The 533,017-nt window shown below is 41.3% G+C and overlaps 1 protein-coding gene and 2 long non-coding RNA genes across 9 annotated transcripts in view; all 3 read left to right on the top strand.

Moving 5' to 3' along the window:
- LOC122233220 overlaps positions 1–95,520 on the top strand; it is a 104,015-nt gene extending 8,495 nt beyond the window's left edge. The window contains exons 1-4 of one of the 2 annotated variants that reach the window (XR_006210741.1): positions 83,939–84,033; positions 85,718–85,889; positions 94,585–94,786; positions 95,361–95,520. This is a non-coding gene — a long non-coding RNA (uncharacterized LOC122233220). Of the gene's footprint in view, positions 1–9,503; positions 9,618–83,938; positions 84,034–85,717; positions 85,890–94,584; positions 94,787–95,360 lie in introns of those variants that run through there. The other variant, XR_006210740.1, reaches the window with a different exon arrangement.
- Positions 10,347–12,434, top strand: LOC122233221. Its single transcript, XR_006210742.1, has 3 exons — positions 10,347–10,384; positions 10,484–10,658; positions 12,405–12,434. It is a non-coding gene; the product is annotated as an uncharacterized LOC122233221 (long non-coding RNA).
- Positions 95,521–121,183: 25,663 nt separating the features above from the next.
- Positions 121,184–472,660, top strand: GNAQ (G protein subunit alpha q). Of its 6 annotated transcripts, XM_042965342.1 has the most exons (9): positions 121,184–121,360; positions 125,861–125,952; positions 196,712–196,782; positions 262,735–262,919; positions 370,638–370,792; positions 388,438–388,566; positions 391,120–391,249; positions 454,225–454,378; positions 468,608–472,660. In XM_042965342.1, the coding sequence occupies exons 4-9, from the start codon at positions 262,773–262,775 to the stop codon at positions 468,796–468,798; spliced, it is 906 nt and encodes a 301-aa protein (XP_042821276.1). In that variant the 5' UTR covers positions 121,184–121,360; positions 125,861–125,952; positions 196,712–196,782; positions 262,735–262,772; the 3' UTR covers positions 468,799–472,660. The 6 variants fall into 6 exon arrangements, with proteins under 6 accessions (XP_042821276.1, XP_042821277.1, XP_042821273.1 ...); XM_042965343.1 differs by lacking the exon at positions 196,712–196,782; XM_042965339.1 differs by lacking the exons at positions 121,184–121,360; positions 125,861–125,952; positions 196,712–196,782 and adding an exon at positions 157,479–157,783.
- Positions 472,661–533,017: the final 60,357 nt, after the last annotated feature.

Below are 533,017 nucleotides of genomic sequence, written 5' to 3'. Positions count from 1 at the left end.
AAAACAAAAAAACCCCAAAGTCAATTCTAGATGGATTGTTGAACTAAATGGTCAACAAAATGATCACTAAAGAGTGGAAAGGCAAATCAAAGAATGAGAGAAGATTCTTTCGATATCTACTTCTGGCAAGAACTTGGTTCCAGAAAAAGTAATTGATTCCAGAAAAAGACAACCCAACAAAAAAATAGGCAAGGCTTGAATAAGCACTTCACAGAATAGAATATGCAAAATCACCAAAATAAAACAAAACAAAATAAAACACCATGACAAAGTGCCCATCCTAATGAGGGGAGTGAAAATTAAGTAATTTAATTAAACATTTAAAACACGAATTAATCAGGGATATTAAAACCATAACGGGATGCCACTATATGTGCACCATAATGGTCACGTTGAAAATGGAGCTGATGAAGATGGGGAGCGTCTGGAAGTCCCGTGTGCTGCTGGTGACCTGGCCATTGCAGGTCATTGACCAGGCCATTGCACTCCTAGTATACACTCAGGACATGTGTGTGTATGTATGTCCCAAGAGACATGCGGAAGAGTGTTCAAAGAAGCACTATTTAAATAGCCCCAAACTAGAAATAGCTCAGGTATCTATCAAGAGCAGAATAAATAAATTGTAACTTTATGCACTAGAAGACAACGAAAGTGAATTAACTCTTGCTGCATGCAAAAACACGGCTGAATCACAAATTTAATGCTGAGTGAAAGGAGCGTGATGCAAATGCGTGCATACCACATACTATCTGTTGCTCCATCACAGATTACCACAACATTTAGCAGCTTAAAACATGCATTTATTTATCTCAGATTCTGTGGCTCAGGAGCCCAGGTGTGGCTTAGGCGGGCGCCCCTGCCTCAGTGCTGCCATTCAGAGTGTCAGCTGGGGCTGTCATCTTGTTTGAAACGAGGGAGGATCTGCTTCCAGGTGTGCTTGTTTTGTCCTGGACAGGATTCCTTCTTCGCAGGCGACTAGGCTGAGAGCCTCAGTCGTTCCCTGGCTGGGTCTGTGACCTCCTTGTCGCAGAGTCTCTGATAGTACAGCTCATGACATGGCAGCTGTCTTCTATCAGAGGGAGTAAGAGGGAGGACAAGGTAGGATCTTTGTAACCTAGCCTTGAAAGTGCCGTCCCATCACTTTGGGCGCGTTCTATTGTTATAAGTCACTAGTTCCAGGCCATACTCAAGGGGAGGGAATTACACAAGGACACCAATACCAGGAAGTAGAGGTCAATGGAACTCATTTAGAAGCTGCCTACCACCCGATGTGATTCCATGGTTAAAGTTCTGAATCAGGTGAAATAAATCCATGATGATAGGCTCAGGATTGTGGTGGATCTTGATGGAGCTTTGGGTTGCTAGTAATAGTGCAAAGATCTGGTTACACAGGTGTTCTTTATAAAAACTCATTGATACTTCTTTTTTTATGTTTATTTATTTTTGGGAGAGAGAGAGAGTAGGGGAGGGGCAGAGAAAGAGGGATAGGGAGAAGGAGAGAGAGAGAGAGAGAGAGAGAGAGAGAGAGAGAGAGAGAGAGAAAGAGAGAGAATCCCAAGCAGGATCAGTGCTGTCCGTGCAGGGCCTGATACAGGGCTTGAACTCACTAACCGTGAGATCGTGACCTGAGCTGAAATGACGAGTCGGACACTTAACCGAGTGAGCTACTCAGGCGCCCCAAAACTCACTGATATTTCTAATTTGTGCACCTGTTCCCAAATGCATGTTACATTTCTATTTTAAAATGTACTGAAAAATAAAGAATTAAGTTTCTCCCCTACAGACTCATCCTGTTGATAAACAGTTTTCATTTTCCATAATCATGGTCTCTCCCCCTCTCCTGGGCCAGGCAGTAAAATGCAAACCAATTTATACTCTGCCACTTAAAAGCTGACAATTTAGCAAAAGTGCAGGCAGCATTGTGTTTGGAAAAGCTAAAGAATGAGGAGTCAGACTAAAGTTCAAATCCAGGTTTCTGGGTATGCACCCTTGGTCTTTATTTTCCTCATCTGTATTATTATCATGCATCAGAGGATTGCATGGCAAACTAATAACTGGAAATCATACAATATACACCTTAAAGTTCCTCCAAACGTATGTGACTTAAACTTCCTCCAAAGATTCATAATAGTTTCTAATTGCAACACCTGTTCAATTTAATCACATTACTATGGCCTTTGTGCTCAGTTTGGCCTGACTCCAGATCTCTGCTCATCCTCACCCAGACAGAATAATCTTAGGTGTAACTTTAGGTAGATTGCTCTACCTTTCCCTACATGTCTTCATCCTAAAACAGTGATCCTCTGTTGGTCAGCCTCAGAGAATATACTCACACACAGATCTGAAGGAGATACTTGCTTTATTTTCTTCTCAGGTATTTTCTTTTAGGAATCACTGATTAATCAAAAGGCAAGTGGTTAAATGAATTACCCCATATCACTTTATGGAATGTTATGTGGCCAATAAAATATGTAGCAAATCTGCATATGTTGATGTAGCAAGCTATCCAAAATATATTTGAAAGTGAAACAGGTGAGATGTAAAATGGTCAGAAAACACTATGCCCACAGAAATGTAAGATGTGTGAGAGCAGGGGCTCTGGGTGGCTCAGTCGGGTAAGCGACGGACTCTTGATCTCAGCTCAGGTCATGCTTTTACCGGTTCATGAGTTCGAGCCCTGAGCTGGGCTCCCATGCTGACAGTGCAGAACCTGCTTGGGATTCTCTCTCCACCTCTCTCTCTGCCCCTTCCCCACTTGCGCACATGTGCTCTCTCTAAATAAACATTAAAAAAAAAGATGTGTGAGAGCAGAGACCAAGTCCATCTGACATATCTTCAGCCTCTAGTGGACACACAGTGGGCACTCGTAAATATTTGTGGACTGTGAGAGCACAGAAAATGACCTGGAAGAACACACATCAAATCGAATTGGTATCAGGGTTACCCTTCTCTGGAGGAACACTTTTTGTTTGCTACATTTCTGATGCTTCAGGTAGTTTTATTAGAATGTATTTATGTTTTATGCTTTCTGGCACCTAGGGTGCTTGGCCCTGCAGCGGTCAGCACCTGTGTCTCTTTGTTACTAGGGTGACTTCAGGCTACCAGAGACAGCTTTGCTTGTGGCCTGGGGAGCCAGACGTGACTGGTGGTTCCTGTTCCTGTCCCCACCCAGCTTTTAAGTAACTGACAGATGCAGTGTACAGACTCCCACAGTCTAGCCTTGCTTGAGCAACTCAAAGGCATGCATTTTGATTCTATACAGCTCCCCTGTGATTCACCCTTAAGTGACTTCATTGACTTCAGGGGACTTTCCTTGAAATTGCACTTTCCTTCTGGCCTCCTTCCAGTTCCAGCTCCCCCAGATTGTCTTAAAACAGCTTCCCTCTCAGAGTCTGCTTCTGGGGACCCAGTCTAAGTCACTTGTTAATTAAAAACAATAAAAACATTGGTGCCTATTAGAGGATGAGGCAGATGACCTTCTCACCTCAAACTTTTCACACAGCATAGCTTTAAGTTAATCAGGAAAAATGTCCAGGCACAGCTCCATAACTTACAGGGCCCAGGGAAAAATGAGAATGGGGAGTCCTTTGTTTGAAAAGCGAGAGAAAAGTGGTGTTAACAGTACTCAAATATAAAACCTTTTCCTTTTTTTTTCCTCAAAGTCTCTTTCAACTTGTCAGGGTATTTTTTATTTGCTTTTGACCGTTGTTCTAAGTGAAGAAAAATTAAAATTTTGCACGATTAGCATGAATTTTATCGTTCACTTTTATATTGTACAAGGTGAGTTTTAAGTGCAAATGTAAGAGCTTTTCACTTAAATGCAAAATAACCAAATTACACAATTTAGCCTTCATAGACAATATATGCATATGTAGTTCTTTCTTACCTATGCTGTGGAAGCGCTGCACAAACCTAACTGAGCAGTTGCTTTAAGTTTATTTATTTTGAGAGAGAGAGAGAGAGCGTGTGAGAGAGAGAGAGACTCCCAAGCAGGCTCCATGCTATCAGTGCAGAGCCCAACTCGGGGCTCAATCTCAATCCAATGAACCGTGATGTCATGACCTGAGCCAAAATCAAGAGTCGGACGCTTAACCAACTGAGCCACCCAGGGGCCCCACTAAGTCAACAGTTTTAATTTCACTTTTTGACATGTACATTTTCTCCCCTGATTCCTACCTTCAGCTCATCGTTGTATGAAAAGAGCCGAAAGGAGAAAGAACTGCCCTATCTTTCCTTCTGTGTTATCATTGCCACTAAGCAACTGACTAATACAGGGAAGTGATTGAATAAGGAAGGCTAGGATAGATAGGTTCCTTGGTCGTTCATGTTTCTTAGAACCCCATTGCCTTCCCTGTGTCCGAAGGACTTTGGTGAGCGTGTAAAGCACAGCCTTTGGGGGCCGTCAGTACCTCTGCGTACTCAGATGTTCAGGTACTGGGTACCAGCTCTTGCTCAGCTGCCACCACTGCAGGCCCACCTGAGTGCTGTGCACATGGGGCATTGTGACTGCTGTGCATGAATGGGGCAGCAAGAACAATGGGCATGTGATTGCACGGGCTACTCTTACATGCCTGTTCCACTGTCCCATAAACTTTACTTAGAAAACACAAGCTGAGAAATAAAATTAAGAATTTCAAGAAAGATGACAATAGAATATTAAACCAAAGTAGGGGGTTCTGAGTGTGGGACTCTGGCTGACTGCTCATGAAGGTAGCCCTGGCTCTCCAAGGCCCAGGCCCTGCTCAGTCCTGTGGACGGTTAACCCACGCATCTCTTGGTTTCTGGTTTTGGTGTACTTTAGGGCAGCTAGGGCTCCTGTGTTGGCACACCACTCTTGTTTCAGCACTTAATAAATTTATTTGAGACCATGTTTATTTTCTTTTGAGCTGAATAGGACACATAAAAGTAGATTTGCTCCAGTTTACCCAGGATTTGGTATTTTAGTATTTTGTGATGGGAGAAACCTTCTTGTTAAATTCATGAAAATGGAAATCAGAGTACATTTTTTTTTTTTTGTCTACTTATTTCACAACAATCCAAGTCTTCTTCAGGTTTCACAAACTTCTGAGGAATGCTTGTTTTTATCTTGGATGTTTCTTAAATGAATTTTAATTATCAGAGTAATTCATGCACTTTGAAATGTCAGATTTTGCTAGAAATCTTATAACCAAAAATATAAGTCCCTTCTCCCCCACCTCCATCTATCTCAAGTCCTGCTTTGCAAAGGTAGTGGCTTTAAATTCCTGCACTCATTTCTTGCAGTGTTAATCTCCATATTTTTAAATAGTATGCTTTTAATCATTATTTTATTGAATCATCAGTTTTAGATCTTACAACATCGTCCTCTTACAAAGGAAACTGAGAATACTGCTTTCACCACCAGCCCTGTTTTCCCATATCCTCATAATACAGTTACTTTATAATATATGGTTAAATCAGTATTCAGTTTTGTTTTCTTTTTTCTTTTCAACGTTTTTTTTTTTGGGGGGGGACAGAGAGAGACAGAGCATGAACGGGGGAGGGGCAGAGAGAGAGGGAGACACAGAATCGGAAACAGGCTCCAGGCTCCGAGCCATCAGCCCAGAGCCTGACGCGGGGCTCGAACTCACGGACCGCGAGATCGTGACCTGGCTGAAGTCGGACGCCCAACCGACTGCGCCACCCAGGCGCCCCAGTATTCAGTTTTTACATTATTATTATACATTATGACACATGGCACATCATTGTACATTGCAAACATAATATTCAGTAAATTGTATTCTTTACATGATTACATGTGACCAGATAAATATTGTTAGCTGTTGTATCCAGTAGGATACTATAATTGTGTTAAATTTCCAGGAAAACGTTTTGTTCTTTATGCAGGAAATATATTTTAAATTTACACATATTATTTTTAATTGATCAGATTTCCTTTGTATCCTAAATTTCATGCCCATTTGCTATGTGCTCAAGACCATCAAGCAATCATTGCCTTTATTCCCCTGAAGACAGCCCTCCATCCTCTTATTCAATATGGACTACTTGTTTTCTGAATCTGCTGCAAAGTTGCCCCCCAGGGGCTCCCATTCCATGCACTCATATTCCAGGACCCCATTTCCTATATGGTAAGTTATCCTTTTTCTTGTTTTTCTCTCTCACTTTAGTGGTGACACATCCTCCAGGAGTTTCCTAACACTAAGGGCAAGGGAGGTCAATTTCTGGAGACCTCAAATGTCTGAAAAATTTTTTTTTAATATTTATTTATTTTTCAGAGAGAACACAAGTGCGGGAGGGCAGAGAGGGAGATACAGAATCTGAAGCAGGCTCCAGGCTCTGAGCTGTCAATACAGAGCCTGACGTGGGGCTCAGACAACCATGAGAGCATGACCTGAGCCAAAGTCGGACACTTAACAGACTGAGCACCCCCTGAAAATGTTTTCATTCTCTTTTTTTCATGATCGTTTGTCAAAGTAGAGAATACGAGTTTGGAAAGAATTTTCTGTTAGGATTTTGACAGCATTCTTCATGACTTGGCTTTCATAGCTGCTACTGAGAAATCCCATGCAATTCTGGTTTCCCTATGTGGCTTTTCTTCCGATACTGTAAGTAATTCTCTTTTTATTCCAGCTGGGTTCTTTGAAATTTCCTGTGGAACTGCCTGATTGTGGATCTTTCATTTTTGTTCATAGTACTCAGTGGCCTTTTTATGTTGATAAGCTCATATGGTTTCTGACCACACCATATGATATGTTTATAAAATACTTCTTTTTTTGGGTTCCTGGGAGGCTCAGTCAGTTAAGCATCCTGCTTTTGATATTGGCTGGGGTCATGATCTCCCAGTTGTGGGACTGAGCCCTGTATCAGGCTCTGTGCCGAGCATGGAGCCTGCTTGGGATTCTCCCTCTTCTTTCTCACTGCCCCTCCCTGCTCTTGCGATCTCTCTCTCTCTCTCTCTCTCTCTCTCTCTCTCTCTCTCTCAAAATAAATAAATAGACTTTAAAAAAATAATTTTTCTCCCTTTTGTCTTCTGGAGGACTTATTCAGTTGGATTCTTATCTTTTTGGTCTAAGCCTCTAGCTTCTAATCTTTTTTCTTTCTGTCTTTTAGTTCACTTCTTTGGGGCATTTCTTTAAACATTGTCTTCTGTCCTACCTATGAACAATTTTCCAATTTTCAAGTCTGTGTCTTCCATGTTTTAGGCTTTTCTCAAGTGTACAGTGAACTTTGGATTTCTTCCCATCTTTAGAATAAGACCTTAGGTATATGGAGACTCTGTGCACCAGTGTGTAATTTACTCCAGAGGAGTTGGGTAGAAAGCTTCTTTTTGGGACTGGACGCTCAGATACCTGTATCTGGAGGGCTTTTCTCTGGAATTTAAAATTTTCATGGGTAAGGCCCACTGATCTCCTGTCTTGGTTTCTGTAACTGTCTTGGTTGCTGGAGTTTTTAAAGCAATATTGGGTGCTTGAGGTATGTGCTAAGAGGGGAACTCCCATTCTGAAGGCACTTTCAGGTAATCCCTGCACCTCACCGCATACTCTGCTTTACGTGGATCCCTGAGCTCAAAGCCTGTTGAGTTCCACTTTTCCAGTGATAAATTACCAACCGTCCACTCTGCTTGAGGCAGGGTGCAAGGATGGGGAGGAGGTAGAAGGAAACCAATTTTGCTGTTCAGTGATGGGTAGAAGCCCTTCAGTTAAGGAAGGGGGGGAGGGTGCATCTAATTACCCAGATCTGTAACTAGTCCCTTATTTATAGCCTCCTTCATTCCCACTTATTTCTTATTTGGCATCTCTAAGGCCTGAGTCATCTGGTGCTTTGTGGGCAGTATTTTAAAACATTTTATTTGGAGGGGCACCTGGGTCGCTCAGTAGGTTAAGCATCCAGCTTCAGCTCAGGTCATGATCTCGTGGTTCGTGAGTTCGAGCCCTGCGTGGGGCTCTGTGCTGACAGCTCAGAGCCTGGAGCCTGCTTCAGATTGTGCGTCTGCCTCTCTCTCTCTCTCTCTCTCTCTCTCAAAAACAAATAAATGTTAAAAGAAATAAAACAAAAAAGTTGCATGAATTTCTGTATTTTAAAAAATGTTATCCCATTACTGTGTCCCTATATTAATCTCTTTCCTGAATATTTGACAATAAGTTGCATATGTCATGGTCCCTTTCCCTGAGTCTTTCAGAATGTGTTTCCAAGATAGACTTCTCCCTCCCTCCCTTCCTTCCCTCCTTCCTTCTTTCCTTCCTTCCTTTCTGTTTAATTTTTTTTCCTCCCCAAGATGGGGAGGGGGCAGAGAGAGAGAGAGAGAAAGAGAATCTGATTCGGGCTTCACTCTCAGTGCTGAGCCCAATTTGGGGCTCAATCCCCTGACCCCAAGATCGTGACCTGAGCAGAAATCAAGAATTGGACGCTTGGGGCTCCTCGGTGGCTCAGTCGGTTGAGTGGCTGACTTATCAGCTTATCAACTTTAGGAAATCTAACATTAATACAAATTTTATTTAATCTACTATGTATATTTCAATTCTTTCTACTAATGTCGTTTCTTTCAATTCATTCTAGTAATGTCCTTTATAGCATTGTTTTTCCTCAGGTTCTGGATCCAGCAAAGATTACACAGGTATTTAAATATAATGTCTCTGTGGTTTCTCCAGGTTTAAAAATCCCCAGCCTTTCTCTGTGTTTCAGGATATTGACATATTTGAGAAATACAGGTGATGGACCATTCCTATAGTCCTTTATTCTCAAGTGAAAATGTTCTTTCTAAAGCTTAGCTGTGTTTAACCTGTGAAGAACATGTGATATACGGGGTCCTGGAGCCTTTGGATTTTTTTAGGGCCACAATGAGGCCATAAATGCCAAAGCCAGAGATATTGGCATGTGTGGGGGAATTTGCTAAGAATCATTTTACACTGAAGAGAGAGGAGAGAAGGTGTGTTTGGAAGGGTGAGTTCTTTGGAGGATGGCTGATTTTGTGGGAGAAGACAGGCATGCAAAAGAGGTTTCAACTTACGTGGAAAGGAAAGGTTTGGGTGTCCTAATTGTGGATGATCTGTTAAAACTAGCAAGAGGATTGAGGAAATCAAAGCAAAGGAACAATATGGTGCTAGATTTCCGCAGTGTAATATCTGAAGGAAGCTGTAGGCCTCACAGCCCCTGTAGGTGCAGGGCTGTCAGTGAGACATCTCTGAGCCTCGTTTACCTCCTGCCCAACCCCTGTACCCCTGAAAAGGGGTTCGTCAGTGACTGCTTCCCCTCTGTGTCAACCCTTGTGAGTCCCCAGCATCTAGTGATGACACAGGTAGGTGAAATATGTGTAGTTACCTCAGTCGTCTGTAGTTGGGAACTGTAGCCCAGGTGAGATGAGGGGTAGCCTCCTGTCTCCTCTCTTGCCTTCCTCAACAGGAGGATGCCGGAGGATGAGGGCAGAGGAAAGTCTTGGCAGAGCAGGGAGAGGAAGGGGACATTCCAGGGTTGGGCAAGAAATATTTGTGTCTACAAGTAACACTCATGTCACTTTCCTGTTCCAGACAAAAACCAGATTCAAAGCCATGAACATGATGAATACTGCCTCCCGGCCGGGTCCAGCTCACCTGACTGCCTGCCCTTGATAACTATGCAAGAACAGCACTGAAGGGGCTCAGGTACAAGGACATTTTGTTGAAAACTTGTCCCTGTTTCTGTGTTCTAGCAAATGTAGCCACTGTCCAGTGAACAGAGTGGGCCTTGGGTGAGGGTGTGTGTTGTAGTGTGAATGTTGCTCTGACTGTGGCTGGGAAAGCTGGGGCAAGGCCTAGAAGGAGGTTCTGTTGTGTCTAGAGTGTTGAGCTGTCTGGAAACCCATCTGAACTCAACCTAGGTCCCCTGCTGTCTGGGTATCTTCTCAAAGACGAGGACTACCTCACACAATCTCTCCGTCATGCCTGGCTTGGTGACTTCATGCAGGACAAAGGCATCGCCTGTTCATTTGTGATGGGAGTGTTCATGGTACAGCCACCCATGAAGGAACTTGGGGGAAAATGAGACAGAGGGTGAGGGTAAGCTTGATGGATGTTTGAGTCATAAAAAATGAAAAGGTGAAAGTATGAAGAAGCGGGTGGGATGGAATTGGAATTCCTCCTTCCTACTTATCCCTGGCTCTCATCTGCCTTCTCCTGCCCTCTTGTCCACCCACCCCCAGCCTGATCCAGGCCACAGGACTTTGTGCCTGATCAGGTGAGTGTGCAGCACTTGGGTGCCATCCCAGCAGGGATGTGAATGGCTTTATATGTGAGCACAAGAAAATGTCTTCAAGCATGGATGTTGTCATGGCAGGCATTGCCCTTTCTTGGGAATGTTATTTTTTTTTCCAGCCATGCAGGATGACAGTTCACCAGATCTTGTCCTTGATGTGAACGGTTACCTTATCAGGGTTGGTTTCCACCTTGTGAGTCTTTATGAACTTGAAGTTGCCAAAATAGGTGTTCTCCAGGGCCCCTTTGCTGATGCGGACCTTGTCTCTTGTGCTCAGGGTTCAGTGGTGCTGGGATCACCCTGGATCCCTATTCGGCCTTAAGTCAGAGTGTCTGAAGGCACTGTTTCCTCATCTATGTCATATGGGACACAGCCTTACTCAAGGACTGAGTGGAACAACTGCTCTCAAAGACTCCAAAGAGGGCAAGACCACAAAGAAAAAGGCAAAGGAGGTATGGGGGTTCTTCATGAATATGTGATGAAAGAAGCCGCCAGAGCCACCCTTTGTACCAGTATTGTCTTTGACTCCCAGAAGGGTTGAAAATTCAGGGGCCGTAGGGCTCACCTGGCTCCTCCAGGCTCTCCACCTGCCCTAGCAACCTTTAACTCCTATCAAGTGGGGCAGTCTTAGAGAGCATGTACAGCCTAGAATCTGAGAAATTAATTCATTATTTTAATAATTTTTTGAACAATACTGCATACCTTTCATTGTGTTTGAGTTTTCCAACTTGAAGTTCTAAGATTTTTTTTATTTTTTTATTTTATTTTTTTTTTTAATTTTTTTTTTTAACGTTTATTTATTTTGGAGACAGAGAGAGACAGAGCACGAACGGGGGAGGGTCAGAGAGAGAGGGAGACACAGAACCCGAAACAGGCTCCAGGCTCTGAGCAGTCAGCACAGAGCCCGACGCGGGGCTCGAACCCACATACCGCGAGATCGTGACCTGAGCCGAAGTCGGACGCCCAACCGACTGAGCCACCCAGGCGCCCCTGAAGTTCTAAGATTTTCAGCGACCCATTAGGTGGAAAAGGCAGAACTAAAAGACTCAGGACATGAGTCTCCCATGCCAGTGATCTCTTTCATGTACTTGGGACTCAAGAACTTCTCACCAAAGGAGAGTTCATAGTTTTAAAGTTCTCAGAGACTGGCCTTTTGTTACATAGAAAGTAATTCCTGGATCCTGTTTATTTGAGTATCTCTGTACATGCTTTTTATCTCTGATAAAAACAATCAGACAGGATTTCTATACCAGAAGGCTAGTATCAGAGAGTCCCAAATGGACAGCGGGAAATGTTTGTGGGGAAATGTCTCAGTCTTGCTCTGCTTCGGCAATTCTGTTTCCCTCCCTCCCCTTCCCCAACTCTTGCCCGTGTGGAAAAACATAAAAGTATTAAAGCTCATCGATAGGGAGATGAGGACACTCGCACTAGGAAACATTTTCAACTTCTTTGTGCCCTCTTCCAGGGCTCATAGCTGGTATAACCTAAAGGCCATCATTCAGTTTGTTCAGAGTTGGACTGAGAGCACAAAGAGTTCCTTAGCAGTTTTCAGTTCAGAGTTGGACCGAGAGCACAAAGAGTTGTTCCTTAGCAGTTGTCACTGACATTAGACACAAAGGGAATGGGCTCCCTGGGGTTATATATCACCATATCTCACACCCCACATCTTATGTCAGGGCAGCCAAAATGCATGAATTGGCTGCCCCTTTGGAGTGAAGAGCACACAACATTCTAAGAGCCCAGCTTCTTGGACCACAAAGTTCTTTAAATTAGCATGGGCATGTGGATGAATGCCCTAGATTGTCACTCGTTTTATTTCAAACCATATAGTGAAGTCCATTCACAGCTCTCTTTATCAACAATAGCCAAATTATGGAAAGAGCCCAAATGTCCATCAACTGATGAATGGATAAAAAAGATGTGGTTTATATATACAATGTAATACCACTTAGCACTGAGAAAGAATGAAATCATGTGATTTGCAGCAATGTGGATAGAACTGGAGGGTAATATGCTAAATGAAATAAGTCAGTCAGAGAAAGACAGATATCATATGTTTTTGCTCATATGTGGAATTTGAGAAACTTAGCAGAAGACCATGGGGGAAAGGAGGGGGAAAAATAATTTCAAACAGAGAGGGAAGGCAAATAATAAGAGACTCTTTTTTTTTTTTAATGTTTTATTTATTTTTGAGACAGAGAGAGACAGAACATGAACGGGGGAGGGGCAGAGAGAGAGGGAGACACAGAATCGGAAGCAGGCTCCAGGCTCCGAGCCATCAGCCCAGAGCCCGACGCGGGGCTTGAACTCACGGACCGCGAGATCGTGACCTGAGCTGAAGTTGGCCGCCCAACTGACTGAGCCACCCAGGTGCCCCAATAAGAGACTCTTAAATACAGAGAACAAACTGAGGGTTGATGGGGGTAAGGCAGGGAAGAGGGGAAAGCAGGTGATGGGCATTGAGGAGGGCACTTGTTGGGATGAGCACTGGGGGTTGTAACTAAGTGATGAATCATGGGAATCTACTCCCAAAGCCAAGAGCACACTGTATACACTGTATTTAGCTAACTTGACAATAAATTATATTAAAAAACAATAATAATAAATAAATGTTGTGGGAATAAATGAAAATGGAAAATGTTTTCTGCTCTTGTTGCCTTTAAGAATATACATATATTTATATTCAGGTGTGTGTGAGTGTGTGTGTGTGTGTGTGTGTGTGTGTGTACACATACACACATGCATATATACATACATGTACATATATACACACATGTATGTACATATGTATATAATATAACATACATATATATACATAACATATACACATACGCTAGCCTCTACCGAAAGTTGGAGTCTCTTCACCTTTCCCTTAAAGCTGGGTGGGCCTTCCTAGCTGTCTCAGTGAGTAGAATGCAGCAGACACCAGTGAATCCCTTTCTTAGGGCTGCCACAGCAAAGTATCTGGGTGAATTAAATAACAGAAATGTATCCTCTTACAGTTCTCAAGCATAGAATTCTGAAATCAAGACATCATTGAGATTCATTCCTTTTGGAGAGCTCTGAGGGAACTGTTCCAAGTCCCTTTCCTAGCTTCTGGTAATTGCCAGAAAACCTTGGCATTCTTGATTTGCGGATGCATCATTCCAATCTCTGCTTCCATTGTCACATGGCATTCTTCCTTGTGTGTGTCCATGTCCAAATTTTCTTCTTTTTCTAAGACACCAGTCATTGGATGAGGGCTTACCCTAATCCAATATGGCCCCATCTTAATTTGAGTAAGACCCAATTTTTAAAGAAAATGGTACACATTCATAGGTACTGGGGGGTTAGAACTTAAACATGTCTTTTGAGGGGACACAGTTCAACCCACAAGAGTGAGGTTAAGTCATTTCCAAGTTTAAGTTATGAGAGGCAATCCAACCTCTGTCTGGATTTTTCTCTCTAAGGGTACTCACCTTTGTAACTACTCACCAACTACCATTTTGTGAGGGAAGCCCCAGACACAAGAAGAGGCCACATTTGGGTGTTCTGGCCAACAGCCCTGGCTAAGATTCCAATTATAGAATCACCAGTCATGTAAACTGAAAAGGCCTTCAGATGACTCTAATTCCAGGCTCTGAGCTGTGCTAGCTCTTACTGAGATGAACTGTCTGTGCTGATCCCTGTCCAAACTGCAGATTCATGAGCAAAATAGATGTCGTTGGTCTTTTAATACGTTAAGTTTTTGTTGTTGTTGTTGTTAATCCATTAAGTTTTAGGTGGATTACTGGAACATCATCCAATGTCCACGGCCCTACCTGAAGCATCTGAGTCTTCTGTGCTAAGATGAAACTCTGTAATGAGAATGTGGCCTTGGGATCTGGCTGTGGGTTTATTTTGGGTTCAACAACCTTCTCTCAGGACACAGGTGAAGCAGGTTGACTAGGTAGATAGACATTATCTGTTTCAGCCTGGCTTAAATAAAATGCAGCCACGTGTTTAAAGTTTTCATTACTGACTTTGCTAGTGAGGCATCTGTCCCACTCTCTGGAGTTATAATCAGTGGCATAGAAGCGTAGCTCTGACACTTAACTGGTTGTGTGATTTGAGCCAAATTACTTTAAACTCTTCAAGCTTTAGTGTCCTCATCTGTAAAATGGGCATAATGATATCCACCTCTTTTATATAAGCTTGTAGCTCAATATCTGGTCCATTGTAAGTATTCAATAAGAAAAAAGTGATTATTTTGATTGAAAGATGAAATGTTTAAAGTTTTTTTCTATGCAAAATAATCTTTTTGGATGTTGTACAAATTTGTAGGACATATCCATAGTCAGTAACCAACTGTAAGACTATACTACTTTGAAATCACAATTCTTTAGGATCAAATAAGGGACAGTAAATATTTATTACAGCAATATAGTTTTTGTTGCTACAACTCACAAGGATATATTTATTAAGATTGGTGGCACTAAGCCAAGAGTAACTATTAAATTGACAAGTTGAAAAGAGTTTTCTTTTTTTCACTAGCTTCAGTCCCCTTGTAAAAAAGAGGTGGGGGTGGGGTGGGGGGAAGGCCTACATCAAATGCTTGGGAAATTCTAACACTCTGTGCTCCTTTTTAGTCAATCTCTGTTTTCTGATGGAAAGATTTATCCTTTCTATTTGAAACACATGTGACATGAGACTTTGTGAATTTTGCTGTGAATTTTGAGTTTGAAAGCTATAGGATTAGCTAGGTTTTGGGGGAGCACTTTGGTCCTGGAATCTCAAGTGGGAGCCAAAGCTTAATGCTTCCAAGCCATGCTGTTTTTATATGTGAGATTCTAGTTTGGTAATTTTTATTCATCCTTTTGTATATGCCAGGGACTTGGACATTTTATGAATGGCAAAATAAATATGAATTTCATCTACATAGCTCCTGGCAGAAAAGTTTCTTTCAACAAAGTCTATTTAGTTTTGTTTGTTTTATTCTCATACTTACCAGTGCATACTAAAGGGAATAATCCATTCTTATTTATATTACTCTCCTTTTTTAGAGATCCTTTCTACTTTTCACAAACTTGGGCTTTACTGGTAAATGACTTTTTGTCCCTGCATTCCATGGAAGGCTTACAGACCCTGAATGATAAGTGGAAAGTAATCAAAACCTGAACTTGCAAATCTGTGCACTTGAAAATGTGTAGCCAGAGTCAGTTCTTTGTCTGGAGTCTTGATTCTGTTGCTAGGTGGCAATGTTCCCTTAACAAAACGGCGGTTAATGAGTCTGCAGTCAGATCCCTTTCTGAAACAGAAAGGAAAACACGGTCTTATTCCTTCTTCATTAGCAATTTTTCAACCAGGTTTCCTGGTTTTAGCCCACAAAGAGGCACCGGGGCTGTCAGAAATTGCCAGGCTGGAATGATCAAAACAAAATTTCTTCCTGCTACCCACTGTACCTTGCAAAACTGGGCAGCCTATGGTATAAAGCACATGGTTGTTTCCAGTAACTGTAAAAATCCACTGTAGGCAGGGATCAGAGCTGTCCCAGGCCCTAGTGAACAAGTGATATAATCTCACTTGTCCAATGACTGGTAGTAGGTATAGTATTAAGTTTACAAAAGAGCTCTAGCATTGGTTATGAAACATCTGTGGATGGTGTGCCTAAGAATCACTGAAGGTTCATTTTAAAAAAAGGAGTCAATTTCACAATACAAGATAGGGTTGCCAGATCTAGAAAATAAAAATACAGGAAGACCAGTTATATGTGAAATTCACATGAACAATGAATTTTTTTAAAAGTCAGGTTTATTGAAGTGTAATTTACATATAATAAAATTCACCCATTTTAGGTATACAGTTCTATAAATTTTTACACATATACATCATGTAACTACTACCACACTCAAGGTACAGAATAGTTTCATCACCCCCCAAAGTTCCACTGTGCTCCCTTTTAGTCAATCCCTCACTTACCCTCCACCCCTGACAACCACTGATCAGATTTCAGTCTTTGTAAGCTTACCTCTAGAAACAACACAGTGTAAGTGGAATCATACAATATGTAGCTTTTTGTGTCTGGCTTCTTTCATGTAGCCCAATGCTTTTCAGATTCATCCATCTGGTTGTAGGTAACACTGATGGAATTATTTTATTTTATTTTATTTTATTTTAGTATGACCCATGGAATAATTGGGTCTCACTTATAATAAAAGAGTACCTGTTTTTTATTTGAAAATTTCTCAATCATTGGGCCGGGAGTGGAACTTGGAACCTGCATCTTAACAAAAATCCCTACTGTTTCCCATGCAGGTGATACTCACACTTTCAAACAGTGAGGATCTGAGGCAGTCGGGTCATGAATCTCCTTGAGATTATGCTTAATTCAGTCAAGTCTTTTACCAGAAAAATATTCATGGAAACTCAGTACTTCTCACACAATTCAGGAGGTTGCAGGATTGACCAAAGCTCATCAACTTCATGAACTCCAGAGTGAGAACTGGAGAGTTATCATGTCATGTACTTTACTGGAAAGCTCAAGTCTTCCCCAGAAGTGAGAGGAACACAAGCTTGTTTTCGTTTCTCCTGCTGTTTCTACTCATCATCTGTCCCAGTGCTTCTCAGAGCAAGGGGATTTTTCTTTTTTGTCTTTCCATAAGCTATAAGGCCTTTCCATTACTATTTAAATGTTGGTTTTATTAAAGCAAAAGTGGATTACCTATCCACATTTACCTATCACAAAAGCCATACATAGTGAAACAAAAAGCTAAAATTGCAAAGAAAATTAGAAAATGCAAAATAGTAATGCATGGTCTTCCCACCCAAAGAGGTAGCAAGGTAATAATTTTATTGAATTGTCTACATTTTTTTTCATAGCTGTGATAATAATGTAATGATGCCTGGGTCCTACTCCAAATATTCTGATTTACTTGGTATGGGGTGTGTTCTGTACTCCGCGTTTTTCAAAGGCTTCTTCAGTGATTGGAACATGCAGCTGAGTTTGAGAGCCACGGCTCCAGGCATTTGTCATGGATTTGCTCTCCAGATTCTTTCTATATTCTCGGTTGGTTGGCCTTGCAGAATGGGTCGTAGAACCCACTGGGAATCAGTTATTATCACAACTGTGCATCCACACAAAAGGGAGAAATCTAATTACTAGCTCATGCTGGAGGGATGTCTACAACTGGCCATTCATGATGAAGAATAAGGGAGCCCAGCTTGAAGAAATAAGATTAGACCTGAATGGGAGAAAATTATATGCTGGAATTATTAGATTTCACCAGAAACCCCTGGAGTGGCCTGAATTCCTGTGATTAGTGAGAGGTAATCAGGGCTGAAGAAGAAAAGCAGACAATGACTGCAACGCTCCAAGAGGAAGATGTAATAATACAGTTAAGACTCCAGGCACAAGACAGACCCAAGTCCCTGGAAGTGGTATAGGCACACCCCAGTGACTTGCAATCCTATCTCCAACAAGCAAATATGTCAGATGGGTATCCTTACAAGGAGAGCCTCACCGCTCCCCCAGTCCCACGCTTTCCCAAGGCTGGCATAGGAGACTCCAGTTTGCTTTCCGGGTGTTAAGAGTTATTGCAAGTGAAACCGCTGTGTAAGTCCAAACACCACTCCACTAGTGTTCTCTAATGCAAGTTGCAAGGGTGTTTAAATTCAGTAGCAACCTTTAGGTTGGCCCTGAACAATGGGAAGGGGATTGAAAGAGTCTTGAGGTTTATTTTATGAGAGGTCTCAAGATTGTAACCCTCGAGAGCTCCATAATCACAAGGACTTGTCCCCATCCTTAGACACCCTGGAGGGAAACACTGGAAAGATCAGGGGCCTTCTCAATGCTTCTCACGCATCAAAACAAACATGCTAGTTCTTATACTATGGTGGAAGAAATGGGTCAGGGGGCTCAGGATAAAGATTTTTTAAATTATTGAAGTGTAGTTGACATACAATATTGTATTAGATTCAAGTGTACAACACATAAATTCAAGATTTATGTAGACTGTGATGCAATCACCATGGTAAACTGACTATCCTCTCTATTCAAAGTTGTTACAATATTATTAACTATATTTTCTGTGCTGTACATTGTACCCCTGTGTCTTGTTTATTTTATTTTAAATATTTTTTAATTTTTTTAATTTTTAAAATGTTTATTTATTTATTTTTACTAGTCTCTACACCCAACGTGGAGCTCAAACCCACAACCCCGAGTTCAAGAGTCACATGCCCTTCCAACTGAGCCAGCCAGGAGCCCCTTATTTATTTTATAACTGGAAGTTTAAAAAAAATATTTATTTATTTATTTATTTTAAGAGAGAGAGAGAGAGGAGCAAGTGGAGGAGGGGCAGAAAGTGAGAGAATCCCAAGCAGGCTCTGTGCTGTGCTATCAGCAAGGAGCCCGACACAGGGCTTGAACTCGCAAACTGTGAGATCATGACCTGACCTGAAATCAAGAGTTGTATGCTTAACTGACTAAGTGACCCAGGCGCCCTTCTAATTGGAAGTTTGTACTTTTTAATCCCCTTCCCCTATTTCACCCATCTTCCTACCCTCCTCCTCTCTGGCAACCACCAGACTTTTCTCTATATATGGGTGTCTTTCTGTTTTGTTTTACTTATTTGTTTGTCTTGTTTTTTTTTTTTTGGATTCCACATATAAGTGAAATCATATGGTATATGTCTTTCTCTGCCTGAATTATTTCACTTAGCATAATACCCTCTAGGCCCATCCATGTTGTTGCAAATGGCAAGATCTTATTCTGTTTATGGCTGACATAAAGTATTCCATTATATATATATACATACCATATCTTCTTTTTCCATTCATCTATCAATGGACACTTAGAATGTTTCCCTATCTTGGCTATTGTAAATAATGCTGCAATTAATATGGGGCTGCATATATCTTTTTCAAATTAGTGTTTTTTTTTCCTTTGGATAGATATCCAGAAGTGTCATTGCTAGATTTTATGGTAGTTCTATTTTTAATTTTTTGAGGAACCTCCGTACTGTTTTCCATAGCATCTGCACCATTTTGCATTCCTACCAACAGTAAGCGAGGGTTCCCTTTTCTCCACATTCTTGCCCACACTTTTTATTTGTTGTCTTTTTTGATAATAGCCATTCTAAAAGGTGATATCTCATTGTGGTTTTGATGGGATGGTGAACCATCCATGCACATCCCATCGCAGTTGTTGCAGACATCATGTAATACAATTTACTATAAAATTATGGTAGTTAGCAGACCAGCTGCCGGATATTGTTATTTATTAATAAAGCAGCACATTAATTACCAAAACATATTATTTTGTATTTTGACAACTGTATTTCAATGTTATTGGAATTCTTTGTAATACGATGTATTTTATGTATTTGCAAACATGAACAGGGCTTCATTTTGTATTATTTTGACTTATGATTCTTGTCACTTCTCTTCTTTAGTTCAGAGGTAATTTAGGAATCAGGAGGTGAAAACTAGGGAAATAGAGAAATGTACCTTGCTATAGCTTACATTCTTTTATTCTACACTTTATTTCCTTTGTTCCCAGGGTATTTTTTTTTTATTGGATAGTATGATTTACATATGCTAATTTGCTTTCTATAAGAGCTACATTTGAATTACCTTTCCCAGTGAATAATGATTTGCTTCCCAATGGGAGGCTAGGATGACTCCTGCTGGTTCTATTGCCGAATCAATGATAAGGTACATTAATGAGTCTCAGAATCACTCCCACGAGACTGTTTTCCTCTCTGTGCTCTATCCCGTTGATGTGGCCTCTCCTTTTCACAGTATTGGAAATTCATGCATGATACTTATTAGCTTATTCTGTATGTCTTCAGATCACAGGTGGAGATGGGACTTTCCAAACCATCTCATATTCAAAGTTCCAAAATCAATAGCATAAGCCCAGAGATGGTTTATGTACCAGCACTGCCCCCCCCCACCTCCTCGCCACTGATATTTTAGGAATAAATGTCAAGTGTAGAAATGGAAATTATCTATTCCAGGAGGCCTAATCGTAAACATTCTCAGGGCTATTTTTATGGGAGAATGTGCTGTAACACTGTTCCTGAACTCTTTTCTCAGAAGGACACAAGCCAGATTGGCACCTCAGAGCCTTTGTTTTATCAGACATAACAGTAAAGGAAACTTACATTAAATACTAGTGAAAGTTAACGTTCAAAACAAATAATGAAATGTATTTGTTTATGTGCATGTTAACATCTCCCAATATAATGAAGAAAATTGTATTTTTATTGTATGCTTTTGTGTGTCTTATGTAATTCTCTACTATTTGTCCTGGTATGATACAAGGTTAGCCCTTTTCATATTTAACACCTTGATGAAATATCTTAGAGACAAAAGAAAGGGTGCAGGGGTGGATTAATATGAAATGCTGTGTAGGTAGTTATTTACCTCTCTATTCCCTTCATCTTTTCTTGGGTTAGGGACCTTAGAGGAAGCTCCAGCTGTATCCTGTCAGCTGTTGGCATTAGCTGTAAGAGAGGAGGATGATAGCAAGGCCAGGGTAGGAGATTTCTTGTAGAGAACACTTTCCTGCTTATTTTTTAAAAAATGATAAGTCTTCTGTGTATATTTTGCACCTACTTTTATAGATGTGATGCTATTTATTTTTGTTGTAATGATGCATTAGGTTTATGTATGCATACATATTAAAATCCTTCTAATGGAGAAGGATCATGGTGAGGGAGTATTTTCCATAATCTGTCTCTTTCTCTCTTTTTTTTTTAACAAAAAGGGCACAAAACAGTTTTGTTCTCAAACATTTATTAAAACAACTTTTTGCACAGGGTTCTGTTTGAGCAAATCAACTCATCTTACACTCTAACAGATAATAATATTGTGGAGAAGCATAAACACAATTGAATAAGTCAGTGCATATCTCTATGAAAGGCAGTGTGCTGTGTACTGCAGGGTTTTCAAGGACAGTCTCTGCCTTCATAACCTTCGAATCTTATAATGGGGAGGAGATAAGTGCATACACAAAGCACAAAGCAGAGAGGCAAAATGCTAGAGGAGATACAGCTAAAGAACTTTTGGAGTTCTAAGGGAGATGAATATCAGGTTCCAGGCCTCACCCACAGAAACTTACTTAGAACATTTGCCGTATGGCCCCCGAATCTGTGATAGGCATTTCAGAGCATCTGATGCAGGTGGTCCCCAGACTGCATTTTGAGAAAGACCAATCTAGTGGTCTTTCAAACAATACATCTTTCCCTTTTCTTTTGCATAGCTTCTTCTTGTTCAGTTTAAGTACTCTACTGCGTTAGCACATTGCAATATTATCCAGAATGTAGCGCTTACTCACTGTGAGAGCAAAAGCTCTGTGCCACACCTTCTGCTAAATGGCTACGAGGTCCACAGTCTCTTATCTGCAAGTGTATTGGATAAATGCGTTCCAGACTTCAGAATTTTTCATATAAAGGTTCTAAACAATCCATTTCTAATAAAACTGTTAGCTTACATTCAGCATCAAAACTCTACAGGACCCATGACCTCTCCCTTCTCCTCCCATTGGGACTCTACCCTCAGCACTCAAATCTCCCCACACTGCTTCTGAGAAGTTCCATGTTTTTCTGAAATAATCTACCAATTTATTTTAGATCAAGTTTTATCAAATTATCAAATTCTATCATGTTATTATCATACTTCTATTGTTACATTGTGTTTCTATTCTCATTGATGTCAAAACATTGGTATTAGGCCACTCAAACTTAGTGTCAACAATTTTTTAGTATCATTTTTATTCACTATTGCTTTTTTTATTTGATATATTCCTTTTCCTTGGGTTATACCTTATTATTTCTGGAATACATTCTTGCTCAATTCTGAATAAAGGACTTTATGGGTGATAAGTTTTTAAAAAAAATTTTTTTTTAACGTTTTTTTTGTTTTTGAGACAGGGAGAGACAGAGCATGAACTGGGGAGGGTCAGAGAGAGGGAGACACAGAATCTGAAGCAGGCTCCAGGCTCTGAGCTGTCAGCACAGAGCCCGACACGGGGCTAGAACTCACGGACCGCGAGATCATGACCTGAGCCAAAGTCGGCCGCTTAACCGACTGAGCCACCCAGGCGCCCCATGGGTGATAAGTTTTATAGAAAATATTTCTTCTGCCCTCAGCCTTAAATACTGGTTTTGAGTGATACGGAACTCTAGGGCAAAATTTCCTGCAGAAATGGAAAGACATTATTGCTTCACCCTCTGGTGTTCTGCATTTCAAATGAGAATTTTGAAGTCAATCTGATTCTTGACCTATTGTAATTTTTTAGTGTCTGGATAATTTAGTATTTTCATCTAATACTTGAAATTTTACTAGGACTATGGTAGGTATTTTAATAATTGTTTTTCTTGATCGCCATTTGGTAAGGCAGATTCTAATCAAATGGATGCTCAATGTTTTGTTTTGTTTTTTTTAACACAGGGAGATATTTCCGTTTTTCGATTTTCTTCATTCCATTGTCCTGAATCTGAGACCTTAGAGCCCCCATGTCTCTTATCTTTTCTTCTTTTTTCTCTTTTATGTATTCTCTGCAAGAATAAGGTGATTAATATTCCAGCTCACTAATTCTGTCTTTTTAAAAAAAATTTTTTAAATGTTCTATTTATTCTTGAGAGAGAGAGAGAGAGAGAGAGAGAGAGAGAGCATGAGCGAGGGAGGAGCAGAGAGAGAGAGGGACACACAATCTGAAGCAGACTCCAGGCTCTGAGCTGTCCACACAGAGCCCGACGTGGGGCTCGAACTCATGAACAGAGAGATCATGACCTGAGCTGAAGTCGGATGCTCAACTGACTGAGCCTCCCAGGCACCCCACTAATTCTGTCTTCAGTAGGGTCCATCCTACTATTTAGCCTTCCATTGAGCTTAGTTTTGTGTTTCTGGAATTATGTTTTTAATTTCCCAAATTCCTGAATGCTTGTTTTTCACAGCAGCCTTTTCCCCCCTTAATAAAATATCCTATCAAATTTCTCTCAGGTTACCAAGTATATTCTTCTTCTGTTCTTTGTATTAACTCTGTTTCTATGAGGACTAGTTCTGTTTGCTGAGTTTAATTAATTTTTCCGTGAGCAAGTATTTCTTTTAATTCAAACAGTTTCTGAGCTGGGCATATTTCAGGGTTCTCCTGTAATATTCCCTTTTTTCTTATATGAAGTTGAGAGTTCAGCTCTGTTGGGTTTTGCCATTAGTTTATTTCCTCTGTTTTGTATTTTCTAGAAATACCAAAGGATATTGAACTATGATGGCATACCTTCAGGCTTGCCATACACAGGTGTGTTTATGGTTGTGTATGGTTTTTGCCATTAATATAGAGATATTTTGTTTCCCATTTGGTTATTTCTTCTTGTACATATTTGGTCTGAAATCTCACAAGGAGGAGCGGTGAGTGGTAAATAATTAGGGCAGGATTGTTATTATCATAATAGCATATGACCTTTTTCACCAAACAGGTACATATTGACATCCAGTGTGGGCTCATGTGGATATCTACCTAAGAACTGGTAATTGGACCAAGTACTATTTAGGGAGACTGAGTCTCCTGGTGTACCTATGAGAACTGACACTGTCACTTGAGTTAATGTCAGATTATTAGGAATAGAGGTGCTTTGTGGGGTCAGAAGATGGTCATCTCAAGATAGGGAGTGCTTCAGTATACTGTTTTAGGTGTTTTAAGTACTGGTAGGTACAGTAATTTTTTTTTCCACAAGAGCTGTTTTTCCCTTTGTTGTGTTATTCAGTCATTACTGTAGCCAGTATTTTAAACTGTAAAAGCTATTTAATTCCTGAAGATTTGGGAACACTAATGTGTGAAACATTTGGGATTTGAATTCTTAGTGCTTGGCATGGGTAGGTGGCACTAGGATGGTAATTCCAAATCTCATTTCTCTTCATTTCAAAGAGGATGCAAGGAAAAGAAAATCACTGTGGAATTCAGCTTTGGATTCATGTGGGTCATTCTCAGGTCCTGGAATTCACTACCTTAGCCCCTCACCATCGGGGTCTCTACCAGCCCATTCCCTCATGCTGGTTCCAACTTGTTCATTTCATAAGCTCACATCATAGATATGAGTCAAGCTTGTGAGTTCAGCTGTGGTGGGGTCAGGGTAAGGGTTGGCATGGAGGGTTTTTTTTTTGTTTTAAGCAGATGTTTAAATGGAAACCGTTACTAGTCAGGTTGATGTTGAGAAAAAAATTCAATGATATTGTTAAAATTCTAAGGACTAGAAAGGAAATTTAAAAGCTTGTATCCAAACACTGTGCCTTTAGGACTCAGGTTTGCTTCAAAACTTAAAAAGGAATGTGATAATCTCATAAATTAGGTGTTGATCTTAGAAGAGGAAGAATATAAAACACATCTTTGATTTTCTTTCTGCCATTTTCTTTGCCTACCCATCTTTTCCAAGAAAACATTAAGTCTCTGCTATGTTCTTTGACTGCCAACACAACTGTGGTCTGGATTATACCATATGCTGGGATCTAGAGAAATAACTGTGCTTGAATAGAAACTACTGTCACGACTTGGTATTCATTTGTATTCTTGGGTGTAGCACCCATTGATGTTTTTATGTGTTCTGCTGATCAATATGAACTTGAGAAAACCAGAGCAGTGAGATAAGTCAGTTTGCATTAACCTAATTTTGAGGGTTTGAGAGAGCTTCACCCATCTAAATGGAAGATGTCCTAGGCCATAGCTGCAAACAAAGGAATTAGGACTCCATGTGAGTGAAGCAACTCTAACTGGGAGTGAACAAAATAAGAAATTAGGATGGTGAGAAAAATGAACTGTAAGTTCTTTCAGATTTTAATTTCACTAGAGGGAGAGGGATTTTGTTTTAGGACTTCCATTTCACTCTAGTGAATTAAATGGGGGAATGAAAAATATGAATTTGTTTACATTTAGGGCCAATTTTTTATAGTCATTCAGTCATTTATTCATTCTGTAATCATTTATTGAGCACATATTTGTTTCCATAATCAAAGATTCCTGTAACTCACGGGGCTTACAGCCTACGGCAGATCAGGTAGTAGTATTGCCCTGTTGTTGCTCTGGCCATGTCCCCTGACTTTATCGCCTTAGTTCACATCATCCAACTACCTACTGCCAGACCTGCTTTTTTTTTTTTTTTTTTTGCTTCAGGAATTTCTCTGACCATAAGTTGTACAGACTCGTATTCCTCAAAGTTTCCTAACACAATCATTACCTTGAATCTGGGAGGGCTCTGTGACTGCTTTGACCAATAGAATATAGCAGGGGTAAGTCTGTAATATCTGGGCCCAGGCCAGAAGAGATTGCTAGCTTGCACTTCTTATCCCTTGGAACATTTGCTCTTAGAATCTAGACTCCATGCTGTGTGAAAGTCCAAGGAGCCTCAGAGAGAGACCAATATGGAAAGGACCCAGTGCCAAATTGCAGTATCCAGCCATGAGAGTGAACTAGGGAGAGGATCCTTCAGCCTTAGTGTGATGCCGTGTAGAGCAGGAATGAACTCTCCGCCGAGCCTAGCCTGTATTGCAGATTGACAAGCAAAATGCGCTATGTAGTTGTTTTAAATCTCTAAATTTGGGGAGTTTTTTAATTGAAATATAATTAACATACAATCTTATATTAGTTTCAGTCGTACAGCATGTTTATTCAACAATTCTAATAATTACTTAGTGCTAACCATGATAACTGTAGTCACCATCCATCACCATAGTGTTAATACAATATTATTAACTATATTCTGTATGCTGTAATTTTTATCTCCATGACTTATTTAATTTACGACTGGATGTTTCTACTTCTTTTTTTAATTTTTTTTTTTTTAACGTTTATTTATTTTTGAGACAGAGAGAGACAGAGCATGAACAGGGGACGGGCAGAGAGAGAGGGAGACACAGAATCTGAAACAGGCTCCAGGCTCTGAGCTGTCAGCACAGAGCCCGACGCGGGGCTCGAACTCACAGACCGCGAGATCGTGACCTGAGCCGAAGTCGGCCGCCTAACCGACTGAGCCACCCAGGCGCCCCAGGATGTTTCTACTTCTTAATCCCCTTTCTCTATTTCACCCATCCTTCCACTCATCTATTCTCTGGCAACCACCAGTTCTCTTCATTTGAGAGTCTGTTTTTTGCTTCTTTGTTTATTTACGTGTTTTGTTTTTTAGATTCCACTATAACTGAAATTATATGGTATTTGTCTTTGTTTTATTTCACTTAGCAAAATACCCTCTAGGTCTATCCATATCGTTGCAAATGGCAAGATCTCATACTTTTTTTATGGCTGAGTAATACCGCATTATCTACCTATGTATCTATCTATTTACCTCTCTATGTCTTTTTTATCCATTCATCTGTGGTGTGCACTTGGACTGCTTCCATATCCAGGCTACTGTCAATAATGCTACTATAAACATACGGGTACCTAGTCTTTTTGAATTAGCATTTTTGTTTTTTTGGGTAAATACCCAGTAGTGGAATTACTGGATTGTATGGTATTTCTATTTCTAATTCTTTAGAGGAACCTCCATACTGTTTTCCACAGTGACTGCACCAATGTTCATTTCTGTCAGCAGCGCCCAAGAGTTAGTTTTTCTCTACATCCTTGTCAACACTTGTTATTTTCTGTCTTTTTGATTCTAGCCATTCTGACAGGTGTTAGGTGATGTCTCATTGTGGTTTTGGTTTGTATTTCCCTAATGATTAGTGATGTTGAGCCTCTTTTCATGTGTCTGTTGGCTATCTATACTTGTCTTCTTTGGAAAAAAGTCTGTTTAGTTCCTCTGCCCATTTTTTAAATTGAATTATTTGTTTCTGATTATTGATTTGTATAAGTTCTTTATATATTTTAGATATTAATCCCTTATTAGATATAACATTTGCAAATATTTTTTACCATTCAATAGGTTGCCTTTTTATTTTGTTCATGGTTTTCTTTGCTGTGTAAAAGACTTTGGTGTAGTCCCAATAATTTAATTTCGTTTTTGTTTCCCTTCCCTGCAGGGATATATCTAGAAAAATGTTGCTAAGGCTGACGTCAAAGAGATTGCTCTCTATGTTTTCCTCTAGGAATTTTATGGTTTCAGGTCTCATATATAGGTATTTTTTTAATGTTTATTTATTTATTTTTGAGAGAGAGAGAGCAAGCGAGAGTGCAAGCAGGGGGTGGTGGGGTCAGAGAGAGAGAGAGGGAGACATAGAATTCTAAGCAGTCTCCAGTCTCCAAGCTATCATCACAGAGTCCTACTTGGGGCTCGAAGCCAGGAACCACGAGATCGTGACCTAAGCTGAAGCTAGATGCCACCCAGACACCCCTCACATTTAGGTCTTTAATCTATTTTGAGTTTGTTTTGTGTATGGTGTGAGAAAGTGGTCCAGTTCCATTCTTTTGCATGTATCTTTCTAGTTTTCCCAGCACCATTTATTGAAGAGACTGTGTTCTCCCCCAATGTATATTCTTGCCTCTTTTGTTGTAGATCAATTGACCATATAAGTGTGAGCTTATTTCTGGGCTCTCTATTCTGTTCTGTTGATCTATGTGTCAGTTTTTGTGCTGGTACCATACTGCTTTTATTATTACAGCTTTGTAGTATATATTGAAATCTGGGACTGTAATACCTCCAGCTTTGTTCTTTTTTAAGAATACTCTGGCTATTCAGGGTCTTTTGTGGTACCATGCAAATTTTAATATTATTTGTTCTAGTTCTGTGAACAAATACTATTGGTATTTTTATATGAGTGAGTAATATTGAATCTGCAGATTGCTTTGAGTAGTATGGGCATTTTAACAATATGAATTCTTCCAATTCATGAGCGTGGAATATGTTTCCATTTGTTTGTGTTGCCTTCAATTCCTTTCTTCAGTGTTTTATAGTTTTTAGAGTACAGATCTTTCACCTCTTCAGTTAAGTTTATTTTTAGGGCATTTTATTCTTTTTGGTGCAATTATAAATGGAATTTTTTCTTAATTTCTCTTTCTGCTACTTCATTATTAATGTATAGAAATGCAACTGATTTCTGTATATTCATTTTGTATCCTGCAACTTTGCTGAATTCATTTATTCTAATTGATTTTGATGGAATATTTAGCATTTTCTATGTATAGAAATACATTGTGCAAATACTGACAGTTTTATGTCTTCCATTCCAATTTGGGTGTCTTTTATTTCTATTTCGTTGTCTGATTGCTGTGGCTAGGAATTTCAGTACTATGTTGAATAAATGTGGTGAGAATGAGCATCCTTGTCTTGTTCCTGATCTTACAGGAAAAGCTCTGTTTTTCACTATTGTGTATGGGTTTGGCTGTGGGGTTTTCATATGGTCTTTATTACATTGAAGTATGTTCCCTCTAAACTTACTTTGTTGATAGCATTTATCATGAACAGATGTTGAATCTTGTCAAATGCTTTTTATGCATCTATTGAGATGATCATATTTTTATGCTTCATTTTGTCATTGTTGTTAATATTTTGTTAATGCATCTTTCATGATGTCAGTGTATCATATTGATTTGCAAGTATTGAACCATCCTTGCATCCTTGGAATGTATCCAATTTAATCATGCTGAATGATCCTTTTATTGTATTTTTGAATTTGGTTTGCCAGTATTTTGTTAAGGACTTTTGCATTTATGTTTATCAGGGATATTTACCTGTAGGGTTTTGTTTTGTTTTGTTTTTAATGTCTTTGTTTGGTTTTAGTATCAGAGTAATGCTGAGCTCAAAGAATATATTTGGAAGCTTTCCTTTCTTTTCTATTTTTTGGAATAGTGTGAGGAGAATAGGTATTAACTCTTCTTTATTTGTTTTTAATTTTTTTCTCTTCAAATTTTTATTTAAGTTCTAGTTAGTTAATAAATCTTCTTTAAGTGTTTGCTAGAATTCATCTGTGAATCCATCTGGTCCTGGACTTTTGTTTTGGGGAATTTTTTGATTATTGATTCAATTTTGTTGCTAGTAATTGGTCTGTTCAGATTTTCTGTTTCTTCCTGATTCAGTTTTGGACGATTGTATGTTTCTAGGAATTCATCTATTTCTTCTAGGTTGTCCAGTTTGGTGGCATATAATCTGTGTAGTAGTCTCTGATAATCCTTTGTATTTCTTTGGGATTGGTTCTTGCTTCCTTTGTTTTATTTCTGATTTTATTTATTTGGGTCCTCTCTTTTCCTTGATGAGTCTGACTGAAGATTTATCAATCTTGTTTATCTTTTCAAAGAACCAGCTCTTGGTTTCACTGATCTTTTCTATTGTGTGGGAGGTTTTGTTTTGTTTTGTTTTGTTTTGGGTTTTTTTGGTCTGTATTTTATTTATTTTTTCTCTGATCGTTATTATTTCCTTCCTTCTACTAACCTTAGCCTTTGTTCATCTTTCTCTGGTTCCTGTAGGTGTAAGTTGAGGTTGTTTATTTGAGATTTTTCTTGCTTTTGAGGTGGGCCTATATCATTATAAATTGCTCTCTGACAATTACTTTTACTGTGTTCCAAAGATTTTTGACTTTTCTGCTTTTCTTTCCATTTGTTTCCATGTATCTTTTTGTTTGTTTCCATGTATTTTTTTAATTTCCTCTCTGATTTCTTTGTTTACCCATTCGATGTTTAGTAGTGTGTTGTTTAGCCTCCATATGTTTGTGGCATTTTTTTCAGTGTTTTTCTTGTCATTGATTTCTAGTTTCATAATGTTGCAGCTGGAAAAGATGCATGATATTATTTTAATCTTCTTAAATTTATTGAGACTTGTTTCATGGCCTCAGATGTGATCTATCCTGGAGAATATTCCATGTGCACTTGAAAAAAATGTGTATTCTGTTGTTTTTGGGTGGAATGTTCTATATTTATATGTTAAGTCCATCTGGTCTAATGTATCATTCAAAGACACTGTTTCCTTATTGATTTTCTGCCTGGATGATCCTATCCATTGATGTAAGTTGGTGTTGAAGTCCCCTACTATTATTGTATTATTTTCAATTTCTCCCTCTTTGTCTGTTGATCTTTGCTTTATGAATTTTGGTGGTTTAATGTTGAATGCTTAGATATTTACAATTGTTATGTCCTCTTGTTCGATTTTTGGAAGGTTTTTAATGCAGCGATAGATTCCCAGGACACTTACTCTGCATTGAAAGAATTTTTTTTTAATTTTCCTTATCAGCCTTTAACAGGTAAAACCTAAGACGTGAGGTTTAGAGAAAGTATGCATGCCTTGCCCAAGGTTTTACAATTGGTATATTACAGAGTAGGATTTTGAACCCAAACCTGCCGGATTCCAAAGCCCAGGCTTTTTTAAATATACCTTAGTTGCCTCTCTGAGCCAAAAGTTGAACTGAAATGAAATGCGAGAAAATGAAATGAAAGAAAAGGAGGCAGTAATAGTAAAGTCAAGATCGTAGGAGCATAGGAGATTGCTAAACTGAGGCTGCCTAGTGCTGCTTTTTTGGGAAATGTTTCAAGATTACCATTCTTCCCACCACCACCCTCAGCCCTGGCCCTGCCCATGTTAACTGTCCCTATGACTACCACTACCACTACTACCACTACCACTACTACCACTACTACTGCTGCTCCTGCTGCTGCTGCTGCAGTCCTCACACTTATCACGTGCTCTACTTGTCTGCCCCTTGAACTCGGGTGAGTCCCCCCTAGATAGCTTTCACATATGTACTCTTAAGCCTGGCTTAGTGCTTGCCTCATAACAGAAACTCAGTAAATGTTCTTTGGATGGATGGATGAATTCTGGCATGTATTGTGGGTGCACAAAGAACCTTATCACTTAGGCTAGAGATACAACTATTAGACACACGCCGTCTCTGAACTGGAAAACAGGGCAAACGTTATAAACGAAGAGGTAATGAGCTCTCCCACTCCATTTATCTCCACCCACACCTGACTCCCCAAGGTAATCCATCTTAATAATCCCATTGCACATCCTCAGTCTCTTCTTCATGTCCATACAAATTGAAACAGACACGTAAATGCATTATGTACTTTTTTTGGCTTGTTAGCTTTTACTCAGATGTTGTCTTACATTCCATCTCTGGGCAATTTGTAAACTAGTGTATGGATAAAGAAAACACAGGTTCTAGAGTCAAACTGATTAGGCTTGCGTCACGACTCCTTGTTAATTAGCTCTAGTATCTTTGGTAACCATCTTCGTGCTCGGTTTCCTTGTCCATAAAATAATGTGCGGGAAATAATTGTTCTCATTTTTTAAAATTATAAAATATATAGCACAGAACTGTTGCATAGTAAGCTTTCCATAAATGTCGTCTACTATATCCACCATCAATAAATAGGGGTCTAACTCATTTTTAAATAGCTATATTCCATAGAATGGAAATACCAAAATTCATCTGACCATTCCTAATGATGGCCATTGGTTGTACCCAGTCTTGCTACCACTAAAACATTGCTACAGTAAGCATTTTGGGGAATGAATCTTAGTACTTTTATTTCATGGAAGAAATTACTCAAAAATGGATTGCTGTGTGAGGGCATCTGGATGGCGTAGTTGAAGCATCCGACTTGGCTCAGGTCATGATGTCACAGTTTGTGAGTTCAAGCCCCGTGTCAGCTCTGTGCTGACAGTTCAGAGCCTGGGGCCTGCTTCGCATTCTGTGTCTCCCTCTCTCTAATTAAATAGATCTATACCTGGCGTAGGAGGACATACATCCTTCTCCATGCATCTAGGTCTCAGAGATTAACTACTGCAATCCCAGGCTGTTTAGAAATTAACTGCTACAGTCCCACTGTCCCAGAGACTGTGTAGCTATTGTCTATAGCTGGAAATCACATGAACTGCCGAGAGTCATATGTCTGTACCTTTGGTTTGAGGTCCAGATGTCTTGTTTTGATCTGAGATTCTAGCTCCTAGTGCTGAGAACTCTGTCTTTTCTAGGCAAGTTTGTTTTAATAGCCATGGAGGTAAGAATGTTGAAGAAATGCTTAGTTAATGAAGTCATACTAGAGCTATTGATTTCTTCTCCTTAGAAGAGCAGCTATATAAAATTAAAAACGCAGTAAGAAATAATAGGCCAATCTATCCTCTACAAACTGGGCACACCATATTTTTTCATATCTAATGTGACTCAACTCAACTGATCTTCCACTTGGGAATCTATTGGTAATTCAAATAGCCCTGCATGAAAATGTCTGTGGCTTAGTACAGGAACTGTGTCCAGTGTTTCTTCCGGTGGAATAGGCTATTTCTTTTCTAAATTGAGTTCTTCTTGTTTCCTATTTTTCATTTCCTCTTTCCTTTGTACTTAGACCTCAGACCCTTGGATAGGCTTACAATACTACCCCTGAGATTTAGAAATAGATTACCTTCAAATTGCCATTTCCTTACAACAAAAGCAGCTTTTCTGATTTCTCAGGCACTGCGCACTTCAAAAGTTCCTAAAACAGAATATGCAATATTCCTTGACATGTTCCTGCTTATCACTGATCTTCCTTCCTAACAATTTTTTACAGAATATTTATTACTCCCCTTTTGTGGGAATAAAATGATCTAGCTTCCTTCTGCTATGTTCTAGTGGAAATGAGTACCAGTAAGCTTTCCAAAATAAACAGGCCTTAGGCACCCATGAACATAAGAAAGCACTCACCCATACAGAGGTATTTGAATCTGTACTCAGCAGCCATTTTTTTTTTTTTTTTTTTTTTTTTTTGGTCAGTGTAAAAGCAAAACAAAACAAAACAGGCCAAGCCCATAGGCTTTGTGAGTACTCCCAGCAGCCTTTTGTCAATCTGAAACTGGAGAACTTGACAGTGTAGAGGAAAGTAAGCATTTCTAACATACTTGTTAACTTCAGTGTTTTCTATGAGAGCCTCCAACAGCAGACTTCTGACCATATTCTACATCCACATATTTTTTTAACCCACTGATTTTCACTTCTAGTTTCTGGCCTTGGAAACAGAAGGGAGAGAATTTTTATAGCTGTTCAGACTGCTTACCTCAGCCACAAGAGCACACCTCCTCAGGACTGCTCTCTGAAAACTCTTAGATTAGGTCTCATTTCAGGATGTCTTTGTCTCCAGCTAGTTGTCCAAACTGCACATTTTCTTAGCACCTTTTGAAACACAAACAAATGAGCCACTGAAAATGTTTCTAATGTCTTGTGAGAAGACAAACTCCTACTTATGCAAATTATTCCTATCTTATCTTTTCCTAATTTTCTAGTTTTTCCTGGCCTAGTTGTACAGATCTAAACAGGATGTAGCATTTCACCCACAGGAGGAATAAAATATCCATATTAAAAGACACCGCCTTGGGGCACCTGGGTGGCTCAGTTAGTGGAGCATCTGACTTCAGCTTGGGTCATGATCTCACGCTTTGTGGGTTCGAGCCCCGCATTGGACTCTATGCCGGCAGCTCAGAGTCTGGAGCCTGCTGTCTCCTTCTCTCTCTGACCCTGCCCTGCTCACATTCTGTCTCTCTCTCTCTCTTTCTCTCTCTCTCTCTCTCAAAAATAAATAAAAATTAAAAAAAATTTTTTTAAAGACACTGCCTTTCAAGAAAGATTAAAAATACCCCTTGAAAATGAAACAAAACAGAAGGGTTAAAATAAAAGGAGGGACAAAGTTATGTTAGGTGAGGGCTCACAAAAATAAAGCATATGACAATATTTAGAGTTAAGGATACCAGAAGTAAAAAGTAAAGAATTAAACTGAGAAAGGTTTTTGAGAAAAGGTAGAATCCTCCAAGGAGATAAGAGAGTTATAAATCTTTATGCCCCAAGTAACATATGACCAAAATTCATAAAGGAAATAGTAATACAATTGCTGAGGAAATGAAAAATGCATGATGATAGTGTCAAACTGTAACAGCATTCTATCGGATTAATATATCAAGTGGTCAAAATTTAAATAATATACGACTTTGCAAATCTGAATATCCAGTTAGTAAGAATGATTTAATGGATATATTGTTAACAGTATTCCCAATGAACAGAGAATCGTGTTTTTCTAATAGCTATGAAAAATATACAGCACTGGATTAACCACTAGGCCACAAATAAAATATCAGTAAATTCTAGAGAAATATATTAGATTATGATTTTTTTTTTAAACGTTTTTTTTAAAAAACGTTGACGTTTTTTATTTATTTTTGGGACAGAGAGAGACAGAGCATGAACGGGGGAGGGGCAGAGAGAGAGGGAGACACAGAATCGGAAACAGGCTCCAGGCTCCGAGCCATCAGCCCAGAGCCTGACGCGGGGCTCGAGCTCACGGACCGCGAGATCGTGACCTGGCTGAAGTCGGACGCTTAACCGACTGCGCCACCCAGGCGCCCCAATTAGATTATGATTTTTGACCACAATCAAAAACATCTGAAAATTAATATTAAAAGGTAGCTATAAGTGTGTGTGTTTAAGTCACACATACACCCAGAATTAAGAAAGTTTTCTAAGTGAAATTTGGATTAGAGATTTTAAAAAGCTAAAATTACAAATTAATTGAAAATATGTGATTATGATAAATGCATATACTATCAATAGGATGTAGCCAAAAATATAGACAAAAACACAGAGTTCAGTGTACAAGATCGGGACCAATCCACATGCAAGGAAGGAGACCGCAGGATTGGGCAAAGAGATAAACCAATCGATGGAGTCTTACGGTAGATCTATAGGGTTGGGCTTTTATCCTCTACCTTGATCAGTCACTGGCTGCGGTAGCTCTCTGTAGCTGAGGACCTAAGAGCTGTGGCAACAATTCCCCCCTTGAAAGGGGATCTGGGTGGTTCATCCCCATACCCACCACAACCTGATTTTAAAAAATCGTTACTTAGAATTCTTTCTAGTAAAGTTAGGCATGGTGATTGCTAATGCTGCTACTATTCATCATAGCAAATCGTGGACAATGCAATAGTCAGGGGAAAAAAACTGGCAAGAGGTGTACATATTGGAAAGTAAGAGACAACGCTATTATTTGCTGGCAGTACAGCTGCATACAGAGAAAATGTAAGAAAATAAACAACAGCAAAATAAAACCCTAATATTTGTTCTATAAGATTTGCAGAATACACAATCAACAGACAGAACTTAGTAGCTTTTCTAAACATCCACTCTCCCAATTATCATCTGAAAAAAAGAAAAACATTGAGTGGATAATAAATGTTTATAAATAAAATGTTTTGGCAGCTTGGTAATCTGAACTAACGTAGACCCCTCACTTGTAACCACAAATACATTGAACTTCTGGAGAAAATACAAATAAAAAATATTAAATACTTTACAGGGCTCAAAACAAAAAAGGACATTCCCCAGAGGGGAGAGCTCAGATGCAACATACTCTCTCAGGGCTACAGCTTGAAATTGAGCCCCCACCGGCTAGAGGAAACAAAGCACGATGTGAATGACAGTTATAATGACGGTTCTTAATGTGAATGGTGTTCCGCTGGAGGTGTGCACCAAAACATTCTCTTTGAGAAGGGTAAAGTCTGGATAAAACCAGGTCTCTGGAAGAGCTGCCACTTCTGGAAAAGGAAAACTGAAAAAACTATGGTCATTGGTCCTGGGAAGCCAAAAAAGAGCTTGACTCTGTGAGCCTCAAAATAGAAATCAAACATGCCTTTGGTAAGACATCAAAGGTCCACATCTGGACTCTGCATAGGATGGAATAAAAATTTATATTACACATTTAGTGTGGCATTCCCCACATGGAAATACTAATATTAAAAACAGGTCTTAGATTAGTCAAAACACTTGGGAATCCCAGATGCAGCAAACATTTGAACAAACCAATAATAAAACCATAGACCACTTTCATAACACTGTATTTACAGAATTCTCCACAGGGAAAAAAATTCCTAGTGAAGGTTTGCTCATTATAAGATAATTACAAGTCGCATGAGGAAGTGGTCAACTCTGAGAAGCAGCCAGCAGACAATCAGGAGTCTTATGACCCTAAACATGTAAGTAATAAAATAATCTGAACAATTCCTTAAAATAAATACTTATTTAACATTTACCTAGTTAGATTTTTCTAAAGGAATAGATACAACGGAACATATTCTTAATTGTGTACAAAATAGTTATTTTTTCCAATATCTTGCTTGTAGTGGGATGCTACTTCTGTTTAGATTGTAAGCCGCCATGTACGTCAGAGGAGAACGGGTTCCTTCCCAGATTTAGAAGACAAATCATAATTGGTATAAGTCAGTTATGGTAATTTCAACACCTTCTAATTTAGGAAAGATGTGGCAAAATTCTGGTCAATAACGCATGAGGAAAAAATTGCTGTAGGATTTTGGTGAAGTCTTCTTTGATCATATAAAGGGATGTTTGAAGAGGTATCCTTTCTGCCACTGGGCAACCTGCATAAGGATGAGGTGCTTGGAGCCACTGCAGCTATTCTGTGACCATAAGAGGAAAAGGTTAAGGATAAAAGCCAAAGAAGATCAAGAGCAGAAAGTTGTAAAGACCCTAGGTCCTTGATATTCCTGATCCGCTGAATTTGACTGCTCTGGAGCTACCCTATCTCTGAATTTTCTATGTTGTCAAATAACTTCTTATAATTTGAATGATTTTCTTAGTCTTTTGTTATTTATAATGCAGATCAAAGCAACTGATAAATTATAGTGGGAAAAAAGAGGATCCTATTATTAAAAAAAGAACAAGAACAAGCATGTTTGAACAGAGCCAAATAATTTTCTAGAAATGAAAAATGAGTCAACTATTAGACTGTAGTTGTAATTGTAGATTGTAACTATTACCATTACAAATTTATTGAACAGATTAAACAGCAGATTAGGCAGAGCTGAAATGACAATTAGTTAAATAGAGGATAGATTGGAGAAATCTTGCAAAATGAAGCATAAAACAAAAGAATATGAAAGAGAAGAAAAGCCTCAAAGAATGAAAGATCTAATTCACCTCTAAGTTCTCCAAAGAAAGAGAATAAAGAGCATGATGGATGAATGGCAATATTTACTTAATAATGATGGATAATTTTCTTTTTTTTTTTTTATTTTTTTTTTTAACGTTTATTTATTTTTGAGACAGAGAGAGACAGAGCATGAACGGGGGAGGGTCAGAGAGAGAGGGAGACACAGAATCTGAAACAGGCTCCAGGCTCTGAGCAGTCAGCCCAGAGCCCGACGTGGGGCTCGAACTCACAGACCGTGAGATCGTGACCTGAGCCGAAGTCAGACGCTTAACCGACTGAGCCACCCAGGCGCCCCTGATGGATAATTTTCAATAATTGATGAAACATGTCAATTCTCAGATGAGAGAAAAAACAATGAATCTTGTGCAGGATAAATAAAAATAATTCCTCAGTGGACACATTGAAAGGGAAAAGAAAAGGGGAAAACCTTGATCAAAGAATAAAATGAGGTTATCTATATTGAAAAACACAGGGGCACCTGGATGGCTCAGTCCATTAAGTGTCTGACTGTTGAGCTTGGTTCAGGTCATGATCTCATGGTTTGTGAGAGGAAGCCCTGCATCGGGCTCTGTGTTGACAGTGCAGAGACTGCTTGGAATCTCTCTCTCCTCTCTCTCTCTGTCTCTCCCCCTGCTCTCTCTCTCTCTCAAAATAAACATATAAAAATATATATAATGAAAGATACAGTGGCCTCCTCCTCAAAGTGGTCTCTCTGAGTCCATAAACCACTGGCCTTTTTTCAAAACTTTTATTAGAACTCTGATTTTGTTCAAGTATTGGATGGAGATTTCTTGATTAATCAATAAAATCAAAGTCATTTCTAGCCATAATGAGGTAATTACTCTGTGATATATTTATTATATATATATGTATATCTGTTACTATATATTGAATATAACTGTTTGACTGTATATATGTACATGTATATATTTTAAGAGAATGTTCAGTAGACATCTCAGGACTGATCCCTGAGAGAATGGAAACAAATGAAATCCATAGACACCCTGGATTTCTGCAGACACATCTTCTGCACAACGGTGCAAGGATAGGTAGCTTAAATAGAGCACAGCAGTCTCAGTGAGGTGAACTGACAGAGATCAGAATCCAGGGACCCTAAGGTAGCTGGAATTTGTCCAGAAGGCTAATGTGGACAAGAATGCCTATATGTGCCTGTAAAGAAGGCAACTTTATATGGAAGAAGATCCAGAAATCTGCACAGCAGACCCCATACATATTGACCAAATACTAACCTGTTCACAAACAGCATTAGTTAACATACAGTGTAGTATTAGTTTCAGGTGTACAATATAGTGATTCACACTTCCCTACAACACCCAGTGCTCATCATAGCAAGTGCCCTCCTTTATCCTCATCACCTATTTCACCCATCCCCCCCACCTCCCTTCTGGTAACCATCAATCTGTTCCGTATAGTTAAAAGTCTGTTTCTTGGTTTGCCTCCCTCTCTTTTTTCCTTTGATCATTTGGCTTTTTTCTTGAATTCCACATATGAGTGAAATCATATGGTGTTTGTCTTTCCCTTACTTACTTTGCTTAGCATAGTACTCTCTAGCTCCATCCATGTTGTTGCAAAAGGCAAAATTTCATTCTTTTTATGGCTGAATAATATTCCATTATATATTTATATACTACATCTTCTTTATCCATTCATCCAATGATAGACACTTGGGCTGATTATCGTAAATAACGCCACTGTAAACATAGGGGTGCATGTATCTCTTTGTATTCTTTGGGTAAATACCCAGTAGTGTGATTGCTGGATCGTAGGGTAGTCCTAGTTTTAACTTTTTGAGGAACCTCCATACTGTCTTCCACAGTGGCTACAGCAGTTCATTCCAGTGCATGAATGTTTCTTTTTCTCCACATCGTTGCCAACACCTGTTGTTTCTTGTGCTGTTGATTTTAGCCATTTTGACAGGTGTGAGGTGATATCTCATTGTAGTTTTGATTTGCATTTCCCTGATGACGTGATGTTGAGCATCTTCTCATGTGCCTGTTGGCCATCTGGATGTCTTCTTTGGAGAATAAAGCTAGTGTTTTAAAGGAAAACATGAGAGGATAAATACAGAATACAGGAGAAATGAAAACAAACTGCTTTAAAAAACCTGGAAGTTCTAAAACATTAAAAAAAATTTTAAAAATAGGGTGCCTGGGTGGCTCAGTTGGTTAAGTGTCCGACTTCAGCTCAGGTCATAATCTCATAGTCTGTGAGTTTGAGCCCTGCATCAGGCTCTGTACTTCGGATTCTGTGTCTCCCTCTCCCTGTCCCTCCCTTGCTCATGCTCTCTTTCTCCTTCAAAAATAAATATTAAATTTTTTTTAAATAAAGAAATTTAAAAAATTGGAAGTTCTAGAACTGAAAACTAGGATAAGAAATAAAAAAATTTACTGATTGACTGATATCTTGCATACTGCAAATGAAAAGATCAGCGAAATGGAAAACTTGGCAATATACACCATCCAAAATAAAGCATTGAGAGAAAAAAAGCTAAAAAGTAAATGAAGAGAGCCTCAGTGACCTGTGAGCAAATATCAGACATCTAAGATATGTGTAATTAGAGTCCTAAAGGAAAGAGGACGCAGAAAAAGCCTTGAAAAAATAATGGTTGAATAATTTTTCAAGTTTGGTGAAAGGATAAACCCATATATCCAAAAAGTTTAATAAACCCCAAGCAAGATCAGCATGAAGTAAACCGTATCAATGCACAGGACAGTCAAATTGCTGAAGACCACTGATAAATGGAAAATCCTAAAAGTAAGGAGGGACAATATCTTGCCTTTTTTTTTTCCTCTTAATGGTATCTTTGGATGATCAGAAGTTCTTAATTTTAGTTTGGTCCAGTAATCAGTGTTTTTATTTATAAACTATAATTTTTACCCAACCTCAAGGTTATGAAAATTTTCTTTTAGAAATATTATAGTTTTACTTTTGAGATCCAGATCATCAGCCCATTTAGAATTGATTTTTTATGTGATATGATATTAGTGGCTAATATTTTTTTCCACATATATTTTGACTCCTCACTATGGAAAAGTCCACCGTTTGTTGTAAATCATGCGAGTGTATTTGTGTGAGTCTGTTTCATGACTTTCTGTTCTGCTCTACTTGTTTCTATTTGTGTACCACACTTTTTTTTTGATTACCATAATTTTGTAATCAGTCTTGATATCTGATGGAGCAGGGATAGCAGATCATTACAAAACTATTGCAGTAGGACTAGAAGAATTGATGGGGAGGACTGGAAATGGATGATGTAATATTGCCATCAAGATGCTCCCTTTAAGACTGAGAAATTTATTCCCCCAGATGCTGAAGATGTTGGTACCTGACAACTCTCAATTGGATCCTCTAGAAATTGCCCTTTGTCAAAGCCTGCTGTGCTCAATGTAATACCAGTCCCCAAGGGCAGCTCGCTTCCAATGACAATCAATGCTGAGATCTAAAGTCTAGTCCCCTTGCCTCCAGGCTTGAGGAAAGGACTGTCCCAGTTCCAGAACACCCAAGGCCTTTGTTGCAACTCCATCTCAATTCAGTTCTCCCTCTGCAAATTCTACTTCCTTTATCCTTTGCTATTTTTATTCCAAAAGAATTCCCTAGTAAATTTTCTGCATGCAAATTTCCATCTCAGAAATCAGTTCCCAAGGAACTTAACTTAAGCCACAAGGCCAGTATAGAAGAAATAGAGGTGTTCAAGAATGAAAATATAAAAATATGTTTGAAGCAGTGCTAGTGTGATTCCCAGATGGATGTGATGTAGGATGTGAGAGAAGGGGAATAGATAAGGTAGATTCCAAATATGAGACTGTGAAATTAAGTAAATGAAGATGCTATTTATCAAGTGGGAGAATAATTGGGGAGAAAAGAATGTATGGATTCTATTTAAGAATTAGGTATTGAACATTTTAATATTGAGATACCTATTAGATATGCAAGAGGAATCTCAAAGATGTAGTTGGATAAATAAGTCTGGATATCAGGGAAGAGGTTGGGACAGGCACTACAACATTTAGCATGTTTTGTAGAAGTTTTCAGAAAATTTTAGAAAAGTCTTTCTAAGGCAAACAGCATATTAACAGATTAAAGAAAGAAGAATCTTATGACCATCTTGTTAAGATACAGAGAAAAAACTTATTCATTGAAATCCAACACGAATTCATGGTTAAAAATTCTTTGTAAATTGGGGTACCTGGGTGGCTCAGTTGGTTAAGCTTCTGACTTTGGCTCAGGTCATGGTCTCATGATCCATGTGTTCAAGCCCCATGTTGGGCTCTGTGCTGACAGCTCGGAGCCTGGGAGCTTTGGATTCTGTGTTGTCCTCTCTCTCTTCACCCCTCCCCTGCTCGCACTCTGTCTCTCGCTCTCTCAAAAATAAATAAAAATTTAAAAAAAAATAAAAAATTCTTTGTAATTTAAGCATAGAAGGGGATTTCCTTACACTTAATGGACCAAAGATAAGTACCAAAATATCACAGCAAACATCAGTCTCTTTATTAAAGGAGTACCTGTATGGCTCATTCGGTTGAGCGTCCGACTTCGGCTCAAGTCATAAACTCACAGTTTGTGGGTTTGAGCCCCACAGCCACATTGGGCTCTGTGCTGACAGCCCAGATCCTGAAGGCTGCTTTGAATTCTGTCTCCCTCTCTCTCTTTGCCATTCCCCTGCTTGTGCTCTGTCTGTCTCTCTGTCTCTCAAAAATAAACATTAAAAAAATAAATAAAAATAAAAAATTTTTAAAAGATTTTATTTTTAAGTAATCTCTACACCCAATTTGGGGCTTGAACTTACAACGCTGAGACCAAGAGTCACATGCTGTACCAACTGAGCTAGCCAGGTGCCCCCAAACATCGGTTTTAGTAGGGAAAGTTTAGATGAGTCCTGTTTAAAATCAGGCATGAGACAGGATATCAAATTCTATCACTGTGTTATACTTACACAAAAAGTGCCTGTGCAATAAATAGGGTAAGAGCAATAAGAACTGAAAATAGGGGAGCCTGGGTGGCTCAGTCAATGAAATATACAACTCTTGATCTTGGCTCAGGTCATGATCTTGTGGCTTGTGACTTCGAGCGCTGAGTTTGACTCTGTGCTGATGGCACAGGCCTGCTTGGGATTCTTTCTGTCTCCCTCTCTCTGCCCCTGCCTTGCTCATGCTGTCTCTCTCTTTCTCAAAATAAATAAATAAACTTAAAAAAATAGAAGAACTGAAAGTAAATTAATAAGAGGTTTGGCTGCATGTGACAGAAATTTTAAAATAATTTAAATAAGTCAGGAGGTTATTTTTCTCTTGTATATAAGAAATTTAGAGATGGGTCACCCAGGACTGGTGTGGCAGTTCTGCAAAGTCATCAGCCACCAAGATATCCTCTGATTTGTGTTTTGCCATCCTGAGTGCTTGATTTTCAGTCTCAGCATTCTTCATCTTCCAAGATGCTTCCTTGAAATTCAACAGTAATGTCTACATTCCAGGTAACAGGAAGAAAGGAGGTGAGAGGGATAGAAAGGTATACCAGGGTAGCTGTCCTTCTGTGGAGGATCTATCTCAGAAATCTTACACATCAATTTCTACATATAGTCACATGACCATAGCAAGCAGCAAGAGATTTTTTTTAATTGAAACTGTTGCTCTCCTAAAAAATATTTGCTTGTATTAAGGACGATGGGAGAAATGTATATTGGTGGAAATATCTGGCTATTAACTCAAATCCAGTCTCACTCTCTTCCTTTAGCACATGGCTACCTAGCTAAAGGCTGGTTTTCTAGCCTCCCTTGTTGCTACATACGGGCTCATGTCTAAATTCTGGCTTTTGGAACGGGAGTAAAAGAAAATCTCTTGCCCTGGTTATTCCTTTTCCCCTTCCTGTGAGCTGTAATGTGGACCTGCAACAACCCAGCTTTGAACATGCATTGGAAGACAATCCTTTAGATAGAAGGAAAATTGGTTTTCCACAGGGAAAGAAACGATACTAGATCCCTATCTCACACCATCCATAAATATAAATGCCAGATGGATCAAAGACATACATGTGATAAAAACAAAACTTCAAAAACTTTTAGGGAAAAAATTGTATAGCCTCCAGATCAGCATTTTGTACAGCTTTTTGTACAGCTCCTGGGAGCTCCTTTCTAATTGCTAGATGGGATGCTGATTTATGAATCACTGAGTAAAGCCAGTTAGAACTTCAAATAAAAAACATAAGACATGGAAATGAAAATCATAGAGGAGAAGATTGAAAAATTTGAGAACACTAAACTCTAAAAGTACTTAAGGATAGAGGAAAATATAAATGTGTCAAAGACAAGGTAGGCTTATGGCTTATGGCTAAACGCTAATATACAAACTATTCCTATTCTTTTGATAAGAAAACTACACAATGTAGTAGAAACATGGATGAACACTTGCAAACCAATGTAGAGGAGAGAAAATTCTAATTGGCCAAGGAACACACAAAATCAGTTCAGCCTTGCTGTTGATCAGGGAAATGCCAATTAAAACAAGGTATTTTTCCTCATAATGACAAAGTTTGTAAAGATTGTAAACATCTGATGCTATCACAAGAAAAGGAAAGACTATAAAGAGGGAAATTGTTGAATAAACTGGGGTAGATTTGTGCTTTAAAATATTATGCAGTTATGAAGAGAGTGAGGTAACTTTCTAGGTATTTGGAAAAAAGTCTTGAATATTTTTAAATGAAAAAAGCCTGTCTTAGAACAATAACCATAGTGTCATATAATTTTTATAAAAGAACGGATAATCCTTCCTTTCGTTAGCAAGGAAACCCTTATCAGTGCATGTAAAATGGAAACATTGACATTAAATGGGTCCATTTATTAAGATAATTCCTGCATTACAACACAGGAGCTTTCAGGAGGCTGTGAACAATGTTCTTTCTGCCATTGGCACAGCTGTCCCATTTACTTGTTTTCTATTATTTATAAAATCTAATATGCAAGTTTTGGCTTTTATAATAATACCATTCCCCAAGGGCACAGTGCTAAGTAGATGAGGCCTTAGCAAAGCAATGTGCACAAGCTTGAATGTTCTTAGTGCTTCTTTAATACCTATATGAATATTCCTGAAAGCTTTCAAGCACATTCATATCCAGATCTTCAAAATCTTAAATCTGCTAAGAATTTTGTTCACAAAATCATTTTGATCTTGTTCTGAGATTGGGATAAGCCATTATTCAGGAAGTTTGTAGAAAGGCTATTAATCTTAGAGACATAATCTGGCATGTGGCCAAGTCACTTTCTATAAAATGTTTGACACTTGAGTAGTAACATTAACTGGTTCATTCCATTAGGATGCTATTATTTAGTGCACCAGTAATGGGCCAAATGATTCTCAGTGTAATGCCTATTCCCAGGGAGATTCTTAAGAAGAATAGAGTTCATTATGTTCACTGATGCTGCGATATTAGGAATCACCAGAGGAACAGAGTAATCACAAGGAGATATACAAGTGGTAGAGGGACAAAGATACAAGGCAGCTTTAATGCTGTAGAAAATATGCTCTGCCTAGTGGTGCGAGAGACCTTTACTATAGATGGAGTTGTGCCCCTAACTGTGTTAAGTGTGCTGCTGTCTCCTCATCCGAGAATGAAGGACTCGTCTTGGATTATGGATTTTTTAGCCAATGTTTCTCCAGTTCCTAGGGTTCCACGAGGCTTTCTCAGCAGCTGAGGTGAGAGAGGTGGCATAAAGCTAACAAAGCAGAGCTCTAGTCTTCTCAGGCCTGATCAAACCACAACAGCTCTGCCTCTCTCAATTCTGTATACCAAGGTTCTATGTAAGATTTGGTTGGAAATGACACAGTTTGAACACCTCTCTGCCAGCCTATTTCTTTGTTCCCGACTAGTTCTTGAAATTCTCTGGTTACAAGGATAGATGGAAGATGTTACAGTGGACTTTACTGAATTCACAGTTCTCACTGTGTCAACAGGAGTGTTTCTGAAATGCATTCTCTGGAACTCTGGTGTTAATAGAAAATGAGGGGAGGGCTACTATCTGGACAAATACGTTTCATAGAATCTTAACTGCAGGACTTCTCAGGATCTTTTATGTGTTTGTGCACAATGTGAGTTTTAAACAGGCTGCTGTGACACTTCTCCATACTTCTTTGTGCTTTATCTCGTGTGACCTGACTCCCACTGAGCTCTACTTCCCAACCTTTTACACTGTGTTCCCAGCGAGTTGTATTTCATATAGCAAATACCTCCACATCCCCTGCCTTTTTGTTGAGTGCTATTTTACCTTTTGATTTATCTACAGTCTCTTTTAGTCCAAGAACCTTGGGATAAATAATGGGGCCACTGTTAACCCAACTTCCCAGTACCACATCTGGGGCATTATTATTCTGTATATTTCATATCCCCAAGTCTACACCACATTGATTTTAGTGAATAGCAACACTGTTGTGGTAGACTATTATATTATTCACAAGCATTTGTTACTCTCCTCTGGGGGTATTATAGTACTGCACCCCACTGGTGTTAGATTTGGCCATATGGCTTGTTCTGGTCAATGAGACGGGAGCAGAAGTGATGTTTATCTTGTTCAAACAGAAGCCTTAGCAGCCAGATCATGTTTTACCATGTCTTTTCTTTCTCTTTTTCATAAAATAGGTTATATACCAGATAGATGCTACTCTGTCAGTTTGAGTCCCAGAGTAAAAATATCATGGAATAGAGCCATAGCCAACCCACAATGGACACATAACATTAACAAGATAGAAACTTTTGTTGTTGCAAGCCTCAGCATCACAATCCACTGGGATTTGCGGGGGGTGAGGGGGTTGTCTTAGTCTGTTCAGGCTGCCATAACAAAAGACCACAGACCAGGTGGCTTAAACAACAAAAATTTGTTTCTCACAGTTCTGGAGGCTGGGAAGTCCAAGATGCCCGTGCTAGTTGATTTGGTTCCTGGTGAGGTGTCTCTTCCTGGCCTGCAGATGACTGCCCTCTCACTGTGTCCTCACATGGTGGAGAGAGGGAGTACAAATGAGCTCTGTGGTGTGTCCTCTTTTAAGGACATTAGTCCTTATTGGATCAAGGCCCCACCCTTATGACCTCATTTAACCTTAATTATTTATTTACTTCAAATACAGTCACACGGGGTGTTAGGGCTTCAACATATGAATTTTGGAGGGACACGGTTCAATTCATACAGGGGTTATTTGTTAAAGTGGCATAAGCTAGCCTCTTCTAATTCATCATCTACCTACTTGTTGAAGACAATAACAAGATATTATCTTTGACTTCCCCTTCTTCATTACCCTTCACACAAACAATTACCGAGTTCTGTTATATTTGCCTTTTCAAGATCTCTCTAGAGCATTCGTCATCTTCATTCTCCCTGTGAACTAAAGCCATACAAAAGGAGCAGTCCCATGTATTTAATAATGCTTTCTATGCTTTCATTTAGATTCTCTTTCCCAGGAAATACAGTTGGGAAATAAGGTGAATGTGATGTGATGAAAAGGAAGCTTTGAGCCAATGGAACAGAGAAACAGTAGAGAAAAAGAAGGGGGAAAAGCAGGTGCAATGTGAAGCAAAAATGAATGGCCTCCTGTCCAGTGTGGAGAAGGGGAAGGTAGCTGTCTCTGTGCCTGGTGACTGTCCTGTTTTGGATTTCAGTCCCTGACTGTATTTCTTTCCTTGCCTCCATGTTTCTGCCCCAGTTCTGTGTGTGATGATCTTCTTCCTCCTTGCTGTCATTCTCTAATTCTACTTCTCTTGTGCTCACATTGTGCTGGTATTGATAACAGAAAATCTTCCAGAATGAGAATTCAAATCCCAACACAGCGGTATTTCTAGGACCCATCACAAGTGTATGTATTGTCCAAGGAATCCTAAGAAAAATTTTCAGAATTATATTCCGTAAAAAACAAGGCTCTCCAAAACTTGTAACCAGCATCTCTTTCTTGCTACTTGGATACGTTGCATGATGCTCCCCTAAAAAAAGGATATACTTAGGTTTTCCCCTCCAGTACCTTAGAATGTGATCTTAACTTGGAAACAGGATTTTGCGATGTAATTAGTTTAGATGAAGTCATACTGGAGTAGGATAGGCCCCTAATCCAATATGACTGGTGTCCTTCTAAGAAGATGGCAGTAAAGACGATGTGAAGACATGCAGGGAGAAGACAGCCATATGACAACAGAGGCAAAGATCAGAGAGATGCATCCAGAAGCAAAAGAATGCGAAAGATACTGGCAACCACCAGGAGCTAAAAGAGCAATGAAGGATTCTGTCCTAGAGCCTTGAAATGGATAGCATGGCCCTGATGACTTCTTGATTTTCAGACGTTTAGCCTTCAGAACTGTGAAACAATAAATTGCTGTTGTTTTAAGCCACGAGTATGTTTCATTAAGTTCAAATTTTAAAATAGGTGATCTATTTTACCTACCCTCCCAACTCCTCCCCTCTGGTAACCGTCAGTTTGTTCTCTATAGTTGAGAATCTGTTTCTTGGTTTCTCTCTCTCTTTTTTTTCCTTTGCTTGTTTGTTTTGTTTCTTAAATTCCACATATGAATGGAATCATATGGTTTTTCTCTTTGACTGACTTATGCTTAGCATTATGTATTCTAGCTCCATCTGTGTTGCTGCAAATGGCAAAGTTTCATTTTTATGGCTGAATAATATTCCATTGTATCTATAGACCACATCTTCCTTATCTATTCACCAACTGGTAGACACTTGGGCTGCTTCCATATCTTGGCTGTGGTAAATAATGCTCCTGTAAACGTAGGCGTGTGTATATCCCTTTGAATTAGTTTTTGTATTCCTTGGGTAAGTACCCAAGTAGTGCAATTGCTGGATTGTATTGTAGCTCTATTTTTACCTTTTTGAGAAACCTCCATACTGTCTTTCACGGTGCCTGCACCACCAACATTCCCACCAACAGTGAACAAGAGTTCCTTTTTCTCCATTTGTTGTTTCTTGTGTTGTTGATGTTAGCCGTTCTGATATGTGTGAGGTGATATCTCATTGTAATTTTTTTAAAGTTTACTTATTTTGGGAAAGACAAAGACAGTGTGAGGAGAGGGGCAAGGAGAGAGAAAGAGAGACAGAGAATCCCAAGCAAGCTCTGTGCTGCCAGCACACAGCCTGATGTGGGGCTTGAACCCATGAAACTGTGAGATCATGACCTGAGTCAAAACCAAGAATCAAACTTAGCTTATGTCAAACTTGACTGAGCCACCCAGGTGCCCCCTCATTGTAGTTTTGATTTGTATTTTTCTGATGCTGACTGATGTTGATCTTTTCATGTGTCTTTTGGCTATCTGTATGTTTTCTTTGGAGAAATGTCTATTCATGTCTTCTGCCTATTTTTAATGGGATTATTTGGCTTTTTTTTATTTGTATAAATTCTTTATATATTTTGAATACTAACCCAGTATGAGATATGTTATTTGCAAGTATCTTCTCCCATTCAGTAGATTTCTTTTAGTTTTAGGGATTGTTTCCTTTGCTTGTACAGAAGCTTTTTCTCTTGATGTAGTCTCAATAGTTTATTTTTGTCTTTGTTTCTCTTGCCTCAGGAGATATATCTGGAAAGATGTTGCTATGGCCAATGTCAGAGAAATTTCTGCCTGTTCTCTCTTCTAGGATTTTTATAGTTTCAGGTCTCACATTGGGTCCTTAATCCATTTTGAGTTCATTTTTGTGTATGGTGTAAGAAAGTGGTCCAGTTTCATTCTTTTGCATGTAGCTGTCCAGTTTTTCCAACACTATTTATTGAAGAAACTGTCTTTTTCCCATTGTATATTCTTTCCTCCTTTGTCAAAGAAGAATTGGTCATATAATTGTGGGTTTTTTTCTAGGTGTTCTTTCCTGTTCTGTTGATCTATGTGTCTGTTTTTGTGAAAATACCATACTATTTTGATTACTACAGCTTTGTAGTATATCTTGAAATCTGGGATTGTGATACCTCCAGCTTTGTTTTTCTTTTTCAAGATTACTGTGGCTGTTCGGGGTCTTTTGTGGTTCCATATTTGTTCCAGTTTTGTGAAAAATGCTGTTGGGATTTTGACAGGGTTGGCCTTAAATCTGTAGATTACTTTGTATAGTATGGATATTGTAATACTACTTGTTCTTCTAATCCATGAGTATGGAACATCTTTCCACTTGTTTGTGTCATCTTCAATTTCTTTCATCAGTGTTTTATAGTTTTCAGAGTACAGGTCTTCCACTGCCTTGGTTAAGTTTATTCCTAGCCATTTTATTGTTTTTGGTGCAATCGTAAATGGGATTGTTTTCTTTTTTAAAAAAAAATTTTTATGTTTATTCATTTCCTGAGAGAGAGAGACAGAGTGTGAGCAGAGGACAGGCAGAGAGAGAGGGAGACACAGAATCTGAAGCAGGCTCCAGGTCTGAGCTGTCAGCACAGAGCCTGATGTGGGGCTCGAACTCATGAACAGGGAGATCATGACCTGAGCTGAAGTTGGATGCTTAACTGACTGAGCCACCCAGATGCCCCGGGGATTGTTTCCTTAATTTCTCTTTCTGCTGCTTCATTAATTAGTGCATAGAAATGCACAAGATTTCTATGCACTGATTGTGTATCCTGTGACTTTATTAAATTTATATATCAGTTCTAGAGTGCTTTTTTTTTGTGTGGTGTTTCAAGTTTTCTGTATATAGCATCATGTCATCTGCAAATAGTGAGAGTTTTACTTTTTCCTTAACCAATTTGGATGGCTTTTATATCTTTTTGTTGTCTACCTGCTGTAGCTATGACTTCTAGTACTACATTGAATAAAAGTGGTGAGAGGACATCCTTGTCTTCTTCCTGATCTTAGGGTAAAGCTTTCAATTTTTCCTCATTGAGTATGATGTTATGTGTGGGTTGTTCATAAATGGCCATTATTATGTTGAGGTATGTTCCCTTTAAACCTACTTTGTTGACGTTTGTTTTTTTTATCATGAATGGGTGTTGTTACTTTGTCAGATGCTTTTTTGTGTTAATTGAAATGATCATGTGGTTTTTATGCTTTTTTCCCTTGTTGATGTGATGTATCATGTTGATTGATGCTAATATTGAACCATCCTTGCATACTGAGAATAAATCTCACTTGAGCACAGTGACTGATTTTTTTAATGTATTGTTGGATTCAGTTTGCTAGTATTTTTGTTGAGGATTTTTGCATCCATGTTCATGAGAGATATTGGCCTGTCATTTTCTTTTTTTGTGGTGTCTTCATTTGGTATTGGTATCAGGGTCCTGCTGGCCTCATAGAATGAAATTGGAAGGTTTCCTTCCTCTTTTATTTTTTGGAATAGTTTTAGAAGAATAGGGATTAACTTCTTTAAATGTTTGGTAGAATTTGCTTGTGAAGCCATCTGGTTCTGAATATTTGTTGGAAGTTTTTTGATTACTAATTCAGTATCATTGCTGGTAAACTCTCTGTTCTAATTTTGTTTCTTCCTGCTTCAGTTTTTTTAAATTTTTTTAATGTTTTTATTTATTTTTGAGACAGAGAGAGACAGAGCATGAGCAGGGGAGGGGCAGCGAGAGAAGGAGACACAAAATCTGAAGCAGGCTACAGGCTCTGAGCTGTCAGCACAGAGCCTGACGTGGGGCTCGAACTCACGGAGTGTGAATTATGACCTGAGCTGAAGTTGGACACTCAACCAACTGAGCCACCCAGGCACTCCTTCCTGCTTCAGTTTTTATAGGTTATATGTTGGTAGGAGTTTATACATTTATTCTAGGTTGTCCAGTTTGTCAGCATATGGATTTTATAATATTTTCTTACAATTGTTTTTTTTTGTGTGTGGTGTTGGTTGTTATTTCTCCTCTTTCATTTGTGATTTTAAGTCCTTTCTCTCTCTCTCTCTCTCTCTCTCTCTCGATGCGTCTGGCTAGAAGTTTAACAATTTTGTTGATTTTTTTCAGAGAACCAGCTCCTGGTTTCATTGATCCATTCTATTGTTTAGTTTCTATATCATTTATTTCTGCTGTAATATTTATTATTTCTTTCCTTCTGCTGGTTTTGAGTTTTGTTTTTATATTTCTAGCTACTTTAGGTCTAAGGTTACATTGTTTATTTGAGATTTTTGTTGCTTTTGATGTAGGCCTGTATTGCTGTAAACTTCCCTCTTAGACCTGCTTTCGCTGCATCCTGAAGATTTTGGACCATGGTGTTTTCACTTTTGTCTCCATGTCATTTTTTTTCTTCTTTGATTTCTTGGTTGACTCACTCATTGTTTAGTAGTATGTTATTTAACTTCCATATATTTGTGCTCTTTCCATATTTTTTCTTGTGGTTGATTTCTAGTTCCATAGTAATATAGTTAGAGAAGATATGTAGTATAACTTTGATCTTTTTTAATTTTTTGAGACTTGTTTTGTGGCCTAATATGTGATCTACTCTGGAGAATGTTCTATGTGCACTTGAAAAGAATGTGTATTATGCTGTTTTAGGATAGAATATTCTGAATATATCTGTTAAATCCATCTGGTCCAGTGCGCCACTGTTCACTTGTTGATTTTCTGTTTGGCTGATCTGTCTGTTGATTAAAGGGGGTGTTAAAATTTCCTACTGTTATGGTATTACTATTGGTTAGTTACTTTATGTTTGTTATTAACTGTTTTATGTATTTGGGTGCTCTCATGTTGGGTGCATAGGTATTTACAATTGTTATATCTTCTTGTTGGATTATCCCCTTTATTACACATTGTTCTTCTTTGTCTCTTATTACACTCTTTGTTTTTTAACTCTATTTTATCTGATATAATTATTGCTATCCTGGCTTTCTTTTCACATCCATTTGCATGATGAATGTTTTTCTATTATGTCACTTTCAATTTACACCTGTATTTAGGTCTGAAATGAGTCTCTTGGAGGCAGCCTATAGATAGATTTTTTGATCTATTCTGTCACTGTGTTACTCTTGGTTGGATTCTTTAGTCCAGGTACATTAAAAGTAATTATTTATAGGTATGTATTTATTGACATTTTATTACTTGTTTTGTGATTGTTTCTATAGGGTTTCTCTGAGCCTTTCTCTTCTTGCTCTTTTTTATGCTTTGCTTCCTTTCTTTAGTGAGATATTTGGATTTCTTTCTCTTTATTGTTTACATATCTAATATTGTTTTTTTATTTGTGGTTACCATTAGGTTTGTATATAGCATCTTCTGCATATAGCAGTCAATGGTAAGTCAATGATTGCTTAAGTTTGAACCATTTAGGTATATGGCGTGATATTTTATACCCTTTTATTTTGTGAATCCCTTGACTGATTGTTACAGATATACTTATTTTTACTGCTTTTATATTTCCTACTTTTCATATTCTTAGTTATGGTCTTTCCTTTCCACTCAGAATCCCCTTTAACATTTCTTGTAGGGCTGGTTTAATGGTCATAAACTAACTCCTTTAGCTTTTGTTTGTCTAAGAAACTCTTTACCTCTCCTTCTGTTCTGAATGACAGCCTTGCTGGATAGAGTATTCTTGCCTGCAGATTCTCTCCTCTAAGGACTTTGAATATATCATGCCACTCCTTAAGCCACCAGTTTTTGGTACTTCATTACAGCAACCCTAGGCAATGAATATGCCACTATTCTGGAGGTCCAGGTCCAAGAGATGATAGTTATTCCCAGGAAGCCAAGGCTTGAGTTACTGAGGGAGTGCTTAGGCTCCAAGTACTTATAGGCCAAGATGAGAGAGATGGCCATGCAGGTGGATGGGGAATAGGACAACCCCACCAGCCTCCTCATTCCCCTTGGTCCACAGCAGACCCTTCTTGGACGACAAGACAGGTGAGGGGGCTTCATCTAACTTTACCATGCTCTCTCCTCTTCCCTCACTGTCCCCACTGTCACTACCCACTGCCACAGCCACTGATGTCTATGTTTTCAAACAAAATTTACGTGAGTTTTAAAGATACTGCAATCATGAGTATACCATTTGGAAATACAACCATTTGAGATGATGGAGAAGCAACTTATAGATTTGGGCCAAGTGGTTAAAGGTCATTTGTCCCAGGCCATGGCTATCTCTTGATGTTGCTTCCCAAGCATCCTTACTCTCCGTGTTCTTAGCCTACAATTTGAGACTATTTCCCCCTAACTCTGCAGTTCTGACTTGCCACCCTTCCTGGTTTACCAGTTTGGCTCCGTGTATATTAGACAGTAGCTTTCCTTTCTCAGCTGATTCCAAACTGCTACCACATTGAACCAACGTCCTTTTCTGTAGAAACTTCCACCCCTGGTGAACATTTGCTCCTTTGGGTGCTGAGATACATTTAGTTGGAGGAGTGAAGAAAAAAAAATGCAAACAGTCCATCTAGTAAAAGCCAGATTATCTTTCCAAAGTAGGGTGGACACATTCCATGCCAGATCACAGATTAGGGTTTCCAGGTATGTGAACAAGCTGCTGCTTCTCTGGCTGTGTCATTAGAAGGACTTCAGGATTCTGACATCTACCTAGCACAACCAGTTTGCTCTCTGGAGTAATCTGATTCTGTCATAAAATGAGTAAATAGCAACAACAACTGGAATTGATGCATATAAATGAAGCTAGAAGGAAACAGCAAAATGGCAACTGTAGTTTTCTCTAAAAAGTAGAACTAAAAGTGATTTTTTACTTCTCTTTTGGTACCTTTCTGAATTGCATGACTTTTTTTTTTTTAACAGTAATAAATTTTAGTTTAGAACCAGACAAAGCTGTCTCATGTGGTTTGAAGGCAATCACCACCACCCAACTCAATGCAGAGAGTAGGTAATATGCTGATTTAGCTTATCTAAAAGAAAATTTCTTTTTTTTGTTTGTTTTAGTCTTTTAGTTAGCGTATAGTGCAGCAATGATTTTAGGAATAGATTCCAGTGATTCATCTCCCATTTATAACACCCAGTGCTCATTCCAACAAGTGTCTTTCTTAATGCCCCTTACCCATTTAGCCCATCCCCCCTCCCACAGCCCCTGCAGAAACCCTCAGTTTGTTCTCTAAGAGTCTCATGTTTTGTCCCCCTCTCTGTTTTTATATCATTTTTGCTCTCTTCCCTTATGTTCATCTGTTTAGTATCTTAACTTACTCTTTTGAGTGAAATCATATATTTGTCTTTCTCTAACTAATTTCACTTAGCATAACACCCTCTAGTTCTATCCATGTAGTTGCAATGGCAAGATGTCATTCTTTTTTATTGCGGAGTAATACTCCATTGTATATGTATATCATATCTTCTTTATCCATTCATCCATCGATGGGCATTTGGGCTCTTTCCATTCTTTGACTATTGTCAATAGCACTGATATAAACATTGGGCTGCATGCCTGTATCCCTTGGATAGATACCTAGTAGTGCAATTGCTGTATTGTAGGGTAGTTTCATTTTTAATTTTTTGAGGAACCTCCATTCTGTCTTCCAGAGTGGCTGCACCAGTTTTCATTCCCACCAGCAGTGCAAAAGAGATCTTTCTCTGCATCCTCGCCAACATCTGTTGTTGCCTGAGTTGTTAATTTTAGCCATTCTGACTGGTGTGAGGTGGTATCTCATTGTGGTTTTGATTTGAATTTCCCTGATGATGAGTGATGTAGGGCATTTTTTTCATGTGTTTTGTTAACCATCTGGATGTCTTCTTTGGAGAAGTGTCTATTCATGTCTTGTGCCCATTTCTTCACTGGATTATTATTATTTTTTTTTTTTTTTGGTGTTGACTTTGATAAGTTCTTTATAGATTTTGGATACTAACCCTTTATCTGATATGTCATTTGCAAATATCTTCTCCCATTCCGTCAGTTGCCTTTTCGCTTTGCTGATTGTTTCCTTCACCATGCAGAAGCTTTTTATTTTGATGAGGTCCCAATAGTTCATTTTTGCTTTTGTTTCCCTTGCCTCCAGAGACGTGTTGAGTAAGAAGTTGGTGTGGCTGAGATCAAAGAGGTTTTTGCCTGCTTTCTCCTCTCAGATTTTGATGGCTTCCTGTCTTACATTTAGGTCTTTCATCCACTTTGAATTTATTTTTGTGTATGGTGTAAGAAAGTGGTACAGGTTCATTTTTCTGCATGTCACTGTCCAGTTTTTCCAGCACCGTTTGCTGAAGAAACTGTCTTTATTCCATTGGATATTCTTTCCTGTTTTGTCAAAGATTAGTTGGCCATATGTTTGTGAGTCCACTTCTGGGTTCTCTATTCTGTTCCATGGATTGGAGTGTCTGTTTTTGTGCCAGTACCATATGTCTTGATGATTATAGCTTTGTAATACATTTTGAAGTCCGGGATTGTGATGCTTCCAGCTTTGGTTTCCTTTTTTGGGATTGGTTTGGCTATTCTTTTCTGGTTCCATACAAATTTTAGGATTGTTTGTTCTAGCTCTGTGAAGATTGCTGGTGTTATTTTGATAAGGATTGCACTGAATATGTAGATTGCTTTGGGTAGTATCGACATTTTAACAATATTTGTTCTTCCAATCCAGGAGCATGGAATATTTTCCCATTTTTTTTGTGTCTTCTTCAAGTTCTCTCATAAACTTTCTATAGTTTTCAACGTATAGATTTTTCACCTCTTAGGTTAGGTTTATTCCTAATATTTTATGGGTTTTGGTGCAATTGTACATGGGATTGATTTCTTGATTTCTCTTTCTATTGCTTCATTATTGGTGTATAGGAATGCAATCAATTTCTGTACATTGATTATATATCCTGTGACTTTGCTGAATTCATGAATCAATTCTAGCAATTTTTTGGTAGAATCTTTTGGGTTTTCCAAATAGAGTATCATGTCATCTGCGAACAGTGAAAGTTTCACTTCCTCCTTGCCAATTTAGATGCTTTTATTCCTTTGTGTTTTCTGATTGCTAAGACTAAGTCTTCTAATACCATGTTGAATAACAGTGGTGGAAGTGGACATCTCTGTCTTGTTCCTGACCTTAAGGGGAAAGCTCTCAGTTTTCCCCATTGAGGATGATATTAATGGTGGGTCTTTCATATATGGCTTTTATGATCTTGAGGTATGATCCTTCTATACCTGTTTATTGAGGGTTTTTATCAAGAAATGGTGCTGTATTTTGTCAAATGCTTTCTCTGCATCTATTGAGAGGATCATGTGGTTCTTGTCCTTTCTCTTATTGATGTGATGTATCACATTGATTGTTTTGCAGATATTGAACCAGGCCTGCATCCCAGGTATAAATCCCACTTGGTCATGGTGAATAATTCTTTTAATGTATTATTAGATCTAGTTGGCTAGTATCTTGTTGAGGATTTTTGCATCCATGTTCATCAGGGGAATATGTCTGTAATTCTCCTATGTAGTGGGGTCTTTGTCTGGTTTTGGAATCAAGGTAATGCTGGTTTCACAGAATGATTTTGGAAGTTTTCCTTCCATTTCTATTTTTTGGAACAGCTTCAAAAGAATAGATGTTAACTCTTTAAATGTTTGGTAGAATTCCCCTGGAATGCGATGGCATTCTGGCTCTGGACTCTTGTTTTTTGGGAGATTTTTTATTACTGATTCAATTTCTTGACTGGTTATGGATCTGTTCAAATTTTCTATTTCTTCTTGTTTCAGTTTTGGTAGTTTATATGTTTCTAGGAATTTATCCATTTCTTCCAGATTGCCCATTTTATTGGCGTATAATTGCTCATAATATTCTCTAATTATTGTTTGTATTTCTACTGTGTTGATTGTGATCTCTCCTCTTTCATTCTTGATTTCATTTATTTGGGTCCTTTCCTTTATCTTTTTGATCAGCCAGGGTTGATCAATTTTGTTAATTCTTTCAAGGAACTAGCTCCTGGTTTCACTGATCTGTTCTACTGAACTTTTTGTTTGTTTTTTGTTTTTGTTTTTTTGTTTGTTTTGATAACATTTATTTCTGCTCTAATCTTTATTATTTCTTGTCTTCTGCTGGTTTTGGGTTTTATTGCTGTTCTTTTCCACCTCCTTAAGGTTAGGTTGTGTATCTGAGACCTTTCTTCCTTCTTTAGGAAGGCCTGGATTGCTATATACTTCAGTCTTATGACCACCTTTGCTGTGTCCCAGAGGTTTTGGGCTGTGGTGTTATCATTTTCATTGGCTTCTGTGTACTTTTTAATTTCCTCTTTAACTTCTTGGTTAGCCCATTCATTCCTTAGTAGGATGTTCTTTAGTCTTCAAGTATTTGTTATCTTTCCAAAATTTTGTGGGGTTGATTTCGAGTTTCATGACATTGTGGCTGAAAATATGCACGGTATGATCTTGATCTTTTTGTACGTGTTGAGGGCTGATTTGTGTCCCAGTATATGATCTGTTCTGGAGAATGTTCCATGTACACTGGAGAAGAATGTGTATTCTGCTGCTTTAGGATGAAATGTTCTGAATATATCTGTTAAGTCTATTCACTCCAGTGTGTCATTCAAAGCTATTGTTTCCTTGTTGATATTCTGTTTGTGATTAATTGATTTATATATTTGTGTGCCTCTCGTTTGGAGGCAAATGTTTACACAAACACAAACAAATGTTTACAATTGTTAGATCTTCTTGGTGGACAGACCCCCTAATTATGAGATAATGCCTTTCTTCATCACTTGTTACAGTCTTTATTTTAAAATCTCGATTGTCTAAGTATGGCTACTCCAGCTTTCTTTTGTTGACCATTAGCATGATAGATGGTTCTCCATCCCTTTACCTTCAATCTGAAAGTGTCTTTAGGTCTAAAATGAATCTCTGGTAAACAGCATATAGATGGATCTTGTTTTCTTATCCATTCTGTTACCTGTGTCTTTTTATCGGATCATTTAGTCCATTGACAGTTAGAGTCAGTACTGAAAGGTATGAATTTATTGCCATTATGTTGCCTGAGGAGTTTGAGTTTCTGGTGGTGTTCTCTGGTCCTTTCTAGTCTTTGTTGCTGTTGGTCTTTTTGTTTGTTTGTCTGCTTGTTTGTTTGTTTGTTTCATCTTTTCTCCCCTCAGAGAATCCCCATCAAAATTTCTTGCAGGGCTGGTTTAGTGGTCACAAACTCCTTTAGTTTTTGTTTGGGAAAATTTTTATCTCTCCTTCTATTTTGAACGACAGTCTTGCTGGATAAAGAATGCTTGGCTGCATGTTTTTCCAATCCAGCACATTGAATACATCCTGGCACACCTTTCTGACTTGCCAAGTTTCTGTGGATAGGTCTGCTCCAAACCTGATCTGTCTTCCTTTATAGGTTAAGGACTTTTTTTCCCCTTGCTGCTTTCATGATTCTTTCCTTGCCGGAGTATTATGATATTCCTTACTGATGGGCGGTTTTTGTTGAATGTAATGGGAGTCCTCCATGCTTCCTGGATTTTGATATCTGTATCTTTCCCCAGGTGAGGAAAGTTTTCTACTATAATTTGCTCACATAAACCTTCTACCCATTTTTTTTTTCTCTCTTCATCTTCTGGGATTCCTGTGATTCTGATGTTATTCCTTTTTAATGAGTCACTGAGTTCTCTAATTCTTATTTCATGCTCTTTTGCTTTAGTGCCCCTCTTTTTGTGTGCTTCATTATTCTCCATAAGAGGACCTCTGTATCGCTGATTTGCTTCTCTGCTTCATCCATCCTTGCCGCTGTGGTAACCATTCAAGATTGCATCTCAGTTATAGGATTTTTAATTTCATCCTGACTGGATTTTACTTCTTTTATCTCCACAGAAAGGGGTTCTAATCTATTTTCAACCCCAGCTAGTATTCTTATTATCAGGATTCTAAATTCTGGTTCAGATGTCTTGCTTGTATTTGTATTGATTAAGTCCCTGGCTGTCATTTCTTCCTGTTCTTTCTTTTGGGGTGAATTCCTTTATTTTGTCATTTTGAAGGAAGAAAAAGAAATAATAAAACAAAAAAATTAAAATTAAAAAATTAAAAACAACACAAAAAAATCAAAGGATACCAGATCCTAGGTATGTTTCTGTCTGGTTGTTGAAGGAAGCTTGATACAATAGAGGGGTGTATGGGTGGCTCAGTCCGTTGAGTGTCCTACTTTGGCTCAGGTCATGATCTCACTGTTTGTGAGTTTGAGCCCTGCATTGGGTTCAGTGCTGACAGCTCAGAGCCTGGAGGCTGCTTCAGATTCTGTGTCTCCCTCTCTCTCTCTCTCTGCCTGCCACCCTGCTCTCTCTCTCTCTCTCTCTCTCTCTCTATGTCAGAAACAAACATTAAAAAAACTTTTTTTAAGGAATAAGAAAAGAAAAAGAAAAAAAATTGAATGGATGGACCAGCAAACATATGATTGAAATTACAATCAGTTTCCCCTAGATGTCAAACTATGAAGCACTTTATAGTTCATAAACTAAGCAGGAGGAGAAACTTGTGTTCCTCAAGAGCACATTTGGCCCAGTTTGGTGGGGCTTGGTGTGATGGCTCTGTTCTCCACTAGATGGCACTGCTTAGCTTACTGAGGTGGGTTGTGGCACAGGTAGACATGTATGCACATGTGCAGGAGGGGTGGAAATGGCATCACCCAGCTACCCAGTCTTTAGTGTCAAACCGGCAATCAAGCACCCCTCCTTTGTCTCAGGCTTCTGTTCACTCCCCAACTTCTACACAGTCTGTGACCAAGCCATCAGGCTGTCAGGTAGCACCTCCCTCCTGAATCTTATTTCAGATGTGGCTGTGTTTCCCAACACCTCAATTCTGAGGGACTGTGGCTTTGACCCGCTCATACCCTCTAGGAGAGGGTCTTGCCGAGCAATGGCTGGGTGCCAGCCTGTCCCCAGGAATGTTCACCAAGACCATGCTGCTGCTGATGCCCAGAGACTGCAGCCAGGTGCCAGCCCACCCCAGAAACAGGTCACATGATCATGTAGCAGCAACGTTTCAGGGATTATGGTAAATCAAAACACACATCTGGTGCCAGGATTCACCCTTAAGGTCCTTGTTCCAACACCAGCGAATGTGGTTGTTCTCCAGGGTCTGCTGGGACTTTTGCCTAAGGAGAGGCCACACAACCTCTACCAAATTTCCTCCCTGCAGAGGAACCACTTCTCCCCATGTGACCTGAGGACCCCTTGGACCTTGCTCTCTGCTCCTGGGGATTTGCCCTTCCCACCATAGCACCTCCAGGTATCCAGCTGTGGGGTTTCAGACTCTGTGCTCCCCTGTTTATAGAGTCTTAATGGAATTTAAACCCTCTCCTTTCTCTTTTCTCCCTTTTTTGTTCAGTACCTGCAGCTATTTCCACTCTTTCTCTCTCCAGCTGTTTGGGGCAGGGCATTGTTTTTCCTGTACTCTATCCCCTTCTCTGTCTTCTGTCTGCAAACACAAACAGCTCCCTGCCCTCCACGGCTTATCTCCCCCAGTTCATCTCTCCATGCTGCATATCTGCCAAATTCTTTGGTTCAAGTTGTGCAGGTTGTGGTGTTAATCCTCAAATCACTTTTCTCATGTACAGGATGGTTTGGTGTTGATCTGGCTTCATTTCAGGGACAAGGAATGCAATAAAAACTTCCATGCTGTTCCACCATCTTGGCCTCCTCCTCCTAAAAAGAAAATTTCTTGATTAGCCTGTAAATAAAAACAAAACAGAAAAGCAGCTGTTTATGTGACTGTTTACCAGCATTGGTTATTAAAATGCTGGGTTCATTACATAATTTAAGCTTATCATGGATGTTTTTAAAGATACTTATGGCTTTAGAAAATAGAACATTGGACTAAAAGTTGTTTAAGTAATAGAGGTTTATTTTCTTCTTATAACTAGAATTTTATACTAGGTTTTGTACTAGGTTCAGCTTCTTTGTGATTCTTTTCGCCTCTCCTCATGGTCACAATATGGCTGCTGTAGCCCCAAAGATCATGCTCTCCAGTAACAGAAGCAGGAAGGAAAGAGTTTCTATTTTACTAAAGAAGAAAATCTTTTCTAGAAGTTTTCTCAGCACATTCCTCTCAGGTCCCATTGGCACAGTTGGCTCACTTGCCCATTTTCTGGCAGCAAGGAATGCTGGGAAACTGAATATCTGGTTTCCTCACTGTGTATTGGAAAGGAAGGAGTCTCTTTCCACTAAGAGGCATTATGGGAACCTGGCTGTGGGCTAGGCAACCAGGATTATCTGCCACAGTGGAGAACTTGGAGAAAGTCCAGAGAAGAATATATTCAAAATTATTAAGTCCTTTATAAAAACCTTCATAACAATTTAAGATTTCTTAGCCTGAAGAAAAGAGAGCTAATGATCAGGTTAATAACTTACTTTGAAAGTGTGACATTTTTATACCTCAGATAGATTCTCACTATCTGTCATATACAAAGCACTGTTCTAAGTGCTTTTAAAAATATGAAGGTGTCATGAAGGAGGGAAAAATGCCTACTACATGCTTAATGTCTGTCAGGCACAATGGCAGGTGATTTAAATATATCATTTCTTTTCCTCCTATAAGGGGGGGAATTACTGGATTTATTTTGCAGATGAAGAAATAGAAATCTCAAGGAATTAGACCATTTTTGCCCACTTTCCTTCCCGAGCCCTTTCACCTTGCACCAATCCCCGACTGAGCAATGCTCCTTCTGGGGAACAACCATGGCCGGATTACACAGGTGTACACAGGATAGGATTCAGTAACACTGTGAGTTTATGCATTGATAAAAGATAATGGAGGTAAGAGTGGATGATCCGAAAGTTGATTAGGTGCTATTTATTTTCTCTTTACGTTTACTTCATTTTAGTTGTGTTTTGAAAAATGAGAATGCTTTTGAAAGTTTTTGTAGTGATTCAGGTGAGGTGCAAGAGGAGCGTGCTTGGCCAGTTGTAAATAGTTTATTTCCATATTTATGTTGTTTTGGTGGTTCAAAAAAAAAAGAGTGGTATATATGTTATATACTTCATATGTGTTATATTCATATTATATATTATATACTTTATATGTACCATGTTTTTATTCAACATAGAACTGGACGTCCTAGCCACACAATCAGACAACAAAAAGAAATACAAGGCATCCAAATTGGGGACGACTTTAGGAATTTTAAAGACACGTTTATACTGTCTTCTAATTGCCATTTCTATGTACAGACCTGTTTTTCTCTCTCTGAAAGCTTTTTGAGTTGTAGCTCTGTCCCTTGTGATGTTCTTTGTTCGTGTGGAACATACTTTTTTTACCCGTTATTCTTCACACTCAATGGCCCTTTCCACCCTAAATTTTCATTCTTTATTTCTGGAAATATTTATTGTATAATTCTTCAATAATTTTCTCCTCTTTAATTTATCCGTTCTCACTTCCTAGAATGTCTGTTAGTACAATGTAGAATCTCCTATCTGATCCTCTTATTTTCTTCTCTTTTGTATCCAATTTTCCATCTCATTGTCTTTCTGTTCTAATTTCTAGAAGAACATTTCTAGATATCTCCACTTTATTCTCCAACCATTCTATTAATTTTTTTATATCAGCTATGATATTTATAATTTAAGTACAACAATCTGACCCTCTTTTGGATGTAATAATTCTCCCATATCTCTGGGGATGTTAAGGATTTGAAGTCTTCTGATTTTGGTATTTAATGTTTTTCCTTGGAGATTCCTTTTATTCGCATTTGTTCTGGTTTCTATGCTTACTCTTAGGGGTTGTCTCCAAATGCCTCATGATCTTTGGCATTCTAAACATATTGAGGGAGGGCCTCAAAGGCTGATTGGAAGCTCTTTGTACAAGTGGTATGGTAGACTTTCCTAGAAGACAGTCTGGCTATTTTATGAAAACATACCCAATTGTCAATATCTGTAGGTCTTTTTTTAAAGCCAGAATAGAGAGCAATCCAGCCTTCAGCATAAAAAAGTGTATGATCTGAATTTGTCTTCTTGGAGGTGAGTGGGAGGAAATGGGATCACTTAGTTAATATCCTTTTTCTACTATTCCCCCATCCAGTAATTTATCTGAACCTCTTGACTTCCTCTGGTTTAACTCTCAGGTCAATAAATGTTTAGTATTTTGCCAGGGATTATCCCCTGGTTGTGTGGGCAGCAAGGAGACCTGTATGGTCTAAATGTTTTAAAAATAGACATTTGAGCAATTCTGTACCTCCACCATCGAAGGTAATCAACTTTACCAATTCCTGAGGCTTTAGGGGGTATGGTGGCATGAATTGGCTTCCTTTTTTGTTTAGGTCTTATTTCTTCAGTTTTCTTTGGTCTTCCAAGTCAGTTAACACTTGTGTATCACCTATTAGGGATCTAAATTTAAATGATGTCTCTCATCCACGGGCATCTCTAATGGCATTTTCTTTGACATCTTGGGTGTATTCTCTTTGTTAGTTTTTTTTTTTTTTTTTTTTTTTTTTTTTAGCAATTATTTTGTCATCATTTAACTGTGGTTTCAGGAAGCAACAGAGAAATACTTTCAGTCTATAACGTTTAACCAGAAGTCATATCTAATATTCTACATGCTTTTACTTTACGTAGTTAGCCATATTGATGAATGCAATTTAGTATCCTACTCTTTTATGTATTATTTTTATAAGCATCTCTCAAGATAACATGTCAGTACTTTTTAAACACTGGGATTATAGTCACATAATTCACTCTTTTTAAAAAAAATGTTTAATGTTTATTTATTTTTGAGAGAGAGACATAGCGTGCAAGCAGGAGAATGGCAGAGAGAGAGGGAAACAGAATCCAAAGCAGGTTCCAGGCTCTGAGCTGTCAGCACAGAGACCAATGCAGGGCTTGAACTCATCAAGGGTGAGATCATGACCTGAGCTAAAGTCCAATGCCCAACCAACTGAGCCACCCAGGCTCCCCTAATTCACTGTTATTTCAAATATACAACTGTCTTCTCTCCCCCCACCCCCTGCCCCGGCTCCCGTGTGTGTGCGTGTGTGTGTGTGTGTGTGTGTGTGTGTGTAACCTATGCACGATGGTTCTGGGAAATGCTAGTGAACCATTTGAATGTAAGCAGAACCAATCATCTACAATTATCTTGTTTGTTTGTTTGTTTGTTTATTTATTTATTTTTGAGAGAAAGATCGAGGGTGATCGAGAGGCAGAGAGAGAGACCAAGAGTGATCGAGAGGCAGAGAGAGAGAGAGAGAGAGAATCCCATGAGATGCAGAGAGAGGGATAGAGAGTGTGGAGCCTGGCTTGAGCTCACCCGACGTGGGACTCAAGCTCATGAACCATGAGATCATAACTTGAGCCAAAGTCGGATGCTTAACTGACTGAGCCACCCAGGTGTCCCTGTCTTACGGTTTTATGGAAATAATGTTCAAAATCCTTGAAGAGGGACAAAATTAACTTCATTTAACATTAGGAAAAAATTTATCTCTTATCAATTATGTTTGGTGAGCGGTATAAATACTGTTGGGCTTGGGTACTTAAAAAAAAACAACAACTCTGTATTACTTTTTTTTCTGCTCAGACTGCCTTTTGTATACAGCAGTACTTTAATCAGCTTTCAGTAGCTGGTCTTTTCACATTTGATATTCAAGATACACACAGCCAGCTTTTTTTTTTTCATTCAGTTGTGTACATTCCTTTTCTGTAAATCCCAGAAGGAGCCAATATGCATATGATAGTAAACCATGGTCATGGAAAATATATTGCGGTTTTCAAAAATCATTAAACCTACGAAGACTCTAATCAATAATCAAGGCACAGGCCCTATTTGTATTTACCAAAGCACCCAAAATAATAGATACAGCTGTTTCCACTCTTCCACTTCGCTCTTTACATCACCAGACCATCTTTCCTCGAGCCTGAAATTCTTTGACCCCAACCTGGGGTTTTGATGGCTGTTGACAATATTGCCTATGTCTTGCTGCCCTATCCTTGCTATGTGAAATGATAGAGGAGGGCAAGACCTGGGAAAAATAACAGATAGTTCTCATTTAACTATGAACATTGTTGTCTAGAAAGAGTCATGGTCTGTACTAAAACCAAGTATATACATCCTCCCCATCAGTAAAATGGATTCAGAGGCCATTTGGATGAAATTAAACAAAGAGAAGACTAGATGGGGTGAATGTTATAAGACAATATGTTTTACAGACTGCCTCAGAAATGCTTTCCTCATACAGAGTACAAGATTGGTCTAGAGACAAGATATAATAAGGATGGGGAACTTCTCCTGAACAGACAGATGTCTGCACAAAGTCTCAATCTTCTAAAAACAGAGCACAGGTAAATTCTGCCCTTATAATCACTCTCCCTAAAAGCAGGTGGTGGAAGGAATAAAGAGAACTAATAACTTGGACCTAATTCTAAAGAACAGTGAAGAAGTTATAATGATGTGGAAATGATAGAATTCTGAATTTCATCAACATGGAAAGTGTCAGGGAAAGGAAGAGAAATCTGAGAAATAATCATACATATACTCTAGACTATAAGAAAGCAGTTTTAAGAAAACACAGAAAGGAAGACAATTAAATGGCCAGGGAGAATGGTGATTCTATAAATAAAATTCTTTTTTTTCAATTGGGAATATTTCTGATGCAGAAGAAAGTTCTTAAATGTAGTTGATGATGTACACAGCCAATTGTGAATTTATATCCTTAAAGAACGGGTACAGAAGTTATTGCCCTTATAATCTTTGAATTCCAGGAAGCTTGGACATAGATTAGCACACAACTGAAGTAGCTAAGCTCCTTAGCTTGAGTGCTTTGATTAGTTATTAAAGTATCCTGGCTTTTTTTTTTTTCAGCCAGGAGAGAGTAACACTCTGGAATTACCCTCCCACCATAAACAACTAGAAAAGTGGAAAATACATAGAAGACACCTATTTTTGGATATTAGATATAAAGCAATAGTGAACTTTATTCCTGAGAAAAGAAAAATAAGAGAGGTGAGCCCCCTCCCATTGCCTAGGTTTTCTCTCTCCTGGGATCATTCTTAGACTGTGACACAAAAAGAGTTTGACAATCTTCTGGAATTAAGAAGGCAGAGCTTAGATTTCAGGCAATTAGAATTTATAGGACAGAGTATCAGAGAGGATACAGCTACACAGAGAAAGAACTTTAGAAATTTGCATAGGTTGCCTCATGTTTTTACAAAATACCAGTCTGCAAATATATATGATTAGACCCCATGTAGCTGGAAAAGAGCAACTTCAAAGGAAGCAACAATTACTGGGGAGCTATAAGATGAATAGGCCCCAGGCCTGCATATTAATTATTAGAGTTTTTCCATCCAAACGAGAGATTTCACCAAGTACGAAGGACATTTGGTAGAGACTCCATGAGGGATATGCCTTAGAAACAGGACTAAATTAGCTCCAGAAAAAAAGCTCTTCTAGACTCACTCTAAAAAAAACTTTTAAATAACCTTAAAAGGATCAAACTAACCTGCTAGTGACCCACTGGCCAGAAAATATTTAACATTTTTTAAAGAATACAATACTCATGCCCAAAGAATGTGAAATTCACAAGAGCGAGTATCCAATAAAAAATTACTAAGGAACAAGACAATGATGTCCACTCTTGCCACTTTTATTCAACATAGTATTGGAAGTTCTAGCCAGAGCAATTAGGCAGAAAAAGTAATAAAGGGCATCCAACTTGGAAAGGAAAAAATAAAACTCACTGTTTGCATATGTGATATTATATGTAAAAAACCCTAAAGACTTTACCAAAAACTGTTAGAACTAATAAACAAATTCAGCAAAGTTGCAGAATACAAAATCGGAATACAAAAGCCTGTCCCATTTCTATACACTGATAGTGAATTATCAGAAAGAGAATTTAAGAAAGAAATTCCATTTATAATTGCAGTGATAAGAATGAAACACCTGGGAATAAATTTAACCAGGGAGGTAAAAGACCTGTATACTGAAAACTATAAGACGTTGATGAAAGTAATTGAAGACACAAATAAATGGGAAGATAATCTGTGCTAATGAATTGGAAGAATTAATATTGTTAAACTGTTCATACTATCCAGAGCAATCTACAGATTCAATGCAATCCCTATAAAAATTCCAATGGCTGGGTCACCTGGGTGGCTCAGTCGGTTAAGCGGCCGATTTCGGCTTCGGTCATGATCTCGCGGTACGTGAGTTCGAGCCCCGCATCGGGTTCTGTGCTGACAGCTCAGAGTCTGGAGCCTGTTTCAGATTCTGTGCCTCCCTCTCTCTGACCCTCCCCCGTTCGTCCTCTGTCTCTCTCTGTCTCAAAAATAAAAATTCCAATGGCATTTTTCACAGAAATACAGGAAATAATCCTAAAATTTGTTTGGAACTGCAGAAGACTCCAGATAGACAAAACAATCTCAAGAAAGGAGAACAAAGCTGGAGGCATAATACTTCCTGATTTCAAATTATATAACAAAGCTATAGTAATGAAAACGGTACAGTATTGGCATAAAAACAGGCACATGGATCAGTGGAACAGAATAGAGAGCCCAGAAATAAATCCACACACGAATGGTTAATTAGTCATGACAAAGGAGCCAAGAACATGGAAAAGGCAGTCTCTTCAATAAGTAGTGTTGGGGAAACTGGACAACCACATGTAAAAGAATAAAACTGGACCACTACATTACAGCATATAAAAAATTAACTCAAATGGATTAAAAACTTGAAAATAAGCCCCAAAACCATAAAACTCCTAGAAGAAAACAGGCAGTAAGCTACTTGACATTGGTTCTGCTTATGATTTTTTTGGACTTGTTACTACAAGCAAAGGCAACGAAAGCAAAAATGAACAAGTAGGACTACATCAAACTAAAAAGCTTATGCACAGCAAAGGAAACCAACAAAATAAAAAGGCAGCTTAACAAATGGGAGAAAATGTTTGCAAATCGCATATCTGATAAAGGGTTGATATCCGAAATATGTAAGGAACTCCTATAACTCAATAGCAAAAAAAAAAAAAAAAAAAAAAAGTCAATCTGATTAAGAAATGGGCAAAGGATCTGAATAGATATTTTTCCAAAGAAGACATACAGATGATGGCAAACCTGTACATGAAAAGGTGCTCATCATCACTCATCATTCATCATCAGGAGATGAAAATCAAAACCATGAGGTATCATCTTACACCTCTCAGAATGGTTAAAATCAAAACACAAGAAATAACATGTTGACGAGGATGTGGAGAAAAGGGAATACTTGTGCACTGTTGGTGTGAATATAAATTGGTACAGCCATTATGGAGGAGCCACAAAAAATTAAAAATAAAACTACCACATGATCCAGAACTTCCATTTTGGGGTATTTATCTGAAGAAAGCAACAACACTAATCTGAAAAGATATCTCCATTATATATATAATGCAATATTACTCAGCCATAAGAAAAGGAATTCTTGCCATTCACAACAACATGGATGGACCTTAAGGACATTACACTAAGTAAAGTAAGTCAGACAGAGAAAAACAAATACCGTATAATCTCACCTATATGTGAAATTAAAAAAAAGAAGAAAAAACTCATAGATGCAGAGAACAGATTGTGTTTGCCAGAGTTGGAGGTGAGTGAAATGAGCGAAAGTGGTCAAGAGATACAGACTTCTCATTATAAAATAAATAAGCCCTGGGGATGGGCCGTACAGTATGGTGACTATAGCTACTTGCACTGTATTGTGTATTTGAAAGTTGCTAAGAGAATGATCTTAGAAGTTCTCATCACATGAAAAATACTGTAACTATGTATGGTAACAGATGCTAACTAGACTTATCATGATGATCATTTCACAATATATATAAAATACTGAAGCCTTCTTTTACATGCCCGAAACTAATATAATGTTATATGTCGATTATATCTCAACAAAAACAGTTTTATACCTCTTTAATTCCTTTAAACTGAACAAAATATGCTTAGAAAAATGATACTAAAAGTGTGAATTTCTCACAAGGGCTTAAAAGACTTAAGTGCCCACAAGCAAATGGTGAGATAGGATGAGACTGAAAAAACCTTGAAATATTGCAGACTTAAGATGCATGACTAGAAAAGAACTTGAGTGTGGCTGTTGACACATTAGTGGTGACAGGAATTAAACAGTTAAAAAGCTTACAGGGGCACCTGGCTGGCTCAATCGGTAGAACATGCGACTCTTGATCTCAAGGTCTTGAGTTTGAGCTCCATGTGGGGTATAGAGATTACCAAAAAGAAATAAACTTTAAGAAATATGTTTTTAAAAAGCTTACCTTAAAAGGTACATCAAGAACCAACAATCTGGGGATGGAATTAAATAAATAAAGACTAGTCTAAATAAAGTCTAGATCCCAAGTCTTCTCACAGAGGGTACATGGGACAGTGATGTAGTAGCTAGTTTGGACATGTATGTTGTAGCAATTTTATAATATGGCCACAAATTCTTTGGCCCTTGTTTTATCCGTGCTTGTGACTTCTTCAGTCAATAGAATACAACAGAAGTGATCCTGTGTTCTTTTTTATTTCTATTTTTTTCATGTTTATTTATTTTTGAGAGAGAGAGAGACAGAGTGTGAGTGGGGGAGGAGCAGAGAGAGAGACGGAGACACAATATGAAGCAAGATCCAGGCTCTGAGCTGTCAGCACAGAGCCTGATGTGGGGCTTGAACTTACAAGTGGTGAGATCATGACCTGAGCCGAAGTCGGGCACTTAACCGACTGAGCCACCCAGGCACCCCAACACTGTGTTCTTTGATCGCTGGAGCAGTCATTCTTGGAGCTCTGAGTGGACGTTTAAGAAATACATATTTCCCAAGGCTGCCATTTGGCAAGGAAGCCTAAGTCACATGGAGAGGTGACATGTGTTTGTTGTGGTTGACAATACCTTCTGAGCATATATTTCAGCCATTTCAGCCCAAGCACTAAAGTTGTGAGTGAAGAAGCCATCTCAGATGTGAATCCCCTAGCTCAGCTGATTGTCAGCACCCAGCCATTTGAGTCACCCCCAACCGAGGGCCCAGGCATCATGGAACAGAGAAGAGCCATCCCCACTCTGCCCTTTCCGAATTTCTGACCTGCATAATCTATGAGTTTAGGAAGAAATTTTGTTTTGCAGGGGTTCCTGGCTGGCTCAGTCAATAGAGCATGTGACTCTTGATCTTGGGGTCATGAGTTCAAGCCCCACATTGGGCATAGAGCTTACTTAAAATTTTTTTGTTTGTTTTACATCACCAAATTTTGGGGTGAGTTATTAGGCAACAGATGTTATGGGTTAAACTGTGTTCCCCCCAAATGTATATGTTGAAGCTTCTATGCCTCAAAATGTGACTGTATTTCAAAATGGGCCTTTTGGAGGTTATTGAATTAAAACAAGGACCCTAATCTAATCCAATTGGTGTCCTTATAAATAAGAGGAGATTAGGACAGAGAGAGACATCAAGGATTTTCAGGTACAGAGGAAAGACCATGTGAGGACACAGCGAGAAAGAGGTCATCAATAAGCCAAGAAGAGATACCTCAAAAGAAATCAGACCTGCTGATACCCTGTTCTTGGACTTCTGGCCTGCAGAATTATGAGAGAATAATTTCTATTGATTAGGTCACCCAATCTGTGGTACTTTATTTTACAGTGTCTGACAAACTCAAGAAAAATCTTTTCCCCCCCAATTCCCACCTGACTCTGCCAAATCTCCAGACCTCTCCCCTACTTTTTTTGTGGTAACTAAACCTTATTTTTAACTTAAAGTCCACACCTGGACTCCTGATCAAACCTGAGGGAAGGGCATCCTCTCAGCAGAAATTGAATCTGGGATTTGGGGAGAATTTGGGGATCTCTCCAATGTGGGCCCAGAGAGCAGAAAGGGCCTGTCTGTAAAGGCAAGCTGAGAACAGACACCCAGAAATGAGCAGATGAAAGAGGGGAAATTCTTAAATGTTTTCTTTTTCATGTCTAATAGAACTTCCTTGAGACCCAGGTATATTCCATATATTCTGAGAGATGGCCTAGTATTCTTATCGTAGACTCCCCATTTTGATTAAGTTAGCTCAGTTGGTTTCTATAACTTGCAGCCAGAATCCTAAATAACCCAACAGTAGATATTTGTGGGATGGAGGCCTAGACAGAAGAATGTGATGGAACTCCTGACCCCAGCTTGCACTCCTGGCATGCCCAGAAATAACTGGAGAGACATTTGGTGAGATCAAGAGGTCTTACATGAGCAAGGGGACAAGATGAATCAAGGAAATTTGAGTTATTACTGTAAATGTGATCTCATTTGTACTCATAGCCTTGAGTAGAAATTTGAGTCACAGAGAAATAAATCAAAAAGAATGATAGAAACCTGTGACAATAGTGCCAGGCAGGCCAAAACCTAGAATGAACTGGGGTTTTAAAAAGTGCTAAAGAAAAAAAATCATTTCATAAAGAAACATAAGAAAAATTGAATCTGCTGTCAGTGTGTTGTGAAATGGTTGGCCAGGATGAAAAAAATATAATAATAACAAAATGAAACAAAAACAGTCTTTCAGGAAGAAGCTGTATGGGCCAAAAAGAAAGCTTGGGGGAGGCCTGTGACCCAGCTGCTAGTAAGGGAGGAAAAGAAGGCATCCCATGCTTGTTCTTTGCGTATCAGTCCCGACCTAAGCCTGATCCCTAAGCAAGCCCAGAACCCACAGTGCATGTGAGGAAGAGGAGAAGAAATTCTGGAAACCTGTATTCCTAGGGAGAACTATGTAGTCAATACACCAGTTAGAAACTCAGTCACAGCCAATGACCCCGAAGCTTCTTGTCCTTTTGCAATGGCACATCCATCCTGATAGAGAGGCAAGTGGATCCTGATAGGCACATGAACCCTGATAGCAACCTATATCCTAGTAGCAACAACACATATGGTAAATTGAAATAATGTTCCTGAATATTATACTTCCCTATAGCACTGATGTCAGGTCAGTTCATGAGATTTCCTCTGGCCAGTGAAATGTAAGCAGAAGTGGCATGTGTCATTTCCAGGCGGTCACTTGTAGACCCAGTGTGTGGTTTGCCATTTCTCCTTTTTCTCAGCGATGAGACTGGCAATGTTCCAGATAGAGGCTGTTCTATCAGCCAGTGTCCCGGGTTAAAGCAGTATGAGCAAAGCTGTACTGACTTGTAATGAGCATGAAGCACAATGAGAAATAAATCTTTGCAGTTAGCCATTGTGATTTGGGAGACCGTTTGTTACGACAGCATAACCTGGCTTCTCTTTACTCTTAAAACCTGCAAGATCCAGGGCATTGGGGATAAGAATAGAGCGTTTCTGGTCACCAGGGACAATCTGCAGGCTCCAGAGGATGGCAGTGAAAGAGTATTAGAGGAAGAACCAGAGCAATCTGCCAGGAACTCAGGGCTAAGATAAATGTGAGAATTGTCTGGAGGAAGCAGGACATAAGAAATCCCCTGGAATACAAAGTGTATTATTAATTTTTACTTCAACTGAAAATACAATAGGCTGATGATACCTGATAAAACAGAGGTTATATTAATGAAAAGGGTTTGAGGGGATTTTGAGTTTTTGTTTTGTTTTTCAGCGAGGTTCTGAGCCAAAAGGTAAAGCAAGGATGAAACTGACTTGAGGAATATCAAATGCGCACATACTCCCTGGAACTGCCACTGATTTGGGGTATAGTGTTTTGAATACAGAATCAAGATACGGTGGTCTACTGTTGCCCCAGACCACAACCCCCTTTTCACATACTGTTTCTGTCTCTATTCTAAAAGCCAGTTTAACCCCCTATGTACATAAATTCTCCGAACACTTGCTCTGTTTTATGCAGCAATCTTTCTGGGGACAGAAAATATGTCCTGAACTTCTGTCTGAGGGCAAGGACCCTGTTTGTCCAGGCACAAAATTCCCTTCCCGCAATCTGCCTATCTCCTGGATTGAGAGCGCCCCACAGCACACTCCAGTCCAGGTTCACTGTTCACCTTTGAAGACATCAGTACCATCTTGGAATCTTCACCCTCCCATCCCTGGCGGCCCATTGCCTGCAGTAAAACGGGGATTGTTAGGAACCCTGGGTCATCTTTCTTTGCTGGCCATCCTGAGTCTCTGCATTTGTATCAACACTTTTGTCAGTCTGCCCCATTCTGGTCCTGCCTGAGTGACCAACTCCTGTGCTCAGCTGTGCTCAGCTCTTCTCTGCTACAAAGCTATGTTCATCCCATGTGGGCATGTCACAAATCAGGATGACAACTATATGAATGAAACAGAGACTCAGCTTTCAAAATGATCTCAACTGATTTTCACGAGTGATCCAGACCAACAGAAAAGAACCCACCAAGAAGGTTTTATTAGTATGGTCAAAAACGGAATTATAAGGGGCCCCTGGGTGCCTCAGTCGGTTGAGCATACGACTTCGGCTCAGTTCATGATCTCACGGTTCATGAGTTCGAGCCCCGCGTCAGGCTCTAGGCTGATAGCTCAGAGCCTAGAGCCTGCTTTGGATTCTGTGTCTCCCTCTCACTCCGCCCCTCCCCCAGTCTCACTCTGTCTGTCTCTCTGTCTCAAAAATAAATAAACACTAAAAATGTTTAAAAAAAACCGGAATTATAAGAGTCCAAGGTAGGGACGACTCGGCATGACAGGTATTCATAAAAAACAGGCCTAAGGTATGCTGTTTTTGACCACAGGAACCAACTGTTTATTGCAGCTACTAAAAAAGCTATGAAAGAAAAGGAGATATTAATCTTCTTCTAAATTATTTTTGCCTGTCTACATCTGAAGAAGGTTTTGGGCTCTGATTTGTCAGATTGAGGTTGGTCAGGATGGCTGGATTAAAATTTTAACTTGAGCAATGTCATGAAATTCGTACAAATTTGAAGGGACAATTCTAGATTAAAAGAGACTGGAGAATCATGTAAACCAAATGCAATGTGAGCTCCTTTATTTGATCCTAGATTTAAAAAAAAAAAACAAACTAAAAAGACATTATTTGAATAATGGGGGAATTTTATATGGTCCGTATATACCATATTATTAAATGTATTAAATTGCTGTTAATCTTTACAAAAAATTTTTTTAAATTTATTTATTTTGAGAGAGAGCAGACAAGGGGCAGAGACAGAGAGGGGGAGAAAGAATTCCAGGCAGGCTCCGTGCTGTCAATGCAGAGCCTAATGCAGGGCTTGTACTCATGAACTGTGAGATTATGACCTGAGCTGAAACCAAGAGTTGGACATTTAACTGACTGAGCCACCCAGGTGCTCCAAATTGCTGTTAATCTTAAGTGAGATAATGATGATGTGGTTTTGAAGACAAAGTTCTTGTTATTAGGAGATACACGTTGTCACGCTAAAATAGTTAAGCATGAAACAGCATGTTGTTGCCAACTTTCTTTCAAATGGCTCAGAAAAATAAGAGTTATACATATATGTAAAATCTAGGTGAAGGATATATAGGTACAACTGTATTAATCTTTCCAGTTTTCTATAGGTGTGAGAATTTTAAAGGGGAAATTTTATCTTGAGAAACCACTGAGAGGAGAATAATTTGGGCTTAAGTGAAGAATGGAAGAAAAGCCAAGATGGCTATGTTCAATTATAGAGGCGTTACCTCCGAGGAAAAGGGTGGGGCTTATTTAGAATGTCTCCATAGAGGAGAGGTAGGATTTAGGCATGGGAGAGACCAGAAAGTAGATTTTGGCTTAGCATAAAGAAAATCTTGTAGGAAGACTCTTATGCCTTGGCTACAGCCAACTCTAGTAGCAGAGAGAAGACAAATTTAAAAGTGACAATGTGTTTGTCACTTAATATGATCTTTGGATTTTTACTACCGCAGGATGACCAGCAAAATCTTTTAATCCACGGCAAGGGAATGTCCCCACAGAGTAAAAGTTAAGAAAACAGTTAAGATTTTTTTAAATTATTGAATAAAGCTTGTTCAAAATACTGAAAGCAACCTATCTAACTATACATGTGCTATACATGTACTAGATCATACAAACAGTGGTGTAAGAGATGATTCCACTTGTATGTGTAGATTATCCCCTTTTAATTTTCTTTTAACTCTTCTCAGTAGTCAAGATGAAAGGCTTAGTCTTATGGTCTTATATCTCCTATACCTCCCCAGAACTTCTAGCAAGCTACAATACTTAATCAGGGACCAAATAAAAAAATAATGTATATTTATTTTAATGGTTGCCTTCTTTTGAAAGTAACCTTCCTGGAGTTCCATTTGTTTTAGTTACCTATTTTTTCCACTTTAAGTAAGTATATTAGAGTCTGAAAATTTTAATCCATTAAAAAATCATACCAAGGGATATACCAACATGGCAAAAAAATGTACAGGAGGTATTTAAGTATTTGCAGTTTAGGTAAGTCCTGAAAGAGGTTCTTTTTCTCCCCTGTGTAATTGGAATACTAGAGACCATTCCCTGGCAAATAAGACTCCTCTCTAAAGAGAACTGTCTCCTGTGATGATGAATCTCTGAAGTTCTCCAGGGTTGATGTGGACAGATGCCATCTCTTCGTGTGGAATAAAGCTACAAAAGTGGTTTGTCTTCATGGTTCTTTATTCACTCTCTTGAATCTTCTGCAACTTCCCTTGAATTCCCATTCTTTGCATGCTGGTCTCCAGCCCTTCAGTTGCTTTCTCTTTGATGACTTTTAAACTCTGAAGATTTAGGGGCACCTGAGTGGTTCAGTCAGTTAAACATCTAACTCTTGATCTCAGCTCAGGTCAGGACCCTGTGGTTCAGGAATTTGAGCCCCGCTTGGAATTCTCTCTCTCTCCCTCTCTCTCTGTCCTTCCCCTGCTTGCACTCTCTATCAATATAAATAAGTAAACATTAAAATTTTTTTTTAATTTAGAAAAAGTCTTTGAAGGTTTAGCAAATATTCTAAGAAATGAGAAGTTTCAAAAATTTCCTTGATTGTGACTCTATGCAGTATTTCCAATGCCTTGAGCAATGGTTGAGAGACATCCCATAGGATGATAGCACTTATATCAGATTCAGCAGACTTTACAACCTTTTCCTTAGCATTGAACATCATTTGCCCTGTTGAAACATATGGATGGAAGACAGACATCTTACTTTCTTTGGCCTCCTTCATTTTATACTGTAGGCAAGAGCTTTTTCTCCTTCTAGTGTTAATAACTCGATGTAACATATTTTCTTCCTTTTTCTCTGAGAGGTTAAAGACCACAATATTATAAATCATTGTACCAATGGGAATCAAAACAAGCCTAAGTAAACCACTGAACCATCCTGCTTGAGAATACAGTTCTCTCTCTCTCTTTTTTTTAAATGTTTTTATTTATTTATTTTGAGAGAGAGAAAGAACACCTGTGCAGGGAAGGGACAGGTAGAGAGGGAGAGAGAGAATCCCAAGCAGGCTCTATATTGTCAGTGCAGAGCCCAGTTCAGGGTTTGATCTCAGAAACCGTGGGACATGACCTGAGCTGAAATCAAGAGTCGGATGCTTAACCGACTGAGCTACCCAGGTGCCCCAGGAATACAGTTCTCTTGATCACAGTAGAATCAAATAGTCTACTCTATGCCAAAAAATCCCTCCCCATTTCTTGCTTGCTGCCACTGATTGACCATTCAAGTAATAGGGGTGATTGATTATTAATTTCTCTTGAGCATCACAATGTAGCATATCTGTGGATTTTTTTTTGAAATCAGAGACTGTTTATAAGTAGAAAAATAATAGTCAACTTTATTAATTTAAAAATTATATATTGAGCATTTGTATATCTGAAAATGAAAGTATTATCAAACAAGGAAAATGCTTGCCTTGTGAAGCAGTTTTCCTCTTCTAAGATCCTTACAGATGGTCACTAGATGATCACATGTTAGAGTTACATTTGTGAAGTGGGATGGTGTAACCATTATTGTCTCATGAGTTTAATATTATATAAAATTTCTGTGGCATAAAATGACTATTTAAATGGTATGTGTGCTCTCCAGTGTCAGGCAGCCCAGTCAGAGGAAAAATCAGAAGATAATAGTTCTGGCAAAATTTAAACCAGACAATATGTATTCTGAATTTTATCAGGTTGTATTAGTAAAAGCAAATTATTAAAATATTTTTTTGGTGAAACCTATTTCTCATACTGATTTCCTCTGAATCCTTCCTGTAAAGCTAGTGATGCCTCATAAGAATATGCACGATGGTTAGGTGAGTAAAATTTACTAAGTACCAAGAACACTCCAAAAAATTAACATCCTCAGGCATGTCAAATTCAAATTTTAATGTGTACTAATGATTCAGTTTTTACCTACAGGTGTTAAATGAAATTTTATTTTCGTTTTAAACACAACATAAAAAGTTCAGAGGAAAAACCAAGACACTAGAAGGAGGAGCGACATAAAAATTTCCCCTTGATAATTGGTTTCACTGTTTTGTATCAAAGATTTGCAGTGAATTTGCCTGGAGAATTAAATCACTAGGAAATTTTAACCCAAATGAGTGAAGAAAATAGTTTACTGTAAGAGTGAAAAAAAATCTTTTTATGTTTTATTTTGTTCTATACTGTTTTCAAACCCAGTTTTCCAGAGCTGTGGTTTCAAGGACAACCCAAATCTGATGTTGCTCTCTCCTGATCTACTCCTGGAAGCTCATCTGCCTGCAGCCTATCCCTCGTCTGGCTGTTGTCTCATTATCACACACACGCTCAGCATAACCACTTATGTGTTCCATGTATACTTCTCCCTGCCCTGAGGTTGCATTTCCTCTCCCTTCCACTAATTCCCATTTAATTTTTTTTTAATGTTTATTTTTTATTTTCGAGAGAGAGAGACAGAATGCGAGTGGGGGAGGACAGGAGAGAGAGGGAGACACAGAATCTAAAGCAGGCTCCACTCTCTGAGCTGTCAGCATAGAGCCAGATGTGGGGCTTGAACCCATGAACCCTGAGATCATGACCTGAGCTGAAGTTGGACGTTCAGCTGACTGAGCCACCTAGGTCCACCCGTAACTTATTCCCATTTTAGAGGAAGGAGTTGTATGGCTCCTCTAATACAATTCTCTCATTTTTAAGTTGTAGCTGCCTGGCAGAACCATTTGAGATTTGCCCAATCAAAAAAGTTTAAGCTGGGGCTACCGGGCGGCTCAGTCCATTGAGTATCCAACTTCGGCTCAGGTCATGATCTCAGGGTTCATGAGTTCAAGTCCCACATCAGGCTCTGTGCTGACAGCTCAGAGCCTGGAGCCTGCTTTGAATTCTGTGTCTCCCTTTCTCTCTGCCCCTCCCCTGCTCACACTGTCTCTCAAAATAAATAAACATGAAAAAATAATAAAAAAATTAAAAAGTCTAAGCCACATCACCTCCATGAGGTTTGTTCCCCAAAGCACTCATTTATCTTTCTCTCACATGAATTCCTTCAAAACCAACATCTTTCTGCATCTGTGTCAGCCTTTTGATATTGTCAGCCTTTTGATTTTAGCCTTTCTAGTGGGTGTGCAGTGGTATCTTATGGTTTTATTTGTATTTCTGAAGTGACTAGTAATATTGAACATCTTTTCATGTGCTTATTTTCAAGTCATTTATCTTATTTGGTGAAATGTCCATTAAAATATTTTCCCTGTTTTTAATTAGGCTGTTGGTCTTACTATTGAGTTATGAAGTTTTTTTCTTATATGTATTTTGGGTACAAGTCCTTTATCAGGTGTATGTTTTGTAAATGTTTTCTCCCAGCTTATGACTTTGTCAGTTCATAATGTTCTCAGTGTTGTATTTTGAAGAACAAACATTTTCAGTTTTGTAACTTCAGTTGGCCAACCTTTATTCTTTTGGTGTCATAACTAAGACGTTTTTGCCTAACCCAAGACTGCAAAGACTGTAATCTTTCTTTGCCTCTAGAAGATTTGTAGTTAATTCTTATATTTAGGTGTACAATCTGTCTTGAGTAAGTTTTTGTACATCGTATAAGGAAGCAGGCTAGGTTTATTTTTTTGCATTTAGATTTACAGTTTTTCCAGCACCATTTCATTTGTTCAAAAGATAATTCTTATCCTCTTGGATTACCCTGGAAACTTTATCAAAAATATATTGACTGTGTATGTATAACTTATTCCCAGACTCTATTCTGTTCCATTGATCTATACTTATTCTTATGCTAATATCACATTGTCTTAATCACTGAAGTTTTATAGTAAGTCATAAATCAGGTAAGATAAGTCCTCTGACTTTGTCCTTTTTCAAAGAGATTTTGGCTGTTCTATTTTTATTTTTATGTAAATTTCAGGATCTTCTTGTCAATTTCTACAAAAGCCTGTGGGGATTTTGATAAGGATTGCATTAAATCAATAGGTTAACTTAGAAGGAATTGCCAACTAACAACATTAAGTCTTTCCCATCTATGAATATGAAATAATTTTCTATTTAAGCATTTAATTGCTTTCAACAATTCTGTATAGTTTTCACTGTACAAGTCCTGCATTTCTTTTGTTAAATATATTCCTGAGTATTTTGATCTTTTGATAGTATTATGAATGAAATCGTTTCCTCAATTTCACTTTTGGATTGTTAATTGTTAGCTTAGAGAAATAAAATTGATTTTTCTATATTGATCTTGTGTACTCTGACCTTGCTAACCCAAACTGTTCTAGTTCTTTGTTTTTTTTTCTTTTTTCTCTTTTTGTATCTTAGGATTTTCTACATCCATGACTCTGTCATCACAAATATAGTTTTACTTCTTCCTTTTCAATGTTTATGCCTCTAGTATCTTTGTCTTATTGCATTGACAGAATCTCCAGTACAATCTTGAATAGAAGTGATGACAGTGGACATCCTAGTCTTATTCCTGATTTGGGGGGAGGGGACAGAATACAGTCTTTCACTACTACATGGGATGTTAATTGTAGGTTTTCAGAGATGCCCTTTATCAGGTTGAGGAAGCTGGTTGAGAATATTTTTTTAAATCATAAATAGCTATTGAATTTGGCCAAGTGATTTTTTTTGCATCTATTGAGATAGTAATGTTTTGTTTTGTTTTTTTGTCCATCACTGTATTAATATAGTGCATTACATTAAATTGATTTTCAGTTGTTAAACTAACCTAGTATTTCTGGGTTAAACTCCACTTGGTCATGATGTGTAATTGCTTTTATATGTGCTGAGACCTGTTTAATAATATTTTGTTAAGGATTTTCCTTCTATACTCCTGAGGGGTATTGGTCTGTAGTTTTCTTATACAGTGTTTGGATAACATAGGGGGAAGATGGCAGCATAGGAGGACGCTGGGCTCACCTCATCCTGCTGATCACTTAGATTCCACCCACACTTGCTTAAATAACCCAGAAAACCGCCAGAAGACTAGCAGAATGGACTCTCTGGAGCCAAGCAAAGACAAGAGGCCCACGGAAGAGGGTAGGAAGGGCAGAGAGGCGGTGCGCCTTATACTGTTTGTATATGTATCACTTTTTCACCTGGAAACAATGCAATGTATATGCACCTTAAGGTCACAGATAGAGCAGTGAGTAATGTTCACTACATTCTGTACTCTCATGGAGTTTACAGTCCTGTTGGAAAAGTCAGAAATACTAAAAGAAAATAAATGCTATTTTAGATATACAAGTATAAATATGATTGTTTTAAAATAAATAAATAATTTTATATGATTATTTAAAGTAATGGAACCAAATGGAAGGAGGTAGGTGGACATTTAAAACATTTTAATTCCAGTATAATTAGCATACAGTATTATATTAATTTTAAGTGTACAATATAGTGATTCAGCAATTTTATACATAACTCAGTGCTTATCATGATAAGTATACTCTTGATCCCCTTCACCCATTTCACCTGTCCCCCCCCCCTTCCTCCCCTCTGGTAATCACCAGTTTGTTCTCTATAGTTAAGAGCCTGTCTTTCTGTTTATCCTGTTTTTTCCTTTTTTCATTTTCGTTTCTTAAATTCCACATTTGAGTGAAATCATATGGTATTTATCTTTCTCTGGCTTATTTCACTTAGCATTATACCTTCTAGATCCATCCATGTTGTCACAAATGGCAAGATTTCATTCTTTTTTTTATGGCTGAATCATATCCCATTGTATACATATACCACATCTTCTAATTTATCTATTCATCTATTGATGGACACTTGGGTTATTTCCATAATTTGGCTATTGTAAAAATGCTTCAATAAACGTAGGGGTGCGTATATATTTCTGAATTAGTGTTTTTGTTTTCTTTGCGTAAATACCCATTAGGGGGAGTACCGGATCATATAGTAATTCTATTTTTAATTTTTTGAGGAACCTTCATACTGTTTTCCACAGTGGCTGAAGCAGTTTGCATCCCCACCAACAGTGCACAAGGGTTCCTTTTTCTCTACATCCTCGCCAATACTTGTTATTTCTTATGTTGTTGATTCTAGCCATTCTGACAGGTATGAGGTGATATCTCATTGTAATTTTGATTTGCATTTCCCTAATTATGAGTGATGTTGAGCATCTTTTCCTGTGTCTGTTGGCCATCTGTTTGTCTTCTTTTAAAAAAAATATTTTTAATCTTTATTTATTTTTGAGAGACAGAGCATGAGCGGGAGAGGGGCAGAGAGAGAGACACAAACACAGAATCTGAAGCAGGCTCCAGGCTCTGAGCCATCAGCACAGAGCCTGACTTGGGGCTGGAACTCAGGAAATGTGACATCATGACCTGAGCCGAAGTCGGATGCTTAACCGACAGAGCCACCCAGGCGCCCCTTATCTGTTTGTCTTCTTTGGAGAAGTGTCTATTCATGTTTTCTTCCCATTTTTAAAATAAATCCAGTATAGTTAACATAGTATGTTATATTAGTTTCAGGTGTACAATATAGTGATTCAACAATTCTATACATTACTTGGTGTTCATCATAATAAGCACACTCTAAATCCCCTTCACCTATTTCACCCATCCTCCCACCCACCTCCCTTCTGGCAACAACCAGCTTGTTCTCTATAGTTAAGAGTCTGTTCTTTGGTTTGTCTTGTTTATCTTTGTTTACTTGTTGTTTCTTAAGTTCCACACATGATTGAGATCATATGGTATTTATCTTCTTCTATTTTTTAGTTGGGTTATTTGTTTTCTTGATGTTGAGTTGTATAAATTCTTTATATATTTTGGGTACTAATCCCTTATTAGAGATGTCATTTGCAAATATTTTCTCCCATTCAGTAGATTGTCTTTTAGTTTTGTTGATTATTTCCTTTGCTGTGCAGAAGATTTTATTTTGATGTAGTCCCACTAGTTTGTTTTTGCTTTTGTTTCCCTTGCCTCAGGAGATATATCTAGAAAGATGTTGCTATGGCCTATGTCAGAGAAATTCCTGCCGGTGCTCTCTTCTAAGATTTTTATAGTTTCAGGTCTCACATTTAGGTCCTTAATCCATTTTGAGTTTATTTTTGTGTATGGTGTAGGAAAGTGGTCTAGTTTCATTCTTTTGCATGTAGGTGTCGAGTTTTTCCAACACCATTTGTTGAAAAGATGGTCTTTTTCCCATTGCGTATTTTTGCTTCCTTTGTCAAAGAGGAATTGACCATATAACTGTGGATTTTTTCTATGTGTTCTTTCCTGTTCTGTTGATCTATGTGTCTGTTTTTATGCCAGTACCATACTATTTTAGTTATTATAGCTTTGTAGTATATCTTGAAATCTAGGATTGTAATACCTCCAGTTGTGTTTTTCTTTTTCAAGATTGCTTTGGCTATTTGGGGTCTTTTGTGGTTCCATACAAATTTTAGGATTGTTTGTTCTAGTTCTGTGAAAACAGCTGTTGAGTATTTTGATAGGGATGCATTAAATCTGTAGATTGCTTTGAGCACTATGGATATTATAATAATATTTGTTTTTCTAATCCATGAGCATGGAACATCCTTCCATTTGTTTGTGTCATCTTCACTTTCTTTCATCAGTGTTTTTTGGTTTTCCAAGTAGAGGTCTTTCACTGCCTTGGTTAAGTTTATTCCTGGCAATTTTATTGATTTTGGCACAATTGTAAATGAGATTATTTTCTTAATTTCTCTTTCTGCTGCTTCATTATTAGTGTATAGAAATGCACCAGATATCTGTGCATTGATTTTGTATCCTGTGACTTTACTGAATTCATTTATCAATTCTAGCAGTTTTTTGGTGGAATCTTTTGGATTTGTTATCTGCAAATAGTGAAAGTTTTATTTCTTCCTTACCAATTTAGATACATTTTATTTCTTTTTGTTGTCTGATTGCTGTAGCTAGGACTTCCAGTAGTATGTTGAATAAAAGTGGTAAGAGTGGACATCCTTGTTTTGTTCCAGATGTTGGGGTAAAGCTCTCATTTTTTCCCCATTGAGTATGATGGTAGTTGTGGGTTTTTCATAAATGGCCTTTATTATTTCGAGGTGTGTTTTCTCTAAACCTACTTTGTTGAGGGTTTTTATCATGAGTGGATGTTGTTACCTTGTCAGGTGATTTTCTGCACTTGTTGAAATGATCATGTGGTTTTTCTTGTTGACGTGAAGTATCACATTGATTGATTTGTGAATTTTGAGCCACTCTTGCATCAGGAGGGAGTCGTGCTTTAGCAGTTAGTATGGAAAACCTCTCCCAAAGGGTGATATTTAAGCTAAAACCTAAAACGTGAGCCAGCTGGAAAAGGGAGAGGAGATATAAGAGTATTTCAGACATAGGTAACAACAGGTACAAAGGAGCTGGGCAGGAAAAATTTCGATGAAATATAGAAACTGGACCATGTGAAGAAAATGAAAAAAACGTGAGTGACTAATGGAAGGGTGATGTCTGAAACGTAAATGCTTTACTCCATCTTCTAAAGGTACTGAATTTGGCACTGAGAAAAATGCAAGTATTAACTGAAGAAGCCAAAGAGTTGCTTGGATGCAAAAATAATTATTTCTTTTCTTTTAACTTTTTTTTAATGTTTATTCATTTTTGAGAGAGAGAGAGAGACAGCCTGAGTGAGGGAGGGGCAGAGAAAGAGGGGGACGCAGAATCTGAAGCAGGCTCCAGGCTCTGAGCTGTCAACCAGAGGCCCAATGTGGGGCTCAAACTCACGAACCGTGAGATCATGACCTGAGCTGAAGTCGGACACTTAACTGACAGCTACCCACGTACCCTAAAAAATAATTATTTCTATTCCTGTCTTCTTGTCACTTTAGAGTTTCCTAGAGGCTGAGTATGATGGTACTCTCACAAACCTTAGATCTACCAGCTGAAGGTGACTTCAGGGATTTTCAAACATCTTTTATACCAAAATCCAAGTAAGAGAAGCCTGCTCACTGCATTTTGCCAGAAGTACTTGTAAAAATAGTTCAGTGTGGCTTTTCGTCTTAGATGGGCATAAGGATTTTTCTGGAGCTCAAAGAGTTACATACCCGTTCATCTGTCAACTGAAATAGAAATATTACTCAAGAGAGTGTTCACAGGCACATGTCTATATAAATGTGAATGTGACAAGTGAAAAATGGCTCAGCCCTACATACCCTAAGCATTCTGGGAAGCATGTGTACATTTTTAAATTGATTGCTTTTTTAATTCTTTGTGTATCATATTCATGGCTTTAAAAAAATTTACTGATTTCCTTCATGAAGAGTTTAGCAAATGCAGAATTGAATCTTAATTTCTGAATGCCTTGATTGCTTCTAATTGCCTTTTGTTTCTGTATGCGTCTCAGTTTAATACCACAGAAAGCTTTTGAATCATTAGCTCTGGAAACATAAGCCCACCACTTTATCGCACAATAAGTGAATCATAAGCATCCAGGCTAGCCAGCGAAGCTGACCTGGAAGTGTCTTTTTAGCTGAGAGATTTGTCTGTCTTCAGCCGCTTAAATCATTTGTCATCTTAGTGGAAATTTTCAGGATGGCCTCACAACTATAAATTTCCAGCCTGGTGTGGAAATGTATTGCCCCCCACATCTGAACATTCTAGATATGGAAGAAGCTTTAAGTTATACTCGCTGTCTGAAACAGCAAGGGAATCTTAAAGTCCTCTTATTTCAAACCTCTCCTCCTTCTCCCTCAACCCATCAGGAGTAAAAGTATAATGCAAAGGTAGCCTTAAAACAACATATAGTGAAGGTTATGATTAGCTCTTAGCTTAAGAATACAAACTTCAGAATTAGATCTGGATTCAAATCCAGACTCCCCACGTTCAGTTGTATTCCCTAGGGAAATAAAGTTATTTACTCTCTCTGAGCCTCATCATCTTCATCTAAAAAATTGAGGGAATAATCTCTATCTCAAATGGCTGTGATAGGAATCAAACAAGATAATATATATAAAGCGCATAGCCTAGTTCTGAACACACAGTAAGAGCTCAGGCAACGTATCAATGGATTGTTATCCAGTCCAGTTCATTTACAGATAAGGAAACTCCTCTATCTGTGAAATATTGAAGAGGCCACACATTTGTCCAACATCTCGTGGAATGACTGGTGCAGAACAGTGGAGCTGAGGTTTCCTAATTTTCACACCAAAGTTCATTCTGCTCAAAATGCTCAAGTGTTTTGGTTATTCTTCAAGTGATAAGCACAGAATTTTTCCCACCTGCTTTCTTATTTGTGTGATCACTTACAGTTTTGGTTCTAGCTTGCTATCCTGTGAACCTTAGGCTAAACAATATACTCTTCTGAAAAATATATGAAAACAGTGCAAAATGATTAGAAGGTGAAAAACCTACATGGAAAAAGAAAGATTTTTAAATAGTGCAACATAGTGCAAAATAATTAGAATACATACGCAAAAAATTGTAGGAGAATAATGGCCTTGTTTTGAATGGTGATACTTTTTCACTTTCTAAATGAATTTTTCAGAGAAAATGATTCTTGGTGCGAAGTCTAATATATAACCTTTATAGATGCACCTATGTTTTTGTTACAAAAAATCTGTTTTTAAGTAGTTTTTTGTTTTGTTTTGTTTTCCCTAAATGTTTCCGCTAAACAAGAATGAAGGTTTTGCAGAGGGAAAGGAGGAGAGAGAGACTTGGTGCTGTGTTTCCCCCGTGACAGGAGGGATTTTATCAAGAAACAGAAGATGGATACGGCATTGTCGTGCCCTGGGTACTGCAGTTCCCTTTGACGAAAGGACTTCCAATGAAGTCCAAAACAGAAGAGGAAGTAAGTGATTCTTGCCGATAGCTGGACCAGTAAACGGTGTTGAGGAAGAACTTTCTCCTCTTGTGCTAGCTAGTTCAGCATTATTTCAGCTTTGTTCTTTTGAGCCTCCAACTTCTTGACCTTGGTATCACCAATCAACCCCCGACCTGGAAGGGTGTAGCCCAGGACCTCTTGCAGCCTGTGGGCCCCGGTGAGGTTTATGGATACGTGACAGCAGTAATGGTACTGCTGTGGTTTTTGGATCCTATTAAGTAAGATTCCTTTTATTCTTACTTACGTAAGCAAAATGTGCTAACTGCATACAAATATGCAGTTATAAGAGTAAATAAAAAAGAAGTCCTCCTCACCCAAAGCAGTTGGCATCTTGCTTTTTTCACTTGATCATATGTCTTGGAACTCTCACGTAGTAAATATAAATTTACCTCATTTTTTTTCACTCCTCGTATAGTATTCCACAATACAAATGCACAAAATTCATTCAACCATTCGCTACTTGAGGGAAATTTCTGCCCTTTTCAGTTGTTCCTTATTATAAATAAAGCTGCAATGACTGTATTTATTTATTTATTTATTTAATGTTTATTTTTGAGAGAGAGAGAGCACACGCAAGTGGGGAAGGAGTAGAGAGAGAGGGAGAAACAGAATCCGAAGCAGGCTCCAGGCTCAGAGCTGTCAGCACAAAGCCCGATGTGAGGCTTGAACTCACGACCCATGAGATCATGACCTGAACCGAAGCTAGACGCTCAACTGACTGAGCCACCCAGGCTCCCCCTATGTTTATTTATTTTTGAACGTGAATGAATATTTCAGAAAAACAGATTTTTAGAAATAGAATTCCAAGGATGTACTTACTTTAAATTTTAATAGATATTTCTAATTTGCCATCCAAAAAGTTTATTTTTTTTTTTAATTTTTTTTTAACGTTTATTTATTTTTGAGACAGAGAGAGACAGAGCATGAACAGGGGAGGGGCAGAGAGAGAGGGAGACACAGAATCTGAAACAGGCTCCAGGCTCTGAGCTGTCAGCACAGAGCCCGACGCGGGGCTTGAACTCACGGACCGTGAGATCATGACCTGAGCCGAAGTCGGATGCTTAACCGACCGAGCCACCCAGGTGCCCCAAAAAATTTTATATCAATGTACACTATTACAGCCTCTACAGAAACTGCCCATTTCCACCTGATAATACTGGTGTCAGACCCTGATTGGTTATAAAGTGTGCCTCGTGGTTTATTTTGCATTTCCTTTATTACTCTGGGCATTAAACAACTTTAGATTTTATCATGCTTTTTGTGTATGTGAATTGTCTCTCTATTTCTTTTAACCAGTTTTGTATTTTATATATTTGCAATAACTTTAGGAGATTTTAATGGCTTTTGTATACTATATTTTGTTTTATATATTTTACAGAGACTTTCAGTGGGACCTTTTATTTTGTTTGTGTTTTTGTTTTTGTGGGTTTTTTTGTTATACAGATCTTTCAGTTTGTTCACAGTAAGACTTTTTTATCAATGGCTCCTGGAATTTTTGTCTTTCTTAGGAAAGGCTTTATCACTGCCTCTTCCAACATTATAAAACTTGATATATCATGTAGTTCCTTTCTGATTTGTTTTTTTTAATTAGTGTTTAGAATTTAATCCATTTTGGTTTTGTGTTTATGATATGATACTGGCATCTAAATTAAATATTTTTCAGGATTTCCAACACTCTCAATATAATTTGTGAATAGTGTATCCTTCTTACTCTGATTTGAAATGCATGTTCCTTTGTTTTTGAATTGCCTTTTTCTGTTCAATTTTTCATGTCTTTATTCTGAACTGATACAACGTTGTTTAACATAAACTTAGTATATTTTGATAACTGAAAAGTCCTCAGTGTTCTTTTTTTTCCTCAAATTTTATTGCTTGTTCTTGTGCATTTTCTCTTTTACATGAACTCTAAAATCAGCTTATCAAATTCAATAAATCTGTTGGGATTTTTATTAGGATTGCATTGAATTTATGGATTAATTTGGGAAGTTGACATCTTTATAATATCAAGTCTTTCATCCAGAAACTGTAGCTTTCCATTTATTTGGGTCTTCTTTTATATCTTCTATAAAATTTTATAGTTGTCTTCACATGGACCTTGCATTGTTCTTGTTGGTTTATTCCTAGGGGATTGTTTTTAAAGCTTATGTTGCCACTGGGAATGAGTTCTTTAGATTTTGATTTTCTACGAAGAAAAGGATACGAAAATGAAAAGAAAGCAGGAGCTGAAAGAATAGGAGAGAGAAGAGAAAGAGAAATTAGAAAGGTAAGATGAGATGATGCACAAGGAAGACAGGAGAAAATTTGATTATTTTCAAGTACCTATTATGTGACATGCGGCTATGATGGAGACATTCGTTCAGAAGCACCATCTGACATACTCTTCCCACCAGGTGACTCATCTGAGAAAACTAAAGCTTAAAAAGGTCAGCAAGGAAGCCTGGAACAGGAAATGGAAAGAGAACAGGTTTAGAGTGAGATCTGGGAACCGATCCCAGATTCCAGTCTCACCAGCTGTGTGATTTTGCTCCAGTTACCTAATTACATTTCTCATTTGGAAAACGGGGATAATACCTGCTCAGGTGATTGTGAGGATTAATTGGAATAATGTGTCTGAAGTGTCTGCTCATTAGATGCTGCTCTCAGTAAGTGCCAGTTCCCACCCATGAACCCACGTCTTCCTGCCCCCAGCCTCCCTCTCTGCCCCAGAGTCTGCTCAAGATAGCAAGGAGACTTCAGGTTAATATGCAACATGAGTTTTACTCCCTGGGTGCATAGCACCCAGGAACACATACCTAACATTCTTAAGAAACGTTGTAGGAGAAATAGTCATTAGAAACAGTGATCTGAGTCTGAAAAAAAAATCACATAAGCCAAAAAAATAAATAAATAAAAACCCACCCATTTTTACAAAAGGAGGCATTGTTGAAATGTGAATCCGTATTCAAGTCCATTCTCACTGAAGTGAGAAACACCCTCTCTTTCTACCCAAACAATAGTTCCTTGTCTTGAGACAATGCTGTCTACATAGCCCTGGAGAGCATCAAATCCCCGTGGCGATGGCAAGATGGCAATGGTTTCTCCTGGGGACGCTGGAAACAGTGTCTGGAGGAACCATGGCACCTGACCCAGGGCTTCGGCTATTGAAAGGAGACTCGTTCCCAGCCTGAACAGCAGGAAAAACAGAATTGACCCCCATCGTCCTGGCTGTTTTATATTTGCTATAGGGCTCTGATCCTCTGGAGAAGTTGTCCTTATGAAATGTGAATATGAAGTCAAGAGAGAGAAGACGTACCGAAATGTTCTCTTCTAGGCAGCATGTGCATTTGTTCCCAGCACATTGCTTTTACTCATCAAGAAAATGTGTGACTTGGCCTGGATTGAAATCCTCTGCCCGGAGCCTTATTTCCTTCATCTGAAAAATGGGGTTAATAATAAGGATCTCAAAGGATTGCTGTGAGGATTAAATCACACAAATATAAGATTGTATCCTGTGAAAATCCAATGTATTCTTTCATCATATAGGAAACTGCATTCATATCCTGTGAATGTCTTCAGTGGTTCTCCATTTCTCTTTTCAAGGGGAAATTTGATTTCTGCAATAAAGCCAAATGTCATATGATTCTGGGATTAGTAAATAATGTGTGTAATTAAGCTGAGCTACTGTATTTTTCACTTTTTTTAAAGGGGCGATCTCTCTTAAATTCTGAGACTAGTTTCCATATGTGACCTATAAATTGACCTCAGTCCATCAGTGCTATATTCAACTTGTATCCAGAAGCCAGTCACTTCTGACCACCTCCTATGCACCACCTGTTCAAATTGAAGCCATTGTCATCTTTCTTCAGGATTATTGCAAATAGTGTCCTCCTAAATGGTTTCCCTTCTTCCCGACTATTGCCCTAAAAATATTTTCAGCAATGGCAGTATCATGACAAGAAATGTATCATTTATCCAGAGGAATGCTTTGGCCATCATTCAGTTATTCACTTAGTCAACAAATACTTATGGAGCCCCTACCATATGCCAGCATTATTCCAGGCTCTGATGATACAACAGTGAATACAAGACACACAGATCCCGGTCTCATAGAGCGTATGTTCCTGGGTGCAATGACTATTAAACAAATAAACGAGTGCAGCATACTCTATGCTGGAAGGTGACAGGCACTGTGCAGAAGAAATAATGTGGAGTAAGGGGGGAAAGGAGCACAAGAAGTGGGGATGGGAAGTGGGGTTTTTAATTTTAAATATGGTGGCTGGAAAAACTCTTCTGATGAGCTGACATTTGAGCAGAGACTGGAAGGAAAAGAGGGAGAGGGACACGTGGTTATGTGAGAGAATGGAGTAGGGAGGGTGTCCCAGGCAGAGGAAACAGTGGTCCAAAGGCCCTGCCTGGAGGCAAAGCAGAGAGACACAGTGAATAAAGGGAGAAGAGAGAGGTGGTTACACATATGGTGTGAGTGGGAATGGATCACAAGGGTGGCTGCAGGCCATCAGGAGGAGGCAGGCTCCTACTCAAAGGAGCTAGAAAAGCCACTGGAGGATTGTGAGTGGAGAGGGGACCATGATCTGATTTGCATTTTTTAAAGTTTATTTATTTATTTTTGAGAGGGAGTGAGCATACAAGTGGGGGAGAGGCAGAGAGAGAGGGAGCCGAAGCAGGCTCCAGGCTCTGAGCTTCAGCCCAGGGCCCAACACAGAACTCGAACCCGTGAACCGCGAGATCATGACCTGAGCCAAATTCGGATGCTTAACTGACCGAGCCACCCAAGCACCCCCTGATTTGCATTTTTAAAGGATCATTCTGGCTAACCACTTCTGTAGAGCATCATTTCTCAAACCTGAGTGTGCATCAGCCACCTCTGATGGCTTCTTAGCACACAGTTGCTGCGTCCATCCCCAGAGTTTCTGATTGAGTAGGTCTGGTGTGATGCAGGGGAATTTGCATTTCTAGCAAGTTCCCAGGTGATGCCAGTGCTGCTGGTCTGGCACCACACTGTGAGAACCGCTGGCTGGTAAACAGAATAGTTTCTAAAAGGGGGAATAGTTGAGGCAGGGGAACCAGCTATGGGACTCTTCACCATAATCCAGAAAAAAACAGATACTGATGGCTTCAGTTCAACCAGGTGGTGGCAGAAGAGTGGTGAGAAGAGATTAGATTCTGGATAGAATTTGAATATAGATCCAATGGGATTTGCTGAAACATTGAATGTGGAGCATGATGAAAGAAAGAAAGAAAGAAGGCCAAAGTTTAGATTAAGCAACTGGAGGAATGGAATTACCATTTCCTGAGACAGCAAAGATTTGGGTGGGGGTGGGGTCAGATATCAGGAGTTTGGTTCAGGGAATGTTAGATTTGATATGCCTGTTAGGTATCCAAGTGGAGATGCCAGTCAAGTCTTTTCTCTTAGAAAAGTCTAGAATCCAGGAGAGAATTCTGGGCTGGAGGTAGAAAGGCAGGAGCCAGCAGCATGTAGATGGCGTCATGAAGGCTGGCTGAGATCATCACCAGAGAGAATGAAGGTAAAGAAGCAGTTCAACGCTTGACGCTGTGGCAGTCAGTCCAATGGTTAGAAGTCAGGGCGATGAGAGGGAGCAGAGATGAGACTGAAAAGTGAGCAGGGAGGTGAGAGGAAAACCTGGAGGGTGTGGTGGCCTGGATGTCAAGGGAAGTAAGTATGTCAAGAAGTTCAGGTGCATTTGCTAGGAAGCCATCTTGTCATAACAGTGACCACCAGGCATCCTCTGTGAAGGAGGAGATACTGGCTACCATGGAATATGCCAAATTTGGAAGTGGTTCCTTATGGATAAATTATTCCCACAGGAAAAGGTAGTTACCGTGATTGAAATTATACACACACACACACACACACACCCTTTTGAGATGGTTTTGCTGCTGCAATCGAAAAACACACCATTGACACAATTTAATTGTTGACATAGACTAGAATCTTTTCTTTCATCTTTAAGCAGTCTTTCTAGCTGCCTTTTGTCTTTGAAGCAAATTGTCCAGTTGTGAGAGCGGGAATTGTAGGTGTGATTCCGATTGCTGGGAATTTGTGTGAGTAAATTGGATAAATGTTTCAGGAAGTGTGGAGGTTTTTCTTGCCCCCATCCCTTTATTTTCTGGTACTGAGTCTTAGAAGTCTCTGGTTTTTTTTGATACAGCTGCCTAAGGTACTTACTACAGGAAGCTGTTGCTTGCTTCTCTGTGAGAATTACAGAGAAGTTCTGGCAATTCAGGACACCCTGAAAAGAGCCATTTACTGCATCCCTTATCAAGGTACAGCTGATGGCAAGCCAGCCTCACTCAGTAACATGTTTAGTGAAAATTCATTCCACAGACTTTTTACGTTGCTTCTTTTTGTGAGTTGCAATTCATCTTTAAACCCGTTTGGTAGGGTTGCCTGGGTGGCTTGGGCAGTTAAGTGTGCAACTCTTGATTTTGGCTCAGGTCACAATCTCATGGTTCATGAGTTTGAGCCCTGCATCAGGCTCTGCACTGACAGGGTGGAGCCTGCTTGGGATTCTCTCTCTCCCTCTCTCCACCCTTTCCCTACTCATGCTCACTCTCTCAAAATAAATATAAATAAACTTAAAAAATAAACCTGTATAGTATATTAAAAAATGTACCCCACAGACTGTATATTACTTCTCATGGTAGGGAAGAATACTACTTGTAGCTCAGCATTACAGTCCCTAAATAAATTGGGTAAAGAAGACAGTGCCCAGCTCTGCGTGTGGTACAAGTGGTGGAGAGGTGAGTGATAGACACAGTCCACTGCTGTGTGTCACCTCTTTAAAGGGGTCTGTGGCTGCTGGTATTCAGCACTCCTCTCCATAGAAGATGTCCAAACAGACTGTATGGAGCTTCTGTATGTTTCTCTATAAGGAGAAAAGAATTGTTTCTTATTCAGGTTTACTTGTCAAATGGAGTATTGAATACTTAGGACTAGGTATGTAACCTCTTCATGTCTCATTCACTCAAGAGATATTTCTGTTAAATCTCAGGCACTGACCTATGTGTTTGCGACCTGTATGTAAACAAAACAGTCCCAAATCCCTGCCTTCTTGGAGCTTACATTCTAGTGTGTGGGGCGGGGAGGGGGGGGGGTGGGGGGAATAACTACAAGCATAATAAAGAGTTAAATTATGTAATACGTTGCCAAGCCCTAACGCTATGGAGTAAATGGAGCATGATAAGAGGTTTGGGCATGCAGGGAGAAAAACAGCTCGTAATTTCCGACAGCAGAATCAGGGTTGGTCACATTGAGAGGGTGACATTTGAGTAAAGATTTGTAGGAAGTGACGTAGTTACCCAAGTAGACTTCTGAGGGAAGAATGTTTGAGGCAGATGAAAGAGCCAGGGTGAAGGCCTTCAGGCCAAATCAAGCCAAGAATATGTAAGGAATAGCATTGGAGACCAGTGCGTCAGGAGCAGGATAAGGGAGGGAGTAACAGGAGGTGAGGTCAGAGAGGAGATGGGGCCCTACTTGTAGAAGGACTTGTTGGACATTCTAAGGATTTTGCCATTTTGTTTGAGTGCAATGGGAAGCCCTGGGAAGATTTTAGGCAGATAAATGATACATTTTGAATTACATATTAGAAAGATCATTCTGGTTATGTCTGCTTATGTCTGGATGTCTGGAAGACACACAGATGGCCAGGACAGGAAAAGATGCTCAACATCACTCATCATCAGGGAAATGCAAGTCAAAACCACAGTGAGATATCACCTCACACCTGTCAGAATGGCTAAAATCAACAACACAAGAAATAACAAGAATTGGCAAGGATGTGGAAAAAAAGAAACACTCATGCACTGTTGGTGGGAATGCAGATTGGTGCAGCCACTGTGGAAAACAGTACGGAGGTTTCTCAAAAAATTAAAAATAGAATTACCATATGATCCAGTACTCTCACTACCGGGCATTTACACAAAGAAAACAAAAACGCTAATTCAAAAAGATATATGCACCCCAATGTTTATTGAAGCAATTTTATAATAGCCAAATTATGGAAGCAACTCAAGTGTACCTTGATACATGAATGGATAAAGAAGATATGGAATATGTTTTTTTAAATTTTTTAATGTTTCTTTTTTTTGAGAGAGAAAGAGAGAGAGACAACACAAGTGGGTGGGGGGAGGGGGCAGAAAGAGAGGGAGACACAGAATCCAAAGCAGGCACAGAGCCCAACGTGGGGCTCAAACTCATGAATTGTGAGATCATGACCTAAGCTGAAGTGGGATGCTTAACCAACTGAGCTACCTAGGTGCCCCAGAAGATGTGGTATATATACATAATGGAATATTACTCAGCTGTAAGAACAAGTGAAATCTTGCCATGTACAACATAGATGGGTCTAGAGGGTATGATGCTAAGTGAAATAAGTCAGGGAAGGATAAATATCATATGATTTCACTAATATGTAGAGTTTAAGAAACAAACAAATGAACAGAGAAAAAAAGAGACAAGAAACCAGACTCTTAAATCCAGAGAACAAACTGGTGGTTGCCAGAGGGCAGGTGGGTGGAGAAATAGGTGAAATAGATAAAGGGGATTGAGAGTATACTTATCATGTGATGAGCCCTGAGCAATGTATAGAATTGTTGAATCATTGTACACGTGAAACTAACTTGACACTGTATGTTAATTATACAGGGAAAGAAGAAAACCAAGGACTGATCCCTGGGATGCTCCAAAATTAATAGGTCTTGGAGAAGAGAGAGTGCTAGCATGAAGACTGAGAAGGAATAACCAGTGAGCCAGGAAGCAAATGGAAAAGAGTATGGTGTCCTGGAAGCCATGTGAAGAAAATATATTGAGGAAGAGGGAGTCATCAGCCATGCCACTGGATTTACAGGTAAATTTCCTCTTTTGCAAAATGCAAATAATAATAGTACCTGCCTCATAGGGTGAAATCAGATAATGTATGTGAGTGGCCAGTCACAATGCTTAATGCCTATAAGGGCTCAAAAATACTACTTAATTTCTATTCCTAGCACCTCTGAAAAATCACTGATCATGATAAAGCTGCTCACTGTACAAGATAACCCCTAGGGGGCGCTCAAAGCTTTCCTTTCTTTCCCATTACTGTTCTTCCCACCGGAGACCTCAAATTTAGATACAGGACCAAATGGACCCAATGGTAACTGAATCCTCTGTAGTAAAGGTGGAAAAATTCAATACAGTGGGTGTCAGACTTCAGTGGGGGTAAGAATTACCCAAGGAGCTTGTTAAAATGGAAATCTACAGCAGACCCAGCCACCAGAGATTCTAATTAAGTAAATTGAGAGGGGACCTGAGACTCTGCATTTTCCCACCCCAGGCGATTCCAGGACAAAAAGAATAATAACTGGCCTGTAGCAAATGTTTGCTTCTTCTTTTTTGGGGACCTCAGAGTAATTTTGGCTTCTCTTTTTTCCCTTCTCTTCCAGGCAGCTAATGACGTAAACCAACCCAGGGACTTCCTCTAGACTGGGAGGTGCTAACCAAGGGAGTACAACAGAAAGCATGCCTGGGGTGAGTGGCTTGGCCTAGCTTTTAGTCTGTCCACATCAGAGGACACAGTATGGTGCCTCCCAGTCCTCATCTGGCCCCCAGACCTTTTTGTTGTTGTTCTAATAAAATTTAAAATCATTTCCAATGTTTACGACTCAGGTGATTTCACGTACAAACCCAGGTGTCCTGCTTCCCTAGGACAATAAGAAGATTTGAAACCTGCTCTTGCATTTCCACATAGCAAAGTTGCTTCCCTCAGATGGGCGTGGACTCTGTAAATTGCCACTATCCCCATCCTTCTCTCCCCAACACCCTCCAAATCAAAGCCAAGTGTCCACTGTCATTTATCATCATACTTACACTTCTATTTTCCTCCAAGTTGAAGATTTTCCCTTCTTCCTACCCCTTTCTTCTTCTTCACTAGACTCATTCAGGAATCTCAACCTACGAAAGTATTTTTCATATCTGGTGGGCAACGTTCCGTGTGGTAGGAGTAGAATCTGGGGTTGGCAACCCTAGCCATTCTCCTCTAGGGACAGAGCAGGCTCACCTCAGAATCCATAGGGCATTGGTGTGCAGGCATTGGTTTGATTATACCCAGCCCTGGTGACAAACATCCCTTTTTTCTCTTTCTTATGTTGCTTAAGATTGCGGATAAAGCATTTAGGATAAAGCATTAAGGATGAATCTTTACGGTTGGATTGTCCTTATAAGAACCTCACAGAACCCTCCATAAACTGGGAACTGAAGTACAGTTACATGGGGGTGGAAACAGATGCAGAGGGTACCCTACCCATTTTCTCTTGCCCTCACCACTTCCTTGTAGGCTGCCTGATTTCACCTGGAGCACCCACATTCCTTTGCCTGAAGTTTTCCAAAGTGGCTGTGCCACTGTGCATTTCCAGCAGCAGTATCTGAAATTCCAGTTGCCTCTCGTCCCTCTCAGCCCTTGGAATTGTCTGGTTCTTTTTTTTTTTTTAAGCTATTCTGTTAGGTGTAGCACGGTCTCCTCACGGTTTTAATTTGCATTTCCCTAATGACTAACGATGTTGAGCAGCTTTCATGTGGCTTCTTGGCCCTCCATGTATCGCCTTTCGTGAAGTGCCTGTTTAAATCTTTGCTCATTAAAAAAAAAAAAAATCAGGGACACCTGCATGGCTCAGTTGGTTAAGCGTCCGACTAAGGCTCAGGTCATGATCTCACGGTTTATGGGTTCAAGCCCCACATCAGACTCTGTGCTGACAGCTCAGAGCCTGGAGCCTGCTTCGGATTCTGTGTCTCCCTCTCTCTCTCTGCCCCTCCTCCACTCACACTCTGTCTCTGTCTCTCTCTCTCTCTCAAAAATAAACATTAAAAAAATAAATATCTGCTGTTCATTTTCTTATTGTTGAATTTTGATAATTCTTCATATATTCTGGATTCAATTTTTTTTGTCAGATAAGAATATTTGCAAATATTTTCTCCCGTTTTATAGCTTGTCTTTTCATGCTTTTAGCAGGGTCTTTCACAGAACAAAATTTTGCATTTTTATGAAGTCCAATTTATCAATTTTCTTTCTTTTATGGCTTGTGCTTTAGACATCATATCTAAGACCTATTTGCCTAACCCAAGGTCACAGTCTAGAATCAATGCCTATTAGGATTAATTTTGAGTTAATTTTTGTGTAACATATCAGAAATAAATCAAGATTCATTCATTTGCATTTTGATGATTCTTCCTATTATTTTAATAACAAATTTCAGATAAAGTCCTTCGAATCATTACATCACTTGTTTTTCCTTTCTTTGTTTCTGAGGCATAGCCAAGATTAAGGTTTTTATGAGTCAGTTTTTATACATTTGGATATATATCTATAAACGAAATATGGTATTATATTTACTTTAACATGTTTTTGAGACCTAGCTACCTTGATACATGGAGATATAGTTTATTCTTTTTAACTGCCATGTAATATTGCCCCATACGACTATACCACCTTTATGAACGGATGTTGCAGTGGAATCCATCTTTTCACTAGTGCAAACAGTGCTACAATAACCTTCCTTGTACATGCTCTTTGGGCCCATGTAAGAGTTTCTCTAGAGTCTATAACAGAAATTCAATTTCTAGGTGTTAGATCTAGTGCTCTGTTTATACTAAAATGACTGAATTCGCCAAACTGATCGACAGTCACAAAGCACGGTATGATTTACAATCTCACGGCTTCACCAAATCACAAGTCTCTGAAGCTGCCAATCTGGCAGATAAGAAATTGTTTCTTTAAAAAATAATTGCATTCACAGGATCCCTCGCGAGGTCAAGCACCCTTTCATTTATTTTGTTTTATTTTTTTGAAGCGTAGATGACACACTATGTGAGCATTAGTTTTGGGTGTACAACATAGCGATTCAGCAGCTCTATAGGTATGCTCATTGCAAGTGTAGCTACCACCTGTCAGCATCCTTTCTGATGTTTATTGGTCATTTTTCTGAACTGACCTTTTCTGTACATCTCCTCTTCACATGAATTTTAAGTTTTAATAAAGATACTCATCAGTACTTTCTATGTAGAGCATTGTGTATCTTGTTTAAGAAATTGTTCTCTGGGGCACCTGGGTGGCTCAGTCAGTTAAGTGTCCGACTTCAGCTTAGGTCCTGATCTCACAGTCTGTGAGTTCAAGCCCTGTGTTGGGCTCTGTGCTGATAGCTCAGAGCCTCGAGACTACTTCAGATTCTGTCTTTCTCAGACCTTCCCCCACTCATGATCTGTCTCTCTCTCTCTCTCTCTCAAAAATAAATAAACATTAAAAAAAACTTTTAGAGAAAGAATGAAATATGGCCTTTTGTAGCAATGTGGATAGAACTGGAGAGTGTTATGCTAAGTGAAATAAGTCATACAGAGAAAGACAGATACCATACGTTTTCACTCTTATGTGGATCTTGAGAAACTTAACAGAAGACCATGGGGGAGGGGAAGGAAAAAAAAGTTAGGGAGAGAGCCAAACCATAAGACACCCTTAAAAACTGAGAATAAACTGAGGGTTGATGGGGGGTGGGAGGGATGGGAGGGTGGGTGATGGGCATTGAGGAGGGCACCTGTTGGGGATGAGCACTGAGTGTCGTATGGAAACCAATTTGACAATAAATTTCATATTAAAAAAATAATAAAAAATAAAAACACTTTAAAGAAATTGTTTTCTACTCCGAGCTCATAAAGATATTTTTCTATATTGTCTCAATTTTTTGCCACATTTAGTTTTTCAGTTGAGTATTTTCCCCACCAGTTAAATCTATTCAGATAAAATTTTCACACAATGAAATGCACAATTCTTTTTGTTAAATTTTTTTTAACGTTTATTTATTTTTGAGACAGGGAGAGACAGAGCATGAATGGGGAGGGTCAGAGAGAGAGAGGGAGACACAGAATCTGAAACAGGCTCCAGGCTCCGAGCTGCCAGCACAGAGCCCGACACAGGGCTCGAACTCACGGGCCGCGAGATCATGACCTGAGCCGAAGTCGGACGCTTAACCGACTGAGCCACCCAGGCACCCCTGAAATGCACAATTCTTTTTTTTTTTTAACGTTTATTTATTTTTGAGACAGAGAGAGACAGAGCATGAACGGGGGAGGGTCACAGAGAGAGGGAGACACAGAATCTGAAACAGGCTCCAGGCTCTGAGCTGTCAGCACAGAGCCCGACGCGGGGCTTGAACCCACGGACCGTGAGATCATGACCTGAGCCGAAGTTGGACGCTTAACCGACTGAGCCACCCAGGCGCCCCTGAAATGCACAATTCTTAAGTGTATGGTTTGATCTGTTTTGACAAATACACTCTTGTAACCCATACCTCAGTCAAAATATAGAACATGTTCATTACTATAAACTTCCCTTGTGTCTCCTCCCAGTCACTTTATATCCCTTCCCTGAAGCCACCAGCATTCTGGGTTTTTTTCTGCCATAGATTAGATTTGCCTATTCCGGAAGTTCATGTGAATAAAATCATAAGATATTTTCTCTTTTGTGTCTTGCGTCTCTTTTGCTTCTTTCATGCAGCACGATCATTCTGAGACTTATTCATGTTGTTGGATGTGTCAGGAGTCGCTCCAGTGTTATTGCTGAGAAATTCTATTGTGTGGACGAATCACAGTTTGTTGTGCTGGTGGACACTTGGGCTAATTCCATTTTGGAGCTATGATGAATAAATTTGATGTGAACATTCCCCTACAAGGCCTTTTGTGGACTTAGTCTTTCTCTTCCCTTGAATAGATAGGTAGGAGTGAAATATCTGGGTAGCCATTTCAATTCTAAGTTTACAGGTGGCTGGGCAGCTGGCACAGAGTGATTGATTGCACTTGATGAATAGAAACCACGAAGCTTTTCTTTTCTTTCTTTCTTTCTTTTTTTTTTCTTTTTGTTCTCTTTCATTTTCTCTGCCTGCTCCTTACCAGCCTCACTCCCCTCCAATCCCACCAAGGTCAACAGTTTTAAAAGCAATGCGATTCTAGGTTATGAGACATTTAGTGGAGTCTGAGAACACTACTTCAGCTTGGAAAAGAGTATTTTATAAGGTAATAGTTCTTAAAATTTTGCAGAGAGAGAAGAACCTATTTTTCAAATGAAATATTCTGAAAATCTCCAATGTATAAAAAAATACCTTTTAAAATGAAGCTGCTTTAGTTTTGTGGGGACACCTCTTTGCTTGTGCCTACTATCCCCAACCTTGTCAGCTAAGTAACTACTTCATTCCCATGTTGAAAATTTTGGTCTAAAGAAATTGGTATTTAGTGGCTAGTCTTGTATGGATATGGGTATGGGTCTGTGGCTGTGATGTTTTATGTATTCAGTTGATACTATGAACTTGAAGTTCATAGTATACCTGCGAGAATTTAAATTAGAATTCTCTACCTTGGGAGATTCTGAAGAGCTGCTTGATCCTAATGGAAGAATACCTGGCTGCAGCTGCTAAACGAAGAGAATTTGGCACAAAATAGGATCCCTTTGACTTTTTTAGTGATATGAAGGGATTGACTTGATAATGAGAAGGTGGTGTGTGTGTGTGTGTGTGTGTGTGTGTGTGTGTGTGTGTCTGAGCTATCTTAATACTGTAACATCCTATTTTTAAAATACCCTATATTATTATCTAAATGTTGACATAAAATCTGATCAAGTAAGTTTTTTTGCTTTGTTTTTGGTAGCAGTAGATTGGAAGGATACTAGGGGATCTTCCTTTGTCTAATGTGTAATGTAGCTTAAAGGGAGGTTCTGTCCCATTTTAGAAAATTCTGCAGCTACATGAAAACATCATTCACATATGGACATACTGGCCTCAGTTGTCCATATCCGTGGTCGCACATAAATAAAGGACTGATGGTGCAGATTAGAAAACTATTCTCTTCTCTCATTCTGCTGGTATTCCTTTGTGGTGGTGGGGAGGTAGCAATCATGTCGACTGTGGTTGGTCTGTAGTGTCACTGGGTTAATTCAGGACAGATGGAAGTGGAGGGGAATGTTGGCATCAACTGCAGACCCCTGGGGAACACTTAAAACTCTGTGTCTTCCCTCACAACTTCCTTGTCCTCCTTAAAGAGGAGACCTCAGGTATAGGTCATGGACAAAATGGACACCAAGGATAAATTTAAGCTACTGAATGAAGGAGCAAAGTTCTGATGGGAGGAGGAAAGGGACTATAAATAAAATAGAAACAAGACAAAAACATCCTTGGGCCTCTTTGGGAATGTTTCATTTCTTCCTTTCTCTGAACTCCTAAAGGTAGATGACACATTACCTCCTTCTTCTGCTTGAAAGTAGGTGCCCCCATCCTTTCAAGGCAATGTAGGCATCAGAGTTGTGCCTACAAGCAACTTACGACTTCTTCCAGACCAAGAAGATGTCCTGTGGCCCATGCAAAGTCCAGCCTGACCCAAGAGTCCATAAGGACGGAGTCACCTTGCACAGGAGGCTGTGGTCACAACAGAATACTGGTGTTCCAGATCTGCCCTTGCTCCCACTTGGTTCCAGTTCAACTCAGCTTTTGACCCTTGACTTGCCTCTCCTTTTGATAGTTTCTTGTTACTGCCTTTGGCACTTGCTCACTTACCTCAGTTTCCCTGACTTGCCCTTCTACATTTTCTTATGACATGAGTTTGGACTCATACTTCTTGTTCTCCCCTTTCCTTGTAAATTCAGGAAGCTTCTTTAATTTGTATTTGTTTCCCTATCTCAGATCCCAAAGGCTAGTATGAATGCACATGGATGTATGCCTCACCTTGGCCGACTGACTCTTCTTGATGTGGGTACCAACATCAAAGGACTGAAAATTCAGTAGATATTTGAAACACGTTTTGAAAAATAAGCACTGTTCTTGTCCTTAGAGGATTTTAATAACATAGAGACAAAATAGATTATGGAATTAGCAAAATTATATAAAACATTATTATTCAGGTTAAGTCTAACTTGGTTCACTAATCCTAGGGTTATCTAAATTCATTTATTGCCTTGGAATAAAATATCTAAAATTACTTGAATATTTAAGTAAATTTGCATGGTAGTAGCATTAGAAAAAAAATTGATCTTAATTCAAACACATTGTAAAGGGTTAGCTGCACAATAGAAAGGATTATTTGAGGATATTTCTCAGAAAGAGATAATTCTCAGGTTTGGATTTAAATCAGGGAAGAATGTGAATCAGCATTCAATTATTAATTCAATGGAGAGATAAAGATAATACTATTTATGATTACTATTGTGGGATCAGAAAATTTATCGGATTCATCTAGCCCTTAGATAAATCCCACAACCCTTAGACTAGAACTCGGTAATATTACATGGCAGAGTTTCTCAAAGTGAGGCTTGAAAATAGTTTCCCCTTGTTCTCCCAAGAACATCAGAGCTACTGATATGGTCTGTAATGATTTCTTAGGTGCAATAAGATGGGAAAAAAACTAAATTTGCCCATTATTTTTAATGGTGCTGCCTAGCAAATTATAGACATCCAACCCCCCCCCTACACACACACACCCACACACCTTGAGTCTAAACTAAATTAATATGTATTCTGAATTTTTTTATAAAATGTCTTCCAATGGCTTTTTGTGTGCGTCCAACTAAACAATGATAACTAACTGCAAATACGATGTTTGCGATGTAAGATATTCACTCCCAGCACTCTACCAGAACATCGGACTGTTGTGTCACAGCCTCATGTTCAGCTCCTTATTTTTCAGGTCAGAAGAGCTCCAGCAACTCATCAACCAGGTTCTGAATGGTTTATACCAGATTATCTCTGAAAATCTTTTCCTCATTCAGTTCTTGCTCAAAAAAAACTTCAAATAATGGTTCAAGTTCAAGTTGAGGAGGGACACAATGACCGTCTGGACTGGTTTCCATTCAAATCGTCATTTGATTTCATCCTCTCCTTTAGATTCCACAGGGCCTTTGTTAGCTCACCAAATAAACTTTAAGCTGTAGAGCAAACACTGGGTTTCAAGTGTCATAAAAGATAAATCAAGTGCTTGAAACCAGAGCAATCAATAATTTTTTTTTTTTTTGCAAACACACAATAGGAAAAAAGAGAAAAAAGAGCGTGCTTGTTTCTCTCTCCCATGCATTTTTTTTTTTTTCACCAATCAGCTTTTTGGTCTGTTTCACTATTCATAGAAATTTGCTTATCAACTTTGATTCTAGTTAGAACAATCCGTCTAATCTTTTTAGATCTGCAGTGTCAACCGCCCCTATTTTTCTGACAGCTCAAACAGAACAGAAAAGATACTAGCATGTGTTATCTAATTTCCTGATCTTTCTCATTCTGACATCCTGTGATAATTGCAAAATCATAGTTAAATACCAATCTGGTGGTACTACTTATTGCTTTCAGTTTATTGACGTGGTAGGGCCAAAAGTATTCCCCCACCCCCCTCCAGAATGTATTATGTACAAAGTAGTCACAGGATTGCAGAAGTTTAGAGTAAGACAAGGGCTTTCAAAGAGAATTGAGTCCAATATCTTCATTTCACAAATGTGGAAAGTGAACAACAAAGGGCAGATGACAAGTGCAAAGTCCTTCAGCTTTCTTCAGAATATCCCATTGGAATTAAAAGAGTTATTAGCATCTTTTAAAAAAAATTTTTTTAATGTTTTTGTTTATTTTTGAAGGAGAGAGAGAGACAGAGCGTGAGTGAGGGAGGAGCAGAGAGAGAGGGAGACACAGAACCCGAAGTAGGCTCCAGGCTCTGAGCTGTCAGCACAGAGCCTGATGCGGGGCTTGAACTCACAAACTGTGAGATCGTGACCTGAGCTGAACTCGGACGCTTAACCGACTGAGCCACCCAGGCGCCCCTAGTTATTAGCATCTTCTAAACACACTCTAGCTCACTTCTAAGTATTAGCTTTCCCATCCTCCTCCCTCATCTCAAACATTTCATCCATCATCAGGCCTTATCCATTTCACCCATTGAGACCTCTCAAATTTGTCTCTTCTCTCCATTTCCAACATCACTACCATATTTTAGGTCATCATTGCTTTGGGGATAAAATCCAAACTGCTTAGGTTGGTAAGAGCCCTCTTACAGCCTTAAACTTGCAGTCTTTTTGCCTTTTTGTCTTTACTTGCTTCTTTCATCCTCTCACCCAACAAATGATAAACTGCTGGCAGTTCTATGAACAGACTGTGTTCTTTGTCAATTCTAGTTCCATGCACTTATCTCCTTACCATACACCTGCTTCTTCCTCCCCGCCACCGGTGTCCATTTACCTGACTGGAGTCTGTTCATCCATTCTACCTTCTCTAAGTTATCCCTGCCCCTCGGCCCATTCTGAGTCAGGGCCCTTTTATGCACTCTTACCATACCCATATTCCTCAGAGTAGTCTTTTGCTCTCATAGTATTCAGAACGCTGTCAGGTAGCTTATTAGGATCTGTGTTTAGACTGTAAGTTCTTTGAGGACCAAGATTGGGTATCTTGTGAATTCTCATGTCTTCAGAACCTCACTTGATGCCCAGGAAAAAAAAAAAAAAAAAAAAAGGTATTCAGTAAAGAATAATAACAGCAGAAATAATAATAGCTATATTATATGATTATTATTATCATCATTATTATGATTAGCTTTGTGTGTTAGATATTGTGCTAAATTTGTTCCTTGCATGATCAGTATTCCTTCTGTGATGGTTAATTTTATATATCAACTTGGCTAGGCCACAGTATCCAGATATTTGGTTAAACGTGTCTGGATGTTACTGTTAAAGTGTATTTTAGATAAGATTAACACTGAAATCATTAAACTTCAAGTTAAGCATATTACCCTTCATAATGTTAGTGGGCCTCATCCAAGCAACTGAAAGCCTTAAGAAAAAGACTGACCTTCCTCAGAAAGACAGAGTTCTGCCAGCAGACTGCCATTGGACTCAAGCTGTAGCATCAACTTTCTCCCAGTTCTCGTCAGCTGGCCTTCTTGCAGATTTTGGACTGCTCTAGAATCATGCAATCTAATTCCTTAAAATCTCACTATTTCTCCATAGACACACACTCTATTGGTCCTATTTCTCTGGAGAACACTAATGGTGATATTATCTTCATTTGCGAATGAGGAAACAGGACCACAAAGAAGTCAGTTAGTGTCCAAGGTCATTTATCTAACATCAACTTGGCCTCCTAAGCATGAAGAAAATTTTTCTTTGCTTCTTTCTGGGGCCTCTTTTTGCCCTTTTGGACAATTAACTAAAATAAGAAAAAAATAAGGAAACTGCTTTTGAGTATCAGGTGAGGGTGAGTTTAGATTTCAGGTTTTTTTCTTTCTTTCTTTCTTTTTTTAAGAGAGACAGTGTGTGAGTGAAGGAGAGGGGTAGAGGGAGAGAAAGAATCTTAAGCAGGCTCCATGCTCAGTACAGAGCCCAGCACGGGCTTGATCCTACGATCATGATCAGAGCCTAAATTGAGAGTCAGACACTCAACCGACTGAGCCACCCAGGCTCCCCTAGATTCTGGTTTCTGCGAGTCACTGTTAAATGCACCTGTCCTGAATTAGTGCCATTAGCCTCATCGTCTCTAGGCCAGATCATCTTAGTTTACATACTTATTATTCTTTATATTTCTGCTCTACTTGTCTCCTTGTTGAGGTTGTGATGCTGGCCAACCTTTCCAATTAACTTGAACAACCATTAAAACCCGTCCATTAAAATTCACTTCCCCACAGAGTTAGAGAGTAATTTTCTACATAAACCTCTTAAGGTTGTTATAAAGATCAAATTAAAGAAAGTGTGAAGAAGCTTTTTGTAGGCTGCTTTGCTGGAAGGGCAGAGAAGTAGATTGAAGCATGGCATTTAGAATCAAAATCTGTCTTTACACAGAGCCTTCTGATTGCTTCCTTTGTACTGTGTGCCTTGGTTTTCTTGTTTATAAAATAATAATTATAACTATCATTTATTAATGGCTCCCATCCCATTGATTAAATTTTAGCATGGTACCTGATTTGTATGTATCACTAGATTCCCACAATCATCCTAAGAAGCACGATTATATTTTCTTTGAATTTATAAGTGAGGAAACTGAGGGTCAGAGAGGTTTAGTAATTTACCTGAAATCATACAGCTATTAAGTGATAGAGTTAAGATTCCAACCCAATTCATTTAGATTCCAAAAGCCATGCTAAACTAATCTGTTATGAAAACTAATTGAAACATTCTACATGAAAAGCCATTCTAAAGTTGGATGGTATTATAAGCAAGTATTATTCTCATTCAAAAAGTGGCTTATCCCTTGGGACACCCGGGTGGCTCAGTTGGTTAAACGTCTGACTCTTGATCTCATCTCTGATCATGATCTCACAGTTCATGAGTTTGAGTCCCGCACTGGGCTCCACACTGTTGGGATTCTCTCTGTCCCTCCTCTGCTCACACACACTCTGTTTCTCTCTCTCTTTCTCTCTCTCTCTCTCTCTCTCTCTGTCTCTCTTTAAAAAGAAATAAATGAACTTTAAAGAAAAGTGGCTTATTCCCAAGTAAAACAGGGAGTTCAGAATTATCTTTACATAGGCAGAAGAAAGCAAGTTCAAAGGAAAGAGGGGAGCACCTGGGTGGCTCAGTCAGTTGAGCATCTGACTCTTGACTTCAGCTCAGGTCCTAATCTTGGGGTCATGGGATTGAGCCCCGCATTGGGCTCCTTGCTGAGCACGGAGCCTGCTTGAGATTCTCTCTTTTTCCCCCTCTGCCACTCCCCACCCCCCCCATGCTCTCTCTCTCTTTCTCTCTCTCTCTCTCTTTCTCAAATTAGAAAACAACAACAACAAAATAAAGGGGCCTATGCTTTAAGTTAGTTTAGGTAAAGTAACATAAGGAAGGGAGGGCTCCAATTGTCTCCAAGCTGATAAATTTTGTTGAAGTCAGGAAATCACTATTATCCCATTAGTGAAAATACTATATTAGACACTGTAGGAAATGAGGTTAATCAGGAGAGAGGACAAGCAAATATGAAAAAAAAAAACCACACAGGCACATGCCAAGTAGAGCAAGGTTTTCTAGCACAAAGCTGTGGTATTCACAGTGAAGTTGATTTGGAGCTAGTGGACTTACCATCAGAGAGGCCTTATGGAGAATTCTGGAAGGTTTTGAATAAAGAGGGTTTAGTGTCAAAAATGGTGAACAAAGCATCAGACACATTAAATGGTTTGTGTCTCAACAGCAGGAAGATGAAGGAAGGTAAGAAAAGAACTAATATTTATGAGCAACTATGGTGTGTTAGGTATTATAATGTTTACTTTGGGTTATCTGGTATATTCTTCATGACAATGCACGAGGTGAATATGTGTTCATAGTTTATCCAGTTCTCCTACCAATTATTTGTCAAATGTCTATTCCATGCAAGACTTTGTGCAAGGCATCAGAATACAAGATGAATAGGAAAACAGTCACACACAAGCAATAGCAGTTCTAAACCCATGGATTCTTTTTTATGTCTGCATTTTGACAATGAGGAAACTGAAGCTCAGAGAAGTTACATAATTTGTCCATGTTCACCCAATAAGTTATTGAACTAGTATTAGTTCAGTATATAGTATATATATAATGTTCACATCTTAACTTTTTCTCAAGTCATGGACTTGATGTGAGAAAGAATTTATACCCTGGTTAGAGGTGTGATGAATTTCAGCTTCATGTGGCAAAGTATGAAGATTTGGTAACACTTGGTGTTACTGAAACCACAGTCCCTTATCTTACTGTCAGTAACTGTGCTCTGAATGTTTTTGTAATGAAGAAGATATTTTAAAAATTCTACTCATTTCATTTGCTATATATTGTTACTAACCTTGAGTATTGCCTGGAAATATTGCCTTAATATCATGGGTCAAGTGAGTTAATCAGGCCAGAGATCTGGTGTTTAAAACTTTTCTTTTTGTGTTTCTGAGAAAGGATGTAGTCCTATATGGCTTTAAATTGACTCAACTTGGAGAAGTATCCTGAGAGGAATAAAAAACTTGCAGTCATGGGTTCTGATAATTAAGGCTCCTTTGAATACAAGTGACAAACTCATTTTGATGTACATTGAGGAAAAAATAAGTTGTTTGCACACATAACTGGGAGGAGGTCAGAGACAAATCAAGGGACTCAAATAGACGTTCTCAGAAATATTTTTCTCCACTGCACACTCTTCTTTTCTCTGTTTGGCTTTGATCTCTCTAATTTTACATTTTGAGATTTCCCTCCAGTAGGGAAAAGGGCTGCCAACATTCCCAGGATTACATACTTACAGTTCTACATCCACACAGCAAATCTTATGGAAGAACTCTGATTGGCCCTGCTGGTATCACATGCTTACCCCTGGACCAATCACTGTCAACCAGGTAATATGCTGTCATGATTGGTAAGGCCTGGATGCCATGCCCACTACTTTAATCACTGGTGATTGTCAGCATCACTAAAATTGCTCAGAGTCGGGGAAGAGCCTTTGTACCAAAAAAAGGAATGTTGGGAAGGAAAAGGAACCAAACTGAAGGAAAATATCCAAGATGGGGTTTCTTTTTCCAAAATGCTATGGCCTTTGAAAGTCTGATTTTGCTAAAAATGAAAGATGTCAATAACTTGATATTTATTGATATACATTTTTCATCGTGTTTTTTTATTAATTGTAGCAGGGACACTATACTGTACAATTCAAAGAGGGCATCATTCGTGTTACCTACAGTAAGTTAAACTGAATATAATGAGAAGAGTGCCCCTGACGTTGTGCATTATGGTAGTCCTGATTTAGAATAAAGTGATTAGAAATTGGTCCAATTGAGGGGCACCTGGGTGGCTCAGTCGGTTGAGCTTCTGACTTCAGCTCAGGTCATGGTTTCGCAGTTTGCGAGTTCGAGCCCCCTGTCGGGCTCTGTGCTAACAAACAGCACAGAGCCTGGAGCTTGCTTTGGATTCTGTGTGTGTGTCTCTCTCTCCCCCTCCCCTGCTCATGCTCTGCCTCTCTCTGTCTCTCAAAAATAAATAAATGTCAAAAAAATTAAAAAAAAAAGAAATTGGTCCAAATGAGGAAATAATAAATAATAAGTAAATAAATAAATATTATTTAGCTGTTTGCGTATATAACTTGATCAAACATACTAAGTAATTCAGTTATGTTATTGGTTGTTGACAACAGTGTTTACATCATGAAAGTTCTGGAAGGACAAATTCTTGCATGAGTTGTCATACTTCACTCTTTGTATCAGTAGACTTTTCTACTGACTATCAAAAAACACTAGCGACATCCAGCTTTCTGCTTGATGAAATGTATATCCGGGTAGGGGCGCCTGGGTGGCTCAGTCGGTTAAGCGTCCAACTTCAGCTCAGGTCACGATCTCGCGGTCGGTGAGTTTGAGACCCGTGTCGGGCTCTGGGCTGTTGGCTCGGAGCCTGGAGCCTGCTTCCGATTCTGTGTCTCCCTCTCTCTCTGCCCCTCCCCCGTTCATGCTCTGTCTCTCTCTATCTCAAAAATAAATAAACGTTAAAAAAAAAAATTAAAAAAAAAAATAAATGTATATCCGGGTAGAAAATAAGCACGAGAGAATCCCTTTTACTATACCTAGAATGCATCATTGTCTGTTAGAATATAAATATTCTGCCCACATATAAGCGCCCCAAGGAATTGACTCCTGAAATGGTTATTTAATGGTGTTAAAAGAGCAATTAGGATTGCCATTAGTTTTCAATGTTTCAAGCACAGATCTTTTAAATAACATCAAGCTCAGAGCCAATGTAGAGGCTGTTCAGTTTCTTGAACTTTTGTCTCAATCAATGCTGTTAAAAATGGTTAAAAGAAAAGAAAAAACTTCTTTGTGCATCAATGTGCAATCACATTAAATCAAATGGTTATGCAGGGCATGAAGGGTGTGGGACTTTTAGGCGTCTAAGAATTTGCAAACATGAGAATAGGACTTACTTAGGTGGAAAAGAAATCATAACCCATGTATCATTGAATTTTCATTTATGTGTTATTATTGAGTACATGTTTTGCTAGTATCTCACAAAAGGAAAATATTATGACTTTTACAGTAAACATACACAATGTTTACAATGTGAATGACAATTTGTTCATGAAAACTAGTAGAGGGATTGAAAAGGGCTTTGGGGCAATTGAATTTCTCCCCTGAATTGTTGACTGAACAGCTGTCATTATTCTTCAGCTTTCTCAATAGATGGTTCTTGGAGCCAGTCTGTGTATTATTGGGCGTGGCATTTCTTCAATATTAGTTGGCATCAGGCTGAATTTCTTGCAAACCTTTGGAAGTGTTCTTCCTTTTGGCTTGAAATGTTTTTTGCCTTAGTTCCTAATCTTTCTTGCTCAGTTACCATTGTAGGAAAATTCCAGACCCTCCTTTCTCTGCATCAGATTTTATCTGTTACTAATATCTTATACCCCAAACTTATTTAGAATGTCCCCTTTCGCTTGCAAGTTTTCTGTAAATATTTTAGTGTCAGGATTGGTCCTCAATGACTCCTATCCAAATCTGAATGAATTGTTGGATAGTATAGACTCTGAAAACCTAGCCCTGGGTGTTGAGTTGTTTTTTGTTTTTTTTTTTTAAAGTATTTGTCTAGTTATTTCACAATCCACTCACACTCCAAAGTTGTTGCATAAACTGCATACAGTTCTTTTTTCTTTTTCTTTTTTTTTAAACATAATTTATGTCAAGTTAGCTAACACACACTGTATACAGTGTGCTCTTGGTTTCACGAGTAGATTCCCATGATTCATTGCTTACATACAACACCCAAAGAGGCTTGGAGAGATGATTGGGTTAGAGTCTGCTTCCTGGGGCTTCCTTACTTTGTGAAGTAGACGCACATAAAGTTGGCAGTCAAGAATGCTAGAGCCAAAAGTGACCAATGGAAAATGGAGGCTCAGAGTTGTCACTGTGATGTGCCAAGGTCACAGTCCAGTTCCAGGCAGAACTAGAATTCGACAAGGTACCTCCTGTCTTACTAGGTCATTGCTCTTCTTTTTCTGCCCCCTTTTTTGTCCTATATGAATTTGACCTTGAAAATCAGATTTGGGTAAAGTTTGATTTAAGTCAGCCCTCCTGTAAAATAGAAAGGGGTGAGTCAAAGGTTACTGTGGCTCAGTTCCTAAATTTTATTATTTAATGGTCCATATTTTAGCAAATAATTACCCTTTAATTTATCTTTCTTTAAAAAAATTTTTTTTTTACACTTATTTATTTTTGAGAGGCAGAGAGAGACAGAGCATGAGCAGGGGAGGGGCAGAGAGAGAGGGAGACACAGAATCCGAAGTAGGCTCCAGGCTCTGAGCTGTCAGCACAGAGCCCGACGCGGGGCTTGAACCCACAAACTGTGAGATCATGACCTGCGCCGAAGTCGGACGCTTAACCGACTGAGCCACCCAGGCGCCCCTGCCTTCTTTTTTAAAAACAAATTTTATTTTAGAATAGTTTTAGATTTACAGAATTATTGCAAAGATAGTATAGACAATTCTTATACACCCATGCCCAATTTCCCTTATTAGTAACATTTGACAGGAGTATAATGTCATAATTAATAAAAAAATTTATTTATTATTAATTTTCTCTTTAACATTATAGTTTGTATTTACATTCAAGAGAGGTACTCCATAATATTTTTAGGGAATATGTAAGTTTCTCTGGGGTGTTAAATTAAAGTTATAAGCAAATCAATATTATTTAGGGGCTCCTGGGTGGCTCAATCAGTTAAGCATCTGACTTCAGCTTAGGTCGTGATCTCATGGTTCATGGGTTTGAGCCCCACCTCTGCCTCTGCACTTGCAGAGTCTCTCAAGAATAAATAATATAAATAAATAAATAATATAAATAAATAAATAAATGAATGAATAACTTTAAAAAATAAAAAAAAAGTGTTTAAAATTATTCATCATATTTTTTATCTCATATCCTCTTTTCCAGTGGACAACACTCTCATCTATTTGTTGACCAGACAGTTAAGTTGCATTTATTGTGTGCCAGTCTTTGTTCCAGTTTCTTTATAATTAATCCTCATGAGGCTCATAACATCCCCGCATACTGATATTGTCTCTCAGAGAGGTTAAGTAACTTGCTCAAGGTCACACAGCGCAGTCTACCTCCAGAGTCATGTTCTGAATCATGCGCTACTGTGCCTCAATCCTGGAAGGCAGAATCCTTGCCTTGTTTATTTCTGTAACCTTTCCCCCCTCTCTCACACAACACTGCCTTGCACGTGCTGTGGTGCATGGATTAGTGGGCTTGGACTGCCCACACAGACTGGGTGGCTCACACGACTGAATTGCTTTCTCACAGTTCTGCAGGCTGGAAGTCCAGATGAAGTTGCCGGCAGGACTGGTTTCTGAGACCTTTCTTCCTGGCTTGCAGATGGCCTTCCCTCTGTGTAGACATACTCCTGGTGTCGCTTCCTCTTCTTATAAAGACACGAGTCGTCTTGCATTAGGGCCCTGCCCTTATGACCTCATTTAACCTTAATTACCTCATCGAAGGCTCATCTCCCAATACTGTCACACTGGAAGTTAGGGCTTGAACATAGGGATTTGGTGGGGGGTGGGGCACGGTTCAGTCCATAACACTGGGTAATCATCACAAATGTCTGCTAAATTAAATTTACCTTTAAAAAGAATGCAATCAATATCCTCTCAGACATATGGGGGCTTTTTGCTTTTGTTCTGTTTGGTTTCTATCACCTCAGATGCATGTTTATTTATTATGTTTTTTTAATTTTATTTTTGAGAAACCGAGAGAGACACAGCATGAGCAGGGGAGAGGCAGAGAGAGAGAGAGAGAGAGAGAGAGAGAGAGAGACGGGGAGCCACAGAATCTGAAGCAGGCTCCAGGCTCTGAGCTGTCAGCACAGAGCCCGATGCAGGGCTTGAACCCATTAACTGTAAGAACATGGCCTGAGCCGAAGTTGGGTGCTTAACCGAGTAAGCCACCCAGGTGCCCCTCGGATGCATGTTTACAGTGATGTTACAGCTCAGTTCCAGGTCTTTCTATTCTGTAGCACCATCTTTGTAGTTTATCGTCTGTTCTTTCCAAGTTACTTCCAGGGAGCAACAGATTTGCCACTGAAGACATTGTTACCACCAAGCACAGTTGTTATTTTTTCCCATAAGCTTTTATAAACACATCATGGTGAGATCAAAGCAGTCAATTTATCATTGCAAAAAGTAAAATCATTACGCTATCATTGTAAGCAACTCACTTTTGTATTTTAGATCCCGGCTGGCGATTTATTTGCTCACTCTTTTTTCTTTTTGTGGCGTATTTAAAAATCAAAACTAATTAATTGCAAGCAATTGAAAAGACATACGTAAAATAATGTGTATCATCTTTCTTCATCATCCCCACCCCACCGCTAGCAAGTTTCCTTTGCTGAATTAACCACTATTTACAATTAGGTGTGTATTCTCCCAGATTTGTCCTATGTGTGGATAGATAGATAAATGATAGAAAGATGGACAGATAGATCCATGCATCCATCCGTTCGTACACATAGTTTTCTTGTGCACCTTTATTATATTTTGTTTATGTATTTATTTTGAAAGAGAGCAAGCAGGGGAGGGTCAGAGAGAGGGAGAGAGAGAATCCCAAGCAGGCTTTAAGCTGTCAGTGCAGAACCCAGTGTGGGGCTCAAACTCACAAACCATGAAATTATGACCTGAGCTGAAATCAAGAGTCAGACTCTCAACCAACTGAGCCACTCCTGTTTTTTATGGTCTTATATACTAGTTGTTCTGGAACTTCCTTTTATTCACCACCAATACATCAAGGTGATGATCCCTTATTATCACGTAAGGATCTTCGGAGGAAGAGCAGGTTATTCGAAGCAGCCCTGAGCAATGCCTGTGGACTTCACCCGCCTGTGCATTTCTTTTTCACACTCGGAGAACGTGCCAGTAGGACCCACAAGGGAGGAAAACTCTTAGAAATTAAGGTTCCTGTAAACTTAATAAAATCAAATAGTTGCTTTATTCTGTCCCCCCCCCCCCAAATCTTTTCCAGATTTTCCATGTATTTTATTATTTGGGGCTTACGTATGTATGTATTTAGGCTTTGCTTATTCACAAATGATTTTTGATTTATACAAATATGAAGCTCTCTCTTGCCTGTTGCCGAGAGGACGACTTCAGACCCCAGGATGCTTCCACCTTTTGACTGTGTATCACCATGGGAGGAGGTACAATAGCAAGGAATAAGAACCAAAAAGCATTTCATTATCACGGGGATCTCCCCCTTCACGTGACTGCTGCAGAGCGATCAAAGGAACGGCCTAGAAAACAGAAAACAACCTTAGCGTAGACAGAAAGCTGAAAGCCATCAACAGATCGTAACATCTTTTCTCTGCTTAACAGCAAGACAGGGACTCAGCGGGAATACCCAACCGGTTCCGTCTGTCTTTCCTCTGCCTCTCCGCTCACCAGAGGGCCCCCCTGTCTTGAGGAAATGTGGGTGTACAGAAGCTCACGGAAGAGGACCCAATGAATAGAAATGAAGGTGGCAGCCGCTGAAAGCAGAATACCACAGTCAACATTGGAGTAGTTATTTACGAATTACTAAATTCTGCGAATCTACGCTAAGGTGGTGATAGCAACTGACCAACACACTTTTGAATGATTCCTCCCTCTCTGCAAGGGAGCGCCTTGATGTATTGCTTTTTACACGTTGTTACTTCTTTACTTCTATTGGTGCTCCTTCTTTTCTTGTATGTAATGTTCACAAAATGCAACATTCTGCTGAAGCTCATCCCATCTTGTGGAGGGAACCCCCTTTTCTAAACTCATAGCCTAAGTTATCTATACCCAGCACTTGCCAAATATTTAAGCATGTCTCGGATATATCTTATATCATTGTCTGGTGACATGATTTAATTTTCATGAATTTTTACTTCTACCAGTTTTTTAACTCCCTCACCATGCTATACACATTCTTAAGGCTTTGTACAGTGTGTGTTTTAGAAACTTCTACAGTTTTCAGTAGGCTTCCTTTGGGACCAGCTCAAAAAAGTACCTTTTCTGTGAATATTTGCCCAAGCAGTACAGTGAGACTCACTCTTCACCTTTTCTTCAGTGTGAACTTGGAGAATCCCTCTAAAGAAAGAAAGGAGAAAGCATCGTGTTTTCCTTAAATGCTTAAAGGAGAAGCGACAGTTTGAGTTTGGCAAAGTTGGATGACTCTGGGACACAAATTGAGGCTAATACCTAGTAGCCAAAGTGTGTGGCGAGTGACAGATTCTGATTTAATGTGCAGCCAGTGGAGGAAACACGCAGACCTGCAGAGTGAGAAATGAGGATAGATACAGAATTAATGTATTCCATTGGCACACACACGCGGCGGGGGTGGGGGGGGGGGCGGTCAGTGTCCACTAAAAGGCGAACTGCTGTTTATCTCAGGGCCATGTTTCCATGAACAGCAACGCATTTACAGCTAGAGCCATAACTTGGTTCAGGGATGTCTCAGCTAATGCAGTCTAAGATTCTCCGGTTTTGATCCCTCTTCCTATTTCTCTTTGGCACGCAAAATATAAAAGCTTAGAAATACACGTGCATATACACATGCACACATATACCTTGTGTGATTTGATGAAATTGAGATGGAGTGTCTGTGATGGTACAACCTTTCTCTCCTTAAAGTGTGTTTATTCAATTATTAACTTCCTATTTCAGTAACTTTCCTCCATTGTTTGATCATTTACCTTATTTGAGTATATAATTTCAATATCTTCCTTTCATCACTACAAACAAGAACAATTTTATAGCTTAAAAATTTTTTAACCACAATTTTTCATTGAACTGTACTTAACGTTCACAGGAATCTGCTCCCAAAGCCAAGACAACACTGTTTACCCTATACATTAACTAACTTGACAATAAATTATTAAAAAAAAAAAAAAGAAATGTATTTGGCGTAAGACATTGTATAGATTTCAGGCGTATGACATATCGCTTTGGCACATTTATATATCGTAATGTGACTGTCATTGTAGTAATAGCACCTCTGTCACGTCACATAATATCATTTCTTTTGTGTGTGTGTTGGAAATCATTAAGATCTAGTCTCTTAGCAAGTCCGGTGATTATAATACAATATTTTTGTCTATATAGATCTATAGGATGTGGCTTGTATGCAGAGTATTTCTGCGTATGTGTGGGCACTCTAAAGCACACATCCTACATAATCTCTCCTTCAAGTTTCTTAAACCTTCTTGGGTTTTTTAAAAAGTGTATTTATTTATTTTGCGAGAGAGAAAGAGAGAGTGTGCACGCACATGGGCCAGGGAGGAGCAGAGAGAGAGGCAGAGAGAGAGAATCCCAAACGGGTTCTTCACTGTCAGTGCAGGGCCCAACGAGGGGCTCAAACCCACAGACTGTGAGATCATGACCTGAGCCAAAACCAAGAGTTGGATGCTGAACCGATTGAGCCACCCAGGCACCCCAAACCTTCTTCTTTAAAAACATCAGAAAAAGGGAATTTTTCTCCTGTGCTACTACACACTGTTTATATCTTTATTGAATTATAGTTTATAGGATTCAGTAAATCCTCATATTCAAGAATTTTAACCTTGTCTGATTCTAAAGATTTGCAAATAACCCTGAAGGTCTGAAACCTGGGAATATTTGTCATTTTATCTGACACACACACAGTTTTGATTTTTGAGAGCTATGAAGCTGGCACCCAGGAACAGGTCATTTTGCTCGTATGTGAGTGAGATTAGCACTTGGGTTTCAACATGACTTCATGGTTCTCCACTTATCATGAGTGCCCTGTGTGATGAGTCCTATTAAGTGGGATAGTAATACTTCCAAAATGTAGGGCGTCTTAGACTGCAAGGCTCTCCTCCTCTTCTTTCTCTTGTTACTGGAGGGTAAGTTCCTTTAGTGAGAACATATCAGGTCTTAATATTATTATAGGTCCTGATGGTTAGCACACTGTCTGCATATACTGTTGGAGAGCTAATGTTCTGCCTCGTAGATACACACACACACACACACACACACACACACACAATGGTCCTCATGTGCACATTCATGCATATACGCACACTCACTCACACATAATCTTTATATAATACAATTATGGTTTTAAAATAATCTCTTTTGAATCCTCTGTGCCTCTATGTCATTCCATTAGGATGGATCATCGAGGATCGATTTGATCATTACCAGGTGTGATTTTTTTTTTTTTTGCATTGATCAGCATGTTGGTACAGAGTAGTAGGTCTCAAATATGCCTATATATTAGAACCACCTGGGAAGTTTTGTGAAACTCCTGCCACTTAGGCTGCACCCAGACCAAATAGTCAGCATCTTTGGGCACAAGATCCGGGTATCAGTATTTTAAATGCTTCCCTAGTGATTCCAATGTGCTCCCAAAGTTGACCCCCACTGCAGAACAGATTCTCTTATAGTAAGTGAGAAAGGAGCACCCCCTGCCCCGGATAAAAGGCAACATCTGGACTGGTGGAAAGAATGCTGAAGTAAGGATCGAAACACCTGGATCTGAGTTTTAACGTGGCTGTTTAGAAGCTGTGTGACATTGGGCAGTGTTCCAGCTGCCGATTACAGTGTAACAAACCACCCCCAAAATCAGTGCAATGGAGTAACATCCCCAAACATTTCGTTATGCTCAGAAACTCCATGCTTAGGAATTCCAAAAGTGCGTGGTGGGCATGACTTATCTCTGCCTCACGATGTTCGTGACTAAGTTGGGAAAACTTGAATGGCTGGGGCTGGAATCCTCTGGATGCTTCTTCACTTATGTGTCTGGTGCCTGAGCTGGGATGAGCAGGGTCAGTGGGGATTGTGGTCTGGAGTGCCCACATGAGGCCTCTCAAGTGGCATGGACTTCCTCACAGCATGGCAGCCTCCGGGTGGTCGGACTCATTGCACAGCAGCTCAGGGCTTCAGTAATCAGAATAGATGCTACATGGCCTTTGAGCAACCCAGCCTGAGAAATCACATAGTATCACTTCCAGTGTACTTGATGGTTGGAAGCAATCCCAAGCCTGCCCAGATGCAAGTAGAGGGGACAGAGAACTCCGCTCTGGATGGCAGGAGTGTCAAAGAATTTGGGGCCATGTTTAACCATTTCCACAGACAGGTTACCTTTAGTCTCAGTTTATCCCTAGCATTAGTTATCTATTTCTGGGTAACAAATTGCCACAAAGCAGCTTAAGATAATGCACATTTATTATTTCATAGTTTCTGTGGGCTAGGAATCTGAGCAGAGCTTAGCTTCAGGGTTTCCTATGAGCTGCAGTCAGGGAATTGACTAGGTTGGACTCTAGTCATCTCAGGGTTTAACCGGAGAAGGATCCTTTTTCAAGGTCACGTGACTGTTGGCAGGATTCAGTTCCTTGTCATGTGAGACTTTCCAGCATGGCAGCGTGCTTCATCCAAGCATGTAAGCTGAGCGACAATAGAATCTGTTCCGCACACAGAAATTGTAGGCTTTTCGAACCTGGTCACAACGGGACATCTGCTCACCTATATTGTATTCTGTAGGTATAAGAGCAAGTCCCTATGTCCAGCCCACACTCAGGGGGCGAAGATTATACAAGGGCATGAATCCCAGGTGGGAGTCCTTGAGGGCCACTTTAGCAGATGGCTTAACCAAACTCCTCTGTGAAATGGAATAGTAACTCTGGACCGCCCAACTCACAGGCTTTTAATGAGAACTCAGGAAGTTGTTATCTTTGATAGTGTGTTTCAAGATGTGTATCACTGTACAAAGCAAGTAATTTTCAACAGAGAATACATTGTGACTATCTCAGAACAGAGCTTTCCTTGGAGAAGGAGAGATCTCTGACTATAAACTGGCACATTTTATAGGGGGGAAGAGAATTTAAGTTCTTTTTAATCGGTAATTTCTCTGTGATTTTCTTTTAACTTATAGCTACCTAACATTGCTCAAATAAAGAATATGACCTCTTGTTCCCAGGAGAAATGGAATTTATTTTTTATTAAAAGCATTTACTAATGCTTAGATCCATCACATCGTGTACTTTTCCAAAGCAAACTGAGCAAAAGGTCAATGTAAATGTTCTTATGAATCAAATCTTAAAATGTTCACATCCTGTAAAGGCCAATCTTTAGATAAAACTGCTGAGAAATTCTTGTTTTTTAGAAATGCTACTTTCTAGTTCTTAAGTTAGAATTTTTTTAATATAATTTATTGTCAAGTTGGCTAACATACAGTGTATACAGTGTGCTCTTAGTTTTTGGGGTACATTCCTGTGATTTAAGCTAGAGAGAATTTTTGATGGCCAGAAAATACAGACTGGTGGGTTTACATGTAAGTATACCCATCTAAAAAAGGGAAATGAGTGCTTCACTTTTTTATAAAATAGTTTTACTTGTAGATGTCAAATAGCATTTGTAAAACCTTATAGAGTGTATAAACTGAAATCTTTTTTTTCTTTCTTTCTTTTTTTGGAGGGGTTGGCAGAGAGAGAGGGAGACACAGAATCCAAAGCAGCTCCAGGCTCTGAGCTGTCAGCACAGAGCCTGACTTGGTGCTCAAACTCGTGAACCGCAAGATCGTGACCTGAGCCAAAGTCGGATGCTTAATCGACTGAGCCACCCAGGTGCCCCTAAACTGAAATCTTTAAAAAGCAATGCTTAAGTGAAAAACTTTACACCTATGAGGCATTAAAACAGTTATACATTATATGTATAATGTAGTGTCAACTTTGTATTAAAAATGTGTATAATTTTTATAAATACACAAGCAAGATAGACATCAAATGTTCAAAGTGATTATCTCTAAGTGATATTTTAATTTTATTCTCTTTACCTTTTTTGAGTTTTCTATAGCAAACATCGTGTACTTTTATAGATACAGAAGAGCTGTAAAAATTAAAATGGAAAAGCACCCATATGTTTTCACTTTTAAAATAATAGTGTATGGTCATCATCACATTGACAAAACAGGAATAACATGATAAGGAGAAAGCAGACCCAGCTTTGGGGCCAGGCCACTACCACCCTCGCAGGAGGCCGTGGGGCCCCTGGCAGGGCCGTGGCATAGCTTCAAAGCACAGCTTACACCACTGTCTTATGCAAACCAGAGCTAATAAAAGTGAAAATACCACAATTCTCTTTTTCCCTCTGACTTAAGAAGTAGAAATCTGAAAGACTACCACTGAAAGAGCTACCTCTGAGCAATTTCTGGCTAATACTTAAATTTTTGAGTTGCATTCATTTTTTTTTTTAATGTTTATTTTTGAGAGAGAGAGAGAGACAGAGAGAGAAGCAAGTAAGGGAGGGGCAGAGAGAGAGGGAGATACAGAATCCCAAGCAGGCTCCAGGCTCTGAGCTGTCAGCACAGATCCCAACAGGGGGCTCTAACCCACCAACTGTGAGATCATGACCTGAGCTGAAGTTGGATGCTTAACCAGGCACCCCTGAGTTGCATTCGTTTAAGAAATAGCTGAAGTTGAACACAGGGAATACGAGTTGACTGCAGGTGTATATCAGGAGAAAACTGCGGGTGTGTGTCAGGATGAAACGATGGTTTTTCCTGGACTCCTAAACCAGGTCACAATAAAGCCCGGCCTCCTTTCAGGGTCACACTCTTGACTGCTGTGTGGAAACCACCTCAGACAGACGACCTGGACTCACATCTCGTGTCAGGGCTTTTTCTGGGGGACAAAACCTAAAATAGAAACCTGAGAATAAGCAACCCAGCCAGATGGGGAGGCAATACACTTCTAAGGAAATTGGGCAAGAGAAGGGCCTCTTAGCAAAATTTGGGGTTGATAAAGTAAATTCAGCAGTACATAGATGCTTCTGGAACTGCCGTGACTGTATATTACTTGACAGTTGCTTATATGGTTAATTTTTTTTAATCAAAAATTCTCGCAAGAAAATTAGAGACTTGCAACGGAAATAAGATAAGAACAGTTGTGTGGGTTTTTGAGAGGAAGAGTGCGAAAGAAAAGCCTTTGAAAGGAAGACTCAAAGAATGATTCGGATCTCTAATCTAAGTAGATTATGTAGCCCCTGGCAAGCACCTTGCATTTATCACAATTCAGCAAATGTTTGTTGAGTGAGTGAATGGATGGGACGGGGGCGGTAAGTGAAGCAATAAATACTCAAATATTCATTTGCTGGGCCAAAGAATCCCTCTTGGTGCCCACTCCTGAAAATGAAGAGGAAGAGATAGGAGCATGGTGACCTTCATAATCCAGTGAATGGAGGATGCTTTATGATGTAACTCTGGACAGGGTGGGGTTAAAAGCTCTTAAACCCAGGATAGGAGTTTGCAGAGAAGAGTGAAGATTATAAGGGCAAGATGAATTTGTCAGGTAAACCTGACTGGGCACAGAGACAAGTTGGAGGTGAACTCTGAGAAGGGAGATGTACGTGATTTTAGATGTTCTAGAGAAGATTTGTGGACTCCTAGATAGTAAGGAGCTGTAGCTGGAGAAAGGATTTTTTATTTTGGTCTAATACAGTGCTTCTTGACCTCTAGGGTACGTATAAATCCCCTCAGGTGGGGGATGAAGCAGATTTCTTACAAGCACCCAGGTAATGCTGCTGATGGTCAACAGCTCACACTCTGAATAGTAAGGATTAACTTATATAAAATCCATATTCAACTTTCTGCAATTGTCCCAGGATATCTTGATTTAAAAAATTTTTTTAAATATTTATTTTTGAGACAGAGAGAGACAGAGTGTGAGCAGGGTAAGGGGCAGAGAGAGAGGGAGACACAGAATCAGAAGCAGGCTCCAGGCTCCGAGCTGTCAGCACAGAGCCTGGTATGAGGCTCAAACCCACGACCCGTGAGATCATGACCTGAGCCGAAGTCGGATGCTCAACAGACTGAGCCACCCAGGAGCCCCTAAAATTTTTTTTAATGTTTATTTATTTTTTGAGAGAGAGAGAGAGAGAGAGAGAGAGAGAAACAGAGACAGACAGAGAATGAGTGGGGGAGGGGCAGAGAGAGAGGGAGACCCAGAATCCGAAGCAGGCTCCAGGCTCTGAGCTGTCGCACAGATCCCAACATGGGGCTCTAACCCACGAACTGTGAGATCATGACCTGAGCTAAAGTCGGAGTCCTAACCGACTGAGCCACCCGGGTGCTCCTCTTGACTTTAAAAAAAAAAAAAAAAATTTGGAGGGGCGGGGCTGGCACCTGGGTGGCTCAGTCGGTTAGGCATCCAACTTTGGCTCAGGTCATGATCTCACGGTTTGTGAGTTCGAGCCCTGTGTCGGCTCTGTGCTGACAGCTCGGAGGATGGAACCTGCTTTGGATTCTGTGTCTCCCCCTCTCTCTGCCCCTCCCATGCTCATGCTCTGTCTCTTTCTGTCTTTCTATAATAAATAAACACTTAAATTTTTTTTTGAGAGAGAGAGGGAAAGAGCATGCATGTGTGCAGGATCAGGGGAGGGGCAGAGAGAGAGAGGGAGAGAGAGACCCCCAAGCGGGTTCCACCCCATCAGCACAGATCCTGACCTAGGGCTCCATCTCACGAACTGTGGGATCATGGCCTGAGCTGAAACCAAGAATCCAGTGCTTAACCGACTGAGCCACCCAGGCACCCCAGAATATCTTCATTTTTTAATGGAAGTACAGTTGACATACAAGTTGACATTAGTTCCAGGTATTCAGCATGGTGATTCAACAAGCCTATATGTTCTACCGTGCTCACCGCCAGGGAAGCACCATCTGTCACCATACAACACTATTACGACACGGTTGACTATATTCCCTACTCGGTGCCTTGCCTTCCTGTGACTTATTTGCGCCATAACTGGAGGCCTGTGTGGAGAAATCATATTTTTTGATATTCTGATCCTACCCATTTTAGAGACACCTGCCTCACATACTACATTTATTTATAATAGTCTTTATTCTCCATTCTAAACTATCTCCTCCCCCTCCCTCTTTTTCCTTTCTTTCTGTCAATAATTAATTACATTACAGTTAAGAAAAGTGATAGTTGACTTAAGTGAGATGTCAAAGAAGATGAACTGTACTTTAGGGAGGGATAATAAATCAGGAAAGAAAAACTTGTAGAGAAGTCTTTGGGGAGGACCGTCAGAGAAGAGCTGTAGAAGGCAGGACCAAGGAAAGGAATGGCAGGCGACAAGTACTGAGTGTAAAGGGGGGACTGGGGGGTAGTAAACGTGGGTTGTGGCAGGGGATGCGGCTGGAAGGTTGACAGGGGTCAGATTTGGAAAAGGCTTGTGCCTGACTCTCGAGCAGCTCCTGAATGGGGACACCTCTCACTTCCCTCCTAAGTGTACAAATATTTGAATAGCACACCCTTGTTTCTGATTAATAGAAATTCATACACTTTTTAAAAAATTTTTTTAATGTTTATTTATTTTTGAGACAGAGGGAGAGCGAGAGCACGAGCAGGGGAGGGGCAGAGAGAGGGAGACAGAGGATCCAAAGCAGGCTCTGTGCTGTTAGCACAGAACCCAATGCAGGGCTCAAACTCATGAACCATGAGATCACGACCTGAGCCAAAATCAAGGGTTGGCCGCTTAATCGACTGAGCCACCCGGGCACCCTAGAAACTCATACACTTCTGATGTCTGAGTGGCTTTGGATTATGCTGTCTATGGTGATTGAGGCTGCAACCATTAGGTGACACTGTCCATGTGGCTTAACCAGACCAATTAAATGGTGAACCAAATCAAGTTTAACAATAAACCCCAAACTATGACCTGTATCCCCGTGGGTCACATGCTTGTATGTGGGGGATGATGAGCCATGGAAGGTCTTGCCACTGGGGGTAAGGGGTGTTTCACTGAGCACCTATTATCCCCTGTAATTATTGTCAGTGAAATCAGAGATCAGCAACTCAGTCTATGGAAGGATTCTGTGGAAGAGTGTGATGTGACCAGATTTGCATTCTAGAAAGAAAATTTAGGATAAAATTTGAGAAAACTGTAACTTTAGCTTAATCTACACTCAGACTTTAGAACTGAATCCCCTTGTAGGGTGTGACTCCTTAAATCCTTACAACAGCAGGAAAGTAAAGTCTCTTACCATGCATTAAAGTTAGAGTTACAGAGACTTAGGGGTGCCTGGGTGGCTCAGCTGGTTGAGCATCTGATTTTGGCTCAGGTCATGAGCTCACGGTTCGTGGGTTTGAGCCCTGCATCGGGCTCTGTGCTGACAGCTCACAACCTGGAGATTCTGTGTGTCTGTCTTGCTCTGCCCTTCCCCTCCTTATGCTCTCTCTCTCTCAGGAATAAATAAACATTAAAAAAATTTTTTTTAATGTTACAGAGACTTAATATTAATGAGATCTAGTAAACATTTTGGGATTCCCCACCCATTTACCATCAACACAAGAGAATTGATAGTCATTCTTTAAAAAGCCGGGTTTGACTGCCCAGACAAATGAATTTATTTTCCTTCCCTTTTTTTTTTTATGTCAGCTCAGTGGTTCTCAAACTTTGATGCATGAATTTAGTTAGGCTGTATACACAAAACCATATATGCTGTGCTTTGTAGGAGATGTTTGAATCATGGTGACCCTATGAGACCTTTGCTTTATGTCTCTGTCCTCTAGTTTAAGTTTGATACCCGTCTCCGGTCTTATACAATAGTCCTGGAGAGAGATGAGGAGAATGGGACCCAAGCCAAAGGCAGTGCCTTTGTTGCAAATGCAACGTCTTCTGTTCACTATTCTCATCACTCCTACTCTTTGCTTTTGACCCATGTTCCCCAGGCCTTCATACTGCCCATCACTTGGTAGCTGATGGGTTAGGCAAGGAGCCCCTAGGATACTGTGGTGTCTGGGAAGCATACACATTCTTTTTTCTCTCCCCTCCTCTCTATGGAAGCCAAGGGTTCGTGGCAAGTTCTTGACCTGAACTCCACACATATTAAACTAAACTAGACTCTGGGTATGGATCACCCACAATGAGTATGGTTTTTGTGAAGTTCTTTCTCAGTTCCCCATCCATGAATTGGGCATAATCATGGTACTGACCTCATGGCCATCAGGAGGATTAAATTGGATGATGAAGATAAAGTTTTTGGTACAATGACCAACCAGATAGTTCGTTCTCAATGCACATTAGCTGCCACTTTCTGTCCTAATATCTAGGAGTTTTTACAGCGATCTATTTATTTTTTTAAAAATCTTTTTAAATTTTATATATTTTTGAGAGAGAAAGAGAGAGGGAGTGGGTCAAGGGGCAGAGAGAGAAGGAGACACAGAATCCGAAGCAGGCCCCAGGCTCTGAGCTGTCAGCACAGAGCCTGATGTGGGGCTCGAGCTCATAGACCACAAGATTATGACCTGAGCCAAAGTCAGATGCTCAACTGACTGAGCCACCCAGCCACCCCCTTTTAAAAAAATTTTTTTTAATGTTTATTTTTGAGAGAGAGAAGGAGGGTGGAGAGGGGCAGAGAGAGAAGGACACACAGAATCTGAAGCAGGCTCCAGGCTCTGAGCTGTCAGCACGGAGCCTGATGTGGGGCTCGAACTCATGAACCGTGTGATCATGACCTGAGCCGAAGTCTGGCCTTTAGCCGACTGAGCCACCCAGGCATCCCTAGAGTGATCCATTTATTTTAAGTTTATGCAGAAGAATATTTTCAGATAACAGCTAGAAAGAGATATCTATGTTGCCTTTTGCCTTGATATTCTGCCAAAATCTAGTCCTTGGCTCTGGTTTCGGTCTTTGCCGTTGTAAGGCTGAAAAGCTGATTGCTTTTTTTACTCTCATTTCTCATATTCTTGAATTTGACCATGACCAATGATCGTGTATTCAGGTAGGTCACCATCGCACATAATCAGCCTAACAACTTTATTATGCCAGTAGGACCTGTCACTCAAATTCTCTGTGACTATCTGAATATTTGCTTTCATTCTCCCTAATTTAAAGTGAAACACACCCTTATGTGTTCTATATATTGAAATTCTATTAGTAAGTTGAAGTGCATGCATATTTGTTACTGTAAGTTGACATGTAATGATGACTTTTTCTTCTTTTTTTTAAAGTAATCTCTACACCCATTGGGGGCTTGAACTTGTGACCCCGAGATCAAGAGTCTCATGCTCTTCAGACGAAGCCAGCCAGGTTCCTCTGACATGTAATGATAATTAATGGTGACTTATAAAGTTACTAAAATTATTTACAAAAGCACATAGGAATTTAAAAATAATTAGATGAGGTAGACAACAGATTGATACTTAATTAGAATATTAAGCAAGTGCATTAGCTGGAAACATTTAGGAAGTGTATTGTATCTTTTTTAAGTCAACATATCCTATAAAAATTTACATAATAGAAGGCATAATATTCAAGATTGGATAATACCATAATTCTAATATCTGTAAAATTGTTAAACTTTAATTTGTAATTTTACATAAAATAACTGTAAGTGACTACATTCTTAAATTCTTAAGAACTGTATTTAATTTTACCTATTTTCATCTGGGCTATGAGTATATAAAGGAAAATTCTTACTTATGAATTCTTCTCATCATACGGGAAAACAGAATAGTGACTATACATTTGAACATTTCACAAATAAAGAATAATTTTAAATTATGCATAGTAACATCCATGATTAAGCAGCCTTAATGCAGAAATAATAACTACTGTAAAGAATAGGAGAAAGTAATAGAAAAATTCCTATTTACAGACCCCACGTAGTGATTGACACTACCTAGTATTGTGCAGTGTATAACCTGAGCTACTGTATATGTTGGCCCCGTATATTCAGTGTCCACAGTGTGCAGAATCTTAGTAACAGCCTAGCAGCTGGCAGTGCTGAAAAATTATCATTCCCATGCTGTAATGTCAAAAATTTTAGTTTGCTTACAAAGATTAAAAAAACTTTTTTCATAATTGCTTTTAAGTAAATATTTCCAGATTTATTCTTGTAGGCTAGAAATTCATTCTGAAACATGATTATTGTTTTCAGCAGAATATCCATTTTAACACATGGCAATCAGCCACAATGCGTATTTCAGCGCACCTGTAAATACAGGAGGATTTTCTTTTCTGTATTCTGATAATCACACTTCATATTAATGCAATACTCAAGTTTGCAAAAACGTTTCTTTGCTTTCCTCTAATTTAAGCTAAATTCATATGAACCTCCATTACTTCTAATAGCAAAGAAAAACATAATCTCGCTAATTCAAAGTAAACTCAGCACCCTTCTGGATTAAGATCTCGATTTCTAGGTAAGTAATCAGTACAGTCCCAGGCTTCTCTCCTCTCTGCCCTCCTGTTCTTCCTGGTAACGATCTGAGGTCCACAGCACATTCCTATGTCCTGCCACAGGGCAGCCATTGCTGGGCTCTAGCCAGTTGTTAATATCAGGCTCTCCGGGCTGCCAGAACATCTCATGTGACAAGAGAAGCTGAAAATGCAGAATTTTATATTGTTATAAAACCTTTTAATTGTAAATAGTGGCAGGTGTTACCCCTCCAGATCCACTCTCCACCCTTCCTGACTTGATTCCCTGGGGGGAGGCTGGCCTTTAGGTACAGTACCAATGGGCTTCTTTGCCCTCTGGCTTCCTGTTGTGCTCAGCCAGTGGGAGTCACCAGCCAGAGGGTCACTGAGGAAGGGAGGACGTTGAGGTAAGAGAGTTACTTCTCCATGCCCCTCTCTGCAGGTATCGGTTTAGGTTGGGTTTGGGTGTCTGTGATGACTGTCCTCTACCAAAGACCCCTGTCCAGAAGCCCTTCAGGTGGGGGAATGTGACAATTCCCTGCAGTTACAAGCCCCAGAATGGCTTGTCATTCATTGTTGTTTCCCCAACTCTGTCCATACCCTTATAAAGAGTTTGCATGAGAGTACCATCTGTTTCCTGGCAAAACCCAGATTGATTTCAGAAACTGATACAGCTTTTTATTTTTTAACTATATGGGCCAAATAAAGCATAAAAAAAAAAAACTGTATGGGCCAAATAAGACCATGTCTATAGATCAGATATGGCCCATGGGTTGTAAATATTTTATTTACAGCATCTCCCATGATGTACTCTTGCCTAAAAAATCACTCTAAATTCAATCAGGTATCTCTATCTATATTGCAGTTTAGGAGAAATAAGAGACATGGAAGAATAAGTTAAGTGACATGATCTGAAATATGGGACATTGCTCTTTCAGGGAAAATGCCCCAGTTTCTCCAGTAAATCAAAGATGTAGAAAAAGGGCAGCTGGCAAGGAATAGAATAAAAGAATCTTGAGACAAAACGATCAAAATTAACATGGGAGTCTTGTTTGGACCCTGATCCAAACTGAACACCTTTGAGACAATCAAGGCATTTTAATATAAACATGGTCTTATATAGCACTAAAGACCTTTTCATTTTTCAGTTTACTTATCAATTAGAGATGCTTCATGAAGAAGCACCAGTTTGAGATGCATAATGAAGAGTAGGAAAGGCCTGATGTCTGGAATGCGCTTTAAAATGTGCTGGCAAGAATAATAAATAAGAGTGGGGAGGGATGAATGAAAGAAGGCTGGCAAAATTGTGGAAGGGCTGGTACATGGGGATTTATCATTCCCTTCTTTGTACCGTTGTCGAGTGTCTACAATTTTCCAAACTAAAACGTTTCTGAAAACGAGAAACAAAGATTCCTTATTTGTATGCAAGCAAATTCCACCGGAGAACAATGCTATGACCCACATTCTCTACTGACTTTTCATCTTCCTAAGACAAGCCCCAAAGGACTCTGCACCCCAGGGAAGCCCTCTTCCTTCATGACAGTTCAGCCTTGCGGCATCCATCTGGAATGTGTTCAGTCAATTCTGGTGTCCCAGCTCCTAGCCTTTTGTCTCCTACTTCTTTTGTTTCCTTGCTCGGTTCATTGGATTCACCTTTCTCTTCATCTGTCCCGATTCAAGGCTTAGCCCCGGGCATTGGAGCTCCCTGGACCCTGGCCTCTACCTGTGTCAAACAGGTTAGCCAGTGACCACCCATCTTTCCTTTCTGGGATAGTGGAATTTCCACATTAAGACTACTGCAGAGATTTTTTTAAATTTTTCTTTTTTATTTTAGAGAGAGAGAGACAGACAGCACATGAGCAGGGAAGAGGGGCAGAGGGAAAGAGAGAGCCACCCAGGCACCCCTACTGCAGAGATTTTTATGAAAAATCCATTTTCTTGTACAAATGTGTAAAAGCGAGTATAATCAATATAATATCTTATTTTCATAAGTAGGAAACTGGAGAAACATAGCAAAAAATCATAATAAAAAACTTGATTGAAAACAACAAATAATTCTTTGGAGTTGTTGATACTATAATTCAAATTGCTTCAACTGGCAGGTATCACTTATAATCCTATAAAAAGTCAGTATAGGAGCGCCTGGGTGGCTCAGTCGGTTGAGCGTCCGACTTTGGCTCGGGTCATGATCTCACAGTCTGTGAGTTCAAGCCCCCCATCGGGCTCTGTGCTGACAGCTCAGAGCCCGGGGCCTGTTTCAGATTCTGTGTCTCCCTCTCTCTCTGCCCCTCCCCCATTCATGCTCTGTTTCTCTCTATCTCAAAAATAAATAAATGTAAAAAAAAAAAGTCAGTATAAACCCAGCTTTCCTCCTTAAGAGCAGTTGCTGATCAGTAAAATGGAAAACTGAACAGTTGTATATGCATATGTGCAAACACACGCACACACTCACATCTGTGGTCCAATTAACCTTTTCAAGAATATGTTTTAACTCTTTGAAATATATGACTATGTTTTTTATTATCTGTACATATATCATGTGTTTTTCATGCTTATCATTTCTCTAAAGTCAGCTTAATAATAATTTTAAATGCAAAATGATTTAAATTAGATTAACAGATGGCAGGACTGGGATATACAATATATTAACTGATTTTTAAGGACTGCGAAACAAAAAGAGCTGAATACTACATCTGAAAATTCCAAGATACTTCAATCTTATGTGCTATTCTGTAAATTATCTTAGTTTCTCTTAGTTAAAATGGTGAACTTTTAATGCAAAATACATAAATCCTTATAGGACATCATTAGGGTGCTGGGAAAACATAACGTTTTCAGATTCTAGTCTGATCATCTTTCCATGGGGTCAACTTCATTTGTGTTTTTGGTTGTTGGGTTTTGCTACTTTGTTATATTTACTGATACTGTACAAAAGTCATTTGACCTGGATCAGAAGAATTCAAGCCCTATTTTGCTGATAAGCAGATAGGGAATAGCATGCACCTGGGATATGACCTGGGATGTGTTCAGGGACATTTTTGTCTCAGTTTCTATATTTATAAAATGCAAGTGTAATGTAATATCTCCAACATTGGGTCAAAACAGAAAAGATGTTTAGTGCATTGGAAGTAGTCTCCTGTGTAACTCTTAGCCATTATTGTATATCTGTGAGTGAGTCCCTGAACTTCTGTGAATCTGTTGTTTCATCTGAGCAATGAAGACAACCCCTCCTTTACACGTTAAGGATGAAATGAAACAATACACGCGAACATGCACCGTAAACTCTTACGTTTTCCGAAAATTTAGGTTATCATTTTGATTGCATGCCAAGATTCATACCCTGACTTATCTTTGACAGTGCTTACCTACTCTGAGTGAGATACAGAAATTGAAATGAAGGGTTTTGAAACAAGCACTTAAAACAACTTTTGTTAATCAAGCCTAAAAAAATGACCAGCCATAGTCTCTCTTAAATCGTGTGTGGTTTTTTTTTTTAATTTTTTTTTAACATTTATTTATTTTTGAGACAGAGAGAGACAGAGCATGAATGGGGGAGGGGCAGAGAGAGAGGGAGACACAGAATCTGAAATAGGCTCCAGGCTCTGAGCCATCAGCACAGAGCCCGACGCGGGGCTCGAACCCACGGACAGTGAGATCGTGACCTGAGCTGAAGTCGGACGCTTAGCCAACTGAGCCACCCAGGTGCCCCAAATCGTGTGTGTTTTTAAACCAAGACCCTGCTGGAAGACACACACACACACACACACACACACACACAGGGGCTGGTTTGGGGTGAGGAAGGTGAGAGTCGGGAAAGAAGGGAAGCCTAGAGCAGACTCAAAGAGTTCACAGAAGAGCCTGGAGAGCCCATGGATAACATGGACACGTGCTTTTAGGAAGTATGCCAAACAGGACTCTTTCGATTGTAGATGGCAAGAACTCAGCTCAAACTGGCTTCAAGAAGATTTTTATTGGTTCATATAACTAAAAACTCTAGGGGTAGATCGTTGGTAAGCATGATTAAATCCAGGGAGGATAGTTTTTCCCAAGGAAAATCAGGGATCTGGGTACAAGAGACTGAGGAATGGATTCTGGGGATCCAAGAACAATATATGCCCAGGACAGTAAATATTCCAGAAGTGGTTTAGAATGAGAAAGGTAAAACTCATATTCTTTAGATCTATTGGATGGACACCAACATTTAAGTCTTAAAGATGTATCAAGGTCCTGACGAAGGCCCCAACTCAAGAGGCCAATTCAGTTCTATGATGGAAATCTCAGCCCCAATTCTAAATCCTCGGGAAGGATTCCTGATCAGTCCACTACACCCAGGAGTGATGCATCCAGTCAGCGATGGCCAGGGAGACAGGGCCACCTACTCTGAGAACAACAAAGGCACTCCCCCCTTCTAGGGCCAGTGAAAGGAAAAGAGGAGATATACTCAGAGAGGTCAGAAGTCATTGTGAGGGGGGACACACCCAAAAGTGTGAATGGAAGACTCCTCTATTTGGGTCCTGCCCCTTTAATTTTTCAGAAGCACCAATGGGACACAAAACAGTGACTGGCAAGGATACCATCAACATTTCTCCTCCATTTAGCTAAGATCTTCAGGCTGTGAATTGGCCTGGCAGCAGCAGCAATCTGTCATACTCAGGAAGACAGCCAATTCACTGGCCAAAGACATCTCAGTGCTAAAGAGCCAGAGAAGCATGCACTGGTAGAGCAAATCAGTGACTTTCTAGCTAGGGGACCTATAAATGCTCCATCGGGCTGTATGCAGGTACCCTTTTACTGTGGACACCAATCCTATGAAATAGGAGGAGTAGGTGACAAGGTCCCTTCCCTGCCTAGTAGAAAATATAAATGATATAAAAAAACAAATAGAAAACAAAGCTAATCACCGCTTTTCTAAGTCCTGGCTCTTTTTAAATAAACTCCTTGGTTTAGAATAGTTTCAGATTTATAGAAAAGTTGCAAAATTGTAGAGACTTACCATTTCCCCTGCATTCAGTTTCCCCTCTTGTGAACTTCTTAGGTTAGGATGATAAGTTTGTCACAACTAGTAAAGCAATATCGACACATTCTAACTTTACTAAAGTCCATATTTTATTCTGGTTTCCTTAGCTTTCCCTCGTACTTAAAGCTGGACTGTGTTAAAAAGAACTTACTATGTTCCTTTTCTGTCCCAGGATCCCACCAAGGATACTATATTACACTGAGTTGTCATGTTTTCTTGGGGTCCTCAAGCCTGTGACATTTGTACAGACTTTCCTTGTTTTTTGAAGACCTTAAAAATCTTAAAGAATATTGATCAAGTATTCTATGGAATGTTCCTCTACTTGGTTTGTCTGATGTTTTCTTCATGGTTGGAAGAAGGTTAGGTTTTTAGGGAGCACCTGGGTGGCTCAGTCCTTTAGGCGTCCGACTCTTGATTTTGGCTCAGGTCATGATCTCACAGTTTGTGAGACTGAGCCCTGTGTTAGGCTCTGCACTGACAGTGTAGAGCCTGCTTGGGATTCTCTGTCTTCCTGGCTCCCTGCCCCTCCCCCACTCACACATGCACACATGCTCTCTTCCTCAAAATAAATAAACTTTTCTTTTTTTAAAAGAGGTTTAGGGGGCACCTGGGTGACTCAGTCGATTGAGTGTCTGACTTTGGCTTAGGTCACAATCTCATGGTTTGTGAGTTCGAACCCCCCATTGGGCTTGCTACTATCAGCCTGTGCAGCACAGAGCCAGCTTTGGATCCTTGGTCCCCCTCTCTCTGCCCCTCCCCAGCTTGCACTCTCCCCAAAATAAATAAATATTTTTTTACATTTTTTTTAACGTTTATTTATTTTTGAGACAGAGAGAGACAGAGCATGAACAGGGAGGGGAAGAGAGAGAGGGAGACACAGAATCTGAAACAGGCTCCAGGCTCCGAGCTGTCAGCACAGAGCCCGACGCGGGGCTCGAACTCACGGACCGTGAGATCATGACCTGAGCCGAAGTCCGACGCTCAACCGACCGAGCCACCCAGGCGCCCCAAATAAGTATTTTTAAAAATTAAGGTTTTAGGGAGGGAGACCACAGAGATAATGTCCCATCCTTGTTATAACAAGGTTATATATTATTAATATGACTTATCACTGATGGTATAAAACATATTTATATGGCTGAAGTAGTTCTGTTTTTCCACTGTAAAGCTGCTCTTTTTCCTCCTCCCACATTGTACTTTTTGAAGGAAATCACGATGTGCAGCCCACTGAAGGAGTAGGGAATTATGTCCTCCTTTCTTTAGGGGCCAGCGTCTACGTAAGTCATTTGGAATTCTTCTGCACAGGAAATTTGGTTATCCCTGATTTATTTATTTATTTATTCATTCATTCATTTAAATAATTACGCGTCACTTATATAAATATAGACTTGTGAATATTTATGTTATACTTTGGGCTGTAGTCCAATACCATGTTATTTATTTTGTTGCTCGAATTGTTCCTTCCTCCACTATCCATGTACTTACTGATCAATCCCATGTTTCCATTTTAAAATATAGGAGAGGGGCGCCTGGGTGGCTCAGTCAGTTGAGGATCTGACTTCAGCTCAGGTCATGATCTCATGGTTTATGAGTTCAGGACGAGCGTCGGGCTCTGTGCTGACAACTCAGAGCCTGGAGCCTGCTTTGGATTCTGTCTCTCTCTCTCTGTCTCTCTCTCTGTCTCTCTCTCTCTCTGTCTCTCTCTCTCTCTGTCTCTCTCTCCCTGCCCCTCCCCCACGGGTGCTCTGTCTCTCAAAAATAAATAAATGTAAAAAAATTGTTTTAAATATAGGAGAAATAAATATACCACCAGCTCAAATGGGGATGCTAGATGATGGCCTAAAATGACCTCATGAAAGTGTGTCTTGAACAGGAAATTTTATTCATTCTGCTCCTCCTCCTCTTCCTCCTCCTCCTCCTTCCTCTTCTTCTTTTCTTCTTCTTCTTCTTTTTAACATTCTCTTTTTAAAAGTTTATTTATTTATTCTTTTTTTAGTAATCTCTGCACCCAGCACAGGGCTAGAACTCACAACCCCGAGATCAAGAGCCATGTGCTCCTCTGACTGAGCCAGCCAGGCGCCCCTATTCATTCTTGTTGTTTAACCAGAAACGTCCACAATTTATAACCTCTCAAAATATTTTATGTGAACAGATACTTGATAAGAGGGCAACTGGCCGTCTAATGACTCCCTTGGAGTTTTCAGGTGGGATTGGAGTTGAACTTGAGCTTCTCGTTGGGTCTTTCAGAGGCAGCCCTGGGGCCAGAAAATGTGGGTTCTAGAGATGGCCTTGCCATTAGTATAGGACTGTGGTGGCCACTTCCTCTCTCAAGGCCCCATTTCTTCATCTGTAATTAATTCACTCAATAGACATTTATTACATCGTGACTCTTTGTCGGTGCCCAGGAGAGAAGCTCTGCAGAGAAATTCAATGGAAGGTCCCCGGCAGTGCCACTCAAATGGTTTAAGCTAGGAAGCCACCATTTTAATCTTGTCAACCAAAAACTGAAGAAGTAATGTCCCAGGAACCCAGCGATGTTACTTCAAGGTCTCTGTCCTAGGAAACCTTTTCAAGGCTGTTCCATGCAGAATTAGTTGTGAAAGAAAAATGCTAAAACAATCTCATTACTTATCATTATAGGACAAGATGAACAGAGATTTACTTGTGCAGTGGAATATTATATAGGAGGTAAAAAAATAGGAACATGACTATATCTTGAAAATAGAAAGTTGAAAGAAAAAAAGCAATTTGCAGGACAACACATACAGCATGATACTATTTCTGTAAATGTCAAAACACAGAACTGAAATCAAGTAAAAGTATGAAAATGTGGACAGGGTGGGGCTCCTGGGTGGCTCAGTCAGTTGAACATCTGACTTCGGCTCAGGTCACGATCTCATGGTTAGTGGGTTCAAGCCCTACATCAGGCTCTGTGCTGACACCTTGGAGCCTGGAGCCTGCTTCAGATTCTGTGCCTCCCTCTCTCTCTGCCCCAACCCACTCACTCTCTGTCTCTCAGAAATGAATAAACATTAAAAAAAAATTTAATGTGGACAGGATGAATATACACCAAGTTCAGCTTAGTGGTTGCCACAGATGAGGGAGGGAAATGGGTTCAGGAAAGTAGCAAAAAGCTTCCACTCTATCTGTAAAAATTTATGTATTAAAATACTGGAAGATCAGAAGAAATTCTGGCTAGAGGTTGACAGTTGTTAATTCTGGGTTGTGACCAGACACTGCATTTAGTATTATTCTTTATACACTTTTTCGTTTGGGGTATGTTGAAATATATTTTTCAAAAAGCAGCTGACAGTTTGCTTTATGCAGTGGGGACCTCAAGTTACCGTGGAAGGAGGAGATTTTGTGAACATCAGAAGTCAGCGAGCAGGCCACCTCATTGTCCCTTCACCTCTGGAAGTGCCCACTTGCTGCCACGTGGTTGCCCCTGCTTTCTGGACTCCCCTGTCTGCTCTCTTTACCTCAAGAGTAAAACCAAATTTCTCTCCTTTTTTCCTGCTCTGCAGTTGACCCATCTCCTCTGTGCTTCGGCACCACCCCCGCTCAGAGTCTCATCATTTACCCCAACCAGATTATCATCGGATTGTCTCCAAGGCTGTGTGGTCTCTCAAAGAGGAATTCGATTAAGTTGTAACATAAAAATTTCACCAGCTTTGCATTTGTATAGGGAAAGCCCCTGGAATGAGCTTATGTAGATGCACATGCCCATTCACTACCCTGAAGGAAGGAATAATCCAGAAATATTCTGCCATAGCAAAGGCCCCTAAGGTGATAGCTCAGTATGTAGAGGGAGGTGTGGTCGAGGTGATGAGAACTCTTTCAAGGAAAGACTTGCCCCACCACTGAGAGTGCCCCCGTCAGACAGCATTCTGCTATCAGGTTCAGGGACAAAACTGACAGGGCAAGTGGGGAAAGCCTGGTCAGTTGGTCCAATGTGGAACATCACTTATGGCACATTTTGCCTCCAGAGCTCCCGTGGTGTCAGCTGAGGCTGTTGTCAGGCTGGCATTTCAGTTCAACTTTTCCCTGGACCCAGTCCTACTTCCTTTTCTCCTAAGCAAGTCTTGATCCCTAGGAGACTCTAATAAGCATCCTGCACACTGAACTTCATCAGGTACCTATACTCATTGGTATATGAAATGTATTAGTCAGCTATCCCTGCGTTGATGCTTAATAATAAACTGCCCCCCAAATCTCGGCAAACATTTATTTCTTGCCCATCAGTCTGCAGGTCAGTTAGCATCTGTTGGAATTGTTGATCAGCTGGGCTTGGCTCCAGGCCACAGCTCTATTTCAGGTCTAACCCACTGGTCTTTCATTCTAGAACCTGGCCTAAAGGAGCAACGGCTAGGTAGGACACATTCTTTCTACGGGTGGATGGCAGGGGTACAAAAGGGCTGGCGTGAATTGTGAGACCACAGCTCGGAGCTGGCACTGTTGCTGCTACTTTTGTTCTAAGGGCCCAAACAAGTCACATGGCCAAATTCAGCATCCTTGGGGAAGGGAAGATACTCCACACCACACAGAGCAAAGGAAAGGAGGAACAGAGGGCTGTGTGCAAATAATGCTTCTATCACAAGTAGCCTGAGAGGTAGGCAGATTTTCTTCAAGCCAAGAGCCCCCGTGGGAAAAGGGGGAATGGGAGTCAGACTTCTTATCTTGGAGCTTTGGAGTTACTAAAGCATTATTGGATGAATGGAGATGGTCCTAAGCAAGGCGAGGTGCAAGGAGGGACAACAAGCCCCCTGATATTTAAAAAAAAAATCTTAAGGATAGAAATAGAGGAGATTGGTGGAAGTTGTTTATTTTTAAAAACAATTTTAATGTCTATTTATTTTTGAGAGAGAGAGAGAGCACAAGTGAGGGAGAGGCAGAGAGAGGGAGACACAGAATCCGAAGCAGGCTCCAGGTTCTGAGCTGTCCGCACAGAGCCCCATGCAGGGCTTGAACCCACGAACCACAAGGTCATGACCTGAGCTGATGCTGGACACTTAACCGACTGAGCCACCCAGGCGCACCCCGGAAGCTGTTTTTATGCACCCATTGGGCTACTATGAGAACACTTCCCAAATTCTTGAGGGGGAAATGATTCTTTCTGTGTGTATAAAGTGTTCCTAAAGGCACGTTAACGTTAAGAGCCGCAGCCCCTCTGCTGAATCCCAGTTTCTGGGGAGGACCAGTGAAGGCCAGTCTGACAAACAGAACCTTGCACTGAACCCACTACACCTTCTGTTCCTTATTGACCTTACGGGGCAATGAAAAACCCATCAGGGAAATGGCTGATTTTGCCTGTCTACGTTTTGGAGCAATAGTTAGCAAGATTGACCCGTTAGACATAGTAAGCATCACACCCCTGGGGGCCTTGGCCTTAGCATGAGAAACTCAGGGAGTTAACACATGCTTGCCATAAACAAGAATGTTTCCTTCTTGGAGGGGCTGTCATGTACATAATCTAAATTCTTTCCCATGCCAAGCATAAAGCAGGAGGCCATGTTGATTAAGTGGAAAGAAATGAAACACCGTCCCACCTCTCTAGGATTTTACAGTGTTTGGGGGAATACATGAGAAATGAGGGTGTAAGGTTAGATGTTTAGCACCTCTTTCGGCTCAACTGTTCCATAATTTTAAGATATGACGCATCTTCGCTTTGCATAGTACTCGTTTAGCAGGCCAAATGTGCGATACAAGGCGCCAAACTTAACAAGCTGTTTCATGCCAATGTCAGCACTCCCTGTAGGGGAGAGATTTGAGTATCTACTGATCTATGACATCAACCACCCAATTGCAACATCAGACAGCCCAACTTATATGAGAAAGTACCTGACATTTCAAAACACATAACTCCGGGCAAGGCTGACCCGTGAGGACTGAGATCTAATGGGAGTAATCGCTCTCGTGACAAGTGTGGAAGCCTGACTACTATGTTCTACTATATGGGCTAAATTAGTGTTTTTTTTAATGTTTAATTATTTTTAAGAGAGAGACAGAGCGTGAGCAGGGGAGGGGCAGAAAGAGAGAGAGGGAGAGAGAGAGAGAGAGAGGGAGAGAGAGAGAGAGAGAGAGAGAGAGAGAATCCAAAGCAGGTTCCAGGCGCTGAGCTGTCAGCACAGAGCCAGATGCGGGGCCTGAATTCATGGACCGCGAGATCATGACCTGAGCCGAAGTCGGACGCCCAACCTACTGAGCCACCCAGGTGTCCCAGACTAAAGTAGTATTTTAATGACAAAGAGAGATACGTGAATATAAAGTTAGTGTCACTCCCCGGCTTCTTGGAGTTGTCAAGGCTCAGACAGCCGAGCCGCATGCAGTTTCAAAGTCATTCTGGACCACGGAGGCACATTCACTACAGTCCCATTCATATCAGTGGCGGGTCCCTGAACGAGTATATTTGCCCTACAGGAAGAACTGGCTTTCTACTCTGGTTATCCGGTTCCACGGCCGGTTCTCGGAGGGGCTGAGGTCCTAGGCTCGATTCCATGCCATGTGGCTGGGATCATCCCAGAGTGCCCAGATCTGTCCAGCTTACTCACCTCTGAAAGGTGGCTCTAAATCTCATATTTCTATCTGATGGATAATGTTCTATTAAAACTCAGAAGCCTCATGAGCCCATGTGTCCTTGAATAGTGGTGGTGCCAGGAGGCCCCTTTGACTGTCTTCTACCCACCTGAGCAGATTCCTTGGCATGAGCAAATCTGAGTCAAGGCTGAATTAGCCACACTGGTATTCATACTACTTGTCTCTGTAATTGGGTCAAAGAGTCTTTCTCAGCCCCAGTCCCAGCACGGAAGTCCCAAAGTGGTTCCAAGCTGACACATCCACGTTGTAGAAATTATATCTTTGCGTGTCTTCACAGAAAATAAGAAAGACAATTATGTTAAATAAATACTATTGGTATCTTATTTTTCTTAATGCTGTATTATCATCAGAAACGACAGAACTCTTGGGGGGACTGGTGGCTCAGTCAGCTAAGTGTCTGACCTCGGCTCAGGTTATGATCTCATGGTTTGTGAGTTTGAGCCCCACGTCGGGCTCTCTGCTCTCAGCACAAAGCCTGCTTCAAATTCTCTGTCTCCCTCTCTCTCTGCCCTGCCACCCCCTACTATCTCTCTCTCAAAACTAAAATAAACATTAAAAAAAAAGAAACGACAGAACTCTGAAGGTTTATGCATGTGAGAGTTTTGCCCCTCGTTTCAACTGCAACTTTATTGGAATCTTGAGAAATTAGATTGCCAAACTGCGTATCGATTATTTATTCAAGATAGTGAAATTATTTAATCAAAATGTAAAAACTAGGAGTCTTGGGAATCTTACTGAATCAGTGATCAAATCAGTGTTACATAGTATGAAAATTATCTGCTTGAAAATGTCTAGAGGTTGCTGTCCGACACCATAAATTACCGTACAATATTAAATAACCAATGGGTAATTATGGAAATGAATATTTTAAAAGCAGAATTGTGACTGCAAACAGTGACCTTTACTTTAGTAAGTGCATTTTTTCAAGATAAATAATATTTTAACGTAATATTTTTGTTTTTTTATGAGACTCTGTTGTTACATTATTATTAACTAAAGCCCATAGTTTTCATAAAGATTCCTCATTTGTGTTACATATTCTACCAGTTTTGAGGAATGTCTGGCGACATTTTTCCACCATTACAGTATAATACAGAATTATTTCACTGCCTTAAAAATCCCTCATGCTTCAGTATTCATCCTTTTCTCTCTCCCCTGAAAACCTGGCAACCGCTGATCTTTTTACTGTCTCCAGAGTTTTGTCTTTTCCAGAATGTCACAGAGTTGGAATCAGACAGTATGTAGCCTTTTCAGATTGGCTTCTTTCACTTGACAATATGCGTTTCAGTTTCCTTCATGTCTTTTTGTGATGTGATAGCTCATTTCTTCCATTGTCTGGAGGGACCACGGTGTATTTGCCTATTCACCTGCTGAACGACCTCTTGGTTGCTCCCAAGTTTTGGTGATTTTGAAGAAAGCTGCTCTAAACATCTGGGTGCAGGTTTTTGAATGTATACGTTTTCAACTCCTTTGGGCAGATACCGAGGAGTGCAATTGTTGGATCGTATGTGAAGATTATGTTTAGTTTTGTAAGAAACTGCCAAACTGTCTTCCAAAGTGGATGTACCATTTTGCGTTCCCACCAGCAAGTGAATGAGAATTTCTGTTGCTCACATCCGTGCTAGCATTTGATACTGTCCGTGTCTTCGGTTTTAGCTGTTCTAATAGACAGGTGGTTGTATCTCTTTAAATCTGTAATTCTCGGGGCGCCTGGGTGGCTCAGTCTGTTAAGGGGCCGGCTTCGGCTCAGGTCATGATCTCGCGGTCCGTGAGTTCGAGTCCCGCGTCGGGCTCTGTGCTGACAGCTCAGAGCCTGGAGCCTGTTTCTGATTCTGTGTCTCCCTCTCTCTGACCCTCCCCTGTTCATGCTCTGTCTCTCCCTGTCTCAAAAATGAATAAAACGTTAAAAAAAATCTGTAATTCTCTAATGACATAATGTTGAGCATCTCTTTGTATGCTTCTTTGCCATCTGTCTGTCTCCTTTGAGGAGGTATCTGTTCAGATCTCTTGCCCATTTGTAAGCTTTGTTATCTGGTTGTTGTTGTTGGTGGTGGTTGTTGAGTTTTAAGAGTTCTTTATGTATTTAGGATACTAGACTTTCATCAGATATGCATTTTGCAAATATTTTCTCCCCAAATGCGGTTTGTTTTTTCATTCTTGTAACAGAGTCTTTCTCAGAGGAAAAGTTAAGTTTAATGAAGTCCAGCTTTTTAGACACAACATCAAAAGTATGATCTGGGAAAAGAAAAAGTCATCAGTAAATGCAAGGACACCTGGATTTTCTAATAAATGCACCCTTTTATTGTGGTAAAATATGCATGACATAAATCTTAACCATTTTAACCATTTTTTTTTTACATTTATTTATTTTTGAGAGACAGAGCACAAGTGGGGGAGGGGCAGAGAGAGAAGGAGACCCAGAATCCGAAGCAGGCTCCAGGCTCCGAGCTGTCAGCACAGAGCCTGACGTGGGACTCGAACTCACAAACTGTGAGATCATGACCTGAGCCGAAGTCAGACGCTTAACCGACTGAGCCACCCAGGCACCCCACCATTTTAACCATTTGTAAGTGTAAAGTCCATTCATGTTGTGCATCTAATAAACGCATTTTTAAATATATATTTTTGGGTGGTGCCTGGGTGGCTCAGTCGGTTGAGCATCTGACTCTTGATTTCGGCTCAGGTAGTCTCAGGGTCATGGGATGGAGCCCTGTGTCAGGCTCCACGCTGAGTGTGGAGCCTGCTTGAGATTCTCTCCCTTGGCACCTCCTCTGCTCACATGCAATCTCTCCCTCTCTCTGAAAGATAAAAAAACCCAAACATTCTTTTTCTAATTTCAAAAGTAACATAGGTTCATTTTGAAACTTTAAAAATGCAGAAGAACAGAAAGTATAAAGTAAAAAAATAAATCTCCACCAAACAAAATGCATCAATGCAGTTTGCAAGCTGAGAAAATGGAAGGAGGGGTTATATTCAGCAACTTGAAGATCAAAATTAAAAAGTGCCAAAACTGAAAGAAATTTAACAATTCAGCTGAAAAGCTGAGAAAGAAGGGCCATATCCATTAAATAATAACATATTTTAAGGGAAAGCCTTATTGCATTAGCCTGTTAAAAGTGTACAAATGTGAATTTGGTGGCTAGAAAACCTGGATTTCAAAATTTTCTTTGTTTTAAGCTGTTTTTTTTTTTTTCTCCAAAGCACTGAGCCATGTAAGTACCAAGGCATGTAAAATGTGAGTTTCTGCCACAATTACATTCTCAATGACTTGGGCATAAGGGCATGTCTGTACATAGGACAAGACTTTACAGTCCTCAGTTTTGTAGCAGTCATTGTGAGATGGCTACATCATCGTTTTCAACCCCTGCATGAGCCTGCTTAAATGACGAGAAGGGTTATTTTTTCCAGTGTGAATGGTATTTATCACATGAAGACTGGATAAATCACTGAAGTTGATTATAAGACTTCCTACTTTTGGTGAAATTGATTGCATTGAGGGCTTTTCTCCCCTCTTCTATTTCAGAGGCTCCCACAGATTTAAAAGAAATTAATCACAAAAGTTTTCGTGAGAATACATGTTTTTAACATTTTAGATTTTCTCTGAATGTCAGATTGTCTATTACATGTGTACTTTTTTGAAGGGCAGTCATTTACGGTAGTTTCCGTTGAATTTTTAAATTTTGCAAAGGGAATGAAACATTGTAAGGAATCTAAGTGATGTTCTACGGATCTTGATTGTCACACACTCACAGCTATTTAAATGATCCCTTGAAGGCTGAAATTGAACCACATGCTTATTCAGGTCATGGACTTCACCAGAATCCATATAACCATTAAGCATGGTATTGACTATGAAGCCCATTTTGATAACCTTGATCTTTTGCAAATCAACTAGGAAGTGTCACTTGAAGACTGTAGTTAACTAGCAAAAACGTATCCCATGCTGGAGAATGTCTATAACTCACACTTTCTGTTTTCATTGACATGCAATTTGCATGGTGCTATCCATTTATAAATAAATGATTTCCACAGAGTGAGCTTGATTATTCCTCTCTTCCTACTTCAGGTTGGGTGAGCTACATCTAAGTTAGAAATCTCTTCCTTTCAGGTCGCCTGGGTGGCTCAGCCGGTTAAATGTCGACTTCGGCTCAGGTCACGATCCCGAGGCTCACAGGTTCGAGCCCTGCATCTTGTGTTGACAGCTCAGTCTGGAGTCAGCTTCAGATTCAGTGTCTCCCTCTCTCTGCCCCTCCTCCCTCATGTCCTCTCTCTCTCTCTCTCTCTCTCTCTCTCTCTCAAAAATAAATACACATTAAAAAGAATAAAAAAATTTAAAAAAGAAACCTCTTCCTTTGGAAGAGCTTATTACGAAGAAAAAACCCACCAGCTTCTTTCTTGTTAACTTGAATGTGAAATTAGCATTTCTCCGAGCATTTTTCATAAGCTCCTCCAAAATTTGAGTTATGTTTGAAATGAATAGCAAGGGAGCGCCAACTTTCTCCTGTCATCTTGCTGGTATAATTGCGGAAGGTCTGCAGCTGCATCCAGCAAGTCCAACAGCACAGCAGGTGTTCTAGAACCACTTACAGTTTGTAAAGAGTTGAAGAAGCCCCTCCATCATTCTGTTATCCTCATCAGAATGGGATGCCGGGGTGGAGTTTTACTTACCTTAAACAAATGTCCCCTAAAGTATCTGAAATAAACATGGCTTACTTACCACGTCACTCTGCTGTTTGACATTTACTACTACCACTACCTGTCTCAATGCACATGGTTGCTTTCGTTTTTTTCCCCCAGATGAGCTAAATCTTGACAACCCTGCTGGGGGGCATCTGTTTGCTACCAACTACCTAGAAGTATAAACTTGAACAACTAAGTTGGCAACCCCGATAGCCCGGACATACTAGGATCCATCCTATTGCAGGAGCTCAAGGGGCAGTGGTTGTGGGGTTATCTTACCCACACCATCCCCCAGAATCTGTGCCTGCCATGGATCGGCTGCTCCTTCTCAAGGTCAGTAGGAATAGGGCTCCAGACTGCTGAAACCTAAGTCCCACTTGAGGTTGCAGAGAAAGGAGAAGTTAGGACTCCAGGGAAGCTGTCGTTAAGTGTCTTGAATCTTTCCTCTCTTCATAGTGTCTCCTCTTTAGGACTTAGCCGTGGTGTTATGGGACAGCCACTGCCAATGCGCACCAAGATTCCCAGTTCACTCTTGCTTCCAGGCGCGTGGCTGTGTGATGACTTGCCTTGGCCAAGGAAATGACAGCAGAAGCATTTAAATGGTTATTTACTTTTAAGAGAGAGAAAGCATGAGAAGGGGAGGGGCAGAGAGAGAGAGAGGGAGAGAGAGAACCCCAAACAGACTCTGTGCTCACAGTGCAGAGTCCGACGCGGGGCTTGAACCCACAAACTGTGGGATCGTGACCTTAGCCGAGATCAAGAGTCGGACGTTTAACCGCCTGAGCCACCAGGCAAGTGGAAGAATTTGAGGACTGATGCTGGACTATCCTGTAATTTTTCCCCATGGCCACAACTATATGGTACACATTAACCTGGGATCCTTGGGTGAGGACAATGTGGTTAGGAGACCTCATGCTGATGAAAAATGGACATGTAACATAAGGACGAAATGCAATTTTGTTTTAAACCCTTTAGATTTAGGGATTGTTACTGCAGCATTTCCTAGCCCAGTTTAACAGACACGCTTTCCCCTAAATGGAACCTGTGCTCCGAATCATTTATTCATTTATTTGAGCCCCAAGTTAGAACTTTTCTGACTCTGCAGGTATGGTCCCAGCCCCGGACCTGCTTCCTCAAGGCTCAGATCTGTTTCCCTATTTCCTTCTGTAACTCCTGCTATTTCCTGATCTTGCAGACCAGACAGACCCTTGCCTCTAAACTATAGTGTCAGCTAACCCCATGGACAGATCTTATGTGTAACTCTCACCTACCTAATTTTTCAGTGGCACTTTATCTGAATTTCTCAAGACTGGCTCCTTCCCTTTGATAGAACTTTTGTAGCCCAGAACGGCCACAGATCCTATTGGGTCCCCTGGATGCTGTATATGATCCACAGCTCTGCCCTTTTGGTCTGTCCTAAGCTAGAACAGCTTCTGCAATGTATCCTCAGTGCCCTCCAGTGGTTCCAGAGCTGGGTCTTGTCTCCCTCTGCCCTATGCTGCCAGGTGGCATTCCTTCCAGAAGAAATACCATGTGATCAATTATGGCCAGGTGGGAGGAATGAGACATGAAGGGTAACAGAGCAGGGTCTGCCAGGTGGTAGGAACTGGGGAGTTTGTTTGAGATGAAGCAAGGGCTCTCTCTGTTCTACATTTCAGTAGTTTTCTGGTTTTGAAATCTGTCCATGAAAATCACCTCTATCCCAGACACTACATTTCTGACTGGGATGGCAATTCAGGGACGCTCATAAAGATTTAAGACAAGGCTGTTGGTGAGAGTGCTATTTACAATAGCGAAGAGAAAATGTCAATACCTAAATGTCTACCAGTGGGAGAAAAGTGAATAGAAATCATTTAATGCCTGTACAATGAGATAACATCATATTACAAAGTAGGTAAGGATGGGGAAAAATATAATAGATTACTAAGTAAAAAGAGCAGAAATTCAAAATGGGCTGTGTTACCTAATCCTGACTATATTTAAGAATTCATGCTTATATTTGCATAGGAAATAGACAAATGGTATCTAGCAAAATATTTGCCAGGCGGGGCTTCACAATAATTTCATTTTCCTCCTTTATACTTTTTGTATTTCCCAAATTTCTATAATAAGCACATGCTCCTTTTTAATAAGAAAATAATGTGATGAAATATGGAGAAAGTATGGGTTTTGCTTTTCAAAGATGACTATTTTCTGTCCTTTCTTTGCAATCGAGTACCCAACTTTCCTAATCCTGACTCAGATTTCCTAACGGGTTTCTTTCTTGCTTTGGTCTTGCTCTGTTTATCACACACACAAAAAATTTAACAAAATTACCAAGTACTAACAATTCCCACGCAGAACAAAATATGGAAGGTTCCAATAATGCTTACCTGGGGATGTGTATTATATACTCTTGGAAGAAATATTAATACTTTTGAAATTTCATGGTTATTTTCTAAAACAACTTGCTGGGCTTAAAACTTTGGAATAATATGTCCATTTGGATTTGGATTACTATATTTTTAAACCCAGAAAAGTCTTGAGGAACAGACAAAAAAAATTATGAATGATTAACTTTGAAGAAATCTGAAGTTGTTGGAAACCGGTTTTAACTAAACCCAGGACTGGAAATGGTTAGGCAGCGCCTGCTTGGAAGGAGTAGAAAAGAATTGTTAAGACACAGGCCGCATTTGCCCGCGTCCTCCAAACAGCACATGGGACCGTGCTGGACTTCCAGGACTTCCAGGACTTTCCACCAAGCCGACTTTCTGAGGATCAGCATCAGCCCTCCTTTCTGGAGGTCAGGATCAGGTCACCCTGTGAGGAATCTGCCTTGGAGGCAGTGTGCTGATTTGAGCAGATTTGGTCCCTAACCCTGCGTTTCATTCTGCTAACCTTTCTTGAACCCAGTTCCCCAGGGAACCTGGCCTGTCCCAGGAACTAGAGCCAGGTTCCAACCTTCTTGCCTCATGGCCAACTTTCCTAATCCTGACTCCAGTTCTCATCACAGACTCCTGCTTCTTTCTGTGTCCTGCCTGTCGCAAACTGGGAATTGAATGAATGTGACAAAATGCATGAATGGAGTTATTTGAACTGTGAGCTTAGGTAGCTGTAATCCTTGGACGCTGTATCATAATGAACTGCCTGGGATAGAACCTCGTGCAGGCGATCTTGTCAGGCCTTAGCAGGCAAACTAGCATGACCTGCTCCTCCTCCTGCCCACCCTCATCCTGTTACCCTGACATTGTGCCCTGCCGACCCAGACCTAAGACACGCCACGAGTAGTCCCCGTAGTCAGGTCAAAGAGTGCGAGGGTAAGTCACGTACTGACACAACGGCAGTCTTCGTAAGACCTGCCTGGTTCACAAAGTTGACAAACGTGGCCTGAGAACAAATAAAATTAAAATCTTTTGAATGTGATGCATCGGGGAGACACAAGTTATTTTCCTGCCATTTTACCAACGTTCCACCTTCCAAGTAGGGCACCAATCCCCCCGTGGATCAGCCTGGCAGTGATGTATTCCTTATGGAGAGGAGAAGAGAACGGTTCTGGAATCCTCAGATAACCTTTCTTTTTCTATCCCTGCTGTGAAGAAGCTTAGAATCTGCAGTCCTCGAGTTGTAGTTAGTGGATTTGGCAGGCTCGCGTCCATCCCCACAGAAAGACGTATACTGAAATAAATACCTTGAGGACAATGACATGGCTCAGGTGGCGTTTCAGAGCCAACAACAGGCATCTGAGCAATCTGCCATCTCACTGACATTGCACCACGTGCTTGAGTTCTCCAGGCAGGCCCAACTAAAAAATCTTGCAAGGCGCGTGCTTTAGGTAAATCCCAACCATAAGCGAGGTGTGTTTGAGTGATTCCAGACCTTCAGATATTGATCGCTTGGCTGGAAATAGAGTCCAAAACACATGGTGTGTGATGACTTTAAAAAGATTTAAGCATGAATGGTTTGAAAGGGTTCCCGTGAAATTGCTCTACCCTTACTTCATCTGGCTCTTGGTTTTTAAAATCAGTTGAACTGTACTGTATTTGGAGATTTCCCCTGGAAGTACTGTAGCAAAAGAGTAGCATGTAGCCTATGGCTCAACAAGGTCGATATTAAATAGAGCTTCCTACCTTCCCCAGGAGCGCACTATTTTTCCCCCGAGTAATTGGTAACATCCTTTTCCTGATCCTGAAAGATGTCACTGACTGGAGCCAGTCCTCATGAAGCTGGACAAACGGATTCTTCCCTTGGATTCCCTGGGAATGAAAGGAAGCCTTAGCCAGTAGAATTCTCATTTGCTTGTGGTAAGCTATACCCCTCGATGTGAAGAGTTAAAAGGGTGTTTAGCTTCCTCAGAATGAACTTCTGGAAATACATACAGAACAAACTCAAGATGTATCCAAACTCTGGGTCTGTGGATTTGTGTTAAAAGAAAGGCTGGGATCTTTTGGATGTGCTTCTGAGCAGACTTTTCATGAATTATGGCATTATTAGAACTACCTAAATGAAATGACTTTGAACTTTTAAAACCTTAGCTCTATCTATGTGGCTTATAATTCAGCAAAAAGAGTATTTATGATGATTTGTAGATAGATGCTTAGGTTTGTAAAATCTTTGAAATAATTAAAGGCCCAGAGTAGTTCCTAATAATGAAGAAAGATTACACTTCAAAAGAATCACAAGTATTTTGACCCAAAACCAATTCCATAATTTTTAAATCAGTATTTGTGGTTTTACAAAGATAAGGGAATGAGATTTTTCATACATGTGTATAATATGTATGTATAATATGTATGTATATATGTATGTATATATATGTGTGTGTGTGTGTGTGTGTGTGTGTGTGTGTATGCATGCATGTCCTTTGGACCAAGAATTCGACTCTGTCAAATTTATTCTAGGGATATGGAGATATGCACAAAGATTTATATACAAGGATTGTTCACTGCAGCCTTATTCATAATGATAAAGAATTAAGAAAAAATATAAATGTCTAACAATTCAGTATTATTTGAACAGATTATTATAAATTCATAGAAAGGAACACCAAGATGCTACTAATATCATGTTTGCAATATCTACCAAATGAAAAAAAAATCATGGGAAGAGCATATATTTATAATAAAACTAGCACAACACTGGAAACAAATACCCGTCAATAACGGACTGGGTAAAAAATCGTGGGGAATCTGCAATAGAAACTTTAATGTTAAAAAGAAAAAGGGAGGATATGGGCCCATCTCTGAGATACCTTATAAGTAGGAAAAAGCAAATTACAGAATAGATTGTACAGTATACAACCAGTTTTGTGACTGAAAGATAAAGATGGATAGACATAATTTATCTACACATGTAGATATCTCTGGAAGTCTGTAAAAAAGCTAGTAACACTGGTTGCCTCTGGGGAGGTGAGACGTGATTCGGAGGTAGGAGGGAGACTGCCTCGTGTAAATTTTGTTCGATTTGGGCATTTCCTTCTATGCCTATACAACTTAAAAAATAAAGAAATACCAGTATGTGAACTATAATTTAAATTTGTAAACAATTTCACGTCTATCTATCTGAATAGAAAAGACTCAAATCCAAACAAGAAAATGTAAATGAGAGTTATCTTTGTGCGGTAGGATTATGGGTAATACTCATTTTCTTCTGTGTTTTCCTGTATTTTTTGAGGATTCTCCCTGCCCCGCCCCACCCCCCACCCTGCCCCGCCCATGACAACACTGATACAAATTTAAGAAAATAATGAGGGGAAAAAGGCAATGAATGAAAACTGTCTACAGGTCTAATAGGATAGTGAGTGGGGGAAAGGGGCCAGCTTGGTTCTCATGAGCATTGAGGCTGGTACTTCTCAGCTTCCGTGAGGCCGGACTGGGCTTCTCAGCTGAAGCAGGTAATCATGGCTGCATTACCTTTCCACCGGCTGAGGCCTGCATGTGAGTAATTAGTTTTATTGCTATAGTTTAGTTGTTAGCAATCTTGCCTGCACGTTGGAATACCTGGGGGCATAAAAGAATACTAAAAACATGCTAGGCCCCCGCCCCAGACCGATCAAACCCAAATACCTGGGGTGAGAATCTGGCATCCAGTAATCTTCCCCAGGTGATTCAAATGTGCAGTCCAGGCTCAGAACCCTGCTTTAACCTGGGGCTTTGATCTGGTTGAAAATGCAAATACTCCTACGAGTGTGCTGTGATTTCTTATCAGTAGGTTTCGGGCCTTCCTGGGAATAGATAAAATAGTAAGTGAACCACTGATCTTTTCCAAAAAGATGAGGCCCAATTCTGAGGCCAGGAGAGCTGGAGACCAAATATAACTTCCCCCAGGACTCGTTCAGTTTAAAGGAGCAGGACCTCGGGAAAAGAAATTGAGAGTGAGAATGCCCAAGTGCTGGTTCGGCTTTTTGCACTTCCTAGCTGCAGACCCTGGATCCATGCATAGACCGTCTAAGTAGGACCTTGCTGTACAATGTGTGCAACTCAGCTCAGGGTCTTTGAAAATAGCCTGAGGGAAGAGGAAAGCAGAAGTGTGGGCATTCCGTGCCACACCCTCCCCTAATCAGAACATCTGTAGATTTGCCCTTTTGTGGGTTAGTTTTCTGGTAGCTTTAGTTTTAACAAATGATTCCCTAGGGGCACCTGGGTGGCTCAGTCGGTTAAGCATCCGACTCAAGTCATGATCTCTGGGTTCCTGGGTTCAAGACCTGCCTGGGGCTCTGTGTTGACAGCTCAGAGCCTGGAGCCTGTTTCAGGTTCTATCTCCATCTCTCTCCCTACCCCTCCCCGCCTGCACTCTCTCAAAAATGAACAAACGTTAAAAAAAAAATTTTTTTTTTAAATGAAATTCCCTAGGCCACATGGGTTTTTAGAGGTCTTTATTACTATTTAATGTAAGCCAGGGAGTGAGCCTAGAATATGTGATATTTTCTGCATTTTTCTCATATTTTGGGGGGTTTGATTTTCCTGGTACATGGGTACTTGAAGAGGCTGTGGAAACTTCGGCTGCTTTCGTTTGGACAATCAATGGCTTTCAACCCAGTTCTGTTGTTCTCATTCCACAGGCAGAAATCATGTGTATTTTTGAGATGTAAAAAGAATAGATAATCCTCCACAGCTCATTCCCTCCCTAGAGTGACGAATTTTCCATGTGTTTGCCAATGCATGTACCATCTTCACATCAGGGCCAGGATAGGATAAGACAAATTAGGCATTTGCCTTGGCTGCAAAATTTGAGAGCACCAAAAATCTCAGTAATCAGGATAAATAATGTTTTGAGACAGTATTTTTAAAAATTAATGCAAAAATCCATGATGAGCAAATTATCAGAATTTTATTTTATTATTTAATTTTTTTTGGTTTGTTTATTTGAGAGAGAGTGAGCAGGGGAGGGGCAGAGAGAGAGAGAGGGAGACAGAGAATCCCAAGCAGGCTCAGAGCCTGATGTGGGGCTTGAACCCATGAACTGTGAAATCATGACCTGAGCTGAAACCAAGAGTCGGATGCTTAATTGACTGAGCTACCCGGGTGCCCCTTATCAGAATTTTAAATAAAGGGAGGATCACTAACACTTGTGTACCAAGACATATTAAAATCTAAGGCAAAAAAAAAAAAATTGTGCTCACTCACCTTCCCTTATTCTAGGCTCTACTCCATATTGCCCAAAGTACTCACCCCAAGTCTGGGGCTTAAGAATTTGGAAGGGACCTTTGGAAATTTTTGCAGTTCAAATAGATCTGGGTTGGTTTAAGAGTTAGGAAAGGAAAGAGGAAAAAAAAATAAAATGGAAAGATAACCTTTAAAAAAAATTTTTTTAACGTTTATTTATTTTTGAGACAGAGAGAGACAGAGCATGAACGGGGGAGGGGCAGAGAGAGAGGGAGACACAGAATGGGAAGCAGGCTCCAGGCTCTGAGCCATCAGCCCAGAGCCCGACGCGGGGCTCGAACTTACGGACTGCGAGATCGTGACCTGAGCTGAAGTCGGACGCCCAACCGACTGCGCCACCCAGGCGCCCCGAGAAAGATAACCTTTATATCTTAATTTTGTGGTCAGGAAGAAATATTTTGTATTCCTATTCAAAATTGAAAAGCTGTTAGCTTTCTTATCTCTTGATAAAATCAGAATGGCAGCTTGAAAAATTGACAAGGATAGTAACTAAGAGGTTAATATCAGGTCCATTTCAATCACTGAGAAGTCAGCACAACAGACACTTTAATGACTTGTGAATTTTTCATCAACATGTGCCGTATTTCATTAATGTATCACACACTGAGAAGTTAACAACTTTGACTATATATCGTGTCGTGGTCTCCAATATATAACATACACAGTACTTGAATTCGTGTCAGGAATATCAGCTTTCCTACAAGGTTGATTTGAGTGAATTAATACATGTTTCCATCTGAGTTTTGAACAAGAGTGTTCCATCTCCAGCTTTCTTGATATCCGAGCGATGGCTAATTTTTCTTGGTGAACTTATTTGAGGCAAGATTTTGATGCACAGGGCCAAGGAACATTTTACAGAGGGAGCCAAGCTTTGGTGGGTACCATCTGGCTAAGAAAAAAATAAAGAAAAGAGGCAGGCTGCCATGTGGGCAGTATGTGGCCTCTTTGATTGGATGATCTCTTTTTCATTCACTGAATGAATGTTTATTAAGCATCTGGTAATAGCCCTGGCACTGTGTTGGGTGCTGGATTCAGGAGTGAGCAGGACAGACAAAAATCGCTGCCCTTACTGAAACTTACACGAGAAATCGTCAAAGGAGATAAATGTAATAGAATAAATGATTATTTGATTTAGAAGCATAGAAACCAAGAGTGGAAAGAAACCAATTGCCTAGATCAACTACCTAATTAAGTTCTAAATCCAATATTCGTCCCGCTAACTGCATTTGGGAGCCCACCTGGAATGCCCACAGATACAGCCTGTTACTAAATGGGGAGGAGAAACTGGTCCAGGTTATACGGCAATGGGGAGTAAATCAGGTGATGGGAATGGTTGTCATCTGGGAATAGAGGCCTGGGATTGCTGGCTCTTGACCAGGAACTGAAATCCAGATTTCTGCATGAATCTCTTGATGTTTAAGTTCTGGAAGCTAACTCAAAATTTTCAATGGCACCATTATGTCAAAAGCAACACTTGGTCAGGTCAAAGACCGCCAGTGTGCTCTCTTGGTCTTAGCGGGGCATTCAGTCATTCGTTCATTCATTCATCAAACATTAGTAAACGGCTTCTCTGGTGTACCCAGCTTAAGAATAGCTGCCATCTGGCCAGCCTTTCAGAGCCTTCCAGTCTCTTGGGACTTGATGGCCTTTCCACTGTGAGGTACAGCGCTTGCTTTGATGATGCTAACCTGGGATAAGCACAGAATGGATATGTTTGAGTACTAAGAGGAGATCACTTGGAAGCATTTATAAGGGTGGTGATGGAAGGAAGTACTTGGCTTCATCTAGAATATCTGTGTGGTGGCTCTGAAGTGTGGGTATTTTCTCTTTCAGAAGGAGATACTGTTTCATGCCTGGTTTTTCATCTTCAACATGTTGGCCCTGAAACCCTTTCTTTCAACAAAGAATCATCCTCTTTCTGCTGTTTTGAAAATTTCCCTCTAGGTGGCGCCATTTGCAGGTCTCTGAGTCTCCCTGGGCCTGCTTGCTAGCCTTCCCAGGAGCAAGGCTACTTTATTCCTTGGCTAGACAGCTGTGCCAGCAAGCTCTGCCCGGAACAGCTCTTTCCCAGCTCTTGTCGGATCTGCAATGGTTCAGGCCGACTTCTAATCGGTCTTTCAGGTGACCATCATCGTGTGTCTACCCATACTCTTTTGGGTTGGTTTGAATAACTGCTCCTTCTTCTGAACTCCTCTAGCAGTCCATTCTCTCTGCTGTAGGTTAGCAGTGAGAGCTTCTCATTTTGCATTGCTGTTTATTCTTTTATGCATGTGGACTGTCTGCCCAAACAGATTATTAAGGCTTTAAGGGCTTTGTATGCCTCAGGCATCTGGCATAATGCACTGCCTGGGACAGGCAGTCTTGCAGTGTGTTTGTTGTTGACGTAGGTTCTCCTATTCTTTTGTTTATTCATCACTTAACTGAGTATCTCTTCCAGGCTGGGCACTCTTTAGGGTGCCCTGAAAGCAGTTGAGACTGAGAGATGACAGATAGAGACAGGGCACTGGGAGAGGAGGCTGAGGTAGAGAAACAGATAATTACGGCGGTGCAGGGTGTGCTATGAAGCAGCCATGCTAAGTGACTCTGGGAACAGGAGCGATGCAGGCTTCTTCCTCCCCAGGAGCTCCTTTTACATGAGTTCAGCCTTTCATTCTCTTATTCTGGGATCACTCCCGGAAACTGAACTATGCCTTTGACTGAAGTACGCCTTTGACTGTGTTTCTTTTCCAGTCCCTACGGAGGAGGGTAATAGGAACATGGTGCAGCTGTCCATCTCAGGATGCCATGGAAAAGGTGACAGTCTTCCCATTTCCCTCTGGCATTCTATGCTCTGAGGGCTGTGTGGTTTGCTTTTCAGTCATGTACTCATTGCCGTTCAATTCTCAGAATGGCTTATCATTTCATTGTCTGTTTGGGGGTGATTTGGAAATGCTGACTCAAGTGATGTAGACACGTATTTATTGAAAGCCTGTTCATTCTTTAAGATGCATCCAAATATCCCCTTTTGTATGAAGTCTCCTCTAGTTCCCCCTACCAGAATGAATTATTTCTGCCTTTTTATGCCTTTATTATTGTTACGTCTATTCCGGTTTTAATACAAACTGATTTCACTTTGTCTTTTATTATGGCTGTTCAGAGCCTCATGCCTTAACACTCTAAGCCTAGGGTTGCCTGGGTGGCTTACTCAGTTAAACATCTGACTCTTGACTTTGGTTCAGGTCATGATCTTGTGGTTCATGGGTTGGAGCCCCATGTTGGGCTCTGTGCTGATAGTGTGGAGCCTTCCTGGGATTCTCTATCTCCTGTCTCCCTTGCTCTTGGCCCCTCCCCTGCTCTCTCCCATTCTCTCAAAAATAAATAAACATTAAAAAAACAAAGACTCTAAGGCCTATTGAGGTCAAGACCATCTCTCACTTCCTGCACTCTCTCCTTATTGACACATAGCAGGCAATGAATACATGTTAACTTAATGAACTGGGGCTTTGGAATATGATACATGTTTAGTTGCATATTTTATTTACTTCTAAAATATGGTTAATAACGTCAAGAGTTTCTACATGGATTTTGTTTGCTTGACTTAGGTTGTATGAATGTTTGTTTGGCAAATGCTTTCCAGATACATATGTAAAGGTTTCTGGATAGATCTGGGGTCTAAATTTGAATTTTCCTGTTTCCTTCTTGTCATCCATACATGGCTTCATCACTGTCAGAGAGTACTGGCTTACTTTCTGATTTCTTTCCAATACGTGAAGAAACATCCTCCTATTGATTGATTTCATCCATTCAGATATCTACTGAGTGCCAAGGATTGTCCCTGATGCTTGGGATCCAGGGGTGAAAAAATGGATTTTGATAGTATCAGATGGTGTAATTCCTTTCATCAAAGAGCATGTCAATTCAGTCAAAATGGATTATCTGATAGATGGATAGTACAGTTTGAGAGACATTGTCAAAAATTTCAGAGGATCCTTGGCTAGGACCCCAGAGACTTGAAGCTTCCTGTCATTTGATTTTTTTGGCATTTAATATCTCTCTGAAACTCATATATATGTATGTTAGAGGATACAAACTTACAATTAAAAATTTTCCTCTGAAGCCATTTAAAATTGCTGCATATTGAATTTCAATCTTTAATTTCATTAGTCACTTAACTTTAAGTTTTAATTTCACAGAAAGTCTAGTGGCTTTAAGTTTATATATTTACTTTGAGAGTGATTGTGTGCACAAGAGTGAGCAAGGGGCAGAGAGAGAGAGGGAGAGAGGGAATCCCAAGCAGGCTCTGCATGTCAGTGCACAGCCTGATGGGCAAGGCTCAGTCTTGTGAATGGTGAGATAAAGACTGGAGTCCAAATCAAGAGTCTGGTGCTTAACCAACTGAGCCACCCAGGCACCCCTCTAGTGACATAGGAGTCCACATAAAGGGGGTGAGATTTGTCTTTGCTTTCCTGGCCTATGTGAACTTTAATCATTTTGTAGCCCAGATATTTAGAAAGGGAGCCTACAGTATAGATCTTATGCCTCCGTGACTTGTTTGATCTAAGTCCTGGGGTGTGTGTGTGTGTGTGTGTGCGCGTGTGCATGTGTGTGTCAAGGGGGTGGAAGTAATGGCACATAAAAGAAGGTAGTTACACACCTGTCACTCAGGAAGCCTATATGCATTCTTGACCTGTAGCAATGGTACAGTCACGACCTTCCTTTCTACTCTGGATAAGCACGTTGCTCCAGAGACATCTCAGAAAACATGAAATATGAAAAAGGGATTCCTATCATAAAATACAATTTACTCTGGAGACCACAGGTTCCATGAAAGCCGGAAGCAAAGGAGTTCCCCTTTTGCAGCTGTTAGACAAAACAAAACCTGAATGAGCAAGGAGATTTTTTTTTTTTTTGCCATTTATCAGTCGACCATCACAACAAAATAAACATTATAAAGTAAACTGCCTCAATTGAAAGTGGAAAACCAAAATACTAGAATGGGATTCTGCTGGGGCAATCTTGTCCCCCCTCCCCCCCTTTTTTCTATTTGATTCTTCCCTTTGCTTCCACATGATTCTGCATTTTCCTGTAAATCGAGCATAATTCAATCTCGGTCTAGAAGGGCAAATTTGATCACTTGGCTGTTAAACATCGTGTGCCTTTTCCAGAAGAGTTTGTAACAAAACAAAACAGAAACAACCTCAATGGCATATAAACTGGAAGCCATCAGGAGGCTCTTGGAAACTTGGACAGCTTCGTTTGCAGCTTAGGATTTAGATGTGTATCTCCCGTAACTTTGTGGACAGTTTCCCTCCCCGCCACCCCCCCCCCCCCCCCCGGGAACCGGTGACAGTTCCTCCTTCCCCAGTCGCACTCCACGACCGAGTGTATCTAAGACCGAATTGGGGTCAGAGGTGACGCGAGATACTTTTGTAACCGAATGGCGTTTTGGAAATAGGAACGGGAAAGAGCCCAGAAGTGGCCGGGAGGCGGCGCGACCGGGAGTGGTGGGGCGCGAGCGCGGACGGTTCGCGGAGCCGGCCCGGGCTGGGGGGCTGGCGGGGCCGCCTCCCGCGAGTCCGCGTTCCTGGGCCGGGGGCCGAGCGGCAGGCAGAGGCCGCCATATTCCTGCTCCACCACGCCCGGGCGGGCAGCGGCAGGTTGGCGGCGGCCCCGACCCGCCCCTCCCCGGGGGGCGGCCGTGACCGCTGCGCCCGCCGGCCCCCACCGGCGCGCGGGAGCGGGAGGCGCCCGCAGAGCCCGAGGGGCCGGCTCAGCCTGGGGAGCGGCGGGCGAGGCGAGAGCCGCACTGGGAGGCGCGCCGCGGCGGCTGCGAGCCCAGGAAAGCCTTCCAGGAGGGGCCGGGCGGCGCCGCCTCCCCGCTCCCCTCCTCCCGCGCCCATCCCCTCCCTCCGCCTCCCCTCCTCCTCCCGCCGCCGCTGCCGCCGCCGCCTCCCTCCCGGATCTGTGCTCCAGTTCAGAGAAAGAAGAAAATGTGTGTGTGTGGCGAGGGGGAGGGCGAGCAGTGAGCAGCCGCTCCGCGCCTGGCAATCGGGGCCGGGGGTGGGCGTCTGGCGGAGGCGGAGCGGAGGCGGAGGCGGCTGAGCGCGCGGCGGGCGAGCCGGCGAGCGGGCTTTGCGCGCGAGCCGGGCGGTGGGCGCGGGCAGGGCCCAGGGCGCCCGGGAGCCCTGTCAAGCGGCAGCGAGGAGCGGGCGCGCCGGGCGCGGGGAGCCGTCGGCGGCCGCTCGCTGCGGGGACGCCCCGGTGGATGTGCTCTCGCCGCCGGGCGCAGGGCTTAGGGGAGCCTCGGCGGCGGCGGCGGCGGCGGCGCGGGGGGCTAGGCGGGCCGCCCGTTCCCGGGGAAGGAGGCGCGGGCGTCTGAGCGAGGCCGGGCGCGGCGGCCTTCCCTCGCGCGCCCCCCGAGCCAGCGCCCGCGGCCGCCTCCCGCGCCCGCCTCGCTCCTCCCGGCGGCCCGAGCCGCCCGCTCCCGGCGCGCCCCCGGCCCACCTGGTGGCCCCGGCCCTGGCCGCGGCCCCCGCGGCCGTTCCCCGAGCTCGTCCCGGACGCGCGCCCGGGCGGCGGGGGCTCGGCGGCCACCGCTGCCTCGGGGGAGCGAGGGCGGGAGGGTGTGTGTGTGCGCGCGTGTGATCGGGGGGTGCCGGCGGGGCTGCAGCGGAGGCACTTTGGAAGAATGACTCTGGAGTCCATCATGGCGTGCTGCCTGAGCGAGGAGGCCAAGGAAGCCCGGCGGATCAACGACGAGATCGAGCGGCAGCTCCGCAGGGACAAGCGGGACGCCCGCCGGGAGCTCAAGCTGCTGCTGCTCGGTGAGTACAGCCCGGGGCCGGCTGCCTCGGGCCCTCCCGCCGGGCCTCCGGCCCCCGGCCGCCGCCCCCGGCCCCCCGGGTCCGCTGCCCTCCGCGGCCCCCGCCCCCGGGCGCCCGCGGCTCGCCCGGACCCTCGGCGGGCGCGTCCCCGGCCACTACCTGCACCCGCGCGGGCGCGCGCGCAGCACATTCACACGCGCGCGCGCGCACACACATACAGACGCGCGCGCGCGCACACATACACGCACACACACTCACACACACACACACACGCACGCGCGCAAGCACACACGCGCAGAGGGGTCGGGGCTGCCCCGTCCCGGGCCTCGGCGTGTGCCCCTTGGTATTCCTGAGGGCTGTGCCTCCCGGGAGCGCGTTTCTATGCTGTGCATCTTCTAAATGGCAAATCCCTTCGGGGGAAGAGGTGCGGGGGTGGGAAGGTGGGCAGCGGGGTCGAACTTCCAGTGTCTTTGCTTTGGCGCCCCGTGCCGGAGAGGGGAACTGTGGTGTGTGTGTGTGTGTGTGTGTGTGTGTGTGCGTGCATGCATGTGGCCCGAGGGTGGCGATCCGAGCCGGGGCACACTGGGGGACTGCCTGCGGTAGGGTTGCCTGTGTGCATCCATTTCCAGTGGTGGGGGTCTGGGGGGAGTGGTGGTCAGACTCGCGACTGCATTGTCCATGGAGTGATGATGAGGGAGCCTAGTGGTTGGCTCTCTAAAGAAAGGGGGTTTATGTATTTCGGGGGGGGCGGGCAGGCAAGCTCAAATGTGTCACACAAGTGCTGCTGCTCTCTAGCCACCAGACCACCGAAAGGAGGGATCCAGAAGAGTTTCTTGACCAGTGGATGGTGACAGGTTTGTTTTTCGTCAGCACCATTTCTTCCAGTAAAAAAAGGAGGGATACGGAGGGTTGTGCTGTGTGGTTGTTGACAGCGACGGGTTTCTTTTGTTTAATGAGGCAACCCAGATGCAGGCCTGAATTCACAATAGTTACTACTGAAAACCAGTGCAGCCTCTCAGTTACTCTCCCGGAAACAAATAGAAACCTTTTGTTTAAAACGGACAGCATTTTAATATCTTTGGGATCTAGGCTAGAAGGAAAACGGGAAGTGTAGAGCAAAAATTTCCCTTCAGTCTCTAAAACAAACAAACCAACCAACCAACCAACCAACCAACCCAACAACAACCCAACGTTCTGTCTTCAGACAAAGTTATCAAGAAAATGCCATTTCTCAAAGAGGAATTCTATTGATTATTATCTTTTAGAGACTGTTCAGAATCAGGGATCAGGGTGCACATAGGAGCCAGCGTGACCTAACTCTGAGCTATGGTGGTAGGAAGAATAAACAGCTTTGCAGTAACAGGCCTGAAAAATGCCTGCACTTGTGTTCAAGATATTTGCGTGTATAATAAATGTTCCTCAGGTCTGGAAGAAAGAAAAATTGTGTTGTCAATTCAGATTGAAGAAGCATGCGTTTTCTTTCTTGAGCATTCCATCTCCTGGTTCAAGGAACCAGTTGCCTTTGGGACTGAACTGCTTGGGTACTGGATCACTTACAAGAGGGAACAAAATATAATCATTACAGACAGTTACAAATGGTTAATTTACATGTCATGCTTTATGTCTTGAAACCAGATTAGATAAATGTATACTTGTTTGTAAAGAACAGAAGGCAGAGCATGGGATAAAAGAGGTGGGCTTTAGGGAATGAAGCCAGGGGAGTGGAAAACTGCATTTGGAATATTAAGATTAAAAAAAAATGTTGTTTTTTTTCTTCTCATTTTGGGCTACTTCTAATGGCTGAATAATGTGTGATTTACTATGTTGCAAATGCTCAAGATTGGGAAAAATAGGGGAAGAGAAATACACATAGAGTGTACAAGTGCACGATTAAGGGAAAAAGCATGTGTTTTAGAGAGACTTCAGAATGGATTTTCTTTTGCCCTGTTTACAGTCTTTGTTTATGTTTAGCTGTGAATACAGCATTTGAGATCTCTTAAGCCATCCCTATTTCCTGAAATGTGACAGCCCTAGGTGCCAGCAGCTGGAATTAGAACGCAGGGGGTTTGTCTGTTGGAAGGCCTAGGTTAGAATATCTAGGAGGAAGACTTTGAGGGAAATACACATATACGGACATAATTACATACTGTGTATTGAAATAACATACGATGTTTTAAAAAATGCACTTGGAGATAATTTTATGAGAAAAAAATTAACAGTTTTCCTATTAAAGTGGTAGTAATGGGGAACTCGGTCTCTTTTTAGATATTTGAGTAGGATTTAATACAGCCTTGTGCCAGCCCCCAAGTATGGCCTATCAGAAGGAGTGGAAAATCTGACATTAATTTAGCACCTACATTCATCAGTAACATTCAAAAATTGTACAACTTTTTGTTAGGAACATGATCCCTAGGCATCACATACTATTTCTTACAGCTTTGTGATCTAGATATGTTGCTTTTGTAGCGGAAGGAGTGTGATACCTACACTATTTCTACAGTAAAGAGTCTCTCCTAAATGTAGGGGTGTGTGTATGTGTGTGTGTTGTGTGTGTGGGCTTCTGATTTCACAGTTTTTTGAGTCCAGGAGGAAGATAATGGTTGACTGGAACCAGATATCTGGGAGGGCTTCTGTTTGAGGAGCTGCTGTTGGATCAGCTGCTTTGATGAGTTCACTGAAGCTTCCTTTTCCTACCTGTGCAAAGGAGGCTATGGGTCTTATCCTTACACAGTTTAAAGATTTACTGATGTTTTTAACTACCTTATTTAAATCGAGGGTTCATTCTTATATTTAAGTGACATTCAGTATAAGGTTATTGTCAAAGTAAATTTGAGTTTAAGACATGACACCATTTTAGTGGAAATGGATTTATTTGGCAGGTGATCTTTGCATTGTTCACATAATTATTTTATGTGTTAGCGTAAAGAATTAGAAAGGGAACTGCCTAGATGAAAGTATAGCAGTAAAATTGGAATCGTTTTTGATACTTACACAGCAATTATGACGATGTATTTTCCAATTCTGTACTAATATATTTTGATTTTTTATTCTTTTTTAAATGAACTCAGAAACTTACCACCATAAAACACCATATTTAGTTCTGAATTGTTGTTTTCTTTACCATATTCTTTCTCTGAATTTATTTAAATAAGTATTTTCCTTGCCAGCTCAAAGAAAAGTTGCATATATACGTATATATGTAAGAGAACATTTTAACTTGGTTGAAGTTTTATGTGCTTTGTAGGTATAAAGTATATTGTATTTCCTCTAATTGATCAATCTTAATACTAACTAAATATTTATTTAAATAAATTTTTGTAACGTTTATTTATTTTTGAGAGACAGAGAACAAGCAGGGGAGGGGCAGAGAGAGAGGGAGACTCAGAATCTGAAGCAGGCTCCAGGCTCTGAGCTGTCAGCATAGACCCTAATGAGAGGCTCGAACACATGAACTGTGAGATCATGACCTGAGCCAAAGTTGGATGCTTTGGTGTGCCCAACTGAGCTACCCAGGCTCCCCTAAATATTTCTATTTGTAGTACATAGGTCACACTATTGAATATTAATGTGTCTTTAAGTCTGTGTATAACAAATGGCTTTGAATCCCTGCATTCAGTCACAGATATTCGTGCAGAAAATTTTTTTAGTTCCTTGAAAATATCTTTTCCCTCTTAAATCTGTTCTTACTTTACATGTTTTTAAAATCTTTACTCTTTAGATCTTAATCATCAAATGGGAAGATTTAGCAAACCTTTTTAATTGATTGAGTTCCACCTATTGAAAATAGGCAGAGTTTAGGCCAGTCTTACATGGAAGAATGTATGTTCTTTATCTTCTAACTGAATTACATATATGATTGTAGATTTTCTTCCTCTTCTAGGCCAGTAGCTTATGAGGTTAGGGATTGTGTCTGTACTGCTCACTGTGATAGTCCAACTTCTAGCACAATACCTAACTCATAGAATGCTCTCAATAAATGTTTGTTGAGTGAGTACATTTATTTATGACCCCCCCACCCCCCGACAAATTAGGAGCATAAAGTAATGAATAAATTATGGAAACACAGGGATATGTAATGCTTTTAATCTGTGGCAGATAAAATCATGATCTTTAAAAAATTGAATGTAACTCTTTGAGCCTGTTGGATGTAAGTGCATTCCAGGATAGAAAGTGTTAATGTAAGTTGTTACATCACACATTGAACCAGTGTATTACAGTTCTGTGCTGGATGAATTTGGGAATGGTAACAGTCATGCTTAAAGTATGAAAGTTTAAAAGAAAAAAAAAAGAAACCATTTGATATCTTGCTTTTTATCGTGTAGAAGCTGTCATCTTCTGGTCATACACTTTCTCCATGATACACTCAACGGAGTGAATTTTAAATTCTCCAGCATACAGGTGGCAGTTGCACAGATTTTTATGATTTATCTGTACAGTTAAATGAGAACCACAATGATTAAACACAGAGTTTTAAGAGTTGCAGATGGAGGGCGCCTGGGGGGCTCAGTGGGTTAAGCATCTGACTCTTGATTTCGGCTCAGGTCATAATCTTACAGTTTATGTGTTCAAGCCCCATGTCAGGCTCTGTGCTGACAGTGTGGAGCCTGCTAGGGACTTTCTCTCTCTCTCTCTCTCTGTCTCTGTCTCTGTCTCTCTGCCTCGGTCTCTCTGCGCCCCTCCCCCATGCACTTGTGCTCTCTCAGAAAATCAATAAAGTTAAAAAGATGGACAAACATGAAAAAAATTAAAAAAGAATGGCAGATGGAATATTTTTAATTGAGAGGTATATATTTGTACTGAAAACTGTGCAGTTACAGAGCAAGAAGGCTGGGAATTGCCTGGCAGATTGTGGCTGTGGATAAAAGCGCCTGCCCCACGACCCCTCTGTAGAGTTCACTGGAGAAGAATGGGGATGTTGATGGTCTGAGTTAACCTAGAAGTTAGTGGCTGTCTAGGACGGCCCTTCAGAACCAGGGAAGGCAAGGATCCCTGTGCGCAGCCCTAACGACAGCATCTCCCTGGAAATACCAAACGATGGTGTTCATGAGGCTGCTTTAAAACCAACCAGTTTTATTTTTGTTACTCTTTTGGCTTCCAAGTGTTAAATATGTTTCTAAATGTCAGGATTTATTTGGATGCATTTCCTCTTTTTCTTTTCTGGTTTTTTGTTTTTGTTGTTGTTGTTTGAAACACGGGACTTATAGTTTCTCTCCGAAGGGTGGAGTGTTAGCATCCCTCATAAGAATCGGAATTGTAGCTCTGACTACAGCAAAGCCTTCAGAGTAAGATTTTTGCTTTGAGCCACGTAGATCCATTGTCTAGATCTGCCGTGGAACTCATCCTTCTGCTTACATGTCATTTCTTCCTATGGGAGCTTTGGCACATGTTAAAACCATGCTGAACAGTGAAGTTATCCCCTATACATCGATTCAGATTTTTTAGGTAAATTTAGAAAGGAGAACCAGAAGAATAATTTAGTGGCCATTTTGTTTATTACAAATAAATTTGATAGCCTCCTCATTAAAAAACAACAACAATAACAACAGCAACACATGTTAAAACCATGCTGAACAGTGAAGTTATCCCCTATATATTGATTCAGATTTTTTTAGGTAAATTTAGAAAGGAGAACCAGAAGAATAATTTAGTGGCCATTTTGTTTATTACAAATAAATTTGATAGCCTCCTTCTCATTAAAAAACAACAACAATAACAACAGCAACACAGCTCCACTTTATAGGAGATGGTTTATATTCGATTTTGTAGGTGCCTATTCAATATAGTCATGATTTTTATTACAGATGAATTTTTAAGGACCTGAAACAGCTTTCACAGTTGTGTGGCTGCGTGCTATGCTAAACTTAGCAGAAAAAAGGAACAGATTTTTCTTCATGATCCAGGCAAACTTACACTTGAGAAGAAATGAACTAGATTTTCCAAGGATGATTTTGATTCCAGCATTCATGCTAATTTTTCTTTAAGGGGAGGTTATTAGTTCTGTTGACATTAATGGAAATGTTGATTGGGTGTTGTAGAGGAAAAGCAGGGAACTCAAATGGTACATCTTGGGAGAGAGAAGCCATTTTAAGAAGGTTAGGATTGCTTTCTTCCTAAGGAGGTAGAGGGAGGGAGCCTGTTTGCTCCACACACTGTTTTGGCTTGAGGGAAATACAAGTATTTGTAGCAACAAATTTAAAGTCTAATTTCCTTGTTTCAGCTGGGAGGGTGATGACATTTTTCAAAAGGAAACTGGTATCATGGCTTTTAAGCAATGTTAAGATCTTTGCAGAATTCATCCTAGGGAAGTGTGAAATAGCAATAGAAGGTAAAAAGTGTGATTGCTGGTAATTAAATCTGTGGCAATAACTGACTTCAGTAAACAGTGAATGTTTTCTCCTGTGCTGCCGAATGGAGTAACATTGAAGACAGAGCTGTTCTCAGACCCAAACACTGTTTTATGTGAACAGCTGTTACTAATAAAATGATAGGAAGTTGTTCCACAATCACCTTTGATTTGTAATGTTACCGATATGTAAAAATCTGTCTGATTTCTCATCTATCATGCAGTAAAAAGAAAAAAAATGACCTAACCATGCTGTTGGAAATGAGTTCCTAAATTCTAGGTGGTTGGCCATGGATCTGGACTTGACAAACAAAAATATCCGTATTTTGATGCTGAGAACCAAAATCTGAATTCACTGACTAGCTCTGGGGTTGACCTTTATACCTAGCAATAATTTCTGAGATCAGAGCAGAATATTTTGTTAAAAGGCTTCATGGTTAAATTTTAAGAACAAAATTCGTGTGATTTAAAAATAAAGTTAAGAACATACTTCAAATTCATTTATTCCACAAACACTTGTCAGTTATTGGAAAATAAACACTTCCTCCAATTTTTTTTTTTAAATCAGGCATATCTTATGAAAGAACAGCTGCATAGAGAATGCTGGTCAAATGAGCAAGTATTAAGCCCCTCATTGATGCAAAATAATGTGCTGTGTGAGATACTCCTTATTTCTTACTCGCCAGCAATGAAGACTACAAGTACTTTTCACAGTTTTGCTGTTTCCCAGTAGACGCCCTCAGACAGACATGTCCTTCTGAGTTTTATCCTTCCTGGCATTGGCTTTTCTATTGGCTCTTAATACAAAGAAGAAACCAAAATAATCTCAAGGCCATTGTACAAGCTTCCCGGGGATTACACAACTGGAGAAAGCAGATGATCTTGAGAATTACTTCCTAGGAGCGTATCGGCAAGAATGCCTTCAACCATGAGAAGTCATTACTGACCGACTACTTGCCCTGAGCACTAACGGGGTTGGAAGCTCCTTGAGGCCAAAGATGGCGGCTTTGGTCTTGTTTGGTTTTGTTTTGTTTTGTTTTGTTTTTTGTATCCCAGCATAGACAAAGCCTTGCTCAGTTCACAGTGATTCTGTTGTCAGTAACTGGGGGCTTGTGGGCACAGAAGGGTGGGCAGCTGGATTCTCCAAAGAAAGGGCAATCAGAGGACATGAATGTACACTTCTTGCTTCCGTCTAACGTGCATCATCCACATGTTCTCCATTTGCCACACTCCTCTTTGCCGTTTCGTGGGCCACCTGGGGCACGGTGAAAGCAGTTGGGTTTTAACAACGGAATAGTCTTTGTCTCCCGGTCCTGCTTCTCATTCATTGTCTAGCGGGAGTGATTCAGTTGAGCGTTCTCATATTGTTTCAGCCTGAAAAGCCAATAGAAGCGTATACAGCAGTTTGAATGGAAAACTGTTACACAGGTCCTTTGAAATTTAAAAATTCCATGCACCTTTATTACAGGATTAATTTTGGATCGTGAGCAGTTGGACTACTTAAGAAACAAAGTAGTTGTTTCAAGGAAGTGCGGAATAGATTGTGGTGCGGTCGGGAACAGGAATGTCATTAATGCCATTGTATTCCTGAAACCTCACAGAAAGGAACAATAATTGATCCACAGAAAGAGCGAGAGTGAGACTTTTTGGCTCTGTTGCAGGAAGTGCATAGTGATGTTTAGAAACACAGTCATGCATAATTCTAAAATAGCCTTGAGTTTTTTCCCTTTAGAGAACTGAAATCATGTATTAATTGCCTCTTCCTGGAATTTGACTTTTTTTTTGATCACCACTAGTTGTTAAAAAATCAAGAGTTTTTCTTTTGCTTTTTTACATTTTCAAGACTCTGATGAAATCTTTATTTTTATTGTTTCTTCCCTACCTTTCTTTTTGCTGTTAGGGCAAGCAGGGTGATTGCTGGCATCTTCTGTATACTTCCTGGTGACTGCAACTAAAGATCAGCACTTTGGGGCACCTGGGTGGCTCAGTCGGCTAAGCGTTCTACTTCGGCTCAGGTCATGATCTCATGGTTGGTGGGTTCCAGCCCTGTGTCGGGCTCAGTGCTGACAGCTCGGAGCCTGGAGCCTGCTTAGGATTCTGTGTCTCCCTCTGTCTCTTCCCCTTGTTTGCTCACACTCTGTTTCTCTCTCTCTCTCTCTCTCTCTCTCTCTCTCTCTCTCTCAAAAGCAAACATTTAAAAAAATAAGACAAGCATTTGAGTGGCTTACCCGCCCGTTATTCCAGCTGTTTGCTACAGCCCCCTTCTGTGCAAACACCGCCCATTCATTTACCCTTTCATCCCAGTGCCCTTTGGTGCCAGGAGGGGTTTCTTAGACTCCCTGGCACGCACATTTCTTTAAGATTTAGGGAACTTCCAAGTTGGTGCTTCCTTCAAACATGTGGCTGTGAGCTGGTGAGGGGAAGTTGGGTGCTTTACTACACTAAAAGGGCACTTGTGAATGTGCTTGTAGGAGATAATTAACTCTCTTTAGCAACACTTGAGTCCCCGGAACAAAATACATTGTTACTGAACAAAATGTAGAATTCTCCTTCCTTTTCCAGAGGGCAGGGACTGGAGACTGGTTCACGATTCCCAGCAGAGAGTGAGTGAGCCAGTGCTGGATAATCTATCACACCCCACTGGGTTTCAAAATAGGATGCAGTGCGTTTGCTAGAAAGGAGGACGGTGCGTGTAGGCCTGTGTGGAGTAAGAGCGAATCTTCCCCATTTTCATGATGTGAGCATTCTCATCTCCGTACCTAGAGAGCCTTAAAGCCCCTCTAATTGTATTTCTGTACAGATGGGGGGGGGGTAGCATCAGCAGAGGCCTTTGCTTTTGTTACACCCAGTCAGCCTGAGCATGTTTTGGGGTTTGTTTTTTTAAGGCAAAGATACAGTGTTAGTTTCTGACCCTCTGAGCGGATATTTTAGGACCTCCCCTTTCCAGAGCGGCTTCATTATACTACACGTTCTTTCTGCAGATGGTAAGTGCAGTTTTCCTCTTGTCCTAAAGAGCTGACCCATTTCCTGTGACTTGTTCTAATAATACAGGATGACTTTAATTCTTGTTCCTAGTTTGCCCTTAAAAGAATGCCAGGGTACTTGCTACGGATTTAACTCTTGTCTTTCTAACACTCGTGATATTTTTTGAGAATTGGTCAAGCACACAGAAGCAGTAGCAGGCGCTGTGGAAGTTTATTTGGGTAAATAAATACCCCCCCCCCCACACACACACATTGGTTTAGTTTTGTGTGTTTTTTCTAAAACCTGTAACTAAAGGGAGGTCAAGCGGTCGGTCCTGCCCTACATCTCTTTGAACTATTGTGAAGGTGTTTCTTCAGGGAACAGGATTTGTTCCTGGACTGTTTCTACAGAGACCTGTAGAATGAAGACATTGGACCGAACCTCACGGCTGTCTGAACGTTGAAACTTGCTCTGCTTCCCCGTCTGCGGCTCTGGCCTCTTGGCCACCTTCTGCCCAGGCTCATCCCTGGGGATGAGGGGCCCCGAGCCCCAGCCCTCTGCAGTGGTGACAGGCCCTCCGGGAGGCATCGGCAGGTCTGGTGGACTCCTGGCTGCCCTCACCGTCCTCTCCTTCCCTTCTGGAAGACACCCTGAGCACCCTGCGGGAGGCTCGGCGGCTCCGGGGAAGAGTGAGGAGGCATCAGCGAGTCTGGCCAGAGCGGCCCCCATGCCGCCTGGCACGCCGCTGATAGTTTCACTGCCTTCACAGGGAATGGTATCAAAAGCCTCCTGTCATATCAGCATGGGTCTCTTGCTTCCTGCAGGAAGGGCGATATCCTGGCAGGCGCAGGGGTGGAGCCTGCGGACCAGGCAGCGTTCAAGGGCTGCCCTGCTCAGGCCCCTGCCCCGGAGCTTTCGTGGGTACCCTTAGACCGCTGTCTTTGGCCCACTGCTACTAGTTTTTTCCCCTTCATTGGGCTTTTTAAGCACTGCTTTCCATTTGCTTGCAGAGAACCTGCTGCCCAAGGCCGTGTCTGCCATTTTCAGTGAGAGCGGGTCGGTCGTCTGAGTCTGGGCTCCAGGAGTGCCTCACACCTTGGTGGAGCACGTTTGGGGGACTGCTGTGTATTGGGAGCCGGTAGACTCCTTTTCTAGCACCTTCCAGGGGAGATTTAGAATCAACCCAGGAACGGAGCATTTGTGTCCATTTCTTCTTACATTCCTGTGCCCGTCTTTTTTTTTTTCACGGGGCCTTTATTGAAATCAGAAAATTTCAATTTTTCTGGACTGTTTTTCTGAACTGCCCTTAGTTGTCATGACCATGTTCAGAGAAACTTCAAGGAGGCGACTTCCTGTGTCTCTTGTCTGCATTCTGGAGATCGGGCTCTGTGACCAAAGAAAGAACAGCTAGACTCACAGCCTAGGTCTGCAGAAGAGCCCAATTCCCCTGGAGGTGCCCGGCAGGGGTCTGGCACTCGTCGACCCCTGCTTTCCTCCCGGCCGCAGCCTCTTCCTCATTATCTTGTCAGCTTGATTTTGGATATGGAGTTGGACAGGTGCAGGGGAAAAGGAGAGCAGTCACAGGTGAAGGAGAGTAATGGGAGTCTGGCGGGGCTTGGCTGGACAGAGGCTGTTGTTCCCTGGAGGGGTGGTGCGGTCGTGTCTTCGCTAGACTCTGGAGGAAGGAAAGGAGAAGAACAGAGAGGTGCTCTGTGCGTTGGCCTGTGGTTGGAAAGAGCCAGGCCAATGCAGCTTCTCTTACGAGCTCCACTGCCCCCTTGCATTTCCTCATCCGGTCACGTCTCCTGTGCCCTTGCTTCCCCGATCCCAGATTGGGAGAGGAGCAAGGGCAGCAGTCTGCTTGTGTGGGAGGTGCTCTTGTTGCATGCGTCCTCCCCTGACCTTTTACCCCCACAGATGGTTAAATAGACCAGGCACAAAACTCATGTCAAGCAGTGTCCTGAGAAAAACCATTCACACATAAAAAAGAAAATGTGCACCATGATTCGTGTGTGTATGTGTGTGTGTGTGTGTGTGTGTGTGTGTGTGTGTGTGTGTGTATTTAACCTGGCAGCTGCTTAACGTGACAGAAATGCATCTCTTACTGTATTGAGAACTCTGTATTGAGAATCTGGCGATGGGTTATTAGAATGTCTCTTGAGAGATCCTCCTGCAGGAAATCTGCTTTCACCTGGCTTGCTTCTCCTACAATAGAGCACCTGTCAGTTGCCCAAGGCAATAAGTAGATACATAGTAGCCTGAGATAGTCTTGCCAAAGTGGATTCACACTCACTGGGGAGGCATGTAATACATGGAAGTAATCTTGTAATTTTAGCTGATCAAGGCACCTGCCGATTGATTGTGTTCTCTTAGGAGCTGTTCACATTCTGGGGCTATTACACCCAAGCCCAGGGAGTAGATTACTCAATAAGCCCTGAAGCCTGTTTCCATTTATGACCAGCATTTGAAATGGGGTGCTTTTGTTCATGATAGAATCGAGTTATGAGGATTTCTTGACTCGAAAATGTAGGCAAATATATATTGAATAATTTGAATAATTTGAGAATAGAAGTAGGAAGAGCGGAAACAAAAGATACTTGAAATCAACCCCTATTTTCATTACCAATCGATTCCTAATGGGTCAGGGACTAACACTTTGCCAAGCTATCGGATCCTCTTGGAGCCAACTCAGATAGGACACAGATTGTGGAGATGGACGGCCCTTGCTGTGGTCCAGACTAATAAATGGCATGTCCTCTGCATCTCCTATATTATGTGTTGGGTCACCACCTGAGATGTTATCCAGAGCACATTAGAAATGACTAAAACATTTTGGGCACATACTAGTCTCTTGTAACGTCGAGTCCCCAAAGTTTCCCATGTTCTGTGAGAGAATATACCTATATGTTGCTTGATTAGTTTCTGATAAGCAATTTGTATTTCCCTACACATACAGTTCTTGACAAAAGGTTGCATTTTAATGGGCAAAATCATAGGACTTCATTAATAGTATTGCTTAGGAAATCTTGATTCCAAATATATTTTCATGAAAATCACCAGCTGTGTCCTTTGAGAAACCCATTTGCTGTAAGGGCTTTCCACTCCAGGCCATGCTTATTGTGGGAACAGAGATTCTTGTCTAAGGTTTTTCTAAATCCCTAGAGTCTATCTGTGAATTGCTACTCAAATTACAGTGTATCCTTCCCAGAATTAATTAATGCATATGCATCCCAGTGTATTGAATCATGTGGCCACACAATGATTTTTTTTTTCTATTAAATACATTCTCTCTTTATATAATCTATCTTCAGACAGCATGCTATTGCCTGAGTTTATATTGTATTTTATTCTCTTTTTGGAGCAAAATAAGAGCACTTGAGATAGTTATCCTTTGGTGGTATGATTGTCTTCTAAAATAGTAAAGTTTAATGATGAGAAGAACTGTCGTATTTAATAGAGTTTGAGTCAAGAAGTGTTTATTTCCTTCCAGTTAAGAATTTTCTTACATTCTTAAGAAATACATTATTTTGTTTTCACATTGCCCTTCAAAAGAATGAGTCCGTTCTATGTGAATAACTTTTTTTTAAAGGGTGTTAACCTTTTTTGAAGTATAGTTGATACACAATGTTACATTAGTTTCAGGTGTACAATGTTATTATGTTTCATTGTTCAGTGATTTTGAAATCTTATAAATAATGGAATCTTTCTTTACACAAAGTTTGAAATTTTAAAAAAATTTGTTCATGAACTTATTCGGAGTGTGCTAACTTAAGAAACATGATTTGTGTGAGTGTGTGTTCCTTTCTAGTCTGTTTTATTTTTATATGTGTCTTGCTCAGGTGTAATCATACTGTGTAATAATATAACATTGTGTTGTAAGCATTTTCTATATGACTGTATAGACTTCATATTAATATTTAGAATTTAGAATTGCTGTATAATATTCTTTTAGAGGATACATATTAATTTGCTTGCTTACTCTCATTTTTTTGGACACCTAGATTTCTCTCAATGTTACTGTTTTGAAAATAATGCTGTGATGGAGTTAGCATTTTTTAAACACACACATGCTTTTAGAATAGGTTAATAGAAATGTTAATTCTAGGTCTGAGGTTATGAAAAATTTTATGACTTGATTGCACACACCTAAGACACATTTTGAAGTGATTGTATGCAATTTGCAATATCATGAGCAATATTATGAGAGTATTAATGAGTTAACAGGCAAAAAAAAAAGGTATGTGATTTTAAAATTTGCATTTATTTGATCACTAGTGAGAATGATCATTTGCCCATGTGTTTGTTTCTAGTTGAACTTATTATTTTGTAAGTTGTCTCCTTATTTCCTTTGTCTGTTTATGAGTTCTGAACATGCATATGAAGTTTGCCATTTTCATATTTACTGTAAATAACTTAACCCCAGTGTTTTGTTTTTCTTTGTCTTTGTTTTGAACTGTTTAATACAGAAGTTTTTAATTATTTTGAAGCCAAATATGTTGATCTTTTTCTATTCCGTTTTGAAATAAAGGTCTGATTCTGGTTTAGATACTCCATGAAAGTCAGATTTACTGTTGTTATAGGTGAAACTAGGTTGAATGTAGTGTTTCCATATCACTGTTGTATGATTCTTTTTCTTCCAAAATGGCAGTGAAATACATACACATGGAAGTTCATACTGTTAGAGATGATATAACATAAGTTCTTCTGTATGTAATTGGTTTTTTCATCCAGTAATACGGAATGGATATCTTGCCCTGTTAATACAAAGCTTTTACATCACATTTATGCTTGTTAGTGCAACAGTGTATTTTTTTTTAATCGTAGTTGCAGCATATTTTCAGTCTTTACAGTGGTGTGCCGTAGTTGGCTTGTATCTACTCATGAAAGTTTGACACATTTCTTCTCGATTCTCTGTTCAGTGACTTCACTTGGACAGCTTGAAATCAGCCAAGATGTGGAGTATTTACATCACAGAAGTTGGCAGGTGCTACCAATCAGGGCTTTCCCCTCCCACTGGGAGAACTTGTTAAATATTAACCAGCACGTTTACTGGCACTAATACCTGACCTCTACCTACTGATGGATAATTAGTTTGATTCCATTTGAAAAAGTTATAGTTAATGCTGCAGTGAATATTGCAGGGGATCCATTTTGTACCCTTGTACAATTGACCCTTTAGCAGATAAGTTCCTCAGAGTTAGGTCATCAGCCAAATGACAGACTTACTTTAAATTTTGGTACACATCCCCACTTTATCTTTCAGATAGGTTGTATTAATTTACTTCACCACCTCTAATGTGTGTTAGTGACTATTTTGACAATGTGATAGGTAAAAACAAACAAACCCAAAAATGTATTTTTTGCATTTTTATTGGATAAATTTCTATTCATTTCTGTTTTTATAATTTTCATTTCTATACTGCCTATTTACAAAAATAACTAACACATACCTCAGTTTATGATTTAGTTAGGTTTTTGTCACTTTTTACTTCCATTTTATTAACCAATATTTCTAGAAAATTGACCATTTCATCTGCAGAAGGATGGAGTGAGTGCTCTAGGATAAATGTGCCCAAGGGGAAAAGAAAATAGCACTGATAAGATTATAGGACAGGTTTGGCCATGTGCAAAATTGTACTGACACAGGTGTTTTTGATGGTGATTTTTTTTTTTTTTCCGGTTTCTTGTGCTTTTACTTTTAAGAAACTTGCTAAATCCAAGGTCTCAAAGATTTACTTTCATGTTTTCTTCTAAGGATTTTGTAGATTCAGGTCTTATATGTAAGTCTCTCATGCAGTTTGAGGTGCTTTTTGTATATGGTGTGAGGTTGGGTTCTGACTTCATTTTTTTTTTACAAATGGATATCTAGTTGTCCAAGTACCATTTATTGAAAGGACATATTCTTTCCCCGTTGTGGGGTCTTAGCACCCTTGTTATTTATTCTTGCCTTATCTTTATTATTTTATTTCTTGAAATATCTCTAGGTTTATTTAGTTTTACTTTTTGTATTTTCTTGAGTTAAAATTGTTTGATTATTTTAGTATTTTCTAGGTTTGAATTAGAAGTGTTTAAAACTTTGAATTTTTCTACTTGTTTCTATGTAGTGTTGATACTGTTCTTTTACAGACATTTTAAAATTATGGTTTTGATTTTTATCTTTGAACCAGGGTTGTTGAAGATAGTTTAAAATTTCTAAATGTTTATGATTTTTGTTATTTCTAGTCTTACATCATTTTGATAGGAGAATATGGTCTGTACTGTTTTTCCTTTCCTTTTTTTTTTTTTTTAATTCTATTTATTTATTTTGAGAGAGACAGAGACAGTGCAAGTGGGGGAGGAGCAGACAGAGAGGGAGACAAAGAATCAAAAGCAGGCTCCAGACTCTGAGCTGTCAGCACAGAGCTTGACATGGGGCTCAAACCCACGAACTGCAAAATCATGACCTGAGCCAAAGTTGGACGCTCAAATGACTGAGCCACCCAGGTGCCCCTGCTTTTTTTTTTTTTTTTTTTTTTTTTTTTTAAGATTGTATTTTTAAGAAATCTCTACACCCAGCATGGGACTGGAACTCTTAACCCAAGATCAAGAGTCGTATGCTTGACCAACTGAGCCAGCGAGGCATCCATTTTTACTTTGGAATGGTAGTCTGATATGTAGTCAGTTTTTGTTTTATGAATACATAAAGTGTGCATGTGTGTGTGTATAATAAAACATAAGATTGTGAGTGCTATTTAATTTTGTTGCTTGTATTTGTAGTGAATCTCCTTGTTTATATTGTGAACCAACCAAGTACTGAGAATTGAGCTGAAGCCTTTCATTACTCTAATGTTTATGACAATTTCTTGTATTTCCAGAGATTTTTGTTTTGTATATGTAAGTATTCTGTTTTCAGGTGCCTTAAAAATGTCCTTGAGAATTAAGCTTGCATTGTATAACATTACTTTTTGAAATAAATCAATTCTTTTGCATCTTGAATTCAACTTTGTTGGGATTCGTATGGGTCTTTTGTTTTCATTTGCTTGGTCTGTTTCTCCATTTATTTTCAACTATTCTTTAAAAAAATTTTTTTTAATGTTTATTTGTTTTTGAGAGAGAGACAGAGTGCAAGTGGGGGAGGGACAGAGAGAGAGGGAGACACAGAATCCAAAGCAGGCTCCAGGCTCCCAGCTGTCAGCACAGAGCCCAACGTGGGGCTCGAACTCATGAACTGTGAGATCATGACCTGAGCCCAAGTCGGACGCTTAACTGACTGAGCCACTCAGGTGCCCCTGTTTTCAACTACTCTTAATCTTTTTGTTGCTCCTCTGAGAGGTTTTGTTTGTTTTTGTTTTACCCCCAGTTTGAGACTCTTCTTGCTTCAGTAGATGAGTTCATTCAACTTACACGTGTGGATATTATATAGATACAGTTGTTTTTTTTGCATCTGATTTCTGTCTTCTGACTCTTCTATTGATTTCTGGCAGTTCTCTTCCTCTTTCCATTTGCCCCGCCTTCCTGCTTTCCCTTCTTTGTTATTTGGTTTGTATTGGGTTTCTTGTTTTGTTTCCCACCTCAAATAATTTTGAAAGGTACATAGTCTGTTTTTAATTTTACTTTGCCCTTCTCCCCCCAACTCTCCCCACCCTCCCGCCTCCATGAACAATGGAGCAAAATTTGTTCACCTATTAGCAGGGGTTGAGAAACGTTTAATGGGTAAAGTGTGAGATAGTAAATATTTTTGGCTCTGTAGGCCATATGATCTCTGTTGCAGCTACTCAACTCTGTCATAAACTTTGTTAGTGAATGGGTACAGCTGTGTTCAAATGAAACTTTTTTTTTTTTTTTTTTTTTTTTTACAAAAATAGGCAGCAAGCCAGATTTGGCACTATGGCTATCATTTACCAATCCCTCATCTGTATTGCATCCATTCTCGGCTTTACTGGTGTGTAATTTGCATGTTCTGAATTTTTCTTACTCCTATTATAGACAAGTTAATGATACCAGACTTAAGAGGGTTCTCTAAATCTTAATGCTTAGTAATACTCTTTACACATTTTATTTTATATGTATTTTACTTTTCTGCCTTCCCTGAGACAACACTGAATGTATCAAATGATAAAAGTCTTTTTTAAAAAAAATGTTTATTTTTGAGAGAAAGAGAGAAACAGAGCGTGAGCAGGGGAGGGGCAGAGAAAAAGAGGGAGACACAGAATCCGAAGCAGGCTCCAGGCTCCAGGCTGTCAGCAAAGAGTCTGACACGGGGCTCGAACCCACAAACCGTTGAGCTCATGACCTGAGCCAAAGTCCGCCATTTAACCGACTGAGCCACCCAGGCACCCCATCAAATGATAAAAGTCTTATAAGAACAACATAAAGTAATCTGTGGCTAAGGACATCTTTCTGAAGGTTCGTGTCTGTCCCTGTAATTTTATTGATGGTCACTGAAAGGCTAAACATCAATAGAGAAAACGGAAACTTTCTTAATTTGAGTGTAAAAAGGATATTTGCGTCAGTTGGAGTGAGAGGTGTACCTCGTATTCAAGATACATTCAGGATCGTTTCCATGCTCTTTTTTTTTTTTTTTTAAATCCACATCTTGTGTATTTTGGTCTTCCCCTTGATCACAACTTCCTGAGTCCAGATTCAGTAGATCTGCTCTCTTCCCCTGAAGTGGTTTTTCTTCTGCTTCTTTTACTCCTCCTCTCACTCCTTCTGTTCACTTCCACCAGCATAGAGCTAACGTTTGATCTTGCAGCCGATGGGAACATTAACATTTCACAAATGATTCTGGAATTCTGCAAAGTTCATACACAGAGTTAATTTATTTTTGCGCTTTCTAAAACTCTTAATCCTTTGATTTCGTATTCAGTGCCTGGGATGATCACAGGGAATCATTTCTAGTTAAGCCTAAAGAAACCCATCAAAGTATTTTGTTATGTATTGCTTATTTGTTATTCAGCATTCATTCACAAATTTTAGTATTTATATATGTTTGTGTCTGTAATTAAAACTACATATTTAGCATTAGTTCTGTATTTACATAAATGCTCATCACCAGATATTTCTTCTTTCAATTTCTTTAATCATACGCTTTTATTTATTTTCATTCACTTATGAGTTGGCTGGATGTTGCTCTCAGATAGAGGTTTTGTGAAGGGTCCATGGATAATGTGTTTATTTTTCCTGTGTATTTGAGAATGCCTTTCTGTGGGATTCACACGTTAATGACGGCTTGCATGGACACGGCATTCTTGGACTCTGCGCCTTTTCCGCCCACGTTGCTTGCTACATGATAGATGTTGCTCCATTGTTTTCTGACATCTAAATTTGATGAGAAGTCTGCAGTCAGCCAGAATGGTTTTTTCTTTGTGATTTGCCTTTTCTATCTGGCTGTCTCTTTCTTTCTTTAACATGCAACTTTAATAACGTCACCAGGCTTTTGCCTCAGTGTTTTATATTCTTTATTATTTATCCTGAAGCACTGTGAACCCATTCCATCTGTATCTTAATCCTTTCATTTCGAAGATTTTCCCCAATTTACCATTGGGTTATTTTCTGTGTTCCGCAAGAATTGTTTTCCTCTTTAGTCACACCACGTCTTCATGTATTGGACTTCTGTTTTTCCTCTACCAAAGTTGTCAACTTGCGTCTGATTGCTTCATTTCTCCATTCTTTTCCTTGTGTGATTTGCTCCGATAGCTTTCCTGCAATGCTGACTTGCCCGTGGTTGGCACATAGCTGGAATGACAGGAGTTCTGCTAGACGATTTTTTCTTAATTTTTTTTTAACATTTATTTATTTTTGAGAGACACAGAGAGAGCACAAGCAGGGGAGGAGCAGAGAGAGAGGGAGACACAGAATCCGAAGCAGGCTCCAGGCCCCGAGCTGCCAGCACAGAGCCTGACGCGGGGCTGGAACTCAAGGACCGCGAGACCACGACCTGAGCCGAAGTAGTCGGCCACTCAACCGACTGAGCCACCCAGGTGCCCCTGCTATACGATTTTTATTCCTCGACTTCATTTTTAAGTTCTGCAGTATCCTGCTTTTCTCCTTACTTCCTCCCTTAGCTCTGGCAGTTTTCTTTCGACCTTATTTCATGTTTTAATAACCTGTGTCAAACAGCTCACATTTTCTTAAGTATTCTTGATAGTACAGAACCGTTATACATTGTTTTTTCCTTTCCTTCTGTTTCCTAGAGTAAATCTTGCAGAGCGTTGTCTGCGTTTTCCTTTCTCGCGTGTTCTGCGCCTTGTCCTCTTCCGAGTGTTTCACATTTTGTCTGGCCCTACCGTTGGTCCAAAAATAGTGTGGGTGGAATCTCATTGACTTCCTTCCCTATTTGTCTTGGGTCGGTTCATGTCCTTCCCTTAGCACTTGAGCCGGAGGGCTGGCCGATGATGGTATATATTGTTTTTAGTGCCTCTCTGGCCAGAGTAGGGCAGTATGGGAGGCTCCGTGCCAGTGGACAGCCTCAGTCTGTGAGCTTTGCTGCTGCTCAGTTTCATTGTATTTTACGTCCGGGCCCACTTGTTCCTCCTCTTTTGGGCGAGCCAGCCTCTTTGGTGAGAAATCCTTCCGGAGAGTGCCTTGTCGTTGATGGCTTTCAGGTTCTGTGCGTCCCTGTGGGTATATTTCCTTGAGGCCACTTCGTAAAGTAGGAGTGCTTTCCGCCCTCAACCCTGCCTGCTCAGAGGAAACACGGGGGTGGGCTGCTCAACACTCCCCCCTTAGCTCCTCCACAGCTCGTAGAGGCAGGAAGGTGAGTTTCAGTAAGGACTTACTTACCCTTCCAAGTCAGGGGATGTCAGGAGTCTTTCAGAACCTTTGCCACTTGCTTCCTTCAGCTCTGCGCTATTTCACAAGCCTAAGAGGCGTGCATATTCCCAGCAGGCTCTATTTGGTCCGTTTGTATTGCTTCTGATGGGTAAGTCCTTTGCTATTTTAAAGACTTTTTTAATGTTTATTTTTGAGAGAGAGAGAGAGAGTACGAGCCAGAGTGGGGTAGAGAGAGAGAGGGAGACACAGAATCTGAAGCAGGCTCCAGGCTTTGAGCTGTCAGCACAGAAGCCAACGCGGGGCTCGAACTCGTGAACTGCGAGATCATGACCTGAGCTGAAGTCGGATGCTTAACTGACTCAGCCACCCAGGCGCCCCCAGTCCTTTACTAATTAATTTATTAATGCAGATGAGGTTTTTCTCTGCTTTTCTTCTTTTCCTACATTTTGAGGGGTAGAAAGGAAGTTACTGTTTTTTAGAGCCCTTTGCTTTTTTTCCAGGAAGTCCGCCTATGAGTCTTGATGACTGTAATGAACACATGTGAAGTTTTTCATGGAGAGTTACAATTATAGAATCACAGTGAAGGATGTGTTTTAAAGTCCAAGCTTGTACCCCATATTTGAGTCACCTCTGTAATGTCCCCCAATTTCTCGTTAGCTTGTATTCAGTAGTGGCCACATCATTCCCCGAGAGGAATTAATTCTTGGGTGATTCTTGTTTGTGAGGAAATTTTCATCTATTGGACTTTAGTCTGTCCTGAAACTCATCCTGGGTTCGTTCTTTGGGGACATTGGGACTCTGGAACCCACTGGAACACATCTGCTCCTCCAAATAATTGAGGTTGGCCTCATGACACTCCTAGGCCTCGCTTTCTTCCTTATGCGAAATATGAGGCGTTCTTTCCATCGTTTCTCAAAAGGCAGGGATGAAATCTTGTCCTGTGTCATCCTAGGTGTTTTCTTTTTGGGAAAGTAAATAGTGGAACCCAGCACTTGAGGTACAGTTATGAGGTCAGAGTATTTGGGTATCTTTTCTGAAACTGACGTATACGTGACTCTGAAACCTTTGTCTTTTGTCTAAGTCATCCGAAGAAATACAGCAATTTTGAGTGCAGAGGGCTTCTGTACCTTGTTTGTTCTTTATTATTTTTTTCGATACAGTCCCACCTTACCAGCCCCATTTTGACTTGTGGTCATCTATGATCTGCATACAGTCCCTGCATTTTTTCATTTCTCTCTGTCATGCATTTGCATGGATTTTTTTCCATCTCGGTTACTGAGGGTACTTATTCCTATTGAATTTCATTTTTATTCTGTGGGAACATCCTTTCAAGGTCGAGATCATTTAAACTTTTTTTTCCCCCCACATCTAGCATTTGTAATCCAACCCAGTTCATTCTCAGGGGATAATAGATGAACCTATTAGAGAAAGATTCATAAAGAATCGCATCAGGAAAAAGAAGCGTTTTTGTTAATACTGTCAGTAAAGACATGGGATGTATTAGATTTCAGGACAGATCCCCACAGTCTGTCATTCAGTATGAATCTCCGATTGATTCCAAGTGTGTAACTTCGCTGTTTACTTACCTAAAAGATATATAAAGCCAAAAATCCAGTACTTGAATTTGGCCTCATATTTAGTTTGTGTCGGTATAAAAGAGAACAGGGAAATCAAGAGAAGATACAATACACCCGCTTTTCCTTCCTCATCTGTGGCCTGGTCTCCCGTCATAGAAGGAAATCAGGTTGCTTCAGTGGGCCTCTCACTAGCACCCCTAACATTGTACACAGTAGGTGGTCTGTGTTAATCACTCCTTATTACATCCTGAAGTTTGGGTTGCAACCATATTGTAATGTCCCTTGGCATTAAGGAAGGAAGGAGCATTTTTTGATTGCTTGTCCTGTGTGAGTTCAAATTTCCATGTAGAAGGAAAAATATTTTTGGAGAAGCGAATTTTATTTGCTACCTATTCGCTTCCCAGCCAAATTGGCTTAGTCTCTCCTTTTTCTCTCTGTAAGGCAAGTGTTTCTTTGAGAGAGAAAGCCAACTTAGAATTCTGTAAACTTTATTTTCCAGAGTTTAACATTGTGCTCACATTTTTCACAATGACATTACATTTTTTTGTTTAGGAAATTCAATAGTTCAGTGGAGGTTTTTTTTTTTTTTTTTTTTTTTTTTTTTTTTTTTTTTTAAATCTACCTGATTATTTAATGTAAATAAACTCTGCTCTTCCAGTTGGATGGTGGGGATCATGATGGGATGGCAGTTAGTAAATAATTCTGTTTCTTGGGCAAAGGATTGAGACGGGATCTTGTTCTCCCTTGTCCCTGATGCTTGGTTGACTCTAGCTTATGCCCACGGGGCTGTCATCCGTGGGTAGAAGGCCCTTCTTCACAGTGGGTGCGTATTGAGTTCAGGACAGTGGTCAGCCCAGGATACTTCTTTTTTCTAGAACTTGTAACCACAGAGGTGGCTTTGTGAAGATTGGGGCATGTCAGCTTTAGAGGGCAGCGCATTCTCCCAGTCCTTGTGTATGTGTGCTGGGTCCTCAGGCGTCTCAAACACTTCAGCGTCATTGTTTTGAGCCTGACCTTGTTGGAAAGGTGGGCTTAACACTGCTTGTAAGAGCCTGTCGGGAGTAAGTTAGTTTCCTCATTAATTTGGTAACATACCACAATGACTTCTATTCTAGCCCCAGTTATTATAGCTTGTCGAAACGCCCCAGGTCATTTTTGTTTCCTTTTGTCACCCATGGGAATTATTCTAAAACAATTTTTGGCCTTTACACCAGTGTTTTAAAAATGGTTCTCTATCTGGATTCGTAACAGGGCACAGTGTCCTAAATCCTAAATCCTAAATCGTGTTACAGGTAACACGATATTATATGCCTTTCTGGAAACTTCAGCCTTGGAAGCCAAACTGAGTTTTCAAAAATGCACTGGCTGCGTATGGATAAGTCATGGCCACGTTCCCAGTTGTGTGGAATCTCGCCAGGTAATGATTGCATGTGGAAGTATCCCTGATTTACCAAAGTGCTGTTTCAGGAGCTGCCCTCATCGCAAGTGTGTGCCTTATGTAATCTCAGTGGTCAAGATTCGTTTTCAGGAAAAAATGTGGTTGTGCTGACATTTACTTGAAGCAAATGAAGTGTAGTTCATATCTGTTGAAATTGAAATTAATAATACATGAGTGCTTTTCCCGACCCTCATTGTGTGTTCTTGCATATAAATTTTTAGAACTCATGGTAAATCAGATGGGGCAGAGGCTGTTTGATTCCCCCCGTCTTCTCTGTTTTCCAGTGCGTGGCTTGCTTGAACAAGGGAGTGCAGTGAATAAATTTATCAGCATCAGAATCTGTATTGACACAATTATATTTCTTGTATTAAAAATAAAACATTTTGGTCTAAAGGTTTCCATTTTCGTAAGTATCCTTTGTTTGCAAAAGAAAACCATCTTCTGGATCGCTCTTGACCATGCTCCCAAGTGTTCTTTTCCAGCTGAAAATGAGTTAAGGGACAAGTGTTCATACTGGGTCTTTTTATATTGGCAAGTGTTTCCCCCTCTGATTGTTCCTTTCCTCATAGTCCCTGGATGATGAATAAGTTAGAAGAAAACTTCACTTATCTTGAAACCATAAAAACTTTGTGTACCAGTGCTTTTTAGGTACACAATGCAGTCTGGCCAGCCTCTGTGTGTAAAATCTCCTTACTGCTTAGCAGGGGCAGTCTGCACTGGCTGAGTGCTTTGGCAAAGCCAGACAGTCTAGGTTTGCAAAGAACGCTCGGCCCCTCTCACATTTTCACGAGGAGTAACATCCTCGCACGCAGGGCCGCACCTCAGTAGCAAAGAACTGAAATTTGCTCCTAGGCCAAGAAATGCAGCCAGTCACCTGGTGTAGTCTTTACCCCATGCAGCCAAGGCGGTATCTCTGACCTTAAGAAAATTGTGCATTAGGTTGCAAAATCTTCTCCTGAGTTAGAAGGGAAGTCTCCAAGCTGACTTTGTTACTTTTAATAGTTTCCCATTCCCACACATAGGTCCTTCATAACTTTGCAGTAAGCTTACAAAAGGCTTTTTTTTTTTTTTTTTTTTTTTTTTTACAAAAGGCCGTACTAATTAGATACATGCAGATGGGGGGGGGGGAGCACTAGTAGGTTTATTCCTTATTGTGTGGTAGGGTTTGTTTTTTCTTTTCTGATTTTTTTTGGTGTGTGTTTAAAAGCCAACTTTTTTGTGTGTTTGAGGGGAAAGTTGGGGAGGAGGAGGAGGAGGAGGAGGAGGAAGGAGAAACAGGCAATTTTGTTTTTTTTTTTTCCTGGTTGGTTCCATATCTCAGTGTAAAAGACAGTCCTAATGAATTGGGATCTTGTGGGACAGGAGCTATATATTTCTTTTTTTATTGACATAATTGCAGCCAGATGGAAATGTGTAATTACATTTCTTATTATACATATATGATGGATTTGTTTTATGTCTTCCTGCTTTCTGAAGTTAGCCAACAGGTTAGAGCACATTTTTCCCAATAGAACTTGGATATGTACCTACATCCTTGTATTTAACTTGACCAACCTCCCTAGAATACCTCTTTATGGCAGTTTGCATCTGGTTAAATAGGGCTTTAAGTCAGTAGTCTGATTAGAATTAGAATGTGTTGCAACCCTGAGCAGGGAGGAGTTAACACAGCAGGTCCGACCGCTCTTCTTAGAAAGGTCGGCTTGCAGGATTTGCCATTGGTGGGTGGCTGGGAACTTGGGTTTCTAGAGAGTTCCTACCACTGTCAGAACTGATGAGAGTGCCTCATGGCACCTAAACCTGCTTTCCTTTTGGGAGTCTGGAATTTCAGCAGGTGCTAGGCAGACTGCCTACTTGACTGACCCCCGATAAAAATCCCGGACCTGGAGACTCAGGTGGCTTCCTTGGAAGACAGCGTTTCACATGTGTTGTCACAGCTTGTTGCCAGGAGAATTAAGTGCATCCTGTGGGACTCTACCGGGAAAGGTCCCTCGGAAGCCTATGCCTGGCTTCTTCCAGACTCGTCCCATCAGCCTCTTCCCGTTGCAGATTTTGCTTTGTTGTAATAATCACAGCCTGAGGACAACTGTATGCCGAGTCCTAGGAGGCTACCGGGTGAACCATTGAACCTAGGAGTGGTCCCGGGACCCCTGACTCAGACCCCATCATCAGATTCTAAAGCTCTCAATCTGGTTCATGTGTAGTGCTCTGGGCCTGGGTATTCACACTGCAGCCTGGCCTGGCACCAGAGGCTGCCCTGGCTGCGAGAGGAGCCAGGATGGTGTTCAGGTGAGTTCCTTGAAAGCACCAAGTCACTATCCAAATAAATGCACAGTGACGGCATTAGCATTTTTCTTCTGTAATGCGTCTTGGTCGTTGCCGGGAGCCAGATGTTATTCTGTCTGCATAGAGTGCTCTGTTATTTATCCTTCAGCTGGTCATAGGCCTCTTCCTCCAGACAGGACCGCAAACCCCCTCTTCCCCAACATGCTGAGCTCACAGGAGTGATGGACAATGGGGGATAGTGGGGACACGAACACCCCATGCTCCCTCCTTACACCTTTCACATTGCTCTCAGGTGACTTTTCTTACACTGTATTGATTATGACTGTCGTCTGTTCAGATCATTAATTTCTTCCATTAGTTGTAAAATAAGGGCCAGATACCTTCATCTGTCAGTCAAGGTCATCTGATCCCACCCTTCCTTTCTAGCCTTATTTCTTACTGCTCACCTTCAAGCATATGACACCCTGGCTAAACCCAATTCTTGGGCATTAAGCCTTTTCCTTCCTTTTTCAATCTTCACATCTTCATTGCTGTCCTCCCTTCCACCCCTCCCCCCAACCTTTATCCCCTCTACCTGCCAGCTGCTTCCCTGCCCAGCCCCCCCGCCCCAACATCTCTGCCTGTGCAAAGCTACCTCTTCCTGAACGGCTCTGATCTCTGTACTAGTTGGAATGTCTGAATGCCTGGGATGTTTTATATTTGTCACATGTCTGTTTATTAGGTCTGTGCAGGAAGCATTGATGGGAGAGTAGAGACGTGAGACAGGTCAGGGAAGGCAGCCGATAAACGTGCATTATGAAACCAGCTGCCATGGTGGACAGTCAGAGCTCAAGCCTGGGGAGAAGCTGTGGTTCGCGGTGTCCTTTCTCACATTGAAAGGAAATGTGAGACTTTGTCTTGGCCCTCAATTGATTGTTTAGGTGGGGATGAAAGATAGTCAATATGAAAATGATAGGAATCCATCTGTAAGTGTTCAGGGCTGTCCAGTGATACTTGGCTATCTGATCACCCCTCCTCCCCCCCCCCCCACTCAGTCTTGATTTCATATATTTCCTCTTGTTGCCAGATTGTACAAGTTAGGAGTACAGATTCCTCGTTGAAAAGGTATGATCTTGTAGATACTGGAATTTATCTAAAGGCATGATTGTATGCTGGCACAATTACGGAATATCACAGAGAAAGTATAGTATCCTAGCTCATCCTTGAGAAGTAGGTCTGTGTCGAAAGGACTATAAGGAGATCAGGGACATCACAGCCATTGTTTGCCTCCGTACCCAATGTCTGGTTTTGTGTTCAATTGGGTCCTAAAGTTACGGAAGATACCTCTGTCTTCCAGTAAAAGCAGCAACTAAATCAAGATTCTTGATTTTTTTTTTTTTTTTTTTTTTTTGGTATGTCTTTCTTGTGTTCCTCTGTCGGGTTCTTCTCTTTGGGTCCACAAACGTTTTAAATATTCGTTTCATAATCCTGTCCACTTTGGTCCTTCCCTGGCTTTCCCAAACGGTGCAATCTCTTTCTGTAGATCCTTTCTGTGGGGTGGCTTAGAGCAAGGAATAAGTGATAAAGTTGTTTCTCAATTGGACTGTCATTTGGGGGGGGAGGAAACATGTTTTCCTTGGATTCATTCTCATCACCTACTGAATAGTCTTGTGTGGAAGACTTGACTGCTCAAGTAAAAAGAATTCAAAGAAAAAAGTGAAAATCCCTGAAAAATAGTATCAAGTTGTCCCATTTTGACGAATCCTTGTCTTCTGACTACATATACAACCCTTCTACGTTGTGATGCCCTTCCACTTGTGTGATTTCATTTGAAACAGAAAAGATTGTGATGGGAGTAAACACACACAGTCCCCGTCGTGAGTGGCCCGGAGAGGTTATGTGACCTGGTGGCGTAGAGTCCTCCAAGTTCGGCCTACAGCTCACAAGTATAGCACCGGTGAGGTTTTTAGGCCTCACAGCCCAGCTTCTTTATTTTTAATCTAAGGATCTTGTGGGACGGGACAGTCTATGGGTTGTCCTGAGGAGTAGAGAAAATGGTGAAGACAAGCACATGAGCGCATCTTAGCGAATGTTTCTCTTTCTTCCCCTCTCAGTTTCCAGTTAATAGGAGCCGGGACTAGAGGAAAACTTGGGCCTTTCAACTCAATACATGGCTTCTTGAAAACAAAACAAAGTACAAAGGGGCGTGACAATTCAAAATAACACTTTTTATAATTTCACTGGCTTACACTCCCTCATGATTATCGATAGCTGTTCTGCTTACTGAGTGCATTCTAATAACCCACTGTGTGGGAATATTTGTTTCTTGCCCAAACTCAAGACCCTTAGTGCCTTATTTTATAGAAGTAATTGTAGAGAAATAAATGTCTTTGTTTAGTCTCTTTATTTCTTTACTGTATTCTGACAGAATTAGATGATTGCTACTCAGTTAATCACAACGTTAGGGGGGCATTATTTGTTTTTTTGTTTTTAACCCTGTGTTTATTCTGATTGGCTGGTGTAGCAGTTTTGACCGGTTGGTACATTTGTTCTGATTGGTTACTATGTCTGTTCTGATTGGTTGGTGTATCTGATCCAGTTGTTAGGTGTATACTGTTTGGTTGTTAGATATTTTGACTATCACTGGGGATTACATGCTCTTAAACATTTTCTCTTTGTAGGGTTTTAGGATGTGCCTTTTAAGAGGGAAGGTTATTTTAGTAAATTCTACCAAATTAAAAGATGAATAGTTAAGAATAAGCTAGTTTCCTGTTTATGACTCTTTCTGAGCAAGCATTCATAGTTATTGTCTAAAATAATCTTAAGTGAGTGCTAATGGGACTATGTATTATCAGTCCCACACTGGAAGGCTAATTATCCGTCTGTAATCTTAGCAAATTATTATGCTTGTTGGTGTAATCCATGTCAGCGAGGTGACACATTGTAATTATGTATTCATTTTCGCTTACTCTTTGTCTTCTACATGTATCATCAAACAGGCTTCTTTTATTACAGTTACGGTTATTCTAGTGGCAACCACCTTCACTTGAATTGGCACAAAAACCTTCCCTTATCTCTGAGCCACATGGTCTTTCTTGAGACGTAAATGTGATATAGCATCTGCTGCACAATCTTTTCTAATGATCTGTGTATAGAGACCTTAAAACTGCTTTGGTTTCTGTGTCCGAACTGTTGGATCGTTAGATTTACCCGTGGACTGATGCGTTTCTGTGAATTCCACTGCCATAAATATGTGGGCCTATTTTTTATCGCTCTACATTAGATTTTTCCCTGTGGATGATCCCATAGTGTTCAGTCCAGGAAAACAAATGAATTGTTAATGCTACTCCCTTTTGACTGCTCTCAATTGTAATTGAAGGTGGTATATCAGATTTTGGTTACTAATAGTTTCTGTTTTCTAATATTTGAACCTTTGTTAGATGTTTTTCTCAAATAAAAGTGTCTTCTACTTGTAAGAGCAAATTTATTTGTTAATGTGTGCAGTGAGTACTTTCTAAGCATATTAATTTACTCTTAAGTTATAATCTAAAACTGATGAGGGATCAATCTGTTTTGGCTTCAGGAAGACTAGATACTCATTTATTAAGTGTTACGTCCTACTAGGGCCTTAATAACATCATTTTGTTTTCCAAGTAGGGAACGAACTCACTCACGGGACCTTGTTCTTTCATTATTCATATTGACTTCAGATTTTCCATATTTGGTGATTTTTGGTAGGGTAGCATATGCAATTTGATTTTAGAGTTGGCTTGGAGCTTCAGTAATAATAAATTGTTTCTTTGTTATTCCTTTTCATCTGTGTATCCTCAGCTCTTAGCATACACTAGGCCCAGAATAGACAAAAAATACTTGTTGAAATAAATAGCTCCCCAAAGTTTTGCTCACGTCTTTCTTTTGTTCAGTCACCTGGCAAGAAAATGAGGTCTGTACACTGATTTTGTCTTCAGAAGCCTGATTCCTTCGTTCTTGTGCAGATTGGCATTATGTAATCTTTCTACTATTGGAGAACATTTTCTGTGACAGCAGACTCTTCTGGGTGAATGAATTTCTCTATCAGCTGTTGAAATACTGAGTTTGTGTTTAGAAAAATGCAGAAGGCTTTGTCTGCCAAGCCTAAAGAGGTTGCTTAGCAGAAGAGAGGGGAGGTATCGAAATCAGAGGAATTTGCTCTCTATTGATGACCCCCATGCTGGTCATAACTTCCCAGTTGGAGTAAATTCTTTTGTTAGATGATTGGAATTGAATCTGTAAGCCAAAATTATTTGCTTGCTGATTCTGTTTGCGTTTTAGGAGAAGGATAATTCTAAACTTCTGCAGTTACCCTACCCGTGGTGCAGATCGATGGCTCTCCATTGCAAATTCATCTTTCTCTTCAAGCCTTACTGCAGTGGTTCTTAAATACAGTTAGTAAGCACTTAGGTTTTTGATTTCTTACAGTACAAAGTAATACTGACACTTTTATTTGAGAGTGGTTCAACGAACCTTAAGACTTTATGTGGTGTTTTCTTTTTGTTTGTATATGTTGATGTAGCGGAGGGTGATTTCTAAGTAACTATATAATCAGAGAACCTGAAGACATTTCCATAAAGGTGTGTGTGTGTGTGTGTGTGTGTGTGTGATGACTAGGTTCAAATCCAGTGCTCCAGGCACTTGTGACAGGGAACTGGTTACAGTGACAGTCCAGATGTGGAAAGTAAAGGGAATGAGGAGAACAGGGATACTGTTGCCACTTTTTTCTTGGATAGGAACCAGGGTATAGGTTTGCTGAGAATCACCAAGTGATACTCGGCGTCAGGCACTGGTTTATGCAGTTGGCGTTGGGGGCATTTCATAGAAACCAGATCTTCACTTCAAATCCGTTTTGAAAGCAGATATGGTGTAAATCATTTTAAAAACGCCGCAGTCAAAAAAGGCAGCTTGAGCCACGCCGGTGCCGTTTTTCTTCACTTGGCGGCTGGTCCTGCGAGGGAACTGGGAGTGTGTTCTCGTTATCAGTTAGTGGGAACGCCTGAGGCGGCCTTCAACAGGAAGCCGAGTGGCTTGACCCTGCCCTTCCTGCTTAGTAAGTGGCCACTAGCTCTAGTTACCCGGGCCTTGGAGGGAGGGCTGGGTGTTCTGGCTGCTGGCTGTGTGTGCGTGCGTGCGTGTGTGTGTGTGCGTGTGTGTGTCCAGTGTCCGTGTATATGAGCGAGAGAGGGAGACGCAGAGAGATGGACCTTTGGATCCTGTAGGCCGTGGTGAATGCCTTCAGTTAAGGAAATGGTGCACGTCTTCCCCTCAGCTGCTTCCTGGGCACAAGTCCCTGCTGTGGCGCATCCTCTTCCTAAGGAAGTCACTGACCATATTGACTCGTAGTACAGGGACAGTTTGACCGGAGCCTCTTTCAACTCCCCTTTTGAGAGCTCGGCCCTTGGGGAGGAGATGCGGGGACGCCCGGGGACCGCCCCTGCGCGCAGGGCGCCCGGCACAAATGGCGTGGCGCGCCTGCGGCGGGAATCTGGGGCCCGGGTGAGGACGTGGGCCGGCCGCAGCCTGCCTTGCACCCTTCTCAGCTCGTGCATCTGTTGCTTCGGCAGAGCTGTCTCCTGCCTGAGACCTTCACACGGGAAACCAGGCTGGCGCGGCTCTTGACCACGAGGCGGGGGGTGGGGGGGTGGGGGGAGGTCTGTTACCTGGTGAGAGGAGGCCAGCCAGGCCTGGTGGGGACCGAGCACGAGGAGGGGGGTGCGAAGGCAAGGGGTGGCCCAGAGACAGACAGATCAGTGCGGCAGGAAGCGAGCTGGAGGAGCCCTCAGGAGTCTCTGGAGATGAGAGAGGCGGAAGTGGGCATCTCAGCTGAAAGTGGGAGGGGAGCCTGCACCCTTTCAGGTGGCGTTTTAAGGAAGAGAGTAACTGCAAAATCCAGGGCCCTGGTGGGGGAACCCAGACGGGTTCCCTCCATGTGACTCTTAGCTGGTGGCATGAAAGCTCACAGACCATCCGTTAGGATGGACGGAGCCCGGTGGCTACAGGTGTGGGCACCAGCATCACCTGGCCAGGACTCGAATCCTGACTCCGGGTACTTGTTGTCTGCATGATAAAGGGCAAAAGTCACTTTATCTTTCCAAAGCTCTCACTTGGCTCCTCTGTGAAATGGGGGATAATCACGGTGATTGTTGTCAAGAGTAAATGAGAGAATATGTGTTAAATATTTTGTATGGAGCCCAGTGGTAGTAAATAAATACTCACTAAAAGTTAGCTGGTGTCATTGTTGGATGTGTGTCTGACTTATGTCGGTGGAAGGAAAGAACAATAATTGTAAAAAGAACACATCTTATTTCTTATTTAATGAGATCAGAACAAAGCATATCCTTCAGACTGGATTCTTTTTGTGAAATAAAGGGTGACAAAATTAAGTTTTATGCAAAGGAAAGGCATCTTAAAATCTGTTATTTTAGGGGTGCCTGGGTGGCTCACTCGGTTGAGCGTCTGACTTCCGCTCAGGTCATGATCTCACGGTTTGTGAGTTTGAGCCCCACATCGGGCTCTGTGCTGACAGCTCAGAGCCTGGAGCCTGCTTCGGATTCTGTGTCTCGCTCTCTCTCTCACTGTCCCTCCCCTGCTTATGCTCTGTCTCAAAAATAAGTAAAACATTGAAAAAAATTTTTTTTTAATCTGTTATTTTATTATTTTTATTTGTTAAGCGATCTCTACACCCAACGTGGGGCTTGAACCCATGACTCTGAGATCAAGAGTCGCATGGGCTACCAACTGAGCCAGCTAGGCACTCCTTAAAATTTTTTAAATTTCTTTAAAAAGAAATTTTAATGTTTATTTTTCAAAGAGGGAGGGAGAGAGAGAGAGAGAAAGAGAGAGAGAGATACAAAGACAGGGCATGAGTGGGGAGGGGCCAGAGAGAGCAGGCTCTGAAGCAGGCTCTAGGCTCTGAGCTGTCAGCACAGAGCCTGACATGGGGTTTGAACCCACAAACTGTGAGATCATGACCTGAGCCAGACAGAGTCAGACACTTAACCCACTGAGCCACTCAGGTGTCCCTGATTTATTTTTTTTGACTGCTGTCTATGGGTACAAAGGATTTCAGGGACAATATTTGTGCCTGTTGTCATGTTTGCAGTGAAAACCGGTACGTTTTTCCATTATCAAAAAAATAGAATAAAATAAAGCCCCAAACCAACATAAGTTCTGGTTAATTCAAGAAAAGTTGGTGGGAATTGGTTCTGGGAACAGCGGAGTATTTTTTGGTACGTGTTGAAGAGCTCTTGTGTCCTGACCCTGCCTGGGTCCTTACTGCACTCCTCCAAAGGGTGCCGTTTTATGTGGCATTGTGACTGTGTGCCTGTGAACAGGGAAATGTTTAGATAGGGTGATGCTTCCTTTATAAATAAGGAATTCTTTAGTCTACCTTCTGTCTGCAAAGAGTACTCACATAGATTCCTTAGTTTTTTACTCCTAAGGAATTAAATTTATCAAACCACATATTTTACAAATGAAGACAAATTCTTGTCATCTTATGAAACCAAGGTCTCTAATGAAAATCAAGAAATGACGATTCCTGGGGCACCTGATGACTCAGTCGGTTAAGCAACCGACTCTTGGTTTCAGCTTGGGTCATGATCTCTTGGTTCATGAGTTAGAGCCCCGCGTGGGGTTGTGCGCTGACAGTGCAATGAATGCTTGGGATCTCTCTCTCCCTTTCTCTCTCTCTGCCCCTCCCCTGCTTGCTCTCTGTCTCTCTCAAAATAAATAAATAAACTTAAAAAATTAAAAAGAAAAAGAAATGAAGATTCTGTATGGCTTGACAAGTTTCAGTCTTCATACAGAAGGTTGTGTCAATGATACCGTCAAGCTTCTACTCTCCGACTTTAACTTTAGACTCTGAACCTTCCCCCACCTTCATTTCCCACCTCAGTTGTGCTCTCCCTGGTCACATTAATATTGCTTTGAATGATGAAAGTGAGGAGAAGAAGAATAACACAGTGGTTAAGAGCGTGGCCTGTGGAGCCTGAGAACCAGAGTTTGCATCTGGATCTGCCACTGAATAGCTGGACCGTCTTGGAGAGGCTACACGTCTTCTCGATCTCACGTCCTACGTGTATTTCAGCTGTGAATGGGGTGTTAATAGTACTTTCTCATCTGTACTACCTTTGCTGTGAGGATTAAGTCATGAGTTTGCAAGTGTAGGGTACTTAAATTTGTCACATGGCAAAGCACTATGTATCCATTGACTTTAATTTTAGAGCATTGTAATAGAGTCCTATGAGCTGCTGTGGCAAACATGCCTCATATCAGTTACTTAATTTAGTAGAAGATTGTTTCTCATTATTTGAAGTCTAACATGAGGTTTTTTTTTTTTTTTTTTTTTTGGACTGGTGGGGACCTATCAAACCAGGTGGCACTTGTTCTTAATAAAAATATTCACATGTTAGAATACCTACCCTAAAAGAGGAGATCTTTCAGCTGAACCCAGCGTTAGTCATATATGGTCCGTATTTAGACCCAGCCCCAAGAAGCTGCTGATAAAGATATACCATGGGACTACTTGGGGTTTTTCAGGTCAGAGTTTTAAAAAAGTCCTGCAGGAGGGAAGTTGATGATTTGGAAAGGGGCAGGGGGTAAAAGTAAGCTGAAACATAGGAAAGCAAAGAAGTAGTTCAGTCCAGATGAAAGTAGAAAATTGTGGTCCATGTTGAGGGCAGGGAGGAAGGGGACTTTGGGTTTGGAATGTTGTCAGTGATTGAGATGTGTCGTAAGCGGGTCTGGAAGCAGAAGCTTCTCACAGTGAAATCAGTACGGTTGCACATCACCAAATAGGTGAATCTGAAGTGATAGCCCATTAGGAAGGGTGGATGAAATGTCCCACACAATTCTGAAGGGATAGTAACAGATTCATAGACATCTCATCATAAAGAGAAAGCAAGCGGAGTAATAAGGCTGATTAAGTCATTAGAGAGTATTAATGTGTTTCTGGCATCCAGAAATAACTACAGATATGCCTTGTCCACAACAAACTTCGCGTATTTGAAGTAACAGGACTTCGCTAGGGAAAGTTAAAATATTTCCTCACTTCCTAAGGATTTTCCCCTAGTCTTTGTTTTCAGACCTCACTAGCTTAAAGTATGATTTTATGAACTACCTTGAATTTGACATAAATCGTTGCAAAATGATACTTTACAGCTAGTCTTGAAATATTTTTTCCCGTTGAAAATATTTCAAATGATACTATAAAAGTGAATACTTTCTAATAAATTATAAATTTATCTGGACTTTTCCTCATTAGGTCAATACATACATAAATCAAGTGTGTTGATATTCCTTTGTTATTTGCTTAGTTTTGCTTATAGCGAAGACAAATCTGGAATATCTGATATAGTCTACTTATATATCAGCTGTTAGATAGATTTTCTGACAACTAATTTAAAAAATTGGGTATCAAAGCATATTTCTCCATGAGAAGGCAAACCATAAATTTTGTGGTTTAGACTTGTAGGGCATATTTAGAGCTCAATTAAGTTGACTTGCATTGAATTTAAGAGCTTCTAATGCAAATGAAGTCACCATGCATTTTATATGAGGTTGCCATTAAGATAGTCAGATATTCAAACTAACAGTATTGGAATGTGCTTTATAGATTAGGGATGTTTTAATATTATAGTAGGGAAATAATAAAAATTAATTCCACCTAAAATCTACCTCTTCTCTCTTTTGTTTCAGATCTCCTAGCTTTTGAAAAGTTATAGAAACAAAATAAATTATTTCCATACCTTCTGTTGGGGTTACATGGATTAAGAATTTTCCATCTTAGGGGCGCCTGGGTGGCTCAGTCGGTTAAGCGTCCGACTTCGGCTCAGGTCATGTCTCACGGTTTGTGAGTTTGAGCCCCGCATCGGGCTCTGTGCTGACAGCTCGGAGCCTGGAGCCTACTTTGGATTCTGTGTCTCCTTCTATCTCTGCCCCTCCCCGACTTGTTCTCTGTCACTCTCTGTCTCTCAAAAATAAATAAATGTAAAAAAAAATTAAAAAAAAAAAAGAATTTTCCATCTTCATTTTTTTAGGAATTGTTCTTCTACTTCTGGGCCTTTTGCCAGATCATTGTCCTCTGTCACTCAAAAGTCCAAGAGGCTTAAAAAAAAAAATCACAAAATATATTTCCGTGTTTCTAATTCTTTGTTTTCAGAATAAAACTCAGTCCTATAAAGCAAGATACGTAGCATTTGGTGACCTTAGTCCTTCCAGTCAATCATTGACTCAGGTGTGTGTGACGTAAATGCCAGAAGCCCAATGGGAAACATTCACATTCTCGTGGAAATGAAAGCAATTGACTTGTGAGTTTTAAGTGTTTCTTGCGTGGTTCAACTTTGCAGAGGACAATGGCAGGAAAAAAACGAAGAGAGGCAAACCAAGAGGGAATGGAATTCTGAAAGGAGCTAAGAAGGTAATGGGTAGGATGGTGAAGACAAGAGGATGGAGTGTTGAAAAGTTGATTCTCACAGCAGTTCCGTCTTGTGCTGCTTGTTGCCCTGCTGGTCCCCATCAAGGACTGTACTATTTATTATTACAACATGTCTGACTTGAGGCCTTTGCTGGCGTTTGAGGCCGTTTCCATTCCACAGTGGTTTCCTACCTTGAATATATTCTTTCTGCTGTGGTGAGAAATAGCACTGACAGAAAAAGGGTAAAACGGAAGCGTGTATCTCTTGAAGTGATCGATTTACTGTGGTGAGCCTCCTAAGTCACCAGAGCGTCCCAGCACCTGCTTTACCGCGAAGGGTTCTCCGACTGAGCAAGGGCTATGCCAGCTGCAAGGGCTGAACAGCCATATGTCAACTATAAACGGCAAATATTCTCAAACGAGTGGAGAAGCAAAAATTTTTTGTTTCACTTTGTGCAGACTCTATTGTGGAGATTGAAAGCAGTTTCTATTGCTTGAGTGTGTAAGTTGCCTTGAAATCCGAAATTAACAGGACTCTATCAAATACATGTCGAAGGAAATTCATTTGGCATTGAGATAACTGACTCCAGTAGAGATTTGCTTTTGTACATATAAAAAAAGGTCAACATGAGGTATGTGAGGAATGCTTTCTTAGGTCATGTGTGTCTAAGAAAGCAAGCAAATAAACATCTTCTCTTTGTGTGCTGAAAGGCCGGAAGCACCGTCTGTTGGCATACCACAACTACTCTCAACTTCTGTGAGTCCGTTTTTCAGGACCTCTGTCATCTAGAAAACTGGCTAGGCAAAGGTTTTGGATTCCAACTCCTTTTTATACTTAGACTGCTGGCCCAAAGACAGAACTTGTGATAACGTTAGGTTTACACACGTGTGTGCTTGTCTGCGTGTACTCACAACCCCCCATGAGTTTCTTTAGATGCTCAGGGAAAAGTGTGGAAAGCCTGATGCCTTTGGGAAGGACTCAGGAAAAAAGCTCAAAAGAAACTCATTTTCCATAAAAATCCTATAAACCCGTGAGGCCCTGAATACCTCCAGAATAAAAGCACAACTCAGAAACAGTTTGCAGGAAATCTTTCCAACCTTCTAGTTATCAAAATACCATGAACACATGTGGGCACAGAGTTTTCATTAGCTTTTGTAAATAACCAATCCGGAATATGTGTAAGTTTCATATAAATAGAGACATGGTTTAGGAAAAACTCAGACTTTACTCAAGTCATTTATGAGATTTAAAAAATGATTTTCAGAAGGGAATGTACATTACACTTACAATAAAAAGAAGTGAGGGGAAAAAGGGCATCTTTTTTTTTTTGTACAAATGTGATGTCATGTATCAAAACATTTTCAGCAGTAGTACTGGATGAAAAGAAAATTAGTAGTAATGTATTAAAACAATGTTTTAGCAAGCTGTTGGTAGCAGAAACACCCGATTCTAATTGGCTTCAGCAAGGAGGAAATTAATTCTTTCACGTAACCAGTGGTCCAGAGGTAGAGAAGGCTCCAGATGTCCCAGTGCAGTGCTCTGGTTCTCAGTGGCTCCTGCTTCTGTGAGATTCTTTTTGCTTTACGCTCATAGCAGCACCAGCCACACTTTCCAACTCCTTATCTGGATGTAGCAAAAGCAGAGACAGAAAGGTCTCTTTCTTCTGGCGTTTTCCTTTTTGGGAGCAAGGCACACTTCCCCAGTGCCCCTCCAACACATAGCCACCACCAGTATCAATATTCAATCCTGTTTTGAGTCTGAGAGTCAGACCTGCCTCCGGGGTCGGTTCACTTGACGGGGAACCAGACCTTGGACATAGTGATCGTCTCATTCAGGATTCACACGTGAACTGAGAGCAAGGTCACCCACCATCCCTTGAAGTGTGTGATGGGACAGACACACTAGCTTTGCTAGCAAGGGTTAAGGGGGAGTGGGTGTTGAGTAGGCAACCAGAGGTATCTGGTACATGATGGAACATGATGGAAAAGCCTGAGGTGGGCATGGAAACCAGGGCTGTCCAATCTTGACGCCCGTGTTTCCAATATATCATCTTCCTTCAAAAGAAGAAACATGAATAAGGAGTGATTCTGGCCTCTATTGATGGAAAGGTGCTTAATCCAGTCCCTGGGCAGATGAATCACATGCTCCAGCATGCCTTTTGGTTGCAGTGTGGAACACAAGCTCTACTATTTGCAGTGTGGCAGGTGTTAAAGGAAGTTCCCTTTCCCTGTCTCCCTCCCTCCCAGTTAATTCTTCTCACTGCAGTTGGTTATCCTGTTCAAGAAAATGCAGCTTTATTACTGCTCTGCTGAGAGCCATCTGGGGGCTTCCTATGGGAGTAGAAGCTAAACTTGTAGAGGATGTACTTGTCTACCTTCTCTGGCCCTGCCTCCCTCCCCTCCATTCCCTGACACTGTCACCTTTTACTCTTCTCTTTCTCCACTCTGCTCCTCGTTCCATCCCGCTTACTGTTCCTCGAACCCATCAGCACTTCCGTTCCATTTTCAGGACTTCGCCTTTGAGGAATGTCCATCCCGGACTGCTCCCCCAGCAGTTCCCTGTTCATTTATGGGCCTGGTGTTTGTCTCCACCTACTAGAAGCTCCGTGAGAGGTTTTATCTGGTTTTGTGTACTGCTAGACCCCATGTGCCGGAATGGGACCCAACACGATGGCTTAGTAAATACTATTGGCCAGATGATTGAGTGAGCGATTCGTCCACAGACCACAGCCCTGGCTGTGGACCCTGAGGGAGATTGACAGGAACACAGCATTGCTTACTTGGCAGACCTCCTAAATTTAGATGCCTCTGTCAGGTGAGGGATGTTCAGCCCTTCCCTATCACCTGGGGTGAATCACAGTTTTGTGGTTTTGTTCGGCATCTTATAGTCTGACATTCCTCAAAACGTGTAGATGTAATTCTTAACTGTGAGAAAACTTTTCCAGTCTGGCTTCAAGCATTGCAGAAGTCTTGAAGGCAGTCACCCAGAAGCTTCCATATGTCGATGACTGTGCAGACCCAGAGAAACACTCCAGATAATATTGACCCTTATGTAGTTTTTGCATGGTGCTGCTCGTAGATGATAAGCCCAGTGAAGGCAGAGCTTCATATCCAATTGATACTGTTTCTGCTCCCCCAGCAGCATGATGGCCGACCAAGAAGAGAAAACTAAGTCAGACTAACCAGCCACAAAGAACACGGGTAGAACAGGTGAGTTGCATTTCCAGACGAAAGATGCATAAGGCAATGGTAGTAACCAGCTTTGACAGATTGAACCTTTGCACCCCGAGTAGCGTCTATCGCTTAGACAATATTTCTGGGGTGCCTGGCTGGCTCGGTTCGTAGAGCATGCAACTCTTGATCTTTGGGTTGTAAGTTCGAGCCCCATGTTGGGTTCTGTGGAGTTTACTTAAAAGAATAAATCAAATCTTAAAATTTCTTTGACCATGTGCCAGATACTGCGTTAAGAGCTAGGCATATAGTGATAGAAAACAGAGTATCCTCATGAATCTTGCAGGCAAGTAGGAGAAGCAGACATTTAACCAGGACACACGTAAATAAATGAAAACCCATGATCAAAACTCTGAGGAAAAAGAAAAAAAAGTAGGCAGTGGGTGAGGGAGTCATGCTGGAACAGCCCAGGGTGGACCTCTTATAGAAACTCAAGGCATGACCTTTGAGTAGGTGTGAGAGTCCTGCTTTCAGGAGATTGTTTCGTGGCTTTCATTAGCAGTAGTCACAGGGAGCCTCGAAGGTCAAATCTGGATCTCTGTAACAGGGTCCACAACATTGGGAAGTTTAATAAGATGCAGAGGTTCTAGAAAGAGAATGGCAGTTTATCTCAGGCAAGCAGTGTTGCTTAGGGCAACAGGATTCTGTTGCATGGAGTATGTGTGTGTGCAAATAGCACGTGTGACCAGGATATTGAGGCAGCAGCTATGGGACGAGGGGAAGGAGTGGCGGCGGCTGTAATCCACACGGTGGAAGAATAAGCAAATACTGATGCGGGATGTACTGCAATGCCAGGAAATTCCGGGAGATAGCCACGGCAGTAGAGGTGGTTTATACTTTTTGGTCTCCGTGTTTCAAATCGTAAGGCTGTGTCAAGTCAGACTGTTAGAGGAAAACACAAAAATAGAAAGAAAAAAGTCTTCATGCCATATCAACAAGATCAAAGTTGATTTAAATTTTGCATTGAATGATGGCGGTTTTTAAAAATTCTCTTGTGCTAATCTAGCAACACCCGGTTGCTTATAGTGTTTTTGCACTGTTAATCCCTTGTACCTGTTAATAGCATGTAATGAGTGGCATACAGCTCGTCTTTAGTCTGTGGAATATGGGTTCTGCAAAGATGACCGCTCACAATTTCTTCAGCTTCTTCCATCGTCTCAAGTGATACGGGTTTCTATAGGAGGAAAACCAAACAAACCCAAACCTCCGCAGACTCTTGTGAAAACCATTTTAGAGCAACCAGTTTATGTCCACACCATAGAATTGCCATTTCTTTGCCATGGTGTCCGGGTGTCAGGACCCGCAAATGGTAGCCGACTTGATGTCGAATTCTCCGCCTTCTCCCCTGAGCTCTCAGATGCCTGAATCCAGCCAGGCGTGAGGATCCTTCCATTATTGACTCAGAAGCTTGGTCCCTTTGTCGGCTTCAGTGGTCAGTCAGGCCGTTTTTCTCCCTGGCTCTGCTCAGGGTGTAGAAGGAAGCCCTGCATCATAGCACCTGCATTCCTGAGATGCGTCTGTTAAAACTGCAGCTCCCCCGAGAAGGCTGCTGCACGTAACACTCCAGGATCCGCATGGGGTTAGCGCTGCGGCTCAGTTCCTACAGGTCCTGGGGACGCCGTAATTATCATGACTTCATCCCACACATTTGAACATTATTGTGATAAGTCTGTGATGGCAGAGAGCTTCAGAAGCTTAAACAAATCTACTTCAGGGCTCTAGCCTATACTTACAAATATTACCTAAAAGGTTACTCATAGCTAGCTTTTTTTTTTTCTTCTTCAAATTTTGACCCAATTTCTTTGCAGAATAGACTGGCAATTTACCTGTCTGTTCTCCATGGGCCAACTTTCAGGGATGTGATGTTGTGTGAAGGGAGTTTTTTTCATGATGTTGAAAAAAAGATCTTTTAAGACACTAAAGCATATTAATTTGTAGATTTCTTTTTTTAATGTTTATTTTTGAGAGAGAGAGAGAGGGAGAGAGAAAATATGAGTGGGGGAGGGGCGGAGAGAGAGGGAGACACAGAATCCAAAGCAGACTCCAGGCTCTGAGCTGTCAGCACAGAGCCCGAGTCGGGGCTCGAACTCATGAATAGTGAGATCATGGCCTGAGCCAAAGTTGGAACCTTAACCGACTGAGCCAACCCAGGCTCCCCGGTAGAAGTGTTCTAAAGAAAATAAAAATGTAATGAATTTATCCTTTTCAGAATCTTATATGTTCCAAGGACTTGGCTAACGATTTCATCAGTAAGGCTCTTCATAATAGTTCTACGGGTAATTGACCTGAGAGGTTCGACAACTTCCTGGCGGTGCCCTGCTTGGATACCTGACCACTTGTTGTTTTTCTATTTGCATTAAGGCAGTGACCAAGATGATTTTTGAGGGGAGGGAGATAGTCCTTGGAGGACAGGATAAAAGGTTAGTCTTTACTATTTTTGGTATCCCCCCCACTGCTGAGCACAGTGACCCATGTGCTGCGGATCCCAGTCAAGCCTGCTGTCCCCGACATTAAGTTCAGACTGTGACTTCCCAGGGAAGAATCTCCCTAAGAGAGTGGGTCAGGGTGAAAGGTCCCTTGAGTCACCAAACTCTTCTGTTGATGATAGCAAAGCCAAGACCAGACGTGCCAGTGATGCTGATTTTCCGTGCATCGGTCACTAACACATTTGCTGGGTTTCCATAAAATGCGAGAAAGTGATCACAGACCGACTGCTCATAAATCCGCCAAACCCCCTACAGGCAGAGGGCCTTGAGAGAAAGAAGCTAAGGGCACAGCTGTCAACTGAGGAGTGAGGCAAATAGCTCTTTGAAGAGGCCCAAGGCCACACCATTCTCCCAGGGTCCCCTGGAGAAGTGAGGGGTGAGGCTGGCTGGCTGTGTGAGGAGACATCTCCCAGCAGGCTGAGAACGGAAGGGCTGTGGACATGCCCGAGGCTACCCACAGAGGAATTTGGAAGTGAATAAATAGTCACATCTGCACATTCCCTTAGAAGATTTTTCACAGCTTGAACTGGCTACTAAAAGGTAGGCACCCCCCTTTTAAAGAACGTTTTAAAAAAACAAGGATGCAGTTGCTTTCTGTGAAAGTATGCTTGCTGTTGATGTTCAGCTCTCTATAAATGTGTATTAAGTAAATGTTACTACCATATGTGAGTATGTGAGTATTCTATTAGCTGTTAAGTTAAATTAGCTGTTAAGTTAAAACCAAAATGCCTGTCCCTATGTAGAAGGTGTGGAAAGAAACACAGTTTCTTTGGTATTTGGTCCTTCAGTATGGCAGAGTGCAGAGTTGAAATATTTGAAGAGTTCAGGCATTGGTATATTATGCAGGTACCAGTTGGAGACCCACATACGTCTTTTCTTTATGACGCTTCTCCCAAAAACGTTTCTCTTGTTAACACTTAGATTTGGTTTTGGGTTTTGGTGTTTTAGACCAAACACTGGATTTAGGTAAAGGATTCATTAATGAGAATGCATTTTTCACTACTGCCCAATGAATATTTGATGGCATTTTTGTTGCCTTGAAATGGTAAGATGCTGTAAATACCTCTGAACAAGCTTTTCAAGAAGTTCATATTACTTCTCAGAAAAGCTGATGTTCGCCTAACCATGATAAGGCAGGGCTGTAGTCTCCCTCCTCCTCTTGGGTACATCGGTCTCTTATATTCAGCCAACTCCATGAAAAGGTGTAGAATTTCCCATGAGGTTTCAGGAGCCCATAGTGTTATTACCATAATTGATCGGTCTTTAACCTACCCACTTCTTAAATAAGAAGATTCACTTTTTATTTTTTCTTTTTGCCAACACCTGCAGTCAGATGGTTCCCTGTTTTGTTTTGGTTTTTTTTTTAATAGTGTGTGTCAGAAGTGGCTCCTTATAAAGACTAGGATCATTTCCTTTTCATAAAGCTTTCTGAGAATAGTGATGCTGCTTTGCTAAAAATGTCTCTTCTGCAGAAGAAACTTTCCCTAAGCACGCAAACACGATGAGTGTGTGTGAAATGTGGCCAGTAACGGTAGCCATACTTGGCAGAGGCAAGTGACAGGAGTGAACAGCAGGTTTGTGCGTTGTCGGCCTGGGAGGGTTTAGATGTGGCCCAGCCTCCAGGTGGGAACCTGAACCGCATCCCAAGAGACGTGCCTACCTCAGGAGGCTAAACACAGAAACACTCTCCTCAAACCTAGCGAGTCAGTTAATTGTTGGATTTATAATTCCATAATTGAGACTCACTCTTATGGATGGTTAGGCAGTTAACTAGCCATATGGAAGTGATGTGGAATTCTAATCAAGGTGGAATTGAATAGCAGGGTAGAAACTCGGCAGGTCCGTGGCTTCTGTGCTGTGGGAAAAAGGGATCTGGACCAAGGATGAATACCTGGTTAATAAGGTCTTGAGAAGTGCCTGATAGCTTTTTCTTTAAGACTAGGGATGCAAGATAGAACTATGAAACACGAGAAAAATGAGATTTAAGTTGAGATTGGCAAAAGGGGTATTTTATTTTTATTTAAAAAAATGTTTATTTATTTATTTTGAGAGAGATGGAGAGAGTGCAAGTGGGAGAGGAGCAGTCAGAGGGAGAGAGAGAATCCCAAGCAGCCTCCACGCTCAGCACGGAGCCCAACGCGGGGCTTGATCCCGTGACCCCGAGATCATGACCTGAGCTGGAATCGAGAGTCAGATACTTCCCCGGGTGAGCCACCCAGGCACCCGGGGATAACACCACATCAGCCCACTGGACTTTTACTTGGTCTCTAAAACAGAACATATAAGCTGGGAGTGGATGACCAGCTATGAACTGACTTGGGTCACGGTAAATGTGATTTTTGTCCCTCTACATTTACACCTGCCTCAGTCTGCTTTGGGGTCCTGTAGCCGTCCCTGCCTCCTGCCATCAAGGCTCCCCGGCTGTGCTGTTTGGCAGGATTGGATTTTGTCAGTTGCCTCCCACAAAGGAAATGCTCAGGAGGCATATGTTGCAGTGCCTTTCCGAAATAGTTGAAGATGTCACCTTCATAAACAAAAGGACTGGATTTATTTTCTTTCTCCCTTCCCTTCTTTTGATGATCAAAAGACAGAACATTTTAAGTACTCCCCATCCCCCCCCACCCCCATCTTGACTGATTGGAAGAAATACTGTTACATGGCAGAATATTGGCAGTGAGTAGAAATACAAAGCAGGTTTAACATTAACCTTATGGAGGAACAGTGCAAGACCAATGGAATGATGAAAGAAAAGGCTTACTAATAATATTACATACTAGTATAATTAAATAAATATGGAAAATTTCATGCATTTAGATGGTGGTCTAGATCCTAACACTTAACCACTCACTTTCAAACAGAAGCTATTTTTGTAAGCACGTAGGAGTCTAGTAATATTTTTTGGCTAGAAATCATTTAAAGTTTACATCACTGTATAGCATGGATTAAGCAGGTGCAAGGAAATTGAAGAAGAGAATGTTTAGATTTCAGAAAGTGAATTCCATGTAACTGTGAGAGGTGGAGCTTGGATTAGTGCCACAGTTTTGTGGAAGACGCTTTAGTGACACCGTGTTTCTGTGCCTGATTCTTATACACACACACACACACACACACACACACACACACACACACAGGTACAACATGTGGGAGTATTCATTGTCCAGAATTCTAGAATTCATAATTTTGCAACCAGATATGAATCCTAGAATTCATAATTTTGCAACAGTGATTCATGCAAAATCTTTTTCTTTTTTTTTAAACCATATATTTGAATAAATTGTGAATTATGGATTTTTTTTCTTTTTTACTAGCAAAGTGGTATCTTTTGGAATGACTTCTTAATTGTCCACGGTAAGGTTTATATCTTGCTGGTCAAAACATCATAACATACTAAGGTCAAGTTCAGAATTATAATCAAAGAAGGTACTTAAAAATTTTTTTTTCCAGGGAGTCTGATTATAAAAGAATTTTGTAGTACCATTACCCGTAACCAAATTTTTGTCTAGTATTGTATGTCTTGTCTTCATTTTGTACATTTCTTTTAGTTTTATGATTAGATTCTTAGTAATATCTGCCTGCCACTCCCCCTTTCTTTCCCTTCCTAGGATCTGAATAAATACAGCTTGATGCGTGGTCTTCATTTATTGTAGCTAATTAGAGAGATTCTTGATCCTGGACATGTAAGGTCTGGTGTTATCAAGCACTGATTTATAAGCTACAGGGACTGTCCTTTGTTAATGTTATACACACCATCTCTTCCCAGTACCCCTGCAAAAGAGGTGGTACGTCTGTTTACAGATCAGGAAATAGGTTCGGAGAGCTTCAGGGACTCCTCCAAAGTGTCCGGTCAGGCCGCAAGAAACATAGTTTATCCAGGATTTAAACTCAGCTGTGTCTTACCCCCACACCATGGCTCTTTTTACTGTGCTGCATTGCTTTTCCTGTAACTTTTGCCTGTTTCAGAAATTAATTTATCTCCTGGAACAAGCAATTTTTTCTCTCTGCTAGGTGTTGTGACCTATTTTCTGTTTCATAAGATTTGCCAAGGACATAATTTAAGACAGTCTACGTTTTTAATTTTTCAATATGTTGTTGGTGTTTTGTTTTGAGCAAATAAACAGTAACAACAATCAGATAGTCCAGAAGCTAAATCATTGAGCCAGACTTCACACAGGAGAAACAAAGAGCTGGTAGCCATGCCAAGTGAGTTATCTCTTGCACCAGGTGCCAGTCCTTCCCTCGGGCATACGCCTTGGAGCCTTTGGGCCTCAGGAGTGCTTGTTATTGGCTTAATTATTTAGCTCAATAACTGTTCCCTTGTGCTTTCACAGTTGTACACTTCTGTATTAGAAAGGGATAAATATCTGATTGTGGTGAGGCCGTGCGAATGTAGTTTTGGTGAAAAAAAGTGGATAATAAAGTAATCGTTGCATATGTTTTTTTAAAATATGTAGAAATAAGGAGCGCCTGGGTGGCTCAGTCGCTTAAGCCTCCGACTCTTGATTTCGCCTCAGGTCATGATCTTCCATTTTGTGAGTTCCAGCCCCGAGTAGGGCTCTGTGCTCACTGCCCGGAGTCTTCTTGGGTTTCTCTTCCCCTCTCTATCTGCCCCTCCCCTGTTCGCACACTATGTCTCTCTCAAAATTAAATAAATAAACTAAAAAAAAAAAAAAAAGTGAAAATAAAAGCAATCTAAGGTGTGGTATTATATAATTTTGAGCATTTAATGGAATGTAAGAAAAGAGAACCCATTTAACCCTGAGGTTTAGCCAAGTTCACAGTCTTAGAATTGTATTTCCTTCTCCAGGAGTTGAGACCTGCTCTTGATCCTGCAGGAAGTCCAATTTACGTAATCATAATGTTGTAAATGTAGCTAAATAGTCTACTGGTTAATCTCCACACAAGACAAGACGTAATTATAACTATAGAGAAAACAAACCAAGGCTTAAAAACCTGGCAGTGCAGAAAGAGTCCCTTCTTTCCACTGACAGAAGTCCATGGCTAGACCGCAGGAAGAAAAGAGGCTGTAGAGGATGCTAATTTGTTTCGAGATGCTAATTTCTTTCTCTTACATGGTGGGATGTCAAGATACACTGTGCAAGGCTGCTGAAACAAGAAACAGAGCTGACCAATTGAAGAGCTAAAAATAGCATAATCAAGAAAACTAGGGGAGAATTAGAGGTGAAGGAAGTGTGAATGAGTTAGATATGAGGGAGGCAGGCAGGCCGAGGTTGACAAATCAAGAAGAGAGACCAGCCTATTATTTGGTTAAGCTGATAACCACAAAGAGTGTAAAAACAATAATAACGGAAAGGAGTGGAAATGGGGACCGTGGGCCCAGGGACACTTACTTACCACTTACTATCACCTGGTTCTGTTTGGAAAAACTTAACTGCCTATGCATTACTTTTAAGATGATTTAAGAGAGAAGATTTTAGTAATTGTGGATGCAGAGTCTCAAGAATACCTTTCCACACTATTCCATTGCCACTATTACCAAGCCACCAAGGACTGCTGTGGCTAATGGCGGAAGGCTTTGGACAGCGGTAGGTTGGGGTGGGGTGGCGAAGGACTTAGGTCCACAGTCACATTCAAGTCTTGAGCTGGATTCATGTGGCAGAAAACTACCAGCCTTCCTCAAACGCGCAAGGTCAGAGGCTCTGCGACCAGACCGTGCCTGCCAGGAAAGCTCAGGACCTGTTCTCTGTAACGCTCCTGCCGCCTTGGGATCCTGCTTCGTAATGTAGGATGCTACAGCCATTCTGGAGAATAGATGCCTGCATTGACTGCCTTTGTTTTCTCTGGTCTGAGGAGTGGCCCAGCTTCAGGGCACCGACTTCCTTCCAGGAACTTCCTGCAAGGGAAAATTTCGACTTTTCTGCATGAACACTCCAAATGCCTGTGGGTTGAACAATGGCCACAGCAGTTGTTTTTCAAGGGACTTGGTTTTGTTTTGACCTTGAGAAGTGTGGATTGTTGTGTTCATGGCGCCTCCAGGTGGGCAGTCAAGGAAGGGCGTCTTGGTGGGGTGGGAGCCGCTGGAGAATGAGGACCTGACTGGGCCATTTTCCCTTTTAGCCCTGGTCTGAGTGGTCCTGGGAATAGCAGTTCCGTGACAGGGTTTGGGATGGGAAATGGAGTCCAGGGAACAGCTGGGGAAGGAACTTACTGTGGAGTTCCTGCCAGTAGCTCAAGGATGCTTCCTGGTTCAGAAGGTTGTGGAAATAGATGCCTTTATCTGTTGTCCCTCTCTCCAGGCAAATTTGTAAGTAATCCCATGTTTTGAAATAAAGGAAATACAAGGGAGTATTCTGAGGTTCCCTCAGCAGCTGGAAAACCTTGCCTAAAATTGTAGTTGCGCATTTTCCTGTCAGGAGTTGGGTTACTGTGGATTTAGTCCCGGGCTGCAAAGTGAGACGCCACCATGATTGGAGTGGATGGTTTTCAGTGAGTGGCACCCTCTGGGTGGGGGCTTTGGCAAACTAAAATCTCACAGCTCATTGAAGTTGCTGTTCAGTTTCAGCTGTTGCCACGTATGGAGAGCAGGCTTGACAGAGCTTCCGGTTTTTCAAGAAAAACAAGGACTCTGGATTTATAAGTGAAATCCCTTGTATTTCAAACGTTACCAACTAATGAAAAGGAAACGAAATGACTGCCTAGACTTTTAGAAGCCATTTATTGGTTGGTAAAGTCTGAGAACCTCCAGCTCTTTCCTCCGGTTAGGACTCTAACTCTTGTCTCCCCGTAGTTCTTCTGTCTGGATTGTTGAAAATGAGCTGTACTTCTGCTGGGCACTTTCTCTGTCTTGCATCTTGTCCCCAGAGCGTTTCAATGACACTCCCTCACCTACAAGATAATGTAAGTTAGAAGTAGGCAAGCAAGTCAAAACAACTGTATGAAGAAAAGTGGAACCAGAATGAACTTGTATATGCCTGTCTGTGAGCCTGTCAGTGGAGCTCACATTGGGCATGGAACTTCGTAGCAACTTGCTCAACACGGAAGCCACAAACCTTATCACCTCAACAATTTGTGATGTCCTTTAAACAAACTGTTCAGCAGAGGTTGATGCCAAGATCAGAGGATACTTCCTAAAGGGTCTTCAGAGGCATCGTATCAGAGGCAAAGCCCTCATGGCAGTGTGGGTTTTATAGGACTTGTTCTTTTTTGTTGTCCTTTATGAAAAGAATGATCCCAGGGGTGCCTGGGTGGCTCAGTCACTTAAGCGCCCGACCTTAACTCAGGTCATGATCTCGTGGTTCATGAGTTTGAGCCCCGGGGTCGGGCTCTGTGCTGACAGCTCAGAGCCTGGAGCCTGCTTCGGGTTCTGTGGCTCCCTCTGTCTCTGCCCCTCCCCTGCTTGCACTCTATTTCTCTCTCAGAAATAAATAAATATTTTAAAAAATTAAAAAAAGAAAAGAGTGAACCCAGTTAGCACTAATGTGTGGTTTAGGAAATGAGATAATGAGGAGGGCTGAGCTGTACGTAAAAGCCTCCTGGTGGCCTAACTTAAGCAGGTGGGGAGAGGGGTGGTGGTGGAAGATGGAATGTTTTGGGAGACAAGTACTGGCAGCGGAACCTTGGCTAAGTTGCTTTATTTTTCTACACCTCAGTTTCCTCATCCATGAAATGGGCATGTTTATATAACGTGATCACTCTCGTAAGACAATTGTGGGGCTTAAATGATTTAGTTCAAATAAGGCACTCATTGCAATTCCTGGTATCCAGCAAGCATTCCTTGAATGTGATGACTTAGAGACATTGCTAGCAGTGAGAACTTAATTGTCAACATGATTAAATGTGGCTGTCACGATTTTTTTACAGGACTTAAAATGTTTTTGTTTGCCATAAAATAGTTTTACTTAACACTCAATCCCTGATCACCAAAAACATGTTTAGTACCTATGTACAAAGTGTTTTGCAAGGGTTGGTGGGACGGCCCCTGGTCTCAAGGAACTTGTATTTTGATTAACATGATAAATACTCATGAAGAGTATGAGACAGCATGTACCAAGGGCCATCCCAGCACGGCTGTGGCCATTCAGAGAAGGCTTGTCACGGTGATCTGACTGACACCAGAATAAGGTTTCACACACTGATGGTTGACTGTATTATTTTCAGACTAGACTTTTGTAGTTTGAATCATTCTAAACACTGTACAAGAACATTTCCAGCTATGGGGCGCCTGGATGGCTCAGTCAGTTGAGCATCTGACTTCAGCTCAGGTCGTGATCTCACGGTTCCTGGGTTGGAGCCCTGCATCTGGCTTGCTGCTGTCAGGCAGAGCCCGCTTCAGATCCTCTGTTCCCCCCCCCCCTCCCCGCCCCTCCCCTCTCTTGTGCATTCTCTCTCTCTTTCTCTCTCTCAAAAATAAAAAACATTAAAAAAGAATATTTCCAGCTATGTAACAAAGTACAGTGGGGATTTACCTCAGTGCTTTTGTATGAATCATTACAGGAGAGAGTGTAACAACAGCAATTAACTGTGCTTTGCAATTTGTATTAATTTAACGTTGTCATGGGTAATTTAGGTTGGGTCATCATATGCATATTGTAGCATTACAGAGAGGACTCTTAGCTGGCCTTGGGATACACAGAGAGATGGAGTTCTGGGTTACAGGCATGGCTAGGCACCCCGATTGAAAATATAAACCCTGGAGTAGAACCCAGAACCCCTGGGCTCTCCCATTAGTGGCCCCTATGGCCTGGGGGAAGTTAGGTGGCCTCTCAGCGCCTCGGTTTTATCATCTAGGAGTTGGGATATGATTGTACTAGTGTCTGTTTCGTAAGGCGTGCTGTAAAGATTACATGACTAAGTGTCTTTGAAGTCCTTGGAACAGTGTCTGGCAAAAGTAAGCACGGCATGTGTTAGTTATTATCATCGGTCTCTCTTGGAACAATCAATATTTAATTTTTAAAGACTGCTGTCTGGTCTGACTTGGGCATGCGGCCTGTAGTTTCAGAACAGAACACAGCTGACTGTGCACAAGGGGATAGAAGCTCGTAACTTTATGGCACTCTGGACCTCATTAGCTCTGTGACTGTGGACACTCGGGAGGGAATTGGGAGGGTTCCTGTTTCAGGCCCAGAAGCTGGAAGCTTGGCTCCAGCTCACTGGCTCTGTGATCCAAGGCCAGTTCTTCAGTCCCTTAAAACCCTTTGTCTGTATCTGTAAAATATGCCTCACCTCTCCTTCTTCACGTGTTGAATTTTCATCCTCTTGGAAAGCACTGGGGGCAGGTAATGGCTGAGAAATAGGTAGGTGAGTGGGTTATATTCTTAAAATGCTATTAAAAATTAAAGGAGGGGCGCCTGGGTGGCTCAGTTGGTTTAGCGTCCAACTTTGGCTCAGGTCATGATTTCCTGGTCCATGAGTTCCAGCTCTGCGTCGGGCTCTGTGCTAACAGCTCGGAGCCTGGAGCCTGCTTTGGATTCTGTGTCTCTGTGTGTCTGCCCCTCCCCTGTTTGTGTGTGCACTCTCTCTCTCTTTCTCTCTCTCTCCCCCTCTCTCTCAAAAATAAGTAAACATTAAAAAAATTGTTTTAAACTTAAAGGAGATGTAAATGTAACTACTAAATATTATCGATTTGATTTCAGGTTTTCATAGGAATCCAAACATACAGTATTGATTGTGTGAGATAATGAAATTTTACCTTATTATCTTATAGGAACCCAATAACAACTTTCATTGATTGCTCAGTTTTTGTGTTTCCTAGGTTCCCCACTTTTCCATCAAAGAAGTGGCTTGAGTTTCAATGTGCTTTTTGAACCCTTCCCAGTGAAGTTCTGTTCTTTGTGTCGACAGCCAGCCCTCCCACACATTAGCGTGGCTCTCATTCACATCTGGTGGCTTCTGAGGTCTCCTTTTTGGGGAGTTGCTCAGCCATGAGAGTTGTGGAGAGATGGAGACATACATAGGCTACATATATATTTGTGACTGAAAATGCATGCATGACATCATGACTTCTCTTTATCTTTTAGTTTTTAATGTTTATTTATTTTTGAGGGAGGGAGGGGGAGAGAGAGAGAGAGAGAGACAGACAGACAGACAGACAGACAAAGCGTGAGCAGGGGCAGGGCAGAGAGAGAGGGAGACATAGGATCCGAAGCAGGCTCTAGGCTCAGAGCTGTCAGCACAGAGCCCGACGTGGGGCTCGAACTCATGAACCACGAGATCATGACCTGAGCCAAAGTCGGTGCTTAACTGATGGAGCCACCGAGGCACCCCTCATAACTTCTCTTTTGGAGCAGTTCATTTCAGTTTTCCTTAAAAAAAATTCCTGGCCATTTTCACACGATTATTCTTCAAGTGAAATTTATAATTCTTTTGTCAACTCCTTAAAAAACACTGGTATTTTGAATGTGAATGCACTAAATAGATAGATTAATTTGGGGGAAATCCACACTTTTACTATCCCGGAACATGGTATGCTTCCCCCGGTCTCCCCTTTTAAAACACCTCCTCTGATTTTATTTTTTTTTTACCTCAGTAAGTGAAATCTTATACTTGTATTTCTATGGGTCCTACACTTTTCCTGTTAAATTTATTTCTAGATATTTTATATTTTGTTTTTGATTGCTGTAGTGAACAGACTGTTCTTAAATTACATCTTGTAACTGGTGTTTGCCGATTATAGAAGAGCTGTTGATTTTTGTACATTTATAAGTGGGCTTAAAAGCTCGTTTACTAAATTGCCTAAAAATGGGAACTGATGTCGCCTGCATTTGTTCTGTTCATGAACACAGGAAAAAAAGAGTCTGAAGAACATATAGTTTTGTTTTATTTTATGAAACTCTAAAATCCACCCTGGTCTCTATTTTTGTCACTGTTGTATCCCTAGCACCTACCTCAGGATTTACCATGGTACATACTGTGTAAACATTTGTGGAATATTTCTTAATTTTCTTAATTGTGTAATAGTTTTTCAGTAGTTTGTCTTTTTCAAGAATAGCAATTATATCATCCCTGAATCATAACAGTTTTGTCTTGTTTCTAGTATGTGTTTCTTTCATTCTTTGATTTTAATTTTTTTTCCAACCTTTTGGCTCCTTTTGCCCGGTTTACCCAGCTCCTACCCTCTGCCCCCTGCCTCTGGAAACCACCGATCTGTTGACTGTATGAGTTGGTTGGGTTTGTTGTTGTTGTTTAAATTCCACCTGTGAGGTCAATACAGTATTTGTCTTTCTCTGACGTGCTTTACTTAGCATAATGCCCTCAGATCTATCCATGTTGTTGCAAATGGCAAGATTTCATTCCTTTTTTTTAATGTTCATTTATTTATTTTGAGACGGAGAGAGACACAGACAGTGAGGGAGAGAGAGAATCCCAAGCAGACTCTGTGCTGTCAGCGCAGAGCCTGATGCAAGGCGTGATCTCATGAATTGTGAGATCATGACCTGAGCTGAAATCAAGAGTCAGATGCTTAACTGACTGAGCCACCCAGGTGCCCTCATTCTTTTTTTTTTTTTTTTTTTTAAATGAATGAGTAGTATTACATTGTGTGTGTGTGTGTGTGTGTGTATGTGTGTGTGTGTGTGTGTGTGTATCACATTGTCTTTAACCATTCACCCATTGATGAATACTTAGGTTGTTTCCATATCTTGGCTATTGTAAATAATGCTGCAGTGAATATAGGGATATATATGTCTTTGTGAATTAGTGTTTTTGTTTTCTTTGGGTAATTGCCCAGTAGTGGAATTACTGGGTTATATGGTAGTTCCATTTTTAATTTTTTACGAACCTCCATACTGTTTTCCAGAGTAGCTGCCCTAATTTGCATTCCAGTGCACAAGGGGGTCCCTTTTGTCCACATCCTTGCCAACATTTGGTATTTCTTACCTTTTGGTAATAGCTGGGATGAACACAGGTGTTTTACTTCCATTCTAATTCTTAGTATTTTGGCTAGAACTTGCAGTACACTGTTCAGTGATACTCACCATAGTAGGCATCCTTATTTTGGTCCTGAATTTCATGGAATATCTTTAGTGTTTTACTATTAGAATTTGAGAATGATTTTTTTTTAATTGTAGTTACTTGTACTCTCGGTTTACTAGAATTATTTGCTTTAAAATCCGAAATAGAGTCAATACTTCTATATTGAGGTGATTATTTGTCCAACTTTGACGTATGTGATAACTTATTTCTATATGTATGCTAATATTACAGTATTCTTGAATTATTAGAATAACTCATAATGCTAGTAATACATTACCAAATCTAATTTGCTATCTTTTTATGATTTTATGTCTATATTCATAAACTAGAATTTCTTTAGTATTTTTTGTTTGTTATGCTAACCTGGTTAAAACTTTTTTCCATTTTTTTTTCTGTGTGCTATGATAGAATTTATGTAGGAATTACTTGGTCCTCATTAAAGGTTTGGCAGAACTCACTTGTAAAACTGACACCAGCAGCAGCCTTCAATTTATTATTTTCCTTTCTTATTATTTAATACAGGGCACATATTAAATAATTAAAAAACTTAGAATGTAACAGATGGCCAGTAAGTAGACCAATCACCTGGATTCCTACTCTTCAGTGAAAAGCAGTTACAAACCTTCTGGTTTGTTTCTTTCTAAGCCTTTTTCCTATGTGTAAACACACACAAATATACATAAATTACATAGGTCATTTTAACCGATGTCATTCTACATGTTTAATATTTTGAACACTTTTCTACGTCAGAATTAACCTGCATCATTTTCATGGGTTATGTAATATTCCATGATCTAAATATTTATTAATTTATTTAGCTAGTTTTCGATTTGTGACTATTTAGCTGTATCTCTATTCTTTACTACATAAAATGCTGAGCAGTCCTTCCTATATAGACATCTTTGCTTAATTATCTGATTTTTTTCCCCCTTGTGGCAAAAGTCCTACAAATGTAATTACTGGATCAAAAGGTAATGAATATTTTTAAGTACACATTTTGTCAAATTGCCTTTCAGAAAAGTTCAATTTCCAGTGTGGGCGGGTGTCATTTATCTTTATCACTGATACATTTATAAAAGAAAAGCACGCGATAATAATTTAGCATGTGACCACAGGAGGGCCCATCTCCCTGGAATGGACGAGGAGGAGCTCCAGCCTGGCAGGCGCTGATATTAACCTGGTTAATCTAATTAATTGCAATGTACTTAGCAGCCTTGGGCATTCAGGCTACACATGGAACTGGCATCAAGCCAGGCCTCAGAGATTTCAAGACTGGCTGCCAGTTCCACATTACTGTCCCTTTCACCTGCTCAAGGACTGGGAACCAGCCTGTATTGTGTTTGCCTTGCTACCCTTCCTTCCTTGGGAGTACCAGAAGAAAACCCAAAACTTTGGAATGACACTTTATATGTATGTATGTATACATATATACATCTTATATGTATATATATGATGTATATATGTTTTATCAAAGTAAAACTTGTTACATTAGAAAAAAATTCAAGGAATATAAAAGTAAAAGTATATAAAACAGAGATGGGGGGGGCGGGGTGCCTGGCTGGCTCAGTTGATGGAACATGTGACTCTTGATTTTGGGGTTGTCTGAATTTGAGCCTCATGTTGGGTTATAAGAGATTGCTTCAAAATAAAATCTGAAACACACACAACAGAGATGGGAAATTTTAACCCCACTTTGCAGAAACGGGGTGTCATTTGCAGTTTGGCATCTGTTGTTCCAGGCTTTGGTTTGTTGGTTGTTTTCTTTGCAGGAATGTAAATTGGAGGGCGACTATCTTCTGACCGTTGATAACAGGGAAACTGACATGCACTGAAATGGAGCTTTGGTTACTTTATCATATTTGATTTCATGACATTCCTCCCACTACGGGTATGCTACTTTATACTTGGGGAAATATTAATTCAAGGTTGTTAGGTAGTAAGTGGCAGAGCTTGGATTCAGGCCAAAGTCTGTTTCCATGAGGCTCATTCCTATTTCAGAGGCCCTGTCTAAACTTGAACTAATCACAGTAGCCATTAACCACATGTGACAGTTTAAATTTAATTAAAATTAGATAACAAATTTAAAATTCAGTCCCTCAATTGTACTACCATTCAAATGCTCGATAGGCACATGTGGATAGTCACTACTAAAGAACATAGATAAACACTAGATAGATGACATTTGCATCTTTGTACAAAGTTCTGTTTGACAAAGATGGAATCACGGAAGTCTGAAAAACCATGAATATAGAGGTTTTTAAAAACAGTTTTTATTTAAATTGCAGTCAGTGAACACAGTGTAATATTAGTTTCCGATGTACAATATAGTGATTCACATTTCCATACATCACTTGGTGCTCATCAGAGCAAGCACTGTCTTTAATCCCCATCACCTGTTTCCCCTACCCTCCCCCCCGCCCCCCCCCCCAACCATCAGTTTGTTCTCTAGTTAAGAGTTTGTTTCTTGGTTTGCCTCCCTCTCTTTTTTCCCCTTTGCTCGTTTGTTTTGTTTCTTGGATTCCACATATGAGTGAAATCATACGTTATTTGTCTTTTGCTGACCAAATTATTTCACTTAGCATGATCCTCACTAGTTCCATCCATGTCGTTGCAAATGGCAAGATTTCACTCTTTTTTATGGCTGAATAATATTCCATTACACATTCCATATATATGTGTGTGTGTGTATATATATGGCCCCTTGGGCTGTTTCCATAATTTGGCTATTGTAGATAATGCTGCAATAAACATTGGGGTGCGCGCATCTCTTTGAATTAGTATTTTTGTATTCTTTGGGTAAAAGTAGTGTGATTGCTGGATCATAGGGTAGTTCTATTTTTAACTGTTGGAGGACCCTCCATACTGTTTCCCAGAATGGCTGCACCAGTTTGCATTCCTACCAACAGTGTAAATTCCGTTTGTTTTCATAATATCCTTGCCAACACATGTTGTTTCCTGTGTTGTTGAGTTTAGCCATTCTGACAGGTGTGAGGTGATAGCTCATTGTAGTTTTGATTTGCATTTCCCTGATGATTAGTGATGTTAGTATCTTTTCATGTGTCTGTTGGCCATCTGTATATTTTCTTTGGAAAAATATCTTGTCTCTTCATGTCTTCTGCCCACTTTTAATTGGATTATTCATTTTTTGGGTGTTGAATTTTATCTCTATATATTTTGGATACTAACCCTTTACTGGATATATGTCATTTGCAAATATCTTCCCCCATTCCATATGTTGCCTTTTAGTTTTGTTGATTGTTTCCTTCCCTGTGCCGAAGCTTTTTCTTTTGATGTAGTCCCAATAGTTTATTTTTTGCTTTCGTTTACATTGCCTCAGGAGCCATATCCAGAAAGAAGTTGCCATGGCCGATGTTAGAGACATTGCAGCCTTTGCTGTCTCCTAGGATTTTTAGGTTTCAGGCCTCACATTTAGGTCTTTCATCCATTTCGAATTTATTCCTGGGTGTGCTGTAAGAAAGTGGTCCACCTTCATTCTTTTGCATGTCGCTGTTCAGTTTTCCCAGCACCATTTGTTGAAGAGACCGTCTTGTTCCCATTGGATATTCTTTTCTGCTTTGTTGAAGACTAATTGGCCATACAGTTGTGGGTTCATTTCTGGGTTTTTTAATTCTGTTCTATTGATCTATGTGTCTGTTTCTGTGCCAGTACCATACTGTTTTCATTACTACAGCTTCGTAATACAGCTTAAAGTCTGGAATCATGATGCCTCCTGCTTTGCTTTTCTTTTTCAAGATTGCTTTGGCTATTCGGGTTCTTTTGTGGCTCCATACAAACTTTAGGATTGATTGTTCGAGCTCTGTGAAAAATATAGTTGGCATTTTGATAGGGATTGCATTAAAGGTGTAGCTGGGACTTTTTTTTGTTTGTTTGTTTGTTTTAAGCTCTGTTCTAGCACGTTTAGTAGATTCTCAGATTCTAGATTTGGAAAGATAGCACTGGAAACTTTCTTGTTAAGAATAGGACAAACCTGGTAGGTCCAAAATTTACAAATGAATTAGTGATCACTGGTTATGTTTTTAACCCTCTGCTGGGACTGGGATACAGATGTTCTAAGAAATACATTCTCTGCAAATTCGAATGTATCTGAGAGTGGAACATCCAGAACATGTACACACCTCCCCTTTTCCCTTTTTTCCTTTTCCCCCCAAACAGTGAGGGTAATGTGATTCTTTTCTTACAGCATATGTGTAAAACCAGCAGAATGGGAGATGAATCCCTGCCACCACCCCAAGTTTTCTCTGTGGGCTACGGGTGCTGCCTTAGAAAGGCTCCAAATGCTTCTTTTGCTGGCCTGTGCACTGGGCCTGTTGCTGCATAGTAAAACTGGGAAAGAAAGCCCATGTTGGGGCAGAGGCAATGCAGGTTGGTCCTATGTAACACCTGCTTGAGAAAACACTCCTTTGTTTGCCTTAGATCTCAATACATGAATATGATGCCTTCACATCTTTACACTAAGAACTGCCTCAGATTTCCTGGAAAATGCATTGGATTGAACTGTTGGTATGGCTAGAAAGTAAGGTAGGATGTTCTCCAGAGCTGTTGAAACTATTGAAAAACATTTTGTTGTATAATATTTAGTATACTAGTAAAACTCTTGGTGTATATTACGTGTGTGTGTGCGCACATATCTGCTATCCGTTTTCTCTTTCACTGAATGACTGACTACTGGGCATCTCAGTGATTTATTACCTCCCACGGACATTTATATTTTATGACTTTTCTGTTTACAAGTTGGCCTTGATTTTATTCTTCAACATCAGGCAGTGTTAAACCAGTGTATCAGACTAATTGTATAGGGAGGCAAGATCTTGGGCAGTAAACAAGTTAATTCCTGAGTTTAAATTGGAAACTTTGATGGTTGCATTAACTTTCAGGCCAGCAGAAATTCTTAAATTGCTGCTTTAGGGCCCTGGATGGCAATTCGGGTGTGTTAGGAAATTACAGGGAATCACAGGAGTGTGAAATCATTTAGAGCGCCACGGTTGTATTTCCCACCTGTGGGTGGCAAGGCCAACGGGAACATTTGGGGGGTTGAGTGAGACAGAATGGGTTGCTTGACTGCTTTATGAAGGCATTACTGTGTTCCCCAGCACTTAGAAGGAACAGACCTGGGCAGGAGATAACACTCCAGGGCGAGCCTCAGAAAGGACATTTCTTCAAGGAGAAGTGCTGTCCTATCATGATGTGTCCGAAATATTTCATTATTCATTATTAATTATTAATATTTTATTTTATCTTGTGCCCTGCGACCATCCATCACTGGAGAGAAGCATGTGGTCCTTCCATAGAGGCACTTTCTGGTGGCATTTCTTCCCCCCAAGGCTCTGTGAGAGCGGAATAATCTTGCCTGTAGGAGGTGATCTCCCAGAAGGTCCCTGCACTGAAGAATTACGCAGTCAACTCTGACTCTGGTTTTTTCCCTGAGTCCTCTTTAAGAGGGCCGCCATAGTAGTGTCTCTGCTTTGGCAAACAGCATTCTTTCCTTTGGTTTGGTACACTTATGAAGATTAATTTGGAATGAAATGTAATTGAAGGCCAATTACATCTGATGGTCAGATCTATTAGAACAGAGCCATGTTGTTGATTGGGAAATGGAAAGCATTGGAAATAGTGTCTGGGAAATACGTTAAAGGCATCAAATGTCACTGCCTCCTTGTGTAACAGCCTAGTTTAAATGGCTTTTTCTTTTGTTGTCGCATTAGGTAGATTCAGGTAGACTTCACAGAGTCTAAGCAGAAGGAAACGTGGTAAATGAACACTTGGGCATTTTGATAAATTTATTATCATTGGTAGAAGAATTAGGAAAAGCTTAAAGGAAATCTTTCCTTTTTGATTTTTCTGCAGAGAAAAGAGGGAAATGATACCCCCCTTATGAATTTAGTGGTTCATGTAGTCCATAGGGACTTGATTTTGTCTGAAGTGGTCCTCAAATACTTAATACTAAGCAAACGGCATCCTTGGTGTCTTTGTTTCTGCCTTTCTGCGGAAACAAAGTATATCCACTAAGTCACCGCACCTGGGACAGGGACAGCTTCCAGCTCAGTAGCTCCTTTGTTGGGTCTTCTTCCCAAGAGGCGCTGAGGGTTCACCTCGTCTTCACTCCAGATGTCCCAAGAAGGCAAAATTTTTGAAGAGCAGATGGAAAAAAAATTAAAAAAAACAAAAAGTGGAAAAAAACAAAACCAAAACAAAAATCCCTGTGGGAGAAAGGCCTCCTAGGGAGAATGATAAAGAATGAGTAGCTGACAGAGGAAAGAATGGACTGATCACACCCAGGCCGAAGAAGGCCATGGCCCAGGGAACTGTACTCACCTGAGTGGAGGCACCCAGGCCAGTCCGGGAGCACAGGGCGAGGGCAGGGCCTTGGACCTCTGTTGAGGAAGTTGGTCGAGACACGGATGAAGAGCATGGAGTTGGGGATGACGCTGGGGTCTGCGGTTCATGGCTGGTGCCAAGGTTTAGGACTGGAAGACTCACGTTTCATGAGGCAGTTTTACAGCCACAGACTGAATATCATTATTTTCCACAAATGGATTACTTCTTCCCCTTCATGGGTATCTTAGCGTTGAATTTCCTGACTGTATGATGAATAAATTTTGTTTTAATGTTTATTAATGCTCTATTTACTTTCCCCAGGGTGAAGTTTTGGCTAGTAATAAGATTCAGTGTCTCTGCTGTGATGAGGCATTGCTGTAGTGAACCAGACCCAAGGAAAATGAATTTTATTCTTTTGTGGAACCAGGATTACCTTAAAAAAATTTAAGCTGTGCTTTGCCACTTAGTAAAATCCTATTATAAAGAACAACATATAGATAGCAAAATATTCTGCTTGTATATAACAAGAGCCCCATACACTATAACTTAGATAAGCCTTTATCATGTGTTACAATAACATTTGTAACAGGTTTTTTGACTTATAATTGATATGTAGTAAGCTGCATGTGTTCAACCTGTAAAATTCGATAAATTTTGTCCTTTTACATCATTGCCGTAACGAACATACTCCTCAAACCCCAAGGTTGCCTGCCTCTCCGCTCTTAGTCCTCCGGAGCAACAAATGATCTGGTTCACGTCACTGCAGAAGAGAGTGTTAAAAAGAGGGGACCATTCAGTATGTGCACTTCTGTCTTTTCTTTTACCCAGTAAAATTATTTGGAGATTCATCCATATTGTTGCATATATCACTAGTTTTCTTTTTTTTTTTTTCCTGAGGGCCTGTTCCATTGTGTGGATATACCACCATTCACCTACAGATGGATATTTGGATTATTTTCAGTTTAGGGCTACCGCAAGCAAAGGTGCTCTGAATGTTCACACCTGGGTCTTTGTATGGACTTAGGCCTTCTTTATCCTCTTGGTCAAATACCTGTGGCTTGAATGTCTGGAACACATGGCAGGTGTATGTTGAGCTTTTTAAGAAACTACCAGACTGTTTTGCAGAGTGATTGTCACATTTTACATCCCCATTAGGAGTGTAATTAGAGTCCCCATTGCTCTACGTCCCTGCCGGCCCTCCGTACCCTCCATATGGTCAGTCCTTTTAAGTGTTGTCATTTCAGTAGGTGTGAAGTGTTACTTTATTGTGGTTTTGCTTTGTATTTCCCTAATGACTAATGTTATCCAGTAGTTTTCCATGTGCTTATTAGCCATCTGTATAACTTCTTGAGTGAAGTATGAAATGTCTTGTGCATTTTTTCTTTTTGGATTATTTCTTACTGAGTTTAGAGAGCTCTTAATATTTTCTGGGTACAAATTAAAGTATATCTTCCTAAATATTTTCTCTTTGTGGCTTGCAATTTTATTCTAACAGTGTCTTTTGAAAAGCAGTTTTTAATTTTCTTTTTAAGTTTATTTATTTTGAGGGAGAGAGCGAGCAAGCGTGGGGGAGAGACAGAGACAATCCCAGACAGGCTCCACCCTGCCAGTGAGGAGCTCGATGCGGGCTCAAACTCACGAACAGCGAGATCATGACCCGAGTAGACATCAAGAGTCGGACGTTCAATGGACTAAGCCGCTCAGGTGCCCCAAGCAGTTTTTAATTTTGATGAAATCTGTCAGGTTTTTTTCTTCTTTTTTCTTTTAGGGACTCTGCAATTAGAGCCATATGTAAGAAATCTTTGTCTAACCCGAGGTCACAAATTTTCTCACATGCATCCTTCTAATGCAAAAGGTATTAACTATAAAACTTCTAAAAAAAAATAGGAGAAAGTCTTTTGAGTTATTTTTTATAGATGGTGTGCGGTATGAGTCAAAGTTTATTTTTTATGCATGTCCAGTGGTTCCAGCACCATTTGTTGTAAAGGTTATTATTATTTTTTTCTTGAATTGCCTTTGCACCATTGTCAGTAATTGGTTGTGTGTGTGTGTGTGTGTGTGTGTGTGTGTGTGTGTGTGTGTGTGTGTGTGTCTGTTTCTGGCTTCTCTGTTTCTTTCAGCTGTTTATCTTGATGCCACTATCATAGTCTTGATTAGCGTACTTTTTAAAATGAGTCTTAAAATCAGATATCAGCCTTCCAATTTTGTCCTTTGTAAAGTTTGTTTTGGCTTTTCCACATCCTTGTATTTTCATACGAGTTTTATATCAGCTTGTCATTTTCTACAAAAGAGCCCTCTAGGATTTTGATGAGGATTGAATTAACTCTCTGAAAGATAGGGAGAACTGACACCTTAACAGTTGTCTTTCACCTGAGCACACTATATTTTTCCATTTATGAAGGTTTTATTTTTTATTTTTACCTTTATTTAAGATTATATTTTTTTTAACTAATCCCTACACCCAGTATGGGCCTCCAACCCACAACCCTGAGACCAGGAGTCACCCAGGAGCCCCTTATGAAGGTTTTAAAAATTTCCTATAATAATGTTTTGTACAGGTCTTGCACATCTATTGTTATATTTATCCCTAACTACTTCATAGGTTTGATGCTATTGGAAATGATGTTTTTGAAAATTTGATACTCATTTGTTTGTTGCCAGTATAGAGAAATAGAATTGATTTTTGAATATTGATCTTAGACCATGTTATCTGTGAATAAAGCCTTCTTCCTTTCCAGTCCAGATGCCTTTTATGTCTGTTTCTTGAGTTATTTCATTGACTAGAATTTTCAGTACATTGTGAGTAGGAGTGGTAAGAGAGGGTATCTTTTTCTTGTTCTTGATCTTAGGGCAAAACCAGTCGGTCTTCCCCAGTAAGTGTGATGTTAGCTGTAGGTTTTCCATAGGTTCTCATTATCAGGTGGAGGACTTTCCCTTTGATTCCTAGTTTGCTAAGAGTTTTTATAAGGTATAGATGTGGGACCTTTTCAATACTTCTGTGTTTATTGGAATGATTATATTTTTATCTTTATTAGCTTGTTAAGTGACAAACTACTGATATCTGCTGTGAGCTTTAAATTTCCTTTCTTCTATGCATTTGGGTTTTAATTTGCTCCTTATTTTTTAAAGGTTGAAAATGAGAATTTTAATTTGAAACCTTTTTTTTCTTATTATAGGTGTTTGGTGATATTAATTTCTCTCTGAGTACTGTTTTCATGGCATTCCACATTTAAGATGTGTTTTCATTATCATTCTGTTCCTAATACTTTCTAATTTTCCATTTGATTTTTTTTTACATGTTATTATTATTTTTTTAATTTGATTTTTTTAAATGTACATCCAAATTAGTTAGCATATAGTGCAGCAGTGATTTCAGGGATAGATTCCTTAATGCCCCTTATCCATGTAGCCCATTCTCCCTCCCACAGCCCCTCCAGTAACCCTCCATTTGTTCTCCATATTTAAAGTGTCTGTTATGTTTTGTCCCCCTCCCTGTTTTTATATTATTTTTGCTTCCCTTCCCTTATGTTCATCTGTTTTGTCTCTTAAAGTCCTCATATGAGTGAAGTCATATGATATTTGTCTTTCTCTGACTAATTTCGCTTAGCATAATACCCTCCAGTTCCATCCACATAGTTGCAAATGGCAAGATTTCATTCTTTTGGATTGCCAAGTAATACTGCATTGTATATATATACACCACATCTTCTTTATCCATTTGTCCATCGATGGACATTTGGGCTCTTTCCATACTTTGGCTATTGTCGACAGTGCTGCTGTAAACACTGGGGTACATGTGTCCCTTCTAAACAGCACACCTGCATCCTTTGGATAAATACCTAGTCATGCAGTTGCTGGGTTGTAGGGTAGTTCTATTTTTAATTTTTTAAGGAACCTCCATACTGTTTTTCGGAGTGGTTGCTCTAGCTTGCATTCCCATACGTGTTATTTAGAAGTATACTTTTTAGTTGCAAATTTTGGAGGGAATTTTCTAGTTATCTTTTGCTGTTGTTTTTTAATTCCATTTTAGTCAGAGAACATACTTTGTATGAATCTTGTAAGATTTATCCAGACTGACTTTGTAGCCCAGAATATGTCCTAGGTTGATAAATGCTTTGTGTGGACTTTGAAAATACTCTTTATTTCATTGTTGTTGGGAGAAGTGTTGTGTAAATGTAAATTAGTTGAAATGGATACTAGTGTTGCTCACCTATTCTTTATTTTTCCTGCTTTCTACTTGTATTAACTTTTGAGAAAGGGATATTAAAATCTCTGAATATGATTGTCGACTTGTCTATTTCTCTTTGAAGTTCTGTTCTTCTTAAATTTTGAAGATTTGTCATTAGGTACATAAACATTTAGGATCATTACGTCCTTTTGATAAATCAACATTTTTATCATTATGAAACAGGCTTTTTTATTCTTGATAAATTATTTCAATATTAAGTAATCTCTAAAATCTATTTTGTCTCGTATTAATATACCCACTGTAGTTTTCTTTGATTAGAATTAGCATGTTGTCTTTTCCCATCCTTTTACTTGTAAACCATTTTTACCTTTATATTTGAAGTGTTTTTTTTTTTTTTAATTTTTTTTTTAACATTTATTTTTGAGACAGAGAGAGACAGAGCATGAACGGGGGAGGGTCAGAGAGAGAGAGAGAGAGGGAGACACAGAATCTGAAACAGGCTCCAGGCTCTGAGCTGTCAGCACAGAGCCCGACGCGGGGCTCAAACTCACGAACCATGAGATCATGACCTGAGCCCAAGTCGGAGGCTTAACCGACTGAGCCACCCAGGCGCCCCTGAAGTGTTTTTTAAAAGCAACAAATAGTTGGTCTCTCTGTGTAATGTGCCTTTCTCCTCCGTTTCTTCAAATATACGTATATTTTTTCTGTCTGCACTTTTGTCTCCTCTCCTTCTAGGATTCATATTCTAAGTAGGTTAGATAACTTGATATTGACCCACACATCATTGAGACTGTTTATTTTTTTCCAGTCTTTTTTTCTCTCTGTGCTTTGTTTTTGATGATTTCTATTGCTGTATCTTCAGATTTACTTGTGTTTTCTTTTCAGTTTCTCATCTGCTGTTTTTTCCCCATCTGTTGCATTTTTCCTTTTAGATATTGTACTTTTAATCACTAGAAGTTCCATTTGGATCCTTTTTCTATATTCCTTTCTCTCTCCATCAAGTTTATGTTTTCTTCTATATTCTTAAGCTTGCCGAACATAATACAGTTTTTAAAAATATCCCTGTTTACTAACCTCAATATCCTTATCTTTTTTGGATCTAATTTTAATGTTTTATTCCCCCAACTTCTTAGGTCATCTTTTTCTGCTGCTTTATTTGCCTAGCAGTTTTGGAGTAGATGCCAGACATTGTGAATCTTCCAGTATTGGTTGCTAGATTTTTTGGATTTCTTTGTAATGGTGGTGGTTGTTCTGTCCTGCAGCTGACTCACTTGGAATTAGTTTGATAACTTGTGGACTTCCTTTTAAGCTTAGTTGGGGCAAGCCTCTATTCTTTGTTAGAGCAACCTTTATTCTCTGGTTACTTAAACTTCACTTCTGATGACTCAGTGACCCATGTATTATCCTTCCTGGCTGGTGGGAACATGAACATATGTGAACTGTGGGAATTGCTCAGACTTTGCTTTCCAGTGTCTCTTTCCCAAGATTCATGGAGCGACACTCTACTCATTCGTAGACCATTACTGAGTCCAAGATTCAAGGATGCCCCTGTTTACACCTCCAGAGCTTTTTCTTTCTGTGCAGCTCTCTCCTTCCAGCATTCGGTTATGCAAATGTTAGCCTTCTCGGCCTCCCCGAACACCCATCCCTGCCCTTGCCATGTCGTTGTGTAGAAAGTGTTTTCAGGCGGTTATCTAGAGGTACTCACAGGATTTACCTTATCCTGTGTTGCCTATTATCCTAGATCTTTGTTTTTTTTAATTAAAAAAAATTTTTTTTAGTGTTTATTTATTTTTGAGAGAGAGCAAGAGAGAGCGTGCACGAGCAGGGGAGGGGCAAAGAGAGAGGGAGACGCAGAATCCAAAGCAGGCTCCAGGCTCTGAGCTGTCAGCACAGAGTCCGACACAGGGCTCAAACCCATGAACTGCGAGATCATGACCTGAGCCAAAGTCGGAAGCTTAACTGACTGAGCCATCCCGTGTCTCTATTATCCTAGATCTTAAAACAATTTTTTTTTATGTGTGAGTATTTTATTTAATTTTTGAATTCTTGCCTCTTGTTTGTTTTTAGTGGTGAGTATACATTCAAACTTTGGTAGAATCAATTAGGTTCTGGAAGCATTTGCTTTTGTTCTTTTAATCTCATATATAAAAATATTACCAGAAATTACTTTTTAAAGGAAACAGTATTTTATCTTTTTTTGTTAGGTGTACATGGAAGAGAAAGAGTATTTAAATGGTTTTATTCAGTGGATCCTGAACTGTGTGTTTCAAATAATGAAATATGTTAAAGATAGCTCATACAAAAAATGATCTCATAGCTAGTTTATGAAATGGTTGCTTGTACAAAATGATTTCCAGGCTTTCCATACTCATTAGTACTGCATTAAAGAGGTAGGCATGAAAATGAAAGGAAGAAGGAGAACTCTTAGGTTTCTTGTTTTTCTTCTTGTCCTAGTGTTAGTGAAGGGAAAGGCTAAAATGTAAAAGGCTAAAATGATACTTGAGATTTTCTGTAGACTTAGTTTAGCTCGGCTATCCCATCTTGTACACATCATATTTTATGTTAACTGCATTTTCTTGATGTTCTGGCACCTAGGACCTTGCTGATCCTGGAGAGGTTGCTCCTCCCACATCTGGCTAATTTCTCGAGACCGAAAATGACTCTCCTGGGAGTATGCTTTTCATATGCAAACCAACCAATCCAAAGCCCACACCTGCTGACTACCTCCTTTGCGGCCAGTGCTGGTCGTGCCACTATTTCCTTATCCTAATAGTACTCCAGGACCAGGCACAAGGTCACTAGATGTAGTCCCTACACCCCAGAGTGCCCTGAGATCCTTGCCAGTAACCAGTTCTGCCTACCTGTCCAGTCTTGCTCATTCCTTCCTGTGAAAACCATGACAGAGGCCCCGGCCTCTACTGTCCCCTTATGCCTTGTGCCTCCTGGCCGACCCTGGTGCTTCCCTGTGTGGCCCTGCATGGTGTCATGCCTCTTCTTGGGAACTGGGAGTAACAAACTGTCTTCCCAATGGTAATTACTCATCTTCTGATCTCTCGGTCTCCTCATACCTATATGGAAACAAAATCCCAGGTACATTTTAAAACCTATTTGAAAGTTACATTCAAAAGTATTAGTGTTCATTTTTAGAGCAACCAAGCCAAATGTCCTAAGCAGAGGACCTGAAGTGGGAAAAGGAAGATGCCTACCGACCAGTATCAACAACTTCCCCAGTCTCTTCCTTTCCAGTGGGTTGGAAGAGAAGGAACTGTAGGGAGTAGAGCAAATGAAGGAAAAGAAAGATTTGGAAAGAAAGGGCAGGATGGTTCGATAGCATTTTAAGTAGAATTAAAGCTTCCTTACCCCTAATAATAAACAAAACCAACGCTCCTCCCATTCTCTCCTCTAATACCCAGAAGGCTAAAGATAATTATCACATTTAGGTCAGTGGTATTCCTACAAGAGTAAAAGAGAAAATAGGTGGTGTTGAGTGAAGAGGCAAGGAAGCTGTTTCTCTACCTTTGCCCTGCTTTTGATGGTGGAGGCCTTAGAGCAGATCCCATTTGGCGTCCACGCTGCTGCCAGACTCTACACACCCAGGTGTGAGGCCCGAGCCGAACTTACTGGGTTCCTGGAATTGTGGTGCCACCTTTTGTCTGGGTCTGAATTTTGACCTCCTTAGTGTCCAAGAATTTTGCTGTAGAAAAATTGGTAGGAATATCATTAGATTTGTCAGCAGTCATTTGGAAAGGAGAGATTTCTCTGACTCCTTCTTTATATTTGCATTTTTATAATTGTGAATTACTGAATATTGTAGGGAGTAGAGTGATAGAAAAAGCAAGTCTTGGTAATTATAGGCGCAAGTAAGGGAGGGGATAAAGCAGCGAGTGAGGGATGCTCCCTGGCTTCTCATTATATGTTCTGCACTAATGTTTTTCGTAAACATTCATAACGGACTTGTACCATTTCCTCAAATGCATGCTTTCAGGTGGATTAAGATGTGCAAGTGGTGGTATAAAAATGTATCTGCAGAACTATTTCTGTGAAATCCTGACTTGTGGTGACAGCCTGTTTTAAAGATTTATTTGTATTTTATGGAGATTTTTAATATCACACCTTTAACACTTAAAAGTTACACATTATCTCTAAGTATAAAGTATGTAATACGACCTATAAAAATGAAAATAGTATATAGAAAGTGAGATAAAATAGATGATTCTTTGGATTAGGATACCCCAGAAGACAATATTTTATTATAGAAAGTTGGGAAACTTAAATGAGAGCCTTAAGAATGACAGAGCCCAACTAACAATGTGACTAGAACAGAAACATTTTACGAAGTAAATTTATTACCGTAGAGAGAAGAGGCTTCTCTTTCATGTCTTAAGAATCACTTGGGACTCTCTGGAACCCTCTCCTTGTGTGGTTGTGATGCAGGTGTTCCTAAACCACACCTTTGAAAAACAGTGACCCTGACCTTATGTTGCATGCATAACAAAGGGACCATTTGGTTCTTTATTGTTTTTTAGTGACTCTACTTGGAGTACCTTTGAGTTGGGAAAAGCGAAACCATCAAAGAACTCAGGAGTTTATCAGGGATTGCAAACCACTGGTTTCTGGGTTCAAATTGGTCTGTAGGTGTATTTTGTTTTGCTTACTGGGTGGATCCTCTCCCACCCTCTTTTGCGTTTGATTGCTTTTAGACAGCAATTTGTCCCCTTGGCCACAGTCACTACTGCTCCCTGTTGCCCCATGGCTTCCTGTGTTTCCCTCACCTTTTAATAGCATTAGATTGCCAGTGACCCCTAGAGGAACTTAGTAACAGACATCCTAGCCAAAAGATAATGGCCCAGTTAAAAAACATAATCCCTAACCTTAGCAAATAATTTAACCTATGTTGGGTCCTTAAAAAGATTGATCAGTCTTCCATATAATCTTTCTCGCATTGTATCAGTTCCGTAACCTCCAAAAGAAGTTCTAAATTTTTCCACATTAGTGAATAGGCCAAAGTCAACCACAATTTTGCAAATGTATTGTTTTAGCAGGGTATTTAGCAGTCTTGGGGCTATAGCTACACTTTTGTAGTTACATTTTCTTTGGTCAGCTATTATTAAAAAAAATTTTTTTTAATGTTTATTTTTGAGAGAGAGAGAGAGAGAGCAGGGGAGGGGCAGAGAGAGAGGGGGAGACACAGAATCTGAAGCAGGCTCCAGGCTCTGAGCTGTCAGCACAGAGCCTGATGCAGGGCTCGAACTCATGGACTGCGAGATCATGACCTCAGCTGAAGTCAGACGCTTAACTGACTGAGCCACCCAGGCGCCCCTTTGGTCAGCTATTATTAGTGAACGTTTTTTTTTAAAGATTAATGCTAATCTTTATTCTCTTTGTATTGGCAGTAGGATACAATGGACACAGAAGCCATAACTGATCTTGGAAAAGGCAGATCAATATATAGAGTTGTAAATTCTAGCCCTCAGAGGAACTTGAGGAAAAAAGGAAAATAAGTCACAACAGCCAGCCTTTACTGGAAATTTTCTAGTCTCCAGAGAGTAAGCTAAATACAGTTATTTGCACTTTTAACTTTCCCAAGAAGTGTATCAGTTGATAGCTATGCTACTGTTCTGTTACAAATAGGAAGAAATAGATGCTCGGAAATATTAAGTAATGCGTCCATATTGCCCTTATAAAGGGAAAGTTTGTCATTTAAAAGACACATTTGTAAAGTTAACCATAGACTAATAATGTAGTGTTCAATCTTGTAAGAACATGCTTGCCATTTACAGAGTAAATTGCTCTGTGTAAGATGCCATGTGATTGACCTGTCACATAGGCAGTGTGGCCAGCAGGAATGTTTCAGTGGCAGTGAGAACATGCCTCAGGAAATGCTGCTCTCTCTCTCTCTCTCTCTCTCTCTCTGAGTGGACTTTGTTCCTGGCCTCTCGGGGTTTGCTCCCTCCAGCAGGAGCTGGATGAACACATTCCTCCTTGATCCTGTTTGAGGGGCCAGCCTAACACCATGTTAAGTAAGCTGGTCGCCCTGACGCCCGCAGCCTCCTCCTTCCTTACCTCTTCCGCTTGCAGATATCTGACCTCTCTTTCATTCAACTTACTTGTGAAATCCCATTGCTTCCGTGAATCTGACCTAGTTGGAAAAGAACAAGCAAATTCCCCATGCTCTCCCCTGCCATCCGAGCCTTCACTTCTCATTAATTGCTTCCCGTGCAAGAGTGACCCTGCCCCTTCCTGTGTGTGGTGCAAATGGTTACATGATGCATGCCTCCAGGGACAGGGACAGGGGCAAGGGCCTTATCTGCCATGGATATTATTATTATTATTATTATTTTTTTTTATTATCGTTATTATTTTTACACCCCACTAGCATTTGTTTCTATCATCCTGTCCCCAGCTATCCTCTCAAATGAGGTTGCTTTGTTAGCTGCCATGTCATCCTCATTCACAGTGCTGCGTCATAATGTTACCGGGCCTGGGGCTGAGTGACACCCATGCTGTTCCCTTCGCCTGACCACCTAGGCCACTTGGGAAATGTCTACTCCCGTTTCAAAACCCGGAATACATGATGCCTCCCTGTGTGACTCCTTGTAGCATTCTCTTCCAGCTGCTGGTGTGAGTCAGTTGCCCCATAACCCTCTCACCTGCTGAGGGAGTTGTCCCTGTGTCCCTGGTGCTCAGCAGTGTGCCTGGAGGGGCTTTCTGTAAATGTTGAATACAGTTGAATGCAAATTGCTTTTTTAAAAAAAAAAATATTTATCTATTGAGAGAGAGAGAGAGAGAGAGAGAACATAAGTGTGAATGGGGGAAGGGCAGAGAGGGAGGGAGTGAGAGAATCCCAAGCAGGCTCCACGCTGTCAGCGCAGAGCCTGAGCTGGGTCCTGAACTCATGAACCTGAGATCATGATCTGAGCCAAAAATCAAAAGTCGGACACTTAACCATCCGAGTCACCCCAGTGCGCTGCACATTGCGTCGCAGAGAGATGACCGCCTCAGTTTCCACGTACCCATGTTAGGTCACACACGTTCTCTTCCTTTGGCTGGGAGTCGAGAGGGGGTTCTCCGTCCTCACCCTCCGTGGGGGTCTCTTCTCATGGATTGGGAGAGGTTGAAAACTAGAACTTTAAGTGCTGAAGAGACTCTGTAACTGGGCAGTGCTAATCCAAGAGGGTTACCATGCCTGCCCTAGAAAGTGATCTCCTCTTAGGATGTAAGGCTTTGAATGTAAGGAATCCTCATCCTAAAAGGAAAACATTAATCTTCTCGAGTTTGAAACCGTCTTCTCAGCTCTTCCTGCATTCCAAGGATGTGAGAGAGGAAACTGGGCGTTTGTAGTCTGTAATAGGATCACGACAGGGTCATAGCAGGACGGTAGGGATGTAAGTTTGCACAAGCAATCAACAACTTTTTAGTGGTTACCTTCAGATTCCCTGTCTTTGGGGGATTATATACATCTTCAGCTTTGGTCTCGTAAGTTTAAGATGGAGGAAGGATGCTGGTTTTCAGTGTCAAATGGTAATATTACCTAACTTGTATGAGATTGCTGGGAGGGTGGAAAAAGTTAACATAGGGGAAGCACTTTGGAACAAGGTCTGGTAAATAGATTGTGTTCCATAACACGTATTATTGTTATTAGCACTTATGTGTATTTTTTTAAGTTTATTTGTTTATTTTGAAAGAACTGGCGGGGGGGAGGTGAGGGAGAGGAGGAGAGAGAGCATCCCAAGCAGGCTCCACATTGCCGGTGTGGAGCCTGATGCGACGTGGGGCTCAAACTCTCGAATCGGGAGATCATGTCCTGAGCCTAAACCAAGAGTTGCGCCGTTAACGAGTAAGCCACCCAGGCGCCCCAACTTTAAAAGTTCGTATTTTATTTTTCTTGAAGTACAGTTGACATACAGTCTTATCAAAGTTTCAGGTGTACAACATAGTGTCGACACTTACTTACATTACAAAGTGATGGCCACTGAAGATCTAGTTACCATCTGTCACCATACAAAGTTATTATGGTGTTCTTGCCTGCTGCTGTTGTTAGTATTTAAGAATGAAAAGTGACAACCTTTGGTTAAAAAAAAAGGGGGGGGATTAAAGCCATTTCACATGAAGGACTTTATTCATCATGGATGTGGCTTATTCATGGACCCATTGAAGGTGGCTTAGGAATCGTCATCAGAAGAGAAACATCACCTCTTGGTTTTGAGTGGAAACAGCAAACTCGAATCAAAAAGCCTACTGAATATTTTAGGCAAAGTTATTACTAGAGAGTACTTCCTTTATGTCCTATAACTCTGAATGATTAGATTTAATGACCCTGTAAATCTAAAGCTTTATAATTCCCACAAAAAGAATTTAATCCATGAAGCTCTTCTAAGTGACTTGAACTAGGCTAATAAAATACCTGTTTTTATTGTTTCATATTTACACTAGTCAAACTAAAAAAATTTTGGGGGGAATTTTTCTTTTCGAGAAATATCCAGCAAAATTCTTATGGTTTACCGAACTTTGCATTAAGAGATTTTACCACTCACAATGGCACATTTGCTTTGCACGTGCATAGAAACAAAGCGTAACAAGGACTTTTCTTTGAGGACTTCAGGAAGGAGTAAAGATGCCAGAAAAATCTCCGTCCCCTGGGCACTTATCTTGCAGCCGTCGCTGGGAATTTTAAACATTTTCAGTGTTCCTAGTCTAAAGCGTGTCATGCCTGCATCTGAAGCTGTTTCAGCCTTGCTCTCTGGCCAGCTCTTCCTCCGTGGTTACGCAGGACAGACCTGATGGTTTGGCAGAAATCGTGCCTTGTTCAGGACAAATGTAATGAAAATGGAGCATGGTACCCAGAGTGCTAATAGGCCGTTTTCTCTGGACACCACTGTTGTCTTCCTTAGAGAGGCTTTGTTACTGTGTTGGTAGTTAGCCCGGGAATGACTGAGGGTGTTTTGTCGGCTTCATACTACTGTGGCAAGAATCGGGGCCTTGTTGCCTGGCCTGGTTTTGCCATCAGCCAGCTCTGGATTTAGTCTGGCCTCTTGATAGCTCTGTGTTTTGCTTTAGAGGTCTGCAGTAAATGAGGGGTTTGAGGTAGAGGGTGTTGAAGGCCTTTTGGAGCCCCTGGGTCCCAAATTTTGCCCTGTTAGCTCTGACATTCTTTGGAATGTGACAAGCTTTCTTGAGCACTGATGTGAGTTTATTGGGGTTTGATGTGAGACCGTCCAGGAAATTCTGAGACATCGGGAAAGTCACACAGCCGGTATGCTCCACATTGTTTGTGAGCCTGACCCTTGGTATCGTTCCCCTGTTTTACCAAGCATCAGGATGCTTCAGACACACGGTGGCAAAAGTCTAGTGCTCTCAGTTCTGTTCCGTAAACCCTACTAGGGGGGGATGGTGGCCACGCTGACCCTGCATTAGAGACACCTTCCTTTCCTCTGACACTTAGCACACGAAAGTAAGATGACTTCCCGTTAACGGGAATTCTCTAAAACCATCTGCCATGTGGCTGGGCTGAATGAATTAGGAAAAAAAAATTCTAAAGCGGATGGAAATGTTACAGTGGGTCTTTCAGCAAAAGCCAGCTGAACTCTGTCTCCATGATATCACCATTTGCTGGTATGTAATGCAGGCAAAGGAGAAAAGTGGACTTTGAAAATCCCACGATCAGCTAAGGTGACAAGGAAGTGAAACCGGTTTCATTATGGAGTTGCAAAGACATCTTGAACCCGTTCTGGAAGAAAGCGTAACATTTTGTGCCACTCAATTAAGTAGGACACAGAAGACTCGGGACCAGATTTTTTAGTCTGATGAGAATAGAGAACTAAATGTTTGTGACATTGAGGGACAGTAACAGTTTAATAGGTGGTTTACCAGTGGGTATGTGCTGGGGGCAGATCCATTCCAAGGGCCAAGTTGCGTTTTAGGGAAGGGCCTGTGCCCTTGCGGCTATTAAGCTGGGTCGCTGGCATTGTAATTGTTGCTTGTTTCTGTCTGCTTGCCAGCCAGCTGTATTCGATTTACTTCTTTAGTTTTGATAGCCACAACATTTATTATCTGTTCAAACACGGGCAGATTAAATACCGAAAGAGGATTACTTTACTTAACAAAGCAGTCACACATGAACTCTCTGCTCATATTTTGTTTTTGTTTTTGCTTCAGGAAAAGAAGGCCTGCCACCGGGGTTAGGTGTGCAGGGCTGTACCACATGGTAGGGCCTGTTGGGAGACTGGCCCTCTCAAATGGGCATATTGCAAGGCTAGCCCGCGTTAGATTTCACTCAGAAGGAACAGAGGGGACACGCGCCTCTCCACCGCGTGGTTTTCTAGTCTAATTTACACCAACTTTTGGATGTTGCCTTAAAACACACTGAACTATTTTCAAAGCATACAGGTTTTTTTTTTTTTTTTTTTTTTCATATCATAAACATGGAAATAGCAGTAAACCACCCAGAGGTGATTTTTGTTGAGAGACAGCAGGAAAGAATTGGGGGTTCTTGCACTTTGATGCACATCAGAAGCATCTCGAGAACTTGTCAAAATACACCTGGCCGCACACCTCCAGGGATGGGCCCCCCTGAACGCACGCTTCCACAAGCTGGTAAGTGCCCCGGAGCAGCAGTGGGGAAGCCGTGCTTCTCACCTGACTTCCCCTCCGTGTTGTTAGCAATTATCTCCATCTGGTAGGATGCGCAGAAATGATGTACTTGGGAACTCGACATGATGCAGCTGTTGTTGGATTATGTGATTTTCCTCATTATCTACCTTCAAAATGGTTTTTTTCATATTTATTAAAACTCCTCTGTAGTGAGTTACAGACAATTGCTCACTTTGATAGGGCCCTTAAGAATATACTTAATATTTCTCTGCTTTCCCCATTGGTAGTGTTTTCCATGGTTTCCCACCCTCAATGTTGTCTGTTGGTTTGAGTCACTAGCATGACATTTGATATTTTGGTTATTTTTGTTCATTATTTATTAATAGACAATTCTTAGACATTTGACTATGAATTATTAATGAGTAATAGACGGAAAAACAAATCTTGAATTTAGTACCAGTCCAGTGACACATTTCTGACTTAGCATGGTAAATTGAGTTGGAGGATATTATATAAATTAAATGGGTATTTTGTTGAAATTTGGTAAATACTTAATAACTATGAAAAAAGTTAATTTAATTTTTTCCTATAATCTTAATATTTCACTTCCTCACTGTTCTAAGTCAATCGTTTGAAAATAAAATGTAATAAACTTAAGAGTCCTTTGGAATAGAGGCACATTTGTATATTGCTAATATTTACCTGTTTTCTTTTTTACTGCGTGTTTGCCATGAGCATTTTTGCCAACTATAAGTTGGGAGGAGAGACTCTTGCAAAACAGATCTCCTCTGTGCTGATTTCATTTTTATTTTGGACTTGACATATGCAGGAAAAGATCTTTGAAAGTGCAGTTTAAGAGGTTTCTTTATTTTCTGCTCTGTTTTCCAGAACTATTAGGTCCTATTCTACCCTAGAGTAACTTTGAAACAACAACCACAAAAACTTCTCCTTAAATATAAAAATGAATATATTTCCTGTTTAGCTGCAACCCACCTTTAGGCATATTGTTTCACTTTATTAAGTGGGCTAGAGGAACACAAAATACCGACACTACCTAATTTCAGCTTCCCCAGGAGATTTTAAAACAAACAGGGAATTGGACGTATTTGACTTTTGTCTTACTCCTCACTCGGGATGATCCTAATAATCATCAGAAAGCCTTTGGACAGGTAGCTAGGAGGAGTGGAGGTGAGGAGGAGAGCTTCTCTGTAATATGAAGGCCAGAGATTAGCCTGTGATGAATGCCATCCACCTTGGCCTGGATCAGTAGACCTGCTTGTGTCATATTGATCTTTGGGGCAGAGTAAATGCTGAAAGAGCTTATTTAGGAAACTATGAAATATAAACTTTCTTTGAGATCATTCAGAACTCTTGGATCTGGTGACTCACTGAGACCATTCAATTCACGGTCTTTCCCAGGAATTGAACGTGGGGAGAATCATGAGGGCGGGCAGTGGAAAGATCCTTGGAGTTCATTTTTGCAGCCCACCCTCCTTAAGGAGTCCTTGCTCTAGTGGGGCACCTGGCTGGCTCAGTGGGAGGACCATGTGACTCTTAATCTTGGGGTTGTGAGTTTGAGCCCCGTGTTGGGTGTAGAGATTACTAAAAAATTAAAAAAAATTTTTTTTTTTTTTTTTAAAGAGGAGTCCTTTCTTTGGTATCCAAATGATGGATTGAGAACAGATTGAGCTTTACATAGAGAGGTTGACCATCTGCATGAAAACATTTTACATAAACGTATAGCAAGAGACACTTTGTCATGTATAACTTGCAAAATGACTGTGAAGGTTATTTGTGAGAGAGTAAGCACATTGTCAACAATGGCCAATTGATTAAAATAAGTGAACGAAGGGGCACCTAGGTGGCTCTGTCGGTTGAGCCTCTGACTTTGGCTCAGGTCATGATCTCATGGTCCGGGGTTCGGTTCAGGAGTTCGAGCTCTGCATCGGGCTCACTGCTGTCAGCTCACAGCCTACTTCTGATCCTTTTGTCCCTCGCTCTCTCTGCCCCTCCCCTGCTCACTCTCTGTCAAAAATGAATAAGCATTTAAAGAAATAAAGATGATTCTGGTAAAAGTTGACTGTGTTCAGCTATTATGTTGTATACCTGTTCCTTAAATAAAGTATCCTGGAGTGAGGATAGAGGATACGAATCTTACCCTCAACAGTGCTTTTAATCTTCCCCAAAGAATGCAGATTGTTTTCAAGTGAAAAGAGTTGTTTTATAGCCTGTTTTTATTTTTTTTATTTTTTATTTTTTATTTTTTTAAATTTTTTAACGTTTATTTATTTTTGAGACAGAGAGAGACAGAACATGAACAGCGGAGGGGCAGAGAGAGAGGGAGACACAGAATCCGAAACAGGCTCCAGGCTCTGAGCTGTCAGCACAGAGCCCGACGCGGGGCTCGAACCCACAGGCCGCGAGATCGTGACCTGAGCCGAAGTCGGACGCTTAACCGACCAAGCCACCCAGGCGCCCCTATAGCCTGTTTTTAATATATTATAGATGCTTCCAGTGACAATATAGCATTTTTAGTAGCTGCCCAGTATTCTGTTTTCTGGAGGGAATCTGATCTATTGCATCAAGATCCTATGTATTGACTGACTTAGGTATTTCCCTAAGGTTAGGTATTTTTTTCTACCTTTGCTATTTTTCCTCAGCCTACAGAACATTGCATTGACCGTCCCTATACATACATCTTTTGACACTAGTTAACTGGTTCTTTTATAAAAAGTATTCGTGACAAGAAATGCAGTGCCTGCACTTGGTAAAACATTTCAAATAGTACAGATGTATAAAATGCGAAAAAGAGCCTGCCTTCCCCCCCCCCCCCCCATTTCCTCCCTGGAGATAACCACTTGTAAACATTTTCTCATGTATCTGTACAGACGTTTTTAGTTACTAATGCATGAGAAGGAAGACATTGAAACAAGACGTGGAATGGAGGGACAGTGGGGTGGGGAACCAGCCTGGGAGTAGAGCCGCGTGCCTCATGGGGCATGCCGGAGCAAATGGCTGCTGGTGTGGACTTCAAAGACAGAGTTTGAACATGTTGTAACGTCTTCCTGGGTCATGCGGAGACAGCCGTTGAGTTGGAGGCAGAGACACAAATCAGGAGCGCATCAGCGCAGAGAAAGTATGAGCAAGTTTACCCCATTGCACACAGGGAGCCATGTAGTCCCCTGAAATGGGAAGTTCCCCTTGTAGGGAATTGGGACTGTGGTGACGACTTTAGAGCCGACCAACACATGGATGTGAGCTTAATGGAATCATTTATAATTGTCCACAGAGGAGCATTGTTTCAGGCCGGGAACCTGGTGAGAACATTACAGGATGTAGTTTGCACCAGATATGATGAGATTTTTTAATGCGGGAGGAGTCAGAGCGTAGGGGAAGGCGCATCTGTAAGAAATGAAGCACAGGAAGAAACAGTGGTGAGGAGAGGGGTTGTTTGACACCAGATGGGGTAGGCCTTGGCCACACGAAGCTGGATTCTTTCCCGAGGGTAGCTTCTTCTGAGGGTTCAAGACGAAAACCAGATTACGAGGATTTCAAGAGGGATTTGGCCAACAGGATTCGGAACCAAGGCGGAGCTTTCTGTGAGTTTGAGTATGCATAAAGATCTAGGAAATACGGAAAAGTTTTCTGGCCACAAGGAGAATTGGCATGTGAGTCTGTTCACGTTTTTCTTTAAAAATAAAGCGCAGCTCTGGCTCTCTTGGACCTTATATTAGCCCCTCACACTCCCCCTCCTGTGGCTCACCTCAGCCTCCTTCCCCGAGGCTGTGAGCTGGGCTGAGGGATGGGTGGGGGCCCCCGCCCCAGCTCTCCGTCATCCCCCCTTCCTTCCAATAGTGGCTTTTAGACTCCAGGGGCCCTCATTGCTGCTAACCTGGGGTGTGGTCCATGCTGACCTTGGGCTCCTGCCTTGCTTCTTGCCTCAAAGCTTGCATCCTGCTGGAAATCCCCTTGTTATCCCTGGCCCAGGAGCACCTAAGCCCGAGTCTGTCTCTCGAGTTTCAGAAATGGAATTCTGTGTGGTTCCCACTGGGGGACACTGCCACGAATGCCCGCCTCATCCCCTGTAGCCTCTGAGCCCCGTAGCTCTGTCTCTTTCTCGCTCATTTCTGTCTCACCCTTAAACCTCCCCCTGGTGCCTGGGTGAAGCTATCCCTGACCCCGTCTCTTCAGCTCTTCACTGCCAGACTCCTGGCTTTACGGCCATTGCTCTGTGGCCCGGGGGTGTCCTTGCCTGTGCCCAGGGTCTTGCAGAACTGGAGTCCAGCATCAGCTTTGCCATTTAGTACTTCTTTGGGCTCGGGCGTCGGCGTCCTCATTTTCCATTTCAACAGTGAGAGTTTCTGTCTTGGATGTCTGTCATCTCGTCCCGGAGGATGACTGCTAAGTCAGTTTGGAAGGATTGATGTAAAACACAGGCTTGCAGGCATACGGGAGGTGTGCCTGGGGACACCCTGGCGCCCCTTAAAGAGGTCATAGCTTTTGGGATTTGCGTGCCGTCTGTATCAGGGCACGTGGGCAGAGAAACAAACACCCACTTCCAATGTGACTTCCGGATTGAAAGTGTTGGGGCAGCTCTCTCTGAAGGCACATTGGTTTGGGATCGGACTCAGCCCGGCCTTTCTCTGTCCTGAGGCTCCAGGGTCAGTTGCTGTGGTGTTTTTTCATTTCAAGGTTGGGCCATGAGTCTCCCAAATAATGTACACGAGGGATAATGATAATAACACTCACCCTCCCAGGGTCACCGTAAGGATGAATGGCATGATTGGGGCCTGACACGTAATGGATGCTCAGGAATATATAGTAGGAGCCATTCTTTTGCTGTGTTCAGCCCGCTTAGTAGGACCCGGTGCTAATAATAACATGCGTGGGGCCTGAGCCATAGCTTAGAGATTGCGGTAGCTAGCTGGGCCAGGCTGCGGCCCTGGCTGGACCCCATGTCAGCTGCTCTGTCTCCAGACCTTTACTTCTCTGTCCTCCTTAATTCCCACCTCTCTGGGCCTCGCCTTCTTGGGGAGCCCCATGTCAGCCCACAGCTTCTTTCTAGCTGGAAAAGGGTAAAAGGCCACCCCTGACCAATGAGTACCATCGGTGTATGTCCTGGGGTCGGAGCAGTGAGCAGAAGCGGAAGCTGAGATTTTGGGAGACGGGAGATATGGATGCAACTCCTTACCGGTTTAAAATGACTACTTTTAACTCTTGTTCATGTTTGATGATAATGTCTTCTGGGGAGTTAACGTCCGTACTGTTTTGTTTATTGTTCATACTATCGGATCAACATGTTAGCTTACTAAAAAGTAACATTTCAGGGGCACCTGGGTGGCTCAGTCGGTTAAGCGTCCGACTTCGGCTCAGGCCATGATCTCGTGGTTCGTGAGTTCAAGCCCCGTGTTGGACTCTGTGCTGACGGCTCGGAGCCTGGAGCCTGTTTCAGATTCTGTGTCTCCCTCTCTCTGCCCCTCTTCTACTCATGCCCTCTCTTTCTCTCCCAAAAATAAAATAAACATTAAAAAAAATTTTTTTTAAATAACCTTTCATTCCAAAACATGAATATCTGCCTTTTTGAATTGCTGCTGTTAATGATAGGTGCAGAAGTATTCAGGAATGAATGTTGACAAGAACATTAGCTGACCTATATCTAGCATTTTCTCTGTGCTGGATGCTCTTCTAGGCACATTCACCTATGTTCACTTGCCAATCCTCAGTAACTACTCCATGAAGTAGGTACTCTCAGGTACAAATGAGGGGAAAAAGAGGTCCAGAGAGCTTAAGTAACTTGCTCAAGGTCACACAGCTATGAAGTAGGAGTCAGACAGTTAACACAGGCAGTCTGGCTCTGGCATCTGTGTTCTGAATTCTTTTTCTTTTTAAGATAAAAAAAAAAAAGTTTGCTTGTTTATTTAGGGAGAACACACATGCATGTAAGTCAGGGAGGGGCAGAGAGAGGGAGACAGAGAATCCTAAGCAGGGTCCGAGCTGTCAGCGCAGAGCCCCATGCAGGCCTTGATCTCGCAAACTGTGAAACCATGATCTGAGCCAAAATCAAGAGTCGGACACTTAACTGACTGAGCCACCCAGGCCCCCCTGTGCTCTGAATTCTTGTTCCTTATGTGGTCCTGAAATATCAGCATCACCCAGGAGCTGGTTAGACCAGCAGAATTTTGGGCTCCACCCTGGCACTGTGGAATCGGAACGTGCATTTTAATAATATTCCCAGGTGATTCAGATGCACAGTCAACTTTGAGAAGCACTGCTCCAAACCACCCTGCCTTACTGTTTTCCCAGGCATGAGAACTTTGTAGTGGGCGAAATAAATGGGCATTTAAACATTGGTAACTCGTATGGTCCATGCCAACCTTCTGCTTTTCTGCCATTTAGGTAAAACTTAGCTTGAGCCCGAATACGAATTGAGTGCTTTAGGCTTTTCAGAACCCTTTCCAAATACCCTCACGATATACACTTGTGTCTCCTGTCTTTCTCTTTCACACATACCTCTGCTCACATTTAACTTACTGTGAGGTTTAGTAGCTTTGGAGAAGACACGGAGACATCACTAGCACAGGGCAGAGTCACATCTCATGCTTATGGCTTTTTGCACGTTGTTTCTTCCTTCATGGTGAGAGATCCTCTCCAAAGCCTGTCCTCCTTGGGAAGTACAGCCTGGCCCTTGTGCAGGGCCCACTGCCGCACTGAGATAGTCACGACAGGCTGGTCTTCTCCCTTCCCCCCGATTCCGGTAAATAAATTTCTTTTCTCGTTACATAAGTAATTATAATCCAAATGTAATCACATAATAGACATAGAGGGAGCAGCCAACCGGCCTCAGGGGAGTTGGCCAACGTCAAGGACAAGAATGAGGGAGATTTTGCCAGGCAGAGGACTGGAGTATTCGGGAAGGTCTGGAGTGGGGGCCGCTGATGTTCTGGTTCAGCCAGGAGGGCATATGGGGAAAGGGAGTAGGGAGTGAAAAGTTTGGAGGTCTAAAAGGACGTTGCTGTTTCTGGCAGGGATCTGCGGGGAGCCCGGAGCATGGCCAGGGTCTGGGCAGAGATGGGAGATGAGGCTACACAGCGAAAGGCTTTAGTTACTGTTTGTTGTTAAATAGAATTTTACCGGGAGGCAGCCAGTCTGCTAAGGGCTTTATACACATTTCACCTGCAGAAACACCCTTTGAGATAGGCATCATTATCTTCATTTTGCAGATGATGAAAGTGTCAGCACAAGTTAACTTGCCCCAAGGCGTACGGCTAGTTGTAGTGCCTGGATGGGTCTGGCCTGAGAACCTGGGCTTTGCGCACCCTGCTTCCCAGGGTGGGACCAGAAATCTGTTCAGCCAGGAGTTTAAAGGCCATCGTAAGTATACTGCTGATGTGTAAAATGAATGCAGTTCACATCAGTGCAGAGCCTGTTTTGTGTTCTTGTTTGACTCAGTCACTTCAAGGGGCTGGGTTTCCAGCAGCCCCTTGGCGGAGCGCATGGCTTCGTGTGCTCGGAGTGGGTACACAAGGCTTTGGGTGCAGGCGCGCAGTCACCGACGAGTGCTGCAGCGTGACCCGTTTTTGGTGGGGTTTCCTTTGCCTGCAGAATTTGGGGGCCTCCTCGAAATGTGGAGTCCTCAGAAGAAGAAAACACATGCTTCCTAGGGCTGGAAGACAAGTCTGTTGTGCTTCTTCTGGATCCTTTACCAACATTGTGATGGTTCTTAGTGATGGCTCATTTGGTTGCTGACATGATACTCTCTTGTTTCCACTAAAAAATTTCTGCTGTCGGTAGGTAGACTAGTAATACGGACATCTGATTCACCCTGAAATTTCTAAGAACACTGCCTTTGTGGACACAGACTGAGTAAAGATTTTCTGTTTTCTTGAGTTTCTGTTGCTTCTCCCTTTGGGCAGGTGGCAGCATGGTTGATAGTGGTTCTCTCTTCTCTGCGTCAATTAACCTTCCTTCTAATATATATATTTTTAAGATTTTATTTTTAAGCAACCTCTGCACCCAACATGGGGCTCGAACTCACAACCCCGAGATCAAGAGTCGCACCGTCCCCCGACTGAGCTAGCCACAGGCGCCCCTCTAATATTTGGTTCGGCGTACTGTTCCAGGATTTCGAACGCTCCTCTGCACCGACTGTAGCAAATGTGCTAGCCGTTTTCTGTCTGGAACCAAGCTACATGTGCAATTCAGGAAGTGTGGCAACCATAGAAGTGGTGGGAAAATTAGTTAGAGGATGTCACTTGGGCAATTCACTGAGCTTCAGTAGACCCCAGTTTCCTCATTTATAAATGAGGAGGTGGGTCTAGAGCCTGTAGAAGAGGTCTGTAAGGATCCCTAAGTGAGGTCTAAAGTTCATGTACTTAGGAAATTTCACTACCAGTTCTTGGTTGTCTTTGTATTTAATAGGTTTCAACACTCCCAGAAATTTAACAGTAATGCCCATTTTTTCCCCATTTACAATTTATTAATAGCTTTAATGAATTGTGAATGATAGTTTAATTAGATCATCCATGTATAATTAGGACACCCATTTTTTTTTTTTTTCCTAAGAGGATGTATTTTTCATCTCTGAGCATGCAGCTTACCTCTAACCTAGGTAATTAAGCATTTTCTAAAATAGGAAAGCCTTTTCTGTCTTCTTAATAAACATAAAGATCATTTTATACTTTCTTGAAAAGGCACAAGAATGAAATATGGAGAACAGTTTTGGCTGAGGTTTGGCATGTAATCATAACCCAGACAAACATGACCCACGGCAGTAAATTTAGTGTAGTGGCAAGAAAATAGTGTGGAATGTAATAAAATCTATTTTCTGTTTACTACTTATTTCCTAGTTTTTGTGTAAAGCAACCTTACAGTCTCTTCATAGCTGTTTTGAGTGCTAACTTTTCAAAGCTGGCAAGCAGATTTTTCATTAGTGTTCTTATCTCTTTTGTGAAGGGGCCACATTAAGCATATAAAAGAAAATCCACCTTATCTGATGGGTGGCTTTCAATTAAGAGGAGGAACCATTTGTATTTGGCTTTGCAGTGTGTTTTTGTACTTACATTTGAGTATGGGTGTGCCTGATATTCTGGGAATTTATAATACTTCAAACAAATAAGGAAGTCCCACTGTGAGGACAGACTCAGAAGGAACTGGAAAGCTGACAGACAGACCTTTATCTTGCCCCGGCTGCTTTGCTTAATTCTACTCTGTGGTGGGCCAAGACTCTTAGTGTTCTGGGCTGGAACATCCCTTCCAAGTTGAAAGGCTCTCTTTATTTTCCCGTGTCATCTTTTTCTTTATGTCCTCCCAGAAACTGGAGCATAATGGAGTGTGGATATATGTATGTATGTATTTATCTTCCTTTCCAAATTTTTGTTTAAATTCGAGTTAGTTAACATGCAGTGCTATACTGGTTTCAGGAGCAGAATTCAGTAATTCATCACTTACATGTAATGCCCAGTGCGCATCACAACCAGTGCCCTCCTTAATGCCCATCTCCCACCCACCTCTCTCTGTCAACCCACAGTTTTTCTCTATCATTAAGAATCTCTTGTGGTTTGTTTCCCTCTTTTCTCCGCCCCCACCCTTGTATATTCATCTGTTTTGTTTCTTGAATTTCACATATGAGTGAAATTACACGGTATTTGTCTTTTTCTAACTGACTTATTTTGCTTAGCCTAATACACTCTTGTTCCATCCACATTAGTGCAAATGGCAAGATTTCATTCTTTTTGATGGCTGAGTAATATTCCATTGTGTGGATCTTTATCCATTCATCAGTCAGTAGACATTTGGGCCACTCTATAATTTGGCTGTTGTTGATAGTGTTCCTCTAAACATTATGGTGCATGTGCCCCTTTGAATCTGTATTTTTGTATCCTTTGTGTAAACACCTAGTAGTGCAATTGCTGGATTGTAGGGTAGCTCTATTTTTAACATTTTGAGGACCCTCCATACTGTTCTCCAGAGTGGCTGCACCAGTTTGCATTCCCACCAACAGGGCACAAGGGTTCCCTTTTCTCCACATCCTCGCCAACACCTGTCGTTTCTTGTGTTGTCAGTTTTAGCCATTCTGACAGGTGTGAGGTGGCGTCATAATGGAGTATTTAGATGTTGAATTATTCAGGTGTTCTTGTCACTCCAATCCTGGGTAGCGATTACAGAATCACACCTACTTTAAAGAAGCACCGTGTCATATTATGTTCACTGATGATTTGACTCCACTTCATATGGCTAATCCTGCTCTGGATAAGCTAAGTCGGTGTCAAAATAGCAGACTAGATCTGTCCTTGCCTCCCAATGAGCGGCAGAGATTAGAGAAGAACACCTCAGTGGAAGAGATGGCACTTGACGAGGGTTAATATGAGGGCCCCATGAAACGCCACTTGCTGCGAAGTCTTCCCCAGTGTCCCGAGCAGAAGGGGCCTTAAAGAATGGGTTGCTGAATGGTTAAGTTTAATGGGGGGAAGGAAAAGGATCATTTGGTGTATGATCTAAAGAGGGTAGATGGGTGAGGTGGCTTGATGGCACAGAGATGACTGGGTGCCTGACGACCTGCATTCTATGTAGAGCTTTATCAAATAGCCTTTGTCACTGATAGATTCAGCTTCTGAAATGAATTTGAAAAGAAGAGGAATGGAGCCAGAATACCTTGTACAACTGAAGATTTATAAGCCCTATTAGAATAGGTCTAAAATGCAGATATTTGTTTGGGATTGCAACAAGAATACATGTTCAAGTGTACCACGTTGAGAAAATACAGGGAAGAATAAGAAAAAAAAAAGCAGTAGCATTGCCACCAAGCAGATGTTATATTGTGAATATATGTCTATTCTCGGTGCATCAATAGATTTCGAATGGGTATCGTGTTCATATTGTCTACTTTCTGGCTAATATACCATGAGCACATTTGCTCACTATTAACCATTTTTCTAAAGCGTTCCTTTGATAGTAGTTGCCTAAAATGACGCAGGACAATCTTAAAATAAAACAGTCGCTCTTACGACGGAGGGACTTGATTTTTTTTACCCCCGTTTGCCTTGTGGGGAAAACGGAGCTTTGCTAATTCGGGGTAGCCTTGTTTGAATGTAGGTGCTGGGGTTTTATGCCATGATAGATCTAGAAGGCACCTTTGAGTTTATCTAGGTCTCCTGTCCTGTTGAGTCTGGAAGGGAATTACGGCCCATGTTATTTATGTGACCGGTCGGAGTTAGACATTTTAATGACAGTAAAGGGGCTGGCATTCTTGGTGGCATTCTTTGCCCGCTCTGTTGTATCACGCTTGACAAACACGAGATACCTGTATTTTCTTCTTCTCGAGACCTACTAAACGTGTTTCAGCACATACTGTAGTTAACATCTCTGGGTTTCTTTCGCGGTTTGTAGGATGGCTTTCAAGTGATCTCGAGGCTCAAATTTGGCCCATGAACCAAAACCCCTGAGGGGAGCCCTATCATTTTGTTTGGTTCTGTAAGATTAGAATAATCTTCAAATCTATGTTGGCTTGAGAGCGTTAGAGGTTAGAAATGGGTTGTACAATGCCACATATAGGGTTTGAGGTCATTAGCCTTAGGCGCTAATGGGAATGAGTGGAACTCTACAAATAATATTGTATTCATAGATGTTATTCCTGTCCACTAAAAAGCCATCACTTTTGAAGCATTTTCAACTCTTGTGCTAGACACTTTACATGTCTTTAATCAGCAATCGCATGTATTCCCCCTCTGTCCTTGATAAACTTGAAGAGCCAAGAAACCCAGATAGGCAAATTGACTTGTTCACAGTCACATAACCAGTTGGTTAGTGATGGGGTCCAAGTGCAGTAGATTCCTGGGATTTGCAAAGACTGATTAAAAACTAAGAATTACTCATTAGAAATTTATAAAATAGAAAAAAAAAATAGCAACACTTGTATTTTCAAAACCTGAACTCAGCTATTGGTAACATTTTGGTAAATTTCAACATTTGTTTATTCTTGAAAGAGTCGTACGCATGGATTCTTTCTTTCTTTCTTTCTTTCTTTCTTTCTTTCTTTCTTTCTTTCTTTCTTTCTTTCTTTCCGTCAAAATAACTATTGATCAACCTTTTTCTTTGTTCAAGGTGCCGAGATCAGGGGCTGTTAAGTAATGTTATTTAGTGGAGTTTGGTTCAATTCTTATTTTTTGGTGAGTTGCCCAGGAAACCAGTTGGCAATGTCCTATTTTTTTTCTCTTCCTTTGATTAGGATAGGGGCTAATGAAGTGAGGGTTACGGTTTTAATCCAGCATCCCGCTTCGCCGTCTGCTCTGTCCAGTGTGTCATAGTACACACATAAAGCAGAGCGATGCATCCCTGTAGGGTGAAGAAAAACAAGCCACCCCAGAGTACATGTTCTGCTAATAGCAGGCCAGCAGGCCATCTAGAAGAATCACTTCTTCCTACATTGTACTTGACCACGCTTAAAGATTCTCTTGTGTGTTTCATCTCATTTTTATCCTTACAGGACTGGTTCTTGAGAGGCGTCCAAATGGGCCTCTACACCGTCTCACTTTTTGCTTTTTCTCTCAGCTCTGTCACAGATTCCGTTGCATCTGGAAGACGGAAGGATATACTTTTTTCAGTTTCTTCGTAACTTTCCTCTTTTTACGAAGCGATACCTGTTCATTTTGTGAAACTGAGAAGATAAGTTAGCAAGTTAGCAACAAGAAAAGAAGAAAAGTTGTTCATCCTACCACCCAGGGCTAACCACTTTTTTTTTTTTTTTTAAGTTTATTTATTTGGAGGTGGGGTAGAGGAGGGCACGAGTGGGGGAGGGGCAGAGAGAGAGAGAGAGAGAGAGAATGAATCCCAAGCAGGCTCCACACTGTCGATGCAGAGCCCAGGACGGGGCTCGATTGCACACACCATGAGATCATGACCTGAGCCGAAATCAAGAGACTGATGCTTAACCAACTGAGCCACCCAGGCGCCAGGCGCCCCAGGGTTAATCACTTTTACACTTCATCGTAAATGTTCCCACCTTACCTTTTAATCACATTTCCCATTTCCATGTGTATTTATCATGAACGTTTAATTAATTAATTAATTAATTAAGGTAACAAAATACCATTTTTCATGTCTGCACGATCTCATAATTTATTTTACCCACCCCCTGTTGTTGCATGTTTATATTTTAACTTTTTGAGGTTTTTAACCAGTTATAAGTTGTATATCTTATAGCGAATATGTATTTATAAAATTCATAATTATTTCCCTGGGCAAGGTTTCTAAGAATGGAGTCATTGGTGTAGGAAGCCATGCAGCTTTGGAAGGCATGATAGTTACTGCAGAGTTTCCCTGAGAAGCTGTAAGTGCTGTATTTCCCTGTAGTTGCGTGGGATGCCAGTTTTTCCCGAGATTTCTGAGTCCTGAATATGATCATTTAAAAAGTCTTTGCCAATTTAATTTATAAAATGACTTGATCTGTCATTCAGCCTGGAGTTAGTCTTCTCATGTTCTTTTGTGATCACCTAAAAAAGACACAGGCCATCCTGACTTTGTCTCTAGTGTAAGACCCTGAAGGCCCCAGTCTGTGATGGGGGTAATGTCTGTAGCTCTTGACTCGTAACATGCACCCTGAGGGGTATCACAACTGTGCGCTAGCTCTGATACTCATTTGTATTCTACGTCCTATATTCTTCCCTTGGTAGCTTCTCTTCAGTTTTCGTAATGCTGGGCTATAACCCTCTTTCATTCCAGGGTACCTTTCATGGGACAGCCATGTATCTCCATTCACCTAGGACTAGCATGGTTCACACATTTTTAAATCGTACCCCTTTCACTCTCAAAAGTTACCCGTTTGGGATGATAAATTATATGGCCACTCTAATTTTTAAGTATCAGGATATCATTTAGTACATAAAATTGAGGTAATTCAACCAACCATTTCTTTGATTTGGTTAAAGAAAGTAATTAGCCTTGCCCCGTGGTCTTGTGTTCTTTTTTTTTTTTTTTTTTTCTTTTTGAGAGGGAGAGAGAATGTGTGGTAGCAGGGGAGGGGCAGAGAGAGAGGGAGACGGGATCCGAAGTGGGCTCTGTGCTGATAGTGAGCCACATTTGGGGCTCGAACTCAGAGGAGCCATGAGGTCGTGACCTGAGCCACCCAGGCGTCCCAGTCTTGTGTTCTTAATATGCAAAAGAGTGCAATGGCCATGTTTTGAAATACCCAGCCTATTATGGTTATAAAATATTCTCTTTGTGCCAACCATAGATTCTGAAGACTTACTAATTCTAGTGGTACAGAATAATTATTCATGTTGAAATTAAAGTTCCAGAATCATTTTTTCCTTCTAGTTGAGTGTGATGGCTAATCATTTGTGATTTGGATTTTTAAATTTTACTTCTGTGCTTTCTCTCAGTGGTTTGGGTTATTGGTTTCTGGGGATGAGTTGAGAGAGAAAAGGGGGATCTAACATTTTGGAATTTCTTGTGCTTTATGTTGTCGCAAGTGGTAAAATTGATAAGACATTACAATGAGCAACAGTTTGGCACATCTGTTTCCTCTTAAAGTTGTTAGTTAATTTTAGTAAAATAAATGATGTATTATTTTCACTAAGGTGACCGAAATATTCCTGGGGAGATTTGAAGAAGTGTGATTAGATCTTTATGTTCATGATGCAGGATCACCATTTTTTGATCAAACTGAAGATACATGGCTTAGGCTTACCAATCACATGCATTAATAGAATTTGGAGATTTAATTTGGGCCCAGTGAAGCTTCTTAGGTGGCCTACCATGGTCATCATCATAAAAAGCCCTAACTGTCTGTATTTATTCAGCATTTCTAGAACCTTTCTCACCTTTCATTCCTTATGCTGCCTTAGGAAGGCATAGGGACCTGATGCTGGAGCGACAGTGGGAACGATGGGACACTATAAGGCATGAGGGGCTCTCTTTGCTCCTGTCTCTCCCAGAGTGACCTAGGCAGGATCTCACACTTGGACCTCCTCTAGACTGTCCTTTTTTCATGTAGCCATTCATACAAAAGGAGAGTAGGCCATCTCAGTCCATCTTGCTGGTTCCCACTGCTCTTTCCACTGTGTCAGAAGCCTTCCTGCATCAAGTGTCAGCGATGCTTTTGACCCTTGTCTACACACTTGGCATCATTTGTCTTCCATCAACCCAGCAGGATGATTTCTGGAACCGCACCTCTAGCCTCTACACACCCTGAAAATGCAGTTGCCAACATAACACATCTAAAGTTGCCCCTCCGCTTCACCGTGAAGTCAGTTTTCCCTTCTGGATCTTTGTGCTAAAGGCATCACCGTTTCCCCAGTCTCACTGTATGAGCCATGGTATCTTCTCTGACTCCTCTTTTCTGCCACCCCATCACAGACCAGAGTCACACCTGCCCATGCTGCCTTTTCAGTATCGTTCAAGTCCTTCCTTGCCCATTCTCACTTCAAAATTTAGGCTTGTGTCTCCTGCCTGGACCTTGGTAGTTGTTTGCTTTGGTCCCCTTTCTTTGATGAGCTTTTTGTCCGTGAAATCTGAACTGTCTACTCATGCCATGCTTCTGTCCTCTTAATGGATTCCTGTGATGGAGTTCATACCTCCTCAAAAATTCTCAATAGTTCCTCATAGGCTTTTGAATCAAATCCAAACTCTGTAGCATGTGTTAAATGGAAAAAAGAACAAAGCAAGTACAATGAAGCCCAAGTGTAAATGTATACTTTAAAGGTGGGGGAATGTATTTAGCAGCAAGATTTTTCTCTGTAGTCTGATACTTTGGCTGGTTAGATGCTTGGCAACTCATTAAAGTTTCCGTACCCAAGATGAAAATGTTCTAGAATTGATTGTGGTGATGGTTGCATGCATGTGTGAATATACTAAAAACCATTGGATTGTATACTCTAATTGAGTGAATTATAGGATATGTGAGTTATGTCTCCATAAAGCTGTTATTTATTATAGAGTTCATGACCCATAGTTTAGGAAATTCCTATGGCACCTGTTACGGTACAATACAAGCAATAAGTAGTGACCTAATTACCTTAATGGGAATATTTATTGAGAAGAATACATGATCAGGAGAAGTTTCCCCACTTACACTCTAAACTTGTGTGTGTGGAATACCTAAAACATTGTAATAGTCATTCCATTTAATACGTAGTCTGTTAACAGGCTTAAAAAAAAAGCCAATGATGGGTATATTCAGGGAAGCCATAGGTAGAACAACAGGATAAACAAGTCATTACCCTAGTGTCACCATTAGGCTAAAGCATTTGGTTTTTAAAGCCCTCCTCAACTTGGTGTGTGTGTGTGTGTGTGTGTGTGTGTGTGTGTGTGTGTGTGTAGTGGGGGGAGTTTGAGAATGCCTGAAAATATCACTCCACTTAGCAAGGCCTTAGTGATTCAGTGTTTCCTTTTTTTTTTTTTTTTATTAATTCGTTTTACTATTTTGCATTTTGGTTGATTTGGTTTCTGCCAGCTTCTTTATTGGTTCAAGTAAGCAGTCACTGCCTAGGTGATAGGAGCTTTCATTAGATGCCTTAATGACTTTTCTACCTTTTCTGTGATGAAATATTTCAGGGGAAAGGTTGCATTTTAAATGGCTGGTTTCTGGTTGCTTTGATTTTACTTAAATTACTTCACAGTGTCAAATGGTATTATTAATGTATTATTAGGTCAGTTTATGAGAAATCACACCTGAATATATACTGATATAATTCGGACAGCATTTGTTGGGTCCTGTGGCCTAATACCAAGACTCATTTGGAGAGCCAAATATTATCTTGGATTCTGTATCTCTTCCCCTTTAACTGTGGTTTTTGTTTTGGGGAACAGTTCTTGTGTACTAAGAGCACAGGCTCAGTTTAAGTCAGAAGAGAGCAATTAGTTTCCCTTCCTTTTCTATCAGTCGAACGGCAGCAAGCCATCACATGTGCAAGCCTTGCTAAACATGAGTGAAGTGCCCCAGTGTGCTTTCCCTCATTGTACTTCCTCAAGATGCAAATCTGGTTGTAAGACTGTCCTTTCTTACTTCCTGCCCAAGGCTTTTATATTTGTAGGTGTGATCCTTCTGAACAAGAAGTGTGCTGTATTCTCTTCGGGAGAGGGCATATTTACAAGCGCAGCTTACTTACGAATAAGGCAAAAGGGGGACACTTGGGTGGCTCAGTCAGTTAAGCATCCGACTTTGGTTTGGGTCATGATCCATGAGCTGGAGCCCTGTGCGAGCTGCGTTGACAGCTCAGAGCCTGGAGCCTGCTTCAGATTCGGTGTCTCCCTCTCTCTCTTGTACTCTGACTTTGTCTCTCTCAAAAATAAATAAATGTTTTAAAAAATGTTTTTTTAAAGAATAAGGAACAAGGCACTTCTTGTTTATTTGAGACTGAGCTTGACCATTGCTATTCCTGAAAAAAGCTGCAGTGGAGGGAAAAGCAGATGAGGGGAGCCCTGCTCTATGACCATTCTCTCGCATTTCTCTTACTGTCCCTGGCTTGAATACTGGAGAAACATATGGCCATTAGGCAAAGTAAATTATAGGACAGAATTTAAATATGCCACAAATCATAGGGCAACTCTTTACTGGTAATTTCTGGGGAGGTCGTCTGGACATCAATCCGTGGTGCCAGCTGTTGCCCCTGTCTCTTTGAGCAGCACACATGATGCCCAAGGTGCATCACTGGATTGCTTTGGAATGATTCAAACGTGAACGAGCAGGGGCAGTTCATGTCTTTATCTTCAAAGTTCCCTGAGCGTTGAATGCAAAGGGGCCGCTTCCTCCCTCCAGTAGTTAATATCTCAACTTTTTAAAAAAGCTGAATCTTAAGAATTCTTTTTTGTGTGTGTGCTTCTAGGGGAAGTGAGAGCCCATGAGATTTCTTAATGCATCTCTCCATGGTGTTTTGGTGGTAACCTCCCATATTAGCCTTTTGGAAACGATTACTGTTAAGAGTCCTTATTGGGTGGTTTTCATGCTAATTATGATCCCTCCAACAGGTACTATATTTTTTGGTTAATATCAACATTTCCCCCCAAGAGAGAATTTTTTTAAAAATGTGAACAGTGCATAGGTTTGGCTTGCTTGCTTGCGTGTGTGTTGTGTGTGTGTGTGTGTGTGTGTGTGTGTGTGTGTGTTTTAACTATGTTCTTTCTCTTCCTTTAAGAAAAGGGAAACATTTCTGTCAGTTCGGGTTTTGTTTTAGTTAAATCTCATATGCTACAGCAACAGGGGACTCCTGAAAGTACCCTTCTAGCTCAAGAACGGCTCCACACGAGCTGATTCACTAACTCTTGTTTTCCATGAAACGTTCTCTCTTGAAGATCCTTTCATACTTTTATGCTTACCAGGCAGATTTGGAACATACTCACGTCCTTCTTCCTATTCCCGGTGTTGTTATTTGAAATACTGGGGTGATATTAACTCGGAAGCATGCGGCGCTCTGCAGTCGAAATAGCCACGCGTTTTGTGAGGCAGCCAGACCCTTGCTGCCCTTAATTGGGGCACTGCTTGCTGCCTCCAGCACCTTTAATTCCCCAACCTCAAAAGATAATTATTTTTAGAGGCTCCAAGTGAAGAGCCTGCATGAGCAAAAGGAAAAAAAAATATTGACATATTAACCTTGAAAGAAGACTACTACAGTTTTTAGCCAATTCGTTTGAATTAATTCTTGAATACACAGTAAATAACAGGTCAGGTTTTTTCCCCCTGCCTTGTGAGAAATGCAGTGAATGGTTTTTCAGGCTGTACGACATACAGAGAAGACCACTAATCATAAAATCTGAAAGCTGGAGGGGACTCTTGTGGTTTTCCAGGCCAGTTTCCCTCATCTTCAGCTCTCGGGGGCCAAGTGACTGTGCGTGGATGGCTGTCCCTCGTGTCCCTGGCGCGGCCAGCTTCACGGGGCCCCTGACTTCCGCTGATGCTCTTTCCACACACCCCCCCCCCCCCCCCCCCCCCCCCCCGCCTGTAGGTGATCTCCTGATGAGAATGAAATGAGGTAGAAAATGGCATTTCCGATCCATCCTGTGTGCTTTCCTCCCCCACACATTTAATTTGTTGTTCTCCTTCATGGAGGGCCACGCGAGCCATTCTGTCCTGAGGCCTTCAGAGTGCATCCCAAGTGCACCCTGTGATTTCCCACCCCACACGTTGTGGAAGTGTGCCGTTCATGGTTGTGTGTAACCTAAAAACCCGGAGTGCTTACCTTTGCGTTTTTTAGTATCTGAAATAATTGTTAAAAATCTGTGGGTGGCTATTTATTCTGAAGGGTTCCCGCTTCTTAAAATATTATTATTATGACTTGGCATTTTTATGGTATCTTCATGTGTTCCAAAGAATGTTCAGCGACGTCCCCATTTTCTGTAAAGAAATGTGTTTCTAGCGATGTTGCCACTTTATAAATATAAATAAATAGGGGTGTGTGTGTGTGTGTGTGTGTGTAAGTAGGAGGCTAAAAAGTTTCCTATCTCTTTACATAAGGAGCTTTTGTCTCATAGGAAATGAAATTATGACCCTGGTTTTGCAGTCCGCTCTGACTCATCCACTAGTATCAGGACCTCAGTCATGACTGTGTCCTTGCCTTTGTCAGAGGCTCAGAGAATGTAGGACATAAACCCCCTCTTCTTCATGGGTATCGTCTGCATCAGTGCAGTGCACCTTGTAGGTTTCCACAGAGTGATTCTGTTGGAGTGAATAAGCATTTCAAACTGAACATTGCGTTCTGTACCCAAACCTCTTCCTCTTCAGGCCTCTCTAAGACTCTAGAACCTCTATCCATCTAGGTTACCCAAGCCCAACGTCTAGGGGTTATCTCCATTCCATCTCTTCCTCTTTCTACCCACTTCCCATCCATCTCCATCCAGACTGGATCCGGAATCTTTCCTCTTCCCTCCATCAGGTCTCCTGCCATCGTCTTTGGCTTGGATTACTGAAACACCCGACTGGCTCACCCTTACGGTCCACTCTTCACTTAGCTTTAGTCAAACGATATCATGTCCCTAGTTAAAATTCTCCAAAACTGTCCAACGCGCTTAACAGAAAACTGAAACTTGTTTGCTGAAATACAGTACCCCAGGACCCCATGTGCCTTCACCGTGTACCTCTGCCTCTGTAGCCAGCAGAGCAGTCTCTGTGTTGTCTCCTACCTCTTTCCCCACCACCCTCTGTGCCTCAGCCACACTGGCTCTGGTCACACCCCTAGTGTGCCGGCCACACCTGTTCCCACCTTGACCTCTAGGGCAGCTCGTTCACTGCTTGGGATGTTGTTTCTTTCTAATTTGATTGTGGCTGAATTCTGGATATTGAGATATCAGCTTAAACGCACCTTCTTAGAAAGGCTTTCCTCAGTCTCCCAAATTAAAGTAGCTGCTAGGGGGGCGCCTGGGTGGCTCAGTCGGTTAAGCGGCCGACTTCGACTCAGGTCATGATCTCGCGGTCCGTGAGTTCGAGCCCCGAGACGGGCTCTGTGCTGATAGCTCAGAGCCTGGAGCCTGTTTCAGATTCTGTGTCTCCCTCTCTCTGACCCTCCCCCGTTCATGCACTGTCTCTCTCTGTCTCAAAAATAAATAAACGTTAAAAAAAAAAAAATAAAGTAGCTGCTAGGTCAGTCTGTATTTCATTATCCTTAATTCTTTAATGCAGAGTGTCCATCTCCATTTGAGATGTTACTATTCATCTACCTACCTATATGTCATCTTCCACTCATGCTTGCATGTTGCCTATATGAAAACAAGGACTCTGTCTTGTATCCTTGATGCCTAGAATAGTATCTGGCATGGAGTATACACACAATAAAAAAAAAAAATCCATACTAAATATGTGCATACATATGGCTTAAAAAATTTTTTTTAACGTTTATTGTTAGAGAGAGAGGGAGAGACAGAATGTGAGCAGGGGAGGGGCAGAGAGAGGGACACACAGAGTCTGAAGCAGGCTGCAGGCTCCGAGCTGTCAGCACAGAGCCCAAGCTGTCAGAACAGAGCCCAACATGGGGCTCGAACTCACAAACCGCGAGATCATGACTTGAGCCGAAGTCAGAGGCTCAACCGACTGAGCCACCCAGGCGCCCGCCCATGGTACTAGTTTTGATTTTTAAAAAAACACTCCATTGAAATATTTCTCTTGATTACTCAGTTTTTGCCTCTCCCCATCTAGCCCTGGATCAGACTGTTTTCCAGTTTTCTCACTGGATTTTGCATTATAAATTAATCTTGGTATTTGTTGAGTACTTACTCTGTACCAGACACTGGTAGATGAACTCACTGGAAATTCACAGCATAGCTGTAACATAGGTATGGTAGAGGCCAGGTAACTTACCCAGGTCACAAAGCTATAGGGAGGTGGGAACACAATAGACAGCAAATGCAGAATGTGCCATATGGGTAGAAATAGACCCATAAAGTGGAAGCGAGATCAAGACCTTTAACATCCCGGCATATTTACCCCGCTGCTTTTGAGAGGCCTTTAAACAAATGTAATGAACAAGAATTTAAGGCTTAGGGAGGGAAAGGTTGATGGGCTACCTGGGTGGGGAAGGAGAGGAAGAGGGAACAGAAGGGACTCATCAGTGAGATGCTTTAGGAGACTCACTGTGTTCTGTATGTCTTATTGATTGCACTCGGAGTACATTAGGGGACATGAGAAGACTCATCTGTTTGGACCAAATACTCGATTATATTGAGAAGTACTTCTGTGACGATGTGGCTTTAAAGTGCAGAATGATTTGGGAGAAACGTCTTCCAGTTATAGAAGAAATATTATGGTACACCACACATCAGAATAAAGTATAGACAGATTAGTTAAGTGGAAAACATAAAACCATAAAAGCCAAAATAAATACAAGTGTTTGGAACGTTTAAAAAGCATAAACTTGGGGCGCCTGGGTGGCTCAGCCAGTTAATTGTCCAACTTCAGCTCAGGTCATGATCTCACGGTCTGTGAGTTTGAGCCCCATGTCAGGCTCTGTGCCAACAGCTCAGAGCCTGGAGCCTGCTTCAGATTCCGTGTCTCCCTCTCTCTATGCCCCTCCCCCACTTGCACTCTAGCTCTCTCTCTCTCTCTCTCTCTCTCTCAAAATAAAAACATAAAAAATTCTTTTAAAGCATAAACTTTTATAAAAGAAATCACAGAGGAAACCAGATGAATTCATTAAGTACAGATTTTAAGTTGATACATTGGTTTTTGTCATCAAATGAAAAGAAAATGACTGGTTGAGGAAAATATTTGTATAACCAAAGTTTATTTTTGTTTTAAACACCAAATTGTTATTTAAAAAAACAAACAAAAACCATAGGTTCTCAAATTAAAAGGCAAGCTCATAGAAGGGATACAAATGACAAAATGTGAAAAATGTTTTCATAAGTGAAGATTAAATTCAGGTAAAGATTTAACTTTCTCAAATTGTGGCTTTAAAAAAAGGTGGTGTTGGTAAATGAAGAGTGGGGTAAAGAAGGGTCTGATGGGTGTGCTGGTTGGTGTAACAGTAATTTTCAGGCAGCTCTTCTACCCAACTGCGTTTCAGAAATAGAAATTCGGGAGATTTTTCTTCAGGGATGTTTATCACAACATTATTTATAAAAGTGAAAAAAAAATTAGAAATATTCAATGTGTTACAACAGGGGATATGTTAAATTATCACACGTCCTTACAGTGGCCTTTCGGACGATCATTAATAGCTATTTCTGAGGAATAATTGGTATCTTGGAATAATCACAGTATATTATGTGAAAAACAGTAATACAGTACTGTTTCAGTTTTAGAACAAGGACAGAAAAAGTACATTTGCCTGGAAGAGGAGACTGGAAAGAAATTAACCAAAATGTTAACATTTTGGCGATTTTGAAAATGCTTCTGTTTTTCTCAATTTTCTTTAGCATATATTTACAACTTTAATAAATTTGGATAAAAGTGTTTTATGGAAAGACAGTTTGTGAGGACGTAAGATCAAGAGCCCTGGACAGACAAGAGTTCTCTGTAGGTTCTAGTCCATTTCCTTCTGTCTAGTTTTCAACCAGCAGAATCCTTGAACGAGTCACTTCCCCTCCTTTGTGAACTGTGTGAGATCAGGGCTTCTCAGATTTTTCCTCTGAAACGCACTCAGAGGCCAGAGAGAGTGAACACCCACACCCAGAGGAGAAAAGGTTGGGGGATATAATATCAAAGTAACCTCTTGGGGGCGCCTGGCTGGCTCTGTTAGTAGAGCACGTGATTCTTGATCTTGGGGTTGTGAATTCAAGGCCCACACTGGGTGCAGATTTTGCTTTAAACCAACAAAGTAACCTCCTGAACAAGATTTAGTGTGGAAATTCATGTAAACTTCCCATTCATCTCCAAACTATACTGTTGTTAGTTTTTAAAAATTTTTAAGAATTGAGATCTAATTTGCGTACCTCGAAATCCACCATTTAAAAGTATACATTCTAGGGGTGCCTGGGTGGCTCAGTCAATTAAACATCCAAGTCTTAGTCTCCCCTCAGGTCGTGATCTCACAGTTCATGAGATGGAGCCCCGAGTCGGACTCGTTGCCAACACCATGGAGCCTGTTTGGAATTGTCGCTCTCTGCCCCTCCCCCACTCACGGGCGTGCAACTCTCTCTCTTTTCTCAATTTATTTATATTCTCTCTCTTATTTAAATAAATAAACACATGCAAGAAGTATATACTCTAATAGTTTTTACTGTATCCAGAAGCTCGTGCAACCAACCGATGCTAGTTTTTCATACACAGGTGTTTATTTACCATGGCCACTCTGTGGTAAAATTGACTCTCCCAAGAAATCGTACCTGGTGAGTAACCTTAGCAGCACTGGAGGTCCTTTTCCGGGAGGATTTCACCACTCTGAGGAACCCAGAACTAGATGAGATTCCAAATGTGTTCAACACGTTGCATTTTCAGTGTATTTTGCCCGTCTTTCCTTTAAAACCAACTTACCTGGATGAGTTGTTATTAATAGTCTTGGTTACCACTGATTTACCCATCTGTTCACTTACCATTCATAGTGGGTGATACTAAATTCAGTTCATTTTCTGTACTATGTATTTTTTAAACTGTCTAGTAGTACCTTCTGCCAGACTTTGCTGGGGACAAAGAGTGAAGTCATTTCCAACCCTTGGCCTCAAAGACAGTCTTTTAAGGAGAGGAAGTTATGGTGACTTTGGTATTAGAGCTGCTTGGTGACCAGTGCAGGTTCCCAATTTAAGTGGAGGAAGATGTGCAGATGGCAGAATACGTGGGTCTTAAAGTGTATAGACCGAGATGTGGACAACACATGGATTGAGTTTTGACTAGGTGTATTTAAATCACTTTTATCTCAGTGCTATTAATTCCTTGCACGTGTGGCTTGATGCTGTGCTTATGGGTAGCGAATTCCTCCCTGAAATTTCTGGTTCTACTTTATCCAAGATTATGTGGAAGTAGTCCAAGTTCAGCTGTGGGGGGGGGGGGGGGCTGAGATTCTATATTTTAAACTCTTGGCCTAAACCAGCAGTCCTTATTAAGTACAGTTACTTGAGTTATAATTGAGCTCCATGAGACTTGGGTTTGTTCTTAGCCTTTCTCTATCTGGGTGCTGGCCAATCAAGAGGGCAGGGCAGGGGCATTTGGCTCCAGCCTTCACATTAATTAAAGGCTTCAGATGTAGATTTCTGATGGTTTGACAATGTCTCCAAATACAGTCATGAAAGGCACTGGCAGGACAAAACGAATATATTTATTGTACAACTTCAAATACCACAGTTTTTATAACTCAGTGTTGGCATTTCTTCTTTTTCCTAGGGGCCTAAAAAAAGGGGCAGTGATGGGTCTCTTACAGCCTGTAAGAGGCCCGGAGGTGTGTTTTCTGCCTTTCTTTCCGGATGAAGGGAATAAAGCATCAGGAGCCTTCAAGTTCCTGATAGTGTAGTGTTGGATGATTGTTTTCCAGGGCCATTGTCCAGCAGTCAGGGATACCACCGTCTTTCAGAGCAGTGACAGTAGTAACTGACGTTTTTAGGGCATGAGCAAGTCTTGTGCAGACATGAATTGTGCTTTGCAGCTCTTTTGATGAAAGTATAATCCGAGAAGCCAACTTAAGTGTGAGAGAAGGAACCAGTGAATCCGTGATTGCTTTCCAACAGTAAATGATAATCCATTGCCATTAAGAAGTTAATGTATTACTGGATTTAAAACTGCCATCTCGGGAGGATAGGGGGTGTGGGATAAGAAAAACTGTCCTGCCTTTAGAGATTAATTGGACAGAACTGTTTACAGATTTCATTGTGCAAATGGGCAGGATAATCAGTTTCGTCATATAGATGCTTAGCCTGAGCGGGACACAGAGAGTAAATGTGGATTTGTGGCAGAAGCTGTGTGTGGAAATCCTCTTGTGTTGCAGAGATCTTGTCAAGTCCTAAAATGGAAGCATCAGATTGTGTCTGTGTGTGTGACTGCGTATATGTCTGGTGTGCTGTATTCTAACAGCTTACAAAGTGATGCCCTCCACAATGGGATATTAAATTCGTATTTGATTTTGTTCTGACGGAAAGAGTAGGGAAGAAAAAAACCCTAAGTATCCCTCAAAGCCAATTATGCATGCTGGCTGATGTGTGCTTCTTTGTCTTTTTAATTAGGTTTTATTTTTAAGGAATCTCTACATCCAATGTGGGGCTCAGACTCACACCCCAAGATTAAGAGTCACACGTTCTACCTACCGAGCCAGCCGGCTGTCGCTATGTATGCCCTTTTTAATAGCATGATTCTCATGTAGTCTCATTTTTGGGTGTGTTGATGAGCTAGAATAAGAAAAGTTAAGAGTACCCACCCAAAGGTGAAACAGCTTTTCCAGGGAAAATTTTTAGCTGTATTTATGGAGACCATTCCAAGAAAAAAAACAGTTTTGTGGGATGAGCACCGTTGTATGTATTGACGTGCTTGTCATGGTTACTCCATGACTTGATTGAAGTTATAGTTAAATCAGCAAAAATGAGAGCCTTTCCCACCTGCACTTTCATGTAAGGGCTCATTGCTAGATTTTATCAATGGCTTTGGAAACAGTAGATTTGTATTTCTTGAGATAGGTCAAGAGTTACTTATGCCCTGTGCTATGCAAAGAGATTAGCCATCGCTGGATTCACAAGAATCTACTTCCTTTCATTCTTTCAAAAGTCTAATTTCTTTCATTCAGACATAAAGAATTACAAAGTCTCTCATCGAACTTTTCATGTGGCTTTAGGAAACAACACCATTTTATATAATTAAGGAATAGCTGTTTTTTTAATTGTACCAAATATTGTTTTTTGATATTAATCATGAGTAGATTGTCAAAATGTCCATTTCAAATCCTGAGAATGTTGTTTAAGTCTATAAAAATAGGAGAACAACATGATATTTGGCTTGCACATTTGTTAAGAATAGTATTTCATTTGTCTCCATGATAGAACTCTTGGAACAAAGTAGCTAAATTGCTTGGTTGAGGTGTCAGTCCATTTACCTTTTTTGGGCTAAATCCATTGTTAGAAAAGAACGATGTGTCAGTTGACTACTTTTATCTTCAACCTACAGCGTTTGAAAATCACTCAGACTTCCTCTTACGTGAAGCTTTGCCTTCGCCTTGAATTTGCTGCATTTATATAGTAACATCAAAGGATGAGCATTAAGTTCATGAGTGGCCAGTCAATTGGAAGATGGCACCAGATTCGATATGGATCCCTGCTAATGGAAGTAGTATTCAGAAACTCAAAATTAGATTAGATGGATAAAAGTTGGGTGAAGTCAAAGCCATCAGAAGATATTTTTATACAGTGGGCAGTGGAAGCTAATTATCCTGGATTTAGGGCAGGCGTGACTATTAAAACAGTGACAAACCCAGGGGTGCCTGGGTGGCTCAGTCGGTTAAGCGTCCGACTTCAGCTCAGGTCACGATCTCACGGTCCGTGAGTTCCAGCCCCGCGTCAGGCTCTGGGCTGATGGCTCAGAGCCTGGAGCCTGCTTCCAATTCTGTGTCTCCCTCTCTCTCTGCCCCTCCCCCGTTCATGCTCTGTCTCTCTCTCTCAAAAATAAATAAACGTTACAAAATTAAAAAAAAAAAAATAGTGACAAACCCAAACTGGGCAGCTAAGGGCTGGGTCGAACCTGCACGTTGCCCATTAGTAGCCGGGTCGTCTCTGCCCACTGCCTCGCCTCTCCAAGGCCTTTTCTTTTCTGTGAAATGAGGAGAAGGATGTCTGTCTCACAGATTTTTGAGAAGATGAAATGACAGTGTATTTCAAAGTGCTTGGCAAAGTATTAAGGGTTGAACACAAATTTCTTTTGATTTCCTTTATGAGAGAGGGTATTCAGGAGGTAGAGGCCATGATTTCCCCTCTCTATTGGAGGCTGGTCTTGGAGTGTGTTTGTTTTGCACGTGTACACACTGTGGGGGTGGGTGGCCAGTACTGTGTTTATTAGGACTTTGGGGTAGAATTGGGCTGTAGCCTTTCTTCATCATGGTTGGCCTCTGGGAGAATGCTGTCAGAGTGAAATAGTGGCTAGTAAGCTTTTTATGGACTAGAGACTGCCTTATGAGTAAAATTTATAGAGAAACGACCATCTTTCATCTTACCAAGCTTCCCCTGCTTCCCTGTGGCATTTGTACCCGTCAGGGTCCCAGTAGGAAACCTGTGGCGCACTCCAGCTGGGTGGCTGAGGGGAGTTCTATAAAGGGACCAGGTCATAGGGGCAAGTAGCAGTCCGGCAAGGGGAGAGAGCAGTCACAAGAACCAAGAGAGGGTAGCTGTATGGGAGCAGACACCCAGCGGGACCTGTGGCCTTTTGAAGGAGACACAACGTGCCTCTGGTGCCCTTGTAGGGAGTGAGCTGTAGGAAACTCCCCTTCCTCATTTTCCTACTCTCTGGTCTCCTCGTGTCTTCCGTGAACTAAACCCAAGAAAAAGACGGAGGGTGAGGGAACTGTTGACGTGAAATCCTTTTGGGGCAGCCTCCTGGGGCGTGGAGCGAGACACGCAAATGGCGAGAGAGGATCCCTGGACATATCTGGGGCATTAGGAATCTTAATATCTTAATGTGGAGTTGGTTTTTGGATGCTTTTTTCTTTCCTGTTTACGTGCCCCCCACTCATTCACTGGTCCCGCGCTCTGCCTCTGTTTGATCTCATTAGTGTGATCTCATTAGTTTGATCTCATTGAGTTCATTAGTGTGATGCCCAGGTGACTAGATCCAAAGAGGTGCCAAGCATGGACTGCTCCTGCCCAGCAAGACTTTGTGGAAACACAAGCCAGTGCAGTTTATCGTCTGCTGCTTTCGTATTTTTATATCTTTTTACATTTATTTTTATATTTTGTATTTTCTACTCACCAAATGAATATATAAAAGCTGCACAGAAAGCCAGGAGGAAGGGGACCTGTTGCCTGATTCTCTTTCCTTCTCGTGTCATTAACCTCACAAATTAAGATTTCTTCTTGTTTTTGTTGTGGAAAAAACTAGCGGGGATTCTGATTTGATGATTACGCCTATGGTTGGGCCCTCACAGCAAGCCATTGTCCCGTGGATAAGGATAATAAACAGAGGCAAGCTGGATTTTTTTCTCGTGTACTTTGAATTGCTTGGGAGAGTAAAGATATCAGGTTTTGTTTTGTTTTTTTTTTTTAAATAAGTTGTTAATCGGTAATGAGAAACAATTCTGTCGTTCTTTTTCTACCAAGAGGTGCTACTTTTTAGATGCTTTGGGGTTTTTTCCCCCAGTATTCAAGGTTGGAATTGTAAAATAGTCCTTTTAAACTCTTCCGGTGAAGCTCCTTAAAATGGGTTGAGGCATTCACATTGTAGTGTTAACTTTGTAGTTGGAGGAGTCCAGAGTGCTGATTAAGAGTCATCTGAAAATGATAAAGGAGTTGTTGACCCAGAACCTCGGGGCTAGAAATCATCTTCCGTCGTAACCGTGCGAGGCTTCTGCGTTTACGCGGACATCTGCAGTCATTTAAGAGTGCTTCTATGAAAACCGTAATACTCATTTGAATTTTTCTTGATTGTTTATAAAGATAATAATGAAATCCAACCACCAGAGAAACAAAATGAAATTGGGACAGCTGCTGTATTCCTAGTTCTAGTTTTCCTTTTCTCTTTTCTTGTTTTTGTAAGCACCTTGTAGGTAGGAAGTGGCAATGAGGATGCCCCTGTCATCCTGTGTTTTAATATTATATTCTTCCAAATGTAATGTGCAAATAGGTACTTTCAGTGTTTTTCTACACTGTTAGGGGAAGACAGAGACGTTTGTTTTTTGGAAATCTCAAGGAAGCCGGAAAGTGAGTGAGAAATATTCAGAAATGAAGTGACATAGGAAAGAAGCCACCTACATTTGGAGAAAGGAAGTTTTTAGAGTCGTAGTGTTGGATAAGTTGTGGAAGAAATAGAGTGTTATTCAGTGACATGATCTCATCTTTCTGTCTTCTTCCTTCCATGGTCATTGGTAGCTTTGAAAGGATTGCCCTCAGGCTTACACTAACAGAAAATAGATGTTGAAAAAGAGAAAAATAAGAGCACAGAAGAGAAAAATCCAGTAACAGTAAATTTCTATATCATGTTATTTATCAGTCAAGAATGAGCAGACAGAAGGAGTGTCACTGTGACTTCTCGGAATTAGGTGATTCCTTGGGATAACTGCCACTGATACAGTTGATGCTTTTATATATATATATAGATATATCTATATATCTATATATCTATATATCTATATATATCACATATGTGGTATATATGTGATATATACATATCATATATATATGGTATATGGTATATATGTGATATATACATATCATATATATGGTATATGGTATATATGTGATATATATCGTATATATGTGATATATATCAAAAATATATGATACATATACACACACACATATATACAGCACATATATATATATATATACACACACACTTCATTTTAAAATGAAAGAAAATGTGTAGAACTTTCTAGGCGTTTTTCCTTCCTACGAACTGCATTTATGTAAGCGCATTGTCATTTCCAGATCCAGATCCTGCCTAGCAGCCCAGCCTCCTGGCAGTCTTGCAGATATTCTCCAGGGAAGAGAGCTTTATCAAGTGTTTATTCTCTTCAAAAGATGCTGATTTCGTTGTGTTTGCCATAAGATATGTGGTTACAAATACACTATCAAAATTCCACGCTGGGTGGCTTACAAAAAGGTGACAGGGTTTTTTGTTTGTTGGTTCGTTTTGTTTTGTTTAAGCTCATCTGCCCCTGAAATGGACCCTCATCCTTGCAGTTTTGCTGAGTGTTCTCTACAGGTGGCCTTTCTACCCCTAGTGATGTGCCCTCCCGGGATGCCCCTCCAGCAGGCTGTTTGGGGATGCCACGTCCAAGCCGCCCTGTCTGGTTTCGTTGTCTGGGAAACTGAGAAGGTGTCATGGTCTGACGACGTCTTTTGCTGTTGTCCATCTTTCAGGGACAGGAGAGAGCGGCAAGAGTACGTTTATCAAGCAGATGAGAATCATCCATGGGTCAGGCTACTCTGATGAAGACAAAAGGGGCTTCACCAAGCTGGTGTATCAGAACATCTTCACGGCCATGCAGGCTATGATCAGAGCCATGGACACGCTCAAGATCCCCTACAAGTACGAGCACAATAAGGTAGGCGTGGATCCGCACGGGATCGCTGGCGTAGCCGTCCACGGTGCGCAGGCACCCTTCACAGATCTGGGATGTGCAGTGGGTGGGTTTTGAAGTGCCTGTTTTTCATCTCATCTTAAATGGGACTTTTAATGGTTCAATACGTTCCTTATAGTTTTTTTTTTCCCCTTAAATCTTTAAAGTCACATCTATGCACAATTAGAGTTGTGTTCTTAGCGATACCGATGAAAGACATTATTTGGATGTTCAATGGTAAACAGATGGAGGTATAAAACTTAGGGGACGCCACACTACATTAAGAAGACAGTTTGTGAGTTCAAGACAAATTGACCAAGGTGAGTGAATTCAGAGAAGAGGCAGCAGCCTTGTTTCAACCTCCCACTCTTTGTGCTTCCTTGGCAAAAAAAAAAAAAAAAAAAAAAAAAAAAAGAACAAAAACAGCTTAAGAGCATTCTGTCCGGTTTAATTTTGGATTTCGTGACTTCCTTTCAGTAGTGCCACAGGCTTAATTTTATTTCAAAATAGGCCCATCTGTCACTTCCAATAACCTTTCAAACACGTTTCCCTGCAATTGTGTTCAAGTAATGCAAACTTCTAACGTCACTGGAGAAGGGGTTAGGAAAAAAAAAAACCAACAAATTTTTTCAGGGCTTGGAGGTGTTGATTTTATCGTAAGCTGGTAAAGCCTCGCCTTGTGTTGACAGAGCACTAAATTTGTACCTACACTTGCTTTAGGGCTTCATCAGAACTTCCACTCTCCCTCAGTACTCTGGAGAATCTACTCTTAGAAATGGTTCCATACACCCGGATCAATATGTAACAGCAAGAAGCTGGCATGCCTGCTGTGACTCATACACTAGGATTTAACTCAAAGTGAATCATAGGTAAAATAAAGCAGTGCTGTGTACCTTCACTTCGGTTACCATTGAGAAGCTCCTAACTATACACATCATCTTAAAATCAGGCATTTATTTTTCTTGGATGTTTCCTTGAAATCAACTGGCTGTTTCTGATGTAACTGATGCTCTCGCCCTTAGTTTGCCGAGGGCAACAAGAGAGCGTGTCCACAAATAGCAGAGAGGCCCTCCACAAAGAACCCTCGAGAGTGAAAAAGATCTGGGCAGCTTTATGAGCCTGGGAGCATGTTTGCTTGAACCACATGAGGCTGCCTGGATACCTAACCAGTCTACATGTAGAAGGATCAAGGCTGTTTTTCCCCACTAAGAAATCTCAGTGTAGTGAATTTCTGAAAGAATGGCACACTGGTTTTGTTGCAGTGGGAGGAAATTCTGTTGAAGGAACTGCCTTTAATACCAGTGACTGTCCCAATCCACAATTAGTTGATAATATCATGATCTGATGAATTCTGGCTGAGTTACCACACGTGTGCTATGATGTACGGTTGACCCTCGAACAATGTGGGCATTAGGGGTGCTGATCCCCCATGTGGTCAAAAATCCACGTATAGCTTTTGGTTCCTCCAAAACTTACTAGCTTACTGTTGACTAGAAGCCTTACTGATAACATAAACAGTTGATTAACACATACTTTGTGTGTTATACGTTTTATACACTGTATTGTTACAAAACAAGCTAGAGAAAAGAAAATGTTATTCAGAAAATCACAAGGAAGAGAAAATACATTTATAGTATTGTACTATATCAGAAAAATCCATGTATAAATGCACCTGCAGGGTTCAAACCTGTGTTTTTTTTTTTTTTTTAATTTTTTATTATTTATTTATTTATTTATTTGAGAGAGAAAGAGTGCAAGTCGGGGAGGGGCAGCGAGGCGGGGAGACAGAATCTGAAGCAGCCTCCAGGCTCTGAGTTGTCAGCACAGAGCTCTACGTGGGGCTTGAACTCACGGACTGTGAAATCATGACCTGGGCTGAAGTCGGATGCCCAGCCGGCTGAGCCACCCAGGTGCCCCCAAACCTGTGTTTTTTAAGGGTCAGATGTGTCTATGTGGATAACTGGCAATATGTGTTATATATATAACGTATTGCCAGTTTACACTGTATCATGTAACGCAGTCTCTCTTACTGATGCAGAAAAATCACATTTCTTGGATATTCCAGAAGAATGTTTCAGGATCTTGCTTTGATGGTAGCTTTTCATTTGAAGATCATTTATTGTACCATCATGTAGAGGTATAGAAGACAGAGTGGGATGTATGCTTTATTCGTATAACACAATAAAGAATATTTAAGAGCATGTGAAGTCTTTGTATCAGTTCTAGTTAAGTAGAATTTACTGTGATGAACACCATTCGGTGGAAAAGCAATATCATAAAAAGTTAAAATGTTACGATTTTTCTCAGATATCATAATTACCCTGTGGAATCTTCCGCCCTCTCTTGGTTATTTCACATACTGCCTGATACAATGACATGAGTGTGTGCTGACCTCTGAATTTCTCAGTATGTTGAATCCCCTTTAATTTGTAATATAAATTACTTACCCACTCGTTCCATTTTCTCTACAACATACACATATTCTGAAGCATCACTCCTTACTTCCAAGCTCTGCCCACTCCTTGCCTTTGTCAATGCTTACTAAGGACCTAAAGTCTTCTTTCTGTTGCATCCAGCTGCTACCTCCTCCTAGAGTCCTTCTCTGCACACCTCCCCCCTTCCATTGGGTAAGTAATCCCACCCTCCTTTAGCAGAAGCCGTAGAGGAGTGTTTATAATTGTCTAGTTTGTATTCTTATGATGACTTGGGTGTTGATCTTATTTTCCCCACTAGACTCCAAGCTCCTTGAAGGTAGAGGATGTATCCGTTGCACCTCAGCATTCTTCACTGACCCTGGTGTTGTACCTTGTGTGTAGTAAAGGCTCAAAACAACCCTGTTTTATGAACAGGCAAATCATTATAACATTAGACCACTGAAAGCTTCCTCTTCTGCCCCCGAGTTGTAAAAATCGTTATTCAGATCAGCACATAGCTGTTGAAATGGTTTTATGTGCGAAAGCGAATAAAAACTGTGCTTTCAGGGACGCAGAGAAGTTTCATTAGGGCTGGGCAGAAATTTACAATTCAGAAAGAGTCAAGGGGGTAGCTGAAGGAGAGGCACTTTGGGGCGGAGGGGTGGCAGGGATAAATGTTGAGAAAAAGGAATGTGACTGTGTTGGCCAATTTAACTTGAACAGAATTTTTAGGAGAACTGGAAAGTAAAATCAAACTGGTTTAGAATGTGTTTCTGAAAGGTTTTGAATCTAGGCTTAGAAGTTTGAATTTTATTTTCTTGTGTTTATGACACCCATTTAATAATAATATGTTTTGCTTAGAATTTTCTACAGAGGTTTCTGGTTACAATATGCTCTCTGTTTAATAGTTGAGAGATTTGGTGTGCAGGTTATTAGCAATTACTTGGAAGAAATGCGCTGTGACTTATATTATTTTGTGACACTAAAGACTTAAAAAACATAGTTTTTATAAAGGCTTCTTTGCATCTATGTCCACGTTGGCCACAGTGTTTGGTAGTAGCATAAAGAGAAACAAAAACTTGCTAACTGTGTACTTGCCTGACTCTGTACTTGCCTCTGAGTTCATGTATTTTATAAAGCAAAACGTAGCTTACAAATAGTATGGCGTGTTCTTAACTGGGAAATTGTCACAGTTTTGTTTGCTGTGAAATTGGTTCCAGCAATGAGAATACCACAGCAGAATACTGGAATTTCTCTGGCTCCTGCGTAAGTGTTACTACACTGAATTGAGAGTCCCTCCAGTTAGCTGGGGGGCTGGTGCAGTGGTCATGGGGAGTCCAGGCCATGGTCTCTGCCCTAGATGGTGGTGTAGCAACCCACGCCTTTTTGTAGAACTTACAGTCTAGGGATTGGCTAGCTCTGGAGTAGCTTGTAATAAATTGCACACTTTTACCAAAAATAAAGATCAGTTCTTCTCTGAGTATCTGCTATCCCATTCTTGAATTTTCTCTGCCAAGTGAGTAACGTTTACAGGTGAGCCGCTTGGGCTCTGCCCAAGTGAGAGAACAGGTCCGAAGACGACTTCTCACTATACTGTGAGCTAGGGTTTGTTTACTCCTAAATATTACTTTGCCATATCCCTAAACACAACTGTGGATAGCTGATGTTAAAAGGGATTAAATATTTGTTGCTCAGTCAAATCAAAAGATACATTTAAGCCTCTACTAGGTGCAAGGCATTCTATGAGGTTCCTCTGTCATTTTTAAATTGATATTTATTTTATTTTTTATTTTAGAGAGAGAGAGAACCAGCATGTCCATGAGCAGGGGCAGGACAGAGGGAAAGATAGAGGCAGGGCAGAGAGAGAGAAAGATAGATAGATAGATAGATAGATAGATAGATAGATAGATAGATAGATAGATAGAGGGGGAGAGAGAGAGAGAGAGAGAGAGAGAGAGAGAGAATGAGAATCTTAAGCAGGCTCCACGCTCAGCTTGGAGCCTGACACAGGGCTTGATCCCATGACCCTGGGATCATGACCTGAGCGGAAACCAAGAGTCTGATGCTCAACCAGTTGAACCACCCAGGTGCGCCATCGTCCATCATTTTTTACTGTCCAAAAGGGAGAATGTCCATCAGTATTACCTTACAGTTTCCTCTCTTAAACAGACGTATTCTTCTGATTATTCGTTGTTTGGGTGTTGAAATCAGCTCTTTGTAAAAAAGGAGAGATTAAGAAAAAAAAAGTTTCTGTGCTCACATGGCTAAGAACTCCCTTGAATTACAGTGTGGGAAATAGGTCAGGTATTGACCCGTGATTTTTATGTATTTATTATCTTTATCTGGCAGTTCCTGCATCGCCTTGTTGATATTTTATATGCACGTGCTTTATTTCCTCGGATTGCAAATGATGTCACAGTAAACAGACCTCTTGTTTTGTAATTCGTTGTCTCTGCATCATGTGCTGAATGTTGTGTGAGCTTTTTTTTTTCATGGAGTATATGACCCCAGATTAGCAGATCCTGGTATCCTTGTTTCTGGATAGTTTCTGAGAATTTTGAAATCAAGCTATTCTTAGGGCAATTTCAGAGGACTCATAGACTTTGCTCTTTTGTCTGGTCCCCGGAGGAGAATAGAATGTAATGCAATGCTTCTTCATGCGATGAATTCAAGACTGTTGAGTCAAAGTCAGACACTGTCACCTTTTCTTTTAGTTTCTGCTTTTAGACTTGGAAGTCCCAGATGACTGGGCCTCACTCGGCACCAAATTGACTAGCCAGGAGTTTGCAGGCCTGACACCTGTTTCCCTTTTTCCTGGCCAATGAGTGCCACTGAGAACACATGTTACTACAGCATCTCTGTCCTCCCTCTAAGAAAGGACTTTTCACCAGGAGAGTGCCTCATTAAACACTTGCACAGCTTTCTGAATTTTCTGCACTTCCTGAGAAATCTAAGATCCCAGAAGCCATGTTTCAGAAGAAAAACGTAGCCAGAATTCTGGAGGACTTGCTAACTTACTGCTCCTTTTGATCAGTTGAACAATAATTCCCAGACTCCCTTTTTCAACATGAAGGAATTTTCTTAGTTTACCAAATGCTCAGAGACTGATTTCATTTTTGTATTTGTCACCAGAATAAGCACATAATTAAAGCAGAACTTACTAAGTAAGTATTTTCATGTTTCTCTAAAGAGTTGTATCAGTCAGTGTTCTGTGCTTATAAGCAACAGAAAACCCTGGCTAAGTTAAGAAGGGCTTAACAAGAACAGGAGGTGACCCCGAGAAGCGTGGAAAAGTGGAGAAGCATGGAGAAGCGTGGAGAAGTGGCTAGTTCCTGGAAACCAGGGCAGGTCTAGGGAACTCCTCTGTGACACAGATGAACTCTGACCATTTTCATTCTTCTTTTACTCCACTCGAGGATCGGATATCTGGGGAAACTTGCCTGAGAGGTCTGGCCTGGATTCTGTGCTAGCTTTTTGGACAAGGCTGGGCAATTTGATTGACAGTTCCTGAGGGAAGTCAGGGTACAGTTACTAAGAGAAGAGAATGATGTTGGCACAAATCACAATTACCCACTGCAACATCACCCTGCCAGTTTAAAAAATAAAATGACACATGGATTCTCTGTGCAAGAAAACCCTCCGGTTTAGCTCGGCATTTGCTAAGCCTGTTTTAAAGGACAGCTTCTTACTCTGGGCTTGTTCAGAATGGGGGCATGGAGAGGTTGAGGGGTTCGTGACTTAGTAACAGTTATATATGATGCAAGTAGCTGAGTTTGAACCCAAGCCCTGAATAGCTGAGTAACCTTGGGATTGTCACATTTTTTCCCTAAGCCTAAATTTCTTTACTCTCTAAGCCTGAATGTCCCCATCTGTAAAGTGCAGCAGCTAATAATAGGATTGTTGCAAGGGTTAGATAGATAATGTATATGAAAATATAGATGATAAATCAAAAGAGTTTGCAAGTTGTTAGAAGATGAATTAGCATGAGGGGTGGGGACGAACACTGTTAATCTTCTGTATTAAGAATCAAACAAGCAAGGATCGCCTGGGTGGCTCAGTCGGTTGAGCGTCTGACTTCGGCTCAGGTCATGATCTCATGATTCATGAGTTCGAACTCCACATTGGCTGTCTGCTGTCAGCATGGAGCCCGCTTCGGACCCTCTGTCCTCTTCTCCCTCTCTGTCTTTCCCCTGCTCACTCTCTTTCTCTCAAAAATAAGCATTAAAAAAAAAGGAGAAGAAGAATAAAACAAGCAGAAAATAACTTAAACAGCATGGCTGGATTTAGGATGTATTTGAAGGGAACTTTCCTTAGAGTGACAGTCATTGAAATGGGACAGCAAGGAAGGTAGAGAAATCCCCTTATCTGGATGTGTTCAAAAACAGAATGTATTTACAACCTGTGAAATTCTTTAAGGCAGTTTTGCTGAAATAAGACCGGATAGACTGGACACCCTCTGAGATCCTTTCCAAGTTGGTTTTTCCTTGTGTTGATTCTCTGATTCCAAAACTCTGAGAAAGAAATGATGCTGTTGTTAACTTGTTATAATTTATTTATTTATTTATTTATTTATTTATTTATTTATTTATTTATTTTTAAATTTATTTTTGAGACAGAGAGAGACAGAGCATGAACGGGGGAGGGGCAGAGAGAGAGGGAGACACAGAATCGGAAGCAGGCTCCAGGCTCTGAGCCATCAGCCCAGAGCCCGACGCGGGGCTCGAACTCAGGGACCGCGAGATCGTGACCTGAGCTGAAGTCGGACGCTCAACCGACTGAGCCACCCAGGCGCCCCAACTTGTTAGAATTTAAATCTCCCACCTTTCTTGAACTTTGTGCATTCCAGAGCACTTACAAAAACAAACAAATAAACAAAATAAATGAAACCAATAAACAAGAGATTCAGAGTGACAGTGATCTCTAGCCAATGGGGGTTTTGCTTTCTTTACATCTAAATCTCATAAGTAATTACAACATTTACATCTAGGTAGGTTTTTTTTTTTTCTTTTTAAATGGTGTTCAAAGGTGAAAATCAGATGCAAGTATTGGGGATATTGTCAGTGGTAGTATTTCTTCCTCCCTCCCTCCCTCCCTCCCTCCCTCCCTCCCTCCCTCTTTCCTTCCTCCCTCCTTTCCTTCCTTTCTTTCTTTCTTTCTTTCTTTCTTTCTTTTCTTTCTTTCTTTCTTTCTTTCTTTCTTTCTTTCTTTCTTTCTTTCTTTCTTTCTTTCTTTCATGTTTATGTCTGAGAAAGAGACAGAGTGTGACCAGGGGAGAGGTAGGAAGAGTGGGAGACACAGAATCCGAAGCAGGCTTCAGGCTCTGAGCTGTTAGCGCAGAGCCTGCCGCAGGGCTCGAACCCACAAACCGCGAAATTGTGACCTGAGCCGAAGTTGTACGACCAACTAACTGAGCCACCCAGGCGCCCCAATTTCAATTGGGTTGTTGGCTGCTGGCCACCAAAGACAGTCTGCAACTTCTCCTAGGAAAACTTTCTACTCCTGTGTCTACAAATCTGAGAGTTTTCTTTCTAATAAAGAGCCTAAAGGAATATGGACACCTTTTGCTACCAACTTGATCTGAGGTTGGTTTACAGCTGTCTCATTTCTCTGTAGGACTCTTGTTGGGAGTTGAATCACCACTGATTCTCTAGTACTCAGCTTTTAGAATCTCTTTGCATAGGGTCTTTTCTCTTTTTTTTTTTCTTAAAGATGTTTTTAATTGATATTTATTGGGGGGCGGGAGGGGCAGAGAGAAGGGGAGACAAGATCCAAAGTGGGCTCTGTGCTAACAGCAGAGAGACTGACACAGGACCTGAACCTGCATACTGTGAGATCACGACCTGAGCCAAAGTTGGACACTTAACTGACTGAGCCAGCCAGGCGCCCCTGGTCTTTTCTCTTTTAATATCTGGCAAATACTTTCCAGCCACATTTTTTGTCTCCTTACTCTGTCCTTGTTTCTTTATTCATTTTATATCCATGACAGCCATGTAAAAATAGAAGATGAATGTAAGATTTGTTAAAAATCCCTATTTCTTGGGGCGCCTGGGTGGCGCAGTCGGTTAAGCGTCCGACTTCAGCCAGGTCACGATCTCGCGGTCCGTGAGTTCGAGCCCCGCGTCAGGCTCTGGGCTGATGGCTCGGAGCCTGGAGCCTGTTTCCGATTCTGTGTCTCCCTCTCTCTCTGCCCCTCCCCCGTTCATGCTCTGTCTCTCTCTGTCCCAAAAATAAATAAAAAACGTTGAAAAAAAAATTAAAAAAAAAAAAATCCCTATTTCTTGGCTACAGTTATTCTGTAATCCTAAGGCATGCCATAGCATTTATCCAGGATGAGTGTCTTGAGTTCCATTTTATCAGAGGAGGACTGAAACAAAGAAGGAGTTTAGCAAGTAGATTGAGGCTGAGCATTTTTTTCTCTTTCTTTCTTTCCTTTTTTTTTTTTTTTGTTGTTGTAATTTTTACACTCAGAAAAGTACACGCATCATCAGTATCGAGCCATGTGTATTTTTCCATTGTGAGCACGCTTGTGTCCACGTCTGCTGATCTAGATTAGTATGACCAAAAGCTCAGACACTTCCTTATGCTTCCTTCCAGTCAGTGTCCCCAACTCCTAAAGGGTGACCTCCATCTTGACTCCTAATACTGTAGATTAGTTGTGTTAGTGTTTGAACTTTGTATGTATGAGTGCAAGCATGTGGTTTATGCTCCCGTGTATCTGTTTTTTTCTGTTCCACATTTGTGGCATTCACCCATGTTTTTACTTGTCACTGTGATTCATTTATTCTCATTTCTGCATGTATAATAGCAATGCCCCATAGAGCTTCATGAAAATGTTTTATGTCCGTGCTGTACAATATGGTAGCCACCACCCCCCACATGTGGCCACTGAGCCTATGAAATGTGGGTACTGTGACTGAGGAACTGAATCTTAACTTTTATTTAATCTTATTAATTTATATTTAATTTTTTTTTATTGTTTTTATTTATTTATTTATTTTTGAGAGAGAGAGAAACCACGAGCGGGCGAGGGGCAGAGAGGAGACACAGAATCCGAAGCAGGCTCCAGGTTCTGAGCTGTCAGCACTGAGCCTGTCGCGGGGCACGAACTCACGAACCGTGAGATCATGACCTGAGCCAAAGTTGGTAGGTTTAAGCAACTGAGCCACCCAGGTGCCTCTTAATTTATGTTAAAATTTACATGTGACTGGTGGCTCTGTATTGGATAGCACTCTTGTATCATATTCCATATGCCACAGTTTGCTTATATTTCTTATTGTTAATATAAGTTTGGGTGTTTCTGGCTCTTGCAAATAATTCCAGTATAAACATTCTTGTACCTGTCTTTTGATAAGCAAAGGTGTGCATTTCTTCAGGCTAAGTACCTAGGATTTGGAATCGCTGAGTCAGAAGATATCCATCTGGTCATTTTCAGGATGTAGACACTACCAAAGATTGTCCAGAACGATTGTATCAGTTTACATTCCCACTAGCCATCCACGAGAGTTCTAGTTCCATATCTTTGACAGTTCTTGGTATTGTTAGTCCTTTTATTTTAGTTTAATCCATTAGCTAGATAGTGGCATCACGTTGTTGTTTCAGTTTGTATTTCTTTGATAACTAGGGATGCTCAGCACGTTTTCATATGTTCATTGGCCATTTGGTTATTTAAAAATTTTTTTAATGTTTATTTTTGAGTGAGAGAGACAGCACAAGCGGGGGAGGGGTAGAGAGAGAGAGGGAGACACAATCTGAAGCAGGCTCCAGGCTGCGAGCTGTCAGCACAGAGCCCTGCATGGGGCTTGAAAGTCACAAACTGTGAGATCATGACCTGAGCTGAAGTTGGACACTTAACCCACTGAGCCACCCAGGCGCCCTGCTCTTTGGTTATTTAAAAAAATGCTTGGGGCGCCTGGGTGGCTCAGTCGGTTAAGTGGTCGACTTCGGCTCAGGTCATGATCTCGCGGTCTGTGAGTTTGAGCCCCACGTCGGGCTCTGTGCTGACAGCTCAGAGCCTGGAGCCTGTTTCAGATTCTGTGTCTCCCTCTCTCTGCCCCTCCCCCGTTCATGCTCTGTCTCTCTCTGTCTCAAAAATAAATAAACGTTAAAAAAAATTTTTTTTTAAATGCTTTTTACTTTTTTTTATCTGCTGAGTTGTCTGATTCCTTATATTTTGTAGGAGCCTTTTATATATTAAGGAAATATATTTTTCTTTTTTTTTTTTTTTTTTTTTTTTTGAGAGAGAGGGAGAGTGCAAATGAGAGAGAGGAGCAGAAGAAGAGACAGAGACAGAGACAGAGAATCTTAAGCAGGCTCCATGCCCTGTGCAGAGCCCAACACAGGATTCGATCTCAGGACCATGAGATCATGACCTGAGCTGAAATCAAGAGTGGGAAGCTTAACTGACTGAACCACCCAGGTGCCCCAGGGATATACATTTCTGTTGAGTAAATGTGTTGCAAGTTATCTTCTCCACTTCTTGGCTTGCTTTTTATTTCCTCTTGGTTCCTTCACTAGACAGAAGTTCTTATCATTCCCCACCCCCCCCCCCCCAACCCCTTCTGATTAGTGCTTTTTGAATCCTTTTTAAGAAACTTCTGGCTACTTTAAAGTCTTGTAGATAATCTCCTGGTTTGTCTTCTACATTGTTTGCTGTTTTTCGCTGTTCACATTCAGCTCTAAACTGCATTCAGATGGACTGTAGAGTATGATGTGAGGCAGGGGTAAGTTTTCTTTTTCTTTTTTGTTTTTTAAATGTTTGTTTATTTGTTTATTTATTTTTATTTTTTGAGAGAAAGAGCAAGCCAGGGAGAGGCAGAGAGAGAGAGGGAGAGAGAAATCCTATGCAGGCTCCATGCTATCAGCACACAGCTATGGGGCTTGAACTCGCAAACTGAGATCATGACCTGAGTTGAAACCAAGAGTTGGAAGCTTAACCGACTGAGCCACCTAGCTGCCCCAAATTTTATTTTCTTTATATGGATATTTAATTAACCCAACTCATTTATTGAAAAGACCATCCTTTACCAAGTGCAATATAGTTTCTATCACTCAGTTACAGATCAAGTGAATGTGTATGAGTTTGTTTCTGAATTGTCCATTCTGATTCATTAGTTTATTTGTGTCAATACTGTCTTAAAGACTAATCTTAGCATTGAGTTTAATTAATCAGACAGATTAAGTCATTCAGCTTTGGTTTTCTTCTGAAGGTTGTGCAAGTGCTGAATGTATTTGCTTGTAATTAAAGGTACCTTTAAGAACATTTCTTTAGGGGCGCCTGGGTGGCGCAGTCGGTTAAGCGTCCGACTTCAGCTCAGGTCACGATCTCGCGGTTCATGAGTTCGAGCCCCACGTCAGGCTCTGGGCTGATGGCTCGGAGCCTGGAGCCTGTTTCCGATTCTGTGTCTCCCTCTCTCTCTGCCCCTCCCCCGTTCATGCTCTGTCTCTCTCTGTCCCAAAAAAAATAAATAAAAAACGTTGAAGAACATTTCTTTAACTAATGGTAGGTTTCCCAGGATGAATCCGAATATTATGATTATTCTCTGTAATACAAGTGACTTCCCCTTCCTCGAAACCTCAGTTCATTTTCTCATTTAACCTGCAGTTGACTGCATAGCTCAGTAGGAGGACATCTATTTTTCTCAGATTAATAATGTGGCATTTTTATTATCAATCAGTCCATTTACAAAGGGCGATGGAGCTGCTGTGTGGTTTTGTCACTCTTCACTTGGGTCTTGTTCTTTCTCACTTCAGCATTTCCTTCAACCAGAGTGGAGACCGGCCTGTGAAGGCGGGGCGGGGGGGGGGTTCTACCAAGTTCCCCTCTCACAAACCCCTTTTCAGGCAGCACTGCCCCCCACCACGTAGATTTGGAAGATTTGGCACTAATCCCTTATGTCGTATCTTCACTCTCCAAGGCCTATTGGAAGGCTTGACGAGGCTTACTCAGACTTTCTTTTTGTTGCTGTGTAGTCTCCAGCTGTTGTGGAAATGGACCATCTTTTGTGGCTCAATGTGAGAGCTGTAGGTAGGTTAGAGGGTAATAATGCAAACTGGTTTTGCCCTTTTGTGAACTACAGCACTTTAACCCTATTATGTAAAAGTTTCATTCATTTCTGTCTTAATGAAGATACTGGGAAGCAACTCATTTTGGTGAAGCAGAGTATTGAGCACAGGCAGAGCTGTAGACGTGCGTATCCACACACACATACGTGTGCACACACCGGTGTGTAATGGATAGCTGGTGCATTAGAGATGACCTTTGCAGGGAGCTTGGGTGGCTTAGTCGGTTAAGCGTCCAACTTCAGCTGAGGTCATGGTCTTGCAGTTTGTGAGTTCGAGCCCCCCGGCGGGCTCTGTGCTGACAGCTCAGAGCCTGGAGCCTGCTTCGGATTCTGTGTTTCTCCCTCTGCCCCTCCTCCCCCACTCTCTCTCTCTCTCTGTCTCAAAAATAAATAAATATTAAAAAATTAAAAAAAAAAGAGCTTTGGACACTATTTATATATGTGGGTAAAACTGATGAAATAGCAGTGCCCTCTCCGTATTGTCTGCCTGTAATGACTGTCTGTAGATAACGCTTCCTCGGCTTAGTAATGCCCAGTCCGCTTTGCGTGGCCCACCTCATCTGGAAGTAGCTGATCTCATGTGTCTGTCTTCAGCTAATCCATATTGTTTAAAATTGGATGAAAGGAAGGAAATTGACACTTGAGGTTGGAGACAGGGCTTTAATCATTCACATGTAGCACAGTATTTGGCATGAGGTTCTACTCTGTTGAATGAATGACCAAGTGATTGTTTACTGTATGATGATGGGTTTTTATGTGCAGGGTGGTACACTGTCGTATTGCTGGGGCCTCACACAACAAGCCTTGAAATCCAGCTCTGTAACAACATTGCCGTATGATTGAGTAAATTAATCTCTCTGAATTCCAGTTTCCTTATTTGCAAAACTACGGTGATGATGATGCTTACTATGCTTACTTCACAATGTATTGCAAGAATTAAATTATAATAGTCTATGAAAAGCCGAAAAGTTGTCCATTGTTTTATTTTTTTATGTTTATTTATTTAATTTTTGAGAGAGAGACAGAGAGAGAGAGAGTGAGGGAGGGAGGGGCTCAGAGAGAGGGAGAGAGAATCTGAAGCAGGTTCCATGCTGTCAGCACAGAGCTGGATGTGGGACTTAGTCTCATGAACTGTGAGATCATGACCTGAGCCGAAATCAAGAGTCAGACGCTTAACTGACTGAGCCACCCAGGCCCCCGGAAAAGTTGTCCGTTGTTAAATGGAGATGTTGTTCTTTAATTTAGTCATTCAACATATATTTACTAAGTACCTCCTATGTACTAGTCAACAGAAACCACTTTGGCTGTTTTTGAAAAAGGAAGTAAACAGTGAGTGCTCTAAGGAATATTACCAATCTGTCTAAACTGGAGAGAACTCTGGGTAAGCAATCTTCCTCTAAAACCCCTTTCATCTGCTCAGACCTTGGACGTCCAGGGACTGACAGCCACCATATAAAATACATGTGGCATAGTTTAACACATTTTAGTAGGAAGTTGTGAATCTGGTCATTTGGCTGTTCCTACTTAACTCCTGGCAAAGCATCACATAAATACTTTCCTTGTTCTTTTAAACCAAGTAATGCATGATTTTCCCCTTTAATTTTAAAATAATGCATCTATTTTTCAATTAGAGAAGCAGAGTGTGTTTGTTGGGACCGAGGAAAGTGAATGCCTAATGAAGTCTGAATTGATCTAGGGAGTGAGTGAGAAATGCTAGCACTTTTCTTTGGCATTTTCACCTCACTGAAGAAGTAATTTCAGTTCTGGCTTTACTTTTCAGTATTATAGAAATGTAGGGTAGAGCTTGCTGAGTGTTTTGCAAAGCAACAGTTTTGCTTATCAAAGCCATGTGTATCAAAGCCTAAAATCTTGCTTCTAAGAAGCTATACTCTGTCCTTCTCTACGACACTGTTTTACTCTAAATCACTTAGCACCTGCTACATAACTGGGCTTTTTGTTGTTGTTGTTGTTTTTTGTTGTTTATGTTGTTAATATCCATAAGATTTTCATGAGTTCATGAGTGTATTTCCAAATAAGGAATGTACTTGAAAAGATAATGTCACGTTATATTAGGATACTTTCCTCTCAAGGGATTAAAAAAAAAAAAAGTCATCCATTAAAAGCTATGATGACTAGTTTTGGCTTGATATATTGTAAACTTATATTTGGAACACACTTAATTTCCTGATTTTCTGTTTCTTAAGGTAAATTTGCGAAGAAGATATCCTTAAGTTGTTGCCCCCTCTGTTTTGTAAGACGACTGTGCAATTCTCTTGCAATGCCATATTGTTAGTTTAAAATGAAAAGTGGCCTAAGGGGAGCGGCATTCCCAGAATATATCAAGGAGGTGGTATCACTGCAGAGTCACAAGAGTATTAGATTGGTTTGGCAGGCTGTCTGCTTTTTTCAGTGTTCTTGCATCCTCTGTGGTACAAAGTATAATGGTGTGGAGCTGATTGTGGTAGACGCTAGCATGTCTGGGAGGGAGAGTGGCTGTGCAGGTGATTGTTTTCTTTGTGCATTCTTGATGGTATGGGCCCTCGTTTTTACTCTTTTTTTTTTTTCTTCAAGGTTTATTTATTTTTGAGAAAGAGAGAAAGCAAGAGAGCAGGGGAGGGGCAGAGAGAGAGAGGGTGACAGAGGATCCGAAACGTGCTCTGTGCTGACAACAGAGAGCCCGATGAAGGGCTCGAACTAACGAACGGTGAGATCACGACCTGAGCTGAAGTCGGACGCTTAACTAAGCCATCCAGGTGCCCCTCATTTGACCTTTTGTCGCTATTTTGCTGTCTGTTCACAGACTGTGTCCATGGCAAAGGGATGAGAATGTGTAGCTGTTTGGTTATAGTATACTGCAGTCAAAGGCTCACTGAAGTGGGGTTTGTTAAAACACTTTTGGATTCATGGGGCATCTGGGTGGCTCAGTCAGTTAAGAGTCTGACTTCAGCTCAGGTCATGATCTCGCTGTCCGTGGCTTCGAGCCCCGCATCAGGCTCTGTGCTGATAGCTGAAAGTCTGGAGCCTGCTTCGGATTCTTGTCTCCATCTCTCTCTGTCTCTCCCCCTTTCACGCTCTGTCTCTGTCTCTCAAAAATAAATAAATGTTAAAAAAAAATTAAAAAAAATTTTTTTTGGATTCATTTATTCTTCATTGGTCTTTGGTCCTGTATTCCATATCACAGTAGAAACTTTAGTGTTAGCAATGTTGTGAAAAGTTTTAGGAATTTTGGTCTTAGGCAGGCCAAGTGCAATGTCAGTACAAAGATACTTTTTCATTTTAGAGAATATGGTAATGGCATCAGAATGGCCAGTGCCGTATACTTTGTGGATAGGCTGTATAATGTTGTGCATTTGTGCCTGGCCATGGGTCGAATGGTGGCCCCAGGGGAGACTTGCCTTTTTCCTTGTACGACAAACAGCATCTTTTTGCCAAATGCTCCACTCAGTTGGGATGCCTTTTCCTAATTTGCTCAAAAGGTTCCATATAGTCCCGTGGTAGCTTTGGATCATCCTACCTCAACTTGAGGTTGGAAACTGTGATTTTATATCCTCGAGCAGTGTCTCTCAAACTTTACTGTCTGTACAGATCACATGGGGTCTTGGTAACATGCACATTGTGTTTCAGTGGATCTGAGGTAGACCTGGGTATCTGTTTTCCCAGCAAGCTCCCAGGTGATGTGGAAGTTGCCCGAAATAGAGCCATCTTTGAAATAACTGACTCTCCACCGCCAGGGGCAGTACGAATTCATGAATGGGCTAAGTAACCTCTGGAGAGAAGGTTCCAGAACTGATACTTTAGTAGGATTTCAGCCCAAGGACATTCGGCCGTTGCTTATACTATCTCAGGTCTGCCTTCCTCCTCTGAAGCGTGAGGTCGATAATGGTACACACCTTGTATAGCCAGTGTGGGCATTCGCGAGAGAATGCAGGTGCGGAACTTGTGTAGGACAGTAACTTCAGCTTAGTTAACATCCCCTAAAGGGTTGTTGTCAAATTCTTCCCAGAATGTGCTGGGGCAGGAGAAAATGTAGGGAGCTTCAAGTAAAGTGCAGAATGCATGAGGAGAAGTTGCTGATTGTGTAAAGATAGGGAGGAGGCCGTGACCCGAGAATGAGACACAGGTGCCTGTTATCAGGTGCACTAGTGGTTTCCAGGAAACAGTGGCCTGGCCTGTGATAGTACCTAAGACAGCTGGTCTAGAATGTAAATGACAGCGATGGGGGGGGGCCTGAAGGGGTTCCTGGATCGTTGTGACTGCTGAGATCAAGGAGCATGACAAGACATCTTAGTATCTTGACCCCAGGGTGTTTTAAGTAAGAGGACAGCCACTGCAGTGAGGGAAAAGGAAGGAGCAGGGAAGGAAAGAGAAAGAAGAGGAATAACCTTTACCCAGTACTTGTGCATGAGGTAATGTCAGGTATTGTAGTTAATGTGCTCCAAAGTGTGAGGCAGAGGTGGGAGTATTCTAACTAATTAATTAACTATATTTTAAATAAAACAATTTTTAATGTTTATTATTTTTGAGAGACAGAGTACGAGTGGGGGAGAGGCAGAGAGAGAGGGAGACACAGAATCAGAGGCAGGCTCCAGGCTCCGAGCTGTCAGCGCAGAGTCGGACGAGGGGCTCAAATTGGCGAACCTCGAGATCGTGACCTGAGTGGAAGTCGGACACTTAACCGACTGAGCCACCCAGGTGCCCCTGGAGTATTCTCATTTTTCAATTGAGGGTCCCGAATCACTCAGTTTGTAAGTTTATAGGGCTAGACTTTAAAACCAGATTTAGGCTTAATGATTCCTGAAAGCCAACTCATGTAGTCGACACAGTAAACACCTTTGACCCCAGGACACATAATCAATTTCCTTATGAGTAAGAGCAGGTGGAGTTCTCCAGGGCCACTTCAGCCAGGGCCTGTGAGACCGCTCTGCTCACTGTTGTGTCCCCAGCGCCTAGCCTAGTGCCTGGTCCACAGTCAGGTGCAGTCAGTCTTCTAGAATGAATGAATCAACCTTTAATCAAAGAGAGTTGACTGTGTGATATTGCTACTATTATGGGCCTTGTAAACTCTTTATTCTTACAACCATCCATTTGACTTCTTCCTGACTATACATTCCTTATTTCTTCTTTATATTTTTGATTAATAACATGCCTCTTTGTTTAGTGTCGAGTTAAATAAAAATATGAGCTAGCTTGCTTTCCTTTCCTTCCTTCCTTCCTTCCTTCCTTCCTTCCTTCCTTCCTTCCTTCCTTCCTTCCTTCCTTCCTTCCAGAGGAAGTATATGATGTGCTTTGCTTGTGGGGTCTCATAAGCTCATTGGTGAGGCAAAATACTCAACAAAATTACTCGGTTCTTCTATTTGCAGGCCAAGCGAAGATTTCCGCTTGAAAGCATATGCATTCTTGGTTCCTTTTGTGATTTCCCTTTCTTTGTCCTCCTTCCTGCCATTCTGAGTGGTACAGGTTAGCGACCCATCTGGCACTGCTGGGTGTCTGTTTTCTGGCACTTGTCCATGGAGAGATCTTTGCTGGGAGCCAGGAGGGTTTCTGAGCTCCTGCCGCACTCCTGAGCTGCCCTGGGTCGTGATCTGGATTTCTGAACCTTCTGTAACGATGGAACTCCACGGTATAAACTGAGCCACACATCAGAAAAGTGATTGGAAAGTGTATTCAGCAAGCAATTATACTTGTCTGTTATTTGTAAAACACATAGCTGTAATATATGGATAGAGCTATTTGTGAAATTAAGAAATCTGGTTGGGTGTTGTCCTAAGGACTAGATTCTTTCTTATTTTTTTCCCCCCATATGGAAATACATTGATTTTTATAAATATAAAGATAAATGTGCTCATTATAAAAAGAAAATCCAGAAACCATGTAAGCAAAGGAAGAAGGTAAAGATCATTTGCAGTTACCGTGTGAGAAAGCTACCATTAACATCATGAAATATGAACATACTGCTATATAACTATGTGCATGTTCAGGATCTCCTACCCAAAGCTCCCTAGGCCAGATTGTTTTGGAATCCAGAGTTTTTTCTTTCTAGATTTAGAAACATAAGAAATATACTATATGTCTTACAAAATCCCCACTTAGGTATGGAGTAGTTCCCTTCCGATCAAATATGTTAACTTGTCAGCGGTAAAATGTATTATATTTGCAACGATTACAATTATTACTCCTTGCAGTGGAGTTAAGGACTGTAAATAGCCTTGCAACAGGTCACATTTTCCCATAAATGAATTACAAAAACATCTCTCAGTTCTTGGAACTTTTAAGATTTCAGATTATAGATAAGGGAGCATGGCCCTGTATATAAATAGTGATGGTTTTTATTGGATATGTACTGCAAGTCCTTTTTTTCTGACTTGCTTTCTCACTTTTTCCCTAACTAATGTCTTTGAATGATAAATTACTAGACATGGAACTATTGGGTAAACATATATACAGACTTCAAGATCTTTTGGTAAAGATTGCTAAATTGCCATCCTGAAAGACCACACTACCTACCTTTCTTTCTTTCTTTCTTTCTTTCTTTCTTTCTTTCTTTCTTTCTTTCTTTCTTTTTTAAGTTTATTTATTTTGAGAGAGAGAGAGAGAGCAAGCAAGCAGGAGAGGGGCAGAAAGGGAAAGAGAGAGATCCCAAGCAGGCTTCACACCATCAGCATGCAGCCCAACGCAGGGCCTGGACCCACAAACCGTGAGATCATGCCCTCAACTGAAACCAAGAGTCGGGTGTTCAGCTGACTGAGCCACCCAAGCACCCCCACACCAGATTTCATTGTAAAGTCTCAGTATTCTTGTTTTTACCACATACTTGCCAATCCTAAGCTTTTTTAATAGCTTAAGTCTTTCCAGTTTAATAGGTGAAGAGGGATACTACAATTTACAGTTTTTAATACTAATGATGTAGTTCTTTTTGTAAGTGTCCCATACTTTCTTCTAGATTCATTTCAGAAATCGTACGATTTTCAAATCATTAAATTCAGGTTATTATCTTACGGTGTTTTTGGAGATAGTAATTATGTCAGGTATGATAAGTTGCATTGGTTATTTTATTTCAAGAGTGAGTTGCAAAGAAATACAAATGCCTCTGTAGGTGTCCGCAGACTTAGGCCAGATGTGTGTTTAATCCCTGGCTGGCCTCTTGTGCTCATGTCAGATGTGGGTCATCGTAGTGTCCCCTTGGTTCTTACAGCATGGACAAATCTAGTAGTGCATACCGTGAGGACTCCTTTAAGGATCATTTGGACAGAAATTTCCTGAGTATGAAAGGGGATACTGAATGGCATTCACATCTGAAGGGTTCGGCTTGAAATGTCTGTGATTGCATCATCAGTCTGTAGGTGAGAGCAAGCAAGTCGGTCCCCAGTGGTCTTGTGCAGTGACCTCATACGGTTTTCTGACGACAAAATAGTATGGCCACAACTGCTTTCTAAAAGAGGAATTTTGATGTTTCATCCTTTCGTACTGTGATGTCCACAAAGATTTCCTCTAAGCCTGAGGCGGTGATTCTCAGACCTTGGTAAGGTCTGGAATCACCCAGGGAGCTTAATTACCATGCAGATACCGGGGCCCAGCTACCAGACAATCCAATCTCGCAGGTTGTGGACTGCCTCAAGAAAGGTAGCCCAGCTGTGATGTAATGAGATTATTATAACAATAGTAAAAATTACAGAAGTGATTTTATATGTGTAAATGTAGGTATTATTATAATAGCAATACAGATAATCATAGAATTCTTATTAACAGTACTGTTATGAATGTTTTAAATATATCTGATAACTCAATGTTCATGTTTCCCATTAAATGAATGAGGAACTTTTGGATTCATCATCTCTAACAGCTGATCAAATTTTATCTCTCGGGAATAAAGAATGAGTACTTGAAATAAGGGACATTCTTAACTTGTAAGGAAGTTAGGAAGACACATGTATGCAGCGTTTTTTTATGATAAAGAAATCATTTGGGGGAAGGAGATGAGTTTTCTTTAGTTGAGCAATAGAATAATACTACTGGCAAACTAGAAAATTTCCTACTGACACTATCTCACTATTCTGTATCTTATTACAGTTTGCATTTCATTTCCTTACAGCTTGTATGCACGTCTTTCTTTGTGTGTCTTTTCTGAAATGAGCCTGTATAGAATCTAGCTGCTTCCTTGGAGATCCTATCATAAACATTGTTCTGAACCGTTGATATAAGGAAGCCGAACACACGTGCGTCATTTTCAAATCTACTAATATTCAACGTTCTGGAGTCACACATAAAAGAATGTTAGCCTACACCAATGTTACTTTGGGTCAGCCCCAAAACCTGCTAATTATTTGACCTGAGCATTAATTATTTTGTGAACCTTGTTCTTAAAACGTAAGCAAGTGTGAACTTCCATCAGTTTCTTCCACCAGATCCCTTCCTGCTCTGGAAATTGATTACTTACGGTCTTCGCAGCCAGCTGTTTACTGAACTGAAGGCAAAGGTATGCCAAAATGGGATACAAGAGACTAGGCTCTTCGTCCCCGATGGACGCAAGATCTGCATCAGTCTTCTGTGAACTTGATTCAGCAAGTGTTCAAGCTAGCAGGGAATGGGGCTTGGCTTTGTATTAGATGAGGAAGCCTGCTCTGGCTTGCTAAATTACCCACATAGATAGAGAAAGTCAAAAAGTCTTTCCCTCTCTGTCCTTATAAGTAGCACTTTGCCTTTGACTTGAACATGACTTGACAGGATTTTTTGTTTTGTTTTAATGTTTCCTTAAACACAGAATATATATATATGTATATATATATATATATATACACACACACACACACACACATATATATACACACACACACACATATATATATATACACACATACACATATATACACATATACATACATATATGTATGTATATGCACATATATGTATGTATACGTGTATATATAGGTATGTATATGCACATATATATACGTATATGTGCATATATAGGTATGTATATGTATATATGTATGTATATGTACATATACATACATATATGTGTGTGTGTGTGTGTGTGTGTGTATATATATATATATATATATGTATGTATGTATACACACACACACACACACACACACACACAGCCTGGCTATCAGGGGGCAGCAGACAGGCACAGATTTTGAGGTACTTTCCAGAAGGCATACCAACCTGGAGCTGCATTTAGAAGAAGGACAGTTCACCTTTGGACAATTTTTGCCTCTCTCCTTTATGATGAGGTATATTGACTTGTGCTTTAATGATACGTTGGTGCTGGAAAGGCCCTGCCAGAATTCTTTTGCTTTCTACCCTGTTTGTTCCCAGCTACTCCTAGGGTTCTCCCAGCATGAAGCACTTGCCTACCTATCAACCAGATAGAACCTGAGCGGGAGAGTCACCTTCAGTCCCTTAGGAAGGGGAAAGGAATCGCCAGTTAAGGAGAGCTTCCTTCTTGTTGAGCTGTTTGTCCCAATGAGGTATCACATGTCCTAGGAACTTCTGCTAAGTATCCCCATTTTATTTGCACACTCCCTGCCCCGCGACTGTGCTTCTTCTTCTGTAAATAAGGAAACTGAGGCTTTGCGAGGTGAGATAATGTTCAGGGCTGCCAGCGGGTATATGACGTCTCTCTAACCCTCAGGATGCCTGGCTCTACAGCACAGCCTTCTGTCTGGCATCCTTGGCTATCTGTCCAGCTCCAGGCATGCTGCCCAAGTCCTGTGTCTGTGGCCAGGCCTGCTTGGATGGCACTGGAACCGGAGTTCTCAGACCTTCACCTTTCGTGTCTCGTCTGCTTCCCACTTCTATATGTTGATCCTGCCACCCTGCGTTGACCTCTCTCCTTGTGACCTCTGACCCGCATTGCCCACAGGCCCTTACAGCCCTCTTCTGACCAGCTGAGATACAGGCCACTCCCTCTGGCCTTGCTCATGTCTCCACCTAACAAACCATGGTGCTTGCCTGGAATTTGGTGACAGCTACAAATTTTACTTTCTCCTGTGTGTCTCAGCTGTGCATGATGCTAAGTTCTGGGCCAAATTGCAAAACTATGAAAGCAGCATCTCCCAAGCTTGCATGTTGAAGTGAAGCAAAAGAGTTTATGTGAGTTCACCTTGGTTACCATGGCTCATGGTTCATTCGGGAAGCCGGGCTGGCTAATGGGGGAGCATTTGTACACCACCCAGGGCCCCTGCGGACAAACCTGGGTGCAATGCTGTAGTCTCCATTCAAGTATGTCCTGTTACATCCTGACACAAATTGGTATTCATTTTTCTACTCCAATTTAGATTTTGTAAACTCCATTCTTAAGTCTGAGATCAGAACACATCACCTTTGCGGGTAACTGATTTTTTAAAATACAAAGCAGTTCAGATCTCCTTTATTATTTTTACCCTTCTCGCTTTCCTTTTTCTCCTCCTTGCAATTTAAAAGTAAACATTGAGTTGACCTGCCCTGTCAGATGAAGTATCTCATCTGTTAATACCGTAACCTATTAAGGAATTCTGCTCAACGCTGTTTGCACAGAAGAGTTTTTTTTTTTTTAATTTTAATTTGAATTTTTGAGAGCGAGAGTGTACATGAGTGGGGCAGGGGCAGAGGGGGAGAGAAGAGAGAGAATCTTAGGCAGGCTCGATCCTCCGATCCTGAGATCATGACCTAAGCTGAAATCAAGAGATGGCTGCTCAACTGAGCCACCCGGGATGAGTTTCTATCATGAAAGGATGCAACAAAGATGAGGTTTTATTTAAAGAGGATGCTGATGCCAGTAGCCAAAGTAATATTACTGAAATGCATGCTTGATGAAACTTAGACATGTACCATAAGTACAAAAAAGGGATAGTTTTCATCAGGGGAAGTATGTTATTTGGACATTAATTGCAATGACAAGTAGAAAGCAAATAGTCCTTAAAGGTATTTTCTCTGTATTTGGATCTTGCTTTATAAGCATATAAGAAAATTCTGAGTTTCACTTTGCTTCACCCAATGAGTTGTAATCTCTCTAACCCTAAAAGGTGGCATCATCAGCCCAACTTAGCGATAAATACACTGTGTTAAGAAAAGCTAGGTAACTAGGCTTAAATTACAAGAGTCCAGGGAAGATGTATTCCAAGCCAGGGTTTCTTTTTTTAAAAAAGTTTTTTTAAAACGTTTATTTATTTTTGAGACAGAGAGAGAGAGAACATGAACGGGGTGGGTTAGAGAGAGAGGGAGACACAGAATCTGAAACAGGCTCCAGGCTCTGAGCTGTCAGCACAGAGCCCGACGCGGGGCTCGAACCCACGAACTGCAAGATCGTGACCTGAGCTGAAGTCGGACGCTTAGCCGACTGAGCCACCCAGGCGCCCCTAAGCCAGGGTTTCTAGACCAGCTGTGTGAGGAGTGCAGGGGTGAATAAGGGATAGTCTCTGCCTCCAGCAGGTGCCATTAGGGGAGGGACACAGATGTTTTTACCAGATAGTGAGGGAGTGAGGAGGAAGGGCAGCTCACCCAGGGAGGAGGAGAGCAGAAAGGCTCTGCCAGCTGAGGTCTGCCCTGGGTCCTGAACTGGAAGGTTCTGACCCGTGAGTGGAAGCAGGTAGGGGAAGGGGGTGGGCAACGTCAAAAAGCTCTAGCCCCAGGCTGTTCTGAGGAAAGTTGAGTACTTTGAGGCAGCAAGGAGAGCAGGTTTCATGGTGGGAGGTCAGGCAGAAAGGCACAGGGAGATCAGATTGTGAGGTGCCTCAAATTCCACATTCCCACGATTGAGTCCCGCCGCCTTGGGGGTGCCCAGAGCCAAGGGCAGGAGAAGAAGGCGATGCGAGTCTGTTTTCAGAGTCCAGGTGAGGCCAGGGTGCGACAGATGGTGCGTCCAGAGGCAGGAGGGCCACCTGGGAAATGAGGTGATGAGAATCACGGCCAGGGCTGAGGGAATAGATGTGGGGAGAAACGGCAGCTGGAGGGGGAAGCCAGCAGCAGGATTCAAACGAGTTTCTTGCCTTGTTTGGTTTTGTTAGCGTAGGAAGAGACCTGAATATGTGTGTGGGTCAGTGGACATTAGCTGGTGAAGCAAGCACCTGTGGACAGTAGGGAGCACACAAGAGAAAACGCAGTTCTGGAGAAGCAGGATGCCCGTTGCTCTGACACCGTTGGAAGCAGAGGGAGAATGGGCAACGTTCCAGGTTGCAAAGTAGGGAAGAAGTCAGCTTCTAACAGAGAGGCTTAATCGGTTTCGTCTGAGCTGGTCCACAGGCTCATCTGAGGAAGAGGGGAGTGAGGGAAGCGAAGGGTCGGGACTGTGGGAGAAAATGAAGGGCGGATTGCTTGGGGTGCCAATAATGGGGAATTAGCGAAGGAGGGAGTCTCAGATGCATTGCTCCGAATTGCTGGGCGGGGCTGTGCACCCCGTATCTAACCGCAGACAGATGTTACCGGGTGGCCAGATTCCACACAGCCATCGCTCAATTTTCCATGAGAAGCGAGAACAAGCATAACATGAATAATTTACATCTCCAGAGAGGGCTCAGATCTCATTTAGCAATAAGCAGCTTTTGCAGGAAAATATCTTTGTGTCCCCTGATGGCGGGTCAGCAAGCGACCTTCTTGACCATGATATTTGTACCTGTGGTTCTGTCAGAGTGTGGCACGCCTCTGGCCCGAGACAGCTCTACGACCCCAGAATCGCTGATTGACTTAGTAAAGAACGATGTTGAGGCAAGGAGCCTGATTCGGGCAAGAAAGCTTTGAGGAGTCTGCTAGCCCAGTGCACAAGCCGTTCGTGGAAGGGCTGAACAAACCCCAAAGTGGACAGTCCGGCAGCAGGTAACAAAGTTGAAACTGTATAGTCTAGTTCAGCTAGCGGTTCCTCTCTGCAGAATTTGCTCCAGTGACAGCTTTGGGAGAGCAGGGATAGCATCTGTTTGGTGCCTGTTAGATCTGTAGCGCCTGGCATAGTTTCCGTGCATGTACCCTGTGCCCAGTACACATCTGTGGGATGTGTGACTGGAAGGCTCATAAGTGCAAGCACGCTGTTCTGCACTGGTGATCTCTGAGGTCCAGCCAGATAGTCCCTCACTTGTGTACTTCTGCTGTTGTCCCTCCTGCCCTGGGCCTTTGCTCGTGTGGCCTACCTCCGCATTCTTCCAGATGCTTTTATGAGATGCTTTCTTATGATCGTGTTCCTCTTTTCTGAGCATTTATCCCCTTTTGCGATTATATATTTGTTAGTGTGAGAGCAGGATAGCAACTGCTTACTGTGATATCCCTGGGGCCTAGCTAGTACAGATATGTATCATGTGTGACACATTTATCATTTTTTTTTAGTTCATTTATTTATTTTTGAGAGAGAGAGAGAGACAGAGAGAAAATCCCAAGCAGGCTCTGTACAGTCAGTGCAGAACCTGACGCGGGGCTCTATCCCACGAACCATGAGATCGTGACCCAGGAGCCCAGAAGCTGTTGGGGGGCGGGGGGAGGGGGGTGATAGCAAGTGCGTAATGTATCGTGCCTGTCTTGACCGCTATATGACAAAATGCACAGCATGCCAGATAATAGCCTCCAGTTGGAGAGAAAGAGGGACAGTGGCCTGGATTATCCAGTGATGGAACAGTTAGCCTCTAGGTAATTAAGAGTAAGCTGCATTTTATTCCCTCCAAAGACGTCACTTTCCCATAGATTTAAGGTACTTGATAATTTTGAATAATTTTTCCCGTCTCACTTTATTGGCCCTTCTTAGCATTCACTCACTTTATTATTTATTTATTTTGAGAGAGGGAGAGCGAGCGAGCGCACGCACAAGTAGAGGAAGAACAGAGAGAGCGGGAGGGAGAGAGAATCCCAAGCAGGCTCCACATTGTCAGCACAGAGCCCGATGTGGGGCTGGAACTCAGCAAACTATGAGATCATGACTTGAGCCAAAATCAAGAGTTGGCCGCTTAACCAACTGAGCCACCCAGGCCCCCCTCACTTGCTTTATTCTAAATGGAGCAGGTCTTTATTTTTTTTGTCCCCCCCCCCCAGAGGAAGTCTTTTAAATTGTTCACTATTTTTTTCTTTAAATCATGGTAGTCTTTAAAATAAAATAATGGGTTTGAATGAGTAACTCTGGAGTGCCAGAGAGCCAGAGGAAGGAGGCCCCAGTAGCCTTGTGGCCTCATATGGTGGGCCCAGTAGTCGTGGGCACTTGTATCCATGGCCTAGATTCTGAGTGGCCTCACTTCATTCACATATACAATTTTGGTGTTTCCGTTCATGGAGTATAAACCAGGAGTGTAAAAAGGCGATCTTAATGAGACTCTCAAGGGACATACCCACAGGAAGCTTTGCCCGGCGCCACGGCTGGGGCTCATCAACCCTTGGCAAAAGCCCAGTGCTGAAGGGCAAGCCAAGTGAGGGCAGAGCAGGAAGAGCTGTGGCCGAGAAGAACAGAAGGTCCAGCCTCAGAGCTGTCTTCCCACTGGTGGCTTTCCTGACAGAATTGGATTTGCCATTCAGAGTTGGCCAGTTCTCCCTTTTTTTTTTTTTTTTGGTCCGTCTATAGACCTGACCATCATTACCGGTTCGATGCCCTGTCTCCCTTGCCCTGCTCTCAGCAAAGATTTAATAGCTGTGCCCTGCTGCACTCAGGTTTCACGTTACTGAGACTTCATTATTATTACAAAACATGCAACAGCGCTTCATCATAAATAATTAAAAACCCCTGACAAAGAGAATGAGTTGAGCACATTCTGTGATACAGCAAACTGATTTTCCCCTGCATCACAGCCGTCTGTTAGCCTCCTAATTCCCCCAGCTCCATAATTAACAATGGGCGGCTCTGTTCTTGAGCGAATTACCCAGGTTGGGCGCTGGTGCCTCCTTTGTGATGGTACAAAGGGGGGGTGGGGGTGGGGGGTGGGTAGGGTTGGCTCGGTTCCTACCAGTCTCTCAAATAGGGCTTCCGTGTGCTTCCCATTATAATGAAGTCTCATTGTGGTGACAGACATGTTTGGTCCTTAGTAATGTCGATAACTTCTGGAAGACAAAACACAGCTGCCTGTATATAGTTGTTTTCCTTTTCGAGGATGTAAAAGTAGGGGAACAGAGAAACGGACGGGGAGGCTAGCAGGTATCCGTGGGCTCCAGGATGATATGCACAGTAAACAGTTGGGGGCATGAAATGAATAAAAATGGTTCTACTTGAGCTGGTTTCTTACTTAAGTTGATGGCACAATAAAAGGGGGAAGTTGAGGAGGGGCTGAATTAGATTAAAAGGAACTAAAGAAACAAACTGCAGTGTGTGTTGATTGTTTGGAGCCTGTTTCAAACAAAGCAAGCAAAAAAAGAAAGGGGCGTCTGGGTGGCTCACTCCATTGAGCTTCTGACTCTTGATTTCGGCTCAGGTCGTGATCTCATGGTTGTGAGATTGAGCCCGGAGTCGGTCTCCACACTGAGCCTGGAGCCTGCTTGGAATTCTCTTTCTCTCTCCCTCTGCCCCTCCCTGCATCCCAAAATAAGTAAACTTAAAAAAAAAAAAAAAAGAGAAAAGAAAGAAAAGTTTTAGATAATTTGTGAAATCTCAATATGGACCAGGTACGATACCAAGAAATTATTTTTAGTTTTGTCACGTTTGATAGTAACATGGCAGTTTGCTAGAAAATGTCCATTTTTTAGAGATGCATATTAAAGCTTGTAAGGATGAATGGCAGCTTTAGGACAAATGGGATTTGCCCTGACCATGCTGGACCAGAAAAGTTTTAAAGGGAACATAAATGAAGCATACAGTATGGCAACATCATCATTTGCCTTTAACAGAGGAGAAAACTAAAGCACAGACAAGGTAACTTCTTCGCCGAAGATCACAGCCGGTAAGGGTTAGTGCCGATGTGCCGGTCTGTGATGATTGTTGAAGGATTTATGAGAGTACGTCTTGCCATTCTCCAAACTTTTATGTGTGTTTGAAATTTTTCATAGTGGTTATTTTAAGCTGACCGAGCTCTAAGTTCTTTGAAGGAGATAGCTCCCAAGTTTTGCTCAGTAATTTACAAACGTTTCAAAATCCGCCTCTTTGGTTGTAATTTCTTATGTTTTAAAATGGGGATGACGGTGCTCACTTTGGTAGCACATAGTCTAAAATTGTAACGATAAAATAGGGATAATAGATTAACTAAATAAACGCTAAGTAGCTCGTACCCCCACCCCCAATCCTTTTTTTTTTTTTTTTTTTTTGTATATAAAGCTGTACGCAGGTTTCTATTCAGGATGCCACACTGCCTCATCATACCTCCTGCCATCCTGTGATGAGTTGTACACGGTGAGGTCTTGTCTAACCTACGAATTTTCTGTATATGCTCCTTGCCCAGTCCTCTCCGTTCCTTGCCCTCTCTCACAAGGAGGAAAAGAGGGTATCGAGCTCTCCTCTTGGCAAATGGCTGTGCTGGCCTGTCCCCACGCTTCTGAGGGCATAGGACTCAGAGCCCAAGGGATAGGTCTCTTGTGGCCAGGGGGAGGGGGGGTGTCTTCATCTCTCCTCTCATCTCTGACACATTTCTCCCTGTGGTCCGTGTAATCAGGGTCACTTCCCTGCGTCAGGTCCTGGCAGGACGTCCCAGTGGTTAGATTCCTTATCACCAGGGTTTGCATATCAGCACTGCCCCGTACCGGCTGTGATCTTGGGCAAAAATTTACCTTCACTGTGCTTTAGTTTTCTCCTCTGTTAAAGGCAAATGATGATAATAAATAGCTAACACACAGAACGAAGATTAAACGAAATAATACACGTGAGGCATTCACCAGAGTGCCTTGTCCAGAGTAAGCAGTCATAAATGTTTGCTAAAATTCTTAAGTTTATTATCTAAATAAACATTTCTGGAAAATAACGCTTACGACTGATGAAAAAGTAATTATTATGTTTTCTTCCCATCTTGTCACAAAATACAGATCCATTCAGAATGATTCCATTTAGTCAATGTGTTACTAGCAAAACTTGCTTTGTACTGTTTGTTTTTAAATGAAACCTTTAGAGTTTCGCTGATATTTTAAGGGTGTGGTAACCCCCTCAGCTGGGTGGTACAATTAACATAGAGAAATGGCAGGAATGGTGTGGCACTCTGGAAGCAACAAGAGTGAAGAAACTGGACACACCCAGATTGGAATGCTAGCTTTGTTCCTTGCTGTTGGATGATTTCCCTGGGCCACATTGTCCTCCCCTCTGAGATGGGAAAAGACACCCCCCTCAGCCGGGCTGTGACGAGGATGAGGAGCGCCGCGAGGCCCTCACTCGGTCCCTGTATGTGGGAGGCGCCCCGTGGATGTGTCTGAGTTTAGCACAGTGCAATGTGGTGAGAGGGAGCAGCGGAAGGTGCCAGACAGGCCCAGAGCCCCTGCGGGGACGCCATGCTTCACGAACTCTGCCGAACGCTGGCCAGGGCTGTGAAACCCAATGACTCAAATGCCGAGACCTGATTTCCTTGAATTCTCCTCAAGGTACCGAGTAGACAGGAACCTATACGTTATTTACTTAAAGTTCGTGCTCTGAAGTGGTTGTGTGGCCTTGGAGTTCGCCTCTCGCCTCATGACCCAGCCCGGGGGCAGACTGAAGTTGCCAGGCCTCACAGGTTATGTATAGAGCCGGTAGCTTGCCCTCCGATGATTAAGAGTTGGATGGAACAAAAAGACTAGCATTTCAGTGGAATTCCCTTGTAATTACATAAAATATGCCTATATGGTAGCCACGTCTCCATAATGTTTCTCCTAGTTGGGAGGTTATGTTTTGTTAACGTTAATTTGTTCATTTTGAGAGAGAGAGCGAGCACGCGAGCACGAGCAGGGGAGGGACAGAGAGAGTGAGAGCCTCTCAAGCAGGCTTCACTCTGTCAGCACAGAGCCTGATGCAGGGCTCAGTCTCACAGACTGTGAGATCATGACCTGAGCCGAAATAAAAAGTTTGTTACTTAACTGACTGAGCCACCCAGGTGCCCCTCAAAATTTGTAGTATTAACTAAATAACTGTGTCATTTCTAAGAGGGATCATTCAGTGTTTTTAATCCCCTCGTATATTATCCGTGCCCCATAAATGAAGCGTTATTCAAGTAAGAATGGCTAGCATATGTCTGATTTCCACACCAGTAATGCTACAGAATGAAACCCAGGTCATGTTGATATTCAGTAATGGTTTTGAGCTTTGGTTTTTCACAAAATGTTCATGACTATTGTTCAAAAGCACTCTTTGCAACACTGAGGGACTTCCTATCACTGAATGGGCTGTGATTACAAAATTCACTCTTGTAAGATAAAACATAGTATCACTCTGCACGCTGCCCATGAAAAGGCGCATTGACCTAGAAGAAACCAGCGTGGACGTAATAGAAACCAGCATTGCGCCTGTGACTCTAAGATTTCTTTCTGTTCCTTTTGCCTTTGATGAGCAGTTGTAAATGGGTGTGAGAAGAGCCTTGAGCTTGCTTAATATATTTACGGGACAGACAGAGAGGTGGAAGGTTTGTGTGCTGGGCAGAGGGTGTCAGGAGGCTGGGGGGAGAGAGGAGGGTGGGGGGCTGACCATAGGCTAGAAGACCTGACAGTAAAAATGAGGTGAGGACAGAGGCCTCACTTGTGATGGCACATCTTAGAGAGCTCTGGCCTTGGAATCTGTTTACAAGGCTGGATTTAAGATTCTCTAGATGCCAAAGAAGGACAAGTGAAACCAGAAATTCTAAATTCGAGGGGCGCCTGGGTGGCTCAGTCGGTTGAGCGTCCGACTTCAGCTCAGGTCACGATCTCGCGGTCCGTGAGTTCGAGCCCCGCGTCGGGCTCTGGGCTGATGGCTCAGAGCCTGGAGCCTGTTTCCAATTCTGTCTCTCCCTCTCTCTCTGCCCCTCCCCCATTCATGCTCTGTCTCTCTCTGTCCCAAAAATAAATAAACGTTAAAAAAAAAAATTTTTTTTTTTTTAAATAAAAAAAAGAAATTCCAAATTCGATGCTCCAGACCTATTAGAAAGCAAACAAAAGGGCGGGGAGGTTTTTAGGGTACAGAATCCTGGCTTCTGAGAAAAGGCAGAGTTTGGTGACATTAGCAAGGAACGGCTTATTTCTCCTCTATGTTTCATGCCTGGGGTGATGACCTGGCTTCAAACTCTAGATCAGAGGTGTTTGTCCACGAGGAGCAGTTGCTCTTATTCCAAAATGTGCTTGAAGGGAAAAAACAAAAAGCCGAGAAATGAGAGGTAAGGGACTTTTCGGAAGAGGCTCTAACCAGATCATGCTAGAAGAGCTGCGGACGTCGGCTCGGGCTCCATGGCTGCAGCCCCCGTTGGAAGAACTGGGCTTTTCCACGCTGCGACCTCATGACCTCACATATCCAGGAGGGCAAGCAAAGTGGAAGGAGAAGGGCCGTTTTTTCCTTTCCTTGGGGGCAGTGAGTGGCCCCGCAGAAATGGCCAAGGCAGGGCCCCGAGGCTGTAGCCCTGATGAAGGCACACAGGCTCCATTCACATAAAAAGAACCACGAGCGGAGTAAGCTTCAACACCCGCTTTGCTCTGAATGTATGTTCTGGGCAAGGTGAGTACTAGACTGTTTAAGATTGAAAGTTAAAAGGACCACTCCCCTATCTCCTTGCTCTCCTACTACCCCCAGGGCAAAACAAAACCAAAAACCTATTTTGGGCAAGGGAAGGAATCCAACAAAAATACACAGAAACTATTTAAACTTTCAGAGAAAAGATAAGAATTACTGGTACAAAGGATAGCAGGGAATAGAGAGAGAGGGACAGAGTGTGTGATGGGGTGAGCCAGGGAGGTTGGGCAAGATGAGTGCTTAGTGGGGAATATGTCTGAGGATTTAAAAAATGGCAAATGGTTACTGTAAAAAAATCAAAATAAGGAGAAGTGAAGCTGCTCGTTTTTGCTCAAGTGCTGCCTTCTGTATAGTTTTTATCTTTTATTTTAAAAATGTGGATTTATTTTGAGAGACAGAGAGCATGAGTGGGTAAGAGGGGCGGAGGGAGAGAGAAAAATTCCCAAGCAGTCTCCACTCTGTCCGTGAAGAGCCTGATGTGGGGCTTGAACTCACGAACTACGAGATCATGGCCTAAGCTGAAATCAGGAGTCACATGCTTAACCGACTGAGCCACCCAGGGCTCCTGTGCAGTTTATCTTTGAACGTCATGTTAACGCATTAGAAAGTTAGAGAATCTGAAACAAGGACAAATAAAGACAACAGACGATGGAAATTAAAGCATTCTCTTCTTTTGTCATGACTGCTGAAGGAGATATTCTCATTTGCCCAGCCTCCGGGTAGATGATTTCAGCACAGAGATATTGGCTCTTTCGAAAATGGAGTACAAGGTTCCTGGTCACCTTTCCTCAATGCATTCTTGTCGTCGTTAAAATTTTTATTTCTATTACAGTGCTGTTTTATGATGCTTTTCTAATTTGCGTACTTCTCTGCCCCCTCCGTTTTCAGGATGTTCTAAGAGCAGTTGGGAAATGATTGGTACTAAAGCTTTCTGAGGCACAGCACATAGGTGATGCTGGATGGCTTGGCCAATGGTATGAAGTTGTCCCCATGATACCACAAGTTTCCCCAGGGGTCTGGCAGAGGGACTGTGGGGGCACTCTACTAGGAGAATGGTGATTGGCCCACCCACCCAAATAACCAGTGCAAAGATGAGAACAAATAACAGAATTAAGATACGGTATTTCCACGAGAGTATTGTATGCATTGGAAAGAAACCTTTTGGATAAAAATTTTAGCAAAAAACTCAAGAGTAAAGTATAAACCGTGTCAAGCAAACGCACCAGCATCTGTGTGGCAGATTCGCGTTTATGTGTTTTGTAAGTAAGCCGAGAAAAGGAACAACTGATTTGTAGGTTTGCTTGTTTTAGTTCAGAACGTATGATTTGTTGTGTTATGGGATTTCTGCATGTAAAATTAATACAAATGGATTTTGACGGAAACATTATCTCATGAATAGAAAGTTATCTTTAAAGATCGAGACAGAAGTTCCAAAATGGGATGAGATGGCAATTTGTTAAAAATTTCTAGGCTATGGTTAACTTAAGATACTGGGGGAAAAAAATAAAGAATAGATATGCAGATAGTAGTGCGCTGGGTAAGGAGTAAATGGATTTTGAGAAAGAAAAGCAAACTGATTTAATGCCACAAGCAGAACTCGTTAGAGACTCTGATAATAAAGGGAAGAGAGAAAAAAAAAGCAAGAAACATTTCTGCCTGTCAGGGGTCTAACGTATGGAAATGAACTTGGAGCGGGGCATGGGATCTGGTCAGAAAGACCAACATTCTGTTCATAAGCATGGGGTAGTGATCCGTCTTTGAAAATATCCTGCAGATGCCCAGAGTGCCATATTTGCAGACAAAGGCAAGATGATAGAAACAGATCAGAAATGAAGTAAACAGCCTTATACAAGCTTTCCTAGGATTAAGTACATTCTTGAAATGTATAATTTAGGTATACTTTGACTAAGTGGGGAATCAGAAGTTGTTTTGAGGCGTTTAGTTGAAGAGTTGCTGCTATGTGGTGTTTTAAAGGAAACTGAGGGGCGCCTGGGTGGCTCAGTCGGTTAAGCGTCCGACTTCGGCTCAGGTCATGATCTCACGGTCCCTGGGTTTGAGCCCCGCGTCAGGCTCTGTGCTGACAGCTCGGTGCCTGGATCCTGTTTCGGATTCTGTGTCTCCCTCTCTCTCTGACCCTCCCCTGTTCATGCTCTGTCTCTGTCTCAAAAATAAATAAACGTTGAAAAAAATTAAAAAATAAAGGAAACTGAGCAGAAAGGACATAGAGTGGCAAAGGAGAGTTGAGGTTAAGGGCAGAATATCCAGTTTTTCTTGTTTTCTCATTTGATGTTGGAAACAATTCTTGTACATACTCTTCTCTCTGAGGGAGTGAATGGCCTCAGTGCTCTGATGCATCAGACTCTTCAGGGACTTTGCTGGGCTAACTGTTAGCGAATAATCTAGAGGCTCCCACCTCTGTTCTGATTTACAGGAATATTTTCCTTGTCTTTCTCATAAACCCACGCCAAAGACTTCTTTCCAAAAGCTGGCATTCTTCTCAACCAGGCTCTATGTCAATTTTTTAAGATTCAGGTACTCTTTTCTCTAAGGCAGGCAGAACCCCAACCACAAAATAACTCTAAGTAAGTATTTTTAGGTTTAAATGATAAAGAGTCATCTTATACTGAGGCATTAGGGGACTGGTGACATTTAATAGACATTTAAACTGTTTCCACTCTCGGAGCTAACCATGTGTCTCCTTCCTGCCTCTGCCTACCGCAACCAGCACGGTCATTTTAGCTGAGCTATTATTGCCCTACGGTCTTGGTCTTAATGAGATATCTTCTCTGAGAACGCTAATTGTGAAGAATAGGAGGAGTTCCAGACATCACCCAGGAATTAGCATTTTGAAATCTGTATTCAGCGGGAGGATTTATTGCTAGCTAGCTAGCTAGAGTGGATATTCTCAAACTTTGCAGTCTCACTGCCTCTTTACAATCTTAAAAGTTTTGTGGACTCCAGTGTGGGCTTTTGTTTATATGGGCCGGGTCCACTGATGTGTACGTTATTACAAATTGAAATTGAGCCACTCACTGTCAGAACGGAAGCGTATACAAGCCTGTGTCCCCTCAGCTGGCAGAGCAATGGCACCAAGCACGTGCCTTGTAGCCTCTGGGAACCTCCATTGCACAGTCATGAGCGCACGTGCGCAATATGGACCCAACGTGCCCTAGCGTCACTGTGCATGGCATTCGGTCTCCCCCACCTTCTTCAAGGGTTGGCAATTCCCGGAGGGGGCGGGGGCCCAGATCAGACTTTGAAAACTACTGATCTGGAGTACAGTTGATCCTTAAACAGCACGACTATGAACTGCACACATCTGCTTATACACAGGTTTTTTTTTCGGTAAATACAGCACAGTGCTGTAAGTGGGTTTTCTCTTCCTTACGATTTTCTTAATAACAATTTCTTCTCTCTAGTTTACTTTATTATAAGAATACAGTATGTAATACATATACAAAATATGTGCTAATCAACTGTTTTGTTTTCAGTAAGGCTCCTGGTCACTAGTAGGCTATTAGTAATTAAGTTTTGGGGAGTCAAAAATTATAGGCAGATTTTCTACTGCGCTAGGTTGCAGCACCCCTAACCCTGTAATTGATTATATGTAGTATATTCTAATAACTCTGTTTTATACTAATATAACATGTATCGTTTATATCATATATTAATGTCATATATATTATTACAAAAATATATAATATTGAGAAGAATAAGAAGAACATTCTACTTCATCTGGCAGGATTATATATATTTAGAGCTACTCTGCATCTCTAGCTCTGATGGCTAGAAAGAAGAGAGAGCAGTGCACCCCAGCACGTGCCCCCAGTGTAGCTGGCGTTCCTGATCTGTGTGCATGAGCACAGAACTACAAGGAAAGCTGCAAAACTCATCTTTAGAGCAGATAGCAGTTTAGAGAGTGAAGCAAGTAACCAACAAACAATCTGATGATATATTTCTAGCCTTTTAATCAATCTGTGACTGAGCCCTAAAAACGACTTATTTTCTTTGATAAAGGCAAAAAAAAAGATATTAAGTCCATATGGGTTTAAAATTATAGACTGCAAGAAGAAGTGAATTTGCTTTAAGATCTTTACGTTGGAATGTAGGAAATGTGTCTTCAGTTTTTAGTAACACTGCATTTATCTGCTAGTACTCAGGAATTGGGATTTATTTATTTGTTGTATCATCAGTCAAAGCAAGCTTTAGGCTCTTTTCCAAACGTGGGAGATGCCACTCAGTTTTTCTGTGCAACTGCCTCTTTATTTTTTTGGGTGGTTTAAGTGGTGGCTTTGCTAAAGCTTCATCCATAGCTTCAGTTAGGCAGATACTCATCAGGAAGTAACTTCTCTACGACACCTTCTTTGTTGTGATTGACTGTATAGCTACAGACAATATTCGTTTCTCGGTAAAGCTTATTTTATATCATTTGCTCTCTCATTTGTCTTGTAAACACCCTAGTATCAGACGATAAAAATCCGAGTGTCCCACCAACCCAAATCTTTCCTCTTAACCAGCCAGACCCCTTTGCTTTAAGCCAACAGAATCCATTTTTTAAAAGAACTCAGAATTCATTCTATGAATGAATTCTATGGGACATTTTCTCTGCACCAACTGATAATGCTTTGACTTGCTGAGAGAAATGGTTGGAATATTAGAAGTTAGCTACTAAGGTGCTTCCTTTTTCCTGAAAAACATAAGTCTCTGCTAAAAAATTCAATTTAATTAAGTTGTGTAAATATATTTTCTGACAGGTTTATCCAGATTTATTTAATTTTAAAAACAAAAAAAAGGCACTGCCTTTCTTTTTAAGTGCTGAGGATGGTATATTAGAGCATTTAGTAGGTCAGTAAATCATATTAAAAGTTGAAACCTTAAGGGGAAGATTTTTATGTTCTTTTAATATCCACGTTTATTGAATGTGAGTCTAGTTTCAACAAAAGACATATTGTCAAGATAATAACACTTTTTTTTTTTATCCTTAAAGGAAAAACTCCTATTTTTCTTCTTCATATTCTGCTTGGTACTTCTCACCACCAAATAGGAGGGATTCCCCCCGCCCCCCGTACTGAGCAATTCTGTGTGGCACCAGCTGGATGTCCTACAGTCCAGTATAATTATGACACTGTTGGGGTGCCAGGGTGGTTCAGTCGGTTGAGCATCTGACTCTTGATTTTTGGCTCAGGTGATGATCCCAAGGTTGTGGGATCGAGTCCTGCATCAGTCTCCATGCTGAGCTTGGAGCCTGCTTAACATTCTCTCACTCCATCTGCCTGCATGTACGTGCTCTCTCTCTTTTTCTAAAATAAAAAATGGGGGGGAGAAAAAGAAATATTAAAAAAAAAAGTTGTGACACGGTCTACCTGTAGTTAATGTCAGGCCCATGCAGGTTAAGTTTCAGTCTCACAAGACCGCCCTTCCACACCCCACTTCAGATACCAGTCACAAATCTGGGTGGTTCTTTGGGCTTCTGCCCCACTGGCTATAAAGCAGAGGTTTTCACAACCCCTTCCTCTGGTTTGACATATTGCTAGAGTGGCTCACAGAACACAGAGAAAAGTTTGCTTATGAGATTACCGGCTTATTTTAAAAGGATGTAAGTCAGGAAGAGCCAGATCGAAGGGATGCATATGGCAGGGATGTGGAAGGACACAGTGTCCCCATGCTCTGTCCGGGGATGCTACTCCCCTGGCACCTCCATGTGCTCCCCGGTCTGGAAGCTCCTTAAAGCCTCTACTCAAGAGATTTTTGTGGAGGCTTCATTTTGTAGGCACAGTGGATTAAATTATTGGCCATTGATGATTGATTAAATTGGGGGGCTGGAAGTTCCAGTCCTTTAAACATACGGTTGGTTTCCTTAGCAACCAGCCCCCATCCTGTGATTATCTGGGGGTTTTCCAAAAATCACTCATTAACATAAACTCTGGTGTGCTTGAAAGGGGCTTGTTATGAGTAACAAAAGACTCTCACCTTTACTGTTCTTATCGTTTAGGAAATTCCAAGAGTTTTAAGAGCTGTATGCCAGGAATCGAGAAGGCCAAATATATATTATAAATCACAGTATTACAATCCTCAACTTTTCTTTTTCTCTCCCTTCCTAGATGGTGTCTTTTCCCTCTCTTTTTAAAAAATCAGTTTTAGGGAAATGTAAGTTGTCCAAAATCATGAATGATTTTAGTGAGTCTGAAAACAAGGCATCTCTTTTCTTTTTTTTTTTTTTTTTTAAATATTTTTTTTTTCAACGTTTTTTTTATTTTTTATTTTTTTTTATTTTTGGGACAGAGAGAGACAGAGCATGAACTGGGGAGGGGCAGAGAGAGAGGGAGACACAGAATCGGAAACAGGCTCCAGGCTCTGAGCCATCAGCCCAGAGCCTGACGCGGGGCTCGAACTCACAGACCGCGAGATCGTGACCTGGCTGAAGTCGGACGCTTAACCGACTGCGCCACCCAGGCGCCCCAAGGCATCTCTTTTCTATCCCTAGTGAGACAATAACCTTACATTTGAGGACTAGTATTTTCAATATCCTGAAGGCAAAGGGCAGTCTATATGGGCTATAAATGTAGAATATCATAGTTCCTAGGAAAATTAAAAAATCTAATTTTCACTTTTTGTGTTTTTTCTGTCTTTCCAAACTCAGTTACTAAAACACAGCTTAACCCTCAAGGAAGTTATGTGAGGGAGGGGAGACCCTGTTGCTTGTTTCTTTTCTCTTCTTTTCCTCTAAAATAAGAAAAATAAGGGGCGCCTGGGTGGCTCAGTCGGTTAAGCGGCCGACTTCGGCTCAGGTCATGATCTCGCGGTCCGTGAGTTCAAGCCCCGTGTCGGGCTCTGTGCTGACAGCTCAGAGCCTGGAGCCTGTTTCAGATTCTGTGTCTCCCTCTCTCTGACCCTCCCCCATTCATGCTCTGTCTCTCTCTGTCTCAAAAATAAATAAAAACGTTAAAAAAAAATTTAAAAAATTAGAAAAAAAATTAAAATAAGAAAAATTATTTATTAAAAATAAGAAAATAATTTATTAAAACGTACCAAGAGTCCTTTTCAGCAGTGCTCCCTTGGAATTCCAGTTGGTTCTTGGGATTTTGTTTTCTTCTCTCTCTTAATTTTGCCATGTGCCTGGCTTATTTGGCGTTCCCTCCTCTGTGAGCATGCTGCCTTCCTGAGAATGAGCAGAACTGGAGTTGTGTCACTGTGCTCATGGGTATGAGCTCTGGCAGGTTCGAAAAGGCCAAGACCATGGGCACATCCATTGATTTCCCTGAGCTCCAGTTTTCTTAGTTGTAAAAAGATGTGGGACTAAAAATACCTCTAAAGTCCAGGCCAACCCTTCCATTATCGTAACAGTAATAACCCTTAACTTGTAATGGGCCAGGAGTCTCTGTAGTCTGATTTAGTCTTTAGAAATCCAACAGGTAGGTACCACTATTTTCTTCATCTTACAGTTCAGGCCTTGAGAAGTTCATAGGTTTTCCCAAGATCAGATAACTCATGAGTACTGGAGCTCTACTTCCATTTCAGTCCAGGATTGTCTGGTATCCGTGCTTTTCTCCATAATGCCTGCTGCTTCCACAAAAAGGAAAAGTCAGATGGCCTCCATCATCACTGCAGGCTTGACATATGCCAAGACAAGTGCTAGGTACTTTGCACAGAGTCCCAGGATATAAATATCATTAGCTCAATGTTGTAGATATGGAAATTGAGGCTCAGAGGTAATAAACTTGTCCAAGAATTAACCACTGATAATGGTTAGGAAAGATTTGAATCAAAATCTGTTACAAAGCTTTGACTCTTTTTTTCTTAATAGTTTCTTTTTTTTAATGTTTATTTATATTGGAGAGAGAAGACAGTGCGTGAGTTGGGGAGGGGCAGAAAGAGACGGAGAGAGAATCTGATGGAAGTTCCAGGCTCTGAGCTGTCAGCACAGAGCCCAACGCAGGGCTCGAACCCACGAGCTGTTAGATCGTGCCCTGTGCTGAAGTCTGATGCTCAATTGACTGAGCTACCCAGGCACCCCAAGCTTTTACCTTATGTGTCCTGAGGGATCCAAAGCTATGAAGGCTTGGTTGAGGAAAGAGGATGAGGAATGGGAGGCACGTACTCCTCCCATCAGCTTTTGTGATTCCAGGCTGTATCTCCCCCTAAAACATCTGTGTGCTTCTGGCTCAGAGGTTGCTTGTAGGAAGGAAGTGGTGGACAATAATGAAACTTTACTTAATGTCAGGTACTGGAATTCAGTGACCAAATGTATCTCTGGGTGGAGTGAGGAGCAGGTGCTTGAGTGTATTTCTTGCCAAGACCACTTGGATGGCACATGGGTAAGTTAGATGGACCCAACGTTTTTTAAAATTGCACCAGAGTAGGGGTGCCTGGGTGGCTCAGTCGGTTAGGTGTCTGACTTCGGCTCAAGTCATAATTTCACAGCTTGTGGGTTTGAGCCCCGCGTCGGGCTCTGTGCTGACAGCTCAGAGCCTGGAGCCTGCTTCAGATTCTGTGTTTGCCTCTCTCTCTGCCCCTCCCCTGCTCACTTGTTCTGTCTCTCTCTCTCTCTCTCTCTCTCTCTCAAAAATAAATAAACATTAAATTTTTTTTTTAAATTGTACCAGAGTAGTGGTTCTGAAATCAGGGTCCCAGGACCATAAGCATCAGCATCACTTTGTTAGGAATGCAAATTCTCAGGCCCCATTGAGGATGGAACTGGGTCAGGAACATTGGGAGTGGGGCCCAGGAGTCTTTTTTCACAAGCCCTTCAGGTGATTCTGATGTAAGCAGGCTCAGAGTCCGGAGACACTGCACCCAGAGAACAGGGACTGTCTCCTGTCAGCAGTGTGGTTAGCTACATGACAAGAAGATGGGGAGAGGGCCAAATCTTCAAAATTAGGGTTTTGGAAATGTTGCTTTTATCTTTCACTGTGGAACACAACAGCATCTCATTGTTGTCAATAAACACCCTGATTGTAAAACGCCTGCCACTCCTCCGTGACAAGGTCCACCTCAGTGTGGTATTAAAGTGTCCATCCTTCAGAGGGCTGAGTCAAGAGTAAGAAACCTTGACAGATGGGTGTACTGAATTCCTCCCATTTAAAAAACTTTCTCCCTTCCTGGGAGCGGCTGCCATGTTTTTTGTTCTCTGAACAGCTTAGAAAATCGAAATGAACTGCATCTTCTGCCTTTAAAGAAAACAGAACCAGGGTTAGAGCATAAATGGTAGCCAGTGTTACGTGCCAGTGACCATTCCTGGCTTCCTTTTGGAAGAATTTTCATGGTTGTTGTTCGGTTCATTCAAGAACTGTAGCGCAAAGGTTCAAGAGAATAGTACTTCCTCCTCAAAATTTCCCTCTCTGAACCCTGACCCCTGCTAGGGATTGCTGATTTCTGACAAGTTTCTTAACTCATAGTGCCCTCAGGGCGGTGGCCCTTCCCTAGTTACAGGAGACTTTGACAGTTCAGGGAATGCTGACAGAAATTTGGGGTGTATTAGCGGGAGACCAGTGTGCCCGCCAACCTGCCCTAACTGGGAAAGGATGAGCTTCCCTAAGAGCACCAATTGACAGCAGGAGGTATAGGCTAGAGTTTTGGCCACAGTTTGGGGGTTCACAGTAGGGTTAGGGCAGAGAACATATCCTCCAGACAGTTCTAGGCTTTGCAACCAGGCAGAACTGAGATTCCTACCTCCTTATTCAGCATTCTGGAGAGCTTCACTTTTGTTGGAGCTTGCTTCATTCATTGTTTCCTTTCGTGCTTGATGCCTCCCCCTGCTTCAAATAAGCCCCCTTTTGGTTGCATAATTGCTTGCCTTTTCTCTTCCTCTGAAATAACAGCAGAATGGAGACACTGAGCAAAATGGCCAGCACATTGATTAGAGGCTGCTAGCTCTCCAGGCAGATGGAGGAGAAGAAGGCTTCACACCCGCAGTTCTACCCAGAGAGTGTTTCTGAAGCTACAGAAGTGTTAGTAGCTTTGGAGCATGTTCTTGGGCTGCTGTCTCTGTGGCCATTTGGTGCACGGATTCATTTCTCATCAAGAGCAGCCGTCCATTCAGAGATTTTTATCTGTCTTCCGGGAAGCCTTCCTCCACGTCTGAAAGCATGTTGGTAGATCAAAGACATCATGTTATCTTCAGCTAAACCCATTTTCCTGAGACACCAAAGTCTTGAGAATTTGAGAGCCCGTGACAGTGTTAAGCTTCGTCATTTCTAGTCAGAAATGATCGTAATTATTGCTGTGGGGAGTAGTCAGGGAGCAGGAATTTGAGCAGTTTGGGACTGGTGTAAGTCGAGGTGGCAGAGGTATGGGTATGACAGCACGGAAGGGAGTGACTTTTCCTCAGAGACTAAAGACTCTTCATAGCCAGGTTCGCGGGTGATCCAGAAACGCTAGGCAGAATCAAGTGTATTAAAACCCAAACACGGAGAAGAACCAGCACTTTCTTTGTCTCTGTGGCAAGGAGCCACCCTTCCTCCGCCTACCCGGAGGAGCTTCTTACCCGACTCTTCACTTCTTCTCTGTGAAGCAGGCAATGAGAGAGAAGTCAGGTGAATGGAATGTCCTGGATGTTTTAGATGCTGCTGAAATGGCCCTGAGGCTCCCTTATATAGCACGGTTCACTTCCGGCCAGTGGCAGAGGCTGGAGACACACTGTGGAGACAGGGTAAAGACTGCATTGTTTATACTGAGAGGTGGGTGGATGGGGGTATTAAGTACATTTCCATTAACTGATGGGATTCAGATGGGAAAACCATGTCCCCTTCTGTTTCCCTTTGCTGTGTTTTCCCAGTCACCTAAACCTCTGAATTGATTTTACTAATCACTTCTGTTCTCAGAAGATAGTTTCTTGGGTTAATAAGCTATGAACTGAAATGTTTACGTTTGGATTTCAAGAATGTGCTTTTTCCTCACAAGGGTGCTAACCCTGTTAAGTGTGCCTTTGATGCATATGTACGAGAGGAACAGCAGACTTACTGGAGTGAACATGGTGAGTTAAATGCTTAGTTTCACTCTGAATCAGTATCCTGTTCTTATGCATTTCATCTGCTCACGGGCACTTTAAAAATAGTTGTTCTTTAGTACGAAAATACTTAGAAAATACAAACGGGGGGGAAAAAAAGAAAAATTTCAATCAAGCGTCACTTCCCATTGGGCTTATCATGAATCTCTGTGGAATATATCGCTCCGAGTCTTTTTCTCTTAATGCTTTTCCCTTTCCTTTCTCTTACAAAGAGATCTCAGTACATTATTGGATCTCAGTACATTATTTTCAGTAACCTCGTTGTGAATGCCTGTCCATGTCATTTGACCATCTTTTGTAGCCCTTTATTAGTGGCTGTGCAGTTTCCCATTGTATAGCTATAAACAGCTTGTGTAATCAACTCAGACTGCTAGACGTTTGACTGTTTTTTTAGTCGTTCACTAATACAAGCAACGCGGTGATGGATTTTTTGAAAACCTTTCACTCTTGCTTGATTGTAGCCTTTAGATAAATTCCTAGGAATGATTTTTATTTGCTAGGTCAGAATTTTGTCATTTTGCTCTCCAGGATGGCTTACTTCTTTTAGGATCCTAGGTTCAGTTTAGATCACTTAAATACATAGATCTGGAACAGCATTTTTCCTTCCCCATTTTGTATATCACTTTTCCGTTTTGTTAGCACTTGGGGAAAGGGAAAACAACCTCAGATCGACACATGTCTCAGCAAGTTCTTTTTGGCATGAAAGTATGTGTAAAGACATGGCGATACGTTCCTAACTATTTACAATACTTTTGGTAGCTGATTGACTCAGCAGCCATTCTCAGAGTATGAATTCTCTGTACATCCTTGGTTAGTGTCCACAAAAACTCCATGGAAGACAATAAATTGGCAGACAACAGGCTGTGACTGAAAGGGTCAGCCAACTATTCCATCTGTTAAAAAATAATCAGCTGAAGGGACACAGGTTATTCACCGAAGAGATTTTGAGCCCCTCCCATGTGGCATGTAGTGTTCTGGGTGCTTGGGCCACCTCAGGGAACAAACCAGATAGCCCTTCCTGCCCTTCCTTGCACAGCTGATATGGTAGCGTGAGTAGGTGTAGGTGTGTGGCAGGGGCAGAAAATAAACACTGTAATAATTTATAGCATGTTCGAAGATGACCAGCGTTATGGGAACAGAATGGTGTAAGGGGGATGGGACATCCTGTACAGAATCAAGGAAGGCGTTGGCCTCACTGGGACGCTGACATACAGGTGAAGACCTTTGCAGGAGGGAGGGATCCGGCACATGCTGACCCAGGCCTGGTGGGGAGCTGTTCTTACACCCAAATATACAAACCCCGAATGCGTTTAGCCTCCCGTTCCTACCTTGTTTGTGGTCCTCTAGAGCACTGTCTTGAGCTGCGGGCCTGTCATGCGGACTCTGGGAAGCGTGTGCTTTTCATGCAATGAAAACTATAAAGCACTTTCAGTGCATACCTGGGTCCATAGGGGTCAATTAATGGAAAATGCGTTGATTCCAGAAGGCACAAAAAACTCTCCGTGATGAATGCCAATTCTTTTATGTGAGAAACCATAGAAATGGGTCCGTTTGGAGTTCAGTGGAACATGAAAACGAGTATGAATCCCTATGTACAAAGGGAGCAGCCAGGACATCTTTCTTGACTCTCCCATTTTACAGTGGAGGCAACTGAGGCACAGGCCGTTCCAGGACAAGCTGGTGTGAAGTGGCCACTGGTGTTGCTGTGAGCCCGGTCCATGGAGGTGTGGTCTGTCTTTCCCACGGCAGGCCTCTTCCAGGGCCCCTGTGCTTCCATCCAGCTTCCTTGTTCATTAGAAGGACTGACTGATAAACACACTTCCAAATACTATCAATTACGAGATAATTTCTTCTCACCTTTCCTTGAGGTGCCAGTCAATTTTCTGCTCATTAATGTGCTGGGGGGCATGCTTGGGCGCTACTTGAATTACAAAACTGTGTATTGTCCTTGGAAGAAAATGCAGTGCATGCATCACAACAACCAGATGAGGCCAGGAATACACATCTCACTGGAATCTTTGAAGCCCAGTAGGATTCAGCTGAAACCAAAATGCAGAATTTGAGCTCAGCCTCAGTGAACTGGTCAGATGAGGTTTTTCAGATCTGGCCTGATTTGTTTATAGACACAACCTGAATCTTTCTGTTAAATCTCCCTATCAGATTTGCCTTTCTGTGGCTACTTTGCAAGAAGACTTTTTTTTTTAATCAATGAAGGCATTATGTATAATTTAAAAAAATATTTGAGGCCTTGTCCACAAATAGATACTGAGTGGTTGTCAAGAAAATAATCGTCAGTGCTAGAATTTGCCCTTCCACTCAGTCAGAGCAGATAATACCCAGAGGCATATGTCCAGTAAGCACAATCCAACATTCTTACTGTTCCAGTAAGAACAGTGTAAGGATAACTTGCTGCAGAAAAAAGGAAAAGTACGCATTTTAGAATTTCAGTTAAAACTGTGATCTTGTCCTCATTTTTCAGATGCTCTTCATTTGTCATTACTTTTCAGACTCATCACTTTGCTCATCTCGAAAAGATTATTCAGATTCTCTTATAAACTTTATAATTTCTGTCTTTCAAATGTTTTGCTTAATAGCACCGTAATAGATTTTAGTTTTTATATACCCTCTCCTTCCACACCGCCGCCCCCCCCCCACCCCCAACAACTGCCCTGGGAACTTGTTTATCACGATTTGTTTAACTCAGATAATTAGAAGTTGAAAAGTGGCCCTAGGAAGGCCAAGGAAGCCAACATATTCGGTGCATTTTATGGCCCGGTATGTGTGCCATACATTTAAATCCCCCAAATCATCTGTAGTAGATGCTTTGATCCCCATTCTAGAGACAAAGAGCCCAGCCCATGAAGATTGCATTGGCGGAGCCACATAGCCTTATAAGGCACAAGGGTGACATCCAGACCTCGCCTGTCCTGAGTGAAAAGGTTGTATCTTTCCCAGCCTCTCTTTCTCCCCCGCTTTCGGCTATTACCCTGCCATCTTCCCTAGATCGAATTTAAACATTTTGAGTTGAATTGTGTTTTTTTATATTTGGAAGGTTTTCTAAAAAAAGTAATGGTAATTCCTCCACTGCTTCCTGTAATTCCCACCAGAGAGTCAGAACTTGGTTCACGTAATACTCCTGGGAACTGGCAAACGAGGTAGGGACCAAACAAAAGCAGTCATTCGTTCAACAAATACTCATTGATCATAGCACCATGTTCTGAAAATGGGCGAGGTACTGAGGTGAGAGGGAAAAATGAGACCTCTGCTTATGTCTTGATGGGGCACCCAGGCTCGTGGCAAAGAAGGACACGTCCATTAAATGGGTGATGTACAGGTCAAGTGGGGAAGCACTAGTAAGTGGGAGAGGGTTTGAAAGTTCCGTTTTCCTCGGTAGAATGGACTGAAAATGCCGCAGACCTTCAGGGAGGGGAGTGCTCAGAGCACGATATTGGAGGTCATAGACCGGGAACTACAGCACGGTAAATAAGAATTGTTATGACAGCAAGAAGTCGCAGCCCAGAGGGGGCTGCATTGTTTGCAGGGTGGTGTGAGCCCGTTTTCCGCCCCGTCTCAAGGAAAATGTGTACTCCTGTTTGATTGTTTTAAGTACAAAATGGGATCCTAATAGTTTTATATGAAAATGTTTCATTAAAGCACGTTACTTTAATTGTATCACCCCTCTCCTCAAATCACAAGCTTCATTTGAGGAGGACAAACGTGTATTATCCACCTGTGATTCTTTCCACTTGGCAGAGTCCCATAACTGAAAAAACAATACCAGGGTCCCAACAAACGTACAGAATCTAGACTTGAACATATATTCATTTGTCAGCTAGCAGTTCAGCTCCAAATCTCAGGTGTCCCTTGAAAAGAACCGATGGGCTTGTACTAACACTCATTGTCACACGGGATACTGGAGGAGCTTTTTCTGTTACTGAGATTGTCATACTTGGTATTCATCATGCTAAAACAGATTTCATGAAAAAATGGTGACCATAATAATGCTCATAATGGCGGTCTCTATGAAACGAAATAGGGAATATAAACCAATTATATGACAGTACAGAATATTTGAATGGCTACCACATAATATTCTTTGGAGAGAGCTGGCCTGCAAGACCAAAATTAGAAGCAGTATTAGAAAAATGTTACGGGGTCATTGCATCTACCTGTCCATTTATACGACTTTCTCATCATTCTTGGGAGCGTCACTATTGAAAATGGTTAGTTGCAAGTACTTCCCAAGTGTGAGTTTCTTGGCTAGTATCTCGAAAACGCATTTTGCTCAAAGGATTTATTACACTTCATTTAATCATGCAATAGACATAAAAATCTACTGTGATTGATTTTTCCTCAGTAACTCTACTTGGCCTTTTAAGGTTCTCTTTTGTGGTTAAGAGGTCGTGAAAGTCAAGCTGAGGGTATTGCTGTTGCAGTGTCTTCCAGTTTTTAGTGCTTTCACGGAGGTTAGAGTGGAAGCTAGCGCGCTGATTTATTACTGAATGACCTAGGGCAAGTCCCACTTCCTTCTGTAAAATAGGGATTCTAATAATACTTCCCTTACAGAGTTATTGGAAGACTCAAAAGAGATGCGGATCAGGTGAGAATTAACGCTCAGTGCTTAGAATAATGCCTGGCACCTAGTAAGCAAATCCTTTAATAATCATTAGCTGAAGGGGCGCCTGGGTGGCTCAGACCGTTAAGCATCCAACTTCGGCTCAGGTCATGATCTCTTGGTTCGTGTGTTTGAGCTTCTCTTCAGGCTCTGTGCTGACAGCCCAGAGCCTGGAGCCTGCTTTTGATTCTATGTCTGTCTCTCTCTCTCTGTCTGTCTGTCTCTCTGTCTCTCTCTCTCTCTCTCTCTGCCCCTCCCATACTCACACCTCTGTCTCTCTCTCAAAAATAAAATAAACATTAAAATTTTTTTTTAAAAAACATCATTAGCTGGGAGCAGTGGGTTTCAGGCAATCCTTACTAGGAGCTGTGTTTGCTTATCCTCATTTCAGAGTTAAAACAACAGCAGCAACAACTCCAGTAGGTACCTTTTATTGAGCCGAAGAACTAAGTGCTCTAGTATTTTATTTGCTCACTACAACCACTGTGAAAGAGAGGTTTGTGGCCCCTCCGGAACATAGCGATGAAGTAACTCACCTAAGGTCACCCGGATAGTCCTGAGGTTGATGCTTCGAAGTTAACCACCGGCCTGCCTGAGAAGCCCACCTCTGCAGTGGGTGGTTCATGTGGCTGCCGTTAGGAACACCAGCTCTGTCTGCATCCGTCCTGGCATTTGCCGGGGGCGGGGGGCGGGTAGGGGCACTCTGACCGCTGTGCCTGTGCTCTCCAGGGTCCCCTCTGGGGTCCCGTGTCGGTCCTCTTTACGTTTCGGGGGCTATGAAAAAAATCACTAGGGGCGCCTGGGTGGCTCAGTCGGTCGAGCGGCCGACTTCGGCTCAGGTCATGGTCTCCCGGTCCGTGAGTTCGAGCCCCGCGTCGGGCTCTGTGCTTACCGCTTGGAGCCTGGTGCCTGTTTCGGATTCTGTGTCTCCCTCTCTCTGACCCTCCCCTGTTCATGCTCTGTCTCTCTCTGTCTCAAAAATAAATGAAAAACAACGTTAAAAAATAATAATAAAAATAAAAAAATCACTAGTTCTCTTTTATGTTTATTGAAAGGTGTATATGGCCTGTAGGATTTGATTTTCATGGGCAAGGTGTCTTAAAAATAAGTGAATAATAATCCTGGTGGTATGTGGGTATGGTGGGAAATCGTTTGGGTTTCTACTGCATACCTGCCACCTCTTCGCGAGTAGGTTTCTTTCTCTCTTCTCTTTCTGTCTCTTTTCAGCCACTCCCTCCTCCCCCTTCCCCTACCCCCACCCCCCTGCCCAAACTACACATGAAAAATAGCGATGGCAAGCTAAACTAGTTGGTCTGATTATGGTGTGGACAGATGGGGGGTGGGGTTCTTATTTTATATTCTTGGGCTTCCATGAGCTCTGCTCTGTCTAGCGTGGCCTTCCTGTTCTGTCACTCACCCTGAGAGGTTCCCGTTGTCTGCGTGATTGAAGCGTAAAGTGATGCCTTCAGCATTGTGGCTTCTGTGATTCTCCTTCTAATTACCAAGGAAAGGGTCACTGGTTTATGAGCTCATCTTCTGAGGCTCTTTATTGGCATTAAACTTGGCTCTGATCTGTGAAAGTGGCCATTTTCCAAGGCATTTCCCTATCCCCAAGAGCTCCATGGAGATCCTGTTTGCGGGAAGCATATCCATAAAGTAATTAGTAGATGAGTAGATGGACTGGCCTCCAGCGAATGCTCAGGCTCTCAACCCAATAGCTTGTCTGCCTGGCTGTCGGCTCCTGCCTTCTTTGGGGATAGTTAGCATAGCTGATTGTTTCTGAGCCTGGTAGAAAGTTAAATTAAATTTGCATTTATACTTATTCTAACAGCAAGATGTGGGCTAACATAACCCCTTGCCCTTTTGACTGAAGACGTTCACGGAGACCTTGCAGAGGATTTAATTTCCAACACAAATGGAGGTGGGTCTAGGATATCAGGTAACCAGCTGACCTTTTTCAAATTTGAGCGGTATGACCGGAATTAGTTATCGGAAGCAACGATAACACTTTCTTGGTTTTTCCCCCCTTTGCTGTTTACTCAAGTCTAAGCAGAGAATTTGGTTTTCAGTAAGCTTGGGTCAAATAAATCACACTGAACTTTAAACTTCAGATGGGTTGCTTCGTCTAGCCACCTTTGCATGTAAAGTAGAAATGGTGGTTACCAAAGTTCATGGGCTTGGGGCACGTGGCGAAAGCCCCCCGCCCCAGAGACTATCTCGACTCCTTAAAATGACCATTTCCTTTCCTTTGAAGGTCCTGGTATCGAGTTTTATCTGCACATCCCCGGGCTAGTGGGTTAAGGTTGGAAGAGATTGAGATGGGATTGGTGATAGGAGGGGGGATGGAAGATAGAGTACCTTGGAACCAGGGTAACTGCCCTGAGTTCAAGCCCAGGCCAGAAGCAGTAGAAGGTTCCAGAGAAGGGAAGTAGGTCCAGGAAGACAGACTCGTTTAATCTTTATAGACATACCCAAGGCAAGTCTGAGCCCAGTACACCATGTGAGGTACCTGTTGCAGGCTGGCTGTTGCCTGTGAACTTCAGGAAAATGAATGATCGAAGGCTTTAGTCCGTACATGAGTGAGAACCACCTCTGGTCATGAAATCTGAACACAAACATAGATGTTTTATGTCCTTAATTTGTTGAACACCTCGGCACACAGCTGCTTTGGGACACGTCGCGTCTTCCTTACCACCTGAGCTCAGAAACAGTGTTTGTCACTGCCTCTCATTGTCTTCCTCCAGACATCATTTCATCTTCCCCGGCTCTGTCCTCCTGGCCCTTCTCACCCCTTCCTTATTGTTATGTCTCAGGAAATGCCACCGACACAAAACCACCGGCCAATAAATTGCTAAATGCATTATGTGCAGTGAGAGAAGAGCAGCTCAGTGATTTGGTTCCTGCATATGCTTTCATTTGGGGGGAAATTTTCAAGTCATGAGAGCACTGCAAATACATATAAAATAAATAGACCTCTCTGCCATTAGCCCTGTTAGAGAATACATAAGCATTTATTTCCCTTGGAGGTAAAGTCAAGTCTCAAAAAAGGATAATAAATACAATAAGGTTCATTTCCTTTTAGTACCCAAGCACAAGTAGGTATCAGCTGTTGTGTCTTGCACGTGAAATACACAGATACTGCATTGTGCTGCAAGTATCTGCTTACCACTGTTACTGCACTTCTGTTTCTCTTCTTCAGCTACCTTCAGCTCTGTGGGTGTTTGAGTGTTGTAACATCCTCAGGCTTAGACCCCAAGAGAGGAATACAAAGCCATATTCTACTATGCTCTCCAGTACGTGCCTCCTTCCAGCGAGGCAAATTTGCTTGCTGTTCCTTCCCTCTGGTACCTTTGTGGGAACATTCTCATGACCTGGAATTATCCTCTTACTTTCCTCTAAGCCAGATCTTTCTTCTGCCAGATTCCACCTTGGATTTTCTGTTCTTCTTTTCTCATTAGTCCTTACCCCTGGGAGAGAGAGCTGTCAGGTTGTGCAACCTTTGGGTGGATTGTGTTGTTTTCTGTGTACACATAAGCCCCTTTTCTGTGTCTGGGTGGTACATATACAGAGACTGGTATACTATAGAAAGCACAGGACCAGGATCAGAAATGCTGACAGCCTTGATGTGTGTGACCTTGGATTTTGTCTCCATTTCTCTGGGCTTCGGTGTCCCCATCGGTGAAATGGAGGGTAATTTCTTCCACGCCCTTCACACAACTTTGTGGTCAAGAACTTAATTTGCTAAAGTGTGTTAAAATGTGCTTTGTAATCTGTAACACATGTGAAATACATGTTTGTAGTATGAGCCGTTTCTTACACAACAGAGCTGTGTCGTGTGCACATTTAGCCTGTGGGGAATTGAGCTCACACCTGGTGCCTCCTCTGAAGCTAAACCTTGCCTTCCATTGATGTAGGGAAGGGAAAGACACAGCTGATGTGGTAAGAGAAACAAAAGAAATTACTGTTTTGGCTTTTTTTAAAAAAAACTATTTTTTATTTTAGAGCAGAAGAAGGGGAGAGGGAGAGAGAGAGAGAGAGAAAAAATTTAAGCAGGCTCCACGTTCGGTGCAGAGCTCAGCACGAGGCTCGATCGCACAGCCCTGGGATTGTGACCTGGGCCAAAATCAAGAGTCGGATGTTCATCCGGCTGAGCCACCCATGCGCCCCTATTGTTTCGGCTTTTAAAAGCTTCTGAGAACTCAGAGCATAGTAGTTTAAGGGTAACGGGATGGTGACTTTAAGAATTTTCACAAGTAATTTTAATCACATGATCTTTATCGTCAGTACGGACTTCATAACCAAACATGGTGCATTTGCACTATATTTCATGTAGTTCTGATTGCCTAGCTTAGTGTTGAGTGGATGCTCAAGAAATACTGAGTAATATATAATATAGTAGGAAGTTATAAGAATTTGATAAATAAGTAATAATTTGCCCTTCAGAAAATTTTGGGACGCTCATGATGTCTATTTGCTTTAGAGGAACCTACTAAAATGCATTCCTTATCAGCCCTGGAATAAAATAAAACTTAAAATTCAGCACATATGAGATAATAATGTAGAGCACACATCATTTTATCCACACTTTCGTTCTTCTCTCTGGCCCCTTGCATGTGCCCCCTGCACATACACAAACACACACACACACACATCTTGGAGAAATTCACCGTTGGTGCAGATCATCAGAAAATCTCATACTGTCCTATCAGAGTACTTGTTCTCTTACGGCTTCTGGCTTCTGATGTTAAAGAATCCTAGGTTTCACTTTTGTCCACTCAGGTAGTAAAACTCTGCAGTTCTGTTATAGATCAGAAAAGAGCGATATTTTTATACTACACTTTAAACAAGTGACACATCTTTATCACTCCATCTGGGGACTTGAGAGCGATGCAGGGTGAGGATCAGAGAGGCGATGCCACCAAGAAGCATCATTTCTCTACCTTGCCTTTGAAGAAAACAGAAGGGATCAGAATAACCCACCATAGGAAGACTTGTCTGATTTCAGAACACATCCCCTTCCCCGTATATACCCCTCCACCACCAGAGAAAGCCCCAAAAGCCCCATTTATGCTTTAGAGAAGCAAGGAGAAATTTAAGCCACTCTGGGTGTTTTGAGAATAACTTTTCTGATCTCTGCATTTAACCCATGTCACCTGAACATCAGGTCACTGGGCTGGCTTCTCTCATCTCTAAGCATAATCCCTGGAGTGAGTCATGGTTGCAGTTTAGGAAGAGGCCAGTTCTGGGTAAAAGGTTGTAATTCTTTTCTGGAGAACCTACAGGGCATATCTTAAGAAAATAGAAGGGTATCACAAGGAAAAAGAAAACTGAATTGTCAGACTACTTTTTGTTTTTTTAGGTACCATATATAACATAGTGTAGTATATGTTGTAGGGAGTGAAAACTAAGCTTTAAGAAATTCTGTTAAAACTTGACTTTGAGTTATAATTTACATTTAATAAAATGTGCCCATTTGAGGGGCAACTGGGTGGCTCAGTTAAGTGGCCAACTTCAGCTCAGAGCCTAGATCCTGCTTCGGATTCTGTGTCTCCTTCTTGCCGTCTCTGCCCCTCCCCCACTTGCACTCGCGTGCTTGCTCTCTCTCTCTCTCTCTCTCTCTCTCTCTCTCAAAAATAGACATTAAAAAATATTTTTAAAAATGTGCCCATTTGAAGTGTACAGCTTGAGGTGTTAAGGTTGGGTAAAGCCTATGCCTTTGGTAGGTAGAAAGGTAGCAATTAAAACAGGCATCAGATTTTCTCTGATATTCTAAATATAGGTTTCAGACTGCTGCCTCTAACCCTATCTGTATGTAACACATGTGTTTGTCAATATCACATACCTTTACTATCCCCAAAGGAAACTGTGCAGAAATTCTCCATTAGCTGATTAAGCTCTCCATTAGCCTTCTTGACCCAGAAGATCATTTTTTACCCTAGTCTTAAAAGCTGTCATATCAGCATGCTACCTTCAAAAGTTACTGAAAAGACCCAAGTGATGAATGGAAGCAATTATTTATCCTGTCCTAGCTGTGACTGCAGGGGATTCAGAGATCTCAAAGGCAAAGTCTCTACTATCAGGACCCTACTTAGAACAGGATCTATCTTTATATACATAGAAATAATAAAATTATACATTTTTTTACTCTCTATCTAACTAGAAAATCAATTAGGAGTAAATAAAGCCTTTCAAACATCCCATCGCCATTAAGCCCCTGCAGAAGGATTCAAGTAGGTGATGGGTACATGTCACTATCAACTGGGACCGATAATTTAGTTTTGTGATGCCAATCTACGTAAAATCTACCAGCCCTGGTGGCAGAGGGGGACTTTGTGTCAGCCCTTGAGTGGTGGGGAATGGGGAGGGCATGCCAGGAAGGGGGTAGGTGTGAGCACAGGCAGGGCAGTAAGACCCCTCAGAGGAGGGTGAATGGCGGCCCTGGTGAGGGGTAGTGGTTCATAAAATTATATAGGTAGGAAGTAGCCAAATTAAGGAGCATTTTATAGGCTGTACGGTGAAGTTTGGGTCTTATCCTAGAAGCATTTGAGAGCAGATAGGAATGTTTCAGCAAGGTAATGATGTCCGTATTTAACAAGTATTTAACAAGATTTAATTCCTGCCCCATTCTCTACATTTATATGTAACAGATACAGTTGTTTAACAATTCGGTAACTAAATTATTCCAAGAGGGGGTAATGCAAAATTCCTCATAAGTTGATTACACTTATTTAGGCTTCTTGACCCAAGTAATTAGGCTTCTATACATCCAGTCATCTTTCACACATATTTTATATGTCCCCGAAATGCTGTGATAAACCCTGGCGACTATGATCTGTTAATTTTATCATTCTTCCTCTGATGTTTTTTCCTGAAGCACTTACGGTTGGAACTCGTTCTTTCCACTGTGACAGAAAATGGCTTCACATTGAAGAGTAGAAAATATAATATTCTGACTTCATTAAATCAGGCTTGTCCTACAAATTATACAACTGAATTTCCTCTCCTGAATGTCAATTCTTTGTGTTGTTTTTCTACCAGAATGATGATAGAATGACTACTTACATGATTAGTTTATTTAAAAATAAAATTTTATGTCAATAAATACTGACAAGGATAGTGGGGAGACAGTTGGAAACAATATTGTTTATAATATGAAATATATAGACTAGGTCAGTAAATACAGCTTGTCTCCTGGTATTTAGCGTTCATATTTCTCATAGTTAAATTGTATATTTAAAGCTGATTATGGGAGATATCATTTAAGAAGAAACTTAATAAACTGCTTCCTTATTAAAGGTAGGTCTGTTAATCAAACTGGGCCACGAATCATTAAGTAGTCTCAGATTCGTAATTCATAAAGTTTGGTTTATTCCAATGAGGGTTGACTATTTGTTTGCAAAGCATTATTGCAGGTGTAAAAAAATAGGTGACCCATGAACATCAGAAATATTTGGTTTGGATGGAGTTTGGAGTTATTTTGAAAACTATAACCATAGAACTGTCCTGATATTGCATTGGTTTAGTAATATAATTTGCTGCTGTTTTTATTATTAAGTGATATTCATAGATATTGTGTATTTATATATTATGTACTATGATATAGAATTAAAAGAAGTACATAGTAAGATACGCTAATGATTCTCCTTGTTGCATCCCTGACGAGAGAAGAGGTCAGGGTATGGTAACCCATGACAGTTGACCTCCCTCAAGCAAAATTGCCTGTATCAAGATGTTTGAGGGCTGGTAGATTTTACCTAGATTGGCATCACAAAACTAAATTATCGGTCCCATTTGATAGTGACATGTACCCATCGCCTACTTGAATCCTTCTGCAGGGGCTTAATGGCGATGGGATGTTTGAAAGGCTTTATTTACTCGTGCATGTTCCTGTAGACCTGTGTCTAGTCATCTTCCATAATACCATGTTTAGGAATAAGATGGACTGGATGAGCCAGTTCTCACAGGGATGCAACTGTAATTCGTAGCAAAGACTGCAGTTTAGAATCAGGATTAGTTACCTCAATGCATGTTCTTGCGTGTGCTGCTTCCATACCCAGTTATTGTCACTTTCCCTCACTTTCACAAAGGAAAACTGCTTCTGTCCTCAGGAGGGCCACCTGGAGATGGACTCACACCATGGGTTTAAGCCCAAAGATGCCCTTCTGCTGCTTGACTTCACTCTGCTCACACAATTTGGGGTTTGTTTCAGATGAGTATACAATTTCAACATATGTTGATTTGATTGCAATATTTTTTAAAGTTCACTTATTTATTTTGAGAGTGGGGGTTGCGGGGAGAGGCAGTGAGAGGGGGAGAGGGAGAGAGAATCCCAAGCAGGCGCCACACTGTTAGCGCAGAGCCTGATGCGGGGCTGGAACTCCCGAACCATGAGATCATAACCGGAGCCAAAATCCAGAGTTGGACGCTTAACTGACTGAACCACCCAGGTGCCCCTGATTGCAACATTTTAAATCAGTCATTCACTTAATAATGTTTTCTTAAGACATTGTGTCCTTATCAGGGATTCTTTATTTCTTTATTCTTGGACTTGATCCAAGGAGGATTTTAATTCTTTTTTTATGTTTATTTATTTATTTTGAGAGAGCAAGCACAAGCAGAGTAGGGGCAGAGACAGAGAGGGAGAGAGAGAGAATCCCAAGCAGGCCCCTCGCTGTCAGTGCAGAGCCTGACATGGGGCTCAGTCCCAGGAAACATGAGATTGTGACCTGAGTCAAAATCAAAAGTCAGATGCTCAACCAACTGAGCCACTCAGGCACACCCCCAAGGAGGATTTTAAACGGTTTACAAGGAGCAAAATAACATACATTGGAAGTAGTTTAGACAAACACAACAGGTGTTCGTGATGCAAGGAATTTTGGAATCTCGTGTTTTGGCATCTCTGAGATTTTCAGTTGAGTTGAGGGAATACAAATGTGTAGTTTAACCAGCAACCAGAAAAAGCCCTTGCTTGGTGAGAGGCCCCTCTGAGTGACAGAGACCATCACTGTTGAGTGTATGACTCCTAGTCACCTGGGATGCTCAGACAAGGTTTTACGGAAAAGGTCCGTTTTGAGCTGGGCCTTGAAATGGGGTCTGCGGACAGGGATAAAGGCTGATGTCTAGACAGCTGAGGGGTTAAGAAAGGTTGTCAGAGGACTGTGCCTTCCCAAGGGAGCTTTGTTTTCAACTGGGAGGTGTTTTCAAGCTCAGTAGCTATCTGTTTCAAAATCCAGTGTGGAGACATCTTTTAATTTGCACCTTTGAGATGCAAAGCATGAATATATTTCGTCGAGGGCTGTGTATTCATTAACTTCAGACAATAATAAATTCTGGACTGCCCATCTTTTAATAAAAAAAAAAGATAACCTTATATGCCTCTATTTGAAAAGTTTTTGTTTTAATATAGGCAAACTCTACACCCAATTTTGTATTCTCAAATTTCTGAGCTTATATTCCTAACTCAAAAAAGGGATGCTTAATTTCCATTTTGGAGCACTCACTTTTCATTTGTATACTCCTTTTATACTTCATTTGCTGTGTACAACCAAGAAGCCACTGTGTAAAATTTTTTTTTTTTTAATTTCTAGAGAAGTACTGTAGATTGGATTATTTTGTTCATGGATACAGTTAGTATATACAACTGATCATTCGACAGTTTGCTCAGCCATGGCAACCAATAAAGATCGATAAAATATCACAGCTAACCATTTTGTCAGTGATGATCTGGTTTTATTTTATTTTTGTTTCTAACCACCATACTTTGTTTCGCTGGCCACTGGCAAATAATTATGAACAAAGCAGAATTGATCAAGCCTCTCTGTCCAGGAATATTAGAATCAAAAGCCCTGATCTGTGACCCCGTCAAACCCCATGTAAACTTCTAATATAGCAACTTTAATAATTTAATATATATTGCTCTTCAAAATAATTAAGTTCTTCAGGGGTAGGGGCAGGTCTTATGCGTCCTTTTATTCCTGGCACCTAAAATAGTACCTGACACAGAGCTCTCTTCAGTACTGTTGTCTGAAGGAATTAATGGATGAGCGTTGCTAAGGTTGGTTACAATCATCTTACCTAACTTTGGAATAGCATCTTGTAGTATTTTCAAACCCTGTATTTCATAGACTCCTAGAACATGAGGGCTGGAGTGTTATTAAAAGTGATCCAGTTTTATTATGGATGGGAGAAAGCTGATGTCCAGAGAAAAAGCTGATTTGCCAAGAGAACACGGAGCCAGTGACTGGCAGAGCTTAGCTTAGAACTCTGGGTACCTTGTGGTTGGGCTTTGTTCCCAGGATACCCCTTGTGCCTGCCCATTGACCACCCAGCCATCTGTCAACCTCCATCTTCCATGTTTTACGTGGTTGGCAATGCTGCCTTTTACACTAGAGCTCCAAGGACTTAGCTGCTTGGTATTTACAATGTCTAATTGGGCTATCCTGAAATAACAATTTCCTAACCAAGGCTGACATCTGATGTAGTCAGAAAGTGCCTGAAGTTTGAGCCACAGATTATATGAAGCAAATAGCATTCTTATATATAAGTTTAGTAGCTTCACAGAAAAATGCACAGGTAAGAAAAGGAGAAGGACCCTTTGATTCTCATAATATTTTAAACTATAGGCAGTTTCTTGAAATGATATTTTTTAAAAAGTGTGTGCCAGACGTCATCATTTTGGACCGACTTGATACTGACTTGTGACCTGCTGGTTGGCCCAGTGACCCTTTAGGCAGAGGAGGAATTACAGCACAGCAAAGTGAGCCGTTTGCCAAGAGAAATAAATTCATAGATCACTGAAAAGGGAGAAGAGTTCTGGGTTTTAATAAATTTGGCTCCATTTGGAGCTAAGAGTAAAAAGGGACTGATTTTCTTTTAGCAGGAGAAAAGGCAGGAATAGAGGCCTCCGGGTGCCAACAAGGGCACAGTCAAAATGGGTGGAATTGGGTGTATTCATGAAAAGGCTGTCTGAAGGTGTGGATAGGAACCACCCAGGAGATTCAGTGATCTCTCCCTGAGCGGAGAATGCATGGTTACCAGAACCTGAAAGGAGGGCATTAGTTTCCAGTTGCTGCTAAAACAAAGCACCACTAAACCAGTGGCTTCAAACAACACAAGGCTTCTGGAGGTGAGAAGTCTGAAATGGGTTTTATGGGCCAAAGTCAAGGTGCCAGCAGGGCTGCTCTCCTTTCTGGCAGTTCTAGGGGAAATCTTTTCTCGCCTTTCCCAGCTTCAGAAGCTCCTGCATTCCTTGGCTTGTGGCCCCTTCCTCCACCTCCAGAGCCAGCAGCAATGAGTTAGGTCCTTCTCACATGACATCATTGTGACGTCTTCTTTCTCCCTCTTTCACTTTTAAGGACCCTTATAATTCCGTTAGGCCCACCTAGATAATCCAGGATAATCTCCGTATTTTAAGGTCAACTGCTTAGCAACCTTAATAATTTCATTTGCAAGCTTACTTTCCTTTTGCCTTGTGTGGTAACATAGTCACGGGTTCTGGGGAGTAGGACGTCGATATCTTTGTGTGTCGGTAGGGGGCGGGCATTCTTCTGCCTGGTACACAAGAGTAAATCATGCGATTTGTTACCTTCAGCAGAGCCATGAACATCAGTTTGGAGCACATCTAGGTAGAGGTAACCGCACATGGAAGTCTCCTGCCAGGGTCCCCCATTGACTGAACCTGCTGAAAGCCAGAGGGCACAGGGACGCTGTTGACGTGGTGTGATGTGTACGGGGAGCAGGGGAGAAGGGACGAGAGGGGGCCAAAAGGGGCACGCTGAAGCCATCCCACATAAGAACTGCAGGTTTCCTAGGCCCTGACTTCCAGAAGATTGTCTTGGTGTGGTTTTTTGAGCCACAGTGATGGAGACGAGAAGCTGGGTTTGCAGAAGCTGTACAGTTTAGTTTCAGGTTTCAACCGCTCTCTATTTCCCTTTTATCCTCAAGTATTTAGTTAAGTCTTTAAATGGGTCCATCTTTTGTCAGCGACAGGGTGTTTATTAAGAAAAGGCTCATGGACGTTCACTTAGACACCAGTGTTCCTGGAAGTTTTGGCCTCAGGCTGACACTCATGGCTGAGAAACCGTCTCGAGGCGGTTTCTGTCTTCAAAGTCCAGTGGCGTCATGGTGCAGCATTCTTGGTGGGGCACTCTTGCATATGGGCCAGGACGATGCTTCCTTAGGTGAGGACTGTCCAGTGTGTTACAGAACATTAAACAGTTCTGGTCCCCCCCCCCCCAACTCAATTACAGTAGCACCCATAATCATTGGAGCAGCCAGAGTACCTCCTGGGGGAGCCGTCGCATTGTCTCTCCATTGAGAACCCTGGCCATGACAAGGCAGTCTTTATTCCCTGGTCTTGGGCGCATTGCTCACCTTCTCCCAGACTTTGTTTCCTTGTCTGTAGATCGGGGAGAGTAACACCTGCTTTTCCAGGTCGTTGGCCTATTAGTGAAACACCTATGAGCCACCTCCCTCGCCCACTGCCTGCCGGGAAACCAGTCAGAGAGGTGGGCTATCTGAACACGAGGATTGAGGGAGTCCTTAGAGACCAGATAACCAGCAAAGTTCCCTTCGCTCCCAAACCAGCTGTGAGGCCGGGCTAACCCTCCCACAGCCGGCTGGCAGGTGCCTGCGGGCCATGGGCTGTGCTGCTGACGAATGCCGATTCCGTTCCCAGGCCACCTAGATATGAAATCACTGTCTAGGAATATGTTATGGCTCCTTTTTAACTGTGGAACAACAGCAAGTCAGCCTCCTTTGAAATTTCTTGCATGCGACCACACTTAACTGAATCATTCCTCTTGCAGCCCTCCTAATATAGAGGATAAAGTATAGCTTTGATTTTGGTAGAGATTTTTTCTTCTTTGCTCAAGCAGATTTGTTTTGTTTTGGTTTGGTTTTTTACCACTACCTACTTCAATACATGCAGCATAGAAAGTTATAATTTTGGGGTGCCTGGGTGGCTCAGTTGGTTAAGCATCCGGCTTCAGCTCAGGTCATGATCTCGCGGCTTGTGAGTTGGAGCTCCACGTCGGGCTCTATGCTGACAGCTTGGAGCCTGGAGCCTGCTTCTGATTCTGTCTCCCTATCTCTCTGCTCCTCCCCTGTTCATGCTCTGTCTCTCTCTCTCAAAAACAAACAAGCATTAAAACAAAATTTTTAAGAAAGTTCTAATTTTGCTAGCTCACAAGTGGTTTGTCGAGGCCCCATGAGAACCTCACTCTTTAAAGACCCAGAATAGCTGCAAGGTAGGTTCATGTGGTGACTCTTCATCCTACACAGAAGGTCTCATACTTCATTGCATTCTGTATGGCCACTGCCTGCCTGATGGTCCCTTCAAATAACTCTTAAAAATCTTGCCTCCCATTGAAAAAGTGCCCAAATCTACAAACACATGACCATCCTGAATAGAGCTAATTTTCTTGACCTTCAAATGTTATTTTAACTCTAGAACTTACAGTTGCTGAGGTTTCAAGTTGATATCTTTTTTATTTTAATTTTTTAAATGTTTACTTATATTTGAGAGAGAGAGAGACAGACAGACAGACAGACAGACAGTGTGCGAACAGGGCAGAGAGGGAGACACCGAATCTGAAGCAGGCTCCTGGCTCCAAGCTGTCAGCACAGAGCCCGACACAGGGCTTGAACCCATGAACTGCGAGATCATGACCTGAACCCAAGTCGGATCCTTAACCAACTGAGCCACCCAGGTGACCCTTGAGTTGATATCTTTAAGTTGAAGGGCAACTATTGCTTAAGACAAAGATTTCAAATCACTCAAATGGAGGTGATTTTTGAAATCATGTTTTCAAGTTGCATACTAATGACTTAGTGAGCTCGATTTTTTTTTTTTATTAAACACAATGTAGCCAAACAGATAAATGGATTGAAGTGTGGATTGATTTAATGAAATTATTAAATTTATTATTAATTCACATCCACCTTCTTCTATAGGGAAAGCAAAGTGAAGGGAATGATTAGGATAATTCTCCTGCATATGCTATAAGTTTTTACCTTCTTTAGCTCTTAGTTTCTGAATTTCATTTTGTTGTTCACAAGGAATATGTCAAATGTCACAGTTGTGTTACAGAATACTAATGGCAAGAAGAGAGGCCTTGTGTTCAAAGAGGACTGGAGAAGACGTCTTCTGAGAGCTGGTATTTTAGCAGGGGTGGACACTTACACAGGTGCCATGAAACTACGGATGTCCACACAGGGAGACTTTTGGAAGAAACGGGCAGAACTCTGCTACTGTGGTTGGCATTCAGGGCAAAGGAGCAAGAGCAGTCCAAGAAGCTGAGATTTATAGCTGGAATGGTGATGCCCAAAGTGGAATGGAAGTCACAGAAACCGGAAAGTCAGGAGGCCAGTTCATTGACTTGAGGTCCTCACAGCCCTTACCGGGTTGGAGGAGTAAAAATGCTCTGTGGGTCATTATAGGGTAGGCTCAGGAGCTTTGCAGAGGGCGTGGGCTGGAGAAGTGAGATGCCTGCCTTACCTACATGCACGTGATAGCCACAGCTCCCGTGGTCGCGATGGTGAAGGGTGAAGAGAAGAATAGTGGGCTAGGCATAGAGTTCTGGGGGAATTATTGTCCACAGGGCTCAGCCAAAGGAGAGGGTGTGGTCAAGGAGGTATGGGTAGACGGTGTGGCAGAGAACCAGCCAGCGGTTTTGAGAAGGAAGAGGTGACTAACGGTGTCAGAGACTAGACAGGAGGATGAACAGAGATAAGGCCCACAAGTAGGCCTTGGAGGTCTCTCAAATAGCCATGGCGGCTGCCCACTGAGAGGAGAAGATTGAGAGAGGGCGATTAGGGAACGGTGAGAAGTGAGGACACCTACCTTTGGTTTAGTGGTGAAAAGAAGGCGGAGGCAGTCCATCCACGTGGCCAAGGGGGACTGATTTGGAATAGCCCAACAGCCTAGCTGCTTTTTTTTCTTCATTCCTGTGGACTTGAGCCGTGGTCCTCAAGTGGGGCAGGCTGTGTTACAGTGTGGAAAAGGCCTCCCAAGTCGCACGGTCCAGGTTATGTGTCTCTGGAATGAGAATCCCAGTGCTGGAGAATGCAACACAGAGTCCACGTGACTCTTGGGCCTGGGGCCTAAGTTCCATGATTGGACCAGAGCTGAAAACCATCCCTCCCCCCAAATCTCAGTTGACCCCATGTGCCACTCGCCAGGATTGGGGGGGGTGGGGGAAGGAGAGAGAAACTCTGGAAAACAGGAAGGGCAGGTTCCTACTCATGGGTTCAAAAGCAGGATTGCAATGGAAATGCTGCAGCAGCTTTTCAGACGTGGTGCTTGTTCTCATCCATGTCTCTTTGTAAATCAGACACTGGAACAAACAGAGCTGACAGCTCTGTTTAAAAAAGCTTTGGGGGAGTTTGTAAGGAAATCAAAAGAAGTCTAATACTATGTGAAACATGTAACCTAAATTCAAAATTGGAAAAAAGAAAAAACCCTTTATTGCCTTCTCAACATGCTTTACCTATAAATTGCTTTTTTTTTTTTTCATGAAGTGAAACATCAGAAAATAATATGGCCTTAAAAAAAAAAGTATAAAGTTCTTTCCTTGTGTTATTACCAGACATTAGCTTTCGGGACAGGAATTTAGGTAGGTCCCTCCCGCCACCTCCCTTCCTCCCTCCCTCCCTCCCTTCCTCCCTCCCTCCCTCCCTTCCAGTCCTTGGATTGGAATATAGTGTGTGCTACACAGGATCTGGATCCCTGCAGGTTAAACAAAGATCTGGATAAGGAGTGTGATATGGTTAAAAATGGTATTTCGGGGACCTGTACACCACTAATCTCCCAAAGCTATAAGATGTAGGTCAAGTTCTAGATGCCTGTGGGAAGGGATTGAATTTCACAACACAGACTTCCATGTTTGGTAAAGAAAGTGCCAACAGTGATGAAGAGAACCCAGCCAACTCCGTGTTTGGGTTTTCCACCCCCCCTTGAACCTGGAAGGGTCTGAATTTCACTTTACTGCCTTGCTTAGCTGCCCTGCTTAAGTCCTCGGCTTTTCTGTGGTTTTAGAAGTGGAGGTGATCACATTACCAGGAAGACGGGCTCTGGTTTTCCATGATGCTGGAGGAGAAAGCTTAGAACCATAGGGAATTTGGAAGAGGGGTGGACCACCGAGATGGTACTATCACCTCTTGATTGCAAGATTATTTCCACCCTCTTCACAAAGTCCCCTCTCAACATGAACAAATATGTACAAGAACTGCTGGCTAAGAGGCCATGTTTCAATCCCTTGTTTATTTCATGTTATTGGTTTTGAAGGTAAAAGCATGAAAAAGTAACAAAGGCTTAAACGTGACACAGCCTGACTATTCCAGGAATAATTTTTAATTGCCTGCTGAGCAGACCCACTTAGAAAGTACTGAGTATATATCATAAAAATAATTTTAAAGTGGTTATATAAAGAAGTCCTCTTAATTTTGACAATCTTTCTTTGCCCTTTCCATCCTTGCCATAATCATATTGAAAGTTTAATTCGTGTTTCCGATCTTCACCTATCATCTTAGTGGAGGTCCAGGGTAAAGTCCAGCTTCCTTAAGGTGTTCTCCATCAGAAAATAATCACTTAGATGTGATGTGTTGCCAACTGTAAATTATTTGTGTATGGACTACTGACAGTATTCACTCACTCCAGAGAATATCCTAGTTTCCAGTTTGTTAAAAGATTGTGCTAATCCAGTTAATTACTTGTTAGTAGTAGTTCACACACACACACACACACACACACACACACACACACACACTTCTTCTTACAGAAATATATGTATTTCTAAATTGCCCAGTTTTTTTGGTTTCGTTTCGTTTTGTTTTTTGAGAGAGAGTGCATGAGCAAGGCAGAGGGGCAGAGGGAGAGGGAAAGGGAGAAAATCTTAAGCAGGTTCCACACTGAGCATGGAGCCTAATGCAGCACTTGATCTCAAGACCTCGAGATCATGACCTGAGCCAAAATCAAGAGTCAGACGCATAACCACCGAGCCACCCAGGAGCCCCTCTCCAAGTTCCCCAATTCTTTCTGTGTGCAACACCGATCATTTGTATATGAAAGGTTCATCTCTCCTCCTCTGGGTGTGGCACTTGGTTGGCTTTCATAGGGAGAGGCTGAGTCTGAAGTCCCAAAGCTAAGACTCTAGACACCCCTTCGATTTCTCCAGAGGTGGAGGTTTCACTCTAGGGTAAACCCTATTTGTAAATCCTAGCTTTGGCCCACACAAGACAGAAAATGAAAATACTTGAGTGGGCCCAGAAATGCCTTTTGCTGAGAAGCTGACATTACACACATGCCAAAATACAAAGCGAATTCAAATCACATTTAGATTGTTTATTCATTCAACAGCTATTCGGTGAGCAAAGCCCATGAGCCAGGACCTATGCCAGAATTTAGTGACAGCTTGTGTTATGTTCTTATTCCTTTGACTAGAAGGTTTACCTATGTGTATTTGGACCAAAGCAGGTGTTAAATATAAGAATTGAAGTAAATGTTTTCCTGTGTTTAATGCATTCATCAAATGTCAGTAGAGGCATCTGATTGGTTCACGTTTTTTTTCTTTCCTTCCTTCCTTTCTTTCTTTCTTTCTTTCTTTCTTTCTTTCTTTCTTTCTTTCTTTCTTTCTTTCTTTCTTTCTTTCTTTCTTTCTTTCTTTCTTTCTTTCTTTCTTTCTTTCTTTCTTTCTTTCTTTCTTTCTTTCTTTCTTTCTTTCTTTTTCTTTCTGTTCTTGTATCATAGCCAGTCATGACATTTACAGCAAGTGACACAAGACTTCTCGTTAGAGTTAATTTTATTGCGTTTTTATTGATAGGTAGTGGAACTGACTTTGATTAGGAAATTATATCTCAGTATCTTTGCCCTTAAAGCATTTTAATAGATTAACATTACCAGTGATGACATTTGTTTGCCTGCTGTGGGTAATCTTATTTTTTTCTGCATATTTAACTGTGGGCTTTTTATTCTAATGATGGATATATTCTATGTTTGCATACAAAATAAGCTTCATTTCAGCCAACAAAGAGGAAACAAAGGTAAGATAATGAGCTAGTTTTGTAGGTACACCAGTATCCTCAAAATATAAACCTAGAAAATCATTCTTTGGGGACTTTGATTTAAATTTTTGTAAGTTTATTTATTTTGAGAGACACAGAGAGCTGAGGAGGGGCAGAGAGAGAGAGAGAGGGAGAGAGAGTATCCCAGGCAGGCTCCATGCTGTCAGCGCGGAGCCTGATGTTGGGCCTGAACTCAGGAACCATGAGATCATGACCTGAGCCGAAACCAAGAGTCAGATGCTTAACCGACTGAGCCACTCAGGTGCCCCTTTGGGGACTTTGATTTAAAACATAGCTCATTGGGGTGCCTGGGTGGCTCAGTTGGTTGAGCGACTGACTTCAGCTCAGGTCATGATCTCGCGGTTTGTGAGTTCGAGCCCCGCGTCAGGCTCTATGCTGACAGCTCGGAGCCTGGAGCCTGTTTTGGATTCTGTGTCTCCCTCTCTCTCTAACCCTCCCCTGTTCATGCTCTGTCTCTCTCTGTCTCAAAAATAAATAAAACATTTAAAAAAAAATAAAACATAGCTTATTACATCTCAGCCAAGAAGATACAGGTGCTTTAGTTCACTTTTATTGATTTTTATTTCTCATGAAAGGGAAGTTTTTACAAAAAAAAAAAAGCAACTATTCATTAAACTTTAACAAGGTTCCCTATGCTTTAATCCTCTAATTACTTTTGCTATCTTGAGCCTAATTTTTCCTGCCCCTCCCATTGTACCCATTTTCATATCTCTTCTTGTTTTCCTTCTACATTTCCATTTATGTTTTCAGATAAATTTCAGGTAAATCACTAACATGCCATCTGACCATTCTTAGGATACAAGTCTGTGTAATTTCTTTTGGGCTGGGATAGGGACACAATGGTCCTTTCATATCACTGAAGCAATTTCTGGGACAGAGACAGTAACCAGTAAACTTGTTTGCAGAGCTTTATCAAACACTCTCTTTTCCTGTTTTTTTCAAGCATCTATTTCCCAGAAAGACTTGTTATTTGCTCTTTGAAAATGTAAGTTGTTTTTTTTTTTAAATAAACTAAACTTATCTGTTCCACACAGAATACTGAACTTCTAAGTGAGCAACTCTTACCCATTATAATTAATAGTCTCCTAACAGAAAAGCAGGATCAATAACATTACCTGCATACTGTGCCAACCTATAAATTAGCCCCAACAGATTGTATTACGTGCACTGCTCCAAAAGAACTCTGATCATATGATTGCATGAATTCTTGCCTTGGTCTTGTCTCCTTAAAAGGCATTCAGATATTTGTTCATGAATGAATAGGACAGTCCAGGGCAGAGAAAAACAGGACATTTTCCTGTCTTGCTGATTTGTTTCTGGCTTCAGGGGCCATTTAAAAAGAAAGAGTAAGCATGAGCAAAGCAAACCTGAAGCATCGAATGAACAGATAACTCCTCGAGCATGCACATCACTGACACTTAACCTGTGTCACTGGCCACTTAGTCTGGCCACATGATGGATCCTCCCTGATTTCATTTCTTTTGAACATTTCCTGACAGTTTCCATAGCACACATCAAAGCTGATGTGACTTACCTTTCTTAAGAGGTAAGTGAGGGTGGTCAGTTGTATTATATCTAACCTTGAACTTGATCAGTTCTTACTTCGCCTGAGACCGTGTTCTTTGGCTATTGCCTCTTTGTAGTCTTTTAAGTTCATTAATCTGTGGGCTAAAAAAACAAACTGAATACTTTTGCAAATGCTAACTCAACAGTCCCCTATACTGTGTGCTTATGGGTCCACATTTTAGAGTTATAAAAATATACAGGATGCAAGGGAAACATGTGACCCATATGAAATAGTTGCTCTATATTTGGGTTGCAGGATAAAAGTCAGAAAGAGATTTTTCTAATTTAGGTCCAAAAATAGTTTGAACCCCCTACCTCATTTTTTTCCTATAGCAATGACCTGTCATTATCATATCAACAGATTTTATCAAGCTCTGTCCTTTTGCCTGAAGGCATTCTGAAATTCATTAAGGTGGTTTACGTAATAGTGGAAAGAGTCTTAGAAATGGGACAGGGTGGATATAAGGTAATTGCTTTTTTCTAATGAAAGAGAGCCTTTGGTTTTTTGGTCGTAATTTCATGAAGATCTTAAATTGAAATTTAATGGAATAATAGGACACTCAGGAGTAGCCTCTGTGTGCCGTTCCGTATTATACCCAGCATGTCTCTGTCTGTGACTCATGGTTGTGTGTATGATAGGTTTGTTTTTCAAACTGCCAGTTGATTAAGACTTCTTAGGGCTTGATGCAAAATCTAGGATTACTGTGTCTCTTTGGGTCCATCTGTACTGCCAGAACGACCGTCAAGGTCTTGGTCAAGAGAATGGTGTCCTGGGTAGCTCTCATGGTAAATGGTTTTGTAAATAAAATGTCATGCCCACAGTCGCTGAAGACAGGATCTGCTATTCGTCCAGTGCTGTAAACAACAGCAACAACAACAGCAACAACAACGGCTAACCTTGCTAACCATGTGCCTTGTGCTCTGTTATTACCATTTATGCCCATTTTCCACACACAATTCTCATAGCGTCCCTTTGAGGTAACCACCCCCGGCCTCATTTTCACATAAGGAACGAAGAAGTTTAAAATATGCTCAGAGTCACACTGTAGGGTAACTCCAGCTCACATCTGACTTCTGACTGCTACCACGAATGTTCTGTGTTTTCTCCACTGAAGCAGAGAAGTGATAGGCAGCATAGCCTTCTAAAGACTTTCTTCCTGTTGGCAGAGTTCGGTTGTTAACAATTCTTACACACGTTCATCTCTCTCTTTTCCTTCTCTAAAACATCATTAGTGCTTATAGAAAGAGAAAAGGGAAAATACACGGCCTGCCGGCAGGTCGTCTTTACATCTGTGCATGTTGAAAGGTGGGGGCGGCATGAGCCACGGTTTTGAGAGCATGACCGCTGACTGCCACCATATAAATTCTTCAACCTTTCGTGTCACTTTCCCTACTCTGCCTTGCCATCAAAGCACTGACAAGTGATTGAGGCGAGCTCTTTCCGCTCCTTAGAGAAAGAATAATTTGTAAATACAAGGCCAGGGGTGTGATTGCAAACATAAGTTTTCCTCATCAGATACTGAGCTACCTGAGCAGCAATGCTGTGTTTGGAGGGACAGAGTGAAAGAACCCCGGGCAGGGAGCCGCGTCACAACCCCCTGGAGATGACACGTGCGCACGGGAGGGAAGGTGCAAATTCCCATCGCAGGGAAGGGCTGGAAGAGGCAGCTGTTTGACTCCTGCTACTGGCGTTGGGTGTGAGGGCTGGGGGTAGCGCGCCCTGTTCCGTGAGCACGGGGTTCCCAGGCCTCCCCGGGCAGCATGGGGTGGCAAATCGCACTTGCCAGGGTTCTTCTAGCCCTGGCACATTTCACTTCGTCCCCTCTCCTTCCCGCTCTGCCAAAGCACTTGTGCCAGAGCTGAGCCCGGGCAAGGGAGGCACTGCCTAAAGTGGGCAAAGCGGTGCGGTGACCCAGTGGACGCTGGGAATCCCTGCAAATGTGGGCGAAGGGGGGCGGTGGCGCAGTGGACGCTGGGAATCCCTGGAAATCCGGGCGGGACTGAGTGGAACGTTTTCTTCTCGGTGCATCCAGACCGGGGCATTCTTCCCTTGAGCGGAGGAGGCAGCCCCGTTAACCAAGAACGCAGACCTTACCTGACCACCTTGGAGCCGGCAAACCAGCCCTGCCCCCCCTTGTGAAGTTCTGGCCCCTGCCCCTTTCGCAGTGTGAATTCCTGATTCTCTGTCAGCAGTAGAGCCCCATTGCAAATAATCTTCAGCAAAATTTCATTTTCCATATCCTATTGACTCTGGCACCTACTCTGTTTACTTAAGCACTCGGTTGATAAGAACAGGAATCTTTGCTGATTTGCACCCAGAGCTGGAAGAGAAAGGCTCCTAAGCCAAAAAAAATAACGTTCCTCCGCAACAATACATTGAGGGGGAGGTGTCGGTTCAGTTTACAGGGGTAGACGTTGCATGGAGCTGAAAAGTCAGGGAGTGGAGAGCAAGTGTAGCAGGCAGAAGGAGGGGCACAATTAAAGTGGGCAGAGCAAGCTTCCCACTATATGTGTCTACCAGCATTTGTACTAACCTCCTGGGTGGGACAGGACTGCAGAGGGTGGGGGTTATCAAGTTGGAGACTGACAGGAGAGGACCACACAGGAACACGGTTATTAGGGCAAGAGGTACATAATAAACTTCGGAGAATGAAACAAAAGCAGAATAATTAGAGCAGTAATGTTAAGACTGGCTTGATGTTCTCTACCTGTCCCTCTGAATTTGGGTCCCTTTTAATGACATCTGTAAGGGTAAGAACGACCTAAGTCCAGTACACTTTCTTAGGGAATCACAGATGTTGGCTCTGCGTACAAAAAGACCGACCATACCCAAGTAATGATACAATCAGACGACTTATCATTGAGCATTTAAAATTACGGAGTGGGAGGAGGAAACGTGACCTATACCATATGCATCCTGTTTTGAGGGACGTTTCATTATAGAGACTTTTTGTTAATTAACTGAGGGAAAAACAAGTCTATTACCTAAAAACCCGAACCTCTGAATCTTTGCCTCTTAGATTTTAGGCAAGCTGTACAACTGTGCTCCTCGTTCCCCACCTTAGAAATGCCCTTGTTGGGTGAAATAAATACATATGTGTGTGTTTCCCAAGCGAAGGTTTGCGTGGAATGAAGGGATTTCCTGTCAAGGTCTAGGAAAGAGTGACTTCTTCTGTTGTTTTCCAGTAAGCATTCATTGATCGTTTATAAGGCACTGAGCCCTTTGGTTGGGAGCTTTGGAGGAGGAGAAAAAGGAAAGGTGGTGGTCTCTGTTGCCAGAATACACTTAGACGCTGTGTGTGACAGACGGGGATGGAGACGCACATTTGGTCAGAGGGGAAAGAGACAAGACTGACTGCCTGAAAGTGGCCACGGAGAGCGTCAGGAGAGGCCTCAGAGCAAAGGAGGCGTTTAAGTTATATCTCGAAGGACAAGTCACAGCTTTTAAGAATGGATCCATGGCATGCAAGGCAAGGAGAACCCAGAGGAGGAGAGAGGGAGAAGGAGAGAGAGGTGGGGGGTGGGGAGAAGGCATGGCAATATTAGGCTGTCTAGGCTTGGGGAGCTGAAAGGAGACCCCCTCGGCCAAGATTAAAGGTATAGAATGGGAGGTGAGGAGACCAGGAAGTTTTACGGGATTCACTTTGCAAATGCTTTGTCCTGTAGAATGTGGGGAGCCACTGGGGAATTTTAAGCAGGTGAGTAATGTGACTGGATTCGTGTTCACGAGGGATCATCTGATAGCAGTGTAGGGAACAGATTCAAAAGAGAGCTTTCCCGAATACAGGAAGATGGGTTTAAAAGCTGTTGCTGTGGTCCAGGTAGGAGAGAATGAGGCCCAGACCCAAGGCAGTGAAAGTGGAGATTGGAGGGGAGAGAGGCACTTTGAGAGATGGGTAAGAGTAGGCTGAATAATACTAATAACACTGATTAGATGTGGGGGATTCAGGAGGCAGGGAGGAGCCGAGGTTGTCCAGTTTCTGGCTTAGGTGACTTGGTAAATGGAGTGCCATTAACTGACAGAGAAACAGGAGGAAGACCGGCTTTGGGAGTTTGGGGAAGCAGATGAGGTGTTGTCTGGAACATTTGGGGATAGAACATGCCTGTAGACATCAGGTGAAGTGTCCAGCAGACATATTTGGAAGTACTGACCCGGGACTCAGGTGAGCAGCTTAGTGGCAAGGTTGGGCACTACTGCTATTATAAAAAAGGAGAGAGTAGTATCAGAAAATCAGAGAAGAGCGCGATTTTGGACAGAGTGGTTAAGTATGAGCACATACTGAAAAAGGCCCATTGGATTTGATATCTTGACCAGCACACTTTCATTGGAGCAGTGGAGGTAGCAGGTAAATCCTAACAGGCTGAGAACTCAGAGGCCAGGGGAATAGGCGGAGAAGCCAGCATGGATGACTATTGTAGTTCAGTCTGGCTGGGAAAGGGAACTGGAAGAACTGGCAGGTAGGGAATCCATGGGGTCGAAGTTAAACCAGGGTTTGTTTTAGACTACGTGGCCACTGACAGAAACCCCACCACAGGGCCAAGGCTTCACCCGTAGCCTAGGAACCGTGGAACACTTAGAGGCGTACATTTACATCTTCTGTAAATGATTATGCATTATTTCGAAATAATTCTTTACAACTAGTTTTAGGATGCTTGTTTGGGGAGTCCTGTTTTAATTCACCCATCCCTGCAATGAGATCTTAGGCTCCTTTCTGGGAAGCCCTTGAGAGTCATCCGTGATCCTCTCCTACAGCTAAATAAATGATGTCCTTTGCTGTCAGCTCGAGTCAGAGGGGTGCTATCCTGTGACTCATGCGTTCTCACTCACAGCATGTTGAGCAATGCGCTTGGGACCAGTGCCTAATAAAGCCTGCTGAGGATGTTGTCACTAAGCTCAGATTTTCCTCAATGGGGCTGGATTCCTTGTCACCACACATTCTTCTTCATGCCACACTCTGAGGCACTTCTCAATGGAACACTTGTCCTTTTTGCCTTTATTTTGTCTAGAATGGTGTGTCCTCTAACACATCATTGCGTTTCCCTGCTGGATATTTATCTCCGGTTCTGAGTTGGATGTTTAATGTTACCAGTATTCTTTCCTTTTCCTTTTTCTCCCCACCAAAGATGTCCTTGCAACGCCGTCCATCCCTGGGTCCCTGCTCAACAATCTTCAGGGGGTGAGGGGTGGTGAGAGCCATCCCCAGTGGAACGTATGATGCAGACGCTGGCTCTGCTCTGAAGGGCAAAGGCTCAGCTCCCTGGATAGGCCACCCCTTGTTCCCACCGCGCTAATTAATTGTCATCTCAGGAGGCAACAGGACCAATTGTTCCGGCGTCACCCTGGCCAAGCCGATGCTGGAAGAGGTATCGGGCCGCCAGCTCTTCTGCTCTTGGCCGGGAATCCGTACCCCAGCAGTCTGGCGGGGGAAGTGAGCCAATGTGGGGTTTGATTCGCTGCCTCAGAGAAGCCAGCAATGGAGCTGCTTAACGGAAGGGAGGCGCACCGCAAGACACTGGGGAAGTGACCAGAAGGTGCGTGAGGGCGGTTGGAACCGAGGCGCACGAAAGCGTGTGATCTGCCTGGGAAATGGAAGCCGTCCCATTAAAGTGGACCCGTGGTCCTTCGTCACTTAGCACATCATTGAACTTGGATTCTTCACGCCTTCCTTTACCTTGAACCTAAAAGAAGAGGAAGACTGTGACGTTGACAGAAGGGTCACTCTGGGGAAGACGTTCTTGGACACGTTGAAGAAAGAAACATGATGAGATTCTGGCTGGGGCTTCATAGCAGCGATAAGGAGACAGGGGCAGGCACAGCTGTTCTCATTGTCCCCACTGGAGAAAGTAAAGCAACAAATCACTTAGAAGCTTGTGTAAGGCTCTACCCAGCAGGTACTCAAATCCAGGACATCCAACATAACTACGTTGCCTGATGTGTAAAAAGGCGTGGGTCTGAAGGGCAAAGGTGAATGGGGCAAACCTTTGTCTCGGCACAGGGCAGCCGCTAGCACCCGGAGTAGCTCCGTGCAACTGAAAACGGGCATCCAGTTGCAAAAAGGTGCTTCCTCCTCACTGAATAAGGTGCAGAGCTTGGTGAGCAGAGTGCCGACTGGCTTGCCGGCCCCGGGTGGACCCTGCTGGGTGCACCTTTGCACAGGGCATCAGATGCACGACCAAGAAGGACCTCGACGGGCCTCTGACTTGACGAAGGGCTAGTTGTTCACAAGTCGTTGGCAACCAGTGGAGCAAACTCTTTGTCTCCCACTCACTACATTCCCAACCTGGAAACTAGAAAGTTCATCCATTACAGAGTTGCTAAGTGCCCTACCCTAACAACCTTCTTAAGGAACTCCGTTTTTGAAAAGCATTTTTTTTTTCCTCCTCCCTGAAAATTCTGCTGCCCGCCCTTCCTTTCTGATATCTGCTATAGCAAACGGTAGGGCTGCAGTCTGCCCACAGGACATGGTCTTTAAAGGAGTCATTTCCTCTTTCATCTCCTCCAGGCCATTCCCGGCGTGTTTTTCGTGGCACGGGCAACAGGAAGGCGTATTGAATAGCTGCGCTGAAAAGGCACTTTGTTGTTGATGTTATTACTGTGGGTTTGTCTCTGCCTAATAATTAGCGTTTCCGGCTTTCTGAATTTATTTGCCAAAATATTTGCAGGACTTTCATGAACAAATAAGGGATGTTTCTAGACATGACTGACCACTGCCTTGCAGGCTGAGCTAACTCCTGGCTGTCTGAGTTTTAGGGGATGGATTCATTCAGGGGAAAGATGATCCGAGTAAGGGAAAAGCCTCCTACACCCTAGCCCAGCCTTGGTGGCGTCTGAGCCACCGCAGTCCCAGGCAGCTTGAAGTAGCCCGGTGTTCCCTGCGATATAGGGCGGGCCATTGCCAAGGAGTGGTGAGCCCGTAGGTTGTAGTAACAGAAGTCGTGTCCGAATCCCATCCCGGCCAAGTTCCTGAGCCTTGGTTTCCTCATCTGGAGTATGCATTCGTGCCCTTTGCCCAGCATAGTTCACAAAATTGTGGTTGAGGAATATATGAAAGAAAATGTATGTAAAATGGATTTGCTAATAACTCTAGAGCATTATAAAAATGTTATTTATATTAGGCTCTAAGGATCCCATTGTCCACGGGAGAATTAACCAAGGAGAGAGCCTTATTCCCCGTATTTAGGTTAAAAGGGACACGTGCTCTACTCTGCCACATTTCTCCTCATATAAAGGAGAACGTAAGATGATAAATATCCAGCCATCTGTTACCTTGCCCTTCAAGCGAGGTCTCTGACTGCCTCATACTTTGGAAGAGGTCTTCTTGGTCCACCCAGGGTTGCCCTTTTGAGCCATTGCACCCCTACAAGGACCCCACTCCCAACCGTTTTCTCTCTGTCTGTCATGGTCTGCCTCTCTCAACCACCTTGTTATTCCAGCTGGGTGAAAACAACTCGAATCCCTGCACGTCTGCAGGTGAATTAAGTGAATGGAGTACTGGCGGAGGCCGGGTAGGGGGTGACAGTATGGCAGCAGGTTGGCGAGCACACAGCCACGTCCATTGGAAGTACCTCAGCTTGAGGCAACTCTTACTTTGCGGGATCGCAGGCCCTGATTTCTCAAGTCAAGGTAGTGATTAGGATTTTTATGTGAAATTTCCCATGTTTTTAAAAGTTTATTTATTCTGATAGAGACAGAGTGCACATTGGGGAGGGGCAGAGAGAGAAGGTGAGAGAGAATCCCAGGCAGGCTCCAGGCTCTGAGCTGTCAGCACAGAGCCCAGCACGGGGCTCGAACCCACAAACCATGAGATCATGAACTGAACCGAAACCAAGAGTCGGACACTTAACCGACTGTGCCCGTCAGATCCCCCGAAATTTGCCAATTTTTAATATCGGGGGGTACTCCATTATGTTTTTAGTAATAACATGCAAATCAACGGAGTGTAGACACATAGCACACTTGTGACCTGTGCTTCCCCGAAGAACTCCTGGTCTCTGAGCCCATGTGATGTGTGCCTCACTTCCTAAAGGGTAACATCTCTCGACACAGCATTCTGCTGGAGCATGAGCCTCCTTTCCCGCCTCTGCCCGTCCATAGTTTAACGTAGCCATGCTTCTCTGATCTGCTGTAACGTGGCTCACACTGCAGACCAGCAGCTCATTCTCTAGTGGACGGCGGGTGACATTCTTTTAGGAAGTTCTTGTCTACGGTAGCCTAGACCCTTCTGCTCACAGATCTCCCTGTGCTAGAACCTCATAAGATACTACGTCTTCAAGTAGGGTGACTTCTCACGTCTTTCACTGTTGGGCCTACTACAGATGGCTTCTGACTTATGTGTGGTAAGCTTAGTTGCTTCTTTCAGTGTTTCTGGATGAGGAGATGATCTTTATGATTATAAAGAAATGGAGGGAAGGACTGACATAAGCCCTAATTATGTGGTGATCTTGGAATCGTTTTCCTTTAGTAACTTTGGGGGGGGTTCATGTGAGGACACATAGGAGCCCTGCTCCGATGAAACTGCTTTTTGCAATCCTGTCCCCAAAGGAACTCAGTAGGTTTTCTAATGTGTTCTGTGTACTTACCGTCTCTTCCTGATGCCACGTGGATTATAAGGAATTGCCATGATTCCCTCTCAAGTTTATAATGAAATAATACACCGACAAAGCTCACCAGCAGAGTATTTTGTTTATAAAAGGAAGGCTCTGGGGTGCCTGGGTGGCTCAATCAGCCCAACTCTTGATTTTTGGCTCAGGTCATGATCCCAGGGTCGTGGGATGGAGCCCCGCATTGGGCTCTATGCATGGAGTCTGCTTAAGATTCTCTCTCTCTCTCTGCCCCTCTCTCCCGTTCGCAGTCTGTCTGTCTCTCAAATTAAAAAAAAAAAAGGAAGGCCCACTTCAACTTAGATTTTACGGTTGCTTCTGACACTCACCACTGGCTTCTTACAGGAAGAGGTAGATGTTAACAAGGGAAGAGTGAAATGCAATGCCATTTTGGATTTTCTGACAAGAAGCAGAACCAAGAACTAATGCAAAAATGGATTAGTTAAAAATCTTTAGGGTTTTGAGTTATGGTCCCCAAGCATCAGTCCTGAAATGCTAGAAGGTAATTGCAAGTTAGAGTAACACTTTACAGTTTAGAAACTCTTCCATATATAGTTGTCTCACTTAATCCCCATAGTTTCATGATGAGGTAGGTAAGAGTTTTAAAAACATTTCCAATTTTATTTTGTATATTAAATATTCGCAGATTCACAGGTGTTACATGGCTTGCCCAAAGAGACACAGAGACCAAGTAGTATAGTGAAATTCAAACTCTCATCTTCCGTTTTTTTTTTTTAATGTTTATTTATTTCAGAGACAGAGACAGAGCATGAGTGGGGGAAGGGCAGAGAGAGAGGGGGACACAGAATCTGAAGCAGGCTCCAGGCTCTGAGCTGTGAGCACAGAGCCCGACGCAGGGCTCTCGACGCGGGGCTCGAACTCACGGACCGCGAGATCATGACCTGAGCTGAAGTCGGACGCTCAACCGACTAAGCCACCCAGGCGCCCCTCATCTTCCATTTTTAATTTCTTCCTACAATTTGTGATTTTCAGAATATTAGGGATTCATCCTGCACTTTAGCAGCTGAGACCTGAAATCTTCCAATTAGAATTCATTCTGCTGGTGTATATGATTCCTAACGTGTTTCTGGCTTCAACACATAAGTCCCTGGGAAAATAATATAAGGAATAATGTAAACATCCATTCAGTCAGTTGAATGGATTTTGGGGGGGAGGGGCCGAGATTTTATTTTCATGGGAGAAGGGTGGATGAGGTGGTTGAGGAAGAAAATGAGGAGCCCCTTCGTTACCTCTGCCAGTTTGCCTTGGTCTTATCCTCTTGCCCAGGAATGAAATCATTATGTTAGAGGCGAAGCCCTTGGTACTTTTCATTGTTTTCTGCCAGGTAAAGGTTTAAGGGGGCCGTGTGTACACCATTACCCACTGGAGAACAAGGTGTCCTGAGAATCTGAGATTGGTGTCCTTTCGGCATTGCCACGATAGGAGTCGTGGGCCAGTGTGGTGCCTCTAACTGTGGCTCTCTTAGCATTGAGATTACATGTAGAATTTTAGGAGCCTCGCAGAATGTGCACATGCCCATAGGAGTCTTGCAAAAGGTGCGTGTGCTCATCTGAGTATCCCAGGAGCACAAAAGCCAGCTCCCCTTGGTTGGGCCATACACCTACAGGTCCCCGAGGCAGCACAGGGACTGTCCTGCCAAGACTGAGAGAATCCCAAGCCTTAAGAGTCAGCAGCATGTGGAGAACCAGGCAAATATCTCCGTGCCTCGGCATCCCCAGCTTGAGAAAGCCCACCCTAAGCATGATGACATACACCTTTCAACTTCCCTGTCCCTATGGGCAGTGTTCAACAAAACAGCTCCAGGACATGGCAAAGAGGAGTCACAATGAAGAAAAATCTCTTTTCTCAGAACAAGGTTGTTTTCCATCCCCAAATATTCATCGAGCTTCTTCCTACATTCCACCCAATAGCATGTCTAAACTGGTTTTGATGAAAAGCGGATTCATTTGCTTGGCTGAGGAATGTTGTTTGTTGGGTCTGTGCCATTGTGCTCATACTGTACTGTCAGGATTGATCAGGCCGTAAAGAAGGAAGTCATTTGGTGGTTTCAGTCCAGCTTTCCTTGCCACATGGAGAGCACAAGAGTCTGGTTTGTAGCTCCCGTCCTAGTTCAAGGTCAGCAGAAGATACTACCAGCCTCCCTAAGTATAGTCGAGGTTTGAGCTGCGGGAAGCCAGGACGGGGCGCAGAGGTTTTAAAGCTGCTTGTTGAATTGCTGGGACATCTGTCTGTGGGGGGACGATAGTCAAGGAATTGAACTTAATACCATTTTTTGTGGCATAGAAGTCCCCGTAAGGGGATTTGACTGACTGAAAATGAAACTCCCGGGTCAAATAGTGATTAAATGATTTCTAAGCTGTACACCTGCTGATGGGTAAAAAGGCTATCCTCATTTTTAAGGATTTTGCATAGATCTCACAGAGCTTCCTGAATAACATAACTCAAGCCATGGTTTGGGGCAATAGTGGGCACTAACCAACCATAAGACAGTAGAGAATTCCTTGACTCAGCTTCTTCTTGTTTTTTAAAAGTAAAATGTGGTTGTTAAGGGTGGTGCCTCATCACTCATTCATGCAATGAAGGTCATGTGTCAGAGGACTTCTACCAATGCCAAACTGTGCCTTTTAAAAAGCTGGCATCATTCATATGTGGTTTGTTTCACTTATTTTACGTATTGTTTAATTATTAATAGCTGGGTGCAACCCCTGACAAATCTAAAACAAATAACAAATAATGATTATCATAAATTCCTTTTAAATAAAAATTCTAGAATGCAACTAAGTCAGAGGCAAGGAGGGAAAAAGAACATTAAAATAAAATGTAATGTCTGCCTAAGAAATCTACCTGCAAGGAACATTTATACCAAATTGCAGTGATTTTGCCCAATTTATTATGTGAAAATTGCAGAACGATGATTGTTCCATTGCCAATCATTTCTCTGTGGCCATGCTGTTTTAAATATATGCTGAAAGCTTTGGGCTTTTTTCCTCCCGTTTACCCTCGTAGGAAATGTCAATGCAAAATGTGACTCCAGTGTGAGATGCTGGATAATTTTTTATTTAAATGCTTCCAACGACTCTTTTTAATGCCATTCCCTCACAAAGCAGTTAAGAAAGGTTCTCTAATATATGTGTTATGTGCACAAGGACTTTTGTCTTCTGTGGGTCAGCATAAACTCCCATAGCAGGGGCAGAAAATATTGAAGTGTGTGTGTGTGTGTGTGTGTGTGTGTGTGTGTGTGTATGGTGTGTGTGTCTGTGTGTTCTGTGCTCCAATCCATTTTGGCAAGGCTGAGTTTTTAATATTCATTTATTTTTTTAATGCTTATTTATTTTTGAGAGAGACAGCACGCACGTGGTGGAGGGGCAGAGAGAGTGGGAGACAGAATCCCAAGCAGCCTCCGTGTTGTCAGCACAGAGCCCGGCGCGGTGGCTTGAACTCACAAACTGAGGTCACGACCGGAACCAGAATGAAGAGTCAGACGCTTAACCGACCGAGCCACCCAGGCGCCCCAAGGCTGAGTTTTTAAAAAACGTGAATGCATGAGGCATAATATAATGTCTGGGAGTGCAGGCGTAACAGGACGGAGCTCAGCGGCCACTGCAGACGGAATGACACTCTTTCCATCCGTGTCCTATCACCAGAGTGCTGCAGATTCTCCTTCTATAGGGCTGAGAAGTAGCCACACCTGCCCTGCTTTGCCTGCCTGCTGCCTCGTTCCCTTCTCTCTCTCCAGTCCGATCCCTGAAGGGAAAGGAAGACTCAGAATTGTGACCTCAGGGTCAGAGATACAGAAACTGCCAGTGCCAAGTGAAGGTTCCAGAGCAAAGCATCTCCCTCTCACCACCCCCAACACTGGCACATTGACATGACCTAGACTCTGACGTTAACAGTGGAAGGCTGATCATCCCCCCCCTTCGTTTTTTGTTTGTTTTGAAATAATTCAATTCAGGGGCACCTGGGTGGCTCAGTTGTTTGAGCCCCCCCCCCCCCCAAGTCTTGGTGTCGGCTCAGGTCACAATCTCAAGGCTTCGTGGGTTCAAACCCCGCGTCGGGCTCTGCACCGGTGGTCCAGAGTCTGCTTGGGATTCTGCCTCTCTCTCCCCTTGCTCTGCCTCTCCCCAACTCATGCTGTCTCTGTCTCTCTCGGAATAAATAAACTTTAGAAGTTTAAATAAACTTTAAAAGATAAATATAATATTCAATGCAGACATAAGACTCTACCTACATAACGTGTATGTTATAAAATGTGATTGAACACGCACCTGTGCACCGAGCAGCCAGTCCAAGAAGGAGAGCAGAGATGGTAACTTGCACTTAGGTACATGCCAGTCCATTCACTTTGTTAAAGGAGGAAGGAAATGCTCTATTTAGAAGTACATGGGTTCTCTCATATTCAGCAGGCGAGGTTTTTTTCCAAATCATTATTCAGTCAACTGTTTACTGAGTGTACCATGGGCCCAAAACGGCAGAGGAAGAACCGTAACATTTTCTTTAAAAAATGAAACATGTGCTTCTTGAGCATCTGCCGAGAAAAACTTCCAGGTTCCCAGACAGGAAAAATGAATTGAAGATGAATCACCGAGTCCTTTGGAAAGGTTATACTCTCCAGTCGCTGGTGAAGAAAATAAAACAGACAGTCAAAAGTTGAATTTGGCCCTCGCAGAGATCCCAGCGGTGCTAAAAAACAAAGTTCTCTGTCATCATGGGCTGAGCGCAGGGATGCTAATGTATCAGAGAAGGCATCTTTTGGTTCGTGTTCTAATTAAATCCATAGTTCTCGTGTATTTGTTAGCGCTCGTACCTTATCACAAAGGGGAGGATACGGTTCAGGTTTTTAACCCACTGCGTGGCATGGAGGGAGGTCATTGTTTTAAATAAGAGAACCATACCACACCTAAATCTTAATCAGATGTTTCTTCCCGATGGAGTAGAGGCAACTCTTGCCACCAAAATGGTACCTCCCCACCCTCCTCGTTCTCTTCAGTCCAGGGAGCTTCGTCGAGGTTGGGGCTCAGATGATACTTCAGCGCGGAAGGCCCCCGGTCCCCCCGGTGGTCCCAGGATGATTTCCACAACTACATGGCAGCACGTGCTGGAAAGTGTGACATGACCTTTTTCGGGAAACCTGTATTTCAAACAAAATCCAATGAGAAGTCCTAACCAAGAGTTTGGCCTGCCTCATGTGAAGGCTATAATTTACAACTGTCAGATTCTTCATTCTTTCTTCAGTATGCTCCGTCAGGACTCTGGATACCTTGTAACTCCTAGTCCTTATGGTTAAAGTTGAGGCGTGATGATTTACAAAGGGCAGATTTCAGTCCATTCAGAAATTATCCTATTAATCCTATTAATACTATCCTATTAATCCTTCTTTCTTGCTTTATTTTTTTTTTAGTAGGCTTCATGCCCAGTGTGGAGCCCAGTGTGGGGCTCGAACTCACAATCAATGTTTGAATGACCTTCTCATTTTACTGTAAAATTTGAGGCTCTTGAGGTCTTACGGTCTTGATCAATCAGGTCAGGCTTCTAGATTGGGTTCACCCAGGGTTCAGAAAGAACTTTGATTATTCACCTGTTAATAACAGAGTGCTGTCCATCGGGAGGCCTGGGGAGAGAGGGTGTAGAAAGAACCTGAGAAGTTTTAGAGCAACAAGGGAAGGAAAAGGGCAGTTTCCAACCCAGCCAGTATGAACCCCAAAGACGGTTGTAAAGAAGGGGCCGTGGAAGTTCAGCCTACATCTCTTAAAAAGAGCTCTCAGAAAGGAAAGCTTTCATTCACAATAGGTTTTTTTTTTTTTTTTTTCTCATTAGCGTCACAAATGTTGTCCAGAAATCTTCTCTTCAGCATTTCCATTAAAAATCTCAGCTGTGCCCCAGTAAAAATTGTCAGGGTTTTATTTTGAATGTGTACATTTATTTATATTAAATATACATAAGCAAAGCTGTTCTTTGAAGACAAATCAGAAAATACTGCTAAACATCAATTTAAAAATTAAACTCAGGATTACACTGGGTATAATCATCCTCTAATATGTTGTATTTCTTCTGGAGATTTATTTTATGTATAAAGATTTAAAAAAAATAAAAATGGCATTTTACTGTTTTCCAGTCTTCCTTTTGATGCCAGTATATATTTTTAGCATTGTTTCATGCCAATTAGTGGATTTGAAATCATTTTGATGCTTCTTCTTTTATAATGACAATATTATTTGTTTTTTGAAAAAGTGATACACTGCTTTTCAAGTCAGTTGTTATGAAGAAACAACTTCAAAAAGTCCCTCAGGATCCCACCCCTGAGAAACAGCTGTTGTCAGCATCTGGTAAACACCATTCCCAGTGGATATGGAGAAACACTGATGAACTTACTATGTTCTTATATACAAATATTATATATATATATATATATATATATATATATATATATATGATAATTTAACTTAATTTTACTTGAACTAAGAACTAGTAGAGAGACTTTAAGACACTGAAAAGAAGTAACTGAATTTCAGTTCCTATTTCTTCACTAAGGAAATTATTTTTTTTAAATGTTTATTTATTTTGGGAGAGAACGAAAACAAGAGCAGGCGAGGGGCAGAGAAGGAGAGAGAGCATCCCAAGCAGGCTCCACGCTATCAGCACAGAGCCTGACCTGGGGCTCCATCTCACGACTATGAGATCATGACCTGAGCTGAAATCAAGAGTCGGACGCTTAACTGATTGAGCCACCCAGGTGCCCCAAGCCCCAGGAAATTAGTTGCTGATAGTTCCTCCTACAACTAAAAGTAGAAGATCATAGGAAACATAATTTTGAAAGCATTCGAGTTTTAAGAACCAGACACTTAAGGTAGGCCTCATCTGTGTACTCACTGCCATGAAAGATTTAGAAATTAGAAAATGAGGTGCCCAGCTGACTCAGTAGGGCATGCGACTCTCGACCTCACAGTCATGAATTCAGGCCCCACATTGGATGTAAAGGTTATTTAAAAAATAAAATAAAATAAAAAACTCACAAAAAATGGGGATTACAGAAAACATTTATATGCTACTTCTCCTTCACCTGCCTTTCAATAGGTGATGGTTTAGCATTATTTTTACATTGTCAAGATGAATACTGTTCAGACTCTGTTCTGTAAACATCAAGTTCACAATTCAATTTTAGTTGTCGGCTTAATAGATACAGGATTTCCTACTAGTTCTTTCCTCAAGTTGACTGAATTTAAACCTCTTAGAGTTCATTGGTTTTGTTATTTCAAGACTGGTCGATGAGTACTGTATTCCCTAGTATTCCCTGCCGTCTGGTGTGTTGAGAAGCTTCGTTGAGTTCTTGCCTTACTTTAGAGACACCACTCTAGTACCTTCTGGCATTGCTGATTATTATGGAGCAGACTAAGAACAAAAAGCCTTTCCCCCCTTGAACCTGGCTTGAGGTTCAAACCTGTCTACAGGTTTGGTGTACAATTTAAAAGAAGAAATAGAACGGATTATCTCAAACAGACCAACATTGCCTAAACAGTGGTGGCTGCTCTAAGGAACCTATCTGAGCATATCCATGTTTTTAGACACGGAAGCTCACTGTTAAAAAAAAAAAAAAAAAGAGTCCTGCTACTTTCTTATCCCCTCTAATTTCAAGAATTTAACAAAGTAGCTTAGTCATGGAACATCTGAAAAGGTATTGGATTTTCTTGGAGTCAGCTTTGACAGCTCCAGGGGACCTCTGATCAGTCATGGGGGTCATAAAATGAGGCTAACTAAAGGGAAAATATAGGAGGAGATTTGCACGCCTAATTCTTACTCCACCTGATGGATTCCATCCAGTCCCTCATCTTCAATCACAGTTCTTCAAATGTAGCTGCTTAGGTTGGTTATTTGGGCCGTGAGTTTACGATACTGAATATTCAGATCTCAGCGTGTTTTTTCCTTTATTTTATTTTATTTTTTTTAAATTTTTTTAATGTTTATTTATTGTTTGAGAGAAGGGGAGACAGGGAGACAGAGAGACAAGAGGATCCGAATCAGGCTGTGTGTGTGCAGAGAGCCCGATGTGGGTCTCGAACCCAGGATCCCAGGAACCGTGAGATCATGACCTGAACCAAAGTCGGGCACTCAAGTGACTGAGCCACCGAGGTGCCCCTCTTTTATTTCTTAATACCTTAAAATCATGTTATCAGGAAGCCTATTTTGCAGTCACTTTTGGAACATTCCCTTTCTACCAGTAACCTAGAATTACTATCTTCAGCTTCTTTATCTAAATTATATAGACAAGTAACTTTCACTCATGTTTCCATTATTAGTGTATCTATCATTAGGACACAGCCATTCTGGAGCCAGCCTTACTGGGTGGAATCTTAACTTTGCCATTTATAAGCTTGAGTGACTTTGGGCAAGTTAATGACCATTCCCCTCAACACCTCCCAATAAATGTGGCTAAGAATAGTACCTACCTTCTGTGGTTGTAAAGATTAAATGCATACTCTGTATAAACCGTGGAGAACTGTACCTCCCTAGCACGATAAGTGCTCAGAGAGAGCCATTTTTCCATTCTTTATGTGGTTTTATGTAATTTTAGACTACATAAAATTTTTCTCTACTTTAGTTCAGAATGTCCTATACCAGTATTGTAAATCATTACAGTTTAAAGCATTAGATTTTATTTCCTCACTTGTCGCTTCTAGTCTGAAGAGTTAGTAAGGAGTATGTAAATGTGTTGTTTGTTTTTATTTTTAGTGGAGTTTAATCTTAACGACTGAGAAAGAATTACATCACCGAATAATGTGTTATCTTGGTACTCAGATAAGCAATACCATGACAGAACTTGCCTGTCTAGGTCTGTTAAAACCCATTCAAGGGGCACCTGGGTGGCTGAGTCCGTTAAGCATCCAACGTCAGCTCAGGTCATGATCTCACGGTTTGTGGGTTTGAGCCCCATGTGGGGCTCTGTGCTGACTGCGTGGAGCCTGTTTCAGATTCTGTCTCCCTCTCTCTCTGCCCCTCCTCTGCTCATGCTGTCTCTCACAAAAAGAAAGAAATGTTAAAAAAAAACAAAACAAAACAAAAAAAACACCTCAATTCAAGGACCTGAAAATAGACCTTCGTTATTCCCATCCCCCTACTTGATTAAAAAAAAAAAAAAAAAGCAGATTGGAGGTTGGGCATGAATTCTTGGCCGTTGCAACCCTGTTCCTAGTACCAAATCTCAGAAGTCACTACCTTTCCAAGACCTGCAGAAGTTTCCTTGTCCTGCCGGCATCACTGCCAGGAATCCAGTTGCTTCAGGACATTTTAAACAAATGCGAGCCAGGCTTTCTTCTCAAAGGAAAGCTTGCAATTCTTCATAAAATCAACCGGAGTTGCAGAATGTGGTGCATTAGATTCGGCTAACAATGTAGATCTCCACAGTGTTCTGTTAAAAAAAAAAAAAAAAAAATGGGGTGGAGTCACAGTGTATTTGAAAGGACAGTTCTTAATTTAGAAAATTCTTTGCCCCAAATCCTCCAAGCTCTGGGATCTTAACTGTATTTGGCCTAAAGGTATAAAATCATCTCTGCTAAAAATCACAAACCTTAAACAAATGGATAAAAAAGCAACATCCCACTTTTATTTAGCAGTTCATAAGGTATGTCATAACATCTCAATGGCCAGGGTGTCCCGAAATGGTTGTAAACTACAGGGGCGCAAAGATGAAAAAGTGGGAAATACTGTAACCGAGCTCTGCTCTGCATCGAAGGACAAAGACGAAAATCTCAAACTGCTCTCGCTAGTTCAGCCGCTGAAGAGTACAATAACTGTAGTTGCTGGGTGACGCTAAGTCAGCCTTGTGCGAGTATTATTATTACTGATGAATCCTGACGCTCCCTTTCAAAACAGTTAATACTCACTGATACCCAGTACCTAAGTTCTAAATGTATTATTGCATAGTTTAAAATCTTTTTCTCTATGTGGAAAGAAACACCACAATATTCAACGCCATTGGCCATGTGGTTTTAATTTTCTCTGACTCTAGGAATTTTGGAAACCGTCTTTGCCTAGATGTTGGAAGAAAATATTTTTTCTAGAACAGCCAAGTCTTTCATACTTTAACTATTGGATCAGCTTCTCCTTGCGTAAAGCCTATTTCTATAAAAGAAGGAGTGGCAACTGTAGGTTTTACGTAAAAAGTTTGCGATTTGCCTTATTGAGCAAATTGCCTGCTTAGCAATAAAATGCAGGATTAAAAATAGGTCTGACCAGACTCGCTGCCTAAAGAGGAAGTGGAGCTTCCTTGGGATTCCTGCTGTCCAGAATCATTGCTAATGTCCCATGAAAGACATTCTCAAAAACACTTCTCAATTTCCAGTTTTTTTTTCAGGAGCATCTGAGGAAGTGGACACTAATCTTGAAGCCCAGGATATACATTTATGTTTTCAGGAATGGTATCATGTCTATTCATGGCCAAGCCCAGAGGTACGAACCAGAAAACCCTAGAAAGCCATGAGCAGGTTTTAACCACAGGGCCTGGGGAGTTGTCAACCTGAAGTGGCTGGGTACCACTCCACTAGCTGTTTACTTTGTACTTCTGATCCAGTTGGGTATGTGAAACACAGACATTTCCATCCAACTAAAGAGGCCCGTTAGGGAATTGAACCGCCCAAGGGAGAGACATACCGCTACTCAGGGAAAGTCTAGCTAGGGAGATGATATTTAAAATATAAAATAAAGCAAGAATGGCACAAGACCGTATATAATTAGCTGTTAAATCATGTAGCTAAATTGTGCTGTAAACGCTACTCAGAAGCAAAGAGAAATATCTGTGGGCTGGTACAGTTAGTGCCTTTCCTGCAGGCGTGTGCTATCTGAGCAGGAAGCCTTCCTATGAGGGGACACTGTGCCTGGCCAGTAGCATGTGGGCGGGCTTTTGGTTCCCACTGCTCCCTCGGCTTAGGGTCTTGTGCAGTGAATAACCCGACCAACTGTCCAAGGTGACCGTGCTCACTCAGCTTCCTTTCCTGGTGTGTCACAGACTTCAGTGTGGGGATGGACATGCTGAACAGCTCCAGAGGATCTGCATGTATTCCCGGCATGTTCATTTGGGAGATGTCTTTCGCTGAACCCTTCTCGGTCCCCCTTCTCGGCCCCCAGGTTCTTACCTTTTCTTACTTGTCTTCATAATGATCTCTGTAACCATTAGCCTCTATGTGTCTCCTAAAGCGCCTGTCACAGTGCTGTGCACAGAGTAGGTAATTAGATTTTAAATAGAGTAATTCATACATCATACCATAGGAATGGTGGGAGGAATTAAATGGGGGGAAAAATAGTAGAGAAAGACGGGGAAATAGGATTTCTGTTAACCTGAATAAGGAGGGGGAAACGTGATACCCTTTATCACAGACTGGAGTACTCCCAGGATTATGTTTCCAGGGATTTCCTTGGTGCTTTTCTAAATATGTATTTCAGTATTAACTTTATGGATATTGTGGTTTCTCACCTACCCAGAGAGCATATTTTGTTACCTTAGCCTCGGATTCCAGGTGCCACCTGCTGAATCCTCTTCTAGGTGAGCCATATGCGTTTCTTTCCACCCCTTGTGCAGCACCCAAGGGAGGCATGGATGGCTCTGCAGAGCTGGATAGCTAGTCTCTATCATAACGTTCAAAACAAATAACTTGGGAACAAGTGAGCCTTGGACACCTGAGTTTAAGGAGAGACGTTTTGGTCAGTGAAGCCTAGCCTGGATTTACTTCATTCCTTTTATAGTCCTCTCCGTTACTAACTAATAAGCAGGGCACAAAAGACACTTCAGTAAAATGAGTAGAACGGTTGTATGTGACGGGCACTGTGTGGAGAACATTAAGAAGCAGGGGATTTTGTCTTACTGCAATTCAAGTTTTTGTATCCCATATTGAAAAATAATCAGTGGAAGGGGTGGGGGAAGTGCTCTAAATGCTGCCTGGGGGTGGGGGTGGGATGGGTTTAAATCTCTGCAAAGGATGTCTTTGACCTACATGTGCTATATCCTCAGTTAGCCAGGGCAGGGGCACCTCAGGTGAGAGAAGCACGTGATCCTGAGCCAGGGGAAGATTCTTCTGCGAGTTAATGCATTCTGAGAGTCGAGTGAGTGAGAGCGGTTGCATACAAGTCGTTTAGGTCACATGAGACCTTGAGGCTGTGAGGAAACCAAACGGGAGGTGCATGAATACATCAAAATGTTTATGAAGAAGGATCGCCAATAGCTAATCCATTCTTTAAAGATTAGCTTTTAAGAGTAAGATTTCACAAAAGCATAGACAATGTTTCTAGGATCATATATGATATGATTTCTATAGACCAGTTTCCCTTACATCACCTGAGCATTTTTACTGTCACCATAATATTAAGATCAGGATATTTAGTGATTCTACCAACTAAACCAAATATTAATACATGGAGTGTCAAACAGAGGATTCTAACACATTGAAAGTGGGTGTCTTCTGGGCTTAGAACACTGTCTCGTAGTTTTCCACTGCACTATATATTTAGCAGAGGCTTTTTATAATTCACTGATCCTAATTAATAATTTTTCCACTTCCCACTGGCTGACCACTGTAGATATCAGAACACATTATCAATTATAATGATTTTATGTTGCCTTAGTGGAAGCAGATCTTACTGATAAACTGCAGACCAGTTACAGTTTTTTAACCAAAAAATAATTGGCTTTTGTTCACAGCATCTCTTAAGCATCCCCATATAAAATTATCATTTGAGACATTGGGACAATAAAAATATGAAGCTCCCCAGGTTCCCTGAACTGGTGAAATACGCACTTGCCTACTTGATCTCCAAACCAATCTTTAGCAGAGTTCCAGAAGTTTCTTCACAGCTCACTCTTGAGGGACAGAATTCCTCATCTTTTCCCTCACCTTTGTCTTGCACATGACCAACCCACGATAACCACGGTGTGCAGGGCAAGCTTCTTCTCCCCTCACTACACATCTCTGATTTTGGAGTGGCCAACTGAATGCACAGGGTAGTCTGTCAGACAAGAGTATGGTCCAGACTTTCTTGTTCATGCGCCCCATCGATAAAAATTATTTTACTTTGCATGACATTATACTTGATAAAATTGTTGAATCCTCTGTGATAAAAAACATTTAATGATTTTTTAAAATTTGATTGGTTCTGTGTGACAGTGATTGGGTGGTCTGGTTCTAAATACAGTTTCATTCATTACTTAATTTTAATATCTCACGAGCTATGTGGCTGTAAATGGAACTGTGTCATTGGTTGTATCTGCTAAATCATCATGCTCATTTCGATCCCACGGACCACCTATACAGAAGTTTCTTATTGAAACTTTGCTAGTAAATTTGCATCTTTGCTGGCATCAGTCAGCTGTTCTTTCAAACTAATCCAAAGGTGTTAAGTTTACATGATTCATTTTTAACAAATGAGTTTAAAACCTCACCTAAACTCTTATCTCTGATATATTTTTTCCCAACTTTTCAAGCTTATACATAATGGTCTTTTTCTAGTGTCACATCTTACATTGGTGCTGACAGCACAATCCCATCACGATGAAAACATTTCCAAATACCCATTTTCGAAATGCACTTTCCACAGCACACATTTCCTGGCAATTTCTCTCTCATTCGTTGTTAAAATGCTCTTTGGCCTTGAAGAGAGAGATTAAATATATTTATTTTTATAAAAGTGTCAGCCAAATAGGCTGCCGCTTCAGCCCCTGGTCCTGACAAAAGAAAGGTCAGCGTATTTGGAACGCTTGTTATTCTGTAAAAGAAAAATGTGCAGCTCATCTTTAAGTTTGACAATTTTCTAAGTAGTTTGCCATCACATAATTAGGAAACCTCTCGTGGCTCAAAATGTTTCTGATTATCCCCTGTCTCATTATAAAGTGTTGTCAGGATTCTAATCTTTAAGGTAATAGAATCTGTAAGTTACCTATCTGGAGACACATTAATGGAGATATTTTGCAACACCTAGCAGAGTGGGGGCCCCTCAGGACTCCTGGTCACCACATGTGGCTATCTATCTGATAGGTGCAGGTGCCATTGTTATTCCATACATTAAATACAGTAAAAGTCTCTCTCTCTTTTTTTTAAGATGTAACACATGAGCTTTGAAAGTTTCTTTCTGCCCCCCTCCATGGATGGTTATGTGCCCCTACCTTGGAGAGCATCATTTCCACCTTTCTCAACTCTGGCTATGCATTCAACAACGTACAGAGAATTTAAAAACCTTGGCCACATCCCAGGCCAATTAAATCAGAATCTCCAAGGGTGGGACCTAGACTTGAGAGTTTTTTTAAGCTCCACAGGTGATTCTAATGTTCAGCCAAGTGCTAAAGTAGAAGGATTATGTCAGCCCTCCCCACTGGTCTCTTTTTCATCCTCCTGGGCTCTTAAGGCTGCTGGCATGCCATAAGCTGCATCTGAGTCCAGAGGGACCGCAAGCTTCTCGATGGGAGTGTCATTGCTGTCGCATGTCACAGGGAATTTTACTGTGAACAAAAAATAGCACTTTCCTAATCCCGTAAAACCAAGGCTGTAGTCAGGTCTGTTCTTGGCCTTTATACTTTATTTATTGAACAAAGCAAGGAACATAATATGGTTTGGACTCTTCATTGCAAAATGAACTAATGTTATTGTGGAGAAGCCAGGAGTTACATAGAATAGTTACTTCAAAAAAGGTTGAGTTGGAAGTATGGGCGGGAGTGGAATAAAAAGAACACGTTATTGATAGAATTGGTGGTAATTTCTGTGTTTGTGTCTTTTTTGTCAGTTCTGTAAGCCATCCTGCACTGTCAGATAAGAATAACTTTTGGAGTAAAATTAATATATTTATGAGTCAAAGCTCTTACTTATAGGCTGAGCTGGTATTCAGCCCTTACCCATTGATAACACTGTACCAGTGTTAAAATCTTTTAAATTATGTTATAGCTGCTGCCCTAAGTTCTCTGAGTGACCCCAGCAGCCCTGGTCCTACTCTGGGACACTTTTGGCCCCTTTGTGATCCATCGGCCAAAAGGGTGTTATGAGACATGCCAAGGGAAGTTCAGAGTCCAGCTCTTTTCTGTTTGACCAGTGACCCAGGCCATACCACTGGGTAAATATTTTAATTTCACCCAGCTTAGGTCTGAATGTGTAATCATAAGAGCAAGGCATCTCTACCATTTTAGAATCCAAGAGCTTAGTTACAGAAGTCAACACTTCTGTACAGGCTAAGAGTCTAGTCCAAGATCATACCAGAGGCCCAGCCAGACCTCCCAATGTCCTGGGCAGGACTGCTTTCTCTGTCCAGTGCTGGTCATTATTTCTTCTTATCCTCAGTCTTATCAGATTGTATTTCTGGACAGATATATCAGAATGAAGACAGTTCCGTTCCACTGGCGGAATACATATTGACTGGCCCTAGGATCATGCTAGAATGTGAGAAATAGTAGACAGTTCCTGTCCTAAAGTCCTTTGCAGCATTTCTGGAAATTCTATGTGCACAAACGTGGAACAGTTCAAAAGAAGTGCCAGGCAGGTAGAGAGCTTGGTGTCCCATGAATGTTTTATGAAGTCTGTAAATGCCCCGAGAAGATAATCGTTAGGAAAGGCTTAAATGAGAAGATGAATAGGGCTCGTGGAAGACTGAGACCCCACAACATATCCTTCCTTCACCAGATCTGTACGTTAGCTTTTTACTTAAGGGCTGCTGCTATGGGTGACTAATGATTTCCTCCTAAACATCAAGACTCCAGCACTACGTTCACTGGCTGCACACTTCAGGATGTTTCTCTTTGAAATGTTGAATATATTGCTTGAAGTTTCCCCTTCACACCCAATTTTTTTTTTTATCTCTGTATAATCTCATCTGTCCTTCTTAAATCTGATAGTAATGAGTGGAAAACAAAAAGATCAATTACCTGATCATTAACCCAGATAAATGATTTTGATTGATTGATAAATGATTCTGTCTGTGCACCACTGTCTAAACTTCTTTCACCAATGCAACCCCTTTTACTGCTCCTCCTTTTTGTTTTCTCTCCCAGCAGTCTTCTTCTGCCTTAGGCTAAAAGAAATGAACCTCTTCCTTTAACTCCTTTTCCTAGCAAGAGACTTTTTTAACCAAAGATGTTGAAACTCTGGAAAGGTTGCTTGTTCCTACCACCAAGTAAAGGGGATTTTAAAATACTTAAAACCTACGTGGGTGGTGCCCCAGAAGCTGTAGACTGGAGGAGGGTGGTCATCTTCTACCCTCCACAAGGACAGAAGAGGTTCGGGGAAGTTTATCTTCCTTGTGAGAGTCCGTCTAAATAGGTTCTTTGGAGTGAGGATCCAAACGTTAACCAGAGACGGACGCTAGCTCAGACGGCACAGTAAGAGAGGAAGTAGGTCCTAAACTTAGAAATTACATGAGAGCTTTTCAAAAATAGACATATAGCTAAGAACACATAAGAGAAGCAATATGCATTTTTATCTTCCTGAAAAAGCAATGCAAATCATAGAGACCTTTTGAGTTACATTAAGATGGGTTTGATTGGTTCTATTTAATGACCCGTGCTACATCATGGACCACTTTAGCTTTTCATGGGAAGCTTACGAGAATTTAATGGGAAGAGTGCATCTGGATATATCTTATTTGGTAAAGTCTTCATGCACGTCTGTTTGGGTGTCTGTCTTCGAAAAGGCTTTTTGTCAGGTTGTGGTCTTTGCTTGTTTTGAAAACTCACACTGAGGTGAATGCAGTATGAGTTTTAGGCTTACCTGTGGAGAAAAACAAATTGTTTATGTTAACTAAAGGCAACATGCTTTAGTTGGAAAAAAATTGTAACTGTATAATAATCACCAGTGGTCACTATAGTTATTGTATATAATCCATTATTTAAGTGAGAGTACAAAACAGCACGTCCTTAAGATTTAAAGCTGACAGTGCTATATGGCATGTTGGTAGGAACCATAGAAGCTATTTTGAATTTTTGGAACAGATTCCTAAATTTTGAAACCTCCTAAAGACTTCACTGAGTGCAAAAAAAAGGACTGAGGATATGTTGCCATCATTCCCCTTGGATTGTACTGGAGTACAAACTATAAAGGTTGCTTCTATTTCCTGAACCATTAGTGTGTGCATGTTACTTTGCTGTTTTATGAAGAGTATTACGCTTAAGCTTTTGACGGTATCGTGATGACGTTATGACATCCTCACTTTAGGGCTAAGGAAATTGAGCCTTGGACAGGCCCGAAGGCAAGTCACTGGGAACAGGGGAGAAGCTCAGTGTTTGCCCCCGAAGCCACAGGCTCTTGGCCACTGCACATTATACCTTGAGATGGTCATGGCTGCCCTAACAACCCAAACCTTGTACTACCATTCCTTTCCTAACACATGCCCTGGTCCCCTCCGTTAGACCTGGGTGGATTGGAACTCAGAACAAGAGCATTCAAAGTTCAGCTCTAGGAAATAAATTAAGGGGCGGGTAAGGGGAAAACACTGAAAGAGCCCAGGTGCACAACGTTTTTAATGGATCCTGATGAGGAATCTGAGTAAATGCCCACTGGTGGGAGTTGGATTCAGTGTAATTCTTGTTTCCTCTTAGGCAGAGTGCACAAGCCTCCTGATCATATGCAGAAGGAGCATCACACAGTCTCTGCAGGGGGTAAGGGGATGGGACCGAAGTCAGATGACTTCAGGGTCACACAGGTAATGTGAAGACAGCCAAGTCTGTTCTTTGTCACAACATAATTAACTTCGGCATTATCGGACATAAACTATTCTTCACTCTTCTGAAGAATTATGCACTCTCCTATTATCGTTGGCAGTAGTGAGTAGTAGCACAAAACTTGTGCTAGATAAGTACGTCTGCAGTCCATCAGCTTACCTCTCATCTTCTTGACTCCCCTGGCCTCAGTCTTCTCCATGCATAGCCTGATCCAGAGTCCTGGTTTGCTTGAGATACTTGGAGGTTACACCTGTTGGCCCAGCATCCCTGCAGTTTAGGATTTTTAAGTAAGCATTCTTATTATTAAAATAAACCAGGGTGGATTTGATAGATTTTCATTTTGTATTTCCAGATGCTGTTCATGCAGTTGAACAGATTTCTCACTTTAACACTTGGTTAAATCCGAAAGATGTTCCAACTTTGTTCCAAATCCTTCCAGATGCAATGTAACTGCATCTCCCTTTCAAAGACAGCCTGTGGGCACTCGGCGCTAATATGGAGTAAGCTTGGACAAGAATGAGTGGGGACAGCCAACTCCTTCCAGTCTGGAGGGTGCTGTTGCCTTTACCATCTGTTGGTTGTTATTAGCTAATCATGCCGTGTGCTGGTCTATCTGCCATGAGGACACCAGACCTCCAGTGAGCAGGGTCATTGGGAAATTATATTCCATATAATTGAACTATGTGGAAAGTTAAGGCCAAGCATTCTTGCCATGGTGGTCTGAAAGCTTTTGCTTCGATGTTTGTTTGTTTTTTTCTTTCTCATTTATAGTTTGGTGTAAATCTGTTACTCTTAGTTTTATTGTTGGATAATCCTTTTATTTTTAGAATAAATCTTTTTGGCCGTAATCTTAAAAAAAAAAAACCCGAAAGTGTATGTTTAACACAAAATTAAATACTGAGTTTTTGTTTCTCAAGAGGGTTAACAATAATTTGTAACTTGTACAAAATTGTTTATCAGTATTTAGCATCTACCATGGTGGCCATCATGATGTCATCAACCACACAAAATTCAAAACACACGTTTCTGCTGAAAAAGTATCAACCTCTACTTCTAAAATCAGCTGTTATTTTCAAAGTATTGTACCCAAAATGACATTTTAGCATGGGCAGCTGCAGAAAATGCATTTTTATGTTACTCTGGGAAACATGACTTTTCACTTAGATCAAGTGATCCATGTTAATTTAGCTCATTTTTTTATTCCAAGTTTTCTTATGCATGTACAAAAAAATTGAAAAAAGGAACTATTCTGTGAAACTCAGCAGAAGAAAATCTTTGCAAATAATGAATGGTTTGATTTTTTTTTTCTCCCTTTAATTCAGGGAGGCAACGTGAAGTTTTTGAACGTTCATTCTGATAAAGTGAAATATCTTGGCATTATTTGGGATAATATCGTAAATGCTTTTGCCTCTTTAAAAATTGTTGAAAGTAAAAGTATTTAGTGATAAGGAGATGAATATAGTTCTTGATGGAGCACAGTATCATGGTAAAACATTTATTAAATTAAGAAGCCTATGGAGCAGAATGTGTTTGGAATTAGTTATGACTCACAAATAAGTCAATTATGTCCAAACAAGTTGTGATAATCTATTAAGAATGACTTTTGTCTCCCAAAGTATTTGTGATAGGATAATATTCTACACTAATACAAAAAGATAGCTCTATGGAAATATTGGAACTGAAATACTTACGTATTTTGAGTTGAAAAATAAAAGAGTTAACAGGACCTTCCGTGTAGCAGAATTTGTTCCGGGCTTACCAGATATTTCAGCCCCGCAAAAAGAGAATATTTCCAAAATAAAAATATTAAGGTCTATAGAGAAGGACCTGTTGAAAATGTTAACAATTTCAAATTTATTAACCTGAAACAGCTGGTGCGATTTTGGAAAATATTGTGGGTAATGATATGAAATAGCTTATTATACAATATATCCATATTGAAAAAATATAATCTTCTGAAAAAATGTCAGGGACATGATGTCAGAACAAATGTGGCTAAGAACATGACTGAAATACACGAATGTACCAAGAAAATTCCTTCTCCCTTTTTTTTTTTTACTTAATCTACATGGAAAATTGAAAGTTTTATTTTTGAGAAAGAATTTTATATTTGAAAACATTTTTTTTTGTTTTTGTTTTTAAATACATAGAGATTTTTATTTTATGCTACTCCTGTGTATATATACACAGGAAATACAATAAATCAGTTAAGGTTTTCCAAACATTTTCATGCACAGAGTATAACTCACTGCAATCATTGGAAAAATCAACTCTACGTTGGTAATGTCTGTGCTTTATCACCCAACATCCCCCTATGTGCCATCAAGGACCCTGGGAAGGAGCATTTCTTTAAAAGACTCTTTGTTTCCAAAGAACAGATTATGGAAAGGGAAAACAGTTATCGAGGAAGGAAAAACATGGCAAACACCGCCTTGCCCCAAAGGATCAAGGTCAACATTGTCGATAATGTCTTGTAGCTATCAAGTAACTCCAGGTCTGATGTGATGAAGAGGTGATGAGGGCATCAGCTCACCTCTGAGGTCTTTCCTGAACCCATAAATCCAGTCCATTCACGAGAAAATGCCAGACAAATCAAAATGAAGGGCATTCTACAAAGTACCTGACTGGTACTCTTTAGGACTATCAATGCCATTAAGAAAAAAAAAAAAAAAAAGACCAAAAACCTAAAACCAGATAAAACAAAACGGACTGAAGATCAGGAGCCTAAGGAGATATCATGACGATGTGTAACGTAGGATCCTGACACAGAAAAAAGAACATTATTGCAAGTATATATCCATGTTCATAGCAGCATTCTCCACAAACAGCCAACAGGTGGAAAGACCCCAAGTGTCCATCGACCGGATGAATGAATAAACAAAATGTGATCTATCCACACAATGGAATATTAGTTAGTCTTAAAAAGGAAAGAAAATCCGACACCTGCTACAATGGATGAACCCTGAAGACCTCACGCCGAGTGAAAGAAGCCAGACACAAAAGGACACATAGTGTATGATTCCATTTACATGAGGTTTCTAGAACAGGCAAATTCTCAGAAACAGGAAGTAAGTTGGTGGGTTCCAGGGACTGGGGGGAGGGGAGAATGGGGACTTGTTTAACGGGGACAGGCTTTCAGTTCTACAACACGAAAAGTGTTGTGGAGACAGAGGGTAGTGACGGCTGCATAACAATGTGAATGTATTTCATACCACTGAGTCGTGCGCTTAAAAACGGTCCAAATGGTCAATGTTATGCTATGTGTATTTTACCACAACAAAAGTTAAAAACAACAACAACAACAACAACAGGGAAATAATACAGAGCGATCCCGTGTACCCTTTTCCAGTTTCCCTCGATGGTGACATCTTATAAAACCCTAGGGCAATGTCACAACCAGGATCTTGACACTGCTACAGGCAAGATACGAGCAGTCCATCATCATAAAGATCGGTCCTGATGCACTTGCGTATGGCCACACCCACCTCCCTCCACCCCATCCCTGCACCCTGGCAACCAGCAACCTGTTCTCATTTCTATAATTTAGTCATTTTAAGAATGCTATGGAAATGGAACCAGCCAGTATGTAACATTTTAGGATTGGCTTTTTCCCCAACCACTGAGCATAACTCCCCAGAGATTCCTCTGAGTTGTCACATGTACCCCTTTCATTGCTAAGTAGTGTTCCATGGAATGGATGGGCCAGTTTGTTTAACCGTTCGCCTGTTGAAAGATTTATGGGCTGTTTCCTGTTTGGGGCCACTATGAGCAAAACGTCCGTTACAGGTTTTTGTGTGAACGTAAGTTTATTTGAAAACATTTTGATAATACTAATGTTAGTCAAACTGATTTGTTGGTCAATAAAAAAATATTTGAAAGCTATATAGCATTATTTTCAGTAGCCCTTTTCATAGTTGAAAATGTCAGTGCGTAGACTGTGAACTCTAGCATTATTTCCCATTGGAAAATGACCAGTTTCTCACTACTTGTCCGAGTACCTTTTTACAATTCTTATCCATAATCTTCCTGAAATTTGTGGGTTTTTTTAGTTTATTTATTTCTTTTTGAGAGACACAGAGAGACCATGAGTGGGGGAAGGGCAGAGAGAGAGAGAGAGGGAGAATCCCAAACAGGCTCTGGGCTTAGCATGCAGCTTGACCCTACAACCGCGAGATCATGAACTGAGCCAAAATCAAGAGTCGGATGCTCAACCGACTGAGCCACCCTGGCGCCCCTGAAATTTGGGTTCTTAATCAGAGTGACAAATTATAGAACTTAATATTTAACACCTGCCCCCGTCACCCCCCCCCCCCCCACACACACACAAATACCTAATGAGATGTGACTTCTCTTATTTCTTCCTACTCAGGTTATAATGTGTCATTACTGTCTTTCATTGGAGGCAGTGCTGCTGTCCGTTCATTTTTCCATTCCTAGTGTTGGCACAGTTTCTTGCTGCGTTGAAGAGGTATTGAAACAAGTGTTCTAAAAGACTCCCTCCTTTGCCCAAGATCCTGGGACTGGGAGCCTTTCGCTTTCAGTTCTGAGCACACTTTCTGAAGCCGTAAAGGGCAGGTTTCACAGGGAATGTCCCAGAAAGATTACACCCGCTGGGATGGACTCTGGCATCGTCGGGAACATCTGGGAATGCTTCATTAAGGAACTTGTTCTTTTAATTTTTGCAGCTTTGTTCGAAATTCTACCAAGCCAAGCAGGGGAAGCTTCTTTATCTGTTCCTCCTGTTGTGAAACAAAATAAAATCCCAAGCCAGCAGCAGCTTAGTCCTCTGGCTAATAAGATTGTAGGAGCACAGACATTGCAAAGAGCTAAAATGATTAGGTTTCTTCTGAGACATTATATGAGGAAATGAGCCACAGACATAATGTGATCTCAAAAATGAAGATGCTATGAATCCCTAAAGCAAGCATTTACCTATTATGCCAGAATAGGGGAGAATCCATCTGTTGGTTGTTTCGCTTGTATAAAATCAACCCCTGTCTGTTGGAAGTCGCAGTCTCTACGCAGTTCCTCAGAATGTGATCCCTGAGAACACCGTCCTATCAACTGACCTGAGAAGGGAGAAGCCACCGTGGCCAGGCAGGTCTGGGAGGTGCGGTAGTGTCTCCAACCCTGGCCTGTGCTCGTGGGTTTCTGGCACCATGACCTTATTAACAGTTCTGAGTTCTGCAGTACAGACATCCGTTTAACTTTTTGTAGCCCTCATTCTCCACGGTTATCTGCCTTTGATCTTAGAACCCATTTTTTTCAAATAGCCATTAAAACCCAAAGTACCTAATGCTCCTTGAATATTCTTTGAAAGCAGCCTGAAAAGTTTACCTCATTATTTTTTTATAAATATGCACATCTTAAGAATCTCCCTTTCTAATTTCTTCTTTATCACTATTACTTTATGCAAACTCTTGGAAAATAAGCCGGCTTTCACAGTATTCGTGACGTGTAGGTGTGTCACATTCATACTGTGCCATTACCATCATAATCATGAAGTGACATTTCAGCTGTGCACAGTTTTAATATCGCATCCTAAGATTTTACAGACCTGAGAGCAAAATTCTTTGTAATGGAACCATGTAATTAATCAGTCAACACTCTCTTTGGACTGATTCATATATATTATGTCATGCTGCATCAAGCATCTGACCTACAGTGTCATTGATAATGGTAATTAGGACATGGCAGACAGACATGAAAAAGGAAGATGATAAGCAGAGAACTCAACAGAAGAATATTTATACCGAATTTATGGTGGTAGAGCCAAGAAAGAGATTGAGCCCTTTAAAAGAAAAAAGAATATTTTAAACAAGAAGTATTTCCTCCACCAAGAAGGAATTCATTGTATTTTAGAATAGGCAGATACAGCCATTAGTGAAGCAAACTCAAAGGGAGAAATACATTTCCAGCGAATGTGTTTTAGGAAAGGCAGCATGCCTTATAGTCATTGATTGCCTTGATGAACACGGTAATAGAGACTAAAAATAAAAATCTGTGATAGAAGAACAAGTTCAATAATGGGATAATAGGGGGGCCAGGGGGGCCCAGTCGGCTAAGCATCGGACTTCGGCTCAGGTGATCTCACGGTTTGTGAGTTCCAGCCCCACATCCTGCTCTTTGCTGGCAGCACAGAGCCTGCTTCAGATTCTCTCTCGCTCTCTCACTCTGTCTCTCTGCCCCTCTCCCTTTCTCAAAATAAATAAACATTAAATAATAATAATAATGGGAGAATCAATTTGTAAAGTCCTAATGAAAGAATAATATGTGACAGTCTAATAAACTTTCTTGTCGAGTATTTTATTATTTGGGACATTTTATTTCACACAGATTCTCTGCTTTGTCAGTGTCCAGTGCATTGCCTGACACATGTTAGGTAAATGTTTGTTGAAATAATTACGGATGGCAATTATTTATGGTAATTTTGAGATACCACAATATTTCACAGTAATTATAATTTTTTTTTTTTTTTAGGCATTTTACATTTCCTAACAGTCCTACAATGAGTTATTTTCCCATCTTCTAGATGGGAATACTGAGATTCAGGAAGCGTGAGTGACTGGCCTAAAGACACAGGGCTGGTGTGTGAGAATTAAGACTGAAGTCTGGTTTGGTCTCAAAATTAAAATTCTTCCTCCTTCCACTCTGGTTCTCTGGATTACTCAGTGAAAAATTCAGTAGTCTCCATATGAGACTGGTGCAAAGAGGAACGTGGGTGCTTAGCAAAGGAAAATCAGTAGATTCCTAGCTCTGAAGGATTCCGCACACAGGATGTATAATCTTCGTCAGGGACCTCAAAAGGCTGTGTCACAGGGGCACCTGGGTGGCCCAGTCGGTTGAGCGTCCGACTCTTGATTTCGGCTCAGGTCACGATCTCATGGTTTATGGGATCAAACCCCACGTTGGGCTCCATGCTGATAGCTCAGGGCCTGCGTGAGATTCTCTCTCTTGCTCTCTCTGCCTCTCCCCCACTGAAGCTTGCTCTTTCTCTCAAAAAAAAAAACAAAAAAAAAACCCACAAAAAAAAAACAAGTTTGCATCATGTAGTAATTTGTAATTTTGTTGAGCAACGAGTTGAATCCTAAGTGTAGAGAGGCTCTTCTGTGGGAGTGAGTCATTTGCCACGTGAACCCAGCCGGCAGGAGCTCGGTGTGACTTTGCTGTCCTTTGTCATTTATGCGGTAATGGTCATAAAAAGATTCATCCACCACAACTGTGGCCTGTGTGCAATGTGCCTTAATGAAGGTCAGCTCTTTAAGTTGTGCTGAAGTCAGAAAAGGTGAAGTGGTCTAAGAAATGATAGCTGTCATCCAAGTTTTCTGTAGGAAATGTTATGCTGAGAGGTGTTTACCAATTTGAGGACTCAGAGATCCAGGATTCACTATGACCTCCAGAATACTATTATGACCTCAATATTATTATGAGCAAAGTAAGGCTTGGGTGACTTGCCCAATGTCACAGAAGCCAGTAGGTGCGTGCAGCGTGGTTTATGTGTTCTGTGCTATTTTTCCTTTTCTTTTGCTTTTTCCGTAACTGGTAGCTTTAGGTGTTAGGCTCTGCCTTTACGCATTTTAGGTGCATTCTGCCTCTTAAGCCTTCTGAGGTAAGTTCTATTTCTACCCTCATTTGACAGATTGGGAACCAGAGGTTTAAAAGTGTTAAATAGCGTGCCCAGGGTCCCCTCTGTTCACGCGGGGTGAAGGTGGGCTCACAACACAGCAATCTCATCCCAGGGTCCCTTATTTTACTCTGTGCTTCCTTAGAACAAAAGAAAATAAAACACAAAGCATGGGATGTTTTCCCCCCACACTTTATTTAGGAGTCTGCAGGGTTTTGTTTTGTTTCGTTTTGTTTTGTTTCTTAGAGTCAAATGTGAAAATGGAAATACGCACCAAGGAAAAACAAAAATGAGATGATTTGAGCCTTGGTTCAGAGTTAAAACAGACTCTGACAGTGTTTCAGACTCTAATTCAGAGGTCTTTTGCTTGTGTTGGGCGCCCTTTCAAACAGAGCAGCCCTAATGAGCTGCTGAATGTTGTGTCTGAGAGCTTCCACAAATGTGGAAGTTACCATTTGGTTTTCTACTTCTGGGTTGTAGGAACCGGAATAAGTGCGACATTCTAGCCTAAAGCCACCCCCGAGCCGTTAATGGGTTTTTGAAAATCCCTCCAAAGTGATTATAAGGTCCTTTTTATGTCATCCAAAGGCTTGGCCTTTTGTGGGCAGGGCAAGACCCACGTTGGTGGGGACTCAGTTCGTCCTTCCCTTTGCCGAAGCCACCGTGGAAATACCAACACGTCCAAGATTTACCTGAATTTTATGACCACCGAGTCGTGAAAACAAGACATTACCACATTGGCCCATCTTGTGGTTTCCATGTGGTCTTTCCCTAGAATTCTGCCAGAGTTCCTAAGAGGAGCTACTTCGTCTTCACAGAGTTCCGCTAAGGCTGGCCACCAGCTTGCTAGGAACACTGAAAGCGAGCATTCATCATTAAATATTTCCAGTGTGTTCCACTGTAACTTGAAATGAAATAGAATTGTATTTTACATTCTATTCGATGAACTCATACCTGTTTACTGTGCACAGAGTTCCAAATGAGCGCAGTAGTCCTCTGTAATTGTTATTTATATTATTAGAAATGAATTCTTTCCTTTTCATCATAGTTAGGTTTTTTCATTTATAATTATTTAATTTTGCGTGATTGCTTGTGATTTTCACTATTATTCACATTGGACATTTGGACAAATAGAAGAAAACAAAAAGAGTTCCTATTCTCACATAGCAAAAGAATATTATTAACGCATCCAGAATATTTTTTACAAAGGAAATTGAGAGGATTTACTTTCATTGGGGACATTTATAGAAGCAGTTTTAAGATTCTATGTGTATTTTGTAAAATGCTGTCATACTTTTAAATAACTTACGGAACTTCAGAGAACGTTCTTACATAAATGCAAATTATGGTTGCTTATATTTGGATGTCATTTTCCCAAACAGCAAGAGTGGAATTAAACAATGAAGTCTAAGAGACAGTAAAGGTGACTTCGAGATTCTGATATGGGTCAAAGCCAAGTGGTGACCTGTGTTTTTTGAGAGTGATATTCTTTCATAGGTAGTAGACGTTGACTTCTGAGTTAGGGTTCATAGTTGAGACTAGCATTGGAACTTTCTCGGAGGGGGAGGTTAGTTTGAATTAAGAGTCAGCATGAAACTTCCTCACTAGACTGGTGTTTTCACAGTTAAGAGAGAGGGCCATGTTGATTTTGTCCTCTGCGCCTTTGTTCATTTCTTCCTCCTCCCTGGAAGCATCGTGTGTCTTTATCTCCACCTGACAGCTAAATCCTGTCTTCTCTCCGACATCGCGTTTGATCTCCTCTGTCGGTGGTGAGTTCTATTTGCTCAGTCCTTGTGCAGCATTACTTGTGTACAGACTTACTGTGTTCTGTTCCTGAGGCGCTGGTTGGAAATAGTGAAATGCTGTTTCAGTACATGGTATGACATGCTCCTGGGTGCTGTATGCATCCTAGATGCATGTCCTCTGTGTTTGTAATCATATTACTTGTGGCCGGATGAGTCCTCGATTCGGTCTAATGGCATCCTGTTACAGACAAGGAAAATGAAGTTCTAAAAGAAAGAACTGGCCTTTCTCCTAAGGGTCATGGCCGGTTAGCGTTATGGGTAAAGCCAGGACTGGAAGGTAGATGTCCTGGTTGCAAGATGGTGCAGTTTTTACTCTTCCTTCCTTGTATCCTTCATTCAGTAAATTTGTATTGAGCATCTCCCACGTGACAGGCAGTCTGCTAGGACCTGAGCAGTGTTGCGCGTGTCTTGCAACTTCTTCTGTGAACGGAGAGGAAGATACTAACCAATATCACACAAATAGATGTGCACCAGCCACCCTGATAAGCGTCGCTGAGGATTGTGCCCTTGTATGAGAGTAGTAACGGGTAATAGATTTCCTTGAGAAACTGACTTCGACCTGTAGGGCCTGGCATTGTGTTTCTGTGTATTTTTTAAGCGCACTTAAATTGGACACATATTTGTTGTATGGGCCCCCAAAGAAATTAGAACCAATAAGCTACAGCCCGTTCCCTCATTGTATAGTCTAGAAGGGGGATAAGTCAAGACGTAACTATTGACATAAAGCAAAGCATAGAAGTTCTGTGGTGCAAAGGATGCAAAGATAACTTTTTTGGAGGCGAAGCAAATGGAAATAACTTCCGGGGGGAGAGGCAGCATAGGATACAGCCCTGGAACAAGAGCTAAAGAGAGGAAGACGGAAGGCATTCCAATGGTGAGTGAAAGCAAGCAGAGGTAGCCTGAGATAAGAAATGACAGGTCTGGCAATAGAAAACGGTGTCATTTTACAGCAGCAGGCTCTTGTGGAAAGTCACAACTATACACTGTTGAGAATGTTGTCTTTTTTTTTAATGCCCTGGCAGTCAGCTGAACTTAAGGATGGACATGCAAATATTCCCTCTCATTCCTACTCCTGGAGCACATAACCCTGTGCTTTGTTGGGCTGCCATCTGTATGAACCATTTCCCCCCACCCCCTGAAAGAACTACATCTGGTTCTCAAATTGCTCTATTACCTAGCTTTCCATTGGGGTCCAGTAAACATTTAATCATAAGAGTGAAAAGTGGCTGGTGTGTTGAAGGTCTTTTCTCTGCCAGAAGCTAACTTCTCTAGATGCGGAAACAGAACTTCCCTCCAAATGACAAGACTGGCCCAGTATAGTGAGTATCAAGGGCATTGAAGAAATAGTACGTATGCTAACTTGCGTTACCATGTAGCTTTTACCCCATTCAGAGTTTGGTCCCAACCATTTCTCCCTATGGATATATAAATGTTTGTCTAAATATTATTGTAGAAAAATACTGAAAATTCACTACTCATTAGCATGTGTTAACCAGTAACCAGCTACTGTGTTTTAGATTCTGTGCAGGACAGTGTTAACAAGCTTATCAGGGAAGCCAATGAAAAAGCATCTTTTTTTTAAATCTTATTTATTTTTGAGAGAGAGAGAGAGAGAGAAAGAGATGGGGGGAGAGCGAGCCAGAGAGTGTGCAAGTGGGGGAGGGGCATAGAGAGAGGGAGGCACAGAATCCGAAGCACGCTCCAGGCTCTGAGCTGTCAGCACAGAGCCCAATGTGGGGCTCGAACTGGTGAACCGTGAGATCATGACCTGAGCTCAAGGCGGAATGCTTAACCAACTGAGCCACCCAGAAGAGCATCTCTTGGAACATATGTTGCAGTTGAATGGCCCCTGATGTAGCTCAGTCACAGATATGTTTTATTTATCTTGTATAGTGTTGCCAAGACCTAAAATTAGGGCTATTTCACAGAAAAACCTAGATTTTTTTTTTTTTTTTTTGCTTCCTTGAAAAATTGAAAGATCAGGCAACAATGGACCAACCTTGCCAATGGCAACAATTCGTTGGAGTTAAGGAGCAGCTGCCTTCTTTAATTAGGGAATATATTTGTGCCGCAGTTCCCATTACTCCCTATTGCCTGTATCCGGCCCATTGAGTCATTTCCCTGGCTTTCTGGCCCTTAAGAACATCTGTCAGTGACATCTGCTTTGGAATGATTGTTGCCTCTGTGAGCCTCTTCTCTTTAGCTTCCCGTAACAATTCCTGGCCAGCAAGGCAATTAATTATGATCAGAACAACTAGCATCTGCGAGCTTTGTAGTCTGCAGTGGCTCTCAAACTTTTGCATGCATCAGAATCGTAAGGCAGATTGTTGAGCCTCATTTCCAGAGTTTCAGATTCACAAGGTTTGAGGATCAGAGGGTTTGGATTTCTGTCAAATTCCCACGGAACGCTGATGGTGTGCGGACCAGCTTCTGAGAATCACTGAGCTATAGTACTAGAACACAACACAAAACAACATGAGGCTGGTGGGACAGTGTATGTTCCCCACCAGAAATAAAATGTGGAAAGGTTAAGTAACTTACCCAGGGTCATAAGAAGAAGTAGAGTCAGATTGAAAACCCTGTCTTTAGAGTATATCCAGCAGGAAACCATGTTGTAGATCCCTGCTTCTGCACCCAGCTGCCCCACAAGATCCCCAGAATCCTCTAGAGAACCCTGTAATGCAGATGTAGCTGTAGGGGTTCTAATTTAAGATTATGCCAAGGATGTGATCATTGTCCTATCTCCGGACACTGAGTTTGAACTTGCAGTGAGCACAGGCAGAGGCAAGGGTTGAAACCTGACTGTAGCTCTCCCTGCAGAGGTATGAGACCTACTTGCTGGGCAGGACCTGTGACTAAGGAAGGCTCGCCGGGAGTAGAACTGAGGAACAGGACTCCAGGCTGGCAAGATCGCTCGCTGCTGGGATAACAGAACAGATTGCCTGGACAGGGACTAGGTACAAAAGCAACTACAGGGATCTCTTTTCCAAGACTGGGGTCCAGAGCAGAGCTAGAACTTCTCGGTTACTAGATCTGTCAAGGTCAGAACAGAACTAACAAGAAAGGTGATTTCTTCAGTCTCGTCATTTTAGGCTTCTTAAAACCTTACTTAAGTCCAGATTAATCTAATGATATGGGGCCCTTCCCACTTGCAAGGGAAGGTAGGTAAAGTTGGGGAACCAGACAGGGTCTCACATGGATTAAACTGATTTTTTAAAAAAATGTATTAAAGCTCCATCTGTTTAAAACCCTTTGAAATGAATAATTAGGTCACCGTGTGATCATGATAAGCCATCCACTAACCTAGTTTGGAAGTTTGTATTTCTGCAAGTAAGAGTGTAAATGTATTATCAGCTACCTACCTCCAGTCTCTAAGGCAGTTATATTTATATGTATGTATAATTTGCATACATATATTGATATAATGTAATTAAATGAATATACTATATATATGTGTATATATATATATATATATATATACACATATATATGTGAGCAGGGTTTTTATTTTGACAGGGATTTTAGGCAGTGGTATATTCTGGGTTGACTGTACCACATTTTGATTTCACTCTTATTGAAAACATTTTTTGTTTTATTTTTGTTAAGATTTTATTATTTATTTTTGAGAGAGAGAAGAGAGAGAGCGTGAGCAGGGAGGGACAGAGAGAGGGAGACGCGGAATCCAAAGCAGGCCCCAGGCTCTGGGCTGTCTGCACAGAGCCTGATGCGCGGCTTGAGCTCACGGACCATGAGATCATGACCTGAGCCGAAGTTGGAAGCCCAGTCGACTAAGCCATTAGTCATTTTTGACTGAAAACATTTTTTTTAAATTTAAATGCTTTTATTTATTTTTGGAAGAGAGAGAGAGAGAGAGAGAATGGAGGAGGGGCTGGCAGCAGGGGTGGGGGGCGGGGGACAGAGGATCCGAGCCGGGCTCTATGCTGACAGCTGGAGTTTATGAATAGCAAGATCATGACCTGAGCTGAAGTCAGGATGCCTAACCGACTGAGCCACCCAGGTGCCCCTCAAAAACCTTTTTAAAATCTCCTTACCTTTTTCCTACTAAATGTTGTAATGAAAATAACAAAGTCCTTTTTCCTTGTTAAAAAGTTGAATAGAATTCTCAATCTGATAATGTTGATAAGGCATGTATGAAAGATTCTGGAGGTCAAGGTGTGTTGGAATGGAGGGGGAATGGTTACTGTGTTTCACATTAAATCATTGATAAGAATTGTTCTTCTGGGGGTTTTATATCCTATCTTGAAAGGGAATGATAGAAATTAAACCTGATTATTTTAAGAGTCTGATTAAATTTATGCTAAGACGTAAACTCAAGGGCTGAGTGTATTATGTGTTTGATTATAATGAACTATAAATACAGAGGGCATAATTATTCCTGTTCTTTGCTTTAGGATTATGATAATCACCAGAAATGATCATATGTGTAGCATGACATCCTCATTGTTCTGATGGGAAGCTGAACACTGTTTTCCTCTAATCAACATTACGTAGCCTCCAGGTTTACTGTAGAGGGAAAGATTTGGGACTGGATTCTCTGTAAGGAAAAAAGAAATGAAGCATTGCTTTTTGATAAACCAGGTTGAAAATGAGCACATGAAGGAAAACCTCAGTTGTGCGCAGTGTGACGTGCAAACCAAAGGCAGTGTTCAGTGACAGAGAGATTAAAACCGCTGTATTTGTTTGTTTTCCACAGGCTCATGCACAATTAGTTCGAGAAGTCGATGTGGAGAAGGTGTCTGCTTTTGAGAATCCATACGTAGATGCAATAAAGAGTTTATGGAATGATCCTGGAATCCAGGAATGCTATGATAGACGACGAGAATATCAGTTGTCTGACTCTACCAAATAGTGAGTATTCATCAAGGAGGCCCCTTGGATCTTTCTCTTCAGTTTCGTGTGCTCTGCAGTGATAACTTCTGTATTCTTGCACTTGTATTCGGTATCTGCCTCAGACTCCAGTTAGGAAGTACAGATGTTAAACCTGTGCCAACCTCATACATGTAGACTCTTCTAAGGGACAGACTGGCATCATGAGTCAGAGAGAGGATTTCTTGTACTGTTTTCCATTTGAAAACCAAACTGAAAACTCAAGGAATCTGAATTATACCCACCCAATGCTTCCACCAAATTGCAGACCAGCAGTACTCAAACACATACTCCATTGTGATTTGAAATCCTGTAATGATAACTTTTCATACAAATTCCTGATCCTTTTGTCATGTGCCAGAAAACACGTACACACATTAAAAACCCCAAACAAATACTCTCGATTATGCCTTCTCACACATCACACTTCCTAGTTTCTAGTTTCCAGACACAGAACCTTGACTGCTCTCGGGGAACCACTGTTATGTTGATGGACAGGTTTGCCCTTGCATGAAAATTCGTGTGAGTCTAATTTTGCATGCATTCCAAAATTGTTTGGTGAGCTGTCAATCAAAATCACGTGTCCTGGGAGAGATTTGCATCCTAGAGAGATTTGTTACTTCTCTAGATTAAATCTCGCCCAACAGAAAGAAAGTGAAGATCTGGCAATTGTTGGATTAATGTAATCAATGTAGTCAGCAATCTAGATAATCAGGCGCCTGAAAAATGGACTTTTTGTAGTATTTAGCCAGATTTCTGTCTACATTAATTATGTTAACCCAGGCTTCGCTTCTTGGTGTTGGTTCTGGGCGGACAGAAGAATGGATGGAAAAAAGTCCACAGCCTCAGGCCAGTTCATATGAAATGACCCACTGGATGAGAGCAGGACCCTGGGGAAAATGACGAGCCCCAGAGGCTGGTTGGCATCACATATGGTGCCTGGAAGATCCAAGAGCTGATCAATTCTGTTTTCTCAATATAGTAGATCATGTTTCGACTTTGATTCTAGGCATTTGCGTAAGATCAGTTACGATTCAGGTCAGCCACAGAAATGTGGCCTGGTCACAGCAGTGCTTGTATTCCTGTGGTAAATTTGCATTCCATAATTCTAGAACGTGGCATAGAAGGCTCATGATCCCCATGTCTGTCGTGTTTTAACTAGTGTTAATCCCCTGGTGTGCCTGTGGAATGTGTGCTTTCCTCGTTCCTTATTTTCTCTTTCCTTCTTCCACACCTTCATCTCACTGCCCTCCCGTCACTTCTCTTCCACACGCTGCCTGCCTGCCTGCCTGCCTGCCTGCCTTCGCCCCTCGTCCCTCCCTCCCGCCCTCCCTCCGGAACCTTTACTGTGTAAGTTTCTGTGAGTGCAGAGATGAGAGATGCAGTCAGCTCTTGTCTCTTCCAAATTCTGCCCCCTCAACCTTTGACCAGCTGTCTTTCTCTTACTTCCTGCCCCCTCTGTCCTTATGTTTGCTTTGCCATTTCAGATTTCATCTATCTCCCCATGGTGCTGTTGTGTTTTATCCCTTGTTCCCTGTTCCTGCTCAGTATGTCTCCTCCTATCTGCTTGCTTCCCCTCCACCCTCATCTGCCATTCTCGAGTTCTCCCGTCACTCCTCTCCACTTCTCACTGTGCTGCCGTGATGCCTCTCCTGACCCTTAGTAAGGAATGAATCCCCCGTTACCAAGTTCTTTTTACTAATAAATCCTCCAGTCTCTCATCGCATCTAACCCCGATCTCTTAACTTTTATCATAAATCCCGTCTCTCCCCCTTCTCACCTGTTCTAGTCTTTACCCATGTGTAACTTTTCTCCCTACAGAGAGGTCTTGCCATTAGGGCATCAGAGAAGCAGTGTCGAATGATTATGTGCTTACCAAGGTCAGGGTTCCCCCTTAGGAAATGATTTTGCCTCTGCTCTGGGAATAGACCCTGTGAGTGATTCCTGTGTGCACCGAGGACACCTGTATCAGCTGCTGCGCATATATTCTTGAGACAAGGCTCTACACGTGTCTGGTGACATTCCTTAGCTTAGATTTGTGGATTTCTAGACAGGTGCCCGTTAGTTAGTACAATAAGAGGACATGGCAACATCTGCTATTTTAAGGAAAGAGCTATTTAAGACCATTTCTTGAACCTCCTGTTAACACTGTGATTTTGGGAAAGCCGCTGTCTGAGAATCCTGTCGTATAGGCTGCGTGAACCATAGAAACATGCCTTTGGACACATCCCTTATGCTGGAGTCAGACAGACATGTGGGGGCAGCTGGGGCAGGCTGATCTAAATCCCTTCAAATGATTATTCTTTAAACAGTTCTATTTTCCCCTAATGGCGATGTGGAGAAGCTGATTTTCTGAACTATACACATAGATAGATAGATAGATAGATAGATAGATAGATAGATAGATAGATAGATAGATGTTGGTTTATGTGTATGCACATACACCTAATTCTTTTTTAACCATATTTGTGTGCAGAAGTAAGAAAGTAAATTATCACAGATCCTTACATACCAACATTTCAGGATCTATCTCTTTAAAAAAAAAAATAGGACGGTTCCCCACATAGTAAATAATACCGTATTACACCTAAAATTAATCGTCAGTCCTTTTTGTCATTATACCCAGTTCACAGTCCCACTTCCCAAATTCTTCCAAGATGTCCTATAGAGTAGGTCGGTTTTAGGAGTACACGTTGCGTTGGTTTATATGTCCCTTAGGCTCTCGTGATCTAGTAGAGGCCTGTACGCATTTCACTGGCATGTTGAAGAGATTAGCCTGATTGCCTTATGTAGTATGAATTAACTTACTCCGTTGTCTCTTGAATTTACTGTAAGCTGGAAATTACATTTAAAGACTTGATTCGATTCAAGCTAATTGTGAGTAAATTGCATTTTAAGAGATGTCGTTTGCCCATCATGGGCGCAGCTAAGGCTCCCCACGGTATTAGGGTGCTGACGCCCTCCCTTATAAAGTTCTATTTTTCCTTTTGCCACCAAAAGCAATCTGTGTGGCGTTATTTTGTCACTGGGTGATCTCTGGTTCCTCATCAACTCTTCACTTAATGGCTTCCATTCCATTTGATAAGTCTTGTGTGATTTTTAATGCTTCCCTTAGGATTTGTAAAAGAGTACATTTTCTACTTTTATCATTTGGTCCACATTGGTATTCTTCTGTGAAATACAAGGCTGTTTCCTTGGCTGGGGCTATTTGATTATCTTTTAACAAATTTTCTACTAAAAAGTATATGTTTCCATCTTTTTGTTACAGTAACTTGTTCTATAGACTAAATAGATGGTGACCGTACAACTTACCATTCCAGTGAGGACATTTTGAGAAGGAAGGGGTTGCTATTAATAGGCTGAAATAAAAGGCATAACCTGGGAATCCTGGTTAAGCAGGAACATTTGGTCAGTTTAGCTACATGAAACCTAGGGAGGCGTTTTGTATTTTGTTTGGGGTTTCCCCTCCCCTCTTTATTTTCGCTAGAAGACTGTTTACTTCAAGGGAAGTAGAACCAGGGTATTCCTACCAGTTATGTAAGGAGTTGTATGTGGAAACCTGAGTTAGCTGGCCCCGTGTTTCTGGTCTCTTCCCAAGACGAGTTAGTCCTCTTTATAGAGCGGTGGCCAACAGCTTGGCTGGCCGGCCTTTAATTCCACTGTGTCAGGAGCCCTGAGTATTAGAGACCCCTTTTTCTTCCCCAGTTAGGCTCGGGCACTTTTCCTTTCCCTCAGCTAGGAAAGCCCTCCCACCACGAAGATAGGACCTGTGGCTTTCGGGATTCACCCACCTGCTGCTTCATTTCACGTGTGTATAGCCCGAGTGGATGCTCTGGGAACCGCAGGAAGAACACTCAAAACGATGGGGGCCCCATATCTTGAGCACCGTTGATTCCCAGTACTGACTTCATTTTCACAGAATAACTATGAAATAGAAATAATTCAAAATAATCCTTGACTCTGTATTCCAGATAGCTGTTACCTCTTTTCTGACATTTTTTGTGTGCCCCCGACTGGTGTATTTTTAGTATTTGTATCTTCCTCCTATACTTCTTAAAGATTTTTCTGCATTGTTCTATCTTTACAATTAAACAACACCTCACTGGTGTTCTGGACGTGATTTCTTAAACAATATCATCACCTTCCAGAACTCTTCCAGAGCTCAGGACCACCTCTCTCGAGCAGTGTCTCCACTTGTGGTTCTTCAGTTTAGATTCAGGTGACACGTACAGATGTCATCTCTAGCAGTGTGAGAATCAGGGCCATGCACATCTGCTCAGAGTCGGCAGCACGACAGCTGTTGTCTCCAGAACCCTGCTGATGGCGAGAGTCTTGCCGGCCACATGCCAGGAGTACTGAGAGCAGAGGCCAAGCATGTCCTTATTCTTTCCTACGCGGTGAGCTCCTTTTCATCCTTTCAGACCCTGGTCAGTGGTCTGTTCTTTGAAAGTGTTGCCCAACACCAAAGATAGTGAGTCACTGTGTCCTGTGGGTTAGTACTTTGCACATCTCTTTCGTACCTGTTACCGTGTTTACTAAAGTGTCTCTCTCCTCAGAGCCTGACGGTGACTGCTCATGTTTGACCTTCACAGATGATCGTCCCATGAAATAATAGATGGGTAATTTTCCACTATTTCATTGACCATGATGTAGGTGCGGTCATGATGTAGGTGCCATTGTAGATGAACTGTGAAGTCAGAGCTGTGAAAGCATTCAAAGTTGTTTTTTCTTTCTCTTCTGCTATTTTTGAAGGTCTGAGTTCTGGAAAGTTCTGTTATCATCGTAACTGCTGTTTGCTGAACACTTATTCTATGTTAGATTGTGTACTTCTGTACTGTATGTAGTTAGATTCTTACTATATGTCAGATTCCACATGCATTATTTCATTTAATCCTCAAAGCCGCCTAAAGTGGTAGATATTTCCTATCATCCCCATCAAACAGTAGAGGAAACCGGTTGTCAGAGAGGTTGAGTAGCTTGGTTAAAGTCATACAGTTAGTAAGAGTAGGAGTAGGAGTCAAAATCACTTTTCTTCTTCTAAAGCCCCAGATCTTAATCACTGTGAAATACAGCTTTACAGAGGATGGATGGTTGAGAGAGAGATAGAAAACTGACTCTAGTTAGATGAATAGATGATAGATTAATAGATAAATGTCTATGATGAGATAAATCACTCACCATAGAAGATGCGAATTGTTCATTAATCTTTATAAATGTTGCCTATAGGTAGTTCTGTACATATGAGGTCAAGAAGGAAAATTATGTAGAGTTTACTGGAAAATAAACCCAGCAGGGTTTTGATTATCATCCAGAAAATCTACCCAGTTTAACAACATGTCAATTATTCATACACCGTGGAAGATGTTCTAAGTCACGGATAATTCAGAATTATTATTTCTTTATTTTAGCCTCTAGTCTTTTTTTAAAATATTTTTTTTGTGTGTTTATTTATTTTTGAGAGACGGGGGTTGGGGGGAGGTGAGAGAGGGGAAGAGAGAGAAGGAGACCGAGGATCTGAAGCAGGCCCTCTGACAGCAGAAAGCCCAGTGCGGGGCTCAAACCCACAAACTGTGAGATCATGACCTGAGCCAAAGTCAGACACTTAACCGACTGAGCCACCCAGGCACCTCGTATTATAGCCTCACGTCTTAACCCTTTCCCCCCATACTCTATCCATTAACTTTTTATTGGAGTTAAACTAGAGCCAGTAAGAAAGCTACAACAAAGTCATTTGAGCTTCCCTCTTTCTGCTTTGGTTAGCCAACTTACTGATCATAATAAACAGTGGGCAGGCAGCCCAGGAGCAAGGAAATGGGAAAGTCTAGGAGACGGATAAGCAGTTTTGGATAAGTTTGCAATTGACTTTCATTTGGTATATCCTTCTAATTTTATTGATCAAAAGAATAAATAGCACTCTAAGATGCTGGAGAGTTTTGTGAATTTTCTTATTTTTTGTTATTGATTAAAAAAAAAAGCCTGAGGGCTTTGAATATCTTTAGATAAAGAGCACAATAAACAGATGGCTGTAGGTTTACTCTTTTTTTTTTTTTTTTTCCTGGGGTTAACCATCTTTTTTTAATATACTGAGGCATCAGGTCAAATGAGTTCACTGCCTACAGTACTAAATCTCCATCACATTGGCACGTAGTGAGAGAAGTCCTCACACTGCAGGCTTTTGGCAAAGACTGCTCTGTGTTCACCTCAAGAGACCAAATAATCCCTAATCTCGCCTTTCCTGAAGTTCCCTCCAAGGAGCTCAGCAGATCAGACACCTTCTTGAAATTTTCTGTAAATCCAAAACACATATGTAAATTGGCTTTTGGGCGTAAGTCACTGTTGGAGCTTACTTTTAACCTCATGCCTAAATTTTTAACTTAATTTAAAAATGTGTAAGGAGGGGCGCCTGGGTGGCTCAGTCTGTTAAGCGTCCGACTCCGGCTCAGGTCATGATCTCGCGGTCTGTGAGTTCGAGCCCCGTGTGGGGCTCTGTGCTGACAGCTCAGAGACTGGAGCCTGTTTCAGATTCTGTGTCTCCCTCTCTCTCTGCCCCTCCCCTGTTCATGCTCTGTCTCTCTCTGTTTCAAAAATAAATAAACGTTAAAATAAAAAAAAATTTTTTTTTTAAATGTGCAAGGAATTTGAATGTTGAGCTCAAAATGCAATAGGAATTTCAGAGGTAGACTCAGTATATCCACCTGATTTAGGGCTGAATTCTTTTGAAGAGATACCTTACTAAAAAGTTCCTGACTGATGAGCAAAATAGTTAACTCTAGGGTGCGTTTCCTTTGACACTTGGAGCCATCCTGACTTTACTCTTCATCTGCTGATAAAAAGTGTAACCCTACTGCAGGCTTTTGGAGACAGACAAGATTATCGTCTTGTCAAGAGAACAGTGGGTCAAGGTCTACTCTTTGATGGAGTTCCCTCTGCCACTCATCACCTCTGGGGTTGTGACGAAGTAAACCCCATTTGCTCCAGACTCTGGTGTGTGATCTATAATCTCTAAATTGCCTTCTAAATTCTGAAATCCTGTGATCTATTACAGTAGACTGCCTTTATCTGAGAAACCATTATCCTATGCAGTCAACTGAAAACCTGGCACCCCCAAATTTCCCTGAGAATGGAATGAACAAAGATTATTCTCTACATGGTTAAATTACTAAAAATGCCATCTTGAGCCCAGAAGAGGGCATGGATATTGAATATGTTTGCTCTTTTTGAAAAGACCAACAATAGTATGTCATTTTTTTTTCACTTGAGTGACATATTTACTTCTATTTTTGTTCTGTTTTGTCATCTAATGAGCCGTATCTCCTAATAACCTTTTGCAAGAATGAAACAAACAAAACAAACAAAATTTTTGTCTTCCACAGTGAACTGATGATTCTAAGATGCGGGTCTTTATTATTCCTTTTTTAGAACCCTTGGCACTTCAGAGATGCTAAGATAAGACTTGGGTATGCTTTACACTCTAAGCTTCATTACTGCGATGTAATAGGGAAAGGGCACCTGTCTGCCATTCATTCACCCTGCCTGAAGGGCATAGCGGGTGCGAGTGACATGCTTCATATTGTCAGCTTGCTGCCCGCTCACGCTTTGGCCCAGCATCTTCAGCTTCTGTAGTTCGGCCTCTTCTCCACAGTCTCCCCAGGACGGCACTGTCCCCAGTTGAAACCAGGAATGTTGTTACTCCCGAACAGGGATTGGCAAACCCACAGGCCAAATTCAGCCCTGCTGCCTGTTTTGTTTTGTTTTTTTATAAATAAAGTTTTATCGGAACACAACCACGCTCATTTGCTTATGTATTACCTATAGCTGGTTTTGCGCCCGTTGGCAGAGTTAAATAGTTGCAACAGAGACCGTATGGCCCACAAAGCCTAGAATATTCACTGTCTGATTTTTACCTCCCCGCCTGCCCCCCTCCCCCCCACAACTCAAATGGCAGGTATCTCTTAGAGAAGACTGAATGTTTACAGGCAACTGGTATTCTGCGTCCACTTGCGTTTAGATAGAACTTACCTTAGGGCCCCTGCCCTCTGAATTAACCCAAAGCTAGATTTCAGAATACTGAGAGAATGGATGGCTTGTATTCCTTCCGCAGTACTCAGTAAGTGCTGCTTTGCACAACAAAACTTGATAGGAAGTGGGCATCAGAGAACCCTCTGTCATATTCCCTGTCTAGTACCAAAGGTAGTATGAATGACCAGAAATGTTCATTGAGCTGATTTGACTCTGAGAGCCAGGATTGTGTCTTACACGTCTTGCCTTTTGCTCATTGTTGTACCTGGAATAGCGGGTTAAGGAGAGTGTGATAGGTTTAACCATCAGTGGATCCAAGGGTAGAATTGACAGCCTTTTGTAATAGAACAGGTACCTGAGCAGAAGACAACTCTAGCTTCAGTCACAAGTGAGCTCTGGAACCTTGCTCTCTCCATGTAACCCTTTAGGTCATTTGGGTCCCTTTATTTTGACTCCTGCCTGCCAAGCAGTCTTTTAACTCTGACCGGATGACCCTGATGCTTCATTATCACTATGGCATCTTGATTTAAAGTGATGAGTTGAATTTTGATCTGTAATTAGTACAATTAGTTTACTATGACCAGCTGCTCAGACCTGATCATCTTTATCAGAATGAAAGTTCTGATCTTACGGAACCAACATCCAACCAAGTTAAGGGGACATGACACTGAGATACCTACTTTAATCAGTCGTGTTTTTTTCTCATGGCTGACGCTTGCCTACAACCACTGGAGCCTCTAGTTATTTAAAATTTTTTTAATGTTTATTTATTTATTTTTGAGACAGAGAGAGGCAGAGCATGAGCAGGGGAGGAGCAGAGAGAGAGGAAGACACAGAATCCGAAGCAGGCTCCAGGTTTTTGAGCTGTCAGCACAGAGCCCGACGCGGGGCTCGAACTCACGGACTGTGAGGTCATGACCTGAGCTGAAGTCGGACGCCCAACCGACTGAGCCACCCAGGCGCCCCTGCCTTGTAGTGTAGTTATTTAAAGCACATTCATCTCCATTGCCAGACTACAAGCTCCTTGAGGACAGGACTCGCATTTTTTTTTTTTTTTAATTTTATGGTTGGCACTCCATGTTTGCACAGTACCTAGCTTTCAGTGTAGACTTTCGGAGAAAGTAATTGGATGAATGACTGAATAGTAAGAAAGTGAGTAACTTCTGGGTTTTCCTAATTTCTTCCCATCTTTCTTTTCTCTTCGTTTCTGCCTACCCAAATCTCATTTTGTCTGCTCAGTGTAACTCATCCCCCACTGCTCCACACTATTCTCTCGTGACTACAGTTCATAATCATCTCTCCTTCCTTATGGCCTTCATAGTTAGCAGCTCACAATTTGGCACTTAATTATTTCTTAATTGATTCATCTGTGCTATCTTAGCTTCCCAGGTAGCCTCCTGTCCCTCAAGGCAAAGGATATATATATCTTAAGTATTTTGTACCAGCTCCCTGTGCCAGCCCCCCTCCCTCTGACACACACAGAGTGCATTAGCTTTAACATATAACAGATTTTCAGTAAGTTTGTGTAGATTAACTGAATTAAGCACTATCGTTACATTTCAGGACAAGCAGGCAAGGATAAAAAGCAGTTTTCTGATGTTTCTTGAGTTGCTTTGTTTTACTTTTTTTCATATTTATTTATTTATCTTGAGAGAGACGGGGAGAAGGAGAGAATCCCAAGCAGGCTCTGCGCTGTCAGCACAGAGCCTGATGGGGGGCTTGATCCCACGAATGGTGAGATCATGACCTGAGCCAAAAGCAGGAGTCTGATGCTTAACTGAGCCTCTCAGGCGCCCCTCTTGATATGTTTTAGAAGTGTAAAAATTTTGTCAGAATTAGTCAGCAGCTTTGAAAGTTACCACATAAAAGGCAAATAAAGCAGAAAGCCAGACCAGCAAATTGAAAAAGGCCTCTTCCTTCCCTTTTCTCTTTCTCTTCTCTCTTTTCTCATTTTGCTTTTGCTTTTTTTTTTTTTTTTATTTTTTTTTTAACGTTTATTTATTTTTGAGACAGAGAGAGACAAAGCATGAACGGGGGAGGGTCAGAGAGAGGGAGATACAGAATCTGAAACAGGCTCCAGGCTCTGAGCTGTCAGCACAGAGCCCGACGCGGGGCTCGAACTCACAGACCTCGAGATCATGACCTGAGCCGAAGTCGGCCGCTTAACCGACTGAGCCACCCAGGCGCCCCTTGCTTTTGCTTTTAATTTTAAGATCGATTTATTTGTTTGAGCAACAGACTGAAAAATCTATCTCCATGACCCAAGCAGACGCACAAGTTGCCTGGCCCATTTTCCATTTGACATCGATGCGCTCTTGATTTGAAGCATTCGTATCAACTAACCATATATAAGATTCCTAAGAACCTGAAACTATTTAACAGATGCAGCGATAGGATCTTTTTATGAGACACTTAATTTACTTTTACAAATCTGCTTTCCTGAGTCGGTTTAGTTCTTTGGCCAAGGATAATTGAAATGCATGATTTCTTAGACTTCTCTTTTATCCCCCAGAATATTCTCCCTTGAGTTGTTTTCATAAACCATAAGGATATCACCTACTTGCTACCACTGGGTGATCTTTGTTTTAAATCTGTAATTTTGTACTGAAAACAACTCCTCAGGACCCAAGTCCCCGTGATACATGCTGCCCTTCCTTGAACGCTGATCATGGTGTGCCAGGTGTTAAAAATGAAGGAGGAAAGTTGGTTTGCCCCCCAACAAAATGAGCTCTTCACGGGATGGGAGCGTTTGTGTAATGAGTAATCCTGTGCAGCTAACCAGCCTAACCAGATGACCAGGCAGGTTCCTTTCTGCAACAAGACCTGCCAGATGCAGGAGGTTGGGCACCAGACCCTGTACTTGACTGCCCCCGGCGACTGGCAGTTTCGCAGAACTGTTACTTCCCTCCATGTTGTTCTTTGAACGTTCGCTCTGTCTTTTTTATTTTCTGCCTTCGAGCCCCTGTGGTCACATGGTACCTGTACGGGAATCACGTGTTCCTGGTTGTCTCCTTAGCTTCAGCTGCTTTGGACAGTGTCAAAGAAGATCTCCTGGCGTGATCCAGCTTTGAACTCCCCTCAGACTGTTCCTCTTACAATGAGGCCTTCTTAGGTTTTTTGATGTGGCCGACCTAGTTTTTCTAACCTTCTTTTCAATAATTAAAAATGTGAAATTCTACCCGGAGCCATTTTCTGTGCCAGAACTTCCTTTTAATGTCTGACTTGAGCTGCAAATCTGTCATAAATGCAGCCTGTTGAGAGCAGGCCCTTCCACGGGAATTGAAGGATGCGGGCACATATGCGCGGCACCAGCCCATAGCAGGTTAACTACTCCGAGGAGCTATTCATCTATCTTACTATGTTTGGTTGGATTTATACCAAATGTCAGAGATTTCTTTTTTCACTTACCACCCACAGGTATTCCCCCTTTTGGTGTAATTGCTGAGGGTTGTATGCCTGTAACTTACTACATTTTTTTTTTTTTTAACCACAGCTGTAATGTGATATAGTTTACCTGCTGAGTCATCTCTGAATTTTATTCATGTTTCTTGCCTTTAAAAAAAGCCACTTAATTTCTAATTTCTTTTCAATTACCCTTCCAGTCATAGGTGGTGGGTTTTTTTTCTCTTCGATTTTAAAAAGATGTTTCTGTCAAAAACAGGCTCTCATTACATGTCAGATTGGAGCATAAATTAAATGGGAAGGTGAACTCAAAACTGTTATTGACAACCTATTGTCAAAAAAGAGGAATAATTGGAATTTTTTTTTAAAAAACATTCAAGAGAGAAAATGCCGTAATTATTTTGATTGGAGCTTTTATTTTAGGGACAGTTAAGCTTTTCTCCTATATTTTTAATCATTTAAAGTAATTATATCCTATTTCTGAATTTCTTATTTTTTTTGTAGCCAGAGGTGACCCTGAAGTTAAATATATAAAGAATTTAGCAGCTACAAGGTGTGATGATAAACTAATGGGCATGATTTCCTTAATAAAATCACTCATACTACAGAAGGGTGCTTTGTGGATAATCACCAAGGATTAGAGACAGTTCAAACAAGTTCCCAGAAAATGACTCTGTCCAAAATATGTGAATGTTCATTCTATCCCTAATAAACTTCACCATTTTGCCTCTTCGTATAACCCTTTTCTTGACACAAGTCGGTAAACTTCTTGAAGGCAGGGATTATGTCCTGGGAATCTCCTGGCCTTAGCACCTATGAGAATGTCATGGTCAAAATGTATCAGTGATTTCTAGATGACCCTGCATTTTTCTCATGGTAGGAAAGAAACTATTGAAATTTTACTACATGAGTTTTCTTATTGCCTTGTTTTTCACTGAAAACCATCAGAAACCCGTTTCTTCCATTAAGGAGAGTGTGTGAGAATTTTCTGTCTGTAAAGTACCACTCTCTCCATTTGCCCAGGGTTAGAGGGAATTCCAAGGCCTGAAAGCTTGATATTGACAAGCATAAAGCAGATATACAAATTATATCATTCTCTGGCCAGGACCTAGAGAGGAGCAGGAAGTACAGCTGCTAAATGAAATTAAATAGATGATGCCTTTCCTTTCTGTCTTGTCTCTACATTCGTCAGAGGCATTTAAATTCAAAATTTAGTTCTTACATGATGCAGGCGAGTAATATCCCAGCCAGGTAATTACATAGGTAGCTAACAACCCCCTTACTCCTGTGTTTTCTCCTAAAAGGTGTAACTTGCTGTTCTAACCACTACAGCATTTTCCACCAAATTGTTTCAGTTTGTCACCTGTTCAGCACCTGCCGCTGTGTCTAGTCCTTCGACTAAGTGTTGGTGACCAGACACGAACAAAGGTAGTCACGGTCCCTGATCGCACTGAGTGTGAGAACCCTGACGGGACAAACACACGTGGAAAAATAGTGAGGACTTTTTTTTTTTTTTTAATCACTTACCAAGTTATCAATTAGAAATATCTCAAAGCGATGACAAGTTATTGGATGGATGGATGGGAGTGAGGTGAGTTTTACCAACTAAACCTCCCATTTTCTAGCACTCTTGCATATGTCTTGTCTCCTAGACAGTTAAAGAAGTCCCATGTATACCATGGGAGATCTGTCTCCCTGACATCAGGAGAGAGCTCCTGCCAGCCACTTGTTACACATACATTGCCTTGGAAATGTACCTTGTGCCTGTTACCATAGCAACACCCTGAGAATGACCTCAGCAGCCGCTCAGAATCATTCCTACAAAACAAATTATAGCTATAATTAACTTTCTGAATTTACTCTGCAATATAAATTTGTTCAGACCTCAGTGTTTCTTTGTAAAAGGTTAAATGAATGGAATAATCCACCATGAACCTCTTCCCCCGCACCCCCCTCCCCCTGCCCAACCGGCATATTCCAACCAAGTGTTTCTTCAGAATATGAGATGCTTTGATGTAAAGCACAGTTCAGTTCAGAGACTCTTCTATTACCTTCCCTCACAATGTGTCAGGAATCAACACATGAGGATGTGCTGGTCCCTTCTGCTCTTTAACCCCATTTCTAAAGGAACAGAGTGGCTTTTTCCCCTAAGCAGCTGTGAAATGCAGAAAGTGCTGTGAGCCTAGAGCCAAGGGGGCACATGGGTAGGGCTTACACAGGAGCAAGCTCTCCTCATTGGCCCACTCCTGGCAGTGAAAACTGCAGGTCTTTTTTTTTTTTTTTTTTTATGTTTATTTATTTTGAGAGAGAGAGCAGGGGAAGCACACAGAGAGAGGGAGACAGAGAATCCCAAGAGAGATCATGACCTGAGCTGAAATCAAGAGTCGGACATTTGGGGGCGCCTGGGTGGCTCAGTCGGTTAAGTGTCCAGCTTCGGCTCAGGTCACGATCTCACAGTCTGTGAGTTCGAGCCCTGCTCTGTGCTGACAGCTCAGAGCCTGGAGCCTGTTTCGGATTCTGTGTCTCCCTCTCTCTCTGCCCCTCCCCTGTTCATGCTCTGTCTCTCTCTGTCTCAGAAATAAATAAACATTAAAAAAAAATTTTTTTAATAAAAAAAATAGTCAGGCATTTAACCGACTGAGCCATCCAGGCGCCCTGGAAACTGCGGGTCTTGGTTGCATACATATTTTGCCTGTTTCACTGTCCACAACGCATCTTCAATCCTTCTCCACCACCCAACGGAGGCAAAGCCAAAAGAATGTCAAGCGAGAAGTGCAGTTCATTTAGTCAGAAATGTAGGGAGCATCTTCAGTAGTTATTTCCTTGCTCTTGCCACCTGGGCAGTGAACAGACGGAACCCAGTGTGGCAAGCAGCAAGTAAGTGCTCAGTCTAAGTTTGTTATGAGGTGGTTGTTACTTTCTGTGAACTATACTGACAGTGAAAAGGAGCAAAAGAGGGGCGCCTGGGTGGCTCAGTCGGTTGAGCATCCGACTTCGGCTCAGGTCATGATCTCGGGTTCATGCGTTCAGGCCCCCGCATTGGGCTCTCACTGCCGTCAGCACAGAACCTGCCTCGGATCCTCTGTCCCCACCCCCCCCCATGCCTCTCCCCAGCTCGCGGGTCCTCAAAAATAAATAAACCTTTATAAAAAAAGAGAAAAGGAGCAAAAGAAAGATAAAGAAGGAAAAGTACTCTTGCAAGTATGAATGCTTTAGATACTCAGCTAGTGTTTTAGTAGTGCCCTTGGTTCACAGAGACACCCCATGGGCAATATTTTTAGGGCAGTCAGTAAGTCCTTTTACGTGCCTTTTTTGGTTGCGGAATCAGTACCCTGATTCTGTCTTTGCCCCATCATGTGCAGTGTGATAGATAATTTCCCACTTCATGTGATGATACTTTAAATTCTCCTGTGCAAATACACATTTGTGTTTAAAAGTGGAGTGGCAACGAGTAGCCTGTTTAGTACTTTGAGAATCAGAAAGCCATGATTTCTCTTTACTGCGGGGACATGACAGTACCTTATGTACAAGAATTAGCCACCCTCCATTTGACCTCTGTGAATTGTGTTAAGTGAGTAGAAATAATTTATTGGGTAGCATATTTCTGAGCCAGCTTGCCAATGTAAATTAGAAGTTCTCTGATTTCTCTGAATTGATTTTTATAGACGGTAGTTAAATAAATGATGGTCTTGTGGGTTTCAGAATGTACATTCAAGTTTTTCAAGTCTTGTGGTTGAAAACTCCATCTCTACTGACTAGCCAACTGATTTTGCATTTATAGTGTGATGAGCCGGTTTATCTGTAGAATGAGATATAAACCAGCTTCCAAAACATGGCTTGTTAACCCCATCAGATACCTCTAAGGCCATGCCAAGATACTGACTAAAATTCTGGATCCTGTCCATTTTTCTTCCTGTCCCCCACACCAGTATTGTCTCAGCATTCCTGTCTTCATCCTCCGGCCATTTTTATAATAATTGAAGATATGAGGCTGGTTTCTATCAGTCAGTAGAGAGCTAATTGCCAGCTAGAGAATCGTTGATGTGTTTTGGGTAAGGCCACTAGAATACTAATTACTTAGTTGCTTTGCATTAGGAATTTCCAAGATGATCCTTTTTTGTCTCAAACCATTGATATGCCTCCAAAAAAGCAGTTATTTTATTTCCTTGTTGAAGTCTCTTAGCTCTACTATTTTTAATGATGCATTGATCTTGGAGAATTAATGGAATATTTCTTGTCAACAAGCAGTTTCAAATTCAATAATATAATTTATATGGAAACACCACTGGTAACAGTAGTATTTAAATAATGGTAAAACTAAATACCAGCAGAGGAAAACCATCTATCCATCCCAAAAATATTCATATAAGACTATCTGCCAGGCACTCTTTTAGGTACTAAGGCAGGTATAGCGATGTGTGAGACAGAATCCTTCCCCTACCTAGGACATGTCAACTGAGTGTGCACTTGGTGATTTATAACACACTCTGCACCAGACATCTCATGTTGTGTATATCAAAACTTACTGTCTTGTTTGTGGGCGTAAAGGTGTTATGATTGTAATCCCTTCTCATTCAGTGAATGGGGCCATCTGTTCTTTAAATCTTGTTTACTTGTGAGTTACTGTGCATCTACACTTGTGTAGTTACATGCTTGAAACCGTATCTGTGCCCACCCATCCTTTCCAGGGCCAAGGAGAGTAGCAAGTCTTTGAAATCATTAGGGTGCCATGCAGACCAGTCCTTTTCACCAGTTGGCTGTTAATTATATCAAATCATGTCATTCTCAGAGTTGCAAAATATTTTTTTTTGCAACTTGAGAGAACGAAAAGTAAATGGAACATAAAATTTTTCAAGTGACAAAATTACTCTGATGGAGAACATATGTGTGGTTGCCAGACTTAGGAGAGGTAGCGCACAGGACACTTTCTTTGCGGTTGGCAGAACAATTCTGTATCCTGATTGTGTTGGGGATTGTACGAATCTCTACATGTGATAAAATGTCATAGAACTATGCACTTCCCCCCACAAATGTGTGTGTTTAAGAACTGGTGAAATCTAGGGGTTGCCTGGGTGGCTCATTCAGTTAAGCGTCTGACTCTTGATCTCAGCTCATGTCTTGATCACAGTGTCATGAGTTCAAACCCCGCGTTGGGCTCTACCCTGGGTGTGGAGCCTACTTAAAAGAAAGAAAAAAAGAAAGAATTGGTGAAATCTAAATAAGGTCTGTAGTTAAGTTAATAGTATTGGATGGATATTAATTTTCTGGTTTTGATAGTATGTTGTCATTATGTAAGTTGTTATGATTGGGGAAAGCTGGGTGAAGGGTACAGGGGGAATTTTCTGTGATAATTTTGTGACTTCTTGTAAGTCTAAAATTATTTCAAAATGAAAAGCTTTTTTTTTTTTTTTTAAAGGAATGGAGAAGTATCATATAAGCAGATAAATTTAAAGCTTAGGTGTGATGACTCTGAACACTGGAAATATCTGACCTTAGACATTGTTACCTCAGTAACCAGAAATCTCAAATCTTGTGGCTTCACATTAATTACATATGACTTCAACTTTGGACAGAATTTAAGACATGGTATGCTGCTGTCCTCTCTTAGGGGAATGAGGAAATACATTCCAGGAAAAGACTGATGTTCTGCAAAAAGACCAAAAAAAAAAAAAAAATATATATATATATATATATATTTATGAAAAATATAAATATAAATATATATGCTTGAAACCGTATCTGTGCCCATCCTCTCCAGGGCCAAGCAAGTCTTATATATGAATATATCCTGACCTCATATGTAACTGTTATCTGTTTATTTATACAAATAGACAAATAAAATTTATGTAAGTAATTCAAAAACTATTTGCTTTAACCTCCTGCTTTACCCATCAGACCTGCTAAACAAGTAGAAGGTAGAAGGCTCATTGAATTTCTTTTCTTTTTCCCCTCTACTTTTTGTATGGGTTCTGATAGTAAGAGAAGGCATCAGAAAGCCTGTGAAGCAAGTAATCCATAGATGGGTAACCTTGCTGTGACTAATGGAAGGTTGACTTTACCTTTCAACTTTCCAGATTTCTCTGTCACTTGATGAAATTTTTCTTTCTCTTCTCTACCTGTTAGGATTTATTTTTGCCCTTCCATTTCCATAGGCAGATTTGGCCTGATGGTGTCCTAACCTTCTCATTGTGTCTTCCCTCCTCCAGCTATCTTAATGACTTGGACCGTGTTGCCGACCCCGCCTACCTGCCTACGCAACAAGATGTGCTTAGAGTTCGAGTCCCCACCACAGGGATCATCGAATACCCCTTTGACTTACAAAGTGTCATTTTCAGGTAGTAAATGAGTCCTTAAAACCCACCTTCCAGCTCCTATGCCTTGAGTACATTTGGTGAACTCTACAAATACTGAAATCCGTTGTAGACTTTGAAACAATATCACCTTTATACCAATTATTATCATTAGACACACAAATAAAATAACGTGTTCCAGAAAGAGGAAGTAGAGGAAAGGTGTGTGGGCAGGTGTCTCATTTCAAATTCGATCACAAAGAAATCAATGAAATCTTAGTTTGCTGGGGATTTGAACAAAATCAGTCACTTAAACATTGATCCTATTACTCTTTGAGAATCATTTTAACTGTGAGGATAGATTTTTAGATTTGTATAATACACGAATGATCTTATGACCCTACTAATAATGGAAACTATATGCTGTCACAAGCTTTCGTGTTGTTTCCCAAGCGTGCTGGTACCAATGCAAAATTCTTCAGTTGCAATAACAATACGGGGTGTTTCATATTCCTAAAATAACTTGCTTGAAAAATTTCAGAATATGTCATTTTGAAAATGGATTGGTTAGCCCAGTCTAAATGTATGTAGGAAAAAAGAATGAAAAATTCTGTTACTGTTCTGTGTGGGTAATACTTCAGAAGTGTTCTAATTTTTTTTTTTAAGAAGAGAAAAATAATATGCTTTCATTTAATCACTCGTTGTACTTTTAGTTAGAATACAAACCACATTGTGCTTTGAGAAATGAAACCGTGTGAATATGTCTTTGAGCACAGAGAGTTGAGTTCTTTGGGGAAGCCTATGCCATCGAAGACAACTACATACGCTACAGGGGTGTGAAATAGGAGTTAATGTGACCTGAGTGACTCCACAGTGGTTCAGATGAGCAGGCTGTCTGTCATTCCCTGACAAAGTACTCTGGACTTTAGTCGAATCAGTCTCTGCCCTACAGTTACGCCTGACCGCCAAATGCCACACTCATAGACATATCCGTAAAGGGGGTGATGTTTTGGAAATATTTCTGAACCTCCTTTTTTTCATCTCTAAAATGGTTGCATTAGATGATCGCCAGCGTTCCTTATAGTTCCAGCATTCTGGATCACTTAAGCTTTGAGTTCCTGCCATTTAAAGATCTTTCATTGGGAACACCCAAATTTCTTTCCTCTTATAACTCTACGACAGAATACTTTCAGAAAATGTAGGGCATTTCGTAGAGATTTTCATCTCCTCATTGTTTTATAATTATTAATGAATTCTGAAGCATCTCGTTTTTATTACACCACGTACACTAGCTGTAGAGGACGTTTTTGCCACCACAGTAAAAGTAATGGCCAAGAAGAGTAATTCCCTGCCACCATCAGAAGCATCTTACAGGGCTCAGAGTGACAGGGTTTTATAGAGTGAGGATTTCATGTGAATGAGTAGCGAATTGTTTGTTTGGCATGGGGAAAGAGCTAGAATTTAATATTTCTAAAAACTTAAGAATTTTAGTTTTGATGTCCATAGTTTATAGGTCTCCCTGAATCCATTGCTTTGCCCCTTAAATATCTCTTCTTTGCCTTAGAGAACTTTGAGAAGCAGTCCCTAGACGATCCTCGATTTCTTAGTTTATGTTTAATGCTTGGAGGCAGAGAGACACCAGGAATAACTGCAGTTTTTAAGAAATGCTCCAAGAGCCCTACTCTCAAACTTGTGTACCTACAGCTTTCATTCTCTGATAGCATTTTATCCCACAAATGTGGTGCACGTGTTAGTTGAGATACGGATTGAACAGTTTGAAGCAACTTGGATTCAGTACCAAGTATTGCTTGATATTTTCATACGAACACTAAAACTCAAATTAATTGATGTCGTTGGTGGTTCCTAACTAGTAACTAGCACACAGTTGTGTTAAAAACACATCCTTGAAAGAGCTCGAATGATGCCTCTTACAGCGTCTTGACATTTTATACACCTGACTTGTAGCAGGTTAACAAGTTGGTTTGTGCATAAGGCCAGTTGAGTCAGGTTACGCAACATGACTGGACTTGTCCCAAATTATTGCCAATATTGGAAGGAGAAAGCAAGTCACAATACCCTTTGGATAAAGTATCAGTGGAGTCCTGTTTGCACTTAGTTGAAGCATCACACACACCCATATTGAAATACATAGCATCTTGTATCTTTTAAATGTATTTACAGTCCTTTCTAGTGTCCTTGAGAAATACACAGGATCTTCATTCTTGCTTCACAGAAAAAGAAACTGAAGTCAGTACTTGCCCTTATAGCTTACCACAAACCATATTTTGTTCCTGACTCTTCTGTGCACGATTAGGTAAAACACCATTTTGCTTGACTTCAGTCCCGGATTTTTTGCAAAGTTATCATTTTCACACACATCAGATAACTTTCTTGTAGCCACAGCGGCTTATTACCCGGAATGTCTTGACTTTGACTGTCAGGTAACAGAAAATTAGTAGGTGTTTAATAAGTCATTGAATTGACTTGGGTGACCATTCTTTTTAGAGAGTATTTTTTCCTAAGAGTATAAGTAAAGCTATATTTATGTTGAATTTTTTTCTTTACATGCTATTAATATAAATATTGTTAACCTTACAGAATGGTCGATGTAGGGGGCCAGAGGTCAGAGAGAAGAAAATGGATACACTGCTTTGAAAATGTCACCTCTATCATGTTTCTAGTAGCGCTTAGTGAATATGATCAAGTTCTCGTGGAGTCGGACAATGAGGTGAGTGCTCTTTGGACAGGCAATGGATTATCATTTTAATATCTGATACAAATAAGAGGATGCAGGGTGTGGAGCATGGGGTAAACTTATTTCACTGCATTTTGACTACTGGGTTGGGGATTTTTTAAATAATAAAAATAACCCTGTGGTAGCACATGGTGTAATGAAAACGGTAAACTCTTTTGTCAGATGTGTGAGCAGCCCCGTGTGTTCAGGTTTAATTTGACCCTATTTTATACTTTTAACACTCAGAAAATGAAAATAACATGGAAATCCCTAGGCTAACCCTCACATCTTTTTCTAGCCCTTTTCCTACTCTTCCTACAGGATGGAGCTGGGAGTGTTGGAGCCAGTCAGCCTGTTTTGTTTTGTTTTCGTTTTGTTTAAATCATTGTTTGGGTGTTGGGTGGGTCCCAAAGAGTACTCAAAACCTCTCTTGGCACATGTGAGTGACTTTGCAGCTGGGTTCTGAATCAGTTCATTGTGGAGCCAAGAAGTGTCTCAGTGACGTGGCCCTTCGGCTCTTACAGAATTCTATAGACTGTGGCATAATTCTATCTCTGCTAAGCAGTGAATGATTGGAAAAATACCCTTGATATGCTTGTGTGGAGAACTGATTCAGTATTTATACTCTTCTCTCCATTACATGAAATCCTAACAGGTATAAATACGGATTTTGAGGATGATAAAGTCTTGATGAGTCAGAATTGACTATGGAGAATAATGCAGGGGCATAGAAAACTCACTTCTAGCGGGAGTTCAGTGCGTGTGTGTTGGGGGAATGGAAAAGATTCCTGACATCCTGTTAGAGGCAGACATTGCAGACCTGCCAACAGTAAATATTAAATATCCTTCTGATGGGATAAAAAACAAAGAGAAGGAAGTGAGATATCTCCACTAGCTGATTAAAACACAATCTGACATATTAAAATACACTTTCCATACTATACATTTTTTGGTAAAGAAGAATGTTGGCTTCTGGTCCTTTTAAATATGTTATTTTTCTAGAAGCATTAATATCTGTATCAAAATAAATATGCAGTCCTTTATAGCATTTCTTTTGTATGTAGGATTGATAAAGAGTTCAGGAGGGACGCCTGGGTGGCTTAGTCAGTTGAGCGTCCGACTCTTGATTTCCGCTCAGGTCATGATCCCAGGGTCATGGGATCCAGCCCTGTGTCAGGCTCCATGCTGCGTGTGGAGCCCGCTTAAGATCCTCCCTCCCTTCCTCCACAAAAAATAAAAAACAAAAAAGTTCAGGAACCAATATCCCATATAGAGCTGAGTTACCTATTCACCTATTCATGCATTTCAGAATCTTTTCAGGGTTACAAGTTATGGGCTTTTGAAACAAGTAACTTTTTAAGAATGTTTTATCAGCCACTTGCCCTCTGTAGCTACCATGAAAAGTGCCTGAAAAGCAAGCTAAAATACAAGGCAGTCAGTTCCCAAGATTTAAGGTAAGCAATTACCATCAGAATTTTAGCTATAATCTCTCTATATGTATTTCTGTCTTCATATCTGTGTTCAGTGGTTGTTCCTTAATCTTTGGATATAGTATTTTGAATGTAGTGCATATCATAGTTGGGAACAGAATAAGACAGCTTTTCTGATTTCTTCGAATGTTGAATCAAGATAGAAAATGTTTTGAGGGCTTATCTACTATGTGCTTGGTACTGGGCATCTAAAGAGATACAAAAAATGAAAAACAAAATGAATTTTGCCCAGAAGGGCCTCATAAAAGAGATGTGCTTTTGTTGGGTAGAGAGTAAAGAGGAGAGGAAGGCCTTCGTTATATGGGACATGATCTCTCTAGTTTGCTGTCCAGTAAAATAAAATTTATCAACTACACAGAAGATGTAAGAAGCACACATAGTTTTATTTCTTATGTCACTGTTTACATTTTAGCTAAAGGAAATGGAAATGTTTATCAGTACACATTTTTTTATCCACATTTTATACAAGGCAAGTACATTGTATCTGTAAAGACATGTATATATATTGTGACTTAATGCTCATCAGTTTACCTCAGTTCCTTAGGTAGGTCATCACCTGATTCTACCACATAAATTCAGTTCTTCAATTATCTGGACATTACGGATTATTTATCCTAGTTTTTACCTGACATTGCTCATGGATATCTAGTTTTTGTGTAATAGTATATTATATTAATTAGAATAAGATGACATTGTTTTGATGATCAGATACCATAACTAAAGTCTCCACAGTAACTTGCCATTCAATGTACAGGCATTACATGCATCTAAAAATATTTTGCCAGTTTCATTTATTCCTTGGTGATGCATTATGCTACAAATTAAGATAATAAATCTATTATTTTTTCTTTAGGACTCCCTGATCACTTGTGACTATTAAAATAAATTTTTAACATGTTTATTTATTTTTGAGAGAGAGAGAGACAGACCGAGCATGAAAGGTGGGGGGTGGGGGGTGCAGAGAGAGACGGAGACACCAATTCCGAAGCAGGCTCCAGGCTTGGAGCTGTCAGTACAGAGCCGGGCGTGGGGCTTGAACTCACAAACCGCGAGACCATGACCTGAGCCGAAGTCAGAAGCCTAACCCACTCAGCCACGCAGGCGCCCCACTTGGGAATATTCTTAAAGCCTACCTCGTAATTCTATGAGATCAAAGCCATTTCATGGTGCTCTTTTCTCAGACCTTAAGTCAAGTCTGTTGGCAATATTGCAGATGATCTTAAGCATAATAAGAGCAATGCCGCTCATTAATTACGTCCTGCTAGCCACAGCCATCACTGTTGGTAATTAGGGAACACTGTCAAAAATATTTTTTAATGTCAGGATGTAGTCACAGTCTTTTTTTGGTGGGTGGGGGGGACTAATATATGAAAATGCCTTTGGCTCTCCACTTCCTTAAATCATTAAGGGAATTCAGAACTATAGCATTCTCCTTTCCCCAAATTCTCTGGTTTTGGTGAGACAAAACTGAAGTGAACTCCTGAAACATTTTGTTCTTGGTTTTGAAATCTGGTGTCCATAACTTTAATCCAAAGCAGACCTTGCGGTGCCTCCTTTGGTATATATGTGCGAGAAACACCTGGAAATGGGTACTATCAGCCTCCCCTCTGGTCCTGGAGAACTCTGGAAAAGGCAGTGCGGGCCGCAGGCAAAACCAGCTGAAAGTACTTTGGATTATTGCTGTTGCTTTTCATGTTTCTAAGACTTTTGGTATCAATCTTCAAGTTTTTATGCAGATGTGCTTTCGTCTTTCCAGATTCTCAGCCTTCCTGGAGCTTGGGGAATTAATTTTGTTATTATTATTTTTTTCCTCCAGAGAGGGACACACATCACCCAATAGTGAGTGAGATCGAGCAGGGTTGCAGTGCCACGTAGATTTGCATATTGTCTTTACTGTCTTCTTTTCCCTGTGATAACACATCAGCACGAGCCCACTGCTCTACTGTAATCCTTCGGTGCCTACATTATTTAAGCGCCCGTGAGAGCCCGCAGCCCACAGGAAGCATTCCCATAACATATTTAAGCTTATCAACATGTATCCGCACTCTCTCTTTTAGTCTTTATTTTTCTGGTTTTCTGTTACATGAATATCTGAGCACAAATACGATGATAATTTCTCAGACTTTGACTCGGGGGCCGTCTTACAGACCATGGTTCCTAGACTGTCCAGCTTTTTTCTCCTCCACTTTTCTTTTTGAATGTGCCATTCTAACTTAAATTAAATTAAATTTTGAAATGGTCACAACCCATTAAGCTTTAGTTTTGATACAATACCAGGGTAGATCCCACACCCCAAGCGCTCCTTTGAACCAAGATAGATTCCCCAGCAATGCTTTCCCTAAACATTTATTCTTGAACCCGGAAATATTTCTCTTCTCTTAGGTTTTAAAATGAAGCCCCTTTGAAGTCATTCAGGTAAAACCCACGGTCTGAACATTTTCTTTAACGGTGTGAACCCTGGACTTTGTTCTGTTCCAAAAACTCCAAGTGAGTTTTGGGGATTTTCTTCATATAAAATTCAGCATTGGCAGGGAAAATGACTAAAACTTGAGAAAAGAAATTGCACCTCAAAGGGAAGACCTATAGGAAACTTAGAAGTAGTTAAAAGTAAGAGCCGAGTTATGATACCCGCTCTCAGTTGGGTTGGCTCTCACATCCTGTATTGATCTTAAATTATGAAATCAGAAACTTGATCTTGCTCCTCAGACTTGGTATACTTGGCTCAGATTCATGGCCTGATTAACAAGGCTCTTCCTGAAAGACGTCCTACTTTTTTTTTTTTTTTATATTTAACTCTTCTTCCCTTTTCCACATTCCTTTGTTCATTTTTAGCCACTTGTTCCTTTTTGAAACCCCTTCCCTCACCCCTTTCATCCTTCAGGCTTTCTGTTTCCATATTATTATACTCCTCAACTTCTTTGCTCGTACGACTTGAAGGAAGCTTGGAGGAAGTTTTCTGATCACCATTTATGAGTTTGAACCAGGGACATGTACTTCCTGCTGGTAAGCGTGTGGCAAACCAGCCACATGTGGACACTACTCGTGTGTCTGTATATTGGAAATCTTTCAAATTCTTCATTGAAGCCATACTGGTACAATCAATGCAATATTTTTTATAGGATGAATTATATGAAAAAGGTGGATTGCTGACGAGTGTATTTAGTATAATCTGATCTCTAGAATGATATACATACAATTATTATAGGGAAGGTTATTAACCCCGCCCTCAAAAAGGAAAATAATTTGGAAGATTTTCTACCATGACCATGGGGTAAACAGTGATTGATGATGTGGCTCGGGAGAGTGTTAACAAATAATAAGCGAAACAATAATTGTTTTAAAATAAAGTAAGATCAGGTTGGAATTTTAGCTCTGTCATTTATAACATCTCTGTCCATTTTTCGTTTGGATTATCTATCATTTTCCTGCTGCTTTTTAGGAGTTCCTTACATGCTGTGGATGTGAGCCTTTTGTTGTACGTACTGCAAACATCTGCTTTGCAGCTTGCCATCTATTCTCTTAATTGTGTCTTTTGATGGAGTCATAAATTTTAATACAATAAAATTTATGACAGTTTCCCCTTATGGCTGTCGATTAGCATGCATGTGTCTACAAATACGCACACACAGGAGGATAAAGTAAATCACCTGAAAAGTCTGTTATGAAAGGACAGTAAGGATTGGAGGGTGAGATTAAGAATTGAAATACAAATCGCAGAACCAGGTACCTGTCTTAGCAGCAGTTCACAAGTGTAGTTAAGCATCTCTTAGCAACCAAGAAAAGGAGGTAATTGTGGCCTGCTAGAAGATTCATTTATCTTTAAAACGAGTTAGCTGCTTCTGGTACCGAGCTACTCCTGTACCTTCACAAAGAGATGCTGTGGGAGGGAGTAAGTTATATCCACAATAACATGCCCCCAGGAAAGCAAATATTAAGCATTCCTAGGGCTGTCCCTTAAGCTTCTGTCCGTGTAAAGTGGTGTCTTAACATCAAAGTCTGTCATGGGCCAGTGCCACGTGGTCTAAACTCATAGCTCGATGTAAGAATAAAGGCGAGAAGAGCTAAGGAAGTGGATTTTGTTTGTTTTTAGAAACGATTTCAGTGATCCGGGAGAGCATAAAATTCTAGAGAACTTACTTGCTTTAAATCTGTATCTTCACAGAAATAAAATGATACAGATGCATTTAAAGACTTTGTATAACCTTCTCGGATTGATTTCTCTCCCTCCCCCAGAAGTTACTGGCCTCAAGTTGGCATATATCATTCCTGTGCATATTTTTTTCACATTTTTACTACATATGTATATGTCAATAAGCAATATGTAATATTGGATGCTTAATATTCATGATTAATTTTATTTAGATGATTTTACATCGTGGGTTTTGTTCCATCAGCATTGTTCTTGAGATTTATTTTTTTTATGTTGCTACATGTGGCTTTAATTCACTTATTTAGACCGCCATCTAGTTCCGTTGCGTGCACAGGCCCTACTGTGTTTCACACACTTCTCAGCCAGCAGGTGGCTTTCAGTGTGGGTTACCTTTTCCCACCCTCATCTTGTCTCCCCCTCATTCCAACCCCCAGTGGAGTTATCTTTATTTATTTTTATTATTTTAGAGAGAGAAAGAGAGGGCATGCAAGAAGGGGAGAGGGGGAGAGAGAAGAGCAGAGACTTAAGCAGTCTCCATGCTCAGCGTGGAGTCCAATGTGGGGCTCAGTCCCACTGTCCTGGGATCATGACCTGAGCCAAAATCAAGAGTTGGATGCTCAGGCACCCTAATATACACACCTTTTAAACTCATTCTGGTTATTGTTTGGCAGTTAAAAATTACCTCTCAATGCATGGGTTGCCTTTTTTGCTTGTTGCTTATGGAAGAGTTTTCATCTTAATATAGTCAGCTCACTCATTTCCTTTATTGGTTGTATTACTGTATTTTCTTCGGGAATTCTTTGTCTTCCCCTAGAATATGAAGACCTATCCCTTAGTACCTATTGAAAGTTACAAGGTTTTGCTTTTTCATAGGTTTTCTATATACCTATAATTGATTTTTGAGTATGACAGATAAGGATTTCGTATTTTCTTGCTATATATCTGTTCAATTGACCCAATACCGTTTGTTGAATAGTAAATCCATCATCCACCTTACCTTTTTATTTTTTATTAATATTTCTTTATTTAGTTTTGAAAGAGAGAGAGACTCAGTGTGAGCAGGGGAGGGGCAGAGGGAGAGACACAGACTCTGAAGCAGCCCCCGTGCTCTGAGCTGTCAGCACAGCCTTGAGATCATGACCTGACCCGAGGTCAGATGCTTAGCCAACTGAGCCACCCAAGTGCCCCTACCGTTTTCTTTTTAACTGTGAAATATATACATACATATAAAGAAGAGTCCACAAATTCAAAATACACAGCACAGAGTTACCACAAAGTATCTGTGTGTCCAGCACCCTTGTCAAGAAACAGAACATTGCCAAGACTACTGAAGCTCTTCTGGTGCCCCTCCCCAAGCAGTTGGCCACTGTTCTTTAAGGGAACCCCTTCCTGGCTGTTCTCTTTAGTTTTAATACTTAAACATGTATCCTTGAATCCTGTAGTTTCGTTTTCCTTGTGTTTTAACTTTTATTCAAAGGGAATCAAACGGTATGTTTTTGAGCTTCGATATAAACTTCTGTGCCTAGCTTCTTTTGCTCAAGATTATGCTTATAAGGTGCATACATTTTATATGGTTTATTCACTTGTAATTCATTCATTGCCATATATATTCTATTGCATGAAAATACCACCATTTGTTTCGCCATTCTGCTGTTTATAGATTTGTGTGTGTGTGTTTCCAGTATGCGGTTATTACAAATAATGTTACTGTGAATATTCAGATACGTATCTCTGGATGTACATGGGCACACATTTCTGTTGGCTATATACCTAGCAAAAGAATTGCAGGCGCATAGGCAATACATATCTTTAACTTCAGTACATAAGGCAAAAGTATTTTCCAAAGTGAATGCACCATTTCACACTCCCATCAGCAGTGTCTGAAGCTTCTGTTATTTGCCGGTGTTTTCGCTTTAGGTCTTCTGGTGGCCAAAGAGCTGGGCTGTAGTCCCTGCATACACAGGTTTCCGTGGGCACACCCTCACTTTGGGTGCAAAGTGGTGGTGATTCACTACAACCCATTTCCCTCGGGCTCTCAGCTGCTACCTCCAGATTCAGCGGTTACCCCCGGGGAAAGAGGCCCCAAATCCTGTGCTCACTTCTCTAGACCTTTCCTTCCCCAGATATTGCCCTGGTAGTTCTTCCCTGCTTTTCAGCTCTCTGAGGCCTTTAAGTGGGTATGTTTATTATTTTGTTAACCTTTCTGGTTGTCTTCCTTCCCATTGATATCAATGGTACCTGGGACATATGTCAAGTTCTTTCTCTGGGTTCTCTGCTTGGTTGATCTGTTTACTGCTCCTGCACCAACGTAAAATGTATCAAGTCACTCCTTTTAGCATAATCTTGATATCAAGTGCATCAAATTCGTCTACCTTCTTGTTGTTCAGAATTTTCTTGGCTAGTCTTGATCCTTTACTCTCCCTTGTAAATTTTAACTTCAGGTCATCAAATTCCAGAAAACAAAGCTGATTTGAATTTGAATAAATACATAGATAAATTTGAGGTTGGTCTTTCTTTCAACTTTACAGTATTAAATTTTACCATCCATAAACATGACATGGTTTATATAGCTCACCATTTATCATTGAAAACACTGCTTGTGTTGTCATATGTGGTCAGTTTCTATAAATGTTCCACATGTGCTTGAAATTGTGATTTCATATTTTTGGGGACAAGGTTCTATGTTATGCCTATTAGAACAAACTTGTTAATTGAGTTATTCAGATCTTCTAAGTCCTTAGTAATTTCTTGTACGTTTCATTAGAGTTATTTTTTAAATTGTTTTTAATATTATTTTGATGATGTATACATGTATATAACAAGCTATAAATTATAAGTGTTCAGTTTGAGGAATTATCACAGAGTGAACACATCCGTGTAATTACCATCCACCACAAGAGACAGATATTATTAGTACCCCAGAAGCTCCCTTGTGCCCCTTTCCAATCACAACCTCACCCCCTCTCCCCCAAGGGTAACTGTTACCTTGACTTATAATACCATCGTTTTGCCTCTGTTGAACTTAATATAAACTGAAATTAAATGCATCCTTTTGTGTCAACTTGTGTTCAAAATAGTGTTTATTAGATAAATTCACGTTGTGTGTCACTGTAGTTTTTCATTTTTATTACTGTATATCATTCATTTAAATTCAATGAAATGACTATCCATCCTAAATTTTAAACAATTTATCCATCCTATTTTTGATGGATATCTGAATGGTTTTCTCTTTGCAACTGTTGTGAATAATGCTGCTATGAATATTATTTTGACGTTTTTTGACTGAATACATGTGCCTGGTTTTCTGTCGAGTAGAAATAGGATTGATGATTCACAGTGAACGTGTATGTTCGACTGTGGTGAATACTGCCTGTGTCCATTCCTTAGAACTACTGTAACAAATCCCAGACTTGGTGGGTTACAACAGTAGAAATTTGTTCCTACAGTTCCGGAGGCTCAGAGTCTGAAATCAAGGTATCAGCAGCGCCATGCTCCATCTGAATGCTATTGAAGAGAATCTCCCCTTTTTCCTCCTATTCCTACTTCTGTTAGCATTCCTTGTAGTTACATAGCCCCGGTCTCTTCCTCTGTCTTCCCATAGTCTTCTCCTCTGTGTCCGTGTCTTCTTGTCTGCTGTCTCTTATGAGGGAGGACACTTGTTGTTGGATTTAGGGTAAACCCAGGTGATCCAGGAGGATCTCATCTCAAGCTCCTTAACTAAATTACATTTGGAGGACATTTTTTCCAAGTCACGTCACATTCGCAGGTTCTGGAGGATAGCGTGTGGACATGCCTTTTTGGGGCTCACCCTTCAACCCACTACAACTGCCAGTCTGAACTCTGGAAACAGTTCATACTTCCACCACCAGTGTATATGTGTTCTCTTTGGTCCATATTCTTAGCAACTTAGATATGGTCAGCTTTTAAGTTTCAGCCATTATATTGGGTATGTAGTAGCATCTCTTTGTGGTGGGAGTTCGCATTTCTCTGATTATGATGAGATTGAGTACTTTTTTTTTTTTTTAGTTTATTTATTATGAGAGAGGGAGAGAGAGAGAGTGCAAGCACAGGTAGGGGAGGGGCAGAGAGAAGGAGAGAAAGAATCTCAAGCAGGCTCCACGCCAGCAGTGCGGAGCCTGATACGGGGTTCAAACTCATGAAGTATGAGATCATGACCTAAGCCGAGATTGAGAGTAGGACGCTTAACTGACTGTGCCCAGACACCCCAAGATTGAGTACTTTGTATATTTCTTTACCATTGGATATCCTCTATCTTAAAGTGCTGATGTAATTCCATGATCAGTTTTTGTTGGTCTGTGTTTAAGAAAAAGAATCATTAGTTTAGATGTCTGCATATTCTTGATAGAAACTCCGCAAAAAACTTCTGCCAGTCCATGACTTGCTTTTTTACCACCTTAAATGATATCTTTTGATGTGGCCAATTAAGTGGTCTTTTAAACTCTGACCATTGTATGTCTTTCTTAAGGAATCCTTCCCCCAATTGTAGTGTATAGCATTTATATTTTGAAGATGGATATTTTAGTATGAGATTTGCTATAAATTTATTGGTTTTGAATTATATTACTTACATAATTTTACCTTTTTTGTTCATTCTAATTACATTTACAAATAGAATACGAATATTAACGCCAGCATTTTAACATTATAAGCATAAAAAAACCACTAGTATGTAATTTTTGCTTGATAGTATAATCACTTGGGTAGAATTACCCCTTTATGTACTTTGGGGACATTGGAGAAAACTGAAATATACGAAACTTTTATTTTAAGGTGTATGTTTCTTTTAGATTAGCATACTTTGGGGACATTGGAGAAAACTGAAATATACTAAACTTTTATTTTAAGGTGTATGTTTCTTTTAGATTAGCATAATAAAAATATATAATATATGTAAAATAAAAATGATATTATATACTGTATATCGAGATACCCTGCCAATTCTTCATCATAAAAATGTTTGTATGGCATGGTTGGCTCATAAAAGTATATAGAAATGAATCCCTAAAAAGAATAAAAAAAGGAAAAAAAATGTCCTCTCTCCTTTTTGGGGAAAAAAAAATAACGCCATCTGAAAAGCAGCATGTGGAGTTTTCCCCCCTCACTGACGGAGTTATTTTTAAACCTCCTACTTTGGTTGTAAACTTGTCTATTTTCTTAATTCCACACTTCTGTTTTTGATGTTTTGAGATTTCAGTATCCTGTCCTTTATAAGTTTGTAATTTGTATATATTCCTGACGTATTGTTCTTTTTGTCATCAAGAAGGTTTTTTTTTTTTTTCCTTAAAGTCAGAAGTGCTTTTTGCTGAAATAAAGCAGTTATGCAAGAAGCAAACCGGAAGTGCCAATGTCCTGCCTTTCGGTCTGGTGAGTCACAGAAAAGGCTGTGTTTTCATAAGAGGTGGGGACGAAGCAGGAGGAAGGCAGGCAGGCGGTGGCAGCAGCAGATCAGGGACCGCACTGGGCAGACTGTATATGCAGGAAGTGAGCTGAACAGGTTGTTACTAACTTGGGAATGAAAGAGTATTTCAGGAGCAGTGTCGGTAGTGACAGAAGATTTAGCCATATAGAAGGTAGAAAAGCTTAGATGGAAGTTTTTTTTATTAACAGCTTATTGAGATATAATTCATACACCATCACATTCACCCTTTTAAAGTTTATGCTTCAGTGGACTTTAGTATATTCATAGAATTATACAAATAGCACCACTATCCAATTGGTTTTTTCCTATGAATAGACTGTATTTTTTAGAGCAGTTTTAGGTTCACCCCAAAATTGAGTGGCAGATTTCCCATGGGACCCCTTCCCTCATGCATGCATAGCCCTATGCTCTATTTATCAACATCCCCTACCAGGGGATTCGTTCTACTTATTTGTCACATTTGGTACCTTTGTTACAACCCGTGATCCTGTATTGACATGTGATTGTCACTCAAAGTCACAGTTTACTTTAGGCTTCACTCTTTCTGTGGATTGTTGTACATTCTATGGATTTTGACAAATGTATAACGAATGACATGTATTTACCATTATAGTATCCTACAGAATGGCTTCACTACCCTGAAATCTTCTGTGCTCTGTCTATTCATCCCTCCCCCATCCCTCTCTCCTCCACTCTGGCAATCACTGATTTTTTTACTGCCTCCAGAGTTTTGCCTTTTCCAGAATGTCATAGAGTTGGAATCAGACAGTATGTAGCCTTTTCAGATTGGCTTCTTTCACTTAGTGATATGCATTTAAGATTTATCTATGCCTTTTACGGCTTGATAGCTTGTTTCTTTTTAGTACTAAATAATACTTCGTTGTCTGGATGGACCACAGTTTGTTAATCTATGCACCTACTGAAGGACATCTTGGTTGCTTCCAGGTTTGGCCAACTTTGAATAAAAGTGTTGTTGTTACCCATACGCAGTTTTTTATGTGGACGTAAGTTTTCATCTCCTCTGGGTGAATGCCAACGAGTGTGATGGCTGGATCGTACGAGAGTATGTTAAGTTTCGTAGGAAACTGTTAAATTGTCCTCCAAAGCTCCTGTGCCATTTTGCATCCCCACCAGCAATGAACGAAAACTCCCATTGCCCCGCACCCTCATCAGCATTTGGTGTTGTCAGTGTTCCAGATTTGGGCCATTCTTACAGGCATATAGTGATACCTCTTTGTGGTTTTCATTTGCGTGTCTCTAATGTCATGTTGCATTTTTTTTTTCGTATGTTTGTTATTTGCATATCTTCTTTGGTGAGTTGTCTGTTCAAGTATTTGGCCCATTTTTAAATCCAGTTCTCAGTTTTCTTATCGTTGAATTTTAAGAGTTCTTATGTATTTTGGATAACAATCCTTTATCGGTTGTATCATTTGCAAATACTTTTTCCCAGTCTGGAGCTTGTCCTTGTATTCTGTAGTCTTATTTTCTTGTAATGTATTTGTCTGCTTTTGATACTAGGAAAATGGTGTCTCATAGAATAAGTTACCATGGATCCCTCTGCTTCTGTCTCCTGGAAGAGACGAGACTATAGATAACTGGTATAATTTCTTCCTTAAGTGTTTGGTCGAATTCACAAGTGAACCCTTCGGGGCCTGCTTTCTGATTGGGAGGTCATTAATTATTGATTCAATTTCTTTACTAGATATAGGCCTGTTCAGTTTTTGTATTTCTTTTTGTGTGAGCTTTGGACAAATTGTATCCTTCAAGGAATTGGTCCATTTCGTGTAGGTAATCAAATTTCTGGGCATAGAACTATTAAGAGTATTCCTTTATTATCCTTTTAATGTCCATGAGCTCTGTGGTGACCTCTTCTTTTGTTTCTGATACTAGTCATTGGTGTTCTCTCTTTTTTTCTTTGTTATCCCAGCCAGAAGTTAGGCTCTGATAAAACCCCGATAGTTTATACTCTGGTAAAATAATTTCTCTTAAGACCAGCCCTCATTAGGAAGAACGGAATGCTCAGGTGTATTTCATAATGGTTCCTTTTCCATTCTCTTATGACCATGTGGCCCCAGAGTTTTGAGTTTTCAGACTTGCCCATGCTGAGCCTCCAGCAATTTGTCAGATACAATTTAGGTTTTCTTACCACAGCACTGGTTCCTTTGGAAGTGTTTTCTCATGGTTTCTGTTCCAGTATGTTGTGATTCTCTGTATTCACATGTCTGTCTCTCCAATTTGGGGGACAACACTTTGCCCTATGTCTTCACATCTCTGATGGATCTAAGAGTTACTAATTTTTCATTTTGTTCACCTTTTTACCAGTTAGGATGGAGTGATGACTTCTAAGCTCCCTACAAGACAGACTGGAAACAGAAAGTCACTCCTCTCTAATTTAGGACACCTTCCCTCCTTCACCCTCAGCAGCTGCTAATTTACTTTATATCTCTATGGATTTGCCTCTTTTGAAAAATTCATATACGTGAAATCATATAATATGTAGGATTTTGTGTTCATCCATGTGGTAGCACATTTTAGTGCTTCCTTTTTATTGACACATAATATTTCATTGTATGGATATGCCATATTTCATTTATCTGTTAATCAGTTGATGGATACTTGGGATGATCAGACTTTTGAGCTCTATTACAAATAATGCTGCTGTGTGGGGTGCCTGGGTGGCTCAGTCAGTTAAGCGGCCAACTTCGGCTGAGGTCATGATCTCACGGTCTGTGAGTTCAAGCCCCGCATCGGGCTCTGTGCTGACAGCTCAGAGCCCGGAGCCCGTTTCAGATTTTGTGTCTCCCTCTCTCTCTGACCCTCCCCTGTTCATGCTCTGTCTCTCTCTGTCTCAAAAATAAATAAACGTTAAAAAAAAAATTAAAAAAAAAAAAACAAATAATGCTGCTGTGAACATTCACGGACAATTTTTTCTGTGGACGTGTATTTTGCCTTCTCTTGGCTATTCCTGGAAGTAAAATTTCTCAACCATTTGGTAAGTCGGTGATTACATTTTGAGGAACCGCAAAACCGTTTTCAACGTGGCTGCACCATCTAGCAACCCGACCAGTAATATATTAGGGTCCCACTTTCTCCATATCTAACCAACACTTGTTATTGTCTGCTCTTTTTGTTTTAGGCTTCCTAGTGGTTGTCGAATGGTATCTCATTGTGGTTTTGATTGCTCCGATGACTAATGATGTTTGCATTTGCTTACCGCCGCTTGTATATCTTCTTTTGAGAAATGTCTGTTAAAATCTTTCGTTATATTAATAGGCTTATTTCCCTTTTTATTGGTGATGGCAAACATTCTTTATAAAAATCAACACTAGGCTCTTCAGAAATATGATTCACAAACAGTAGTCTCCTATTCCGTGGGTTGTCTTTTCACTTTCTTGAAAGTATCCTTTGATACGCAAAGGTTTTTAATTTTGATGAAGTCCAATCCATCTACTTTTTCTTTGGCTGCTTATGCTGTAGATGTTGTACCTAAGAAATGTGCCTAATGTAGGGCTATGGCTATTTACACCTATGTTTTCTTCTAGGAGTTTTGTGGTTTTTAGCACTTGCATTTTGGTTAGTGACTTATTTTGAGTTAGGTTCTGTATACAATATAAGGTGAAGGCCCAACTTTATTTATGTATTTTTAGAATTTTTTGCATGTGGATGTTCTGTTGTCCCAACATCACTTATTGAAAGATTATTCTTTCCCCTTGAATTTTCTTGGCACCCTCATCAGAAATCAGTCGACCATAAACATAAGGATTTACTTCTGGAGTCTTGATTCTGTTTCATTGATGTGTATGTCTGTCATGAAGCCAGTATCACAATGTCTTGATTATTGTAGCTCTGTAGTAAGTTTTGAAATTGGAAAGTGTGAGTCCTTCACCTTTGTGCTTCTCTTGCAAGATAGTTTTGACTTCTCTGGACCCCTTGCATTTCTGTGTAAATTTTAGGATCACCTTGTCCATTCTTGCAAACCCCAGCAAAAAAAATAAATAAATAAAAATAACTGGGATTTAGGAGGGATGCTGTTTAATATGTATATCAATTTGAAGAGTATTGCTGTCTGAACACTTGAGAAGAATGTGAATTCTGCTAGTTTTGGGTCAAGTAGCTATTAATATGCATTAGGTCTAGTTGGTTTATAGTGTTTTTCAAATCTTTTTATTTGTTGTTCTAGCTGGTTGTTCCATCCAGTATTGAAAATCTTGAGCTGTTCATTTGTTTACTTCTCCCTTCGATTTTGTTAGGTTTTTGCTTCATGTATTTTGGGTCTCTGTTTTTCAGTGCATATGTTTGTAATTATTAGACTTTCTTGATGGATTTAACCTTCTTCATTATAAAATACCTCTGTCTCTAGTAACAAATTTGTCGGAAGGTTTGTCTAATATTAGTATAGTCACCCAGCTCTTCTTTTGGTTACTCTTGCACATGTGTTTTTCTCTTTTTTTTCTTTTCTTTTCTTTTTTTTAAGTTTTATTTATTTAAATAATCTCTACACCAAACGTGGGGCTCGAACTCACAACCCCGAGATCAAGAGTCTCAAGCTCTGCCCACTGAGCCTGCCAGGCACCCCTTGTGTCTTTTTCTATCTTTGGACGTTCAATCCATTTTGTCTTTGAGTCTCAAGTAGGTCTCTTGTAGCCAGCATGTAGTTAGATCATAATTTGTTTTCTTCTTTCAATCCATTCTGCTGATCTCTGCCTATTGAATATTGAATATTGAATATTTTTACTGCTGATTTTCACAGCCGCCAGGGCTGGAAGACAATTCGCTGTCAAGGCTGTTGCAGAGCTGGGAAAGGGGGATGGAAATAGTGCAAGTTAAATGCCCCAAAACTCACTGTTCTCACCCACATTAGCTATTTCTCTTGAACAAATGTTCTTCAGATTGTTGCAAATCTTCGGTTAATTTCTGGAGTTCTGAAAAAGCTGATGTTGACCATTTTTTGCCAGTTTCGTCATTACTTTTGTGGAAGGGTGGATTTGGGGAGGTCTCACTGCATCATCCATCTATACTTCTCTAAATTGAATTTTAAAGATAAATCTGACCATTCTATAATCATAGAAACACAGTTGATGTCTGAAAGTGCTTTTTCACCTCTTAGAATAGCAAAGATTCAAAAGAAACAGGGTGTAAAAAAAATAGATACTCCTACACTACAGGAAGGAGGATAAATTGCACAATGTGCCACTATTATGGTAATTTGTAAAATCAAAGGTTATACCCTTTGATCCAGTAACTCTACTTCTAGGGATTTGTTCTAATTGTTTGATTATGAGTCCCAGTGATATGTAGAGAATAGCCCATCACAACATTGTGTATAGTTGTGAATAATTGAAAGCAACTAATTTTTTTAAGGGTCTTTATTTATTTTGAGAGAGCAAGAGAAAGAGAGCGAGGGAGAGGCAGAAGGAGGTAGAGACAGAATCCCAAGCGCTAACAGTGCAGAGCCTTATGCGGGGCCCGAACCCACCAACTGTGAGATCATGACCTGAGCCGAAATCAGGAGTCCCACACTTAACTGACTGAGCCATCCAGGCGCCCTTGAGTGGCGTTCTTAAAATTATGTAGCCAGCAGGCTACCTAATTAGAGAATGTTAGCCCTTTGTTCCCCCTCTCCAGAAACATCAGTGTAGAAACAACGAGATATATTTGCCGTCACACATACTCCCCCCGGTTCAGCCACTGAGTAGCGTAAGGCTAATCGGTGATCTAAGAGTGCAGAAGCCAGAGAGTCTAATAAGCTTCCACTGGTTGACCTCAGGGGCCAAAATTTTAGAGTCATCAGTAAGCCATTGTGACTCATTGAAAGAATACCCTTGCCTTTTCCAAAACCTTTCATAAGCCAGAATGGCATAAAGCAAAGAAACGACTGTAATTTCATAAAAGCAAAAGCCCTCTTCTGATTTCTTTTGGTTAGCAAAAACAGGTACAAACATAGCCCATCATAAAAACAAAGTGGCATAAAGTGAACTTTTGGATAGCGGGGGAACTTGTATGTCTAGAAAATAAAATGCTATTTATAAACTAAAAATGATAATGGGGGTGTATAATTAATATTAGGTAGAAAGTGCCTCCTTATATATTGATGTAAATAAATGATTTCAAAATAGAGAGCACATGTCTAATTTTTGAAGACCTATAATAGGGATATTTATTACTGGCACCCACAAAAATGGAAGGTTAGTTAAACTGCAGCCATTAGGGATTATCTCTGAATGGCAACTTTGTTTTCATGTTTCATTCGTCTTATGTGCATTTGTAATGTTTTTCATAAACATATATGCCATATAAGTTTAAAGAAATGATACATTTTTTAAAATCAAATTAAGAAATCTTTTTAGAATGTTTATCAACTGAAGTCTGCTTAAATAAAAATAAACCTTGGGCATCTTTCTCTTTTCCTAATTGCTTTCAGGAGGATAAGACGAGGATACCAGTAAATAAAGAAATCGGTACAAATGACTAGTCAAAGCAGCTTAGCCGTATTTAGAAAATATCCATTTTCTGTCCATTTGCTGAAACTATCTTGAAAAGTGAGACAGCCATTGGAAATATTACAAATTAAGTAGTTCATTGAAATAAGGGAGACAGTTTTATGAGGCCAGGATTTATTTCAACACTTGTTTGTTCATCTTGGATGGAGCAAATGCAGAGGGTTAAAAGCTCAGAATAAATGAAAGCTCTACATTGTTGAGAGTCAAATGCTGTGGGCTCAAAGCCAGAGGAGTCTGGACCACTCTGGTGGCCAAATTTAACCAGCTGGGGTCTTTCTTCAGTACCATCTGATTCTCCCTTTTTTTTAAAAAAAGAGAAGAGTTTGTCTTTTGGTAGAAAATCTGCATTTTATAAAGCCTAAGATCCTTATCGGTGGCGCTGTTACTCTGTAGAAAATTAGCACATATGATGAAACACCAGCCTCCCATAGCTCATAGGACGTCCGGATCACATGAAGTTTTCTTCCGAGAGAACAGAGCAAGATTCGAGGACATAAACAACCACCCTTCTCTTTGTATCCTCTGCTGCCTCAGTTAAATCTGCTGGAGTGCCGTTTCCAACATGTTTTCGCACATGAATCTATGAAGAAATGAATAAATGCTATATATTTTTTGAATTGCCAATCCACGTAACGGGAATCGTCACTTTAAAAAAGGAATAAGAGAACAGGGATTGCTTTTAAGGGACATGGGCAACTGTGTGATGTACAGCTCCAAGGCAATGCCTAAACAAGCATTAGGGAAGTAGGAAGAGTCAGATTGTCCTGGTTTGAATCCAGCTCTACCCAGTTTCAAACTGAATAATCTGGAGGAAGTTAATAGCCCTGTGTCTCCCTTTCACTATACACAGTAAGAATATTATTTGGCTCAGAGTGTCATGAGGATTATTAAAATAGGTAGTGTCTACAGGGTGCCTGGGTGGCTCAGTCAGTTAAGCGTCCACCTTCGGCTCAGGTCATGATCTGACGCTTAGAAGTTCGAGCCCCGCATCAGACTCTGTGATGACAGCTCAGAGCCTGGAGCCTGCTTCTGATCCTGTGTCTCCCTCTCTCTGACCCTCCCCTGCTCTCTCTCATTCTCTCAAAAATGAATAAACGTTAACAAAAAATTGAAATAGGTAATGTCTAAACTTGCTGGAGTACATTGACATTCAGTAAGTGATAGTTCATGTTATCAATTATTTTAATGGTGAAGGAAATGCTTTGGTAACTTTCATTTCTAAACAATATCATCTGTGGCTAATTCAGTCTTCTTCAAGAGAACCTTTGATGTGACATTTATGCCTTATAGCCTAACTAGTATTTGTTCAGTAGGATAAAATAGGGGGAAAACTATTATTTGTGCAAATGCTAAAAAACAAGGAAGCCTTTTGTTTAAGAAAATTCCTTTCAGGAAACCATAAGAGACTCTTAAATACAGAGAACAAATTGAGGGTTAGTGGAGGGAGGTGGGTGGGGATGGGCTAGATGGGCAATGGGTATTAAGGAGGGTACTTGTTATGATGAGCACTGGGTGTTATATGTAAGTGATAAATCACTAAATTCTAGTCCTGAAACAAATGCTACACTATACGTTGACTAACTAGAATTTAAATAAAAATTTGGGGGAAAAATCCTTTCAGAATAATAGAAGGAAAAGGTTTAAAATGCAAAAAAGGGAACTGAAATCAATATGGCTTTTAAAATGTAGCTACTCCTGGGGTGCCTGGGTGGCTCAGTCAGTTAAACATCCTACTTTGGCTCAGGTCATGATCTCATGGTTGGTGAGTTCCAGCCCCATGTCTGGCTCTGTGCTGATAGCTCAGAGCCTAGAGCCTGCTTTGAATTCTGTGTCTCCCTCTCTCTCTCTCAAAAATAAATAAAACATTAAAACAAATACTACCACTCCTATTCATAACACATTTGTGACCTGTTTACATGTTTTGTCTATCATAATGTTTGTATTAGTCACGACTTTGTGCTGGAAAAAGACAAAAATGCTTGCAAACTAACTCAAGCACATAGTAGGTCATGCACCCCGGAAGGTGTCTTAGAGGCTTGTTGAACCAGGGATTTGGTTGGGCATCTCCTTCTGTGGTCAAACAGACCTGAACCCCTTCTTCCCATCTTAGCAGCCCAAGAGAAAAAGGAGTTTCCGCTTCTTACGCAAATTGAAGATTTCAGGGGAGAAGGATAGATAGCGTGTTGGCTGTCTCAGTATAAGTTAACATTGACCCAGTGGTCAGGGGCAGATGGTGTTTCCAGAAGACTGGAGGGCAGGAAGGAGAACACGCCTCACAGAGAAAAACACTAGCTGGTATAATGGTGATTTCAAATTGTGGGTTTCAACATATCACTAAGTTAGAACCATTATTGGGTTTGAATTCCAGGTGGTGCGTCATGAGCTGCATCTTCAAAAAAGTAAATAAAATAGATTTAAATGACACTGAATAGAAGATATTGAAGGGCATCACAGTCAGGGGAATTACCGTTTCATGAAACTCTTGTTTCCATTGTTTGCATGCATGCACCGCACATGTGCGTTTGGACTAAGTACGACATGAAATATATTTGTCCGTGTGTATTGCATTTTTAAAAGGCTCTAAGTTGGAGCGCCTGGTTGGCTCAGCCACTTGAGCATCTGACTTGGGCTCAGGTCATGATCTCATGGTTCATGGGTTCGAGCCTCCCCCCTCCACCCCGACCCGCCGTCAGGCTCCATGCTGATAGTGTGGAGCCTGCTTGGGATTCTCCCTCTCCCTCTCCCTCTGCCCCTTCCCCACTCACACTCTCTCTCAACAATAAATAAACATTTTTTTTAAAAAGCCTCCACGTGTGCACTACACAATGCTTTCACCGGTAAATGACTGTTATTAATGGGCAGGTAGTCCCTGGGTACTGCACTCTTATTCTCCATTCCATCCTAGGCATTGGGAGGAACAGTGAGTGTGAAATAGCACCCAGCTGCAGACCGGAAATAGTTAGTCCCCAGCCTCCCTGTCATCAGGGTTGGGTTTTTGTTCTGTTTTTGTTTGGGGAGCCTAGGGACAGTTTTCCCCCCTCTTCTGTGACTGAATTTAAGATAGAAGTAATTATCGGAAATGGCTGCTGCAGCCATAAACTCCACCCAATTTGTACGGTCTGACATACGAAGTCTCTTTCGTCAGCAGGCCTGGCTTCACAGGTGTGCCAGGTGCACACAGGTGCAGTCACACGGGACGCCGCACTTGGTTTAACGCCCATCTTAAGTTTTGAACAGTGGCCTTGCATTTTCATTGTGTGCCGTGTCCTGTGAATTACGTAGCCAGTCCGTTCCGCTAAACTGAGGAATGAGTGGTTCGAATCATTTTGCCTGCTCCTAGAGACTTGCGCACACCCTTCGATCTCACCTGTGCTTGTGGGACACCTGATGCTTCCAGGAGATTCGAATATATATCTTAAATTCTCTGTTAAATTTCATTTCACCTGCTGCCTCTTTGCTTTAAGTCTCTTAAAAAAAAAAGACACTGAACGTGCTCTTCCTGATTAATTTGCAGCATGTTAAATACATACTGTAATTAGCAGCTGATTTCCTGCCTCACTTCCTCAACAGTGCCAGGCTGACATGCCCAATGAGGACGGTCAAATACTAATTATTGAAGTCATGGCACCACAGACTTATGTTTAATGTATGCCCCATTTCTCCCCATCCCTGCACTGCCCCCGCATCCCTTAAATAGGCTGTCAGCTTACTAAAAGGGAAGAGACAGCATCGAATTTAAAAGCGCTTCCACTTAGGTTATGTATTCATTAAACTGAGTTTCTAACATACAGTGTTCATTCGCCAGCACTTTCTTCCCGTCTCAGAGTTGTCCTTTGAACGGAGTTAACGGCTAGACTCGCGTGCATTCCCCCGCGCCCCCGCCCCCCGCAAATACCCAACTAATTAAAAACTATGGGTGAACTGGGTGAAATAATGTTTTATTTTTCATCCCCTGGAAAATAGAAGTTTTCAAGCAGGTCTTTCTTTGTGATTTATGCTTTTGTGATCCCATTTCCAAATGGCCCGGTGCTCAGGAAGAGTTCCTTTGGCACAGGTACAAAACATATATAATCTTTTGTTTTGTTGTGTCTTAATTTAGATTCACTAAAACCATCAGAAGCTCGATACTGTTCTGTTCCTCTCCCAGTGGGTAGAGGGGTCTTGCTGTGGGACTTGTCAGACCAAGAGAAAAAGTTGCTGAGATGTTGGAGCTGAGCTGGGTTTTCGGGCGGTCTGAGCCATCCGGCTGATTCACAGGGAAAGACCGTAATGAAAAAACAAGGCCTTTTGACAAAGGCCTGTTGTTGACACTGATGCTAAGCTCCCTGTTTTGTGTGTGTGTGTGTGTGTATGTGTGTGTGTGTGTGTGTGTATTGAGTCTGGCAGGCCCAGGTCTCTTGTTTCAGTTGAGATTGTGGGGGTTTTTTTGTTGTTTTGTTTGAGTCTTGGGATGAGAAGTGAATCATTTACCTGCCTTTCCAACAGACCCTCCAGGCACTGAGCACACAAATGAGCCAATGTCTAACTGGATAAAAATCATTCTGTGCATTATCAGACAGTGAATGAGTGTTCATCTGTAGACATCCTCCTCTTTTTTTCTCATCCACAGAGTGTCTTTTAAAAAAAAAACTACAGATAAATAGTAAGCCTGCTCTGATATGATCTGTATCACTTTAAACATTGAAACCGACCCAGAATACTTCATGTCCCAAGCCACATGCTAAATTCCAAAACTAACCTGAAATTTCTCAAATGGTGCCCGTCACTTTGCTAATCAGTCAGTCCCATGAAGAGGTATGCACCGCCATGAGGAGAAACAGTGCTTGTTGCTATTTGATTACCCAAGTACACAGTCTCCGTTAAGATTGTTTCTTTATCTTTAATGCTGGGAGAGAAGGGTAATTCTTGTTGGAATTACTATAATCTTTGTTGTTCTTTTGAATGAGTATCACAGTCCCAGTAGATAAGAAACCCATGCATTCTTATCAAACCTCCTGCCTGCCTGGGATGCAAAGCTACGTGAGTGTTGAGGGAGGTTTATAATTCCTGTTTCCCTTCTCCAGCAGCCATGCCCCCTTCTACGTCGTTTAGCAGATTTGTGTTGAACAACAACTGCCTTGCTGTTTCACACAGGGTGCTACTCCCGTGAAGTTCAAGGAGCAAAGGCTTAACTTCACTCTCTGTGCTCCAGGGTGACACAGGTCCTTGTTTCCTCAGTGCCTGCACATCACTGTCAGGGCTAAGGGATTCTCCGGGTTAGCTCTCCCATTCGACCTTGCTGTCATCACAGTGGGTTCCTCAGAATTTTACTGTTGAACCAGACTCTCCACTCAGCGTGTTACCAGACCATCGCTAAGGTTATAACAGAAGAAGTCTCGGTGATGCCGATACCAGGGGCTTTGGAGTGACCTGTCATGCCTTCAGTAGCCAGTCAGAGACTGGCTGCTAACTGAAGTCCCCGTGGGTTTCAGAATCCACAGGTTGATGTAGACTCCTGAGTGGTGTAACTGTGCTCAACGTAGAATCTGTAGAACGGACTCCTTAACCACAAGTCCCGACGGATATCTTAAAGACAAACTTCTTGAAATAAAGGAAAGCCTCAAAGAAAAAGTTTTTACTGCTCTTCTGCTGGCCATTAGTGTTAACCAGTCTGTTGTCTTAGGGGGAGGCTGAAGAGGAAATGCATCTCGTATGGGGAGGGGAAAGCCTGTGACCTCCCGTCTTTTAAGTTCCAAGCTTGGTGTTTGTTCTGCAACACCTTGCTCCAAATATCAAGCTAAGGTGGGGACATCCTTGTTCCTGAGTTGAATCTCACGGGAGAAATTTCCAGGGCTAAATATTTATTGAGCACCTCTCATGAGCTAGGCACTGGAAGGATCTCTATGAACCATCTAGTTCGGCATCTTGTACAATCGAGGCTAAAGAGATTTGAGTATCCAGGATTATTCAGAGTTAAGTTTCCATTAGCAATTTTAGCCAAAAGAGCTTGGCTTAGAATTCTAAAGAGGATTGAGATCCCAGATCGACTACTTTCTCATTGTTTGACCATGGGGCTCTCCAGGCCTCCGTCTGCTTAGCTGTTAAGTAGGGATAAGAACAATGCATTCTTCAGCAGTATTAGAGCTATTATAAGGATTCAGTGACTTCCCATGTATAACGTATTTAGGACAGTCTCTGACACACAGTAAATGCTATAAAAGTGAGTATTATAATGATGATGATGATGATGATGATGATGATGATGATTCCTTATCCAGGATTCTGAAAATATTCCATCTTGGAAATTTGCTCCTTACCTGGGGCTTACAGTATAAAAGCTACAACCTTAAAACACTAAAACTCTACAAATTCCCCACATTTGGAAGATATTTTAGGGCTTATTTCTTTGCAGAAGGAGCAAGTGGGGAGGGGAAACCCTGACTTCAAGATGCAACAGTCTTGATTAGATGTCAGGATAGGCTGAGGAGAGAGAGAGATGGTAAAAGGTTTCACACAGGAAATCCTGTGAAAACGCACCCATCTGAGATCTCTTAGTGTTCCTTCTCTTTCCAGCAGTCATCTTAAAGAAGAAGAGGGACTTCCCTTCAGATATTAATATTCTTATTCCGTTTTATCAAATTGCACTGGAAGCTTCTTAGGGAAATCTGACAAGAGTTCCTGTCACTGCACTTTCGAGCACTTAGTCTCGTATCCTGGCTTGTACCATTTGCTAACAGTTTCAGTGTAGATCTGAATTCCTTAGTGAGATTATAAGCTCCTTGGCAAGAAGAGCTGGTGATGCATGTTGACAGAGCAGCTGACCACCTACATGGTTGTGTTTAGAGCAGTGGTTCTTAACAAGGCTGGCGAGAAACTTCCCCCCACCCCCCCCACCCCCACCCCCAGGAAACGTTTGCCAATGTTTGGAGCCATTTGGAGGTCTCACAACTGGAGGGGTGTTACTGGCATCCCGTGAGAGAGGTTAGGGACTCTGTATGCACGGGACAGCCTCCCCCCCACCCCCAGTGAAAAATCAGCCTGCCCCGAAGGGCAGTAGTACCAAGGTTGAAAATCCTTGCTTTAGACGAACACAGAAGACCACCATTTTTCCCCTCGCCAGCTCGTTGACCGCCAGGAATTCTGAAGCTAGAGGTTCATAGGTTTGCCTTGTGTCACACCCTGTTAAAATGCCAATGCACATTAGGCTTCCCCTGACACTTCTTTATTAGGGTAATTTCATTTGCCGGCTGTCTCTTTTCCAAAGGTAGATTTTGTAAAGGTAGATGAAATACAGGAGCACAGAGAGTATTTCTGAAGGGAAAGGCTCTGGAAAGGGCTTACTAAAACCTAAAAGCAACTTAATTCATTGTTGCCAGGGACAGTCGTACCTTTTGTGGCCCCCCCTCCCCCGCAGGGGCCCCCCCGCACAACTACCTCATTGAAAACAAGAGCAAAGGGCGATTGCTCAGAGCCAGTCATTCTTAACAGAGTGACGGTCCCCTCCAGCACAGGCAGCTCTTGGGCTACAGAGTGTGGCAGCAAAATTGCACGGCCAGCGCTCCAGGCATCAGAACACCGCTGTCTGATCTCCCCAGGCGCTGAGCCCAGTCTGGAATGGAGTGAACATTTTCAAGTTTAGCACCTCTCCCTTCTGGATCAAGCTCAAAGAAAACCAGAAACACCCAGAAGTCTCATCAAATGTGCATTATTTATTAGTCAAATATCACAAGAGACAATGGTGTTTATTTTCTTACTCCTGGATTCCCCTTTTGAAAGTACACATTCCCCTTTTGAAAGCGTTTCAACAGTTATCAAGAACAATTCACTCTTCCCGGGATGTCATTGGACTTGTTGCATTATTTATCACATGTGAGCTCTTAATCAGAACCAAGAAGTTTTTTTTTTTAAGTTTTAAGGAAATGAAGAGTTTTTCTCCAAAAAGAGAGTTATTTTCCACTTCACACTGATATCAGTTCTCTTTTACTCTAGTGAGATGTACATGAAACTCACGGTTTCTAGGCACACAGTTCAGAGGTGTTAAGAACATCCATGCTCTCGTGCAGCCATCACTGCCATCCATCTCCAGAATTTTTTCACCTTTGCAGGCTGAACTCTGAACCCATCTTCGCAACTCTGAACCCATTAAGCATTAACTCCCCACTCTGCCCTTCCCCTCCCCAAACAACCATCCTTCAACTTTCCGTCTCTGTGAACTCGACTGCTCTAGGTTCCTCGTGTAAGTGGAATCATAGAGTATTTGTCCTTTCATGACTGGTTTATTTTATTTAGCATGTCTTCGGTGTTCATCCATGTTACATTATATGTCATAATCTCCTTTCTCTTTAAGACTGAATGATATGCCCTGTAGGTGGATGCCACATTTTGTTTCCTCGTTCATCCATCAATGGACCCTTGGGTTGCTTCTTCCTTCTGGCTCTTTAAATAACACTGCTTGTGAAAATGGGTGTATAAATTCTGGTTCAAATTCCTGCTTTCTGTTCTTTTGGGCTCCTGCTTTCAGTTCTTTCTTTCACTCAGAAATAGGTTTGCTGGATTATTTGGTAATTCTGTTTTTAATTGTTTGGAGGAACTGCTTACTGTTTTTCATAGTGGCTGTACCATTTTACATCCTCACCAGCAAACAAGGGTTTGAATCTCTCCACATACTTGCCCAAAACTTTTAGTATGTTCTGGTTTTTCCCACGTGTTTTATAATGGCCATCCTAATGGATATGAAGTGATATCTCATCGCAGTTTTGATTTCCCTGATGATTAGTGACGTGGAACATGTTTTCTTGTATTTATTACCCATTTGTATATCTTTTATGGAGAAATGTCTTCAATTCCTTTACCCCTTTCTGAATTAAGTTCTTTGTCGTTACTAAGTTGTAAGAATCATTTATGAGGTCTGGGTATGAAGCCCTTATAAGATAAATATTTGCAAATATTTTCTCCCAATCTGTAGATAATTTCAATTGCTTGAAGTTGTTGCTTTTCTAGTAATACCAAATAACGGCATTCAATCACGTTAGTGGTAAAAAGATTCTCAAAAAGTCAATGATAGTTATTATGTATGACCTTTGGACGTCCTCTGTTTGTTTGTTTGTTTCAATAGATAAACAATTCTAACACTTCGTAAACTGACGTTTTTATTACTCACGGCTAGTCAAGTCAGCAAAATGTCCACTAGGTGGTACTCTAACTTCGGAATAAAGCTGAAGGTAAATTCCGAAGTTGTCTTGACAAAAGACTTGTTGCTTCACAAAAATAATGGTATTTATGTGAACTTGAACACACGTATCACATTTGTAAAATGTTAGCAGTGAAGGTTCGAGTTGATCTGTTTCAACCTTCTCCCTTTAAAATTAGAAGATTGGGATCCAGTGAGTTTAAGTGACTTGCTCAAGGTCATATTGCTAGTTACTGATGGAGCCAGGCTTCCCTGCAGGTACTTAATCGAAGTCCCCATGCCGCTTCTACTTACTATTAAAGAGTCTTCCCAGAATGTCCTGGTATCCTAACGCCCCAGTTAGTGCCTCTTTCTCCACGAGTAAAGAAAACTGCAGATGTGAGCACGATTGCTTCTGTGGAAGCAAAATTCCACTAATTTACCTCTTAATCTTGGTAATAGGTGCTCATCACAACCAGTGCTCATCACAAGTGCTCTCCTTAGTCCCTATCGCCTGTTTCACCCATTCCCCAGCCCGGCCCCTCTGCTGACCATCAGTTTGTTCTGTACAGTTAAGAGCCTAATTTTGGTTTGTCTCTCCGTCCCCACCCCGCTGTTTTTCCCTTTGCTCGTCAAACGTGCCTTCTTGTTTGGCAGCCTAACTTTGTAGTTCTTTTTTGACCATACAATGTGGAAGTTCCTCTTTACCATTTCTCGTGGCATCGGGTGAAATCTGGGCACCAGCTAACCATTTTTAAACTTTTTGTTAACTTTCACTTTGACTGCTGTTGGTTCTAGACGTTACCAATGATATAGGAGCCTGTGATTTAAATGTAACAGAAACCCATGGGGGAGGGGAAGGAAAAAAAAAAAAAAAAGAGGTTAGAGTGGGAGAGAGCCAAAGCATAAGAGACTGTTAAAAACTGAGAACAAACTGAGGGTTGATGGGGGGTGGGAGGGAGGGCAGGGTGGGTGATGGGTATTGAGGAGGGCACCTTTTGGGATGAGCACTGGGTGTTGTATGGAAACCAATTTGACAGTAAATTTCATATATTAAAAAATAAAAAAAATAAAAACATTTAAAAAAATAAAAATAAATAAAATAAAATTTTATAAAAAGAAAAAAAAATAATAAATGGAACCACTAACGAAATAAGGCTATTTGATAGCAATGTATTGCAGAAAGCACATAAATAGCATTTATGTGGAACATTTATGTAGGCTTCCCAGAGCTGCTTGAGGCGCTCAAGGCTGCTAATCATTTACAGATTTTCACACACAGTTTCTCACCTGCCTCTTCCCTAAGTCAGTTGCCGCTGCATTACCAGCATGCTTTGCTTTTCACTCTCTGTCTGTTTACAGAATCATCCCACCAGACAGGGCGTTTTCGACATTATGTTTGTACAGCTCAATAATATTCAGAGTAACAGTTTTTATTATAAATGATATCTTCACCTTTGATCTATCACAATACCGTAATCCCTCACCAGAGTCAGAATTACCTTCCTGAAAAATACAAGTAGCAAAATCACAAAAGGCAAGATCATTGCCTCATCGAAAACAAGGGTGGGGCCAAACAATTTAAATGGCTTTACACATAGAATATTACTATCACAGCACATAATAGTTCTAGAAAGCAAAGTGAGGCAAAAAGCCTGCACCCTTGTGCAGAATAAGGATGCCCTTATTCTGTACACACGTTGCAGTCTTGAGCTTTGTTTTGCATTTTTTGTTTTGCAGTTAAAAATTTTTCCAGCCAGCTCCGTGGCTCTGTTGGCAGCCTTTTCCTTTGTTTCATTGTTCCAGGTGTTAAAAAATATCTGTGTCATTGTCTGGCCTTGCCGCAAGTTGTCCTGGGGTTAAGGGAGTGGTTTTCTGGGTTACACATTGAAGCAGGGACCATCAGTTGTGCAGCCTCTGCACTCTTCCGTAGACCCGTCTCATGGTCTGGAGTAGAGAGAGCAGTAATTATAGCCACGTCCTGCAGCTGTTGATTAGGAAACTGGACTGAACACAGCTTTTTAAATATTTGACATACAGGTAGAAAAACATATTATCTCAGAACCTATTGGCTAGGGACTATCCCATTTTTGTTTTTTGAAAAATGCCTAAGAGAGTTTACTTTTGCTAGGGTTGAACAGAAATATTTTAAAAGAGATTTTGGATTGTCGTGTTCACTCCACATCCAGATGTTTTCCAACGATGAATTGAAAAGCCAAAAAATAAAGACTCACTGAATTTTTTAAAGATATTAGAGAGCTACAAAATTATGGGGTTTTTTTGTTCTGTTCCTAATAGCATTAGGTTCAGCTCAATCTTGATAAAATTTGGGGACACCTCGGTGGCTCCATGGGTTAAGTGTCCGACTCTTGATTTTAACTCAGGTCAGGATCTCACAGTTTATGAGTTTGAGCCCCACATCGGGCTCTGCGCTGACAGTATGGAGCCTGCTTGGGATTCTCTCTCTCTGCCCCTCCCCTGCTCACTCACACTCAAGCTCTCTCTCAAAATAAACTTCAAAAAAAAAATGATAACATTTGCATGATATTGTTTTGAATGCTAAGTTTATGTTGCTAACATTGATCTACAAAGTCTGAAATGTGTATTTTCATACTTCTGTGAATTCCACAGAATTCTGCCAACAAAGTATGTCTTAAAGGTTTTGGACATATCCAAATTGTTATATATCCTAAGGACATTCTGTCAAGTCCATTTATTTTTATCTGTATTTTTATTTTAATGGGCTGTTTGTAGCTTTACAAACAAGATGATTTGTTTTTAAATTAATTACACATCAGTCCTCTGAAAGCAATTTTAGGTGTCTTTCAACGTTTAAAATATACATGTCCTTTGCTGCAACCGTTTATTTGTGCACATTAGCCCAAAAACTAAAGTGCAGAGATGAGAAAAGACTGTGGAAAAACTAAATGCCTGTCAAGATGACTAATTCAGAAAATTATCCAAGCCCTTTATGTTTCATTTATTTATTTTTTAACATTTTTATTCATATTTGAGAGACAGAGAGAGACAGAGCGTGAACAGGGGAGGGGCAGAGAGAGAGGGAGACACGGAATCTGAAACAGGCTCCAGGCTCCGAGCTGTCAGCACAGAGCCCGACACGGGGCTCGAACCCACGAACCGTGAGATCATGACCTGAGCTGAAGTCAGATGCTTAACCAGCTGAGCCACCCAGGTGCCCAGAAAATTATCCAAGCGCTTTACAAAACAGATGAACTAGATTTACCTGTGCCGACATAGCATTGTCTCAAAAGCATATTATTAAGTGGAAAAAAAAAAAAAAAGGAAAAGCATAGACAATGCATAAAGTATATTTCCATTTATCTAAACCTTATTTGTACATACATTCAAATTATACATATGTGCAAAACATTTTTCTGAAATAATACAGGAGTATTATACAGAAGTATGGGGCAATATTATACAGGAGTATGGGGCAGTAACATGGATCTCAGGTGGAAGGAACTTCTATTTTTCTTTGCTTATTTTTTGGTGTTAAAATTTTGTTATCATGTACATGTAATTTTCACTTTATAAATTAGCAGTTTAGTTGAGGAATTAGCACTTTGATATATAGGAGCCATTAAAACACAGATATGTCATATGGAACATTTGTCTAAATATATATCTATACTTTCTTACTATGTTTCTTGAATATACCCCTCGACGTTGTGGTCTAGAGCATTTATAATGCTGTTGGGGGCTTTTAATTCAGTTGTCGCTTTAACTCTTATATGTTAATCCTATGCTGAGTAACTTTAAGGAAAACGACATCAACAATGTATGCAAACTGTATTAGAGGAAAGGGTCATTTGAGGAAAGAATACGTTGAAAATGGGTAAAAATTAAATTCTGAAAACAAATGTAGGGCAAATGTCTTTGCATGGCCATGCACACAAATACTTAAAAATGCCCCACACCATCACCCTGCACCCGCTGGAGGGAAATACTCCTTTGTACTTAAGGTTTCCAGATAAACTTTTCTTTGACTTGGCTTAAATTGATATACGTTTAGACAGACCCCTTAATCAAGAAATATTACAGCTGGGATGATTGATATTTGTATCTTTTAGAATTTTGCTTTTAGCTTTCAGTGACATAGTTGGGTTTGGCAGGCTTAGAAAATTTCAAAGGACTTCCAATGTGCATGATTTTCTATGTTGGGGAGCTATGTGTTGATTGCTAGAAACCAAATAAGGGTTTTCTTTCTTTTTTTTAATATAAAATTTATTGTCAGATTGGTTTCCATACAACACCCAGTGCTCATCCCAACAGGTGCCCTCCTCAGTGCCCATCTCCCACTTCCCCCTCCCCCCCATCAATCCTCAGTTTATTCTCAGTTTTTAAGAGTCTCTTATGGTTTGCCTCCCTCCCTCTCTAACTTTTTTTATCCCCTTTCCCTCCCTATGGTCTTCTGTTAAGTTTCTCAGGATCCACATAAGAGTGAAAACATATGGTATCTGTCTTTCTCTGTATGACTTATTTCACTTAGCATAACACTCTCCAGTTCCATCCACGTTGCTACAAAAGGCCAGATTTCCTTCTTTCTCATTGCCACGTAGTATTCCATTGTGTATATAAACCACAATTTCTTTATCCATTCATCAGTTGATGGACATTTAGGCTCATTCCATAATTTGGCTGTTGTTGAAAATGCTGCTGTAGACATTGGGGTACAAGTGCCCCTATGCATCAGCACTCCTGTATCGCTTGAGTAAATTCCTAGCAGTGCTATTGCTGGGTCATAGGGTAGATCTATTTTTAATTTTTTGAGGAACCTCCACACTGTTTTCCAGAGCGGCTGCACCAGTTTGCATTCCCACCAATAGTGCAAGAGGGTTCCCGTTTCTCCACATCCTCGACAGCATCTACAGTCTCCTGATTTGTTCATTTTAGCCACTCTGACTGGCATGAGGTGGTATCTGAGTGTGGTTTTGATTTGTATTTCCCTGATGAGGAGTGACGTTGAGCATCTTTTCATGTTGGCCATCTGGATGTCTTCTTTAGAGAAGTCTATTCATGTTTTCTGCCCATTTCTTCACTGGATTATTTGTTTCTCAGGTGTGGAGTTTGGTGAGTTCTTTATAGCTTTTGGATACTAGCCTTTTGTCCGATATGTCATTTGCAAATATCTTTTCCCATTCCGTTGGTTGCCTTTTAGTTTTGTTGATTGTGTCCTTTGCAGTGCAGAAGCTTTTTATCTTCATGAGGTCCCAATAGTTCATTGTGCTTTTAATTCCCTTGCCTTTGGAGATGTGTCAAGTAAGAAATTGCTGCGGCTGAGGTCAGAGAGGTTTTTCCTACTTTCTCCTCTAGGGTTTTGATGGTTTCCTGTCTCACATTCAGGTCCTTTATCCATTTTGAGTTTATTTTTGTGAATGGTGTGAGAAAGTGGTCTAGTTTCATTCTTCTGCATGTTGCTGTCCAGTTCTCCCAGCACCATTTGTTAAAGAGACTGTCTTTTTTCCACTGGATATTCTCTCCTTCTTTGTCAAAGATTAGTTGGGCATACTTTTGTGGGTCCAATTCTGGAGTCTCTGTTCTATTCCATTGGTCTCTGTGTCTGTTTTTGTGGCAATACCGTGCTGTCTTGATGATTACAGCTTTGTAGTAGAGGCTAAAGCCTGGGATTGTGATGCCTCCCACTTTGGTCTTCTTCGAAATTACTATGGCTATTTGGGGTCTTTTGTGGTTCCATGCAAATTTTAGGATCGCTCGTTCTAGCTTCGAGAAGAATGCTGGTGCAATTTTGATTGGGATTGCATTGAATGTGTAGATTGCTTTGGGTAGTATTGGCATTTTAATATTTATTCTCCCAATCCATGAGCACGGAATGTTTTTCCATTTTTTTTTTCATCTTCTTCAATTTCCAAATAAGGGTTTTCAAATGTTCCCGGAGCTCGATAGTGGACTGTCGAAGTTGAAAAAACAGCTGATCTGCCAGTGGGCAGTTTGTGTGCAGATAGTGAAATTGGAGAACATTTATGTTGCTAGTGGAATCACTCAGCTATTGGAAACCGGAAGTGCAGCTATGGTTCATATGGTCCTGATACAAGTTGATGCTCAAGACCCAATGAGAGCTTGATGGTGATAGCTCCTGGCTTAGTAGGAGTGGTAGAAAATATCATAGTGAGTCGTTTCTCTGCTGGGAAGAACTGGGGACCTGAGCCATTAGAGCAGATACCAGGCTCTAAGTGATACAAATGTGAAAGTCAGTTTAGCGGTTCTTTTTCTCACGGAAAGTATTTATGAGCTGGAGAGGAGGCAGAAAGGGAGAGAAAAATGGCAGTGGATGTCAGAGAAATTGTGGAAAAGGGAGGAAGAGATTTTTTAACGTGGCAGAAAGTTGGTAATTATTTGCAAGTCTGGCGAAGGGTAAATATTGAGGCAGCCAGAAGTGGGAGCAGTTATTGTGTGATCAGAGGTCCTTGAGGATGGTTCTTTTGCTGGTTTTAAAAAGATAAACGAGGTGTCGTTTGTAGTACTTGTGGGGACAGATTGCCTTCCGTCGGAAGACAGTTACAACAAATTTCCAGCATGTTTATGTTCTGATACAAGCAGAGCTTAACTTGAAGGTTCCATTTCACAGGAATAATTTCATGGAAAGTCTTTGCCTTTCCAAAATGTCATCAACCCCGATCGGCACCTGAACTGTCACACATGAGCTCAATCCTTTAATTTAAGGTTTCGATCCTCAGTAAATGGCACAAGCTCCAAGTGGAGATAAGGAGCTGTTATCAGGGTAAATGAAAGCTGTGGAGCAGGCTTTGACAAGGCACAGCGAAAGCAAACTTGAGGGAACAGAGTGCTTCTGTTAGGATGGGACTGGATAGGTCTCACGGGAATGAGAATGCCAGTGAATCATAGAACTTCAGGGCCAGAAAGGATTTTAGTTACCCTTCTCGTTTCACAGATAAGGAAAGTTGAAGCTCAGAAATGTGCAGGGGAAACGAGGCCACCACCATTTATCTGCTCCTAATTCCCATTCCTCCTTAGAGAATTGAGTTGGCTCAGCTGCTCTTGACAAAGAGCCCTGAAATGCAGCAGCTCAAAGCATAGACACGTTCATTCATTCCTCTTGTAAGGAAGCAATCCAGTGCTGCAGAGCAGACCTGCTCCTCCTGACGAGTCGGGAGCCCAGGCTCCTTCAAGTCCTCGCATCTGCATTCCCGAGGGCACGGTTCTCAGGCGGGCAGTTGAGCTGGGTCACTGCCATATCCGGTTTCAGTGAGCAGAGAGTGGAGGGCGACGTGGTGGCGTCACGCCTGCTCTTTTAAGGCCCAGACGTGGAGCAGAACACATCATTTTGTTCGTGTTTTATTTGGAAGGACTCAGTCACATGGTCACGTACAACTTCAAGATGCACTTGGACATGGAGTCTAGCAGGGAAGTCGTCGCTGTGGCTACAACTGTACTGTTTTTGGGAAAGGGAGAAACCCATTCGGATGGACACTGAATAGCCGCTGCCCCAGGGGCACACCAGGCTCCTGGTCAGATTACTGTCTGCAGTTACAGCTTCTCAGAATCCTGTGACCGTACCACTTGGTTTCATCCAGGTTGCAGTATGCCCTTGACATAAGTTTCCTGCTTTTTGGCATACTTGGCGGGTCTTGGAATTGTCTTTCCTGTTAAGGGCTCCTGCAGTCCCCATGTCCTGTGCTGGACACATGTATAGCAAAAAGCATCTCTTACCTGGTTGTGACATACCCACTGCCCAGGACCATGTCGTATCTGCCATCGAGGTCCTATGACTATATCCAGGGCCGGGACTCGGGAATATAGTATGGCAGAACAAAGGGAATTCTGCAACACAGTCAGTGCTCTTCCCCCCGCCCCCACTGGGGTCATTAAAATAAAATTGTGAGGATTTCGGAATGTGTTATGAATGTTAAGTGAGTTAATACATATAAAATGGCAATTTATTTTGCCAAGAGGTATTTTTAGAGTGACCCAGGAACTGTGGTAGATCCTTAGGATGCTCTACTTCCCCTTGTCCTTACGAAGCTCCCAGCCCAGTGGAGGAGACCCCGAAGGAAGCAGGCAGTGATGGTGCAGAGTGAGAGTAAAGCATTTCCATGGCAGTAAGTACAGGTGCTAAGGGAGCAGGAACCAAAGACATCTAACCCTGTCGGGAGGCACACAGTGCTGAGGAAGCACACCCGGGCTGACCCCTGATGACAGGTAGGGACAAGACTCTAGGCCACCGTCCCCACAAAAACCGGTTCAGAGGGACTCTGAATGCTTTTGACTGTTTCTCCGAATATTTCATTTGGCCTCCACCTCCTCCAGTGTTATTTCCCAGCACTGTACTCATCAAGGCTTATGGGGAGAAGACTGAGATTTTGCTTTCAAGAGAAATTGTTTTCCTTGACTTTGGCCTTGTGAAATCAGTCCCAACACACAAAGAAAGGAAAGTGATTTGATAAGGATACCATTATGACAGGAGAGTTCTGGGAGATTTGGCTCTCACTGTTTGAGAGTAGGAAATTGTTGTTGCATTTGCTAAGTACACAGAGTAATTTAACATTGTTAAATATCCCACTGGCTCATGAACTTTTTAATTAATTCATGTGCATTGGTTTTTCAGGGGACAATACCCATTGCCTTTCCTATTATTTATATTCTACAATAGTCCTAGGAAGCATGCTATAGAATAATAAACGTGATCATCAGATACACACCAAATTGGTATTTGTAGACAATTCTAGGGGAAAAAAGGTCGTTTTACCTACATCATGAGTATTGTTTAAATTCTCAGACTATACTTCCTCTCCCTGTACCTTCCCACTCCTGTCACCACGTTCCCAAGAATCATCCCAAACAGTTTTGTATTTATAATAGAGTCTGATTTCAGGCATCTTTTCATCTGTGAAAACTTATTTGCTCTCTCTAATTAAAGACAAACTTTTAATCATAGCCCTTCTCATTCTGAAAGCAATGGTATCCCCAGAACCATCCATAGGCAACGCAAGCATGACTGTTTGACAAGGGGACTGCTTATCATCTTAAAGCCAGGAGCACATGTTAGACTCTGGTAAAAGTGAATACCAAGATGTGCCTTCTGCAGCTGTCTCCTGTCTTATCTGAAAACCTTTCTCAGATATCTTTCGTGTATATATATATATATATATAATATATTATATACGTATTATATATATTACATATATAATACGTATATAATATATTACATATTATAATATATTATATATTTATACCTATGTTTGTTTTATTTATATTTTATATGTATTTACATATTTGTATAAAATATATAAAATGTATACCTCCTCCCAGTGATCACACTGAAGAACGTCTCTCAAATATGTGTCTGAGCATTGTGACTTCAAAACTGGGCTTAAATTCTCTATTACCTGTTTTTGAAAAAAAATCTTCAGTGAAAACAACTCAATTCCCATCTCTAAGAATGTTAATTTTGAAATCACCCTCAATTTAAAATCACTTGGGAGAAAGGAAGACAAAATTCGTAGGCAGGATACCTTCTGTAGAAACCCAGAAAGTTTGCACAAATACTTCTGGATTACGAGGTTGTAACAGCAGACACAGTTCCTTATAGCTGAACAAGGAAGCAAAGAGCCTTGGACTGGATGCCAAAGGGTGAGAAAACTCCATCTACCCTTGGCGTCACCAGAAGCGCCTTGTGGGTTTTGGAGCAAGTTCTTTAACCTCTGCAGGTTGCGGTTGGGTCTGCTATAACCGGGAGATCAGGTCTGGGTGAAGTCAGTGTTGGCTTGCTGCTTATTCCTTAATGCTTGAGTGGGAGCGTAAAGCACCCATCAGATCAGTCCTGTGGAAGCTTCTCTCAGCTTGGAAGTTCCATTCAGCAAACATCTATTGAGTGTCGACTCCACCTGCCCTGTGCAATGTACTGCAACCCACCAATGAGACACTCCTTGATATCATACAGAGCCACTTGCTGTTAAGGCTCCAAATAAATGAGCCACTGCCACTCTTGCTTCATGTTAAATTTGTTCCAGATTTCTTTAGTATTTTTGAATGCTCCTGCCATGTTTGCTGAGGGATAGTAATCGAAATTTTGCCTGCACCATGTTTGTTTTATTCTCTGTTGGCAATTTGACTACAAAGGGACATACTTGCCAAAGTGATTAATTTGCCAATGACTACAGACTTTTTTAAATGAGGTTTTCCTCCCCACTGTGTGCACGATAAGACTTAGACAAAGTGATTTTGTTACCCACGGCCAAGGGAAGCATTGGCACCTTTTTGATGGAGGAGTTTCTCCCATGGCCTGAACACGGGCACAGTGGACCTGCAGCCATCGTATTTCAGGACGGTGGCACCTCGTTTCAGATTCATTTTTACATTCCCCGGCCACAGTTTCTGTTAGAATTAATGTAATGGATCACTTTGGTGACCCAGTTTCTCTCTCTCTCTCTCTCTCTCTCTCTCTCTCTCTCTCTCTCTCTGGAGGTCTCTGTTCCTTACCTCATTTCCTAGTTATCTTGGCAACAGTCATCAAACTGAAATTACAGAAAGTGGAAGGTCTTCCTTGTTTATCACTAAGGAGAAGGGGGAGCCGTGGACTCAGATACAGATTCTGACTCTGGGTGTCCACAGGGTACCCAGCATTGCTTCGAGTGAGGTCACTGCTCTCCACACCCCTGTATCCCCCACCCCCCCCCCCATTATAAATTTTCTCCTTACTTGTAGGCCAACCACAGTTACTCATGTCGTGTCTTTTCTGGGCTTTATGAAACCCATTCAACCATCATAAAGTGCCCATCTTAAAATCCAGGCTCACCTAGAGTTAGTTTTCAGTATGGGACTAGTTCAGGCCTACTGTACCACCAGGGAAGCCAATCAGCCCACTCTGGAATATGTCTGTTCTTTTGGCAGTATCTCCAGAGAACATGTGGAGTCATTGCCAACCTGAGCAAGTCAAGGCCACAAAGAAAGCTGGACAAACTCTTCCAAAGTCAGGGGTATTGGGGGAAAAGACTGGCTATTACTGGTTGCCTTGCCTAACATGATATGGAAAACAGATGCTTAATAGCTCCCTTAATCACCTCTGATTGCTGAATTGGATTCCACTGACTCCACATGTCACATGCTATTCAGACTATGAAGGGAGAAAGGATTTGTAAAGGAATAAGAGCTTGGAAAGGCAAAGCAGTACTGGTCTCCCTTTATTAGACTCACAATTTGGTATGTATTTAAATCACTTTAGGGAGTAGCATTACCTCTGCCATTTTAGATATATGCCTGTGTTCGTCCTTGTTCAAAATGTTCACTCACCCAACAAGTATTTCCGGATCACTTGCCATGACAGAGTGATGTTTGGGTGTTGAGAGATTATAGGTGTAAGTAAGACAGAGCCTTTATCCTCCAAGAAGTTCACAATCAGGGTTTGTATCTGTCATAGTATCTACAATGTAGATCATACAGTATATATTGTATACAGTATACAGCTCTACAGTCTGTAGATCATACAGTCTATAACATTTACATGAATAAATGTAAACTCAAGGGGGGATCCATTTTCAATGGAGATAACATTAAAAAAATTTTTTTTAATGTTTATTTTTGAGAGAGAGAGAGAGAAACAGAACATGAGGTGAAGAGGGACAGAGAGAGACAGATGGAGACACAGAATCCAAAGCAGGATATCATTATGTCATAGATGATTGTTAGCCATGCATGATTTCAGAGATTTTTTTTTTCCCATCTCAGTGACTGGGGAGGCTTCACCAAAGAGGTGACTCTTGGGGCACCTGGGTGGCTCAGTCAGTAAAGAGTCTGACATCAGTTCAGGTCATGATCTCACAGTTCGTGGGTTCGAGTCCCACGTTGGGCTCTCTGCTGTCAGTCTGGAGCCCACTTTGGATCCTCTGTCTCCCTCTCTCTCTGCTCCTCGCCTGTTCTCTCTCTCCCCCAATCTCTCTCTCTAAAAAATAAACATTAAAAAATTTTTTTAATTAAAAAAAAACAAAGAAGAGGTGGCTTTTAAGTTGAGACTTGAAATAGGCCAATTTTCAAAAGAAGAACATAAGGATTAAAAATGCTCCAATCAGAGAATGGTGGAAATAAAGGAGAGCATTAAACCAAAAAATATAGGCATCTTCAGGGAAGGTTGAGCCACTCCCTTTGGCTGGAGGAAAGATGGAGTGCGTGGGGTCAGCCTCTATACTTGGAAATGACCCTGATTCGTTTTCTTTCTTTTTCTTAGTTGCGTGCTGACAATAACCTGGTAATTACTAATGGGATTATATTGTCACAAGAATCTTCTTATATTTAAAATGTTCTTAATAAGACCCCATCTATATATTTGCTCATTAAGGAAAACTGCATTAGGATTACAACCACTGGGAAGAGGCAAGTTTGTTTGCTTGCTTACTTGTTTTTCATATTTTGCATTTAAGAAAAATTGTCCATAACATCCGTTCTTGATAATCCTGTGATAAATACAAGGGTCAGTATAATGGAATGTTGGCCCATGCATTAGAAATCTTTCCATATTGATGCAAAGGAATTGTGGTATTTCTTCTTTAATATTAACTTCCAGTTATAGAAGGAAAATACGTGTCGAGGTGATTTTCAATGAAGATAACTTTAAAAAAATTTTTTTAATGTTTATTATTTTTGAGACTAGGGGGGACAGAGCACGAGGTGGGAAGAGACCGGGGGTGGGGGGGCAAGGGGGAACACAGAATCCAAAGTAGGCTCCAGGCTCTGAGCTGTCAGCACAGAGCCCGACACAGGGTTCGAACTCACAATCCACGAGATCATGACCTGAGCTGAAGTCGGACACTTAACCAACTGAGCCACCCAGGCACCCCTGGAGGTAACATTTTTTAAAGATGCACTAGATGTGACTAATCAGATATCCTTTTGGCTACAGAGGCTTTTTGGCCCAATCTTGTAAAATATTTGTTCGATTTGCTATATATGATTAAGGAGAAGATGGTGTACATTTATGAAGAAATACAAACTATCCACAGTATTTTTCTTCAGCACATCAAGACCTATTACTGGGTGATAGTGTCAATTTAATCGGCCTTGTTCAATGTATTTTTTTAAAACTATAAGTGGCTGGAGCAGCATAGGGAAGCTACAGGGAGTAGAATAGAGCACATTGCACATAATAAGGAAAGACAGTGTTTCAGAAACTTTAATTTCGGCTCTGTGTGTTACTGGATTGCTGTGTGTGGGTTGTGATTAGTAGTTTTTTATTTTATAGAAATGCCAGTTTATTTCTTTGAGCTGTGTATACAGCATAAGTGGAATGACATCAACAGCATTAGTGATTAGAGAAAAATGATCCACATTTAGCATGTCATTTATGTAAATAAATACTTGTAAGGTGCCTCTGTTCTCACCAGAAACTTCTTCCCATCCATACACATTCCTGAAACTCTTAGATAAAAGGAAAAGGAAGGATGAGAAGGACCTGCTAATATATTTAAAGCTTTCAGCCTGTTTTCTTTGCAAATGCTCTGTTGCTTGCCGAGGGGAGTTATAAAAAAGGGTACTTTGGGGTGAATGTCCAAGAGCCCTTACTTTAGGAGGGCTTATTGGCATTAGCTCATTGCTTCTGCACGGTGCAGCCTCTTCCCCCAGAAGGGGCTGGTACTTGTCTCATGATACCGTGACTGGGCTCCAAGTAGGAAGGCACCCTAGCCTGGGGGTGGGAGAGAAAATGTCAAAGTCACGTGAGTATTGAGAGCCCAGGGACAGAGTGGAAGTGAAGACCCCATGTCCTTCCCAATTACTGAGGCTGTGACATACAGAACAGAGAAGCTAGAGTGTTGGAGACAGTCACCCTTTGGAAAAGTCAGAAGCCAGGGTCCAAACAGGAGACATGCTCTTCTCTCAGATCTCCTCCTAACCCTACCCCCGGCCTATCCTCAAGAGTCACTCGATCCCTGGGCTCAACGTTTTTCAACTGGTGCAATCTGACTGTAATAACAGGAGCAGTCCTGATACAGCACCTTGGACTGGCTCAGGTTGGGGGGAGGGGTACCCGGGAGGACTTCCACCCCAGTGAGCCAAAATCCACTTATTAAACACTTGTCATTTACGTTTACTTTGGAACTTACTAATTTGTCATGTGTGTGCTGTGCCACTGATTTCTGTATTCTTCTTTTAAGAGTTAAAATTTTTTTAACGTTTATATATTTATTTTGAGAGACAGTGTGTGTGCGCGTGTGCACGGGGAGGGGCAGAGACAGAGGGAGAGACAGAATCCCAAGCAGGCTCCACGCTGTGAGCACAGAGCCTGACAAAGGGCTTTAACACACAAACCATAAGAACATGACTTGAACCAAAAAGGAAAGTCGGACGCCCCAGTGACTGAGCCACCCAGGTGCCCCATTTCCATATTCTTTTTGACAAGAGCAGTTGACATTTCCTCTCTAGAACTAGGGAGGGTTGGGAATTTCAACAAAGAAGCGTCAAGTAACTTTTCCCATTACCCAGTGCTTTCAAAGCTGCCCCAGGCCTAGAGTTAATGGATTTTACTACTGAGCTGGACCGTTGTTTGAGACTGACCCACTCCTGTAACCCTCCATGGTTGTTCAATGGGAGGCAATTTATGCCTCACCTTTACGGCCATGCCTACTTAAAGCATTAGGCTCTACAAAGCATTTTATACTTGTCCTTAAAAGTTAATTGGGAGTGTCAGAGGAGCATGTTCTAGGAACATCTACTTCCTTTTCCCAGAACTGGAATGAATCCTTTGATCTTTCCAGGGCATTTTAGGTGAGGCTCAGTCATTAAGTGTACTTTCACTGCCTAGGGCTCAGCTTTTCCACACCTCGAAATGACAGCTTTTTACAAAAGATGCTATTTGAAGTGCCACGGGATGTAGATTTTTAAACAGGTGAATAGCTAAGTAAGCCTATTAAAAACAATACCTGAAAATATTGACTCTGTTAGTCAGAGTCAATAAAATGTCCGATTTCCTTTGGGTGAGGAATTTGGAGCCTAGAGAGGCAGAAGGTCTTCCCAGGAAGTGGCCTTGGGGACGAGGCTGAGAACGAAGCCTTCCTCACCACCCGTCTCCATCCCACATTGTCTTGCGTGGTGGAAACGTGAGGGATGTGCACGGATACCTTAAACGTGTTGCTTACTTTGAATGAGGATACTTACAAAAAAAAAAAAATTCCTGACCAGTGGCTATCATCCAACATGGCTCAGTAGAAAAAGTAGGGCCTTGGTAGGCCGGGAAGTTCAAAATAGAGCCTCAGCTCTCTTCATCTGCACTCTGGGAAAAATGAATGCTTCATGTCACAAGGCTTTGTGAATTGGTCGAGGTAACACATGGGCTGGCTGGTGCAGAGCTCATGCCCAGTAAATATGTTCCAGTGCACAAGTTAGGAGCTCCATTCCTAGAGCCAAGGAAGCTGTGCCCCCGTTCCTTCTCACCTCCCATGCAGTTGTCTGGGAGGTGCTGTGGACGGGTGCATGGAGCCTTCGTGTTGCCCTGAGAATACCGAAGGTTATCTGAAAATCCAGTGCGCGGCAACCTTCCTGCCACACACCGTCCCATTCCCATCCCCGTTCTCCATCAGAATTAAGGGTCCTTGGACCCATTCCCTTCTGGCCTTGCTCATTGTGTAATGTTCACCAAAAAGGTGGTAACTAAAACCAGATTGATGTATTGCCTTAGCATGTCACGTCTCCAGCTAGAGACTTGATCTCAGAGCAATTCATTAGGGTGGTCTCTTACAATCATCTCCATACCAGTCTTAGTTTCTTCTTAGTGATCTTCTCTTGCCTTCTTCACTATGAAGTTCTTCTCCCTGACAGAATCTTCAGGACCAAGTAGGAGTTAAAAGGTTCTGGCTTTCTGTGTGACATCCGACGTCGCACCCTGCGTCATTCCCAGCAATGGACTTCCCTTTTCCTTGGATGTCTTGCCTTTTGATTATATTATAAAATTATATTTTAATAAATTATAAAACATAATTATATCTGATATAGTGTAATTATAATATGTGACTATAATTATCTTTTATATATTATACCATATTACTTTTTTAATATAAAATATATTGTCAATTTTTAAAAATATATTAGTCAAATTTCATCATTTTAATAGCCAAGGTAATACATATTTATTATTAAAAATTTTAAATATTAGAAGATTCCAGAAGAGAGTAAAAATTCTTTTAGTGTTCACTCTGCCTTCTCCATCCCCCAAATGTAGGTAACTCCTGCCAGCAGTTTTTTGTGTATCTTCCCAGATCTTTATTTTTTGCACATGAAACTAGTAAATTTTTTAAGTTAATCTGTATTTTTTAAATCAAATAATGGTCTAGAAAGCTGAATAACCAAAGACTTCTAATAGTTGCCCCTTACCCCCATCTGCGGTTTCACCTTCTGTGGTTTCAGTTCCCTGAAGTCAACTACGATCCGGAAGCAGATGATCCTCCTTCTGACACGTGGTCAGAAGGTCAGTAGTGGCCTGACGCTATGTCACAGTGCCTATGTCATTCACCTCCTTCCTCTCATCACATAGGCATTTAATTGCTCACGTCCTCACAAGAACAGTGCATACAGTACAGTGGAATATTTTGAGAGAGAGAAAGACCACATTCACATAACTCTTTTGTAGTATATTGTTAGAATTGTTCCGTTTTATTATTAGTTATTGTTATTGTTAGTTATTATTAGTTATTAGACAGTACAAGGCTCAGTACTGTCTGTGGTTTCAGACGTTCACTGTGGGTCTTGGAACATATCCCCCATGAGTAAGGTGATGGGGGGAGCTACCGTATAATTTTTTAAATAGCACTTTCTCAACTGCCACTTCTCCACAGCCCTATTACCAGAGATACTGCCCTCAACTTTTATCTCTTGGTCTCCATTATTTTCTTCATATCTCTAAACCTTGTATTTATACTACTATATCTTGTTCTTTTATAGTGAATAAAGATTATATGTTTTTAACACTCCCACCCACTTCTTCTCCTATACTTTCAACATGGTTACATCACAGTTTTTTTATAATTCAGTGTTTACAATATGAGACAATATAAATGTAGTTCATTGATGAGCTAAGTACTAAATTGAGATTTCAGTCATTTTTTGGTCAACTCCCTCCCCCACCCCCCGCCCCAGAATTCATAATTGCCTTGTTTTCCTTTCTCTTTTTCTTTTCCTTTTCCTTTCCTTTCCTTTTCTTTTCTTTTCTTTTCTTTTCTTTTCTTTTCTTTTCTTTTCTTTTCTCTTCTCTTCTCTTCTCTTCTCTTCTCTTCTCTTCTCTTCTCTTCTCTTCTCTTCTTGTGTGTATACGTGTATCACTAGCTGATTCTTTTCTAAGTCATCAACAGATCTGTGAAATTTTATAAGATACGGTCAACATATCAGATAATATATCAATTCCTTTTTTCTTTTCTTTTTTTTTTTTAATTGAAGCTCTCCTCCTAGAATCCCTTTGTCTTCCTTTTCTAACCAGGACTGGTGGTTCTCTTGCATCTTACATATTTGGCATCCTGGGAGCTCACTTAACTTCTTTCCTATGTTGAATTGCCTGCTTCTGGATCCAATACTGTCTTCTTTCTTGGCTTTCTTCATTATGTTACTGGAGTATAACCTCCTATAGCTTTCTGAGTAAAGGTCAAAGGGACATAGTTTTAAAATTCTATCCATGTCTAAAAATGCACATATTCTGCCCTTGAAGTTGATTGATACTTTGGCTGGGTATAGAATTCTTAGATTATAAACCATTCTGAAAACAGAATGTCTGCCATTATTTCCTTTCAAAATCCGTGGCTCCTTCAAAAATCCATGCGATCTATTTTCAATAGAAAGTTTTAGAATCTTTATTTATCCTGCATAGTCTCAAATTTAAGGAAGGATCTATTTTCATGATCTCTACCCCTGCCCTTGGAGCTGCTTAACCTAAAGATTTAGTTATAGGAAGTTTTATTATTCATTTGAAAATTTGCTGCTTTCATTTTATTTGTTTTCTCTTACTATAATTTCTTTTCTAGAAGAGAAATGGAGAAATGGAAATCTTGACTGATATTTTTTTCACTTTACTGAACTTTTCTCTAATCTTCCATTCTCTTTATTTCCCGACAAATTTCCTAGAGCTGCCCTCCAAACTTGTCTTTTTGTTTATTTGGTTTTTGGTTTTCATAACTTTTCTTTTTTGAAATTCCTAAGAGCTCTTTCTCTTCTCCAAATGTTCCCTTTTTTTTAGGTCAGTATCCTGTTTTTGTTTCAGGGATATATTTCTGAGGATTTGTTTTTGTTTTTGAAGTATTTTTAGTTTTCTGCATTGATCTCTTTCCTTGGATTTGTTTTCCTTCTCTCTCCCCACCCTACCCCTTTCCTGTTTGTTTGCTTAGGTTTGTTTTTCATGCAGGAATTTTCTTGAAAGGTTTGGTATTCCTAGGTACTTTACAGCAGTGAGGCACTAAACTGCCTCCTCTCTCTGCCTCCTCTCCAGGCAGTTCTCTGGGTTAGAGTTGGGTTTTGGAGAGCATAGAGATGGCATAATCCAGCTGTTCTGCTCATCATGCCTGCTTCCTGTACAACCATGAGTTATGTGACTAGACTTTCACTGGACTCTTCCTTTTCCTCTCCCAGGACCAGTTCACAGGTCCAGTCCTCCATGTGCAGAGTGAAAGGTTATCACCTGAACATCTCCGGATTGTACATTTACACACACACATCTGAGCCTGGTTGAAATAATGCTTCCAGCTCCCTTTCAGAGAAGTGCACTTATCACATATTTGGCAGATATTCTTCCACATCTGTGGAGTTGTTTCCCAGTTTCTTCATTAGATTTTGTTATTGTGGTTTCATTCTTTTGGGGTCTCAGGGACCAGAATGAAGAAGATGGGTCTTTTCCTCGAAGTTTCTGAAAATTTCTCTCACAGCCAGGTTGCTCTCGGCATTTTTCAGAAGTTCTGAGTCATTTCTAGTTTTTACCCTCATTTATTTAAAATAACAACTTTTGGGGTGCCTGGGTGGCTCAGTCGGTTAAGCATCCTACTTCAGCTCAGGTCATGATCTCCTGGTTCGTGGGTTCGAGCCCCACGTCAGGCTCTGTGCTGGCAGCTTGGAGCCTAGAGCCTGCTTCGGATTCTGTGTCTCCCTCTCTGTTTTCCCCTCTCCTGCTCGTGCTCTGTCTCTCTCTCTCAAAAATAAACATTTAAAAAATAAAATAACAACTTTTGAGGGGCACCTGGGTGACACAGTTGGTTAAGCATTCGACTCTCAGTTTCAGCTCAGGTCATGATCTCATGGTTTTGTGAGTTCAAGCCCTGCATCAGGCTCTGCGCTGGCCATGTGGAGCCTGCTTGGGACTCTCTCTCTCTCTCCCTCTCTTTCTGCCCTCCCCTACGTACGCTGTATCTCTCTCAAAATAAATAAACTTAAAAAAAAATGTTTTTAAATAACAACTTTTGACACCTACTAAGCATAGAACATGAAGGTAATTCTTACAAGTGCTTATATTACCTGGCTGTCCTTGATTATGTGATTTTCTTCACATTTCCCCCCCTCCCTGCCCCTGTTTTTCTCTCTTCAAAAGTTTAAACCATGGGAAAGCTTCCTTTGCAGCCCCAAGCATTTTGAATTTTTTTTTTTTTTTACTTTCCTCAACATTAGAATTATTGGTCCAAATCATATCTTTGAGACTGTATCAATCTTTTACGGTCTGTGTCACCTGTACGGATAGGTGCTATGGAATTACATAGTAAGGCCACGTGAGAAGTGGATTTATGAAAATGCGCTCCTAGATGCCCAGCCAGAAAAAAGGAGAAAAAGTACGAAGAGAGAAAAGAAAGAGGAGATTAGTGATGCAAAAGGCTCCGGGGTGCCTTTTCTCTAGTGACAGCATGCAGTGAAATAACATTGAGTCAGAGAAAGTTACTCAGCCTCAGTTCCTGCGTGTCTCAGCTAGTGTGAGTGCTTACAGTGCCGAGTGTGAACCTGGTGTTGAGGGATACTAATTCTTTGTTCACCTAGGCCCCTCTTGCAAACCCAGACCCAAACCCAGCTTCATCCCGTACTCACCAAATGAACCATGACCTTTCCTACCACCAAGGAAAAAGCGGTCTGGATCAGACATATGGCAGGGCAAAATGCTGGCCACCAGTGGATATCTTCAAAATACACTTTTAAGGGTAATTTAGACTATATGTGATTTCCACCTTGCACCCTGATCCTAATTGTTACGAAATTACATTTCCAAAGTCAGCGGAAATACATATTTATAAGACCTGCACTCCTTTCTGTTATCACGGTTATCAGGAGCACATGGTCACTGTCACCCTAAATTCCTTCCCCTCTTAGTTTCTGAACCTCCACTGGGTAGTTCAGGGTTAGACCAGGAGCAGCAGTTCTTTAAGCTGGTATTCAGTTTTCAAGATGAAAATGGTGGTAGGGTGGAGGGGACGGACTGGCCAATTCCAGATGCTCTTCTCAGAGGTTATAAACTTACAAGACTTAAGAAAGGTGCTAGCACCTTCTTAAGGGTGATAGCACAGCTTCTTAATATCCCTTCTTAAAGGGATAGCACAGCTTCTAATCAGTTGGAAAAGATGATCAGCCACAGCAGACATCGGCCATAAACCTGCAGCTCACATCCCTCCCTAATGGTGGAACTCTTACTGCCTCACTCTGCTTCTGGAACTTTCGAGATCTGTGGTATCCTTTCACCTTATCCGGTCCAGTTCAACAATAGAAGGAGTCCTGATCCCGTTTCCTTTTACCTGTACTCAAGTACTGTTGTTTCCAGCACACTCGTACCTGGGAGTTTATAAATTTTCTAACACATTTATATTGTCTGGATACCTGAAGAGTTACTTCACCTCGGAGGTTTGAAATCAGATGCATGCTTTCAAGGCTGTGTGCCAAGCATAAGGCCTCTCCGGCTGAGTCTCCATGGTAACACAGTGAGAGAGTCTGGTGATTGTGTGTCTGTGACCACAGGCATGGATTTTCCCATGTGAATGACTGGTGTTTGCTCATGTGCTGCTCTTTCCAGGTCTTTCCTCGGGTCTTTCAAAGTTGTCTGCTTTCTTCGTGATACTAATTTAGCCTTCCATCCCATCCCAAACACCTCCTTTCTTTCACTGTAGAATAACCTGGTTTTGTGTGAGTTTAATGTTTCAGTAGTATCTAAAGGTGTTTGTGTTGGACATGTCTCTGATCTCACTTGGTTATTAGCTTCAGAAGAGTTATTTTACTTACTTCATGATACCTGGAATGTATTTTTCTGTACAAAGTGGGACATTGATACTCTATTGTTATTTTTTGGTCTGCCTGCCCAATTTAGCAATGAGGCCATATTGCAAGTGTTTCATAAAAACATTTCATCAAAAATGTTTTAAAATCATTCAGCAAATTTTTTTATCAGGATAAAGAGCAAAAGAGAAGAAAAGTCTCCTTTAGAGTAAAATATTGAAGCTTTCTATCCTGACACTTTACAACCCATCCTCAGGTTTTCATTGGTGTAGTGAACGCTTTTTTTGTTGAAAGGATAATTTGTAATACTCTATGCACCTTCCCTATTACTGGCATTGCACATGATACAAAATGCTGGGGGTTTAAAAAACGGGGTATGGTGGACACCTATTGTTTTTCAAAGCTTGTTATTATAAAGCATAATTGAGCACTTTATGGTTTTCCAAGGACAGATCTTTTGAGCCACCCCGCATGTATGAGGGTGAATTTCTTGTACCCACCAGTAAATCGTTCAGGATGTGAATACTGATTTTTTTTAGGCAGAAGTAAACGTTGCTTTTAAAAAGTGCCAGGACCTTGTTCGAGTATGCACTATAAATAGAACCACTGGTGATAGAACAAGGATCAAATAAACATTGAAGACTACAGTTCATGCAAACAACAGAATTTTACCCCCAAATCCCATAATCATACCTTTCAGTAATCCATAAACCACCGCCAAGTTGTTTGAGTGTTTCATGTTCATTTTCTCTGCCCTCCCTCTACGTTTTCAGTCATCTGGAGGAATACATAATATGAGCAAGGACACAGTAATCTACACACAGGTTATTATTGGTATCTTATTAACGAAGAATGTTTATAGAACTATTTTGTAAGCAACTTAAAGTAGCATGAAAACCAGATCTTCATCTACAAATGAGGACTGTTTCACAAGAATGTTATTGGTTTAAAATACCAGCTGTATGGTATTTAAACATCTGGAAAAGCATTTTTACATGTGTGCAACATCTGGGTAAATAGATCTGCTAAAAATTAAGTAGCCCTCACACAAGAAATTAAGCAAGCGAATAAAGACGTTCTTTTTCTTACGTTTCATTCTCTGTGTTTCATTCTCTGTGCTGTGAAAGGATGATGCTCTGTCCTTAAATAAGGAAAATGAATTGAGAAACGCAGTATCTAAGAATTAGAGAAACAAGTTAGGTGGGGGAGGGGGAGAAATTAGTCTCAAAGATATTAACAGATTTATAGGGAGAAACCTTAGTTTTGCTTTTATTTCCACATACGTGTGCTTTACATCATACGTGATCAATTCCTTGAACATAAATTGTAAGTAAATATACTCAAACTTACATATTTGGAATGTTACTAATAATTCCCATAGCTGTGATAGTTTTTTAAGTACGTACTAGCTGTGTTAACTTCCTTTTTATCAGCCTCCTCACCTAGGAAATAGGAATCGCAACAGTACTGCTGCTCAGATTTGGTTTAAGAATTAAATGCTGAGCCTGGGTGGCTCAGTTGGTTGGGTGACCGACTTCGGTTCAGGTCATGATCTCACGGTTTGTGAGTTCGAGCCCCGCGTCGGGCTCTGTGCTGACGGCTCAGAGCCTGGAGCCTATTTCAGATTCTGTGTCTCCGCCTCTCTCTACCCCACCCCTGCTCATGCTCTGTGTCTCTCTGTCTCTCAATAATAAATAAACGTTAAAAAAAAATTTTTTTAATAAAAATTTAAAAAAAGAATTAAATGCTGTTCTACACTAAAGATCAACAGACAACAGCCCACAGGCCAAATTGAGCTCCCTGTCTGTACTGTACCACTTGTACACTTGTGGTTTACAAAAGCAAAGATTGGGTTTTATATTTTTTAAGCGATCAAAAAAAAAATCAAAAATGATGTTTCTTGACACTTGAAAATTTTGTGAAATTCACATTTTCGCGTCCAAGACAAAGTTTTGTCGGAACCTGGCCACACTCCTGCATTTACGTATTGTCTATAAACGCTTTCCTGCTACATTGGCAGAGTTGAACAGTTGCATCTGCGACCTTGTGGCCTGCAAAGCCTAAAATATTTACTATCCAGCCCTGTACTGAAAAGCTTGCCCACCCTTCTCTACGCTAAAGTGCTTTGAAAATGGCTGACGTATATTTGTACTAAACGAATGTTATTTTCATGAAAAGTATTAATGTTAAGTAAAATAAACAATATCACTCATAACCGAAAACGCATGTCGGAGTCTGAAAACAGTCATATATTATCCCTCAAAATCATACTAAAAAAAAAAACTATTAATTGCATGACAAATCATTTATGGTTTGAAAATGTAAAATGACCTTAGGAATATAATGTACCGAACTCATTTCACAAGGGGCTTATTTTCAGAATGGTTTTTAAAAATAATTTGATGTTTGTTTGTTTGTTTGTTTGTTTGTTTGTTTTTGAGAGGGGGAGAGAGAATCCCAAGCAGGCCCCGCATTGTTAGTGCATAGCCCGACACAGGGCTCAAACCCATGAACCATGAGATCATGACCTGAGCCAAAGAGTCAGACGTTCAACCGACTGAGCTACCCAGGTGCCCCTCAGAATGTTTTATACATTCCTTGTGGAAAACTGTTATGCCATCAGCTTACACGTCCTCTCTCCTTAATTTTCTTGTCATATGACCAATTCTTCTGTTTACTGTTGTCCTTCAGTTCCAAACTTACTCTGATTCCCTATCTTAATTCTCCATTTTTACCCACTGTCTAATCCCTCTCAGTGGAAATTCTAGCCATAGTCCTGCATTCTCTGAAGGGTAGAAGGAGAATCTGAAGGGTGGGGACCAAGAGTTGTGACACAAACTTCGGAGTGTACGTGATCACAAAGAGGCCAGGTCAAGCGGTACCCCATTGAGAAGGGCTCAAAAATGCAGTCCGCACAAGTCCTTCGAGCTTATCTCTTAGGTCACACGACAAACCAAATTCTTCTCTTAGCATCAATGTCACCCTGTTGTATTTGCCAAAGAATTAGGCAACAACATGTTTCTGGGCCAAACTGACCCATCTATAAAAACATTTTGAGGCACTAAAGAAAATATTTTACCAATTTGGTTTAGATTCTTTTATTTTATCCCTGTTTTCTCTAGACAGACTTTCCTGGCATGACTGATACACCAGGAATTTTGCCCAGATTCAGTCTGATGTACGGATGTGTATGTAATTGATTTGTGTAGATGGGTCAAATCTCCCTCAGACCTTTTTAGGCTATTCAGGGTTTCCAAGCTGAGTTGTATCATCTGAGCCGGTTTCCTTTTCGGTCTCTTACCCCTGCATCCCCATAGCCTGTTTCTGTTTCTCTTCATCCACCGTCTCCAGCAGTTTGGCCAAGTTACCATTCACATCCAACTGTAGAATCAGAAAGTGGACAAGTGCAAAAAAAAGCTGACATTCAGACACACTTTGCTTTTTGTGACACCTCTAGAACAGTTGGCAAAAGACTAGTTCGGGTTGAGCTATGACTTAAGTTCGCCAAGCTGGCTAGCACAGAAAACCGAGTTGGCCTTAAGGAAAAGAGACCCGGTGGGAATTTGTAATAAAGTAGAACTGTTTTATTAAGTTAGAAATATCAAAGCATTTTAATCGGATTTCAAACATGCTCCAGAAAACCTCTTTGAGACCCTCAACATTCAAAGTGACAAAAATTGGGAAAAATTCAAATGGTTAATAACTTCATTATGTAAAGGGTTTATACAAACCCATAACTAAACATTCAGAGCAAAAAACGACCAGTTTTCGTTAGCAGAGACGTGAGCAGACAATTCACCAAAAGGGAAAATACTTCCAGTTAGTAAATCTACTGGAAAATGTTCTACCTCACTGATATTCAAAGAAATTCAAAGCAAGACAATGAGTTGTCATTTTTTTCACCCTGTCGTTTGATGTGTCCTTTCATGACTTTTGTAATTTGATACAAAAAAGATTTTGAAAGGATAAAACTCTCTTCTTGAGAGGGAATAGTAAAATGAATTCACACCCTACGACAGGGTGCCTAAGTTCATTCACCCTCTCTAGAAAGCTATTTGATCATCTGTCACCAAGAACCTCAAATTTTATAATGTACTTTGATATGCTGTTAATAAAGAAAATTATCACTATGAAAATCTGTATACAAAGTTGTAAATTATAATGTTATTTATATTAGTGCAAGCAGAGTGTTTTACAGTAGGGATTTGGTAAAGCTCACTGTAACTTTATGAAGCTATTTAAATATGAATTTTAAAACACAGAAAAATGTGTAGGATATAATGTTGAAAGCAAAATATAGGATATATTTTATATACAAAATAATCACAGTTATTTGTTTTTTCTTTTTAATGTTTATTTATTTTTGAGACAGAGAGAAACAGAGCATGAACGGGGGAGGGTCAGAGAGAGAGGGAGACACAGAATCCGAAACAGGCTCCAGGCTCCGAGCTGTCAGCACAGAGCCCGATGCCGGGCTCGAACTCACGGACCGTGAGATCATGACCTGAGCCACCCAGGCTTCCCTTGTTTGTTTGTTAAGTAGGCTCCACACTCAGCCTGGAGCCCAACACGGGGCTTGAACTCATGACCCTGAGATCAGGACCTGAGCTAAGAGCAAGAGAAGGATGCTTAACTGAGAGAGGGAAAGAGAGAGAGAGAGAGAGAGGAGAGGGACTGAGCCCCCAGGTGTCCCTAATCATAGTCTTTTAAAATTGCACTGTGTAATATAGTAGCCACAGGTCTCACGTGACTAATTTTTAAATAAGATTTAAAAATTATGTCCTCCGTCGCATCAGCCACCCTTCAAGTGCTCAGTGGCGACATGTCAGTGGTGGCTTCTAAATTGCATAGTGCACGTCCAAAAATGACCTTCCATTATCTCAGAAAGTTCGTTTAGACAGCACTGATACAAAATAACCCCTAAAGCTGCATAGTTCAAAGACTGGAAAAAGTTAAAATTAGAGGAAAAAAAAAATAAGTTTTCGGTGGGCATTTCAACCAAGGAATTTCTTCCTTTTTCCTGTTATTTTAGTTTTTTAATTTTCTGCCATGACCATATTAATTTTATAATGGAAAATAAATCACTGGGCCTTATTTTAAATACTTTTTTTTAACTATTGAAAATGGGGGCACCTGGGGGGCTTGGTCGGTTAAGCGTCCAACTTTGGCTCAGGTCATGATCTTACAGTTCATGGGTTCAAGCCCTGCTTCAGGCTCTGACACCTCAGAGCCTGGAACCTGCTTCGGATTCTGTGTCTCCCTCTCTCTCTTTGCCTCCCCCACTCACACTCTGTCTCTCGAAACTGAATAAACATTAAAAAAAATTTTTTTTAAGTGTGGAAAATAAGTACAAGGATAGCTTGGGGAAAGCCAACTAAAATTTTCTCTCTAGAGTTATTTCTGTTGCTGCTGTTAACATTCAGGTCAGATCAGAATTTCAGAAACTTAGGTCCTTAGGGAATGGGGCACCGTGGAATTGGTATTCAGTCTTCCAAGTTTGCACACACCCACAATTCAGAATTCCCTTACCAGCATTTCCTCTGCCATGCTTCACAGTTCCACACAAGTGGGTTACAAATGGAGTCTTTTGGTCTTAACCTGTGCTCTGGAGCCAACATGAAACACTCACTGTGTCTTACCAGTGAGGCACAAAGAAAAGAAGAATCATCTGTATTTTCTTCTTGGTTTCCATTTTCAGTTTGTATCTGGTTCCGGCTAAATCTAGCAAAGAAGTACCAAGTGGACCTTCAGTAAATGAGCTGTTTCTACACACACAAATGACCTTGATGAAGTGGGAACATAGGCGCATTCAGTCGGGTTGTGCCTCTGGATTCTTGACACATGCTGATGGATCCAAGAGGGTGCAGGGTTAGAGTCCAGCCACTCAAGTGTCAGCCACATTCTGTAGGTCTGTCTGGTTGTTGCCTGGGCTCTTTCGATGGCTGCCCCGGTGCCTGGCCACCAAGTTGGTTGTTGCTGAAATATTTTATGTGAATGGGGACGTAACCCAAGGAGTTAATGATAAGTTGGAATGCTGAATAAGTTACTGTTCTGTCTATACTCTGCAAGGAAATCTGTATCTTAATTATGCAAAAATTTGTAAGTCTTTTCCAGTTAGCTCTAGCAAAAACAAAGAAATGACAGTCATCAGCTTAAGCAAGTTTGAAATGTGGGAGTTACTTATCTTCATGAGATTTAAGCCAGAAGAAATGCCCAACGAACCAGCTAAGGGAGATTATCTGGTGCCTCGATACTTAGTAGGGGGCAAGGAGTCACAATGAAAGTGACAGCCTATGTGATGTAAGTTTGTGGTATAATAGAGCAATTTTTTTTTAATTTTTTTTTAACGCTTTATTTATTTTTGAGACAGAGAGAGACAGAGCGAACGGGGGAGGGGCAGAGAGAGAGGGAGACACAGAATCGGAAGCAGGCTCCAGGCTCTGAGCCATCAGCCCAGAGCCTGACGCGGGGCTCGAACTCACAGACCGCGAGATCGTCACCAGAGCTGAAGTCGGACGCTTAACCGACTGAGCCACCCAGGTGCCCCTAGAGCAATTTTTAAGAAGCATGGGAGGACAGCTGCTTTTGGCCATGAGATATCATGTCAGAGAGCAAGGAATTGGTGATCTCTCCTGACCTGCTCATGGAACCACCCCAAGACAGTGACACAGGCTATTGCGTGTGGATGGAGTACAAGAAAGATAGGAGGAAGGTCAATGAAATGAAAAGTCGATGATGTGAATACTCAAGGCATTAAGTATTGAAATCGTCAGTCAGTGAGGGGTATTACAAGAGAAGGGATTTATGTGTATAAATCAAGGATAGACATTGGCTCACTGGCACATAAGCATAAAATTAGTAGGGTAATGGAGCATAGTGTAATTATAAGTAGAAAGATCAACGTGCTGTAAAATATTCTTTGCAAGGAATAGTCTTTGCTACTTGGTCACTAGATGAACTTTCTTATCTTTTCTCAGTGTCTAGGACCATGGGCTTCCACATCAGAGGGGTTAAACATTTGTCGTGTTTGCTTTTGCCCACGTTGAGGCCCTGCGTTCTCTTTAGTCTGAGAGTGTGACTGCCTCTTGACCGTTCCCTCCAGAGTCTCTTTCTGCCCTCTCTTTCACCCACTCTGGTTTCCATCACTTCACTTCATTCACAAGCTCCATCTAATCACCTGGAAACCTCAGCCCAGGAGGTACCAAGCAAATGCACTCTCTTTCTTTGCTTCTCTAAACATCCTGTGCGGTAGACTACTTTGACTCACAGGCACAAATTACAATATTAAAACCTTCAAGGTCTGTCTTCCAGCCTGGAGAGTATGCCAGAAGTGGATCTCAAATAATCACTTGCAAAGATTTGCAAAGATTAAGAAAATTATGGAGGAAGTTACATCTGTCCGGCTGTGCTTAGTATCCTTATTATTTCTATTCCTGTCATCTGATTTAGATAGCAGAAGTAGGAAGGCCAGGCACTGACTTTCATTATTTGTCATTCCAACTGTTCTGTTAATATGTTGTATCCATTTTTTTGGTTTGCGGTGGGGTTGAGGGTATTGAACATTTTTCAACATTTTGAAGATACTCCCCCTTTAACGTACGGACAATGTTAGGAAGAAACGTTCTCTAAGTCAGCAGTTGGCAGAAACCTGAATGATTTTTCAGTTTCTTATAAACCACATTTTTCTGGATTTGAAAGCATGGTTAGAATAACTTCATGCAATTCCAGGGAATAGAAAGATTTCAGTGGATTTACAGTTTGACCAATGATTTGAGGTAAGCGAATCGCCTTCCCAAGAGGTTCCTATGTAGCAATTTTGCCGTCTCTGATAGTGGCCGTCGTTGCAAGCTATTGTGTGCCGGGGTCACGGCTAAGCACTTGGCACGCATTGTCTCCTTCTGTCCTCTCAAACGTTGGGAGATAATAAGGAAACTGAGGTCCAGTCAGTTGTCCAAGGTCATACCAGTATTGGAGGCAGAGCCATGTTTCAAACTGAGGTCTCCAGCCCACAGCTCTGGCCCTTCCCTCTTCGCCCCCCACCCCACAACAGGAGCTTGGCACAGAATGTGTTTTGAATTCTCGTAGCACTGACATCAGATAGGACACCTAACAACATGATCCTGCTGCAGGTACAAAGTCAAACTACCAACCTTTTTCCTCAGTCATCGAGGGAGGAAAGAAATATGCAGAGGACCAGCTTGCAGATGTTTTTTCATAAGGCTTTGGAGTCCCTGTCTTTTGAGTTGTTGCATGTATACACCCAGTTGACACGTATCAATGAAATACTTGACAGAACATTTCCTAATTCCTTGTTAAAGATGTTAATCTTTCAGAGTATTCATTGTTTAAAAAAAGGGGGGGGTGCAATATTTGATAAGCTACAAATGATTGTTTTAATTCAGATTTTACATCATCATGGATCGTGTTAAAACTAGTTTTGTTTAAAATAGTGACCTTTAATAAGGCTAATTTACTCTCAGATGAGTTACATCTGAGAAGAAACAGTGACGCTCGTCAGAGCAATTCAAAGTGAAGAACCATATTTAAAACGTAGTGTTGTATGAATTCCTGAAGCATCAAGTCCTACATTGTGACGATCTCCTTTCCAGATCAATTTCAGAAGCAGAAACGGTGCCAGTCAGAAGGTCCCCAGGGTAGGGTCCCTGGGCTCCACATGTTCCAACATGTGCCAGTAGACGGAAAGAAGCCCCGTGAGCTCCTGGGCATGACAGTGGAGTGTAGGTGTGTGGCCAGCAGGTGTCTGAACCTGTAACTCTGCACATCCGGGTTTAAAAATATTGTGAAGCATGATAAATGTGTGGCCCCCACCCCCGCCTTAGCTGAACAATCAGTTACATTGCAGACATCTTCATGCTCTGTAGATCTGTGCCTCACTCCTGTAAGCCGAGTGTCTGGCTTTGGCCTTTTTCACAGAAAGCTCAAGGACCACAGAAGTGGGCACACAAGTTATGAACACAGAATCATAGTCACCTGACCAGTTTCTGGCGTTTATTAGTGTGTTTGTGGATCACTCAGATCGTCTGTATCTCTGATACCAAAGGGCTCCTCTGGGCCCTGGAGAGTTCATCCCCATTTCTGCAGGGTACACGGTACCTCGGGGGCCAGGTGAGAGAACTGATGGGTGACTATCATCCCTCAGTGGCAATTCGACAGTCTGTAGGTTTACATCTTCAGTGATCTAGTTTTGCGTTTAAAATCTGCATTCTAGATTGTATGGGGAATATAAATCAATGTGGTTTATCAACCCATTGGTAAGAGGGAAAACTACCAGCAGGGAGAGGCAGGCGGGTGGATGGCTTGTATCATGGGCAAGAGTTAAGGGTCTTAAACATAAGTGAATCTTATGGGAAGAAGATGGATGTGTTGGCCAAGTAATCAGGAGTTGCAGACGTTCTAGAAATGGGCGTTCAGACCTCTGGTGTGATGCTGACTTTTGCCAAAGGGAGATGCCAGCTGGGCAGAGGGGAAGCGAGGAGAGCAATAGCCCACTGAGAGAACGTCCGCTCTCCATGGGCAGCAGGACCGCAAAGGCTACAGACGTGCAATCGTGTCCCTTCAGGCCCACTGGTAGTTGTTCATGCAGAGATTTGGGCCAGGTCATAGCCCGAAGAAAGCCAGCTTCCAGTTGGGTTCTTGGGCCGCATCCCCTGGATCCGGCCTTTTCCTCAGTGGAAGGGAGGTTTGTACTTGAGCCAGAAGGAAAGCAGTGACTCCTACCTCCAGGCAAATAACTGCATCTCGGCAAGCTGCACTTAAGTTGTCTTCTGGGGTTTCCCGTTGGACTTTACTACCTGCCAACACAGAAAACAAGCAGGACTGCAGACCCAGCAGGTTGTTTTAGGAGCGACAGAGGCTCAGGCACACGTGTCCTTCACAGAACTTGGCGTGTTTGGAACGTCCCCGCCCCCACCCTAAGATACAAACAAGGAGGACACCTTTTTCACATTCTCAAGGAGGAGAAGCTTCTTCATGCCCAAGTTACAGAGATCGGAAGCTCTGGTGAAGTATTCCCTACAGAAATCCCACAAATCTCTTCTCCAAGGGTCGTGGGTTCAAATTCTCCTGGGCTTTGCTTTTGTTCCCCTTTCCTCCTAGTAATCTCTCCTTCATCTAGATTCCACTCAAAACCGCCTTTGCTTTTAAGTCTTGCTCCTCCAGACCTTTCCTTCTCGTGTGACCCTAACCTCTTGCGTTTACCACTCTTCCGGGCCCATCCCGTGGACCTGTAAGCACGCGCGCACCATCCCTCCTCTCTTTGTACACCCTCCAGCACCCCTTCATTCCCAGCTTCTAGCAAATGCTGTGTGTGTCCAGGAATTGTGTGTGCAGGGGTGAGGGTGGCAGGCCAATCCAAGGGGGCAGGGGAGCTCAGGAAGGATTTCTTGGGGCAAGTCCTGTTGATCTGGGCCTTGAAGGATTACCAGTGAGGACTGCATTAGCGGCCACAGGTCAGCCACCCTTGTGTGACCGCTGTGACATGGAGCCCGGTTTTGTGGAGAAGAGGACTCGCGTAGCAGTTCAGACAGAAGATGAGCGGCAGGGTCAGGCTGTGCTAAGTGGTGAATGCGGGAATGAGGACCTCAGGGCCTTTCCCTGGAGGCAGCGTTAGTCCTGTGTTAACAGGGGGGTTGCGTAAAACAGCATTTTCTGGAGATTGGGGTCCTCGAGGATCAGTTGGAAGTACTGAAGATTGGGCGTGTAAGACCCCTGGCTGGTGGTTTGGACAGGGATTTTTCAGATGATCTTGCAGAGAAGACACTCAGCGGTCACACTTTTCTGCCTGTGATTACAAAGCGGGGATCCGGTAGCCTGTCCTCCCAGGGCCCCAGGTAGGGGCGAGTGCTTTTCAGTTTAAGACTCCGCCCCTGGATGGGTGCCAGCCCGGAGGGGGCAGGGAGGGGGGAAATAGTAACTCACCCAATCGGCATTGTCTTAGCTCTTTTGGGCTCCTGTAACAAAACACCACAGGTGGATGGCTTATAAACAACAACCGTTGACATCAGTCCCGGAGGCCGGGAGGTCCAAGATCAAAGCGAGAGCAGTTGTGGTGTCTGGTGAGGGCTTGCTCCCTGGTTAACAGAGGACTGTCTTCTCCCTGTGTCCTCACAGGGCAAGAGGGGTGAGGGAGCTCCCCAGCATCTCTCTTATAGAGGCACTGATCCCACTCACCTCCTGTTGGCCCCACATCCTAACATCATCACATTAGGGGTGAGGATTTTACTTTTCTGAGGGCATGGACTGCATTCTCGAGAGTTCAGTTCTCGTGACCTAATCAGCTCCAAAAGGCTCCACCTCCTAAAACCGTCACATCAGGGGTTAGGGTTCCAATATCTGAATTTTGGAGAAACGCTTTGACGCTATATCAAGTGTGGTCTGGGCCACACTTACTTTGGTCAGGGTGACTGCACAGAGACCAACTGGCCACCGAGCGCACTCATTTCCTGTCCCCAGGTGTCTCTTCCCATCCCTGTGGGGCTGCAGAGACCAGGCAGGACCTGGTGGGCCCATCGCCCTTTGCTCCCTGCATTCCAGCTTTGTCACCTGCATCAGGTTACACTTCACTGGGAAGGACACTTGCTTTCAGCTTTGGAGTAGTGGGTGGTGGTGACCGGAAGTCCAGAGTCTTTTTCGGTCTTAGGCCTAGGCCAGCCCCCCCCCCTCCGTTAGCAAGGAGCCCCGTGTTTGGAACAGTAAAACCTTTACTAGTGTCCCTTTTGACTCAGCCGGTTAAGACCCCAAGAGCAGGGGAGTGTGACGTGCCCCTCCCCCAAGACTGCCTTTGAACCCGTCTTTAGAGGTGAACAAAACCGCACTGTTTCTCCCCATCGGCCTTGCCCAGGCCTCCCACGTTGCTGTTTTGTTCTCCTCCTTGCAACCCCAGGCCCGGGCAAATCACTAAAAAGTTAGTGCCACCGAGCCTCCCGGCCCACACTGTCCCCTCCCAGGTTGCAGTTCACAGAACGAAGTGGATGAGGCCTCATCTTCTGCAGGTTCCACTGCCTTGTGAAGCATGGGTGTATGCAAATCTCGTTTAGTTCATTTAGGATTTAGTTGAGGGGCTTTGATGTGTAGATTTGTAGATATCCACCCCCGCCCCCCCCCCCCCCATGGCACGGAGGAGGGGGGAAGATAAGGAATTTTCACCATGGAACGAAAAGCAACTTACTGCGTGAAGTCTGGATCTTAACTGGGAAGAATAAAAAGAATGAAGGTGGCGTGGTTAGGTTTTCATCACAGGACTTGCCCTTCTCGCTGCAAGAATGGAATCTGGTGCTGTCCTGCCTCTGTAAGCCCTCTGCACCTTGCAGCCCCAGCAGCGTGCTGTGCATATCCCAGCAGCCTCCCCTGGCAGCTTGCTGCAAACGCAGTACCTCGGGCCTCACCCTGTGCTGAATCAGAATCCACGTTTGTTTGTTTTTATTTATTTTGAGAGAGAGAAAGTGCCAGTGGGGGAGGAGCAGAGAGCGAGAATCCCAAGCAGGCTCAGCGTTGTCAGCGCAGAACCCAACATGGGGCTCGATCTCATGAACCGTGAGATCAGGGCCTGAGCCGACGTCCAGTGCTTAATGGACCGAGCCACAAAGGTGCCCCTAGAATCCACGTTTGAACAGGGTCCCCTGGTTGTTGGTAACATACATCAAGGTGAAGGCGCTTTCTGCAGCCCCGTGCTTCGCAGAGCTGAGCCTGCACACAGAGGCTGAGTTAACACAGATTCCCGGGGCGGTGCTGAGATGGAGTTTGTAGACCCGAGTCAAAGGTACAGTGTTACTGACGCTGCTGGTCAGCTGCCCCCTTGGTTGGTCTGCAGCTTTTCCCTGAATCCGAAGCTCCAGCCAAGTAGCAAAGAGCAGCCCCCAGCTGCACGCACAGGCAAAGCTTCAGGGAAGCAGCCCGATCAGTGGCCCTGCTTCCAGAGTGGCCCTGAGTGCAGCTGCACCGGGCACAGGAACGACCATCTAGGCAAGGCATCTCTGGAACACGGCGCTGGGCTGGGTCCACTATCCTGGCCGCTATCCTGCAGGCTGGTGCAGGGTCCCCTCCCAGCAGACTCCGCCCAGAGCCTGGGAGCTCCAGCCAGTTCAGTCTTGAAACTCTTAGATCCCTGGACCGCTCCTCCCTTTTCCTGTCTTCTCAAAGCATCTAGCCCCTTGCCTTTGAAGGATTCCAACCAGAAAGGCCCAAAGAGAGCCTGTCCCTGGGGATTCCATCCCCTCCCTCCTAGAGAATGCTAACTCTAAGAACTATTTCTAATGGAGACTCACTGGTTGATGCCAGTGTGCACGTACCCACCTTGTAAACAGGGCTTCTGTAAGGACCACAGTATGCCTGTCTAGATTTTCTCTAGCTCTAAGGAGAAAAAAAAAAAAAAAAAAAAAAGTAACTCTCGCATCAGAGATGTCACTATTGAATTAGTCTTCTTTAGATTTTTTAAAAATTCTTTCAGTTCTTATTAGGGCCTTTGCTATCCGTCAGTCCTGAAATTTTCAGCCTATAAAATCCCAGGCTCCGAGATACCATTTCTCAGTAAATACTGTTCCCAGGGTTTTAAATTTTACCACTGGTGATGGTAATCAGTAAAAGGCATATAGATAGAAAAATACTATTTTTAGAAAACATGTATGTAATTTATATAAAAGGGAAATGTATGTAGTGAAATAAACATTGCCCCTTGAGCCATGACGTCATCTTTCATTGTATCAGACCCGTGGTGCATCAGTATTTAAATATTTCAATAGGCATGAAGTTTAAAGGTTGAAGAAATTGGCGATCGTGGGGTTTACAAGAGTTGGTAAAGATCTGTTTTGGCAAAGCGTGTCTTTCCAACTTGATTTGAATTGGCGCACTTGACGGAAAGAGCAAGACATATTCAGGATCTAGAAAATTTTCCTTGGTGAGCCGGGTTTCCTGGAGATTTCCTGGAACTACAGTCAAAGGGTTATGCATAAGAGTGTGCTTGGCCTTTGTAACCCTGCGCTCGGAAACTTTGGGAACCTTCTACATCAGGAAGGCAGACTCTGAGGAGAAAATACTAACAGCTTGAACTCCTAGTCTTCATGGTCAGCCCTGAAATATTTGTTCATTCATCTCCTTTTAGAAATTTGGGAGGGTGGTGTATCCAGATATATCAACACTAAGTATTTTATATACCAAAAAAACACAGCTCGAACTAGCTTAAAAACCAAAGGATACTAATTGGCTGATGTTACTGAAAATCCAGAGGCAGAACCAAGTTCAGGCATGGTTTGACCAAGGAGTTAAAACCAGGTGAGCAGGACCTGGTTTCTTTTTCTGTTTCAAGACGGTTGCTCGAAATTCCCGAGGCTACCTGAGTCATCATCCATGAAATCAAGGCGCTCTCTTCCAGAGCTCCCAGAAAAAGTCCTGGGGTTGATGGGACCTGTTGAACTGCTTAGGTAAATTCATGACCATAAAGCAGAGACAAGTAGTTCCAAGTGATGTGGGCCTGAACCAAGCTGGCTGCCATGGGAATAGGATGCTTTGGCTTAAACCACCAGGCACCCATAGGTCGCTGGGTGACTTAGAGGGCATTTTCACCCCCCTGTGAGCAGTGGAGGGAGGCTCAACCCCAGGCAGGTGTTTTCATTGCCAGAAACTCGGTCATCACACATAGCACTAAATCAGGGGGCTGGAAAGAATCACCTGTGTGTCCAGGAAGACGTGTTCTCATACACCAAGGCTTTTATATCCCCAGAGAAAGGAGGACCTCCCAAATCTGCCTTTGTCTGTGACCTGGGGGGAGAATGACTTAGAGGTGAGTGTGTCTGTGGGAGGAAGAGCTGGTCACCTGCTGGTCAACCAGAGAGTTTACTTAATAAAGGAGCCAACGCAAGGCATGAACCTTTTGCATGTAAATCCTGATAACAGCAACTACAGTCCAGCCCTAGGCTACAAGAGTTGAATGCGTACAGAAGATGCGTTGGACTTCCAAAACAAACACTTCACAGATTGAGTAATCACATAATTCATGCCTTGTTTTTCTGATGGTTTTTTTTTTTTTCAGAACCGAATGGAGGAAAGCAAAGCACTCTTTAGAACAATTATCACATATCCCTGGTTCCAGAACTCCTCGGTTATTCTATTCTTAAACAAGAAAGATCTTCTAGAGGAGAAAATTATGTATTCCCACCTAGTTGACTACTTCCCAGAATATGATGGTAAGTCAGTGCTCTTCAGCCAGCCCAGTAGCTGGGGATCCGTCTTGCCCCCCAAGCAATGCAAGAGCTGACGCAGCAGCTTACTGTTGCTGCCTTGTGCATGTGTGATTGATGAAGTACAAATTATTGTTGGCCTTGCCCCGTAACCACCTGAAATGTTTCAATTCCCTGACAATGCTGAAAGTTATAGCCAAAGAAAGCAACTTACATGTTTTGAAATAAGTGTATCAGAAGAGGGAACAGCCCCACAGTTTTGGCCAATCATGTATCAGTCATTACAGTTGGCTCTTTCTTTCGGCAACAGCTGGCTCTTGCCTCTCTATGGAAAGAGAACACGGTTTTGTGACAAGAACCCATGCTCTGAAATCACTCTACCCAGGTTGGCATCCAAGTTTTGATACCTCGTATTGCTAGAACCATGATGAAGTCACTTAATTTCTCTGAACAGTAGGACCAAACTCATGCAGTCGTCTTACAGGCTCTAACAGAGATAACATATGTACGACATTTTAGCCTGATACCTGACACGTGGCAAGTGTTAGCAAATATTTATTTGGGGGAGGGGGGGAAGGTGCTGCATGGCCTGATGCAATCCTATCGTCCTTCGGGATGGCACCGGCCCCTTGAACTCTTCCTGTAGTGCTTAGAATCCATAACACCCACATCAGTACACCAATGGCTTTGCATTATTTCCTTACTTATAAGCACTCCTTATAAACAGATCTTGCCTACCCAGCTAGAGTGTGAAATCGTCAATGACTAGATAGGACACCCAGCCATTCCGAGAAATACTTGTTGACCGGTAACAAAATGCATCCACACCAAGCCACTCTGAAACAAGTCAAAGAGTCACAGCCACCGCCCGAAAGAACTTTTATGACAGGATACACGCACATCTCCCCATACATACTGGAGTCTAGATGAAGAGTGGCAAACTGTGGCCTGCCACCTGTTTTTATAAAGAAAGTTTTATTGAAACAGCCACACCCCGTTCATTTACACACAGTTTTTATGCTTTTAACAGCAGAATTGAGTAGCTGTGACAGACTCATCCACAAAACCTAAAATATTTACTCTCTGGCCCTCTTTTAATTGAAGTATAGTTGGCACATAACGTTACATTAGTTTCAGGTGTACAACGTAGTGATTGGACAAGTCTGTATGTTGTGCTGTGCTCACAAGTGTGGCTGCCATCTGTCCCCATACAGCATTGGTGACTGTATTTCCCTACCATTGACTGTGTTCCCTTTGCTGTGCCTGTGATCCCTGGACCTCATTCCACAGCTAGAAGCCTGAATCTCCCACCCCCCTTTTGTCATTTTCCCCACCTCCCCCATCTGCCTGCTCTCTGGCAGCCATCAGTTTTTAGTATTTATGGGTCTGTTTCTCCCTTTTGTTTATTCATTTGTTTTGTTCTTTAGATTCCATACAAGTTAAATCATATACTATTTGTCTCTCTCTGACTTACATCACTTAGCATTATACTCTCTAGGTCCGTCCATGTTGTCTCAATGGCACTGTCTCATCTTTTATTATGGCTGCATAGTATTCCTCTGTGTGTGTGTGTGTGTGTGTGTGTGTGTGTGTGTGTGTATCCATTTGTCTTTTATTATGTCTCATCTTTTATTATGTATGGCTGCATAGTATTCCTGTGTGTGTGTGTGTGTGTGTGTGTGTGTATCCATTTGTCTTTTATTATGTCTCATCTTTTATTATGGCTGCATGGTATTCCTGTGTGTGTGTGTGTGTGTGTGTGTGTGTGTGTGTGTGTGTGTATGTATCCATTTGTCTTTTATTATGTCTCATCTTTTATTATGGCTGCATGGTATTCCTGTGTGTGTGTGTGTGTGTGTGTGTGTGTGTACACACACCCACACACACACACACACATCTCCCTTATCCATTTGTCTATTGATGGACACTTACATTCCTTCTGTATCTTGGCTATTGTAAACAATACTGCTATAACCATAGGTGTGCATGTGTGTCTTCACATTGTTTTCACTTTTGCCAGGATTACGGATCATATGGTAATTCTATTTTAAATTTTTTTGAGGAGTTTCTATACTGTTTTCCACAGTGGTTACACCAGTCTGTATTCCCACCAACAGAGCACAAGGGTTCCTTTTTCTCCACATCGTCGCCAACACTTGTTCCTTGGGTTTTTATTTTACCCATTGTGACTAGTGTGAGGTGATATCTCGGTGTGGTTTTAATTTTTATGTACCTGTTGGAAAAATGTCTATTCAGATTCTCTGTCCATTTTTAATCAGATTAACTGTGTTGTTAGTGTTGAGTTGTGTAAGTTCTTTATATATTTTGGATATTCAACCCTTATCAAACGTATCATTTGTTTTATGGTTTTAGGTCTCACATTTAGGTCTTCAATCCATTTTGAGTTTATTTTTGTATGTGATGGAAGAAAGTGGTCCAGTTTCATTATTTTTCATGTACCTGTCCAGTTTTCCCAGCACCGTTCATTAAAGAGACTGTCTTGTCCACATTGTGTATTCTTGCCCCCTCCATCATAGAATAATCGATCATATAAGCATCGGTTTATTTCTGGGCTCTCCATTCCATTGATCTATGTATATGATTTTGTGCTAGTACCATAGTGTGATTACTACAGTTTTTTTTTTAATTTTTTTTTTTTTTAGTGTTTTATTTTTGAGACAGAGAGAGAGACAGAGCATGAGCAGGGGAGGGTTAGAGAGAGAGGGAGACACAGAATCCAAAGCAGGCTCCAGTCTCTGAGCTGTCAGCACAGAGCCTGACGCGGGGCTCGAACTCACAGACGGTGAGATCATGACCTGAGCCGAAGTCGGAAGCTCAACTGACTGAGCCACCCAGGCGCCCCGTGATTACTACAGTTTTGTAGTAGATCTTGAAATTTGGGATTGTGATACCTGCAGCTTTGTTCTTGTTCCTCACGATTGCTTTGGCTATTCAGGGTCTTTTGTGGTTCCATACAAATTTTAGGATTGGTTGTACTATTTCTGTGAAAAATGCTCTTGGTATTATGATAGGGATTTTCTGGAATCTGTCGATTGCTCTGGGTAGTATGGATGTTTTAATGATACTAATTTTTCCAATCCATAGGCATGGAAAATTTTTCATTTGTTTGTGTTATCTTCAGTTTGTTTCATCAGTTTTATAGTTTTCAGAGTACAGATCTTTCACCTTCTTGGTTCATTTTATTCCTGGGTATTTTCTTATTTGGGGCTCAACTGTCAATAGGATTGTTTTCTTCATTTCACTTTCTGCTACTACGTCATTAGTGTATAGAAACGCAACTAACTTTTGTGTATTAATTTCGTATCCTGAAACTTTACTTATGACTTCTAGTAGTTTTTTATAAAGTCTTTGGGGTTTTCTCTGTAAAGAAATACAGTGTATAGGAGCACCTGGTTGAGCGACTGACTCTTGTTTTAGCACAAGTCATGATCCCAGGGTCGTGGGATCGAGCCCTGAGTCCTGAGAATCCGAGCTTGGGATTCTCTCTCTCCCTCTGTCCCTCTCCCATGCATATACTCTTGCTCTCTCTAAAAATGAAAACAATAAAGGTTTTATTAAAAAATGCAGTGTACACATAGTGACGGTTTAACTTCTTCCTTACCAATTTGCATGCCTGTTATTCTTTTTTCTTGTCTGATTACTGTGTCTAGTACTTGGAGTACTGTATTGAATGAAAGTGAGAGTGGACATCCTGATCTTCAGGAAATGTTTTTCCCTATTGAGTATGACGCTAGCTGTGGGTTTTTCTTATGTGGCCTTTATTATGTCGAGGTATGTTCCCTCTAAGGTAACTTTGTTGAGGATTTTCATCATGAACAGATGTTGAATTTTGTCAAATGCTTTTGATGCATCTCTTGAGATGATCATATAGTTTTTATCTTTCATTTTGTTAATGGGATGTATCACATTGATTGATTGTGAATATTGAACCACCTTTGTTTGGATCCCTGGAATGAATCCCATGTGACCATGGTGAATGATCCTTTTAGTGTATTATTCAAAGTGGTTTGCTAATATTTTGCTGATTGTTGCATTTAAGTTCATCAGAGAGATGGGCCTGTAGGGTTTTTTGGGTTTGTTTTTTGTTTTTGTAGTGTCTGTGACTGGTTTGGGTAGGAGGGTAATGCTGACCTTGTAGAATGTATCTGGAAGCTTTCCTTCCTCTCTGATTTTTGTAATAGATGGATATAGTCAATTCAGAATAGATACTAATTCTTTTTTAAATGTTTGGTGGACTTCACCTGTGAAACCACCTGGACTTTTGTTTGTTGGGACTTATTTGATTACCAGTTCCATTCTGTTACTAGCAATTGACCTGTTCAGATTTTCTATTTCATCCTGATTCAGTTTTGGAAGATTGTATGTTTTTAAAAATTTATCTATTCTAGATTGTCCAGTTTATTGACATATAATTTTTTGTAGTAGTCTCTTACATTCCTTTGTATTTCTGTGGTTGGTTGTTACTTCTCTTTATTTCTAGATGAGTTTGACTAAAGGTTTATCAATTTTGTTTATTTTTTTAGTCTCTATTTCATTTATTTCGGATCTGATGTTTATTATGTCCTTCCTTCTAATCTCAGGCTTTTTTGTTCTTTTTCTAGTTCCTATAGGTATAATGTCAGATTGTTTGAGATTTTTGTTTCTTGAGGTATGTCTGTGTCATTACAAATTTCACTCTTAGAACTGCTGCATATCAAAGATTTTGGAACTTTGTGTTTTCATTTTCATTTGTCTCCATGTATTTTTTTTAATTTGCTCTTGGCTTTCTTTGTTGGCCCATGGGTTGTTTAGTACCATGTTATTTAGCCTCTGTGTTTACGTTTTTTCCAGGTTTTTTCTTACTATTGATTTCTAGTTTCATACCATTCTGGTCAGAAAAGATGCATGATATGATTCTAATCTTCTTAAATTTATTGAGACTTGTCTCCTGAAGAATGTCCCGTGTGCATTTTGTTGGTTTTGGATAAAATTTCTATATCTGGTCTAATATGTCATTCAAAGACATGGTCTCCTTGTTGATTTTCTGCCTGGATTGTGTATTCATTGATGTACATGGGTTTCAGAGTCCCTTAGTATCATTTTATTACTGTCAGTTTCTCTCTTTATGTCATTAATATTTGCTTTCTGTATTTAGGTGCTTCATTGTAGGGTGCATAAATATTTACAATTTTTTTATCCTCTTGATGGGTTAACTAACCCCTTTATCGTTATATAATGCTCTCTTTGTCTCTTGTTACAGCCTTTGTTTTAAAATGTATTTTTTATCTGATATATGTATTGGTACTCTAGCTTTTTTTTTTTTTTTTAACTTTCATTTGTATGGAGTATCTTTATCCAGCCGTTCACATTCAGTCTGTATGTGTCTTTAGGTCTGATGTGAGTCTCTTGTAGGCAGCATTTAGAGGGGTCGTGTTTTTTTTTTTCTCCACCCTATGTCTTTTGATGGAGCATTTAGACCATTTATATTTAAAATAATTGTTGATAGGTAGGTACTTATTGCCATTTTGTTAATTGTTTTGTTTGGTTGTTTTTGTAATTCTTCTCTGTTCCTTTCTTCTGCTCTTGTTCTCTTGTGATGACTCTCTGTAGTGTTATGCTTGGCTTTCTTTTTATTTTTTGTGTATCTATATTATAGGTTTTGGGCATGCAGTTACAGGATTCATATAACACCCTAAGTATATAGCAGTCTGTGTCAAGGTGACGGTCGTTGAAGTTTGAACACATTCTAAGAGAACTTTTTTACTTCCCCCTCCACATTTTATGTAAATATTCTCTCATTTTATATCTTTTTATTCATAATTTTCTTCTAATTATAGCCTTTTCCACCTAAATCTCTTTACCATTTCTTGTAAGGCCATTTGAGTAGTGATGAATTCCTTTACCTTTTGTTTGTCTGGGAAACTCAGTATCTCTCCTTCAATTCTGCATGATAACTTCACTGGTTAGAGTATTCTTGGTTGTAGGGTTTTTTTATTCCTTTTAGCACTCTGACTATATCATGCCCCTTACTTCCAGCCTGCCATGTTTCTGCTGAAAAATCATGTGATAGACTTATGGGGTTTACCTTGTATGTTGCTTTTTGCTTCTCTCTTGCTGCTTTTAAAATTCTCTTTAACCATTGACATTTAATTATTGTGTTTGTGGGCCTCCTTGTATTCATCTTATTTGGGACTCTCTGTGCTTTCTGACCCTAAATATCTGTTTCTTTTCTCAGGTTGGGTAAGTGTTCAACTTTTACCTCTTCACATAAGCTGTCTGCCCCTTTCTCTTCTCCTTCTGGTGCCCTATAATGCAAATGTATGTTTGCTTGATGTTGTCCAAGAGATCCCTTAACCTATCCTCATTTAAAAATTTTTTTCTTTTTACTGTTCAGCATATGTGCTTGTCACCGTGTCTTCTTCATCACTAATTTGCTTTTCTGCATACACGTATTTACTATTGATTCCCTCTAGTGTATTTTTCACTTTTTTATTGTATTCTTCAATTCTAGTTGATTTTTAAAAAATATTTCCTCTTGTTAAAGCTCTCACTGAGTTCTTCCAGTCTTCCATCCAAGGCAGTGAGCATGTTTATGATGCTTAATTTTTTTTCATTTTTTTAATATGAAATTTATTGTCAAATTAGTTTCCATACAACACCCAGTGGCCATCACCCACTTTCCCCTCCCTTCCACCCCCCCCCCATCAATCCTCAGTTTATTCTCAGTTTTTAAGAGTCTCCTATGGTTTGCCTCCCTCCCTCCCTCTCTTTTTTTTCCCCCTTCCCCTCCCCATGGTCTTCTGTTAAGTTTCTCAGGATCCACATAAGAGTGAATACGTATGGTATCTGTCTTTCTCTGTATGACTTATTTCACTTAGCATCACACTCTCCAGTCCCGTCCACGTTGCTACAAAAGGCCAGATTTCCTTCTTTCTCCTTGCCACGTAGTATTCCATTGTGTATATAAACCACAATTTCTTTATCCATTCATCAGTTGATGGACATTTACGCTCTTTCCATAATTTGGCTGTTGTTGAAAGTGCTGCTACAAACGTTGGGGTACAAGTGCCCCTATGCCTCAGCAGTCCTGTATCCCTTGGGTAAGTTTCTAGCAGTGCTACTGCTGGGTCATAGGGTAGATCTATTTTTAATTTTTTAAGGAACCTCCACACTGTTTTCCAGAATGGCTGCACCAGTTTGCATTCCCACCAACAGTGCAAGAGGGTTCCCGTTTCTGCACATCCTCTGCAGCATCTATGACACTTACTTTAGTATATGTGCTGCCAAAGCGAACACTATGACCGTTACTTTAAACTCTATCAGGCCTAGTGTTCATCTTGATTTCACTTTAGGTCTTTTTCTTAGCTTTTGTCTTGTTCTTTTGTTCGGAGCATATTCTTCTGTCTCCTCTTTGTGTTTGACTTTCTTTGTTTCCATGAAGTAGGCGGAACAGCTACAGGAGATGGCATAGTCTTGTACGTGGTCGTCCCCTGCGTAGACTGTGTGTGCCTGCTGACTTTGGAAGGAGCTCTGGCTGGCATGAGCTGGGGATTCCGGAGCACCTCATGCTGGGGTTGCCCTGGTGGTATAGCCGGCCTCTCCATACAGGCAGCACCGCAGCAGAACAGTTAATTCTGAAATGAGTGCAAGCTGGGGGATCCCAGGGCTTTCCACACAGAGGGTGCCTTGGCAGGACAGTTAAATCTGAAGGCAAGACAACTGAAGAGGAAATAGGTTCAAGCCAGGGGTCCTGGGGCTGTCGGCACAGGAGTGGCTCCAGGGCTTTCCACTCAGAGGGCGCCCTGGGAAGACAGTTGAAGTTCAAGTCGGTACAAGCCAGAGTGTCCCAGGGTAGTCCGCACAGAGGGCCCAATGGCCGGAGCCAAGAGAGGGTACAGGTCTCAAGGCATTCCAGGGTACTTCCCAGAGGGCTCCAGAGCGTGGTGCCCTGGCAGGGCTGCTATAGCCAAAGTGGTTGGAACCTGGAGTGTTCTGATGTGCTTTGTTCTTGTGTCCTCTTGGTGTGCTGGCTAAAACTCTAGTGAGCATTGACCAGGGATGTGCCCGTGTGCTTGGTGCTGGGGCCACCCAGGTGGGACAGTTGGGGCTGGTATGGGCTAGGGGCCCAGGCCTCCCTGAGGCAGCAGGCCAGCCATGGCAGCCACACGCTACTCCTGTCATGGTGGAGGCCACATCAACTATGGTATTCCCCAGCCCCTGTGACCAGGAGAGAGTGCCAGCAGCACCCCCGTCTTTTGGCAGGTTCTAGGGCTGGTCCCTCTACATTCTAGTTACCCTTTTGACCCACGGCTTGTTTTCTGGGCCCATAGACAGGTCTGCCCACAGCCCCTCAGTACTATCCCCTCCCCCCTGCCGTTGGTAGCGTTGTGGGGGGACATCCCCCTCATTGCCGTGTCTCCATCTCTCTTGCCATTCTCTGTGCAGTCTCTCCATCTTTGGTTGTGCAGAAGCTGTTCAGTCAATCCTCAGTTCTTCAAGAAGATTTGCTCTATCAGTAGGTGTAGATAACACGTGTCCCAGAGGAGGTGAGTTTAGGGTCTTCCTATGTCACCATATTGGACCAGAACCAAACTCTGTGGTGCATTACAGAGAAAGTGTGACACACCCAGATCTACATGAATAGTAGTTAAGAGGACAGCTTTGAGTGTCACAGAGTTCCAGCCCTGCCACTTGCATTGTAGGTTTGGACATGTCTATTCAACGACTCCATTTCTTTTTCATAGTAAATAATTGAATAGAACCATATATAAGTCACTTAGCGGGATACGTGGCACAGAGAAGAACACAAACCTGAAAGAACCTCTTACAAAGATGTATCAATAGGTGGATATAACAGATGATTTTTTAAATATTTTTTTTAGTTTGTTTGGGAGGGGAGGGGCAGAAAGAGAGGGAGACAGCGGATCCGAGGTGGACTCTGCACTGCCAGCAGAGAGCCCAGTGTGGGGTTCAAACTCCTAAACCGTGCGATGATGCCCTGAGCCAAAGTCGGGCACTTAACCAACTGAGCCACCCAGGCGCCCCACCCCCCGCCATTTTTTAAATTACGTTATCGACATAGGATGTACAGTGGATATCAGTTCGACATTGTTTCTGTACTTCTAAAAGCTCCCTCAGAAAGGTGATGTCTTCAAAACACGAATAATTCAGTTTGGCTTTATAGCTTTCTGAGAAGATACAAGCACATCAAGGATGGAGTTGTTCTCATGTTTTCATCCCACGTGCACTTGGTACGGTGCTGGCTCGCAGAGTGGGCAAGGTTGCGTCTTTGGTGAACTGAATTTCCCTTCTCAAATGTGTGTAAGGTTCTAAAGGTTGGTGCATTGAAATAGAAACTTTGGGGATGTTACCAGGTATTAGATACAGTCCTCTGTCTAGTTTGTTAGCAGTGTGTTCCTGTCCCCTATCCAAGTACTTTACTGTGCTTTATTGTGCCTTTAAAAACAAATACTTTGCTAGCCTTTCACAGTGTTTCCATTTTTACTCCTTTTCATTTGCCACTAGCTGGCACTGTTACAAATTTCATCAACCCTATCCCTCCCTCACTGTTCCTGAGGAAACTATAGAAGGAAGGAAACTTGAGCTGCCTGGGTGGCTCAGGTCACGATCTCACCATTTGGGAGTTTGAGCCCCGCATCAGGTTTTGTGCCTGACAGCCTGCTTCAGATTCTGTGTCTCCGGCTGTCTGTCTCTCTCGAAAATAAACCAACATTTAAAAAAGAAGAAGAAAGGAAGGAAACTTAACACGTAGCTAACCTGGTCTCCAACAACAGACTAGTCTTTAACCACCAGGTCTACCTGAATCAGATGGGCACGAAGCATCTGGTTACACTTTAACACACGTTTGCCTGACGCCCCTAGAAGAGACTCTCTTAATTTTTCTCGTAATCCAATGAGAATCAGCAGGTAAGAAATGACACCCCACCCCATACGTGGCCACCTGCAAACCTGATGTGCTTGCATACAGGACGGCAGGGGATAAACACAGCACAGCCTACCCCACAGAGCAAAGCCACCAAGGCTTAACTGCTCAGCACAGCGCCCACAGCATGCCACATGTGGGTTTGATTTTTCTGCAGCACAAGACTTTTTTTTCTGCAACAGCTGTTTGGGATAATTTTTTTTTTTTTTCTCTTTGCCACATCATCCTCCTCTCTTTACCTATCTCCTCCATCCAGTAAATTTCCCTGGGTTCCCCCATCACTGTAAGCATTTTCCTTCCCACACGCCCGCCTTGAGAAGGTTTTAAACCGTGAACACGGTTTTTACCGTTAACCTCCCCCAACGTGCACGTAAGGCACACAGGCGACTTAGCCATGGAAAAAGAAAAGAAAAAAAAAAAAAGACACTTATTCACAAAGCAAACACAGCTGTCATTGCATACAAAGCCCTTGTAAGATGAGCTACAACTGAAAAAAATTCTAGGCCTACTCTGCAGTGCTGTTTTTATAACAAACATGTTTATAGTATTATGAACTTCACACTTCCACATTTCTGCACTTCCAAGGTCTTAATCATAATGAGTGCCATTTCTGTATTGCTCTTCAGAAAGAGAAATTACCGTTTCCACATGGACGTGAATTGCAGAATTGTTCAGAGAGACTCTGGTCCTCTGTGCGTGCTAGGATGTCTGTAAGGATTTCTTTGTAGTTTGTGTTTGTTCAAATAATTTAATTTATGCTTAAAAACTTAACACACTGCAAGTGATCGTCACTGAACTTGAGTCTAGTTCTGAGGGCTTAAAAAAAATAGCCCCTTTTTTCTCAAATAGGATAGATATACAAAACCAAAGGGAACTTCCTTCACAAACCAGAAAGCTGGGGTTCCTTTATATGGGAAGCTTCTCCAACCCCAACAGTGTATTAGTCCTAGTTCTAAATATATTCTATTACTGCTGTGGAATTAATAACTTAATAGTACATTGAGAAAAACAGGACATTATAATCATAGTATTATTATGGCACTTTCATTATGATGCCAGCCTTCTTAATTGCTGACAAAAATTTCAATTCTGGTCACTGAAGTCAAAAATTCAAACATTACTTTTGTGGTCATTGTTCAAGTGGGAATAACCCATTTGTCTTCATGGCTCTTTCTCTCCTCCTTCTGGCAGGGTTAGATGTAAACTCATAGGGGTAATCCCCAATCTGCAATCAGGCCCTTTTGAAAAGTCTTCAAGTTGGCCGTCTAAAATCCACGATGCATTTTGTTGGAAGCAGTAGTCAGGCCCTCAGTATAGTTTTCCAAGATTTCTTTATCCCAACCAGTAGATAACAAGAATCTTGACAGAAAAAATGGAGGCTGCGGATCTTGAGATGGTCCTGTCAGAAGGAAGTGGAGGAGAAGGCTATAGCAGGACGTCCTTCTTTCTTAGGATGGAAAAGACGGGGGAAATGTACATATATGGCCCTCAAAGACTAAGATGGAAACTCGGTACTCGATAGTAACGTAAAGACACCTACCTAGTTAACAATACATTTTAAATTAATACATTTGTCAGGATCTATTAAATAAGTTTTTAAAACCGCTTTATTGACCTATAATTCACATACCATGTAATTTACCCACTTAAAGCTACAATTCAGGGCTTTTTGAAGTCCATTTTACCATAACTTACACATTAAAATGTGTCCTCTTAATCATCTTAAAGCCTGTAGCTGAGTGACAATTACGTTCGCAATGCTGTGCACCGTCACTATTCCCAAAACTTTTTCCTCACCCCCAACAAATTCTGTGACCCTGAAGCACTAACTCACTTCCCCCTCACCCCAGCCAACCTCTAATCTACTTTGTCTCTATAAATTTGCCTATTCTGGGTACCTCCTATAGGTGCAGTCATACAAGATGTGTTCTTTGGTCTGGCTTATTTTACTTAACATCATGTTTTGAAGGTTCATGGGTGTTGTGGCAGCCATCATAACTTGTCCATGGATGAGTAACATCCCCTTGTGTGTCTCCAACCTCTGGTTTATCCATTCCTTTCTGTCCTCTGTTGATGGACACTTGGGTCCTTTCCACCTTTTGGTTCTTATGAATACTATGACAGTGAAATTCATTGTTGAAGTAACTAATAGAATCGCCCCCCTTTTTTTTTTAAGTTTATTTAGAGAGCACAAGCAGGGGAGGGGCAGGGAAAGAGCAGCTGAGGCAGGCTCTATGCACTGTAGCACAGTGACACTAGGGGCTCGATCTCCCAAACTGTGAGATCATGACCTAAGCCAAAATCGAGAGTCGGAGGCCCATCCGACTGAGCCACCCAGGCCCCCCAGAGTCCTTGCTTTTGATTCCTTTGGATATACATACCTAGGAATACAATTGCCGGCCAGTTGGTCATCTATGTTTAGCTTTGGGAGGAGCTACCCACCTGTTTTCCACAGCAGCTACACCGTTGTACGTTCCCACCAACAATGCATAAGCGTTCAGATTTTTCAACATCCTTGCCCATACTGTATCCTTTTTCTTTTTATTATAGCCATTCTGGCAGATGTGAAATAACAGCTCACAGTGGGTTTGATTTGCGTTTCCCCGATGATTAAGAATGTTGAGCCTGTCTGTGCTCATTGGCCAGCTATATATCTTTGGAGAAATGTCTATTCAGGCCCTTTTGCCCATTTTTTATTCAGATTGTCTTTGGTGCTGAGTTATAGGAGTTCTATTTTCTGGAAGTTAACCTCTTATGAGCTATGTGTTTGGCCAGTATTTTCACCCATTCTGTAGGTGGTCTCTTCTCTGTCTTGATGGTGTCCTTTGATGCCCAAAACTTTTAAATTTTGATGAGGTCCAATTTTTCTTTTGTTGCCTATGATGTTGGCACCCTATCTAAGAATGCAGTGCAAAATTTTACTTTTTTTTTTTTTTTTTTTTTAAGATTTTAATGTTTGGGGCTCCTGAGTGGCTCAGTCGGTTGAGCAGACCGACTCTTGGTTTCTGCTCGGGTCATGATCTCACGGTTTCGTGGGTTCGAGCCCCACATCAGGCTCTGCACTGCCAGTGTGGAGCCTGCTTGGGATTCTCTCTCTCTCTCTCTCTCTCTCTCTCTCTCCTTCCTCCATTCTCACTGGGTCTATCTCTCTCAAAATAAATGAACAAACTTAAAAAAATTAAAGACTTTAATGTTTATTTTTGAGAGAGAACAAGCAGGGAAGGGGCAGAGAGAGACACACACACAGAATATGAAGCGGGCTCCCAGTTCCAAGCTAACAGCACAGAGCCTGACGTGGGGCTCGAACTCACAAACCACGAGATCGTGACCTGAGCCAAAATCGAACGCTTAACCGACTAAGCCACACAGGCACCCCTCATGGCAAAATTTTAAGCTAAACTTTTACTATACCCTGGTAAATATATTGCAGTCCTGTTTTAAGGCATCTAGAAGAGTGTTCAGCCTGGAAGACACCCCAAATAAAGCTAAGGAAACATACACCAGTCTTTCTCTTATCACACATAGTGAATTGAATACTACGTAAATGTAGTTTTCCCAGAAACACCAGCAATCCAGAAGCTAGGTAGCAGAGCACAATTGAAGGTGGACCTAAGATTTTTTTTTTTTCAGATTTATTTTGAGAGAGCGAGCGAGCTAGTGAGCATGAACAGGGATGGGGCAGAGAGAGAATCCCAAGTAGGCCCACCACTCTCAGCTCGGAGCTCATGACCTGAAACCAAGAGTCCGCTGCTCAACCAACTGAGCCACCCAGGTGCCCCAGGAACTATTCTGAAACAGATTTCAGTCTGGAGAATGGAAAAAGATCCACAGCAGGGGCGAGGGGCCCCTGGGAGGCAGATTGACAGGAGAGCCTAAGGCAGCTCTATCTGTATGGATGCTTACTGTGTGGCAAAAACCAATACAAGTAACTCAGTCCAGTAGTAGTAAGCTCTCTGCCCCTCCCTTCCTGAAGGGCCTACAGTAGCTCCCTGTCACGTAAGGAGTCAGAGCGAAACTTCACCTAGCATTCAAGCCATCTGCCTCTTTTCGCCTAACCACACCTTGTGCGTGGGTGGGTGGATGGACGGACAGGCAGACGAATGGATGGTCAGATAACATGCCAAAGAGGAACAGTTGCACATACTCGAGTTGGGGAAGATGGTTATAACGGATCAAATCTGCAGTGCAAGCGTCCTCCCCGTGGCATTGTTACCGACCCAGTGAACACTTAACTGCTTATAGGCACACACAGATCCGCTGACAAATCGTCCCTTTCTTCCCTTGACCAACAGGACCCCAGAGAGATGCCCAGGCAGCTCGAGAATTCATCCTGAAGATGTTCGTGGACCTGAACCCTGACAGTGACAAAATTATCTACTCCCACTTCACATGCGCCACAGATACCGAGAACATCCGCTTTGTCTTTGCCGCCGTCAAGGACACCATCCTCCAGTTGAACCTGAAGGAGTACAATCTGGTCTAATTGTGCCTCCTCAGTACCGCCCGTCCCTTCCCCGGTGGGCTGTTGAAGCTGTACAAGAGGGACTGGATTTCTGTGGAAAACCATTTGCATAATACTAATTTATTGCCGTCCCGGACTCTGTGTGAATGTGTCCACAGGGTTTGTAGTAAATATTATGATTTTATTTAAACTATTCAGAGGAAAAACAGGATGCTGAAGTACGGTCCCAGCACATTTCCTCGCTGTCTTTTTTTTTTTAGGCAAAAACCTTGTGACTCAATGTTTTTTCAATTCTCAGTCATGCACTCACCAAGATAAGAGTGGTTTCTTTCTCTTTTTCTTTTCTATTGAGGAAAAGAAAGCTGATTGCCCTTTTCCTCACCCCCTGCCCTCATCCTGATTTTCCCTGGGTCACAACGGCCTTTATCCTAGTTCCATTCTTGGCCAGGTTTTTCTCTCCAACGACAGGACAGCGCCATTTGATTTAAGCCATCGGCATCAGCTTAAGTTAAACGGTTTGTAGTGTTGCTGAAGGATTCTAAGTATTAATACTGTGGTTTTCAATGTATTGCTCTGGATACACATATAGAGTTGTTTTTATATCAGTACATGATCTTGCCTCACTTTGGGCTAGGAGGGTGGATGCCCGTCTTACAGTGAAGGGTCGTTTCTTTTGGATTCCTACCTTCAGCCATAGCTTGGTTGCTGAGAGAAATATGCACAGACAGTAAGGCAAGAACGGAGACCACAGTTTTGTTTTTTTTTAACGCCATGTGCCATGGTCCTTCCACCCTTACTTTTTTTTACCCTCTCTTTAAATTGCAGATGCCAAAAACAAAAAAAACAAAAAAACAAAAAACCATTTTCTATATATATGTATATGCCCAACAGACACTACATTACCCCAATGGCTGCTATCCAGAACCTGTTTCTTAGGTTGTTCATTATTCCCCACCTTGGTTCAGATTTTCATCCTTTTTTTTCCCCCCCTTAGTGTTTGGGCCATAATGTATTATGGGTATGTGTTGCCAAAGCTGGCTTTTTTGTCAAAGTAAAGTAGTAAAAATTTCAGAGGTAAAAGCCAGTATCTCACAAATGGAAGAGAGTTAAGAGTGTGAGGCCTAAATAATTGGCTGAGAATCCACCTGAAACACCAGTTGCCCAAGAATAGGTAACTGCCAATCTGACTGGCATGGTCCATTCTTTTCTCTGCCCTCGAGATCACATTTAGTGTGCGTTTCATGTTGAGTGTCCAAATCAGCAATGTAAAATAGTGTCTTCTGTGATAGAACATGAAATCTGCTTCTGTCTCTTCCTTTAAAGCCGGTCTTACCCTTTGTGTTTCTTTAAGGTCAAGTAGGTCTGCCAAGGACGTAATTCAAGTATTCGGACACCTTTCATTTGCAAAATCCGATGTTACTGCTGGTTTACCCCCTTTGTGAACTTTTTAAACCGGTGACCGATTAAGTTGAATTTGAGTTAGGTCCACAAGACTTCCTTAAGAGTTAACCCCTCGGTGTTTTATAGAACATGCATTTGTGTAACTAAACCTCTTAGGAGAGATCATTGGAGTTCTCAATGTGCAATTTTTCAACAAATGCAAAAAAAAAACCCAAAAAACAAAACAGCACCTGTATTGATGAGCTTCGGTCCAGCAGCTTGAGTTGACATACGATTTAAGGAAATAAAGATTATTTTAAACCTGCTGGGGAGTAAGAATTAGGCCGCGACACTGGTCTTATTTTAAGTATCGTACTATCTGGCACAAGTCCAGACTCCCCTATCCGTCAACTCTTGGGGAACAATGAAGGCAAGAGAAAATGAATGGCTTTACTGGAGGAGAACCAGGGTTACTAACCCGTAGTGGGATGTTCTCCTTCCTTTCCCGGCCACAAACACCACGAGTTACTTTTTCACTTTGCTCGGAAAGCAGCTCTAATTTTATTGAGAACCAGACTGCCTGTAGGGCTAGTGCAATTCTGAACGCTCTAGTCATTGTACGTACACCTCTTGCCATTGCCACATCCATACGGGCTTTGTAATCGTTAATTTTTTTTTTGGCAGATTGAATGTGCTGTATCAATATGTATCTATGTAAGTGTATGTCTTATAGCTAATTCACATTTTGAATAATGTTATTTTATTTACTTTTTTAAGAGAGGAGAATGTAAATTGGTCAGTTTATTTCTGACTAGGGATATTTTTTTTTTTCCATTTAGAAAAGAAAAAAAAAAACCTTACTATCGTACAGAGCGGTACTAGCATCGTGCTGTATAAAATCATTTGCACATTCCTGAGTAGAGGTGTACTGATAAGACCCAAAGGTAATTTCATAGCAAAATACATAAAATCAGTCGGAGCTTTTATACAAACATGGAAACCAACTTTGTAGAACTTTTGCCATTTGACCTAGGATTGGAATATGAGCTTTTATACGATTCATATTCTTATTTGGCAAATGCACAGTTTAGTATTACCTCTCTGATGGCCTTTATTAGAAAGGCAGTTTTAGAAGCTATTGTGATCCACTAAGGAAATGTTTTAACAGCTAGAGACCACTGCTTGCCTGAAAGGGCAATCTTAAATTTGGTGCAGCAAAAAAAACAAAACAAAACAAAACAAAACAAAAAAAAACGAAAAAAAAAAGAAAAAGAAAAAAAAAGAAAAAAAGGAAAAAGAAAAAAAAGAAAAAAGTAAAAAAGAAAAGAAAGAAGAAAAAAGTCAACAATAACATTTGAAGGCCTACAGTGTGTATAGAGAAAACCTCATCACAAGATCCTAAGTGTTACAGTTTTAGGGAATCAAGATATTCTATTTAATAGAGCTATAGTAGATGTAGTCAATTAAACATGATCTCAAAGCTCGAAGAAGTTGAGCAAACAGGGAAAGATTGTTCTATTTGTCTTTATGAAATTGGAATGGAATTGCTATGCAGAATTGAGGTTGGTGGCTTCGCTGTTTGCCGGAGGGTGCATGACAAGATCCCTTTCTCTTGAGAAAGGAAGAAATTGATCACCCTCGCTGCAGTGATGCATGGAAACCTAATTGTATCCACACTAGTCAATCGAAGCTAAAGGATTTTTTTTTCTGTTTCTTTGGGGTTTTATTGAAGGGGCTAGGGGTGGGAAGGGATTCTTTTCAGTTTTGTATAAAAAAAAAAAAAGTTTACTCATGCTTTCTATTATATTGTGATTGCAAGCGTTAGAAGCGTGTGCCACTTGTCTCCTGCCATTGATGCTCCAGGTAATGGAGGCCTGTGGCCAGTTTTTGGTGACTTGGGCATGTCTTATTCAAAAACAAAAACACAAACCACAAAAACCTTTCTTCAGCATACCAAGGCAAGCAGCCATTTCATGACTCACCACATTGCAGTGTACCAGTTTACAGATAATTTTTCCCTTTTTTTGCGTGACATGGCAGTTCCAAACCCACAGAGAATTCCTCATTTGTAAATTGGAGGTTTGTACTATGCCTTACAGAGCTTAAATCCAGAAGTTTGTGCCTCATCTCTTGAAACAAAGGGAAATAACACACCCATTCAGAAGTCAATAAATCCCCTCGAAGTTTTTGTTTTTTTAAAAAAACATTTTCATACGAAGAGCTCTGTTGAATGTCATGAATAGACTTGGGGGAAAAAAAAAATCTTAGGAACCTGCATTTGTTGTTTACTAGCATATGACATCTACAAAAGGTATTCAAAGAACACCTGAAACTTGTATTTTTTTTTTTTTGTGGATTAACTAGCAAGCCTATTACAAAAAGGTAATTCAGCTAAAGGACAATTTACTTTTTGTACTTTAGACTATCTTGATTGTCAAGGTGTATGAACTGTAATTTTAAAATTTATACTGCCACATGATTGTAAATGTTAGTTGTCTTAAGTTAGGAATTGGTAAAAAGCTATTTATGCTGGATTTGGGTCAAACGACTTATTTGCAAAAAAAATAATGGGAAGAAAGGGCTGTATAATGAGATACTGCAAGACTCAGATATTGGTTGGAAATAACCTTCAAATTACCCTCAATTTCCCTTTGTTTTCAGTTTTTCAAAAAAATGAATGAAATGAAATATAGAAGAATGTTAACCCATATAAAAATAAAGTGTACCCAAGTATTGTAATGTATATTGCTCCTCTTCTTAAAATTAAATAAGGGTTTAAAACCACTTAATTGGTAATTGACAACATCTCAATTGATACAAACAAGGTGTGCTTGGTATTCATTACTATGTTCTTCCAAAGATCTGTCTTTGGTTAGAAACACACAAAAATTAAAACTTACAATAGTGTCTGTTTATCTGTCTCCACATATTTCCAGCATATGTAGCGTTAATAGGTCTGTCCTGGTGACTACGTGTTTGGGGTTTCATTTTGGTTCCACCAAATTAGGACAAGAAATGGCTTAGTTGTATGTGATTAGTTAGAAATTCTTCGAGCCAGACACCTGCTGTTTAGTAAATACTTAGTACAGAGTCTAAACTTGTCATTTGTTTTTCCTCACAGAGTAACAACCCATTCATTGCTGTCTTCCCAACTTCCAATGACCTTTCAATAATACTCTTGCCTCTAGAATCATCTGTTCAAAGTATGCATACACACCCAGCACATAGTAGGTGCTCAAACAGTAATTTCCTTCTTACCTCCCTTATCACGTATCTTCCATTTCTCCATAGGATTCCAACCCAATAGTAAATGACATTTACACGTTTCAAAAACACCTATTGGGCAAAATTGGATCTTACTTCGATAAAGCAATTCTGACTTTCATATAAGCTTTGCTAGGTAGGAAAAAAAAAACAGGGAAGAAAATATTCTTCACTAGAATATTGTCCAGTTTAGAAAGAGATGGAAATTGCTGTGTAACGTTCCGGTTACTTTGACTTAAACACATGTTTTTGGTAGATTTCTTTTCCTCAAATACTCTAAATACAACTTCTTGCTGGATTCCTCACCTGTCATCATGTTGGAAACCCTTACTAGACCTATGTATTTAGGGAGTTTTGTCAGAAAACATTTTTAACTTGCAGTATTTAAAAGAATCCTATTTACTGTTCTTAAAATGTCATTCAAATGCATGTATTGTCTATTGTTTGGGGATGGGAACTAGTTTTGCAAAAAAACACCTAATGTTGTATAATAATGCCCCAATGATCTTGCTGGTTAAAAATACAGTATTTTTGGCCATAATTTTGTACTACAGTATTCATTCTTGAGTTTTGCTTCTCTTGAAGTTGCCTAAGCCTCTTCCAGAACGTTTTGTATTCTAGGGAGTTTTGGACTAAGTTTTTCCTTTCCTAAAACACATTATACTACATATGCCTTGTCCAGGTTTAATAATTTCTATGCAAACACACAGAAAGTGTTTTCCCTTCTGTATATAATCAGATTTTATTCTCCTTCAGTGGAAATAGTCCTACGGACAGCATTTTTCATTTTTTTTTTAAACTTGACCTAATTTAGGTGGCAAAAACCTTGTAGATACACAATTTAATGGCTGCTCTGTCAAGACTTACAAAGAGCTGCCTGCGTTCAACCTGAGGCAGTCTTCGAATTAGGAAAGATCGACTGGCTGAGAGAGGCAAATGCTTGGCTCAGAGCTTCCCTGTTTGAGCAGCCAGAGTGACCAGGTCCACTCCACATGGGAAAAAGGACCTGGTGTAGGTGTCCTTTAGGGCTGTGACTCTTAGAAAAAAACCCTGAGGCTTTTTGGAGATCAGCTAAAGCCAAGTTTTACTTTCTTTAACTTTGTGAAGTTACAATGATGGTGAGGATAGCAAAGGGTTTTCTAGAAAATCGGTGCATATGCAGGGATGTAGAACCCTAACCAAATCAAAACTTGTTTCTGCTACTTACAACCAGGTCTTTCCCAACTAGCGGCCCAGCCTTTACAGAATTTTCTGGGCTTTTTTCGGCATACTCATCCTTTCAACTACTTTAGAAAGTGTAACTTTCACTTAAAAGCCTTTGGGTGAGGCTCTCCTGTTCTTGCATGCTTTAGAGACCATTTCTGGTAGTCGGTGTCCCCTCCCTGGGTCTTTTTTTTTTCTTTTTTTTAATTTGGGCATCTTTTTTTTTTAAATTTAATGTTTGTTTTTGAGACAAGGAGAGACTGAGTGTGAGCGGGAGAGGGGCAGAGAGGGAGACACAGAATCCGAAGCAACTCCAGGCTCAGGTGCCATCACAAAGCCCGATGCGGGATTTGACCCACAAACCGCGAGATCATGACCTGAGCTGAAGTTGGATGCTTAACTGACTGAGCCACCCAGGCGCCCCTGGATCTTACTAGTAAAGGATGGTGTGACTGAGGACTCTCATTGAGTACAGGGCTGGAGTGATCAGTCCCTACAACTCCCCCCCACCCCCCACCGCCCCGAGGAAGTGAGGTGTCAGGCAGCCTCCATCATCCCCCCCACTCTGTGGCCTCTGGGACCTATGTCCGTCTGCACCATTGTCTTGAAAACCCATAACCCACAGAAAAAATGAACTTGCTCAACATTATTTGAGCCAACTATCTTAACTTGACCTTTGACTCTAGACACAGCCTACTTAGAGGTTTTCGGTCCTAGCCTTCTAGAAACGATAGCAAAGTAGTTGGTCTGAAAGGGTCTCTGTCCTGTTCCTCATCTCCCCTGCCATTTTACTCTTCAGTTGGGATACATTACTGCCTCTTAAGAAACCAATTAAACCACAGCAAAAAAGTGGAGCATGGAAACTAATGCTACAGAACAGCCATGGTTCATTTGACCGTAAACAAGAGCAATTTCTGATGGTAAATGAGTCAGCATCTTGCTTTCTTTTGGTGTCTAATTTTGAGTTCTTACCACGTTCCTAAGTTATGCTGTATTTAAGCCCTTATTGAAAGGTGGATCGCGGTCAGTAAGTAGAAGGCTACGGTTAAGGGTAGGTTTCTGGCTGTTAAGTTATCTAGGCATTACCACTCCTCCTTTGTTTCACTGTCAAGGCTAAATTAAAAATGGACAAGGGACTCCATGCAGTCTTCTTAAGGGAGCACCTTAAATCCCTGTAAAACAAGGCCTTGGGTTATAAAATGTAGGTCTCTTTAAAATCTAAGATGCACACGGAGTTCCGAAGAGATCTGTTTTCTCTGAATTCTTACGCCTCCGGACTTGAAAGCTGATCTGTGTCGATTTTCTCTCTCCCTGTTTTCTTCAAGGAGGCAAAGGCCAGAGCATTTTCCTGTCCCATAGGCTTATGGGTAAAGTAAGGCAACCTACCCTCTTTAATTAAGATGGTAATTCAACCAAACCCTGGTAACAAAAAGCTGATGGTGGGATCTCCTCAGTGCCGGCCGGGAGTCCCACACTGCCTGCCACAGACTGTCCGGTCAAGGCACCAGCTGGGGCACACCTGAGGGGCAGGGCCCACATCAAGGACTGTGTAGCAGCAATGATTAGACAGAAGGGGTCTGCTGCTTCCTGTGCAACAGTCAAGGGCCCCACTCCAGTCATATCCTGGTAAATGGTTAACAACGGGGGCAGAGGAGGCAGAAGTGTGGGACGCCTCTGCGGGGTCTGCTCATTTCCATGGTGTGAATAAATGCCCGCCACAGCCAGTTTTAAGCCACCGATTTGTGAGGGCAGCTGAATTCGGGTGGGGAGAGATCCTAACAGTGGCCTCTCTCAGGCTGTTCCTGGAAACCACCCTCAGGCCCCTGAGGAGAGCACCTTTCTTTCCACCTGGAGAGAAGGGCAGGGGTATAGACCTAGCTGGCTTATGGCACCCGCAGCGTATGAATGCCCTCCTCTTGGGACCTGGAGCTAATTACTAAAAAGCACAGTGCTCACGATGGGCTCACAAATGGCAGCTTGGCCAGAGATATCAAGTACTGTCAACTCAAAAGGAATTGGGACATCAGATTCACCTGACACTTGGGGAGTGTGAGTGTGTGTGCACGTGTAAGAAGTGTTGCAGCGTCCCCAAGCAGCTCAGTTATTGCTGAACAAGGACAAAAAGCTCGTACACAATTTCAGTTGAGTAACTGGATTAATCCTCGATCTTTTAAAACGATTCTGTAACGTAGATACACACACAGAACGTAAAAACTGGTTTGATCAGGAAGGTGTGTATACTTTATAGGCAGGAGTACACAGACTAGCTTATCCCTTGATTATTAGAAGCATTTTTTTTTTTTTTTGAGAGAGAGAGAGAGAGAGAGGGAGAGTGTTAACGGCTGAGGGTCAGAGGAGAGGGAGAGGGAATACCTTAAGCAGGCTCCACACCCGACATGGAGCCCAACGTGGGGCTGGATCTCACAACCACGGGATTAGGACCGGAGCCGAAACCAAGAGTTGGATGCTTAACCGACCGAGCCACCCAGGCGCGCCCGACACACTTTAACTCACAGAAAATCATTCTTCACATGGACATGATCCAGACAAAAATGATCCGAAAATCCACAGCTAACATTTTCTTTAGGAAGTTTTTCTCTAGGGGCGGCTGGGTGGCTCAGTCGGTTAAGCGTCCAACTTCAGCTCAGGTCATGATCTCACAGTTGATGAGTTCGAGCCCCACATCTGGCTCTGTGCTGACAGCTCGGAGCCTGGAGCCTGCTTCGGATTCTGTGTCTCCCTCTCTCTCTGCCCCTTCCCTACTCACACTCTGTCTCTCTCTCTCTCTCAAAATAAACATTAAAAAAACTTTTTTTCAATTTCTTGCCAGCCTTTCCAGGTGCTATCTTAAAAGAGCTCTGCTCCATGTAGGAAAGAACACCTAAATATGGCAAGTTATACATGTTTTTTAAAAGGGCAGATGAACCCAGGCTGGGGCTTCGATGTCTCTGAACAATCAGGGGCTATATTTTCAACTGAGACAGGGAGGAGGGGTCTCCAGAAAGTTGTGGAAGCTGGACTAGAGCTTATGTAACTTCCAAAAGCCAGGGCTGCATGATTTAGGTGCATAACCACTGTTCGAGGTCATTTCCATTCCTGAGTTAGGGCTTCGCTGTGCACCTTGCTCACTTCCCAGGAAGGGTGATTAATTCCCAGAACCCCAGGCCTACGCCACACAAATGCCCGTGTGGAACCACAGACTCCAGTCCCCAACGTGTGGGGCTACCCTCTTGTGTCACTGTACTCCAGTTGACTGGGGGGTCCCTGGTCCACACAACGGTTACTGCAGACACTTCTTTTTCAGGCCAGGACTTGCCTGCATCCTTCCGGCTTTCTCTGGCCACAAACCAGAAACCCAAAGTCCATCAATGCCTCAGGAGGGATGCTCAACCAGTGAGGGACAAGGGTTGGCAGTCACGTACTATGGCCCCTGGCCCTCCCTGGTCAAACCGTAGGCTTGTTCTACACACTATCTCAGAGGGTCCCCGGCAGGCCCCTCTTCCTGCCGACAGAGCCTGCTCATTCGCGCACGCTTTAATGGCTTTTCTCCTTTTCCAGTGTTACTTTCAAGCTCTCACCATGCTTTCTGGGGTCAGCTCATAAGCGACTTGCACCAAAATTCTTTACGCGGGTCTGCTTTGAGGGAAATCCCAGGTGAGGCAGTAAGCCCATCAAGGGATGACCTTCACGTATGGGGAAGCAGTCCTGGGGACTTGCCCAGACCCATCACAACCAAGCTTCAGTACTTTGCCTTCAATGCAACTACAGCTGTGAGCAGAGGTCCCAGATTAGTACCTGGAACCCCAGCATGAAATCAAGTTGTTACACAGGCCCCCACAGTACGAGACTAGACACAGCAATGATGAATTTATGAAGAAAAATTCCACCTCTTCCTGGAAGCTACCACTACAGCATCTTTAAAAATAACCAATTTCAGTGGCTCAGTCGGTTCAGTGTCCGACTTCAGCTCCGGTCATGATCTCATGGTTCGTGGGCTCAAGCCCCACATCGGGCTCTATGCTGACAGCTCAGAGCCTGGACCCTGCTTTGGATTCCGCGTCGCCCTCTCTCGCTCTCCCGTCCTCCCCCATTCGTGCTTTGTCTCCTTCTCAAAAATGAATAAACGTTTTAAAATTTTTGAAAAAAAAATCAGTTTCGGTTGTTGAAGAAAATTGATGCAGACACTTCAATCTTACTGTCCTTCTATTTAGATGGTTTCTCCCCTCCTTTCCTCCACCTGCCTAACTCTGGCCTCTGGCTCCAGGATGGGCCCCCCACACCAGCCCTGACTGATTCCACAAGCGTGTGAGGCTGGCTGTCTCCTTGGACACACATTCAGTTTTGTCTTGCTCCCTCCCCTCCCAGTGGATGGTGCTGACATCATCACTAGCAGAGAGGAAAGAGGAGAGAATATTCCATGAGAGAATTGGCACATATGGTGACATTTAATTGTTGGGAGGAACAGAAGAAGGAACATATATTGAAAACTATTACGAAAGTAGAGGAACATCATTTAGGCCGTGTTCTGAAAGAGTATCTGCCTTCTTTTAAAAAGTCAGTCTAATTTGACTGTTGGTTGAAGTGTATGCTTAGAAAAAATAAAGGAAGCTAGGTTTCAAATCTTGATTCAACAGGACTTTAGAATGAGCCTCTCTGCCAGTGCAAAAACTTGTACAACATCGTGTTAGTGCCAATGTCTGAATATCTGTTCTAGTGGGTTCAAATGTACTTACTATATTTAGCAATCTCATTAGTTTGTGAAGGAATGAGCTTTCGAGTAAGGGTTACGTGCCTGTATATTTTGTGATGGTCTATAGCTCAATAAAACTGTGTTCAAACTCGGATGCTGTTATCTTTTTAGAAGGCCCTGTGAGGATTCCAAGTAATTTCTTAAGGCCAAATTTCTTTTATTTAAAACACCTTTGCTGGGCAGAATTCCATCAGAGTGACAAAGTACTTCCACAAAGAAATAAACAACAATGAAATTCAGTGATGGCTTAATATATTTAAGAAAAAAAATCCTCAAAGATACCTAAGAATATGTACCCATGTGTCTGGAATTGGGGCTAAACTTAAAGTGAACTCAGAAAGTAAAAAATTAGGGTAAAATAAATTGACTGTGTTTGTGGAATTAGGCACCAAAAGACTAATTTAATGGTTCTCAATAGGAGATTCAAGAAAATCTCTTAAGAAGATTGACTTGTCACATTTCATTTAGCCACCAGAAATGTGTCTAATTTCTCATTTCTCCTCCCTTACTCATTTATTTTAGAAACATGCCCCCATCTCAGTTCTTCAAATGACAGTTTGAGACCTCTTCCCAGCTCCTTACCCTTCCATTTATCATTATGCACTAGCCTTTCCAAGAAAAACTCAAACACTTCCAGGATTACCTGGTCTGCGGGTACCCACAGAATCCCTGAAGAATCGAAAGATGTTTTCCCTTTTTCATACCCTTTTAGAGTGAAGTGTATTAAATGGGATTTTTCCCAATAAACACACTTGGGAATCTGCTGGTGTTAAATGCTAGTGTTAGGGATAAATTGGATTGTGAGCACCATAGGTTCTGTAACACATAATCCACCAAATATGCACTACCATCCATGGGATCAACTACGGAGAAAGTAACCAATCCCTATGGTTTTAATCCCGAGTATTGACCCGAAATCTGTTTGCACTCTTGCTTGATTTGGGGGAAGTCTGGTGGCTAAACAGGGTGGTACGGACTGAGGGATACACTTTTGACCATCAGAAGAGGCCTACTCACTAATATCATCTCATATATTTAAGCTTGTTCGACTGTTTACTATTTATCTTAAGAGGTTTTTGAGAGAAAGAATGAAATCCTGCCATGTGCAGCACATGGATGGAACTGGAGGGTATTATGCTGAGTGAAATAAGTGAGTCAGAGAAGAACAGATACCATATGTTTCCACTCATATGTGGATTTTGAGAAACTTAACAGAAGACCCTGGGGGGGTCTTTTTTCCCTGGGGGGGAAAAAAGTTACAGAGAGGGAGGGAGGCAAACCATGGGAGACTTGTAAATACAGAGAACAAACTGAGGGTGGATGGGGGTGTGGGGGAGAGGGGAAAGTGGGTGATGGGCATTGAGGAGGGCAACTGTTGGGATGAACACTGGGTGTTTTACGGAAACCAATTTGACAAATTGTATTAACAAAAAAAAATTTTTGTGTGTGAGACTGAAGTCTGGTAAAGTGATTTAAGCAGATAGATTTCTACTCCTCTTTCTTGACTTATCAAGAAGTCTGGAGTGGGGCACTTGGGTGGCTGTCTGTTGAGCATCCGATTTCGGTTCAGGTCATGATCTCGAGGTTGGCGAGTTCGAGCCCCATGTCGAGCTCTGTGCTCATGGCTCAGAGCCTGGACCCTGCCTCGGATTCTGAGTCTCCCTTTCTCTCTGCCCCTCCCCCGCTCATGCTGTCTCAAAAATAAATAAGCATTAAAAAAAAATTTTTTTAAGTCTGAAGTACTACTTCCTTTTTGATGAACTAATTTAAAAAGGGCTGATTTCTCTAAGGTCTTAAGGCCATTTCATCATGGTCACAAGATGGCTGTTGAATTCCAACCATCATCAAGGGAAGACTGAAGAAAAAGGTGATGCTACCTGTGTCAGGAAACCAAGAGCTTTTCCACATACACCGTAACATGTTTATTGTAATCTGTATCATATGACAAACTCTATGAAGAGGCCAACTAAAAAAGCCAGAAATGGAAGTTGGGTCAGTCACGCAGGGTCTTGCATCATGAGTGTACGTTTATAAAGTTAATTCATATACATAATATGTATAACTCTTCTAGCAGGACAACATGAACCACATCAGATGACAGGATCAGACCATTAAAGAGAATGAAGAAATTCACAAACCCTTTGTAAGACCCTCATCCATGATCTGGAAAACAAACATGCCCAGTTCCCTCCTTGTTGTTACCATCTATTAAACCTCCCTTGATGTTACCCCGGGTGGTTTCAGCATCTATGTGGAAAGCCCATTTGGCAGCCTAGACTTTGTGGGTTTTTTCTTTTTTTTTTTTTTTTTAATGCTTATTTTAATTTTGAGACAGAGTGTGAGTGGGGGAGAGGCAGAGAGAGAGAGAGAGAGAGAGAGAGAGAGAGAGAGAGAGAGAGACAGAATCTAAAGCATGACAGCCTGGACTTTGATCTCTCCCTCTTCAGTGATCCATTTTTCTGCTCCCCTCTAGCCACCCACTTCCATGACCACTTTTTGAATTTTAACTTCTCTGCCTCCAAAGCACTAACTCCAACATCTGGGTGCAATTTCATCTTCCTAATAGTTTATTCGATGATTTCCACTCAACACCTGAACTCAAGATTTTCTTTGGACTGTTCATCACTTTACTTCTCCCAATTCACCAGCCTCTGTGTTCTCCACTTTCCTTCTTATCTAGCCTAGATTTCATACCCTGAACTAAATAAACTTGTAAACACTCTACACTTGCCCTATCCCAAACCATGTTTATTGATTGCATACGTGAAACCAACCGATTTCTCCATGCCAGCACCAAAAAAAGCCAAAGGAAGCTGGAAAGAATGACCAGAGATTAGTTCCACTATAAATTCAACCTCAACTTGGGCCCTGAGAGCTTTCTTGTTACAGCCGACTAGATCATTCAGAACAATTACCCCAACAAGGGCATGTAAGAAAGTTGGATAAAATATTAAAAAGGTGCCTAAAGGCACAGACAAGCTAACAAGATAGTGAATAATGACCGGACCAGGTTTTAGAGAAAGACAAGAGCCCGGACAAGGAGTCCAGTGTTTAGGTCCACTCTTCCTGTAGCAGCATTTATCAGTTACAGATAGCAAAGAGGAGAAGGTGAGAATCAGTGCACATTTTTGTTAGTCTTTTACAATTAGAACAAGTATTAGAATGCAGTGCCTACTAGGCAGTGTGGTCCAGGTGAACCACCTCACCTTGGGATGGGAATAAAAGGACTAAAGCCTAAGAGTGATGATGGACCAGAAATAGATAGGCCTCAAGTTCAGCTTCAAAATGAAAGCGCATTAAAATGATTTAAGAGAGGGTACCTGGGTGGCTCAGTCGTGTAAGTCGCGTAAGTGTCTCACCTTGACTCAGGTCACGATCACCCTTTGTGGGTTTGAGCCCCAGGTCAGGCTCTGTGCTGACAGCTCGGAGCCTGGAGGAGCCTACTTCAGACTCTGTGTCTCCCTCTCTGCCCCTCCCCTGCTCACACTCTTTCTCTCTGTCAGAAATAAGTCAACATTAAAAAACATCTTGTTTAATGAGACAAGAGAAAGAGCAAATTTTGGAAGATGTCTGGACTAATGAACATTCAAGGAAAGAAAAAATATATAACCTAAAGTAAGAACGCAGGATGCCATTTATTTGCAGATTACAGATAGCTGAAGAGACAAACAGAGATCTTGAAAATGGATTATGGAGGACATCATGAGGATAAAGTGGGGTAAGAAAAAAGAGAATGGACAATAGACAGGATAAGGGACATACAAATTTCAGTGAGAAGGTATAATAGTTGTGTTTGCACTCCCAGAAGAAGCAGAGATAAAGAATCGTAAAGAAGCATTTTTTTAAAGACAAAAATGTAGAAAACTTATCCAAACTGATAAAATGCATTCAAGCTATAAATTCAAGAGGTTCAGTGATCCCCAAGAAAGATAAACAAAAATAAGAATACGCCTAGACATACAGTAAATGTGTTGACAAATTAACAGTGAAAGCAGCTAATGGGAAAAATGGAAACAGAATTACCTTAAAAAAAATCAGTAATTAAATTCACAGCTGACTCCTCAACAGAAACAATTAAATCCAGAAGGCAGTGGAACAATTTCTTAGAAGTGCTGGGAAAGAATTGAGTAACTACCAACCTAGAATTCTACCCAGGATGAAAATAGGTAAAAATCATAAAGATGAGTCTGGCTGTGGTGCAGTAAGTGGTATCAGATTTACCTTTTCAGTGCAACAGCCAGAAAACCGAATAGTTTTCAGATAGTAACTGACAGTGTAGAACTGTGAACCCTCACAAAGAAAACGAATCAGACGTGTCCTACGATTACCTTGGCTTTCCTCCTAGAAATACTTCCTGACTTATAGTGAAGGCAAGAGAATCCTAAATAGAGCAAAAAGGTTATGGTTCAGAAAGGCTGAGGCAGCTGGAATTTGTGGTACATACTACCAGCGTGACAGGAGTGCCACAAAGACAGGGTTCCAGAAATCTGCATAAAGGTCCCTGGGCCATGGGACTGTTGCTCAATACAAAAGCATGTGTGTGTAGAGGGAAAGGGCTTGACGCCAAGCAAATAACCAGGAAACTTGAAGCTGAACCATTCCCAGAGTTCACCCAGAGTGGGGACATACTTGAGCTCCAACCACCCGGGGCGGGGGGGGGGTTCATTCAAAATACCTTAGAAATACTGTTCAATTAAGCCTAAAATAAGGACTACTCTAAAACCACCACAGCAACTGCTAAATGAACCTCAGAAGGATTAAGGTGATCCCCAAATAACTTAACAGACTGCTAGGGCAAAGTCCAATACTCCTGAAAGAAATACAGTAAATCTAGCACTCAACAACAACAACATAAAATACATCCTGTCCAATAATCCAGTTTAAAGTTAGTATAGAGGTGAACAAGCAGGAAATGCAACCTGTAACCAGGAAGAAGAAAAAAAAGCCATTGGAAATAAACCTAGAAATGACAGATAAGATGAAATGAGCATATGAGAACTTTAGGATAGCTATTATAAATATGCTCATGGATTTCAATATAAATGTAATCACATTCTTCTCAAGTGCATACAGAGGATTTTCCAGGATAGATCATATGTCAGGCCACGAAATAAGTCTTGAATTTAAGAATACTGAAACTTTATCAACCATCTTCTACTTAACAGTGGTAGAAAACTATAAATCAAGAAAATAAAAAAAAGGAAAAAAATCACAAACGTGAAGATTAAACAACATGCTACTGAACAACCATTGGGTCAATGAATTTAATAAGAATTTTTAGAAATACCTCAGGAAAAATTTAAATGCAAATTCAACATACTCAAATTTATGGGATGCAGCTCAAGCATTGGGAAGTGGAAATTCACAGCAAAAGAATACCAACTCCAAAAATAACAAACTTTCCAACACCCTCACTCAAGAACTCGAGGAAGAGGAACAGATAAAGCTCACAGTAGAACAACAATAACAAATATCAGAGTCAAGGTAATGAAATAAAAAACTGAAACGACAATAGAAAAGATCAGTGAAATTAAGAGCCGATACTTTCAAAGACAAGATTGACAAAACTTTCACTGGGTTCACTAAGCAAAAAATAAGAGAGAAAGGAATCAAAATCAGAAGTGAAAGAGACACTACAACTGTTAACCCAGAAACAAAGGATTCCAAGAGACAACAATTAAAATTATATGCCAACAAATTGGACAACTTATGAGAAATGGCTGAAATCCTAGAGACGTGTACCCTTCTAAAACTCAGTTATGAAGAAACAACAAAATCTCAACATACTGAGGACTGTCAAGGAAATGGAAGGTTTTTGATTATTGATTCAAACAAAAGTCCAAGACCAGACAGTTTCACTGGTGAGTTCTACCAAACATTTACAGAACTCCAATCGTTTTCAAACTCTTCCTAAAAATACAAGAGGAAGGAATCCTTCCCAACTCATTTTGCCAGACCAGCATTACCCTGACCTCAAAACCAGAGAAGGACACTACAGGAGGAGAAAACTACAGGACATTAACCCCAATGAACATAAATGCTAAAATCCTCAATAAAATATAAGCAAATTTAATTCAACAGTACGTTAAAGTAGCATACACCATGATCGAGTAGGTGCAGGGAGGGTTCAACATCTGCAAATAAACATGATAAACCACGTTTAAAAAATAAAAATCATTATCACTTCAGTAGATGCAGAAAAAAGCTTTTGACCAAATTCAACATCCATTTATGATAAAAACTCTCAACAAACTGAGTATGGAGGGAACTTACCTCAACATAATAAATGCCATATAGGACAAGTCCACAGCTAACATCTTACTTAGCAGTGAAAAGCTTAAAGCTTTTTCTTTTAGACCATACACAAGATATACATACCCATTCTCACCACTTCTGTTCAACGTAGTATTAGAAGTCCTAGCCAGAGCAGTTAGGCAAGAAATAAAAGGCATCCAAATCAGAAAGGAAGAAGTAAAACTCTCACTATTTGCAGAGGACATAATATTATATATAAAAAACACACCCAAACTGCTAAAACTAATAAATGAATTTAGTTCATTTGCAGGATACAAAAATATGCAGAAATCTGTTGGATTTCTATAAATTAGTAATAAATAGTCCGAAAAATTAACAATTCCATTTACAATTCCATCAAAAAGAATCTACCTATGAATAAAATAAAATACCTAGGAATAAATTTAACCAGGGAGGTAAAATACCTGTACACTGAAAGTTTTAAGATATTAATGAGAGAAACAGAAGACAAAATATTTTGTGTTCACGAACTGGAAGAATTAATGCTGTTAAAATGTTCCCACTACCCAACACAATCTACAGATTCAGCGCAATCCTCATCAAAATCCCAATGGCACTTTCCCCCCCACAGGAGTAGTATAACAAAGGTACAAACTTCCTGTTATAAAGTAAGTTATAGGAATATAACATACAGCTTGACAGCTATAGCTAATACTATATTGTGTATTTGAAAGTTGCTTAGAGTCGATCTTAAAAGTTCTCATCACAAGAAAAATTCTATAGCTTTGTACATTGACAGACATTAACTAGACTTGTGGTGATTATTTTGCGATATATACAAATATTGAATCATAATGTGCACCTGAAAATGATATAATTTCGCATGTCAATTATACATCAATGAAAAAACTTGAAGTAATGTGGAAAACATGGAAGACATGAAAAGAAATTACATGAAACTGGATACCTGAAATTAAAAAATGCCTGAAATTAAAAATTCACTTATGATATTTAGAGCAAATGGATGTAAATGTACTCCCAGTATTGAGAGGGGAGTGCAGAGAAAAGAGGATAGGACAAGAAAATAAGGACAAGTAATGGGAAAAAAAAAAAAAAAAAACTTTGGAATTTTATGAACACTGTAAACCCACATATTTAAAATTCAACAAACCTAACAATAATAAATACAAAACCACACTCAGTCCCATCATGATCAAGTTACTGGAAACCAATGATACGACGCGGTGGGGGGGGGGGGGGGGGGGAGAGTTTAAAAGTAGCCAAAGAAATAAGACACTCCATATCCAGAGGAACCAAGATAAAAATTAACAGAAATGTCTTATCTGTAACTATTATGACAACGGAATGCTGTGTTTAACGTGCTTGAAGGGGGGGGGGGTGGGGAGGAAGAAAGTCAGCCTAGATATCTACATCTAGCAGGAGGACAAATCCTTCCAAAATTAAAGATACATACCTTTTTGGAGAAAAAAAAACGCCAAGAGAATGTGCTACAAATAGACTTACACTATAATAAACATTAAAGGAATTTCTTCAGACAAAAAACAGTGTATCAGATGAACACTTGGATCACTTTCTCACAGACAGAAGACAACTCATAGTGGTGAATGTGAATAAACCTTACATTTTTTTTCCCTTATTTGTTTCATAAAAAAAAATTTAACTATTGGGCTGCCTGGCTGGCTCAGTCAGTTGAGTATCTGACTCTTGATTTAGGCTCAGGTCATTATCCCAGGAATGGGAGATCTAGCCTTGTGTTGGGTTCTAGTGAGAGTGTAGAGCCTGCTTAAGATTCTCTCTCCCCCTCTGCCCTTCTCCTCCACTCACGTGTTCTCTCTCTAAAATAAAAAATAACTGGGGCGCCTGAGTGGCTCAGTCGGTTAAGTGTCCGACTTCGGCTCAGGTCATGATCTCGTGGTTCACGAGTTCAAGCCCCGCGCCGGGCTCTGTGCTGACAGCCCAGAGCCTGGAGCCTGCTTCCGATTCTGTGTCTCCCTCTCTCTCTGACCCTCCCCCCATTCATGCTCTGTCTCTCTCTGTCTCAAAAATAAATAAACATTAAAAAAATTTTTTAAATAAAAATAAAAAAATAAAATAAAAAATAACTGTTGAAGGCAGAAATATTAATACACTGTAGAGTTTATAACACATGTAGAAGTAAAAGGTATGACAGCAATGGCAGAAATATAGGAGAAGGAAATGGAAGTCTATTTAAGGTTCTTAAAAGCAAAAGCAGTTTGTATTATATGAAGATAAACTGTGAGAAGTTAAAGATTGATATTGTAAACCCTACAGCAACCACTACAAAACTAAACAAAGAGGTATAGTTAATTAATAAGCTAGGAAAAAAGACTGACACTCTATTAATCCCAAAGAAGGCAGAAAAGAGGGGTAAATAATAAAGAACACATAGTTTCAGTTAAAAAAAATAGCAAGATGGTAGATTTAATTTTTTTTTTTTAACGTTTATTTTTGTCAGAGAGAACAAGCACGAGCAGGGGAGGGGCAGAGACAGAGGGAGACATAGAATCCGATGCAGGCTCCAGGCTCCAAGCCACCAGCACAGAGCCTGAGCAGGGCTCAAACCCACAAACTGTGAGATCATGACCTGAGCGGGAGTCGAACACCCAATTGAGCCACTCAGTTGGGCAAGATGGTAGGTTTAAACCTAAGCCTATCATAATTACATTAAATGTAAATGAGTAATACTCAAAATAAAGGCATGGATTAGAAGAATAAAAAGTGCAACAGTAAATAAATGCTATTTACAAGGAAAACACTATCAACATAAATGCACAAATATGGTACAAGAGGAAATTTCAGTTTTTACCTCAACATGTAAGGAGTCTTGAAGTTGCCACTCCATCCTAAAAACAAGTAAAAAGCTGAACAAACTGAAATATCAACTCATCTTAGATCCATGAGGGAAGTGAGGTCACAGGGCAAAACGCTGCCCCCAAAACCGGAGAAGAGAATCCTTACTGGAACAGAAACCTGTGAACAGAAGCCCCTGTGGGGACCAATACCAAGGTAGAAAAACCTCGAATGTAAATCAAATAAATTACTTGAGAAGCAATGTGGACACATTTGTTAATTAAAAATTCTGGGGAGAAGGACCCCAAACTTTGTGTTTTACTTCCTAGAGTTCCAGCAAGTTCTCACAGTAAGGATTAGAGGACAAAAGGCCCCTCTGGCTTCAAGCAGGGGCAGAGGAAGACTAACTAAAACACACTGGAATATTTTGTACTAAAATAGCCTGCCCTAAAGAAAAACTACTTTACTGACACTGATACTATGGGGGTTTTTTTGAGAGCCTAACTGACCTGGGGGAAATACACAACTACAACTCCATCCAGCCCCACCTAAAACAGTGAAAAAATGGAGAACCACTTGTCAATTTCACAGTTCAGGTGCAAAGACAGAAGCTCACCAAAAGACCAAGACCTAATCATAGGATTATACATTTCTCTTCCCTCATCACATTACTAAAGGCTTATTTACCAGAGCTCCTTTCACTCAGTACATCATATCTGGCTTTCAACAAAAAGTTATAAGACACACACACATGCACACACACACGTATGTGCGCACACACACACACACACACACACACAGTTTGAATAGACAAAACAAACATCAAAACCAGACTGGCATAGGGGCACCTGGGTGGCTCAGTTGGTTAAGTGTCTGACTTTGGCTCAGATTATGATCTCACAGTTCATGAGTTCGAGCCCTGTATCAGGCTCTGAGCTGACAGTGCAGAGCTTGGACGCTGCCTCCGATTCTGTGTCTCTGTCTCTTTCTGCCCCTCTACCACTTGTGCGCACGTGTTCTCCCTCCCTCTCTCTCTCTCTCTCAAAAACAAACATTAAAAAAAAATTTTAAAAAAAGAACCAGATTTCATATGGCAGGTACATTGTGATTTTCAGACTAGAAATGTCCATCAACCATGACCCATATGCTAAGGAGTCTAATGGATAAGTAGACAGTACACCAGATGGACAATGGAAGCAGAGAGATGGAAATTCTAGCAAAGAACCAACAAGAAAAGCTAGAGATAATAAAACTAACAGAAATGAAGAATGCCTTTGATTAGTAGAATGGACATAGCTGAGGAAGGAAGTGCTGACTTTGATAATACCTCGGAAAAAACTTCCAAAACCAAACAACAAAGAGAAAAAATACTGGGAAAAATACTTAACAGAATATCCAAGGACTATGGTATAACATACACATAATGGGAGTATGTGGAGTATCAGAAGAATACAAAAAGGAACAAAAGTATTTGACAGAATAATGACGACAAATTTCCTCAAATTAAGGTCAGCCATGAAACCAGAATCCAAGAAGCTCAGAACACGACAAACACACCAAAGATTCCATCCAGCAAGCACAACATACTTAAATTGCAACATATCAAAGATCAAGAAAAATTCTTAAAAACAGCCAGAGGAAAAAAAAAACACCTTACCTAAAGAGAAGCAAAGAATCACATCCAGTTTCTTCTTAAGAAGCCATGCAAAGAAGAAAAGCACGCATGAAATATTTAGTGTTGGGAGGGAAAAATGCCACCAACTTAGAGATCTGTATCCTGTGAGATTATCCTCCAAAAGTCTAGGAGAGTTAAAGACTTTCTCAAACAAATACTGCAGCAGGTTGTCACCTCTAGGTCTGACCTTCAAGAGCAGCTTCTAGAAGTTCCTAAGAAAATTACATAGCTCAAAAACTCAGAGCTGCACAGAGCAAGAGCATGAGACTCCTGACAGCAAATAAAACCTTTTTTTGTTGCTGTAAACTGACCTAAAATAACAGTTCAAAATAATAGCAAAACCAATTCAATTATGTATGCATATATTTGTTCATGTATAAGCAAAATTAATGACCGCACTGATGCAAGGTATGGCAGGGAAGAATCAGGAATATTTTTTAAGGAACTAAATAAATGGAGAAATATTTCCTATTTGTGGATACTAACGCTCAATACTGTTAAGATACGAATTCTTCCCAAGTTCATCTACAGATTCAATGCAGTCTTAAATCAAACCCACAGCAAGTTACTGTGGTATCTACGAAGGGATTCTCAAGTTTATATGGAGATGAAAAGACCCAGAAGAGCCAACACAGTATCAAAAGGGAAGAACAAAGTTGGAGTGTGACACCCCCTGACTCCAAGACTTACTATAAAGCTTCAATAATCAAGGCAGTGTGGTTTTGGTGAAAAAATAGACAAATGGATCAATGGAACAGAATAGAGCTCAGAAATAGACCTGCACAAACACCGCTGATAGATCTTTGATGAGGGAGCAAAGGCAATACAATGGAGAAGAGACAGTCTTTTCAACCAATGGTGCAAGAACAACTAGATCCATATGCAAAGAAATGAACCTGAATACAGACCTTCTGCCCTTCACAAAAATTAACTTAAAGTGGATCATAGACCCAAATGAAAAAGGACCAACTGTAAGTTTCTAGAAGATAACAGGAAAAAAAAATCTTGGTTATAACGAGGATTTTTTTAGGTCTAATACCAAAGGCAAGATCCATGAAAGAAATAATTGAAAAAGGTGAACTTCATATAAAATTAAGAACTTCTGTTGTGCAAAAACAAACAAATGAAAAACAAAACAAAAGCAAAAACAAAAACAAAACAAACACTGCCAGGAGAATGAGAAGCATCAGGCTGGGAAGAAATCTTTGCAAAAGACACATCCAATAACGAATGGCTATCCAGAGGCACCCGGGTGGCTCAGTCGGTTAAGCATCCAACTCTTGGTTTCCGCTCAGGTCATGATCTCCCAGTTCATGGGTTCGAGCCCCAAGAGGCTCTGCACTGGCAGTGTGGGGCCTACTTGGGATTCGCTCTCTTCTTCTTTCTCTGCTCTTCCCCCTTCTCTCTCGAGAATGATAAACATTAAAACAAGAACTGTTATGCAAAATAAAAAATTCTCAGAATTCAACAGTAAGACAACTAATCCAGTTTAAAAAATGTGCCAAAGATGGTAACAGTCACCTCACCGAAGAAGATCAACTGATGGCAAATAATCATAGGAAAAGATGCTCCGCATCATAGGCCATTAAGAAAATGGAATTTAAAAACAACGAGATACCAGTTCACACCTGTTTGGATGGCCAAAATCCAGAACACAGACGTCAAATGCTTATAAAAATGTGCAGCAACAGGAACGGTTATTCATTGCTGATGGGAATGCAAAGTGGTATAGCCATTTTGGAAGATCGTTTGGCAGTTTCTTATAAAACTTAACAGACAATTACATGAGATCCAGCAATTGCACTCCTTGGGATTTACGCAAAGGAATTGAAAGCTTACGTTCACACAAAAACACGCACACAGATGTCTATAAAAGCTTCTTCATAATAGCCAACATTTGGAAGGAGCCAAGATGTCCCTCAGTGAGTGAAAGCATCAACTGCAGCATATGCAGCCAATGCAATATTACTGAGCACTAGTAAGAAGTGACCAAGTCATGCAAAAATACGGAGCAATTTGAAATTCATGTCGCTAAACGAAAGAAGCCAGTCTGAAAATGCTCCCTACTGTAGGATTCCAATAGGAGTAATTCTGGAGAAGGTAAGACTATGGAGACACTAAAAAGCTCAGCAGTTGCCAGGGGGTAGAGAGTAGGGATGGATGAATAACTAGAGCAAAGGGGATTTTTAGGGCAATCAAACTATTCTGTGCAATAGATACCATAGTCATAGATATGGATCGTTATACATTTGTCAAAACCCATAGGGTATAATATGCCAAGAGTGAACCCTAAGGTGAACTGTCAACTTTGAGTGATAATAATGTATTAATGCATGTTCATCAAGTGTAGTAAACGCACCTCTCCAGGGGAGGACACCCATAATGAGGAAGGCTGTGCATGTGTGGGGACATCAAGTATATGGGAAATGTCTGTATCTTCTCAGTTTTGCTGTCAACCTGAAAACTGCCCTAAAAAATAAGTTTAATTAATTAATTAATTTTGAGAGGTAGAAAGAGAGAGAACATGAGCAGGGGAGAAAGGCAGAGGGAGAGAGAAACTTAAGCAGGCTCCACACTCAGCAAGGCTCAATCCCATAACCCTGGGATCGTGACCAGAGCTGAAATCAAGAGTTGGGCGCTCAACCCACTGAGTCACCCAAACACCCCAATAAAGTCTATCTAAAGGAAACAAATGGGCAAACATTTCTCATGTAAGTAATAAAAACCTGTCTGTATTAACAGCTGAACAAGTAGACCTCAGGAATATTACCAGATAACAATAAGACTATTTTGTAATGGCAAAGAAGTTCATTTATCCAGAAGACTCTACTCTAAACACATGTGCACCTATAAACGGCTTCTATCACACAAAGCAAAACCCAACAGAATTGAAAAAAATCAATAGACTTAAGTGTTGATTAACAAGCCTCTCCCAGTAACGGGTAGAAGAAATAAACAGAAAGTCAGTCAAAGATCTAGAAGGCTGCCTAACACCATCAGCAACTTAACCTAGTTCACATTTAACCCCTCGTTCTCTTCTAATCATCCCAGCACCCCCCCCCCACACACAACAACAATCATTCTAAAGAATTGTTAATATCCTTTTATTCCTGGCTTTTCCTTACTCCTCGGCCTCCTCTGGTGCTGCTTCTCTATTCTGTCGGTGCTTTGAAACAATGCTCACCAAACTCAGTAATAATCACTATTTCCCTAAACCCAGAAGACATTCGTCAGACCTGATCTCCCATTTCAGAAGCATTAATACCAAAGACTGCATATATACAATGGGATATTACTCAGTGATCAAAAATAATGCAATCTTGCCATTTGCAACAATGGGGATGGAACTAGAGTGTATTAGGTTAAGCAAAGTAAGTCAAAAATATATGATTTCATTCATATGTGGAATTTAAGAGACAAAACAGATGAACATAGGGGAAGAGAAGGAAAAATAAGATCAAAAGGGAGGGAGGTCAACCACAAGAGACTCTTCACTACAGAGAACAAACTGAGGGTTGATGGGGGGTATAGGGTGGGGGAATGGGCTAAATGGGTGATGGACGTTAAGGAGGGTACTTTGGAGATGAGCACTGGGTGTTATATGTAAGTGATGAATCACTCAATTCCTGAAATCATTATTACACTATATGTTATTTAACTTGAATTTTTAAAAAGGGATTTTATTTCAACACTTCTGTTATAAACTCTGCTTCTATTGTCTCCTTAGCCTTTGGTTTTCCTCTAGGAAACCAACCATTAAATGCTGGAGAACTCTGGGGTGCCCCTTCTTTCCATTCTCTCAGGAGAGACATTTAATCGCCACCTAGGTGCCAATGGTTCCTAAATTAGTGTCTGTAAGCTACACTCCAGACTCTCATTTAACTGCCTGCATGACACACTAGTGGATGCAAGTCCAAAGTCAACAGGTACAAAATCTATTCTTGTTCTTCTGCCTGGTATTCCTTATTCCTCTCCGACACTAACCAAATCTAATCCATCATCATATCATCATCGTTGTACCCGCCAAACATTTCTTTAGTGCACATCTGTCTATCACCACTATTCTGGTTCAAGATACCAAGATTCATCATTTATACTATGGCAATAACCTCCTAACTTATATGTGTTGAACTACCATCAATTAAGTGGCCCTGTAAAATCTGTTTTCTTCAAAGCAGCCAGGGATATTTTCAATACACCTATAACACAACCCTCTTCCCCACCCCCTGGCTCAACTTACAACTTTAGAGTCTTCTTAGGATAAAGACAAAGCCTTAAAGACTCCGTGGCCAGGCTCATGTAGAAGCAAGCTCGCCTGGTATCTCAGTGCTCCTGCTCTATTAGCCTTTTTTATATCCCTGCTACTCACCATGTCCCCCTGTTATAGGACCTCTGCACATGCTAGTCCCTTCTGAGAAGGCTCTTACTTGCATCAGCAAATTAACTCCAAAGTAACTGCTCACTCTGAGCTCAATTCATAGATTTCCCATCCTCAGGGAAGCCTTTCCTGGGCTCTCTGTGTAGCTGTAATCCCCTTGCCATGAGATACTGTGGTGCCATATACTGTCCCATCATAGTAGGTCAGCACAAGCCTTACATTTAGCATCATGACAGTGTGATTAAGATTTTTCTCTTACTAGACTGCAAGGTACTTGAACAGCCCATATTTTTTTGCTCAACAATACATTTCTGGTATCTAGCACATTTCTTGGCCATATGGCAGGCACTTGATAAATGCTCATTGACTAAATAAATGCACACACTTAGATAAATGGGAGGCCTTCATAAACAGATGTTCAGTTCCTCTTTTCTGATTCTCTTCACTCGCAGCAGTGCTAACCTCTTTTCGGAGGTGGAGTGGGACTTGGGTGATATACCCAGCTTGTCAAGTCTCAGAAATCAAACTGTACATTCCACTGGAAGGAATTCCTTCCACAGTGCAAGTCAAACAACAGGTTCAGACAATGTTAAAGAGGTGTTTTGGGCACACTACTCTTAAGAGCCCCTCAGAAAGGGGTCTCAGAACTTCTGTGACAACAGGTGGCAACACACCTATAAACTACTTAGCTTTGAGGACAAAGGCTTCCAATGGGGGGCTGTGGGAGGTTTCAGAATGACTAAGATTGTACCCCAAAGAAGTCTACATCCTTATCGCTAGTACCTAGGGCTAGGTTATGTAAGATGCAATGGGAAAATGTTACAGACAAAGTTAAGGCTGATGAGAAGGCCTAAAAATGGGGAGATTCTCTTGGATTATCTGTGTAGGCTCGATTTGATGACTAGGATCCTTCAAAGTGGAAGCAGCAGACAAAAAAGTCAGTGTTGCAGTGATTTAAGAATAACTTAACTGGCCTTTGCAGGCTTTGAAGCTCGGAAGGGACCATGAACCCAACAACACCGGCAATTCTAGAAACTGGAAAAGGCAAAAACACAGATTTCCCCTAGAGTCTCCAGAATGCAATATAGCCCAGTGATTAAGATGTAATGCTTACATTTCAGCCCAGTGAGACATGCAGTAGACATATTTGTGCTCATTTGTTACAGCAGCAATTGGAAACTAATGTAAGATCAAAAAGCCCTGTATAGCAGCATGATTGGCTAGAGCATGAAAATACCAACCAGTGAGAATCCTCTCAGAAGAGAGATGGTACCCATCAGTCAAAAAGTTGTCACATAGCAAGTACTTCTTAGAGCCTCTAGATAAGCTTATAGCAAGACAGTCAATCAGGAGTTAACGGTTTCTTTAAGAAAACATCCAGGTTCAGAGGCATCAACACAAGCTTCTCAGCTCTTTTTGCCTCCTACTGTGCCCCAACCTTGAAATTCTTTTAGCCAGATGTCCTTTCAGGCTGAAGGCTCACAAGCAAAAGTGCCTTGAGACACTTCCCAAGCACTCTACTGAGAATCTCCCTCCTTTCTCCTAGTCCAGGTAGACCAATGTGCAAGTGGGTGGCTGGCCTGAGAGTAGATCGTTCCATCCTTGAGGTCACAGGTCATAGTGCCAGTAAGGACTTTTGAGAGCAGGAATTGTGCCTCAGTCTGAATCTTCCACAGATGGAGTAGTGGTTGGTAAATATGTCAAGACTTTCCACAAGTACAAGTTGGAAGCCATGAATTCTCCAAGAGATAGGTTTTTGGAAAATAAAATGATATGGAAAGCAAACTATGTGAAGCACGTTCTTTAAGCATTCATGCATTTGAGGGATGATGTAATACCAACCAGACTAAGTGCACACTGATTTCTTATTGGCTCACTGTCCCATTGTGATGGAGGCCTCGCTCTTGACTAAACCTATAAGCTGCTCTTAGAACTCCTTCCTTCCTCATATTTATCAAACACAAGTGAATAACAGAATTAATACCTTCCTCTCAGACAGATTGCTTGTATTCTGTTGTCTCTTCAAATGAGTTATCTCGAACACAAAATATTCAACATAGTCATCTTAGACCATTCCCCCAGTTGACATAGCCAACAATTCAGCTCTTTAAGAAAGAAATCTTAGCCTCATCAACCAACTTTCTTCATTATTTCTGCTAGCCTCGTACTGAGGAGGAAATCAGCCTTTTATTATTGTAAATTTTGTACTGAACATGTGTTCAACATATGCAACTCAAATATCAACTTCCCAAACTGAGCATAATCCTGGGGGGCATATGGAAGCTGGGACAAAAGAGGAGTCAGGAATATAGAAAAATATATGATGATGGCAAGGGGCTACTCCTCATTCTAACTTCTCTCTTTTCTAATGGAATTCAGCCACTATGGACAAAGGACCCCATTGGCACAGAGGATTTTTTGAGCTGTGAGCACCCAGAGTAATGGGGAACCTGGGACCTGGATGTAGATTTATGTTTCCCATCCTAAACAAATCCCTTCCCGTATTTGTTTCACAGAGATTGTATCTTCAAAGTTATAAGCCTCTCTGCTGTGGCAAAATTTAAAGTGATTAAATGAACTTGTGGTTAAAATTTCTTTTTATAACCAATTCTGCTGTATTTAGATAACTTTAGGGAATACTGTGATCCCTTCAGTCCACACATAGTAAAAATAGACCCTTTGGGCTAAATCAAGCATGCTTGTGAGCATTGGGCATGGATCTTGTGGCATATATCACTTTTCTCTGCCATCTAAACTGGTACAAATCCTGTGATATACATCATGATGTACAGACGGAAGTCACATCTCTGGCAAACTCAGCTATACAGAATGTAGTCTTAAATTTGAAAGAAAAAGATAGCTCTGAAGCCAAAAAAGAAATCACAAAGGAAGCAAAGCTTGAATTCTTAGAGTTCTGAATCCTACTGACTCTAATTTATATACAAACAACTGATTGGGGCCATGAATGGGGCTTTCTTATGATTACACCATGCTCATGAACTCTCGATGATCAATTACAATATATTGCAGCCAAGACAATCAGCTTCATAACCGAGGTAATCCATAATCAGGAGAATCAGAAGTATTCGAGAAGAACGTAGATGATCTTCATGATACTGTTTAAGGTAACAGAAGAGTTAAGAATACTTTGACAAAAATTTCTGTCCTCAACAAATAACCCAAGTAGAATTTAAAAAGCATACTTGAAATTTGATCAAAATTGACTTTATTGGGCTTTGGCCTCAGGGAAGGTAGAATAAACATTTTCACTCTTCTTCTCATCAAGTACAACTTAAAAAAATAAAAGCAAAACAACCTTACATTATAAAATAAACTTCAGAATCTGAAAGGTAGAAGAAGCCAGCCTGGCTATACTTCAGGACCTGAAGAATGATACAGTGGTGAATTCTCTGGCTTTCTTTTTGCTTCATATATCCCCAGTTTAGAAGTGAAGAAGGTGATAACCCAGAAACACCAATGTGTACAGACCAAAAAAAAAAGTCCTCACCCCCTCCAACAGTGTACTCTTTCTAGCAAGGGAAAGGTCAGTCTAGCAAGACAGCAAACTTTTAGACAATGACTCTTCTTTTGCAACCAAATATCCCAGACAAATTGTGGGCCTGCTCCCATCTTATCCAGCAAATGTTAAGTGAGGAACCCAGATTCCCACCCTCATGAAGCTGTAATGAGGCACCCCAATACACCTATAAAGGTGGTGTCAAAGAAGCCAAATAGGGCCTGAGGACAGTCATCCCCACTGGCTCATAAGCCCCCTCCAATCCCTATGGTTCCAGTAGAGAGCACATGGACAGCTTGGACGTCCACAAAATAACTCTTCCTGTCCCTGCTGAGCTGGTATCAGGAAACAGGCTGGAGACTTCATACTTTCAGTTTTGTCCAACAGCAACGAGGCTACAACCATCCAGATGTCACTAACCACCACATGGGGAACCAAAATTTCTATCTTCGCACAACAGTCAAGAGGACCCTCCATCTTTTGGCATCAATGCAGGATTAGTGGAGAACCTGAACTTCTACCTGTACCTTCTCACACAGGAATGGTGCCTGATTCTTATTTAAACCTATTTTAATTGGGTCTAAGTTTCATAATATAAAATGTTCAGGTTTTGCTTGAGAATCATTTGTCATGCTAAGAAGTAGGAAGATCTCAAATAAATCAAAGAAGGCAATCAACCGATCATGATAAAAAAGATATTGGAATTATTTGACAAAAATGTTAAAGGAGCCATCATAAAAATGCTCACATGAGCAATTATAAACTTGCTTGAAAAAAGTGAAATATTCAAAAAAAAATTAAATGCCACAGTAAAGAAATAGAAAATATAAAGAAGAATAAAAATTTACAACTGAAAATTATGGTAAATCAAATTTAAAAACTCAGGGTGCCTGGCTGGCCCAGTCAGAAAAGCATGCAACTCTTGATCTCAGGGTTTTGAGTTTGAGCCCTACATTGTGTGTAGAGATTACTAGAAAAAGGAAGAAAAAAGAAAAGAAGAGAAAGAAAAGAGAAAAAAGAGAAAGAAAAAAGGGGGAAAAAAAGAAAAAGAGAAAAAAAAGAGAAAGAGAAAAAAGAGAAAGAGAAAAAAGTGAAAAAAAGAAAAAAAGAGAAAAAAGAGAAAGAGAAAAAAAGAGAAAAAAGAGAAAATAAAAGAGAAAAAAGAGAAAATAAAAAAAGAGAAAAAAAGAGAAAAAAGAGAAAGAAAGAAGAGAAAGAAAAAAAGAGAAAATAAAGAAAAAAAAGAGAAAAAAAGAGAAAGAGAAAAAAAGAGAGAAAAAGAGAAAGAGAAAAAAAGAGAAAAGAAAAAAAGAGAAAGAGAAAAAAGAGAAAAAAGAGAAAAAAAGAGAAAGAGAAAAAAAGAGAAAAGAAAAAAAAGAAGAAAAAAGAAAAAAAGAAAAAGAAAAAAGAAAGAGAAAAAAAGAACAAAGAAAAAGAAAAAAAAAGAAAAAAGAAAAAAAGAAAAAGAAAAAGAATAAAAGTTAACAAAAACTCAGTGGATGAGCTCAACAGCAGAATGAAGGGGGACAGTGGAGGAGGAACTCCATCAGCTGAAGGATAGAACAATAACCAATCTACATAACAAAAATAAACTGGGAAAAACAAAAAAAGAGCCTGAAGGATCTGCAGGAATATCACAAAAGATCTAACATTCATTTGAGACTGAAAAAAGTCTCAAAGAAAGGAGGATTAAAATTTCCCCAGTTTGGAAACATACAGATTGAAGAAGTTCAGAATACATTACAAATGTGCAGATTCAAATTGAAAGTGAAGTGATAGAAAATTATAGATCATGATAAATTCAATCAAAGGAAAGCAGAAGTAACTATGTTAATTACATAAAGTAAATGTTGGAGCAAAGAAAATTACCAGAGATATCACATAATGCTAAAAGGATCAATCCACCAAGAAGACACAGCAATCCTAAATTGTATGCACCAAACAGAGCTTTAAAATGTGTGAAGCAAAAACGAGAGAGAAAGGAGAAATGGCAAATCCAGTAGAGTTGGGGCATTAACACCTTTCTCACTAATTGAAAGGAAAACTGGGCAGAAAAATCAGCAAGGATATCCAAGAATTCAAGACCAAACAGGTTCTTAACATTGATTGAACACTATCCCTGACAGTAGCAGAATACTCATTACTTCCAGGTGCTCCCAAGGTGTACACATACACACACACACACACACAGACACCCTGAGCCATAAAACAAATCTGAACAAATTTAAGAGAATGAAATCATACAGTGTACATTCTCGGGCCATAAATCAAAACCAAGTTAAGGGGCACCTGGGTTGTTCAGTTTTAGCTTAGGTCATGATCCCAAGATCATTGGATTGAGCCCCGAGTTGGGCTCCATGCTGAGCATGGATCCTGCTTAAAATTCTCTCTCCCTCCCTCCCTCTCTGCCCTCTATCCCCTCCCAAGAAAAAATAAGTAGAATGAAGCCATTAGCAACAGAAAGGAAACCAAAAACTCTCCCAACACTTGGAAATTACCGTAATTCAAAAAGAAAAGCTCAAAATTTCAAAATACATCAAACTGAATGAACATGAAACTATAACCTATCAAACTGTGGATTAGGAGAGAAAATTCTTTTTTTTTGTTTTGTTTTTATTTATTTTTGAGAGACAGATCATGAGCAGGAGAGGGGCCTAGAGAGAGGAAGACAGAATCTGAAGCAGGCTCCAGGCTCCAAGCTGTCAGCACAGAGCCCGATGCGGGGCTTGAACTCACAGACCGTGAGATCATGACCTGAGCCAGTCTCAGCTTAACTGGCTGAGCCACCCAGGCACCCCTCAGAGAGCAAAATGCTTGACGTTAAATGTATACATTAAAAACAGGACAAGTTTCAAGCCACTCATTTAAGGTTTATCTCAAGAACCAATGGGAAAAAAGGAGCAAAGTAAACAAAGCAAGCAGAAGAAAGGAAATAAGAGCAGAAGTAATTAAACTTAAAAAAAAAAAAAAGGAGAAAAATCACTAAAACAAAGAGATGGTTCTGTGAAAAGACCAAGTACATCAACAAGCTATTATCAAGACCAAAAGAGGAAGAAGAAAAAAAAAGATACAGATTACCAGTATCAGGAAGGAAACAGGGGTATCACTACAGATATCAAAATATAATAAAAGAATATCATGAACAATACTATACACATAAATTGACTTTTATATTTTATTTTTTAAAGTATACTCCATATCCAGCATGGAGCCCAACTGGGGGCCTGAACCCACAACCCTGAGATCAAGACCTAAACTGAGATCAAGAGTCAGATGTTAAGCTGAGCCACCCAGGCACCCCATAAAAATGGACATTTTACTTAAGATGGATCACTTCCTCAGAAAATACAATCTACCATAACTCACTCAAGATTAAATAGATAAGGAGCTATTAAAATTAACTATTAAGGAAATTGCATTTTTATCTTAAGAACTCTGAAAAGAAATCCCCAGGCCCAGACTGTATTTACTGGACAATTCTGTATGTTCGAAGAAAAATTATCCCAGCTCTACACAGTCTCTTTGAAAAATTAGAAGAGGAGGGAATACTTCCCTATTCATTTTATGAAGGACTATTACCTTGATACTAAAATCAAAGACAGCAAAAAAAAAAAAAAAAAAAAAAAAAAAAAAAAAAAAAAAAAAAGAAAGAAACAAAGAAACAAAGAAAAACGACAGACCAAATCCTTCATGAATATAGGTTTCAGCCTGATCAGGCTGCCATAACAAAATACCATAGACTGGGTGGCTTAAACAACAGATCTATTTCTCATAATTCTGAGGACAGAAAAGTCTAAATCCAAGTGCCAACCAATTTGGTTTCTAGTGAAAGTTGTCTTCCAGGCTTACAGGTAGCTCTTTTTTTTTAATGTCCTTACATGACCTTTTCTCTATGTTTGCATATGAAGAGAGAGAGACAGAAGTAGTGAGGAAAATCTCTTTCTCCTTCTTTTAAGGCCACTAATGCCATCACAAAGACTCCACCTTCCTGGGTTAATTTAACTGTAACATAGCCCCCCAAAGCCCCATCTCCAAATACTACTTCAATGGGGGCTGGGACCTCAACAGAGGGATTTGAGGAGAGGTAACACAAACATTCAATTCATCAAGATTTAGAGGCAAAATTCCTTGACAAAATAGTATTCAGAAACAGATAAAATACCAAAGAATTCAACGATATATAAAAACAATCATGCACTATGATCCAGTGGGGTTTACTCCAGGAATACAAAACTAGATAATTATTTGGGGAAAAAATGTATTTTCAGGTTAAAAAGGGAAAATGACATAGTTTTAACCATCAGTGCAAAAAAAGAAAAAAAAAAAAGCATTTGACAGAATGCAATCCTCATTCCTGATAAACGCTCTTATAAAATAGAAATAGAGGACTTTCTCAACTTCATGAAGTCTTCAAAAAGCCTACAAATAACATTATACTTTTTTTTTTTCTAAGATTGGAAAAAAGGCAAGGATGTCCATTCTTACTGCTCTTCTTCCCCATAATACTGGAAAATCTAGCTGACACAATGCAAAACAAAGTGAAGCTCTACACATCAAAAAGTCTTCCTACCAGGGCGCCTGGGTGGCTCAGTTGGCTAAGCATCCAACTTCAGCTCAGGTCATGATCTCACAGTCTGTGAGTTTAAGCCCCACATCAGGCTCTGTGCTGACAGCTCAGAGCCTAGAGCCTGCTTTGGATTCTGTGTCTCCCTCTCTCTCTGCCCCTCCCCTGCTCATGCTCTGTCTGTATCTGTCTCAAAAATAAATAAAAACATTTAAAAAAATTAAAAAACAGTCTTTCTATTAACAAATGACCTGACTGCTTATTTGAAAATCTCAAAGAATCTACAAAAATCTCCTAGATCTAATAAGTCAGTTCATCAAAGTTGTAGGATACAAGACAAACATATAGAAATCAATTATATTTCTACCTACTAGTAATGGAGGCCGAAAATTAAAACTTTAAAACCAATTACAATTGCTAAAAAAAAAAAAAAATACTTAGGTGTAAATTTAACAAAATGTTTTTTGAACCTGTATGATGAATACTACAAAACCATGAAAAAGAAATCCAAGAAGATCAACAGAGAGACGTACCATGTTCATGGATTTGAAGACTTCACACAGTAAAAATGCCAACTCTCCCCAGGTAGATATACAGATTTAACAGAACTCCTATCAACATCCCAAGGGGTGTGTGTGTGTGTGTGTGCGCATGTATATGTATATATATATTATATATAAACAAGATTATTCTATGTGGATGATAGAATGGCAAAGAAAACAGAATAGCTTAAACAGTTTTGAAAAAGAAAAATAAAGTGAACAAAGTCAGTCTAAAAGATTTCAAGACAGGAGCGCCTGGGTGGCTCAGTCAGTTAAGTGTCTGACTTGGGCTCGGGTCATGATCTCACAGTTCTTGGGGTGAGACACCATGTAGGGCTCTGTGCTGACAGCTCAGAGCCTGGAGCCTGCTTCAGATTCTGTGTCTCCCTCTCTCTCTGTCCCTCCCCCACTCATGCTCTCTTTCCCTCTGTCAAAAATAAACATTTAAAAAAAATTTAAAAAAAGATTTCAAGGCACATTATGGAGCTAAATAACTAGGATTGTGAGGTATTGGTAAAGTGAAAAGACACATAGATCAATGAAACACATTAGAGAGCCCAGAAATAGATTCATGCAAATATGTCCAACTGGTTTTTGACAAAGGTATAAAACCAATTCAATGGAGAAGAGATAGCATTTTTACCTAACAGTGCTGAAGTGACTGGACACTCATAGGTTAAAAAAAAAAGAAAAATGAACTTCCATCTATAAATCTCCTCATACAAAAATTAACTCAAAAGTGAATCACAGACTTAAATGTAAAATATAAAACTGTAAGTTCTTTAGAAAGAGAAAGGAGAAAATCTTTGGGATCTAGAGTTAGGTAAAGGGCACCTGGGTGGCTCAGTCGGTTAAGCATCCAACTTCAGCTCAGGTCATGATCTCGTGGTTCCTGAGTTTGAGCCCTGCATCGGGCTCTATGCTGACTGCTCAGAGCCTGCTTCTGATTCTGTGTCTCCCTCACTCTCTACCCTCATCCATTTGTTCTCTGTCTCTCGCTCTCAAAAATAAACATTTAAGAAAATTTTGAATTAGGTGAAGATTTCTTGGGATTGACACCGAAACCAAAATTTCCTAAAAGAAAAAGAAACCCAATAAATTAGGCTAAGTAAAATTTTAAATCTTTAATATTAAAAAATGTTTAATATATATAAATCTGTTGTGTTTCTACACACTAATTATAAAGTAGCAGAAAGAGAAATTAGGAAAACCATTCCATTTGCAGTTGTACCAAAAAGAACACAATACCTAGGAATAATCTTAACCAAGTCGATGAAAGACGTGTATTATGAAAATTCTAAAACACCAATGAAAGAAATTGAAAACAAAACAAATGGAAAGATATCCCATGCTCATAGATTGGAGGGATTCATATTGTTAAAATACCCATACTATCCAAAGCAAACTACAGATTCAGTGCAATCCCCATCAAGATATTAACAGCATTTTTCACAGAACTATAATACTAAAATTTGAATGAAACCATGAAAGACCAAAGCAATCTTAAGAAAAACAAAGCTGTGTGGCGCCTGGGTGGCTCAGTCAGTTAAGCCTCTGACTTCAGCTCAGGTCATGATCTCCTGTTCTGTGAGCTTGAGCCCTTCATCAGGCCCTGTGTTGCAGCTTGGAGCCTGGAACCTGCTTCAGATTTTGTGTCTCCCTCTCTCTGCCCCTCCCCCACTCATGCTCTGCCTGTCAAAAATGAATATATGCTAAAAAAATTTTTTTAATAAAAAAAACAGATCTGGAGTTATTAAAATCACAGATTTTAAGCTACACTACGAAGCTGTAGTAATCAAAACAGTATGGTACAGCACAAAAACAGACACATATCTCCATGGATCAGAATAGAGAGCTCAGAACTAAACCCATGCTTATATGGTCAATTAATCTATGACAAGGGAGTTAAGAATATACAATGGGGAGAACACATTCTCATCAATAAATGGTGCTGGGAAAACTAGAGGCTACCTGGAAAAGAATGAAACCAGACCACTTTCTAACACAGTACACAAAAAACTCAAAATGGATTAAAAACCTCAATGTGAGATCTTAGGCCGTAAAACTCATAGAAGAAAATACAGGCAGTAATTCTTTTGACATCAGCCAAAGCAACATTTTTCTGGATAGGTCTGCTCTTGCAAGAAACACAAGAAGAAAAATAACCTATTAGGAGTACACCAAAACGAAAAGCTTTTGCACAGCAAAGTATCAACTAAATGACAAGGCAACAGTTTACTGAATGGGATAAGGTATTTGTAAATGTTATATCCAATAAGGGGTTAATATCAAAAAATATAAAGAGCTTATACAACTCAACACCAAAAAAGAAAAGAAAAGAAAAGAATCAAAAAGAAAAGGATAATCTGGGGTATCTGACTGGCTCAGTCCGAAGAGCATGTGACCCTTGATCTCGGGGTCATAAGTTTGAGTCCCACATTGTGTGTGGAGATTACAAATAAATAAATAACCTTAAAAAAATAAAACAAAACAGATAATCCAATTAAAAATGGACAGAGGACCTGAGTAGACATTTTTTCTAGAGACACACAGATGACCAACAGATACATGCAAGGATGCTCGACATCATGAATCCAAAAAATGCAAATCAAAACCACAATATTACCCTGCACCTGTCAAAATGACTAGAATCAAGAAGAAGTTAAGTGTTGGTGAGGAATGTAAGTTGGTATAGCCACTGTGGAAAACAGTGTCAAATTTTCTTAAAAAAATTTTTAAATAGAAATACCATATTATCCAGTAATTCCACTACTGGGTATTTCCTCCCAAATCCAAAACATTAATTACAAAGAATATATTTGCCCCTAGCTTTATCACAGCATTATTTACAATAACCAAGATAAAGGCAACCCAAATGGCCATCTATTGACAAATGTATAAAAAAGATGTGGTATATATACAATGGAGCGTTACTCATCCGTAAAAAAAGGATGAGATCTTGCCATTTTCGACAATGTTAATGGACCCAGGGGGTATTATGCTAAGTGAAATAAGCCAGAGAAAGACAAATACTATAGGATTTCACTTATATGTGGAATCCAAAAAACCAAAACAAATGCAGAAATAGACCCATAAATACAGAGAACAAACTAATGGCTGCCAAAGAGGGATGGCAAAAATAAAGGAGAGCGGGAGGTACGGGTTTCCAGTTTGGAGTAAATCACAGGGATGAAAGGTACAGTGTAGGGAATACAGTCAATGGTATGGTAAAACTTGTATGCTGACAGCTGGTGGCCATTCTTGTGAGCACAGCATAACATACAGAATTGTTGAGTCACTATGTTGTAAGCTGAAAAAACTCGACCATGTGTGTCAACTATACTTCAATTAAAAAAATACAGAACAATATTTTTTTTATTTTAACTTTTGCTTTTAGAAAGACCCAGTTAAGAGGATAAAAAAACTGGGAGAAACTTTTTGCAAATCACGTATCTGATGAAACACTAGTATCTAGAATGACAGAATTAAAAACTCCAAAGTAACAAAGCAAAGAATCCCATTAGAAAAGTCATAAAGAGATAGCTCACCAAAAAAGATACATAGGTGGAAAATAAACACACGAAAAGATGTTCTAGATCATTAGTCATTAGCGAAGTGCTAAGCAAAGCCACAATGAGTGGTCACTATGCAGCCATCAGAATGGCTAAAGTAAAATACAGTCACGACACAAAATTCTGGGGAAAACGTGGAGGAACTGAATCATCCATACACTGTTGATGAGAACGTTAAATGGTACAGCCACTCCGGAAGACAGTTTGATAGTTTCTTAAAAATTTAACGTGTAACAACCAAACGACCCAGAAATTGCACTCCTGGGCATTTATCCCAGAGAAGTGAAAACTTAGATTCACACCAAAACCAGTACATGAATGTTTATAGCAGCTTTATTTTAATAGCCCCAAAGGGGAAACAACCTGTCTTTTCTCATGAACGGTTAAACAATGGTACACCCACACCAGGAAATACTACTGTAGTTTAAGCCCTGACAGTTGGCTTTTCTTCTTGTAATGCAAGCACCTGATTGAGGCTTTGATTGCCGAGGCATCCATTTCGACACCTGTTCTCTGAAATGAACACACTGCCAGTGGCTGAGCCAGTTAAAAAGCTGGGCTACCTTCAAGCCCACTGAGGCTGCTTTGTTTCAGATATCTTGGTTGATTTCCAGAAGGGACCATTCGGGCTACTTGATTTTCCTCTTCACATGCTTCAAGTTGCCACTCTTCCATTTTACATTCACCAATCAAGGGTGAAATGGTGAAACCCTAGGTCTCTACCCTGGACCTCAATAAAAGCAGAGCTCCGGGCTCACGCATACTTTCTCTCTCTCCCAGCAACTTCAAGGTGTATACCCTGGTGTGCCTTGTATGTGCCAGGGTTCTAAGTAGTACACTCTTTTTTTCTTCAAAATGTCCTAACGGTTATTGCTAAAGGGGGTCTTGGAATTATAGGAGCAGTCATAAGGGTCAGTCCAGTCCTAACGTTGGTTTGCAAAAGTGGAAATGTCTGTAGTCAAGTCATGAGGCTCAGGTGAGTGCCCCAAGCATTTCTAGCCATAGGATACCGTTCAGGTGGATGAGCTGTAACAGGCACAAAACAACTACTGAGCAATAGAAAGGACACGATTGTTGAAATACCCTATAAACTGGATGAATCCTTGGGGAATTATGCTAAGTGATAAAAGCCAACCCCAAAAGGTTACCCACAGTAGAATTTCATTTATATAATGTTCTTGAAAAGACTAATTTATAGAAGTGAAGAACAGTGTTGGGGTTTCCAGAGGTTACCAAGAGTTGACGCAGAGTAGTGGATACCATTATAGAAAAGCAGGGGCACCTGGGTGGCTCAGCCAACTGAGCGTCAGACTCTTGATTTCGGCTCAGGTCATGGATTCCAGGGTTGTGGGATTGAGCCACACCTAGAGTGGACCTACTTAGGATTCTTCCTCTCTCTCCCTCTCTCACTCCCATCCCTCTCTCCCACTCTTCTCTTTCTCTAAAAACAACAACAAAAGGCAACATGAGGGATCCTTGTGGTGCCAGGAATGTTTTCTATCTTCACTGTAGCAATGTCAACATCCTAGTTGTGATACTGTACTACAAATTGACAAGAGTTGTCATCAGAGAAAACTGAGTGAAGCGTACAAGAGATCTCTGTTTTAAGTCTAACAACTGCATGTGAACCTACCATTATTTCAAAAATAAATGTTTTACTTAAAAATATTGATTGAATTTCTCAGAAACTTTTGATATTTCAAGACAGTGCTATCCAATAAATACTAAACAAGTCACAACTTTGAGCCTTTATAGTTTCTAGTTAGCAAAGGTGAAATCAATTTATAACTGTACTTTTTCTAGGCCAATATAGCCAAAATATCTCAACATGTAATCAAAATACAAATATTTAAAGAGATTTTACTTTCTGTCTCAGCTCAAGCAAAATAGCAAAAATGCCATGGACTGGGTGGCTTAAACAACAAAAACTTACTTCTCACAGTTCTGGAGGCTTGGAAAACCAAGATCAAAGTGCCGGTAGATTTAATACCTGGTGTCCGGTGAGAGCATGCTCACTAGTTTGCAGACAGCTAGCTTCTCATTGTCTTTACACTATGGAGAGAGAGCGCTAGTTTCTTTCCTTATAAAGGCACCAGTTGGATCATGGGGGCTCCACCCTCATGACTTCATTTGAACCTAATTACCTCCCAAAGACCTCACCTCCTAATAACTATGTCTTTGATGCCATATGGCCACGATGGAGCTGAGAGTAGAACCATCTCCAAAGCACCTATGTAGAGAGGGAGGAAGGAGGCATTCCTCATGGGGAAATCATGATAGATTGCTTTTCAAAAATGGTGGGAACAGGGGCACCTGAGTGGCTTAGTTAGTTAAGCAACCAACTGTTGATTTTTTAAAATTTATTTCGAGAGAGAGAGCATGCGGAAGCACAGCAGGGGCAAAGAGAGAAGGAGAGAGAGGGGGAGACAGAGAATCCCAAGCAGGCTCCACACTGTCGCTGCAGAGCCTGACACAGGGTTCAATTTCACAAACTGTGAGATCTCGACCCGCGCCAAAATCAACAGTTGGACGCTAAACCAACTGAGCCACCCAGGTGCCCGAACCAACTCTTGATTTTGGCTCAGGTCATGATCTCATGGTTGTGAGGTCAAGCCCACTGTTGGGCTTTGCAATGGGCATGGAACCTGCTTAAGATTCTCTCTCTCCCTCTCTCTCTCTCTGCCTCTCCCCTGTGCAATGTGCACGTGCTCACTCTCTAAAAAGAAATGGTGGCAACAATTTTCTCATACTCCTCCCATCAACAGGTGGAGTCTATTTCCCCTCCTTGAGCCTGGGCTGGTATTGAAGTTGGTGGGTCAATTCAGAACCTCTGAGAAGCGGAAGACAAGGCAAGAACCTTATTAGGAGAAGCACCTGTGTGAAAGAAATTAGGAAGAGAAAGTTGACCTTCACTAGGGAGAGAGTGACTTTGATGTAGGTCTGATCCTGAGTGAAGGAGAAAGGGGAGAGAAGATTGGATAAAAGTGTTTAAGAAAATTTCAGCAAAGCCTTTGGGGAATGTTTGAGGCAAAATTGGCCAAAAAAACCAAAACAAAACAAAAAAAAACCCAGTCCCATGTCTTGCAGGAACAGGCCTGAAACTTTAATATCCAGCCCATGGCCTCTGTGCATACTGAGCAATGGATTTCAAAGCACATTGGCTGGGGCCCTCTGTCAATTACATTGCCTGTAGTGGAGGTCCCCGAGATACATTCTCTTGGCCACCATACTTGTTTTGACCATAAGATGCAGCAGCTGTGGGGCAGCTGGCTGGCTCTGGCAGTAGAGCATCCGACTCCAGATCCTGTACGTTGGGTGTAGTTTCCTTAAAACATAAATAAATAGGGACACCTGGGTGGCTCGGTGCTTGAGTGTCTGACTTCTGCTCTGATCATGATTGCACAGATCATGGGTTTGGGCCCCATATCAGGCTCTCTGCTGTCAGCATGGAGCCCGCTTTGGATCCTCTGTCTCCCTCTCTCTCTGCCCCTCTCCCTCTTGCCCTCTCTCAAAAATAAATAAACATTTAAACCTAAATAAATAAATAAATCTTTTTTAAAAAATGTGATCTCCAGGGCTTGTCTTTAAGAGAACTTGCAGTTCCACTTTATTCTCTCAGGATGCTGACCTGGACAGCCACGTGAGGAATTCAGGTGGGCCGGCCAAGACCAACTGTAGATGTGAGTGAGGCTGTCTTTTGTCTGTCAGGCCAGACCCTCAAGCTGAATGTAAGTGTGTGAGTGAACCAAACAAAGTCAGCAGAGGAATCACTCCCCAATCCGAAGAATTTTGAGAAATCATTGCTGTTTTTTTTTTTTAATTTTTTTTAACGTTTTATTTATTTTTGAGACAGAGAGAGACAGAGCATGAACGGGGAAGGGGCAGAGAGAGAGGGAGACACAGAATCGGAAGCAGGCTCCAGGCTCTGAGCCATCAGCCCAGAGCCCGACACGGGGCTCGAACTCACGGACCGCGAGATCGTGACCTGAGCCGAAGTCGGCCGCTTAACCGACTGAGCCATCCAGGCGCCCCCCTCATTGCTGTTTTAAACCACAAAGTTTTGAGGGCATTTCCAGTAGTTAATTGGAACAAAAATAAAGGTGGTCAACACTTGGGTGGCTCAAACTCGGCACGCGTCCAATAGATCTCTATATTCCTAGTAACAAAGAACATCAGCAGTGTAAGACTGAGGAACTTGAGAAAGGAAAGCAGAATGTCAGCCTTAAGTATTTGGGGGTAAGCTAGTTCCGTCACATCTTCAATGGGCCTATGGCTAGAGCTAGATTTATCTAGAGCAGCTGATCTCAAATTTACATAGGTATTGGGACCACCTTGAAAACACTAATTAAGCTGTTTTAGGGTGTAGCCTGGGCCTCTGGTTTTTAGAAGCCCCTCAGGTTGATTCTGAAGTGCAAGCGAGGTTGGAAGCCATTGACATGAAGCCCTCTTAGTTTTAACATCTTTTGAGTGATCGCTGTTTTGTGGTGTGGGATCCAAGAGACCTCGTTGGCATCCATCTGGCTTGCTCCCTATTCCCTCTCTGCCTCTCTGGGAGTATTGCCATGACTTCTTCCTCAGTTCTCCCTTTCTTACTGTGAGCATTTAACACATTTTCCAAGCCCTACATGGACACATGCATCTGTTGGTGTGAGCGTTGATCTGCTTCACATGGCAGAAAAGACCAAGTTAGTTCCATATGAGAATCTGGTGATCAGTTTCCCCATCAAATGAATACAATACCTCCTCCACAGACACACTTGACCGGTGTGACCTTAGTCAAGTCACTTTGCCTCTCTTGGCTTCGGTTTCTTCATCTCTAAAACAAAAGTGCTATGTCCTTCAGTAATTTCATAACTCTCCTATAATTTCTCTCCCAGTCTCTTTTATTGGACAACGACTTTGGTTTCTGTGATAGGAAAGGAAATAACAGCATTACACTACCAAGTTTGGTTTTGTGGGGATAGCACGGAAGCAAAAGTCACTTTCACCAAAATTCTATGGGGATATTAAATACATTTCTGCTTGAATTTATTGTCAGCCTCAGTGAACAACCGGCAATTTAAGATATTTACTCAGTGCCAAGAGAAGATATATAGAATAGCAATTGTGTGGGAAGTCTGTTTGAAATACTCTGTTCTCAGGATTTCTCCACTGTCAGTTTGTAAATGACTTTCACTCCCTGAAGTAAAAGGGGTCTGTACTCTTATACCTGTTCATATACATCAGAAACAGTCTTCATTTAACACATCAAAACGTAATCCCCGGGGATAAACAGCATAGAGCCTGTTAAATGTGTTGCCATTTTTCAAGAAGTCGTGCTCACACAGAAACACGCTAGGGAATAAGGGAGAGCAAGCAGAAGTGTGAATAAATTCATTAGACATAATAGATGGGGATTGTCAGCACATGGGGGGCGGCGCAGCTATTCAACAATAACAGATGTATCGAACTAATTCCAGCCCCAGAACCACACTGCCCCTCTCCCCAACACATACCAGTCTTCCAATCTTTGGCTTAGCAGCTAGTGCTGGCAATGAGGATTCTTTATTCAGCAGCCACTGGATGGCTTGCTCTTAAAAAGCTTCCCCTTTGGGGGCGCCTGTGTGGCTTGGTCGGTTAAGCGTCCGACTTCAGCTCAGATCATGATCTCGCGGTCCGCGTCAGGCTCTGTGCTGACCGCTCAGAGCCTGGAGCCTGTTTCGGATTCTGTGTCTCCCTCTCTCTCTCTGCTCCTCCCCTGTTCATGCTCTGTCTCTCTCTGTCTCAAAAATAAATAAACGTTAAAAAAAATTTTTTTTAAAGTTTCCCCTTTGGTGGACACTGGCTGACTCTCTCTTTCCAGACCCCGTCAATAGTGTGACTTTCTTATTAAATTTTTTTAAAGTTGATTTATTTATTTTGAGAGAGAGTGAGCCAGGGAGGGACAGAGAGAATCCCCAGCAGGCTCTGCCCTGTCAGCGCAGAGCCCAACTCAGGGCTCAGTCTCACAAACCAGGAGATCATGACCTGAGCTGAGATCAAGATTCTGACACTTGGGGCCCCTGGTGGCTCAGTCAGTTAAGCATCTGACTCGTGACTTCAACTCAGGTCATAATCCCAGGGTCCTGGGATCAAGCCCGTGTCAGGCTCTGTGCTGAGCATGGAACCTGCTTAGGATTCTCTCTCTTCCTCCCTCTGCTCCTCTCCCCCACTCGTGCTGCCCTTTCTCTCTAAAATTAAAAAAAAAAAAAAAAAGAGCCAGATGCTTAACCAACTGAGCCACCCAGGGACCCTTTAGCTTTCTTTTTTAAACAAGTTCCTGAGTTTCTGGGTTCAAACCCATTTTTCCCTAGCTCACTTCTCTCTTTCTCTCTCTCTCTCTCTCAGTGAGAAAACAAGCTGGATTACTGACCAGCAATGAGGCAAGCAAAGAGATTCCAGTGCATAGACAGGAAGAAAGGGCTTTCTAAATGTCTGAAAATCTATAGACAAGAATGGAAATGCCAGTGCAAAAAAGTATCAAGTGGTATTTCTAAACTCTGGCAAAGAATTACAGTTAGAGTTTCTGGTGCATAAGCAGGGTTTGGTGGTTGAAGTTCAAGGAAGAATGGTTTGAAGGATACTCCAAACAATCATCCTCAAGTTTATACAACAGGGAGAAAGGACCAGCTGAAATCCATCGAGGAAGCACAATTGGAAATCTGCTAAAGGGAGAGAGAGAGGAGAGAGAATTCTGCAAGCCCCAAATACGGGGCTTTTTAAGAGATTTTACATTCTGCCAAGCAGAGCCTCTGACATCCTGTAAATCCAACTCCATTTTGCAGAAAGAAAAAGAGAAGCAGCACATTTAAATTGTACACTGCAGGAGAAACTCTCTAGTGATTTCCAAAGCAGCTAATCTTTGAAACACAGGGAAATCTTGAGGGTTTTCAACTGAAACGGAGGCTGGACAAAGTGTCCAGCTCAAAAAAGACCTTGAGAGCACAATGTTATCCAAACGGGGGTGCTCAGAGCTGAGCACAGACAGACCCACAAGGCCACAGGCGGGCTTTCTGATAACAACCTTAGACAACTGAACTCAGCGTTTTAACAAAACTGGTGGATTCAGGAGAGGCTGTGTCATTTTATCCCCCTTAGAGTCTAGTGAAATGATCTAGCCATCCTGCCACCCACAAAGAGAGCCTTTGATAAAGTGGTCACAGGAGACGTGATGAATGACTACCTCGCTGAGACATGTGTTTCAGGATATTTCAGAAATCAGGAAGTATCTGCCTGCTGTTCAATAGACAGTTTTGACCATATATACCATAACAACAACAAAACAAGTAATCAAAGCATAAACTGAAATGTGAAGCTCAGAGCTTTGCAATCAGATAGATCTGGATTTGATTCCTAGCTATGCAGCCTCTAAGGTAGCTATGTAACACTGAACAAATGACATCATCTCTTGAAGCCTTGGTTTCTTTATCGCCACCATGGGATAATAATAATGCTTACCTAATAGCATTGTTGGGATAATTAAATAATATAGTGGCTGACACGTTGTTGATATTAAATAAAAGTTACTTGTGTTTTCCATAAACATTAGAAGGTAGAGTTATGAGACAGAACAGTAGTGGTTCTTATGAGTTTTCTTTAAACTTTTTAAAAAATGTTTATTTATTTTTAAGAGACAGAGAGTAACAGAGCACAAGTGGGGGAGGGACAGAGAGAGAAGGAGAGCCAGAATCCGAAGCAGGCTCCAGGCTCTGAGCTGTCAGCACAAAGCCCGACACAGGGCTCAAACCCCCAAACCGTGAGATCGTGACCTGAGCCCAAGTCAAATGCTTAACTGACTGAGCCACACAGGCGTCCCTTTATGAGTTTTCTTTAAATAGCTTTATAGAGATATAATTTATAAGGCATAAAACCCATTGTTTTAAATACACAATTCAGTGGGTTTTAGTATACTTACATAGTTGTGCAATCATTACAATAATCCCATTTTAGAACATTTTATAACCTCCAAAAGAAACCTGTACCTAGCGGCTGTCACTCTCTCCCTCTCTCTGGCCCCTGGAAAGCACTAAGCTACTTTGTCTTTCTGGATTTGCCTATTCTGGGCCTTTTGTACAAATGGAATCACACAGTATACGGTCTTTTGTGACTGATGTCATGGCTCATTCTCGATTTATGTTTACATAAATAGTAGCAAAAGGAAATCAAAAAGGATTCTCTGTTAGTGTATCACACTGGTTGAATTTAAAAGGATAGACACAAAATGTGAGAAGACGGGAATGGTTAAAAGTCTTATTCTTTTTCAGTAACCATTAAGCAAATAAATCATGAGGTTTGATCACATTAATGCATAACAGCCTTTCCTTGTTCATTTATTTTCTCTGGCTTCAGGCCTCAGCATTTGGCTGCATCACGAAGAAACTCCTTCCAGCATCGGGAGTGTCCTTGACTTTGGCCAAGGCCTGACACATTTGTTCCTCCAGCAGAGTCTGAGGTTGCATGAAGCAGCCCCCTCCATGAGGCTGGGCAACGCTACCAAAGGGTGCCCAGTAGGGATGCAGGAGGTCTGGCTCCAGACCTCCCTCTGCCACCAATCTCAGGTGTTTTGAGAATCAAAAGGGGATGTTGAACCTGAAGAACTTTGAATCGTACTCACTACCAGTCAAAGACTCCTGGGCTGCAGGTTGGGGCGGGGAGTCACTGGGTCTTAAGGCAATTCTAAGTTTATCGTTGTGAGGAACAGCCAGCCTGTTTTCCACGGCAGCTGCGCCATTTTACGTTCCCCTCCCCCCCAGCAGTGCACAAGGGTTCTGATTGTTCCATATCCGCACCAAAACTGATTTTCCTTTTTAAAAACATTATACCTATTCTTGTAGATGTGAAGTGATAATGGTGGTTTTGGTCTGCGTTTCCCTGATGACTAATGACGTTGAGCATCTTTCCATGTGCTTATGGGTCATGTGTACACCTTTACAGAGATTTCTATTCAAGTGCTTTGCCCATTTAAACATTTTGATTCGGCTGTCTTTTTGTTGTTGACTTCCAGGAGGTCTTTATTCTAGATTTTAAACCCTTATCAGATACAGGATGTGCAAATATTTTCTCTCATTCTGTAGGTTGCCTTTTTGCTTTCTTAATAGTTTCCTTTGATGAATTAAAAATTTCAATTTGGTGAAATCCAATTTATCTATTTTTTTTCTTCCCCCCCCCAATTTACTTATTTTTTTCTTTTGTTGCACTTGCTTTTGGTCTTATATACAAGAGGCCATTGCCTAATCCAAGGTCATGAAGAGGTACTTCTAAGTTTTCTTCTAAAGGTTTTATAGTTTTAGCTCTTACATTTAAGTCTTTGATTCATTTTGACTTAAATTTTGTATATGGTGTGAGGTGAGGGCACTTGTTATATTTTTAAATGGTTGCATTTTAAATGGTTATATAAGTGTCTACATGATATAAACATTTTTGCCTCTTGCCTCATAAAGCCCAGAAAAATTACTATTTGGCCCTTCCGGAAAAGTTTGTCAACCTCTGTAGCCAGGTGCTGTATGCAAGCAGATTGCTTAATAAATGTTTCACAAATAGATTTATTCAATAAATACTTAACTCTTCTACTGAGTATGGGGCACTTACCAATATACTATGGGGTAGGAGAGGAGTTTCAAAGATGAGTGAGAATTTATTATATCAAAGCAAGAATAAATTATACCTAGCTGAGAAAAAGCCAAGAGCTGAAGATTAAAAATTTTTCAGTGCAAAGCTGAGTCCTAATGTGATGAAAGCTGAATGTAAGAAGTATGTCAGATTGTTTGTAGAACAAGATTTTCATCTGGAAATCTATGTGCCATATCGTGCACATGCACACACATGCACACACACATACATTTCCTTTTGTTGGTGAAGTCTAGAGAAGTTAACAGAGATAGTGAGCCACAAAGGAGACTGGCATTACTGTCACATAAGAAGAAAAAACATTTGCAGCCTAAGGCGAGTCTTTGTTCACCCCTTTTCATTAAAGGAGATAGTCTACACATGCAGCCCATCGGGTGCATTACTGCCTCCTGCGCGTCCAAGAATTTAAATGACAGTGCTCTTACAGCAGGATCTGTCTCCCTTAGACAATCCTCTGGAGGAGGTCCAGCTGTCCCTGTTCCTAAGTGGGAAAGGAATACACTTCACATTTCATTCTCTCTTAATGGACCAAATCATCAATGATACAAAAAGCCAAGAAAAGTCTCTTCCTCCCTCCATACGTAGGGCTCTATACCAGAAGTTCCTCCCAAATCTCTGTCAAGAGATCCTTTGAACGGTGCGTACCAGGGACCGAGTTTGACCTCAAGTAACAGGAAACTCAACTGAACAGCCACTTAAACCAGAGGCTTCCTTTTACCTGCATGAAAGAGGCATGGAGGTAGGCGGTTCAGAGGGCTCTGGGGCACCGTCTACCCAGCCAACCTCAGCATGTGGTTTGATGCCTCGCTGTCACAACCAGCGTCTCCACCTCCACCTTCGAATCCATGTCCCAGGAAGGAAGAAGGGAAAGGGCATAATGTGTGTGCTCTTTTCTGAAATCTCCTCCCACCCCAACTCATGACTTTCTTCTCCATCTTACTGGCCAGAACTGTGTCACGTGGCAACTTCTAACTTCAAGAGAGAGAGAAATTTTTTTAGCTAGGTAAAAAATCTCCCTGTTGGTTACAAAAATGAGGAAATGGATATTATGTCCTAAGAAGCTCAGCCACAGATAGTCCTTTGATTTGCAAAACCCAGTGTGTCAGAAGCTTGTCCTCCAGTCCATGTCCTGAACCGGTCGGTACTTCTCAAATTTTAAGATTTATACGAATCACCTGGGAGTATTGTTAAAATGCAGATTTTGATTGAACAAATCTGCGGAGGGGTCTGGTAGTTTGAATTTTTTAGAAGGTCTGCTCACTGAACTTTGAATAGTAAGATCTTAAACAAGTGGATCCTCCCATCAATTAGAAATCAACTATTTTCTGGTTTTAGATTTGTTTTAATGTCTGAGTTAAAAAAAAAATTTTTTTTTAATGTTTGTTTATTTTTGAGAGACAGAGGGAGACAGAGTGAGAGCCCGGGAGGGCAGAGAAAGAGGGAGACACAGAATCCAAAGCAGGCTCCAGACTCCGAGCTGTCAGCACAGAGCCCAATGCGGGGCTTGAACTCGTGAACCTGTGAGATCATGAACTGAAGTCGGACACCCAACCAACTGAGCCATCCAGGTGCCCCAATGTCTGACTTTAAAATTTAAATAATATTTCCACAACAAGCCTACATATGACAAAATAAGAACTACTCAAGTGACCTGTAGTTTTCTTGCCCATATTTTTAAACTGGAATCAAATAGTGAAGAAATCATCAAATAAATTGAATGTATGCCTTATTCTACAAGTGGGCTGAACTTGTCCAACACTCAAGAACATGAAAAACAACACAAGGCAAGAGGACTGTTCTAGATTAGAGACAAAGAAGAAAAAACCCTCATTCATATACTGGAGTTTAAAAAAAAATAACTATAAAAGATATTCTTGAGACAACTGGGTAAATCTGACTATGGATTGTATGGTATATAATGGAATTGTTAAATTTCTTAACTGTGGTTAATCATATTGGGTTGTTGTAAGAGAATATCCCTATTCTTAGGCAACATTTGTTAAATTTTTTAGGGCAGAAGTGCTATGTCTGCAGCTTTCAAATGGTTCAGCAAATATTTTGAGAGACCTCAAGAGAAGGTAAAACAAACGTGAAGGGAAATGAACAGTGAAATCTAGGTAAAGAGTTAATAGGTGATCATTGTATCATTCTTTCAACTTTTCTATACATTTGAAACACTTTTTAAAAAAATGTTTAATGTTTATTTGTTTTTGAGAGAGAAAGAGGGAGAGACACACACACATAATCCAAAGCAGGCTCCAGGCTCCAAGCTGTCAGCACAGAGCCCAATTCAGGGCTCAAACCCACAAACTCTGAGATCATGCTCAACCGACTGAGCCACCCAGGCGTCCAAAACATTTTTAAAGAAAAAGTAAGGAAAATGTTAGTCGTATTACAGTTATAGAGCACCACAGTACACAGAGCTAAGAGGTGATGTTTCCTTTTATTTAGTATTCTGAGAAAGGGCCATTTCCGAGGAAGGGGTTACACACTGGCATACTCATCAAGAAAATATATGTAAGAGAGAAAATATTATCTGTTTCGAGGAGCTCCCCTCCTCCATCGTCTCAGAACCCATGGTCACATTCAAGGTACGCCGTACATGCATTGGTAGCCCCATCTCCCTGAAAGGACTGAAAGTTCCATCAAGAAAGAGACAGAGTCTTACTCATTTCTATGACCCCAGCCAGAGACCCCCAGTGAACATTTGTGAAAGAAGGAAAGAGGGCATAGATTGACCGACAGCCTTTTGCCAGGGTAGTTTGCAAGATAGCCTGGAAGCAAAATTTAGGATGTGAAATCAGAAGTCACCCTGGGCTTGGTCGCATACCACTGGAGAAGAGCCTGTGCTTGGCAGGTTCAGCTACTTATGTGCACAGTGGGGTCACTAAACCTGTCCAACGTGTTTGCACTGGTAAGCAGGTCGTTGGGAGCTAGTTCCTTGTGAGACACTTAGCAACTTCGGGGTCCTAGGCAATACATGGCACATACAATGAATAAAGATCCAAAGAAAATAAAGACAATGGCCAGAGAAGAACCACGCCACACTTCATCCAAACAGGAACAAAACACACTCAGATTGAAGAGAAGTTTTTTAATTCGATTATATAATCAATTCTTTACCAGGATTCTTTTGCTCTCTAAATTCTACCGTGCAAGTGCTGAACTGACTAACCTTATTAGCAATACCCTTACTTCTTTTATTTCTTCAGATTCAACTAAATAATCTTGATATATGTGCAGTCATTTCTGAGACGTTGGCTTTTAATAATCAACTGATAACATATTAAAGACAGAGTTTGTTGTAAAAACTAGTTCAGAAAAAGTTTAACAGATAAACATGCTTCTACATTTTCAGAAAATTTTGTAAATTTGCTGCACCTAAAAAGTTTACTAAGGGGGCTCCTGGGTGGCTCAGTCGGTTAAGCATCCGACTTCGGCTCAGGTCATGATCTCGCGGCCCGTGAGTTCTAGCCCCGCGTCGGGCTCTGTGCTGACAGCTCAGAGCCTGGAGCCTGCCTCAGATTCTGTGTCTCCCTATCTCTCTCTGCCCCTTTCCCACTCGCACTCTGTCTCTCTCTCTCTCTCTTTCTCTCTCTCTCTCAAAAATAAATAAACACTAAAAAAAATAAATTTAAAAAGTTTACTAAGGAATGCATTAAAAAAAACCTATCTGGCCGCAGATCGTTAATTAGTAACTAAAGAAACAATCAATAAAGGAAGTTATGCAAAAAGCTGAACCAAATCACGATTTCCATGCCAACTCTAAAAAGACCTATTTGCTCGTTTATATCGACTACTCTCTGGTCCATAGTCAGCTTATTTTTCCAACAAAGGAGGAAGAATCTGATGGCCACTTACCATTGGTCTTTCTTACTAGAGGTAATAAAGGAGGTATTAAAATATTAGAACATTGTAAAATAATCATTATTGGAGACCAAGGTATTTGATATTTCCCACCTGATAACACCTGTCTTCTCATTTCTCATGAGTAAGGTACGTTAGCCACGATTCTTAGGGTTGCAAATGATGGAAACCCAATCTACACTGGCTTAAACAAACAAGGAAATTGATTGGCTCAAGTAACTGGGAATCTGGATTCAGGGGTTCAAATCATGGGAGGATAATTCTCTTTTTTTTTATCTCATGGCTCACATTCTATCCATATTGGTGTCATAATCATGTAAAGATGCTCCACATCTTTGCACAGATGGCTACCAGAAGCCCAAGGTTTTTTCATATTTTCAAAGTTGTTATCTTAGAGGAAGGGGAACACAGACTTTCAGACGGCTTGGGGAAGTTTCAGGAATGATTAGTTTAACATATTGCAACCAGTCTCTGTGGTTAAAGGATGGAGTGTTCTCAGTGAGTAGGTGTGGGTCATGCGGCCACCTCTAAACCAAACTTACCCGGGGGTAAGGAGATGGAATGCTCTGAGATACCAGGCCTGGGTCCTGTGCTCCTCCGTGGATCCAGAAGCGACATTAGTCCCTTTGTAATCCACATGGGTGGGACTGGATTTTCACTGAATTGTGGACAAGAGCTGAGCAAACTTGTCTTTCACCCAGAATATCTCCTCCTATTTTTTTCTTGGACTGAAATCTCGATACAAATAGTGGTAAATCAGTGTTCAGTGCAGAGTCAGAGAACACACAAACAGTTCAGACACACAGACTCCAACAAAAAAACCCTGAAGTATATATATTTTTTAATTTTTTTACTGTTTATTATTTATTTTTGAGGGAGACAGAGACAGAATGCGAGTGGGTTAGGGACAGAGAGAGAGGGAGACACAGAATCCGAAGCAGGCTCCAGGCTCCCTGCTGTCAGCACAGAGCCCGATGCGGGGCTCGAACTCACGGACCGTGAGATCATGACCTGAGCTGAAGTCGGACGCTCAACCGACTGAGCCACCCAGGTGCCCCAAACCTGAAGTATATTCTAAATAAATAGTAATGATTCCTGGACCTCATTATACAATGAAATATATCTTTATTTGTTCATGGTAGGTACCAGAGCGTAAATGGGTAAGAGTAGGGCTCTGCTATCACAATGGGGTTAAAATTCAGTTCTGTCATTTTCTGGTTCTGTGAACATGTCATGTAAATTTTCCAAACCTCAGTTTCTTCAACTGTGAAATGGGGGGGAATAGTATCTGCCACACAGAATGACGTGAGTTTAACTCTATAAAATGTTTAGCAAAGTCATGGTGTCTGGTAAGCACTCAATAAATGTTAGCCTTCTTCATTCAGCAAATTTCTTATGTGCTTGGTACCATGGATGTATTCCCATGGCAAGAGGTAGGATACAAAAATATGATTCTTGCTCTGTGGGCATCTTGAAGTATGTGAGCAGAACCCCCCTCCTCTACCAAGTACATCATATCACCTTGCAGTGTGAGGTGTTACGGTGATTGCCACAGTGTTGGGGGTGGGGTGGGGAGTAGGCATTATGGGTAACCCTTTCTGAAACTGGTTTAATCTGCTCTAGGCCTGGGAGCACGAGTAGGATTCACAGGCCGGGAGCAGTGGGACAGCTTTGTAGCTCAGAGTGAGGGTACCTGACGGCAGCATTAGCATTGCTTGGGAGACTGTTAGAAATGCAAAATCTTGGGGCGCCTGGGTGGCTCAGTCGGTTGAGCGGCCGACTTCGGCTCAGGTCATGATCTCGCGGTTCGTGAGTTCAAGCCCCGCGTCAGGCTCTGGGCTGATGGCTCAGAGCCTGGAGCCTGTTTCAGATTCTGTGTCTCCCTCTCTCTGACCCTCCCCCGTTCATGCTCTCTCTCTCTCTCTCTCTGTCTCAAAAATAAATAAACATTAAAAAAAAAAAGAAAGAAAGAAATGCAAAATCTTGGGCCCTACCTAGGGTGACCAACCATCCAGCTTTGCCAGGGAGGCAGGGCTTCCAGTGCTACAATAAATTCCGGGCACACTGGGACATGTTGGGACACCCCGGCCCCCAGACCTGCTGATTCTGACTCTGGAAGCCAGGCCAGGAATCTGTGCTTTAAGCAGCCCCACAATATTGGAGAGGCTCTGTTCTAGAGGAGAATGAAGTGTGAACAAAGGCTCAGAGTGAGAAAAACTGCCCAGACTGGTTTCTCATTCTCCACAGCTGCCTCCTGGGTGCCAGCTGCCCCTGGGAAGGGATACAGGGCCACTGGGGTCTTCAGGGCGGGTCTCTGTCTCTGGCTGAGCTAGGAGGGCACAGGGATAAAAAGGCTTTGCAGACACCTACCCCTCCGTCATCTGCCTCAGCCCCACCTCAGCCAGGGGAAGACTGCCTCTGAGGGGACTGTTTGGAGAGAGAATAGGGAAGAAGGGGAGGGAGGAAGGAAAACGGAAGACCCTTGGGGGCCCCAGCCTCTGGGCCTGGCTCACCCTATTGTTCATTCACAGACTTGCTACCGTGACACAGGATTCGGTTACCTCAGCGATATGGAAACTACAATATGGGCAGCCCCAGGACTGCCTTCCCTTTTACGACAGGCTGACTCCAACGCAGAAGAGAACTCGCGTTTCCTCTCTGGACGCTTCTCAAGAATCTTCAACTGGCTTAATCCAGGGTTGCTCAGCCTTGGCACTACTGACATTTGTTATTATTAATATTGCTATTACTATTGAGGTATCGTTGACATACGATAGTATATTAGTTTCAGGTGTGCAATATATCGATTTGACAATTCCTTACTTAGCGCTCACCACGAGTGTAGTCGCCACTGCTGTTTTGAGCTGGATGATCCTCTGTTGTGGGGGCTGACCTGGACATTACTAAAGGATGTTTAGTGGCACCCCTGACCTCCACCCATAATAGCCATCTCCTCCCTAGTTGTGACACCCAAAGCTGTTCAGATATTGCCAAGTATCCCTTTGCGTGTGTGTGTGCGTGTGTGTGCGTGTGTGTGTGCAAAATCTGCGGGTCAGTTTAGAATGACTGCCCAAATTCCCTGCCTGCAGGGGAAAAGGACTCTGGCTCCATTGCCAGGCACACAGGGTTTTTGAGACTCTTTTGGGAACGATATTTTCAGGCCAGTAACCTCAGATATGCAAGGTATATAACTTTATTTTCTATATCCAAACTAAATTTATTTTTTTTAATATTTATTTATTTATTTTGAGAGAGAAAGAGTGAGCTAGTGCGATCAGAGGAGGGGCAGAGAGAGAGAGAGAGAGAGAGGGAGAGAGAATCCCAAGCAGGCTCCACACTATCAGCACAGATCCCGATGCATGGCTCCATCTCACAAACCATCATGAGATCTTGACCAGAGCCAAAATCAAGAGTCGGGTGCTTAACCAATGGAGCCACCCAATTTCCCCCAAACTTAACTTCTTTCTTGAGACTCCCTCCACAAACCAGTTAATGCAAGGTAAGCTTAGTCAAATTAGATCTTTCTCAGTTAGTTCATGGTCTCCTGTCTTTCCTTTACTCTAAGTTCCAAAGGGAGGAAGAGGGTGGTGTTCAGAGACTGGTCTGGTCTGAGGTTGTCATCTGTCCAAACTGGCTTCCACCATGATGTCTTCCTCTCAACCAATCCTGGGCCAAGGTGTCTCTTCTCTGTGACATTCACTGAGATGCCCAAATTCCTTTCTCTGACTTGAAGAGCTGACTCCAACCTGGTGTTCTCTACTAAGTCCCCACAGCCCTGCCTTAAGCATTTTCCTGCTCCTTTGCCTAACTCTGTACCTCTCTGGAGAAGACATGCCAACTTTCAGATATGTTTCTACTGGAATCCAGAGCCACCGGAACACAGCTTTTCTTTCCTTACATGTTCCAGGTTGCCTTTTTAAAAATATTCTATTCCATTCTATTCCATTCCTCTTATACCACAATAAATCTTTAGAATTGCCCAGTCCAATACAGCTAGTGGCTGTCAAATACGTAAAACGTGGCTAGTCCAAATGGAGATAGCTGTAAGTATAAAATCCATACTGCAAACTCGAGCTTAATATGAATTTAAAAATCAATAGTAATTTTAATATTGAACAAATGATAATATTTTGAATATGTTGGGTTAAATAAAAATATATGTATATAAATGTTTCTTTATTTTTGATAGAGCACAAGTGGGGGAGGGGTAGAGAGAGAAGGAGACGTAGAATCTGAAGCGGGCTCCAGGCTCTGAGCTGTCAGCATAGAGCCTGATGTGGGGCTCAAACCCATGAACCACAAGATCATGACCTGAGCCGAAGTTGGACGCTTAACGACTGAACCACCCAGGTGCCCCAATAAAATATATTAATAAAATTAATTTTTCCCTGGAAGGGTGAATCGTGCCCTTGGCCTGGTCAATCAGAGTATGCTGTTCCTTAGGGCATATTGAATCAGTTCAGGGAGGGGCAGTTGGTTCAAGCTCAGCTAATCACACTCAACTTTGGAATTTTTGCTGGAATACTGGGAAGCGGGCGTTCTCTTTCTACTGAGGTTGCCAGTAAATATGGGTAAGCGTGGAGTTTCTTCTAGTGGTCATCTTGCCACCATGCTGGGAGAGGCCTACCTGAGAGTGGAGTTCAGAGGAAAATTCTAGCCAAAAACATGCAGAGAAATGGCTTCCTTATGACATTTGAGCATCTGGATCCAGCAGAGCCTAAAACCAAGATAATCCCTGAACTTCTGAGTCTTAAGGGCTGGTCACTGCCATTTTTACCTTGTCAGTTCATACCAGGTCTCTGTTGCTTACAACCACCATGTCCTGACAGACACTGGCAGGGTTCTATCTCCACAAATCAAGGGTCCTCAGGGGCATCTTGTTTTCCTTGGTATCCTACAACGTAGTATAAGACAAACAAAAATAAAATCACAAAGCATATATAGATAAAGATAAAGATATAGATATAGATATGGATATAGATATATACTGCAATTTGCTGATTTTCCTAAAACTTAACTTTATGGCTAAATGGGATTTGGATGGAGTTCAGTAGTACAATTTTAGGACGATGTAACCTTCTCTTCCCACTGTAGCTGTGTCCTCCAGTATCATTAGCAAATCATTCTGAATATTTTTCAGTAGGTTTTGAGATCCATAAGGGTAAGTCTTGCTTTTCACAGTTGTCACTATTCTAGTGCTTCATACAGAGCAGGTGTTCGAAAGGTCAGTGTATGAATAGGAGTATCAAATTTCTTTGGGTTGCTTGGATGTGCTGGGTCCTCCACACTCTCACTAACACAACAGTGCCTGCATATTCTAGGTGCTCAGAAGAAAGATAAACTCTCCACAAAGTGGAAATTGTTATAACTTAGCTTTCCCTGGCCACCAAACTACTCTATTTGTGATGTCCAACCTACATCAAGGAGCTTCCAGTGGTGAGTTTTGGCGTGTTCTCTTGGCCATGTAGCAGCTCAGAAGTAACCTGATTTATCAGATTACTAACTGTTGCACTACATAAATATTGCTAGAGGGTTCAGGTTACCCATGGCTGCTTAGTAAACTACCTCAAAACTTAGTCACTTGAAACAACCGCCATTTTATTTTCTGTCAAGATCTGTGGACCAGCGGTTAGAGCAGACTTGGCTGGTAGCTCTTCTGTCTATGTGGTATTGACAGGGGTTGCATAGTGGTATCCAATTGGGCTGGGCTGGAGAGCCTGGATAACTTGACTCACATCCCTAGCACCTTGGCGGGAGAGAGGAGCTCAGCCATGTTATCTCGGGTCTCTTCAGGTGATTTCTCCAGATTGTTATGAGGCAGCTTAGAGCACCGGGAATGAGTGATTCAAGAGACGGGAAATGGAATTTGCTACCCATCACAATCCATTAGTCCAAACAGCCACATAGCTTGTCTGGCGTTAAGAGCAGGGAACTTACGCCTCACCTCTTGATGGAAGCTGTTTCCCAAAGTTCCTGGCCATGTTTAATCCACCACAATGACATTATAAATGGAGTGGATGGACTTCCATTTATTTTCCATTTATCAAGATGTGACTCAGGCATTTAAGCAGATAGAAGGCAACTGCATATTTTTTTCCTTCAAATCTACACTTCTAACTGGTATTGACCAAGTTTACAAATTTTAAAATCATGAAGAAAAATACTAAATGTACCTAATGGTTAGCACAGAAGAATTTGGAGCATTCATGATGGCCTCTAAAAATTACATATTTGATTCAGATATTTAAAATCAACATTTTGGGCGGAGGGGGGGGGGGGCTTCCTGAGTAGCTCAGTCGGTTAAGCATCAAACTCTTGATTTTGGCTCAGGTCATGATCTCACTGTTTGTTGAGTTCAAGCCCTGTGTCAGGCTCTGCGCTGACAGCAAGGAGCCTGCTTGGGATTCTCTCTTTCCCTCTCTCTTTTTCTTCCTCTCCCCCGCTTGGGTGTGCGTGCTCTCTTTCCCTCTCAAAATAAATACACAAACATTTTTAAAAATTAAAAAAATAATAAAATCAACATTTATTTTCAAGAGGACTCAACGGTTAAATTCCTATCTGGACCAAATAAGCCATGCAGGGTGTTTGTCTACTTCTCTGCCTCTGCTGGGAAGCTTTGCAACATGTTTCCTGTCTGCTGTTGCTCCCAGACAGTCAGAATCATTCCAAATGACTGCGCAAAATGCAAAGTCTTCCTTATCCTCATGGTACTAGAGCAATCGTGAATGCATTTGATATGTTGAAAGTGAAGTCTTTGATGATGATGATATTAATAAAAAATAATACAATCTACTCCTAATGAGTGCTTACTAGTTCCAGGGGAGGAGCCAAAGTCTTTGTATATATTACCTCTTCGTATCCTCACAACAATTCAGTGACATAGGTGATATTCATTCATTCATTTATTCATTCAACAAATACTTATTAAACATGGCACGTCTTCCTTGTGACATCACTCTGGCACCGAGATTTAGCAGAGTTTAAAACCAAGATCATCCCTGAACATCCCAGTCCTAACATTCGATACATTCCGTTTTAACTTGTCCACTTACATTGGGGCTCTGGGGCTTTGCAATTAGCACTGAAAACACAAGCTGAATCCTATCTCCACAAATCAAGGGTCCTCGGGGGTGTTTTGTGTTACTTGCTATTACATAATGTAGTATAAAACAGGCAAATATAAAATCACAAATCCCATATTGCTGACTTTTCCAAGACTTAACTTTAACGTCGAGAGTGGGCTCTGAACAGAGTTCAGTGGTACCATTTTAAGATGACGTGGCTTCCCCTAATCTAGGCCCTAGGACACAGTGGTGAATAAGACAGGGATGACTCCCTCCCATCATGGAGCTTACTTTCATTTTCTGGTGGGAGGAGATGATAAACAAATAAAGAAGGAAACAGGGGAAATCAGGTGGTGACAAATGCCACAATGAAAATATAAGAGTGTGTTGACATCAAGCGGATGAGGCAGGGAGGAGTGGCTACATTAGGCTAAGCGGCCAGGGAATTCTGCAATTAGTATAAAGTTGAAACCTACTTGCCAAATAGAAGCCAGATATTTCACGATCTGGAGGACCATAACTCAGCTGGCAGAGAAGATAGTGCAAAGCCCCTGGGGTATGTTCAAATAAAAAAAGGTATAGGTGTGACTGAAGTATATTTGAACAAGAGGGGGGATATTAGGAAATAAGTTAGAGAGGTAGGTAATGGCCCTATCACGTAGGTCCTCATGGTGTAGAACAAGGTTTTATTTAAAATTTTTTTAACGTTTATTCATTTTTGAGACACACACACACACACACACAAACACACACACATGGAGTGTGAGTGGAAGAGGGGCAGAGAGAGAGGGAGACAGACTCAGAAGCAGGCTCCAGGCTCCGAGCTGTCAGCACAGAGCCCATTGTGGGGCTCAAACTCAGGAGCCGTGAGATCATGACCTCAGCTGAAGTCGGATGCTTCACCGACTGAGCCACCCAGGCGCCCCTAACAAGATTTTATTTTAAACTCTGATTGGAATTCATTGGAGGATTTTAATCTAGGGGATGATGGAATATGTTTTAGGACTCTAAAAGCTCATTCTGTCTGTCTTATCCTTTGGTAAGTGACTTCAGAGGGTGAAGAATGGGAACAAGAAGACCAAGAGTAAAGCTCTTGTTTTAAAGAGGCAGTCAGTTGGATATTTGGTAGTGCTGAGATGGAAGAGATAGCAGGGAGATAAGTTTTGGAAAACAAATTCGGGACTTTGTTTTGGACTGATTAATTTGAGATCCCTCGAGTACCCAAGCCAGTATGTCAAGAAGGCGGCTGAAGTTAGGATTAAGGGTAAGCTTGGAAGTTCAGGGGGAAAGTCACTGGCAAACGATATTAGACTTCTTACAGAAGAATAAATATTTGAATGCAACTAAGAAGAGTTTGACAATGCCAAGGTGATATGTCCTATTAGATATCGAAATATGGCATAGAGCACCTGTCATCATATCAAGACTGATATAGGAATAAGCAGACCACTGAAAGAGTACAGACTCAAAGAAATGAATTTCAATCAATATGAGAATGTCCTACAAAGATTGGAATTTAATTCACTGGGAGAAGGATGGAATGTTCAGTAAATGATGTTGGTATAACTGGCTATCCATCCAAAAGAAAATAAAATTAGTCTCCTATCTTACACATTTTACAAAAGTAAATACCAGATGGATTAAATATTTAAATGTTAAAAATGAAATAATAAAATCGCTTGAAAGAAAACCTAAGATACTGCACGTACCATCTAGAAATGAGGAGACCTTCTTACAAAGACTGGAACCCCAGAAACTATGCAGGAAGAGAATATTTGGATATGTAAAAATACAATCTTTTCTGTGGCAAAAGATTCCATTTAAAATGATAAAGGACAAACAATATGTTTGAAAATTTGTAATTCAGATGACAAAAAGTTGACAGGTAATATTGAAGATATATAATCTTCCAGATTGTCAACAGAAAGACAAATGACCCAATTTAAAAAAATGAGCAGAAGATGTAAACAGAAAACTCACAGGGTAGCAAACACAAATGCTAACAAGCTAGGAAGACATATACAAATCATGAGTAGTCAGGGAAACACAAAGAAAGCAACATTTTATTATTATTTGAATCCTTTTAAGCTGCCAAAAATTAATGAGTGACAATATTTATTGCTGGTAGAGACATGGATACTCCTATTTTTGGCAGAAATATGAATTGCTTTAGTCTTTTTGGAAAGGAATCTGGCTACATCTATTAAAAATGAAAAATGTATATATCCTTCAATTCAGCAGTCTTTTCCCTGGGAATCTATCCCATGGAAATAAAAGCACCAACACAGGGATTTATATACAAACATGCTGTTATAGCTTTCTTTTTTAGTAGCCAAAAATTAGAAATAAAAACCAATGCCCTTCAAAGGGGAAAAGCTGAATAAAATATGGTCCTTTCAAATGATAGAATGCAATGTTATGAATGTATGAAGGACTGAATAAGAGTTTACTCAGGTTCCCACAAGGTATCGTTGGATGAGAAACACAAAATACAGAGTCCATGTAATATGGTCTCATGTTTAAAGTAATGATGTCAAACTCCCTCTGTGAATGTTTACACACGTCTATGAGTATTTTTATGCTTATGTATGATTATAAGAGAATAAAAAATAGAGAAGAAAACACAGTAGGTTGTTAACATTGGTTCACTCAGGAGGAGAGTGCTACAAAGGGAAGGGAGCATTTCAGCAAAAAGGAAAGGAAAACAAGCAAAATAAAAATCTCTGAACTTCTCATCTTAAAGATTTTTACTCCATAAATTCTTGAGATCCTTAACTGCCATATCAAAAGTCATATTGAAAAACAAACAAGAGGAGCACCGGGGTGGCTCAGTGGGTTAAGCATCCGACTCTGGACTTTGGCTCATGTCATGATCTCATGGTTCATGAGTTTGAGCCCCTCTCTGGGATCTGCGCTGGTAGCATGGAGCCTGCTTGGGATTCTCTCTTCCTTTTTCTCTCTCTACCCCTCCCCTCTCATGCCTCTCTGTCAAAATAAATAAATAAGCCCAAAGGAAAAAAAAAAACCCAGAAACAATAGTGATTCATGCCCACTTATGGTCATTGGTTTGAAGCCAGATTTCCTCGTCACTAATTCTACCCTTTTCAGTAGAAGTTACATAATAAACAGTTTTCTAGTGTTCAGGCAGAGAATATTTTGGAGCAACATGTTGACACGTTGGCTGCCTTAGAAACATGATGTTGAGTACACCCAGGCACCAGTTACTGTCATTACCCATTTGTCCAAATAATTATCATGACTCCATTGATTCTTACCTATCATTCTCATCTGAAACTGGAGATGAATGGGTGGGGTAGGGGCAAAGTGGAGAAGGAGAAGAAAGCCTTAAAAAACTATAGAGAACACTCTGGGCTCAGAAAACTGAATGAAAAATTAGGAACTCTGAACAATGAATTGGGAATCATTTGGACCCACCCATCTGGGACACGGACAAGAAAATCCTATTGATAACTGGTCTGCTAGGAGTTCATACTTATGAACACAACCGAAAAACAGAAGTCTTATGCCACCGTAACAAGCAGACGCATATTTTCTATTTCTATTCTATTCTTTTCCTTTAAAAAAGAAATGTAGGTCATAACCCAGGGAAGGGTCACAACTGTAGTTTGGGAAACACTGCTACAGAACAGCATAGGTGTGTTAGTATTGGTGCTGTTTTCGTTTTGTGAACATCAAGGTCATATTTTCCCTCCACGTTATCTGTTAAAATTCTAAGATGCTACCTTTGTCACAGAGAACAGCATTTTTCCAACCCTCTATTTACACATTTCCTTGGAGTTCTGAATTAGAAACAGGGCAGTCATTCCTTCTAAGGAGGCAAGTTGGGGGCAGTTTATATACACAAGTGTTTCTTAAATCGTACATTGATTCTTGTGGGTTTGCTTCTTGGTTTTTCACTGTCTTTCACCACAAGAGCTTTCTTTTCTCTCTTGTAGTTTCTTTTTCTTATCTCAGGCAAATTCTTTCTAATTTCAACTCTATTCAGTCAGCTAAATTTTATAAGTTGAGAAATACAAGGATGAACAAGAAACTCTACCTGTAAGTAACTGATCTGGAGAAAAATCAAACAGGTGTAATAGAGTGAGAAGTTGAAGAGAGGAACGTATACGGTGTTTAGACAGCAGAGAAAGAAGGGTCCAATTGACAAGGGGTGGAGACGGTTTCTCCAAAGAGATGCGCTTGGGAAAGAAAGTACCAAACTTTGCCCGGGGAGAGAGCGGGCATTCCTGCAGGTGTCAAGACATGGAGGTGGGGAGAACGTGTAGTTATGTTTGTCTGGAGTTCCAGGAAAGTGATGGGAGATGAATGAATAAGGCTCAGCTGAAGCCAGAGGTTAGCTGAGGGGCCTGCTCTGCACATCTGTGGGCTGTGGAGAGCCACCCAGGGACTCCATGCCCTCATCGTCTTCCCTCTGGGAGGAAGCACCGAGGGATGGGTTCAGGTTTCAGGGTCTCCATCTTAACTCCTTTCTACCAGACTATAGCCTGTCTGAAGTCTGGAATGGTACCCGGAACGGCCCAGGTGCAGGGCGTGGTGCGGACTCAACGGACATTCAGAGGACTCCCAGACACATAGTTCGTCTATATACCCAACAGTTGCCAGGTAGTTGAGACTCACATCCACACTGTGCTCTGATCTTCAAGAGGGATGGGTTGGACTTGCGATACTTTGGGAATAACCCAGGAAAACAAATATGCTCTTTTACCGAGGCCTCTTTTCCAAACTACCTCTTCCTGGAATAATGTTGCAAATGATTTAATAACTTAAAATTATTCTCATCCCTCCCCTAGATCCGAAAGATAACGAAAATAGAGCCATTAATAAAAAATAGACATAAAAATAATTGTCTTGCGATATCCTCATTTTATAGTTCTCAGTGACAAATTTGGGTTTATGAATTTTTTGTTTACTTATTTATTTTTGACAGAAAGAGAGAGAGTGTGTGAACATGATTGGGGGAGGGGCAGAGAGAGAGAAGGAGAGACAGAATCCCAAGCAGGCTCCACCAGGGAGGAGCCAGATGTGGGGCTTGAGCCCATGAACGTGTGAGATCATGACCTGAGCCAAAACCAAGAGTCGGATGCTTAACTGACTGAACCAGTCAGGTGCCCCTATGACTTTTTTTTCTCGAGAAAGAACGTGTGTGCAAGCACGGAAGGGACAGAGGGAGAGGGAGGGAGAGAATCTCCTGCCGACCATGGAGCCTGGTGCAGGGCTCACTGTGTGGCTTGATCTCACAACCGTGAAATCATGACCTGAATCAAAATCAAGAGCCTGATGCTCAACCAACTGAGCCATCCAGGAACCCTGTTTTATGATTATTTTTAATACTACTTTCTAAGTGTGAAAATCACCAAAGAAATAACTGAATGTCAGAGTTGGGAGATCCCTTGGAGCTTATTCTGGTTCACCTCTCTTGTTTTACAGTTGAGGAAAGGGGGGGCCTAGATAACTGTACATCAGAGAATTAAAGTCAACCAAAAAGTGATGACTCAGAGAGACTGACCTTGTTGGTAGATGCCCCTTTAGTCTCTTAAAGGTGTGTACATGTATTCCTATTATAAAATTTCTATCATACTGTTTATATTTTTGTATCTTGCCTTTTTCAGTCAATATATTTTGAGGTTGCCCCCCCAAATCTTTAATTGTTATTCACATGTTACATATTCACATACTTAATGACTGTTGTAATATATCATTATAGGTATATA

Source organism: Panthera tigris, chromosome D4 (assembly GCF_018350195.1).
Source record: "Panthera tigris isolate Pti1 chromosome D4, P.tigris_Pti1_mat1.1, whole genome shotgun sequence".
Lineage (NCBI taxonomy): Eukaryota > Metazoa > Chordata > Mammalia > Carnivora > Felidae > Panthera > Panthera tigris.
Note: the sequence above shows the minus strand (reverse complement) of the source record. Positions and strands in the feature narration are given on the sequence as shown.

Coding starts and splice junctions, on each gene's coding strand:
- GNAQ (XM_042965339.1), top strand. CDS start 157,648: ATGACTCTGGAGTCCATCATGGCGTGCTGCCTGAGCGAGGAGGCCAAG. Junction 262,920..370,637: donor ACAAGTACGAGCACAATAAG/GTAGGCGTGGAT, acceptor TGTTTTCCACAG/GCTCATGCACAATTAGTTCG. Junction 370,793..388,437: donor TTGTCTGACTCTACCAAATA/GTGAGTATTCAT, acceptor TCCCTCCTCCAG/CTATCTTAATGACTTGGACC.